Source organism: Ursus arctos, unplaced genomic scaffold (assembly GCF_023065955.2).
Source record: "Ursus arctos isolate Adak ecotype North America unplaced genomic scaffold, UrsArc2.0 scaffold_6, whole genome shotgun sequence".
Classification (NCBI taxonomy): domain Eukaryota; kingdom Metazoa; phylum Chordata; class Mammalia; order Carnivora; family Ursidae; genus Ursus; species Ursus arctos.
Genome location: NW_026623078.1, coordinates 28,053,659 through 28,630,374, shown reverse-complemented (window position 1 = coordinate 28,630,374; position 576,716 = coordinate 28,053,659). Strand labels below are relative to the sequence as shown.

The 576,716-nt window shown below is 38.6% G+C and overlaps 1 protein-coding gene and 4 long non-coding RNA genes across 18 annotated transcripts; 1 reads left to right on the top strand and 4 right to left on the bottom strand.

Moving 5' to 3' along the window:
- Positions 1-113,706: 113,706 nt before the first annotated feature.
- On the bottom strand, positions 113,707-121,776 carry LOC130542941 (uncharacterized). 2 transcript variants are annotated; one of them, XR_008957868.1, is made up of 3 exons: positions 120,227-121,303; positions 116,583-116,743; positions 114,283-114,835 (listed from the first exon to the last, which is right to left on the bottom strand). It is a non-coding gene; the product is annotated as an uncharacterized LOC130542941 (long non-coding RNA). The 2 variants fall into 2 exon arrangements; XR_008957867.1 differs by having other exon boundaries at positions 113,707-116,743; positions 120,227-121,776.
- Positions 121,777-126,879: 5,103 nt separating this feature from the next.
- On the bottom strand, positions 126,880-168,194 carry LOC123000850 (uncharacterized). The gene is made up of 4 exons (XR_008957865.1): positions 168,014-168,194; positions 164,821-164,921; positions 142,949-143,013; positions 126,880-126,929 (listed from the first exon to the last, which is right to left on the bottom strand). It is a non-coding gene; the product is annotated as an uncharacterized LOC123000850 (long non-coding RNA).
- EYA1 (EYA transcriptional coactivator and phosphatase 1) lies at positions 167,800-511,375 on the top strand. 13 transcript variants are annotated; one of them, XM_057308055.1, is made up of 20 exons: positions 167,800-168,078; positions 180,093-180,200; positions 336,988-337,035; positions 348,220-348,269; positions 349,824-349,951; positions 372,677-372,754; positions 382,499-382,568; positions 382,893-383,035; positions 386,685-386,807; positions 403,498-403,580; positions 403,998-404,184; positions 430,710-430,849; positions 432,185-432,268; positions 457,762-457,851; positions 485,304-485,362; positions 485,474-485,634; positions 486,605-486,719; positions 486,867-486,988; positions 491,627-491,727; positions 509,372-511,375. In XM_057308055.1, the coding sequence occupies exons 2-20, from the start codon at positions 180,168-180,170 to the stop codon at positions 509,450-509,452; spliced, it is 1,896 nt and encodes a 631-aa protein (XP_057164038.1). In that variant the 5' UTR covers positions 167,800-168,078; positions 180,093-180,167; the 3' UTR covers positions 509,453-511,375. The 13 variants fall into 13 exon arrangements, with proteins under 13 accessions (XP_057164038.1, XP_057164037.1, XP_044238714.1 ...); XM_057308054.1 differs by having other exon boundaries at positions 167,801-168,078; positions 386,670-386,807; XM_044382779.3 differs by having other exon boundaries at positions 167,801-168,078; positions 382,890-383,035.
- LOC130542940 (uncharacterized) lies at positions 506,649-508,408 on the bottom strand. Its single transcript, XR_008957866.1, has 2 exons — positions 507,984-508,408; positions 506,649-506,741 (listed from the first exon to the last, which is right to left on the bottom strand). It is a non-coding gene; the product is annotated as an uncharacterized LOC130542940 (long non-coding RNA).
- A 1,708-nt stretch (positions 511,376-513,083) lies between the features above and the next one.
- On the bottom strand, positions 513,084-573,582 carry LOC130542939 (uncharacterized). Its single transcript, XR_008957864.1, has 3 exons — positions 573,476-573,582; positions 572,983-573,033; positions 513,084-513,136 (listed from the first exon to the last, which is right to left on the bottom strand). It is a non-coding gene; the product is annotated as an uncharacterized LOC130542939 (long non-coding RNA).
- Between the last annotated feature and the right edge of the window lie 3,134 nt (positions 573,583-576,716).

Here is a 576,716-nt window from a genome sequence, read left to right as displayed (position 1 = left end):
CAGACTATAATTCATGAAACTGAAAGTGACCGGAAAGCAATGGAATGTGCCCAAGACATCATTAAGGACAAAGAAGAAAGACTTTATAGAGCATGTTTGGAAGTGGTGATGGAAGAAATATAAAACTGAATTGTGGCTGATGAAGTTTGTGACTTTGTGCATATGTGAGATTGTTCTTTTTCAGAACTACCTGATGGAGACACCTCCTTTCTTCCCTTCTCCTCCCTTCCCAAGCTGAAAGCTGAAAGAATTGTTGGGTTACAGAAAACTGCCCTTTCCTCCCCTCTGTTCATCCTTCCCCAGCCCAAAGCAGGTTCCACACCTAGCTACGGTGTGAACTAGAAAAAGGCACCATCTCCGAGCAGATACATCCCCGTGGGCACGTAACTGATTGAACAGCACAATTTTGCTATCTCCATAGTTTCACCTTTTTGTATGCCTTCTTTTCAAGAAATGAAAATCTGGCACTACTTTAGGCAAAACAGCACAGGTAAGGGAAATGTAAACTATTTTTAGTTTGAATATATTTTAGGGCCCAAATAAATGTGATAAGCCAATTGCTTTATTTTAGTTTTATGTCTCTTATGATAATATAATCTATTGTTGAAGTTAAAAGTTAGAAATCAAGAAACAAATACAGAGAATTAAGTAATGAAGCAATGATAAGCCAGTTTCCCCATAATGTAATACCATTTGCATTCTGAAGGATATTTCAGGAGACTTTATGCTCAGTAGAATTATAGGGAAATGCTCATTAACATGGACAATCACAATCTAGTCAGCTAAGCCCTCCTATACTTTGTCTCATAATCTTTGTTTTGAAGGCCAAGGTCAGAGGATATTAAATGTATGCTTATCGACTATGTGTAGATGGAATATTCCAAAAATTAACTAACCCTGGGAACTATAGTTTCCTCTCCTGTTTTGTTCCTTGCTGTTTACTAGCTGATGAAAATGGCCATTTGTCTTAGAGATTTCCCACAGTTAACTTTAGTGATTGCATCACTATAGTGTCATTGTAGGAATAGTTCAAGTGATTCTATGCAATTCTAGCAGAGGGGCATAATTTCCAGTTGATTCTTGTTTTGTGATGTTACAGGCTTTGATGATTATTGTTAAGATCTATTAGTTAATTAGCATTTTGGAAAGTGGTGATACTCTATCATTCCATGTTCATTTGTTTGGTGGAAAATTTCTATTAAAAAAAAGAAATCCCCCCCCCCCCCCGCCTCCCCGTAAACTGGTTACCCTGAGGTACAGGTCATGCAGGAAAGGCAGACTAAATGCTCATTTCCTCCCTTTGTGTATCAGTTTAGAGAATAATGAGTTTGTTCATTAGCATCCTCTAAAGATAACCAATGAAGTTATTCACCACCACCCCTTGACCCTCCTGTATCATTGCAAACTCATGGATTCAAACATACTAGGTATCTTTCAATCCATTGAAGTTGCTACTAATGGTCAAATTATCCCACCTTTGACCAATGGGACTCTATTCAAATAATCTTCTGAGTCCTTTTGATACCACCCCAATAGTTGCTATTATTACCTTTCTGTCTGGTACAAAAAGACCTCCCAGGCTGATCTTATACATTTCCTATTCCAGTTATTATCTCTGAATACTTCTCTGAGCTTGATTCATTTTAGTGCAAAATAGTATTTAAAGACTACAAACTGGGTACTCTTATTCCTTTTAAAAAATATTTTGGTTATTTTACTGCTAGATAGTTACAACATTGCACAATCTGTAAGAGATTAACCAACAAAGATATTTAAATTATGGTCAAGAAAAGACGCTAGGACAAATAAAGCACGGTATTTTAGTGTTGTCTAATTACGTATCAGTTCACTAGTGAATGTTGGCCTATTTGTATGGTTTCTTTCCTACACAGTCTTAGAATTGCTGGAACTGAGATAAAGAATACTGTGAAAATAAGAACTGCCCTTCTCATCCCAATCATGTAAAGACTTTAGGATAGTATAGTGTATAACAAATGTTCAGTAAGGGTGATCGTTTTTATTATTATTGCCTGTATTCACAATCCCTTTTTCCCATTCAAAAATGAATCAAAAATAAAATGAATTTAAAGTAGAGGGAAAAAGGGGCACCTGGCTGGCTCAGTCAGTAAAGCATGTGACTCTTGACCTCAGGGTTATAAGTTTGAGCCCCACATTGGGTGTAAAGATCACTTTAAAAATTAAAAAAAAAAAAACTCAAATAAATAAATAAAGTAGAGGGGAAAATTGTTCTCTGAAGACCAAGTAAAGGCTAGTTAATGTCTGCCTCTATTCTACTTCATAATAAGGTGTCTTCTTGTATCACAGAGAAGAGCTGATGATTATATTTCCTGGAATCCCCTTTTCTATATGGGGAACCAAGGTTTTTGCTGTGTAAGAAAGTAAATACAGCTGTAACACTGATGAGGTGAAGTAAAAACCCCATATCCTTGAATTTGAATTGGAAGTATCCATATGACCTAAGGATGTATTATGACACACGTGTACACACATTCTCTAATGTGTCCACTGAAGAAACCTATGAATTATGACCAAGGCAGGGACAAAGAGTGGCTCTATTGCACAAATTACGGCCTCCAAATATCATTTCCTACTGAAAAGAGCTAATACTCCGTAGAGAAATAGCTGATTCCAGGTTGAGGGCAGAAAGTGAGCAAGACGAAGCTACTACATCTTGTCACCACTACAAAGTACGGGAGGTACTTAGCGTTTTGTCGAAAGAACCAAGAAGCCAGCTTAAAAGGCTCCCCTTGGCGAAGACTTAGACAATTGGGCATCAATAAGAATAGTAACAGCAATAATAATTCACAGTGCTACCAAAACCAGAATTCTCATTGATCAACTTTTGAGGAAGACCAGGAAATAAAAAGATATGCCTAGCAAATCAAGGATTCGTCATTCCTTTCTTACATTAAACCACTTGACTCTTCTGTAACATTGCCTCAGCGTCAGTGTTTTTTCTGAGGTTGGTTTTAGAAACCTGGGTTCTATCAGCCTGATCTCATTACACATGTAGCCATGACTGTCCTTATCTCTTAAAATGCATACCATCTTTTATGACACTGAGTTCACAAGTAGTCACCAGCAAGAGAGCTTCCAAAATACTCAGAATTTGACAAACATTTATTGAAGACCTGTTAGGGACAAGACACCTCTCTTTTCCTTAAAGATTATAGCAAAGACCAAACCAGTCCCTGCCATCAAGTAGCTTATATTCTGAGAGGACACATTTTACACAAAGGAAGGAAGAAGGGATGGAAGGGAGGTGGTCAAAGGTAATCAACAGGCCAACTGGCAAGTGATTCTGAGTAGAAAGTATACAATAAAGAGGTCGTAAAACTGAAGCAAGAGAGAAGTTTCGTCATATTTTTCCAAAGCGATTTCTTTTTCCTTGTTAAAGAAAACCTTTAACAGAGTATTAACATTATGCGTTCTAAATGTTTTGTCTCCCCTTCTTTCATTCAGTTCAATGTTGTAGTGAACAAAATCTGGATTATTCATCTCATCACCCCCTGGCTTAAGCAAACCTGAATGCGGATACCCTGTACAATAGGAAGCTCCATTTCATAACACACTACTTTAGTGTAATGACTCTTTTCCTCTGAGAATTGGTTTTGAAACTCACCCAGACTTACTCAGAGGAAACTCATTTTGACTGTAATGGCTACATGTGTAATGAGATTAGACTGACAGAATCCTGCTCTCTCCCTCTCTCTCTTTTTTTTCTTTTTACAGACAAAAATATATCAGCTTTAAAAGCCTTCTTTTTTTTTTCAACCTGAGAGTAAAACAGGGCTAATAACTATTGAGCCAGTGGTGGTATACAAGTGTACAGAACTTGCAGTTTTATTTTCTCCACACAAAGACTGCTTTTATTACAAACAGTGTGCTCTCGCTGGGGAGTATCAATTCTAGTGTCTAAATCTCCAGGTAGAGGCATTTCCTTGCCCAGGAGTCTAATAAGCATGCCAGAAAACCACACCGAGCAGAATGCTATATGCCTCATGCTAACCTGGGACCATCATCTTGTTAATTTCCTGGTACTCATGTGTATTTTGTTAACTCATCAATTCAGTGGTTTCTACATATTTTATGTTTTACCATATATGTCAGGATAATGGTACATGGGTGGCATTTGTAGGCAGGAGGGGAAAGACTTGTCACAAACAGGTCTCAGGTTTTCCAAAAATAGGCTCAGAAAGAATTCTTCTTAAATAACAAACTCTGGTGGTACTTTGTCATTCTGGGCTAAAATGTGAAAGTTTCTGCTTTTTTAAAGTCCTGCATGGGCCTTTTCAATGTATGTCTCACACACACACACACACACACACACACACACACACACACTCTAATTATTTGAACACATGGTTCTCTGAACTCCTTTGGAACACATATCTGCATAATTCATTTTGACCCTAATCATATATTGCTTTGTATTGCTACTTAATAGTTTTATGTCTGTAAATTCTGTCACCCCAGAATGAAATACTTAGATTATAGTGGACTGGGATTAGGTCTTATTATTTTTTTAAATCACCGTCTTCCCCGCACCACCCCCCACCCCCGGTTTTCAATATATTCCTCTGTATATAACCACTGCTACAGAAATACAGTAGCCATCATTGGCAGGTAGCATCATCGTTATGAGCAATAATAATTATCAATTAGTAAGCCATGTGCTGAGCTCAGTAGTTTGCATTTATAATCTCCTTATGTTCTTACAAATACTGCATGTGTTTTAACAACATATTAAAATTTTAATAAAGTATATAAGGAGTCACTTTTAACTGAAATGTGGGACTCCAGAACTAAAACGTAGACTACACAGAATGGCCAAATTTAGGTATGTGGATAATGGTGGTATGGTTCTTGAAAGGGTTAAAGCAATTTCCAGAATCACTAATGTTTGCTTATGAGTTGTGAAAATCTGGCCCAATATTTAAAAGAACTTAATCCACAATCATCCCAGAGGGCCTCATTGATCACCCACTCCTTCCTCTTTCTTCTTATCTCACGGTTTGGTGATTTTTATAGCATGTTTTTCTTATTTTCCATGAAACATTTATGAGATCCTGCCACTTTAAAATGTTGTTTTAACTCTAGAAGGCAAATGTACAGTTGCTACAAGTGAAAAGCTAGTTCGATTTTACCAATGCTTCAGATAAATAAATGTCAAAAGAGTTGGACTTCTTGCTTAGAAAAGTGTTGGACTTTTGGGGAAAATTATCTTAAGAATTGCAATATCTCCGGGCTATAAAATTCAATTGGAAAATATTATGAAAAGTGTCTTTCTAGTAAGAGTTTTCATAGTCTTACTTCTGACTGTGACTGGAAATACCATAGAATAATTAGAATGAAAATTATTTCAGTATTTTTAGGCTTCACTGGAAAATGTAATGCAAAAAAAGAAAAGAAAAGAAAAGAAAAAAACAAAACCCACAGTAGTTCAAAAATGTAGGACCACACAAGAATTTTAGATAATAAGTGAAGTGCGTCTTGTTGGGGAAAATATTTGCATTTTCATGATAATTCTTTTAAACCTGTATCACTCTTACTAAACTTATAAGAGCAAGACACCAGTTACTATTACTCCAAACATATCTTTCTAAATATTTTACCAATATTTTCATTGAGTGGAAATCTTCTCCACAAGTAATAGTCTATCAGTCCTTCAGTTAAATGACATGCTTTTCTAATAGACTCTCTGCTCTCTATTTGCCATTTTCTGGATTTCTTTTAACCCATTCCTCAAACACTTATTTATTAAACTGGTATCTGTTGAACACACACTATGCCTCACGCAATTTTACTAGAACCTAAATGAATACACAGAAGAATTAGGCTTGGTCCCTAAATTAAGAAGTTTACTGTGGAAAATAAGGCATGTACCTATAAGCTATAATACGAGAAATAAAGAATTAAGTACCATAAGAGAAGGACAGATAAAGTTTATAGAAGATCAAAGAAAGAGAGAAATAATTTTTTCCTAAAAGAACATAGAAAGCTTTTTGGAAAAGCTGGAGTTTAAAAACAGGCATTGAAATGTTGATAGCATTTGAATTTGTGGGTCTAGCAGTGCACTGCAACCAACAGGAAAATATGAATGAAAGTGCAGAGGAAGAAAATGTGGAGCATATACCATGACTCAATGTAGAACATGTTGGGGCCAGTGGCATGGATGAGAAGATAGTTGTAGCCAATCCCACCAATCCTAGACAAGGACACATATCCTTATAAGTCTTGAATGGCGTGCTGATTCCACACTTCATTCCTTTATACATAGGGCTGTCCTTGCTTTAGAGGGACTGCTGGGGGATGTATAAGATGAGTAAGAACAGAGCAAGACTGGACACAAGGAGGTAAGTAAGGAGGCTATTATCTTTTTTTCAAATGGTAACTAATTAACTCTTCAAATATGTTAGGGAGAGTAGAAAAGAGTGAGGCTAAGCTAGAAATACAACAGAGGAAGATGATATAACACTTTGGAAAATTGTGACTTACAGGGAGAGAGTTAGGAAAGGTTGATTAAATATTAAAGGTATCATGGGTATTTTAAAACAGTGTGGCTGGAAGGATGATAGTGCTTTCTGCATAAGTATGAAATACTAAACAAGAACCAGATTTAGAAGGACCTATAATAAGAATTATTCCAAACAATGAATCTAAATGTTTTGCACAATGTGAAGTGCTAATAAGAATGTCAGACCCTGGGTGCCTGGGTAGCTCAGTCGGTTAAGTGTCTGCCTTTGACTCAGGTCATGATCCCAGGGTCCTGGGACCGAGCCCCACATTGGGCTCCCTCCTCAGCGGGGAGCCTGCTTCTCTGTCTCCCTCGGCTGCTCCTCCTGCTGTGCTCTCTCTCTCTGTGTGTGTCAAAAAATAAATAAAATCTTTAAAAAAAAAAAAAGAATGACAGATCCTAGTTGCTCTCTGCTCCTCCCTGCCCCCACCAAATATGTTCTTCCCTTCTTCCAATGCAACAGAGTTTAACAGAGTGCAGGGACGTCCAGCTAAAACCTCAGCCTCCCTTAAAAGTTAGCTATGGTGATGGGACTAAGTCAGGGTAATGACACATGAGCTGAAGTCATGTAGACCACTCTTCCATTTTTTTCTTCCTTTTTTACACATACTGACAACAAAGTGATCCAGATCCATCCATACATTTATAGACAATACTGTGGGAGGACAGAGCTACAAGCTGGAAGGACTCTGGGTCCCTGAATGATTTTGTTGAATATAGGTGCTCTGCCCTCTTGTTAAATAAGAGAAGAATAAACTTCTACCTTTTTAAAACCATTGTATTTGGCTAAGAGCTTAACCCTCATCTTAGCTAACACTTAAATATATATTAAATGAATGACTCTAAATTAATGAATGAGCTAAGACCCAGTTAGAACATTAAAATAAAGATATACAGGAGACTGATGGACTGATGGAAATGCATGTCCAGAGTGTAGAAGCATTTAAAGTTAAGCAAAAGATTTGGCATTTACCTATATAAATTAATAGTTGACACTGGATGAGATTAACAAAAAAAAAAAAAAAAAGAGGAAGGAGAAGAAGAAACAGAAGAAGCAGAAGAAGAAGAAGAGGAAAAAGAAAGAAAAAATATGACCCCCAGACACAGAAGTGGAGGAGCCAAGATGGATCCTTGCAGACTGAATACATGTATGAAATGGCAAGTGGAAGAGGACACAGAGAAGTCACGGTCAGAGAAATAAGAGAACCAGGAGTGATAAGTGACAGTCCTATGTGCCAAAGTAAGTGAGTTCTGGAGAGAGAGGTTTTAAGAAATTGGAAGGATCAGATCAGTGGTCTGAGCAGATGCTTAGCAACTGTGGTCAGTGAATGTGGACAATCATCTTTCCAGAAGTTTGGCAATGTTCTGAAGGAGAAAAATGGAAACATGGGATAGTTCAGGATCAAGAGAAACTTGGGTTTGGACAGAACAACAATAGCACGTTGGCAGGCTGAATGGAAGGGACTTTTGCAGAGGGGAATAGTAACACATGTTAGTGGGGAGTGGGTGGGGGCCAGTTAATTGATTCAGCAGTGTTTTAGGATGGGAACAAGGAATTAAGAAGAAGGGTTAGAGTGGAATAGAAGGAAAGAGGTGAAGTGGGGGAGAAGTTGGACGAAGATTTTGAACAGGAAAGCCAGGAAGTAAGGAGGGAAGCTGAGGGAGTTTGGTCTCTAACATTCTTCTTTTTATCCACAAGACACAAGAACAGGGCTTACAACAGTATTCCCTACAGTGCTCTAAAATGCTCTTGGCAAGCTGACGTTAAGCTTATGTCTACAGCCACAAAGCAGTTTGATTGCTGTATCAAGACAGCGGAATACTAATGCTGATTTGTGTGTGCTGCTACCCTATCAAAATAAAAATATGTGTTCCCAACTGTTTCTTTCACTTTTCTCCAACATTAGAATAAAATGCTTTCGTGGGACGCCTGGGTGGCACAGCAGTTAAGCGTCTGCCTTCCGCTCAGGGCGTGATCCCGGCGTTATGGGATCGAGCCCCACATCGGGCTCCTCCGCTGGGGGCCTGCTTCTTCCTCTCCCACTCCCTCTGCTGTGTTCCCTCTCTCGCTGGCTGTCTCTATCTCTGTCAAATAAATAAATAAATAAAATCTTAAAAAAAAAAAAAAGAATAAAATGCTTTCGTATTTTCCCCTTCACTGTGTTGTCTTAGCATTAAGTAGTGATGAGACATGTCATTTTGGATTCAGTTTCTTTTGATTGCTTGTACAATATAATTTAGTTGACAGTCTACAGCTCTTTTCCTTTAATTTGACAAGTTATCAGACATTTATCTTTACATCATCATTGCCCTCAGACAAGTCCTATCTTTCTTAGCAGCATTGTTAGTAGAGAGTATTACTCATACCCAGAGGAATGTATGCAAATATTTTTACCTAAGAACGTTAATAACATAAATAATAAAGAGCTAAAGCAGAAAATGAAAGAGAAAATCCACTTTTGTGTACCATATTTTCAAATCTCTGAACATATTACGTAAGCATGTAACTTAGCCATGATGTTTATACAACATAAAGGCCAGATAGAGATGGTCATTTAATTTTTAACAGTTTTACAAAATAAAATAAAAGAAAAATAAATAAAAGAAAAAAAAAACAAAGACAATTACTTTCAGTGATCAGTGGTTAAAAGTGCAGAATCTATCTTACGAGTTCATTAAATGTTACATCAACCTCATATAAACTTACTAACAGGCCAATGGCTTTTGAAACTGTAAAGTGGACTATAGCAGAATAGTTAGAACACTTAAAATGATAAAGTAAAAGTAAATGTATTATTCTTTTCTTTTTCTCTTTTTAAGATTTTTGAAATTTATTTGACAGAGCGAGAGAGCACAGCAGGGGGAGCAGCAGAGGGAGAGGAAGAAGCAGACTCCCTGCTAAGCAGGGAGCCTGATGTGGGACTCCATCCCAGGACCCTGGGATCATGAACTGAGTCGAAGGCAGACTCTTAACTGACTGAGCCACCCAGGCACCCCAATGTATTATTCTTTTATGGAGTAGGATTTGAAGTCAGAAAACCTGTGGTTCACATGTGTGACTTTGGCAAGTTGTTTACGTTCTTCGTGTTTTGTTTTCTTCATTTGTTTAAAGGGGACTTATTTGTGTGGTAAAATAAGCCATGGGTTATTTTTAAGCATTTAGGTTGCAAAAATTCCATTTAGTCATTCATTTATTGGTTCATTCATGAGACAAATATTTTGTGAGGAACTGCTCAGTGCTGGACTCTGAGCTAGGCTCCTGGGTGGTTGACAGTTTGGTAAGAACAAGCCATGAAAGGTATTATCATATTTTTTTAAAGAGGCCTTACCCAGCAAACAGAAAGGAGCAAGTGATGAGATTTGCTTTTGAGGGAAATTATCCTGGCATACACAGAACTGACCTGGTGATAAGATAAGACAAGACAAGACCAGGAGATAGACTTCTGTCTATCACATTCCTTTATGATAGCATCTGCTTATTGCAAAAAATTGGGAAAATACAGATTAAAGAGTAAAACCAAACCTGTTAGTATATTGTTATATTTTCTTAGGGCAGCCATGTGTCATAGTTTTTATAGAATAGACCTGATTTCAAACATCCTGCATCATTATTCCTCAAAGTACACTTGTACTGTCAGATTTGTCCAACTACACCAAGTAAATTTCAAGGATAAGGTGAGACCATGTTATCTGTAATTGTTATCTTTAAGCTACCGAAGGCAGAATCTATGTAGTATTCCAGAAGCAGAGACAAGAATTGGATGAGTAATAATGAGAAGCAGCACAATTGCTCAGTTGCTAGAGGACAAAGAACAAAAATAGAGGCTGGTAAGGTCCCATTATGGAGGAATTTATATCCAGAACACCAGCGATTTTCAGCCAAAGAATTGAAAAGCACTGTTTGGCACAATCAGTGATAAGTTAAAAGCAGTATGTTACCAACAGTAATAATGTAAATCACTTACTTAAAAAAAAATAAAGTATATTTGATTAATTGGGTAGAGAAAAGGGAGTGGAGGAGTAGTCAGTCCACACATCATCTGGGCCCTCAATACATTGTTCTCTCACAGTGAACTCATCTATTGCGTGTATTGGCAAAAAGTTGGAGAACCACTGCCAAGATAATAAGAGGATTTTAGAGAAGACAGAGATATGATGAAAGTTGCCTTTTAGAAGATTCACTGTGGATAGTGGAGGAACAGACCTGATGGGGTGCTGTTGGAATAGTCAGATGGAAGTGGTGATAAAGAACTGAATTAGGGCTGTGATAGCTAAGATGGAAAGTAGAAGACATTAAAACATAGGAAGAGTGCCCCCCAAATTCATGTCTCCCCAAAACCTGTGAAGATGAAACTATTAGAAATAAGTTCTTTGTAGATTTAGGAAAGTTAAAATGAGGCCATACTGGAATTGGCTCTAAATACAATACGACTGGTGTCTTTATGAGAGAAAAATTTAAATTCAGAGATGCAGGGGAGAAAGACTTGTAACAATGGAGGCAGAGATTGGAGTGATGCAGCCACAAGCCAAGGAACATCAAGGATTACTGGCAACTCACAGAAGCAAGAAAGGCTCTTCTCCTTGAGTCTTCAGAGAACATGACCTTGCCACCATCCTGGTTTTGGATTTCTGGCCCACAGAACTGTGAGAGAAAATATTTTTATTGTTTTAAGTCATCAAGTTTGTTATAATTTGTTACAACAGCCCTAGGAAGTTTGTTTGGGTATGACTGGGGACAGAGAACTTTGAATATGGGGGAATGAATGGATGATGATGGAACCCACTACGCCAGAACAGAGCAGGACTCAACAAATTACAGCCCTTAGTCAATATCTGTTCTCTCCTGGACCTGCCCCCATATTTTTGCTAATCAAGTTTTATTGAAACACATCCATGTCCATTTGTTTACGTATTGTCTCTAGCTGTTTTCCAGTTACAACAGCAATGTTGAGTTGTTGTGGCAGAGATCTCATGGCTTGCGAAGCCTAAAATACTGTCTGTGCCTTTGCCAAAAAAGTTGCCAATGTCTTAGCATGGAGAAAGAAGAGAAGGTTTCAGTCTCCGATCAGTTCAAGGGATCTCGGGACAGCTGGGTGAATATGTTTGGGCATCAATTGGAAAAAAACTCACAGAAATATTTTGGAAGTCCTATATTGCTTTGACCTATCAGGAGAAAAAGAAAACTGTAAAGTCAGAACTGTGATAGAAACATTAAGCCGCTGCCCCAGCATGATTGACACTTGCTTCATTCAAGACAGGGAGAGGGGGGTAAACCACAATTCACCTCCTTCAAAAGCAAGCTAAGCATTTCAGGTCATTTTGGTACTGTCTAATTTCTACCACATTTTTCTTCCATAAAAGGCAACCATTGTAGAGCCTCGTTACAGGAAAAAGGCATTCCATGATATTGGATTGCAGTCAGGATAATTTTCTAAACTGTGAAGTGGTCATTCACTTCTAAGTTTATGAACACATTACAATTTCTTATCACTAGTACACTAGCATAAAGCAGTGCTTCTCAGCCTTTCCCACCAAGTATCTCCAACAGCAGAGAGGAGATTACATATATCCTAGGTCAGGGGCCTGGCCAGAAGGGATGCATAGCAAGGTCAGGACTTCTTTGAAATCTCATGTTTCATCTTTTAAATATATTTAAAATTTGGGTTCTATTCTGTAATAATTTTGTTTCAACACAAAACAATATTTTTTTATGAAAACTGATATCCAAAGATGATCTCACATGTAAAACTTATGGCTGTAGGCACATTTCAGCATTACCAAGTAATCTTAAGAGGCCCTACTAGTAGTGCATTGGAGATATGTTTTGCTACACAATGCTAGCAAAATGTGTATTAGTCATTATTCAAGAAAAGAAGCAGACAGACTAGAATCACAGACTGTACCACAAGTTGACAAAACTATTTTTGTCAGCATCAGGAAGTTCTGCAGTTGCTTCTATGGTCTTGTCTTAAAATTTATAGTGATCAAAAATTGTATCTGGACTTTTCCAGCCTCTCTCTTATATCTTCAGCTAGGGTATTTTGACTACAAAAACACCCATAACCCTAAAAACAATAGCAAATGCACTCAGTCTGCCACTGAATATCCAAATCATGTTGTGCCACTATCATTGGACATTTTAATATTAAAATAAACTCTGGCCCATCTTTTATAACAAATCAAATCACATCATTGTTCAAGATTCAGAGATTTGGTGTCTTATGTTTACTCTGGAGACACAGTAAAGAAACTGCCAGGGAAGTTAAACCTATCCTAAAGTGATAAACATGAATTACTTGGGCCATAAAACATTCCATTTGCAGGTGGACTGCATTGCGTAAAAGCGACCATTACATTGTCTTGGTATCTTAGCTTAAAAGCAAAGATCGGAAGGGAGCATCATTACTTTGTCAAAGGCATGTTCTTTTCCCCGAGAGTGAATTAAGAAACCTTGGCCAACTCCATAGGAGTTTTGCAGAATGAATTTGTGTTCTGATAAATCAGCTCAAGTGGTTTGCAGTACTTCTCCTTCCTGAAGGCTGGAGATACGAAGATGAAATCCGGGCCAGTTATTCATGACATTCAGACTTCCGGGTGCCATTGTTTCTGACAATTATCGGTTGGATCTTAGGAATTCATGGACAAAGCCTTGCTCAAGTGTTCACTATCATACTTCATCTTTCCGAAGCAAATAATTAGGTGGTGGAGGGAGTGCTGCTGACTTAAGGATACTGTGAGAGCAATTGTTACAAGATTGATGCTGCATCTGTCTCCATGTGAATGAAAAAAAGAATCTGTTTTGCTGAGATACAGGTCAATAAGAACCTTGGCTAACTCAATCCAGATTTATAGCTGCATAAGTATTTAAGAACATATTTTAGCGGCTGCTTTCTTCACTAATTTTACCTGTTCTTATTGCAAACGAGAAATTTTGCTAAGAACTATGGGGCTAGACCAAGGGTTTCTGCTATTACAATTAAAATCATTTTTCGACTACAGAAACTTTCTTCTTTAATATCCAAGATTATCAGTACATTTGCTGTTTGAAATTTTATCAGTAACAATGAGACATTGCAGTCTTGCCTGGATGACCCCAGTTGCTGTTGACACAGACAAGCAGTCTCAGTTCCCAACCCAGGTGCTGAGCTCCACATAAAGGGCTTCTGGATAAAACAGTCCTCATTTTAAAAAATAAAAAAATAAAAAAAAAATAAAGTGGGGTTCTTTCAACAACAAAAAAATAAAAATAAAAACATAAAATAAAATCATTTTTCCCCCTATAATTTTCCCTTAGGAAAAATAATTTTCTGGATGAAAGAGCTTAAGAGAAATGCGGTTCACTTTGAGTAAGGGGAAGACAAAATAGTGATTCCTGTGCCAACAAGAAGCTGTGGAAATTAAGAAGGGCCCTCACTGGAGAAATGCACTGCCATCTTTCAAGTCGGATTCAAGTCGCAACAGTCTGGCCTCAGGAGAATTCTATGCCCAGGAAAAATGAAAGTTTCAGGACTGTGAGATTCTAGAAATCTTCGTAAAACATCAGAATATCCCCCAAAATGCTGAATAAATGTTTGTTGGGTGAATTAATGACTTAAATGAACAAACCATCTTATCCATCCATGAATCATGAAAGAATATATGGTTTTGATGTTTGTGGTGATGTATATTAGGGGATATAAGATTGAGAGCTTCCCAGAAGCAAAGCTGTTCTCCCTACAATCAGTGTGAGAAAGGTACAGAAAGGTACTTACTATGTGTAAGGAACGTGGCTTATCTAATCTCGACAAATAAGATTTTACAGAGAGTTAAAGTTCCCCCTGAAGTTCATTCATTCACCATTCACTGAATGCTTACATGACCATTGCAAAGGCCCTGCCCTCATGGAACTTACATTTTAGCTGGTGGAAACTGTCAGTAAACAATTATATAAATAACATGCCCAGTAGTGAGAAGTGCTCTGAAGAATGAAGCAGGCGAAGGGAGAGTGGAGGGGAGCGGACGAGGGGTGAAGGCAAGCTTCAATATGGTAACATTTAAGCAGACATAAGGAAGTTAACTATCTTCTCCAAAACAGTGAAAAATGACTGACCTAGAGTATTTTATGTTTGTCTGATTTCTCGATTTGTCCAATTCCAAAGTTGTAAGCCCTGCTGATGGTTGAATTTCTATTTCCTGAATAGCCTTGACTGTCTTACAACAGTCCAAATGGGCCCTTGAGATCTGATCGTCTCCAAAGGGGGCCAATTCCTGGGCTTCCTGGGTCCCAGGGACCAGTCTGTTTCTAGAGCATGCATGAGCATTCAGGTGTCACCATTGTGGTCTATGATTTTAAGCCTGGCTACAGAATTCAACATCTGTCTAGTATATGTCATTCTTCTTTAGAATTTCTGTTGCAATGCAACACAGAAGGTTAGAATAGCAGTGATGGCCTTTTGTCATAGTAAATTTTTATTTTAATGGTTTAAAATAAGGGTTTGCCCAGCCCCTCCTTTGTAAGTTTGTACGGCCACCTGCTAAAACTTTTAGATGGACTGGAATCGTTCTTTCCTCCTATAACAAACAGGAAAAACACTCTTCCATGAATATGATGGTGACTGACTCTTCTGCCTAATTCCAGGAGAGCCGTTGTTGTCAATGATCAACCAGGAAATGGATGTTTGGATCAGTTATTTTTAGAGACAAAGAATACTTATGCTCAGTCAAACTCATTATTTTATATCCAGTTGGATAGTATAAAACAGTTCCACTCAAGATGTTAACATAGTAGTTATTTAAAGATGAATTTGGAGGTCATTTTCTTCCAGTGGATGCGTCAGGGTGAAGCCCATACAAAATGAAATGCTCACTGGATGTCTTATTTGAGAAGCAGAGACTTGCTAATGCACACACTAAACATCTCCTTAAGGATGGTTATTCCTTTCATGCTTTAACTACAGAAACCTGGAGCTTCCCTCATTCAGGCATTAGATGAAAACAAAGCTTCTCTTTAAGTAAGTCTTGACTGCCAGCAGTTAGGAGATGAAAGAATTAACCTTCATTAAAGTTCAGGTAAATTAACAGGGCTGGAATGGAATTCAGAAATTACAGATTTAAAATATCAGATTTTGTGGCAAGTAGTAATTTTGGTTGGTTTTCCTGGTAAATTGTGTACATAGTTAATACCCAACTTACCAGCTGGTTGTGTGTCAAAATTATATCTGTAATTTGATACAAAGTCAGAATGCATTTCCAAAAATAGTGATGTAATAATGGTGTTAAATAATGGAAATTAGGTTATTTAATATTTATTTAATCCATATTGAAACAAGGCTAGTTTGTTTAATCCATATCAAGACCTAAATAATTTTTATTTGCAAGTTTTTTTAAGTTTATAACATATGATATTTTAGGTTATCATATCAAATGATGAACTACTAAAAAAGTCTGTGGGGGTCAAATTGCCAGAAGACAAATTCTGCCTACTAGTTACCAACAGCATGAGCTTGGGCAAATACTTACCTGCTGTCTCCGTTTATACAACTAAAGGATGATGATGATGATATGTATTTAGAGAGTCTAAGTTTTAGATGACATAGGTACAGTGCCTCTCATATGTAAACACTCCATAAATGACTAAAATTGGCCAAAGAATATTATCTCATTACAAACCAAAGCAGTTTCATCTTCCTCCTATTGTGATACCACTCTGAGAAATTAAACTCAGGATGGGTCTCATGAATCTCTTTGTGGGCCAGTGTAAGGGCCTAATCATCAATGTGTTTGTTTTTGGCAAAACAGCTTCCTTGTGAGAAGGGAACGTGTAACTGAGAGGGTCTGGGAAATGGCTCCCTCCCCTTTCCTCTTTCCTCCTCAACGCATCAGGACAGCTACCAGGAGAAAAAGGGAGGGAGGGATGAGCCATGCCTGAGAGGAACCCCTCCCACCCTTCCCTTCAAATCTCATGAGATTGAATGAAAGACCACTCCAGATCCTGTGGGTTTCATCTAAAGATTCCTTCTGAGGCTAATTTCTTTGTGTCTGTCCCCAGTTTGCCCAGCATCTTCCACTTCTTCAGCTCCTGGGCATCTTGGTCCCTAGATCCTAGTTCCTATAGATGAGGTCCTGTTGTCCCCTCCTGCCTCAGGTCAACATCTGGACCTACCACCGCCATCCCTTTGCTTTATTCAGCCAAATTGTACCTCCAGGACAGAGCTCAGGATGGAAGGGCTGAGAAGGGAGAGGAGGAGAAAATTCTGAAGAAAGTGGGTGTTAAAGCCAGTATGCCTATGGAGACTGGGAAGCTGATGCGTGTGCCATTTCCCATTCCAGATTCTGGTCGGCTCTTTCTGCACCCTTCTTAGGGACCTTCCTAGTCTTCTGGAGCATAGAGTTCCTTTTTCTTTCTCAGCTGTCTTTCTTCTGATCCTACTACCCCCAGAAACCACAATGATGGCAGCAGAGTGGGAAGAAAACAATGGCTTGAGGACTCCATCTCACATTCTTCCTTCTGTGTGGGATCAACCCCTGTGCCAGAATGGCCTGTGTGGGCCTTTAAGAAGTTAGTATAGGAGAGACTAGACAAATGACAAACTAAAGTAGATAATATCACATATTATATATGGATATAAAACATATACAATAAATAAATATAAAATTATATATAATATATGTAATCCAAAATAATATACAAATATGTAATGTATAATAAAATTTTTAGAAATATATAGAGAGAGCTACTATTTATAAGCTCATTATATTTTTTTAGAGAAAAATAGAAGACCCATTAAACTGAAGACATATTGCTTCACCTTCAAAAATGACACAAGTCCTTGAGATAAAATGTATTCTATGTGTCACAAATATTATTAAGAGAAAAAGAGAGAACCTAGTTTAAACACACAACAACAACACTAGCTATTGATTTTTGTAAAGTGTGAGGTTAAGAGAGGTGTTTGTCATATACCCACCTTCATGAATCTTATGGATAAGAAACAGTCTAGTGAGTTTGAGAGATGAAAATAATTGCCTGGTTGATCAGCTCCTGTCTTTGTGATTATAGAGTTTCTCAAGCTCTGTCTTAGAATGGAGTTGGGGAAAGGGACTAGACAGCGTGGGATGGAACAGGGAAAAAGGATTAGGAAAGAGGAAGCTTAACGGTCCTTGTTACTTCCTTGCTGTTCTCCACCATGTGCCTGTGGACTCCAGCTGTGTTTTGAAGATCTGAATTCCTTATTCACAGATGGGATTATTTGCAATGTCTGGATGTCTGGAAGGAACACATCATCAATGGCGAGGGTTTTGTGGATGGGACAAAGATCTCTAAACAGGTATATTGTTTTATTCTTACATTTAATTTAAGACTTCAGCCCTCACTACCCTTAGCATCCTTAGCCCTGCTTTCCTGAGATCAGTGGCTGACTGTGTACCAGAGACCCCTTCGGAAACCTGCCACTAAGTTAATCACTGGGTGGCACCCAAGAGCCAGAAAAAAGATGGATTGAATTGCAGACACTCTCTAATACACATATTTTAACAATTTCCTCTGTCCTCAGTGAAATTATGCTAATATTTTAGTTGAGTTTCCTCAAGTCTGGAACTCAAATTAAGTCTGTCTGTTTCATTTTTATGATAGTGCTTGAAATCACTTGCAGACAAGGGGTTGTTGGGCCATGAGATTTATAGTGGCAATGCCACAAAGGTCAAACACATCCTGAGGAAGAGGAAAGCAATCTGTAGAACTAGTGTTTTCACTGCAATAAAGTTTATAGCAGCATTAAGGGAATAGTTACAAATCAGTTGGATGGTGTTGATTTCATTGAGAATAAGTATATTTACACTTGTAAGCTTTCTCTCAATAATATTCTGAACGTTTTACACAATGGGGTTAGTGAAGGTTGGATCTGAGCATATTTCACAAGTGACAAAATTTGTTTTTCTTTTTTCCACCCATCCTTCTACTTGTTACTTTCACAAAATGGGTTTAAAATGGCTCTGTAGGGGCTGAGTAAAGGTTCAGCAATTTTCTGAGATTTCCAACAAAGTCAAAGATGCTGTAGAAACTTGGAAAGTAAAGTGATTGTTTGTGTGTATGCATATAATTAAAGAGGAGATAAATCTAGAGAAATAAAATGTCCCTGGTACTAAAAAGTACTTCTTTCTAGGTAATTAGTAATTAGTACTCTTAACTGCAGCTGATTTTGTGTCATTAGAACATCTCATTGACTATTCAATCCCCACCTTTAAAGGGCAAAACACAACTACCCCAACCTATGTAAGACCTACAAATAACTATTTTTGCGTAATCTTTATCTTAAATACGTTGTTTATATCTGTTGTGATAGAAACTGTTGTTTATATCACAGTCCACAATTTCCTTCATAGAACTAAGTACTGTAACTCTTTGTAGTTAATTGTAAAACAATTATATGATTGTGCTGTTGTTTGAATTAATACAATTATGATATAATTATCTTACCTGTTGTTTATTTTTTTATTTGTTGTCTACCTGCTAGATTGTAAATCCTGCAAGGGTAAGAACCTTTGTCTTATTCCTCATCTTAGTCTCAGGGCTTATGACTGTGTCTGGCAGTTAGTCCTCAAAAGTATTGATTGAATAAATGAATGAACATTACTATGTTTTCAGTATTCTTCCATACAGTGAAAACATTTTCTTACCCTCACATCAGCTTTACATAAAGTAAATATTTTCTAACTCTATTAGATAGTGTTCTAGGAACTTCTGTTTTGTCTCGTGTTTTTATTCTCTAAGAGCTGGTGTGGCTCTAACAGACATGGGGGAAAGGGAAGAGATAGATCTTATTATCCATGTTTTAAAATGAAAAACTGGGGCTTCAGCCTATAAATCTCGTAAGTATAATTTGTTGACAAGGAATCATAAAACATGCCCTGAAGCAATTCTCTTTGAACCAGAGTACAGTGGCCTGTGTGCAGAGTATGAAAGTCTGTAGGGGTCTTGTGGGTTCATTTTATTTTTTCACAATTGCCTCATATATGTATGTTTGTGTTTAAATGTCATTTAATCTTGATTATAAGAAATTTAGTTTAACCATTTTAAGGTCATATAAAGTCTTGCCACTTTAAAAAACAAGTAGACCATAGAAGAATATGCTAAATAGTTAACTTGATATGACCATTAAAAGTTAGACTGACAATGTATATATTTTTATTCTGTTTTAAAAACAAATTTTCTAGTTTTTTCTAAATATAAAATTAAAACAAACCATTGTATTGAAAATATAGAAAAGAATACTAGAAGAAAATTAAAATTAATTTTAGTTCTTGCCATCCAAACTTAAGCAGCCTTAAGGTTTTGATGTGTTTTGATTCGTCTTCCAGGCATGTGAGTCTGTATGGTTTACCTGGAGGAGATCATGCTACATTTGCATTTATCTTAACAAAGGGATTTCGTTGGCCGCTCATTAATGTAACACCTCATTGGTTATTAAATCATAAACAGTTTCGACTTAGAGATCAAGGGGAATGAACTGTATCAATTTTTTACCAAACCATTGCAGAAAGGGTAAATGATCATACTAATCAAATTTTTTTCTTTAGTCATAAAGGTTATTGAGTATAGAAATTAACATTCCCAAAAATCATCATAAGCGTTCTTAAGGGGGAAGTTCAAGTGGGCTACTTAAGGTTTTATTATTAATAATACAAATATAATTAGGTAAACATTTTTAAAATTTAAAAACATAAAGGAATATAGTTTTAGACAATAGCGATACCAAATTCTTTTTAGAAAAAAAATTTTTAAAGCAGAGTTCCGTGGAGGGATTATTCTGTAGAGCTAAAACTAGTGCAGATCCTAGAGCACAGATGCCCACAGCGCCATAGCAAAAAGAATTGTAACAGCACAAACTTGTATTGGTAAGTTTTTTTTTTTTTACTATTTTATTCTAGAACAAGTGTTTTAATGAAGTTCCATAGTGTAAAGCAAATATAAGCCATGTTTCATTGCCATGAGCTCTATAAGCTAGCCCTGTGGGACACCAGACATGGCTTGGAAGGAGGAGAACAGTTTCTCAGGCATTTGTATGTCTGTGTCTAGGGCTACAAAGTTAAATGAAATAGATCTCACCAAGCGACCTAACTCCCTTCTTAGTCACCAACCAATTTACTCTGATATGAAGTGGGATACAAGAGAAGTAAATGAATTTGAGAATTTGACCATCATATTTCTTATAGGCTGAATTACAGCCCCGCCGCAAATTCACATGCTGACACCCTAACCTTCAGCACCTCAGAATGTGACTGTATTTGGAGATAGGTCTTTAAAGGAGTAGTTAAGTTACAATGAGATCGTTAGAATGGGTTCTAATCCGTCATGACTAGTGTTCTTATAAGAAGAGTTGATTAGGACAACTATGAAGGTACACAGGGGAGACTGTGTGAAGACACAAGGAGATGGATCTTCATGCCAAAGAGAGAGGCCTCAGAAGAAACCAGCCCTGCTGACACCTTGATCTTGGACTTCTAGCTTCCAAGATTGTGAGGAAATGAATTTCTGTTAAGACACCCTGTCTGTGGTCTCTTGTTATGGCCGCCCTGGCTAACATATCATCTGACTTTATTTCAGAATATGACATAGTATGGGAAGTGGCTGGAACAGAGTGTGGTTGGTATCAGAGGCCTCAGATGGCCGTTGGCCTGTGTGACAAAAATTCTCTATGTGTATGGGCTGCTCCTTCTAATCCTGGACTTGGCCTGCAGAAGGCCCTGCTGTAGTACATATATTTGTGAGGGGCAGGAACACCCTCTCATTCCCATAGGCGATCACAACCATGGTCCTCTGGAGGAGACTGAAGGACTGGGTCACAAGGTTAAGGGAATGGTGATCTGGGCAGGGACGTAGGGTGGGGGGCAGCACAGGTCAGGAAAGTTCTGGAATGTGGAAGGTTGAGAGGTAAAGTAAGCCTGTATAGGGTTGTCATGAGGGACCTGAGAGCCAGAGAAGGATCTCAAGGAGGGACGGGCCAGTGGAGAGCTCCATGCAAAGGCTTTTGGGCTCTCTGCCCCCAGACTACAGCCTAAGAGCCACCTCCACCTCAAAATTTAGAGTACAAAATAAAACAATTGAAAGTTCAATTAAAATCTGGAAAGAGTGGCTGATCCCTAATTTTTAAAAAATATCCGTATGTGTGTGTGTGTGTGTGTGTGTGTGTTGTATGTGCGTGTATATTGTGTGTAGAGTGTGTGCTGATAAGAAGTTGGCAGCCTCATTTAAGAGCAAAGTAACGAAGCTGCCTGGAGTACATTTTACTACACCCAATGCTAGGAAGTTACCTCTATAGCCACTTCTATCACTAACTTGCTGTGTGTCTTTGGATGAAAGGGGTAATATCTCATCACATCTATGCTTCAGATTCTGCACCAAAAAAATAGAGTGCTGGAAAAGGGAAGTGTTCGTTGATGTGCTTTCAGCAGAGCAGGCACCTGCTAGTGGAGGAGGTGAATGTTGGTCACAGCTAAGTATATGTAGTACCTCTCCTATCGTATGAGTGATGTTAAGTGACATGTTGCAAAAGGAATAGTTCTGCTGGGCTGTTGGAAATCAGAAGGGGAGGGAGAGTGGGGAAGGCTTGTCCACAGTTGACTGTGAGCCGGTGTTGAAGTGGGATGCACAGGGCACTGTCAAGTGGCGAAGTAGAAGAAGGCATTGCAGGGAGAGACAATACCATGAGCCAGAGCTCTGAGGCATGACAGTATTTTGCAGTCTGAGCAAACTCCAAGTACTCAGGGCTGCTAGAGCACAGCTCTGCAGGTCTCAAGCTGCCAGCCTGTGTCTTGGAAATGGTTCACCAACACGGCCAACAGAGTGAATAAAAATACCCTGCCAAATGTTAGAAAGAGATCAGGATATTTCAAAATTAAATAACCATCCTTCTGCCTTTTCTTACAGAAAAGTAGAGGCTCTAGCAACATTGGATCCTCCTTCCAGTAAGGCAATAATAGCCAGGGGCCACCCTTAGAGGCAGGCACCTTTTCCAGCCGTCACTCAACACACATGTATCCATCTTCTGGACTGCTTCATCCAGGTGTGCTGCCTACCAAGCCCTCTGGCATGTGACTCTGTCACCTGTGGTGGAAGGTGAAGGCAGACAGAAGCAGATGCAGAGGTAGGAGCCAAATTTGAATTTTATTCTGGGGTCAGTGTAGCCCATCAAAACTGTCCAAGTGTGAAAATGACATGGATAAAAATCAGTCCTAATAACTTAAAGGCAACCTCTCTGTAGGCTAGCCAGTTGGGTATTTCCTTTACGAGACCGAGCAAACAATGGCTCAATATACCGTATGTGTGAACAACGGACTGGATGATACACATGCTTTTGGGGTGTGTCGTAGCACCCATGAAAAGAAAACACACACTGCAATTTCCCCAAATCATCCAATTCTTGTTATGATTTTAGGATTGGAAGAAAAGTTGTGTCCTGTGAAATATCTCTGAGGGATATTTTGATATTTTCAAAAATGAAGTAAGACATCAAAATAAAAGAGTTTAAAATCGAATAGTACATCCCAGATCATTTTTTAAGCTAGAAAGAACACAATAATTTGTTTTGCACTCAGAACATTAGGGTTATCCCTAACTTACTGGGTACTCTTGACCAAATTTGACCTCAAATCGACATCAGTTACGATGATGATATGTAGAAAAAAAATAAAGCCTGTAGGTGGACAAAATACAGAATGTAGAAAAATAAGAATCCAGAGGCTAGCGCTCATTGTTGGTGTGCTGTAGTCTATCATTTCTGAGTTCTCAGCCCAGCTCTGCTCTGGAAGATTCACTTAAACTTGGCTTTTTCACCTTCAGTGTGAAGATAATGTACTTAAGAATATATCCTCAAAATCTGTACTTCAGACTGTAGTTCTCGCCCTGGCCCCTCAGAAGTGCTTAATGAAAGGATTGATACACGTGTTTCAAGCAAAGGAAAAATAAGGTTTCCTTTGTTGTTAAGGCTAAGGGAAATGACTCCAGCTTTTTCTGAGAACCCTGCCCTATAGGGGAAAAAAAGATGCAAAAATCAAATGGAAGGTGGGGAAACTGAAAAGTGAAGCAGATGATGGATGTCTCAAGGTCATTTAGGTAAAGTTTCCTTGTTTGCCCAGCAAACACATGGTACCCAAGTAGGGTATAACAACCAGGTAACCTCCGCCGGCAGCTTGAAACATAAGGCATTTAAGCAACTATGGAATGTTTATTGTCAGGCTCATACTCTGTAGAATAATCCTATTAGAATTATTCAATGGCTAGACATCCCAATTAGAAGTCTCAATACTCAAATACTTTAGTTTTAAAAGTTAATGGAATTGGATAATGCCGAGTATATTTTGGAAAAGTACCTACTGCCTGTTATGTTGACTTCTAAAAAAAAAAGGTATAAGAAATATAGCTTCAGTTTTGTCCAAGAATGAAATACAGTGTGTTGAAAATTGCTTCAGCCAATTTCAAGAACTCCCATAAATTCTTCCATTGTGTCTCTTTTATTGGGCTGTCAACAGTAATAACACTTCATATTCAAGATATATTCCCCCCTTGTAAAATTTATCAATTCCCCCCTTGTATAATTTATCAATTATAGATGAAGTGTAGATGAAATAAGGAAGGCAGTTTTCAGAAAAATCAATAAGGAAGAAGTCTTCATTATTTTAGTAATGCCGCTTTGTGAATAGTAATGTGATTCTAAATCCACACAAAAAGTTGTGAAGAGACAGCAACTTGTATTTTTGTGGGAAATATTTTCTTAAGGCATTAGAGAGAAAGGAAGCCATTTTATCAGTAACTTTAAATACTTTCCTAGAAATTATTAATTATTTTCATATATAAAAATTATATATGTAAATTATATATATTTCCATGTGTGTATAAATATATACACACACATAGCCATATATATATATATATATATATATATATATATACATGCTTGTCTTCCCAAAATAAAAACTTTGATAAGCCAAATTCCATGCCCATCTTGTCCACCATTGTGTCTTGCATGTATTTTATTCTAACATATAGTTTTGGATAAATTAATGTATGTATATAGATCATTTCAATAATGGTTTTATTGATTTTTCTAAAATAAGCCATGCTTTTATATTTTGCCTTGTTTTTAAATTACTAAAATTGTATGGAATTTTTTTTTTTCCTTCTGCCCCATCCATTAGTCAGTCCTGCCTGACCTGGTCTTTGCTTATACCCAATCCAAAAGAGCAATCTTACATTCCAGTGATTTAATGTATGAAATATGAAGCCTGAATTGTCAGAATTCACAAAGTCTTAATTTGTAAATGATTTATACTGGAGAAGTGAATTAGTTTCCTAGATAGCTACGTGCATCTTATAAACTGCTTGATGACCTATTCTTTAGCCTGCTGATCTTCAAACTCTCACACTTTTTCTAAGCCCAAAACAATCTTGAATTCACTACCGATTGCTGATTTTTTTGTACTTTCTGTATAGTTTGTCACCAGGACTATTCTTCCACTTGGATTTCCCCCTTATTCTCCATTTTCACTGCTATTACCATGGTCCGTGGTCCCCCATAACTATCATCAACAAACACTGCTCAGTACTTCTCGAGGGCTCTGTGTTGGATGTTCTGTTCATCACAGTGCCATCCAGGCTTTTAACTCCATTCTCGTTCTTACTATCTCTCCTTTTCAGTTCCTTCCAGTCCATTGTTCATACCACAGGCTTTTATTTTTCCAAAACCTTGCTTTTAAAGACATTTCCTCCACTTTATGGAATCATCCCCAAATGCCAACTCATTCTTGTAGTAATTTATTCAACACATTTTTAACGGAGTGTCAACTATGTTAATTACCAGTGTCTTGGCAGATATTTCCATAACTGAATTCAACATGATGTCATTTGTTGGCTCTTCATTTATTTATATCTTCCTCTGACTCCAAAAAGGATTTAAGATAGCTTGTATAAAAATTAAATAAGAACCAGTAACTAAGGAAAATGGAATTTATCCAGCAAATATATGTTGTCTCTATTCATTTGATAAAGTTAGAGCACAGATTTCAGTCTGAAATTTTCAGGATCCAAATAGAAAGTTAAGAAGAGAGATATGTTTATTTACCAGATTCATAATATGTGTAAGATCAAATTTAGTACAATATAATGATTCAACAGTTCTATTAAAAAAAAAAGATCAAATTTAGACACAATCAGAATCTGTTGCTCAGGAGAAGTACAACTATTTTCCTATTGAGATCGGAAAGAAATTTCTTCTTTAGGTCCTTACCAAGAGCACACACGTACTATAATAAGCAGAGAAAGACAATTGTCATATGGTTTCACTCATTTATGGAACATAAGAAATAGCAGGAAGATCAGTAGGAGAAGGAAGGGAAGAATGAAGGGGGGGTGGTAAACAGAATGGGGAATGAACCATGAGAGACTATGGACTCTGGGAAACAAACTGAGGGCTTCAGAGGGGAGGGGGGTGGGGGATTGGGATAGGCCGGTGATGGGTATTAAGGAGGGCACGTATTGCATGGAGCACTGGGTGTTATACACAAACAATGAATCATGGAACATTACATCAAAAACTAAGGATATACTGTATGGTGACTAGCATAATAAAAAATTATTATAAAAAATAAAAATAAAGCGAAAGATTTATACGATCTGAAGAGAAACCAGATTGAGATGGGTAGTAAGGAGGGCACGTATTGCATGGTGCACTGGGTGTTATACACAAGTAATGAATCATGGAACTTTACATCAAAAACTAGGGATATACTGTATGGTGACTAACATAATATACTAAAATTATTATAAAAAAATAAAATAAAAATAATAAATAAAAATAAATAAACAGTGCCCTCAACAACAGCCTTACAATCATGAAGCAGCTCGTTTCATAGGTATTTCCAGGAAATACCTCAGTGTTTGAGAATTGTGTAATACCAAATGGAGATTCAATTAAAGCACTTCAAAGATCGTGGTTAACTATATAAATTTTCAAACATATTGTATGCACAGCGTAACACTGATAATAATAGCAATGACAATTACAATGGTCTGAGCAGATAACAGATGTGCATCACTTTACATAGTTATTTAATCCTTACAGTGACCTCTTGAGGTAGACATAATTCCATTTCACAAGTGAAATTTAAAATGTCTAAGGAGCACAACCACGAATACTCACTAAGTCTTGGTCAAGAAATACAACCCTGCCACCCTATTAGAACACTTCCTGCCAGCTCAGTCAGTCTTCTGTCCCTGAACGTAACCCATTAGCCTTACTTCCAGCATTGTGGATTAGTCTGCCTATTTTAAATTTAATATAAATGAAATCATACAAAATATTATTTGGTATTTGGTGTCTTTCTCTCAGGATTGTTTGTGGAATTCATTTTGCATGTAATTGTCATTTGTTCATTCCCAATGTTGTGTAATTCTCCATTATATGAAAATGCACATCTATTTAACCATTGTAGTGTCAGCGGACATTTTTGTCATTTCCAGTTTTTTTACTATTATGCATATTACTGCTGTAAGTATCCTTGTACCTAGCCCTTCGAGCGCATGTGTTCACATTGTCATGGTGTATTCACCACTTCAGAGTAGAAGCGTTAGATCACAGAAATGAATGCCCTCCACTCAGGCCATAGAGCTGCACCATTTCCCTGTGTGGTTGCCTTCTCTTCCTTTCTGCTTGTAATTTCATATGTCATCTATATCAGAAGTACAGCTTACATCAATCAAAGGCATTTCCTAACGAAAATACAACAAAACTAGCACTGCAAAACTTTTCATTTTTAAATAAAATTGTAGCAGATGATGACTACATTTTTGAACAAATTTTAGTACCCAAAGAAGAGTGACTGTTACTCTATTTTAATTATAGGATATGGTGAATGAGCTACTGCATGCCTATTGCTGTAGGCAGGAAGCCCTCTCAAGGGCTCTTTGACACCACCTCTCAGACCAAAGCACTAAAATTTCTTTGAACTTGAATTTTAAGTGCCTTGAAATACTGTAATCTTAATTAGCTATGACACATAAATTACTTTGTTTTACACCCACAGCGATTAGCATTCAGAATCCTCAAAGTTTCTGAGTTCTCAGATTAATGCGTATACCATGAGAGCTATTATTGCCCCAGGAAGGAAATATCTTTTGCCTTCAGTAAAAAAGTATAGAACAGAAAGTGAAGCTTTCCACTTGGTAGATCTCTTGGAATTTACCAGGAAAATTGTTTAACCATTGTCTAGCACTGTTCCTCCAGCATTTTACAAAATGATTATTCAATTTCAACAAAGATCTATCAGTTTAAAAATTTTCAGCTGAGGTCCATGTAACTCATTTGGGAGGTTTGCAAGTTTTCCATGATCATATCTTAATTCTATGTATTTATTTTTTGGATGATTATCTTAAAAAGTTAATGAAACACTTTATGGCTCACCTAAATGACTTTCTGTCACTAAGCATTTGCACTTCTCAGTTTCAATATTTGAATTTGTTTTCACTTGCTCCATAGCCCGCCAGCCACCATTGTATTAATTCTGAACTTCAGGTTAATGAGAAAAGAGGAGAACATTGTATGTTAATGAGTTCTTCAGACATGTGGTTTTCAAGTAATTCAGATGGATTTTGAACAATAAAAGAATTGAAGTATCATCATATTTTTTCCACTAATTTTGAATGTTTTCCTCATAAAATGAAATGCCCATGTTCTAGTAATCCTGCCATGATTATTTTTCTCTGACTCTTCTCTAATTTGTAGCTTTTTCTCTTTTAAAATTTGTTATGGGATTTTTTGAAACACATGAAGATAAGTGTGATCTGTATGTGTATATTTGTATATAATGAGACTGAAAGAGGGAGGGAGAGAAATATCTCTGCATCCGTTAGCCAGCCACCTCAAGAAAAAGAACATTGCCCGTATCATCTGAAGCTCTTTGTGCACGGTTACATAATAGGACACAACATCGTCATTCCCAAAGACACATTATTGTGAAATTTTTCTCTGTTCCCTTGTTTTCTTTCATAGTTTTATAACAAGCACTTATATCTCAAAATAATATCTTGTAATTACTGATATATTTGGGTTTGTTTCTACTGACGTCTTTTTGTATCCATTAATTCTACTTTTCTTTCTTTTAAAAAAATCTCCCTGATGCAGATTGAGTTTTTAATTTTTTTATTCCATATTTTCTTTATAATAGTAAGGAAGTGTCACAGTCTATTACATTTTCCCCACAGTGGCTACTCTTCAAATTCTAACATGAATACTTACTGAAGTATAGAATTAATCAAAACTTTTATCTTCCTACCAAATAGTACAAGGATTTTAAAATGAATTAGCTTGATCACCCACCTACATCCAGCATACATGTCATTGTGTAAGTCTTTTGGTTCTCTTGCATTTTTAACCCCATTTCCACAATTTGTTCTTAAACATACAGTCAGTGTTTGTTTAGGGGCACCTGGGTGGCTCAATCCTTTGAGCTTCTGACTTGAGATTTCAGCTCAGGTCCTGATCTCAGGGTCGTGGGATCCAGCCTCACCACAGCCTCTGCGCTAAGCAAAGTCATTGTCTCTCTGTTCCCCCGCTTGCTTTCTCTCTCTTTTAAATAAATAAATAAAATCTTTGTTTAGATTTGCACATATCTTTGCCATTTTCTTTGCCCACCATTTTTTCTTGATTTTTAGACTTTGCCTCTGGGATCATTTCCTTTGGGTTAAAATAAATATTTTAGAAGGTTTTTTAAAGATGATCTCAAAGTGTAAGTACTCTTAGTTTTTGTTTCTGTGATAGTGATTTAATTTTATACTTGTTATTCAAAGGTGATCTTACTGACTATAAAATTCTATGTTGAAGTCTTTTTCTTTCAGTGCTTGTAAAATATTATTATGTTGTTCTTTTGCTTTTTTTGTTGCTGGTGAGAACTCAGCTGTTCATCTGACTATCCTTTTCTCTGTTGCTTTTTAAAAATACTTTAAGTTGTGTCTTAGTATTCTTTTTCACTACAAAGTGTGCAGTACAGAATTATTTTTATTTATTTTGTTTGGATTATTGTATCTTCTCAATCTGAAAATTTATATCTTTTATAAATTTTGAAAATTATCAATGACTTCTTCAAATACTACCTTTTCTTCATTTTCTCTATTATCTCTCTCTGGAATTCTAATTAGATACATATTCTCCTTTCCTTTCTCATTCTAGTCTTTATGTCTCTTATACTTTTTCTTGTATTTTTCATCTCTTGGTGCTCTGTGCCTCACCATGTGCATTGCTTTAGACATAGCTTCCTGGACACTAATTCTCTTTTTAGCCATGTCTAATCTGTCATTTAAGCCATCTGCTGAGATTTTAATTTAAAATGTTATCTTTTTCATTTTTAGAAATTCTGCTTCTATTAAGTTTAATATTAAATAGGGTCTTTGTTCATTTGAGTCCTCCAAAAAGCAGACATCAAGACAGAATTAGATTTACAGGGGGTTTATTAGGGAAAATGCTTGTAAGGAAAGATGAGCAAGGAATGCAGGGAGAGCCATCAGACTGCAATGCTGATAAGGCCCCCATGGAGAAGAGAAGGGAGGAAGGAAGGTGATGTGGAAGCCACTTAGATTGAAGTGAAGTTTGAAGAAAGTTTGACAAGGCACAATGGGGCGTCCTGAGTCAAAGTCATCAATCAGAGGTATCTCACATCTTCCAGAAACAGGAAGTAACCTTAATAACCTACTGCACTCTGCCATGGGAAATATGGCCTTGGTGAGACAATGATGGTAGATTTCAAAGTGCAGCTGCTGGGCCATCGGTCAATTACTTTGCCTACAGCTGGAGATCCGAGATGTGCATTTTCATTGTTGCCAGAGTCACTTTCTTGTACCACACAGATCTACTCCATGCAGGGTTGGAGAGCAGTTCCTTCATGATTCCTGTGGGCCTCTCTCCTTGAGGGAACACTCAGAAGAGGAAAGTTAGTGTAACCAATTTTTTCTCTTTTTTTGCTGTGATTGATGTTGGGTCTGGAATTAGCTGTCTTCTTCTCCTTCATCCATTATCCATTATAAATCCCCTATTATAGGTGGTGTGACCAAAATCTCCATACATGGGGAAGGGGGAAGTGAGTCTGAATACTTGATAATCATATTCTTCTTAGGCAATGGCCGCTGCCTGTGTCCCTATATAATTACAATGGGGCAAAGAAGTACCAGGATATGTGGACCTTCTTCAAGTGGACCACCTACATTCCACACGTATTCTTCCTGTCCACATTGTATAAAAGCAGAGCAAACATTTTCCTGCTGAGTAGGGTAACAGTATGGTGATGCATCTACTCCTTTACTCATCCCTGGGCACAAAAATTCCAGAGTACTTTGTCCTTAGCCACAACTTTATTCAATGAGATCCTTGTATACTGGAAAGAACATACCCCTTTTGGAGGCCAGGATCTCAAACACTCCAGAACTCAGACTTGTAGAAATTAGAAGCACAGAATTCCCCAGTGAGTCATTGAGAACAATGGTGTTTCCCTTCCTTAGTTCCCTGGCTCATATAATCTTCCTAATGAGATACAGTACCACATAAGTGTCTCTGGCTTAATGCATATACTGCATCTTAAAGGTATATCATTCTTTTAGAGTGTTGCCTCCAACCTGGTGCTTAGTTCTACCTCTAGATCATTCCTTCATTCTGTGAGTTGTCTGCTTATGGACAGTGCAGTATGTGATACAGCCAGTAGATACCATAGTTATGGCCCACTACCATAGTTATGGCAGTACTTCCCTTCCTGCAAAATGTGTGTTGTAGTCAACTCCTATGTTGTGTGGGATTTCATGCTTGTAGATCAGGCTCTCTGTAGCCCTCAGATAGTGGTGCTGGCTGAGGCTTTGCAGATAGGAAAGCAAGCGCATGCCCAGAATAGCTGTCTATCTCTTCAAAACAAACTGCTGCCCTTCCAGGCTGAAAAGGCCTGATATGGTCAACTTGTCACCCAAAGGCCAACTGATTCCTAGATCAATAGTGCCATACCAGAGACTAAGTGTTGTTCTCTATTTCTGGCAGGCTGGACAGTCAGAGGCAGCAGGAACTGGATTGGCCTTGGTAAGTAAGAGTCTTTACTCTTTAACTCATATAGAACCTTCATCTCTGACACTATGACCACTAAGTTCACGTGTCCCATATTCTAAATTTGGGATGGCTAATAAGGAAAGTTGGCTAACCTCAACTGGCTCAGTCACATTTTCAGTGCCTCTTCCATGTAAGACATTAATGGGCAGTACAAAAATGTTCACACATATTACCCACTCCCATACATTCATTCATATCCCTCCATCGCAGACTTCCTTGTCTTCAATATTCTGGTCCTTTTCCTTCTAGATCCCCAAAGATCTAGGCCTTGGCCACCTCCTAGAAATATGAATGTATTTTCACTTCAACAATTCTTCCTTCTACAAACAGTGTATGACAAGGTGCACTGCTCATAGCTCTGCCCATTAAAAATGTTTTTCCTTTCCACTGTCTTTAAGGACCAGCCCTGAATGTGGATGTAATATAGCTGCCATCTATTTTTAGCTTGCCCCACATACCTAGTAACTCCCTCTATAAACCCAGTTTAGGTTTTAGAAGGTTCCTCTTCTTTCAGCTTATATGGAACCTATCCAATTGGCCATAGGTTCACATGGAGGGAGAGGACTGGTGCATTTGTCATTGGTTACAAGGAGGTCTGGGCCACCTGCTCATGTAGTTTACTCATGCCTTCTAGTCCTGCTTTAGATTAATTACAAATACATCATTGGACCCATCTTACTTTGTGACTTGGTTGGCCTGACTGAACCCAACTCATAATGGCAAATTCTAGATACATGACCACTTTGTGTCTTATGGTCAAGCATCCCATCTCTACAGGGCCCAATAATATGCCAAGAACTATATCCTTCTTTGCTTCAGATGTTAGAGCCTTGCTCTGAAACCCATGGCTTAGGTTGTGATTCTCCCATTGGAGCTTGCCCAAAGCTTCACACTACATCTTTTCCAACTGATGACACCTCCAACACCACAGGGTCACCAAAATTGTATGGCCCACATGGCAAAGCATATTATATCACAGCCTGGACCTGCTATAGTGACCTTTTATGTTCGGGGCCCCACTCGAAGATGGGAGTCTTCCATGTCACCTGGTATCTGGGCCAGAGCACATAGTAACCCTCTGTGTCTGCTATGGACTGGATGTTTGTGTCTCCCTAAAATTCATTTGTTGAATTATAATTTCCAATGAGATCATGTTTAGCATCTGGGCCCTTGGGGGGTGATTAGGTCATGAGGGTGGAGCCCTTATGAATGGAATTAGTGCTATATAAAAAAGAGCCCACAGGGCTCCCTAGCACCTCCTGCTAAAAGGCAAGCATCTGTGAACCAGGAAATGGGTTTGCACGAGACACTGAATCTGCCAGTGACTTGATCTTGAACTTTCCAGCCTCTAGAACTGTGAGAAGTAAATTTCTGTTATTTGTAAGCCACTCAGTCTACGGTATTCTATTATAGCAGGCTGAACAGACTATAGGTGTCATTACGTTATAGAATATATTATTAAATAATATAATACGTAATATATTATTGTTAGTACTTCCCTTTTCCATTCCTTTGTATATATTTGTCATCTATAACATAACTCAAAAGAATAATGGTGAAGATAGTGATATATTGAAGTGGTTCTCTCTATCACCATCCTCTGCTTGCAGTTTTTTCATTGAATTATTTCACTCTATCTTTTGCATTTATACCTAATTTTTATAGAAATTTATTAGACCCTAATATAAATTCTTTTTTGCATAGTTGCTATTTATTAATTGCATATTAAAATTATGCAGTCTCAGAGATTTATGATGACATTTTCAATGTAACTAACATTTCTACATGGGTCTCTAGACAGACTTGCAGTATCAACAATACTATACTAACCGTTCCTTTGTATAATTGGTATACAATATTTAAACATTAGTAAACCAGCAGATTTCTCCCACTTCCTAGGTGTCACATGTGTATTAAATTGATGACTTTTAAATTCAACTCAACTATGCCTATATCAGAGTGGGAGACAGATGAAATGTTTACTGCATGCTTAGGAATAACTTTATTTTAGGGATATAACAACTTAGTTATCTATATAATTAACCATCTATATAATAAAGAAACCATAAAAAGAAAGTAGTTGTATAGTATACATTAACTCATCCTTGGCATGCAAGTACTTACCAACAGTGCTCAAAAAATTGTTTCCTCAATTTTCCCCCATATGCTAAATTTAATGAGGCAGCATAGCGTATGTGATATTTTGGTGATAAATAGAAGTTAAATCTATATTGTATATTACTTTCTGCCTGAAACTAAAACACAGGCTGTAAGTTACTACTTAAATAGCCGGAAGATTAAAAATACCATCTACTTTGGATCTCCTTAAGCTTATCATATTTAGTACACACCAACAGAACAGAACAGCTTAGAAATGTAAACTCTTCTGTACTTAATTTATCTCATCCAAACAGATACTTTGGATGAGGTCTGTGCTATGCAATTTCCATTTAAAAGAGACACCCAGACTTAACAGCAGATATTATAAGCATCTTGGATCTTTCAAAAGAGGATAAAACACAGTCAACGGACATTTTAAATAAATACTGGTCTGTCAGCTGATATTCATAACAGCATGCAGGATATTTATTATAAACTGGGGGTCTTTCACATTTATATTGTTTAAGTCTTATTTGATCCTACTTTTTAAAAACAGCAAAGTAACATTAAAACATGTACCTTATGTTGAAAGAACATCATTTTTTTCTTATTTTTTAAAAGATTTTATTTATTTATTTGACAGAGAAGCAGAGCTGCAGGCAGAGGGGGAGAAGCAGGCTTCCTGCTGAGCAAGGAGCCCAATGCAGGGCTTGATCTCAGGACCCTGGGATCATGACCTGAGTTGAAGGCAGATGCTTAACCGACTGAGCCACTCAGGTGCCCCAGAACATCATTTTTTTGTTTGTAGAAATGCATTGTTCATTTATAATTCTTTTACAACAAGCAGGTGCTCATGATATTAAAATATACATGAAAATCAGAATTATAAACACACTGTGCTTTACAGAAGATCTTAACTGGTAAGATTTCACTACACACTGTAACTTCTTTCTTCTTCCTAATCCTGGTCACTAAGTATGCCCAGAATGGTAATTGCTTAGCTATTAAAAACAATTTTGCTGAAATCAGGCCTAAGAGTATGCTATTGGCTCATGTGTATCTTGAGCAAGTTGAAAGGGTTGTCTATAGATTTATCTTTAGTTTCTTGTGATTCTTTCTACTCTTGTTACATAGGACCTTCATCTGTCCTTAACGGCCTGATCTAGAGTGAAAACCATCCCTCCTGTTGGAGGACAGTGATCTGGGAAACTATCCAATCATTTATTGAAGGTCTTTTTACTGCTCATTACATAACAATACCATGCAAGACATCAGGGAATCAAAATGTAAACAATACAACTCCTCTTAGGAAGTTCTGGTAGAGCAGAGAAAATCCCCAATCCTCTGTATTAGTGCAGAAGTAGACATGTGTACAAGATTCAAGGGGGGGGCATGTGGGAGGGAACTATGCTTGCGGGGAAGTGAAATTTTCTCAAACGAATGAATAGGTAAGCTCTGATTTAAGAGATGAGTAAGTTGGGCTTACAAGCAAGGGAAGGAGAATGAGGGACTTCCAGAAAGTGTGTACTGTATGTAGAGAGGCACAAAGGGTAATATAGCTTGTATATACAGAGTACCATCGGTGGTTTGATGTGGCTGGAATAGTGGGTGCAAGGAAGGGGAAAATGTGCTATAGAGGTAGACACAAAATATATAGATATAGAGATAGATAGGTAGATAGATAGATTATATTCCATCAATTCTAAGATGCATATGCTTTTACATTTTAACATCCCTGAGTTTGGCATTCATCTTTCACATAATAGCATTTTGCAGTCACTGTCATTTAGGATGTTGTTATTGCCAACATATGTGCAAACTTGATCATAGTTGCTCCAGGCTCCAGTTGAATTGTGTACAACATGTATAGTTAATGCCATTAAAATATCTTTAAAAAGATTACACATAATTCAGTGTTGAAATTATAAAGTATTGTTTATGCAGAAAGGCACAAGAACAGAGCAGCAAAGCTTACCTTTGATGTTAGAGAAGCAAGTAAATCTAAAAGCATTCTTGCAATAAATAAGATTAAGAATTCTAAGTGATAGGGCTGCCTGGGTGTCTCAGTGGACTGATTTCAGCTCAGGTCGTGGTCTCATGGGTTGTGAGATGAAGGCCCACATTAGGCTTCACATTCCATGGGGAGTCTGCTTAAAAGATTCTTTCTGCCCCTCCCCCTACTCTCTCTCTCTGTCAAATGAATAAATAAATCTTCTTAAAAAAATTCTAAGTGATAAAAAGCATTATGCCACAGTTTAATTGACTTTTTTCTTTCACAGTTTAATTGGCATTCTTTCTTCACATTTACTTTAGCACCTAAAGTAATGATGCATCCTACAACTGTGTTTAATAACACATTGGCTATTAATAATCGAATGCCAAAATACTCTGTACTTGTTTTATTCATTTTTATTTTGTTAGACTAAACTATCTTAAAATATGAAAAAGTAGTTTACTCCTCTATCTTTAAAGAATAGGCAGTCAAGTCTCGTATTTTTGATTCTGGGACTGTGTCCTGTGGGAAGATATGAGTAGACTTGGCATTCAGATGAAGTAGGCAGCCCTGAGGACACACACACGTATACACACACGCACATACAATACACATACACACACATACACAGGTCTTGACTCCATGACATTAGGGTAGATGGGATAGATAGGCTTTCCAGAGAAAAGGCAGACAGAAGGATGGAAGTTTGTATGGAAGGTAGGGTCTTACTTCTAGATCATTTGTAGTTTTGCCGACAGGCTGGATTTCCTATAGGGGTAAATGAACATGTTTATGTGGAGGCTAGATCCAAGCTCTAAGGTCTCATCAATTGCCTTGGAGGCTAAGCTTAATGTGGAGCAAATGGAGTTACTAGTCCTTACGCAGACCATGGAGACCTAGACAATGAGTGTCTTTAGCATGACCAGGAAGATAGATATTCAGAGACTTCTTTTCCCATGTGTCCTAAACTCTTCAGTTCCTAGACTCTTATTACAGTGCAAGGTGGGAAGCATGAACCAAAAGTATGGAAACTTACGGACACAGAATTTTTCAACAATCTTGGTTAGTAGAGGCTCAGAGATTGGTGTGAGTTGATTTAAAAAAGAAATAAATGTGACATCTCATTTGCTGCAAACATTGAGAAGAAATATATTTCTTTGATCAGGCCAAAGAATTCTGAAAGCAGAAGGGAACCATTGACTGGGATTTAAATTAGGAGAGTGGGTTAATTATATCTTCAATATTGTTCTGACAGCAATCAAGACCATAGAAGTAGGGAGGGAGAGGAATGGGGATGTCACCATTCAAGTAGGATGAATATTTGGCAAACAGACATGGAAGAGTCACACATTAAGAAGAGATCTGTGTGGGGCACCTAGGTGGCTCTTGATTTCAGCTCAGGTCGTGATCTCAGGATCATGATCTGAGGGTTGTGAGATCGAGCCCCTCGGCACTGAATGCAGAGTCTGCTTAAGTTTTGTTCCCTCTCCTTCTGCCTGTCCCCCCGCACCCGCACGCAGACACATGCTCTCTCTCACTCCCTAAAAAAATAAAAAATAAATTAAAAAAAGAAGAAATCTGTATAAAGAAAGAATGTTTTAAGTTAGGAGATTCTGAAGGAATCCTGAAATCACAAAACAGAGGTAGCTGATTACTCAAATGATCTGTAAACCTATACTTTATGCAAGACATTTCTATATTTAAAGAAGCTGGATATTAGTTCCTGGCTGAAACACACTATTTGTCCTGTCTTGTTATATGGAATCAGGAATTCCATATAACATGGAGGGTGAATGGTGAAGCTTTTACCAAGCTTAGTCATCAGGTAAGACACATTAAGGAAAATGATTGTCTTCTCTATCATGAACCACTAAGCCACAGGAGGTAGCCACACATCATGTAATTGGGTATTAGAAATAATCACATCTTCTTATAAATTTGAACTCTTGATTTTGCAGACCTTTACCTTGGTTTTGGTTTTCTTCTATAGTATTTAGTTTATTTTAACCCTTTGTTTTCAAGTGTTTTCAAGCGGTAAGGGGCATCCTTTACCCATAGTATAATCTCCCTCCTCTTAGGCTCAGCCCATTGGAACACAATCCCTGTTCTAACCACATGCCCAGTAACTGGCTGATCCAACCCAGCACATCTCAACCTGACCCTCAGTATGGAAAGGTATGAGAAAGACTGAATCAATTACATGTTCACCAAAGAGGAGGTTGGCAGGCAAAACCTGGCTTCCAAGGCAATGGCAACTGATAGCCAGGAGATCAAGAGTCCTCACAATTTTTAAACATAGCATTTGGATTTCCCAACAAGTAGACAAAAGATGATGAGTGGGAATCAATATCAGAAATCCAGACGAGTAGTAAGCATCAGGAGAATCAACCATTTCATGAAGTTGATGCATTCAGGGATGAGGGCTGGAAGCAATTAGACAGGGAGGACTCTTGCCCTAGAAGAGAATTTAGGTACTCAGACAAGGGCTAGACCAGGGACTTGGGAAGAGTACCCCAGTTAACAAATTAAGCAAAAAGACTAGGTACTGCATCTTAAGAATAAGGCAAAACACAGCATCCCACCAGCGTAAAAATTTAGAATTATACTAATTATCAAGAGCAACTTGACCTTGGATGAGAAAAAGGAATTCGAATCACTGAATTATCTTTTATGTCATTGTCATCATCATCATCACAGACAACATTTATTAAGTCTTACCATGTGCTAAGCATCATGCTAAGTTTTACAAATACCTTATCTCATTTAAACTACACAACAAATCTATGAGGTAATGCTATTAGTATACTGAGTTTACAGTTGAGAAAACTGAGGCACAGAGAAATTAAAGAACTTCCAAATGGAATAACCAGATAATATATGAATACACTTCTCACACTTTATACTAGGATAAGTAACAAATGTTTCAGATATTTAAATAAAATTTTTCTTAAAAAATTAGAAGAAAAATAAGGTGAATTCCTGTATGGCCTTGGGATGACACAAAATCCAGAAGCAATAAAGAAAAATATAGATATGTTTAATTACATAAAATAAAAATTCTTGGCTAGCGAAAGATACAGTAAGCAAAGTGAAAAGATAAGAGCAAACTTAGGAAAATGTTTGCAACTTAGAACATAGAACAGGGGATATCCTAATTGATAATGAGCTTTCAAAATGAAGAAAAAGAAGAGAAACTCCTTTAGAAAAATTGGTTGGAAATACAAACATAGAACACACAGAAAGTGAAGCTAAAATTTTTCCTTAATCATATGGAAAGTAGCATAAATCATTCATAAGAGAAATGGAAATTAAAAGTGTACTGAGATTAACAAAAATCCAAAAGTTTAACAATATACCCAAATGTCAGAGCACTCTCATACATTGATGGTGTGGATGCAAAATGATATAACTATTTGGAAGGAAACTTATAGTTTCAGAAGAAGTACATACTTTTTTTACTCTGATTAAGAAACTCACTTTTAGGCTTCAGTCCCCCTTCTGATTACCCGCCCTTTCTTTATCCCTTTCTTCCCCTACTGATCTTCCTAGTTCTTATGTTCCACAGATGAGAGAAACCATATGGAATGAAGCACGAGAGACTATGAACTCTGGGAAACAAACTGAGGGCTTCAGAGGGGAGGGGGGTGGGGGAATGGGATAGGCTGGTGATGGGTAGTAAGGAGGGCACATATTGCATGGTGCACTGGGTGTTATATGCAACTAATGAATCATCGAACTTTACATCAAAAACCAGGGATGTACTGTATGGTGACTAACATAATATAATAAAAAAACATTAAAAAAAAGATACATGAAACTGTCTACAGTCATCCTGATAAATAAATAAATGTACTCAAAAAAAAAAAAAAAGAAACTCAGTTTTAGGAATGTATTCCACAGGTACAGTGGAAAATACAAAAAGATAAATGCATAGGGCCATTAATGTAGGCTATTCATAATAGCAAAAACTGGAAACGAAATCAAATGTCCTGTAGTAAGGGGCTGATTGGATATTTTAGTGTATATCCTAATACTATGCAGCTGTACAGTGGATGTACTGTTAAATGCAGAGTGGGGTGGAGAAAATGTGTATTGTATCCACCTACTCATCTAAAAAAAATAAGGAATTGTGGCAGGCCAAATAATGGTCTCCCCACCAAATATATCCTAGTCCTAATCCCTGGAACCTAAAATATATTTCTAGGGAAAATTTGGGACTTTGGCAAAAGGGACTTTTCAGATGTGATTAAATTAAGGACGTTGAGATGAGAGATTGTCTTGGATTATTCAGGTAAACCCAGTGTAATCTCCAGGGTCAAAATGGATGCAGAAGATGGGGATGTGACTAGTGAAGAATGGTCAGAGAGATACAATATTGCAACTTTGAAGGTAGAGGATAATGGCTGATAGGCAAGGAACATGGATGGCCTCTGAAAGCCATCCTTGTGGCAAAAAGGAAGGAAATGGATTTTCCCATGGAGCCTCCAGAAATGCACACAGCCTTGCTGACAGATTTGAGTTTTGCTGAGTGAGAGCCTTGTGAGACTCCTAACCTACATGATTGTAGATAACAAATCTGTGCTGTCTTAGAGACAATAAGTTTATGGTAATTTGTTATGAAAATTTCATTTTCATCAAATGAAAAGAATAGTTGCACATGGTCCATGGGGAGAAATAGGGTAAAGTAGTCAGGGATAGAAACTAGACTTGTTCTATAGATTTGACATGGACCATGTAAGTATTTTACATAATCATAAAAAACTAAAGTGAAAAATCAATCTATAAAAACAAAAATAAAATGAAGCAAATCAGTTGGTATCATAACCAAACAGATTCAAAGTGACTTAAAACACAGTTATTTGGCTGAAATCTCTTATATGTGATATCCAAAGAACAAAATATTTTTTAAACCACAGGGACAAAAATCTTACACTATTTTCACTAATCATATGGTAGGTGGAAAATTTTTTATTATTCTGAGAATATTATGGATATATTGAGGATAAATCGAATGAGAAATATTTGAAATTCTAATTCTGTCGTTCTGCATCATTAGAATTCAGATTCTGGGCGTGAGGAAAGGAGATTCAGATTTAAGATCAAAGAGGTTAAATAAAAATTCTGCACTCCTCAATATGAATTAAAATGTCAATCTAAACTTGTAATGAATTCTATCTAAAATATTTTCCTTGTATTGCTTAGTGAAAAGACCTAGAAATAATGACCAACCCCAGTGGCAATAAGCACTGTTGGTGCCCAGATTATAATCTCCAAATACAATTTCCCGCTATAGGAACCAGAACTCCTGGGACATTTTAATTTTTCGGTCTTAGAAAGAAATGTACATACTAGATGTGGTCAATTTTTATGCTACATTGCAACAAAGCTATAAAAGAAGATGAAAATCATGTCAAAGTACACAGGAATCAATTCGAAGAGTCACCTGTTGGTCAAAAATGGGTGAGAATAAATGAAGGTAATAATTGCAATCAGATTGAAGCATTTCAGGTACATTTAAGTATATGAGTTCATAAAGATAAATTATCATTGTTAAATGCTTCTCAAGTATCAACTCTTTATTTTGAATACTGGCCTTTCCAATGCAAACTATACCTTTGGATAACCCAATAGCAGGTGAGGGAAAGTTTCTCTTTATACAGATATTTCAGATGATAAATGAAGAAGGAGAGATAGATTTTAAGTATCACCATTTTGCAACCCCTCATGAGTTAGTGGATATAACTATTGAGTCATCAATGGCTGTTGATATTACAAAAATGAGAGAAGCAGAAATTATGTGCTTGTTGATGGTAAAGTACTCAAAATGATCAAGCTTCTGGGTCCAAATACCAACTTACCAGTAATTGGATAAAGAAACCTGATAAATGGTAGCACAGTTCTGCATTAAGTAAAATTCAAATGATGGCAAAGTCCACAGATAACCCAGTTCCTTTAATAAATAAATCCAAGGGAAGAAATGTAATGGAGAAAAAAGATAAACTATGAAAGACCTAAGACATTTTTAACCAGTCTCAATGTTTGGATCTTTTTTGGATGTTCAAACAATGTAAAAAATTATGAGATAATTAGAAATTTGAACATTTACTAGATATTAATCATATTAAGGAATTTTAAACTTTGTTTAGACATTATGGTAGTTTTTTAAAGAGACTTTTTCTTTCAGAGATGTATATACTGAAATATTTATTCATGAGCTCATGTGAGGCTTAAGGTTTGCTTCTAAATAATAGAGAGGGGACTGGATGGGGGTAGAGATGCAACAAGACTGGCCATGAGCTCATAATTGTTGAAGCACAGTTATGAGCACACAAGTATTTTAAGGCTTGTTATTTAGCATACATTTAAAATTTTTGTTATTTAGCATACACTTAAAATTTTTTTCCACTATAAGAATATCTTATTTTTAAAAGGGATATATATATTGTTCAGCTTGGTTGCTTTCCATTACTCTGTCTTCCAGCTCACTGATCTGTTCTTCTGCTTCCTCTAACCTACTATTGATTTTTTTCTAGTGTATTTTTAATTTTGTTATGGTGTTCTTCATCTCTGATTCGTTCTTTTTTTTATATTTTCTATCTCTTTGTTGAAGGTTTCACTGAGATCCTCCACTCTTTTCTCAAGTCCAGTAAGTATCTTTATGACCATTACTTTGGCTTCTTTATCAGGCATATTGCTTATCTCTGTTTTATTTAGCTCTTTCCTGTGGTTTTGTCCTGTTCTTTCTTTTGGGATATAGTCCTCTGTTTCTTCATTTTGTCTAACTTTCTGTGTTTGTTTCTATGTGTTAGGAAAGTCAGCTACGTCTCCTCATCTTAAAAGTAGTAGCCTTATGAAGAAGTCGTCTTGTGGTGCCCTGCAGTGCAATACTCCCATTCACCAGAACCAGGCACTGCAGAGTTGTCTCCTATATGGGTTGCATGCACCCTATTATTGTGGCTGAGCCTCATTTGCCTGAGGTCCAGTGTGCTGCAATGGCCCACATTGCATGTTGTGGGCAGGGATTGGTTGTGCCATTAAGGGATCAGTCTGGGGCTTCCATGGGCTTGTAGTTGGGTGGAATCAGCAAGTCAGACCAGATGCCTACCCTCAGCCTGTTTGCCGGGGCTGCAGTCACACTGAACTACACAGGGTGCTCTCCCTGTGCTGCCTCCTGGGGGCATTTTGTTGGTGAAGAGGGGTGGCAGTCAGACCAGATGCTTGCCCCCAGACTGTCTGCTAGGACTGTAAACCCAGTGATGGGCAGGGTACTCTCTCTGCACTGCCAGTTATAAGGTCGGACTAGTGGGGCTGCAGTCAAACTAGTGTGTATAGTTACCTCCCCTTCTTCTCAGGGCAGGGGTCACTTTGGAGTGGCACTAGTCCCTGCAAGGGCCACTTGCAGGATGAGCAGAAGAGCAAAAAGAAAAAAGAATAATGAAAAACAAGAATAGATTAAGGGAACTCAGCAACATCATCAAGCATAATAACATTCACATTATAAGGATCCCAGGACAAGAGAGAGAAAAGGGGGCAGAAATCAAAGAGGAAATTAAATACACACACACACACACACACACACAGAGAGAGAGAGAGAGAGAAATGAAAATGAAAACACAATGGTTCAAAAATCTTTGGAATGCAGGAAAATCTGTTCTAAGAGGGAATTGTTTAGCCATACAGGCCTACCTTAAGAAGCAAGAAAAATCTCAAATAAACAACCTAACCTTACACCTAAAGGAGCTAGAAAAAGAAAGAAAGGAATATATATGTGTATATAAATGTACATATATATGTATGTATATGTAGTAACTTGTACAAGTTCACATAGCTGGTAAAAAACGAAGCTGAAATTCAAATCAAGGTCTAATTTGATGTCAGGCTCCCTGCTCTTTACATTGACTGCAGTGTTTTTAAACATTAACAAGAAAATGTTCCCTCAATGTCTGTCAATTCATTCTATCTCACCAACGTATCAGCTACAGACTCCAAAAGGGGAAGTTTGCCTTCCTGGTGAAATTTGCAATACTACATTGCTGAGGACACAGGGTAAAGGTCTGTGGCTCTGTGCCTGACCACCCACAACTACTGAAAATCAGGTGATGTCTCCATAGAGAAAATACATTGTAGACTTCTGTGGATCCCCACCAGTTGATCTACTGTGGCCTAGACCCTTAAACAACACTAGCTCGACAAGTGTTAAGGATCAGGATATAACAGGATAAATGTCTGCAGCTAGTATTGAGGCTCAAAGCATCACTGAACTAATTCCACTGAATATGTGAGAAATGGGAGGTCAAGAAGTCTGGAGAAGGCTTAGAGCTGACACTGATAAATAGCAAACTGTAGGTTTTAGAATCAGAGACGTGGTCAAGGTAGGCAGAGCACCAGTGGGGAAGCTGGAGACAGGACATCATCAGATAGAAGTGAGGAGGAGACAGGAGGCTGATTAACAGGGTGGTATTTACCTGCTGATTTTCTTTTTCCACTTGTTAGGGATACTTGGGTCTAGCAGGTGGCAGGGCACAAAGACCTCATACACCCAGTGGGACAGTCAGAGGACAATAGGACTGAAATATTTCTGATTGAAACAGAGGCAGAGGAGCCAGACTTGGTTCAGAAGCCTTTTTGAAATCCTGATTCATTGGTGGAGGTACAGAGGGGACAAACTGCTAAGTATAAGCCTAGACCTGTATGTGAGTAAGTTGAGTGTCAACAGGCCATATCAATTGGGGAAAAAATGTCTTAAGTACTCAGTCTGTCCTTATGTAAGAGCAAAAATAGCTGATTCAAGGATTTAGAAATTAATAACCAGTAATTTGGATACTTGCTTTCCATGACATCCAAATGTTTGGCATGGTATAGACCAAACATCTGGGTAATTTAAAAACTTGACTTCAATCCTGGTTGTTTTGGTCTTTTGGAAGATACAAACTCACTAAATCACAGAGTCAGGAACTGAGAGGCAAAAACATATGACTGACAATGAATCAGAAAACAGACCAGATTGCCTACCCTTAGAAGAAAGAGGTCCTTGCTATTCAAAGTATGGTCCATAGACCAGAAGCATGGGCATCACCTGAGAATGTGTTAAGTTAGACAGAATCAAACTCATCAAACCCTACTGACCCAGAATTCATTCTAATACCTACCCTGCAGGGGATTCATAGGCAAGGAAAGTGTAAAAGCACCTCCAGAGCATTCAGCATGATTACCACCACCATCATAGCTACCATTTACTTGGCACTTACCACATGCTAATACTATCTCTTCACATGGATTATCTCATTGCAACTATGTGAACAAATCAGCATTATTATTCCCACTATACAGATGAAAAATACTGGCATAAAAAACCATTTTAAAACTTGAAAATTTACATGGCTTGGAAATGGTAGAGCTGGGATTCAAGCTCAGGTCCTTAGAACCCTTATGTATGAGTCATACCCATTGGTAGTAATGCCTTTGGTACCATTATGTTTGATTAAGAATGAATATATTTCAGAGACAAATAAAAAAGGGAAGGAGAGAGAGAGATTCATCATTACCACCAAAGGATTTTCAAGATGAGTTAAGTCCAAATTTAAAACAGTGAAGTAGAGCAGAAAGGGCAAAGCACAATAACTGTTAAAAACCTTTCTTCGCTGATTATTCCAACATTAAAAGATTCCATGTCCCACAGAAATATTTATCTGAGAGAAAAATAAAATTAACATTTTATGTTTCATCTGTTTCAACAAATACATAATTACCCTAAGCCTGGCAAAGATTTTCCTTGTTGTCCCAAATGAAAATGGACTAAATGTGACATGATTTTAGAATTAATCCCTACTGTAGTTAGGATTTGCTACAAAGCAGCTGTTTCTTATTCTCGTTCCTTGAGGCTCATGTGCTGATTATGACAGACTTATTACATGTCTTTAGGAGGCTATCTGTGAAGCTGTTTTTGGCTGTTTGTGAATAGTTCCTGAGTTTTATCACAAAATTTCTGCCTGACTCTCTTGATCTAGGAGTGGTTTATATTAAGTAACTGAGAGATAATAATCAGAAAGAAACAGCATGCCTCAAAATCTGAAACAGGGCTGTTTTAATCAGTGTATTTTAATTTAAATTACTTTTAGCTTATTTTTCAAAGAGAGATTCCAGATTTCTAGCATTTATAATTCTTTCCCTTTAAAATATTGCTTTGAAGTGTGCACAAAACACAGGCAGCAGCTATGTCTGCATGATACAAATCACAGCTTAAAAAAGACGACATTTTGTCAAAATGGCTCTCTGCCACTGTCCAAGTCAATCCAAAGATATGAACAGCTTTGTCCTCAATCACAAGCTCCTGTACAGGGGGACTTTTAAAGCACACTCCACTGTGAGCCAGGCAATTTCTTCCACTGGTTCCCAAGACTCTTATCTTGATTTTTTTCCAATTCCCTGTTGCTAACATTTCACTTTAAATCCTTTCTTATTCTGTACACTCTACTGAGAACTTAATTCAGACTGTTTCTGCTCAGGGAGTTCCCCATCTATTCTGGTGTTTATTCTTCATGTTTCTCCCATGATAGCCTGGTAGAATTTTCCCTAACACAGGTAAAGCCCTTGTGTGGTTCCTAGGTATCACTATGGCATTCCTAGTTGAGCTGACCACAACCCAAGTTAGCTTGACTGAGACATCTCAGTCATCTGCACATAGTTACCTACTTTTTCTCATAGGGTGGTCCCAAAAGAGGTCAACTAGTTTAATGGGAAATAGGAATTATTTGCACCAAGGAGTACCTTATAGGTTTGAAGATTCCCACAATCCAGGGGTAATATGATTTGTTCGACCACTGTAGTCTGTTGAGCTGGAACAGACCTGAAAACTCAGTTGGTTATAGGCAAGTGGATCTTTCTTGTTTACCTATTTGCAAGTTATTTTTAGAAGTTTATACACAGGAAAATGCACAGATCTTACATTTACATTTTCTATATACACCCATGTAACCATCATCCAAATGAAGATACAGAACATTTCCATCATCTCATAATGTTCCCCTTTGCCACTTTTCAGTCAATATCCCAGGCCAGAGACAACTGATATTCCCATTTCTATGTAAGTGGAGACGTACAGAATGTACTCATTTAGGTTTCTTTTGTTCAATATAATGTTTTTGAGATTCATTCATGTTTGTGTATAGTTATTTTTCATTGTTGATTAGTATTCAATTGTGTAATATACACCATAATTTATTTATTCAACAACTAATGGATACCTGGACTCTTTCCATTTTAAATGAAGCTGCAGTAGACATTATGTATAAATCTTTTTGTGGACATCTGTTTTCATTTCTCTTTGGTCTGTAAGTGGAATTGTTGAGTCATACTATAGTTATATGGTTATCTTTATTTGAAACTGCCAAACTATTTTCCAAAGTGGTTTTATCTTTTTTTTTTACTTCCACTAGCAAGGCTTAAGAGTTCTGATTGCTCCTTTTTCTTGCCAATACTTGGTACTGTCAGTCTTTTTAAATTTCAGCCATTCATTCTAGTAGGTATGCAGTGTTATCTCATATGGTTTTAATTTTAATTCCCCATAAATAATGATTTCATGTGCTTATTGGCACTCATATTCTTATTTTATGGAGTGTCTGTTTAGATCATTATTTTAAAGTTTTCAAGTTTACTATCTTGTATCAGCAAACTGGGAGATATACTTTTCCTCCCAGTAGCCGGAAAACTAGAGGGTGACCTATATTGCACAGAGAGATCCTCTGCTTGAACGTTCCTGAAGCTATTCAGCACTACCAGCTGAGTTATTTCTTTAAGGGAAACAAATAAAAGTCTCTTTCCGAGTTCCAGGGGTGCACAGGGGCTATGCTACGATGGCCATTTGTCCATTTCCTTCTTTACTCAACTATAATCATTATTGTAACCCTTGTTCCTTGTAGTTGATAAGCCACATCCTTGCCTTCCTGGAGTCTACAGTCTAGTAGAAAAGTCAGAAATGGAACATATGATTATAAGGAAAATCAATGTTTCAAAGGCAACAGAAGTGGAGGACACTTGAAGTTCATGTAGCAAGGGAGACTTGCCCTCTGGGTTGATAGAGGAGATGGGGGAAAGGGTTAGAGACTGCTTCTTTGATGAAATTACCTTTCAAATGTGCACTATGCAATGGCACCACCCCAGATTGCTACTCAGGCCCATTGTACTTGATAAATCGAGTGGAGGCTTCAGTGCTACTGTACTGTACCACTGGTCGTACTGTAGCAGAAACAACACCCTATTTGTTATGTAACCATGTAAGCCCATTTTCAGCTTCCTCAAAAATGATCACATTTCCTTTCTACTTCACATACCCTTGTGACATAATAGCCTTGATTTTCTCTTACTTACCTCTTTGCATTGACAAAACACCAGACTGGTGATGGTATATAAATTCACCAGGAGGGCAGGCTTTATCCCTACACTGGGTCTCTATTTTTACCAGTAACTGCCAGCCTATTTATTAATATGATCTCCACACTGAGTAATTAGCCACAGCTCTCAATTACCCTCCAGGATCTAGAAGTCTCAGGAAAAATCTTTCAACTCTGAACTAACCTACATACCTCTATCATTACCACAGGGTGTCAATGAAAAGAGCAGGCTCTTAAATTCAATTTATATTGCTAACTATTCTACCAATAGGCTAGTAAGTCTAACCATAGTTTTGGTATATTGGTGGGCTTCATTTGTCTGCACGGAACACCCTATACCATCACCATTATTGTTTTTACTCTCAGTACGTACTTGATTCCTTTATACCACTGATATCCTGGATAGACGTCAGTACACAAGCAGACTACAGAACCCTAATCAGATATCAAGGATGGCTTCCAGTACGTTAGTGACCAGAACAATGAGTGACTAGTAATGTGGGTGGGGAAATTGGGCAGGAGATGCATAGTGCTGTCCTTTTAGAACATACCTAATACTTGATGGTATTGGAGGCTCAAAGAGTAACACTCAGAGACTACCAAGCTGGCAGAGATGAACGAGCTGATAACCTTCCTAGCCTATATGCCCTCTTTTCTATTTGCACCTGCTCTAGATGCTTATGGGAACTCAACGCGCCCTCCTGACTATACCACAGTTGTCTGACCAGGGAGTCCACCACACAGAGCAGGAGTATATTTTATGGGAGACACTGGAGTCTTAAACGTAACCCATGGTGAAAACCTCAGTTCAAAGAATAGTAATGGGAATCTGTCACTCTTCTATAGAATACCTGTGAACAGAATGAGGCTTTCCAGCAGGAAAACACAGGAAACATCTAATGAAGACTTTAATCCCTTATTTCTCCTGCTTGCATTTGAGGTCCAATTTCATTGTCGCTCCTACCCATCCCTGGCTCCCAGTGCACGCCTGGGTCACTTGGCCTGACAGGGTTGAAGAAAAAGTCAGAAAACAGATAGAATGAGACTAAGGTAATATTTAATGAGCTAAATGGCTAAGAATTTTCTAGAATTAAAGAAAGAGAGAAGATGGAACATAAGGAATAAAAACTTACAACCAGAAATGTTGTATTCAAATGCAGATCATTAAGGATAAAAATTTAAAGGCCACGAGAAAGAAAAGATAAATAATATACAAAAGCATATTAATCATACTGGTAGAATTCAGTCAACCTAGAATAGACTTATATATAACTAAAATATATTTCAGGTATGGGAGTCTGTTATCTACAGACGCTCAGTAAAATGACTTCTAAATGGTGCACTTGAGCCAGAAGAAAATTGAACCCACAGGCAAGAACTAAGAGTGAGAGAAAGGGTGTATATCTAAGTAAGGATTATAGAAAAATAACAAGTCATATCCACTAAGATAATAAAAAGAGGATGTATAACTTTGAAACCAGTAGAGAATTAAAGGGAACCATGAATATTCCCATAATCCATAAAAAGAATAAAATAAATAAAAACAAAAAAAATCTAACAAAGGCATGGTAAATAAAAAATACAAATAAGATAATAGAAATAAATCCAAATATATTAGCAATCCCAGTGATTGTATATGGATTTTGTTTGACAAAACACAATGGAGTCACAGATGGAAATTTAAAAAAAATACTGCCATATTCTGTTTTTTTTTTTAATAAAGAGACAAACTAAAAGATAAAGACCAAAAGGAAAAGGATGGAATAATTTAGGATTATTACATCTGGGACTTCATGTATGTATGTATGTATGTATGTATGTATGTATGTATGTATTTTTTCTGCATGATATACACAGATCTCCTGGGCATCTTTTTATTGATTGATTAATTGATTTTCTTTCTTTCCAAGTTTTATTTTAATTCCAGTTAGTTAACATACAGTGTAATATTAGTTTCCTAAACCAAACAAAAATAGCAAAACCATAATGGGCTAGATTTGGCAACATTAGCAAAATGCATAGGATGAAATATTTCCAGTATATGTGTATGTGATCAGGCAAATATAAATTAAGACAATGAGACCCAAGTTCAGGCCAAAATTTTTAAATTTTATAGTACCAAGTGTCAATAAGTATGTTGTGAAATGAGCACTCTTACACACTGCTGGTGAGGAAGTAATATAGTGAAATCACAACCTGACAAAATCAAATAGAGCTGAAAATGTGTACACCCTATGATTCAGAAATGCCACTTCTTGTGGTGCAGCACCAAGATTGAACATGTTCACAAGATGTGCAGGGATGTTCTTTGCAGCAAGGTTACACTGACAATTAATAAAATAATGATCTATCGTGGTGAAAATACATACATATTCAGTACAGTTATGAAACGTGGGTGGGTAGTAACGATGATAGTTATTACTCTGAGAGGAAAGGAGGAGATGGATTTAGGGAAGGATAAAGAGAGGGCTTCAATTATTTCCGCAAAGTATAATTACCCTCCTTTAAAAAATAAGTATGCAAAACAAATACAGCAATTCTTAATATAAACTTTTAAAACTTAGTAAGCATATGTTAAACTTTCCTATTTCCTTTGCATTCTAAATGATTTGAATTTCATGATAAAAAGAATAAAATTCCATTTAGAATAGCAGCAAAATGTTACTAAATAATAAATGAAATAAAAGATCTGTGTAGTGGACACAGAGGAGATTCCCCTTGAAACAAAACCTTGATTTTGCTCAGAAATCATAGAAAGTTGAAAATATGCATATTCTATATTCCAGCCATTAATTCTACTTCTTATATCTCTCTATATTTTTAGGGTACATGTAAAATTGTTCATGTGTGTGGATGTTCATTGCAACACTGTAATCACAAAATAAAAGGGGAATTAGCCCAAATATAGCTAACAAAGGGATAACGTTTTTCAAAGAAATTCATGCGAATGACAGAATTCTACAGCGCAGTCTCAAGAAATAAACTAGATTTATGTATCAGCATGGATCCATCTCAAAGATATACAATATTGAGTGAAAATACTATGTGCTGTAGTCACATAATATGATATAATTTGTATGATTGTAAAATACAAAATAATAGCACAGGTTGTTTCTGAATGTGTTTTATATATATATATATATATATATATATATATACACATATACACACACACACACACACACACACACACAAGGGTGAAAAGTATAATGGGAAAGATACATTCCAAACTCAGATAAGTTTTTATCTTTGAGTGAAATGATTATTGGTTTGGAAATGGGAGACAGAAAGGAATTCAACTTTGTTATTTTTTAAGGTAAAGGAAGAATTAAAAATAATGATTATTCATTTTGAGTTGTGGATATAAGTATTTTGTATTGTTTCTTATTTTTCTGTTTTTAAAATTCCTCCTTATTGGAAAAAAGTTTTAGAAAGGAAAGAAAGAAAAAAAGAGAAGCTCATAGAAGATAAAGACAAACCACCCAAACTCTCACCAGAGGAAATCATATGTGTATCTTTGTATGATTGTATCATCTTTGTATAAAAAGAGGTATACAAATAATTTACATATGTTTTATAATATAAATTATGGATTTTATTATATGCTTTTTCACTAATAAGAGTATCAAAATGTTTCCATATGTTATTAATCTTCTACATTATCATTTAAAAATATTTTAAATTGAAATACAGTTAACACACAATGTTACATTAGTTTCTGGTGTACAACATAGTAATTGGACAAGTTTATATGTTATGCTATATTCACCTCAGTGTAGCTCCCATCTGTCACCGTGCAATGCTATTGCAATACTATTAATTATATTCCCTGTGCTGTACCTTTTATTCCCTGACTTACTCATTCCATAACAGGAAGCCTGTATTTCCCACTCCCCTTCACCCATTTTGCCCAGCCCCCACCCCCTTCCCCTCTCCCCTCTCTCCTCTAGCAACCATCAGTTTGTTTTCTGTATTTATTGGTCTATTTCTGCTTTTTATTGGTTTATTCATTGGTTTTGTTTTTTAGATTCCATATCTAGGTGAAATCATATGGTATTTGTCTTTCTATGTCTCACTTATTTCACTTAGCATAATATACTCTAGGTCTATGCATGTCATCGTAAATGACAAGAACTCATCCCTTTTTTCTGACTGAGTAATATTTCATTGTGTGTGTGTATATACATATGTACATATATATGTGTGTGTGTATATACATATATCACTGGTGAATCCAGCGTCGTGGCTGATAGTCCACCATGTATTCTGTCCTGTGCTGATTCTTCCCCCAAATGACATTTCCCGGTGAGTAAATAGAGCCAGATCAAATAATCCCAGCATTCCAAGCATGAGTTTTGAGAATGCTCTCATGCAACTGTGCTGTGTATGTCCTTTACTCGGTCGATGTAGTTCACATTTTGTATAGTTCTGAGAATCGATTTAGAATGATTTTTGTTTACCTATGTATTTGTTTTTCTTTTTAGTCAAACTTTTTTCCCCACTCTTTGTTCCCCCCTAATCTTTCTTGAAAAAGTATTAATGTAATTACTTTCTTGATAGGTGGATTACTTTGTTTTTTGAAGAAACTCAAAACAGGATACATCAAACATCGGTGAGAATGAAAACAAAGAATGGAGACTTTTGCTGGTGAATCCATGCCAAACAAGAGCAAGTGACTTGCGGAACACACGAGTTTTTCCTGGAGAGTTAGCAATCAAAGCAGTCAAATAGAATTTTGACCCAAAGACCAACCTCCCCAACAGACCTGTATCGTAATCCCTCTACTTCAGAAAGTGCAGCTTCCTCGTAAGCAGAAATGGCACGCTCTGCTGCGTCTGCTTGGCAAACGGTGAGAGCCTCCCTGAAGACAGTTTCAACCCGGGGACTGAAATCAATGGTTACAGCCAGATAAAGATAGACAAAAATATCTGTTAAAAATTAGATATTTTGATTCTACACTGAGAAAACATCAATATGCTTAAATATAAAATTTTGAACAAAATTCAGTTAAATATCAAAGAATTTGAAAGTGTCCATTTTTCTCATTGTGTAAACAAAACAATGAAATAGTGCCTTAGCCTTTCTGCATTGCTTTAATGTCAGGTAAATGGAAGAAAAATGAAGATTTTCATCTATGAAATGTCACTGATAAAGATGGAAGTAGAATCTAGTTTTCTGGATCAAGAACAGCGGGTATTATACATAAGAAAACGAAGTTACCTTTAAAGATTACTTGAGAAAAACTGAACAAGTACTATAATTTATAATTTTAGGTATGGAAATGAATGCAAAAGATTTGTAATTATGCTGAGTGATTCTGCTCGGCGGGTACCTTGCACCCGGCTCAAGCTAGCACATTTAGGGGATGTATATTACGGGCTCTTGGAAAAATCATTTGATGGGTCAAACAACTTGGATGTTTACTGTTTTAACACAACTGAGTAGCTGATCAGTTAAAAAGACTCGTTAATTTTGTCTTAGTAAAATAAAGCAATTTTGTCATTTAATAAAAAAAAAAAAAGGCCACCATATAACACATATTTACTATGTGTCAAGCACTGTCAATACCAGGGCAGAAATATCCACTACCCATGTAACCAACACAAGTACTGTGAATATTACAGGGTCAACTAGGTCAGTGGTAGCAGGAGCAGGGTCCCTCAGTCTGTTGGACCCCAAAGCCTGTGCTCTCTCTAACACACGTACATTCGTGAGCATGAAGCACTGTCTACACGGATTTTCATCAGCGCATTTCCTTACAGTGCATTAGCGTTAACATTCCCGATTAGTCGCAGATCAATGACTTGGGATTAGAAATAATAAATTCATCAATTTCCAGACACCGAGTTGCTCAATAAATGCCTAGCCCAGGTATTCATCTGGTCTTCATTCCCAGGTCTTTATCTGAAGCTTTCAACCAAGGGTCTCTTCGTGCCTCTTCTGAGGACTCCTACTGGGGGAAAGTCAATATGCTTTCCCCACTCTCACCCAGTACCCAGTGCTTTTCCACTCCTAGCTTTCCCATTCAGACTCCACAGTCCATAAAGCTGCCAGAGCCTTTTGTTCAGGGCTCCTTCAACAGTGGGAGATGTGATCCCCACATCTGCACTAACCCACCTGACTCTCAACCAGGATGCTCTTCCATGGGAAAATAGACCAGGGCGAGTCAGAGCTTTCTCTCGTCTTAGCCTCTTGCTGATACTACTGCAGCAAGTGACGAAGCGCTGAGCTTTTTCGTTTTTGGCTTGTTGCTTTAAATGGCTACCGCAACACCCGACAGCTTCTCTCACTCTCTCAGCTCAGCTGCGCGTAACAGGACGGCTCTTCAGAGTCGTTTCACATGGAGGCAAGGGGGCCAGGCTCTATCTTCACATCAGCCAGTTGCTATGATCCACGCTCCGGGAAGGCGCAGAATCTTGGGAGGGGCAGTTCCCTGTGGCTGGAGGCAACGCCCAGTGAGGGGCACAGGTGTGAAGCATCAGCTCCCAATAGTCACAGCAGCTGGGGTGGTTCTTTGGCTCTGAGGAAGGATCTTTGTGGAGCACCATGGTTCCAGCTATTGTCCACCTCTTGTACTGCTGGGATCCTCTTCTTTCAGTAAGTTTTATCCCAGCTGGGAACAGGGTCTTCAGAATTCCAGTTGGGCTTTTTTCGTGGCAAAGTTGGGGTTAAAAGGAAGAACGATAGCCACCTCAACAGTTCTCATCACAGGTGTAACTGATGCTCACCATCCGCCTCCTCACCACCTACTCTAGATTCCCCTCCCCCTTGGCAGTTAGCTGGGAGCCGTGATGGACTCTCACCCACCAGGGGTCTGAGCCCCTGGTTCGCTGGCACTTAACAGACTGTGGTCGCTGTATTCGTTCCTTTAACCTTAAAACTAGGCACAGGAACGCTGAGAGATACAGTTGGTGTTTTGCTGAGTGCCAACCACCTTCTCTGTTCCTGTGTCAAGGCAATTCTCAGCGAGGCACATCAGTGAGCTTTCAGGAGCAGTTATTCCCAAGAGCGAGGAGATACGTTAATTGGCCCTGAGGCAGGGATCTAAATGAAGCACTACAGTATCCACTGGAAAAAGAATTCAGAATTTCCGGGAATTTTGATGAATTCCAAAAATCGTAAGTTACTCCATATTTTCATAACACTTTTTTTTTATATGTTTAAAAAATGAATAAGAGTTCCACTTCTGACCAGAATGGAATAACAGGAACCAAAATTACCCTACCGCCTGAAATAACACCCTCCAACCAATAATTGTATCTACCTCATGGGGTTATGTGAAGATTAAATGAGTTGATACAGGTAAAGAACTGAAAACCCTGACTGGCTCAGTGCAAGTGTTCTATAAATATTTGCTATTACTGCTCTCATTACCTTATTTAGTATTTCCGTTGACCCTAAAAAGTAGGTATTGTTTCCATGGTGCAAATCAGAAAACTGATTGATACTAAAGGGTCAAGTAACTTGCCTAAGATCACCTAGATTGGACATGGAAGGTAGGGTCAGAATCCAAACCTGGGTTTGTTTGTACTCAAAGGTCATTTGTATGATTAAGTAAGTTATTGCTGTTTGTTTGCTGCCCCTAAATTACTGATGTAGATTCTAAATCTTTTGAGTTCTTATGTCTAAGACCCAGGACAGTATCCTCACAGAGTTAGGCACTCAGGAAATGTTTCCTAACTGGAAGGATGAAGAGCTGATGCCTTCCTTTGCTTCTAGAGACCCAGCCCATTGCTGCCTTGTCTAACCGTTCTATTGTTGTAATTTTTCCTTGTTTATTGTAATTGCTCCAGGACTGTACTTTCTACACTGATATCATATCCACACAAATAAAACCATTAATTAAGTTAGATGAGGTGCAAACATTTCTGGAACTTGGTTCTCTGTCTCCCTGAAGAACTTCAAGCATATAACATAACTAAATTGATCTGCTTTTGTCCCCCCATAAATGTGTATCTCTACTCCTTTTTAATTTTTAATTCAATGAGTATCATTATTAGATCTGTGTATTTTTTGAGTATGTTATTTGGAGATTTGTAAGAATTTTTTAGATAGAAAAAATTCAGTCAAGTAGGTACTAATTTCCATCTGATCTCCCAAACCACTGAAAGAATAGGTGAAAACATTGGGTGTGCAAAATACCACTCGGAGTTTTTATAAACAACACATGAAATATGAAATATTTTAACAAGATTGTGGCACAATGTGCAGTTAAATGTGTGAATAAGCAGACATATTGCCATGACTTTGGTGGTAGAAAGAAAATTTGGTCTGTGTCACTCATTAATGTCACTACACAGTTTTCACTAATAAATTCATCAGGGGTTAATGGGAGTCTCATGTGAATAATCAAGACCAGGATTTTCTTTCCTGCTAGGTTCACTGATCCATCTTAACATTTAAGCAGCAGATTTCCTGGAAAAACAAGGTCCAAAAAAATGGTCTGGTTGAGTGAAATGTTGTAGTGGACACCTGTGAGTTTTGCCTATCCCCTTAAGATCCGCTATGATTTCCCCTTGAAAATAGCCATCCCCTATTCTTTGTTATGCAGTTGGAGTAGAGGTGTGCCCATGAGTGGGCATGTGACTTAGGCAAGGTTCAAATAAAGCACAGTGAAACAGTTGAAACCAACTGGGCTTTTGTTGGCCTATAAATAATAAACGATCTCTTCTTCTGCTGGGGTCAATGAATGGATGGGCTATAAGGTAGTTTTTTCTAGCATCCATTGTACCATCATAGGGCAGCTGACTTCCAGGGAATATGGAGTCCACATTGGAGGGAAGCATGAATCAAGAGGGAGAAGGAAGGAAGGCAGGGAGGTACATCCAATGACATTGTGTAGCCCTAGAATCCAGCTGTACTTCAAGTTCACTCTAGTATTTTCCAGTTGTATGAACCAATATATTTGCTTTTTACTTAAGCCAGTTTGAGTTGAATTCTTCATCACATACAATTGAAGGAGTCTTAATATAATAGCTATTACCTTATAAAAGTATCAGTTTCCATTACATTCTGAAGTATTTGACTCTTAGATAGTAGCAAATACATTTTCCAAGTACTTAAGGTTATTTTCCACACAGCTCAAAAGACCAATTGGAAAGTGATATATTCAGTGGTTTTACTAGGCTGACTTATATTTCAGTATCATCAATAAACTATTTAGTGTGTTGGAGTTACTGGTCACAGTTTGTGCACTCTTGTTTATTTTTGTTTTTGTTATTATAATTAAGATATGCCTGGTTAGACTATTAAACTTAATATGATAAGAATGACATTAAATAATAATCCAAAAATTTTAATAGGAAATCACAAAGAGAAAGGAAAATGGAATTCTGGAACTGTTGTTATACACTGCATTGTAAGCTTTTTAGCAGCCAAAGCCAAAAAGAAATTAGATAAGGTTTAATAATTTCCATTGTCTGTTAAAAGGAAGCTTGTCAGTTATTCAGAAGATACAAGCTTAACAAATCTTTAAAAAAAATTTTTTCCATACCTGAAACTTACATAATACTATATGTTAACTATACTGGAATTAAAATAAAAAAGAATAAAAGCTGCAACATTTTTATTGGCAAGATATTTATATAGAAATCAGATGATCAATATAAAATAAATCTTGCCATCCATTTTTAAAAAGCTTTTTTTTCCCTCAGAACCAAGAGCCATGTTTTTGGGGTTTTTGTTTGTTTGTTGTTGTTTGTTTTTTTTATTTAGGAGCCTCGGTTTTTGTTAAAGAAGTTTCATTTTGTTTGCTCTGTTTTTGTTTTCTTCTCATGCATCATGTGGCTTGGTAGCGACTTTCATAAAATGCCGTGATAACATTTTCATGGCTTACCTAATGTCTCATGATTAGAAAAGAAGAGATAGAAAACAGCTGGTTTAACCTTCCACCAGGCCAAGAAGGCAGTGCAGTATCTTATCAGGCAATTGAAACCACGTGCTCCAGCTCTGACCTCCCGCTCAAAAGGTCAAGGAGGTAATGTGCAAATTCGGGATGCTTCTGAAGGTCTTTTAAAAGGACTTCTGGGTGGTAAGAGCTTGGCTGAAATGACTTCTTCATGTTCTCTGGAAACTCAAACCCAGTATTTTTGCACGAGTCTGGGCAAAAGTGGTTGAATTTGACCTTGCGACTTCAAAGCCTCTACTGCACTCTTAAAGATAAAGGAAAACATCGCTGCCTCGAAACAAATGGACCGCTGGCTCCAAGCAATCATTTGAAGGTACTTAAACAGTCAAAAGCCATTAATATTATCACCAAGTTGTACTGTTTTGGGGAATCCTAAAACTACAATACAGTTTCCTTTGTCACGTCTGTTTGGCTCCATCCCCTCTCCTTTTCTTGGTCACAAAGCTCCTTAAGTGTTTCATCAAACAATTTATGGGGACTCAATTAGTCCCTTTCTCATTCTTCCAGAAAACCGTATTCCCTTTTCAAAAATTCAGAAAAAGCAAAATTAAAACCATGAGCTCAATCGGTGTTTAGTAGAAGCTTAGTGTGTATGTAAGTACAGTTCTCGAACAGGGAGCTTTCAAATTTAAAACTGGTAAGAAGCTCAGGGGAAAGATGTCACTGGGGGGGCTTATAAGTGAAAATGAGGAAGTTGTTTCATCTTTACAATGATTGGTTCTTAAAATGGGAGCTTGCGGGGCACCAGATTCTTGATTTCAGCTCGAGTCACGATCTCAGGGTCCTGAGATCGAGCCCATTGGGCTCCTCGCGCTGCTTGCGATTTTCTCTCTGCCCCTTGGCTCCTCTCCCCGTGCACTCTCTGTTTCTGTCTCTCTCGCTCGCTCTCTCTAAAATATATAAAATCTTAAAATGGGAGCTTGAAGACAGCAGGGGATTAGTTAAAAGGATTATCTCCTTATCAATTTTAGGGGGATGACTTAGGTTTCTTTTATGATTTATCAGTTACTTACAAGAAATAACCTAAGTTAAGTTTTGCTTATGTTCATGAAATAAGCTAGCTTTAGTTTTGCTTACCTGGCTCAAATGGTTTTGTCTGCTCAGTGAATTTTCAAGTCTGGTCTCCATTTTGTATTTAATTTTAACATCTGTGAGATCCCAACTTACTCAGTTTTCCCTCCACTTTTCCGTACGTACTTCATTCCTCATTGATAATTTATATATTACACCCTCAAGGCCTGAATCATTTGGGCTACTTACGAATCATTTTATCTGAAAAAGCCTCCTTAGATTAAGCATTTAAATCTCAATAAGGACCTTGAGGGGATAATGCAGGAAGCAAAGACAAAATAAAACTCCCCTATTTTTCAAATCTTTATTCAATAAGGAATAATATTTCATATGTCATCTTAAATTATATATAATTACATTTTTCTTAAAACAAATGTTAAGTTTTTGCTTAGAAATGCCAGTGTTTTTGGTTCCATGTAATATTACCTTCCATGGTGCACCTGTTTATGGTCAATGATTTCTAGAAACAAAAATGGGAAATTATGGGGGAAGAATAACAAGATACCTTCTACAGATGACAGAAAGTTATATGAAAAATAGCAGAGATACCCTTTTATCTTTTTTGCACTTGGATATGCATTTGTTTATGAAAATTTTGCTTATTTCTATTGGTGAATGTTTGCTTAGCCCAAGTTTCAGAACTTACTGTTTACAATCTCCCTATGTTTGTAGAGATGATGACAATTGCAAGATGTATATCACAGAACAGCATCCTGATAGCATCCCTTATGTCAAAGACCATAGATCCGGAGTACCCTTAACACTGTGTGTGACCAGAATAGACCAACTAAACACCAACACATCTCAGAATATCTCCGTATAAGGAGTCTAGGAGCCACGGTTCTGGGTTGGAAGGGAGCACTAGAGGAATTGTCTTGGAAGCACATTACTTTACCTTAGACAGTATGTTTATTTTGTTTGGCTTAGTCAGGGGCTGGAAAGATTAGTGGGGTTCTGAAGTCCCTGGCTCAGGCCGAGCAGCTCCTGAACTCTGTATGACTCAGCTAAAAATATAGGTGCCCAAAAAGAAACTGGCCCATAAATATTTACAGAGATAAGTGCTAAAATCATGGAGCCTTAAAGTTTTAATTTGTTTCCTGACTGTTCCCACTGGCATCTGTGTATGGTGAAATAAGGACTTCATCCCCATTTGAGCACACATCCTTTGATCTGTCACTTTTTCAAACCCTGGCTGTAACTCGACTACATGATATGATTTAACAATGATCATACATTGTCTGATAAATACTCCCCTACTTTTCAAATCTTTATTCAATAAAGAATAAGATTTCGTATATCAGTGATTCTCCAAGTGTGCTCAACTGCCAGGTGCTAGGAGAGTCCTTATCCACTAATAATAATCACAAGAATCCCAGTCTTTTCTTCAGCTGTGCCAGCGGAAGGACCCATAGCTGCACAGAATGTTGTTTGTAACTTGTGCCCAAGGACTACACCCTGAGAGAGTCGTTACGGGCTCCTAAACTTTGAAAGCCATGAACTAAAATTAGCACCAAACTTAGATGTGTTGCCACACAAGCCTGCCTACGTCGCGAAGCTGTCATAGCACCTGTGCCTGTCAGGCCCCTGGATGACGCAGGAGTCCCAGAAAGGAGGTTTTGCTAGCAGTGAGTCATCGGTATTCTTTGGGCTTGCTCATGCTTTTCCATTACTTCCATTCTTGCGGTTCATTTAGTTAGGACATTTGATTGGTCTCCATCATTATCCATTTCATTTACTGAGTTGTTACAACATCAATATAAAATACACATTTGATAAATTGGCAGTGTCTGGGCAACTGATGGGTGGCTTTGCAACCTAGGTGTTGGGGGTACAGAGAAGAGTACGATAGCAATGCAAGATGTTCACAGCAGATGAGGGAGAAGGGCAAATAAGTTCATAATTGACATCAAAAAGGAAAAATGCTGCCCTAGAGTTTTGTAAAAGGCACTGCAAACAAAAAGGGAATACCTTTAGGGACATGTGTCGTTTCTCCTACTAAATTCTTGAGGCCCACATCTGTATGTCTGATTTATGGTTTTTCTGCTACAGCGTCTATTAATGGCTAGTGAGAACTGAATAAATATTTTAGTAATTTACTAAATAATATTTCCTGTCTAACTTTTTAGTAATACGAAATCCAAGGAATATCTAAGATTTTCTACGTTGAATATTACAAACCATGTATAGCCCTGAAATCTTACAGATTTCTATCATGTGGAATGTGTTGGTTCAGTTTCTTTATAGGTCTCTTTATGACTCTGGTATAAATGAAGCTGTTTTTCACACCCCATATCCTTCAAAGTTCTTCATAGGCGGATCTGAATCTGGTCATCCAAGATCTGCTAGTTCTTGTCAGAGGGACAGGATGGCCACCTTCTGCCACCTCCATTATTATGCTTTCCTGCCTGGAACATACTGTGAGTCCAACTTGGGCTGCTCCATGTCCTTCGTATGAAAATCCTTTCTCTGAAATGTCAGAAATCCATTTGCAACTGGAAAAGTATCAGAGTTAGCAAACTCTTGACACAAACATGAATTCGTCCCCTATAATTGTTAAATTGAGTCTTAAATTACTTTACAATTTAATACACACTTAAATGCATGATGTGTATTTGTTTACAAATATCCCTAAGGGAATTGTATACCCCCATACTAGTCTGTTGCATTTCATTGTCCATCCTTCCTAGAAAGGGGTGGATTTTTTTTTTCATGCCTCCTCCACTCCCATGCAGAGCTGTTCCTCAGGAAGATGGAATAGCATCCTTTCGAGGTAGTCTGGGGAAACTAAGGCTCCCTGGGTCCTCCGTGGTGCATGACTCCAATGCAGACGATGAGTTATAAAGGAAGGTCCGTGTGGGGGCAGTTTCTAAGGGAAATTTCTACACTAGGAAAGAAGGCCATAAGCAAGGATATTTCCTTTTGTTTCTCTGGGTGTCCTTTTTCTGAATGTGATTCCTAGGATGCTATGATGGGCTCCCTCTCAGCCTCAGAATAGCAGAGCCATGAAGGAAAAGGATGGGTTCTTTTGGCTGAGGTCCTAAAATTATTAACCCACAAGGCTGCACACCTCAGGACTTCCTTTATGTGATCTATCTATCTATCTATCTATCTATCTATCTATCTATCTATCTCACACACACACACACACCTTTATTGAACTTCAAGCCTTTTTGAGTTGCAGTTATGAAACCCACAGTTTCTGAAAGCCTCCTGATAGGACCTCCTTGTGTAAGTACAACCTCCAAGCTCTTCCCCTCGATTTTTTGCTTTGGTTTCCTAGTCCTGGATGCTAGATTCAGCTGTAGTCTTTTTTTTTTTTTTTCCTCTTGATGTCCTGGGTTTTTGTCCTAGATGTTTCTCTCCCTTCCACACGCCTTTAATGAGCAGTTATTCAGTGCCCACTCCTCCTGTAGGCATGGTGGGAGCTGTCCCGGTCCCATGTGGGGATGTGGGCCTGCCCGCCATGGTGGAAAATGGCTCCTTGAGTTTGTACACATTGTGCAGGCTTGTGGTGCCTCCTATTGCTGTTCTTTCCAGGACTGAAGATGTAATTACGTCGAAGTCCACTTTGCTCTTCCATTTTCTGCTGCTCTGTTTTCCTTCCTTTTCCAGTTCATTGCTGATTCTTTCCTCCATCCATTCTTGGGCTTGTTTTTTCTCTTGCATGGACATTTTGATTTGTTCTCTTGGGTCTTCCTCCTCTGAGCACAATGGAAGGAGCTATGAATCATCCCCTCGGGCCGTTGTGTTTTGGGGAGGAAAAAAGACCGGGTACTAGACACGACCAGAGATGCCAGACACACAGAGCCTTTTAAGAGCCAACAGCGAATCTGAGCAGAGAGCTGCAAAAGAGGGTCCTTAGAAGAGGTCCTGGGAGCCATAGTGCAGGGTTAAGCACACAGACTCTGGGTCCTCACAGCTTAGATTCAAACCCTAGCTCTACCCTTTATAGATGTGGGATCCTGACTTAACCTCCTCATACCACAGTACCCCTCAAATGGAGACGATGATAACTAGTGCTACTCCCACGGTAGTGATGAGGGCCAGTATGTTCGAATACAACAAGCACTTGGCACAAACCATTCCTGACCCATGGAAAGTGCTGCTGCTTATACGATGGTCATTATTATTGAGCCTGCTCCCTCCTCACCTGTGCTGTGAGGTCTTTTACAGCGCTCTCTGGGGAGCACCAGCATGCCGAGCCCTAGTGAGAGCAGGGGAAGAAGTATGAATAGGCCATGGCTCCTGGGTGAGTGGCTCAGTTGCATGATTTGGACCGAAGCTAACCTGTCTTACAACAAAGTGGGCCTTGTTCAGTGTGACACTGGCTCTCCCAGAGCCCACTGCATGCAGGAAATCCTTCCTGGTGACCTCCAGGACTCCTGGAGAAATCGTGCTTTTTGCTTCCAAATCACAGATCTGAGCAAATACCACACCACACGAGATTCAATCACCAAAAAATACATGTCAATCACCCCACAGACTAAGCTCTGGTAGGTACCTCACATAAACCAGAATCCATTCCGTGCCTTTTAAGCCACCTGATTAAGCTCTATAAGCTCATCCTTACAAGTTCTCCATCAGAAAGCTGAATTGAATTAACTAAGGGCCCGCCTATTGCAACTCACCCCTTGATTGCATGCCCTATCCAAGCAACATGGATAGTTAAAAAGCTAAACCTTACCCTTACATCTCAACCTAATCCTTTCTTCATCCCCCCATCCCCTCATTCTTTCCTTCCTTCCTGAGCAGTTCCAGAAAGGGTGTAAATTTAGCCTTCTTTGCCTACACCGTGTTAGGAAGGATGTGAGGGCAAGCACAGTCTCCTACATCGCTACTAAAAGATGAATTGGAATGATATCTAGAGGGCAGCTATCAAAATTACAAATGCACATCCTCTTTCACCTAACACTTGGACTTTGGGGAATTTCTCCTGCGGATAAACACTGAGGACCTAAATGGAACAAGGTTATTCATTGCAGCATTATTTGTAATAGCTAAAAAGCGGAAACAATCTAAATGTCCATCAATCCTTTATGGTTCATCAACCCAAGTGACATCTTTACAACCCAAAAAAGAATGAGGAGGCTCTTCATGTCTTCATATCAATTATTTCCTGAGATACAAACACACACATACGCACACACACATCCACTCACTTGTATATATTACCAGTTAAAATATCTTTGACAAAGAAGGAACTAGGCGAAAGGGAGGCTTTTCACTATTCAAGTTAAGTTGGGCTGCATTGAACAGTAAAATAAAAATAAGAAGGGCTTATCCATGAAAGAAGTTCGGGGTAGGCACTGCAGAGCTGAGGCCGCAACTCCACGAAGTTAGAGCCATCCAGACCCTTTCAGGCTCTCTGCTCCACCCCTTAGGTTGTGACCGATTTTCATGATCCTGCCAGCAGGCCCCCTTGCAGGAAGCAGGAGAAGGGAAGGGTTGAGAAGTCCTTCTCTTTCCAGAAGGCCTCACAGATTCCGACCCACCACTGAGTCTGATTCTGCCACAGATCACTGACTGAATCTTAAGGTTGTGCCACACCCTTTTTCCAAGGAGTTTCGGGGAAATGTTGTTTTGGGCTGAAATAAGGAAGAAAGCAAGAAATGGGAGGCTACTACTATCAGTCTTTCCATGCTTTTTAATTATGGAATAAAATACCCATTTAAAAACTAAGTAGAAATCACATTTAAAATATAAAAACAAAACCACCTACAAATTTGTGCATAGGGCAGGCCAGCCTTCTTTGGGGGCTCGTCGCTGACCCCCCCCCCTCCAGCTGATCCACTGAGGAGTTGCCCTTTCCCTACACCCTTTTTTGTCACAGGTGGACCCAGGCTTCCTTAGAGTCTCTCATTCTCTCCGAAGCCAGCTCCCCCTAGTGGCCACCTTGGGGGCCTAGGATTCTGGAAGTACCTATCCTATGTTTGCAAGATTTCTATGAAGTCATATTTTTACATCTCCCAAAAGTGATTTGCAGAATTCAGCCCATGAGGTAAATTCAGAACCATTGGTCTTTGAGTATTATTTTAAAATATTGTCTTGATTTTATTGACAAGAGCAAAAATTTTTGCCACGTAACTATGCCTACATCATCACCTGACTTAAAGTAGTTTGTGTATTCCAAAACAGGAAAACACAAAGTTTTAATTTCAAGCTCTACTTAACATGCTTAGAGCTTAGGAGTACTAAGAGAGACTACAGTTAGCTTGAGCTTGGCATCCCAAATGCTAGAGAAGAGTAATCCATATAATTAACATGTAGTTATTAATGTATGCAATGTATATTCAATGTAGAGGTTCATTGAATCTTCCTTATTATAATCAACTTAATAAACACTTATTTTATACTTTACAAATAATTTTATAACTAAAGCCAAGCACTTGTGCCATCCTTCAGGAGTTGCAGCCATTGAAACAGAGTAAATTAATTTAAAAAAATGTCCTAGTCAGCGTATTTTTATGTACTAACAACATCAATTGTGAATAATAAATGCTAATAGCCATGCCAACCAGTAATAATGATGATGACCAGGGGACTATTTGCTTCATTAAGTGTAATCATCCACCCGCAGATACTCAGGCCTGGTATTCACTGTCTATAGTTCCTAACCATTCACAAAGTAGGGCTGTTTGGCCGAGTTTGTACTTAACATTGTGGCCTCTCCTATTCTACTGGCAATGCGAGAAGTTTGTTGATTTTTTAGATTTGGACAGATGAGTTCTGTTGGAGGAATCCCTTAATATCTCCTTCTCAGTTCTCCACGTGAGAGGGCTTCCCCATCGCTCCGGGAGAGGCCAGTATTCACAGCGAAACTTGATTGTGAGATCCTTATAAATCTAAGTGGGTTATTTTGCATCAGAGCCAGAGAACAGACCCTTGGCCCCACACCTCACGCTTTTGCCCACTTGAGGCAGGGCCCACTTCCTACCTGCCCTCTCTTGCTGCCCATTCTGCCCAGTGGCCTGGGCCTGTGAGACAGGTGTCTGGACAGGTGTATGGGAGTGGGTTTGAGGACCCAGCTCCCACAAGCCAGCTGACAGAGGTATACAAATTATTCCCCCTTTCTACAGCAGAAGCATAATCCAAAGACCTGAATAAAGCTTACATTCTGTGGTTGGTATCTACTGGGCAAAGCCATAGGGATAGTATCCACAAATCCTGTTTATTTTATTCCCGGTGCTATTAAGAATCCATAATTACTGGATTTTTTAAAAAGATTATTTATTTGAGAGAGAGAGAGCGAGCATGTGTGATTGGGGGGAGGAGCGGAGGGAGAGGGAGAAGCAGACTCCCCCTGGAGCAGGGAGACCACACTGGGCTCGGGACTCGATCCCAAGACCCTGAGATCATGACCTGAGCCAAAATCAAGGGTCAGCTGCTTAACTGACTGAGCCGCCCAGGGGTCCCCACGATTATTATTATCCTCATCATGACTATTTTATTGTCTGACCCCCAAGCAAAGCAGGGGTTTTGTTTCATTCACTGCTCTATCCCTGACACATAGTGCTTTTCCAGGCACGCAGCAGCAAACCTGATAAATATTTGCCGTGGGAATCACCGAGTAAGTACTTTAGACTGCTGCTAACCTGCTTGTGCAGCAAAGCATTCTGAGGCACTGGATTCAATATTATTCCATTATCCCCCTGACAACCTGGCCAGAAACTTTTATTTGCCACTGAAGCATTTAGCAAAGTACCAGGGATGGCCCAAAGAAAGCAACAGCGAAAGCCAGAATATATGAAAGTCGCTAGCAAGAATCTTACCACCTTGTGGACCAATATTTTAAAAACAAGCAAGTCACATGTCTTTTGAGGTTGCTTTTGTAGTCACACTTAGGGACCACCATGCCACCCAACACGGGGTCAGGCTCGCCTGGGGCCTTTGAACTTGTTCGCTCTGCTCAGGGTGCTCTTCTCCCAGATACCCGTGTCCCTTCTTTCTCCACTGTCAGGTAGTGCTCGGGTATCACTTTCTCAGTTTTCTCATTTAAATTGCAGTCCCGCTCCGCCAGTACAGAAACATACACACTCCCACCCCACTTCCACAACCTCCTGTTTTCCATGGCACTTGTTAAACTCTGATGTGCTATATACACAGTCATTCATTCATTCTGTGTCATCTCAGGAATGTTTGTTTGGTGCACTGTTGTATCCCCAACCTCATAACGTGATGCCTTGCACCCTGCTGGTGATCAATAAATATACATAAATAGATGGTGGCGTGTTGTAGGAATGAGAAATTTGTTCGTTTTCCTAAAGTCTTCAGTTCTATGTTGACATCATCTATGATGTGTCAATGTAAACAGTCCAACCAGTTAAAATTTATTTTATTCGCAGACTAGCATAAGGCCGTTCAGGTTGTATACTGCTCAACTCCAATGAGTCATATTCACAGAGACTTACCTCCTGCAACCGGACCCTTGCACAACCTGTGGAGCTCCTGAGAGGACTGAATGCCTGTCGTTGTTTGAGGGAAGGAAAAAGAGTGAAAGGAAAGAAGGAAAAAAGAATTTTAAAAAGTAGGGGGGGCACCTGGGTGGCTCGGTCAGTTAAGCATCCTGCTCTTGATTTCAGCTAAGGTTATAGTCTCAGGGTCATGAGATCAAGTACCTTGTCAGGCTCAACTTTTTTTTTTTTTTTAAAGATTTAATTTATTTATTTGACAGAGAGACAGCCAGTGAGAGGGGAACACAAGCAGGGGGAGTGGGAGAGGAAGAAGCAGGCTCCCAGAGGATGAGCCTGACGTGGGGCTCGATCCCAGAACACTGGGATCACGCCCTGAGCTGAAGGCAGACGCTTAACGACTGAGCCACCCAGGCGCCCCTGTCAGGCTCAACTTTTGGCAGGGAGTCTGCATCTCTTCCTCTCTCCCTCTGCCCCCCTCCCCCTTCCCCTGCTCTTGCACATGCGTGTTCTCTCTCTAAAATAAATAAATCTTTGAAAAAATTAATAAAAGAAGTGGAAAGGAGGCTGAAGAGAGAGCAAGAGAGGAGAGTTCATTGTAGAAGAGAAAGAGAAGAAAGGAGAAGAAAAAGAGCTAGAAATGCTAAAGGAGGAATGAGAACCTGGCCCCATACTTCATTCCTCTCTAGCTCTCTCAGCCTGTTCCTCGAAAACCTCCTATCCCCTCACTTCAGGTTTTGTATAAAACTTGCAAGTCAGCCAGCCACTTAGGCCACTCACAGCTTCACCTGTACTGATATCTAATAAATACTATTCCATTATCCCCCTGACAACCTGGCCAGAAACTTTTATTTGCCACTGAAGCATTTAGCAAAGTACTGTCCACTTTAATTTTAAAAAGAATGCCTCTCTCCTACAGCCAAATTTCAATTCATTTATGGTAAGCCTGCTCTTGACGTGTTAGGGTGACCGAGCCTGGGGCCGTATGAACAAGAGATGGAGACCGACAGTAGAAGGGGGAGGACTGGCCAAGAGATTGCAAGTGTGGTCGCAGTGGGGGTCTGCAGTGGTTGGAGTGTGGGCAGTAGTATGGTCTGTGGCAGTGGGCATGAAATGTAAAGCCAAGAGTTGGGAATGAAGAGAGCAGGATTTTATAATGATTGCATATGACAGAAGGAATAACACAGGACCCCAAGGTTAGAGACTGAACAGTGCTGGCTCTATCGTTATAAAACTGATATTTGAATACAAGATTCTGTATGGATCAATTGGGTAGAAGATGGAAAATTAGTTTTTAAATATGTTTAGAGGAAATTAATCCTTTGGAATTTTAGGCAAGTCCTATTGAATGGAAAGTTTTATTAACAAAAACAACATACTATAAAGGAATCTGCATAATAAACTTCATTTTTATCTTAATTACGTAAGAAAAAACTGATTTTGACTATCAATTTCCAATTCCCCTTTCCTAATGAGGTTATACAGGCAAAATAGCAAAATACAGAAATTTGAACATAATTAGGAAAGGAAATTTTTAAACTAAACCTCACCAGTTTCCAGAGATGTTTAAAGAAGGAAAAGAAAGAAATTGCACATATTTTTTTTGGCTCACAGCCCAAAAAACCGTACTCCAAGCTTCATAAGAAATTGAAGTAGGAAAAAAGCTGGCAAATGCAAAAATAAGACAAGGATTGGGAAATTCTTTGGTAGAGGTACAGCTTGGTTGGAAATAAAAAGCTAAGAAAAAAATGTTGCATTTTATAAGAACTAGAGTAGTAATGAAATCTTTAAGCCTCATTTATAAGAAACAGGTTAAAAAATGTAAAGGCTTGACTGATGTGGAAATAGAAAACTGTACAGCCTTCTCATTTTCTGCTAGTAAATCTTAAACCAGCTTCTCCACTTACATATTACCATGCGACATTGGACAATAAGAACATCAACCTCAAAGGTTGTCCTGAAAATTCAATGTAATAATCCACACAAAGGGGCAATACCTGTCATTTAGTAAGTACTTCAAAAACTCATTGCTGTTCCAACTTTTCAGTGATTTTGAAAATGAGATGTCATCTTTGCTAAAAAACAAGATACTGATTTTTCCCGGTTTTGTTCCTTGTGGATTTCGGTCCTGGGAAAATGCCCGTCCAGCTTTATAGCAGAGGCCAGGATAAAATGTCTGGCTTCCACAAACGCGTACTTGCTCTTGGGCATCTATCAAGGATGGTTATACTTTTCTGGGCAGAATCAATTACTCTTCGACTCTCAGTTTCTGAAGCAATGGACCAAATACTGGAAATGTTTCAATCCATAGCACCTATGGTACCATCTTTCTCTTTCTGCCTTTGCCTCCTGCACTGTGCTGTGGGGGCTACACCTGCAGGGAGGCAGTGACCACCCACCCACCACCTCCATCTCCCTTTCTCCTACCCCATCCACCCATACCCCTAACTTCTTTTCTTATATTTTCTGGGAGCTTCAGTCTTCCAATATATATGGAAGTGTTTGGAATTGAGGTAGTCAGGGATAATAATAGTAAGAGTCAAGAATACTGTTGCCAGGCTGTGTTCTAAGTATTTTATATACTTCCTGAAAGCCTCATTTTATCCTCATACCATCCCTATATGGTAGATTATATTATCTTCATTTTATAGAGGAAGAAACTGAGGCACAGATAGTTAAGCTCCTTGTGGTGAGTAGTGAATAGTGGACCTATAACTTGAACCAGGAATCTGATTCTAAAGGTCACCCCATTACACTAGCCTATCCCTCAAAGAGAGTATTCCAGCACCAACTGGCAGAAAAATGGCAGCCAGTTGTATTGTACATTCCTGGGGTATGGGCTGCAGACTCTGTTCAGGTCAGGAGGCAGGTGGCATCTCCCCTATTCTTTCAGAAGCAAAGCACAGGCAAGTCACCAATTGCTTTTCTCAGTTGAAACTTCTCTATTTTACTATCAGAGAAAATGTCCACTATATCTCCTCCACACTTTTTTTTTTTGGACTGTATCTGAAGGCTTTTTTCTAGAAAATTAGAGGGGGTGCCTCTTCTTTGGTCCTTGGTTGCTGCCATTTTCAACATTGTTTCTTCTGCTACACGAAGTACACTCAAATACTAGTTATTCTCCCAATTTTGCCATAAAGGTGCTGCCCACTTCTAAAAGTACAGCACAGAGGCTCTCCTCACACCTCCAAGGGTAGAACGGGGGTGGTCATTCATAGTTGTGCAAGTTGGGTAGCATGACCAAGGAGGCAACATACTCATTGTTGACGTCGTAAATACACATATTTATTACAACAATTTTTCAGCAGATGGCAGTGAAGGCTCTTGTTTTAACAAAATTTGTATACAAATTTTTTTTTCTGACAGATGGAGATAGTGTCTTGAGGAAAGAGTCCCATCCCCATTCCTCAATTTTTTAAAGAAAGTGTTACGTGGATGACTGATGGTACCAGCAACGTGGGCAGTGTTCAACTTCTCAGCCAGGCTTCCTCTGAGCCTTAGCTACCTCTAAAATACCCCCACAGCTCTGGCCCCTTCCCACTTACCCTATTTAGACTAAACACACTAATTTTCTCTCCATAGCCTCAAACTAGCCTAGTCCTTAAAGACCAGATGTTACATTTCAAGAAACTCTGCTTCCACCTAGCCCTAGAAATACAACTATCCCTTTGACACAAAAATCTGGTTACTTATTCCTAAAAGGAAAGGGGTAGGGGTAATTGGTAAAAGAAATACTTCCATTTTTCATTTTTCCTAGGTGAGTACATAAAGAAGAAAAAATAAAAGAACCCGGTTAATCCCCCCTCCTCCAGGAAATCTCCCTGTTGGACTAATATCTACAGTTCTTCTTTCCTTGGTCTTTAAAAGAAGATAAGTCCAAGAAAAATTCCCTTAGATTAGTGGGAGGGTTAAAGAGATGAGAATGCACATGGGGTAGATCACTTGATGTTTCTGAATCTGTAAATACTTTGAAGGGAAAAATATCTGAGAGGGATAATGGAATGTGGGTTGGGTACAGGAGACAGGTTAGAGATTTGCAGTGATGCAATGAGGTATAGAAATTTGATTTTTGGAAAGGTTTGCTGTGTTCCATGCTCTTTAACCCTCTCCTCAATTTTCTGAAAGAACCTCAGGAAGGAAAAAAAATAATTACTTTGAAAGGAATTTGAGAATTGGATTTCTTTCTTTCTTTTTAACATCATTTGGTTTTACTGGTGATTCACATCAATGTTTGCCCAAGTGGATGTCAGTTTGGTAAATCACAAACTTCCCACTCTGTGAGGTTGCCTTGAACCACAAGTTTATGGGACCTCTGCCTATGTTCTACTGTATGATTATCCTTTTATGACAAACAACAAATCCAGAGGAAGTAACACAAAACAGTCACAGGACACCAAAACAAGATGAAAAGGCATGATCTGATTTCACCAATAAGGCCAAACAACTGAAAATAAAAAACAAAACCTGGACATTTAACTGAGAATAGCCTAGAAAATGAATAAATGGTGAGCAGAATTGGGGTTTTCATTTTAGTTCTTTATATACCTGGAAGTAGAATTGCTGCATTATATGATAGTTCTATTTTTAATTTTTTTAGAAATGTCCATACTTTTTTCCAGAGAGGTTGCACCGATTTACATTCCCATCAACTGTGTGCAAGTTTTCTTTTCTCCATCTTTTCACCAACACTAACTAGTTCTTGTCTTCTTGATAATAGTCATTCTACCAGGTGTGAGATGATAGCTCATTGTGGCTTTGATTCGCATTTCCCTGATGATGAGTGATGTTGAGCATCTTGTCACATATCTGTTGGCCATCAGTTTGTCTTGTTTAGAAATATGCCTATTCACATCTCATTTTTTAAATTTTTTTATAATAATATTTTTTATTATGTTAGTCACCATACAGTACATCCCTGGTTTTTTGATGTAAAGTTCGATGATTCATTAGTTGCGTATAACACCCAGTGCACCATGCAATACGTGCCGTCCTTACTACCCATCACCAGCCTATCCCATTCCCCCACCCCCCTCCCCTCTGAAGCCCTCAGTTTGTTTCTCAGAGTCCATAGTCTCTCATGCTTCATTCCCCCTTCTGATTACCCCCCCTTTCTTTATCCCTTTCTTCTCCTACCGATCTTCCTAGTTCTTATGTTCCATAGATGACAGAAACCGTATAATTGTCGTTCTCTGCTTGACTTATTTCACTTAGCGTTATCACCTCCAGTGCCGTCAACGATGCAGCAAATGTTGAGAACTCGTTCTTTTTGATAGCTGAGTAATATTCCATTATATATATGGACCACATCTTCTTAATCCAGTCATCTGTTGAAGGGCATCTCAGCTCCTTCCATGATTTAGCTATTGTGGACATTGCTGCTATGAACATTGGGGTGCATATGGCTCTTCTCTTCACTACGCCTGTATCTTTGGGGTAAATACCCAGTAGTGCAATGGCTGGGTCATAGGGTAGCTCAATTTTTAACTTTTTAAGGGACCTCCACACGGTTTTCCAGAGTGGCTGTACCAACTTGCATTCCCACCAACAATGTAGGAGGGATCCCCTTTCTCCACATCCTCTCCAACAATTGTTGTTTCTTGCCTTGTCAATTTTTGCCATTCTAACTGGCATAAGGTGGTATCTCAGTGTGGTTTTGATTTGAATTTCCCTGATGGCTAATGATTTTGAACATTTTTTTCGTGTGTCTGTTAGCCATTTGTATGTCTTCATTGGAAAAGTGTCTATTCATATCTTCTGCCCATTTTATGATTTATTTGTTTCTTGTGTATTGAGTTTGAGAAGTTCTTTGTAGATCTTGGATACCAGTCCTTTATCTGTAGTGTCATTTGCAAATATATTCTCCCATTCCGTGGGCTGCCTCTTAGTTTTGTTGACTGTTTCCTTGGCTGTGCAGAAGTTTTTATCTTGATGAAGTCCCGCAAGTTCATTTTATCTTTTGTTTCTCTTGCCTTTGGAGATGTGTCATGAAAAAGGTTGCTGTGGCCGATGTCATAGAGGTTGCTGCCTATGCTCTCCTCTAGGATTTTGATGGATTCCTGTCTCACATCGAGGTCTTTCATCCATTTGGAGTTTATCTTTGTGTGTGGTGTGAGAGAGTGGTCAAGTTTCATTCTTTTGCATGTAGCTGTCCAATTTTCCCAGCACCATTTATTGAAGAGACTGTCTTTTTTCCACCGGATGTTTTTTCCTGCTTTATCAAATATTAGTTGCCCAAAGAGCCGAGAGTCCATTTCTGGGCTCTCTATTCTGTTCCATTGGTCTATGTGTCTGTTTTTGTGCGGTACCATGCTGTCTTTGTGATCACAGCTTTGTAGTACAGCTCGAAATCCAGCATTGTGATGCCCCCAGTTTTGTTTTTCCTTTTCAACAGTTCCTTGACGATTCGGGGCCTTTTCTGGTTCCACACAAATTTAAGGGCTGTTTGTTCCAGTTCTTTGAAAAATGTCCTCGGTACTTTGATCGGGATAGCATTGAAAGTGTAGATTGCTCTGGGTAGCATGGACATTTTAACTATGTTAATTCTTCCGATCCATGAGCATGGAATGTTTTTCCATCTTTTTGTGTCTTCTTCAATGCCCTTCAAGAGTGATTTGTAGTTTTTAGAGTATAGATCCTTTACGTCTCTGGTTAAGTTAATTCCAAGATAACGTATGATTTTTGGTGCTATTGTAAATGGGATGGATTCCCTAATTTCTCTTTCTTCAGTCTCGTTGTTTGTGTATAGAAATGCAACTGATTTCTGAGCATTGATTTTGTATCCCGCCACATTACTGAATTGCTCTATAATTTCTAGTAGTTTGGGAGTGGATTCTTTTGGGTTTTCCATATAGAGTATCATGTCATCTGCGAAGAGAGACAGTTTGACTTCTTCTTTACCGATCTGGATACCTTTTATCCCTTTTTGTTGTCTGATTGCTGTTGCAAGGACCTCTAGTACTATGTTGAATGATAATGGTGAGAGTGGGCATCCTTGTCGTGTTCCTGATCTTAAGGGAAAGGCTTCCAGCTTTTCCCCATTGAGAATGATATTTGCTGTAGGCTTTTCATAGATGGTTTTTATGAGATTGAGGAATGTACCCTCTATCCCTTCACTCTGAAGGGTTTTAATCAGGAAAGGATGCTGTACATCTCATTTTTTAAACATTTTTTTTGTTACTATTGAGTTGTATGAGTTCCTTATATATTTTGGATATTAGTCCCTTATCAGATTTATGATTTGCAAGTATTTCATCCCATTCAGTAGATTGCCTTTTTTTTTTTAATTCTAGTGTAGTTATCGTATCATGTTACATTAGTTTCAGGTGTGCAATATAGTGATTCAACACTTCCATACATCACCCAGTGTTCATCACCATAAGTGTACTCCTTAAGCCCCTTCACCTATTCCAGCCATCCCCCCACCTCCTCCCCTCTGGTAACCATCAGTTTGTTCTCTGTAGTTAAGAGTCTGTTTTTTTGGTTTGTCTTTTTTTTTTCACTTTGTTCATTTGTGTTGTTTCATAAATTCCATATATGCGTGAAATCCTATGGTATTGGATTGACTGGCTTATTTCACTAAGCATTATACTATGGATCCATCCATGTTGTTGCACATGGCAACATTTTATTCTTTTTTATGGCTGAATAATATTCCATTGTATGTATATGCTACATTTTCTTTATCCATTCATCTATGGGTGGACACTTGCATTGCTGCCATAATTTGGCTATTGTAAATAGTGCTGCAAAAAACATAGGGGTGTATGTATCCCTTCAAATTAGTGTTTTCATATTCTTTGGGTAAATACATAGAAGTTCATATTGTAGATTTATTTTTAATTTTTTGAAGGAACCTCCACACTCTTTCACAATAGCTACAACAGTTTGCATTTTCATCAACAGTTCATGAGCCTTCCTTTTTCTCCACATACTCGCAACACTTATTTCCTGAGTTTTTTATTTTATCCATTCTGATACATGTGAAGTGATATATCATTGTGGTTTGGATTTGTATCTCCCCGATGAGAGATGTTGAGCATCTTTTCATGTGTTGTTGGCCATCAGTATGTCTTCTTTGGAAAAATGTCTGTTCATGTCTTCTGCCCATTTTTAATTGGATTATTTTGTGTGTGTGTGTGTGTGTGTGTGTGTGTGTGTGTGTGTGTTGAGTTGTGTAAGTTCTTTATGTATTTTGGATAATACCCCTTTATTGGATATGTCATTTGGTAAATATCTTTTCCCATTTAGTAAGTTGTCTTTTAGTTTTGTTGATTGTTTTCTTTACTGTGCAGAAGCTTTTTATTTTGATGTAGTCCCAATAGTTTATTTTTGCTTTTGTTTCCCTTACCTCAAGAAACATTTCTAAAAAGATGTATTAAGGCCAATGTGAGAGATATTACTGCTTATATTCTCTTCTAGGATTTTTATGGTTTCAAGTCTAACATTTAGGTCCTTAATCCATTTTGATTTTATTTTTGTGTAAGAAAGAGGTCCAGTTTCATTTTTTTGCATGTTGCTGTCCAGTTTACCCATTGCATATGCTTGCTTCCTTTATAAAGATTAATTGACCATACAATTGTGGGCTCATTTCTTATTTCCTTTTCTTTTCTGTTCCATTGATCTAAGTGTCTATTTTTGTGCCAGTACCATACTGTTTTGATTACTACAGTTTTGTAATATAACTTGAACTCTTGAATTGCAAAACCTCCAGTTTTGTTTCTCTTTTTCAAGATTGCATTGGCTATTAGGGGTCTTTTTGCAGTTCCATACACATTTTAGGATTGCTTTTTCTAGATCTATGAAAAATGCTTTTGTTATTTTGCTAGGGATTGCATTAACTCTGTAGATTGCGTTGGGTAGTATGGACATTTTAACCATATTTGTTCTTCCAGTCCATGAACATGGAATGCCTTTCCATTTACTTGTGTCTTCTTCAATTTCTTTCATCTGTGTTTTATAGTTTTCAGAGTACAGGATTTTCACTTCCTTGGTTAACTTTATTCCTTGGCAATTTATTATTTTTGGTGTAGTCATAAATGGGATTGTTTTCTTAATTTTGCCTTCTGCTGCTTCATTATTATTGAATAGTGATGGAACAGATTTCTGTAGATTGATCTTGTATCCTGCAACTTTACTGAATTCATTTATTAGTCCTAGCATTTTTTTGGTGGAGTCTTTCAGGTTTTCTATGTGTAGTATTATGTCATCTGCAAATAGTGAAAATTTTACTCAATGTGATGAGAGTGGACATTCTTGACTTATTCCTGACATTAGAGAAAAACTCACAATTTTTCTGCATTGCATATGATTTCAGTTGTGAGTTGTTCATATAAGGCCTTTATTAGGTTGACATCTGTTCCCTCTAAACCTTCTTGATTGCGGGTTTTTACCATGAATGAATTTTATACTTTGTCAAAAGCTTTTTCTGCATCTATTGAAATGGTCATATGGTTTTTACCTCGTCTTTTATTGTTGTGATATACCACATTGATTGATTTGCAAATATTGAATCACCCTTGATCCCAGGAATAAATCCCACTTAATTGTCATGAATGATTTATTTAATATTTTGTTGTATTTGGTTTGCTAATATTTTGTTGAGGATTTTTGCATCTATGTTTATCGGAGATATTGGTCTGTAGTTCCCTTTTTTGGTGATGTCTTTATCTGGTTTTGGTATCAGCGTAATGCTGGTCTCGTAGAATGAATGTGGAAGTTTATCTTTCCCCTACTTTTTGGAAAAGTTTGAGTAAAATAAATATTAACTTCTTTAAATGTTTGGTAGAATTTGCCTGTGAAACCATCTGTTCCTGGACTTTTGTTTGTTGGGAGTTTTTGATTATTGGTTGAATTCTGTTCAAAAATTCTATTTCTTTCTACTTTAGTTTTGGTTGTTATGTGTTTCTAGGAATTTATCCATTTCTTCTAGGTTGTCCAATCTGTTGGCATATAATTTTTTTATAATAATCTCTTATAATCCTTTGTACTTTTGTGGTCTTGGTTATTTCTCCTTTTTCATTTTATGATTTTGTTTGCATCCTCTTTCTCTCCCCCTCTCTCTCCAGTTTTTTTTTTGGGGGGGAGGTGAGTCTAGCTAGAGGTTTATCAATTTTGTTGATATTTTCAAAGAAGCAGCTCCTGGTTTCATTGATCTTTTATATTGTCTTTTAATTTCTATTTCATTTATTTCTGCTGCAATCTTTATTATTTCCTTCCTTCTACTGGTTTTGGGTTTTGTTTATTTTTTTTTCCTGCTCCTTTGGGATTTTTCCTGCTTCTTAAGGTAGACCTATATTGCTATAAACTTCCCTCTTAGAACAGCTTTTGCTACATTCCAAAGATTTTGGACCATTGTGTTTTCATTTTCATTTGTCTCCATTTTGATTTCTTCTTTGATTTCTTGGTTGACCCATCCATTGTTTAGTAGTATGTTACTTAATCTCCATGGATTTGTGGACTTTCCAGATTTTTTTCTTATACTTGATTTCTAGTTTCATAGCCTTGTGGTCAGAAAAGTTGCATGGAATGTCTTTGATCTTTTTGAATTTGCTGAGACTTGTTTTGCATCCCAATATGTGTTCTATTCTGGAGAATGTTCTAGGATGAAATGTTCTGAATATATCTGTTAAATTCATCTGGTCCAGTATCTTGTCCTTCAAAACCACTGTCTGTCCATTGATGTAAGTGTGATGTTAAAGTCCCTTACTATTATTGTGTTTTTATCAATTAGTTCCTTTATGTTTGCTTTTAGCTGTTATATGTATTTGGTTGTTCCCATGTTGGATGCATAATTATTTACAATTGTTACAACTTCTTGTTAAATTGTTCTCTTTATGATTATATATATTCCTTTGTCTCTTGTTGTAGCCTTTGTTTTAAAGTCTATTTTGTCCAATATAAGATTTTCTACCCTGGATTTCTTTTCACATTTATTTGCATGATAAATGTTTCTCCATCTCCTTAGTTAGACTGCATGTGTCTTTAGGTCTGAAATGAGTCTTGTAAGCAGCATGTAGATAGGTCTTTTTTTTTTTTTTTTTAATGTAATCTGTCACCCTATATCTTTTGATTGGAGCATTTGGTCCATTTACATTCAAAGGAATTATTGATAAGTATGTACTTATTACCATTTTGTTACTTGTTTTATGGTTGTTTTTGTAGTTCTTCTATGTTCCTTTCTTCCCTTGCTTTCTTCTCTCACAATAAGTTGGCTTCCTTTAATGATATACTTGGATTCCTTTCTCTTTATTTTTTGTATATCTATTTCTGGTTTTTAATTTGTGGTTACCATTCAATTTGTATATACTATGTTCTGCATATAGCCATCTATATTAAGTTGGTAGTCACTTAACTTTAAACCCATTATTTACTCCTCTCCTCCCCATGTTTTAGGCATATGGTGTCATACTTTAGATCCTTTAACATTTCTTGTAGAGTTAGTTTAGTGGTCATGGAATCCTTTAACTTTTGTCTGGGAAACTCTTTAACTCTCTTTCTATTCTGAATGACAGCCTTGCTAGATAGAGTATTCTTGGCTGCAGATTTTTTCCTTTCAGCACCTTGAATATATCATGCCACTGCAGTCTGTCCTGCAAAATTTCTGCTGAAAAATTAACTGATGGCCTTATGGGATTTCCCTTGTATGTAACTGTCTTCTTTTCTCTTACTGCTTTTAAAACCCTCTTATTACTACCTTTTACCATTTTAATTACTATGTGTCTTGGTGAGGACCTCCCTGAGTTGATTTTATTGGGGGATCTCTCTGCCTCCTGGATCTGGATTTCTGTTTGTTTCCTCAGATTTTGGGAAGTTTTCAGCTATTATTTCTTCAAATGAATTTATCTGCCCCCTCTTCTATCTTTATTTCTTCTTGGGATCTCTGTAATGCAAATATTAATACATTTGATGGTATCACTGAATTCCCTAAGTCTATGCTTATTTTGCATTTTTCCCCTCTTACCTGCTCAGTTTGATTATTTTCCATTATTTTTCCCTTCAGGACACTGATTCATTCTTCTGCTTTCTCTAGTCTGGTATTTATTACATCTAGTGTAATTTTTAATTTCATTTGTGTTCTTCATCTCTGATTGATTCTTTTTTATTTCTTGTTAAGGGTCTCACTGAAGTCCTCCACTCTTTTCTCAGGTCCAGTGAGTATCTTTATGATCATTACTTTAATTTCCCTATCAAGTAAATTACCTATTTCTGTTTCACTTAGATGTCTTGCTGTGTTTTTGTCCTGTTCTTTCATTTGGGACATATTCCTCCATCTCCTCATTATGTCTAACTCTCTGTTTCTGTTTCTACATGTTAGGAAGTCAGCTACTTCCCCTGCTTTTGAAAGTAGTGGTCTTATGAAAAAGAGGTCTGTAGTGCAGTGTCCCCTGTTTACTGGAAACCAGCATTTCAGGAGTGTTTCCTATGTATGTTGTGTGTGCTCTTCTGTTGTGACTGAGCTGCTTTATCTCTCAGTCTAGTTGTCTTCAGTGGCTCTCTTTGCCTGTTGTGGACAGGGTATGGTCCCTGTGGTATTAGTGGACCAATTTGGGGTTTCTTGGGCTTGAGTTTACTCAGACCAAGCATTTGCCAGAGATGGAGAAGCACAAAACTGTATGGTGCTTTTCCTGTGTTGTCCCCTGAGAGACTTTTATTGGTGGGTGGGGCCTGCAATCAGACCAACTGTCCGCCCCCATCCCACTGCTTGGGCTGTGTGGTTATCTTTCCCTGTCCCCAGGGCAGGAGCCACTTTGGAGTGGTACTGGTCTTGGTTGGGACTGCATGCACCCTGCCAGGCCTGTAGCCCAGTGTGAATGCTAGTCCAGAGGATATTGAAATGGGCAGATTCAAATTGTGCTCAGGGGTGGGGGCACAGCTTCCACAAGTTTTATGCTCAGTCAGAGGGGACATGCTGCTGCCACCAAGATAGTCAGCCCTGACCCATCCATTCAGGGCTGTGTGGTCAGGGCACTCAGTTTTAACAAGGTGTGTGCTGGTCCTCCAAGAGAGGGACACACCACCACCAGGACCAAGGCCCCACAAAATGTGTGAGTCAGGAGACAGGTGTTTGCAAGGTTTGTGCCAATCTTCTGTAGGAGAGGATCCACAGTGCTGGGACTGAGGCAAGCCTGGCAGGAGGAACTGGATCCCCAAAGCCAGAGGCAAGGGGGAGGAGAGCAGGCATGGTGTAAGCAAGTCTGGCAGTGGATGTTGATGCTGTGCTGTTTCCAGCAGGTGGCCATGTGTTTATGTTGGGGGATGGGGGAGAGAAATGGTGCCTGCCAACTCCTTTGTTCCTGAAGGAGTCTCCCAGTGATCTCTGCCCCTCCAGGACATATTCTGAGATTAGTAAATAACTCTCCCTCCTGTATGCTCCAGGCATTTTGCAAACTGCTACTTCTACACTGTATCTCCATGGGCTTTTTAAGGACAAGGAATCAGTTTCCTATTGCCCTCCAGTTTTTCCCAGAATCAAGCCTGCTGATTTTTAAAATTCCAGGCTTTAAGTCCCACTGCTTATAAGAACTTCTGAAATTATAGCCCATCTAGTTTCCAAAGCCAAATGTTATGGGGATTTGTCTTCCTTGTGCACAGTCCCCATTGTGATAGTCTGTTTCTCTCCCTCCCTACACTCACAGATCCCTCGCTCCCGTGGACAGTCCAGCAGTCCATTTAGTTCCCCATTGCATCTCTGCCATTCCTACCATTTTTGATATGACTGACCTCTTCTCTACCTTTAGCTGTAGACTTTGTTCTGCCAATCTTCAGGTCATTTTCTATGTTATTTACACTGATGTTGCATCTGTAGGATGAGGTGAGCTTAGGGTCCTCCTACTCCCCCATCTTTCCAACCTTTCTCTCCTATATTTATTTAAAAATGCGACACAATGTTGAAATGAGTCTTAAGGAGGAGTAAGATGGTCCATAAATATTTGTGTTATGTTAGTTTTTGGTGTTACAGTAGCTTTTCCTGTATCTTTATTGTTTAATCATTCCTAAATATTCCTTAAAAACTTGTTTTTAGAGGTGTTAATAAATGACAACAAAGAAAAGCCATAGTTAAATAAGGTAGGATATCTCACACTACATACTCCTTTATTCCTCTTACCATATTATAGGTGCACGGACATCCTAGAGAAAACTCTGTAACATTTGTTCTCATCCTGAATTGTTCCATGGGATGCTGACTTGAGAAATATAATAAATATATTAATAGAGGGGCGCCTGGGTAGCGCAGTCGTTAAAGCGTCTGCCTTCGGCTCAGGGCGTGATCCCGGCGTTCCGGGATCGAGTCCCACATCAGGCTCCTCTGCTGGGAGCCTGCTTCTTCCTCTCCCACTCCCTGCTGTGTTCCCTCTCTCGCTGGCTGTCTCTCTGTCACATAAATAAATAAAATCTTTAAAAAAAAAAAAAAGAAATTAAGGGGCACCTGAGTGGCTCATTTGCTTAAGTGCCTGCCTTCCACTCAGGTCATGATCCCAGGTCCCGGGATCAAGTCCTGCATCAGGCTCCCTGCTTAGAGGGGAGCCTCCTTCTCCCATTCCCCATACTTGTGCACTCTCTTTCTCTCTCAAATAAATAAATAAAATCTTAAAAAAAAAAAAGAAACTAAAAGTGTCTATATCAGGAACTACTAACTGATGTCATCTAAAATTGGAAGACAATTTTTTTAAAAATGTGGAGTAATGAATTTTTCAAAAACACTTTGACCAAAGATTTTTGACTCAAAGATGTCATGTCAAACCAAGTAAAAATGACTTTGGAAAATTTCAAAATAACTATTATGGTGAAGAGTAGGAAACAGAGAATAATTATAAATAATTGTTATAAATTGAAGTAAGTTTGGTTTCAAACATAAGAAGTTTATATTAAATGATCTGTGATTCTCTTAGAGTAATCATATATGCAATGATCAGGCTTGTTTCATTTCATTTAGTAGCAATGCTTTCTTAAAGGTACCTATTAAAAATCACTAGTAATGCAAAACAGCTTCATAGGTCACCATTCTATCATAGATGGCAAGCTTTAACAAATGTTGCTTATTGATATTGTTTAATGAGGCGTTGTCCTTGGCATTGTTAATTTTGGATCTTCTGTGATGAGTAAGATCTATTAAGTTTCTGAGTAATTACCCGAAATTCACCCATAAGTCAGAATGTTTATGTGTCACCCAAATGCATATATGTAGGAGATAAAGGAAAGGGGAAAGGAAGGATAATGACCTTAGGGTTATGGACAACATTTAAGTTCATTTAAATCAATGGCTCCTGTTTATTTTCCTTCAGGACTGTGGGCTTTATCAGATTTCATCACATCACACACCTGCATCTTCTTGGTTTGTTTACTTTCCACCCCATGACTGCATTCAATAAACAGTACTCAAAGTGAGTAACAACAGAAATTGGACGGTGGAGAGAACCAGTGATATTCTTAAAACCTAATTTGAGTAAATACAAAATTTCATTATCTTAATTTTGGCAAGTTGAAATTTTAGTTAACTTTACAATGGAAAATAAATGCATTTGAAGGGGGTCTTCTTGATGATTCTTCTTGCATGTAATCACTATTGGTTTAATTTAAAAAAAAAATAAGGAATCCTGAACTTTATTCATTTCAGTAGGAAGCTGGAACCATGTCATTTCTCAACGGTTTTTTAAAGAGGCACCTTTCCACTTATTCCTTGAAGTTTCATTTTTTAGGACACCTTTGAATAATTATTTAGACAAATGTAGCACCTTTTCATGCCCATGCAGTCATGCAGCTGAAGAGGCTTCTGTGGATTTTAAGTCTTTACACTCGTGTCAGAATGCTCTTTTCAGGAAGAAATGAGCAAAAGGCAATTAACTATTTGGTGACATCGATCAACACAGAACATCTGAGCCCTTCCAGTTATAGAAAGTGTGCATTTTGGAATGTACTAGTTTCTGTTTTTCAAAGACAGTGTTAAAACCAGATTGAGGATACATCCCCATTAACAAGTTATGTGCTCTTCTAAGACTGAAAGCCTGAAGAGATGAATGAATCCACAGTCTCGTTACCTTGCATTATGCTTGTTACATAGTTATAAGCAGTGGGTATTTGCTAAATTGATCTGAAATTTGATTATACAAAATCATCCTATATAGCAGATTATAGGATGAGGAGACCTTGGGATTAGAAAACCAATAGGCATTACATTAACTAGTCCTCTCATTTTATCAGTGGGAAGCCAAGGCAGTGAGAAGAATCAAAACTACTAACTCAGCATTTAAAAGCTCGCTCACCACCTCAAGTTTACAGAATCATGGAATCTCAGGGTGGGGATAAGTCTGAAGTTAGAGACAGCCTATGATACACGAAATCTCCTTTACGATATGCTCTTCAGATAATCCTCCAGACTCTTTTGGGCACATTTCACTTTTGAAGCAGCACATTTGATTTCCTAATGACTAAACTTTTTCTTTATATGGAGTCAGATCTATGTTCCAACCAATTTTCACCCATGGTCCTTGTTCTGCTATCTGATATGAAATTTAAAAAGTAAAATCTCTCTTTTATATGTCTGTCTTTTAAATGTTAATAACCTTCATTATTTCAGTTCAACAGAAGAGGCACTGATGGAATTCCTAATATGTGTGGGACACTGCTAAGTGCTGGAATCTTAGAAATGGAAAGCAAAGCATCCACATTTCCTTCAAACATTCCTTCAAAAAAGTACAAACCAAAAGTCATATCTGTTTTAAATGTCTGTTGAATACAATGAAGCTATTACCAATGAAAAGACCTACCAAATGCAGTTGTGATTTGTGTTGGTATAGAGCTTACTCACTATCAAGCCAAGTCAACCTTTGCTAAATAGCTCACTGCTAACAAAGACTGCTGATCTCCCTGAATGGAAATTAGGAAAATTCTTTTGTGATATGTTATCTCACTCACCCTGCATCTTTTAAAATTCCCAGAGTGAGGATTGACTTGATTGGGGATAAAAAGGATATATATTCATTATGAAAAACTAATTCAAGCAGTGTAATAAAGTATATCCAAAATTACATGATCAGAAATAGCCATCGTTAACATTAAGTGGCCATAATTCCAGATGTAGCTTGTATTATATTACATCGCTGCGAGAATATCATATACGTCTAGAAGACTGAAAGAGTGGTATGTGGGAATAGATTGACCAAAATAATTGCATAACATGAGACTATATAATATACACATTTTTGACAGTTTTTACTTAGCAGAAGACATGTAAAGGAAAATAAACTTGAAAAAATTACTAATAAATTAAATGTTTCTTTACTAGGAGAAATAGTCTTAAACATTGCTACTAAGATTAAAAAATAGTCTGGTAATACATGAAGAAATTGGAGCTATTATGTGTACACTTCAATTTTAGACAACATTGATTCATGACCGAAACATCATGAGGTGATTTTTGTGGTGTTCTCATTCTTATTTTTATTTGTAAGGTATATAACATTTCCATTCTGTCCTATCAACATAATCCCAACAGCTACTTAGTCTTATTTTTAATGGACTCAATATTGACTATTAATAATTCTTTGAGCTTCTTTATGTCTGAGTTTTTCATTTTAATTCACTTTTTGATTTTTTGATTAGCTGGATGTTATTGTCAAGTAGGTTTTCCATGAATAACTCTAGAGTGTTATATCCTCAGAGCTCTTGAATACTTCAAACTGCCTGCTTCCTTTATGTTTAAATGACATCTTGCCTGAGTATAACATCTAGGATCACACTGGAGATATTGTGACACAGCTTTTGGAATGTGAATATCATACATGTTCCTTTATTGTGGCTTCTGTTCTTAACTGTGGTTTTTTTGTTGTTGAAAAGGATTTTCTAAGTTCCTTTGCTTGCCTTTTAAGCATGTTGAGAATGAGATGAAAAAAAAAAATAAGGGAAAGACTACAAGCTAAGATTTTAGGCCTAAGACATTTTGGGAGGAAGTAAGGAGACAGAGACCAAATGAGTTAGTAGAACGCCAGATCTCTCTCTCCATACCCATTCTTTCCTCAGAACCACAATTTATGCACAGGTTGGAGCTTGGACTTTAATAACAACCAGATGGGTATAGGAGTGCTCAAGAAGGCTAAAGCAGGTGATTTGGTTCCCTGGACATATAGTGAAGGTAAACCCCACATGGCTACTTCCGACATGACACAGGAGCCAAGGTGAGGAAGTGTTGAAGGCAGACAGGTAGATGGAGGTGAAAGGTACATTTGTGGCTCTCATGGCCCTAGGGAAAGTAACGGGAAAGGCTTATGATCGCAATATATAGAATGAAATAAGTAGGAACTTTGACATCAGTGGGAAATAACTGGAACCATGGACTCTAGGAAGTGAACCAAAACATTGCCCCTAAAATGCCAGATGAGAACAATAGCACCCAATAGGCATTGGTTTGCAGAACCATATCAGCCTACCTTGCAGGTGTCCAGAGGACACGGAAAAGAATCTGAGGACCTGGACTCTGCTACAACCTTAAATTATGCAGAACACACACAGACACACAGACACACACGCATACACACAAATACACAATTACCCAGATTATCTTGAAGAGAACTGGGGACAGGAGATAGAGATGAGAAATCCAAGAGGCTGGGCATTTTTCATGAAGAGGATGAGGAATCTCTTGTGCCAGCCAAGATAAAGTAAGCCCACTATAGCCTATCTTTCCTACCGATTCCAGTTAACAACTCTGGACAGAATAACTCTATGAGTGCAACTATATGAGCACTCTGAAAAGTAAACAATAGTAAATGGACTGGGGAGGGAAGTCAAAACTTGGGCCAGTGTGATAATGAGTTCATTAGGGTTTATTTTTTTCTTTTCCTCCTTTATCTTTTGACTTTGACCTAAGGGCAACTGATATCCTAGATCAGAGCAGTAGGTGTGGACAGTAAGACCTCCAAGAGAGACCTCCCTATTTGCAACCAGATGCAGAGAAATGGCGACTCTGTGAGATAGACAAACAGTGTGTGTACGAGGAGGATCTCCTCTGTTTCTCTGCCTCTTTCTCTCTTTTTAACCTGGTTCTTTCCTGAGGTCAGCACAGTCATGAAATTGTACCACCAGGTGATTGAGGCAGTAAAGGCATTTATAATCTCTAAAAGAAAGTGCATTTCTCTGGCCAGACCTGGGATGGAGGGCTTGTGTAGTCTGAAGAGTGTGGGGGATCTCATCGCTATTATTTTTCTCTCTCTTTTATCTCACTGCTTAGCACCGAGGGTATTTCCAGTGCTGAGGGCTAAATATCTGAAAGAAACCTCAGATTTCTAGCCAGAAAACTAAAAGTTGGACTTCTGAAAGCCAGGGAGAGTGGGGGAAGTTTCAGAAAGGGGAGACCTGGAGAAAGGCATCCCCTCCCTGTTGTCAACCAACCCAAGTTCCAGATTCACTCCTGAGCTGCACAAAGAAGAATAACAAAGGCTTTAGGGTCTGAACTATGATTAAAAACTGCCACCCAAGCTCAGACTAATCGCTAAGTCACACATATGCAGGATAGACCAAAAAGCATAGCAAAGGCTTTGAAAACCCAACTGGAGCCACTGCCTAGAGAAGGCAGGATAGAATGTGTGAGCTGAACACAAGAGGGCTTATTGCCTCCTAAAACAAGAAACAAATCAGCATTCCCCAGAGGCTTTTAACAGATCTCAAAGTCTCACAATATTATGCCCAAATTCCCAGTATAGAATCCAAAATTACATGCCAAAACCAATGAAACAAACAAAAAACCCAGGAATATCTCACAAATTCCCAAGAGTAAAGACAGTTTTCAGTGTCAAGAAGACCCAAAACATTGGAATTATCAAAGACTTTAAGAGTGAGATTAAGGTGAATACTCTTGAAATGAGTGGGGAAAAAAAAAAAGAAGTCCTCAACAAAGGAATAGAAACTGTTTGAAAAAGAATCAGAGAAAAATTTTAGAATTAAAAAATTGCTGAAATGGGAAAATTCTTTAGATGGGCTCAGTAACAAAATGGAAATAACAGAAGAAGGAGGCAGCAAACTTAAAAATAGGTCAATAGAAATAATCTAATCTGGAAAAAAAAGGGAAACTACCAAAAATATGAACAGATCCTGAGGACCCATGGGACAATAACAAGAAGTCTAACATTTGTGTCATTAGAGTCTCAGAAGGAGAGAAAGAAGGTAGAGCTGAAAAAATATTTGAAGAAATATTAGCAGAAAGTTTACAAATTTTGTAAAAGGGATCAATTTACAGATTGCAGTTGCTCAGAAAACCCCAAATAGAACAAATTCAAAGAAAAGCATATCCAGTCACATTATAACCAAACTACTAAAAACCAATGATGAGGACAAATCTTGAAGCAGTCAGAAAATGATACATTACAGAGAAAGGAATAATTATTTGAATGACTGTGGATTTCTCATCAGAGGCTCTGGAAGCCAGAAGACAGTGAAACAATATCTCTAAATGGCTGAAAGAACTCTCAACTCAGAATTATTCTATGTTCACGATAGATAGATGATAGATAGATAGATCGATCGATCGATCGATCGATCTCCTTCAGGAATGAAGATAAGATAGACATTCTCAGATCAAAAAAAAAACTGAGAGAGAATGTATCACCAGTTGAGATGCCCTAAAATAAAGGCTAAAAAAAAAATTCCTCAGGATAAAGAAGGAAATACGGCACATCAGAATAAAGACAGAACAGCAGAAATGGAAATATCTGTGTAAATATGACAGACAGTTTTTCTCCCTGAAAGGTCTTTAAAATATGCATGACTGTTGAAAGCAAAAATTACAGCAGTGCCTGGTGGGTTTGTCACTGCATGTAGATTTAAGCCATGTGGCAACTACGATACAAGAGACTGACTATTTACCTGGGGATCTATTTGAAGTTCTGTATCAGGAAAACTTTACTGACTTTTCTGCTGCTACCCATTGGAGTGCTTGCAGAAAAGGACAGATCAGTTACAGAGAAAATAAACAAACTGAGGTTTCCTTGCACAACTCAGTCACACATGCATTTTTCTTTCTTTGTAGAGAGAGAGTCAGACAAAATATTTGCATGATTACTTATTGTTTCCAGTTATCTTCATATCTCAAGTGGGCAGCTCAGTTCAGAACTTCTAAAAAATCTAATATAGGTTAAAAATTCTTCTGGACATACTTTCCTTTAGCTGATCCCTGTTTGTTTCTCACTCTAAGCAATTCCATTTGTGAACTGGGAAATTATGGTATTACCTATTTTTTTTGTAAATTGGATAACCTTCGTGAGACAACTTAAGGTCTCCACTCTCCCCTGACTTTGTTAAACGCCCTTACCAGATTCAATAGCACCCTGCACCCTAGCCCCAGTTGAGGTGTACCTTATTCCTTGGGTATGACACTCCTGCTTTGGATCTTTAGGTTTAGAGCATGGACTCCTAAAAATTACGGAACATGGAATTTTCTTCAAAGGGTAGATAATAGTAGCTAGGGGCTCCTACTCTTGAGAATTTTCCCTGATTTTCTAAAATTTCATCCTTTTAATACACAGATCTTTCTCGATTTATGATGGGCTTATGTCCCAAGAAACCCACCATAAGTTGAAAAAATGGTAAGTCAAAATGCATTTAATACATCTAACCTACCAAACATCATAGCTTAGCCTCGTCTGCCTTAAACGCTCTCTGAACACTTACATTAGCCTGCAGTTGGGCAAAATATCTAATGCTAAGCCTATTTTATAATAAAATGTTGACTCTTTCATGTAATTTATCGAACACTGTGCTGAAAATGAAAAACAGAACGGTTGTATGAGTACCCAATAGCTGCAAGTGTATGTGTCATTTCCCTTCACGAATGCGTGGCTGATTAGCTGTGGCTGCTGCTCCCTAGCGTCACAAGAGAGTATCTTAGCTCAGGAAAAGATCACAATTCAAAATTCAAAGTACAGTTTCTATTGAGTATGTATCACTTTTGTACCATTGTAAGGTAAAAAGAAAATCGTAAGTTGAACCATTGTCAGCTTCCTGTACTTCCTTTTACATAGGGGCATGTAAGAGAGAATTCTTTGGGTTTTCTTGTCTCATCTTCTTTCCCTCCTGTGTTTTGGGAAGCACAGGGATGATATTGGAAACCACACCAAACTATTCTGTTCTTTTCTGAATTTTATGTCATGGAATTTTATTAGTTTCCCTATCAGTTTCCTGTTGGTAATTGTTTTTTGCTGAGTTTTTCTCCTTTTGTTTGGGGGTAAAGGAAGAGCATTTTGTAAGGTATCAGGGGAGGAATTATTAGTGATCTGGTTTTATTCTGCTATCTTTACTCAGAATCCTGAGCATGAGATAAAGGTTTTGGCTATAACACAATGTCTGCATTTCTGAATAACTCCACATCCTGCAAAATTGTACTAAAAATAAGAGGGCTAATAGAAAAACTAAAATTAGGTATCCATCACTCAAAACCTATGCAACTTTGTCATTAAAGTATCAACAAAAAATAATAATTTAATAAAAATACTGGCAGAGTTAAAAGCTTGTTAATTTTTTTTAAAAAATGGTGAATGTAACTTGATGGAAGGAGAAATAAAGAAGGGTTGAGGCTGCAGAGTTATGGAGGCCAGGACAAGATGCTCACATGTCAGGAGGACATCACAAGAAGGACTTTGAAGACAGAGTATGTAGCCAAAGCGAAGTTGAGAGGGAGGCCATGGGATGCATCCCACATACTACTGAATGCCTCTGCAGCTTGCATTCAGTGGTTTTCGATTGTTTGCATTTAACTGCTATTTGATAGTGTAAACTATTGTCATGCTGGAGAAAAGTCCATATAAAAATTTCATATGAAAACTTCAGTATATCCACATAATTCCCCTATTTCCCCATCAGCATGAGCTAGCTTGGATTACTGAAAGACACATACATGACAGCAAAACAGACTGTATCTGTTGATATGTGATGTTTCCTGAGACCATTTCAGCAGAATCTCTATCGACAGACTAACTCATAAAAATGGTGCTATATCACATATTTAAACAATACTCTCATCAGTGTTTTAAAATACTAAAACAATTAAGAACAATTAAGAACAGAAAAAGATTGGAAATAAATCTATATATGCAACAGGGAAGAATTTGATAAACTACAGTGTACCAACTCATTGGAATATGCTGTGGACATTAATAAAGATTAAGAATACATGTATTATCTTGGAAAGATATTTAAGTAATATTATATAAAAATGTATGTAATATACATAACTGTGTGTGCACATACACACCAAAATGTTAGCTTTGGTTATTTCAATATGGTAGGATTCCAGTAGATTTTTATTTTGCTTTTCCCCTTTTATCTGTATTTTCTTTTTTTTCTATAATAAACTTATATTACTCTTGCAATAAGATGAGGGTAAGTTGTTATGAAAACTCACATCTGAAAATATTTTAGCTTTCACAGTATTTTATAGCAGGAAACAGCAACCAATATAATTTCAAAACCATAGGGAGCTATTTTAAAGAGTCTCTTCTGCTTCAACATACTAGGCTGGCGCAGATTGGTGACGCATGGATGTAGCATGAAATGGGGTGTTGGGGTCTGGAGAGGTTATACCAACACTCACTTATAGGTCTGCTGGATTTGGTCTGTTGCAACATCCTATGCTTATCAACAAACTTCATTTTCAGGGACCATCCATCTCTTATGGAAATACCATTTCCTTGGGGGCACATATGGATGCAACACCATCTAGAGTCGTTACTGGGGGAAAGAGTGGCTATAACAGGAAAGTAGGTTAATGCTACATCATGAATCAAGCCACCCTCCCCCCCAAAAAAAGGTGATTTTTTGCACTTGCAAATATGACCACATCGTGGTCTGGGCCATCAAGAACAGGGAAGGTTCTGTTGGGTGTCTCTTGTTTCTGAGACTGAGGAAACAAGGCTAGATCTTAGTGGCTCTGCCATGATTATGATTCTTTGTGTTAATACTATCTGTCTAACCCTGAGCCAATAACTTAACTCCTTTGGGCCTCAGGTTTCCTAGCTGTAAAATGGTTGTGATGATCTCAGAGGTTCTCCTCTGGCACTGAAATTGTATGGTGTTATAATTTAAGGGAATTCAATTAATAATAACTGAACACTCACTATGAGTAGGTGTTATGCTAGATGCTTCAGAAGGCATAAAGTTGAGTAAGATGTGGTCTTTCCCCTCAGGACACTGATAATCTGAGGAGATACAGACATGCTGATTATTAAGGCAAAATGAAAGAGCCACCAGAGTAGAATGTATACAATGCCCTGAAAGTCAGAAGCAGCATAGATTCCATAAGAGTTCTGAAACTGTTCCCTAGAGTTCTTCAGCCACTTTCAATGGTTCAGTCAACCAGCTCTCTCAAATGTGAACAAATTCTTTTCAACCCCCCCCCCCAATTAAACTGTAACGAGCAAATAAATATAGGAATCTATTTTGTTGCAAACACTAACGGAGTTTACTCTAATTCAATAGAATAAAACCTTAATAATTCAGACCAAAGAAGGTAAGAATTGAAATATAATGCAGTCCATTATAAAACGTGGACATTACATGATTTTAATGAACTTGAGTTTTACTTTCAAGGGTATAAAGAAACATTGCCTGGAAATCTTTACAAAGTAGCTTTTGTGGAATGTACAGTTTTGTGGAATGTAAAATATAAAACTATTCTAACCTTCTAGTACAGATAGGAGAACTCCTACAAATTGGTTACTTGAGGCCCCAAAGAGAGGATTCATTTTAAATGTCACAGAGAATGTTTACAAATGGTTATTTGATGAACTTGAAATTTCTTGAAAGTGCCTTGTTCTCCAATGTTCTTCACGTTGCCTAGAATCTTGTCAGTCTATTAGTTTGAACTTTATCTTGATGAGAGATGTTTGGTAGCAGAAGTAAGCTTTCGTTCATTCATTGCCTTTTCCATTCGGTGTGGCTTCAGCCAGGAAATTTCTAGCCTACATCATTAATATGAAGTGTAAAGTAGAAGAAAGGCAACAAATATTAACTATCCTGGTAGTATGTTTCCAGGAGAAGGGCCTGCCCTTCTGTATTAGCGGATTCAGTAACTGTCTATCAGGTATTATTGACAAGTACTGTAAGGGTATTTTAATGTCCCTGCTATACTGCTAAGGCTACATTACACTGTTGTAAATTCATTCTTCTGGAATATAATTTTGTGTCACCAGATGTCACGTGTGAGAGATAAGGTACGAGGACTTCACCTATTAGGTTCTACTATGTGAATTGTTCCTTTAGTAGGTCATAAAAATTGGCAGTTTAATATGAGTGAATTTATGTTCTGTAGGATTAGTTAGATATTAACCATTCTCTCAGAGAGCAGGTAATAGGACTCTTCAAGGAAAAAAGACACAGGGAAGTTACACTGACAGAGAAAGGATTTAGAAACAAAAAGTTTTAGGATGGGGTGTTGCTAGGATAGCAGATGTTGTATGAGGTATCAACAAGGACGCAAAGTAAACAAACTTGGTCCACTCTACAATTTCTTCAATTTTGACTGTGTTCAGAGGTGCAAAGGAAGGACGAGACATGATCTCTACTCTAATTGGAAAGAAAAGAGCATCCAAAATATCTATTCTATATACAAGCCCATATAAAATCAAGAGCTAGATTGTTTTCAGACCACTTATTACAATAATTCCAAAACAAGAAAAATCACTCTGGGCGGTCAGACTAGAGTCTAAAGAGGTAATATCTTCAACTGAGCTTTGAATGGTGTTAGTAAATAGGAGGAAGTATACTATAGACAGGGCAGATTGTATCAAAAAAGAAAATCGGCAGCTTGCAATGTGGATATGAAAAGGGGTCCCTTGTCCTCCAAAGGCCTCTACTCTTCTCCCTCCCCTTGTTTGGGGGAGTGTAACATTGCATCATTTGTTATTTAACCCCATGTGAATTACTTTATTAAGTCTTTCCTTTGGGAGGCAGAGTTTAAAGGGGCAGCTAGAAAAAGAGAGAACTGCACAAAACGATGCTTATCTAATCCCCCACTTCAAGTTCTCCATCATTGAGCAAGAGAACTCATGGGAACCAGAAGGTAGCAGAAAGTCCCATCTCTCAAGCTTGTGAAGCTGATTTCAGTTCAAATTGATTGCTAGAAAATAAATAAGTAGAATGAGGGCAGGATCAAGCCCTCAGCATCAGCATGTTGAGATTAGTGTGCAAAGGTGTTAAAGCATAAAGAGAACACCTAAATAGCTCAAGAGGGAAGAGAAGAACGCATTGGGCTTCGGTACAGGCAGTGTAACTGGGCATCCAGGAAAAAAGAAATGTTATAAGCAGGATTCAGAGATGCTTCTACATAAAGACAACTCTGTCTATATTTCTGAGAATATATCAGACAACTTGTTACGAGCATTTGAACTATCTTTGAGACATGTTTTCACTAATAATTGGGTGTGGAAGTTATAATATTTTGGCAATAAAAATGTATTTTAAGATGACATCAGAAGTCCAATAAACTCCACAAACATTATTTATTGCAGTTCCTAAGCTTTGCACCACCAAACACACCTTTTATTGTTCTTTTCCCCATTCCAGGATTCATGCTTTATTAGAGAGTTATTGTTATCCAATAAAAATCTCATTCCATCTGTGTTCCCATAACTTTTCCATTTTAGTTGTATTCTAGATTTTAACAATCTGTATTTAGGGAAGAGTCACAATATTATAAAATCGTATATACATAACAAGAAAGTTGTGAAGTTAAGAAACGATAATGCATACTAATCTGTTGTAGATCTGACTGTCCCTCTGTACTCACATCCAAGACTCATGGCATCCTCTCATGTCCTCAAGAACTAATCAGAGCCTTGATCAGGGTGGATTATTCTTTTTTCCGCTTCCTCTTTATTTCCAGCCATATTTTGAGTATTTTCTGTTTTCAGTCTTTCTGTCCAGTGCCTCTTTAACTCTAAACAAGTTGTGTGTACTTCTTTGTTCTAATTAATCAAGTTTCAGTAGAAATGAGTAAATCTTCCCTATGCCAGAGGAGGAATTTGGTTTACAGTAATCCTTCTCCCTTCCCCATGCTTCCACCAATCTTGTTATTTGTATTTTGATATTAGTTCTGTTTATAATTTTAAGCAGTGGGCCTAAACTTGCAATTATTGTCACATCCATCTTCAACAGAATGACCTGAAATGAAACCCCATTATATATGCTCCCACACTTCTTTCAATCACCTCTCTCAAGTCCATCTTCCATCCTGTCAACCCTACCATTACTTTTTCCAAATTTCCTTAACTTTTTATCATAAAAATTTTCAAATATGTACAAAGTAAAAACCATGGTATAAGGAACTCCCACATACATGTCACCCAGCTTCAACAATGATCGATGATCTGCTATTCTTGTATCATGTGTATGTTCAACTATTCTTCACTCTTTTACTCACTAGTAGTTTCCCCATGACTTGAAACTGTCAAATTTTGTAACATTTGTCTTCTCCAACCAGCTTTTTTCCCCCCCCGACAAGTAATGTAATTCTAGAAAAAGTGAAAAAGTTGCTGTTAACTTGGATGGACTATTTGCAATTGAATGTACAATTTCGGTTAGCTTCTTTGAAATTATGGATATTTCCTGACTGCCCCATGATGACCATCCTCATCTCCTGAGTCTATACTTGTGGTCCATAATTCCCCTGAGGGAGCCCCTCACCCAAAACTGGGTGATCCTTATAGCTCAAAAGTGATGGGACATAGATTACAGCAAGATGAGGTTAGGAGAGGAAAGGTAATGTTAATAAATTTGGCTGCCAGGCTAAGAGTTTCAAATGCAATAGAAAAGATGCTCTGAGGAAAAAAATATTTGGGAGGCAATGAGATCTAGTATTTTTTTGTCTGGATTTCTGCACTAGTATTTTTGCATATTTGCTTGTTTTATCCACAGTCATAAGTTCTTTTTATTTTGTTTATTTATTTTTATTATTATGACATGTTAGTCACCATACAGTACATCATTAGCTTTTGATGTAGCATTCCATGCTTCGTTGTTTGCATATAACACCCAGTGCTCCATGCAATATGTGCTATCCTTAATATCCTTTACCGGGCTAGCCCATCTCCCCACCCCTCTCCCCTCTAAAACCCTCAGCGTGTTTTGCAGAGTCCATAGTTTCTCATGGTTCGTTTCCCTCTCTGTTTCCCCCCCCCTTCATTTTTCCCTTCCTTCTCCTAATGATCTCCCTTCTGTTTCTTATGTTCCACAAATAAGTGAAACCATATGATATTGTCTTTCTCTGCTTGACTTATTTCACTTAGGATAATCTCCTCCAGTTCCATCCATGTTGATGCAAATGTTGGGTAATCATCCTTTCTGATGGCTGAGTAATATTCCATTGTATATATGGGCCACATCTTTAACCATTCATCTGTTAAAGGGCATCTCGGCTACTTCCACAGTTTGACAATTGTGATATTGCTGCTATGAACATTGGGGTGCATATGGCCCTTCTTTATACTACATCTGTACTTTTGGGGTAAATACCTATTAGTGCAATTACTGGGTCATAGGGTAGCTCTATTTTAAAGTTTTTGAGGAAACTCCATACTGTTTTCCAAAGTGGCTGTACCAACTTGCATTCCTACCAATGGTGGAAGAGGGTTCCCCTTTCTCCACATCCTCTCCCACATTTGTTGTTTCTTGCCTTGTCGATTTTTGCCATTCTAAACGGTGTAAGGTGGTATCTCAATGTGGTTTTGATTTGAATTTCCCTGATGGCTAATGATGTTGAACATTTTTTCATGTGTCTGTTAGCCATTTGTATGTCTTCATTGGAAAAGTGTTTCTTCATATCTTCTGCCCATTTTTTGATTTGATTATGTGTTTTTTGGGTGTCGAGTTTGAGAAGTTCTTTATAGATCTTGTGTACCAGCCCTTTATCTGAAGTGTCATTTGCAAATATCTTCTCCCATGCTGTGGGTTGCCTCTTTGCTTTGTTGACTGTTTCTTTGCTGTGCAGAAACTTTTTATCTTGATGAAGTCCCAAAAGTTCATTTTTGCTTTTGTTTCCCTTGCCTTTGGAGACGTGTCATGAAAGAGGTTGTTGTGGCCAATATCGAAGAGGTTACTGCCTATGTTCTCCTCTATGATTCTGATGGATTCCTGTCTCACATCGAAGTCTTCTTGATCCCAAAACCAGGCAAAGACTCCATCAAAAAGGAGAATTACAGGCCAGTATCCCTGATGAATAAATTCTTTTTAAATTGAGCATCTATTTTGCAGAACAAATGTATCTTCTGCTCCTGTTTGCCTCATATTTAACTTGAAGCAAGCTCTCCTAATTTCTTGTCATGTCACCACAGAGCCAGAATTAGTTTATAATTACAAACCTTACAAATATCAAGTGTCGCTGTGATATGTAAATAAGGTGCAGGGCGGGGGGCAGAAATCTGTCGTGAGCTAAATGAGAGCTAGACCACCCAAGGAAGGGGCTCTACCCACTTGGCTGTGGGAGGAGGCAAGAGGACACCTACTGTGGACAGCTCTGACCTGGGTTGTCTCTCTTCTCCACCTGTGCCCCTCTCCTATCCCTTGAGAGTCCTCTTACCTGCCTAGACTTTCATGCTGACCTTTGGCTTTTGAAAACTTCATAAGCCAAATATACTTGTGACGGTCTTTGATGGGTTAGCTTGGCCAAGCTCCATCCTCCAGGTATTCAAACATTCCTATGGGTGTGGCTCTGAGGTGTTTTGTAGATGTGACTCAAGCCCATAATCAGTTATGTTAAGTAGGGAAGATTTATCTACAATAATCTTGGTGGACAGGATCCAGCAGGTGAAAGACCTTCAGAGCAGAGCTGAAGAAGAACAAATACCACCTTTGGACAGTGCAGAGAGTTCCAGCCTGCCCTTCCTGACAGCCTGTCCTATGGATTTCAAACTTACTGAGACAGCCTTCTCAGTCATCTAAGCCAAGGCCCTATGAGGAATGTCTTATGTATTATCTCCTACTGCTTCTCTGGATGCTGACTGACACAGTGTTCCAAATTTTCCCCCAAATTGTATTTGTTCCAGGAGCAGAGCTAGGACTTGTGTGTGAAAAATATGGGGCAGTCTCATAATCAAGAGGCAGGATGGCCACTTGTCAGAGAAGCTGTAGGAGCAAGGGATTTCATAATGCTTTATTAGAGAGTTCTACTGAGTGGGATTTTGGTATGGGTCATAACAAACTCTGCTACCAACTACATTGGAAAGCAGGAGCAGAGGCAGAGGAGGGATGGCCTCTCATTCACAGACCATGTGCCTGGGAGATGCATTCTTGCAGAGTCAGCTGAAAGGGTGAGGGAACCCAGGTCCCTTGAGCTGTCCCCGGCTTGAATTGTCTCTGCTAATGAAAACAGATCCAGGGGACCTCCTTTTACTTAGGAGGCTTTCCTATTTATTAGACTATCTGAACATGTAAGCCATGCACATGTGAACTCAGAGAGCTTTAAGAATCCCAATATTCCCAGATCTAATCCTTGAATTTAAGAGATAAAGTAGAATTAAGGAGGGGATAACAGGAAGCCAATGTCAACTGGTTGGTGTTAACACTGGCCAATTAGGTCCATGAAGTAAAAGGCGTAAGTATAGACTTTAGAGCCACCCAGACCAGCAGATTTAGCAAGATTTCTAAACTCTTCCATGCTCAACTTTCTCATTTGTAAAACGAAGATACTACCTGCCTTGGACTTTAAAGCAAACAAACAAAGCGTGTTGAGTTCTAGGCATATGGAAATGATGTTCCATAAACTGTGTCCCCCTCTACATGCAAAAGCTCACAGGGAAGATAGAACCCTTGCAGTAGCCCCGAAATGCATATTTCTAACATCCTATTCCTTCACTCCTGTCTATCTTTGCTAAAGTTTTTCATGACTGTTTTTTTATTGTGTTCTTCCCGTTTGTTTGAAAATGAAAATGATTTTACTTTCTTCTCTGGTGGAAAGTCCCTAGAATGTGGGTGCTCAGTAAGCATCAATTATACAAAAAAAAAAAAAAAAAAAAAAAAAAAAAAGATGATTGATTTGATGGTGCAATAAATTTTTGAAAAACAGAAACATCAGACTTTCCTAGTATCCTGAGTCAATGACAGTCAGAAATAGATTCTAAAACTGCTGATCCATTGTCCTATGGTCTGCTAGCTCAAGGGATCTTTCTTTTAAGGCCTCTATATGTAATTAAGTGTTCAGTTCTTCAATCATGTATTTTTCCTCTGCTTGTAACTTTTTTGCTGATGGTCAAGGGCATTAACTCCTTCCTTCCTTAGGCAGTGGAGACTTGGGGGGAAAAAAACTCAAAGAGAAACTCTATAACCCTGGGAATGTACTACAAAAATGTAACTGAGGAGACTTTTATTGGCTAATGATAGAAAGAGTTACCCAGCAGGTTTGAAACTGAAGATGGGCCTCTAATCTCTGTGATACATCAAATACAAAAGTTACGTTTCCAAATTCCTGGAAATATCACATTTCCTCGTGATCTTTTGCTGCTTTCTCTTCCCCAGAGACAGTTTTTCCCTACTTCTTAAAATGAGTTTACTTGTCCCCAAACACCCTCATAAAGTTATTGTTTCACAATAGAAAAATTTCTGTGAGCAGGAAGGTGAGAACAACGATATGTCACATCCCTACCCAAGTCACATGGAATTCCTCAATATGTGATATGAAATTCAAGAAATCGATATGCCCTGGATTCTCATTTTATATGTTCTCCTCCAGTGGAAAGGGGCTCAATCTCCAGTTAAGAGCACTTTCAATAGTGTGTTGTCATCGTGCCAGAAAGGACCATGAAAATTCAGCCAAAGTGAATCAATCCATTGTTGAGAGGTAGTTGAACAAGGGAGTGGGTCAGCAGACAAAGTTTTGAGAAATTATGTTGATTCTAGCAGTCAGTTAGAATGTTGGCTACTGTGTCTAAAACAGAAAGAAAAACAGAAAATGTGTTCAAAGTGGATTGCTATAGGAAACTTTTTTCTTTGTTGGTGTTTCCGGCATTAAGTCTTCACGTCTGTTTAGCAGTGTTGGAACTGGAAGCAGCACACACCCCATTCTCCCCAGTAAAACCAAAATACTAGCTATAGACATGATTGTGGTCCCAGTTGCTAAGACTCTTTCTGACCTGCCAGAAGAGAATTTCTGTTTCAGGCTGCACCTTGGTGACTTTTCCTTACCTTCTTTTTCTTCTCTACCTAATCCATCCTCCTTGAAAAAAAGGACCAGTGATCAACTCTCTTATATGATACACTGCCACCCTGGCATAGACTTACCATGCACATAAAACAGATGGAATCAAACTGTCACTACTAAGCTGGGCTTTCCTCTTCTGTTCCCTCACTCTCCCTTCTCCTGGAGCCTTCAAAGAGATTGCGGCTAGGAGACATACCCATTTACCAAGACAACTGGAAACGGGTGGTTAACTAGAGCAGCCACAGGTAGCAAACCATCTGCCCTTGGAAGAGCAGCACCAACAAGTACAGCATTAAATGCAATCCCAAAGACACTTCTAGACCTGGCCAAACATAAATGTCCCCACAGTCCCCCATAGCCCAGCTTTCTAACAATGGGCTTCTGCCTTTGGCTTTACAGGTGCTGTCTCTATAAATCCATGTAAGCATTAAAATAAATATATGTAGAGATAGATAGATAGATACACATATAGATAAATATATAGCTATAGAGATAAAATAGGTAATTTCCACTTTCATCATTGTATCTTTTTATAATGACCAGATTTTCTATAATGTATATTCTGCTACAATCAGAAAAGAAAAACCTACTATAAATGTTATTTGTACTTAGCATTGCAGTGTGCTCATACCTTCACTTTAGCACTCAAGAACACACCTCGTTCATTTTCTTATTGACAGCCTGGTGTGTGCTCGGTACCAAGCACCACCCTTAAGAATTTGTGTGCTTGTTTGTTTTTAAGAGATCAAGGCTTCGGTAAAAGGGACAATGGTTAGGAACATATCAATGGTGAGAAGAAGGGCAAAAATAAATCCAGAAATAACTCAAATGTTGCTAAACTGGAAAATGGATAATTATAAATTATATTAAGTGAAAAAATCATAAAAAGATAGTCACGAAATTACTTAAACTGTAAAAATCTACTTTTGCACATTAGACAAGAAGGGAAATATGTTTGAGAGGAAGGAAATAGGGTTTATTCTCGTTGGATGTTTATGTTTATCAGACTGTAGTAATCACTTTTCGAAAATATCATAGGCAGAGTCCAGGCTGTGGGCTCTGTTTAGAGGGGGCAGCCTAAGTGGGGACCCTAAATTCTGGAGGTGCTGAGGCCTACATTGCTAAGAGAGCCACAAGGAGAGGAAGAGAGGGCATACAGATCTTTTGGTGTGAAGTTCACTTTGAGTCTGACCTTCAATAGCATGCAAACAGTAACATTTGGTTCCATTGCCACAGTGTTTCTATTTCTATTCACAGTACAAAATGGTTTTCTCAGTAAGATACAAACAAGGATACCAAAGGTCCAACATACTTGCTCTATTGAAAAGCCTTGAAAATCAAAAGTGGATATGTGTTAGGAAATAAAAACTAAAACTTACTATGAATGCCTTCAACAAAAGTAACAAAAAAACCCAACTAAGAGCAACTTAAGCAATAAAGACATTGAAGTAGCCCCTGTAGAAAGTCTGGAGGGGAGTAGGCACTTCCCAGTTTGATGGACAGCTCAGTAACCTCATTAGCATTCTACTTTCTTTCTGTCCATTCTGTCCTACTGTCTTTAACATGTTGGCTTTTAATTTTTGGTCATAAGATGGCTGCTGCTGCTCCAGTCAACATGACCTTGTTCCAGCCTCCCAAGCAGGAAGAAAGGGTAGAGAGCAAAAAGCTGTCCTCACCAAGGTCTGACTTTTTAGTCTTAACAATTTCCCTTACATCTCATTAATGAAACTGGGTATCATGCCCACACCTAAACTGGCTAAGGGACATAAATGGCCATAACTCATTTTACCAGTATGAACTAACCAGTCATGACTTCTATTCCCCGGGACTGAGGAGGAGTGTACTTTCGCCAAGATCAAGGGACTCCTCTTGCTACCTGAATAAAATCTGAGTTTGTTTTTAGCTAGGGAGAATGATTGTGAAAGCAATCAAAATCACCAAGGTCTACCCCAATATTCCCTCTCCTATCAGACTGAAAAAAGTAGACTAGTATATAGTTGATGTCTCTAAATTTATTTAATCCATGTTTTCAAAATCAAGGGTACTAGACTCTTTTTTTTAAAAAGAATTCCTGAAGGAGAGCTTATGTAATTTCTTTCAGGAACACCTTACTGGGACTAATTTTGTTTCTTGGGATAGTCATTTATTTTCCCTTTGAATTTTTCCAAAATTCATTTAAAAATATGAATTGACATATGTGGTTTGGCTTGTTTAGCAAAGCTCAACATTTTTTGAAACCCGTAACTGTAAATTTTTTACAAAAGAGATCTATTTGAAATGTGGTTGAATAAATGTGCCATTTGTTGTACTATGAAATGTCGACAAATGACCTAGCTGAAATATTGCTCTGTTTTTCTTAAAGGATTCTTTGTTCTCTATCTGGATATAAGTGTTTTTATTTTCAGAAATTTTCACTCAGAAATAAATCTGAGATAATGCTTCTACCCAGCCCTCTTCAGAGACCATTGTAAGTGATCCATATAAGCTGCTTTTAAAATTTCCCTCATCTCCATACAGAGTATTTAATTAAGTGGCATAGGAATTGGAGATATTTCTTCCTAGCTATGATTCATAGTTAGTTTTTCCATAAAGCATAGTATAAAAATGTACTTTGAAAAATCTCCCTAGTATATATCCAGAAATGCCATAGGTTTTTTTCTGACAGCCATTTAACTTGGAGTAAGGGGAGTACTATCTATAAAATTACACATATGACAATGAGTTTCATGGCTTTTTTTGCCTTAAAATTGCAATGCATAACACTTAGACTGTCTCAGAAGCACAAAACTGGCATTGACAAATATAGTAAAAAAAAAAAAATAATGTGAAACTTTTAGAATTTTTATGTTTAGAATGCCTATCTGGACACCTTTAAGATATTTTTCAGATTTCTTTATGTTCCAATCATGGAGCAGTACAGAATTTAGGAGCTTGGGCTTGGGGTCAAATACGTAAATTCAAATTTTGCTTCTGTTATTGTCCAACATTGGACAATTTGATGGGTTTCTTTGAAATTTAATTCCCTCATTAGTTAAATGAGAATAACAAATTGTTGAAGAATAATTGTTTCAAAAGGTGTAAGATCATGATTCTCGTACAAATATAAAATGAATGCTTGTCAAAGATCTTTCTTAACTAATTAATGAGAAAAACAGTTAGCTGTTTTAACCAACATAAAGCAGAATTCAAATCCACATCCTTGTATATGCCATTACAAATGCTCAAATGAATTTGCTAATAGATGCAGAACTGGTCAATGAGCATTAATCGAGTAACGATTAATGATTAATTTCATCTATTTCACTTCCACCAGACAAAATTTTTTTGCATTTCTATTAACAAGAATCATTTGTGTTGTATCTAATTTCTACAACTTCCAGAGTTGTAAAGTAATTGAGACAATGGGAGATGACCTGGACAGATGTGCTAGATGGAATGTACTAGAACTCTGTAGGTCTCTATCTACAGCATCCATTGCTTCAAGGGAAAATAGATGCAATTGAAAACCTGAAGGCAATTTCAGACAATCAGGTGCCTGAATCCAAAACTAAATACCTTCTGGTTTGCAAGAGTTTGGCTCATGAGAATAAAACTTTTTCCTGCATTCCACACACTTCCTTAAATTCAAGAGTCTTTACTCCAAACCAGATAGAAGAGCATACTGAATATGATGCCTTTTTCTCACTCTTTCCACACCTGAGAGGAGGATGCTGAAGCTCAAGGGAGAAGAAACCCAGATTGCAACTGAGTGTGTTTCTTGGCACCCACCTCTGGGAGTCACCTTAGGAAGGATGAGAAAATCTCTAAAATGGAATTCCAGATTAGGATGCTGAGAGCAGAAGACAGTTTGGCCCTGCTTCCCTTCTGAAATTCTGGGAGGAAACAGCCTCACAGTATTTGCTATTCCTATCTGGGTTTGTTGTGATAAAGAAAACATGGCAGCATGGAATATTTAGGGTGAGAGAAATCCTAATATACCAACTTGCATCCTCTACACCCCAGACCTGGCTTAGGGGCGATCTCACGCATGTATGTCCCTATGCACACAGCTGGGGTGCAGTCAGTGGAGTGTGAGAAGAGGTGGATGCCACGTACTAGACCTCCTTTTTAAGACAGGGCTCAGACAGCAGGAGATGCTGGCACTGTCCATGGGTAGATGGGGATAGACGCTATAGGACAGAAGCTGGAAATACAGACCTCTCCACAGAGAACAGAGAGGAACAGAGGCAACACTCAGACATCCAGACAACTTCCTGAGGTTGGGTGAAGGGCAAATCCTTGAGAGAGGAGAGAGGAGAAAGGTCAATACCAAGTTTGTTCTTTCCGATGCCTGAGTCTAAACCTTGAATTGATTATTTGCCCTAAAGTCTGTACTCCAAACCACAATGACTGAATTGACCTGAACTGAACAGCTTCAGTTATTTCTACTGTAGATTAGACATGAAGCACAATGGTGACACATGTGAGAAGATACAGTGTTGGTGTTTTACAAAAATACCGGAAGATAAACCCATCTTCTACAACACCTTATAAGCATTTTGCAAGGACCTCTACTGAAAGCTCTCTCACCTTGTTTCATATTTTACGACTAGCTATTTATACAGGTGTTTCCCCCTTACTAAATCCTGGCAAGGTCTATGTTTTGTACATCTTTTTATAACACCAACCCTGTACATAGTAGGTACTCAATAAATGTGGGTACTTATTGAACTGAGTTGGGTTATTTTTCTAAATTAAAGCTTCAGTGCTTTTTTTTCCCCCTGAGCATAAATGTGTTCCCCATTCTGCAACAATTTCAGAGCTAAATAGATATCAATGATCTTTAATTTTGTCATGTATTTCCTAATTGCAAAATCATTAAAGGATGTGTGCGTGCACATACATATATAGAGATGATATATATATGCACGGATGTATGTATGGCTTGGTTGTCTCTAAACTGACCAGGTCCCTTTGCCTCACAGGCCCTGGCCTTGGTCTTGTCTTCTGCTAGGGTATTTGGGCAGTAGTGACCTGTCACTTGGGCAGCCCTGCTTCTCCTGAAGTAGAGGTGCGCCTGGCTTTCTTTTCATGCAGCTGACCACGTTCAGGTTGCTGCCAGCCACCACCTACTAAACTTCCATTGAGCTGTCAGAGTAGTTTTATCATGCATGGCTAGATCATTTTTCCCCCTGCCATGTTAAAATTAACCCAGAACTCATCATCGCATAAAGTTGCTGAATTGTTCTTTCCAGTAGACATTACCTCTTACTTAACAGTCTTGTTTTACCTGTCTGAAATTGCAGTGTCTGGCGTAAAGAGGTACAAGCTGCCTGGATACAGGACAACACAGGCACACAAATCTCGGCATTGCAGAGTGGCTGCTTGGCCCATGATTCCATTTGACCCAAGGACCCATAAGTACCTCTCAGAAAGAGGACCTGCTGACCAAGCACACCAAAGAGATCGGTGCCCTGGGGGTGGACCCCTGAGGTTGCTGTGACATTGCAGAGAATGGCATTGAGCACTGCGTCCTCTCCTCTGGTACCTTCCCATTCTTGGTGACTTTTGCCTTACTCCCGATTCTCATGCTGATTCAGTGCCCTGGCTCCTTTCGCTGACACTGGTCATTCTCCTTTTAAACCGTTCTCCATGATACTTGACTGCATTCTCATAAGCAATATCCTGCTCCAAAGGACTTGTCTCCTCCTTACTGACGGTGGTCTCAGGCTACAGTGGTGAGTACCATTCTGGTTTCCCTTTAACTAACTCTCTCCCTGGGTACTAATGAAATGTCTGAACGTGCTAACTCTGTTGTCTTAGCTTGCTAATTGCCTGCTTTAAAACACAAGTCAAGAGAAGATTTCATGACCCATTGTGTCACCTCAGCCCTATGACCAGTTCTAATGGCACCTTTAAGCATTCATGCAAGAATGTGCTTAAGGGTGCCTTACCAAATAGCCAGAGATATTATAAAGTTTTGGTGGACTGTTCTCAACACCTGTTAATGGATTTTTTTTTTTTACCCTGGTTAGCTAAAATGTGAACTTTTAAGACTATTGAAAAATTTTGAGGCTTTGTAATTAAAATATGGGGTCTTCATAAAAGCTTCCTGACTTAAACTATAATAACTTGAGTTTCCAATACATAATAAAGATGATATTTAAACAGAATTCTAAACATATTTACTGAAGTTTGGGACCACATTACCCAACTTTACACAACACGTTCTTATTTCAGATTCTATTACAAAAGATGACTACCATACACGTGTGGGTTAGTTTGCCTCCTTGGCTTCTAGAATTTAAGTACAGACCAGCTGTGAGAACAAAATTCACTGCTTACAAACAGGAAGATACACATGGTTTATATCATACCTACCACCTAAATTATTAAAGTTAAAATATTTAAAACAGCACCTGGACTTTATAAAATCTCTATGTTATAGATGGATTCCAAACTGTTTAGCAATACAATCATAATGGCTTATATCATTTTCTAAGAAATTTTCTTTTAAAATTAAATTACTGTTTGATGCTTCCCAAAGTTGATTTGTGGGTAGGGTTCTAGTCTGAGAAAAATCTGCTTTTATTTTTGAGTGATAGCAACATGAATGAAACATATTTTTACCCCCTTTGCTGTTTTTCTTTAAAATTGCTCAAAACCATCTAAACCCTGAACATCAGGCAGTTCTTGTAGGTAGAGCTTGATGAGAAAAGCAAATTGGAAAAAGGTCTCCAAGATTCAGTGAAGTGGTTTGAAAAGGCCAGACTACATACATGAAATAGAAGATTGCATTAGCTGAAACAATAAAGATTTTGGCCCAGTTTATTACAGCAAATCAAAAAGTTTGCCGACAGTTACTCCCTAGATACAAATGTAAAAACAGTCAATCTAGATAACCAGTTAATTTGGACTTTAAAACATTACACAGAACATTTGATTGAAATGGTTGTTGGGTAAATTCTTTACCATGTCTTTTGGGCTTTGTCTGTGCCCAATAGGTCAGGAATCTTGTGTAGCGAAAAACTGCAGGGTGAGCAGTGACTTGTGGAGGTAATGCATGTTACCCTGAGTTCTAATTCTTCAGTTCTGGGAGTATGGGCCCTGCAGAGAGGTTTTTGGAAAGTAGTGAAGAGAAAACAAGGAAATGTGCCATGAGATTCACTTGATGCCAGTTATTTTCTTTTGCATAATTTGCTTCAATTTTGTCAAATTCACATAACATAGACTTTTAAATAAGTGAGATGATAGGAAATAGTTCTGGCCAATTAATTTTTTAAAAAGGTATTTTTGTTTTTGTTATTGCCTTTGTTCATAACCTTTTATATAACAGAGTTTTATTTCTTATTTAGAATCATTTAGGGTCTCATGGTCATAATTCTGGACTCAAGTTCTCTTTCAAAACACCATATGTATGTTTGAGATGTAGGTGATGGGGTTGAACGTGGACTTCAGGGTAAAGGCTGGGAGACGTTTTGGTTTAGCTTTGGTTTTCCATCTTGTTCCCTTCTTTCCTTTCAAAATGAATTCGAGCGTATGATTATATGAGCTTCTCCAAAATATTGTGTATTTGTAGATAGTATATCTATCTTTATGCATCAATTGTATAGGTAGCATGATCAGTTTTACTAACATTTTGTTTAACTCGACAAATCACATTCAACCTGTTGAAGGAAGTGGTTAAGACTCCAAGCTGAAAGTACACAAAATCTGGAAAATACCAAAGTTAGAATTTCATTGCCAATGTTTACAGATACAGTAGGCACACAGAGAATATGTACCTATCACAGATGATTTTGGGGTTTTTTTCACCTAAAATATTGATTTGATCAGAGATCAAACTGTTCTTTGCCTAAAATATTGATTTGATCAGAGATCAAACTGTTATTCCATTTGCAAAGCTACTGATTGAAGACAACCAGCCTATCTTGATAGAGTAGTCAACTTGAGGTTGATTTTCCCCCTGTGTTCCTCTGCTCCTTTCAGTATCATTTATCTTATAAACATTGAGAGCTTGCTGAATGCCAGAGAAGTGCTGGGCACTGGAAATACAAGGTTAAGTAAGACATCATTCCTGCCTTCCGGAACTTATAGTGGTGCTGCAGGAAGAAAGTGTAAACTGGTAAATAAATGCAGGCAATGGACAATTCACACTGAATATGGTAGCTCAGATTCACTTGGTGAGCGCGCGCACACACACACACACACACACACACACACACACATCAACCCGATCTACCGCTAACTCTAAGCTTTTTGCACACATTAATTGCGCTCTTCGGAATGCAAATGTGGTCACATCATTACTACCACTCACCCCTGATTAAAATCCTTGTATAGTTTCCTACTTCTTTGAGGATAAAAGCGAAGCTCCTTAGTACAACTGCCTATAAGAGTGGGCATCCCCCGGCTCTGGTATCCTCCTTCGCTCTCTGGGTTCTGGCCACGCAAGCTTATGATTTTCCTGAACAGCTTTATTGAGATGTAATTTATATACCATAAAAATCACACTTCACCTGTTTTAAGTGTAGAATTAAAAAAAAATTTCTAGTATGTCACCACAATCTGAGTTTAAAACATTTCCGTCACCTAAAAGGAAACCTCATATCCATTCATAATCATTCCTCAGTCTAACCCCCATCCCCGGCCCTGGGCAATGCTTAAGCTACTGTCTCTCTTTATACATTTGCCTTTTCTGGACATTTCATGTAATCATACAATACGCATTCTTTTGTGACTGGCTTCTTTCACTGAGCATTATGTTTTTGAGGTTTATCCGTGTTATAAGCATATATCAGGACTTGGTCTCTTTTTATTTTAGAAGAGTATTCTGTTGTATGGATTGATCACACTTTGTTTAGCCATTCCTCAGTTGATGGACATTTGGTTGTTTCTCTTTTGGGGGGTATGATGAATAATGCTACTATGAACATTCACGTACAAGTCTTTGTGTGGACATATATGTCACCGTTTCTAGGTAGATACCTAGGCATGTCATATGCTGGATCATAATGGTAAGTCTATGTTTAACTTTTTATGAAAAACTATTTTACAAAGTAGTTGTACAATTTCCACAATTTCCTATACTCCTACCAGCAATATATAAATGTTCCAAGTTTTCCACATCCTTGTCGATGCTTGTTCTTGCCTGCCTATTATAACCATCCTTATGGGTAAAAGTGGTATCTCATTGTGGTTTTGACTTGCATTTCATAACTAATGAAGTTGGACATATTTCCATATGTTTATTGGACATTTGTATCTCTTCTTTGGAGAAATATTTATTCAAATCACTTACCCGTTTTAATTGGATTGTCTTTTCATTCTTGAGTTTTAAGACGTCTTTATATATTCTGGATTCAAGTCATATAATAGATATATGATTTGTAAATATTTCCTCCTATACGGTGGGTTGTCTTTTCACTTTCTTAATGATGTCTTTTGAAGTACGAAAGGATTTAATTTTTATTAAGTCCAGCTTATCTATTTTTTATTTTACTTGTGCGCTTTTGATGTTGTGTCTGAGAAATTAGTGCCCAGCTCAACTCTGTTTTATTTTTACTCTCTGCTCCTGGCTTGTAAACCTCCCCCACCCCACGCCAGCCTTTGCACATGCTATTCCCTCAGCATAGAACACTCTTTTGTTCAGAGAAGCCTTCCCTGACCTCTCCCTTGTATAGCCCTGACAGGTACAGCTTTTCCTTTGTTTGCATAATTATTTTATGAATACTTGTCCCTCCCACTACACTTTGAGCTTCTCAAAAATTCGACTGACCTATTTTTGCTTATTATTGTATCCCCACACCTAAGAACTCCTCTTGGCACATAGAAAGTACTCAATATTTGTTGAATAAATGAATAATAAAGGAATGAAGTCTTAGACTTCACTAAGAAGGTATCATTTAAACTGGATACTGAAGGATGAGGTAGAGGCTTAACAGGAAAAAAGGCAGGACAGAGAATCACAGGCTGAAAGGATAAGCGCATACAGACGAGCTAGGAAATGGTAAAGAACAGTGAAGGAGCCTGGCATGAGAAGAGAAGTTCAGGAAGACCAAGCATGGGGTGCGTGCGCATGCGCGTGCGTGTGTGGCAGTCTGTGCTACTGAGCAGCGCACGGTGGAAGATCACAGATGGGGTGAGGTGTTCGGCTGTTTGTAGGACAGTGACTGGCAGCAGTCGGAGAACCAGGGCGGCTGGGGCAGGAGGAGCCTATAGACCGAGAGATCTATGCAGAGATCATGTGCTATTCTAATACTGTCTTCTGTCTCTCATCCTGGCTTTTTGGGGTACACTAATGGAATGTGTCGTACCTCCTAAGAGTGATGCTTTGTAAAGGTAGGGTCAAAGAGAAGAATCCGAAAAGAGTCATCCCTAGTGATGGAATGTCAAACACCATAGCCCCTGTTTAGGGGAGACAGTTTGCATAGCAAGCCCTCCATATCATTTGGATTACAACCTGTAGGGAAAAGGGTGCCACCCCAGATAGGAACAAGAATACCTGTGTTATTCTAGATTCACTATTCAGAGTTCAACTCAGCAAACCATGCAATTCACAAATGGCAAACTCAGGCACATTTTAACATGGGAACAAGATTCCTCCAGCCGATCTAATAAGGAACCACAATAATACTAAGAAAGTTGCGCTGCGGTGGCTAAACTGCACAAACTAAATTAATCTTCCAAAAGAAACTGTCTAGGGGCGCCTGGTTGCCTCAGTTGGTGAAGCAGCTGACTTTTGATTGAGGCGAGGTCATGATCTCAAGGTCATGGGATTGAGCCTTTGGCCAGGCTCCAAGCTCCGAGTGGAGTCTGCTTGGGATTCTCTCTCTCTCCTTCTGCCCCTCCCCACTGCTCATGCTCTCTCTCTAAAATAAATAAATAAAATATTTTGAAAAAAGAGATTGTCAAATGGCAGCATGTAGAATAATTTGGGATATCCACATATTTCCATTCTCCTTTTTTTTCTTTTTGATCACATTTAAGAAAAAGTTGTGAAGTTTATAGTTTCATTAAAAAGAGAAAGATTGTGCTTGCAAAATTTTTAATCCTTTCTGTTTATACTCTGGCAAAAATCTTTTTAGTTTTACCTTCTTAAATTGGATCTTCTTGGCTTGTTGCAATGATTTATTTATGTTTTTGTTGTTTCTATTGGCATTGCAAGGATTGGATTTTTAAGGTGCTTAACATAAACTCACACACTGATAAGTTTGGAACCCAGCAAAATTTGAAAACCACATGTTCACAACGAAACAGGGAGAACTCTGAAATTCAAAAATCCAAGCTAAACTTAGGATGAAACCAGAAATGCTGCAGAAATCTCTCTGTATTCAACAGCTTGCGTCTGTGTGCATTGGTTTGCCTTCTTTCACTTATGTGATGGAAAATACCAGAAGCTACAAAATGAGGGCATTTGGAGCAATGAAACCTCCTGGAATTAAAGGATGCCATCTAGCCTCTAAATACCCTTTCTGGTTATTGCTCCTGTCGCCTATCTTATTCCATACTCTATGAAGAAATTTTCCCCTAAAAAAATAAATGCCAAACTCTACTCTCTCTGTTTGTCAGCTAATTTGGGTGGTGTGGAATAGAAACTTTGCTAATAATATCTCTGTAACGACGTTTATTTCTGTGTTTTCTTTTGATTTGTATTGATAATGAGCAGAGTTATTTGTTCAATTTTTGTTTAAGATAAATATTTCTGCAGATCTTTGCAGGTTTGCATTAAAAAAAAAATAATTCTCATTTTTCCGGGCCCAACAGTTCATAAATTGTAAGCTGTTATTTTTAGCCTTAATATATGGTAAAAATGTGTCTGTGTTGATATCTTGGTCATGATTTAAAACTACTGTCTTTTATTTTTAACATTGTTGAAAAATGAGGCCCTTTATTTTCTATCCTTCCAGTTTATTTCATATGCGTGCAACGTTGAGAGGCAAGACATGCATTTTCCATTCTGGCCACTTGAGGGAATCAGACTTTAGAAATGGCAGATAATTGAGCCCGTTATTTCCAAAGGAAGGAGAATAAATATTTATTTGTTGACAAAATGGTTCTGATGTTACTTAGACATCAAGAAGATCACAGAACCCAAGTTCTGAGATAAATTACTCTTTATATACTTTACATCCAGGTGGAAAAGAGGAATTGCTGATGAATGGGAGTCCAGGGAGGTACTAAGTGAGGGCCCCACATACAATTTATGATCAGCACTCTTGGACTTCAGAATGATTAATACCATCAATTCTCACTGGAATAAGAGCTGTTTTAGCCCAGGAGAGGACTGTATATTACTGTTTATAGAAGCAGATAACATCAAAGTAACCCATGGCTTGTGTTAAGCAAATACAAAATTCTGGGTCAACGCAAATTAATCCTAAAGGAGTAAAGGAAAGTTCTTAATGACTGTGAGATCTATACATTATCACTTTTCATTCAAGTGGTGGAAAATGGTTAGAACTATTGATGAGATTTGCAACTGGCCTCCTTTACCACGTTGTGCTAACAGCTGCATAATAACATATTCTCTGATAAAGACCCTTATTATCTATACATCTGTAGTTTGTTAATGAAGTGTAGAAGTCTATGCAATTTTAAAATTACATTCAGGAGCTTCTGAACCATTTTAATATTATGTTTCACAACAAAAATGCAGCAAATCACATTATACTTTATATATTCTTACACTTTAAGTGGCTGTGTGGATGGATGAATTAAAGACTGTTCTCTTATCTACATTATACAAAACAGATGTTATTTCAAGGGCATATCACAAAGAGATTTTTTTTCCCCCCAAATGATGTTACTCAGTGAGTAATAATATATTCCTTTGGTGTTAGGAAGATGGGAAATTTGTAAACAAAAGAAAAATATATGTGGACATTAATATTGAAATGCTGTATGTACACATTAAAAAAAACATTTTGGGGATTTTGAGTACAATTCAAAGGAACTGTGGATAAATTAAGTTCCTCAGCCAACATTTTAATATTTCTCTTCCTATATAGTTGGCTTTTGCTTTAACACCTCTTTATCCCAAAATCTTTAATTATTTCATTGCCCCATTTGGGTTATGTCACATATCCATCTTATTATTTCCAAATGAATTATGGAATGCCAATCCTTTTCAGATAAGCATAGTAATAAATTAAAATTTTTTAAAATCAGCCTCATGTCCTCTGCCTGCCAGAAAGTATATAAAGTAGCATTTCCCTTTTTTTTCCTATTGTTTCAAGTCATACCAATTTCAAAAAGGTAGGAATCTCGTTGACTTGAATTTCACATCCTTTTTCTTCTTGTTTGGATGTTGCTTAAAGTTGCAATAGAAATTGGCCGACTAACTAATTTGTTAATTATTTAATCCAGTCTCTGGTAGAGTAAATTGATTTTCCTCGGAAAGCACTCATAGGAAAAATAAACTAGTCAATGAAATTACTCTCTAGTAAAGTTTTTAAATTATTTTAATATTTAAAGATTATTTCACTTAAATCAGTGGCTTGAACTCAGATTCCTAAGATTAGTATTTGACCATAGGTTTTATTATAAAATTGAGGGCAAGAAGGTTATCTTAGTCTAAATGATACCTAGAGAAATTATATTATCCCAATAAAAATATGGCATTTTTATTATTCGGTGTTTACTGATTTGGGTGTATTTCCGACAAGTCATGTAAAATTAGGACTGACTTTGTTCTGCCTACTCATGAAATAGTCCCGGCTTAAGCACCCTGAATTTGAGCCTTCGAGCAGTAGTCTTTAAAGCGCTGACTGCGCACACTTAAAATGGCTGTATGCCATTACAGAATCATGAATATATGCCATTTCTGATGTAATTTTCTTGGAAACTTAAGGCATAATGTTTGAGACGTTATCGCATTAACTTGTTTACATTCTTTCTCTTGTAGACCACATTTTTAGCCTCACGATCCAAACACTTCTAGAAGCTTCCAATGATTAGCAAGCAACTAATCAGCTTGGACAACCAAATCAAACCCGTCCAGTGATGTCTTTTTGACAAAGTGTTATTATTACGTTAGTAGGCTCTTTGGATACCATTTTTATTTGTCAAAGCAAGTCACTTTTTTGGACTTCTGAAATGGCATGAGCTAATCAAGGAAGATAGAACCCCATTTAACAGACGAGAACCCTGAGTCCCAAAGGTCCAAAGTTAAGCCTAAATTGCAGACTCCAAGGTCAAACAGCAAGTCATCGTGTTTCAGAAACAGTGTGCAGGCATTTTGACACCTCGTCAGGCATTCTTTTTCTAAGCCAGTTGCCCAAATGATTTGCACAGTTTTAGCGAAGCTGTTTTCAAAAGCCCTGCTTGAGTAACAGATTATTTCAACATATCTATAAATATCATTCATATTAGGTAATAGACAACCATTGGGATTCTGATCTGAGTATGACCGTTGTTGATAAAAACCCATGATAAAGTTGCTGCCCCAGAAATAGTAACCAGGGTATTCAACTATGAGGATGACATTTTTTGTTTTGTTTTACTGCTATTTTATATTCAGGGAAGAAAGGGATTCCTCCAATATCTACCAATTTTTTAAAATAAAACTTTGTAAACTGTGTATTTATATACATATTTACCTACTGTGTAAGTTTTCTAAACCAGTATCTTTAAGTAAGTAATAGCAGTTTACCTTTCAGTGGTGACATGGCAAAGAATTAGTTCAACTTTTCTCAAGCTCTTCTTCCATTATTCTGCCCCCCCCGCACACACAATACCTTATATTTTTCTACTACTTATAAGGGGTAATACAAACAGTGCTCCTTGACTGAAATATCACAGGACGCCGACATGCTGTTTATGAAGATGGAGGGTATTCCACCCCTGTTGGAATTTGCAACTATCCCTTTTCTTGGGTTCTTATCAGTCATTTTAACAGTACTAGTCACTTGGGCTACCCTATCCATTGAGAGTTTATAGTGACTGTAAATCTATTAAGCCACAATTTGCACATAATAAAATGAAACAGCAAGTAGTTAAATGAAAGGCTCAATTCTGAGCTGCCGAACATTTTCCAGGAAAAGTCATTGAAACTGCTTCTGCTACTGCTGCTCTCTGCCTTTGAGAAATTCAATCATGCTGATTGAGGAAACCTGGAGAGAGTTGGCTGTTCCTTCCTCCTGTTCATAATTGCCCTGTAGACCATTTAATCATCTGTAGATGAAACAAAGCTGGTGCTGTAGAGGGCCGGAAACAAAGGCATGCGCTTATCAATTGCTTCCTACCCACCCTGCAGAGCCAGCACCCATCTCTGCGCCGAGCTGCCGTCGGGCGGGGGAGCTGCAGGCAGACTGGATCTTCCGGTTGTCGGTACGGTGGCCTTCCTGCACGCCTTTATTTTATTACAGGGAAGGGCACACCGGCCAAGTTTTTAAGAGCTGAGCTCAGAGCCGAGAATGAAGTCTTTCTGCTTGCTGGAGAATGCAGATGGGCCTAGATAGACTAGCAAGACCAGCACTTGACAAGAAGAAATCCTGGCGTTGACTAAGCAAAACAAAATAATTGACCACAAACGGCCATCTGCAAATCAACATCAGTATATGCATGGCGCGTATCTATACTACAGATGTTATCTGTACCATAAACAACCAGGTGCTCCGCGAGCGTATTTTGGCACGTCACCCTGAAAGCTTAATTTCTGTGTTAGCAGCTGGTTTCATTGTCCCGTGTTGGTGGGTGACCCTGGCCCCTAGTGCACAAAAGGTGTGGTCAGAAACCACATGCCCAGTTTTATTAAGTAAGAAAAGAAGACAGGCTGGCAAGTGGAGACACTGAGAACCGGAAAACCTGATACATCGTACTAATTGACTTGGAATATTAGCTCTGTGTAGAGCCACGAAATGCCTTTCCTCCTGAATATAGACAATGCGGCCAACAGCTGAAGGCCCGTCGGTAACTCTGTGAGGCTGTCATAAACGGCGATGCCTAATTTTAAGAATGAAGTGGGGTGAACGTTGTGTTTACCAAAGAAATCCATAAAGAATAGTTACATGGTTTGGAGCTGTCCGTCTGATTATTGCAAGACAATCGTTTGCGTTTTTCGTTTTTAAGCTTTTCTTATCAGTAGGAAATTTGTAGGGAATTTTAATTCTAACAAACCCTCACGTCTGGCTAATGTGTGCCAATTAAGTTCTATTCATTGCATCAACAGTTTTCTGTTACCTGTTCCTTCAGGTAGAACAGAGTCTGATAGCCCTGCTCTTTCCCAGGCTTCTGTGCAAGGACCTTTGCTGCCTGCAAACAGTAGGGACACCTGTTTTCTGAGCAGCGCAGGCCAGCATCTGAAATCTTAGGAATGGGGCTGCTATTGAAAAAGGGGTGCTTGATAAGGCAGCCACTGTGATAGGCAGCGGAAATTTGATAATGAAAGGAGATGCTTAATAGATTAATCTGGTGCGATTTGCCAAAACACAGGGTTTTCTGGAAGATTATCCACACTCGCAATAGGAAGCCCTTTGTTTTGTGAAAGTCCCCACTTATCATTGTATTCTTTATCTCAATAAGAAACATAATGGTTTACTTGTTTACATGCATGGTGGATATATTTGGAGCTGGGCTGCGGGGCTGGGAACTGCCTTTCAGTTGAAATGTCTCCAACATGCAGGTTATTAGCTGAGGGAGAACAAGCAGTTGGACACATATAAAATTTAAATCTGCCTTGCTTAGATTGGCAGAAAGGACTGTTATTTCATCCACTGGGAAAAGGTTTTATTTCCTGCTCAAATACTTTCGGAGGAAAATCACAAGCTCATTTGTAGCCATCATATAAGAATGTGTATATATTTTTAGAGCTTAAGTGGTCTGTCTACAGAAATGGACTTCTTGCTGTCAACCGGTTATTTACCACTAATTTTAATTATTTCATTAGCTTGTCTTGCTCCTTCTGTTTTGTTCAACCTACCATAAACTGTGACGTCTGCCTTTACGTTATTTCCATTGACTGTGTGGCTCAAACCGAGCCCTTGATGCATCTTGAACGATACCGCTTTGGTTTCTGGAATTGATTTTTAAATATCTCACATATCCGGCAGGACAGGACTTCCAAAGCACAGTGCTCTTACTCTGAAAATAAACAAAAAAATATCCCCACGGTTGAACACAACTTGAGTAAAGCTCTTGCAGCTTTTTTTTTTTTAAGTAATCCTATATATTGACACAGCTCTTTTTTTTTTCTCATACAAAATACAGCTTGCCAGAGGAAATAAATATCTGTACATTTTAGCACGGATACAGAGTTTTATATGACGTGCTCCCAGTGTCTCCCTGCTGGGGTTCAGATGCTTGTGTCCCTGGCCTTTAGTAAGAACAGCTAACATGTATTGGCTCGTTATTATATGCCGGGCCATTGTACAGGGAACCTTTTAGGTGTGTTTTTTTTTTTTTTAAACTTAATCCTCACAACAATGTGACCCTCACAACAACTACTCTCCCCTTTACAGGTGAAAAATGCACGTGAGAAGGTCAGTCGTTGCTTAGGGTTGCCATTTAGAAGTGACAAAATGAGGGCTTGATCCTAGGTGCTTGCCATCTGGAGAGTGTTTCTGGCTACTCCATTTCATTGCCTCTTGGGTCACTTGACTTTCCTTGTTACTCAATATTAAAGGAAACTGAGAGTGAGGTAGGACATGGTTATTTTTATAGAAGCCTGTGAAGAAGAAATGATACCCAACAGGAAAGTTTGGGAGGCATGTAGAACACGCTATCCGCTGCTTTCTCCGCCGCCGTGGGAGACTTTAGGCCATTGAATGACCGTTGCCAGGAAGAGTCATCGCATCACATGTGCAAGAAGGAGGGACAGGAGGACATAGAAATGTACAAGGGAAAAGTGGGGGTGAGAATCAGAGCAACCTATCAAAAGACAATGGATCTCCAAAGAATTGTCTGTCGAGACCAAAGGATGGCTACCAACAGTTTGCTGGCTCACACAGCTGAAAATGAATCCAGTGCTGGGAAAAACTACCCCAGGTAACACATGGCACCCTGTGAAAAATGGCATTGTGCCTCCCTCAAACACGTTTAGAAGCTGAAAGCACTGGAAAGCTAGTCTTTGCATTTATAGTTTTTGTTTCATATTTTACAGTTGGTGGAGGCACATATGGCTTTGCTGTCTTTCCTCTAGTTAACCTAAATTGGGGCTATTCTTGTTGAAAAATAGCTTTTCGCTGGGGGATAAAACTATATCACATATTTTGAAATTGCAGTCAAGTGGTCAAACTTGAGCCTGTGATTTCATTTTCCAAATGCTTTCTAAGATGTTCCCTGATTATTTGCGTCAGAATAGTGTCATTATATATTCTCATTTATTCAGCATTTGATTTCATTTTATATATATGAAAAAGTTCTTCTGTCTGGGGTCATGTCGATGAATCCAAGAACAGTTAACTGTCTGTCATTCCGGTATCTCATGCGGTACATATTTTCAGTTTATTTATGTAAGGAATACGCCTCCTCTCAGTTGTGTTTCTGAATCAAAATGTATGGCTGCATGACCAGACCTGAAAACCGTGGTATTTCCTTTTCATAGATGTTAAAACACCATGAATAAGCAGGATTCCTCACCATCAAGCACCTTCATGGTTAATTAAATCTCTGCACAGAGACACAGAAGACTCGTGTCTCTGTGGTGCAGTAATGGAGTCCCAGGGATAAACACAGGAACAAAATTGCTTGTTGGGCTTGGAATGTTTTCACTAGAAGCTGACTCCCTCAAATAACTTATTTTTTGTTGACTCTAATTATTTACGTTGACTGGAATGATTTTATTTTCAGGAATAGCAATAGTCATTTATCCTCCAAAATATCTTAGCAATGAGGAGTCCCACATGAAAAAAAATTAACGTGGAGAGCCACATTAAATTCGGGCTGCACATTTATAGAAAGCTTTGAATCACATTAAAGTCTCCATTTTATAAACTTTTCTACTCAATTTTAGTATTAAGGGTAAGCCACATGAGGTAGGATTGTTCCTGTACCTTGAGGATTCAAATCATTCTGCCTAGTGTAAGGTCTTATCTCTTTTCTTTATTATTATTGTTATGTTATTATTTGTTTTATTCTTTATTATTTTAATTCTTAAATTTTGTCCTTTTTTGGGCAAATATGCTTTTTCCCCCTTCTGTATAATATACTGTCAGTTTTCCACACAAGGATCACATCCTACCACACAAACATTCTCCACAGCTTTCCCTGGGGAAATACACATCTATGTACTAAATATTTCTCACATCTCTCCCCTTGAATATATCTCTTCCACCATCAGTCTTGTTCATTCCACCTCATTTTTCACTGGGGCCACTGTAACCCCCTACCTAGTTTACTGCATCTACTCTGGCCTCCTCCAATCCATTTTCCACCTTGGAATCAGAGGAGGTGTTCCAAAAGTGCAAATCTGATCACCATTTTGATTAAAACCCTTGAAGGCTTCCCATTGCTCCCAGGATCAAGCCAAATCCCTATGACGTGGTAGAACTCCTCCCAGCCCCTTCTCCTGCTACCCTCTTGCTCCTTCCCTGCACTCTAGGGACACGGACCTTCTTCCAGCACCTTGAGATCACTGTCTTTGTCCTCCTGCGTAGATTCTATACATGCTCTTCTCTCAACCTGGGACATTCTTCCTTCTTCTTGTCACCTTCCTCAGGGAAGCTTCCCTTCGCCTCCCTGATTCAGTCGCACTTTTGTAGGATCTCTCCGAACCCTGGGAACCTGTCTTCTGTAATATCTATTGCAATAGTACCTTCATACTAACTTATGTGTCTCTCTCTTCCCTACCGGAGGTAAAACCCAAGACACTTTCACAAGGATATGTCCTTCCTGTTGTCCTCATATAGCAGGCACCCAGTGAAGATATATTGAATGATGAATTAACAGATTGAAAAATGAAATAAAGATTTTGCTAGAATAATTAAGTCTCAAATTAAGCTAAACAACCTAAGCTGACAACTCTTTTCAGTACCAAGAATGAGACCAGTCTCGTCTCACGAGTAGTGCTTTCTGAGGCATAGGCGTAGATGGTGAAGCAAAATACGGTAAATCTCCCCCTTGCACATCAGCCTACAGCTCGGATTCCCCGCCAATAATAAGTGGCTGAGGCAAGTTTGTCTGCCCTTCTCAGGTGTGTATCTCCCTTCTCCCAGCGCACAGGTGCCTGGAGCATATACACTACACCAGCATTGTGTTAATGGGTGAGCAGGCATAGGAAATGCTTTATGAAATCGTGTTCTGCCATCTTATTTATTCAACAAATTGGTTCTGTGCACACTGTGTGCCTTGTGATGAAGTTGACGGCCAGGAATTATGAGCTTTGGGAGAAAAAAATAATTTTATTGACTGTTTCAGTGACGGCAAGGAAAAAAGTCCTTGTCCCACCCACATATCCAAACTGCGGCACCACTGAGAAGGCTATCAGCTGGGATGCTAAGATCTTGATTTCACCAGGGACATAAGCTTCTTTACCCAGTGCTGCCAAGAGATACGACAAAGCCAAGCCCAATCTAGAAGTCTTATCCCAGCCATTCCAACTGATGGCCTGCTGTAGTGACAACTCACCAAGACTTGGGGTAGACGTCTATTCAACAATCCCAAGACGTTCCAGGCCCTGTGCTCTGGTCCGAGTTCCTGCCCTCAAGATCCTTGTTATCAACCAAGGAGATCTGAAACACAGAAAGATGAAAGATATTTTTTATACCAAGGGCCAGAGAACTGAATTAGTTCTTCACAGAGGAAATTACACTTGAGCCAAACCTTGGAGGGAAAGTAGAGTTTACCAGGTAAAGTCAGGCAGAGGAAAGAGCTTGACCCAGAGCAGGAAGGTGTGAGACTGTAAGGCAAATCCAGAGAGCTGAAGCTAATGCACTGTGGCTAGAGTTTAGTGAGGCGGAAGGGCCAATGAAGGAGTTAGAAGGATGCCACTAACTATCCATAGTGGATCATGGATGGGAAGAGTAGTTGTTGTCCTCCCTACATGGTGTCCATGAGTTGTTGTCTTTTCTCTTCAAGTAATCTGCCCTCCTGTGACCTTTCTTGCAACTTGCAGGGTTGCAACATCTGCCCTTCTGTCACACCATGGTTGAGCATTATGTGACAATGGAAATGGACAATCTTGAGCTCATACTATTAGTATATTAGTTTTGTATTGTTGCATGATGAATTACCAAAACTTAGTTGTTGAAACAACAAAAATGTATTATCTCACAATTTCTCTGGGTCAGAGTTCCAGACATGGAATAGCTTGATTCTCTGCTCAGGGTCTCACTGGGATGCAATCAGTGTCAGCCAGTGCTGCTGTTCTCATTTGAGCTTCTGGGTTCTCTTCCAAGTTCATGATTATTGGCAGAACTCATCACCTTGAATTGGCCAGACTGACATCCCCATTTCTTTACTCACTCTCAGGCAGGGGACACTCTCTAGAAGCAACTCATAGCCCTTATCTCCTGGCTCCTCTATCTTCAAGCCAGCAAGCATGCTTCAGATCCTTTTCATGCTTTGGGTCTCTGACTTCTTTTTCACCAACTGGAAAACACCCCCTCCTTTTAAAGGGCTCATGTGATTTGGGTAGGCCCATCCAGAAAAAATCTTCCTATTTTATGAACATACAACCTAAATATGGGAGCATAATCCATCCTATTCATAGGGATTGTACAGGGTGTGTATAGCAGGGCAGGCAATCTTGGGAATGTTAGAATCTTCTAATTCTGCCTACCACAATGAGCCACTACAGTGGCCGTGATTCAGTTTTGTGTAAACAGAGAATGCAATGACAATAAAAGGCCCCTTGAAACTATTGCCCACCCCCTAAACTTTACCCCACTGGCCTACCATCCCTAACACTGGAGTTCTTCCACAGATGTTATTACTCTTCTAGGTTAACCAACAAACCAAGGGACACTGTGTGTAGAGGCTGCATATTGACCAAGAGAGAAAGGAAGACAACAGCTGGAGCATCCTTCTCCAGTTCTTTCATACGGGCATATTCCCATGCATTGACCTAATGGAGTCACGGGTTACCAGCTGGGATACTCTAGTTGAAGGTTGTTGCTTTTTGCTGTCAGGAAGCCATTACCCTTCTTCTGACAAGAACATTCTTAGTTTCCTTTGGGGAACCACCCTCTCCCCTACTCTAAATCTGTGAGAATAGGGTGGAAATAATCCCCCGCCTAGTAATGAGGGGCATGTTAGACTGAGACCTGCCTACGAGGATACAACTCTCTGGCCACAGTGATTTCCTCAGGGATGTGCATCTAACCCAGGCTGAGCCAACTAGTACCAACAAGTCCCGAATTTTCACTAGAACTCTCTGGAAAATAAGCTCTCTTTTATTGGTGATAGACTGCCTCAAGTGGGATTTCTTAACTTCCAACACTATTGGCATTTTGGGCCCAATAATATTTTGTTGAGGGAGGGGGCTGTGCACTGAGGGCATCTTGCAGCATCCCTAGCTTCTACCTACTACATGCCAGTAGTGCTCCCCACCCCCATCCCCAGTTACAACAATCAAAAATGTCTCCACAAATTGTCAGATGTACCCTGGAGGGCAAAGTCACCAACTACAAAGAACTTCTGGCTTAGAGCCACTTGGATCCATCTTGCCACCAGGAGAGACACTGCTTGAGAGTCAAACCAATATAGAGAACAGAGTTGGGATGTGTTGAGGAACAAATTCTGATGACATCAGTTGAACGCTTTTGCATCTTTTCTTATGAGATATACCCTAGACTTTTTAGTTGTATGCAACAATAAACTCCTTTCTCTGCTTAAGCCTATTTGATTTAGGTTTCTTTTACTAAATCAGGCACTTTGGATGAATATAGCCTGGGCAAAAAGATGCCAAAACAACAATTTCAATCAATTCTAATGTGAGCCTAGGTCAAATGCATAGGAAAATAATCTTCTTAAAGAAAAAGTTTTTGGAACTAAATGATAAACTTCATCAAATTCATAATGTCTTTTCCTTACCTACAGTGTTCCATTTCAAATTTGTCTTCATAGTCAAATAAGTAGTAATTGCCTGACAGATAGCTGTCATAAGCCTCTGAAAGGAGAAGTTCCCCCAAAGAGGTACTACAAAGTGTTTCAGTAGGACTTGTTTTCAGGTGCACCTTGGAGAAGCAAAACCCCAATTAGCTGAAAGAAATGTATCTAATCATTCTCTCTCTCTCTCTCTCTCTCTCTCTCACACACACACACACACACACACACACACACACACACGCACGCCAGGGAGGCTGAGAGATGGAGTTGGCCCAAGAATAACTGAGACCATTCTCCTTACTTTCCCCCAATCTCTACTACTCTCTGAACATCAATTTATATCTCCCTTGATATGAAATAGCTTCTTAAAATGACACAAAACATAGGCCCCTCTGACTCCCCAGTATTCTCTCCCCAGCCATAGAAGAGGTACCTCTCTACATTTCTGTATACCTCAAGTTCAATCATTTTAGCCCAGTGAACACACTCGGATCTTGTGTCTTTTCTTGGATCAATCATCTGTGGCTAGTGGATAGACTACCTTAATGGGTCCTGTGACTACTCTCCCTAACCAATGCTTTGGGGTCATATAAGGACAAGGATGTGGCCAAACCCTGCAGTAACTGTGTGGACCAGGGCAGGGGGCATTCCTGGAAAAAGTGGGAAGGAGCATTGAGCTGTCATTTTGGAAGGGGAGCACTCAAAGGAAACTTCTTTGAAACTTTTTCCTTGAAGTCCAAGCAATTAATATTAGGTTTTGCTATACTTATATTGTTTCTTCAAGGTTACTTTAGTTCAGTCCATTAGCAACTTGGATAGGGCATAATGATCCTAAGATGCATAGCCCTGTGAAACAAAATGAAAAAGAAAAGAAAAAGGCTTCCCCAAGCACAGAGCAGAGCCGCATTAATGGTGGCCTTGTTCAATAAAGCTTATAGATATAACTGATAGGACCCAGCCCAGACATTGAAAGTAGTATCTGTAGCAGGTCCAGATATCAGAGCCTCACAGCCTTTTCGGACAGATCCATTGTTTGTAGACTTTCAGTGGGATCTGGATCTTGGTGCCCTGTTGATGCCAGAGTGTGTCTACTTGGTTCCCAAAGGACATGCCGGATTGTTGGATGCAGTACAAATTTTCCATGTATTAATGCAGTTGAGAAACGTTTACATGTTCTTTTTTTTTATTTTAATTTTTGTAAACCCAATTACACAATGGCTGGGGCAAGAGTGCAGGAGGAGAGGGAAGGCTGGAGGAGAGGCAGGGGAGCTGCTGGCCTAACAGAACACTCTGGTTTTCCACAGAAAAGGACAAATCGTCCTGGTAAACCCACACACTGATTCACATCTTCTTGACCCAACAAAGATAACCAGAGGGAAAATTTTTAGTTGAAGAGTTCTGAGCCCTGATCCTGAAAACTCATTAGGAACTTGAAGAAACAAAGGGGGGAAAAAAAACCCTCAGCTATTCCACTTATTCTTACTACTTGCACATAGGTCAACAAGGGTGGTTAGAAAACTTGTAAACTACAAAGCAACAATTACTAAATATTTTCTCTGCAAGAACAAATGAGCTTGACGAGGATTCTAGTCCAAACCAGAGCCAAAAGAAATTTTAACAATCCAGGCCAACACTCGGAGCCAAATGGAGGAAGATGTGTTATTCTTCCCTTCCTACTTGTGGAGAGAAATGGTATGTAGATAAGGACAGCATACAACATTTCTCCACCTCAGCTTCCAGGTCTGGTTTTACTTCTCTGCAAAATGTTTCTGAGGTGAGTTAAAGTTGGGGAAAAGGCACAAATAGAATTGTTTTTTAGCCTGGTTTTTAAAGTCTTAGACCTATCCATCCAAACACTGCTTTGCAAACATTTTTCCCCCAGCAGTTCCACATGTAACCTCATTCCGAACCCCAAAATATAAACCAGAAAATGTGGAGCTGCTATAGCTGAAATGGAAGGGGGAGGCCCAGAGTTCTGCATGCTTGGCTTCACCTCTTCCTTCTGGATTCCACAGAAAACCACTGACCTAAATCACTCTTGAGAACCTGGACAAAAGTCACACCACAGTCACTCCTGGACACTTGAAAGATCTGGGGAAGATTCTCCAGATGGTGCCGCAGGTTAAGCCTGTCCTTGTGCCTCTGGGGGTCATGCACACCTTCATGAAGATGTGAGTCAAGGCCGGAAGCCAAAAATGGAGGACTTGAAAATAGGGACTGGACCACCTGCCAAAATGAGCTGGCCAATTTCCCATGTCATGAAATGAGGCTACATTTGCAAAGAAGTAATTAGCAGTCCTTCCCACTCCTACAAAAGCACCAAAAGACCATGCTCCCACACTGATCACCAGCCTTGCCCTTAGTCACTATCTGGGAAAATCCAGTCTTTGTCCCAAAGACTGAAGATAAAGTGTAGAGGGATTGAGAGCCCCCTTGTCAAGGTGGCCCTGGTTACTCAGCTTTCAGATGAGGACTTCCCCGGGATCCAGGCAGCAGTGAAGTCAGACTGAAATGTTGGGACCAAAAACAAATGGGATTTGTAGGATTTGTGCATCATCTTGCTACCTGATGGCTTGTTACCAATGGGCTGTAGGAACAGAAATTTGATGGATATAAAATCTTGCAAGAATTATTTACTGCTTTTTTCAGAATACAGATTCACTAGTCTAAAAATGCAAAATTTTAAATCCCAATCCAATTGCATTTAAGTTTTATTCAATTTAAATTTAAATTAGTATATAATCTGCAAACCACTTTCATTTCCCCCCTACAGTATCCTTGGAAGGTGGACAGCTGTTAGCTGCTATGAGTTGCTCATATTTATCATACCAAAGACAGAATTCCTTGTTTCTTCCACCCAGGTACTTCCCTCCTTTACTCACCCAACAGTCTCCAGTTACTTATGTTAAATCTTAAGAATCATCCTGTCCTTTCTTTCATACCTGCATTCAGTGAATTGGCAAATCTTGTCAGTACTACCTCCAGTATATATTCTTTTTTTTTTATATAATGATTTTTTATTATGTTAGTCACCATACAGTACATCCCCGGTTTCCGATGTAAGGCTCGATGATTCATTAGTTGTCCAGTATATATTCTTAATCTGACCATTTCTTGTCATCCCAAAACCCTAGTCTGAGGCACTATTGTCTTCTGTTTTGTTTCCCTTTGTTTTGTTTTGCTGCCTACCCTGCATTCTTCAGTTAGCCATCAGAGTGATTGTCTCAAAGCCTGAATCAGATAGTATCATCACCCTGCATAAAACCCCACAGTGGCCCATCGTACAAAAAACAAAAACAAAAACAAAAAACAAACAACAACAACAAAAACAAACTGTTCACTATTCTCTAAAATTCCTAATAATGTAGCCGATCATCACCTACAAGTCTTACCTTCTATCCCCAAACTTTACCTGCCTCTAGCCAGTTTAGCCTTCTTTGTGTTTCTCAAACTCACATTTATTTCCATTCTGGGTTTTGGCAGTGCTATTTCTTCTACCTAGGAAATTCTTCCTCTGGTTTTTGCATGTCCATCTCCCTCTTATCATTTATATCTCAGGAGAAGTATCACTCCCTTAAAAAGTCATTTTTGACCATGTGACCATGGCCTTTGCTATACTATCCACACATACTCTGTGTCATTAGTGTATTTTACTTCCTTTATGATATTCATCACTACTTAAAATTATCCATGTTTTTTTACATATTTATTTATTTATTTTAAATAATATTTTTCTATTATATTATTTAGTCACCATACAGTACATCCCTAGTTTTTGATGTAAAGTTCCATGATTCATTACTTGCGTATAACACCCAGTGCACCATGCAATACGTGCCCTCCTTACTACCCATCACCGGCCTATCCCAATCCCCCACCCCCCTCCCCTCTGAAGCCCTCAGTTAGTTTCCCAGAGTCCATAGTCTCTCATGGTCCATGTTTTTACTGACATACTTATTTCATTTTCCCCACACATTGTAGTAAAATTTATGAAGTCCAGTATTTGGTCTTTCTGTTCTACTTCCAGTGTCTAGAACTGTGTCTACCACATAGTAGACACTCAGTAAATATTAGTCAAATGAATGAATTTGTTCTCTCTTAACAGTGGGATGAGGTACTATGCTAAGCCCTTTGTATATATTCTTTCAGCAATAGTTAATCAGGGAGGCAGTAGAACACAGTGGTAGACTGTGGACTCTAGCACCAGAGTCTTGGAATCAAACCTCAAATCACACTTTCACTAGCTGTAGAAGCTTGAATAGTTGAATCTCACTTTTCCTATCTGAAAAAATGAAAATAAAAGTAATACATACCTCATAGATACCCACAACCCATTTAGAACATTATCTTGCCCATAATAAATATTTAACAAATGCTGGGTATTATTATCACATTATCTTACTTTATCCTTACAACAACCCAACAATAGTTATCTGCATATTACATTTGAGGAAAAACCTGCCTCCAGATAGAATAATTTCAACCCTAGTCCATGGAGCTAGTACCAGGTAGCCCTGGAGATGAGATCTCTGCCAAGACTGTACTTTTGATACTTTACCGTGCTGCTTCACACAATGGGCTGTTTCGAAGAGTCTCAAGGTTTCCAGGTAATCAGGATCCTGTTAGAGTTCTCTTGTTCTCTAACCCGTAAATAGGTTTAGAATCTTCTTTGGTAGACCATGCATTCGAGAGGAATTTACCCTTATTTTCATGGTTTGGGTGAGGGCAGATTTCGTAAAAATTCAGTTGACCCGCTGGGCACAGTCAAAGATAGTCACCTCACCTCAGCCAGGCCAATAAAACATGCCCCAGGATTTTTGGACTTGCAACAAGTGAAAGTCTCAGATCAATTTCTGCAGTCTTTGAAGGCACAAAATGCAAAATATAAGAGTTATCAGCAGTTACATTTCCCAGTATATTTAAAAAAAAAAAAAGCCACTTGGAGGGAGAATGCAGCAAAAAATGAAAAATAAAAAAGAGTCTTGACAGCCTTTGGTTTCCTGATTCCTGTTGTTCCTGAAGCCTAGTTCCTTCTCTATCATTCATAGAGTGTGAATGTTCAACTCTTTCTTGGATACCATGAGCCAGTTCCTATCAAGTTCAAGTTGAGTTTATAACTTATGACCATTATAGTCTCAAGTAAGAGACAGCAGAGCATAAGTGCATGTGTGGATATGTGTGTGTTTGTGAATGCCTAACACACTGAATACTAACGATATACTAAGTGTGTCTTCTGTCCTATGAGATAGAATGATGCCTAAGATCTAGACCCAGTTCAGTAGGATCCTTCACTCTGGTGGGAAAGGATGGATATAAAAGGAAGAACATGAATATCATCAAAGCTATGCAGTAGATATTATAACAAAAATATGCTTCCGTTACAGGAGCACAGAACAAAAGCATCTAAAGGGGAGGTGTCAAGAGGACTTCCCTATCGCCACACTTTCACTATATTCCTTATGCTTCTCAAACTATGCTTTCTGTTCTTGGAGAGCTCCCTTTCCTTCTCCCCATGTTCCTTAAGGTTCTAAGTATACCCATTGTCCCTGGATTGCATAATCCACTCACAGTTTCAGTGACCACCTATGTAGGGGAACATTCAAACTATTTACAAACTATACTCGTCTTCCATGGTAGGGGTACAACTCATGCACACTATCTTTGTTTCTCTCCATCCCCTAAAACTTAATATATTCCAATCTGAATTTGTCACCTTCTTCCAGAACCAATTTCTTCTACACTCTTTTGCCCAGATTGAGGCACCACCAGCCACTCAGTTATTCTAGACAGAAAGCAGAGACATTCTTGACTGGTCCACCTTCCCTGACCTTACCTGATCCTTACTGGTACAGCCTATGGCGAGCCTTCATTATCTCTCCCAGGACTACTGTAAAGATCTCACTAACCATCCTCCACACACAGCATAGAGACCCCTGAATAGAAATTTGATCACATCACATTTCTTAAACCTCTCCATGATTTCCCACTGCCCAAGAAATTAGATGCTAAGTTTCTTTGAATGGGGGTCCTCTGGCCACAGCCCATTTTTTCAAGCTCATCTCCTGTCATTTCCTACCTCAACCACAGTCTCCCGCCGAGGCTGAAATTCAAGTAGTTTTCTAAATATGTCTGCTATATCTTGACTGTACTTTGGCATATGTCTAATCCCTATGTGGAATTTTCTTCTACCCTCCAACTTTTTCTCTCCTCTTATACACATAGTTGACTAAGGTAGACTCAACCTTCAGCACTTAACTCAGACATCTCTTCCTGCAGGAAATCTCTGATATTTAAGGCTATGGTTAGTGGCTCTACTTTGTGGTCCCAGAATGCCCTTGTTAGTTCCAAATCTTTGTCCTGGCACTTACCATAGTGTATTATAATTATTTCTCTCACTCAACTGCAAATTTCTAAGGACAATCACAGCATCTTATTGATCTTTGTACCCCTAGTCCTCAGAGAAGTTACTGGAACACATTGCAAGTTTTTGATAAATGTTTCATGGATTAATGAATGGGTCGATGAGAGGAATAGGGAATGGGTGGATACGTTAATATCCCTCTAAGTCTCTACTTCCTTTCTGTGATTAGCTCTGCCCAGATGCAAGGGATCCCCAGATTGTCACTTGCAGTCCCCTAAAATTGAGTCGGGTGCGAGAGTAGGGCTTAGGGTGAATATAGACAAGTTCTCCAGACTGTTCACACATCACATCAACACTCACCTGAGTCTCAGGCTTTTTCTCCAGGTGTACACACACACACCAGCCCCCCCAGAAATACATTTACTGCAATCTCCTAATGTATTTTATTTGTAATCCAACATCCCCTGCAACATTCAAATTCTTCTGCTCATACCACCATTCGTTATACAATCACATATCGAGCAACACCAATGTGCTGGACAGTATGGTGTAGCCTTGCAGATACAAGCATGTATATTTCAGCGTTCATGCTTTGGAGATTACACTGTAGAGAGGATAACCAGGTCTAATCCTGAAGACGGAAAATGCCTCTTGTAGTTCCCCACAGTCAGAGGGTAGGAGTGGCTGCTTATTGCCTTTGGGCAAAAGAGAAATTTCCTCCTGTCTTCCTGAGGCTTACATGCATTACCTTACATGCCACCACCGTTTGCTAGATTTCCCTCCATCCCTTCATTCCCCCAAACAAGTCTTTGTGTGAAGCCACACCCACAGCCTTCTCCGCACCATCCTCCTCTATAGCTAAGGCATCACACTTGCTTCATCTGGTCAGCCAGGCTTCTCCAGCCAGGCTGGAGCGTGATGGTGGTTCTAGAATTGACCAGAGGCTACACTGGGGTAAATAGTGAGGGGTCAGTGCCAATGATCAGAGAGACTTGGGGAAACTGAAGATAGGAAAATTGAGCTATATTGTTCCAACAGAGAGCAACTTCCTTCTCTGTCATCTTTTCCTTGGAGTGACCGCCAAGCAGAGGAAGAAAAGCTTAATGACGCCATATAGCTATTAGAGATTGGAGTCTATCTGTAAAAAGAGATTTGGAGCTATTACACACATATGGCACAAGGTAGTAAAAGCCATAATTCTTTACAAAGATTCTTATATCTTGTATCCATAAAGTGGATAAGTAGAAGGATGAATAGATATATGAATATACTGATGGATGGAAGGATGGATGGATAATGAATTTATATCTTCCTCCTTTCAAAAATATTGTGTCATCTTTTTAACGTATTGTATATGACGAACGTGTTATATGCTTATATATCACAAATGTCTCCATACTGTGACAAATGTTGAAAAGGAGCAATTAACTTTTTGATCAAATCATTCGTTTCTAATATTACTGATCTTTTTACAATAATCTCTTCCTTCGGATATATTTTAATAATATAGTAATTTCAGGTGTAGTTTCAGAAACTTGAATATTAAAAGAGAAGTACCCTTATTTTGGCATAATAGGGAATCAGCATTTTAAAACTTCCTTCTATTCATACAAAATGAAGGCCGAAGTGCCTGCCTGGCACAGTGCTGAGCACATGGCAGGTGTCCAATAGGTTTAACATCGTTTCCTTTCGGTCCCTTTAAATTACTGAGTCATTATGCTCATGGGTATGTCAATGAGACTTAAATAGTAATTAGAAACTAAATACAGAAGTGTCCTTACTATTCCCCACAATGGTTTAAGCATCCAGATGTACATTTCTCCTCATTGTGATGGATTTTTTCAAGTCAGATTTTCTTGGCGCCAGATTATGTTTCTACTGTTTTCTAGCTGTGAGACCCTGGTCAAGTTACTTAACATCTCTGGGGCTCAGTTTCTTTGTCTGTAAAGTGGGGATAATAAGAGAATTGTTCTGTGGCACTTGGGTGGATCAGTCAGTTAAGTGTTTGCCTTCCACTCAGGTCATGATCTCAGGGTCCTGAGGTCAAGCCCCGCGTGGGGCTCCCTGCTCAGTGGGAACCCTGCTTCTCCCTCTGCCTCTGCCTCTCTCCCTGCTTGTGTGCTTTCTCTCTGTGTGTCAAATAAATTTAAAAAATCTTTTTTTTTTAAAGAGAATGGTTCTGATAATTAAATACGACAATAAGACATTTAAGGGCTTAGAGCAGTGCATTGCACATAGTACATATTCTCTGAATGCAATGGTATGGTTTTTCAGGTTACAAGCTATAGCAGAATGGGCTTCTTCATCAGAAAAGCACCTGGGATTTTGAAATGTACCAACCACAGCTCATAGACTAGAAACCATATACAGATACCACGGCAACAGAAATAAAGCAATGTTTGAGCTATATAAACTTCTTTTACAGACTTCATGGGATTAACTGACTTTATGACTCTAAAATAAGCAATTAGCATTTTAGGAATATCTGAAAATATGCCTAATGCAGGTATAAAATAACATTTCCCACATTCTGCATGATGGTTTATGGTTGTAGAATTGAATTTCAGCCAAATAATATCAACCAAAAAGTAATTTAGGAGCAACCCAGAATATGTAATATAGACATACTACATACAACTAGAAAGTAAATTATGTTTTTCCGAGAATGAGAGAGAACTCCACAGTCTGGATTTTTTAAATTACAAAGAGCTGTTATAGACTATTTGAAATAATAAGTACAATAGACCACAGTTAATCCCTTCTTGGAATTACCACAAAAATATACTAGAATATTTTATGATACAAAGAAAACAAAGACGAAGCAAAGACAGTAAAAACATGAAAGTGATTGTAGGATAAAACAATGAAATGTATCACTTCTACACTTGTAACAGGCATATCTTGGATTTTCCATTCGCAATTCTAATAAGCATGAGACCTCCCTGGTTTTCTGAACGTGAGGGTATCATAGCACAGGCCGATGTCTCTTGAAAAGAGTAGATCAGGCAGTCTGTTACTTGCGGCCCCGTGGTTAGCCTGTCCCAAGGAATAATTTCACCCCAGAGTCTGGTCTTTTAGGGCATAGTTGGAGACCCAGAGTGTGCTACTCAGAGCTCATCATTATGGAAGATAAATAGGACAAGGAATCATTTTATTTTTACTTGAATTCCTAGTTTTTCATACTAGCAGGCCCTAATAGCACAAGCATAAAGGAGACCAGGGGAAAATTCGTCAAAATAGCACTGAGAAGGGAGACAAAAAACAACCCGGAGACAACAACAAGAAGGGCTCCTTTCTTTTGGCATTTCTGTATATTTTACCTTTTATTCTGTTTATCAGTTTCCATCTAAAAAATAATGTCTGAGCCAAATTTCATCCTATGTAACTCTATGAGGATTCTCTTTGCTTTCTTGGAGCCTAATTCTCCCATGGCGTTGCAATGAGATGTAAATCTGACCCTAAGGGAATATTATTTCAGTGAGAGGAGAAACTGCCTTTTATGGCAGCGTGGTATCATTTAAGTGGGTTTTTAAAATGTAATCTTTGAGAGAGATATAAAATTTATAAGTGGTAATGATATCATTTTAATCATTTGAAGATAACAGAGCAACACAAAATGAGGCTGTTTTCTTCTTAAGTGGGCTTAATCAAATGCAGAGCTTGAGAGGCTCCAATTCAGAGATACTTCTTCCAATAAGCATTTTTCCTGCTGAGTCACTGTGGTTTTCATAGACTTGGTTTCTGAAGGTTGGAATTTACATGGTTTAACATTTTTCCTGTCCTTCTGACCCTAACTCCGACCCATTTTCTGGTTCAGTTGCTCTCCTGAGTCACGAGCCCGAGGACATCCCAGCATGACCAACCTGCAGGATTATTTGGCTCCCTCTCTTCCCACTTGACCATGTGAAACTCTTCCTCAGAACAGCAATGGGTTCTAAGGCAGTCCATACTACAGAAATCCAAGTCCATTCTCAATGACCAAACTATCCATCTCAGTGCCCATATACATTTTGTACTAATGATTTATTTCCTTACGATTATAATGATCTAGCGTCAATCGATTCTGCTACTAAAATGCTGGTATGCAAAATAGTAGTGGCTTGCAAAATAGTACAGTTTTAGTTTGTTTTTTAAAAGAACTGGTCAGTTTTTGTCAGTAATGCTTGTCATTAGCAGAAATATACTTTTTGGGTTTTTTTTTAAGGGGGAGAGAGTGATGCACAAAGGGGAAGGGCAGAGGGAGAGAGAGAATCTTAAGGAGGCTCGACGCAGAACATGGAGCCTGATGCAGAACTGGATCTCAGGACCCTGAGACCATGACCTGAGCTGAAATCAAGAGTTCAGCCCTTAACCCACTGAGCCACCCAGGCGCCCCCATCCCTCCTTCCCCCTTCCTTTTTTTCCCCCAAAGAACCAAAGATGGACTTTTTGGAATGTATGGTTTTTCTGATTAAATAAAAATTGAAAGAGGAAAAAAAAGAAGCCAAGGACCGGTTGGGGTATACATGTTGTGGCTGCATAGGGTAAGAAGTATCTCTTCCAATAGAACTTGGTGATGAAATGACTTCTATCTGTGCTGTCCAACTCAATAGTCACTGGTCATATTTGGCTACTGAGCACTTGAAATATGACGAATGCAATGAAGGAAATAAATTTTTAACTTTATCTGATCAATTAAAATTAAAATTTAAGGAGCCACACCTGACACTGTTTTGGATAGCACAGTTCCAGAATCTTGAGTTGGGTAGTTTTGAGTTCATTTTCACTATACCCATTAATTAGATGTTTACATTTCTTCATGTCATTTTCAAATTTGATTGCAAATCATAAAGCACAAAAATTCTGAATTATCTTCTTTTTACACATCCTGTCGAAGAATATTCCTTATCAGTCTATTTCAAACCCGACTCTATTGATGAAAGTTCATTCACCTTTGATTTATTTAGGAAACAAACTTATTAAATGAAGATAGGGAAAAGACTAGCTTGATCTTTGTTCTGGGAAAACCAGCTCCTAAGGATGGTTTTGGTCTCTTTAGCATAAAATTACTACAACATCAACTCTGATTTGTATTGGCTTGCTAACTAATTCTTGATTTTTTATTGTTCTTTTTTGCTCTAACAGTGCCCTTGGGGTCTATGCTGTAGGACCAGGTCGGAATAAATTATTCCAGCATTTCTAGAAACTAATTTCTCTTGGCAGAACCCCAAAACATATTAATGTTATACCATATTCTACACAACATTAGGTTACAGTAAAACACCCATGCATTTTGTGAGTCTTTCTAAATGGTTTGTAATTTATTATATACAATGCAGCTTCATTTTGCAAAATTATAATACAGGTGCTTATGACCTACTTTGTGAAATTCTATATAGATGAATTTGGAGGTAATTAGATATGTGTATTACTGTAGTACCTGCTTTTAGTCATTCAAATGTTTCAATCTGCAAGAATTTTATAGAGCTCAATCATGTAAATATCTATAATATGAGATTTTAAGTGTTAATATTTCCTACAAATGTCATTTTATGGGTTACTAGTGTGTTATTTAAAATATTGTGCACCATTTAAGATTTATATTAGCCATAATAATAGCATACTTTCAAATCATTAGCTGAAATTCTTAGGTAATTTTAAAAATAAATTAAGAAGGATTCCTTAAGACTACACACATACCTGTGGTAATATTAAAATTTATGTGTGGGCAAAAACAAATACTGATCCAAAAAGAAGTAATCCTTGAAAATATCTTTAATTGCACTTGAAAAATAGGTCAGTATTAACAATATATAATTATTCTTACCCTACTAAAAATTTGAGTTTGATAAAATAATATGTAAAATAATAAGGAATAAAGTAATAAATATCTATTTGTTAAAAGAAAATTATGTATTTAAAAGAAGAGGACAAATAGTCTCTATTCTTAAGCCTTTTCAATCATAGCTGAAATACAGTAAGAATTGTAACTAGGGAAACAGGTGATATTAAATAATGGCAATCTGAATAATCCATAAATCAAAGGATAGCAAAAAAAGATAGCCATGGGTATAAATCCTTTTGATACATTACTCGGATTCAGATGTAAGAATGCTAGCCTTGACATTAACTGTTGTCTCGATGCTTAGATGTTTCTGAAGAGATAAAACATTAGACTAGGAACGGTTTTCAGACACCAGACACGGAATCGAGAAGGTCTTCTGACTAGCACTCGCTTTCAGGACTTGACTTTGTGATTCCCTCTCTCCCCCTATTGAGCTAACAAAACTTTTGCTTGAAAAGAACCATTGATGGCTAGGGAAAAATAGAGGAATTCACAAATTCTCTAACAAGATATTAGAACCACCGAGATATTTTTATGGAACTGATATATAGCCATATTTAATAGCAATATGAGGAATTCATGAGCCACTAGAAATGGCATACAATTTTAAAGGAACACAACTCAAATAAGAGATAGTTACTCTTTAGGAAAATAAGTTAGACGTGTAGGTTAAGACGGTAAGAAGGTGATGATTCTCAAAAAACTTAGCTGAGAAATTTTGTTTAAATGCTGTTTTTGCTGTTATTTAATTTAAAATGTGTTAAATTAGGGTGAACTATGAAAGGCAGTGTAGAAATAAAGCCAGTTTCAAAAGAAGAAACATGATATGCAAATGGAGTATAACGGATGAGAGAAGTTTAAGAAATCATGAGCAAATCCAGGGATATTGAGAAACAGTTTAACTTCCTCGAGTTTTCCATTCATTAAGTATCCTCACACCAAAAGTAGAGGCTAAGTGATGGACTTTCAATTACATGTTTTCCCCACTCTCTAAAAGTACAGCATTCCTGTGAAACCTTTCATGAGCTGAAATGGCATATAGGGAAGAAGTAATTACCATTAATTTATATGGAAACATTTTTGAGAATTCCCAGACTTAAAAAAAAAAAAACAAAAACCAAACACCTCTCTTAGGCTTTTCGGATACTTTCAGACACACCTCGCTAATGGATGCACAAAATAAACTGAGATAGAGCACAGACGCTCAGACACAGTTCAAAGCTATGGCGGCTCGCTGCCCAGGGGCTGAGTGTAGTTCCAGGGGAAGGAGCTTGGCGGCGCCACTCTCCCTGGGCTCGGTGTGGGCTGCCTTATAACCACTTGCTGCAAAACAAACGTTGAAGAAACACTATTTTTGCTTTTTGCCTTTTTTTAGTAAAAGGCAAAATCCTCTTCAGATTTCTTTTGCTTAGCAAAAGCGGGTACTAGTGTAGGTCTTTATAAAAGGAAAGTGGCATAACGTGAACTTTGAAAAAGCGGGGGATACCTGTACCCTATGCAGCATTCTGGTGACTGACCTAGAGTCTAACTGAAATGTCTTCAGAGTTTACCAATGACAAGATGAGCAAAATATCCCTTTAGAGACTTATCAGTGATTTCTAACAAAATTCAGAAAAGAAATACAAAGCAGTTAACACTTGGAACTATTCTGGTGTGGATGTTGTGTTTGCTGCTGTAAGCATCACGTTGTAAGCTTGCAACGGCCTTTTTGTAAAAAGCATTAAAATTCTGATCTATGATTATTGAATTATAGAATCTTGGGGTTAGAAGTCATTTTAGATGTTGCTAATTCAACCCAATCCTTTCTGTAATGTCCTTGCTGAAGGCTCATCCAGCTTCTTAATAAACACTAACAACATCAGAGAACTTAGCAGATGGTTCTCATTTTCAGAGTTTTACTTGTTAAAAAGCTCTTCCTTGTGCAGTTCCTAAGTGCATCTATCTTTAACTGCTGTCCTCTAGTACCAATTACACTTTCCCCTAGACGCTCAAAGTAAGTTTAGAGCTCCTCCCTAGGAAACACTGGCTACTTGTTAAGTCTTCTTTTTAGTTGTTTCCACCATTGCACACTTAGCATGATTTATGGCATTCATTATCTTTTCTGGGTTTCTTCAGTTTACCAATGCTCCTGGTAGACCCAGGCCCCAAGAAACCAGCACAATATCCCAGGTGTTTCTGACCTAAGCAGGGTATAGCAGGACTTAACCTTCCTTGAGCAAAGCACTGTGCTTCCTTTTAAGACTGGGTCAAGCTATATCACACTGCCAACTCCTATTGATCATGTGGTCCACAGTGTGATATTAGCTGCAGGTGTTTTATAGATAAGGAGGTTCCCTTCTATTCCTAGTTTGCTAAGAATATTTATCATACATGAATAAGAATTTTATTAAATATTTTTTCTGCATCTTTTGAAATAGCCATATCATTTTTCTCCCTCATTTCTTTAAAGGAATATGACAAACCTGCCCCAATATAGTTTACAAATGTTGAATCAACATTGTATTCCTGGAACCAATCCAGTTGAGTCATAATCTTTTTTTTTTATAATTTTTATTTTGTTATATTAGTCACCATACAGTACATCCCCAGTTTTTGATGCAATGTTCCATGATTCATTATTTGCATATAACACCCAGTGCACCATGCAATATTTGCCCTCCTTAATACCCATCACAGTTGGGTCATAATCTATTGTCTAATTTATGTATTGTCAGATTCTGCTTACACATATTTTGTGTAGAATATTTTTTTAATCTATTATCTTAAATAAAATCAGCCTTAATTATTCCTCTAATACTTTCATCAGGCTTAAATGTTAAGGTTATGCTGGCCTCTTAAAAAGGAGATCGGAAGTGCTTCCTCTTTTTCAATTCTCTAAAAGAGTTTGTGCCTTAGTGCTTCCTTAAATTGTAGAGTTTGCCCTGATCCATCCAGTCCCAGAGGGTTGTTTGGTTTGGTTTGATTTGGTTATTGTTGCAGGTTCAAAATTACAGATTTAACGTCTTTAATAGCTATAGATCTTTTAGCCTTTTTTTCATTATAGTTATTTCATTAATATCTGGTCTTATTTTATCACTTCCTTCTTCTTTTTGGGTTGAGTTGAAGTTCTTTTTCTAACTACATGAGATAAATGTTAGGCTATTTATTCTCGACCTTTGTTTTTTGTCATATATATATGGCAACCATATACACATGTATATACTTATATATATGGCATATGGTTGAGTTTCATTTAATGCAGTATAATCTTCATCTTTTCATTGCATCATTTGGTATACTTCATTTTTAATTACTAATGCAATTTTTAATGTAGCATCATTTTAATGTGATATAAGTCCACCCTGATTACTATGGCTATTTGTTTTTGCTTAGTCTTTATTACTTTTTCACTCCATTCTTGCCTTAGTTTAGATTATTTTTTCCAATGTAATTTCTTTATTGATTTGGAGATTGCATGGGTTTTTTGGATATTTTATTAGTTCTTATCCTAGAAATTATAGTATGTACCCCTGACTCATCAAAATCTGATGTTAGATTTCTGCTTCCATCCAAAATTGGGTAAGAAAGACTTGATTTATCCTCTGACCTGAAACAACTGAAAAACCAGATGAAATATATATATTACAAAAATTTCTGAAGATATTGGACGTAAGTAACCTAAGGCATGTGATCCCTGACAGGCAAGAAGTCAATGAGGTGAACCTTGCAATTACCTCTGCTTAGTGCCTGGAGAAAGCAATACAGGCTGTGGTGCAAAGAGAGGGATCTGAAGGAAAGCTAGGTGTATTTCTAAGGGTAGAGGTGGATCAAAGAGTGGAGGGGAGCAAAAGTTGCTAGGGCCCATAAGACAGAGTACCAAAGAGGAGAGAATTGCACGGAGGAGGAGCTCTGGAGATAGGCAAAAAGTTTGTCTCCAGTATGCTCTTGAGTGCCTATGAGGAAACTACCCAAGGCTGAGGAAAGAACTGCCCAAAATGTGAGAGGGGAGTGCCCCCAGATCACTGACGACAGGAATAGTCTCTGCTCCTGTATTAATTCTATTTTCTTATTTTCTGTATTCTTGATGTACTGGAATCTGGGGTTTCCCTGACTGCAAGAGACTATCCCTCCCAGGGCCAGCTAATCAATTCCTATAAATAGCAAATGAATCCCCTGCAAGCATACCTTTTATATGCAAACCAACCAATAGAGCCCAAACCCTCAACTATCTCTTCTACTGAACACTTGAGAAGACAATATTTCTCTGTCCTAATTACCCCAGGTCCAGGTATCAGACAACTAAGGAATGCTCCTCTAGCCCAGAGCCCACCGTAATTATTCAAACTATTCAATCCTAAACCTGTTCAGCAGTTTACTTTGCTTCACTTATTCCCTCCCATGAAAGCCACAGTAAAGACTTTTGCCCATGATTCCTCACACTCCTTTGGCTTCCTGACTCACCCTGGTGCTTTCCCACGTGGCCCTGCATGATGTACCATGCCAGAGTGGAAAATCTCAAATTTGTGAATCATTTAATTACTAAAAAGAGTCGCGCCTCAATACTGGGGACAAATTACCATAGGCTAGATGCTGCTCTTGTCCCACATAACAAAGGCTAAAACAAGACCACAAAAATCTGATTTCAAATAACTTAACCACATCCCAGAATAATACTCAAGAAAATTTATAAAAATGCAAAAATATCTAGTACCCCAAAAGGTAAAATACCCAGTGATTGGCATACAATAAAAAGTCACTGGGCATGAAAAGAAATGGAAAAATATAACCCATAATGAGGAGAAAAAACAATCAATTGAACCTCACTCTGATATGACACAAATGATAGAATTAATAGAAAAGTACATTAAAATAGTTATTACTTAGAGGAAAAACTGAACATGTTAAAACAGGAAAAATCTAAAAAACACAAATGAAGCTTCTTTAAATAAAAATCACAATGATTGAGAAAAAAAATACACTATATTAGATTAATGCCAGTTTAGACATTGCAGAAGAAAACATAAGTAAAACTGGAGACATAACAATAAAAACCATCCAACATGTAATTGAAAAAAAAAAAAAAACTGAAAAAAAGTACAGAGGATCAGTGGTCATTAAACTTTAGGACAACTTTCTGCAGCCTAATGTACATGATATTGGCACCTCTTCAGGGAAGAAAGAGGAAAGGGGAAAGAAGAAATACTGGGAAAATCATGGCCAAAAAAATTTAAAATTTGATAAAAACTGTTAATCCACAAATTCTTGAAGTTCAACACCACCAAACACAAGAAACATCATAATCAAATTGTGATCTGAGTGATAAAGAGAAAATCTTACAAGCAAGCAGAAAAAAAAGAAGAGAGAGGAGCAAAGTTAAATATGACAACAGACCTGCACTAAAAAAATATATTAAGGAAAGCGCTTAAGGCAGAAAGAAAATGATACCAGATGAAAACCTGTATCTACACAAAAGAATGAAAAGAATCAGAAATGGTAACTACATGGGTAAACATAAATACTTTTTGCTTGTTAAACATCCTTAAAAGATAATAAACTGTTTAAAGCAAAATAATAACAATGTATTATGGGTTTGAAGCATATACAAAAGTAAAATAAATGCAGCAAATAGTAGAATAGGAGAAATGGAAGTATACTGTTGTAAGGTTATACATATATAGTATATATACACATGTATATATATATAGTATCTATACAGTTGTAAGATTATACATATATAGTATATATATATACACACACACACTACAAACCTTACAACAGTATATGTTATACATATATATAACATATAAAGCAACCACTGGAATAACAGAGCAAAGAATTATAGTTACAGGTCAACAATAGAGTTGAATTCATTAAAAAAAAAATCATTCAATCCAAAAAGAATAGGGGGAAAAAAAAACAAAGAAGAAAGAACAGATGGGAGCAGAACCAGGTTGATAGGCATCTGACCTGTTCAGTTATTTGAGGCCTTGCACTTAGAAGGGAACTGAATTTGGATTAATGCTCTATTGTTACCATTTTGAAAAAATAATTTATAAACAAAGACCCCACAATTTCATGTTCCACTGGACCACACAAATTATATAGTCAGTTCTGCATGGGACAAATAGAAAACAAATAATAAAATGTAGATTAAACCAACCACATAAATAATCACATTAAATGTAAATGGTCTAAACACTTCAATTTAAAGTTGCAGATTGTCAAATTAGATAAAAAAACAATATTCAAGTGTGTACTTCCTACAAGAAACAAATTCTCTCTATGTAAGATTTCTTAGATATGATAACAAAGCATTATCCATAAAAGAATAAATTGATAAGTCGAACTTCATTAAAATAAAGAACTGTGCCCACACCTGGGTGGCTGAGTCAGTTAAGCATCTGCCTTTGCTCAGGTTATATCTCCAGATCCTGAAATCAAGCCCCGCATTGGGCTCCCTTCTCAGCAAAGAGTCTGCTTCTCCCTCTGATGCTCCCCCTCCTTACTCCCCCCCCTTATTCCCCCACTCCCGCTTATGCCTGCTCTCTCTCTCTCACTCTCTCTATCTCTCTCAAATAAATAAATAAAATCTCTTAAAATCAAAATAAGTAAATAAAATGAAGAACTATGCTATTGGTTTTCTTAAATGAGTTTTTTATTTTATTTTGTTTTTTTAAAGTTTTTATTTATTATTTAAGATACAGAGAGCCTAACTGGGGGTGGAGAGGGGGAAAGGGAGAAGGAAAAGCAGACTCCCTGCTAAGCAGGGAGCCCAATGCAGGGCTCAATCCCAGGACCTGGAAGTCATGACCTGAGCCAAAGGCAGAGGCTTAACTGACTGAGCCACCCTGGCATCCCAAGAACTCTGCTATTTGAAAGACACTGTTAAGATATTGAAAATAAGCTACAGACTGAAAGAAAATATTTACAAATCACATATCTAAAAAACAAACAAACAAAATCAAAGTTGTTTCCTGAAAATATAGAGAACTCTCAAACTCAATAAGAAAATGGTTAAATTTTAAAAATAGAAGATTTGAACAGACCCCTCAACAAAGAAGATATACAGATAGTAAATAAATACATGAAAAGATGGTCAACTTAGTCACTACAGAAATGCAAATTAAGGTCACAATGAGGTATCATTACACACCTATTAGAAGGTTTAAAATTAAAGACTGATCTTACTATGTGTTAGTGAATATATGGAGGAGTTAAAACTCCAATGTGAAACTGCAGAATATAAAATGGTACAACTTTAGAAATTAGTTTGTCAGGTTTTTTTTGTTTTGTTTTGTTTTTTTGTTTTGTTTTGTTTTGTTTTTAGTTAAACATATATGTACCATATTACCCACCCATTCTACTTCTAGGTGGAATTTCATTTACTCAAGATAAATGAAAACATATATGTACTTTAAGCTAAGTATATACTTTATAGTATGTACTGTGCTAAATACTAAGAGTAGTAAACAAATGTTCATAGCAACTTTATATGAAATAGCCAAGAATTATCAATAGGTGAATTCATAAACAAATTGTCCTATATCCATGCAATAGACTACAAGTCATCAATCAAAAAACTACTGTTTCATGCAACATGGATAAATCTTAAAATAATTATGCTAAGTGAAAAGAGTCAGAGGAAAGGGGGATATACTGCATGATTTCATTTATATAAATATCCAGTGAATGCTAACCTATAGTGATAGCAAGCAGATCAGTAGTGGCCTGGGAATGCGAGGGTGGAAGAGATTACAAAAAGCACAAAGAAACTGTCGGGGTGCATGTGTGTGTTCATTATCTTGATTGTGACGACTGTTTCATGGGTGTATATACATGTCAAATCTTACACAATTTGTCAGTTCACTGTATGTCAGTTATACTTCAATAAAACCATTTTTCAGAAAGAGTCCTAAAGATATTGCATGTATAAGAAGGAAACAATAAAGAAAACTTATACAGTAAAAAATGTATCATGTTAATTGATACTCTTACCCTTACTCTGGACAAAGCAAGAATTTAATTTATTGTCCTCCCTGTTTAGGTAACTATTATGTATCTTAATTCTCTGTATAATTTTATTCTCACAGTACATTGTTATTTTTGTTTTATACAGTCAGTATTCATTTACATTTACCTGCATTTTATCATTTTTGTTCCTCTCCATCTCTTATCTTCTGACTGGAATCCTTTTTCTTCTGTCTGGAAAAAAAAAAAGTATTTATTTTAATGCAGATCTTCTGGTGGCAATTGTTCTCATTTTCTGTTTGAAAATATTTTGTATCACCTTCATTCCTGAAATAATTTTTTACTGGATAAAGAATGTACTGGATAAAGAATAGGTTGGCAGGGGGACTTTTCATATATTACTGGTATTACTCCCCAATCTTCTAGCTTTGTTGCTATTGAGAAGTAGCTATCAGTCTAATGCTACTCCTGGGGAGTAATCTGCCCTGTACCAGAGCCACACCTGCTACTTTTAAGATTTTCTCTTTGTCTTTGGTTTTTGGCAGTTTCTCTATGATGTATCAAGGCATGGATTTCTTCTTATTTTTTATGACTTCAGATTTGCTAAACTTTTAAATTCTGTGGACTGGTAATTTTCATCACCTTTAAAAAATTTTAAATCCATAATCACTTTAAATATTGTACCTTCTACACTCTTCTTCTCCACTTCTAGGTCCCCAACTGAATATGTGTGAGAGCAACTCACTGAATTCTCCCTCACTATCTTTCATGTATTTCTTATCTTTTTGTTAATCCATGCTTTATTACGTACAGTTTATTCTTAGTTATCAAGTTTACTGTTTCTCTCTTTTGCTAAGTTTATTTTGCTCTTAAATTCAGCTATTGTGTTATCAATTTTAGTGATTATAATTTTCAGTTTCAAAAATTCAATGTGTTCATTTCACATATGCAATATCATGCCTTAATTTAAAACTTCTTGCTGAGTTTAAGGTGAGCTCTGATCTCTAAACATAGCAACCATGGTTGCTTACAGTCTGTGTCTGGTATCTCCACCAGGTGGAGTATCTGTAGGTCTCTATCTGTTGTCTCTGCTGGTTCTTGTTCCTGTTGTCTTAACTCTTTGTATGTCTCATTGTATTTGATTTTTTGGTGGACATTATATTTAAAAAATAATTTTGGAACATGATCTGAGACCTAAGCTAACATTTCTTTCCTCTATAGACAGCAGTCATCTTTTGCCAATATTTAATTTTTTTAATGTTCAAAATTACTGAAAATTTTGAAAAGTTTTATAGCGAACATTTCTATATTCACTACTAAATCTCTACCTTTCACATTTAATACACTTCCCTTATCACATATCTATCCATCTATCCATGTAAGAGGTTTTTGGTTTGGGTTTTTTCTTCCATCAAATACATGAGAAAAATAACAATCTGGGATCATTTCAATTTAATTCAGGGCTCAAGATTTTTCTGGACTAAGGAGATTAATTAAGTACAGCAGTCAGTGTGGAAACTGTTTTACTTTTCCTTCTTTTCTCTTTTTTAGTGTGCTTCCCTTCAGGGCACTAACTCAAAGCACATGGTGGTTTACCAACACTCTCCCTTAGAAGGCTCTAGACTAAAATTTTGGCTCCCCAATTTGTTGAAACTACTAGATATACTGATTACTCTCTCAGCCACATTTTCATAGTTTACAAATACCCTCAGAACAAAAACAACCCCATATTACAGACTCCCTTCTCTGGATTCACACCTCCTTCTCCTTCTTATTCTTGCAGTTACTCAATACTTTTTTTAGCTCTTTAATGATTTGAGAAGATTTTACAAATATTTCATCCAGATTTTTAAGTTTTCCTGGGGTAAGGAAATAAAGGACCTAGGAAGGAAATAAAGGACCTGATACCATTATCAGAAGCACAAATCTCTCATTTTCTCATGAACCCATTCAAATCACAATTTCATCCCTATCACTTCACTAAACCAGCCCTTCTCAAGGTCACCAGTAACTCCCAAATCTGTAATTCCGATCATTGATTCCCAGTTTTCACCCCAGAATTTCAGTAGCATCTAGTATTAATGGTCAAAACTTATTTTATTTACGTGATTTCTGAGACTTCCCACTCTCTTGAAATTTCTCCCATCTCAACTAGCTACTCCTTCTCTAGGCTCATTTGCTGGAATCTCTTCCTTGAACTGGATCCTATTATCAGTGTGCAGAGCTGAACCTCTGGAAAATTTATCTTCTTTATGTCTACTTTCTGGGTGCTCTCCTCCTGTTTTAAATAACATATACATCCATCCTGACTGTCAAATATTATTCATCAGATCTTAAATCTAAATATTTACTTTTCATATTTTTGTGAATTCTCTAAGTATTATATTTTGACTGGTTTAATTTCAAAGAGTATTGTATACATATTCAACAGAACATTAAGTACTCAAGTGGTCTTGTAGCCTAATGAAGTTTTTATCCCTAATAAAAAATGAGAAGCCGTTCTTAGAGAAAGGAAATGACAGTAATTTAACTACAGTCAAAAAGCCTCCTGGTAGGTAGAAATAGAATAAAAACCTATGGGTTCTGATTTTTTCATACATTTGTTCTATATCAAATTGCTTATGCAACATTTTTACAAGAGTATCTAAGAGCCATCTTGACATTAACATGTCCAAAACTGAATTCTTGATTCCTCTAATCCCAGCCCATTCAAGTTTCTCCTCCTCAGTGTTACATGTATTTAATAAATGGCATTATCATTTGCCCCAGCTTTCAGACCAAAAATTCATGTATCATTATAGCATTTATAACTTTGTGGTTTTTGCCAGCTTTGGAAAATTTTTTACTTCCATATTTTCAAATATGGCATTGGCTCCATTTTCTTTTCCTTCCCTCTGGGACTCTAAAACCAATATGCTAAACCTTTCAACCAGGTTTCACATATCTCTTACACATTTTCCATACTTTTGCTTTTTTATGCTTCATTTCTTTTAACTTATCTTTCAGTTCATTAATCCTCTTCTGGCTGTGTCTAATGTACAGTTAAACTCAACTATTAAGTCTTTAATTTTGATTATTTTATTTTTTACCCTTAGAATTTCTATTTAATACTTCATTATATTTGGCTATCTACTGAACTTCACAATCTAGTCCTCTATTTTTTGAGCATATTAATGACAATGGGTTTTTTTAAGATTTATTTATTTATTTATTTTAGAGAGAGAGTGGGAGGGGCAAAGGGAGAGGGAGAGGAAGAGAATCTCAAGCAGACTCCCAGCTGAGTGCAGAGCTTGACACAGGGCCCAGTCCCACAACCCTGAGATCATAACCTGAGCCAAAATCAAGAGTTGGCTATTTAACTGACTGAGCTACCCAGGCACCCCAGGCCAATGTTTTTGGTTTCGTTTCGTTTCGTTTTGTTTTAAATTCATGTCAGATACCCAGATAACTGTCATTGCCAATGATTATCTGTTTTTATTCTGTGATTTTCTTGGTTTTAACTTATTTAGTCATGTTCTTTGATATGCTTGCTTATTTTTTATTGAATATCAGAAGTTTGAGACTCTGGATGATGTTATTTTCCTCCAGAGAGCAGGAAATACGAGAAAATCTTAAAGAAATTAGGCTTTGAGCTGATTGTGATTTGATTTTCAGTCTTTGGAAGTCTGGTCCACTTATAGTTCACATTTACTTATGGGGTCTATCCCGTCAGTGGTCTCAACAGAACATCTGAGGTGTTTTCCAGGGTCCCTCCATCTTGACGAGCCTTGAACTCCCATTTTTGTCTTACTAACCCCATGACAGTCCTGAGAGTTCTGCTCAGCTTGTCCGCTTCTGTGTTACCACATGTGGATCTGTAAATATCACAAGGTGGAAAGCAGCACTGAATGTTGGGCTCACTCTCTGTACTCTTTTTTTTGGGAGAAGAGTGGTTCCTGGAACCTCATATTTTGGCTGACTTGGTAGTTCTATGATGCCTGTATTCCGGTGTGTCTAATAGTTTATTCAGCTTCTCTAGTTCTTGGTGCATGGTCTGATAAATTCTAATCCACCACAGCCCAAGCATAACCCACAGGGGTGAATCTTGATTTTTTTCTTTCTTTTATATCACATCCATGTTTTATCCATAATGAGGTGCTATGGGTTCTTCTGTCCAAATATATCCCAAATATAACCAATTATCACTACCTACTCTGAGGCAATGTCACGTTCCACTTATATAACTGCAGTAGCTTCCTAAATTGTAAGGGATTTAGCTCTAGGTTAAAAGTCAGAAAAAAAAAGTCAGATTTTATTTTGAAATAGAGAAGAAATATAGAATGGATCTGGATAAAGATACTTTTGTATGGGGTGCCTGGGTGGCTCAGGCGTTAAGCGTCTGCCTTCAGCTCAGGTCATGATCCCAGGGTCCTGGGATCAGGCCCCACATAGAGCGCCACATCAGGCCTGCATAGGGCTCCCTGCTCAGTGGGAAGCCTGCTTCTCCTTCTCCCACTCCCCCTGCTTGTGTTTCCTCTCTCACTGTCTCTCTCTCTGTTCAAAATATAAATGAAATCTTTAAAAAAAAGATAATTTTGTATATTTGGTGTTGATTCAAAACAAGAGAAGTTTCCTATTTGGTCCTTTGTATTTTCTCTGTAACTTAGGAGGTGAGGTAATGTACTAGGGAAGGGGCAGAGGTACAAGACCAGAGGTTTAAGAAGAATAAGAAAGTGATTTGATTTGATTTGATTTGATTTGATTTGATTTGATTTAATGATTGAACTAATTTAGTGCAGCATTGTGAGACCCCATTGGGTCATGAATGCAATATAACCAAGCTGCCATGTTATATGACTCAGAGGAGGTAAATGCTTGGGCTCACCAAATTTAATGATTTGTGAGTAAAGAGAGTCAAAGTCAAAGGTTAGAGGAACTTCAGGTCATTGGAAAGATTGTTTTTACTGCTGGAATGATGACCTGTAAGCTCTAATTCAGATAGGACTGAAATAAAAACAGCAAAGGCTAATATATTTGTATAAAGTAAAATGGTCAGTGACCAAAGGTTCCAAGTGAGATGAAAGAAGCATGATGGCGTGGAGTACATGAGCAAACAAACTGAAAACAGGAGGGCTGTGGTCATATATGGGCTCAAAAACTAGTGATATTAGAGGTGGAGAAAATGCAGATGACAGTGTCTGAGGTGAGGCTGTCCCCTGAGTGACTGAAGTGGAGTGGAGAGTGAGGCGAGGCAGAGGGAAGAACTGAAAGTCCTTAGTGATGGCAGTTGACCTCTGGGTACTGAAGTAACTCAAGTTGACGGCAGGCTTTGGGTAGAGAGAAGGAGCATAAGCCAAGGTCTTTCATTGGCTGAGAGGTTAGGAGAATGGCTTAGTGAAATGGCGTGGGCTTCAAACAGTAAGTCACTAATAATCTGAAAGGAGCAGTGGGGAGAAAGACCACTCCTGAGTAGTGTGAGGTTTTAGAAAAGAGACAACTCCTTGTCCATGCTTCATGAAAGCAGCTTCTCTGTTCCCCAAGCCTCAGATCTGGGTCAAGGACAAAAACATATAGGACATTTGGGGAATGACTGTAGAGTGGAAGAGGGAGGGCCAAGTGTGTATACCATATAGCTTCCGGGTTGCCTTCCAGCCTTGAGACCCTAGGGTGATAAGGCATCATCAAATATTTGTATTGTCTGAACATGATGCTTCTTAAATAAAGCATAGCAAAAATTCCTGGTTATTTTCTGGAAAATGAAATTCGTTGTGGTATCCAAAGTGTCTAAATATGGGGAAAAAATACTGTCACTAAATAACTGTCTCAACAGTAAAGAAGAAAAGGACATTATTAGGTATTTCTTTTCCTCAAGAATTTGAAGGAACATGTTACACATAAAAATGGCTCCCTTAAGATAAAACAGCAAAGGCGCTCATTTTGCTGAAGTGACATTTCTGTGTCTTTGGAATCATTTGTGTGATTTCTCTTAGTAACATGCTCATGATGGTTTGGTTTTTTAGTAAACAATATGGCCATACTTATAAATGTGTACCTTCCAAAAAGAGGTAGAATGTGGTCTTTTTAAATAGAAATTTGGAATAAGAAAATGCTTTCATTTGTTGATTAGGTCTAAGCTATCCAGAGAGCCCCAGATTAATGAGAAATATCTTAATTCACTTTTTCATTTATTCAACTGATATTTAATAAATATCTCATAAGCACAACATACTGTTTTAAAAGCCAGAGATATAATGCATAAAGAAAAAAACAAGATTTATTCTCTAGGACATTTATTTTCTTTTTGATTGTGCATACCTGTTCTCAAAACTAAGACCTGTTAGGGGCACCTGGGTGGCTTAGTTGATTAGGCATCTGCTCCCTGCTCAGCAGGGAGTCTGCTTCTCCCTCTTCCTCTGCTCCTCCCCCCTGCTTGTTTGCTCTCTCAGATAAATAAATAAAATCTTAACAAAACAAAACAAAAAAACCCTAAGACCTGTTAATGAAAACAAAAATGGCGCATGTAATTTGATCCAAAGATCAGTAATAGTCTAAAATAGTGTGGATTTCTGGCAATTCACTAGATAATTTTAAAAAATTATTAGGTTTTAAAGATCCTTGCACATTTGTTTTCAATATGCTCTGGTATCAATATGGGTATTATTTGATAAAAATCGTGGATTTTTTTTTCATGAAACTACCAATTTATTCTATAATCTACAGAATTAAATCCTTGGTTGATTAAATTTATGCTTATCAATAGGGTGACTTTCCCTCCCTCTATTCCCAGGACAATTCCTGTTGTTCTAGACAACACTTTCAAAAGTATCCTGGTTTGGAAAATAAAAAATATAATCAGGTTACTTATAGATAACTGAGCTATAGGACAGTACTTAGCACTATATTTCGAAAGAAACAAAATATGTAGGAGCCAAATACAAATTCATAAAATTAGTTTATAATATTCAAGTTAAAACTTTCTATCCATAACTAATTGTGGATTCTTTATAAGTATTTTTGAGTGTTATTTTTTGCATTAATGATTTGAAAATAGAGACAGTGTCGATTAATGGGAACTTGAGTTTTAGAACAGGTTTTTAATGAGTGGTGACATATGATATTTATCTGCAGAATCAGTAAAAGCTATTAGCTTTTGGTTCCACCACAGAGAGACAGCAGCATGTTATGCATGATATCCAGGAAAAACACTAAAATGGTTTAACGAGCAAATTTCATTGTACCCTCAGGGGTGATTTTTAGTCAAGATCACTCTAAGTCTGCTATAACAAAGGTCAGGACATAAAGAACACAGAGGTACTGTCCAAAGTGCCTTGATCTTTTCTTGGTGACTTACAGTGTAACTGTCACCCACAACATTCTCAACTGACAGTCTTGCCTTTAAGTCTGGAAATATTTTTATATTTTCTTTCACTTATATTTCCCACTGGCACTTGTAAGTTATTGCATGAAAATTATTCATACACACAATTGGTTTTAAAATAAGGAAAGATTACTTTTTAGAATTAAATCTGTTTGGATAAATTATCATCCTATTCAAGCCAATGAAGCAAAATTACCCCCTGAGTTTCTGGGGTTAAGAATGTGGCCTAACAAAATGATAGCTCATGTCTCACTACATGTCAGTTCATTAATAATTTTTATGTGCAGTACCATAGAGGTGCAATCTCAAGAAATTCAATTCCATCTAAAGATGTTCTAGTGATATTGTAAGAGTTTGCCACTACTGAGTTAAGGGTGGAAATATACCCATTTTATAGATGAAAAAACTGATGTTCAAATATAAAAAGGACAGGGGGAAAAAAAAAACAAGATATGTAGAATCCAGGCTTTTGCTACATGGAAAAGAGAAATTTGTTATTCGGGCTTTTTTTTTTTTAAGGGATGAGAAAGGGCATGGGGATTCAAATTCTATTGATCTTGTTTTACTCTTTCTCAAATAATTGGTACTCACTGAGCATCTACTCTATGCCGAGAATTCTGAGTGCCTAATCTACATTCTAATTCTAAGTGCCTAATCTACATTACCTAACTTAATTCTCAATACACTGTTGTAAGGTTTTTGTCTTCACAACCACTTTACAAGATGAAATGAAAGCTGAAAAGAGGACTCTCCTCAGTCTTACAGAGTTAGGAATCCGACCCAGTTGTCTGATTGAAGAGCATCTGCCATAAACCTGTCTGCTCCCACATTTCCCAAGATGAGATTGCCACCCATGATACTCAAAATCCTGTGGCTTGGTACTGCCTCCATTTTGCAGATGGAGAAATTGAGGCCCTAGCCCTGTACAAGACCACGGCTTTGCTTGACTTCAAGGCAAAGCTCTTTCTCCAGTACCCTTCTTCCTCCTTAATTCCACCCCCATTAAAGTTATTTTACTTTTAGAAAATGTAAATAATCAATGTTCTTCCTTTCTCTTTTTTTATGATCTAGCACTTTTCCTTCCCACTGAGAAGAACTTCTCTCTCTCAGTGAGACCCTTTTATGGTTGTAAACTGGCATGATGTGTGCTCACGTAATGTGCATGTATGAAAGACAATGTAGTTGGTGGGGAGAGATGACCCTATATCAAACTGATATACTGACATATTACCACGGTGGCTATTTTTTATTTGCCCACTTTTTACTTGATATTATTTTATTATTTTCTGCACACTTTTTAGATTAGTATAGACAGTTGTCCCAGAGATTTATCATTTCTTGATAAAATACTTAGGCTCTGATTTCTAGCTGTGTGACTTCAGACAAGTTACTTCACTACGACTCATAAAATTGGAGTAATAAGTGCACATACTCCAGAGAAGTGTTGTGAGGATTAAGTAAGTTAATTCATATAAAGATCTGGAATTAGATCTCAGAATTCATATAAAGAACCTGGCAATCAAATGATAAGATTTTAGTTTTCATAGCAGTAGGATTATGATTTAAACACACCAACCCCCCCCCACACACACACACATGCATCAGAGCCTTCCAATTATTTGTTGCTTGTTCAGCTTCCCCTTTCCTTTGGCAATATCTTCATGGTAAATCTAAGTTTCACGAACACAAATTATATACCCTCCATAGTTGCAATCATTTTGTTTTTGAAATTGGAGAAATGTTGAACTACACTGGAAGTGACCCATGACAAAGAAGACATTTTGAAACTAACAAAATAAAGGAGCTTACTACTAAAAAATGGCAGTAAACATTGGACTGAAAAATGTGGTAAGAAATTATCTACGTTTATCATCAGTTGTCTTCTGAAGTAGATCATGGCTATGGTTATTGTCAGCCTCCCTAATAAAAGAAATTTTGAATCAAATGGCTATACAATGTAATGCCTTCCAAAAAAATTAGGTAGATGAAATATAGCATGTTCCTCATAACACTGGGAAATCATATTTTTTAAAGAAAGCAAACCAAATGGTGATTTTAGACCCAAGAATATTAGCAACAAGTTAACCTTGTCTATAAAACAAATAAGATTGGTGACTATAACATTGAGACAGTTGCTAGAACTAAGCACAAACATTCCACTATAGGGCCTCAAGTAATAATATGATGGACTGTGACAAGAACAAAGGGAGGATAAGGTTCCCATATACACCATATTTGCATAATTTTTAAGTATATCTGAAGTAAAAATGCTGTAGCATACTCTTTTCCCAAGATTTGCTGGCAAAATTAAATCTGTGTGTGAGCTTGAATACTTAGAGTGTATGTGTTTTGTCCAATATCATGAGTGAAAAAGTTCCTTGAAGTTCCATTATTTCCAACTATGTTTTTTTTTTTTCCTGTAAACTTTGCTATTACGGCAAGTACCATGAACTATGTTGATTATCATTTTAAATTGGCAATGCTTGGATTTTCTCTGCTCATGAGGTGGTGCCAGAATATACTCGGTAAAATCTGCCCATTCTGGAAAGATTGTAGATTAAAAGCAAACATATAAAGTGAAGGAAGACAAACATGCTCCTGAATGGTAATTAATACAGTACATCACTGAATAACCCATACAAATCTTTCACGTCCGTGTGTGTATTATGCCTATATTTGTAGTCCTGAGTCAACAATGTGACTGTTATCTTTTTCTATGTACATTGCATGTTCTGATTTAAAATTTCAAAATGCTTTCCCATGTCAATGACAATCTTAATAGAGTCCAATTAGTTCCACAAGGCACTTTCTGATGCACAAGCCTCTGGCTTGATTGCGGTGAATGGTGGGTATTTCCTGTGTTTAAGCCCACATATGGATTGAGTAAGGTAGTGGCAGAGAGACTACTGTTTTCCTTCACTACATCTTCATTTCTTTTTCACAGGCTAAGCCTTTTTTGTTTTTCCTGGCTCTGTTGTCAAAATACTGACCAAAGTTTTGGCTCATGGTTTGGAACACTAGGCCAAAACAATCCTCTGGAAACTAGTGTGGCAAAACGTATTTTAATCTATACATTCACCATTCAACCATGTGCATAACCACACCCAGTGACCCACTCTGTGGTTTAAAAACAACACGGCTTTGCCCCCAGAACAGTTTGATTTATATGACAAGTTTTTTCAAACCTGCTCTATCGACATTAAAAAATGTTCTGAGGCTTGGTTTCATCACATCTCTTGTGGAAAAAAAGAAAAAAAAGTATTAACTACACGAGGATCATTTTTGTCTCTGTTTTTAAAAACAAGGTGAATTCCATGTGCATTCTGCAGAATTTCTTTAAAATGTGCTCAAATAATAGGTTATTTTTGAAAAATATGTCATATTTTACGAAAAAATATGCCTGAATCAGAAAGCAGTTAGCACAATTATTGAAAGTATTTCCTAGCAGGTTACAAATAAGAAAAGATTAAGAATTTTCCTTGAATGAGTCATCATAGTTTTCCTTTTAGACTAATTCACAATGATTAATGCCTATGAGTGTCAGAATTCATATTTTTTCTTGCCTTTCCAGAAGTGCTGGATTAGTTCTTTGTTAACTCTGTTTCACAATACAAAAGCATCAAGAGTTGATCTCCCATCCAAGGTTGAATACTGCTTGAAAGATAAGATTGTTCAAAGGTATGCTGAAGAACTTTACTAACAGTGGATCCTACTTTTGATGACTCATCCATTTCATTTCCTCTTCTGTAGATCTACTGAATCTCCTTTTTAAAATTCCGAACTAATGAATATTTTAATGAATGTTAATTGCTTCATATTTCAACAAAAACCGATTTTGATCTGTGTCTCAAAGTACCTGCTCCCCTCAAAATGTTTGCCTTAAACAAGGCGACACTGGAAAATTGTACTGAATTACTTAAATTTGCCACCTGGATTTTCTCCCAAATGAACAGCAAGAGCTAAAGTAGTCAAAAGAATGTCCTATGACTTTAAATTAAGTATTGAAACTTTCAGCAAAACGCAATTTATAGTGTGTGCTGCAGAAAATTTTACGGTTTCCCCCTCCCTCCGCTCAAAGAGAGCAAGCGTGAGAAAGGAGGGGCAAACTCCTTTAAAACATTAAGTCTCTCCTCTCTCCCCCTCTCATATCTGACTACCTAAGTTTTAGTACCATATTATCTCTAGGGGGTCTGGCAGGAGAAAGATTTCAACGTTCCAAAATCTAGATTCTCCTTTTTGAAAGTGAAGAAAATGTTGATTTGGGAACACGGCAAAGGATAGAAGGTGGAAAAAAGAATGGGGGTCGGGGAAGGCATAGCTTTCTGATTGCTGGTGACCTACTTTGGGCTCTCTGCAAATTTTAAATGCATTGTTTACAAGATATTTTAGTCAGTTCAAATTTTTAGGCTTAATTGTTCTGTTCCCTATTCTCAACCCAATTACCATTTCCTAAACTGTAAATTTCCACAAACCAGAGATATTCCCAGTTCCAAACACATTTGTACTTTTAGATTACCAGACTACTGATACCACCTAAAGGCTTTCATGTGCATTTAGGGCAAGGATTTGAGATTTTGAATCAGAGGCAGCTTTTGGCGATGTCGCTGTCTGCGCGTGCCTTAGCCTAGAGTCACCAGCGTACTCGCGCTCCCTTTGCACCCAAGCAGCCCTGACTGCCAGCTGTCTTCATCTGGAATCCCCTGAGGCTATACAGCGCACAGTCAACGCGCGCCAAAGTATCCCTCCGCCCAAACACCTGCACCCCGGGGTGGAGGAGGGAGTAGTGACGTCGTCACAGCGTTTCGCTTATCTCTGAATTGAAGACAGGCTGGTAAGCCAGCCTGAACCGCCCATCCACACGTCAATGCAAATCCACAAATGCATTAGAAGTCCAACGGTGTACCTGGACCTCCTACACCTAAATGAGCTGTAATTTTAATAAGCTGAATCATATTTTGCAGTGCCTCTCATTCCATAGGAAACGGAAAAACTGAAAATACAAAACTGTTATTTGTGGACAAAAGAGCTTTTACCTATGATCTGTGATCTTTTTAAATATCGGTCCTAGAAATAGTGGATATTGAATTACCAAAGTTTTTATTAACTATATGACTAATGAAATAATCCTTGAGAGAATGAAAAGAATCAGAAAATTAGTATATTACACTTATTTTATTAGGATTGTGCAGTTTATCACCTATTAATACATTCTTACTCTGTAATGCAACAGGATTACATCTGTTTTTAATACTTGCTGTATAGATCATTAGCCTACCGGTCTTTTCTGATCTGTTTCTGCAGTGGCAGAATAAATATCATAATTAGTGCTATTTTTGTGCCTATATGTCCACTTTTGTACAAGTTCAGAGATGTTATTGGGTCTGCTAATGTGACCCTGGGTTTCAACTCAGGTGATTAGTGTAGGGAATTAAGTGTGTCTACTCATTATCCATTGGAGATTGCAGAGATACAGCAGACAATCAGAATCATAATTCCAAGTGAAAATAAAGCATGATTCTTTAAAAGTGTTTAGAAGGGTGCACGGCAGGGCATATTTTCTTTCTTACTGGCAAGAGTTTGTAACTGGATATGTTAACATTACTGAGAACATGAAAACATGAAACAAAAGTATTGATTCAAGAATTCACTGAAGAATCCAAGTGCACACTGGCTGCTTTTATTTTATTCTTTCAAAGTACAAGTTATAGTGGTTGTTTATGGCAGACAGGTACAACTAGCTGGTCCTTCCCTTCGTGCATTTTTCAACATACATGAAAGAAAGTGTTATTTGTATTGTTAAATTTGCATTATCTCCTCTTCAATTGCATCAGCTGCTAAGTAGATCTAGAAATAATGACATTTAAAGGGAAAATGGCAACCATCTCCAGAAGACTGGCGTATAATGGAAGAACCTAATTAATTTAACCTCATAATCTTCCATAATGGCTGAGTTTCATCATTCCCACAGATGGAGCTTGGAGGAATTAAGAGTGGTGTGCTTCCCCACAGATTCCACAGATTGGCTGGCCAAGGGGAGATATTTCTTTATATTGCTTCAGTTCACATATTGGCAATGTCTGCTTGAAGTATACGAGGAAGACAAAGTGTGTGGCATTAAAAGGTGAAAGTGAAAACCCCATTATTGCAAAATGTCTTGCCTCTAGTTTTATACAGTAGAGGCAAAACAAAATCTCTTTGTTGAGAGACGTGGGACCAAGAATTTAAGATTACCTATAAATATTCTTTTAGGTTTAAATTGCAACAGAAAGGGAAACAAGGCTTAACCTCAGGAAAATGAGAGATTTGCACACATCTACAGCTAGTCTTAGAAATGCCCTTGTTCATTTTTTTCTTTCCTGAATGATTTGCAATATTTTCTGGAACTTTTCCTAACATAAGAAAATGGAAAGATGTGGGGACCCTGTGTTAGCACAGGTACAACAATACAGTAGGAGATCTAAAAAAATAATAGTAATAACTTGCATCATAAGAATAGTTTCACTGTTTGATTTCTCTGCTACAGTGACTACTATCCTAGACATTACAGACTGCCCAAATTCATTGTTGGTGAAGAAATTTGACAGCATCTCTCTCAGTCATCTTGTTCCTAAGAAGCCAGCTCCTTTCCATTGTCAAAAAACTGTATGTTACTTTACATACCGTAATTATGAGTATATGCACGGGTTCGTGTTTCCCTGATCACATGGAGCATTTAATCTCAGGATATATTGACAACTACGTCTGAGGGAACACTAATGTCAGATCCTATCCATAGTGTACATGTATCAGACGGGCTGAGAATCATGAAATTGAAATTATGTGCTTGGGTCTCACAAAAATCTTAGAAAGAGGGAAGATGGTAGCTGCTGAGGGCTCCTCAGAGGAGAAAACCTTACCCATATTATTGCGAACATTGACACTTAATTCAGTCAACGACCCTTGCACTTCCCTATGCCAAGCCCTAGGTTAGAGGCGAGAATCCACCTTTCCTGCAGGTGCTCCCACAACGGGTGTCGAGTTTTACAAACATTTTTCTGTCAGACTGTGATTTTTTAAGTTGCTAATCGAAATTTCGAAAATACCCCGAATCACTCTCTACCTCCCGAAAACTTCCGAATCTACCTCCTAGAGGAGGTGTCTTTACCTGGGGCCGGGGGGGGGGGGGCCCTATGGGTCTTCGGGTAGCACTTGGCTGACGAATAACGACCTCCCCAAACGCATTAGCAAAGGTGTTTCTGCAGTAAATGGCAGCTGGGCACCGTTTGCATCCAGCACGGCCAGTTTACTGCCTTGGCAGAAGGAACCCGAGACCGGCGGGGCGGGGCTGAGCAGCCGAGGTTTCTCCGCGCTTTGCCGCGCGCCTCACCCCGTTCCTTCCCGTGGCCGGGAACCACGGTTCCCCCACTGCAGTGGGGGCCCCAGAAATTCTACAAGGCTTTAGCTAAGGCAACAATGAGCTTGGAGTGAGTCTGGGGTGGAGGTGTGGTCTTGATTCAAGCTGTGATGCAGTGCACGCACGCTTTCTTCCACTTAGATGATTCGTTCACGGTGGGGGTTTGGCGGGAGTGATGCTAAAGCTTCTCCAGGCGACCTTTCAAAGCTCCACCCCTGCCTTGAAATGGATGGTTTGTACTTGACTGCTGTGAAGGCCGCCAAAAAATGGGGGACGGCCATAAAGGAGGATACTGAGGGGAAAGGCTTCACTCGTTGTAACTTTTTGCCTGCGGCAGTTTTTGATACTAAGGAAAGGGTGCTGACCACATGAAGTGCCCAGACCTGCAGATGGAAAACCGAGGTGGGAGTGGGGGCTGGAGACCGCCGATTCTCAGAAATCCGTACGGAAGGGTGAAGGGTGAAGAGCGTTTGGTTCTCCGGAATCTGTCCTCCAAAGGGCAGCTGGGTTTGGAAACGCTGTGTCCGGGCCTTGGAGCGCGCGGGGTGGGAGCAGAACGTCCTGGCATGTGCTTAGACTTCGGTGAAAGGGGGTGCACCGGGATTCCGACCTGGCTTCAGCTCCCGAGTCTGCGACCACCTGGCTGTGTATTCATTCACTGAACACATACTGACTGATGACTAGCCTCGCGCCAGGCACTATTCTAGACGCTGGGTATAACAGCCGTGTCGTCTTAGGCAGGTCACTTAACCCCTGGGAATGTCAGTTTCTTCATCCGCAGCACTGCAGGGTTGGACGGCTACAAGGCCGCTCAGATCCCTTCCAGCTGTCAAATATGACACAGGCGCGAATGGGTGTGCCCTCCGCTGACGGATGAGCCCCCTACTCTCGGCGGTGGGCGGGGAGAAGGACCCGATAGGCCATTTTGCCTTGGTCACTTCTAGGCTGGCGAGATACATATTGTTCCTCATGCTTAGCCAGCAAAACAAAGCTGTGCGAGGGTGCGGGAACCTAACTGATCTCAGCCACAAGAGGCTAAAGTTTCCCAAAATATTACGGCAAACCTACGCGAAATCTCTCTTCAGAAGCATATCCTTACGTATCTGACCACCGTCAGTGGCAGAACAGGCCTCTGTGGGGCAAGCGGGCCAGTAGTAGGGCCCTTACAGCCCGGGGGCCAAGGGCCAGGTCGGCCCTCAGCAGACGACTCTTGCCGCGGCCCTGGATCCCACTCCCACTCGGCACTCGGAAAAGAAACCGAATCCAGCCCGCTGGAGCAGGGCCCCCTCGGTGGCGCGGCCCGCGGCCTGCACCGCCCGACCCTGCAGAAACGAGCCCAGTGCCCCGCGCCCACCGCGGCATCCCGAGCATCGTCGGCTTCCCTGGCCCAGTTTCCACAAAGCCTTTTGTGAGCTTCTGTTATCGCTTCCCGGCGTCGATTTCTAGCCCCAGCTGAAAACGCAGTGCGCGGACGCGGGAGTGCGCGGGCAGCCCCGGTGAGCTGTGCCTCCGGTAACCCGGCGCACTCTTCAGCTCCAGCGAGGGCCCGCTTTACCCGAGCCCCCGGGGGCCCCGCGCCAGAGCCGCAGCGCTCGGCATCCTGTTCGCGCGTTCGATCTCCCCGACGCTACAGGTGGCCGGCAGGGCACCCGGCCCTTCTATCCCGCCCAGGCCTCCGACCCCTTCCTCCGCGCGGGCGGAGGGGCAGCTGCCTAAAGCGAACCGAACCCGGCGCCCTTCCCGCCTACGGCCTCCTAATCTCACCGCCCCAGAGCCTTCCTCCAACCTCCCTGGGTGGGTTCAAAGCTTCCCGGTCCTTCTGGTTCATCCTCGTGCTCCCTCCCCCAGTGCCCCCATTCTGGAGCTCAGAACCTGCGCGCGTGACTGCGCCACCGCGAAGAATAGCCCGGGTCGTGGCGGAACTTGGAGAGGGGGGAGGCGGGAAAAGGGAGGGAGGGGCGGGAGGATATCGAGCCCAGGGAGAGGCCGTGGGTTGGGGCAAACTGATCCTCGCGGGGCTAAGCAGAAGCAGCTGCTGGTAATAGGCGCCGCCTGGGAGGGAGCGGGTTTTCCCAGCTCCAGTGGCTCGCCGCTGCAGCGGGTGCACAGGCGGCCAGGGCAACGCCGGCGGGAGTGACCCGCAGCGGAGACACCAGCTCTACAGGCAGGCCCCAGTGCGGATCCACCTAACCCTCCGTGGGACCGAACAGTCCCAGAGGGCTTTCCTGGTCAGCCTTCCTCACCGAGGCGGGGTAAATCCCCCCCCCCCCCAGTGCTCCGGCCCGAATGAGCTCCCTCCTTTCCTTCCTCGCGCCCCAAGTATGGTGCTAGATGGCCGTCGTTCAAAGCTTCAAAAGGAGGTGGGACGGGGGACGGCAGTTGAAGTCCCCTCGCCTCCACCCCTCACACCCCAGCGTCCTGGCGGAGATAGCCAAACACTTCTCATTGTTTCCTGAGGTCAAGCAGCAAGGACGCGCTTCACTTAGAAGCATCTCTGACTGTCTTTTCCCATGTACTTCTGAGAAGTGAAGTAAGGAAATGATGCCTGCTGCAGTTTCAGAAGCTTATATTGGACAAGTGTTCGTAAATGAAAAAATTTGGAAACTTAAGAAAATTAATAAGCACATGGAAATCCACGACAAGCCATAACAACTGATTTTTATCTATCATTTTATATCCGTCTATTATCCATCTAAATATAAAAACCCCGTGATTTTATGTAGTTTACATAAACCACAGGTATTTGGCACTTGCTCTTGTGTTTTATTCTGATACATCCATGAATTGGCAATGGGCCTTCCAAACTGACTAAATACATATTTTAATCTTGGAAAAATAAAATTCTGCTCGACTTATTGCATTTACATTTTATGAAGTTTTTTTTTTTTTTTTAATTGCGAGATAGTCCTCTAAAACCCCCTCACCACCCAGTTAGAGTTCTAAGGCTTTCCGCCTCTGGTTCCACTACTTCAGTGATATCTAGTAATAAAATCTTTGCGGTCCCAGAAGATAATCAATCTAGAATTTCTTTCTTTGGATGTTTACATCATGAAGAGTTTTCGTTACAATCTTGTTAACATGTTTTGTTTAACTCAAGACATGTTAGAAAAGAAAAAAACAAAACCGAACGTTCTTATGGAGGGAATATTTTTTCTTAAACCATGACTTGACTGAGATATCAGTGGTAGCACTCTGATTTATCTTCCCTTTCCGAAGAAAATTTGTGTTCAATTTTACTTGTCAAATGATGCATCCACATTGACAGTTTTGTCTTTTGATTTCATTTACGATAATATAAACTTTTAGCAAATAGAAGGTACATTCTGAAGCAAAACAACTTCCAGCAGTAAACTCCTATTTCGCGTATCTGCCTACCTGTTCGGCTACCCAAAACAGATCATAAAAAGATGTCTTTTCATCTTTACTTCTCTAATTCTTGAAGGCTTCAGACATCTCTAAATAAATGAAATTTGAATGCTCCGTTTTAGGGAGCCTATGCACTATTGCATCTTGGATTTGGACAAAAGAACTGTTCATCATCTTTGGGGAAATAATCTACGTCTATTTAGAAACAGCCCGGGGAACGGCATCTCTGTTTGAGGTTCTGCCGAAAAACTCCCTCCGGTGAGCTGCTTGTACATTTATGTCCGTAGACACGTCACTATTCAGGCCATTAGCTTCCCTCTTCCACTTTTATTGGATAAGTGCAGCTGCGAGAACCAAAAACAATATATATTGGAAAAGAATAAGGGAGATTCTCGAATTCTAAAGCCTTACCATAATTTCTAGTTTCACTTCTGTCTTCCCCACCTCCCCCACCCTCCTATCCCATTTGCAGGACCACGTGTGCGATTCTGCATCCCACAGTCTGTTCTCGAATTTCTTATATAGTTCCCCCCCCAAGCAGTCAAAAAAAAAATTAATAATGCCGAGGGGGGAAAAAAGGCCTGAAATCAAATTGCAAAGCCACCAGGCAGGCGACCGGACGCGCCGGCACACAGCACCAGCAACCCGGAGTCTCCGGGGCTTTTCCGGTAGCATCAAAACGTGCCAGCGTCCTAGGCTTGAGGAAAAAGACGAGGCTTACGCAAGAAGCTCGACTTCCGCAGACCGAGGACGAAATCGACAAAGAAAAACCTCCTGCCCGAGGTGAATTTTGCTTAACTATCTGAATCCGGCTCACGTCGTTTCATGGTCTTTGGTCAGGCGATTCCTCCCACGTTGCCACAGACCCCCGTGCGCGGGATCCCAGACTGTCTCTCTCAGTCTGTCGTCTGCCTCTCTTCTCAAGCTTCCTAGCTCAATTTTCACATCAAATGAGTCATCCACGTTTGATCCTTGCAGCCACATTGGCAATATTTCTTGAACGGCAAACACCTCTTTCCGAGGCAAACGGTTTGATCGGCATTTCTAGCTCACGTTCAATTTTCTCCATACTTTCCCACCCCCCTGCGCCTAGTCTCACTGGCAATCCAATTCCATCGGCACAGAGTGCAGGTAAATGCGTGGCGTGTTTAACCTCCATTGATATCATTGTAACTGATTGTGCCTAAGAATTCCCCGGGTTGCTGGAACGACACCCAAACCTATTGAATTAATGACTTGAACTGCTCACAAAATTTTACGTAACTTCAAAGATTAGAAATTGCTACAAGTGGTCGCACTGCAGTCACCACAGGGATCATGTTAGACGCATACACGGAAGAAAAACTCCTTTTTCACTCCAACAAACATTTTGCCCCAGCTAATCCAGTAGTTTCGTTAGCTGATTGTGACATGATTTGAGTTTTTCTTTTGCATATATAAATAAATTCTATGATCTGAAAGGAAATATCTATATCATGTTAGATTTAGGCAAATTATTGAGCTAGGCATTTATTTCACAATCGACAAGCAAATTAAAAAATGAAATCCAGGGACAAGGGTTTCACAATAAAATGGCCATTAGCTGTCAGCATGCTGTGCATTCTGGAAAGTGAATGATAAAATTTATCTGTTTGGATTCCCCCCCTTTCATGCTCACCATGAACATACTGGTTTGGGGCTATGATTCTGTTAATATATAGATTTAATGTCATGTATTTTGTACTGGTTTAAATGATGCATAAAGCAATTTTAAGTTTTGTTCCTTCGAGGATAGCTTAAGCTATCAAATATTTGTTTGATAGAATGGAATACTCTAGCAAAACAAAGCAAGCAAACAAAATGTCTGGTGTTAGGAAAGAAACCATATGGAGGCAAAAAGTAAAACAAAATAAAGAAAAAAACAGACAAAAACAAAAACAGAAACAGAAGAAGTCAACCCCAATCAGCAATTCAGCTCTCTGAATATCTGACTAATATTCAAGGACACATTAGGTTTTCATTACCAAGAACAGCTCTTCAGTGCCTCTCGTTACATGTTAAGAAATAAAGACAATTACAATGTTAGAAACATAATTTTCCTCACCATAAATATTTTATGCTTATCAAACAAACAGTGGATTGTTTGCTTTCTCCTTTCCACTACTCCTTTGGCACTAATTTTGGCACTTAGATGGTACTTGGTTTGGCATGCAAGGCAAGGCAGTTTGAAAATTATCTTTACAGCTACCTCTGGTACTGTTCTTCAGGCTTACTTTTGGCCAATAGAGAGCTGATTGTTTCATCTAAATGGCCTCCGTCCACAATCTATGCTTTTATAGGAATAAACCTTTCATGTTCCATCTTTTCACTGAATCCACGCTTTCTTATCCTGGGCTTTCTACCTGTTTAGTTTTATTTCTGCATGATGACAGAACTCACAAAATGGAACCAATTTTAAGAAAATGTTAATAGTAATTTACAATTATAAACCAAAAGTCAACAAAAGTACTATCAGCTATCTGCCAAAAACATGGTCAGGAAATAGCAAATGAGATTTAACCTAGATAAGTACAAGTAGTATGTCTGGGGAAATAGAATCTAAAAGTCATAAACTTGAGGTCCAACTTCATACTCTTCATGAGTCAAACTCCCAAATATTTCCGTTCTGCTGGCCATTAGAGTTTACTTATGGAGCATGCAGTTCTGTTCTAAACTATGCTGGAAGAGCAATTATGTTGGATATTTTTTTTAATGCACCTGCAATTTTATTCTCGGGGACAAAAGTGCTGTTTTAAAAATTGCCTAGTTGTGAGAAAGAAGAATAAATCTGATGCTTGTTTGTCATATGATATTACAGAAATGCAAAAAGAACAATCAAGCCATTGCCTTTGGAGTGGGGGCAAGAACAAGTGACTGCCACATCAAGGAATCCTATTCCCCCACAGCACTTGTTAGATAACATCTCTTTATAAAAGTAAAGGCAGCTCACAAATGGATATGCTAATAAGTAGAATGATCTGGACAAAAGCAAAATGGAAGCTCGGGAAGGCTCCGACTATAACAGTAGTTGAGAATGAAAAGTCTTTATGGGCCAAGAGAGAAAAAAGATGAAAAGAAAATCAGACAAATTAGATTAAATAGGCAGAAAGACGTGAATCTCAATTACTTTGGAAGATTCACCTAAAAGGAAAAGATCAACACAACAGATATTATTTTTTAAAATAATCATAGGTACAATGAAGTTTACCATAGTAGTTATTTACGAGACACAGGACATGGGTAAAACACCACTTGAAAATTAACTTTAAGTCTTTGCTTTAGCAGAAAGCGGGCCAAGAACCCTTGTGTTGTATCCCACACTTGGTTTCCTAAGCTATAAGTGCATAAAGCATCCTCTCACTAGATACCTCCAAAATGCCTGGTAGGATTAAAGAATTTGATGATGTTCTTTGGAAGTCTTGGTAGGGGGAAATGTATTTGCTAATGTTAGTCAAAAATAAATGGATTAGAAAATCAGTCCTAATGTAACAAGAAATTGAATGTAAAAGTCAAAATTTATGGCTCACGTAATAAGTTCTTGTCTAGTGAGTAAATTTCTCCCTGGTTTACCTCATACTGTTTTTTAGAGGAGCAATAGGCATAGAAATTAACTTTCAGATCACAGGATATTTCACTAGACTAAAACTCACATGTACTTTTTATAATATAAAGGCCCTAGAGCGTAGGAATCAGTCTTGTGCATAATTTTTCTTGGTATTATTATTCTAGTGCCTTCCATTCATGCTCCCTGGCCAGACACATTCTACACTGAAGGACTTAACATGATGCTAACAGTATTAAGTGATTTAGCTAAGTGAAAAAAGACCAGTACTGAGGGAAAAAATGATTGATCTAGTAAAAGTTTCTTTAAATGATTCCTGCACATAAGAAAATTTCTAACTCACACCTGAAGAGTTGGCTTGACTCTTGGCTGTTCCCATGTGGTCTGGTCTTCTGCCACTGATGCTCCGAAGTGGATCTTAGCTAGTGGGTGGGATCTTCATCCTCCTTTAAGGAAAACTCCCATTAGGTGCATTTGACAAGTTTTTCTATATGAAATTACATTGCCAAACCAAATATTAAAGGGTTTTTCAAGTGTGTGTTTGTGTGTGTGTGCATATGAGAGAGAGAGAGAGACAGAGAAAGAAGAGCAAGATTTCTTTTGAATCAGGATTGTTCATAACACACCTAACCTGTCAGTGTAGACAGAATATAAATGCTCAATGAACTACAAAACTTCTGTTGATTTTTGCCCTTTGCCTTCTGTGGATCTGTATTTGAGAGTTTGAATAGGACCTGGGTTTCAATATACATTTCTGTCACATGTGTTCTGTGTTAATGCCATAAAGCTAGAGTAGAACTCTACACTTAAGCAATTTTTGTGCCCTCATGTGCAAAAAACCCTGTCATTTCTTTATTGTACATAAGGTAGGTTAGGATAGCAGTTAAGATTAGTATTTTATGACATGTAAACAGCTGAATGTTCTCAGTTCAATATAAACTAACAGATACATAATTGATTCCTTATGGTATTTACTAGTTACATGGAAATTCTACAGATACATATATCTATAAATACACTAATAGATGAATATAAACATATATATTCTCAAGTGGGTAATTATGAATATATATATTTTATTGGGTTTTGGCTTGGTGTCACAAAGGACATTTAAATTTTTATTGAAAATTTTATTCAGACTTGTGGTTGTGTCAAATGAAAAAATAAGTATATTTCGTGTTAAAAATAAACCTATCTTAGGTGGTGTAATACATTTGCTGATTGTGACCCTACGCCCAAACAGGGCTATAAATCCACACTGTGCCTGTGATTGATTTGGGATTTGGATTTCTGATCTGGCGGAGAGATGTGTAAAAACCTCAAGTAGTCAACAGCTCCCTATTGGCTGTGCATCTGAGGGGCTCGAGAGCATTGTTTATTCCAGCAAGTGTCTGGAATACATTATACTCAATAAATTGGCTCCTGTTACTCCCGTTTTGGAGACTATGAAGAATTTGTATACTGTGCAAAAATAAATGTACTTTGCCCAAATAACAATTTTCCTTAATAGAAAATTCTGAATATGACTTTGTCTTCTGAATCCAGTACTGCCAATATTTTAAACACATGGCATTTCCTAAAGAGCAATAATGAAATAATTCTCCACACCTTCAAATTCAGAAACTGGTTCAAAGTGTAGATCTGTTTTTATCCAAAGCCCATATGAATCTAGGTTTTGAGAAGTTAAACAAAATAAAATGGTAGGATATTTGGGCTGGGAGCTGTTCTATATATATATTTAAGGAAATTTTAGGATCAGGGATCAAAAGACTATTAATACATAAAAATTTTAGATTATATGTTACTTCTAAATTATAAAGATTGACTTCTTAAATATGATTTTCAAATAACTACCATGCCTATAGCCTTTGACAAAAGAAATTTTCATTGCTTTTGGTGATTTCATAGCAGACACTTATATTTGGTAGTTTGGAGTTATTGTTGCTTCTTCCTTAAATAAAACTTTTGATCACCTAAGCTCTAAAAGACTCTGGATTTCCTTTTTTATATTATAAAAAGCTTTTGTATTCATAATGGGTAGAAAGGATAAGCAGTGGATTCAAAAAGGCAAAGCCATCCTCATCAATGGGCTGATTTGGTTAATATTTCTATTAGGATAAGATATTGGGGTGTTACTAGGTTAACATAATTTATCAGTGCACTGACTTCTACAAGAAGTCTTCTCACCTGATATATATAGTCTATTTTGGAAAGTTTCAGGATCTGCATACATACAAACATTTAACAGTTTAGGACCAAAAATCAGTCTTTGTGTATATTTCTATTTATTTCCTGTGTATTGGTCTTATCTCAGAATCTATAACTGAGGGTCTTTGAAGGTGAAGGATTCTAACTCTAACTTCATGGTATTTAGTACAAGTCAACAAATACTTGACTGATGTAAACAACAGTAAAGCATGTGAATCTAGATGAGTTTGAGAGTATGCACAATCATATTTGTATTCATGCCATGCTTTATACTTTCCCAGGGCCTTTTGCCTACATGATCTCATTTGATGTGAATAATTGAGTGAGGAAGGGGAAGGCATTTTATTTGAGAAGGAGAGAGAACTGCAAACATTTTAATGCTCACTGAGAAGCATGAGCCTTATAAGAGCAAATCATCAAAGTATTTGCATATCTTTCACTGCCTGTGATTGGATTCCCTAATCAAGTAAGCGGAAGTTCCCAAAGAAGGAGTATCTCAGGTTACAGGCCTGTGATGGATGCTTAGTCCAATGCCCAAACACTTCACAGGTTGAATCCAGGTTTGCTCGAGCCCCCATTAACTCGCAGATACAGACGGATTTTGAGGTTACAGAAACTTCCCCCTACCCTCCGAAAGGGTTCCTTGATGCAAAGAAAGGCAAAAAATGTAGTAGAAAGGATACTGGGCCAGATGGGACATTTAGTGCAGGCTGAACGATTTTGGGTAATCCACTTACTACTCTTTGTCTCAGTTTCCTTAAGTTAGAGTACATAAGACCACTTATAAAATTATTTGAATCCCAGATGTCTTAATAAGTTTCAGTCTGACTGCTTATTCCTTTAAATCCTCCCCACCCCAGCAGGAAAAAAAAATCACCATGTCACTCTGCCTGTCCTCCCCTTCAAGTCCACCTCAAGCACACCTAACTCCCCCATGTTGACAGACCAACCCCCTCCACCCTCTCCCTCAGTTTAAACACTGCAAGGGCTGAGGAGTCCTAGACACCCCGCGGGGCGTGGGCAGCAGGCCCAGGCTCCAGCTCCGGTGCGGAGGGGAGTCGGGGCCAGGGAGGGGGCGGGGGGCCTAGAAGAGGGTACTGGGAAGACCGGGGGTGCTAGGAAGAGGGTTCCCCTCGCCAGCGCCGGCCCTGCTGTCGTTGCGCACGCGGAGCCGCGCAAAGGGCGCCCCTCAACCCGGAGGCACAGGCGGATTTAAGAAGGAAAGAAAGAAAAAAGCCACCCCTGGCTCGAATTTCTGGAAGCCAGCGCAGTTTTTGCCCTAAACACAAAGACAGAACCCCTCTTAGCGCTGCCCTGGCCTCTCCGTTACCCATTTTCGGTTTGTTTTTGGAAGAACCGGTTCCTCAGCCCCTCGTCGCCGCAGTTGTGTCACGAGTAAGTCCAGCCGCCGGGACCCTGTCTCCGGCCACCGTCCCCTCGCGCGCTCTCTTCCCACCTTCGGCCCCGGTGGCGGCGCGCCGGCCCCTGCCCGGGCTGTCCGGCCGCTTCGGCCTCCAGTCGGGTTGCAGTGACGAGGAGACTTTGTTGTGAAACTAAATCTGACCCTTTGGCTCCCAGGCAGCGGCCGAGAGCCCGGGACGCTGCCGCCCGCGGCCCCACCCGGGGCGGGAAGGCGGCGATCGGCGCCCGGGGAAAGGCAGAGGGGGCGCAGCCGCGGAGGGGCCCCGACCCCCGGGCGAGCGCGCGCGCCTCCCGCACCCCAGCCCGCAGGCCGCCTCCGAGGCGCGGGCACCGCCGCCAGGTACGCGAGGACACCTGGAAGGGCGCGGCGGCGCGCACAATAATGGGGACACGCGTAGCCGCTTTGCCTGGCAGCCTTAGGGCGCCCGCTGCACGTGGAGGGATGTGTCTGGGGCCGGTTTGTTTTCCTTCCGGGAGGTGGTGACTGATTGGGACGTCGGGGGACGGAGAGGGGTCCTCTTGGCTCTATTTGATGTTGTGATTGCTGTCTTGGACGTGTGCTTGTGCTCGAAGCCCCAGTAATGGGAAACTTTTGGGGAGCAGCGGGGGCAAGCAGATATTTATATTTAGCACTTTCTAGCCCCCGGAGTTCCTTACTTTGGCGGAAAGTGAGTTGGTGGGTCCAAATCAAGGAGGCCAGTTAAAAGTAGGCAGATGGATTGGAGAGGCCAACGACGGTGACACATTAATATTTCTAGGAATAATTAAGAAAGCAAGGAAAAATAAACAGGATCTCCGCTTTACCTTCGGTGAGGTTGGGGGGAGGTGGGAAAAATGCATACAGTATAAACAATTTTTATCGTTGTCTTTGTTAAGACCCACCCAACATTTTTGTTCTGGTGACAACACTGATGAATGCTAGCTCGGTAAGTCATCTCATAAAACTCAAAACCTCTTGAAAAAAAATTGGGTGGGAGGAGGATTCAAGCATGTAAAGAAGTGTGAATTAATTATATATTCAAAAAATCTGTAGCAAGTATCTGCTCAGCAAACAGGACGCCAGCTATGAGTGAGAAGTGGTGGAATAATGTAGAAGCGGGATGTCCGTGTACAACAAGGACGGCCTTCTTCCATCCTGTGCAGAGACCCCAAGTGTCCTGTGTCTCAAGCTCTGAGCTGTTCATTCAGCCAACACTGGGAAAGGTGCCATCTTGTTACATGGATAACAATGGTTTCTGCCCTGAAGGAGGAGTGTGATGGACAATTGTGACTTAATGTGACTAGTACTCTGAGGGGGGAAATCATAGGTGCACAAGGCTTCCTGGAGGAAAGGACTGGATGAGCCTTGAAAGCTATGTAGGAGACTGGGTGAAAGGTGAGTCCTCCAGACAGAGATTTGTTGGCATCAGGGGCATTCAGAAGTAGGCAAGAGCAGCTGCAGGTGAGCTGGAGGGACGTGGGATGCAGGAGCGATGCGCAGGGATGGTAGCTGGCACCAGATTGGAAAAGACTTGGATGTCAGATCAAATCAGACTAAAGCAGACTCGTTCCCTGCTTTGGGAGAGAGCACAATCTACCAAGTTTCACAATTTGGAACATGTAAAGGCCTTGGAGAGCAGGCAGAGGACTGTGCTAATTAAGATAAGTTACAAAATAGGAACTAAGAAAAAATCTATTAGTGGCATTATTTCCCCTATAAAAAAGTCAAAGTGTTCACAAAAGGTAATCAAAGAGAAGGTAAAGAGAGAGAACACTACAATAACAATAATGTTAAAGGCAGCTTCTGAAAGTGTCTGATTGTCCTTAAGCAGTTGACTTGCATAATAATTTTTGCATGTAAAAGCTAGAGACAGTTAAGCATATTGGAGTATAGTTTTATGACCTTTCATCATTTATAAAATGCTTATCATATGCTCAGCTCAAATTTACTGAACATGTACTATGTATAGGATGCAATAATCTCTCTATCCTATTGGAGGATATTAATGTCATTGTACAGATGAAGAAACAGGCTCAGAAAGGTTAATTTTTCCAAGATCACAGAGTTGATAAGTGTCAGAGTTACCAACTGCAATCCTTACCCTCCTACCCTAAGTCTTCACTAGCCCTTTTCACCCTTTGATTCATCAGAATTAGCTCTGTTTTTGGCTTGCTTCCCTTTATCATTTGTATCAGTGACTGTATATTTTTTTTAAAGATTTTATTTGTTTATTTATTAGAAAGAGAGAGCATGTGAGAAGGAGAGAGAGAGCAGGGGCAGAGGGAGAGGGAGAAGCAGACTCCGGCTGAGCAGGGAACTTGGTGCTGGGCTCAATCCTGGGACCCTGGGATCATGACCTGAGCTGAAGGCAGACACTTAACTGACTGAGCCACCCAGGCGCCCCTCTATCAGTGAATTTGAAGTAGAAAGCTAAACTAGTGGTTTTGGGTTGGTGTATTACACAAAGCTGGAATGGATACATCAGTCATTCCTTGCAGAATCGTGAGTCAAAGAGAATCTGAGTGAGCTTGATTGACAGGCAGAAACTAACAATGAGAATTTCACAAGGATGAGTCAGTTCCTCAAATATAGAATAGAAGGATTGTGACTTGAAAAGAGGTCATTTGCGGAAGAGTTTGAGTGTCCTTTAAACTCAGTCAATGTCAGTGGCCTTGGGATCCAGAGTCCACTGGCCGACAGACATGTCCTGTGGCGGGAAATCAGAAAGTTAAGGAACTCATTTTTATAATTTTTATTTTGTTATATTAGTCACCATACAGTACATCCCCAGTTTTTGATGCAATGAAGGAACTCATTTTTATTTATTTTTTATTTTTTTATTTTTATTTTTTTAAAAGATTTTATTTATTTATTTGGCAGAAATAGAGACAGCCAGCGAGAGAGGGAACACAGCAGGGGAGTGGGAGAGGAAGAATCAGGCTCACAGCAGAGGAGCCTGATGTGGGGCTCGATCCCATAATGCCGGGATCATGCCCTGAGCCGAAGGCAGACGCTTAACCACTGTGCCACCCAGGCGCCCCTGAAGGAACTCATTTTTAAAAAGACATTTTGGGCCTAGAAAGGAGCACCCTCAGGGGATATTATTAATCTTAAATGTTTCAAGAACAGCTTTGTATAGGAGGGTATTGAAGTATATTTGTGTTGTTGCAGAAGAAAAGGGGCTTTGGTGAGCCTATTTCAACTCAATCTAAGGGAAAACCTCCTAAAAGTTAAACCCTCCAACTGTGGACCAAGTGACTTGCCAAGCTGGTGAATCTGGCCCCAGAAGTGTTCCTGCAGAAGCAGAATGGCTATCTGTAAAGGATGTTTTCGGGGATTCCCACTCTAGATGGGAACTTGGGTTCCACAACTTCCTTCTGTGGCCCCATCACAACATCTCATACCATCTATATCCCTGTACGTTATGTCACCCATTAATCGTTTGCTCATGGAATTGAGGGGAGGCAGATTTCTGAAACTTTTCTAGTGTTGCTCTAATGTAAGTTATCCTTTGATTTTAAGGAAAGAGTGAAATTCATGAGTCAGTGTCTCTTTTCTGACAGCTTAATGCTTTCTCCATTACTGTCTTTGTTTTCGGTGTTTTGGCCTCTGAGACTGCAGTCCTGCAATCTTATTCCATCAAGCAGTCCTTACTCTGGTCAAGAAGCAAATAAAAGTAAGAGTCAGCATCCAGGAAATGAGCAAATTGCTTTGCTAAACTTTAGCTGTGATTGTCAAGGGTAAGGGAGTGGTGTTGGAGCAGAGCTGGGAGGTGTTTATTCTCTAGTTTCTCCTAAACTGGTGCATGTAATATGCATTAATTCTAAGGTCTAATGATGAACTTGGGTCCCCTGTACCAAATATGTTACCTAATGAGCTGGATATTGAAGTCTATGCCTATATCCATGGCTAAAATTGCCTTCAAATTTTAGCAGAAATGGCATAAGAGTCTGAGAAGTAAATCTTTCCATTTAGTTTTTAGAAATAAACCTGCTTTTTAAATTTGACAGCTGAACTTTTTTGTGTAAGCTAAGCACAGACCAAGTACTTTATGAATCTGACCCAGGGTATTACTGAAAACCTGACCACCATTCCACATTCTAATTTGTCCTCAAAAATTAAAACCTTCAGGATCATATCAATTATTGACATGCTAATTGAACCTTAATATTAAAGAACATTGTATACTTTTTAATCCTCACCTCTTAAACTAAGGAGATGTTTTAAAGCCCCTTTTCACTTTGACACCTAAAAATGAACGTTATTGATTGTTGGACCCATATGATTTACTGAAGCAGGAGTCAATGTCAGCTACGTTAGAGAGGAGCGTTGGTGGATAAATGGCAAGACAAAGATCAGCACTAACGTCATGTTTGATTTGGAGGGGCAAGGACTATTATATTATCAAAATGTTACTTCCTTGATAGTACTGGAAAAAAGAGGTTAACAACAAATAAGAAATGTGAATTGTGGCACATTAAAAAAAATCAACTTTATTAAGTGTATAGTTCAATGAGTTTTGGTAATTACGTTCACCCAAGTCACCACTACAATCAAGATCGAGCACTAGAAGTGCTCCAGAAATTTCCTTCATGCCCCTATACGGTCCATCAACCATTCTCCCCCATCCTGGGCTCTGGTTCCAGGCAACCACTGTCCTGCTTTCCATCCCTATGGGTGAGTTTTTGTGTGTATTTTAACATCTTAGGAGGTATTCGATGGTAAATCTTTCTACGTAAAAGTAAAGGAGTTGATGTTTCGTATCTCTTCTTTGTCTTTTGAATAAGGTGAGAAAATTTATCATTTAGTTATAGTTACTTAATTTAGACAGCAGAAAACATAATCACTGAATGGTACCAGTGTAGTTTGCTACCAGTTATTGTTATTTTAAAACTGAAACTACATTCTCTATAGGCTGAGAAACTATTTCTATGATACATTGTATTATAAACTACACCTGCGGAGGACTGACAGTACCCTACATCCCCTAGAGGAAACAGAATTAATATACCGGCCTGGTGAAATTTTAGATAAATTTCTCATTTGTGATTATGTTTTAGATTATTTTCTCTTGGATGCTTGCATTTGTTCATTACATGTGCGATTTATAGGCCCGTGGTTCTCAAGCATTATGCTACCACACACCACTGTTCCTCAAATCCCTCATGGGTGTTCCACCAATCATAATTAATGGGCAACATTTACTATTTCTATGCTTGAGTATAAAGTATTTTATGACAATGGCTGTCAGAACCAACTGAGTCATGTGGCATGGTGATTCATCTTGCTGAAAGACAGGAGAATGCGATCAGGACGGTAATAAAAGATCCCATGTTTACTGGAATGAGGTTTGACTTTTCGTCTTGAGTCCATGAGAGCAGATTCTATTCAAAGAGCAATGTCGAGTGGAAGAAAGAACCAGTGACCCATGTGGTAGCAGTTTCATTTGAATATTCTTAAGATATGACTCTCATGTTTCATCCTTCTACTAGGGTCAATGTTGTATGTAAGAGAGATCTGAATAAGTGAATTTGACCTCACTTTCTAAGAATTACTACTTTCTACTATCATACCTTTTGATCCTTTAATTGCAATTGGAATTTATCCTTAAAGCATTTAAAAGAGAGAAAGTAACTGGATGACTACAGATCTTGAAGTGTTATATGCTATAGTGCAAGACTGAAAAAGACCCAACTGTCCCACTTTATGAGAATATTGCCCTGATGGAATATGAATTACATGGAAATTAAAAATGATAAGTGTAGACCATAAAATGCTTATGGAACAATGTTAAGAGAAACCAGAAAAATACAAGCATGATGACTGACTATGATTATAGTTTTGTAAAAGTAAGTTGGGTTGATGGGACTATGGGTGTGTTTCTTTAGAGGTTTCCTAATATGGTTCATGTACTAAGTGCTGCATTAAAAGACCTACCTACCGGGTAGGTCTACTGCTCTTGAAAACATAGTTTGAATTGAAATTTAGTTACTGAATAAACACATACCGTTAATTTTCCTAATTTGCATCAGCTTGTCCCCCTCCCATTCTTCATCTGAAGTCAGAGGGAAGTTGCCTATGGTAGAAGCAGAAAGCTGGTCATATTCATATAGAAATTCTATAATGAATAGATAGGCTTCATACCTTAAACTTTAAAACAGTAGTACGAGTAAATCAGTGGAACGGCTATAAAAGCAAATTGTTGTAGACATTTGTTTCTATAGAAACTTTATCTTCAGCTGTAGAAGACTTTCGCCAATGTAGAGCTGAACTTGGCTTTTCGTTAATGGCTTCAGCTGTTGGGATGTGCTCCTTAACACTCTGCGAGATCATTGAGTATCTGGTTTCTGAATCTCATTCACCTGAGTATGCGCAATTTCTGTTTTCCTTGCTCTAACCAAATTTCTTAGGAAGGTGAGCAAAGCCAAGCCGAGGTGGCAGTGCTACACAGCATCTCGTGGCTTTGGGAGCCATGGAATGGTGAGTCGCCTAGGTCCCTGGAGGACATTCATCCAGTGGTTCATTTCACTGCAGGCTTCTGTTTGTAAACTTTCTTAAAGACCCCTTGAATTGATATGTTTATTCAATCTGTAGTTGTAGTCTTCTGGGGACATACTTCAGAATAGCCCTTTTCTTTTCTATAAAGCCATGTTCAACCACCAGTTTCCTTCTGCTTCTCAGGAATGTTAGAAAACTCAACACTTGGTGCGAAAGCAGAGATTAAAGTGATGGTGGGTTGTAATGAAAATACTCTTTCATCCAAGGAGCCACAAGTTATTAACAGTGTCTGATGGGTCTCTGGTTCATTAGAGGTGATTTATGTGTCATCTAAAATATAACCCATTTTTCAAAACCATCAGGAAAAATTAAAATATAGATGATGTATACAATTTTTAAAAAATACTATTTTCTTCCCAATCTTATTAGTCTCTACATTATTTTTCTTCGATCTAGAAGGTTTGTCCCATGAGTCTGCCTGACTAGACCCTTTCTCTATCTGTTTCATGCCTCCATAATTTATACGGTTATGCCATGTTAACTTCTCCCAATATTTTGTTTTGAAAATGGCCAGGAAGTTTGTGATGATCCAGAACTAAGGTGAAAGCAAGATGATGTTTCCGTGCAAGATGAAGTGCTTTTGCTTATTTTATCAACCACCTGGCTTTTGCTGATGGATAGAAATGAATGGGAAGGACCTATGCAGAATGAATGAATATGGATTTTACTGAACCCAGGACATTTTAGGTTCAGAGCTATTGAGTATTTTTCTTTTCAGCAACAAGGGCTGTTCGTAGATGTGGGGAGAAAAATTGGCATCCCAGGGAAAGTTTAAATAATAGCAGGAATGCACAGAGTAGATTTTTCACCCCATGTCCATTAAAGTTGCCGTATTTAGAACTATTCAGTATTTTAAAAAGTAATAGGCTTGTCAGTTGCCATAGGGCCTAAAATGTCACCTCCAAGTATCACAGGTGTAATTATAATGTCATCACTGGGGGCCCGATTTCGTAATGCATCTGGGCCCCCAAAGGAAATTTTGTATGATTGCAGTATTTGTCAGATTGAGTCTCCATTTGATGCTTTCTACAGAGTCTATCAGTATATGTGTCTAACATTTATTTGCTATTGTCATTTGCTAGTACATACATATACACTAATTTTAGTCCCTTCCTATCCCACTCCCCCAAGAGTGGCAAATGTAAAGGAAGTTCCTAAGTCTTCCATTACTCCTGTGTCTAGTGCGTCCACCTACCAAAGTCAGCTTTCCAGTGGTGTTTCATCGGCAGTGCAGGGGGTTGGACCGAAGGAGGCAGAGTCCCCTCAGATGTTGAAAAGACCAAACAGGGCCAGTACTCCCTGTTTCCTTCTTGCCCAGCATGCCTCCCACTCTCCCTCTTGCTGAGCAGAACCACCTGCATGATTCTGCTCAACACCACATGCCTAGGCTAGCGTCTGGCCTGGGCCTGTGAGTGCAACAGCGCCCTGAACTGTGAGGGCCCCTAGCCTGTCTCCCGTCTTCTGTGAGCCGCAGTGGCCTTGCAAGGGGCTGATTACCACTGTCTGCCCTGGGAGAACGTCTTTCTCAGGTGGCCTCGTGCGGCTAGCGAATAGGAAGGGTCAGATCATATTTAAATGTGTGCCCTGCTGTGCAGCTGTTTCTCGCTATTTTGTTCAGTTGATCTTTTCTTCCTGTTTAAGGAGTTGTTGAAATACATTTCAGGAAGAGGCTTCCAGGCTTTTCCTCTGTGCTCAAAGTGGATAACTGACTCCAGAATGATGACATTGGCCAGCAGAAATCCAGGCTGTCTCTCAGTCGCTTGTCTTTTGACCAGGGAGCCTTACACTTCAGTGGCTGACAGAACGATGGCTTTCCCTGCTGTATAACCCCAGGGGCACCCCTCCATAAGAGCTGTAATAGTTGACTCAGGAGTGGGTAAGGAAAGGCTTTGGCCTTTTGTGGTAAATGCACCCTGCTTTGTTTGGGTGAGTGCTGGGGGTGGCTGTGTGAAGGGGTGTCCAGCCGCCACCGGACTCATGGTGCCCTGTCCTTGTAGGGAGACCTCTAATACCAGGGCACCTGCCTCTGGTGTGCCACAAATCTCCTAAAACAAACCTCAACCCACTGATCTTCCATCAGTATGCATGTGCTCTCACCGTTCTGTATCTAGATGGGCCTCCTTGAACGTTCCTCTATTCCTTCTTTTCTACGAACCCCTCCTTGGTTTAAACAAAGTCCCTGAGAATTTCACCTCTGGGTATTCTCTATGTGTTTATGTGTAGGTCTAAACAGTTTTATGAATAGCTACTCTCTATGTGTGCCGTAAGTAGATAAAAGGTAGGAAGGTAGATAGATATGAATCAAGTAACCTGTTTTTGCTTGAGCCTGTTTCTTACGTACTTGAAACAAATGTTCAGGACCAGAAATCTGATGGATACTTTTAAAGTTGATTGAACGATAGTACCACCATTTAACTGCCCACCTAATACTGACTCAGAGTTCACATGTATTTAAAAATTGCCATGCATCGATAATACTCATTCATTCATTCATTCAGAATATGTAATGAGTGCCATATGTGCCCTGAAGAAGAGAGGAAGGCATGGGCCTAGCCCTCATGGAGCTACAGTCTAGTGGGGGAGACAAGTAGAGAAATAATTACAGTCCCATTAGGTAAGTGCTATAATGGGGGCAGGCTTATTTATAAACCATGAAAGATCAAGTCCAGCAAGGGAATTAAGGGTTTACTAAAGCCAGGCTCCTAAATATCAGTAGACCCAGTCATGGCATCTATTGCATGGTTTGGACTGACATGTAGAAATCTGGAAACAACTATGTTGATTTAGCGAGCAGTGGAGGATTTGTAAATAAAGTCCATGGCTCTCTGTGAGTTTTTGATTTTTCAGTGGTAGTCTTTCTCAGTGGAGGCATCTATCTGAAGTAGATGAATGCTGACTCTTTTGACTTCTCAATAAGCTCAGTCTTTTCTTTTTTAGCCCAGGAAACAATAACAAATACAGCATTTGGTACAGAACAGTTTCATCTTCAGAAGAAATAAAATTACAAATGAAATACCTTTCATGCTCATGTAACTTGACCATTCTTAATACCTTAAACTGTTCAGTAAGTTCAATATGGAACTATGGAAAAGAAACACATGGGAAATAATCCTGGAATATCAAATATACAGATTTTGATTGAAACATGTTCTCAGGACAGGTATGGAGAGGATGGGAGTTTAGGGGAAATCAGAGGGGGCTTTGTCTTGGGTCTGCTCCCTTCTGGGAGGAATGAGACCGGACTTTGTCTCACCACGTATAGGTGCACTGTGGGCAATTCACGTGAAAGCACTTTGTAAACTGTAAAGTGTTTGACCAAGGTAAGGCAGGATTATTATTATAATTTTTAAAAGTTGCCTTATTGCCTAGAAAAGTTAATGTGCCTCAAGAGAGTAACTCAAGCAATCAAAAAAGTCTAGTTTCTATAATATCTCTTCTTGATTATGCAGGGAATCCTCTAGAAGCAATGATGGGGTGATTTTAAAATTCAGTCCTGAAATTTTGAGCAGTTTGAAATATAGTGCTATATATATATATTTTTTAAAGATTTTATTTATTTATTCGACAGAGATAGAGACAGCCAGCAAGAGAGGGCACACAAGCAGGGGGAATGGGAGAGGAAGAAGCAGGCTCATAGTGGAGAAGCCCGATATGGGGCTTGATCCCAGAACGCCGGGATCACACCCTGAGCTGAAGGCAGACACTTAACTGCTGTGCCACCCAGGCGCCCCTGACATATAGTGCTATATTGTGTTTTCTTGATTTAGGAGACCATAAATACATCCACAGGATTTTTATTTACATATAACCTGAAATTATAAAATTGTTTCTGGTTAAAATTACAAAAACACTGTGCTCTCATAAGGATTCTCAAAATCTGGGGAGTCTAGTTACTGATGAGTTTTATGTTGTCCAAGAAGGATCACCTTTGTGTTGACAGTGGATAAGGCATACATTTTCCAGCATTGATAATTGTGAGCGAAACAAATGTAAATGAGTATGACTCCAGCATTTCAAAATTACATCCCAAATCGTCCAAGCTTGGGATCTTTTCCCTGAAGATTATGTGTGTAAATGCATTCATTCATTAACTTATAAGAACTTACATAAAATATAATTCTGTAAGATATCATCCAATTGAAATCTCCCATTTCACAGATAATAAAACTGAGGCTCAGAGGGATAAATTATTTACCTCAGATCATTCAACTAGTTAGTGGCTGAGTCAGAACCTGAATTCCGATCTCTCGTCTTCTAGTGCAGTGGTTTTCCTACCATGCTAACATGCAGAGGTTCAAGTACTTTACAAAAAGTGATACTGAAGTTAGACTACTACATACTCAGGGAGCCTGGGTAGCTCAGTCGGTTAAGCATCCAACTCCTGGTTTTGGCTCTGGTCATGGTCTCAGTGTTGTGAGATGGATCCCCGAGTTAACTCTGTGCTGGGCGTGGACCCTGCTTAAAATTCTATCCCTTTCCCCCACCCCTCGTGTGCTCTCTCTCTCGAAAAGAAAAGAAAAGAAAAGAAAAGAAAAGAAAAAAAGACTATTACATATTCTCTGTTCTGTAATTTTTGTCGTGGGCAATATTAAGATCATGTCTGTTTTTTTTTTTTCCTTAAAATTCCATTATCTTTAAATATCTGTGTTGGAGTTGATGTGAGGCACGTAGAAAAATGTCTTCGTTGCCAAGCCCAAGTAAGAGAACCTGAGAGTCTCTTTTGGGTTCCTCATTTGAACATGAGTATGAAAATCCATTCAGAAAGTTAAGAAATGAGAATGGGCAGCCAGCTGGCTATGTTGTTATTTTTTTTGAAGATAGCTAACTGCAGAATATATTTCAACATACTATGTTTATTGTCCACATCTTGAAGCATCCCCAAAGCCCATTCTTCTCCAAGGTGTTGAGTCTCTGAAGGTTCAGAATTGATCAGCCGTGAAACTGTGACCTAATGTAAACTTGCTAAGAAACAGTATAATAATATCCTTGCCCTGAGGGTAAAACACTCAACTCTAGATTTTCTCTTTTATCCTTGCTCAGACTACAATCATATCTCTTTGTTACTATTTCCTCTTTGCATTATAGTACAATTGACGTTGATAAATAGCTTGGAGAAACTGAATTCAAAAAGAAAAAAAAAAAAGCTCTTGTACTGTTGGCTCAAAAATAATGTGTAGAGAAAGCCCTCTAGCTGGCCTCTCCGTTCTTTTTTTCCTTGGGCTGCAGCTGCTGACAGCAGACACAGTGAGCTGTCATTTGGCCACATTTGGCTCATGTAAATTGTGATAAACAGTGAGCCCATAATATTTATTTTAAAGATTCGTTCAGTGAAGGTAAGCATTTCTGACTTGTGTATACATGCAAGCAAATGGAACCTGCAGAAACAGAGATCAGCTCTTGATTTCATGCCACACAATTACTACGGCTGCTGACGCTCTATTCTTCACAGGTGGAGGGGTGTTGGAACCCTTTGAAGAAGTGTGTAGCTAAGAGCCCATCTATAATTCAGAAGAAAAAGTCTTCAATGGAAGACCCCCGGGGGATAAATGGACAGTCTGTAAGTAAACAGAATGTCAATCCTAAGGAAAGAGTTATTACTTTTAAAATCATAATTACTATTTTTGTTGTAACCTGAGTGTCTGGAAATTCCTCAAAAGCTCTGTACCAATTTTTAATGATTTTAGAAGTTATGAATTAAGTAGTACACTAATCAGCTTAACCTAATTTATATCTGTCTTAGAGATATCAGTTATCAAAAGTAGAGTTCTAGAAGAAAGATGCCAATCTTTAATATGACTTAATTACACCAATATGAATAATGTAGTTTTAAGGCTTACGTTTTCCTTGGCCTCTGGGAAAACATATATTTGTCTCATAAAACTTGAAATTAATGTCTAAGTTTTGGATTGCCTTGTGTGTATTTGTTTTATGAATACGTGTGTGTGTGTGCATCTTTCAAATGTGGGTTCAGTGTTACTTTCCCAGCTTGAGAAACTCTTGAATGCGCTTGAAGTTAAGGAGAACCTTAGGTCTCTTAGTTTTATTTCTTCCATTTATCTTGTGAGCAGAAGAGAAAGGATTGAGAAACTTTCCTCAGGTTCCAATCAGGAAGAAAGCAAGCTTCCTTTGGCTCACCAACAAATACTCCCAGTTAGAGGTACCTTATAAATAACTTTTGAGGTTTTTATAACTTGAATAAGGCAATGGATATTTAGTTTTAAAGAGCACGTGTCAGTGAGTTAAAGTTGTTATGGAAAATGTCCAAACAATATTTGGGGTGGCACACGTGACTTTGTCTTTTAGGTTCTCTGATCAGATATGATGCTTTTAGACCTGTGGTTTCGTAGCTCAGCTCTGTCCACAGTAGAATTATCACAAACCTGAAGTGTGATCTTTAGTAATGCGGTTGTGGTTCCTGTAAATGCGTGTTTTACAAGACCTGTTGGTGTTAAGCAATAAGCAGTAACTGCTAATGGATAAGATTTTAATAACAAAGGGTCAAGTGCTATCAGAGTACTTTTATAGTCCTATTGTATGCAATTACAGGGTGTATTTTTATGGATCTCCTCAGTCATCTTGTGAGGTAATTCACAGGAGCACTTTGAGGTCATTCCATGACTTAGCCTAAAGAGGCAAAGGACCCTAAACCCATTTAATTTGCTTGTTTGTTCTTTTAAACTCCTGTGATGGGCCTGGTGTATTCAATTTTATTATTATGTTAAAAATATTTTTGTATTGCATATGAAATAAATGAAAAATGAAACTCACTAATAACTTTACTACTTAATGCCCTCTTTCATGTACTTTTCTCTTTCGGTTGATGTACATTCATATGTTGGAGACTCTAGGAAATTTAACAGTATCTGCAAATAAGCGTTGATAATATTTCTTTTAATATTTTAAATTATACAAATTCTAATTAAAAAATTAAGAAATCAAGATCTGAGACTAACATTTAAAAAAATAGGTAGGGGCGCCTGGGTAGCGCAGTCATTAAGCGTCTGCCTTCAGCTCAGGGCGTGATCCCGACGTTATGGGATCGAGTCCCACATAGGCTCCTCCGCTATGAGCCTGCTTCTTCCTCTCCCACTCCCCTGCTTGTGTTCCCTCTCTCCCTGGCTGTCTCTCTGTCACATAAATAAATAAAATAAAATCTTTAAAAATAATAATAATAATAAAAAATAAAAAAATAGGTAAAGAATATAATGATTAAAGATGTTTTTTGCAGGGGGCGCCTGGATGGCTCAGTCAGTTAAACGTCTGACTCCTGATTTCTGCTCAGGTCATGATCTTGGGGTCCGGAGATAAGCCCCGCCATGGGCTCCAAGCTCAGGGTGGAGATTCTCTCTCCTTCTGTCCCTCCCCCCTCCGCCCACGTGCACTCACTCTCTAATTAAAAAAATAGTAATAAATTAAAGAAATAAATTTTTGTTTGTTTGTTTTTTGCATATCGTAACAGTTGTGTTTACGGGGCAATCTCATGACATATTTTTTTGAGGTTTTTTTTGCTGTGTTTTGAGTGAAGCAGTTTTGTTCTTGAAAGCTGTTTGGCGGGGCGCCTGGGTGGCTCAGCCGTTAGGTGTCTGCCTTCGGCTCAGGTCATGATCCCAGGGTCCTGGGATAGAGGCCCGCAACTGGCTCCCTGCTCAGCGGGAAGCCTGCTTCTCCCTCTCCCACCCCCCTGCCTGTGTTCCCTTTCTCGCTGTCTCTCTCTGTCAAATAAATAAAATCTTTAAAAAGAAAAAAAGAAAGAAAGCTATTTGGCTAGCTCGGGGGTAGCAAACCAGGTGGGATGTTTCTCAAGGGCAAACCGCGAGGCACTGAAGGAGCCTTTCCTAGCAATTTGGCTCCTGCCGGCTCTGCCATTGCCAATGGCTTCAGTCTTTTCAGAGACCCTGTGCAGAGGCTTGGGGTGGGCACCCCTCAGGCTCACTTCCTCTCACTCTCAGGTTCTCCCATTTCCTCAGGAAGGTGGGTGTCATGAGCCCGCTATGAAGGCGCACACGTGAGTTGTGTCTTTCCACAATGTCAGTTCTATTCAACCATAAAGCAAAGTCAATCACAATTATAAGGCACGTTCAGGATTCCAAACTCCATGACGTTTCGCCATGTGATTACACTTGGCTTCTAACACACCACACCGAGCAGGACAGACTAGCCACACCACAAACAAGATAGCAGAGGGTGCAGGAAGCGGACAACCCAAACGCGAAGTCAGTCTGTGGGCTCACAGTGGAGCTAAGGCCTCGGTGCTGTCTGGGTCAGCTCACGGCACTCACTGCTTCTGATGTTCAAGCAGCGAAGGATCTCAGTTCTGTTCGGAGATCCATCGGGCAGAGCCTTCCGCAGCAGCTGCCTGTTTTAAGCGGTCAGACATAGAGGGGTCACGTCTGAAGGGTCTGACAGTTTGCTGCCCAAAATCCTTCCCTTTTGAATCAGTCTTGGGCCCCTGCAGACCTCCCCTGGTTCTGCTTGTAATCAGTTCTGGGGTGTCGGCTGGTCCCCATGAGATCTCCTAGCTGCAGTATCTTAACTGCTTGAGTCATTGCTTGACACAGGCCTCTGCTTGACATGAGAGGCTCCATTTTGCTCTCCACAATGGGGAGCAGACTCAGGATGGGAAGAGGACCTAGAACATAGCTGAAAGCATTCATGTAACTCAGGAAGGGAGAAGGATGGAAAGTAGACCAGGAGCAGTACCAAGAACTCACACTCCAAACATGACCTGAATTCCCCTTGCTTGTCGTGTTCACGTTTCAAAGTTTTTTGTAGAATAAGTTTCAACAATCTTCAGAGCAAACACGAGAGCACGTTGTACCCTCACCATATGCGGGTCAACATTATCAACATGCTGCCATTCTCATTTCATCCTCTTTCATTCACTGCCCATGCCACCACTGAGAGATTGCTGTTCTTTTATAGCTTTTTTTAAAGATAAAATTTACATACGCTAGAAGGCACAAATCTTAACCATACAGTTTTGACAAATGAAAATACCCAATAATCCATATCCTACCACAAATTAGATCATTTCCGTCTCCCCAGAAAATTCTCACCCAAAACTTTCTCACTCAATACTTCCTTAGTACCCATCCCCCACCCAAGTCAACCACCCTTCCAATGGTTTTCACCATTGATCAGTTTCGCCTGTTCCAAAAGATCGTATACATTGAATCCTCCAGGATGTTTACTTTTGTTTCTTTCTTCTTTCATTTAGCATTAGGCTTGTGAGAGTGGTCGGTGTTGTTGCATGTACTAGTAATTTGTTTGTTGTTAAGTAGTATTTCACGGTACACATTCCTTTTATACGGTATTAAATATATCCTATGCATTTCTCTGGGAACCTCAATTTCTGCATCTATAACATGAGGAGACTGAACTCCATTTAACCTAATGTCCTTTTCAGCTTTATTTTTGTGATTCTTACCTTCTCCTCTGTAGACCTTTGCTCACAGAATGACCTCTGCTAATGGCCCCTTCTGGATTGTACATCATCTGATAAGACTTCGTACTTGTTTCCCTAAGCATATTTTTGATAGGAGGAGGAGTTTTTGTTCCCTCATCAGAGAAATGGTGGTTGGTTGGTTGGTTTGTTTTAAAGAAAAAGCTTCTTTTTTTTTTTTTTAAAGATTTTATTTATTTATTTGACAGAGATAGAGACAGCCAGTGAGAGAGGGAACACAAGCAGGGGGAGTGGGAGAGGAAGAAGCAGGCTCATAGCGGAGGAGCCTGATGTGGGGCTCGATCCCACAACGCCGGGATCACGCCCTGAGCCGGAGGCAGACGCTTAACCGCTGTGCCACCCAGGCGCCCCTAAAGAAAAAGCTTCTTGAGAGGTTTTGCACACAACCCCAGTTTTTAAAACTTGTCTGCAATGCTCACCGTGTCTAGTCACCAGCAGAATATTATGAATCTCTATTGCCTTTGTAAACAATGATTCTTTCTCAGGTCTCAAAGATTCTTTCTCTACTCCCTGGATAACGAGATATATGACTAGGTGGGACATTAGGCGGTGAGCCTCCTCACCCCTTCCTTGAAGCCCGGACATCTGGGCTCGGCAGGAGGCTAATAAGGACCATCAGTGTTCTTTTAGCTCCTTGACCGCTGTGAGCTCAGAGGGTCTCTGTGTGTGAGAGGCTGAAAAGAAGTGCCAAGGCCTTCAGTGAGCAGTAAAGTGGGAATGCTCTTAATCTTGGTGCTGCCGTGCAATGTGGGATTTGAAGCTAAGTTCTGAGGTGGCCTGTGACTCTTTGAGGGAGGGAAAATGATGATTTGAACATCAGAAAGTATAATATTCCTCTAATTTAGCCTCTGGACCCTCAAGGTGCTTTGGAAATGAATCTATCATGTGACAAGGGACTATGGGCAGAGGCCCAGGAGCTTCTCATTTTGATCCTACGTAGACATAGCACTGGGCAAAAATGTTCCATTGTAAGTTCTACCTTTCTTTTTCTGGAATGTTCTGTGTGTGTGCTTTCTACATCTAGAAAGAAGTAGCTTATGTGATTTTGTAAGTTCTGTCCACTCTTTAGTTTGCCTCATGAAGACAGAAAGGAGAGGTGGAGGTTTCTGGGGCTTTCCATCATAATTCTGGCCACTCCTCTGTCACCTCTTGAGAAGGACCCATTCCAGAGCACAACTCCACTGTCTCTAAGTAGAGCCAAGATTGACCCTCAGTGAGGTAAACACCTCTGACACATAAACATCAAAGAGCCAAACAATGGCTGTCTTTCAGTTTATTTAGTGTATGAGGATTTCTGGAAGGAAATCATGTCAAGATAAGAAAAGCATCTGTTAGCTCTTTGGGGGAAAAAGTGAATTAAAAAAATATATCACTGTATTTTTCTTATGAAGCTTTGAGGCCATCAGTTGAAAACCCACCATGCAATCACCTGACACTTGTATCTAAATTAGACAGACAGCCTGGTATCTTGAAAACCACATTTTAAAATAGGAGTCAGAAGACCTGGTTTTAACTATTACTAGTTGTATGATCTGGGGCAGATTTCCTAGCATCTGTCCCTTCAACAATAATACAGAGATGATAATATTTACCTTCTTCTATTTAAAATTGCAATTTTGTAGGTAAGTGGAATCATGTATTTTAAAGTTCTTTGAAAACTGAGAAGTACCATATAACTCTAAGGCACTTTTATTGGAAATATCTCTACAAAAATGTGGTCATGGATAACAAATTATCTGGCCACCTGCAAGTCTGCAATAAAATTTTAAAAATGCAACCATTCTACCAGTGCCAGTTATAAGCACTAACATTACATATGTTTGGTCATGGTGTTGTCAGCTGTGGGGGGAATCAGGTCTCCTGAGACTCTTCTAGAGAAAAAGTTTATTATAAATACTAGATTGTTAACTTGCTTATATTCCAAAAATTCCAAATGATGGTATTCTAAAGCTTTTTTGAAATAAAAATATTTTAAGGCTCCATTGTATTCTAGCAAATATACCTCTTACGTCGTAAACGATGGTAAATTTGAAATGCTAACTCCAGCTTTTGCTGAGATGCTGGATTTTGCAAGAAACCATTAAATAAAATATGTATGGACCTTATTCCTGTACTTGAAAATTCTAAAAATGAAAAGTGACTTTTAACCAAGATGGACAAATGAAATATTTATTTTATTAACAGAGAGTCACAATGTTTAGCGGAAGTTACTGAAAGTAGTTATCCAAATACATATGTGTAAGCCACATTAACTGGGAAATTATCAATTCAATCAGGATTTCATTTATGCCACTTCACTATGAATGAGAGGTTTTATATACATTAAATTTTTAAGTAACTTAAATTTAAAAATATAGAATTCACTGGTTTTCGATCTTCTCTTTCTTTCTTTCTTTCTTTCTTTCTTTCTTTCTTTCTTTCTTTCTTTTGTTCTTTCTTTCTTTCTTTCTTTCTTTCTTTTTTTTTTTTTTTTTTTTAAGCAGGGGCACCTTATTGGAAGCCTATATTTGTTTCTTCAGGCTGCTGTTACAAACTCCCGCAAAGTGGGTGGCATAAGACAACAGAAATGTACTGTCTCACACTTCTGGAGGCTAGACACGCAAAATCAAGGTGTGGCAGGGCTCCCTCGGAAACCCGTAAGGGACTCCTTCCTTGCTTCTCCGGAGCTCCTGGCCGTCTGCTAACAATCCTTGTCATTTCTTGGCCTGTAGCTGCAGCATTTTGGCCTCTGCCACATGGTCACATGGATTCACCCCATTAATGTCTGTGTCTCTTCTTCTCTTTTTATAAGGATAATAGTTATATTGGGTTAGAGCCCAACCTAATGACTTCATCTTAACTTGATGTTTGTGAAGACCCTTTTTCCAAATAAGGTCACATTCACAGACACTGGGAATTAGGACTTTAACAGAGTTTTTGTGTGTGTTGGGGCGGGGGGGAAGGGGAGATACAAACCAACACATAACAAAGTCCAATGAAAATGTGAGACCTAAAATAAAACCTTATCTTTGCCTACCCATCCTGCCTCCCATCTCTGAATAACTCTGGCTTATTTGGTCTAAAGTGGTGGCGTCACCATGAGCTGGCTTAAGCAAACAAAAGGGAAGTCTGAAAGAAAGGAAGGAACCAGGGAACCCAGGCAGTTTTCTTTCTGTTTTTCTCTGCACATTTTCTTCAGCCTTCTCTCTATTTATGGTCTGGCTTTGTCTGCTCCCCTTGTACCTTCTCTGGCTTACTGGGCCATCCGCCATGCAGAAAGGGAGGCTCTGATTGGTCCTGCCTGGGTCATGATTCTGTGGCGGTTGAAGCAGGAGCGGCAGCAGAAACATGGCGACTCCCAGATTAGGGGGCTGGGCAGACCACCAAACAGGTGCCTCCTCTGGCCCGTCAAGAAACTTCCTCATGGAGGCACCGGTTTGAAACCATAGGTCTAGTCCTACCTCAACATCTTATAGATGGAGAGATGGATCCCTGATGTACCGTCCCCTGCATTCTAATCATTTTGATGGAAATATCTAATAATGAATAACTCTTTCCTGATGATTTAAGGTTCTTTTTACAACTATCAGCTGTAAGCTGCATCCTTAATATCCTAGTTTTTCTTCTCTGCCTTGACCCGTCTGAGAGTAGTGATGCTTTTCAGTCGTAGAGCCTAGAGCTAGGGCAGAACTGGTTGGGATGGCTGCGTAGCAAATAGATACTGACTTCCAAGTTCACCAAGAAAACCCTGACATGGAATCAAAATACCTGGTTTTGCGTCACAGCCCAAATCGGGGCCTTGGGAAAGTTATTTCGGCTCTTCGTAGCCTCAACTTTGTTTTCATAATAGAGATAATAAGATCTATATTGCTGGGTATCTGTGATGAGGAAATAAGGTTGCATGTGCCAAGGCACTGCGTGAACTGTAAAACAATATATACAGCCCCCAGTGCCAAGCCCTGTGGGGCATCTTGCCCAAAGCACAGGGCATTTTGAGTCAGATATACCTGCTTCAGTCTTTGCTCCATCCTTGGGGCAAGTTTTCAACCCTCTGTCAGCCTCAGTGCTTCCTTGTTTGTCCAGTGGGAGAGTAATACCTTCCTTGCATGGTTGTATGGTTCGAAATAACATATGAAAGACATCTGGCGACTAAGATCAGTTTCTGGGGTCCGACTCCTGGGGTTCAGATGTGAGCTGCAATACTCGCGTGCTGCCTGGCACCAGGCATGTCTGCGTGCCTCCCATGGGCCATTTTCCTGGTCTGTAAATGGGGATGAAGGTCATAACTTATACCATGGGGTTGGTGTGAAGAGTGAATGAGCTTATTTCTGTGAGATTGCTATGTCAGGGTTTTCTGTTGTTACTCACATTATCTCCAACATGCCAGGCATACATAGGGTAAGCGCTTAAAAAACTTGAGTTGTTATTTAATTAAACGGATTTGACCGGGGAGGATGAGGTACTAGAATGGTATTGGACACACATTCACAGGGTTAGGATGAGGTGATGACTCGGGATGTCAGACCATGCTGGAAGGAATTAGGCGCGTTGTTTCCTTTGCACAGGCAAGGCCGCTGTGGGCACATTAAAGGGCCCAGGTTGGAATGTGATCCGAGCGTTTGGAAGAGACTGGCTGTTTGAGTTCAAATTGGGCACCAGGTTTTATTACCAGCTGGGTATTTTAGGTGAAGAATAAAACCTAGACGGGAAAATTGCTCCAGAGCCAGGACAGTGACTTGTTTATATTTCTAGGGCCAAACACAAGGTCAAGCCCTTTACGTGCACTTAGTAAACGTTTGTTTATCTGAGCTGGCTGGCAGCTCGTGTCCTGGGATAGCTCACTTGGTCCATATGTACCAAACAGAGGGGGGGTGACAGGGATGAAAATTGCTTGTGGCTGATGCTGGAAAAAAAGGAGAGAGGGGCTCTAACCATTCAGGCTCACTGTCTCTGGTCTGTCTCTGTGCTCTTAATAACTTGGGATCAGACCCGGACGTATATGAGCATTAGCAGTGATGCTATGTTCATCTCTCTCTCTCAGTAAAAAGCACGGACTTCAGGATTTTTTTTTTTTTTTTTTTTTTTTGGAGGTAGGAAGGGCAGCTTAAATACTTAAAAGAGAAAGAGGAAACCTCCTGGTTTTCATCTCTGTAAACACCACCCAAATTGTGGGCTAGAATAAGAAAGCCGTTTCGATATAGCAATAATACAACAAACTTTCTCTTTCACAGAGAAAGTAAAAGACCAGACAGTAAGTATTTGGGGCTTTGTGGGTGAGAAGGTCTCCAGTCTGCAGCTGTGGCATGAAAGTCTGGTTGACAGGGAACCAAGCCACAGGCTGAGGTTAATGCCGAAAGAGAGACTGAGGCTCCCCGCCTTTGTTCTCCTGTTAGCACGTGCAGGTGAGGCTACAATTGTACCTCCCCCCCCCCCCCAAGGTTTCTCATTTTGCCCCTCTCAGACTAGCTCTGTCATCTAGGATGTGACTTCTTTCCTCCCGCTGGCCTCCTTGTTCTCATTTATAAAATGAGGGATTGAGGAGATCTCTTTTGGTTCTAACAAAGAATGATTCGATGAGTGTTCATAATGTGCTGGATATTCAAAGTTAGTGAAGTTCAGGCATCACACAATAAATGTGTGTGCTGGTCACCAAGGCATGGGCAGAAGGGCCATCACTCTTTGCGACCCCGCCAGGTGCTCTGTTTGAAGATCCCATTCCATAGTTCCCAGGTTTGAACCCTAATGTGTCTTCTCAATTCTAAGACCTCCTGTTTTTTCTTCTTTTGGAACTTTTCTTCATCCCTCAGTCAATGAATACTATTATTTGTAGAGCCCATGATATATCTTTATACTGGCACTAATATAATACCGTGATAAGGGTTTTTCACTGCCCACATGGCTGTCTATGTATAATTTTATTTCTACGTGATATCATATACAAATGTTCCTATGATTATTTTTAAAAGGTGCTTGGGATAACAAAAAAGAAGCACTTCTGCATCTTGTATCCCATTCCTGAATGTGTTTGTAGTGATTTTAAAATAAGTGTACAGATTCTTTGATACTCCTCCCTTTAAGATATGAAGCCTTCTGATGATGAGCCCCTTGAGACAACCCCTGCTCTTGGGTATGGTCTGGACTTAGTGACTCACTTCTAGTAAGCGGAAACTTGAGCAGAAGTGGTATGCCACTGTGGATACGAGGTCGTAAAAATCCCTCTGGCTTCCTCCTTGCTTTCTCTTGAATCACTCAGTCACTGTAGGGAAGGCTAGTTGCCATGTTGTGAGGACACTGAGGCGGCCTTGTGGAGAGGACCGTGTGGTCAAGAACAAATCTCCTTCTTTTCCCTCCATGTGAGGGAGCTTTCTTGGAAGTCGATTCACCAGCTCAAGTCCAGCTATAGGTGAGGCAGCCCCAGCACACAGCCTCGGTGTATCCTGATGAGAACCCTCAGATCCAGTTACACTTAGCTAACCTGCTCCCAGATTTCTGACTCTCAAAAATTGTGTGAGATGATAAACATGTGTTATTTTAAAAGATGCTAAGTTTTGGGATAATTTGTTACCCAGCAATAGATTACTAATACAGTGATCCCATCCACTTATTTTTGCATTAAAATGATCTTTGCTCCATATTTTTGAACAGAAGTGAAGCTTCATAATTAATATAACCATATAAATAAATATTATATTGGTTATAGATAATATAGTTATATAAATATATATAATTGTATAAATATAACTAATAGAACTTATTTATCCTATTGTGTTTCATGTAGAATCAAACGCAGGGTGTTTTGTTTTTCCCCTTTTGCCTGCTGGGTACATTCAGATGTCAATTTACTTATCTTTATCTGCTTACCCCCCAAACAGAACTTTTTCTTCTTTACACAATGCTTTGAATGGCTAATTAGGGTATATTTTATACTCTGTTATATTGTCCACACATATTTACAAATCTGCTTGCCTTCTAGATGGTGAGCTGTTAGAGGGCAGAGGACCGGGGAGAAGAATAATCACCTGTCCCTTTACAATCAGCCCTCTGTTTTGTACATTATAGACGCGAAAGATGTTGTGGTTGATTCAGTGAGTGAATGAATAAGTACAATTGCCTGGAGCGAAGCTTCTGTAAACAGAGAGAAATCTTCACAGGTGCTGGTTTGGCAGCTTTGGCTCCACAGGGCTCCGGGGAACCAAGAGCCTTTGGAAACAGACCAGAATCAAGCTCAGAGCCTTTCTTGCTCTGTCAGATTTCACCATGGTAGAGGGACACCAAAAACAAACGACTGCTGGGAACCGTCATCAACTGGACTGCCATTAATGGAAATTTCTGACAATTTAAGCAGAAGATGGAGTTAATTCTTACGTGTGTCCTTTTATGAAAACGGGATTATAAAAGAAAATGACACTACAGTTTAGTTTTACCTATGTATATGAGTATAGGAAAATAGGTGGGGAAAAAGAGGCTGACAATCATTTATCCAAAATTTCATGTTCTTTTGCATATAAATCTTACTCATTGAAGAAACTTTCCAGAGTGTTCTACCAGGCAAAACTGGATCAATTAATGTTTATATTTCAAAGGAATTCTGGAAATCTCTGTAAGAGGGCTCCCAAATTCAAACTTTACATAAATCAGACTAACATTCTCTTATTTTTAGAATTTTGACTCACGTGACACTATGAACATATATACAACTATCTTGCATCAATACAGCAATAACTGAGCTTGTGCTCTTCCCCGTGTAAGTCAGGAGATTCCCGTGAGGATACAAGAGTGAGGATGGGCTTAGCAAGCAGCAGAAGGCTTGGGTCCTGATTCAGTTGCCCGCCTGGGTGTGCGCACATCTCTGATCATCTCTGAGCCAGAGTCTTTGTCTCTTAGAACAGGAATAATATGGTTCAGCCGGTGTATCTTAGAATTGGTGTAAGGAAAGGAGAACATGAATGCCTTTATTAAGCATGAAAGCAATATACATACACGTGTGTTTACCAAGAGCACATCTTAAAAAACAGCCAATGCATGCTGCTTCTTCTAGGTGGTATTCAAAAACAAATTTCTATGTCCTTTTAAACAATTTCCTTTCACTTTGAAAGGGAAATGAAAAAGGAAAAGTTTAAATTTCTGATTTTATTTCATTAGATTTTTTTTTTTTTAGATTTTGAAACGATGTGCATAATGCAAGGAGATACAAGGGATAATTGCTATTGGGCTGTGCAGATGTTGAAATGGATGACTGTGCATTCACGAGTTCTTGTTTTTACTTAAATCATGTCTAAACTAATATTCCTTTTAGGGATCCCAGAATTTAAGGTAACTTAATATCTAGAAATTCTATAATTATTTTATTATATCAAAAATCGTTTGGCAAGGTATATAATACATGCTGATTTTGTTCTTTATTGAGGCTTTCGTATTTCTTTCAAAGTATTTACAGCCATCTTGGGTGTTTTTCAAGAATGAAATTTTATGCTTTGAGTAACCAGCTATTAACCTTAACAGCAGTCATGTTTTACAAGGATAAAAATAAATGCTAGATTTTTTATAATCTGAAAATAGTATCCAAAAGGAAATGCTAGAGTATTTATTATTCAAACGATCTATTATTTAAAGGTCCATTTGTAATTTCCATTTACAAAAAGAACTAGATTTTCTTGGCATAAGGAACAACGGCCAAATGCACATCTTACTTCTTTTACTGTCCGGGCGCACATTGGTGATTTTTAGCTATTTGTCCCTCAAGTTTCTGTGAAACATTTAAAAAACATACATTTGTTGCCTGGCCTCATCTGGTAAGCTTGGTGCGTTAGCTTTAAAAATGGGTTCAAAAATATTTTGTATTTGGGTGTGTGAAATTATGTACCCTGAAAAATGTTTATAATTGGTTAAGTATGCCTGCATTTAACCACTTGTATTCTCAAAATTGGAAACTACTGGTGGTGAAATGGAGCCCAAACAACGTAAAATAATTTCATCCATAAAGCTGACTGTTATTAGGGTTCATTTGTTAAAACGTTCACTTTAGACGTTAGAATGACTTCTTTGCTCAGATTCCAAATTATTTGGGAAACAAATATACTTAACCATTTACTCTGGATTAATGAAATCAGATCTATGTTTTAACTTAATCAATTAGCATGTTATCTCGTCTTTTAAAAAATGCTTATCTTTCTGTTTGGATAATTTTTTAAATACAGAGACTGATTTCCGTCAAAATTGATAAAACTCTTACATTTTAAATTTAAACTGTGAGTCAGGCTGCCATCTTAAAACACTATAGCCAACAAATATATTCAAATGAACCGCATGATCCATTTATAATATTGAATGAGCACAATAATTCACAGACCTTCAACAATGGCCACAAGAGAAATTCACACTAATCACACAAGTGTGCTGTGAGATTGTATGGTGAACTTCTCATTACATGGAGCATTAAGAAAGTTGCATTACCTTCTTGGACAAAGGTGATCTACTGGAATTGTGACTGAAGTCAGTGGCTTTTACCTACACTGCCAATAAGAGTTGAATAGATTTTGATATTACTTTGGAAGACCAGGCCTCACAGTCTTATGATGTTCTTACAATCTTAAAAAATGAGAAAAGATAGGATAATATAAAAGGCATTTGTAAGAGTACAGTTTGTAATCCTATAATTTAATGAAAACTTTTAAGATGATAATTGTTTTGCTAAAAAATAGATTGCATATTAAATTGATCAAATTATTGCTCCAAGAGTCCCTTTTATGTTGTTGCCAAAAAAGTTGTTTGCATTGATAGCTGAATTCTCCATACATTGTATATTTTTAAGTCATTAGACCAGTAATCGTTCTTAAATAGTTCAAGTTACAGGAAAAGATGAAATGAGTTGGTCTTCTTGGGAGGTATCAGCTTTATGTCCCTGGAAATGTTCAGTGCCTGAATATCACACTAGCATAAGTAGCATTTATTAGGCACCTACTATAGAGCAGGGGCTGCTCGAAGCACTGTACTCATCTAGCTTTCGCTCATTACTACTTGGTGATAGTCTGTTGTAGACTCCTGCATGGGAATAAGGTGGAACTGGATTACCTCTAAAATCCCTTCCACTGCTGAGATTTAGTGAATCCATGATTTATTACTTAGTGCTTAATGAAAGAGAGGAAGCAAGGCTGAAGGATCAAGGTGGTTTTTCCATATTCAAGGAAGCAAAATGCATAATGCTCTCTGTGTTCCTTTGGGGTTAGCATAAAATTTTGAAGAAAACTTGCTATATTTTTCCAGAAAGTTTCACACAAAGCACATACAGATTAGACACACTTCTATTTCTTCCATTTTTTCAAGCCCTCTGTGAGCCTCCAAATATAGTAATCAAGCCTCTTATTTCTTTATAATATCTAACAAAATTACTTATTGACCCATGGTTAAGTAATATAAGCTTTAACTTGTTATACATTCACTCAAGGTAATAATCTGTTCCTTTTCTTTTTCCTTTTTTTTTTCTTTTCTTTTCTCTTAGTCTCTCTTTTTAACAGAAGTTCAGATCAATAGTTATAAATTTGATCTTAAAATGGGAAATGTAAATAATTATTTGTTGAATAAGTAATAACCTTTGAAAATATGTGCAGCCTTGAGAGAAAAGCATAACAAGAGTTTGCTTGTGAAATGTTAGAAAACACAAAGTAATTTATCTAACTTTTTTTTTTTTTTTTGCACTTAGGGAGAAAAATAAGTATGTTAAGATTTTGATCATTTAAAAAGTATGTTGAGACCATATTTCCCCCATCTGAAGTTTTACAGAAATAAAGGAATTCTACAATGATTCCTCCAGGTAATAGATGCCTGCTTTTCCACGCATCCCACTTTTGGAAGTCTCTATAGGGCAAGTATAGATAAATCTTCATTTTACCTTGAAGTCTTTAAATTTCTCTTGTTTCTCTACATATACATGAATCACTTCCTCTGGGTAGTTCTGAATTTTGAAAAATATTAGTCTGTGAGTATTTTCAGTTGAATTAGAAAAAACTCATAAGCATGATCATCTTATTAGCCTTAATTCCGTGTTACTGAAATGTGAGCGTGATGTTGAGCGGTACTTTGGATATGACTGAAAGCATCAGCTTTAGCCATTTTCATATATTTTTTCCCATTATTTGTTAATGCTGTTTCCATCTATTATTAATTATACTATATATATTCTCTTTGACTCAACTCCAAGTAATGCTGGTATAATTTGAGTTAGAAAAGAAAGATTTTTTTTTTTTTTTTTTTTTTTTTTAAAGAGGGGATCCAACTATAGGATTAGGGGAATAGTTAATCTATGTTCCGTCTTGTGGTAAATATTTTTTAAAAAACTTTTGCAAACCTAGTTACATGTTGAGATTCATGAAATCTTGGAAACCAGGATATATTTGCAACTACAGAGACCATTTACTGCATTGCTTATGTAAGTTTTAGAAGGATATGCATTTTAAACAAATTTTTAAACAATTCCTTGATGATACTATACTTCAGGTTCATTTATTTTATGTGTACATACTTTTGGATCTAAAAAAAGTTCCCAGCTTCACCCTTGATTTCTAATCTTCATTTACCTCTTTGATAGAATTAGCACAAATTGACTAGGAGCTAGATTCAGCTCACTCAAGCTGAACTCTGGCCCCGGGGGGTGTGGAGGTGGGGAGAGGAAGTGTTCTGCATCTCTTTCTCAGAGGTGTGGTTCTGTTTACTTTGGAAAGAAAAGATACAAGTATCTCCTAAAGTGGATTAGACATGGCAAGACAAGATGATACATTTGCACTATAAACTCTCAAGCAGCTGTGAGAATGCCTTATGTGTGAAATTTCTTACCTTCTTAAAAATCTTGATAGAGTTGTAGCTAAGCTCTTAACAGTCAAAAACAAACTGCCAATGAAGTTTATTTTCTTTTTTGCTGAGTTTTCTGGACCATTGTTCCGCTCGAGGGGCCCTGTTTGTTAGTTTTGGCTCCGAGACTTCTCTTCCTCCAGGATAAGCTCTCCTTAGGCACTTGTACAAGTCGTACTCAGGGGCTGCCTGACAGTTTATTCACAGCCCCGGCTAAAGCATAATTCAACTGCGTGACTTCCTGTCTCAGAGGAGGGGGTGGCCGACTTTGGGGTTTGTATTTGTAATGTAAATATATAGTTGATTTTGTGGAAAACTGGGACATTTTTGTTTGTTCTCAGAAAAGATTCCTGCCAGAAGTTTTATTTTAAAGTTGGCTTTTAGCCTTTTTCACTGTGACTTGGATACTGATCTGATTTTCTGCTTTCATGGCCCTTTTTAAAAAAAAATCTGAAATATTTAATTCAACATTAACTGTGCTTACAAGCTACATAGCAGAATAAAATCACATTACAAACATTGTAGTATTAGATTTTATCACCATTTATTTCTTCTAGCCTGTCCAGGGATTTCTTCATGTTCAGTAGAACTAATTTGCAGTCAGACATTGAGGTCTTCTAGAAGGCCAGCAGGCTCCAGAAATTAATTTATCCAAATAACCGATCCCTCCTAGGCCAACCATAGAGGGACACCAAAATGGCCTAAGAAGGCAGAGCCTCCTTTTGAAGTCTGGAATGTTTTGACTGACTTGAAACAGGCGGCTGGAATGAAAGGATAATTTTCAGTGACCCAGGGGATTTTTTTTGCCATTTTCAAATATTAGGTAAAACAAAGAGAAATTGCTTGCTCTAATTTAGAAAGACTTAGTAATCAGGAAGGCAACCAGACTGAGAATAAAGTTTCGAGGTATATAGCAGAAGCTTATTTACTAAACCGAGATTGCTGGCAAAAATCAAATTTATTATACCCTGAAAAAAAAATCTTACAGGGGATACATTTTAGTCAACGTATCTGTATTTTCATCACTCCTACCTGAATTATTTTCTTCGTATTTAAAAAAAGAGAAAGTTAATTGCTTTGATTTATTGCCATCTAAAAAATTACTAAGTTTTTAATCTTAATTTTATTAAACAAACGAGGTAATAATTTAAAATCGCCTACTATACTAAATTAGTTTACTAGAAACACTGAGTAGATATTTCGTATTTGTCTAATTTTCAAAAAAATTAATGCACTTTAAGGCCATTAGTTCTTTAAAGTAAACTGTCATATGAGCCGAAGCATAGGACTATCCAGGTGTAACAAATGTTTTTTGACTACCAAGTCGGAGAAATAGATCAAAGTCATTTTGAAGACATTTCTTCCTTATACTGTCGATAAATATTCATTGTCCCAGGAAAAAAATACCCTTTCTGTTTTTAGTGAAGAAAGGGGATTAAAAATAGGAATTGGCAACCAAACCACTTTATATTAAGGTAAAGATGGGAAATGCTTCTTTTTACACAAGACGTTCCATGTCATCTATAGGGCAGTTATGCCCATATAGTATTATTTAGGAAAAAAGGACCAAATAATACTTGTAATTTAAAAGTTCTGGATATTAGATGCTAATGGACTTTATGAACGTAGGCTTTATTTTACAAATCACAAAGTAATTTATGTACTGATGAATCCACAAGAGTGCCAATCCTGTTGCTGCCAGTTGGTCATTCTTTAATTGGTAAAATGTGTCCTGAATTAATTTAAATAGAACAGAAATTGTAATTTTATTTATTTTGATTTGTTTTCAAGTTTGTTTGCTTGTTTCACATTGGGTTGATTGGTGTTTGATATTTTTATTATTGAAGTTGTTAGTCCTTTTTTCTCTAAGTTTCATCTTTTCAGATCAGCTTTCCATTTAATCAGCTGCTCTTGCAAAGCCAAAGTACACAGTAAATAGAAGAAAAACCTTCGAAGGCAGAGTGTTCTAATGGGAGGCAACATTCACGTGATTCTAAGGTGTTTCAGAGAGAAAATAGCATTGCCCTTCACCTTTATATCATCTTTAAGTTTTTCTTTTAGCTACTGAAATTCTGAGTTTAAGAAAAAAAAAAAGTCAGCTCTTAAATAAGTTGTGGGAAATAGCCTTTGGGAAAGAAGGAATGTGAGAGGTTTAAGTAATGGTTCACTGGGGCCAGCAGTGTTGATGGATTTCGGAGGGAAGGTGAGTTAAGCTATCTTTGGTAGTAAGAACTAAGACTCTATGTTAAGTACGTAGCAGATTTAAGAAATGTGTGCAGGTGAAGATGTCGGGGGCCACGTGGGACGTAAGAGTTGCTTATACCAGTGTACTACAAAGAAGAGTGTCTGCTGGGGTTGTGCAATCCACTGAATCATGGGAAGAAACCAGAATTTCTAATTTTTAATTTAATCCTTTTAAAGAACATGTATTTTATGTAGGTTTTATATGTAATTTTGTAGCAAGGCACTATATGTGTTAGCGTATAGATATATGTATGCGCACATTTTTTTTACTGATGGGGAATTAATGTTTAAAAAACATTTAGAAGTGATTAGTTTTGGCAGTAGTTAGCTTTATATGCTTTCTCCTGAATATTGTCCATTACGAATTAGCCCTTGTATATGTTGATCAGGAATCCAAAGTGTCATTGACCCTTGAACAACGTGGGTTTACACTGCATGAGTCCACTTACACGTGGATTTGTGCGTAAATGTAGTTCATCTTCTTAGTTTCTTTTCTTTTCTTTTTTTAAAGATTTTATTTATTTATTTGACACAGAGAGATAGCCAGCGAGAGAGGGAACAGAAGCAGGGGGAGCGGGAGAGGAAGAAGCAGGCTCCCGGTGGAGGAGCCTGATGTGGGGCTCGATCCCAGGACCCCGGGATCACGCCCTGAGCGGAAGGCAGATGCTTAACAACTGAGCCACTCAGGCACCCCCATCTTCTTATTTTCTTAATAACATTTTCTTTTCGCTAACTTACTTTATTGTGAGACTACAGTATATAATACACATACAAGATGTGTGTAATCAACCTATGTTATCAGTAAGGCTTCCAGTCAACAGTGGGCTATTAGTAATTAAGTATTGGGGGAGTCAAAAGTTCTATGTGGATTTTCAACTATGCAAGGGGGTCAGTGCCCCTAAGCCCTGCATTGTTCAAGGGTCAACTGTAATTGAAATATGAAATTCCATACTCATGATTAATAAATGCACATAGATATTTTCGTTTTGGAGATACAGAGTTTGTATTTTTCTGTATGTGTGAACAACGTATCTCAGTGGGATTTGACCATATTTTATCTTTAAAAGCTAATATTAGTTTTTTGCTTGAATCACTGTAAGGTAAATGTATATCATTACATAATACTACCTTACGTGTACATATAATAATGAGGTACCTTGGGGAAGAGGTAGCTGATTTTTCTTTGAAATTATGGTAATGGACTTTACAATAACTTTTCTTTTCAGTATCCATTGTTTGATCATTTCTTTCTGTTTGGAGTCACTGTAAATTTGACCTCTGGCTAAGCAGCACTACAGTTACTTGGAAATAAAGACTTAGTGATGACAGAGTGCTTTTTTTCTAAATCTTTGAAAGGTTTGCATATAGGAGACTTCATCTTACTATATTTGACTGCAAATGATGGAGGATAATGAGTTCAGTTTGGGGCGTTTTGAACCTGAGAGGTTTTGGAGACATACAGGTGATTTCCATAGACTATTAAATATTTGGACATGGGCTTCTGGAGTGGACTGGGTACCAACAAGTATATAGTATTAAAGCCAATATATGAGATAACTCTGGAAAAGTGTGATGAAGGAGAAAAGGACCAAATGAGAAGATTTAGGGGAATATCAGAGCCAGGGAGAAGATGAGGAGCCAACTATGAGGTCTGAGGTGCAGTTGGAGAGGTAGGGGAATCAGAGACACTGAGACATCTCCCAGAAGAGGAATGGCCAGTGGTGCCAGGTTCCTTTGAGAGATAAAGTCAGATAAGTACTACATAGAATAGGCAGGACACCATTAATCCTAGCAGTTAGAGTGGGGTAATGAAGGGTGAAATTCAGATTACTGTGTTGCTAAGTAAATGGGAACTGAGGTATCAGGGATATGGTATTGAGATTCAGTTACCCTTTCTAGAAGTTTGGCTAAGAAAGAAGAGTTAGGGCCATAGCTAGAAGGAGATTAAGGATTGATAGAAGATTTTAAGAGGAGAAGGTGTTTATGCAGAGAGAGTCCAAGGAAAGCCTACCCTTCCTCCTCTGATCCTAAACTACTTCTAATGTCACTTTGTCTCATATGCACCTCCTTTTCAGAGAGCACAGCTTTGTAGGACATGGGAGGAGCACTAATGGAGTTATAGCTATAATAAATACCTATAATAAAGCTGGATTTTGGCCATAGGACATTCATATTTGCATAGTAACAAATAACCATTCATGTGTTACTGGCTGAGGATCAACAGGTTCTAAAAGCCACATCTTCCTTCTTGGCTTCACGTTTTCTCTGCCTGTTTCTCTGCTTGGCAAGAGCCTTCTCCTCCTCCTGCTTTGAAGTCAGAGGCCAACCCTATCTGAAGTCTACTTTGGCAACTTCAACTAGTTGTCCCCTCTCTTCTGTGATCCTGTAAGAGCTCTACTGTGACCCTTTGTAAGTTGATTTACAACTAGCTATTTGCACATCTCTCTTTCAATGAACTGTGAATTCTCAGAGGAACACCCTGTCCTCTCTCTTAATCACTAGCCCATCGTGTTGCCTGGCACTTCGTGGCTCCTCAATCAGTATTGCTTGGATGAATGAACTCACAAAGGAGGACGTGAGAAAAGGCAGACTGTCAGCATTAGGAGAGGCACCAAAACACTGTCTATTTATATTCATTATACCCATCTCTGTGTAACTGGCTAAAGGCCAACTTGGTCTACCAAGAGGGGATAATTATTACAGTTAATTGAGATTATATTTATACATCATGATCCCTGTTTACTCAAAGTAGGAACATACTTCGTTTATTAATCTCATCCTTTCCAAAAGTATATATATTTGTGTAGGGCTCATATTGTATGTAATAAGTCAAAGGAGAGATACGCTCAGTTTAGTATATTCACTATTTGTCAAGTAGAGAAAATAAATGAGAATTTCACAAGGAAGTTTGAATTGCCAAATGTCTTGTTGGGAGTATTTAGAGGATACAATCAGTTTTAATAGAGGCTATAATGTTCAATGGACTGTTGTTGAAACATTTTGTTTGTTCTTAATGCTTTTCTTCACAACTGTTGCTCCCATTGCTTAAGAATCTTCAAAGTAAGTGGAATTGAAAATTAATGTAAAAAAAGACTTGGGTTAAGAAATCTACATAATTTTCTATGTTTCTCATCATTTATTCCAACAATACTAGATTTGGCACTTTTCTGTCATGATAATGCCCTGGTATGAACTGTATCAGTAGTAAATATGTGCTGCTACATAATTAATTAGCTTTTTCCTTTTGATGTTGTTCAGATTCAACTTGATTCTGAGCTTGTGGTTAACTGCATACTTTTACAGAGCCAGCAACTGAGCACTTTATTTATTGTAAAAGGATAATGAGATTAGTCTCTCTTTGAGTCAAGAAATTGGGAAGCAGAGGACTAGAAGGGGAGAGCGTGGCTTTGGGGTCATGTAACGTGGGTCCTCATTCAGACATTGTTACTGGCTGGCTGTGTGACCCACATCAAATTACTTATTTGGCCTTCCTCATCTAAAAAATGAGCTACTAAAATGCTGTGGCATTGCAAGACCCACATTAGACAGTGCTTGGCATATGGTAGCTACTCAGCTAACATTTGTCTCTTTCTTCCAAGACGGTTTTGTTCTGCTTTCTTGTGTAACTAAGTGTATGTAACTCATTGTCCTTTCTTTTTCACCTTGCCAAAAGGAAGGAAGATCAGAGGCAAGTTTAATGCCAATTATTAGGAATTGTCTAATTCTAGATCTTACTATAGTTCTCCACTTTTTGTCTTCTTTACTAATTTTTATGTCTTTAGGTTTTCTTAAAAGGCTTGCTATTTCTACACAAGTCGTACATTGACAATACAACGTCAAGTGATACAATAAATTATTAAAAAATAAACTAAAGAAAACCACCTTAAATCCTACTGTTGAGAAATAACCATTGATAGTATTAGATACATATCGTTCCAGACTGGTCTTGATGCATATGTGTAGGTGAAAAAGAATTTTTTAAAAGTTGGATCATTCTATTTAATTCTATTTGATTTCAATGGAAGAAAAAAACTAAAGTGAGCTAAAGAATTGCTGAACTCCAGGAAGATGTTACTTTTCCGAACAATATTAATTTATAAAAGACAATCTCAAGTTGAGAAAAGAATATAAAACTCGAGTTATTTTTTAGCTACATGTAGATCTCTTTCTGGAGTTCATTTCTACTCATCAAAATGGAACAAAAAAAAATCCCCTTCCATTTAAGCATCATCTCTTTTGAGAAGATGTTTCGTCCTAGGCTGAAGGTCTGCCAGCTCTCCACACATTTAGATCACGGTCATCTCCTTACTGTGAAACAGTTGGTTTCCTTGCTCATCTCTTCCAGAAGATGTTAGCTTTCTTTGGATCAGGGAGCATGTTTGATTGTGGTTTTTTATTGCTTACATCTGGTAATGAGGTTGGAATGCAAAAGGTATTTACCGAAATGAAGGAATGAACTAAAAAATTTGTTTCATCTGCATGGGGATGTGTTGAAGGTTTCCCAATAGAAATTTCCTACTATCAGTTTCTTCAGCACCATTAATCTGACTTTTATGTACAGCATAGTTTAAAGAGACAGAATGAGGAAGACTTGTTCGAAAACAGTTAGAGTGTTAGGTGTGATATGAAGATGAATTCAATATCCTCTTCAAAGCAGTCAAAGCAGTTAGAACGAAAAGAAAGCAGTAGCTGTAAGAAATATTACAAAGAATGAATGGCAGATCTTGATGAGGGATTAATGGAATGTCTTTACTTGTATAGTTCTTCAGCCTAGGAAGCCTTTTCCCTCCTTTTCTCATATGTAATTTTTAAAATTTAATTAATTATTAATTAATTTAACAATTTTATTTTTAAGCAGTCTCTCTACCCATTGTAGGGCTGGAACTTACAACTCTGAGATCAAGAGTCACATGCTCTATTGACTGAGCCAGCCAGGTGGCCCTAATTTTTTTTTTTTTTAATTTTAACTTTTAAAATTGAGGTATAATTGGCATATAACAGTGTATTAGTTTTAGGTGTACAACATGATTTGATATATGTCTGTATTATGAAATGATTACCACAATTAGTTAACAGACTCACATAGTTACAAAATTTTTTTCTTGTGATGAGAAATTTTAAGATCTACCGCTTTAGGGGCTCCTCGGTGGCTCAGTTGGTTAAGTGTCTGCCTTCGGCTCAGGTCATGATTCCAGGGTCCTAGGATCAAGTCCTGCATTGGCCTCTCTGCTCAGTGGGGAGACTGCTCTCACTCTCCCTCTGCCTGCTGCTCCCCCTGCTTGTGCTCTCTCTCTCTCCATCAAATAAATAAATAAAATCTTAAAAAAAAAGATCTACTGCCTTAGCAACTTCAAAAATACAATGCAGTATTACTAATTATAGTCATATTATAGCTACACATTACATGCTAAGGACCAATTGATATAATAACTGGAAGGTTGTACCTTTTGACCACCTTAACCTATTTTGCCCATTCCCCACCTTCCGCCTCTGGCAACCACTGATCTGTTCTCCGTAACTATGAGTTCTGGGTTCTGTTTGTTTGTTTTGCTTTTGCTGTTGTGGTTGTTGTTGTTTGTTTTTTTAGATTCCCCATATAAGTGAGATCAGAACAATTTTGCCTTTCTCTGCCTTTCTTACTTCACTTAGCCTAATGCCCTCAAAGTTCAACAATGTTTTCACAAATAGCAGGATTTCCTGCTTTTTATGGCTGAATAATATTCCATTGTCTCTAAATATCACATTTTTTTATCTACTCATTGGTGGACACTTAGATTGTTTCTGCGCTTTGGCTATTGTAAATAATAAAACTGGTGGGTGGATATTTCTTTTCGAGATACTGATTTTGTTTCCTTTGAATAATTACCTATGGCAAAAGTCTAGATCCTATGGTAACTCTATTGTTTACTTTTTGAGGAATCTCCCTACTGTTTTCCCTAGTGGCTGCACTGATTTGTAGCCAGTACCGGTCCACAAGGGCTCTCTTATTTTCTACATCCTCACCAGCACTTACTTCTTGTCTTTTTGATAATAGTCATTCTGACAAATCTGAGGTGACATCTCATTGTGGCTTCGATTTGCATTTCCCTGCAATTAGTGATGTTGGGCACCTTTCTACCTACCTGTTAACCATTTGTGTATATTCTTTGGAAAAATATTCAGATCTTCTGCCTATCTTTTAACTGAATAGTTCAGTTTCTTTCCTCGCATATATAAATTTTATCCATCTTTTATGTCCAATTCAAAATGCTTCATTAGTCAGCTTTTGCCGCAGTAATGCTGCATGACAAACAAACCGCCCATCTCCACGGTTTATAGTAGCAGACATGTGTTCTCTTCCCTGTGTGTACAGGTGGACTGTGGTTGGCTGATCTAGGCTGCGCTCAGCTGGGCAGTTCTGTTTCAGGCCAAGGGTCAGCTGGGTTTTCTTCTGGGTTTGCTCTGGTTTAGATCTGCTCCATGTCTCTTATCATGCCCGGTCTAATAGCTGCTGGAAAACAGCGCAAGGGTAAAAGCAGGCATTCTTAAAGCCTCTACTAATGTGACATCTTACCAATATCTCGGCCAAAGAAAGTCACATGGTCAGGCCTAACTTTACTAAAACAATATATTTTATTATACATTGAAGTAATGAATAATTTTTTGTGGGAGGTTAGAGTAGAATATAATTATGGAACAACAATCCAAAATACCATCGCATCTTATCTGTGGTTCTCACAGCAAGAAACACTGTCTTTTGGTTCTGAGTTTTCATGGAACTCTATTTGTGCATAGCACTTTTTCTTGGTACTATTAAGTCAGTAACTCCTTAAAGCAGAAAATGACTCTTTATCTTTAAGAGACAAGACTATGTGTTCCCCAGTGGAGCAGATCCAAGAGTAGTGAAAATGCTATTCATTTAAACCTTCTCTAAGTATATTCTTGAAAGAAAAAGACGTTCTGTCTGTGTACAATTATAACATATTTGTAGATACATCCTTATAGATATTCACAGAGATGTTTTCTTTTTTATATTCTATTACTTACATTGGCTGAGACACTCTTTGAGCTTTGTATTTAAGGCGCTGGAAGTCAGAATGCATTGAAGTTCACTCAGAAAGGAGGATGGATAGTCCTTAGCCAAAGAATTAGTTTTCTCAGTTTAGGAAATTCCCTTCTATGTTGGAGAGGATGTGGAGAAAGGGGATTCCTCCTACATTGTTGGTGGGAATGCAAGTTGGTACAGCCACTCTGGAAAACAGTGTGAAGGTCCCTTAAAAAGTTAAAAATTGAGCTACCCTATGATCCAGCCATTGCACTACTGGGTATTTACCCCAAAGATACAGTCATAGTGAAGAGAAGGGCCATATGCACCCCAATGTTCATAGCAGCATTGTCCACAATAGCTAAATCGTGGAAGGAGCCGAGATGCCCTTCAACAGATGACTGGATTAAGAAGTTGTGGTCCATATATACAATGGAATATTACTCAGCTATCAGAAAGAATGATTTCTCAACATTTGCTACAACATGGACGGCACTGGAGGAGATAGTGATAAGTGAAATAAGTCAAGCAGAGAAAGACAATTATCATATGGTTTCTTTCATCTATGGAACATAGAACTAGGAAGATTGGTAGGAGAAGAAAGGGAAAAAGAAAGGGAGGTAATCAGAAGGGGGAATGAAGCATGAGAAGCTATGGATTCTGGGAAGCAAACTGAGGGCTTCAGGGGGGTGGGGTGGGGGAATGGGATAGGCTGGTGATGGGTAGTAAGGAGGGCACGTATTGCATGGTGCACTGGGTGTTATATGCAACTAATGAATCATCGAACTTTACATCAAAAACCAGGGATGTACTGTATGGTGACTAACATAATAAAAGAAATATTATTATAATAAAAAAATTCCTTTCTAAACAGGTAATGAAGATATTTCAGGGAAGATTTTAAGTTAAGTATACTTTCTGAAATAGCTTTATGAGGCAGAGAACTTTCTATTTTTGTATGAAGGTAGTTTTTTTTTTTTTAAGATTTTATTTATTTATTTGACAGAGATAGAGACAGCCAGCGAGAGAGGGAACACAAGCAGGGGGAGTGGGAGAGGAAGAAGCAGGCTCATAGCAGAGGAGCCTGATGTGGGGCTCGATCCCAGAACGCTGGGATCACGCCCTGAGCCAAAGGCAGATGCTTAACCGCTGTGCCACCCAGGTGCCCCTATTTTTGTATGAAGGTAGTTTCTAAAGTAAATAATTTATTGCATAAATTATAAGAAGTTGACTTTATGCAAAGGAATAATGGCATCGAAGAAAGATTTGTTTTCTTTTTTCTTTTTTTTAAATAAAATATGCACGAAGCTGTGTGACTTAAGCTACTTCCAGAAGAAAATTATGCATTTGCTTGCTTTAATAAGAAGCCAAATGAAATAAACTATTATGAGAAATATAGTATAGTAATACATTTTGCCCACCTTGGTTAGTGCAGTAGAATAAGGGTGACAAAATGTATTTTCTTTGGATAACCTGACACACTGCCCTTTTGGAAACCCTGTTTGCTCTGGTGAGAGCTATATACTTGTAAGTTGTCACTGAAGACCTGAGGAAGAGTGTGGATAGAAAGTTTCTCTGTATAATGGGGGAAATGGGAACTCCAACAAAGAGGAAAATGCAAAAGCTGAAGTATGGAGCGGATGGTCGGCAAAGAACAGGTCACTCCGTTGGGGTGGGGAAGTAGCACCGCTATGTGGATGGTCCTGGGGCGGAGCATCACATTTACACCCCATCAAGCCATGATGGGGTACCTGACAAAGTTGGCTAGAAGAGAGATTCGTAAGAATAGACGGATTCATATTTCATCACCTTACTTTAACTTAAAAGACATAAGTTGTATTTATTTGTCAATGTTTTGATGTTACGCAAGGCTTTTCCTTTGAGAGTGGACCCAGGTTTAGAATTCAGAATCCTCTTTTCTTGCTCTCTAAGCTACAGTGAATATATATTTTTTATCTCTTCTTTCCGTACAAAATATATCTCACTATACACACTGGTCTGAACCTTGCTTTTTGCACTTACTATATCTTAGAGATCATTCGTATCAGTCCGCAGAGGGATGCTCTGTCCATTTTATGGTTCCAAGTATTCCATTGAATGGCTGTGTCATTATATTGAGTATGTGGCGTTTTTCTAATTTTTTGCTATTGTAAACAGTACTATGTGAATAATGATCTTAGGAAAATGTCAGTTTGCATATGTACGGTTATCTATGTAGAGGAGTGGGTTTGGTGGCTCAAAGGGCAAAAGCATTTGTAATTTTTATAACCACTGCTGGTTTGCCCTCAATGAGCATTACAACTGTTTGCACTTCACCAGCAGGGTTATTAGAGCGTGCCTATGTTCTGAGGGACATTTGCTGAGAGAATATATTATCAAACTTAAATTTTGTCAGTCTGAGAGGTGAAAAATTTCAATGTGGTTTTAATGTGCATTCCTCTTATTAGGAAAGGAAGTATGGGGGCGCCTGGGTGGCACAGTGGTTAAGCGTCTGCCTTCGGCTCAGGGCGTGATCCTGGCATTATGGGATCGAGCCCCACATCAGGCTCCTCCGCTATGAGCCTGCTTCTTCCTCTCCCACTCCCCCTGCTTGTGTTCCCTCTCTCGCTGGCTGTCTCTATCTCTGTCAAATAAATAAATAAAATCTTTATAAAAAAAAAAAAAGGAAAGGAGAGGAAGTATGCGTAATGGTTAAGAGCACTGACCTGGGAGCCCAGATACTCAGGGTTAAATCCAGGCTCCACCATTTATCAGTTCTGTGACCTTGGGCAGATGTCTTCACTTCTTGGTGCCTCCATTTCCTGTGCCTGTACTACAGAAAATACTACCTCTTAGGATTGCTTTAATAATGAAACATATCGGGGTGCCTGGGTGGCTCAGTTGGTTAAACGTTGGACTCTTGATTTCGCCTCCCAGTCATGAGCTCAGGGTTGTGGGATCACGTCTGACTGTGCGCTCAGCGGGAAGTTTGCTTGAGATTCTTTCCCTCTTACCCCTCCCCTCGCTTGCACATGTGCTCTCTCTCTCCCTCTCTTTCTCCCCCCCAAAAGGAATAAAGAAATCTTTAAAATAATGAGATATGTTAACATATGCAAAGAGCTAGACTAGTTTCTGACACAGTGTTTTGGCTATTATTATAGTTCTTGTTAGTGGTGTTGACATTTATGGAAGTCAAATTTATCAATCTTTTCTTCTATGGTTTTAGGATTTTGATTCATAGCTAGAGAAGCCTTTTCCACTTTAAGTTTTTAGGCAATTCTCCATAATATTTTTCTGTAGTACTTTGATGATTTCATTTTTTACATTTGAATCCTTAATCCACTTGGAATTTGTGCTGGTATATGGCTACCAGCATATGGGATATTTTCCAAAATATGGAAAATATTTTAATTTGCTTTTATCAATGATCTTTTCCCAAGTGCTGAGTCATTTTCAAGGAGTAACAACAACGATCTCTTTTCACATACAGAGTGTGTTTTATGTAATAGAATGAAAATTGCAAAATTACAATAACCAGGGTTGATAGGCACTCATAGGTTTGAGAAGAAATTTTGTAGTGGTGGATAAGAATATACATCATGTCTCAGAGTCGGGGAGAAGAATGCTTTGCACGTCAGGTGAACAAACACATAAAACCAGGGCCACCTTCTCTGGTTCACCCCATGAACTAAGTGGAGCCTCGAACTGGTACTTCCAAATGCCAGCCTTTCTTGCAAACCTTCTTTGTAAGTCAACTTCTTTCCTTTCCTAAATGCTTATGACTTTGGATCTTCCTTTGACATACCTCGTCATGATGATGGGGTTTGGATGCTTTGAGTGGAAGGGAATGAAGAGTCCACTTCTTTGCTCTCTCTATTTTAATACAAAATAATCAACATGGGAATGGGGAAGGGATAATAAAGCTGGCCGTGCAAATGAGCTCCCCTTTTCGGTTTCTAAAGCATTTGAGGGACCAGGACTTCAGGAAGGAGCTGGCTAGGTTCTCCAAGGTGGCTGTGGCTGCTGCAGCACCCACAAAAATCTGTTAGATCAAAGACTTATGGAATGCAGAGGGTGGCAATCTGTGCTGCTGCAAAAACATTCCTCAATTTCAGTCTTTTTGGATGCCAAGAAGAGAGCACGGCTTCTCCTATGGGGGTGGTCACCCAAGAGTCACCTATTCCTGTCCCTAGTCGCCACGGAATGAAAGATGAAGAAATTTAAAAGAAGTGTTTTTGTTGGCGTTGTTACTCCTAACTACAGGGCCTGCTTATTAATGAGGACTTACCCCGCAAGTTACATATAGAAACACATCCTGGTATGCTCTAGTCATTCTGTGTATTTATTGAGCCAGCGGTTCTCACCCTTGACTCTAGATCACATCACCTAGGGCATTTGGCCTAGCTCCAGACCTCGTGATTCTGATGTGCTGCCAAGGTTGAGAACCAGTGCATTAATCTTCACTTATTGACTTTTGTGGGAAGGATCATGGTGGAAGACAAAAATCTAGGTTTCTTAAAGTGGGGTCTTTGGTCCCCCTGTGTCAGAACCACCTCCACTATTACAATGAAGACCTGGGGACTCCAACTCAGATTTACTAAAGCAGGATCTCTGGAGATGGAGACCAGAAGTCTGCATTAATAAGCTTCTCGGGTTGATTCTGATGGCCAGTAATGTTTGGAAACTGACATTCAAGTCCTGGAGTATTTGAAGCTAGCACAATCCAATGAACCTTACGATTGTGAAGATAAAGAAAAAATTTTGTATCTCTGTGAATACATTTCTCTCTCTTCCTTTATTACAGATTTAAAAAAATACGTAAACTTAGCTATGAGTTTCAGTAGTGAAAATACCCATCAAGAAGAGAATAATGGAATGCTCATTGTGTGGTTTGTAAAGAAATTGATAGCCATTCTAAAATGGAACTTGAAAATCTAAATAATATACCCAAATTATGTATCTTTTAAATTTACTTGATTTGCTAATGTGAAAGTTTTTCTTGATAACTTTAAGCTCATTTACAATTAAATGTAAGCTATACAGCCCTGGAAATCCTCCTATAATTAATAATTCAGTTAGTGATTCTATTTCTGTAGTGTTACATTTAAAAAGTTTTTTAAGTAGGCTCCATGCCCAGTGTGGAGCCCAGCGTGGGGCTTAAACTCACAAACCCGAGATCAAGACCTGAGCTGAGATCAAGTATTGGGCACTTAACTGACTGAGCCACCCAGGTGCCCCACATTTTTAAGTTTTAAATTAAAATTCTTAAAAGTTACAGCAAATGGAAATGTGATCTGCACTATTTATCTCTCAACCAGAAGGAGATGCACAGCAAAGCAAGTGCATGAACGCATTTACCACCTGAAAGATAATTCCATAAAAAGTAATATAAATAAAAACACATATTTAAACCAAGAAGTACTCATGTTACCCATAAAAACTATTGATAAAATTTATTTATTTATTTATTTATTTATTTATTTATTTATTTATTTATTTAAAAGATTTTATGTATTTATTCGACAGAGAGAGAGACAGCCAGTGAGAGAGGGAACACAAGCAGGGGGAGTGGGAGAGGAAGAAGCAGGCTCCCAGCGGAGGAGCCAGATGTGGGGCTCGATCCCATAACGCCGGGATCATGCCCTGACCCGAAGGCAGACGCTTAACTGCTGTGCCACCCAGGCGCCCCCTATTGATACAATTTAGGTGTCTCTCATTCTAAGGAGTAGCTGATACTGGAATATCTAACAATGGAGGGATCGCTGAGATGTGAGACCACCAATGGGACCTCTACTGACTGGTAGTTAAACACATGGGCTTGGAATTGGAGACAGTGGGAGTCCAGATTTTGCTGTGTTTTGTGGGGACATTGGGTGCATTATTAACCTTTAATGTTAGTAATCATTTGTTATAGAAGTAGTATTTCTGGTATCAGCTTAGCACCAAAATCTGTATAATGTATATGAATATATTTATCCCAACACTGGTCATTGTATTAGGGTTTTCCAGAGAAACAAAACCAAAACCAGTAGGATGGACATTTGTGTTTATTTTGAGGAATTGGCTCACATGACTGTAGAGTCTGAGAAGTCTCACAATATGATCTGTTGTCCGTAAGCTGGAGAAAGCCTGTGGTATAATTCAGTCTGAAGTCCTGAGTCTGGAGGCCCAGAAACCAGGGGAGCTGAGGGTGTAAATCCCAGTCTGAGGGCAGGAGAAGATGAGATGAGACGTCCCAGCTCAGCAGTGAGGCAGGAATAAAGAGCCAAGTTCTTTCCTCCTCTACCTTTCTCTTCAGGTCCTTAATGAAGGAAATGATGCCCACCACTTGGGGAGCACAATCTGTTTTACTGAGTCCACTCTTTCGAATGCAAATCTCCTCCAGAAACACTCATAGACACACCCCGCAATAATGTATAATGTGGCACTCTGTGGCCAGTCAGGTTCACATATGAAATCAATTATCACAGCTGCAAGGATCACTTTGTGAAGGAGTGCGTTTCTGTATTCAAAGTATGTAGACCTCAAGGATGGATCTATATTCTGGCCTTCCCATCTTTATTTTGGGAGTGCTGGAGTCAGTCTCTTCTACTTTGAATGCTATTTATTTACATGTTTAACTGTTTTTAGATTTATTAAGTATTTAATGAAAAGCTACTGTGAGCCAGGGCTTTGTGCTAGTCACTGAGTAAATGAGTAGAGCTCCTGAGCTCTTGTTGGAAAGAAATGTATGCATAGAAGCAATTATAATTCAATATCAGAAGTGATACAATAACTAACAAGTTTATTACAAAAAATGCTTGTTTTAATTGGGGGTGTGGGTAGAATCTACCATTCAGTTATAATAAAAATACCGCATACCCTTGGGGAGCTAGTGATAAGATATACTCCGCTAAATAAAGGCAAGTGGATGAGGTTAACCAGCTGCTCTTATTAAGAGGCAAGATTGTAGATGAGCTCTTGACTAGGGGTTAAGAAGCCAGTTTGAGTTACACAGATCTCTTTATCTCCATGCTCAGTCTTCTTAGATGTCAAGCATTAAATTCTAAGTCATAATCTATGATTTTATCAAATATTGCCAGATAAAATATAGGATGTCCTTCAAGTTTTAATTTCAGACAAACAATGAATAAATTTTTTGGTATAAGTATGTCCCAAATGTTTCATGGAATGTACTTATATGAAAAATTATTCTGAAATTAAAATTTAACTGGGCATCCTATATTTTTATTTGCTAAATCTGGCAACCCCATACATGACACCACGTGAATCAGAATGACTAAATTCTAACCCTGACAGTATGGGTGATGAGAACTGGAAAGATAGGTAATTTCTTTCCCTGTAAAAGTAATATGTGGAACACAGGAAAAAGAATAAGAAAGAAAAGTATCTGAAAACCAGGGGTCAGATAAGATTTACACAGAGTAGGAAGTAATCACACAGCTCCCAGATCTGTCATTCCAGTGTTCATCCAGTTCTTTTGTATCATCTGGTCTAATGGATTATCAGAGAGAGAGAGAAATAATCTGGTATCACATTATGTGAAGGTCCCAATGATTAAAGTTGTTTGAAAGATATACTCTTAGGGGCGCCTGGGTGGCTCAGTAGGTTAAGTGCTGACTTGATTTCAGGCCAGGTCATGATCTTGGGGTCATGAGATCTAGCCCTGCATCAGGCTCCATGCTCAGCTCAGAGTCTGCTTGAGATTCTCTCTCCCTCTCCCTTTGTCCCTCCCCCTGCACTCTCTACATAAATAAATAGAATTAAAAAAAAAAAGAGAGAGAGAGACATACTTTAAAAATTTTATTTTCTTGGGTTCAGCTTCAACAAATATTTATCAAGCACTTACTATCTATCAGGTAGCATAGTAGGTCCTTTGAAATGCATATCTCATGAAATGAAGAATGGGGTTAGTAGGTCCTAGAATTGAAAGTGTTATTGAGACAAGATGCAGAGCACACACCTCCAGAATATTTGCACGGTTCACCATCACTTGAGCCTGGGAATTACAAGAAGGGCTTCCATAACTAAAAGGGTTAGGTGTACAATATTTGCCATTTCCAGAAAAACTGAATTACAGTCTGCATTTTTTAAAACCATACGGAGCTAGCTCTACGGTGCTCTGCTCGTGGACTGTTATCTGGACTTTGTGTGGCTGCGGCAGCCAGGATCCCTACCAGTAGCGCTTCAGTGTCCATTTTCCCCACAGAGCAGGCTTCCTACGCTGCAAAGTCCCAAAGCTGTTTTAGCATCCAGCATGCATGAGCTAAGAGTTTTCCTGCCTTTCTTTCCATAGATGGCATATAAAATATGGCCTGGTTTATGCTTTCAATCATCTAAATTTGTCCAGGCATGATGGAGGATGCCATACAATTTTCTTTTGGTAGTTAGAGCTTTACTGACATAATTGCAGCCCAATCACATTTCTAAGATAACTAGTACAATATGTACATATTTAATTCAAAGTTTCCTGGAGGATTTCAGGCAAATAATGACCATGTTTTAAGTCCTTTCAAAAACCAGAGACTCAAAAGTGAAAGCGCTTTTTCATCATCTGGGCAAGGTTGCTCTCGGCAAGTGTGTTTATTCCTTCTGCTTTGACATTTTCCTCCCACAAGGACCCTGGTTTCCCTTTTATCCCAGACCTTGCTTTTTATTCTGCATCATTCTCTCCTTCTGTCCCACCACCCAAGTTTAATACACCGTATTATTGTTTTAAAGCCATATCAAGTAACTTGTAGGTTAATATGAAGAGTTTATTCCAGTATGCTAATAAAACTTAATGGTTGGATGAGTTATTACACCAGATGATGTATTTACATTTTAATGGTGAGCTTTAATATCTTGACACCACGTTGAGGCCGGAAGGGAATGTAAACATAAACTGGAATGGGCGGAGATTAAGGGGGAGATAACTTTTTGCACAGGATCTCTTAGCCTCATCAAATCACATCACTAGAACTCTTTTTATCTGGCCCAAGTTTGGGAGTGACAAAAATGGAAAGATGAATGTTCAGCTGAAACGAGAAACTCATGCTGTTTTTAAAGGTCTTTACTTTTTATAGCATAGAAAAGAAAGTCGGGATGAAACTGCCCTTGTATATATGTGTGTGAATAAAAATGTGTATGCTGTCATGGGGTGGTAATAAAATGCAAAGTGTAGGTTATTTCTTCTCATTTGGATCTATATGGACAAAGCAGTGCCTGCAGCAAAGTGGAGAAGGGGAGAGAGCGTTTTGAGGAGGGGATGCAAAATCCACAGGCATCATTCTGGAGATTCCACAAAAACTCAGCTGCTAGCTGTGAGATGTGGTAGCTTCTGACAGCAGTAGAACTTGTAAGCCAAGTCTGGTTTCTTTTTGCCTCATACATGGAGGTCCTTCTTTATGCATGACTGTTCTCTGGCAACGTGTCTGATATTTTTAAGGTGGTTGCAATGAATGACACAAATTTATTAATATGATGTTCTCACATATTTATCTTCCCACCTCTCCCAGAAGGTCACACTCATACTTTCAGATGGCTTTCTGGACATCCCTTGTACATAGAACATGGAGACTCGCTCATTCAACATGCCTGAAACTGACCTTATTGTGTATTTTCTGTTACATTCCCATTTCATTGTGAAAGTCATCTTTTTTTACTGCCACCTGCGAGTCCTCATTCTTAAATTCAATCAATCAAATTCTCAATTTTACTCTCACAATGACTCTTAATCTGCCGTCAAGTCCATCCCAGTTACCACCACTCTAGTTCAATGAATTTGCTCCTTAAATTTCCTTGACTGGGTTATTTCAGTAATTGACAATTGATCCATCTATCTCCATTCTTTCCCCTTTCATATCTATCTGCAATATGCAGCCAGAATAATCTATCTAAAGGCAATTTTACTAAACTACAGGAAAAAAAAATGCCAAGATCCTTGGCAAAGGAAACTCTCCATGGCCTGACCATCTCAACCTGTCTGCAACATCTCAACCCTTTCTTATTCCATGTTTTATTTTCCAGATTGAGTGACTGCCCCATTTATAAATCTGTTATAGTCACATTACACTGTATTTCAACAATTTCTTGAGCTTTCTATAGCTTTCAACTAGCTCCCATTCCTGCAAACAAGCAAATAAACAAGCAAACAAAAATTCTCTGGTCTCCCAGTGAGTGGTGACAGAATTTATTCATTTTCCTATGCTCAGTGTGGCATAGCCAGTGTGGCTTTGTGCAGGCTCTGGAATCAGATCGCCTTCAATTCTAGCTCTATCATTTTGTGACGAATGATCTCTAGTGAGGTACAAGAGCTTCTGAACCTCAGTTTCTGCATTTGTAAATTAGGAAAATAGCACCTATTTCACAGGATTGTTATGAGGCATAAATGTCAGTGTCTGGCATAGAGCAGACAACCCACTGTTCTATATTATCATAGAGAATGTGTTCAATATCTTATAAAACTGAGGGTGTATAAAGAGAAGTCATTGCAGGGGAAGGACCAGCCAGATTTTCTGAGAGTCTTACTCTAGTGGTAAGTCCATTTTTCATTTGGAAGTTGAATTAGACCATATGTGCTCATGGTGTTATTTAGAGTGTGAGGAAAATCTCTGGGCAGAGGGTCTCCAGCCCCACACCCCACAGCTACATCCTGGTTGAAATTGTATCCCAGTATCCTTGAGGGCCAACCCATTCTGTGTAGATTCTGCTTTTCCTTCCAGAGCTGACAGAAGACATACTGCCTTTGTCTACATTAAACTTGCCCAAACAACAACCTGGTTCCTGTTTGGGAAGATAATGGATGCTTTCATCAGAAGGATGCTTCCGGTTCACAGCTCCACAGTGGCATAAAGATGACGGACATTTTGGGTCTAATGAATGATCATTCTTTTTGGACGTATTTTTCCAGCTCTTCTTATGACCCCAGTGTAGTCTCTGAGGACTGACTCAAGTAACCTTCTGAGTCCTATCACTACCTTTCTACCATAAACATGTATTATATATGCTTTAACAGACCCAGAGATTGATTGCCCAGTGGTAGAAGAGGTCTTCCCTGACTTCTCATATGGTCTCTGGAACTCTTCTCTGCTCACATGTGGAGAGAGATCTTGAGAGTGCTCCTGAATTGAGCCTCTCCAGCCATGTGGTCTGGTAGACAGGTGTGGTTTGGTAGCTAATACTCATAAACATTATGTTCATTGAATTGTCAAGGTTCTTGGAATGAATATAGAGGTGTTTTCCTATGCAAAAGGCCCCCAACTTATGATGGTTTGACTTAGACTTTTTTTGACTTCACAATGAGATGAAAGCAATATGTATTCAGTAGAAACCATAATTTGAATTCTGAATTTTGATCTTTTCCTGGGCTAGCAATATGTGGTACTCTTGTGATGCTGGGCGGTGGTAGTGGGCTGGAAGCTCCCAATGAGCCATGCAATCACTAGCATATACAACTGATAAGCTTCCAACCATTCCGTACCCATACAACCATTCTGTCTTTCACTTTCAGTACAGTAGTCAATAAATGATATGAAACATTCAAAACTTCATTACAAAATAAGCTTGTGTTAGATGATTTGGCTCAACGGCAGGCTAATGTAAGAGTTTTGAGCATGTTTGAGGTAGGCTAGGCCAAGCTATGTTGCTTGTTAGGTTAGGTGTATTGAACGCATTTTCAACTTATGATATTTTCAATTTACAATGGATTTATAGGGAAGTAACCCCATCCTGAGTTGAGGAAGATCTGTCCTCTTCTTCCTTTTTTACCCTCTACTTCTCAGTTGGTATGAAAATATCAGCCTCAGAATGATTCTGAGACCAGGATGATTGCAATGGTAAAAGGAAAAGTTTGAAAGTAATTCTATTCTAAATACAAGAATATTTTGGTGCCAGTATCCAATGGCTCCTTCATGGGCAAGAGACTGTAATATGATTAGATTTTAATTGGTGGCCCTTCTACCTCTTTTTTTTTTCTTTGTGGACAGTTTACCATGCTGGAAAAAGTGAAAGAGGTAAACAATATGGGATAGATATTAGATTTTCTGGCTCTTGCGAATTTAATCGACCAACAATAATTGGTGGTAATTGACTGATACAATTGGTTTCCCTGTGGTTCCCTGAAAAGACTGTGTGGTAAAAGATTTAAAGACAGAGGGTGAATTTGGGGGCCATTTTGAAGTTGCTGCAATTCTTTTAGGCCACTAAGGTACCATTTAGTAAATTAGTGTTTTGTTGATGAATTTTAGTTCCAGAGGTTAGTTCACAGAATAAGAGAAATTGGCTTAAAACATTGAAAAAATGCTGATATATTCTTTCTGTGGGTAACTGTAACTTCTAAATTACAGCAAGCTTAAGTATTTTAAATTAGAAACAGAATAATCTGTTTTCCTATGAATATTTAACACAGTTTGAGCTATAAAATTTCAGTTAGATATAAATAGAAATTACAACTCATAGTTAATTAAACAATTCAAAGATCCCTTCCTGTTTTACAATCTGTTTTTGGTATCAGGGTATAATCTGAGCGAATTAAGTGCAAAGACCCATAATACAATGATTTGCATAAGGCTGCCAACAAAAATAAACCTGGCTGTGATTAAGGCTATGACAATGGTGTTAGCTTAGCTATACAGGCTCATGGAAGCATGCAGAACAAGAGCAATTAGATTCACAAACTGATTTATTACATAGGCTGCAGGTGTTGAGTTTTATGGGAATTGGGGATTATCAGACTTGCCTCTACATATTTCAGTTTAGTTATATGGCCTCTTCTTGAAAATCATTCACTGAAACACACACACACACACACACACACACACACACACACACACAAAACAGACATAGTGTCTCAATTCATGAGTTTTTTTTTTTTAAGTTATTTTAACTTAAACATATAAAAATCTTGATTTGAGTTTTAGCAATGTTTAGGAGTAATAGTAATTCACTTCTCACCCATTACAAATCTTTACTTTTTAGAGTCCATAATCCAGTGAACAAAGTGCCCATAATGCTTGTGGGGCCATTGCTGGAATGATCTCCTGGCAGGGCACTCCCTCTCACAGCAGGAGTTGGAAGGGAGCTGTAAGATACTGGCTGCTCTCTGCGGAGGGCCACTCATATTCACTCATTATTGAATTATGTTTGTCATTGTGATTGATTGTTTAAATAGAGGACTTCTGAGAAGTTAATTATGCTATGGAAGAAAAAAGAATCACCATAAAATGTTGACTTAAAACTAAAATTAAGATGCTAATAGTTCCAGTATTCCTAGAACTAAACTTTATTGAACTCCCAAAATAAATTTTGCATCAAATCAGAGCTACTGCCATAGTTTGTTAGCTGGTATTTTTATTGTGAAAGAAAAAAAAACAAAACCTTGTCATAGCCATATTATGGTAGTAATTTTGAAGATTTCAAGCATTTTATTGCAGAAAAGAATTATCTTTTATAGCAGTAAATTTCAGAGAACCACTAATGTTTATCTCTCTAATGTGTGTATTTTGCTTTTCTCAATTTCCTTTAAAAAAAAGTATAAATTTGCAAGGTCATCAGCCTTGAGTTAGTGGTTTGCCTAAGTATGTTCTGTATTGTGGTATCTTCCAGAAGCACAGAAAATATTCATAAACTACTTAGGAGTTTGCTATTGCTGTGTTCGTAAATACTCTATTGCTTTGGTCTTAAGAGATGGAATGAACCTTGCGCAAATTTCAAAACTTATGGTTCGATTTTTGTCTGTTAACTGGTTTAATGAATATTTTATTGAATTTGGCTTAAAAATATTCGCATATGTGTTTCTCATGCTTAATTCTGTTATTTACAGTGTGTTTTCCTTCTACATATTTGAGATTATAAATGCTTGACTTAAAGCAGCTGCGTATCCACTTCGTTTCTAGCCGTTGGCATGTGAGACTTGCTCCAGGCCTTGTCTTCATTTACCTTTCACCAGATTGCAAATGTGCAGCATTTTTCTTGCACTTTTTGAAACCGAGCAAATTATTCACAAATGTTATATGGTGACTGAAGCTAATGGTCTACTTTTCTTAAAATTCTTTTGCCTCTGTGCTTTACTTGAAAGAATACTGGTTTTGGCTAGGGTATATATTGCTGAGGCCATAAAAATAATTGGAATGAACAAGTAAAAAGAATTTTCTTAGTAACCAATTATTGAATCTCCATTTAAATAATGTGGCCTTGTTGTTACATTGCTGAAATTGCTTAAAATAACACCTTGATTACATGAGGGAAAAGTCGTAAATCTAAAGAAATAAGCAAGTTAGAACTCTGAAGTGAATTAACATTACAGTGTAAGGCTTTTCTATATGCAAGGAGCCAGCAGCTTCTATATTTTTGTTGTTGTCTTACAGTTTTGTTGTTTCTGAGATTTGTTTGGAAATTATGAAAGGAAGCACTATCTAATTTCAGATCTACAAAGCCAAGCTTTGAAATTATGTGCAAAACTATTCTGCCTCAATACTATCATTATAATTTATAATGAAACTTAAAAAAAGGGAAACTGAATTTTATTTTGAAATTTTCTGTAATTGGTCCAGTTCAACCCTATGGAGACAAATAAGCCTCTTGAAATCCACTACGGAAAGTTTCAATTGGAAAAATATAATGTATAATGTAGAATGAAACACACAATATTTAAAATGTTCCCAAAACTGAAAATACTTTTCTCCCCGCAGTGGGAGCAACGGGATTTTTACGCGCAGTACTGACTAAGAAGTAGTGCAGAAAGCTCACATGAGGCACTTGTCTATTAGTAGTTCATTCCCCGTGGTCTTTGTATGTAGTAAGAAAGGTACGAGTTCCTCTGAACAGTTTTACTGTTTGTTTACCGCTGGCCGTGATATTACTATTTACTTGGTAACCTGTACAGATATGATTCCAGGCCTCTGAGCCATTACAAGTGTACCTCAGTCATGGAGGCAGAGTGGTGAGGAAAGGGTAAGAGTGTGGGTAGAACAGAGGTGTGTGTGTGTGTGTGTGTGGTGTGTGCATGTGTGTTTGTGTATTATATCTTTCTGTGGGCAGGGCGTGTTATCTGCTAAGGACTGATGATTCCTGCCTCTTCCTACTGCTGTCTCCTCTCCATATTCTTATTCCATTGAAAATATTCTGAATGCATTACTAGTCCATTAAGACGACTTCCCAAAATAACTGAATATAAAAGATGGCCGGCGTGTTTCTTAGCAGTCGTTTAACAGACCTGCATTTGGATGCTCTACTCTCCGGGGCATATGTGCTCCCGTCACCCCCATGCCCATGGCGGCTACTGCCACAGACATAATGGCCGATGCTCTTCCTAAACCCAGACTCCCTCTTGGAATCCGTTTTAAACATGACATTTCAGTCAGAGACTGCCATGGATTGTAGTTGGCACTTCAACTGAAACCCGTCTACCGTCCTGCTTAGGAATCATAGTTCCTGCAAGGCTGGTGCATCCAGAGGAAGTTGGGTCCAGTAGTTCCTTCCCCTGCTGGATGCTGGTTGGGATTAATGAGATGCTGGGGACATTCAGGTCATCTTGCTTCTTAAGTAGAAAGGCAAATTTTAATTAAAATAATTGTATAAATTGGGTCACTGTATTTAATAAGCTAAATAGTCATAGAAAACCACATACATCTCATACCTTTGTCTACTGTTAGTAACCACCATGTAACTGAATTTAGGAGTGCACCTGTTATTCTGACTCATAGGGGCAGGAGGTGGCAATACTTGAACGTTAGTTCACCAGGGCTTCCAGAACCGAGTGCCACAGACTGTGTGACTGAAACAACAGAAACTTATTTTCCCACAATTTGGAGGCCAAATGTCTAAGATCAAAGTGTCTGCAGGGTTGGTTTCTTTTGAGGCCTCTCTCCTTGGCTTGTAGGTGGCTGTCTTCTCCCTGTGTCTTCACATGGAACTCCCCTCTGTGCCTGTGTTCTAATCTGTTGGTCTTACAAGATATGATTATATTGGATTGGCGTCCTTCCATATGACCTCGTTTAGCCTTAATTACCTGTTTAAAAAATCCTGTCCCAAATACAGTCACACTCTGAAGTACTGGGCATTAGGATTCCAGTATATTAAATTTGGGGATGGGGAAGGGACACAGTTCAGCCTGTAACAACCTGTTTTTGTCTCTGATTAAGGACTCTGTTCTCTTCGAGCCTTATCCATCAGAATGAAGAGTTCATTTCTTCCTGGTCCTGCAAATAACTAGAGTTCAGCTTCCTCAAACAACTCTTCCTTTTTTCTCTTCTGCTTTTTTAAAAATAAAGAAGAGAATGTAGTGACCTGCAGAAAGTAGTGACCCAGGAAACAGAAGTCCCGGGTTCTAGCCCCACCACTGCCACTAATCAGTGGTAGAGTCTTGCAGAGGCCACTTGGCCATAGGTGCTTTATATTCTCTAGAAAATAAACAGGTGAGACCAGATGACCCCTTAGGTTTTTCCTAGAGTGAATATTTCGAGACTCTACCTAGTATTATTTCATTCTTAATCATTGATTCACCAATTATTTGAGCATCAGTAGCACGACCTACTTTATGTGCCCTTCCCCTCAAGAAGGCTCAGTGGGATCCAACTGAAGTAGTTCCTCACACATTTTAACTCCTCGTTTGCTTTCTTTTTTAAATTTTGGTTTTTATTTTAATTCCAGTATAGTTAAAATACAGTTACATTAGTTTCAGGTGTACAATGTAGTGATTTCGCAATTCCATACATCACCCAGCGTTCATCACAGCAAGTACACTCTTGACCTCCCATCACCTATGTCACCCATTCCCCCACCAGCTCCCCTCTGGTAACCATCAGTTTGTTCTCTATAGCGAAGAGTCTGGTTCATGGTGTCTCTCCCTCTCTCTCTTTTGTCCTTTGCTCCTTTGTTTTTTTTCTTCAATGTCACATATGATTCTCATTCCTTTTCTCTGTACCCTCTTTCCTGGTCAGTGCTACTTTACAGCGTGCAAATCACTTCTTCAATGAAAACCCTTTATGTTTTCATGGTTTACAACCTTCTCTTCTAAACAGCTTTTCAAGCCGTGGGTTCTTTTCCGCTTAATCTTTGCTTCCAAAGCTATCTCCTAAAAATGTTAAAACTTTGCATTGTGATATTTAAAACATCTTTTAAAACATAATTACACAATAATTTCTCAAATAGTTGACCTTGTAAACTCCCTAAGTCATATCCTTCTCTCATGTATTTAGTTGACTCTTGAATAACAGGGGTTTGGACTGTGCAGGTCACTTATACGCAGATTTTTTGGATCAATGCCATGCTGTACTATAAATGTATTTTCTCTTCCTTATATTTTCTAAATAACATTTTCTCTTACTTTACTGTAAGAATATGGTATAAAATACATATAACATACAAAATACATGTTAATCAATGGCTTATATTATCAGTTAGGCTTCCAGTCAACTGGGCTATTAGAAGTTAAGTATTGGGGAGACGAAAATCATAGGTGGATTTTCAACCGCATGGTGGGGAGGGTGGGTAGCTCTAAACTCCTGAGTTGTTCAAGGATCAACTCCGTATGATAACACAATATACACGTGCATATGTGTGTGTATATCTATAAGGTCTCTTATGTATATATATCAGCCCTTTAAATACTTTTTTCAAAGTAGTTTTGGTTTCTGTAAACATTCTTATTGGCAACTTCAATATTGCCAACATTTATCATCAATCTTTTAAAATATCTGTTTCTAAACAACTAATTTTCTAATAACCTCATTGAAAACATAAATGATGAAAGCTTTTATGGTTCTGTTTACTGTGTAGAATAACATTAACACAACGCACCAGTAAGGTTTAATTCTGAAATGGCTATTTCAACATTAGCTACCCCGTGGTTACTTAATTAAGCAAATCAAGAAACCTTGTCAGTCCGTTTTAATGGTGGAGAATCATCTCCCTTCAGGAAGTCTTGTGGTCAGTGGGCAAAAATGGCAACCAGCTTCTCAAAAGTTGAAGGCATTATTATGTACTAAAGGTCACCCACAACTTTTATAATAGAGAGCCAGCTGTGTAAACTGCAAGATGTTGTCAAAAGGAAGTGCCAAGCAAAACTTTGGTGCTGTTTGCTGACTATGCTGAAGGGCAGAGAAGCTAAATTCTTGCCAGTCGTTTAGAAATTTGCTTAGAAAAGCGTAGCCTTTGGGAGTGCTTACTCCCCAGGGCCTGGGACCCAGTCCTAGAGATCACACTTGGCCTAGCACCTTGGTCCTCAAAATCTTTCTAATGATAAGGCCTGGATTCTGCAGGGTCAGGCTCGGGAAGCAGCTGGGCAGGCCATGCTTCTAACTGGCCTAGTTAAGCTGCCAGTTCTTAAAACCTGGAAGTAATTCTTTAGATGGTTTGGAATCAGCATCAACTATGATGTGGTTGCAGCATTGTCAACTGAAGTTGATTAAAATACATGTCGCTCACTATGACATTATAATTAAAATAACCCAATTTCCAAATGGTGTGCAAGTTTTTGCAGGCCTAGAGCAAGAGTTCTTTCATGGTTTAAAAATGTGTTCATGCTCTGCGTCACATGATCTGAAACATTGCCATTAGCTGTAATTGCACAGAAGCAGTCAAATGGTGCTCGTTTTGCCCCTATTGTCTATCTGAGACTCTTTAAAAAGTCACACACGGGCCAGACCTGAGGAGCTTATAGTGCAGTTAAAGAGATGAAATGGGCTTATGTGAAAAGGTTAGTGAGCAGAACAGTATTTAACCATGTACTGTTGGTCCTCTATTTTGGTTTAAGCGAAGCGTTTGCAGTGGTTATCACATAGTACAGTAATGAATAGCACAAATTGAGAAAATATAAAGAAACTAAAGTGTAGAGAAACTAAATAGAGTGGTAAAATGAAGCCCGGAATAAAAGCAGTTAAGAAAAATAAACATTCCAGAAAGTTCTAAAAGAGAGTGGCTCAACAGGTAGGTGGACAGTCAGAAAAGAGTGACAAGCAAATGGATGGGGGTTTCCCCTTTTTGTTCTGACCACCAGGAAGTTCAACTCCAGGATTAACAGCACCAGTATGATAAAAACATACCAGTTGCTCAAAGGAAGCAGCTTTCCTGGCCTGAGCACCCCAAGAATTCTCTCTAGTGCTTCTCCATAAAGGAGAAATGACAGAAAATGTCCTCAGACAATATCCTTCAGTAAAATGATTTCAGACTTTACCTTGTTTCACATTAAGCCCTCCACATAAGATAGGAGATAATCCTAAAACATAGTTCCATAAATTTCTAATTAGAGGCAAAGGGACACAGGACAGTTGAGAATTGTACGTAGATCTGCTCTCATTCGAGGATAAAATTGACACCATCCCCAAAAAGCAGAAAGTGGCATATTCTTCTGTTACGTCACATGAATATTATTTCGTGAGTCTGGGTTTTTTTATTTGTCTTGTTAAAACTGAAGTACAACATTCAGGTAGTGAAGTATGTTAAAATTGAATCTCAAGTGTGTGGTTCGGTGAATATTTACATCTGCATACGTTTGTTTACAACAATCACCCAGATCAAGATTTAGAACAGCTCCAGCAACGCAGAAGGTCCCTCATTCTCCTTCCCAGTCACTAGCTTTCACTGTCGACTTACAACACCATTGATTAGTTGTGCCTCTACGGGAGCCGCTGCATGTCAATTAAATCATACAGTACGTACTCTTTTGAATCTTGCTCAATATAAATGTCCATGAGCTTCATCCCCCCTTTTTTTGTATATCAAAAAAATCGCTATATATTTATGTACAGCCATATATTGCTATCTATCTAAAAATATTGCTCTGCAGTATTCTATTAGACAAATGCACCACACTTTGTCTTTTATCCCATTGATGTATATTGGAGTATTGGTTTGTTTCCCTTTTTTTTTTTTTCAGTTATTATGAATACAACAGCTATGAAAAATCCTTGTGTGTGTCTTTTCCTGGACATGTGCGCTCATTTCTTCCAGGAATGGAATGACTGATCAAAGAGCAAATGCGTGTTTAGATTTAGATGATACTGTTAGACTGCTTTCCCAAACCAGTATACATTTTCATCAGCAATGTCTAAGTTTTCCAGTTGTTCTGTAGCTTCACTAGTCCTTGCTATTGTTAATCTTTAAACATTTTAGCAATTCTGGTGCTGTATGGTGGTGTCTCATTATGATTTTAATTTGTATTTCCTTGATGAGTTGAGTATCTTCCTTTATGCCTGTTTGTAATTTGGTTAGCATTTTTTGTCTATTTTTTTTAAATTGGATTGTCTTTTTCTTAATCCTTTGTAGGAATTCTTTATATATTCTGAATATGAATCGTTTGTTGGGTTTATGTATTAGAAGTAACTTTGCGCAGGCTATGGCTAGCCTTTTTACTATGTTAATGATGTTTTTAGATGAACAGAAATCCTGAGCCTTTGATAGGAGTTGGACAGGAAAGAGATGGTCACCAATGATATTCTCTGGGAAGAACCTGTAGTACAGCATAATGTTATGGTAAAATGCTTAAATTATAGGTATAGGTAGAAAATAAGGCCATGGAGAATGAGGTAGTAATTGTATGGTAGATAATACAAGAAAAACCCAGATCTTTATAGACGGTTTGGGCTCACAGACAGGAAATTTTCACTGGGAAGATTTTTGGAGATCATCTGTTTGAACTCCTCATTTACAGATGAAAATGAAGCTTAAGAATGTTAAATAATGTGCAGTAATTAAATTAGACGATGTAGAAAGTGAAATTAGAGCTGCTTCTCAAAGAATATGTGAACTACACCTAGGAAGATTTTCTGTATTCGTCCTCCCTTCAAATAATCATCACATTGTCCTAATAATACATTTGAATTTCTAAGATTGTTTCCTGGAACTAATTTTTTTTTGGAAAGGAGGAAATTGGGAAAATGTGATTACCACTGGCAAACCACCTACTCTGTGTGTGATCGTTTTGAAATAATTTAGCTTCTAGGAAACTCTTGCTGGGAATTTAAGGGACAATAATGAGTCATACCCCATTCCCCACTCCTGAATTTGGAACTACCTGAGAGGTGACATGGAGTCACACAGACAGGGGAGCTATAAAATAGCACTTTTATTACCAATAAGGCTGAATTGGAAAGCGTGAATGACTTGCCACACTTGGAGTCTCTGATATTTATAGTCTTTCTCCCCTTCCCCCAGCATGACCTTGAGACAGCTCCTCCAGGGGAGAGTTTGGGTCTGCAGGACGGATGTGCATACCCGGAACCCCACCCTTGCATCCTTTAGGGACAGGGGGAAAAGGAGAGCCAGACCTCCAGACCTCCTCTGAGAGCCAGGCCTGTGTTTGCATGGTACTTTTTCCACTTCTAGAGTTCCGATTCTGCCTCCACCATTGCAGTGGGAATATTTCCAAGTCAGGCACGGTGCCTCGATACCAGGTCCGACAGCCCACCGCTTGGTAGGGAGTCTTAGCCATGGCGGGCGTTAGGTACTTGCTGGGATGATTTGGTCCCACCCCTCAAACCAGGAAATGCGATACTCTCAGGATTCTCCCAAAACCATTCGCACTAATTAAACTCTATGTCTGAGATCCTAATCTTGGGAGGAAGGGCAGGGACTTCACAGGTCTCTTAAAAGTTGGCAAAAGCTGTGGACTCTTCTTTCAATAAAAGGCACATCAAACACAATTTTCTATATTGTTCCTGGAGACTCACAAAAGCCCTAAACTCAGCCACGGAGCCCTTAGGATGACTTTGGACATCAGTGAAAAACCCCTGTAATTGGATTAGGAGAAGAACTCTGCAGGTTTTAATTTAAAACCCAGTACACTTTTAAATACAATATAAAGAAAAACAAAAACCCTAATCCATTTATCCAGGGCTAATTAAGAACTTGGGATGGCTGCTTCTAAAACCAGTAAATTCTTCCCCCACCTCCATCGGCTTACTTTTCTATCCACTTGTACTTTTATTCTGTAAAATTTGTTCTCTTCTTAATTAAAAGTTCTTCTTACATGACTCAGAGAAATGAGAAAATTAGGTGGATATGGGATTTGAAATTCTTAACCTATGACTTTTCTCCATTGCCGAGCTCTTTTAGAATGAACACATTATTCATATTTATAGAGATTTATTTTTGACACTCTAAAGGGAAATGTTTCAAATATGAAAACAACATTTTTATTAGTTGCACACATATGAAAAATCACAGTTTCGCTCAATGTGAAATATTTGATCATTTAAAAATTTACATGATTCTTTGCTTGGATGAAAACATTTTGATGCCTTATGTAATACTGCTAAGTGTAAATTTGAAAAGTGTTTTTTCCATCTACTTTTATTCACAAAAGTAAATCCACAAAATGTAGCATATACCAACAGCAGTTTGGAATAGAAACGTGTGTCAATCAGTTAGACCCTCCCCCAGTTTTTATCTTTGGAATGCAGTCCCACTTGTAAATGACCATGAGGTTGTTTAAGGGGTTTGGCAGAGTCCATTGAAGGCTGCTGAAAGGGGCACAGAGCTTTGCATATTGCTTAAATGTGGCCTCTGAAGAATTTCACAGGCATGGCTCCCAACCCAGAACCAGTTTCCTACCCTCTAGTGCCCCTGGGACAGGTCAGTCTAAAGCCAAGACCTATGCTGTCAGCCAGCAAATGGAAAGGGGGTTATGGTCAGATAGGCTTCTCGGGGTTGGCATGGCGGTGGGCAGTGGGATGATGCCTGGTGCTTGAAAATGTAATACATCCCTGGGAGGTGTAATGATTTTGCGGGAGTCTTTGATCACATAGCAACGAAGAGTCAGTATTTGCTACTGGGCAGCAAAGCATGTAGGTCTCGTAAGGGCTTCTCGTCAAGGGGCAGATGGGACTGTCACGTGGTTACCTGGGAGAAGTTCTGGAGTGCCAACAGGAAGGCACCATCATCAGGTGCTTTGTCTGTGTCTGGCCCAGGAGGACACAGGGGTTGCTTTTTGAATGATATGTAATAATTCCCTGCTGTGGGTGGCCTGACATTGCTCCAGAATCCTAGGCGTCTATGCTGTGATTCTCCTGCAAAAGCCCGCCATACACCCCACATAGCGTCTTTCTCTATTACAGTTATCTCTAGTGCCAGACCCTTTCTGGCTGGGCTGCCTGCATCACCCTCTGGTTGCAAGGCACCGTGCTAATGTTTCATGTCACCTGAGATGAATGAAAGCAGTATCCTTTTGTGTAAAATACATTGTCTTCAAAACCTGCAGAGGCCTAAGGAGGGTTCTGCTTCCTTCCGGGTGATGGGCTGGCTGTAACCCATCCACTTGTTGGAGAGGATTTCCCCCACATTACAGTTCACTGTACAGGCCAGCTACCTGATTTGCAGGGCCCAGTGCAAAATGAAAGTATGAGATCGTGGCCAGGGATAGGGAAGTCATTGTACCCTTCCATGTGCCCACCTCCCCAACCCACAGCAGGCAGATGACCCATGGGAATTGTCACCCCCATGCCTGGACCCACTTGGTGCCTAGATTGGGAGTTCCCTCAGTACAAGTATCAAGTTGAGAGCAAACTCATGACCAATGGTAAAACCCAAGCATTACAGCCAGTGCGTTGGTTCAATTTGGTCCTCACAGTCACTCTTTGAGGTAGGTAAAAAAAGAAGTAAATAACTTTGCCTGGCACTTTACAGTCAGTATGTACTTTTTTTTTTTTCATTGACTAATCTGATGCTTTTTTTCCTGTTCCTCATTTTTGTACAGTGCACACTTCAGCAAAATTGATTCTTGGAATTTTCTGAACACCATGTTCTGTTCTTAGGTCATCTTTTTCCACAGGACATGACTATTTGGAAATAAGAAGGTCCTTCTGGAAATAAGAAGGTCCTTCCACACCTTCATCTCCTAAAACTCTCCTGAGACAAGTATCCGTCTTTTCCTTTTCCCCATCGGGGATAGGTGGCTGTGGGTCACCGGATCGGCATAACAGGGGTTACCTGCCCCATTGTCTTCCTGGACCCATGTGTCGACCAGCTGACTGATGCATGTGGCCCGCATATGATTCAGTAGCTGCCCTGCATGTCTTTGAAGGACTGTATGGAAGTTGCAGAAATCTGGCGATTCTGTGGCTGAGACACTCTTCTCTTTTTTGTTAAACTTGTATGCCATGACACCAAGGAAACAATTCATCCTCTCATTTTGTTCCTTACCCATCCTTTTTTCCTCAAGCCCTGTCTAGTACCTCATCTTTGCTTAGCCAAACTCATTTTCTCAGCTTGAAGGAGAAAAAGGAAGCAATCTTCCTGTTGTATTTGGGGGTCAACGTAAGGACACGATGAAGGAAAAACTCTTGTTAACTTTGCATTTGGGCCCATTTTTATGCATTACATCACCACTTTCAGTTCTTGCCTTCTATCCTGTATGTTTGCATACCCAGGAAAATGCACACACACATACACCATGGACACTACTGGGGATATGGTCATATTCTTCCCACATCCTGCTGGTTTTTCCCAGCTTCCCCAGAGGCCACATAAAAAGTCTTTTTGTCTATTCTAAATATTTGCTGAAGACTAAAGGGGAAAGAATGTGAGTGAATTTTGCATATTAAAAAAAAACTGCTAAACATTAGAAAAAGTCTAAGTATTTTTCTGTTTCTTGACAATTCACAGAAGCTCAGTTTCTTTTTATTTCTTCTCCAGTGTTGTCAATCTGTTTGTGATTGATTCCAATCAAATTCTTTCCACCAACCCCCTCAAAAACCCACACAGACTCAGACGGATAGACACACATAGACAGACAGACAGACACACACATACAGACAGGCAGACACATGAACAGAGGACTTTGAAGTTTTAAACAGAATGAGGTCAGGGTAGGGCTTGACTGAGAAGATGATATTTGAACAAAGTCTTGAAGAAGGTGGGAGAGTGAGCTTTGTAGCTATCTGGGAGAAGAGCATTCCAGGAAAAGGGGACAGCCAGGACAAAAAACCCTGAGACAGGAATAGTCACGGCATGCTTTAGCAGCAGCAAGGAGAAGAATAAATGTGAAGAATAGCAGGGACCAAATGGTGTGAGTTATTGTGGACCATTATAAAGAGTTTGACTTTTACCCTGAGTAAAATGGGAGCCGCCGACGGGTTTTGAAAAGAGAAACATCATGACATGCCTATGTCTTCAAAGAACCAACTGGCCAGTTAGGAAATATAATCACAGTGGGAGCATGAATTTTTATTTACATATGTACCCCTATAACCACCACTAAGAAGGGATGAAATATTCTCAGCACCTCTACTGTATCCCCTCTTTCATGCATAAATGTAACCATTACTTTGATAGATTTGTTTTGCCTCTTTTTGATTCCTTATAACTGTAAATCAAATAGTACATACTCTTTTGTATCTGGTGTCTATTGCTCAATATTTTGTCTGTGAGTTTTGTCCATGGTATTGCATATGTCAGTAGTTTATTCTTTTCACTGCTGTCCAGTATCCCACTATATTAATATGCCACAATTTATTCACTATCTTGTTGATGGGCATTTATTTGTTTACAATTTTTGTTTTTTATGAATGAAGTTACTCTGAACATATTTCTACATTTCATTTGTTGAACATATGCATTATTTTTCTTGAGTTAGTATCTTGAGTTTGTATTGAGTGGAATTAGTGGGTGATGGGCTAGGCAATTATCTGATTTTGGAAGATACTGCCAAACAGTTTCCAATGTAGTTGAACCAATTTAAATTCCCACCAGCAATGTGTGAGTACTCCAGTTACTCTACAACCTTAATAACTCTTAATATTATTAGTCCTTTAACTTTAAAGTAGATCAGCAATGGCATATTACTGTGTTTTAATTTGCATTTTCCTGATTAATAGTGATATTGGGCACCTTGTCATATACTTATTGGCCATTTAGATAGCCTTTTATGAAGTACCTGTTCAGGTCTTTTGCCCATTTTTAAATTTTGAATTATCAATCCTTTTTTGCTATTGATTTGTAGGAGTTCTTTGTATATCCTGGGTAGAAGTCCTTTGTTAGATATATGTTTTGTGAATACCTTTTCCTAGCCTAGCATTTTCCTTTTCACTTTCTTAATGGTATTTTTTGAGAAATAGAAATTCTAAATTTACTAATATTTTCTTTTATGGATGCTTTCTTTGCCATGATAAAGAAAGTATTGCTTTTCTCTTAACTTTCTTCTTAAACAGAAAAGTTAGTGAAATCGAAGCCACTTTGGTTTAACTAGTTTTCAGGTAGACCACCGACTAAACCACCACTAAAATATCTTGTCTCTCCTCCTCCTCTTCTCCTTTCTTTTTTTCTTTCTCCTGCTGCTCCTTCCTTCCTCCTCCCCCTCCTCCTTTTTTGTTCTCCATCAGAAGATAAATCCCATCCTACTGTAGTTAACCTGGCTCCATTTTCCCCTGTAGTAACTACTGAGGCTGGTGATCATTTTCAGGCTATTTTCAGGCCTGCGCAGCTGGATTTAAGAGAAGTAGGGGACAGAATATATCAGAGGACTCCAGTTGATCCACTTGCTTTGCAGTTGTATATTAGGCTCATCCTGTCAAGGGAATTAGCCCAGTTTTGTGGAAACCAAGTATAGACACCGCAAGGCAAAAGCAGTATCATTTTTATTCCATACCATATATGACATCTTGCAGAGTCCTGGCACATAGAAAGCACTCAGAAAATATTTTTTTGAAGGATTAGTGGATTGATTCTGAAAAAAAAATCAAGAAATATGTTCTTGCAGTCAATGTAACACCCTACAAGTTATCATTATTCCCAGTATAATGTAGGAGATGGTGTCATACGTGTTCTTCTGTCAATCAGTGACTTTTATCTTAAAAATTGATGGCAACTTTGGCTAGCACATGTTTCCTATTTTTTTAAATAAAAAAACTGGTTATGCAAATGCAAATATATATTTTGTACATTGCTACCTTATACACTTACAGTGTTTTAAATTAAAAAAATTTAATGCCCAGATATATTATTATGTTCTTTACTTTGTATATTCTAATAAGTTCTATGATTTTTTTTTTTTGCTTTTCTAGAGTGACAGAGTAAAATCCATGCACTTTCTTTGTTCATTTGTGTATAACTTCTTTTTTTATGTTCTTGTAGTTAAAATATCCATTTAATGTCTTACAACATTCCAATAGATATCTAATCTGTTGCCTAATATTTACTTAAAACTAGTTTTAATACTAGAACCCCAGGAACTTTTCTGAATCAAGTTTTGACATTAGCTTTTGAAAGTTCATTCATCAGAGAAAAAAAAAAATCTGATTGTCTTGCCCATTGAAAAAAGCCATTTTTACCTCAAAGAAATTTTCTCAGACCTTCTAAAGCTAATATACACATGAAGGCAAAATCTTTTCATTTGATTTGGGTAGATATACATAACTGATGTTGGTTTTAGAATATTCTCAACAGGTGGATATTTTGCTTAAAGATCTATTTAAAATTGAAACTTAAACTGTTCCTTCTACTGATGTTTTTTGGTGAATCAGGTATAATGTTTCAATTCCTTAGTGCTAAATCCATTGGCATGCATTATTTTGAACGCCACAAGACTGAGAAATTAAGCTCAGGTTTGAAAACAAGAAAGGCATTCATGGGATTTTTACTTTTTGGCTGAAGATACCTGCATTTTTTTCACTTTAGAAGGTAAATAAATTGCTTAGAGGCTAATCTTAAATCTCTCAATTTTACAGACAAATCAATGGGATTTAGTCGAAATGGTTCAAGACGATGCGTGTGTACAAGTGACTTAATAGGTGAAGAGAATAGAAAACAGCATCTGCTCTCAGCCAAGTTATTGCTTTTGTACTGCTGTATAAGGGCAAACAAAGCTTCCTGGTTTAGCCCCATTTCGTATCCTGATAATCTCATGTCACATACGGATAATCCCCGTTTACAGTTTTCACACATCTGTAAATGAACATTTTAATAATGATGTCTTTTCTGTTGATTAGAACTGTCATGATTAAATCGCTTTGGGCTTTCGTGGCCTGGGAATGTACAAGATTAGACAGGAATTACAAACAAGATTAAGGAAATTTTAACAATGCTTTATGGATAAACTTTACTTAGGAGTAAAGCACCAGGGATTTTTGCTTGCTTGCTTGCTTGCTTTTTTTCTTTTTCTTTTCTTTTTTTTTTTTTTGAGAGTGAAAGAAATGAGCACAAGATGAGGAAATGATAAATGTAAGTGACTGCATGTATTTCTTGAAATACCAGGGATTATAAAGAATTAGAGAAGATTTAGAAAATAGGGTAAAAATCATTCTCTTCCAGTTCATTGCTTCCCATCTCTTCAGACTGTTTGTGGAAAATTCAGGCCATTACACAATAAACATTTTACATAGAAATAATTTTTGTCCACCCACATAGCTCCCTGACAGGTATTAATGGAAGAGCAGAGACGGAAGCACAGCTGAGTGGCGTTCAGGTATCTCAGGAAATGCTATCCACTGTTGAGTGATAGGGTATCTTCCCCCTCACTTCTTAGAGGCTGGGCACTGTGGCTGGTGCCATAGGATTCCAGCTGTGATTTCAGATGCTCTAAAGTAGTGTCCCCAAACCAGTCCAAGGGAACTTTTTTTTAAATTTAATATATTTTTATTATATTATGTTAGTCACCATACAGTACATCCCTAGTTTTTGATGTAAAATTCCATGATTCATTACTTGCATATAACACCCAGTGCACCATGCAATATGTGCCCTCCTTAATGCCCATCACAAGGAAACTTCTTATAAGGAAAGTATTCTAAAGGTATTGGTATTGCTTGCTTCTCTTTATTCAGCAAATATTTACGGAACATGCTAGAGAGACAGCAGTGAACAATACAGACAATAACAAATACAGACAAAAATAAATCCCTACCCTCATGGAGCTTACAGTAGGGGGTAGAGCAATGACAATAAATATAATAAATAAGGAAATTATACAGTGTGTTAAAATGGAAATACAAAGAGAAATAAAATTAGAGCAGGGTAAGGGGGATAGGACAAGATAGGGACAAGTGGGTTGTAATATTTGGTAAGATACGCAGAGTTGGTAGGCCTCACTGATAAACTGTAATTTGAGCAAGATCCCCAAGGAAGTAAGGAAGGTGAGTTATGAAGACTGCAGGGTGATCTTTCCAGGTAGATGGAACGCCTAGTGCCAAGGCATGAAGGAGCACGCTTGTGTGTTGGAGAACTAGCGAAGAGGCCAATGACTGTTGTAGAGGGGGCAAAGTGAGAAAAGTTGGAGGTGAGGTCAGAGAGGTAAAGGTGTGCCCTGGGTGGGGGTGGGGCCCATGTCATATAGAGTCTCATAGGCCATTGTAAAGTGTTTGGCTTTTGTTCTCAGAAAAATGGAGAGTCATTGCAAGTCTGTAAGCAGATCCTGTCATTTTACATTCTTCTTGATATCCACAAAAGAACGTAATGCAAAGATAACTATTCTGTTGTAACCACCCAGTACCTGTGCATGGTAGTTGCTCAGTAAATATTTGTTGAATGGATGAATGAAAAATAGCGACACACCCATGCCCAGGTTTTTGATCAATCTGATGATAAAGCGCCTCATTGTGGGACTGTTGTGTTTTCTCTGCCCAGAACTCTGTGACTAATTAAGCTGTAGGTTTTCCGTGGAAGTCCTCGTGTGCCTCTTCTCCCTCCACCGTGAACGTGCTAAGGGTTTGGCTGCTGCGTCCTCTGGATTGGTGCACAATAACTTGAGAAGGATCTTCAGAGGCACTCCTGTCTTTATGGCTGATGTCCACAGCATGTAGGCAGGATTTCTCTCACTAGCTCCTTCTCTGGCTGAGTGGCTCTTCACGGTAGAGGTCTTCGAAGGAAGACTTTAATTTTTATGGAGCCCTTTCATTCACTTCCAACATTTTCAGCCCAGCCATGGGTTCTACAAGGACAGCATTTCTTAAAGTGACTGTTGTACAAAGTATGAATGTACTAGTCCCTTTCTGTTTCCCACCTCTCTGTTTATGGACATGGCTCTATTGGATTATCGCTAATTGTGTTGTCTCTATTCAGTATCAGTGATAGATTTGCACTAGTATATTTATATCAAATAATGTCTGTGACTACCTCTATTTATAAAGTTGAGTGCTGATATTTTTCTATACTTTCTTCACCTTACCAGTCTTTCAAAAGTTCTTAAAAATAATTGTTGCTGACCTCTATTTCCCTCATGTTTGGTTTATCAGGATATAATTTACATAGAGTGGAATCCACTAATTGTTTTCTCCTCCATTTTAACTGTGTTAAAGTGTAAAATTCAGTGTTTTTTAGTATGTTCACGTTGTGTGCAACTCTCACCGCCATCTAATACTAAAACATTTGATCACCCAAAAAAGAACCACAGAATCATTAGCTGTCACACCCAGTTCCTCCCTCCTCCAGGCCCTGGCAACCCCTAATTATCTACCTTCTGTTTCTCTGGACTTACCTATTCTGGACATTTCATATAAATAGAATCACACAATATGCGACCTTTTGTGTTTATTCATTTAGCATGATGTCTTCAAGGTGCATGTTGTGGCATGTGTTAGTTCTCACTTCTTTCTATGGCCTAATTATACTCCATGTATGGGTAGATCACTTCTTACTTATTCATTTATCAGTTGAGGGGTATTTGGGTGGTTTTTACTTTTTTGACTAATCTAATGCTGCTATGAGCAGTCTCTTACAAGTTTTTATGTAAGTATGTTTTCATTTGTCTTGGTATATACCTAGGATGAAAATGTCCCTAGGTGTATGTTTATATTTTTGTCTTTAATTTTTTGAAGGAAGACCAAACTATTTTCCACAGCAGCTGCACTATTTTACATTCCCACCAGCAAAATAGGGGAGTTCCAATTTCTCCACATCCTCATCAAGCCTTGTTCTTTTCCTCTCCCCCTCTCTCTCCCTTTTTAAATTATATTTTTAAATTATATATATAATAATTATATAAAATTATATTTTAAATTGTATTTAAAATATAAATATATATTATGTTCACTAGTGCTAGTGAAGTGGTATTTCATCATCATTTTGATTTACATTTCCATAATGGCTAATGATGTTCAGCATCTTTTCATGAGCTTATTGGATATTTGTGTATTTTCTTGGAGAAATACCTACTCAAATTCATGGCCCTTTTTGAACTGGATTATTTGTCTTTTTATTTTTGCATTATAGCAGTTTTTTATGTAGTCTAGGTATAAGTCCCTTGTCAGATATCGGACTTATAAATATTTTCTCCTACTCTACAGATTGTCTTTTCACTTTCTTTGTGATGCACTTTAAAATATAAAAGTTTTTAATTTTGATAAGTCCAATTTATTTTTTCTGTTATATTTGTGTTTTTGATATTGTATCTAAGAAATCTTTGGCTAACCCAAGATCGTGAAGGTTTACTCCTATTTTTTTTTTTGAGTTTTATAATTTTAGTTCTTACATTTAGCTCTTTGATTCGCTTTAAGCGAATTTCAGTTATGATGTGTGATACACACTCTAACTTCATTCTTTTGCATGTGGATATTCAGTCGTCTCAGCACCATTTGTTGGAAGACTGATCTTTTCTCACTGAATTTTCTTGGCATCTTTGGAAATCATTTAATCATAGATGTATGGATTTATTTCTGGACTCTAAGTTCTGTTGTATTCATCTCTATGCCTACTCTTCACCAGTGCCACATTGTTTCAGTCACTGTAGCTTTGTAAAGAGTTCTGAAATAGGAACTATGAGTCCTCCAATTTTGTTCTCCTCTCCCAAGATTGTTTTGGCTATTCTGGACCACTTACATTTTCATATGACTTTAGGATCAGCTTGTCCATTTCTGTAAGAAAGAGAGTTAGAATTTGGCAGGGAATTCGTTGAATCTGAAGATCAATTTGGGGAGTACTACCATTTTAACAATAATAAATCTTCCAATCTATGAACATGAAATGTCTTTATGTATATTTAGGTCTTTAATTTCTTCCAACAATCTTTTGTACTTTTCAGCAAACAAGATTTGCCTTCCTTGATTAAATTTATTTCTAGATATTTTATTCTTTCTTAATGCTGTTGAAAATGGAATTAGTTTCTTAATTTCATTTTCAGAATATTGTTCAACCAATTTTGAGAAATGAATACACTTATGTTTCTGTTCTTTGATAATGTAGCTAGAGAATCAGGTATAGTTCACTCTTCATTAGAATTTATCTAGATTGGGGTGCCGAGGTGACTCAGTTGTTTAAGTGTCTGCCTTTGGCTCAGGTCACGATCTTAGAGTCCTAGGAGAGAGCCCCCCCCCCCCCCATGTCAGGCGATCTGCTCAGTGGGGAGTCTGCTTCTCCATATCTGTGTTTGTGCTCTCTTTCTCCTCACTCTCGCTGATTCTCAAGTAAATAAATAAAATTAATATAGATTATAGGAAGATCATAGTGATTTAAAGGAGAAAGCACTTTTGGATTTTTGTCATGTCTGTCCCAGAAGAATTGAATTCTGTAAAATTTTTCTATAGGCTCTGTACTCTTTAAGACCAACAGATAGGGGTGCCTGGGTGGCTCAGTCGTTAAGCTTCTGCCTTCGGCTCAGGGTGTGATCCTGGTATTCTGGGATTGAACCCCACGTCAGGCCCCTCCACTGGGAGCCTGCTTCTTCCTCTCCCACTGCCCCTGCTTGTGTTCCTTCTCTTGCTGGCTGTCTCTCTCTGTCAAATAAATAAATAAAATATTTAAAAAAGAAAAAAAAAGACCAACAGATAATGCAAAGAATGTTGTGATTTGTAAGAACATCACATGGTTAAAATGGGCATGAGTTATGGGGTTGGGAGTAGGAAATAAGGAACAGAAATTCAGATTTTTTTTTTTTAAAATTCAAAGTTGTTTATAAAATCAACTGAGCCAATGCCAGTTTACAACCCATGAAATTTCGGATGAGAGTTTCAGGTGAATCATGACTTGGAAGGGCTGAGATAATTTGATGTAGTCAGTTTATTGAATGGCTATTTAATATTGGGAAATCAAATTTTAAAATATTCCATGACTCTTAGAAGCATATCTAGCAAAGACTAAAAAAGTCTTCAAGAATATTTTTATCAGTTTGAAATTTGCTTTTAGTTATATCAACAACAAAATGGGTAATAATTTGAGGTTCTATTTCAGGATAGACTGAGTAATAAAATAAGCAAATGAAAATTGTAGCCAGCAAAGATTTTTGTTTATAAAAAAATCTCCAATCTCTAACCATTTGCTCAGCTATGTAAACTGGAGAGGGGGAATTTAATGGCCATGGAAAGAAATTGGAGGAGGAACCGGAGCTTTTATCTTGCCTGCCAACAGTTATACTGTTGTGCTTATTCTGAGTCCTATAACATTAGACTTCAGGACCGATGAGGAAAAGAAGCAAAATGTAATAAAAGAAAGTTCACTGTGGTTTACTGCCTAGATCTTTCTGGTTTTACATTATTTTTTTTTGCCTAGGTCTTTATAATAAATAGTTAACATTTGGAACTAAGTTTTGTTTATTTTTATTATTATAAAAAAGCATATATACATGGTTTTAAAATATTCAAACAAAATAGATCAATCAAAAGCAAATCTTCCTTTTGCTCTAGACCTCCAGTCCCACTCCCCAGACATAACCCCTTAAGTGTTCTTATTTACCTTTTCAGAACTTTTTCATGCATATATGTATACCTAACTTTGTTTGGCCCAAACTACACATATTATTATGGACCTTGATTTTTTTTTAAAAGATTTTAGTTATTTATTTGGCAGAGAGAGAGAGAGAGAGAGACAGCGAGGGAACACAAGCAGGAGAAGTGGGAGAGGGAGAAGCAGGCTTCCAGCTGAGCACGGGGCTTGGTGCGGGGCTTGATCCCAGGACCATGGGATCATGACCTGAGCTGAAGGCAGATGCTTAATGTCTGAGCCACCCAGGCACCCCTGGACCTTTTTTTTTTTTTTTTTAAAGATGTTATTTGTTTGACAGATAGAGAGAGAGGACAAGCAGGGGGAGTGACAGGCAGAGGGAGAGGGAGAAACAGGCTCCCTGCCAAGCAGGGAGCCCAATGCAGGGCTCAATCCCAGGACCCTGAGACCATGACCTGAGCCAAAGGCAGACGCTTAACCAATTGAGCCACACAGGTGCCCCATGACCTGTAATTTTTTAAACCAGTCCCCTATTGCTAAACGTAGATTTTCTTTTATTTTTCTTTTTAGTTACAACTGATTGTTACATATCTTTTATGTAGGAGAGTGAAATTAAAAAGATTGTTTTTGTTTTCATTGGCTATAAAAATTATTCTGTGCATTCTAAAGTGTTTTTGTACTTTATCATTTTCACAATTTTACATAAAATGTCATTAATTAATAAATAGCGTCTTAAGGCTGATTATGCATGGAATTGAAAACAATTTGTAGAGTTGAGAGTATGTACGACAGTTGTGAACCTGATAGCATAGCTCCATAGCTAGAAGCTTTATTCCATCATACTACAGAACAGCATGCTGTTTTGGAAATGGCTGGATGTCTGTATGGCATGGACACTCAGCAGAGTGGTTTAAAATATGTAGTCCTCTACTGTCACTCGTTTGTATTCTCCCTTCATCCTCACCCCTGGAGCCCATCAGTTTTGTGCCCCCATCTGGAAAGCAGCACCCTACTGATGGGTACAAGGAAAAGATCCTTTTGAGTTTGAGCTTTTCTTTTCCTAAGCCCCTCTGCCCCCATACACATGGACCATTGGACCTGTTTGGTAGATGAAGCTAGCATCCAGAACTTTGTCTAGAACTAGATGCTGATGCAAGTTGTCCAAAAGATGAAACATGAACAAAGGGAGCTGTAGACTAGGGTTTCAGCACCATTCAAATAGGCATTTGCCAGAATGGGAAAGCACAGGTCCATTCTGAGTAAAGGCACTGAGCTGTTAGGATTCCATTAGATCAATGACTACTCCTATGTCTTGCTGCATTTTGACTCCCTACTTTTCTCCTCTTCTTCATCTGTCTAATGGATACCCATCATTTTAAGGCTAATGAAGTCCCATCCTCTTCAATGTCCCCTTCTACTGAGATCCTTGGTGTACTCCCTTTCTCTGCATTCTGATGAAACTATTATTTATAGTAATAGTACCCAACTTGCATGTTGTAATAAAATCAGTTATATGATGTTTGTATGAAATAGCTACTTCTGATATTTTTATTGATATTTTTATGAATTAGAACAAATTGGTAGCTATCCCACCTATCTCTTGCCTTATCTTATACTGTGCTCTTTACCACTCTACCCCTAAATGTCCCACTTAAACCTGACCCCCTCTCAGCCACAATGATCTATACTTCTCTATGTTTGTTTCTTTCCACCAGTCTTTGAACAACCAGAGTTCAGAGTCTCTCTCTGGAGCACTACTCCATCACCTTTTCTTTCTCATTTTTCTGATCTATAATCAAGTATTGCTACTTCAAGGGAAACTCAATTGATATTCATGACAAATGCCTCTAGTTTATGTCCTCATAGCACTTCTTTTATAGCAGTGACTTTGGCTACAATTTTACATATAGGGTAATTTGATTAATGTCTGTCTCTTCCACTAGACAGTAAACTCCATGAAGACAGGGGCCTTGACTTTTTTCTTTCTTCATCATTTCTCTTGGAAAAATATTTATTGAGTAGATAAATGAATTAATCAATTCACATTATAATACCAATGTTTTGTACTTGCCTTCCTTTGTTTTCTTAGGTAGGAAAGAAGGAGATGAGCTTAAAGCCACCAAATGAGAATTAGATATTATTTGGGCTCGTTTTTCTCTAAGCTAAAGTCTGTTGGTTAAGAGTATGTTTTGCAGATATGTCTTGCTGGAAAAATATTTTTAAAACACTGCTTTATACTGTTAATTTGACAATTATGTACTCCCCCAATTCTATAGTGTTCTATTCTTTTTCCATCTAGATTATAAGCTGACAATACAAATAAATATAAAAATACATGCATAGATACAGGCATACATGTATAACTAGGTACATACATATTACATGTATACATACGTATATATTTCCAAAGCTACATCTAAAATACATGTACTCCATACATGCATGGTGTATTGGTTAAGTGCATGACTTAGGCAGCCTGAGTTGTACCTTGGCAATGTACCACTCAATGGCTCGTAATTACCTTACACAAGATACTTAGTTTCCCAGAGCCCCAATTTCTTCTTTGTTGTAAAAGAAAAAATAATAGTATTACCCTGAATGGGTTGCTGTGAGAATCAAATGGCATGATGCATTGTAAAGGACTTAGTGCCTATCATAATAATAATGACTGTTTTTTGAGTGTTTAGTAATTCGTATCTAAAACCATTAATGAAGAAATGGCCATGGCCGTGACCTATTTTCAGTTCAAAACTGCATACAGGGTCAAGTCAGCAACCAAAAATATAGCCCAAAAAAGTAGGAATGGGGGGAGCACCATTCCAGGAAATGATGTTTGGTGATTACCGACTAGACATTGCCACCATCTCAATAGAATTTCTCTGCCGCTTGACTTGACTGAGCCTCGCAAGTTCTTTTTAAAGGTGTTGGAAACATTGCATTTACTCATGTTCTTTTCCTTTAACAAAAATGTTGACAAAGAGAAAAGGACAATTGGCTTGAAGCAGGCAGTGTTTAAAGTTGGCTGACTGCCTTGTTTTAAAGTGAAAAAAGAAACCAAACTGTAAACACCAGACTAGCACAGCCTTACAGAATGATTTCACAAAAAAGAGAAATGCAGTTGCAAAAGAGGGTCAATGTTTTTATAGTTGAATATAAGACATATATTAGGCTCCAGATGATCTTTGAATTCTCCTGGGACAAACAGGATTTTTGGTTCCTAGGAACGAGCAGTGGCTCCTTCTTCAGAACTGCATGTATGTTCGGAGGCGGCTTGCGAGCCTATCATAAGCATACAAAGGATGATTTTGCACTTGCCAGTTGAAGTGATCAATTTATAATGGAGAAATAGTGGGCTATAAAAGAGACTGTCATGATTTGAAACAGCAAAGTTTGGCTGTTTGATAACCGCAAGTATGCCACAACTCCAGAAACTTAGTTTCCATTATGTGATAACATCCCATTCTCCCATCTTGCATCCTGCATCCCACCAACCACAGCACAGCAAGAAACGAAACAAAACAAAACAGAACAAAATCCCATTTATACTTTGGGGAGTTCAAATAATTTGAAATAATTTGAAATAATTTAAAAATGTATCATACATTACTCTGGGGTGAGAATACAACTAGGAAAATGTTATCTAGAAGTTGAGTCCTAGATAATAAATTTTGTATCTTATTTATGAGGAAACAGTTACTTTTCCAGTTTTAATTTATATATAGATATAGATATATACACACATATACATATATAAAGATAAACTGTTATACATATACAATCCTTATATGCACACAATCATTATGTTAAAATTTTGTATGTGTACATGTCAATATTTATTAGCTTATTAGGTTATAGTTTGCTTTATATGGAATTTGTAGTAACAAACTCTTCATATTTTCAGAAAATAAGGATTTATGTCCATCTGTCCTTCCTGAAATTAATTTAAAAACCTAATTGTATAACAATTTTTTTAAATTTGTGTTCACATCATCTAAATGATTGGAATTCTGACCCTTTCCCCAGAGTAAGAGACAATTCAGATTCTATGCTAATTGAATCCTGTGAGTCTTATGAAATACCAGTTTTATTATAGGGATTGCTTTTCTCTGGGGCTTAACCAGGACCACCAAATGCAAAATTCTCAACCACACATGTTTGAGAACCTCTAACGTCTCAAGAAGTGTTAAGTAAGACTAGTAAACTTTTAAAAGATGTGGGAAAATGAACATAAATGTCTTAAGAGTAAGGTCTGTCTCCTTTTTTCCTTTTAAAAAAAAGTTTGTTGGCACTGCTGTTTAATATGTTACGACATTTGGAGCAACCACAGCAACAGCTCTAGTCAGAAGTTAAAGGTGAATCAAACATTGTTTCATCATATAGTATTAAGTAGAAAGGACTTAAAAAAATGTTGCATACGTCTTCTAGTCATGCAGTATTAAGTCTGTATTATTACATGGATATTTTTCTCCTTCATCCTTGAATATTTAGGATATTTGAAAAAAATGAAATGTCTTTGCATATCTTACATGAGCAATCTTTTCTATATCTTATTAATATTTCTTCTATCTGTGTTCTGTTGATCAATGTGACAGAATGAGTTAGCCAACGCAGGCCTCCTAGAAGCTATCTAGTCCAAACACCTCCCCTCGTACGAAAGGGGATAGAGACCTTAGGTTCTTCAGTAAATTCAAAAGGTTCCCTTTTTCTTATGAAATTCATATGTGGATTATGAGTTAAGTCAGAGGAATATCATTGTTTCTACTGACTAGTGGAGAAGAGAAAGGGATGGAGAAGTGACTCACCTTGTCTCAGATGTTGAAGTAAAAGCCATGGTCAAAGGCAAATAATTTGAAATCAAATACACGTTTTTCCATTTATTCTTTAAAATTTTGTTTGAGAGCAATTGCATAGAATAATTGATTAGACCCTATTCAAGGAGATTCTCACAGGTTTTGGTGGTAAAACTATCTGGCCAATACTAGCAAAAGGAGAATGCTTTTCCAGTATTAAGTTTTTTGTTGTTTGCTTGTTTTCAAGTAACAGTTACTGACTCTGGTAACTGAAGTGAAGAGGGGGTCTGTTGGAAGAACGCTGTCGTAGCTAATAGAATCAAAAGACTTGATGAACACCCAAACCTCCAGAAGGGTAACACTTGGGGCAATTCAGGGACAGTCACTCTCAAGTTTTGCCATTAGAGATTCTCAGTTTCAAAGGCCTTCCATTTTTCTGTGTCTTCATTTTAATGGTCAAATGCTCCAGAGAAAGCATCTGATTGATACAACCCAGATCATGCCTTTACCTTCACATCAATTAGTTATAACCAAGAGGAAGGTCAAGGCACCGATATGACTGATATACACTCAAAGTCCATATTTGCATATGTGGCTATCCCCAGAGGAAGAGAAATCCCAGTGAGCTGGAGAAGCACCAAATTGTCATGTACTAAATCCCAAATATGCTTAGAGATAATGTAAAAACAATCGACTGTATAGTACACACACACACACACACACACTCTCTCTCTCTCTCTTTCTCTCCCTTTCTCTCATGCATGCCCGTACACACCTGATTCTAGATTGCAAAAAAACAGAGCATAGTTTTGGTTCAGGATAATAGCTAAGGCAAAAAAATGGAGCTAATACTTGTCGGGTGTTTACAACGTGCAAAGCATAGTGCTAAGCATGACACATACATCATTTCATTTGATCCTTGCAGTACCACTGAGATGGGTACTATTTTCATGCCCATTTTACAGGGGAGGAAGTGGAAATGTTACAGAAGTTGTGTATCTTCAAATCACAATTAACTAAGTGATAGTAGTATCTGTGTCCATCTCTGACTGCAAAGCCCACAATTTTAAGAAGTCATTCAACCCCCCACCTAATGCTTATCATATTGAACTATAGTTATTTGTTTACAGCTTTTCTCTCCTCTTAAGATTTGAGCAACTTGAGGACAAATGGTCTTAGTTATGTCTATGTTTAATAACACCTTGCAGAGTGCCTGATACATACTCGGTGTTGTAATTAGTGTGAATGAATAAAAGAGTAAATGAGTGAACATTTGACCTAACCAGATACCGAGTTCCATGCTAATAATTCTCACAGTAGAATTAGCTAAACCTTATTGCTAGTTGACGTGTTGATTTCAAGAGTCATTTGTTTAGAGACACCTGGGTGGCTTAGTTGAGTGGCCAACTCTTGATTTCAGCTCAGGCCCTGGGGTCCTCGGATGGAGTCCCTTTATGGGCTCCATGCTCAGCGGAGAGACTGCTTGAGGATTCTCTCTCTCCCTCTGCCCTCCCCCTGCTTGCTCGTGCTCTCTCTCTCCCCAAAATAAATAAATAAATCTTAAAAAAAAAAAAAAGGAATCATTTGTTTTAGTCCTTACTAGCTTCAGGATGGACAGTCCTAGTGAGAGTATGTGGATATTCCAAGAAATATAACACATATTGTCTCCTGTCAGAGAGCTTATAATTATTTGGTGATAAAATTCATAAAAACAAATGGAAATATTTAATAAGTATTAAATTTGTGATACTATTAAGTGGACATAAACAATGTAGGGGCTCAGAGGAGCGTGTTCTATCAGAAACTAGGGCTATTGGGAAAAATGTCATGGCGGACATAGAAATCACCTGGGCATTGAAAATATTGGACAACTGGAGCGAAGACATTTTAGGTGGGGAATAGCACTGACAACAGCACACTCTTTTTTTTTTTTTAATATTTTATTTATTTATTTGACACAGAGAGAGAGAGCACAAGCAGGGGAAGTGGCAGAGGGAGAAGCAGGCTTCCAGCTGAGCAGGGAGACTGATGCGGGGCTCGATCCTAGGACCCAGGGATCATGACCTGAGCAGAAGGCAGATGTTTAACTGACTGAGCCACCCAGGCATCCTGGCATTAATTTTTTTTATTGTGGTAAAATACCCATGTTTTAAAATTTTGCCATTTGAACCATTTTTGAAGCATATAATTCAGTGGCATTATGAACATTCATGATGCATGTTTGTGACATTTTTGGAACACAATAATCTGACAAGTTCTAATCAATTACCTGCTGAAAATTCTCTTTAGACTCATATAAATTCTGATTATATGCCATCATTTTCCCCAATCCCCCAATTCCAGCTTATTTATGAAAAATTACATCATGATTTTCACATACCTGGAATTGCAGAGCTGGTGTGCCTAGAAACAATGAAGTGAAAATATATAAGATAAACCATACCAGATGAGAGAGAAGTGAAAACCCTACTGGATAGGAAGACCAGAAACAGAGTTTTAACAATAGCTCTGTTATTAATGGGTGTGTTCTGTTGCTTACAGGGATAAACTTAAGCCAGTTATTTATATCCCTGAGATCCCTTACCAATAGTAAACCTCATGAATCCAAATGTATTATAATGGCTTATGAAAGAATGCTCCGTGTTTTCTCTGAAAATGGGGAGTCATTTGGTCTTAGTACTAGACGCAGAGGCCAAAATAGTTATCTAGCTCATCTGTGTACTGCCCATGGATCGTTTATGCCACGGAGACTTTGCCTTTGGGCAACTGTAACTTCGAAGTCAGGGCTACAGACTACTTTCCTACTAAGGTTCAGTTCAGTGTGGCATCTGTCTATTGAGACTTAGTAAATAATCTAACCAAAGAGGAGAAAAGTTCCAATTGTTCAAGACTTAATATAGTGAAGTATTACTCCAAAAATAGTGAAATTCATGCTACAGATATTCTAATGTACAAATCATCATTATTACCAGGCTATTAATATTTCAGATAACTGTGCATGTATATTCATGTATAATAATATATCACTTATGCTGGTTTCCATACAAACTAATGACCACTTCAGATATTCTGTATTTTGTTGTGTTTTCTTCCCTAGTCAATGACTCTAAGGGATGAGGCCCTTAAGCACTTAGCACCACTTATTAAGAAACTCTCAAAATTAATTACAAAATAGTGAGTTTTAAATGGTACCCAAGAGACACAAAAGGTCTTTGATGATTCCAAAGGTAGCAAACTTCCTTGGAAGCAGGAAATAGCTTATAACTTGTTTAACATGGTAAATAAAACATACAAACAGTTAAAACATGCAGTAAGAAAAATAAATTTACTTCCTTTTCCTAGGTACTAGTAATTCTTTTATTGTTGTTCCTTCTCAGAAAGAAATATGCCACAAAGGAAGGATAATGACTTATAAAACATTTATTAATACTCTGCCTAGTTGGCAAATGGCTAAGATGACTCTAAGGCCTAATTTATTAGACACTGTTAAAGAACAAGAGATATTAAAAACTACTGGACTCTGAAAAGCACATTAATTTTGTGTATGTTTGAAAATGGATATTTAAAGTTACATGTTTTAAAAATCATGATATATTTCTTAATGCAGATATAATTCTATCTCCCACACTTAGCTACTTACTACTTTTGAGACAAGAACTGGGTTCAAATTATTAGAACGAAATGTGTTTACAACCTCATGAGCCTAAAAAGCTTGAAATGGTTTAGAATATTCCCAACTGGTGCTTCTTCTGAGCATGCGAATAACTCCTCTAGAGTACATATAGGAATCCCCTCATTAGTAGACATCACAGATGGAAACAGTTATTTTTAAACCCACGGGTCTGGATGGCTCTTATCCTACTGCTAAGAAGGATAGATGCAAGACTTCCGAAGACCAGCAATGTGAGACTATTTCCTGCCTCTTAACTTCCAAGGGTTCTCTTTTCCTCCAGAGATTCTGCTTCTAAATATACATAAATGTCTTTTCCTTGCTGTATTACTTTTATTCCTTTTATTAGGAAAACAGTAACATGTTCAATTCAGAAAATGACTTTTAAGGTGCTCCACTGGGAAACATTTTGTCAAGAAATATGTCTGTGGTCATAAATTTATAGTGTGTGCAGCTGCCTTGGATTGACTAAGGGGCGCCTGGGTGGCTCAGTCAGTTAAGCGTCTGCCTTCGGTTCAGGTCATGATCCCGGGGTCCTGGGACTGAGTCCCACATCGGGCTCCCTGCTCAGTGGGGAGTCTGCTTCTCCTTCTCCCTCTCCCTCTCTACCCAGCTGTGCTTTCTCTCTCTCTCCCTCTCAAATAAATAAAATCTTTAAAAAAAATTAAGAATTATATCTCTATACATAACATTATATGTATTCTTGTTGATATTTTGCTATCATTGCAAGTTATAATTCTTGTTTTGAACGCTTTGGGTTTGCATATAATGAAGCAAGTTACTACAAAATGGTGCATATTCCATCACTCAGTACAAAATATAATTTTTATTACATATTATCCTCTTCTAAGGCCAGAGTTCAACAGAGCTCCACTGAACAAGAGCTGCTTTTGGCATGTTTAGTGCTTGGCTGTATATATGCACAAAAATTTTATTCTTCTGTAAATGCTCTGACATAAATACCATGTTGCCAAGAAATTGTTGCTTGGATATTTCCATTTTCATTCCGAGGCCACCGGAGCTTTGCAGTGCTGAACCCTACATCACCGTAGACGTATTGCTAGCTTCTTCCTAAAATATTTTTATTAGCATTTTAGTAAAATGGAAAAAATTCACTGAAAAAAAGGCATATCTTTTCAGAGCAAAGGACTTCATCTACTCATCTACAGCAGGGTATTTTGGTTGACCATATTCTCATCTGTAATTCTTTTTTTTTCCTTCTCTGATGTATGAAGGTGATCTTCTCTTTTGTTGTGTAGAATTTTTGTCCTTTCCTCACTTTGGAAATAATAGGCAACCAATAAATACTTTAAATAAATACATGAACAAATAGGGTAATACAATTATATTTAACTTTGTCAGTAATTTTGCCTTATCTTTTCTGACTTCAAAATACTTTCATAAATCTTTTTCTAACTTTATAAATAAAATCTGTAATCTTCAGCAGATTTGGGGAAATGAATTAGGTAGATGAATACTACTTTCCCTCCCAGTTTTATTAAGATATACATCATTGCTTAAGTTTAAGGCATATAGCATGATGGTTTGGTTTACATATATTGTGGAATGATTACCACAATAGGTTCAGCTAACATCCATCTTCTCATAGGCATACAATAAAAGGAAAAGAAAGAAAAAAATGGCAAAATTTCTCCTCATGATGATAACTTTTAGGATTTACTCTCTTAGGAACTTCCCTATCTCATAAAGCAGTTACCTATAGTCGTCACATTGTACAGTACATTCGTAGTCCTTATTTATCTTACACCTGGAAATTTGTACCTTTTCACTGTCTTTCTTATATTCTCTCCCCATTTGGAGTTAATTTCTGTGAGTAGTGTAAGATAGAGGTCCAGTTTCATTCTTTACATGTGAATATCCAATCACAACAGCACCATTTATTGAAGAGATTGTCTTTTCGCCATTGAGTATTTTTGGCTCCCTCGTCAAATATTAGTTGACGATATATACCCTTGGGGTTATTTCTGGGCTTTTGATTTTATTCCATTGATGGTTTGTCTATTTTTATTCTAGAACCACAATGTTTTTGATGACTGTAGCTTTTTAAAAATTTTTTGTATTTTAATTCCAGTAGAGTTAACATAGTGTTACATTAGTTTCAGGTGCACAATACAGTGATTCAACAATTCTATATATTACTCAGTGCTCCTCATGATAAATGTACCCTAATACCTATCAGCTATTTCACCCATCCTCCCACCCACCTCCCCTCTAGGAACCATCAGTTTCTACTCTATAGTTAAGAGTCCATTTCTTGGTTTTTCTCTCTCACTTTTTTTTTTCACTTTGTTCATTTGTTTTGTTTCTTAAATTCCACATATGAGTGCAATCATATGGTATTTGTCTTTCTCTGACTGACTTATTTCACTTAACATTATACTCTCTATCTCCATCCATGCTATTGTAAATGGCAAGATTTCATTCTTTTTTATGGCTGAATAATAGTGTTTTATATATATATGTATATATATAGATAACAACTATATATATATTATACACACACATATGTATATATGTATATCTGTTATATATATGTGTTGTACACATCTTCTTTATCCATTCTGTGTATGGACACTTGGCTACTTCCAAATGGTTATTGTAAATAATGCTGCAATAAACATAGGGGTACATAAATCCTTTCAAATTAAGGTTTTTATATTATTTGGGTAAATACTAGTGTGATTACCGGGTTGTAGGGTAGTTCTATATTGAATTTTTTGAGGAAACTTCATACTGTTTTCCACAAATGATACACCAGTTTTCATCTCCACCAAAAGTGCAAAAGGATTCTTTTTTCTCCACATCCTCACGTACACTTATTTCTTAAGTTTTTGATTTTAGCCATTCTGACAGCCGTGAGGTGGTGTCTCATTGTAGTTTGGTTTGTATTTCCTTGATAATGAATAATGTTGAGCATTTTTTCATATGTCTGTTGGCTGCCCGGATGTCTTCTGTGGAGAAATGTCTGTTCAAGTCTTTTGCCCATTTTTAAATTAGATTATTCATTTTTAGGTGTTGTGTTGTTTCAGATCTTTATATATTTTGGATACTAACCTTTCATTTGCAAATATCTTTTCCCATTTAGTAAGTTGTCTTTTTGTTAATTTTTTTCCTTCACTGTGCAGAAGCTTTTTATTTTGATGTAGTCCCAGTAGTTTATTTTTGCTTTTATTTCCCTTGCCTCAGGAAACATATCTAGAAAAATGTTGCTACAGCTGATACCAGAGAAATTACTACCTGTGTTCTCTTCTAGGATTTTTTTTGTTTCAGGTCTCACATTTTAGGTTTCTAATCCATTCTGAGTTTATTTTTGTGTGTGGTGTAAGAAAGTGGTCCAGTTTCATTCTTTTGCATGCAGCTGTCCCATTTTTTCGATACCATTTGATGAAGATTGTTTTTTTCCCATTGGATAGTCTTGCCTCCTTTGTCAAAGATAATTGACCGTATCCAGTCATCTGTTGGAGGGCATCTCGGCTCCTTCCACAATTTAGCTGTTGTGGACAATGCTGCTATGAACATTGGGGTACATATGGCCCTTCTCTTCACTACGTCTGTATCTTTGGGGTAAACACCCAGTAGTGCAATGGCTGGATCATAGGGTAGCTCAATTTTTAACTTTTTAAGGGACCTCCACACTGTTTTCCAGAGTGACTGTACCAACTTGCATTCCTACCAACAATGTAGGAGGGATCCCTTTCTCCACATCCTCTCCAGCAATTGTTTTTTCTTGCCTTGTCTATTTTTGCCATTCTAACTGGCATAAGGTGGTATCTCAATGTGGTTTTGATTTGAATTTCCCTGATGGCTAATGATTTTGAACATTTTTTCATGTGGCTGTTAGCCATTTATATGTCTTCATTGGAAAAGTGTCTATTCATATCTTCTGCCCATTTTATGATTTGTTTATTTGTTTCTTGTGTATTGAGTTTGAGAAGTTCTTTGTAGATCTTGGATACCAGTCTTTTATCTGTAATGTCATTTGCAAATATATTCTCCCATTCCGCGGGCTGCCTCTTAGTTTTTTTGACTGTTTCCTTGGCTGTGCAGAAGCTTTTTATCTTGATGAAGTCCCACAAGTTCATTTTTTCTTTTGTTTTTCTTGCCTTTGGAGATGTGTCATGAAAAAGGTTGCTTTGGCCGATGTCGTAGAGGTTGCTGCCTATGTTCTCCTCTAGGATTTTGATGGATTCCTGTCTCACATCGAGGTCTTTCATCCATTTGGAGTTTATCTTTGTGTATGGTGTGAGATAGTGGTCAAGTTTCATTCTTTTGCATGTAGCTGTCCAATTTTCCCAGCATCATTTATTGAAGAGACTGTCTTTTTTCCACTGAATGTTTTTTCCTGCTTTATCAAAGATTAGTTGCCCAAGGAGCCGAGGGTCCATTTCTGGTTTCTCTATTCTGTTCCATTGGTCTATGTGTCTGTTTTTGTGCCAGTACCATGCTGTCTTTGTGATCACAGCTTTGTAGTACAGCTCGAAATCCGGCATTGTGATGCCCCAAGCTTTGTTTTTCCTTTTCAACAATTCCTTGGTGATTTGTGGCCTTTTCTGGTTCCACACAAATTTAAGGGCTGTTTGTTCCAGTTCTTTGAAAAATGTCATTGGTATTTTGATCGGGATGGCATTGAAAGTGTAGATTGCTCTGGGTAGCATGGACATTTTAACTATGTTAATTCTTCTGATCCATGAGCATGGAATATTTTCCCATCTTTTTGTGCCTTCTTCAATGTTTTTCAAGAGTGATTTATGGTTTCTAGAATATAGATCCTTTACGTCTCTGGTTAAGTTAATTCCAAGATAATGTATGATTTTTGGTGATAGGGTAAATGGAATGGATTCCCTAATTTCTCTTTCTTCAGTCTCATTGTTCGTGTATAGAAATGCAACTGATTTCTGAGCATTGATTTTGTATCCCGTCACATTACGGAATTGCTCTATAACTTCTAGTAGTTTGGGGGTGGATTCTTTTGGGTTTTCCATTTAGAGTATCATGTCATCTGCAAAGAGAGACAGTTTGACTTCTTCTTTGCCGATTTGGATACCTTTTATCCCTTTTTGTTGTCTGATTGCTGTTGCAAGGACTTCTAGTATTACTCAGCTATCAAAAAGAACGATTTCTCAACATTTGCTGCAACATGGACGGCACTGGAGGAGATAATGCTAAGTGAAATAAGTCAAGCAGAGAAAGACAATTATCATATGGTTTCTCTCATCTGTGGAACATAAGAACTAGGAAGATCTGTAAGAGAAGGAAGGGAAGAATGAAGGGGCGTAAACAGAAGGGAGAATGAAGCATGAGAGACTATGGACTCTGAGAAACAAACTGAGGGCTTCAGACAGGAGGGGGGTGGGAGAATGGGATAGGCTGGTAGTGGGTAGTAAGAAGGGCACGTATTGCATGGTGCACTGGGTGTTATACGCAACTAATGAATCATGAAACTTTACATCAAAAACCAGGGATGTACTGTATGGTGACTAACAGAATATAATTAAAAAATATTATTATAAAAAAATAAAAAATGTACTTGTGATGAGCACTGGGTGATGTATGAAATTGTTGAATCACTATATTGCACACCTGAAACTAATATAACACTGTATATTAACTATGCTGGAATTAAAAGAAAAAAAAAGAAAAAAGAAAAAAGATAATTGACCATATACTTGTGGCCATATACTTATTTGCAGCCTCTCTTTGTTCTATTAATCTATATGTCATTTTTGTGCCAGTACCATACTGTTTTGATTACTGCAGCTTTTTAGTATAACTTGAAATCAGGGATTGTGATTCCTGATTCAGGATCTTTTGTGGTTCCATACAAATTTTAGAATTATTTGTTCTAGTTCTATGGAAAATGCTGTTGGTATTTTGATAGGGATTGGATTAACTCTGTAGATTGCTTTGGGTAGTATGGACACTGTAACAATATTTGTTCTTCCTGAATTCATGAGCATGGACTATCTTTCCATTTCTTTGTGTTATCTTCAGTTTCTTTCATCAGTTTTTATACAGTGAAAGAGTAGAGCTCTTTCACTTCATTGGTTAAGTTTATTCCTAGGTATTTTATTATTTTTGGTACAACTGTAAATGGGATTACTTTCTTAATTTCTCTTCCTGTTGCTTCATTATTAGTGTATAGAAATGCCAAAAATTTCTGTACATTCATTTTGTATCCTGTGACCTTACTGAATTTATTTATCAGTTCTAGCAGTAGTAATTTTTTGGTAGAGTCTTTAGGGTTTTCTATAGAGAGTATTATGTCCTCTGTAAATAGTGAAAATTTTACTTCTTCCTTACTAATTTGGATACTGTTAATTTTTTTGTTGTCTGATTGCTATAGCTAGAACTTCCAGTACTTTGTTGAATAAAAGTGGTGAGAATGGACAAACTTGTCTTGTTCCTGATCTTAGGGGAAAAGCTCTCAGTTTTTCCCATTGAGTATGATATTCACTGTGGGTTTTCATATAAGGCCTTTATAATGTTGGGGTATGTTCCTTCTAAACTTAGTTTGTTGAGAGCTTTTATCATGAATGTATGTTGTACTTTCTCAAATGCTTTTTCTGCATCTGTTGAAATGATCATATGGTTTTTATCCTTTCTCTTATTGATGTGATGTATAACATTGATTGTTTTACAAATACTGAACCACTCTTGCATCCTGGGAATAAATCTCACTTGATCATGGTGAATGGTTTATATTGTTGGATTTAGGTTACTAATACGTTGTTGAGGATTTTTATATATATGTTCATCGGAGATATTGGCCTATAGCTTTCTTTCTTTGTGGTGTCTTTATCTGGTTTTGGTATCATAGTAATGCAGGCCTTGTAGAATGAATTTGGAAGTTTTCCTTTCTCTTCTACTTTTTTGGAATAGTTTGAGAAAAATTAGTATTAACTCTTCTTTAAATGTTTGGTAGAACTCACCTATGAAGCCATGTACTCCTGGACTTTTTTTGGGGGGGAGTTTTTTGATTATTGATTCAATTTCATTGCTGGTAATTGGTCTGTTCAAATTTTCTATTTCTTTTCAATTCTATTTTGGTAGGTTCTATGTTTCCATTTACCCATTTCTTCTAGGTTGTCCCATTTGTTGGTAAATAATTTTTCATGATATTCTCTTATATCCTTTGAATTTCTGTGGTATTGGTTATTATTTCTCCTCTTTCATTTCTGACTTTGTTTATTTGAGTCCTTACTTTTTTTTTTAAATGAGTCTGGGCTAAAGGTTTATCAATTTTGTTGATCTTTTCAAAGAACCAGCTCGTTTCATTGATCTGTTCTATTGCTTTTATATTTCTACTTCATTTGTTTCTGCTCCAATTTTTGTTATTTCCTTCCTTCTACTGGCTTTGGGATTTGTTTGTTCTTTTTTTCTAACTCATTTAAGTGTTAGGTTAGGTTACTTATTGAGATTTTTCTTGCTCCTTGAGGTAGGCTTGTATTGCTATAAATTTCCCTCTTAGAATAGCTTTTTGCTGCATCCCAAAGGTTTTGGACTATTATGTTTTCATTTTCATTTGTCTCTATGTATTTTTTTATTTCCTCTTTGACTTCTTAGTTGACGTATTCATTGTTGAGTAACATGTTCTTTAACCTCCATGTATTTATGCTCTTTCCATTTATTATTATTATTATTATTATTATTATTATTATTATTAGATGGTTGATTTCTAGTTCCATAGCATTGTGTTCTTTGGACTTTGAATCTTCGACTTCTGAATTTGCTGAGACTTGTTTTGTGTCCCAAAATGTGTTCTATTCTGGAAAATATTTCATGTGCACTTGAAAAAAATGTGTATTCTGCTCTTTTAGGATGGAATGTTCTGAATATATCTGTTAAATCCAGCCGGTCCAATATGTCATTTGAAACAATTATTTCCTTGATTTTCTGTTTGGATGATCTGTCCATTGATGTAAGTGTGGTGTGAAAGTTTCCTATCACTGTTTTATTATTATAGATTAGTTCTTTTATGTTTATTATTAACTGGTTTAAGTATTTGGGTGCTCCCATGTTGGGTGCATAAATATTTATAATTATTATATCTTCTTGTTGGATTGTCTCCTGAATGATTATATGGTATTGTTTGTCTCTTGGTACAAACTTTATTTGAAAATCTCTTTTGTCCAGTATAAGTATTGGTACCTTGGTTTTCTTTTCACATCCATTTGAAAGATAAATACTTCCCATCCCATCACTTAAAATCTGCAGCATCTTTGGATCTTGTAGGCAGCGTGTTGATGGGTCTTGTTTTTTATCTGTTCTGTCACCCTATGTCTTTTGATTGGAGCATTTGCTCCATTTTCATTCAATGGAATTATTGATAGGTATGTATTGTCATTTTGTTACTTGTTTTATGGGGTTTTTGTTGTTGTTCTCCTCTGTTTCTTTCTTCCATTGCTCTTTTCTTTCACAATAATTTGGCTTTCTTTAGTGATATACTTGGATTCCATTCTCTATTTTTTTGCATATCTATTGTGTTTTTGATTTGTGGTTACCATTTGGTTTATATGTAATATCTCCTGCAGGTAGCAGTCCATAAAAGTTGCTGGTCACTTAACTTTGAACCCATTATTTACTCCTCTCCTCCCCATGTTTTAGGCATATGGTGTCATACTTCACATCATTTTATTTTGTGAGTCCCTTGACTGATATTCATAGATATACTTATTTTTACTGGTTTTGTGCTTCCTACTTTTCTTTCCTTTCCACTCAAAGAGTTCCCTTTAACACTTCTTGAAAAACTAGTTTTGTGACCATGAATTCCTGTAATTTTTGTTTGTCTGAGAAACTCTTTATCTCTCTCTCTATTCTGAATGATAGTCTTGCTAGATAGAGTATTTTTGACTACAGGTTTTTTTGTTTTTTTTCAGATTTTTTTCTTTCAGCACTTTGAATATATCATGCCTATCCCTTCAGGCCTGCAAAGTTTCTGCTAAAAAATTAGCCGATAGCCTTATGGGGTTTCCCCTTGTAGGTAACATTTTTTTTTCTCTTGCTGCTTTTAAAATTCTCTGTCACTGCTTTTTTGCCATTTTAATTACTACATGTCTTGGTGTGGACCTCCTTGGGTTGATTTAATAGGGGGATCTCTGTGCCTTCTGGATCTAGGTTTCTGCTGTCCCTAGATTTGAGAACTTTTCAGCTATGATTTGTTTAAATAAATTTTCTGCCCTCTTTTCTTTTCTTCTTTTGTTAGAATCCCTATAATGTGAATGTTATTATGGTTGAAGGTATTGTTGAGTTCCCTGTGTCTGTTCTCATTTTGCATAATTGTTTTTTCTCTCACTTGTTCAGCTTCCTTACTTTTCATCACTCTGTCCTCCAGGTCACTGATTCATTCCTTTGCTTCGTCTAGTCTACTATTTATTCTACCTAGGTATTTTTTATTCCTTTTATTGTGTTCTTCATCTCTGATTGGTTCTTTTTAAAAAAAATCTCATTTGTAAGTGTCTCACTGATGTTCTCCACTCTTTTCTCAAGTCCAGTGAGTGTCTTTATGATAATCACTTTAATTTCTCTGGGAGGCATATTACTTATCTCCATTTCACTTATCTCTCTTGATGTAATTTTGTCTTGTTCTTTATTTGGTATATATTCTTCTACCTCCTCTTTTCGTCTAACTCTCTGTGTCTATATTTGTGTGTTAGGAAAGACAGCTACTCCTGCACTTGAAAGTAATGGCCTTATGAAGAAGAAGTCTTGGGGCGCCTGGGTGGCACAGCGGTTAAGCATCTGCCTTCGGCTCAGGGCGTGATCCCGGCGTTCTGGGATCGAGCCCCACATCAGGCTCCTCCGCTATGAGCCTGCTTCTTCCTCCCCCACTCCCCCTGCTTGTGTTCCCTCTCTCCCTGGCTGTCTCTATCTCTGTCGAATAAATAAATAAAATCTTAAAAAAAAAAAAAAAAAAGAAGAAGAAGAAGTCTTGTCATGCCCTGCTGTGCAGTGTCCCCTGTTCGCCAGAACCTGGTGCTTCAGAGGTGTCTCCTATGTGTGATGCATGTGCCTTACTCTTGTGGCTGAGCTGCATTTTCCCTTAGTCCCATCATCTTCAGTGGCTCTCTTTGCCTGCTGTGGGCAGTGTTTGGTCCCCGTGTTGTTAGTGGACCAGTCTGGGGCTGCCTTGGGCATGAGTTGAGTTAGACCAGACATTTGTTAGAGATGCAGCAGCACAGAACTTCAGGGCAATTTCCTTGTGTTGTCCCTGGAGAAGCTTTCATTGGTGGGCAGGGCCTGCAGTCAAACAGATGTCTGCTCCCATCCTGCAGCTGGGGTTACAGTCTGACTGCTGTGTATGGTTATCTTCCCCTCTCTCCAGGCAGAGGTTACTTTGGAGTAGTGCTAGCCATTCTAGGGTCTCCTCCCACACTGCCTGGCCTGTGGCACCACCTGTGTGGGCTCTAACCAAGAGCATATTAGGGAGGCCGGGTCCACTGAAGCACAGTGTGGGGTGGGGGTGGCAGTTGCTAGCAAGCTTTGCATACTCCTGTGGGTCCTCTGTGGAAGGGGGCCCTGCAGCACCTAGACTTAGGCAGGCTTTCCAGAGTTGGATGGCAGAAGCACAGTGCGGGGCAGGGGGGCTGGAGCGTAGTGCTAGCAAGTTAGGTAGGTGGCAGTGTGTTTAAGCTGGGAAACAGAGGAGGCAAATGGTGCCTGACAATTTCTTTGTTCCTGGAGCAGTTCCTCAGCCCTTTCTGTCCCTCTGGGACACACTGAGATTAGTAAATAACTATCCTTCTTGTATGCCCCAGGCAACTTTTAAACTGCTGCTTATATGCTATATTTCCATGGGCTGTTTGTTGTGCTGTCTCTTTAAGGGTGGGGCTCAGTTTCCTCTCACCCTCCTGGCTTTTCCATAGCTTAGCGTACTGATGTTTTTAAATTCTAGTTTTTATGACCCATTGTTTTTAAGAATTCATGAAATTCAACCTCTCTGGCTGTCAAAGCCAAATGTTATGGGGATTCTTTATCCCTGTGCAGGCCCCCCAGTGTAGGAGTATGTTACTCTCCCTTCTCCGTGCCTGCAGCATCCCTCCCTCCTGTGGACACTCCTGAGCATCCATTTAGTTCCCAAATGCGTCTCCGCCCTTTCTACCCATCTTAGATGTGGCCTCTTCTCTACGTTTAGTTGTGGAGTTTATTCTGTCAGGCTTCGGATAGTTTTCTAGGTTATTTACACTGATCGTGAGTGTTATCAAGTTGTATCAATGAGATGAGGTAAGGCTAGTGTCCTCCTACTCCACCATCTTCCCCCGAACAAAAGAGATGTCCCTTGATGATTATAGCTTTATAGCATAGCTTGAAATCATAGCTCTTGTTTTGTCCTTTATTCTCAGAAATTCTTTGACTCTTTAGGGTCTTTTGTATATAAATTTTAGGAGTGTTTTTTTCTACTTCTGTAAAACATACCACAGGAACATGGGTAGGGATTGCACTGAATCTAGAGATAACTTCTGTAGTATTGACATTTTAACAATATTAGTTCTTCCAATCCATAAACATGGGATACATTTCCATATATTTATGCCTTCTTTGATTAATTTCATGAATGTTTTATAGTTTTCAGAGTAAAGATTTTTTACCTCCTTAGTTAAGTTTAATCCTAAGTACTTTATTGTTTTTGATGCTTTTGTAAATGGTATCAATTTCTTTATTTCTTTTCAGAAAATTCATTTTTAGTGTTTAGAAATAGTACCTATTTTGTTAATTTTTTATCCTGCAACTTTACTGAATTTATTGATTAAATCTAGCAATTTTTTTGTTTGAGTCTTCAGGATTTTCTATGTATAAGATCATGTCATCTGTAAATAAAGACAATTGTATTTTTTCCTTTTCAATTCTGAAAGCTTTTATTTCTCTTACTTGTTGATCGTTCTAGGGAATACTTCTAGTACTATGTTGAATAGGAATAGTAAGAGTGGACACCCTTGACTTGTTTCTTTTTTTTTTAAATTTTTTATTATGTTATGTTAGTCACCATACAGTACATCATTAGTTTTTGATGTAGTGTTCCATGATTCATTGTTTGCATATAACACCCAGTGCTCCATGCAATATGTGCCCTCCTTAATACCGGCCCAGCCAAATCTCCTACCCCCCTCTCCTCTGAAACCCTCAGTTTGTTTCCCAGAGTCCATAGTCTCTCGTGGTTTATTCCCCCTTCTGTTTACCCCCTCTTCATTCTTCTCTTCCTTCTCCTACCAATCTCCCTGCTATTCCTTATGTTCCACAAATGAGTGAAACCATATGCTAATTGTCTTTCTCTGCTTGACTTATTTCACTTAGCATAATCTCTTCCAATCCCGTCCATGTTGCTCCTTGCCTTGTTTCTGATCTTAGAGGAAAAGCTTTCAACCTTCCACCATTGAGTAGGACATTAGCTGTGGGCTTGTCATATATGGCCTTTACTATGCTGAGATTTGTTAAGAGCTTTCTTATGTCTTCTATGCCTAATTTATTGTTTTTTTTTTTTAATTCTGAATGGATGTTGAATTATTTCAAATAACCGAGATAAGCATATGGTTCTTTTCTTTCATTCTATTAATGTGATGTATCACATTGATTGATTTGCATATATTGAACCATCCTTGTATCTCAGGGCTAAATCTGATCTGACTTATCATGGTCATAATGGTGAATAATATTTTTAGGTGCTGCTGAATTGGTTTGCTAGTATTTTATTGAGAACTTTTGCATCTATATACATCAGATACTAGCCTGGAGGTTTCTCTTCTAGTGTATTTTTCTGGTTTTGGTATCAGGAATGCTGACCTTATAAAATGAGTTTGGGAATGTTTCCTCTTCTAGATTTTGGAAGAATTTGAGAAGGATTGATATTAATTCTTCTTGAAATGTTTGGTAAAATTCACCAGTGAAGTTTTCTAGTGCTGGGCTTCTCTTTGTTGGATTTTTTTTAATTACTGGTTCAATACCTGTACTCCTTACTAGTACAGGTATCCCTTACTTTCTGAAAGCTTGCATTATGCCACTTTGCTTTTATGAAAGGCACACATTAGTACTTGTCTCCAAAGAGGATTTTTGGTTTTATTAAAAAAAAAATCTGTTAACATGGTATTGTAGGCCTTTTCTGCTCTAATCTTTATCATTTTGTTTCTTCTGCTAACTTTGGCTCATTTTGCTCTTCTTTTTCTAGTTCCTTAAGGCAGAGAGTTAGGTTGTTTATTTGGAATTTTTCTTGCTTCTTAATGTAGGTTTTCATTGCTATAAACTTCCTTTTTAGAGCTGCTTTTGCTGTATCCCACAAGTTCTAGTATGTTATGTTTTTATTTTCATTTGTCTCAAGAAACTTTTCATTTCCCCTTTAGTATATTCTTTGATCCATTATTTTTTAGTAGAAAATGGTTTAATTTCTAAGTATTTGTGAGTTTTCCAGTTTTCCTCTTGTTATTGATTTCTAGTTTCATGCCATTGTGATCAGAGAAGTTACTAGGTATAATTTCAATCTTCTTGAATTTTTTAAGACTTGTTCTGTGACCAAAATATAATCTATCCTAGAAAATGTTTCATGTGTGCTTTAGAAGAATGTGTATTCCGCTATTGTTGGATAGAATGTTCTATATATGTATGTTAAGTCCATTTATTCTGTAATGTTTACATCACTGTTTCCTTATTGATTCTCTGAATGATTTATCCACTATTAAGAGTGGGTTATTAAAATCCCCAACTATTATTGTATTACTGTTTATTTCTCTCTTTAGCTTTGTTAGTTTTGTTTTATGTATTTAGATACCCCGATGTTAAGTACATAAATATCTACAATTGTTTTATCTTCTTGATGTATTGACTCTTTTATCATTATATAATGGCCTCTTTGTCTCTTCACCATTTTTAGGTAAAAATCTATATTGTCTGATATAAGTATAGCTACTTCTGCTGTTTTTCTTATCATTTGCTTGAAATGTTTTTTCCCATCTTCACTCTCAGGCTATGCGTGTCTTTAAGGCTAAAGTAAGTCTTTTATAGGCAGAAGTATATGGTTGGATTTTTTTTTTTTGGGGGGGGGTCCATTCAACTGTTCTGTGCCTTTTATTTTTATTTATTTATTTATTTATTTATTTATTTATTTTAAAAAAGATTTTATTTATTTATTTGACAGAGAGAGACAGCCAATGAGAGAGGGAACACAAGCAGGGGGAGTGGGAGTGGAAGAAGCAGGCTCCTAGTGGAGAAGACTGATGTGGGGCTTGATCCCAGGACCCCAGGACCACACCCCGAGCCAAAGGCAGACACTTAACAACTGCGCCACCGAGGCGGCCCTATTCTGTGCCTTTTAATTGGAGAATTTAAGGCTGTGATTTAGCTCTTTGCCTGGGCATGGGCAAACTGGGCTCTAGAGCTGCCAGCAAGACTCCTTGTTTGAGGTTCTTTGGTCAGAGTGTACTCCTGACTTGGTTCTGCTGATGAGCAGAACTATTGGTTGGGATTACTACTTGGGCCTGTAGGTATGAACTTGGTCTGCCAAGATCCAAGTACTTGTTGTTGCAAGCCCCTCCTCTCTTCTCCATCACAGTCAGATTCCCAGTGGTTGAGCCCCACAGACTCCCCTGCATTTCTTGTGGTGTGAGATCGGAGTAGGAGCTCCCACAGAGTGATCCACAATGGTGGGGTGGAAGCTGGCTATCCCCCCCGGGCTTTCTTTTCCTGCTAGAGGAACTGGAGGTTCAGGAGAGGCCACTCCACATAGTGCTATGCTGGTTTGGGGGAGGGGCAATGTAGTCACCATGTAGCCATTTCTCTTACCCTTCTAATGCAGTCTGCCTTGATCTCTGTGGTATAGGGCATGCTTCAGCTTCATTTCCATGTTCTAACTTTCTCTCAGCGGTGTGTTGTTCTTGAATAGATGTTCACTGTTCTTGTGATGAGGAATGAAGTCAGGAACAACCTATGTTGCTGTCTTGGTGACATCCCTACCCCTACTTTTCTAATACTGAGTTGCTAAGCCTAAAGTAGAGAATTCCTGCTTTCTTTAAGGAAACCGAATATTAGTGAGTAGATTTTTTTTCCTCACTGCCTAGGCATCTCAGTGCAACTCAGTAAAGGACATCAATGGGACTAAACATAATACAGGAGTACCAATGCTGCAGTCACAGTGGAACGACGTGCACAATAAAAATTTTAACCAAAAAGTGGAAATGTAGTTGCACGTTCATCAGAGTAAGTGTTCTGATTTACAAGCGTGAGCGAGTGAGAAACATTCACGAAAGAGTCTGGCCTCTTACATGTCAGCAGCAGGACTTCAACGTTGATGGTGTGGTTCTTGTAACTTGATGACTGGCCGGGAATGCTCTGCAGTGGAGATCTGCAGAGTTGCACACATTCTCTCTGCTACAGCTTCTGTGTTTTCTTGTTCTTTTTCTTTTTTTCTAATTTATATCTCTTCCTGATGTAAAATTGTTTTTCTTTTTCTTTCACTTTTAATGAGTGAGGGAGTAATATGACTTTTTCCTGATAAAGAATGAATTGCTTACATTTAGAAATGAAAAGAATGTTCCTGAGATTATGCTGTTGAGGGTGGGAAAACTAATGTCTCTGGCCTGAGGAGATCTTGTGAAGGAAGGTGTGGATCCATGTGCTGATGAGACCTCCTGTCTGCAGGAAGGATTCATTCATTATGGATTCTCATATTTAACCACTACCACTTTAATGCATATTGGCAAAGCAAACCCAAGGTAAGAATGGGGGGCTATTATCTCTGCACCTCATTTTTAAAGTTATTTTTATTGTCGAAAAGATCATATATGCAAAAGCATGCATAAGATATATTTACAGTGTTTAAGAAATAACAAAAACAATTTTGATGCCGAGTATACAAGGTGAAGAAATGGAACTCCACCAGGACTTAGATTACCCCTCCTGGATGACATCACATCCCTACAGTCTCCCTCCCAGGAGGAAATGCTATCCTGATTTTATGTTAAATATCCTGTTGCTTTTCCTGTGTTTTACCCTTAATGAATATACCTATAAACATAAATTAAATTATATTGCCTATGTGGTTACATGTATTTTTAACTTTTTAAACTAACGAAATATAAAATTAGTATCCAATGCTGGTAAAGATTGGAATAAATTGAAATTTATTGTGCTGGCAGCTGTGTTAAACAGTACTACAACTAAACTCTATATGTCCTTATATATTTCCAGCTCTCTTATGTTATCAAAAATACATAATTATATTTTATGTATTTATTCCTTCCCCTGCACATTACTGTACAGTATAAAATTTATCTACTTTCTTATAGAGTTTTATACATAGAGCCGTACCTGTGGTACTATATTTTACATTATAAATCTACTCTGACAAAGAGCAATTTGGTAATAAATATTAAAAACCATAAAAGCTTCACATCCTTTGCACTATTAATTCCACTTTTGGGAATTTATCCTAGAGATATGTGGTTTTTTTTTTTTTTTTCCTAAAAAGAAGTAAAGTTATATGGTAAATATTTTCATTGCAGCATTATTTGTTTTCTAAAAGTTGAAAATGAGCTAAATTTGGAATAAGGAAGCAGTTGGATAAGCTGTGCTAGTTCTTTTCATTGGACTCTTTTGTAGCAATGACACATAACAGTATAACAACCTCATAAAAATATGCGAACATTTGTGATTTAATGTTAGGTAAAAACATAAAGCAAGATGTACAACTCATGCATTATTTTATAAAAGAGCACATGAAAATGCTAGTAGGTAAAATAAACAAATTATTCTTTCATTTGGTTTTGGAAGATCAGCTACATTTGCCATATTCATAAATTTTCTATAATGTAGAAATTTTACAGTTTATAATTTAAGAAAATAAAATAGAACGTTTCTAATAGACACTTTGAAAAACATTATTTTATGTCTAAAGGAATAAAATGTTTTTCATTTTCTGAATGAAATAGGAACAGTGCTTTACATATAGTTGAGAATCAAATATTTATTTGACTGTATAATCACTAAATTATGACTTTACCTTCAAGTTGAGAGTTTTTGAATATAATTATTGGCTGAGTTAAGATTTAACAAACAGTTTCTCTATATCTTAAGAATCTTTTTAGGGAAACTAAAATTCTGTAGAAACAAAACAAATGAGCAAAAGGAATAAGAATTGATTTTGAATTATAGTCTGCAAAGAAACTTAGTTTCACATCACCAATGTAAGCTTTTCTATCAAATAAAAACGAAATATTTTGAGTATACTTGTATATTTACAATTTTTTTTTTTCCTTTTAACTGACTCTTGATTATATGGCCAGTTTTACGAGTCTAGTTTGCATTTTAGAAAGGGATTTCTACTCTATTCATTTACTTTAATGTTACCAACAGCTTCTATATCCCAAATATAATTGTATGGAGGCAGTAAATAGAGTTTTAACACTAACATAGTTTATCGATTGGCTTCAATCCTTTCTGAACAAAGTATGCAGTAATAAGGTATCCTAATTTATCAGAAATATGTTAAATTTAGGCATAGGTTATTTTTATTTATTTTTTATTTATCGAGCATTTTATTTTATTTTATTTTTTTTAATGATTTTTTATTATATTATGTTAGTCATCATACAGTACATCCCCGGTTTCCGATGTAAGTCTCGATGATTCATTAGTTGTGTATAACACCCAGTGCACCATGCAATACGTGAGGCATAGGTTATTTTTAAAATATGCATGAAGTTCTAAATTATTATTACAAGTTTCTTTAAAGCTATATATGGGTCCTGCATATAAATTGTACAATGAGAAATATCAGTAAATATTTTAAAAAGCTCAGGAAGAAGTGATCCTTTGTCGCTCAGGCGAGGTGTGATCCTATTTTTGAAAACAGACATCGAAGTTCAGAAATGTGATAGCAATGATCTTAGCAAGTACACTTGTAGAAAATTGAGTCTGAAAATAAGTTTAAATATAACCTTATAATATTAGATCCATAGTAGAAACGGGATGCATATTAGTGTTGTATTTAAAAGAACAATGACTGCATGTTATAATTTGTTATATTTTTATGCTATCTTTATTTCATAAGAAACAAATAAGTAGAGGCGTAGAAACCTAAATTATGTTAATCAGTTATATTGCAACCATCTCTAAACAAATAAAAATGCTATGATAAAAAATTGTTATTTTGGAGCTTCTAAGGATTTCACCAAAATGGTGAGATAAGAGGTTCCTGACTTTCTCTTCTCCTGCAGATGTACCAACTATATAGCTATACACAGATCAGTTCACTTTAAGAGATATCCAGAAACTAGTTGAGTGATTCCTACACATCAAGTGACAGAAAATATCCACGTCAAAATGGGTGGGGAAGGCTGAGATACATTCTCACCATAAACCCCACCCCTGGCATAGAGCCTTACAATTGGGAGAGAGCTTCCAACTTCCAAATTCTCCCTGAGAAGCAAACAGTTTGGACTACACACCTAGTGTACCAACTTGAAAGGCTACCACCTGAAGGATAGGTCCCCAAATCACCTCGCTCTGATAGCCAATGGGGCTAAGCATTCATGAATTAAACAACCAAACAAAAAAAAAAATCAATTTTCAAATGGGCACAGAAGGACTTCCCACATCTATCCCTCCTGGGCTTAGCAAAGAGGGAGCAGGCAAATGAATGAATGAACGAATGAATGAATGAATGAATAAATAAATAAATAAATAAATACAAACAAACAAACAAAACCCATCTCCTAGTTTCTCCATGGAGAGGGCTTGACTGCATAATTTCCCAGCTGCTGCCTGAGGTCCCGGCCTCTAATCAGTTTGCATGTGAGAACTGACAGATCCTCCTGAAAGACTGAAAGGGCTGGTGGGCATGAAACTTGCCATCTCTCCTGGGCTCACTCCAGCAGTTAAACCAAGTCTCCATATTCTCCCTGGAAGAGGCTTGTCCACACATCCACCACCGCAACTGTTACATTATAGCTGTAACCCGACGGCCTGGCCCCAAAATCACCTAGTTTTGGGAGCTGGCAGGTCACAGCATTCACAAGGCCTCTGGACCACATAAAACATAGAAGCAGTCCTAATTGGGCACAAAAGTACTCTCAGGGCTGTTCCCTCTGACTCAGCATAGAGTGTGTAGGAAAAATACCCAACTCCCAATTTCCCTCTGATAGGGACTAGGCTGCATACGTAACATCCTCACTTTCCCAAGCTGCTGTCTGATGGTTGGGCTTCTAACTGGCTTGCACTGGCGAGCTGAAGGGAGGAAATAGGTAGACAACTGCGAGCCTTACCTGACATGGGGGCATTTTCCACACCTCTGGGACACTGACGGATCTTGACATATCCTGATCTGAAGCAGCAGCTTGGACAATCACAAAAGTTTGACAGGCAACCAGGAACTTTGGCCCCGCTAACTGATGAGGTTCATCTCCTAAATGAGGTCAGCCTTTCGAGACTAAGAAAGCTGGCTGTTTTATCTAAGGCCAGAAATCATTACAAAAAATACAGAAAAATGGGAAAAACAGAGGAATATGTCCCAAAGGAAAAAGATAAATCTCCAGAAACTGACCTTAATGAAACAGAACCACGTGTTTCATTCAGCAGAGGTTAAAACAATGTTTGTAAAGATACTCACTAAAGTCTGAAAGAAAGAAAGAACCAAACAGAAATCATAGAGGTGAAGAATGCAATAATTAAACTAAAAAATTCAATAGAGGGTTTTAACTGCAGACTTGATCAAGCAAAAGAAAAGATCAGCTGGACTGAGAGAGGAGATTCAGAAAAATAAAATCAAAAGATGAAAGAGGAGCCATTACAATTTTTATTACAAATAAACAAAATCAGAAATAAAGAAGGATCATAAGGGACTGTAATGAACAATTATACAGCAAAAAATTGGATAATCTAGAAGAGATGGATAAATTCTTGGAAGCACTCAACCCACCAAGGCAGAATCATGAATAAATAAAAAAAAGTCTGAATGGGCCAATTATGAGTAAGGAGATTGAATTGGTAATCAGAAACCTCCTAGCAAAGAAAAGTGCAGGACCTGATGCCTTCACAGGTGAATTCTGCCAAACATTTAAATTAACACGAATCCTTCTTAAACTCTTTTTAAGAACTGAAGAGAAGGGAACACTTTCAAACTTATTTTATGAAGTACTGAAATTTAACAAGGCCAGATGAAGAAAGTACAAGAAAAGAAAATTACAGTCCAGTATCCCTATTGAACATAGATTTAAAAATCTTAAACAAAATATTAGGAAACCATTCAACAGTACAATTCAACAGGATCATACACTATGATCAATTGGAATTTATTTTTGAAATACGTGGATGCAATAGCTAAATCGTGGAAGGAGTCGAGATGCCCTTCAACAGTTGACTGGATTAAGAAGATGTGGTCCATATATACAATGGAATATTACTTGGCCATCAAAAAGAACGATTTCTCAACATTTGCTGCAACATGGACGGGACTGGAGGAGATAATGCTAAGCGAAATAAGTCAAGCAGAGAAAGATAATTATCATATGGTTTCACTCATTTATGGAACGTAAGAAGTAGGAAGATCAGTAGGAGAAGGAAGGGAAGAATGAAGGGGCTGGTGAACAGAAGGGGGAATGAACCATGAGAGACTATGGACTCTGGGAAACAAACTGAGGGCTTCAGAGGGGAGGGGGGTGGGAGAATGGGATAGGCTGGTGATGGGTAGTAAGGAGGGCACATATTGCATGGTGCACTGGGTGTTATACGTAAGTAATGAATCATGGAATTTTACATCAAAAACTAGGGATGTACTGTATGGTGACTAACATAATATAAGAAAAAATATTATTAAAAAATAAATAAATATAAAAAAATGAAATATTGGATGGTTCAACATCTGCAAATCAATAAATATGATCTACCACAATAATAAAATTAAGGATTAAAATAATAGTATCTCAACAGATGCATAAAAACATTTGACAAAATACAACATCTTTTCATGATAAAAACTCTCAACAAATTAGATATAGATGGAATGTACCTCAACATAAAAGCCATATATAACAAACCAACAGCTGACATCATACTCAACAATGAAAAGCTAAAAGCTCTTCTCCTAAGATCAAGAACAAAATAAAGATGCCCACTCTAGCCACTTGTATTCAACAGAGTACTGGAAATCCTAGCTAAAACAATTAGGTAAGAAAAAGAAATAAAAGGCAGCCAAATTGCAAAGGAAAAAGTAAAACTGCCTCTGAATATTTATGTAGAAAACCTCCAAAATGGTTAGAACTAATAAACTAGTTTAGTAAATTTGCAGGATGCAAAATCAATATACAAAAATCAGTTGTGTTTCTGTACACTATCAGAAAAAGAAATTGAGAAAACAATCCATTTATAATAGCATCAAAAATAGTGAAACACTTAGGAATAAATTTAACCAAGGAGGTGAAAGATCTGCATGTGAAAACTATAAAATATTGATGAGAGAAATTTAAAAAGACACAAATAAAGTAAGGTAGTTTGTGTTCATGGATTGGAAGAATTAATATTTTTTAAATGTCCATATCATCCAAAGTAATCCATAGATTCAATATAATCCCTATCAAAATTCTAATGGCATTTTTCATCAAAACAGAAAAGACAGTCCTCAAATTTGTATGGAACCACAAAAAACCCCAAATAGTCAAAGAAATATTGAGCCAGAAGAACAAAGCTGGAGGCACCACACATTCTGATTTCAAACTATTTTACAAAGCTATAATAATCAAAACAGTGTAGTACTGGCAGAAAAAGAGACACATTGATCAGTGAAACAGAATAGAGGATCCACATAAATCTACACCTATATGTGGTCAATTAATTTTTGACAAAGTTACCAAAAATAAACAATGGGGAAAGGATTGTTTCTTCAATAAATGATGTTGGGAAAACTGGATATTCATATACAAAGGAATTAAATTGGACCCCTATCTTAGCTATGTACATAAATCTACTCACAGTGGATTAAAAAATTGAAGGTAAGACCTGAGATCATAAAACACCTAGGAAAAAACATAAGACCAATGCTCCTTGGCATTGGTCTTGGCAGTGATCTTTTTGGATTTGACACCAAAACGAAAATAAATAAAAATAAAAATAATAAACAAGTGGGACTACATCAAACTAAAAAGCTCTTCACAGCAAAAGAAACCATCAACAAAATGAAATGGTAACCTATGGAATGAGTGAAAATATTTGCAAACCACATATCCAATAATGGGTTAATATCCAAAATATACAATAAACTCATACAACTTGGTAACAAAAATAATAATAATAATAATTAATTTTTAAAGTAACCTAATTTAAAAATGGGCAGAGTATCTAAATAGATATTTTTCCAATAAAGACATATAAGTGGCCAACAGATACATGAAAATTGTTCAACATCAATAATCATCAGGGAAATGGAAATCAAAATCACAATGAGATATCACCTCATACATTTTGGAATGGCTATTATCAAAAGGAGAAGGAATAAATACATGCTGGTGGAGATGGCAAAAGCGAACCCTTGTACACTGTTGGCGGGAATGTAAATTTGTATGGCCACTGTAGAAAACAATATGGAAGTTCCTCAAAAATTAAAAGTGGAACTACCATATGATCCAGAAATCATACTTCTAGATATATATCCAATGGAACAGAAAAGATATCTGTATTCCCATGTTCATTGCAGCATTATTCGTGATAGCCAAGACTTGGAAACAACCTAAGTGCCTATCAATAGAAGAATGGATAAAGAAAATGTCACACACACACACACACACACACACACACACACACCCTGGAATATTAATAAGCCTAAATAAAGAAGGAAATCTTTCCATTTTTAACGACATGGATGAAACTGGAGGGCATTATGCTAAATGAAATAAGTCAGGCAGAAAGACATGGTATCACTTATATGTGGCATTAAATTGAAAAAAATTAAACTCATAGGAACAGAGAATAATTTGGTGGCTGCCAGGGGCTGAAGGGTGAGGGAAATAGGAACAGGATGATAGAAGGGTACAAACTTTCAGTAATAAGATGAATAAGTCCTAAGGATCTAATGTACAATATGGTGATTATAGTTGATAATACCATATTGTGTAATTGAAATTTGCCAAGAGAGTAGTTCTTAAACATTGTCACAAAAAAAGAAAGTGACTATGTGAGGTGATGAATGTATTAATTACCTTAATTATGGGAGTCCTTTCATAATGTATATGTATATTAAATCATCACCTTGTACACTTGAAATATATTATAATTATATTTGTCAATTTACCTCAATGAAGCTGGGGGAAAAATAAAAGTGTCAGCAGTGAAAAGAAAATCAAATCACGGAAAAATGTTTTAAAAATTATTAATGTAAAAAACATTAAATAAAATAAATAAAAATCGTTAATGTAATTATACTTACTACCCAGGTACCATGACAACATCACAAACATCACAATATCACAATATATTATAAATACTATTTCCTCTCTGTAGCTATTGAACCGACTAGGTACTTTGCATTGAATGTTGAGTTTGGCTTTGGAGTGCCCCTTACCTTTGTGAGAGGGACAATCTGAGAAAAAAAGAAAGATGGCTGTTCCTTATGAAGAGGATTTGAATACATTTTTGCCACTCAGAAAGGTGCCTCTTGGAAAGGAGATGGGAGATGTAAGCAGTGATATGTTATTATTTAATTTAATAACATTTTTAATAAAGGGTGGGGGAAGAACATGGAGGAAAAAGCCATAAACATGGCATCAGTACCTGAAAACCCTGTAAGTTTTTTGAGATATAAAGATTGGTATCAAATTTGTGACTTACAGGGAAATGACTACAGGAAGAGTTTGGAATGGGACCGCAGGGAAAGGAGGGAGAAGACAGTAATGATAGAGAGCAATGTGTGGGCAGAGTAATGGTGGAGAATTGCCTGGAGAAAGATTATTTAGATGCAATAGGTGAGAAGTTATATGAATAACTACCTAAAGAAGATCTGTGTAGTGGACTCTCATAGTTACATAGCAGTGGCGATCATAAAAGGCATAATTGATGAGTTTAAATCCCAATTAGGTAGTACTCTCCATTAGCTTAAGTTACAGAGAAATGTTCTTTACACTAGAGAAAATATAAAGGTGAGAGGATTCTGAGACAGAGCAGGTGGCGAGCGGGGGCGGGGGGAGCATTTAGGGATGATGATAAGAAGACCAGAATGAAAGACTGTGTGGTCTTTACGTATTCAGCAAAGGTCCAAAGAAATTTTTTAACTATTTTGTGATAATTGTGGCAGACCAGTAGGAATAAGAGACTAGAGATTGTATGATGGTTGAATAAATGATATACATACACATATGCAAATATATGTGTGGATGTGTTATGTGCGTGTGCATGTACATGTGTGAGTGACAGAGATAGAGAACATATGTATGTCAAGAATAACTTTAAGTCTACTGTGGTTGCAAATACAGTGAGTCAGATCGCAAATTCTAAACTGGAATTAACGCTAGAGATCATCTCATCTAACTTTTTGTGTCATGATCCACGAGCCCGTCCTCAACATTTCGCAAGGTGGTGGTTGTCTAACAGCTGTCTAGCATTGTCCAGTGAAAATGAACTCATTGGGTCTGTGAGGTGGTCTATGCCATTGTCTGTAGACAAAGGAGTAAACCTGGAGGGAAACACACTTTCTCTGTCCTTGTGAGAATCACCACCATAGCTCATCATTTTGTTTTCTTAAGTCACAGGACAGAAAATGCTGTAACTTTTGTCTAGATCAGTGCTGTCTAATGCAGTAACCACTAGTCACATGTGGTTACCAGATACTTGAAATACTGTAAGTCCTCAAGTTGAGATGTGCTGTACACACAGATTTTGAAGACTTAGTGCAAATAGAGAATATAAAATATTTTATTAATAATCTTGCTGTTGATTATATGTTGACATAATAGTATTTGGGGTATATTGGGTTCATTAAAATATATTACTAAAATAATTGTCTTAAAAATGTGCCAATTAGAAAAATTTCAAATCATACAAAATTACATAAAAACCTTAAAATTATACCCTCACATTATATTTCTATTGGACATTGATGGTCAGTATCATATTTACACTTAGTTCTTTTGTTGGCATATCCTCCTTTTCCCCCCTAACTCTAGGTTTCACCAGATGATATGATTAACACAAAATCTAAACTTCCAAGTTCTTTAATTTCTAGTCAGCCTTTTATGGCCCTACAACTACCTTCCTATTCCCTAGAGACTGTGTTATTTAAGTCAGTGTTTCCCAAAAATCACAGGACCAGCAGGTGGCTTGGGTTGCTTGCTGAACTAGTGTTACCTATGCCTCTTCTAACTCCACTGAATCAACTTCTGGGGCAGCCCTGTGGCAGCCAAGTTTGGTAAACTCTGCATTAGGACAGATTCTACAATGGTTTTCATTTCTGTAGGACAAAACATGAACTTTCTTTAAATCTTTCACAAGCTGGTTAGGTCCTATCTTTGCTTGATTGAAACTAGCTTTACTTCACGTTCTCCCCGTTCCAGCAAAAGGTAAGTGCTCTCTACTCGGTTTTCCTACTGCAATAATAAGCTGCACATTTAAATCATCTGGGAACTTTACTGAAGCTCAGGTCAAATCCTTAAAATTTTTACTTACTCCATCTTAGGAGGATTGTGGAAATTGAAATTTTCTTCTAAAGCTCCTCGGGATACCCAGATGAGAATCTCATTTGGTGGTTCGAGCACACCCTGTTTCAGAGCTTTGCCACACATTGTTGTAATTACTTGTTCACATATGTCCTGTCACCCCAGACTGAACACCTGGAGAATACGGACAGCATCTTGTTTTCTTTGTATCGTAAATGCAGGGTATGAAAAATGCTCAAATACTTTTTGAGTGAATGGTTAAACGAACTTTACTCAGTGTGGGTTGGTGAGTAGACGAGGGAGGTAATAGGAAATAGCATGTGAGGGGAATCACTTAAATCTATTTCGAAATATCTTCTAAATCCATGTGCTGATAATCTGGAATATACTTGCAAAAATACAACTGTAATATATTTCCTGTTAGAAAATGGGCTTACCTGTAGGACTAGTTTATTTACTAAAAAGAACAAATATTGAATACGCAAATTGAAAATTACCTTTGTATAATCAGAAAAAAAATAAATGAAGTTAATTGCACAAACAAGAAGGATTTTGACCCAGGAATATAAAAAAATATTAAGAGCAGTGTTGGAAAGACAAATGAAAACCATATAACTAATCTCTACTCTCAAGGTACTATGAATAATACAGTATTTAACATAAATATGGCAAAAATAATTTTTAAAAAAGCCCACTACTACAAAGCTTTAAGCTAAAATAGTTGAAAATGTTTTGAAAGCCAGGATACATATGAAATGAAGAGGAAATAATTGAGTTAGGTATAGGTTTTGCAGAAATTAAAAGCAAAAATTACAGATAAGGAAGTGAAAAACGTATAAAAGGATTTGGTCACATCATCTAATTCTACAAGATTTTTGATAGTTCTCCAGCGAATTTCAGCTAATGGGAATTGAGGTATGAAGCCAAAGGGCATGTCATAATGAGCATGGAAAAACATTGGGAGAAGTCCCAGACTGTCAGAGAAATGTGGAAAGTGTCTCACTAAGCCTAGAGTATGAAAAGGGTTTTGAGCCATGTTTTCCCCCACCCCGCCAAAAATCTCTGTGAATATGAGTATTAGACAAGCTCATCAGATAAAGTCATTGTTTTGTAATCTTAAAGCTGGAGGATACCACTGAGATACCAATTTAGCAATTTTACAGATGATAGAATCACCACCAACAGTTGGTGACAGAACTAGGATTAGAAACCAGTCTCACTAATCCCAGCCTAGTTCTCAAATAAGCAGTGGTCAGTGAACATGTGAGTGACATAACAATATTTAGATGCTAAGTGAACACATCTGGAAAGTGTGTATAGAAATAAAGGAGAGTGCTGACCCTCTCCATGACTGTGGATATGATCCCCACAACCATGACAATCCATAGGAGAAACCAGTGTAAAGGTGGCAAGGAGGAAAGGATATCACAGCTGAGGGTAAACGAAAACAAAAGATGATGGTGCAGGGCTAATAACGGGTCTCTCTGTCTCTCTGCTTTGTTTTAGTTTTACCCAGATTGCATTTAGTAATTTGCTTCAAATACTTTTTTGGAAATCCATGAGCCAATCTGCTGACTCCAGTATCTTTCTACACACCAGCTCCTTCTCATCTTTCCAACCCTCCTGATCTCATTTAGCAGCCATAAGTCGTCATTTTAATAACATCCTTTCCAATATTGTAAAATCCTTTTGCCCTTCGTGTGTGTGTGTGTGTGTGTGTGTGTGTGTGTGTGTGTGTGTGTGTGTTTTGTTTTGTTTTGTTTTGTTTTCTTTACCTATCTGGCAAAATCCCACCCTTGTAAGTCCATGTATTCATTATCTTCTTGCCTTTCTGCTCCACAAGCATTATTTAGTTGCTTCACTACCATCTTCATTTTGTATGTCATAATAGCACTTCAGACTCAACATGCGCAATATTTGACTCAGGAGCTTTTTCTCCAAGAATTTATTTCCTCCAGACTTCTTTATCTTCAGTGTGACTCCACTTATGACCTAGTTGCTCAAGCTCTCAACCTTAGAGTCCTTCTCGATACTACTTCATTCTTCATCATCCATATCCAGTCCATCACCAAGAGCTTAATGCATTTTGAATTGACTAAAGGAGCTTATAAGTAGCTACATGTGAAGCAATGTAATCCCTGATAATCTTCTTTAGTAGCATATTCAATAGTTCTTGGTGGTTGATGGAATATGGCTGATGATTAAGAAAGCATATTCTGAATATGTGAGGTAATGGACTCCTCAGAAGTCCTTAGAATTACAGTAAGGGTTTAGGTGAAAAGACAACAACAACAACAACAACGAAATTGTTGAATTCTTGTCCAAATAATTAATGTTGAAAGTGTCATGAAGTACCACTCTGATTCCTAACATTGGCATCCTTATAAACTTCAAGAGAAAAATTTCAAAGTCCAGGTCCCAGCTCAGACCACAGAAGTTGAAATTTAAGGTTTTTGACCTGAATGTCAGTAGTTGTGGTTTTTTTTTTTTTAAGTTCTCAGGTGACTTAAATGTGTAACCAGGGTTGAACACAAATGATGAGAGTTTTTTAAACTTCTATTTTCTATGTTTAAAATACCTTTTTGTTTATATCTTCTAGTCTCTCTTATATTTCTTAAAGTAAAATACCAATATATTCAGCCAGCACAGGGAGTCACTCTCTATCCTGAATACTGCAATACATGCACACTTGGACAATCACTCAGAGTTTACAGTTTCCAAATACTGGATTTGGCTTTAACAGAATAGGAGCCTGTAATTAAAGAGGTAAAGTGAGTCAAACTCAAGTCCACGACTAAATATAAAGTGTCCTTAGTACATATGCTGATTATTGGCAAAACAGTCTCTTGTGACTTGATATTGGAAGATTAAAACCTTCATAGATCAGAAAGGTAATTAGTAAAGATGTGTCCACTTCACCAACTGATAGTTTTCCAGATGAGGAACCACATAATGACTATCTTCTCCGGTAAGAGGTAAAGATATATACAGATAGTTTTAAAGAGGAGCCCTGATTATGATAGTGAAAAATAAAAAGTTAATTTGGTAAAATAAATAAAATATATGCCTCATAAACCTATAACTAGGCTGATATTTCATATATTTCTCTTTTAGTGTTGGGTGTATGTATATGCATATGTAATTTACAGATTTGTCTCATATGATATATAGTTTTATGTTCTCTTATTCTTTACATCACAACACATAATTAAATACTTTCTAAAGATATAATTTTAAATAACAGCATAATATCTGATCCATTGGCACCAAATTTGTAAAATATTCCTCTATTTTTTGCTGTTTGGGGGTGTTATACATGTGCTATTATACTTATTCCTATAATGAGCATGTGTACATTAGGAATTGTTCCAGGTGTGTGCTTACTAGATTCGAAATTATATATTTTTTGAAAGCTAGTAAAACATAGTGCCAAAACATGTTCTAGAACAGTTTATCAATTTATGTTCCCATCATCAGTGAACAAAAATACCCGTAAGTTCACTGTACCATTATTACATTAAGAATATGATTTAAATTCTTGCAATTTAATGGGTGATTATAGTATTACAGTGTGCATTTCTCTGAGGATTAATGCAAATGAACATTTTTTTTCCTGTTTACTGACCGTTTGCATTTCTTTTACATATTTTTAGTTCACGACCTTTGCTTACTTGTGAAATCATTTTAAGGAAGTTGAAAAAAGCATTAAAGAAATGTAATTCCATTTTCATGTATACATTTTCACTTATAATTTTATAGTGAATCCAAGAGCCGCAGATTGCAATCTCTACCCTGGTGAGGTCGTCTGTGGGCATCATCATGGTTCATCATTAGCATTCAATGGCTATGAATTACCACAGTTTAATTCAAGGCAATTAGATAGAACTTTTCCTATAAATGTGAACTGCACAGAGCAGATTAATCTGAATCGTCTGGAAGTACAGACAACTAGGGATCGTTGAGAACAAGTGCTGTTTTACTACGTGATGATGTCGGTGGTTGTGAAATAGTTCTAGTAAAAAGATGAAATGTCACGAAATTCACAGAGCACAAGTGGAGAGTGCTTCTGAAGAGGTACTTCTGGCCTTTTGCAGACTTTACAGTTGCTTGTATTTCAGGCTTGTTAAAGAATGGATAGGAGATGATGACAGGTTGCCATTTAGCAATAGTTTAAAGCAAGATATATTTAGATTGATTGAAAGCTGGGAAAGCGGGAGCCCCCCCGAGGAGGTGGAGGGCCTAGTGATGAGTGACTGACAAAAGATAAAGAGGGCTACTGCCTTTTGTGGTGGAGAAAGCAAAAAATGGGGGCCCTTCCCTATGCCATTCTGTGTAATATACATAATAAGACAGAACTGCCAATCATGAGGTTTCAGAGCATGCAAGTTCTACCAAGTGCAGAGCAACCTAGATGCTAATTGACTTTTTTTCTGACTTTTGATGGACTTATTATAGATACTCTGTGCCTGCTAAATGAGAAGAAATTCAGCTTATTTTAAGCTGCTTCTATAAGATAAGCTGCAAGTGGCCTGGACAGGAACATTTTATAAAGACCCACCAAACAAAGTCTAATGTGAAATATTTTAGCATTGCTTTCAATTTCTGAAAGTCTGGGGCGAGTGGTCATGCTAACAGCAGTCAGAACGGCAATGGTTCCCCCTGAGCAAGCATTAGTAGGTGGAAGATGAAGTGGTATAGTCTAGAATAACTGCCAGTCCTAAAAATAGCAGCTGTCATCATCATTCAAAATTTTTAACATTTATGCTGAGTGTGAAGAATTGCTGGCCACCTGTCTTCTTATCCACATTTGCAACATAATACGAAAGACAGAGCTAATTTTTTGCATGTGCTTCAATATGGAATTTTCTTGAGGTAGGGGGTATATTTTAATTGTTTGAACTTGAGGGGCTATGGATGTTTAATAAATAAGATTGCAAACTAGTGACTTCATGCAATTCTGGAGGCTTTTCAGAATTAAAGCCAAATACTTTCTAAATATATGGATAGTTTATTTATTTATTTATTTATTTATTTATTTATTTATTTATTTATTTATGTAGTTCTTATGTCTGAGACTGATGTGTGTGGTTCTAGGAAGGAAGTGAGTGAAATGAGAGTGAAAACGAGGTTCTGAGGCAAAATGAAAGCCTATACTACTCACATGTTTCTTAATTTCTGAAAAGTTGAGACTGACTTGCGATGACAAAAATCTTAAAGCAAAATACACAGTTAGAAAAAGAGTCTAGGGGCGTCTGGGTGGCACAGCGGTTAAGCGTCTGCCTTCGGCTCAGGGCGTGATCCCGGCGTTATGGGATCGAGCCCCACATCAGGCTCTTCCGCTATGAGCCTGCTTCTTCCTCTCCCACTCCCCCTGCTTGTGTTCCCTCTCTCGCTGGCTGTCTCTATCTCTGTCGAATAAATAAATAAAATCTTTAAAAAAAAAAAAGAAAAAAAAAAGAAAAAGAGTCTAAATTAATACTAATTAATTTTGTTACTTAAAAAAAAAATCAATTCCTAGTGTTTACATTCGTATGGGCATTAGATACGAAGCCAGACAAAAATGTCATGTTGTCTTCCACATATACTAGGGGTAAGTCTAAAGCATTTACTTAGCCGATGACTTTTCTTGAAAAACGTTTCACTGAATACCCGGTCTTGGATTTTCTGTTAATACAAAATCTCCATTTCAGCTACAGATTTCAGCTTCCCTTCTATTAAATCACCGAAGTTTAAAATCCAGTCTCTTTGCCCAGCACAAATCATTCAGTATAGTCAGGAACAGTAAAAGAGTTATTATGGAATGGGAGTTTTAAAAAGAAAAGGAATGGATGATGACGGTGGATTTTCAACTGCTGAACTCAGCCAGATTCTGGAAGCACATTCAAAATCTCTCAGAACACACACACACACACACACACACACACACACACACACATAAAATAAAATAAATAAATGCAAACAAAAAGTATTCTACTAGCAGCACTGTTAAAACATTGGGTTATCTTGTGAAAATTCAGAGACTTTCTGATAGTCTGATTTGAGTTCCATTTCGCTCCAATTTCACACATGGTTTGAATTAACATCTCTAGCTCTTGGAAAAAAATATTACATTTAAAAATTGTACTTAAAACGACATATTTTCCACAAATAGATTTGTAATGGCCGTCTTGAGGAATATTTTTCTAAAGATAGTTTTACTATCACTACCTCCCACGATGTGAAATCTGGTTGATGGGGCAGACGGTTCAAATACAACTTCAATAGTTAAGGGTGTAATCCTGCCTAAGGGTATAAGTTCAGATGTGTAATTCTCCCTGACACTTCTAACCCCTCTGTGCGGATTTGGGCTATGAGCAAGAAGCACATAAAGATGCTCATTTCCTCAGCACCAGTTATCTCTCCTCTCACCTTGGTACCAGCTGGTTCCCGCCTAATGTCAGTCCTGTGTAGCAACATCTCCGGTCCTTACAACTTAATCTTAGTTGATTAAATTCTCAGTATTGCGTTCTCTGTCTTTAGTACCAAAATCTTCCTTGGTCACTCTCTCTTCTCCCGTTTGGTCTGTGATCATGTGCTCTGTTCTGGCAAATTGTCCTTGATTTCTGATTGTGCTTTCCGCCCTTGACCTAATCTCTCCTGTTGGCATTCTGTTCTGATTCTGTATCCCCATGTGTCCTTCCTTAGAACAGTGAGTGAATGCCTCGCTGGGCTCGTGTTTAGACCCAACCCCGGAAGTCTATCTCTGCTCCCATTCTGACTTATCCTGCTCATGAACCTCTTCTCCTTTGTGAGAAAGGAATGTTGGGCTTTCATTCTGTGCTTTGAAGATAACTCATTTTGTGTACCCGGGTCACCTCAGTTGTAGTAAATTAATGTGATAGAAGTCACCTGAGCGTAAAGTAGGCAGAACTAAAATTAATATTTATAGCAAACCAATCATTCACTTAGCCAGTAGATATTTATGGAAAACATAATTTTGTCACATATGGAGGAATCCAGGCTCTAGAAGCTTTTGGAATTAAAAAAAAAGATTGTGTATCACATTTTCCTAGAGAAAACAATCTCATTTGTGTGTGTAGAAATACACTAGAAAGCTGTCTACTTTCTCTCCAAAATGTTAATATTCCTATTGTTTTTAAAAATTCTGTTTTACCTAAGGGCAAAACTTAAATTAGATGTTAAGAAATCTTTTACTAGGGGGTCTCAGAATTTGCTTGAGCATTTGAGGATGTACCCAATGGGAGTTAGAGTAAAATTCAGTGGCATGTCAGTGCAAACACTAAATATGCACAGCCAGTTCAGTTTGGTGGGTGGGTATGGGGGTGACCACCCTAAGAAGGGGGTGCCAACCGATGGGCACTGTGTAGGGCTGTGTATGATCATTATAATATAGTTCTCTTGTATATGCATAGTATACAGTAAAAATAGTTCATTTCCCTCAAATCTCTGACTCATCTTTGGTCATAGATTTTGCCAGCTAAGAATTATAGAACTGTTGATCAATTGTCCCAGCCTACAAGATGTCAGAAGGCTTGTTCACCACTATCTCTCTACCCTGAACCATTTTCTTGAACTTGTGTCTTAATACCTAGCATGATATTCTTCTGTTCTTTGTGACTGATCCTACTATAAATAACCCATCTAGAATAGTCTACTATTGTTGACAGTGATTGCTCCATGGTGCATAAATTCTCACTAGTCGAGAGTATATAATCTAAGGCCCTGTAGTGGCTCTCATTTGACTGTTAGTGTAAAACGTGGGAGAATAAAAAGTAAGTTGTATTGCACATTGTAAAAAGTATTTCAGAGATAAAGTATTATGACATCAGTATTGGCCAGGACATGTTAAATAGGGTACAAAATGTTCCCACTTTGTGTATTAGCCCTGTAATTTTGGTCAAGCAATCTCAAACATCTCAATTTATTTATTTGTAAAGTCATGATGGTTATAGCTTCAACTACGTAGTGATATTGTAAAGGTAAACTAAGTTAATGAATATGGAACCCATAGCAGAGTACCTGCCATAGTACCTATGTTAATGCTCAATAAAGCATAAATTGAGAATCTATTAATTCAGAAGTTTTGATGAATGCCAGAAAAATTTTCCTTTTAAAATCAATACAACCTTTTTGGTAAAGTGGTCTACATTATATTACAGCCTTCCAGGTAAAGAAGCAGACCCAGAAGTTGCGTACATCTTATGGTTTCTGAGGTACGGACGTATATCTCAATCACTTTCTAGTTAAACTTGGAGAAGGGCAGATGCATATATGTTATGGTGGCTTATACCAACATGAGAATACGATTCCGTTATCTAGGAAGCAGTTCAGTTGCCTCAGGATTCAAATGTCTTCAAAAGAAAATGTCTGTTTCCCATGAGACCCATTGATTAATGGTTCAGTACATTTCCGCAGAGAGCTGTTGTGAGAATTAAAAAGATGGTACATGTAAAAAGCTTAACGCATTGCCTTTGCTCATACTAAGAGCTAAATAAATATTAGCTATTATAATTTATCTCACTTTCTCCCCATTCACAACAAACTGCAAGTGGGCTATATGATTACATTTAATTAAATATAGAAAGAAGATACATGGACAAATTCATTAACTTGTCCATAATTACATAGTTAGTAAGTAGAGGAGCTGGGTTTTGAATCCAGAAATGCCTAACTTAGAAGCCAATATTCTTTCTTCATATATATATATATATATATATATATCTCCTGTACTATGTTGTTCCAAGTCCGTAGATTGAAAGCTGCGGTGGGGGCTGTTTGAGCACTAGAATTGCTCCATTACTGTTCCAGTATTGTTTCTATGGAAGACACATAGAAATTAGCCTTCCAGTCCGATTTGGGTGGTTTTAATATTCTTTTCTATGAACATGACTCCAAAGCAAATTGTTTTCTTTCTCCTCACTACTCTCTCTCTTGCATATACACAATATTAACCTCTTATGAAAACTCCTGTTTATGACTGTGATATTACAATTCATTTAATACAATTCATACAATTTAGGCCACAAATATTGGAAGTTCCTTTAGATCTTTCCTCTCTTTTCTGCATATATACTTGGGTCTATTTTTGGTGTCATTAGTGGTTTTGAGGAATGCCAGAAAAGTTTGACTTTCATAATCAACATAACCAGCTCTGTAAAATGGTCCACATATAGATTTAAGTAGGCTTCCTAAGCATTGGTGTATCCGTAGGAGGGTGCTTTTAATTTGTTCTCTCTGCCTCAAGGGACCTTAACAGGGACTTGTACTACATGGACTTGGTTCTTTGCTTCTCATTTATACATTCCTTTTTTCTTTATATCTTTTTCTTGGGTAACTTTAACCATATTCAAAATGTTAACTATAATTTAAAAACCCATAACTCAAGGGGTGCCTGGGTGGCTCAGTTGGTTAAATGTCTGCCTTCAGCTCAGTCATGATCCTGGGGTCCTGGGATTGAGCCCTATGTCAGGCCCCCTGCCCAACAGAGAGTCTGCTTTTCCCTCTCCTTCTTCCCCTACCTGCACCTGTGCTCTCTCTCACTCTCTGAAATAAATGAGTAAAATCTTTTTAAAAAAAACCCATAACTCAAAATTTGTGTCTCTGCTAATGTCCAGAGATGACCAATAGAAACTTGATGTATGAGCTCCAAGTTCACATCCAGATGCCTACTGCACATCCTCACCTGCATATCCCACATTTTAAACTCACCAGGTCTGAACCTGAACTCATCATCCCCACCCCTAAACCTGTTGCATGCTTAGTTTCCCTCATCTCAGAAAATGTCCTTGACATAGTTGCTCAAGACTTGGAACTATTGTCATCCTGTACTTCCCTCTCACCATTTCCCATGTCTACGTAGTAATCAAGTCATATAAAGACTTGTTCCAAAGCTCCTCTTCATTATGTCCCCTTGTCTTCATATGCACCAGCCCTGCCTTACTTCAGGCCCTCGTCACTTCCTGCCCTTGTTGTCAAAGAGCTTCCAAAACGATATTTCTATCAGCACGGCCAGAACAATTTTTCTAAAGCGCAAAACTGATCATGTTAATATGCCTGTCATCAGATCTTCCAATGGCTCCCCATAGTTTTAAATATAAAACTCAAACCTCTTAGCTTAGCATGTCGGTCCTTTTGTGATTTAGCTTCTACTTTCAAATCTTCAGGCTCCAGCCAAGAGAGTAGCCCCTATCTTGTTGCTTCACACCTTCATTATTTTCACGGACTATTTTAATCTGCTTCAAATGACCTTCTCCTATTTCTTCTACACAGAAAATGCCTATTAACGCTTCAAAGTTCTACAGCAGTATCTCCACCACTGGAAGACATCTTTGATTTGGCTTACACAGTCTCTAAAAATAATGATCATAATAACTAACATTTATTAAGGACTTAGTATGTGCCAAGCCATGTTCTAAGTATTTTTCATGTCTGAATCCATTTTGTTTTCATAATTACCCTATGAGATGAGTGTGTTCATAATCAGAGCTAAGACACGCAACTGGTTTAGTGGACAAGCTGGGAAGCTGCCTGCTCATTAAGAGCAACACTACAGTTTGTACTTCCCTTAGTACCTATAGGTGCTTAGTGAATATTTTGGAATATTCATATTCATATTCAATGTTCTAGCAACTGAGTTAATATTGTTATGGAAAGGATTGATACAGTCCATTAAACTTTCAACTCTACTTCCATGCCACTGACACCAGAATGAGTGGTAAGCCAAGTAATTCCATGAAGGCAAGAAATGATGGAAGAGCCCAGTGAGTATTGACTGAATGAATTAATTGGAAAATATGAATCTACAGTGCAATACAGGTTCCAGAATCATGGTCAAATGGAAAGACATTTAATAGCACTCAAGGTGTGATACGGGATACTAGCTAGATGACCAGCATCCCAACTAATACATAACTATCTGTTAACTTTTGCATAGGGCTAAGTTTATTACATACCCCATTTTCCAACTTATGGTAGCTGGGGTAACTACTTGGTCACATTTTTTTCCCATTCAGTAGAGGCTGAACAAGCTCAAAGCTCAAGCCGTTTTTACTCAAGGTTTTATTCCCAGACTCCAGGGTTATTGACTGCTCTGCTCTATAAGATCCATGAAGACATTCTCCAAACCTCAGTATACAGATTTGGCTCTTCCTTACAAGTTTTGTCACGATGCCATATATGCTGAACCAGAGATTTATCTTCTAACATCCTTCTACCTCTCCCTATGGCTAAGCTAGTCTCAGCCACATCCCTAGCTCTCTCCAGCTTCTCTTGGACCCTCTACTTGGATACCCGCTTCTTTCTCTCTATCTGTGTACACTTGCCACATCTCAGACTTCCCTGTAACAACCCTCACATCCTTCATGAAGTCAACACCCATCATTCCCTCTGCATCGATCAACGCTGACAGCACTTCCTGCCTATATCACTCATTTTAATCTTATTAAATATTTTAAGTGTCTGTAATTCTTCCATGAGATCTTAGGATCCTTGGGGAGAAGAGTTGTGACTTATGTCTGTGGCATTCTTCAGTGCCAACCACAATGTTTGAATTTACTTAATTTATGTATTTAGGTTATTTATTATACATAAATGTATAATTAATTTAGTTGACCATAGAACATTTGATTGTGATCAAGTTGGTTGGTTATGAGCTATAGATAATCTTACACATTTTAAAGAGTTGTGCATCAACACATATATTTTAGAGATGGAGAAACTGAGGCCTCAAGGATAAGCCTCGGGTTCCTGGTAATGACACTGTTCCATCATAAATTTGTTCCTGATTTTAAAGCTGGCAACAGGGAGATCTAGAATTTGAACCCTGCTTTTTCTGACACATTACACAGTTATTTCAGTAGAGGGGTAAGTGACAAAAAATATTTACTTGAGCCACCAGAACTAAATTTTTTAAAAAAATTATGCCAAAAATGAAACTATCCAGAAACAAGAAATCCTGACTGAAACAACAGCTTTTCCTCAAACTAATGGACTTTAACCACATTATTTCCCTTTTGTAAGCTATTTCAATAAACAATATGATGTTATATTTTATCTTCGGTATTATCATTATGATATGCAAGATTTTACATTATGCTTAGTTCCAGGTGTGCCGATATGTGTAAGTATTCATATATATATACACACATATATATACAAAGTATGTAATATGCCTTTAAGCTGCCAATGTTTTCCATTTTTTTAAATCCATTAGTTTGAGTCCACCTGGAACTAAGCATAATATAAAATCGTGCATATCATAATTACAATACTCGGAAATGCACCAAAGATAAAATATAACATCATCATACTGTTTATCAAAATAGCTTACAAAAGGGAAAATAATGTGGTTAATTTTAAACTCCCCCTGATGAGAGGTACTGTGTGTGAGGCAGGATGACCCCTCCTTTATTAGCGTGAATTTACCTTCAAGGCAAACATTTTTCAATCAGCACTCATTTGCATATAATTTATCAAGAGAGAAGTGCAAAATAATTTTGTTTAAAGATTTCCCTTTGTTTTAAGTGTCATTAGCAGTCCTGACTAATCCGATTTTTACAATCTCATCAGGCGCTTTTAGAAAATTTCTCTGAACTCATCTGGAGGATGCATTTATTCCTAAGTGTCCCATATTGCGTTACATTACCGCGGAGAGGCACAACCCACTACAGATGTTTATGTGAAATGCAGTTAACACTCTGCCAATTTAGTTTTTATAGGGACACAATCAATTTTTATTCATTTAAAAACCAGAATGCTTTCTTTTATTGTGTGCAGCCTCTCCTGATTATATAGCTAAACAAATTATTTCTCTGTTTGTACTAAATGGTACTATTGGGGAAGGGCAATGGCAGTGGTATAATTGTACCATACATACATCAGGCAAATAAATAATGGTTCTCTCATAGGGTAGGTTTCTTGCAATGGATTATGTAAAACATTTTTTTTTTTTTTAGTTTTACTTACTGTAAATACACATAGAAGAAATATAAATCTTGCGTTGGGTAGACTATGGGATATGTCATTTGATCTTGATCTTGCTTTTCCACAAAGTTTTACTGTTTCTAAGCTATGCTTATGTACATTATCCTGTGTCACTTAACATTCTTGGGTTCTATTGTCATGACTTTGGAATATTCAGGTGTTTTCATTGTTTTGCCAAAATATTCCTATAGCTCTATAGATTTATTGCACTACAATTTTAAAATGCTTTATTTTAGACTGTCTTATTCCACTTGTCTTTCACCAAGAGAACCAATGTGAATAACTTTTCAGGTTGAATTAATGCCATAACTTATCTAATTGCATAAACTTTTCCTTCTGCAAAAATCTTCTTATCATTGAGGTAATGTGCAAAAAATGTCCTCTGAGAGACAGGTTTACAGAAAATTGAAATGCTTTATTCTATTACTTATGAATAATGCATTATTGTATTTATTAAGGAAATGTTGGAATACCTATATGCGTGAAATTGTGTGCCAGGTGTTCAATATGTCATTTCTCAAGGTTTAAACTTGCAACTTCAAATAATATCCATAAAATTATTAATATCACAGGGAATGAGTAATAGGCATGTAAATATTTAAATAGAAGTTTAATGGCTACTCCATCCTTCAGCTGATTAGGCTTCCAAATCTCAGAGTTATCCTTGATTCTGCTTTTCCCTTCATATCCTGTGTCCAATCCATTAGCAAAATCAAGAATTCAGTTTTCTACAACTCTACGGCGAAAACTGTGCTGCAAGCCACCACCATGCCCCAGTTGGGTGATTGAAATAGTCTCTTAACTCCCCACTCCACCTGCTTTTGTTGTTTTCCAAAGCCAGAAGTGTTCCCCTTAAAATGCAAATCAAATCCTGTGATTCCTCTACTCAGAACCCTCCAGGGCTTCTCACTTCATTCAGAGTTACAGCCAATGGCTTTCAAGGCACTGAATGTTCTGGCCCCACGTACCTGGCCAACAGTACCTCCTACTCTTCTCTTCTCACTGACTCTGCTTCAGGCTTGCTGGCCTCTCTGTTGTTGCCCAGACTCACCAACACACTCCCACTCAGGACCTTTCATTTGCTGTTCCCGTTTCCCGGAATATTCTTGCTCCCCAACATCCGCTTGGTTTGTTCCCTCTCCAGTTTCTGGTCTTTGTTAACATGGCATTTTCTTGGTGAAACTGGTCTTGCCCCGGCTCCATTGAAATTGCAGCTTTCTGAGTTCCCAATGGGAACTGTTTTTTGTATTGTACTGATCACCATCTAAATACTAAGTATTTCTCTTGTTTCTTTTGTGCGTCCCTCCCTATTTAAAGGTAAGCTCCATGAGACAAGAACTTTGTCTGTTTTATTTAAATCTACTCAAGTGACATTGGAGTATATTCCTCTACTTACTTAATTCCTAATATTGAAATATTCTAGAAAGTTCTGAAATTTTCACGCTCTTTTTTTCCTCTTCAGATCTTTCCCCCACTTTTTCCTATGTACAATGGACTATTATTTTCTAGATACCAGAAATCTGCAAAAATGTAAAACTCTAAGGAAAATTTTCCAAATATGTCCCTTTCATGCTTCCAGAAGCCACAGGAGCTGCAGCTAAAGGAGTGCTTCCTGTGCAGGGTGGGCAGGTTTGGTATTTGACCGTGTGGCTGGTTAATCCTAGCAGGAGTAGGAGTGTCCTTAAGCTTGCCTTTGACTTATGTGTTTCCTGAAACAGAGAAGGTAATTGCTTTTAGTTTCAAAAGCCTTATTATCAGGCACCAGGCATTATTCTGGAGTAAAGAATAGTGTAAGTAAAAACAAAAAAATCTAAAGCAACTCAAGAATGAAAACTTGGAATAGTGCTGTGGCAAATTGTCTTCCTTCAGTCTTTGTTCCATCTCAATCTGATTGGTTGCACTCATTTGAATAAGTGATTCCAAAACATCTACTATGGGCTGGATTAAGCACACCCCAAATTAATATGCTGAAGTCCTAACCTCCAGCATCTCAAGATGTGACTGTATTTGGAGATAGGACCTTTAAAGAAGTAATTAAGGTAAAATGAGGTCATATGGTTGGCCCTAAGCCAATTTAACTATTGTTCCTATAGGAAGAAGGGATTAGGACACAGACAAGCACACAGAGCACACTGAGGAAGGACCGTGCAGGGGCAGAGCAAGAAGGCGACCATCTGCAAGCCAAGGAGAGAAAGAAGCTCAGAAGATACCAAAGATGGGGCCCCTGGGTGGCTCAGTAGGTTGTGCCTCTGCCTTTGGCTTAGGTCATGATCCAAGGGTCCTGGGCTGGAGCCCCACATCAGGCTTCCTACTCAGAGGGGAGTCTGCTTCTCCCTCTCCCTTCCCCTGCTGGTGCTTGCTTGCTCTCTCTCTCCCTCCCTCTCTCTCTCTTTCTCAAATAAATAATAAAATTAAAAAAAAAAAAAAAGGAGAAGATACCAAAGACACCTTGATCTTAAACTCCCAGCCTCCAGAAATGTAAGAAAATAGATTTCTATTGGTTAAGCCACTTGTTCATGGCATTTTGTTGTGGTGGCTCCAGAAAACTAACACAGCATCCTGTTGATGAATGCCACATGAGGATGTCTGGTGGCCGCAAGCCCTTCTTTTCCAGATAAGCCACTCTAAATGCATGTGCATCCAGCCTATTTGCTAAGCAGATGTTGGGCAAACAAAGCTTTGCTGGATTCTAAAATGTCATTGCTTATATTTATTCTTTTCCTTTTATTGCCATCTTTTACCTCTCTGAATAGAGCATTGTTTCAAGTCCTAGGGATACAAATAAGTAAAACTAAACAAAACAAAAACCAAACATATTTCTTAACCATGAGAGGCTTATGATCTATTTAGGGAAACAGAATGTGTGTCATCCATAAAAACAAATATGGCAGCCATTCAAAGAAGAAAGCGACTATGAGAAACTCCACTGATATTTAAGCAAAATCTTTAAAAATTTGTGAGACCGAAGCTAATGGAGTAATTAGAATTGTATTCCATGCAATACAGATAGCACACAAATGTGTGGAGGCTGACAATATCTAGGAAATATGAGTAAATGAGACCAGTTGAATGGCGGGAACATATCTGGACAGCTTGTCAAACTTAGACTTCATGAAGTCATCAGAGAGGAGCCTCTGGGAGTTGTGATTAAATGGATGATATATCCCAAATAATATTTTTGGAAAAACAATATGGTAGAAATGTGTGCAACAATTTTGGAGAGGGGAATGGGGAGGATAGCCTTTGGAATCCATTTCAGTAATACAGGTTAATGCTGCCCAAAGTGTTGTCCTGAGTTTCCTCAAAAGAAAGATTTCCACAATAGAAGGGATTTCCAGTTAAATGAGTTATACGGTGTGTTCTTAGGGAAGCACAATGCCCATCAGCCTATTTTAAAGGCCCTAAGGAGTTCCTCAATAAAGATGCTTGTTTAATTATGTTTAACCTGTGTTTCCTATACTTAAGTAACACTGGCACTTTTTTTTTTTAAATTAGGGTTGGCAGAGTAATTCTTCTAAATATCCCATGGAATTCGTCATCCACTGATTAGGAATTGCTAGTCTAGGCTTAATGGGCCTAGACTGGAGTGGCGGGCGGGGGGGGGGAAGGAAAACAAAAGGAAATATTGGGTTCAAGAGACATTGGAAAGGAAGAGTGAATTGATGTGATCTCTTCTTAGATCAAGTGAGAGAGAGGCTCTGTGAATGATGATACAGTTTGGAGGAGAGGAGGCAGGGAGATTATTCTCCCCTTCCCAACCAGAATGCAAACCCAAGGAACATGGGCTGTATCTTGTTTCCTTCTTTGTCTTTGCATGTAACAGAGAACTGCAAACACAGTCCATATACAAGAAGCAGGTATTAATAGCTTTCTTGTCTAGTACCTGAGTTAATACTAGGGAGAGGACTATAAGGACATTACATTTTAAGCTATCCATAACTATGAAAGCCAGACTAAAATTCCTTCTTATATCTTAGAGATTTTGGGGTGTCTATGTTGACTTTGTAACGGTTTTATCCACTTAAAGAAAACCAAGTTCTCTTGCCCCATGTTCTTAGACTCTGTGGGTTTTGTTTCTGGGTTCATATTCTCTTCCAGTTTATTTCCAATTATCGATATTTTGGCGGTTCCTTATATACTCCCATCTCACCTTTTGGGCTTCTTAAAGTGACTTCGGTAGCTTTTGACTTTGCACTCTACAAGGACTCTGTTCTTACCCTTTGGCTTCTCCATTTCTGGCTGCTTCAGGAAACTTTGCAGCCCCAGCCCCAGTTGGTTTCAGGGATAACAACCCCTTGGCCAGCATCCCAGATGGGCTGGCTCCAGCCTCTCTCTAAGGGAATCAATTATTTACCACAGGTTATTTCTAGGCATGACTCAACTGGATGTTCTTAGCCCAAATCAGAGATGATGATACAGGGCACTATTCCAAACAGTATTGATTCATGCTTTCCGTCTTATTCTTATCTCTCCTCTTTTTCCAGATTTTAATATAGTTTCTCAGTATTTATTTACCTAATTTATTCTGTTGTCCTGCTGGACTCTCAGGATAATCTTTGTACTCAAGTTTGGTTAACAGGTTGCACATTAAGCCTTCCAGCCCTTCTACTGACTACTTTTGTGTGGCTCTGAACAGTGTATTAACCTCTTTGGACATCATTCTCCTGCAGCTGTAACATGTGGATAAAAATTATCCTAAATGATATCTCCCTTATGGGTATAAGAAAGATCAAATGAGAAAATAATAAACTTAAAGGATTTAGCAGAGTTGCTGGCACATAAATTGTTTGATAAATGTTAGTTATTATTCAGACAAAACCTCTGAATTAAAGTTTTAATTATAGGATTAATAAATTTTAAGTAAAATATATATTTCTTTCAAATTTACATGGTGGCTCAAGCCATACCAATAAAACACTGCTTCATAGGTGTTTTCAAGTTATTTTTAGTAACACTAATTTACTTGCATTTTAAAGCCTCTCTGTCTCTATATATAATAATGCAATAATTGTAAAAATTAATGATCCTTTATATATTTCAATTATTAAATTCAATGTAACATTTTAATTTTAATATATACAATCCAATTTTCATAAGTAATTTCCATGGAACATTTGATCATATCAATAATGCCAAAATGAAAGTATAGTATGGTTTTTGCCCAAATGATTAAAAAAACCTTAACTCGGAAAGTATTGATAATTACCTTATTTATACTTCACTTCTTTTTATTGGTAAGAATAATATAGTAGCAGTGGTTCACATATGAGAAGCATCTTCTCTATGCAAAATATCCCATTCACAATATGTACATGTATCAAATCATTACGTGGTACACCTTAACCTTACACAATGCTATATGTCAATTATATCTTAATAACGCTAGAAAAAGATTATCCCAAAAGGACAAACTGGGTGGGGAATCAGAAATCCTATCCAGAAATTCATAAGTCACTTTTCCATAAAATAGAATGATGTATTCTTGGCTCATTCCTTCCATTTCTCTATTCAGAACATATTTTTGAGAGCCCAGTGTTATCGAGAGCCTACTACGAGTCAGACTTTATTTTTCCATTTATAACATTTTGAACAGTTGATCATCTCAGGTAAGTGATCTTGACAAAGTTCTATTTCATACTGGGATTGATGATTTCTGTGCTTCTTTTTCAGCCACAAGATAATCCTGCATTTCTCTTATTACCAGGTGCTTACCAATGTAGTATATTCTTATCACTTGACCTAAATTATCTAAAATACAAAAATTTTATCGGAGAGATAGATTTGACAGCATTCTTAAAATGTGCTTAAAAAATCTTTTTTTCTTCTTAAATCAGCTTAAACGTGTGCTTAGATGATTAGACATCTTTAATCATGTACTAAAACGAAAATTGTTTTGGTTATATTTAGATGCAATTTATTGGTTAAAATCTGGCGGGTCTTCCCCATATTAGTCTCTAAAATATTTTCTACTTTTTCAAGGAACTAAGAATCCACATTCCTTTGTTAATTGCAATGGGCTAATGCTTTCAAGAAAACAAAGGAAAGGTTTAAAAAATGATGACTTTGACGTTCAGGATACATTATATATTCGAATGACTGCAGCAGAACGAGGCCATCTGAGGCATTGCGTTTCAGCCATTCAGAACTGATTTCTCCTCCTATCGAAGGTGACCAAATACTTCCATCAAAGGGACTAATACCAATAACTCACTTTCAAGCTCAGTTTTCCTGGGCCTCCCTGCAGACAGGAGGGAAGGCCTCTGGAGTATTCGGGTTCAGTGAAACCTAGTTGAATAATTGTAGAAAATAAACACCCCTAGGAAGTATGGAGAAGGTGAATGGTAGTAAATGTTATTAAACTTAGAGATTTCAGCCCCCCCCTTGTTTCTCCTGGCCTTTTTCAAAGGAAATGCCACAATGACTCTGAGGTTTTTTAAGTCACATGCTGAACTTGCAATACTATTAGAAAGGAAAGCCATTGTGAAATAGAAAAAGAAAAGAGCAGTTAGGACACTTTAATGCAGACTTGAATGCACCTCAAATGAAAAACAGATGTTCTTTGTTAAATTTAACAGCGTTTCTTATTCAGATTGAAGTAACTAGACGAGCCAGTGGGGTAGAATTGGCTACAGCGGGACCTTGTTCTAGGAAAGTTTGTGTATTTCTTGTTGCTCTGTACCAAGTATTTCCCCAGGTTTTTTCTACATTTAGATAAAAGTAGCATTTGAAAGTAAGTCGGGAAGAGTGATTTTATTCGTGTATTTTGCATTAGTAATTATTCCTATACAGAGGAAGTTTGGTGCACTTTAAATTCATGAGCTGGTTTTAGTTGTGTTAACTATGGCATAAATCTTACTCTGGTATTGCATTAGGTTTTGTTTGTTTGTTTTAATGCATCATTGCCACACAACAACATAAGTTAGTATTAATATTTCGGAGCAGCAACTAAATACATTTTATTAACGCCTCCCCAAGTAGAAATATATTTATCCACACCTCCCCAGTAGCCTCCGCCTCCAAATAAAACCCCACTGAACAGAGCTTTTCCTGGGCAATCTATCTCAGTCCATCAATCAGTGGTGCATTCTTCTGTGTGCCAAAAATTTGTTATGCTATCTTAACTGATTCATTCAATGGAAACATGGTCACAAGCCAGTGCAGACTCACCCACATGACCCTTTCCTGAAAGTAATGTAAATTATATTACCACTCCAGTTTTAACAATCTTTGAGATGCACTAGGTTTCCCTGGCTTTTGTTTTTGTTGTGTTCCCTCCCTTCCTCCCTTCCTCCCTCCCTCCCTCCCTCCCTTCCTCCCTCTCTTCTTTCCTTCCTTCTTCCTTCCTTTTTTTTTTTTTGGTGTATATATTTTGAAATACACCTGGCATTCTATGTAACCATATATGTGCCAGAGACTACAATGAAAGCAAGGAAAAAAAAAATAGAGACAAGGAGAAAAAAATTGGGGGGGGGGGTATGGATAAAACATTCAGTGTATTAACATAGTATTAATTTTTAAGTCATGAATGACTTACTAGGAATTATATAAAGTGTGAGAGAAGACACAGTCTTAGCCCACAATGAGATGAGAGAACTATGTGATTTATTCAGTACCCTTCAAACAGACAATTCAAACTGAAATCCATTGCTCTGAGTGGAGGTATCTTCTTAAGTGTTCCACGTCTCTTTATTTCTCTATTTTGGTCTGATGCCTGGGAAATTTATTCTCTCTTGTTTTTAATCTTTATTATTTGAAAAGAAAACCCATGAAACAAAACTATAGCCAGGTCATTAAACAGCAGGGGTGACAATAGCAAAAGCTAAGCAAACAATGTAGGAAGTGACGCATCCACAAGCTGCCTCGGTTGGGGGGGGTGTTGCCTAGAGCAGTTTCCCATCTGAGCAGCATGAAGGCCGACCCCAATATCCAACAAGAAATGGGGAAAAAAACTAAAAGAAATCGTAGTGTTTCAAAAGGGTAAAAATCATCCACTTCTACCTTTCTATCAGTCCCCCTGAAGAAGGGAAAGGAAAAATAGTGCTTCAAAGCAGACCAGCTTAATACTGTTAGAGATCACATAGATCATTGTTCAGGTTGTGATCGTAACTTATACTTCTATACTATCCATTTCCTGCAAATACTAGGTCAGGGCTTCAGATTTCTCATTCTGAGTGTTCTTCCTGTTTTTTTCTTTTCTCCCTGAGAGTTAATAGATAAATTCAGGATTGTAAATAGTATAGGATTTTCAGGCATACACAAAAAATAACTTTTCTCTTTTTTAAAAGTTTTATTTATTTATTTTTAAGAGAGAGAGAGAGAGAGGAGTGGGAGGGGCAGAGGGAGAAAGAAACTGAGCTGACTCTGTGCTGAGCAAGGAGCCCAGCCTGGGGCTCGATCCCATGAACCTGAGATCACACCCTGAGCCAAAACCAAGAGTCTGATGCTCAACTGACTACACCTAGTGCCCCTAAAAAAAAAAAAAAAATGATTTTTCTTAAAAACAACTCCATATTTGAGGAAAAAAATAACTAATAAATAATTCAGAGTCCAACTGCTGCAATATTAAAGGATATTTGATTTGGGAATCAATATTTTCTAATTTATAAAGGAAAGGGTATAAGTTACTGATTTTTAGATTATGAATGTTTTGGTTTTGAGTAAACCAGACCTGTACTTTGCAGACATGGTTGTGTCACCTGGTTACAGGGATGCTGGAGAAGCTAGGAGGCAAGGGGAAGAAATCTCTAGTGTCCCATGTTGGTGATTATTTGCATACCTCATCCTTTCCAGTCCCCAAACTCTTCCTTTCATTCAAACTCCAGTGAGATTTCCTCGGCAAGATCATTGGCAAATGGTGAATCTTATACATCAGTACATTGTGTTCCTCTGCTATCCTGCCATCCAGTTGTGATCTTTTCCTGGCTTAGCTCTTACAATCTGAGGATGTTTTGTATGTAAATGTTAACTCTACTTTTCTTGTTACTCTCTCCATGCGAGAACAAATAGACTGCAATGAAAAGTTCTCTTAAAAGTTACACTATCACATTATTAACAGCTATGTTTTGCACCCCATGATTCAATTAGGAAGCTATCTAATTTAAGTTTAGGCAATACTCAAGTATTTGATAAACTTTAAATGCACAGTTTTGTTATTATTCAACATTATGAAGTATTAACCAGAATGGATGATAGTCTCACTCCCCTAATCCAAACATCCCAGCAAAGCAAACATGAAGTTGTAGCATCAGATTCAGCCTTATGAGGTCTATTTGGTTTTAATCAGGACCTTTTCATCTTTTCTGCCCTCCCAGGCCTTTGGACATCTAGCCTGGAGCTGTACACAGACACACACACATACACACACGTGCACGTGCACACACACAACTACATTAAAGACTTAATGGAGAACTCATTTTTAAAAGACAATACCGTTGTACAATCTAAGAATATGCAAATCTGGAAAGGAATTAGGTATTTGTGTACGTTAAGCTCCTTGGATGATGGGCATTTCCCACGAATCATACTTTTCCCCTTGTGTGTGTGTGTTGTGGGAGGGATGTGTAATCCCATTTCCGGACACGGAATAACTAACAGTTATTATTATTATTATAATGTGAACATTTCATATGCTTATTGAAAAATAAGGGCGACATCTTTTTTAGATGTGTAAAATTCGTTAGCATGTCTTATTTTTACAATTTGTATTTTACTGTTTCAAGAGTTACTTGCTTTCTCAACCTCTCCCTTGTCAAGAATTTTTTTTAAGGTTGCATTCTTCTAGAAACAATATAGAAAATGACTCAAGAAACTCTTTTTAAAAAATTTTTTTCCTTTCTGGAGTTCTACAAGGTTTTCTTTAAGAGTTTGGTGACAGCTCCTACTGGAAGCCTGCGTCACTGCTCCAGTCAGCAGGCTCGGCAGGCATGGCTGGCCTGGCAGGCTGGAGGAAACCATCCCTCAGGCCAGGGTGAGGACAGACACCTGGAATGTCTCAAAAAACTACTTACCTTTTACTAATTAAAATGAAAACCCTTAGCAGGCAGAAAGTTCAAAGGGAACTAGCATCGATCACATAGGGCTGAGAAAAAAAATGTACAGACTGCAAAACATATACATTTCCTGTGCAGATAAGATGACATTTGCCAGTTCTGCCATCTTCCTGAAATACATGTTCCCAATCAGAATGTTTCTACCTCTAATAAATTTTTATTCGGATGGGCTTCCCGTTTTATTAAGGTAACTCTTGGATTTGGAGAAACATATCTTCATATAAATATATTGTATACAATGTATGGTCATGGATATAAATACTCAAGATTCTTCTTAGGCAAAGCATTTTAAAACATTTTAAGTACAGTATTAGAATCTTAATTTTAGAACCAATGATCATGTCTATTTTATGATGTTCCTTATAAATCATAGTAATAGCTGAATCACTGAATCTTGATGGTGAGGACCTAAGTATATTGTAGGACTGAATATATTAAGCAGAGATCGTGCACCTCGAACAGTTGTAGGAAATCTGATTGCTTAGGTGATTCCCAAGAGGCATATTTCCTTGGTAACATTCTGTTATTGAAAAATCATTGGGCCTGGAATAGGTGGGGCTTAGAAAGCATTTGTAACAAGCAGGTGGTAGGTGTCTTTTAGGTACTTTCATCAAACTTTTTGTTTTGTATTTAAAAACAGCAAGAAACTTGCAACTTCTATAAGAAGAAGGCCTTTTTCTAAATATAGGGGGCTGTTGCTTAACGTTAATCGAAGGTTACAAAAGAAATAGAAGCATTGGCAAAAGATAGGGGAGCCAAGTCAAAACAGTTCACTTAGCTAGAAAATGATCCTAACCTGTTACCCAAGACCTGTATCTACTCAATTATTTTCAGGTTTTGCTTCTGGAAAAACTTGTACCACAGACATGTTTAGGAGTGTGTGCCTTTGCACCAAAAGCCCTTCCATGGTTTACTGTTAACTATTTTATATATAAAAAAACAATGTAGATATACAGGGGAAAAATCAAAATGGTTTTATTAGATATTTGAGAATAGCGATATTCTATATTTGAAACACATTAAGTGAAACCACCAAAGGAGACATTTATTCCTTTCTTTACTTTGCCTATCACGGACCACTTGCTAATCCTTTACGCACAGCTACAATCTATAACAAGAAAAATGAGCTTAACTAAAACAAGAAAGACGATGAAATATTATATATTTGTTAAAAATTATTACTATTATTTGGATATCCTAAAGAAATAAAATTAGTTATAGATTTCTCTTGCAAATTTGAAGAATAAAATCAAGTAATATTCCATTAGAATGGGATGGATCAGATAATATAAAAACAAAAACATTTCAAGAACGGTCATGAAAGCAGCATTCTAACTAGGAACATTGAAATGAGGGACAATCCTCTTTGTACTGTTGACGTTGGGGGAAATTATTTCAGATGTTTACAACAGTATGTTCTTGTCACTATTTAAATCCAGTCTTTAAGAATACTTTTGTCACTCTAGTTTTGTCCTGTAAGAGATCTAAACTTTGGATTGGTAGCGAAGACACGCTCCGCTCCCCAACCACAGTATGAAAACATGAGGCCTTTCTGAACAATAGTATTGTATAGCATCTTATAGTAAAGGGAAAAAACCACATACTTTAAAGTTTATGTAGGTCTCTACGTTTAGAGTCTTCATGTGTAAAATGAGACTAATCATACTTATAGTATTATTTCTCATTCAGGTAGGGGTCTGTATCAGTTCCTGCCCTGAGAATGCACCAACACCCCCAGTCAAAGACAAAACCCTAATTATGAATGGACTAGGAGTGAGTCTGCCTAGGGCATTGTCCTTTCTGTGCCTGAGAAACAGAAGCAAATATTCTGTCACCTGGATACCCCATTCCCAAAGACCAGTAATCAGTTTAGTAGTTTTGGAGAGATAGTAACCCTAGAGAAAAATAAATCCCTCAGTGTCTCCAGGGGGAGAATGGATTAGAAAAGTTGTTCTAAATATATTCTGCCTTTCACCCCAAAAAACCTCACCAGATTATCACTGACTTCTTTGTAAACAGAACAAAATCAAATTGGGAAGCTTCCTTATCAAAGCAAAGTAACCATTCTTTTTCAGTCATTCCAAAAAACAGGACATTTATTACATAAGAAATTTCCAGATCAAAAATCCTCACCTTTACATGAAGTGAAGCCAGACATTCAGATAAAAAATATCGGAAAGGAGTATCTAATCACCACAGAAAATCTATCTCCTTTAAAAATTGATGATCATAGGTAATTCCTTGTCTTAATACTCCCCAACCCCCCTACAATATTGAGGCCGGTGCTTTTCAAATCTTAGGCTAGCCTCTGCTCCATGTGACACCTGCCCTCCGCCACACTCTGCACACACGTGCACACACAGACCCCACAACCCACGGTTCATTTTGCAGGTGCAGCAGCAGCTTTCGAGAGCACATTAGGTCACTTCCAGGTACCTTTTTGACACCCCATATGTCTTAATTGAAGTTAGAGGGATGGGAGGAAGTGTGGAGGAGCCAAGTGAGGAGCTGGATAAAGCCAATTCATTGTATTTGTGTAACCTACGGTTGACCGCCACCACCATCGTACAGCTGTTCAAAGAGCTGAGTCATTAATTTCCTCAACTTTTTAGGACTTTACCATCCACAAATTACCCCTTCCCATCACACGCGCACACACACACACACACACACACACACGCACACACACACACGAGCTTGTAGTGATGGGTATAAATTTTGAGAAACACTGACTGTTACGTCACCATCATTAAGGAAATTTCTTCGGCAAGTGGTATAGTGAAAAACAAAACAACACCTACACTGGCACTCAGAAAACCTGGATTTTTGACTGAGTTCTGCCATTTACCAATTGGATGGCCTTGAGCAAGTCACCTTTGTTGGCCTTCAGTTTCCTCATCAGAAAATGAAGCAGTGTGAGTAGGAGATGTCTAATGTCCTTTCATCTATAACTCCATGATAAATTCCCATCCAGGAGAAAGATTTGTCAACGTTTCAGTGGGATTCATTGCAACCACACCAACATTAAAGGAATTGATTGATCACCCTTGAGGACTGAAGCAGCGGCCACTACTCATCCATCTCCTTATCCCCGATGAAAACAAGGAGTTTCCCTGTAAACAAGGTGGCTCTTTTCCAAGGCTCAGAGGGTGCCATGACTCAGATTTCAGGGGATGGACCATTTGTCCAAATATAAACCTAGTACTCTGAAGCCAGTGGGGTTGGTTCTGTGCTGTTTTAAATGCCAGTGTGGACAAGTCATCACAAGAAGTCATCACGTTTAATTTTTTAGAAAATTAGAGTATGCATGGTCTATACATGGTTATTTGCCATTATTGGTAGAAAAAAAAAAAACCCGTCTGGAACAACTGGTTCCAATTTTGTGGTGATTGCACCTTTACATTTCACAAAATGATGACTTTAAAAATAATATTTGATAGAAGACTGATGCCTTTTATCATTCAGGTTAATTCATAACAGATCACCTGTAACGGAGAGAACTACTTAGACTACAATTTTACTATTCTAGTCCGGCTAAGTGCTGCTGGAGACTTGAAGCACCAAACTCTGCTCACTCAAAAAGCTTGTTAATGGGTCCCTCATGACTCAGCTATCAATTTTTTAGTATCAGATATACATGCTGTATCCATTATTACTTTCACTTAGAGCCAGATCTGACCTGACTGGACAGCAGCTTATGAGATTTTATTTATTTTCATTTTAGCAATAGATAAAAAGTAGACATAATGGTACCTAGAAAAATGTGTATTTTAATAAGCACTTCCAGTGTAATATTTTAAAGGTAGTCACTTGGCCTTTTAAAAGTCTTCTTAATTTTTTGCATGTTTTCTACCGTTAACATATCCTAGGTTGTTTAAATGTGCTTTGTAAGCAATGATAAAATGACAAGTTATCATTGATCTGTCCTTTCTTCCATCTCAGAGGGATTCATTAAATAATGCATGCACCCCTGTGAATTACTTTCTTCACTATAGTATCCCCAGACCATTAGCCAAATATAGCAACATTAGCATCTTTCAACCCTTAGAAACCCTTTTGGCTTTCATTTAATTAAATTATCCCATTATGAAAACTCTTATAATGAGATTAAATTTAATTATTTATTAGACACTTATTTGCACTGGGGAACCTATCAATTATGCATGCTTGAGCTAAACATTTTTCAATCCATCACCTTTTCTTTTCAAGGAAGGTGCAATTTATTAAGTACATTTGGGATACTGTATCTAGCAGGCCTTAATGGGGATAAGTATTTAGCCCTCTTAAAAGCTACTATAATAAGGATTAAAATTACTATGTCTGAAAAATAGGCAAGAGAATTGCTGTCAGGTATTTTACTGTTTCAGAGTTCCAGTTTTTGTAAATCCTATGTAGTATAGTTTGTAGTCCATCTTAGAGGATTTTTCTCTTATTATGCACTTAACAAATATAACAAATACAGCTGAAGTTTTACATATAGGAATAATGCGACTAATAAGGCATGCATTTAAATCACATAGTTTTTAAATAATCCTATATTGAAATGTTAATATTAATAATATTTTAAATGGTGATTTTAGACATTTTTATGAAAAATTTCAAAATATGCAAAAATAGTGACATGAACCACCAGGGTAGCCATCTCCCAGCTGTAACAATTTGGAACATATAGCCAATCTCATTTCAACTGTCGGCTTCTACCCCCACCCCTAACTGAAGCAAATCTGAGGCCTGATATCATTTTGACAATAAAATAAAATTAAGTGTCTCAAAGGCAGAACATTTTTTTTTATAATGGAGGAATAGAATTTTTAGTGAATGCTAAGATGATAGATGTCAATTCATGGCATAGGTTCTATCAGGCCCCATCAATCTGTAATCAGTTATTCTTCTGGTACAACTTCTGCTGTATCTTAAGTCAAGATGGTAGAAAGCATATGATTTTAAAACTATAATATGTATAATATATTATATATATTAATACATATAAAACTATAATATATATAATATAATACATATATATGAAATTGATATCCCTATATATAGGAAACTATTCTCAATATCTCAGTGTGGGGATAATGATGACAAATACCCATTGCTTGCATATGTACATTTTATATCTATTTGGAGCGTATGTCAGTTATTGATATTACATATACATGCTTTTAAAAATAATATGAGGGACTATTTTAATGCCTCCCTGCTTCTACCCTTGCTTCTACAATTTGTTTTCCACACAGCAGTTACAGTGATCCTTTTAAAAGGATGACCTGCTCAAAATTTTCCAAGATACTTTATTTCACTCTGGGTAAAGTAAAAAGTCCCTATCATGCCTACGAAGCTCCACATAATCTGAATCCCTAACTGGTTCTCTGGTCTCATTTCCCACCTCTCTCCCGTTTGCTTGCTTTGCTTTGGCGACAATAACCGTGCAGGTTCTCAGACACCTGAAGCGTATCAGGACCTCAAGACCTCCTCACCTGCTCTTCCCCAAACATCTCTGTAGCCTACTTGCCCACTCACTTCCGCCCTCTGCCCAAACATGATCTTTCAGAGAGGTCTTCCCTGAGTACGCGGTATAAAACACCACCTCCCTCCCCGCCACCTTTGCTCTTTATCCTCATCCCTGCTTCCTTTGTCTTCGTGCCACTCCTCACCATATGACATACATACTTGTAGTTCTGCCTCTGCTATCAGGAGATGAATTTCATGAGAGAAGGCACTTTGTCTTTCTGTTGCTTTCTTCTCTGTCCCCTACACCTAGAACAACACCTGGCGTATAGTAAGATAGGTAGTCAATGACTATTTGGCAAACAAATGAAAATAATTTATTCAGTTTTCTGAGGTAATGTACATGTTTGAATAGTCATAGTAGTACAGTTTTTTCAGAGAGCGCTTTTATATGGGGATGGGAGAGGACGAAGTACGGAGGTCAGTTAAGACCAGTTTGGGTCACCAGCATTATAAATCAAATATAAGCCTGTTAGATGTTGTTCTGTACATCAAAGTGCTTACGGGATCAAGGCAGAAATTAGATTCAGGTACGAGGGGAACTAGGGACAAACTGAAGAGCTCGTGACCCTTCAAAAAAGAGAAGCAGAAGCAGTTTATATGAGACTCTGACTTTGAGGTTGATACACTTTCTAATTTTTTAAAAGAAACCAAAAAAAAGTAAAATTTTATGTGAAGTTTCCCAACTAAACAAAAAAACAGTGTGAATCAAATTAATCATATCCAAGAGATGCTATTTTGCAACTTTGACTCTAAATGCTGGGAATCAGAATAACTTTTTAGGTGGCAAAATGGGGTATCATTGGGTATCATTGTAAAGAGTGGACTTGCCTGACGAGAGCCAAGAGGGAGAGAACCTAAGTAAAGGCTACAGTAGTAGAAGAGGTGAGAATGATGGCGGTGTGCATGGTGGTGGTAACGGAGGAGGTGACAAGATTTTGTGAACAGCTGGTGAGGTAAAGCGAGGCACTCAGAATGACTTTCTGTTTTTTCTTTCTAATTTTTAAAAAGATTTTATTTATTTATTTGTCAGAGAGAGAGAGAGAGCACAAGCAGGGGAGCAGCAGGCAGAGGGAGAAGCAGGCTCCCCGCTGAGCAGCGAGCCCGATGCAGGACTCGATTCCAGGACCCTGGGATCAGGACCTGAGCTGAAGGCAGACGCTTCACCAACTCAGCCACCCAGGAGTCCTGACTTCCTGTTTTCTAGTTTAGGAGAGCAGTGGTATAGACTTAGAGGCTGATTTAGGTCTGGGAGGGATGATGGTGATTAATAAAAGAATGTGATTTATCTAGCTATCAAGGGAGAGATCTCTTTTAGGCAGTCAAAAACATGGGTCAAGGAGGTGGAGCTAAAGCAGGGTTTCAGAATCGCAGCATTATTGGCACTTTGGGCTGGATAATTCTTTGTCACAGAGTGCTGTCTGGCACGTTGTAGTGTGTGTACCAGCGTCCCTGATGTCTACCCTCTAGATGCCAGTAGCACTTCCCAACTGTGACGGCTAGAAATGTCTCTCACCTGAGGGGCAAAAATTCACCCCCAGTTAAGAAGCACTGGACTAAAGATATAAAATTTGGACTCACAATGTTTGTCTAGTGTTTTTCACATTTTCACACAACTACAAATAACCGGGAACATGTTAAACTACAGATACGGATTTAGTAGGCCTAGCGTGTACCGAGATACTGCATTTTTTTTTAAGATTTTATTTATTTATTTGACACAGAGAGGGAACACAAGCAGGGGGAGTGGGAGAGGAAGAAGCAGGCTCCTAGTGGAGGAGCCTGATGTGGGACTCGATCCCAGAACGCTAGGATCACGCCCTGAGCCGAAGGCAGACACTTAACGACTGCGCCACCCAGGCGCCCCTGAGATACTGCATTTCTAACAAGAGCTCAGGCGATGCTAAGGCTGCCAGTCCGAGGACCACATTTTGAGTATAAGATCCTAGATGACACTTGAAATCATGAGAAGGGATGGGGGTCACCCAGGAAGATTGGATAGAGCGGAAGATTTAACTTCGCCAAAGCGGGCTTTAAAGGGGTTATGAATTAGGCGTCCCAAATGACTATTTTCTTCGTCTTATTTAAGAAAATTATTTTTCTTTTATACCTCCAATATTTTTATTATATGATATACTATCATTGTGTTCTTGTGCTCTGAATCAGTTAGAGTCCCAGCAGAAGATAGAATTCCACTCAGACGACCCAAGTAAAGGACATTTAATAAAGAAACTGTTTCCACAGATGAGCCAGCAGGAAGCTGGGGACACGGGGAGGCCCAGAGAGCTCTGGGGCTTTGAAGAAGGCCTACTGAGGAGGCACTGTAGTCCTGGGGGGCCGCTGCCCCTGGCAGAACCAGGCACCAAGCAGGAGGAAACAGGGAAGAAGTAACCCTCCTTCTCTCTCCCTCTGCTCTCTGACCATCTTCTCGCTGCTTCCTATTGGTCAAGTCCAGTTTGAAGCCTGTTGGCAGGGGAGCTTGGGTGATGTAATCTGTACGGATCAGCCTCCTGAGGCGAGAGAGAGTGGAGATGAGCAGAGAATAACTAACGCATACTCCGAACAACGTACGTCCGAACTCAAGCAATATGTATTTGTCATTATCCCCACATTATGGTATCAAGCATAGCTTCTTAGAGACAGGGATTAAATGAAAGATCCTGCTAGCAGGAGCATAGAAATTTGGCTTTGTTTATGTTGGCTCTGACTTTAACTGCAAACTGTCAGTGAAATAAGACAGAGCTCGGCTCTTTCATTCCGCTTTCATTGCTGCACCTGCAGCAGGCAGCCCCAGCGCTTTGCGGCCACGTCCTGTCTACGGCCGCATGAAGCCAGCAAAGCTGAGGCAGCAGCTTGTGTGTGCCCCCTGAGAGCATACCAAGCAAGGCGCTATTCTCCGAGGACAGGAAGGCCCAATTTAAAAATGTGGGCATGACTCCCAAACTGATCTTTGTCCCCAAAACATGCTTGAAACACCACTGTGGTCCAGTAAAGAGGGCACACCTCGAAGTCTAGCAGCAGCGTGTCTTGGAATCCAAGCTTCCTACTTGCTAGGTCTGTGAATTTAGGCTAGCCATTTACCACGATTTGGTATCAGTTTTCTCCTCCATAAAATGGAAGATCCCTAAAATAGGAATAATAGTAGTACTTACTCCATTGGGTTATCAGGAGAATTAACTGAGATGGTACCGTTGGATTGGATGTGGCGTGTGGAAGGCCCTCAGTCATTATTAGCTTTGTTGTCGCTAAATAAGGTTGGTTGCCTCGAGTCCAAACAAAAGTAGTAAACATTGTGGGAAGCTTAAGCGCTCTGGAAATGGTCAGAGAGGCAGAGGAAGAAAACAGAAGTGGTCTCTTTGTCAAAAGATGTCACCTACGAAAGAATCACTGATAGTTACTGAATTCCCTTCAGAGCGCCACTGGATACACCTGCAAAGCCTATCAGAGCGCCCAGTGTCTCTGGTTTTGTTCGGTCATGTGCGTACCGATGCTACCAAAAAAGAATACCTGTTTTGTAAGTTTTTGGTAACAAAAAAAAATTTGATCTACAAATAAATGGATGACTGCAATGCTCCAGAACATGCCAGATTTTGCTGTTTTAATGAAGAATTTTCTTTTTTTTTTTTAAAGATTTTATTTATTTATTTGACAGAGATAGAGACAGCCAGCGAGAGAGGGAACACAAGCAGGGGGAGTGGGAGAGGAAGAAGCAGGCTCATAGCGGAGGAGCCTGATGTGGGGCTCGATCCCAAAACGCCGGGATCACGCATTGAGCCGAAGGCAGACGCTTAACCACTGTACCACCAGGCGCCCCTAATGAAGAATTTCCTAACTAATCATCTGATATGAAAGTCACACGCTCCGTTAAATCTACAGATCTAAATCACTATCTTTTCCAGAGTTTCATTCGTAAAGGGAAAAACGATGTAAGGCTTTTCTCTCCTTTTGAATACCCAAATTCCTGAAGTTCACAGGTATTCCAGAGATCAAGGCTTTAAAGCCCTTAACCCTAAAATGGACATTTTATTTTCTCTGAGTAGAAAGGGAAGCTCCTCTCAGAATCATTTGACCAGAGTTTCAACACAGCCTGGCTTACTTTGTGGAATATGGTGACATATACATTTGAGGTAAATCTTTTTATTCAAGAACCTGCAGGAACTCTTAACAACACAGGCTGAGAACACTGTTTTGGCTCACTAGCCTCTCTGGGAGAGAGGGGATTGCAGGTGGGTTTTAGTGTGAAATTTGTAGTGTGGGAAAATGTGTCTACCAGCTGGAGACAAAAGGGATAACGGTCCAGCCATTTCTCTGAAGTCAAAATTAAAAAGATTGCGCACCTTGCAAAGATGGCCGTGTGCACTTGGCGCAGAGGAAATCTAGAACAAGAGTTCAGTTCAAGGGGTCTTAGAGAATTCTGGTCTTTCCTGTGGAGGACACTGTCATGTGCTGCCCAGATCCCGCTTCAGGAATAAAGGACAGTATCCCCAGTCTCCGGGACTGCTGCTGGCAGTGCCATGCGAAGACGCTCCTCGGCTGTCCGCTCTCCTCAGGGATCGCCTTGGCTGAAAAGCACAGCGTCGCCTGCGGGAGGTCACACCCTTCCTGGGCCAGCCTGCCTCCCAGGACTAATTGACTTGCGAGTAGAGTGGTGCAGCTTCTGACCCCAAGTCCGCATAACGCTGCAACGCCTTCCCACCCGGACGGCCAGCCAGGTGGGCGCCCTGAGTCAGTCTCTTTCTCCACCCGTCCTCCCTTCCTCCGTGCCCTCCCACAGCGTTCATCCCAGCAGTGCTCCCTCATGGACAGACCGTGTGCTGTTCGTTACTGATTCTGCTTTCTAGGAAACCCAGCTGGCGACACCCTCAACTAACAGAGTAAACAAAGCAAAATGATTCTTTCCTGGCTGCACACCTTTAGGAGCAAGATTTTAGCACTAGTTATTACAAAGTCGATTGAGTAGCCGGAGACGACACAAACGTACTAACTCGTGAACCACGCAATGGCCTCGGCATTGCTGTCAAGCTAAACAACAGCGCTGGGATTTACTTTTGAACATAATCAGGTTACTTTTTATTTTGTATGTACAATACGCATTTTTCGTTCTTATAATAAAAATGGTATTTTTTATTTGTGACATGACAGTTGTTTTATGTCTGCGTATTTGAAGTAAATTTCCAATGTAATAAAATAAATGGCATACCAAATTTTGCGCATAGGTGTTTATGGGCATTTTATCCTGGGGAAATGGCCCGTGCCTTTCATTGGATTCCCATAGGAGTTCATGACCCAAAAATGGTTAAGAACAATTGGTATAACGTAAAATGAGAAGCAGAGCTAGGATAATATACTGAGCATATGGAAGGCTCTCAAATACTTGCTGTGTATCCAGAGGCAGTTGGAGTTGCTAACGCAGGAGGCTGAGCAGTTCCTGTCGGAGCGGCGGGCTGCTGGCCCAAGGTGACACCTTCGGCTGTCATCACCATCACCATACAGGTGCTGGAGACTCCTAAGAACAGAGCTCCAGAACACACTTTCATTGACATTTTAAAGATCATCTCTTTGACTTTTTGCTTATCTTTGATTCTATTCTACGTCTAAACTTCCAAACTCCTGCCTTTGCAACAACGTCTTTCCATTTTGGTCCTGTCTCATCCTGTAGAGTTAAACTATAGTTATTTTACCTATGACGTTGGCTTTGGACTATGATTCGTTTTTCTTAACCTGACTCCACTGCTTTGCAAAAGTTCTGGAATCCCTTACCCTAGCATTGGTCCCCAAGAAGTATTCCCACCAGGCTTTGTGATTAGGAGAGCAGAGGTAGAAGAGAATGAGGAGAGAGATGACCTTGAAATCAAGTGTGAGACTGCCAAGACATAGGGATTAGGTAACAAGATCAGGTACAACAGGGATCATGATAACGACTTAAAAAGATGCCCATGAATTTGGCCATTTTGGTTGTTGATGACTATGTCCAAAGCAGTTAAAGTAGGAGGTTGGGGACTTTATTATGGAATGTTTTTAATATAACATGATAAACTCCATGTTCATTACTTAGATTGAACAGTGATCAACTCATGGCCTTGTTTTTTTTTTTTTTTTAAATATTTTATTTATTTGAGAGAGAACTAGAGAGAGAGCATGAGCAGGGGGGAGAGGAAGAAGCAGGCTCTCCGTGGAGCAGGGAGCCCAATGCAAGGCTGGATCCCAGGACCCTGGGGTCATGACCTGAGCCGAAGGCAGATGCTTAACCGACTGAGCCACCCAGGCGCCCCAACTCATGGCCTTGTTTTATGTAAGACTCTATCCCTTGTATTGTTTTGGAACACATTTCAGACATCATATTATTTTATCCATAAATATTTCAGCATGTATCACTAATAGACAAGAACATTTAAAAAATATACAATTATCATACTGTTATTGCACCTAAAATCAGTAATATTTCTTTGTATCATCAAATATCCAGTTAATGCTAATTTCTATAATTGCCATCTTCCACAATTCAGAATAAATGTCATAAATCGCTTTTTAAAAGTTTGAGTCCATAAAGTCCATGAAGTGAGATTGTTTAATATTTTAAAAATCTATGTTCATATTCATCTCTCTTTCTTCATTTATGGCTATAGTTGCTAAATTGAGCCATTTGTTCTGTAGATCTTGCCACAGTCTGGATTTTGCTGATTGCATTCCTATGCTGTGTTTTAATATGTCCCTCTGTTGACTGTATTTCCTGGAAATTGTAGTTAGCTCTAAAGCCATAATTTAAGAGTTGAGGAGTGAATGGAGGTTGAGAAAGGGAAGATCACAAAATTTGAGAAGTTTTCCAGAAAGTTTGGCTGTGATAAGAAGGAAAGAAATTGCTTAAAATTTTGAGAAAAGTTTTGTTCTTTTTTTTCCCCTTTGTAATGGGTATTTGGAAAATTGTACATGCGTGTTGAATAATAAGGGGAAAGATCCAGAGGGTAGAAGTGGAAGGTCCAAGAAAGATGGACACTTATGAAGCAAAGAACTGTAAGATTATGCAGTTAGAACTCAGCAAATGGCTCAGCACGTATTCATTTATTCACCCATACCAATTGTTTTGCCTGCCATGTAGCAGACATAGTACTGGGTGTGGGGGAAATGCAGACAAGTTAAAAACAAAACTTACCCTACATGTGAGGCCCTTATGTGCTTATGTGCTAGAAGAGAAAGACCACCGTGTGAACTAGTAAAGGAATGAAGTATAAATAGCAATCTTGGAAGAGGATGTACTGAGAAGAGTGGGTGGCTCAAAGTGGGGTGGGACCCAGTCTTTAACTCTGGTTCCCATTCTGTGTGTTAAAGAGATAGCTACCCTGCAAAGAGTTGGAGAGGAGAGGGGAGGGGAGTGGAAGGGGGAGAAGAGAGGAGAGAGTGGGGATGAGAATGGGGATGGCTTAAGGAACCATTGTTCTTTTTTTCTTTTTAAAGATTTATTTATTTATTTGAGAGAGAGAGAGCAAGAGCAGGGGGTGAGGGGCAGAGGGAGAGGGAGAGAGAGAATCCCAAGCACTCCCTGCTGATCATGGAGCCTGATGTGGGGCTTGATCTCATGATCCTGAGATCAGGACCTAAGCCAAAACTAAGACTCTGTGCTTAACAGATAGAGCCACCCAGGCACCCCAAGGAGCCATTGTTCTAAATGGAATTTCTTGTTGGAAGGAAGGAAGGAAGGAAGGAAGGAAGGAAGGAAGGAAGGAAGGAAGGAAAGAAGGAAGAAAGAAAGAAAGAAAGAAAGAAAGAAAGAAAGAAAGAAAGAAAGAAAGAAAGAAAGAAAGAAACAACCACCACAACAAAGAGCTGGCTTGGAATAAACAACGATTTTGAAAGTGAAGGTAATAATGACAATCAGGTCCTGTAGGTGGCTGTGGCTGTGTAAAGTAAGAAGTGTATTATCCTTTCATTTTTAAATTTCATTTACATTTCATTTTAAACTTCTGGACCTTAACATTGTTCAATTCTTTCTTCCTTTACTTTGCAACCTATCAGTTGGTGTGTTCTGTCAGTTTTACCTCTAAAAGCAATAAACTGGCCTTAAATGTGTTTAATTGCAACCCCTAGCTGTAAATATTTTTTCATCATGGTTTGTATGTATGAATGAATATCCAAATGCCTGAAAAACATCTCTAGAGTGATACCTTCATTTATTAGGATTGATTCCCTCTGATGTTTTATATTCTATTTCATTTTTCAAAAATGTTCATAGCAAGTCATTCAAGTCATTTCAAGGCCTGATATATATTGTGACCAGTGGTTTGAAAAACACTATTCCTGTATTTCTCTTTCCTCTCCTTGCTGGGATTTTTAAAAATAACTCTGGGATATGGACACCTCCAAAATTTCTTACTCCTATTCCAAAATGCTATTGCTTTTTAAATGTACATTTCTTATTAGGTCACTTTCCTAGGGGGGGCCTGTGTGGGGCAGTGAGTTCAGCTCCGGCTCTTACTTTAGGCTTGGGTGGTGATCTCCGGTTGTGGGATTAAGCCCTGCATGGGGCTCTGTGCTCAGCGCGAGTCTGCTTGGGACTCTCCCTCTGCCCCTCCCCCATCCCCTCTTTCTAAAATGAATAAATAAATCTTTAAAAATTAGGTCACTTTCTTATAAACACAAGAGATTCTGGAATAGAGCTGAAGTATGTAGTCCTTTATAATGTGGACCCCACCACCATTTTCAATCTGATTTCTCCCTTCCCGGTCGCTGTGCTGTAGTCAAACTGACTTACAAAAACTGGTTCCCTAAACAAGCAAAATTATTTTTTAAATGTCTTTAGTTTTTTTAAATTCACATTAAAATTTTAAATTAAAAATTAATAAATTTTAAATTTTTTAAATAAATTTAAAATTTAAAGTCACAAACTTAAAATTCACAAAAATTAGGTAATGCAATTTAAGAAGTGAAACAGTCCCAACATGCTTAAAGAAAGAGTGAGTTACTTCTTTCAGCCTCTCCTTCCATTCCGGTCCTCTTGAAGTGACCAGTGCTAACAGCCAGGGGTGTATACTTTCATAGCTTTTTCCATACTTTTTTAAACATACATGTTATTTATGAGGTTTTGTTTTTGTTTTCAAAAATGGTATCATAGTATGCACGTTACTCTGCACCTTGCTTTTTTACTTGAAAATAGATATCCCTTTAGGTTTATAGATACGGCTCTATTTTATTCTTTTTAGAAGCAGGATGCGATTCTTTCCCACTTACGATTTACCCCTTTATTGCTCTACTGGTAGATGATAAGTAGATTCCATTTTCATCATTACCAAAATGTTGCCGTGGAAGTCCTTACGTAGTAGTCCTTTTTATTTCCATCAGGTACGTTCTCAAAAGTGGGATTACTGGTCACAGCATGAGCAAATGCAAATTCTAGTTTAATAAATACTACCGATTCACATTTGTGTAAATTTGTATGTATACACTGTGACATGTTTTTAGTACCACAAGCAACCTATGTGAATCTCCATTTCTTCATAACTCCACCAGCACTACCTGTTACCCCTTGCACACATTTTGTTTTGTTTGTTTGTTTGTTTGGTTTTGGTCAGTTTTTTTGGTTTGCCTGTAATGATGGATTTCTTTTCGTATGTTTATTGGCTATTTGGATTCCCTCCTCTACCAACTGCCTGCTCACATTCTTCGAACAATTTTCTATGGTATTGCTTGTCTTTTTCTAATCAGTAGGTGGAGTTTGCTTGTGTAGGATTATTCACTCAATTTCTGTCAAATATTTTCCCAGTCTACCATCATCTCTGACTTTGGTTATGCTATTTTATGCTATACAATAATTAGACCTTTATGTAGTCAATTATGTTAATCTTTTCCTTTATAGCTTTTGGGTTTCCTGTTTTGCCTAGGAAAATCTCACCCACTAGACCTTGTACAAATGATATTCTAGTTTCCTTTTTAAATATTTTTAAAATCATTTATGCTTGAATTGTTAATCCATCTGGAATTAATTTTCGTATAGAACATACAAGCAAAATTTATCTTTGTTTTTTCCCCAGCCAATTATGTTTGCACTGTTTATTAAATAAACTTCACTTTCTTCACTGAATTGAAATGCCACCTTTGTCAAAAATTAATATGTATTTATACTTGGATTTATCTTTGGTTTTCTTTCCTGTTCTGCTAATTTCCATGTATATTCCTATGCCAAAAGCTTACCATTTTAATTAGAATAACTTACAGTAACTACTATTAAGTAAAAAACCAAGTCCTGCCTTAGCCTTCAATTCAAAATTTTGAGGGATATCCTCGAACATTTTAAATTTTTATATGAACTCTGAAAAAATTTTTACCCAATTCATCACCCCCATTTGAGACACTCTGCTTTGAATTACATTATTGTATATGTTAATATTTTAATATTTTTATAATTTTAGAACATTAAGCCTTCTTATCTTTGAACATGTTATATTTATGTGTCTGGGTCTATAACATTTAATAATAGTTTACTGTTGTTCTTATAAAGCCTCACGCCTTTCGTGTTAAATTTATTCTTTTGTATCTTGCCATTTTTGTTGCTATTTTGAATGAAAAAGAAATTTTTTTTCAATCAGGGATTACTCCCATCCCCCCTTTTCAGCTTGTTATTTCTAATAAACTCTGGACTTAATCTTTTTACTCTGACAGAGAACAAGAGCACCAATAACAGAGGAAAAAATTTTACCTCTTACTGAGGTCTAGGGACGTAGACCTGAGGCAACCTAAGAGGTAGGAACCTGCCTATTTGCTGCATATGGTTTTCAGATGGCTTAATTCTACCAACTCTGCCCAATTTGGAGGGAACCTACCCTAGTGGACAGAATAACCCACAGCACCAGACTAAATGGCTCTGCCTTTAAAGAAAGAATAATTCCTATAATTCAAAAGTATTTCACATCATATCAAACAATGGTTAATTTTTCCTATTCATTTTGTGAAATGGTTTATCATTAATATCAAAACCTAAATTCTAAAAAGGACAAGTTGACCAATTTCACTAGAAAATGCAAGATTTCCAAAAGTTTAAAGGAATTTGATTAGGAAATCAAAGCTAGTAATGTATTAAAAGCAGTATTCTCCCTTACCAAGTCAGGCTTATCCCAGGAATTGAAGAATGTTTTAACATAAGGAAATCTATCAATATTTACACCATTACATCAAAATATTTGAAGGAGAAAAACCGTTGACTATATCACTAAATGCAAAACATAAATGGCATCTGATAAATTCAACAGCATCTAAAGGATATATTAAATAATGCTACAAAAATTAAGCATCAACTAGGGAAAAGATGTACGGGAAAGATAGTTTTGAAGTATAGAAGTAAATAGAGGGATAGACCGAAAAATGCAGATAACTGACTATTGGCCTAGAGATCTTCAAGGTTTCAAATTGAACTATTGGCATAACAGTATAGAGAAGTCTGGCGGAGTACAAAGGCTCTACAAGGACTGGAGAACAGTTGATTAGAATCTTGTACTAAAGTTGGCTTCAAAAAGATTTTAATGGGAATCTGTCACTCATACATGGACTATCAGATATTTTTGGAATCAGTTTTTTTCCAGGTGTTAGTATCTTTTGTTTGAGGACTTTTTCATAATGTTGATTTTTCTACCTTCAGAAGCCAAGCCCAACAGCTGATTTGAACAACCCTATAGAACAAATGGACCTAACAAACATAAACAGAACTTTCCAGCTAATGGCAGAAGATTGTCATTCTTCTCAAGCACACGCAGAACATTTTCCAGGTTAGATCATATGTTAAGTCATAAAACAAGTCTTAACAAATTTATTAAGGTCAAAATCATTCCAAGTATCTTTTCTGACCACAATGGAATGAAAGTAGAAATCACTTACACAAAATGGGAAAATTAACAAATACATGGAACCTAAACGATACACTCTTAAACAACCATTGGGTCACAGAGGATATAAAAGGGAATTTAAAAAGTATCTCAAGACAAAGACAACAAAAACATATCATACCAAAAATTGTGGGATGTAACAACAACAACAAAAATAAGTGCTAAGAAGGAAAAGCCTACATTAAAAAAGAAGAAAGATTCAAAAAAACAACCTAACTGTACATTGCGTGTGTTTGTAGATGACATGGTATTAAAAACCCTCAAGATTCCACCAAAAAAACTGTCACAACTAATAAATTCAGTGAAGTTGAATGATACAAAATCAATGTGCAAAAATCAGTCACATTTCTATACACGAACAACAAGCTATCCAAAAAAGAAATTAAGAAAAGCATCCATTCACAATAGCAACAGAAAGAATAAACACTTAGGAATAAAGTTAGTGGAGTGAACAACTTGTATACTGAAAATTATAAAACATTGATGAAAGAAATTAAAGAAGACACATATAGATGGAAAGGCATCCATTTCATGGATTGAAATAATTAAAATTATTTAAATGTCCATACTTATCTATCTGTAGATCCAATGCAACCCCTTTCAGAATTCCAATGGCATTCTTTACAGAAATAGAAAAAACAATCCTAAAATTCAGTTCTGTTATAAATGTAAAATTTGTTATTCAAGATAAATAATTTCTGGAGATGTAAGGTACAGCAGTGTGACTGTAGTTAGAAATACTGTGTGATATACTTGAAATTCACTAAGAGGGTAGATCTTAAGTGTTCTCACACACAAAAAAGTGACGAGATGATTGATATCTTCATTAGCTTGATTGTTCACAATGCCGAAGTATATCAAAATATCAAATCATACACCTTAAATGTAAAAAAATTGTCAATTATACTTGGGGGAATGCTGAGCCTAGTAAGAGAATGTGAAAATTCTAGATTGACCCTCTTTGATAAAAGCTGCTTAAGGAATATACAATCTGCTTGGCCAATTCACTTTCTGAAAATCTTGCCAAGTGCTCGTAGTTCTATCCAGAGTGTTTAATACATTTCATTAAAGGCGATTTTTCTTTCTTTCTTTCTTTCTTTCTTTCTTTCTTTCTTTCTTTCTTTCTTTCTTTCTTTCTTTCTTCCTTCCTTCCTTCCTTCCTTCCTTCCTTCCTTCCTTCCTTCCTTCCTTCCTTTCTTTCTTTCTTTCTTTCTTTCTTTCTTTCTTTCTTTCTTTCTTTCTTTCTTAGATTGATTGATTTGACAGAGAGAGGGAGCGAGCATAAGCACGAGGAACAGCAGGCAGAGGGAGGGGGAGAGGCAGGCTCCCTCTGCAGGGAGCCTGATGTGGGGCTCAATCCCAGGGTCCTGGGACCATGACCTGAGCTGAAGGCAGACAGCCAACAGACTGACCCATCCAGGCATCCCATTAAAGGGAATTTTTGATGCATTTCACGTCTCATCTAACCTGTATAATGTGGAACTCTCTTTTTTTTTAATTACTGTTAGTAATTAATAGAAGAGAGAACACATACCCTGACATTTTTTACTCTAAAGCAGAGATTAAGCAATAGAATTAAATATAATTTGCTATATTTTAAAATATTTATAATATATTAAAATACTAATGAAAGAGAAACAAGTAAGCCCTGTATACCAATGGTAAATCCCATTAGAATAAAAAGAATGAAAACATCATGAGAGTTTCCTGGCAGAATTTTTTTTCCCCCCATAAAAAAGGGCAGGGGAGGCAGGGGACGCAGGAGAGATTTTGTGTTTTTCTCTCTCTCCCTCTTTCTTTTTTTGTGTTTTGTTTTGTGTTGTTTTTTATTTGTTGGGTGTTGTTTTTGTTGCTTGATTGTCTTGGTGAAGTCCTGAGATGAAGGAGATTGGCAGGCATCCTGTTGTGGAGGGGTGACAGGAGCCCAGAAGAATGCTCTACATGTGTTAGTCTACAGAGACACTTGTGTGTAGGAACTGGCTGGCTTCCCAAATCCCCTGGAACTAGCTGGATGCTGTGAAGTTGCCAGCATGATGTTTGATAACCAGGACCAGTCTGCATAAGACTTGGCATATAATTCAATTCATTTCCAAGCTGATTTTGACTATCATTCTCATGCTTATTAAAATATACTTTTCTCTGATCTGAGTTACTGTGCCAAGAAAGACTTGCTTACTTCCTCTTCCCAAATGTGTGATCGAGCTTCAGAATCATAGGGTGTTGAAGGAGCTCTGTGTTTGTTTGATGTGGTATTAATTAGAAAACTGGATAATATTATCATTCTCTCCAGTTCCTATTCCTAAGTAGCTGAGATTGTAGGTAGCTGGAGATGATCAGTACAGTCATAACTTCCAGAAAGGTTCTTCTGCTATCTTTCTCTGTCTGTGTTAAACTATAGATGAGCCATCATAATAATGAATACCTTGTAAAATCCTTCACAGACAACTGGAAAACTGTGGTCACCCTCACTATCTAACCAAGCCCACCTCTGCTTTCTTTTTCTTATCATCATAGCCAAGCTTCTTTACATTTACTAACATTTAGTATTTGCTAACTCCATTTCCTCACTTTCCAATCATTCCACAAACTTCGAGTTTCTAGCTGTAATTGTCAGTGGACTTTCTATTGTAAATTCTAGGGACACTTTTCTGTCCTTGACTTACTTTACCACTTTGCTATATGACCTTGAGGATCACCGGCATCATGATGAAGTAGAAATTGTTCAGACTTTGAAATGTGGCAGGACTAGTTTTGATTGCAGGTGTTTTAATTCCAGAGTGACGTGGAGCAAGACTTCAATTTTGGGGGGTAGCTTGGTTTTCTTGACTCGAAGTTGAGTACAATACAACAATAACTAACTCTGGGGATTATAACAAGGTGCACATATTTAGCACAGTTCCTGGCAGGTACCAGCTGTACAATCTGCTTATTCCTTTCTTGAAGCCTCATCACATATTTTATCAGGTCTTCTACTTTTCTGTTGATTTTGTCTGTATTAAGTTATGGTGTTGCCCTAGGTTTCTATGTTCAGCCCTGTTCTTCTCATTATATACTCACCCTAAATGTTCTTTACTACTCTCACGCTTTAACCACCACCTAATTTCTAAGAATTTTGTAAAGTATATTTTCAGCTAGCATCTTATCCCCAAGATTCAGACAACTGAAAATCTCCACCTGAATATCCCATAGACACTTCCCTGAAACCTGTTCCTCTCCTTTATTTTTGGTCTCTTTGGACCACGACTATCGACACTGTGACCTAAAGGTAGAGATTTGTGAATTATTGACATTGCTTCTCCTCAGCTCTACCATTATATAAATCCTTCAGTTGCAACAATTTACCTTCCCAACATTTTTCACATCTTCCCCTTTTCAAAGTTTCAAAGTTTCTTATCTCTTTTTTCTAGGTCCTTATGACTCAAGTGGACCACGGTTATAGTCTCATAAGAGGTGTTTCTATCCCTTATTTATCTTCTTAATTCTATCTGTCACAGCCTGCCAGGTTGATCTATCTAAAATAGATGGCAATGTTACTTCTTTTCTTAAATGTTGTCAGTGGCTCACTGTACATTGCTGAAGTTGCCATGTTATTTCTGGCTTGCATCTCTTTGCAAATGCTGTTTCATTTGTCTTTCCTAATTTACCTGGACTTCCATTCATTCTTCAATATGCAGTTTTAACATCACCTACATTAAGTAGTTGCTGACCATCATACTCCCTATCCTCTATGTCCCCCAAATATCTTCCTATACCTCCCTAAGAGCCTTCAAACAAATCTATCACATTATATGTTCCGCTTGCCTTATAGATCGTGAGCTCTGTGAGGGCAGGTGACATCCCTCATTTATCTGTGTTCTCAGCATAATCTAGCCCACACATGGGACTATAAGATATTTGTTGACATGAATTGAATTAACCCCATCTATCCAATAAATTCCATGTTAAGAATCATTTCACAAAGCCATTAGTAAGATGAATCTAAATAGTCTGATTTAGAATGAAAATTTCTGTTTATAGTTATTTTTTGAATCCTTATATCAGATTATCATGAAATAGAAGAAGGTTACGTGTCTTTCTTTTAAATTTTTATTCTTGGCTTCTCATCAACGTTCACTTATGTTGGCACGAGCAAGCAATTTCTTCCTCCATATTTATTCTGTAGCTCCCTAACATTTGAACTATGTTTATACCATTCTCTTTTTTTTTTTCCTAAATTTACATAGGGATTGGATTGTAACCAATGGGGGTAAACAGTCTTCCCTACTGAAATCTGAACCAACGGAATGAAGCTTAGTGACTTTGTGTCAACCATTCTGCTTGTTAGAATAGAAAACTCAATTCGGCAATTGTAAACTCATGGCCCACAAATACTGTTTGTTCTAAACAATGCTGGTCCATACACTGTTTAAAAAATTATTTTTAATTATAACATTAATTTATTTTAAAGATTTTATTTATTTGACAGAGAGACAGAGCGCGAGAGCACAAGCAGGCGGAGGGGCAGGCAGAGGGAAAAGGAGAAGCAGGCTCCCCACTGAGCAGGGAGCCCAATGTGGGGCTCAATCCCAGGACCCCGAGATCATGACCTGAGCCGAAGGCAGACACTTAACCGACTGAACTACCCAGGTGCCCCTCTTTAATTATAACACTTAAAGATCAGAAACTTTATAATGAAAAAAATATAGGGGTGCCTGGGTGGCACAGCGGTTAAGCGTCTGCCTTCGGCTCAGGGCGTGATCCCAGCGTTGTGGGATGGAGCCCCACATCAGGCTCCTCCACTATGAGCCTGCTTCTTCCTCTCCCACTCCCCCTGCTTGTGTTCCCTCTCTCGCTGGCTGTCTCTATCTCTGTCGAATAAATAAATTAAAAAAAAAATCTTAAAAAAAAAAGAAAAAAATATAGATTTCTGGCTTTCCCAAAAACTTAGAAGATCTAGTAATAGTGGATGCATATTCCTGCTTGACAACCCATTTGAGTTGAACAGCAAATGACCCATTCAGGAGAGTTTGTACCACACCGTGGGGCCCCCTACCCATTTTTCTTTCACACATACTGGTTTCTGAAGGCATTGCAGTTTTCCAACCACATCATAGGTGTTGACCTTGGTCTTGGAGACAGTGCTGATCTTAGATGCATAGGAGTTTCTAGATTTGTGAGGCTCAGAAAATCAGCAGGTGGTAAAAAATATGACTGGATAGTTTGACCTAATTGAGAGAATTAGCATCACTGAAAAACAGAAACATCTTTCTAAGTGGTGTGAAAGTGGTACAGTTAAGCATATTTTTTACTGCAAAACTAAAACAAGTAGGAGTGTACTTTATAGCCACCTAAATGGTGAAAAGCTGAGGACAGATTTTCAAAGCATTGAATGGGAATTTATCCACCTGACCTCTATTAGTGTTAATGAGAACCACACTGCTCAGTGCTTTGAATATTCCTCATAGGTGTTTCTCTATGAATATTTATGCAATCAGAAGTAAAATGTACAGCTAAGTATAACCCAGATAGATATTATTCAATTATAGCAGAGTTTCAAAATTTTCTAAATTCCAGTTCAACTATAGTCACTTAGAAGCATTTCTTTTTAAGTGGAGGAAAATTGAGGAAAAATTATAGTGCTGCATTTTGAAGAGACTGGATTAAAAGTAAAGCCGTTGGATTACGTTTCACTTCTGACACTATCGCTTTGTCCTTAGCCTCTCTGAGCCTCAGTTTCCTGATCTGTAGAACAGCTATATTCCCTGACCTTTCTAATCTCAGGATTGTTGTGGGATGTCAGTGAGATTACATGGGAGAAAGTGCATTATAAATTTTTCTAAATTTTTTAAACTCCAGATTTTGCTATTTAATCAGTAACTATTTTAACAGGTAAAATGCTTTTCCTGCTTATTTTCTCAGCTCTTGTCTTCCTTTGTACCTAAATTTTTCCTGTTTTCTCTGATGGCTAGCACGAGATCCATCCTTATTCTCTTAGGGTTCAAGGGTGTTCTGGCATCCCAAAGCCTGGCCTCATCCATTTGACCACTTGCCTGTTGCCTGGATGCTGCTGAATATGTTTCTCATCACTCACTTTAGTTAAATAATTCTTAATTTACTTCTATATTAGAAATCAAGTGTTGGGGCACCTGGGTGGCTCAGTCGGTTAAGCGTCTGCTCTTGGCTCAGGTCATGATCCCATTGTTGGGCTCTGCTTCTCCCTTTCCCTCTGCCCCCCCCCATGCTCGCACGTGCTCTCTCTCTCTCTCAAATAAATAAATAAATAAATAAAATCTTTTAAAAAATCAAGTGCTAACATTACATCTAGAAAAGCATTAGCTTCATTCTTCATTTACTAAGTTAGAAAGACCTTTTGCATTATATTTTAATATTTTAAATCTATGAGGCTCTGTTTGCCATGGTTTGGTATAGAGGTATATAGTGCCTACTTAAAAATTTCGACTAGATCAGTGAGCATGTCATTCTGAGGACTATTAATTGTCAGATCAAGATGCTATTGTCAATGTGCCTCGATACTCAAAACTTGGATTCGAGATTGAGTTGCATTTCTCCCTCCAGGAAGACTGCCATAGCCTGAGAGAAGGATTCGATGCTGATTTTGCCCTTCACCTTTTAAGACACAAAAGCACTGTGTAAAGAATGATACTAGTGGGGAAAGATTGATGCTGGTGTTTTTATAGCTCCTTTCATGTCTTTATTCATCAGTAGACACTTACCAAGCAAAGGTGACCATGCGAGGACCTTGAGGAGGTAAAAGCTGAACAGAGTCGCCGCTTTCAGGAAGTTTGTATTCTAGGAGAGAAGATGGATTATCTGCCAGAACAGTGGGGGGAAATATTCCTGATCTGGATATTTGTGGGAACAAATGAAATCCCAGGGAGGGGCCCCAACCTGGCTTTGGTCAGAGACGAGAGCCCACGGGAGGTCCCACCTGAAGTCAGTCCTAAAAGATGAGAAATCCCACTGTGAATGGGTAGTGGGATCTGGGGGAAGATAAGTCAGCCACTCTCTGGATCTTACAATGCTTAGAAAAGAAGAAATCTACATAGAAAGGTTAAGCTCTTTAAATAAACCTTCCTAAAAATGTTTTGATGGGGAGCAGACACACCAATTTAAAATATATGCAGGCCGATAATGTAAACAACATGAAAAGAACCAATTACCACGTCAGATAGTGTTTCCTCAGAGTTCTAAGCTCGTGTCTTAGCGAGGTTGGGAAATTGGCTGCAACTCTTAAAGATCTAGAGATTGTGAATGTGGAAAACACTTAAAATTGTAGTTGCTATCTCTGAGACGCAGTGAATTTTTTAAAAATCGAAGTATAATTAACATACAATGTTATATTAGTTTCAGGTGTACAATATAATGATTCAACACTATAAATTGCAACTTTAAAGAATTAAAAAGAATCTTTGTAGCATAAAATAATACCGTGTGCTAAAATACATGTAAAGTGAATATAAAATTGAATTTAAAATATTTAAAATTTAAGGTGGATACTTTACCTCTGATATAACTTTAACCATTGGGATAGTTGGGATACTTGATCTTTTTAATTTAATTTATGTCTGTTGAAGTAGGGAAACTTGAAATATTTTTATGTAACAAATTTGCGTATATTTCAGCAACTTGAAATACAAAGTAATTCAATATTCTACGTAGTAATTTGTTACCACTGTATAAGTATTACTTCAATTCAGTATAATATAATTTTAATTATGAAAATTAAGCTTTTTATCTACTTTCATCTGGTTTTGATTTCTTCATTTTTACTATAAGATCCTTTCATAAATATTATGTAATTCATATGCGGTTCTACTGAGATGTCTAGTTTTACTCTAACAAATGGAAGATCAGATGGTAGTCTTAATATATGCATTCTGTTTCTGCTCATCTTGAATGTCATTAGTAAAAATAAGGATGGTTGTGATGTATAATGAAAATGCAGATTCATGACATGATTAGCTTGATGTAAAACAAATTTTAAAGTGCCCCAGGCTTTAAAGGCATTACGCTGGATCTGTGCCCATGTTGTGTATACAAAGTGCTTTTTATATTATAAGAGCCTAGAATCAACCTGTTAACTAAAATACCGCTAAATCCCCAAGTGACACATGGAGGGAGACAATTATAAACGGTGTCTGCATACCCGAGCACGTGTGTGTGTACAAGTGTGAGTCTGTGTGTGTGTGTGGGGGGGGGTGTGTTGGAGTATCTTTGCATTCTTCTAAGAGAACCAGAAGGGATGAAATATTCAAAGCAATTTTACAACCGAAATGTTAATATGTGTCTGCACGATTGGTACTCACAAGTGTAGAACCTTGGCTCTAGAGATGATACCATAAGGATACATTTAGTAAAAGACCTTTACCTTAGCCCTGATAAATAGGAATTTCAGTTATTTTTCTATCTTTCAAATAATCGGAACCTCGTCAATCCAGTTGCTCCTAAATCATCGTTCGGATGTGCCTCATCCCAGGCCTCAACCTGACCCTTTCTTTTCCCTCTTTACATTTTTCCAACACCCTCATGTACCCAACTTCCAGGTAAGTGTAAAGTAGCACAAGAAGTTAAGGGAAGTTTCATCTCATATCGCCATGGAGAAGACTGAGCAGTCTTGCAGACTGGAGTAAAGTGGGGTTGATGGTTAGCGCACGGATGGCTCTTTCCTTCTGTTTTTGTTCCTGCTGAAATTTATCTGAAGGTCTACTATGGCCCTCATTTGCTTTCTTTTAATTTGGTATCTAACTTGAACTAAAGTTTCAAGGACATTTCCAATGGCAGGGACAACGTGAGTAAAGGTGTCTTGAGGAAAAGCACGTGTGTCCAAGGAAACTACAGCAGTTTAGGGCCAGAGCATGAAGGGCAAGCAGGTGGTCCTGGGGGACAAACTGGAAGGGCGGATGACATCTAGACCATGGAGAGCTTCTCAAGCTGTTCTGTGAGTGTGGTCTTTAATTTTTGATAATGGAGTGTTAGCTGTTAAAGGACTTGAAGCCTCACGGTGAAATGATCAGACCCCCTGTGTATGAAGTTCACGCCGGCTGCAGTGTGAACTGAAGAGAACCATCAACTGCGAGGCTGTCTGAGCCGCGTGATAGGAATAGGGCAAAGAGACGGAGATGGCTATGTAGAGGTGGCATGAGCTGGACTTGGTATTGGATTTGGATGTGCAGAAGGGGGAGTCAAAAAACCCTTTACATTTCCAGGTTGGGTTACTTGTTGCACCCCAAATAGAGAAATAGAGAAGCAGGTTTTGGGTTAAGAATATGAGTTTACTTTGGTACAGATTGCATTTGAAGTGTTTATAGGAAAGTTAGCTGGTCACACAAAAGAGGGATAGGAATATGAGAAAAGGGTGACCAGGGTGATGCTGAGCTGAGTTCTGATAGATGGTGGGGGCTAGAAATTCCAGGCACAGGGATTTGTGAACCCGAGGGTCAGGTTTGGGACCTACTCATGTCTCAGAATGGCTGGAAGGAAGCAGATGTATGCATCAAGTGAGGACTCCAGGCTGGAGTGTGAACCCGAGGGTCAGGTTTGGGACCTACTCATGTCTCAGAATGGCTGGAAGGAAGCAGATGTATGCATCAAGTGAGGACTCCAGGCTGGAGAAGGAGGCTTGTGCCAGACCATCCAGGGCCACTGTGATAAGCTGGTGAGTTTGAACTTCACCTTAAAATCTATGAAGAATTTTGCAATGAGAGATATAATGAGGTTTATATTTTATGAAGACAGTCTGGCAGTGTGGTCAGTACAGTGAGTAGATTGAATTTGGAGCTTAGAAGATGTCATCTGCTAGGGACAGTGCTATTACAGTTGACGCATGACTCAGATGTAAATTCCAAGTTGATTTTATCTTCTATAACTGATTGTATCCTGCTTCCAAGCACATAGAGCAAAACAAAAACTAACAACAACAGCAGCAAAGATCCTTAAATGTGCCTATTTCAAGGTCACAAATCTCTTAGGTAAACAGGTCATCCTTCCAGGTCCTTTCAGTCCCGGTAGATAGTTTGGATTCTCTGGCATCTCTTTTTTTCTCCCTGGGGTGATCTAAGTGCCTGGGGGTGCATTTGTGCCATCCTGGCCTCGTGGTAGGTATAGCTATTGTATCTGTCATACACGTGCTGTGGTGAGTGTTGTCTACAGCCCATGCAGAGATGTCCTTGTCCACTTGATCACTGTGAACCCTGCCTGGTAGAGGGCCCAGGCGTGGCTGGCCCTGTGTGGTCTTGTCCAGCATCACGCTGGTTCCTTCTCGTCAAGTCCTTGGTCCCCATAGTGGCCTCCAGGTTCAATGACCCATCTGTGGCCTCCTCATTGTCACAAAAGCCTCTACTTAGCTCATCAGGTTTCTTAACACTCTCATGTCCCCACTGGAGACACAGGAATTCTTGGCCGCCTTCTGTCTTCCATTCTGGGTGGGTTCTCATGCCTGAGGAAGACTTTTGTATGTAAAAAGGAATTGACATATTCCCGTGTGTTTTAATGTAGTGGTTTATCCCAAAGCTTAAAGACCGTGTTGTACTTTTAAATCTGGTTATTTGTCACAAAGTAAGAAAAATTACTTTCACTTATTTATTTGGTTTAATTAACTCACAGATTTAACCAATTGAATCTTCTTTAAACATTAACTGCACTTAATTAATCAAATTCCTTAGCCATTTCAAATTATGGTCTCTGGTCTATGATTTTAGGATGTGGTAAAGGTTTCCAAAATCCAAAAAGTCTACGAAGAATACACAGAGCAGGGGCGCCTGGGTAGCTCAGTTGGTTAGGTGTCTACCTTTGGCTCAGGTCATGATCCCAGGGTCCTGGGATCGAGCCCCACATCAGTCTCTCTGCTGGGAAAAGCAGGGAGCCTGCTTCTCCTTCTCCCTGTGCCTGCTGCTTCCCATTTGTGCTTTCTCTCTGTCATAAATAAATAAAATCTTAAAAAAAAAAAAAAGAATACCCAGAGCAGCCTAGTGATTATAAAATACATTATCTCATGGTCTTTAAAGTATTGATAGTAAAATTTTCTGATTTCTTCATTCATTTCTTAACACTTTATATTTTCATTTTAAAATATAACCCCTACACACATCTTTATTTTTTAAAATGGATTTTTTAAATCCCTAGAATTATGATCATCTTACCAGATCCTAAGGGAATGCCAGGCAAGGTTACTGGTTCTTGGTTATTGAGCATTTGATGATTTTGTTTGAGGCATGGGACCTAGTTCCACATTCTAAAGATTCTAACCTGAGCCCATGATTTAGGCTTGATCCCCCTTCTTGGAGCTATACCTCTTCTTAAGTCTGACAAGCCTTAACTAATTGCATAAATTTCCATTTCTAACAACCAATGCCCAGAACTGGAAGGCTTTTCTCTTTCCCTTCTTGTCCTAAGGGGGCTTCCTTTACATCATATCTTCCATCATCCCTAGCCTCAAGGTAATCTTAATGGGGGAAAGACTTTGGGGTGATGGAGGAAGACATAATTGCTGAAAAGGGAAAATTTATCAGGGGCTATTTCAGGTTTCTAAAAATAGCTCTGTGTCATCAGAGACAATGCTTTGGCTATCACTGCACTTACATATATTAATTGAAGCATAGAAGGGAATGAGGTCACACAGGAGAAAACACCTGAGAGAACATGAAGTTTAAGGGGAACTGGAGTCAGTAGAGAAAGACCAGCCTTCAAAAGAGACCCAACAAATGAGGGGAAAGGCACCAAAAGAGAGTCATGGGGCAAGACCTTAGGGAGAACATTTCAGGGAGGATATGCGCAGCAATGTGAGGTGCTATAATCAAGACTAAATTAAGATGCAGCACTCATCGCATAAAAGGAAGAATATTTAAAGATTCTACTTATATGAGATGCCTAGAAAAGTCTAACTCAGAGAAACGGAAAGTGGAATGGTGGTTGTCAGGGCCTGGAGGGGAGGGAGAAATGGAGAATCAGTGTTTCATGGGTACCATTTCAGTTTGGGAAAATGCAAATATTCTGGAGATAGTTAGTGGTAATGGTTGTACAAAACTGTTAATGTACTTAATGCCACTGCATAGTACAACTGAAAATAGTGAAAGTCACAAATTTTATGTTACGTGTATTTTACCATAAAAAAAGATGATACAATTAAGACAGTTAAGATAAAGACAAAAATGTGTGCATTACTTTTGGCAACATGTATATGATTGGTAACCTTTGCAAGAGGAGCTTCAATGATGGGTATTTATTGCTATGTTACAAACCATCCCATAATTTCCTTTGCTAATGATACTGTGCACTGGCTAGGTTCAAATTGGTGGCCCTTCTGCTGGTACCGCTTGAAATCTCTCTCAATTGCTGTTAAAATACCAACAGCATTTTTCACAGAACTAGATAACAAATAGTCCTAAAATTGGTATGGAACCACAAAAGACCCTGAATAGCCGAAGAAATCTTGAAAAACAAGAACAAAACTGGAAGTATCGCAATCTGAGATTTCAAGATGTACTACAAAGCTGTAGTAATCAAAACAGTATGGCAATGGCACAGAAATAGACACATAAATCAATGGAGCAGAATGGAGAGCCCAAAAAACCCCCACAATTATATGGTCACTTAATCTATGACAAAGGAGGTAAGAATATGCAGTGGAGGAAAGACAGTCTATTCTACAAATGGTGCTGGGAAAACTGGACAGCCACATGCAAAAGAATGAAACTGGACTACTTTCTTACAGTATACACAAAAATAAACTCAAGATGGATGAAGGACCTAAACTTGAGACCTGAAACCATAAAAATTCTAGAAGAGAGCACAGGCAGTAATTTCCCTGACATTGGCCATAGCAACATTTTTCTAGATATGTCTCTTCAGACAAAGGAAACAAAAGCCAAAATAAACTATTGTGTCTACATCAAAATAAAAAGCTTCTGCATAGCAAAAGAAACTATCAACAAAACTATAAGACAGCCTACCAAATGGGAGAAGATATTTGCAAATGACATTTTGATAAGGGGATAATACCCAAAATATATAAAGAACTTATACAACTCAACACCAAAAAAACAAATAATCTCATTTAAAAATGGGCAGAAGACTTCAACAGACACTTCTCCAAAGAAGACATACAGATGGGGGCGCCTGGGTGGCTCAGTCGTTGAGCATCTGCCTTCGGCTCAGGGCGTGATCCTGGCGATATGGGGTCGAGCCCCACATTGGGCTCTTCCGCTGGGAGCCTCTTCTTCCTCTCCCACTGCCCCTGCTTGTGTTCCCTCTCTCGCTGGCTGTCTCTCTCTCTGTCAAATAAATAAATAAAATCTTAAAAAAAAAAAAGACAGATGACCAACAGACATATAAAAAGATACTCAACATCACTCATCATCAGGGAAATTAAAATCAAAACTACAATGAGATATAACCTCACACCTGTCAGAATAGCTAAAATAAAAAGCACAAGAAACTAATGTTGACAAGGATGAGGAGAAAAAGGAACTGTTGCTCTGTTGGTGGGAATGCAAACTAGTGCGGCCATTGTGGAAAACAGTATGGAGTTTCCTCAAAAAATTAGAAATAGAGTTACCTTATGATCCAATAATTCCACTACAGGCTATTTACATGAAGACAAAAACACTAATTCAAGATGATATAGGTACCACCACTTTTACTGCAGCATTATTTACAAGAGCCAAATTATGGAAGCAGCCCACATGTTCATTGGTAGATGAACAGATATATAAGATGTAGTATGTATACACACAAGGGAATCTTACTCAGCCATAGAAATAAATGTAGCCATTTGCAACAATATTAATGGATCTAGAGTGTATAATGTTAAGGGAAATAAGTCAGTCAGAGAAAGACAAATACCATATGATTTCACTCATGTGGAATTTAAGAAACAGAACGAATGAACAAAGGGAAAAGGAGACAAACCAAAAAACAGACTCTTATCTATAGAGAACAAACTGATGGTTACCAGGGGGGTGGGGGATGGGTGAAATAGGCAAAGAGGATTAAGAGTACACTTATTAAAAAAAAAAAAGTGGCTGGAGCTGGAATATGCAAGATGGTTTTGGTGGGATGATTGGTAGACTGGGACTTCTCTTCTACCACATGGCTAGCTTGGACTTCCTTAATGGTGGCTAGGTCCAAAGAGTAAGCATTCCTAGAGGATAAGCCCCAAGGTGCAAGCACAATTCTCTGCTTAGATCATCCTTACTAATGTTCCATTTGCCAAGCCCAGAATTAGTCTTTTTGAGAGGCATGATTCAATGGGAGCTACCAGAGTAACAGCCTACCATGTTGAGATAGAAGCCAGCAGCAGATGAGAGGTAGGCTGAAAAGAAAAAAGGAGTAAAGACATTTATATCAGGCTGGAGAGTATGCAGAAACATGAACAAACATACAGTGACAGGAGAGAGCATAGCATACTGGGGTGACAAAGGAGGCTGGTGAGGCGTAAGTGGGTGGGGGAGGGGATGTGTTAGATGGTTTCACTAGATAGTAATGAAAAGACTTTTAGTTAACTTTCAATTATTTAGATTGTGATTATTCAGGCTCTTTGTGTTTATGTCATGTTATTGTATGAGCAAGAAAGCAGAAAGAAGAAATGAATGAAGATGAAAGTCAAATCAGTGGTGTTTATTGTTTATGCGGAGAGACTGGAGTCATCTTTAATTTCTTTCTTTGCCTCAAACCCACATCCAATCTGCCAGTCCTGTTGGGTCTAATTCAAAAATATGCCCTAAATCTGACTCCGTATCATCATCTCCCCAGATAAAACCGTAGTCTAGATTACCACCACTTCTTACCTAGACTACTGCTCAGCCCTATTTGCCTCCCTGCCTCTAATCTTGCTTTTCTGTTGTCTGTCCTCCCCATGGCAGCCAGAGGGATCTTTCCTAAATGTAAATCAGACAGCGTCTCTGTTCAGGTCAAAAATAAATTCTAAAATAAAACAAACAAACAAAAAGGATCGCTGGTAACTTTATATTATACTAAGAATAAAATCTCAGCTCTTTAACTGGCCTACAGCACCCCGTGCTCCACACCCAGCCTGGGTCCTGTTCTTCCCTTCTTGTCCACTACCCTCCACAGTTCTTTCTTCTGCCCTCCTACTTGCCAAGCTTGTTCCCTTCGAACTTGCATGCCCCCCACATCAAAGTTTTACAAGTCTATCACCTCTTTTTCTTTTTGAGTTTTAAAATTCATTTTATTTTATTTCATTTTATTTTTTATTCAAGTATAATTAACACACAATGTTATGTTAGTTTCAGGTGTACAATATAATGATTCGAAATTCTATACATTGCTCAGTGCTCGTCACATTAAGTGTACTCTTAATCCCCTTTATCTGTTTCACCCATCCCCCCTTACTGGCAACCACTAGTTTGTTCTTTATATTTAAGAATCGGGTTTGTCTCTTTTTTTAAATTTGTTTGTTCCTGTTCTTAAATTCCACATATGAGTGAAATCATATGGTATTTGTTGTTCTCCGATGACTTATTTCACTTAGCATTATACCCTCTAGATTCATCCATGTTGTTGCAAATGGCAAGATTTCATTCTTTTATGGCTGAGTAATATAGGTATATATAGATACAGATATGAATATCTCTATATATAGATAAATGGATAAAGGAGTTGTGAAATTATATATATATATAATGCATCTATCAGTGGACACTTAGGCTGTTTCCATAATTTGGCTACTGTAAATAAGGCTGCAGTAAACATAGGGGTAGATGTATATTTTTGGATTAGTGTTTTTGTTTTGTTTGGGTAAATACTAGTGCAATTGCTTATCATAAGGTAGCTCTATTTTCAACTTTCTGAGGAGCCTCCACACTGTTTTCCACAGTGGCCACACCAGTTTGCATTCCCACCAACAGTGCATGAGGGTTCCCCTTTCTCCACATCCTTGCCAACGCTTGTATCCTATGTGTTTTAGTTTAGCTATTCTGACAGGAGCGAGGTGATATCTCATTGTAGTTTTGATTTGCATTTCCCTGATGATGAGTGATGTTGAACATCTTTTCATGTTTGTTAGACACCTGTATGTCTCCTTTGGAAAAATCTATTTAGGTCCTCTGCCTTTTTTAAATGTGTGTGTGTGTGTGTGTGTGTGTGTGTGTGTGTGTGTGTGTCTTGAGTTGTATAGCTTCTTTATATATTTTGGATATTAAGCCCTTATCAGATATATCATTTGAAAATACCTTCTGCTATTTAGTAGGTTACCTTTTTGTTTTGTTGATGGTTTCCTTCACTGTGCAGAAGCTCTTATTTTAATGTAGTCCCAATAGTTTATTTTTGTGTTTATTTCCCTTGCCTGAGGAGACGTATCTAGAAAAATGTTGCTACAGCCAATGTCAGAGAATTTACTGCCTGTGCTCTCTTCTAGAATTTTTAGATCTCACATTTAGGTCCTTAATCCATTCTGAGTTTATTTTTGTGTATGGTGTAAGAAAATGGTCCAGTTTCATTCTTTTGCATGCAGCTATCCAGTTTTCCCAACACCATTTACTGAAGGGACTGCTTTTCTCCATTGTACATTCTTGCCTCCTTTGCTATAGATTAATTGGTTATATAATCATGGGTTTCCGTCTGTGTTCTCTGTTCTGTTCCATTGATCTATGTGTCTATTCTGGTGCCAGGGCCATACTGTTTTAATTACTACAGCTTTATAGTGTAACTTGAAATCAGGAATTGTGATTCCTGATTCAGGGTCTTTTGTGATGTCCTACAAATTTTAGGATTATTTGTTCTAGTTCTGTGAAAAGTGCTGTTGGTATTTTGATAGGGATTGCATCAATTCTTTAGGTTGCTTATGGTAGAATGGATATTTTAACAATATTTGTTCCCTTAATTCATGAGCATGGAATATTTTTCTATTTGTTTCTCTCATCTTCTACTTTTTTCATCAATGTTTTACAGTGTTTGGAGGACAGGTGTTTTACCTCCCTGTTAAGTTTATTCCTAGGTATTTTACTACTTTTGGTGCAATTGTAAATGGGATTGTTTTTTTAAAATTTCTCTTTCTGCTACTTTGTTATTAGTATTTAGAAATACAATAGGCTTGGGGCGCCTGGGTGGCACAGCAGTTAAGCGTCTGCCTTCGGCTCGGGGCATGATCCCGGCGTTATGGGATCGAGCCCCACATCAGGCTCTTCCACTAGGAGCCTGCTTCTTCCTCTCCCACTCCCCCTGCTTGTGTTCCCTCTCTCGCTGGCAGTCTCTATCTCTGTCAAATAAATAAATAAAATCTTAAAAAAAAAAAAGAAATACAATAGGCTTGTGTATATTAACTTTATATCCTGTGACTACTGAATTCATTTATCAGTTCTAGTAGTTTTTTGGTGGAGTCTTTAGGATTTTCTATATATGCTATCACATCATCTGCAAAAGTGAACGTTTTACTCTTCTTTACCAATTTGGATGCCTTTTGTTTCTTTTTCTTTTCTGATGACTGTGGTTAGGACTTCCACTACTATGTTGAATAAAAGTGGTGAGAGTGAACATCTTGTTCCTGCTCTCAGTTTTTCACCATTGAGTATGATGTTAGCTGTGGGTTTTTCATACATGGCCTTTATTATGTTGAGGTACGTTCCCTCTAAACCTAGTTTGTTGAGAGTTTTTTTTTTTCTTTATCATGAATGGATGTTGTACTTTGTCAAATGCTTTTTCTGCATGTATTAAGGTGATCATATGTTTTTTATCCATCCTGTTGTTAATGTGATGTATCACACTGATTGATTGGTGAATATTGAACCAACCTTGCATCCCAGGAATGAACCCCACTTGATGATAGCGAGTAATATTTTTTAAAGTATTGTTACTTTTGGTTTGCTAATATTTTGTTGAGGATTTTTGTGTCTATGTTCATCAGAGATACTGGCCCGGAATTCTCTTTTTTTGTAGTGTCTTTATTTGGTTTTGTTACCAGAATAGTGTTGGCTTCATGGAATGAATTTGAGAGTTCTCCTTCCATTTCTATTTTTTGGGATAGCTTGAGAAGAATAGGTATAAACTCTTCTTTAAGCATTTGGTAGAATTCATCTATGAAGCCATCTGGCCCTAGACTTTTTGTTCGTTGGGGTTTTTTTTTTATTACCGATTCAATTTCATCACTGGTAATTGGTCTGTTCAAATTTCCTAGTTCTTCCTGATTCCTGATCCATAACCTTTTGGAAGGTTATCTTTCTAGGAATTTATCCATATTTTTTAGGCTGTCCAATTTGTTGGCATACAATTTTTCACAATATTCTCTTATAAACATTTGTATTTCTGTGGTGTTGGTTGTTGTTTCTCCTTCATTTCTGATTTTATTTTTTTGACTCCTCTCTCTCTTTTTTTGGTAAATCTAGTTAAAGTTTTATCAATTTTGTTTATCTTTTTAAGGAACTAGCTCCTGGTTTCATTTATGTGTTCTATTGGGTTTTTTTAGTCTCTATTTTTGTTCTAATCTTTATTATTTCCTTTCTTCTACTGGCTTTGTTTTTCTTTTACTAGCTCTTTTATTATCTATGAAATGAAAATTACCTTTTCATTATCTATGCCTCAACTCAAATGATACCTCCTTAAAGAGGCTTTCCTTGACTAGTTAACACAGCACCCACCCCTTTCCCCATATCCCTCTCTAATTTTACCTGAAAATTTTACCTGAAATATTTTTTAGTACTTGTCAACAAGTAATACACACACACACACACACACACACAGGATTAGGAAAATGTCTGTTTTTTTTTTACATTTTTATTTTAATCAAAATTATATGCACATAATTTTGAAAGTGAAACAATTCTATAAAAGTTATTATGGAGAGGAGAGTCTTCTACCTAACTTTCATTTTCTTTGCCTTTCCCAGATAAAACCACTTCTAACTTTTCAGCTGAACCTTCCTATATTGTTCCTTGTTGACTTTTTTTTCATTTTTACGTATTACTTATTGATTTGCCACTATGGAAGATGACTATTTGTTCCTCTTTCATCTCACTCCTACCCCAACACATACACACAAAAACTTTGTCAGTCCTGCCATCCTTCCAGGATGGATATTTCCTGGCTTTTGGCATTTGTATCACTCCATCTACATGTATGGTCTTTACAGCAGCTGCATGTAGTATTCTTTTTTTTTTTTTTAAAGATTTTATTTATTTATTTGACAGAGAGAGAGACAGCCAGCGAGAGAGGGAACACAAGCAGGGGGAGTGGGAGAGGAAGAAGCAGGCTCCCAGCGGAGGAGCCTGATGTGGGGCTCGATCCCAGAAGTATGTAGTATTCTATCTATAATTTCTTTTAATAATTCAATTTCATACCCTCTCCTGATCATTTAACTCTTCTTTCCATGTGTTCAGACGTGTCAACTATTCTATCAATCTTTTCATCTTGAAACCTTTTCTTGTGCTTTCTGACCTCCTCTGGTCTGGATGGCCGTGCCTGGTATAGTGCTATCATCCTAGAAATTCTCTTTACTACCAACACCAGAGATTAGAGTCTTCTCTTTCCTATTTGGTTGAGTTATTTCATAAAGGAGGTTTGCTCCCAAATTTCTATAGAACATATCTTCTGTTAGCACCCTGAAAAAAAGATACTTTGGAAATAACCTTTTAAAACCTGACATGTCTGCAAATATCAACTTGATTTAAATATCTTCAATTTTCCTACTTGTTATAAAGTTTTTTAAGATATAAAATTCTAAGTTGAGAATTATTTTTCCTTAAGAAATTTGAAACCATTGTTCCATTACCTTCTAGAAATGCATGTTCCAATTAAGAAGTCTGAGTAACTTTTTGTCTGTGATATGTTTATTCTCTTTGGATACCTGTGGGGCTACCATTTTCCCAAGGGTTTTGGAATGTCCCAACAATGTCCATTGCCCTTTAAAAAAAAAATTTTTTTTTTTTGTTCAGTATTCATTGAGCTCTTTCAATCTGAAAACTAATGTCCTATGAAATATTTTAGAATTATTTATTTAAATTTTACCTTCATTTTCTCTGCTCTCCTTCTGGAACTCCAGTTATTTGGATGTTGGACCACCATATTTTCTTATATTTCTTCATTTTCTTATTGTATTTTCTGTTTTTTTCTCATTTTCCATGTCTTTTGTTCTATTCTCTGTAAAACTTCCTCAATTTTATTTTTTCAAACCTTATTCAATTACACATTTTTGCTAGTCTGTTTTTTATTTCTAAGGGCTCTTTTTTGTTGTTAGATGTTTCTCTTTAAAAAAAAATCATTATTGTTACTTTCCTATCTTGTTTACTATCTTATTTCTCTGTGGATTAATGAGGGTTTTTTGTTTTTGTTTTTCTTCCTTTTGCCTGACCTCTGTTTCCTCAAATTGCTTTTCTCTGTTCATTTGGATTCTACATTTCTTCCAAGAAGTTGTCCTCAGACACAGGTAACCCATGACTATTATTAGCTCATAGGTATAAGTGGAGCACTTTAGAATTGATTGTCTGGGGACTCATAGACCATGGTTTTTATGGTAGGGCAATTAGGCTGGGTCTTCTCTGGGGGAGACCTCCAGGTTTAAGTTTTTCAAGTCTTTCCTCTAGGTCTAGTTAGAATTCTTAGTGAAGACTCTTTCTATCTACTGCCTGGATAACCTAGATTTAGCTACCATTATTCTAGGACTCAGAATGGGGAAAGATTTGGTGAAAGGAAACAGGGGCAGTTGTCCTAGAATTCAGTGTGTCCCAGCATTCAGGAGTCTGCAAACAGAATCCACCTGTTATTAGTATGGTGCCCCTTCCTGAACACATTTTGGGGCTTCTCCTTCAGTCCAAGTGTACTTGCTTGACTACTATGTGGAGTGGCATCTAAGAGTGATTCTAACTGCTTCTTACTGTACTGATTTGTACCTCTTTTTTTTGGTATTTCTTCTTATTTCTACTTTCAAAAGTCCTTGGTACCACCAATTCCTGAGATGTCAGAGGCTTTGTTGTTGTAAATTAGATTGCTTTTCAGCTTTCGTGACTGCCAACTTTGGATTCAGCTTTCTCAGGTCTGCTAAACCAGTTACTAATGGTCTGTTTTTTCACTTTTTTTTTTTTTTTTTTTTTTTTTTTACTGTTTTCTGATTAGCTGCCTTTCTCATTCTTTGGGATTTATGCTTTAAAAAAATCCATCTACTGTTGCTTAATGGGTTTGTAGAAAAAGGCAAAAATAAATGTATATGCCCAGCTGGCCATCTTTTAATTTATTTACACACTTCTACGCACATAGGATAAGTGTGAATTCTGTCTGCTCATTTACTGCTTCGTTTCCTAGTGCCCACAGTATCCAGCACAAACTAGATGCATGATAAATATTTGCTGAGTGACTGACTGGCGGACAGACCCACTAACTAGCTTGGTTAATTAAATTCCCGAATAGCTTCAAACTTGTGGAATATTAAAATGACAATGTTGTGGCTGTATCTTACAATGAAGTATTTCTGAAAAGTGAGGAGGTAGGGTTTCTTTAACGATATTTTCATTCTATTGTGTATCCCTTTAACTTTTTTATTAATTTTACTGCATTTTTCCTTTAAGAATGCAAAAGGGAAATATGAACTGCTTTGGAGTAAAGAGTACTTTAGGAGGAATATGGTAGGTAAAACTAAATATGTTGATGATAGCTTTTTTTTAAGTGAAACTTAACTTTTTATTTCATTTTCTTGTCCCACTGAAAAACATAGACCATGGGGATACAGTGATTTCAGGTCTCTTCTAATTTTTTAATTTCCTTAGAATTTGGTTATTTCCTATTGTCAGGATGGCAAATTCCTGGTACTGTTTCAATGACTCAATTTGGTTCTAGAAAGTGTTTTAAATATGTTTTGAACATGAGAATGAGATTAACTCCCCTATGATGATAATATCCTAGCCAGTCCACTTTAGAGTTTCAAATGGAAGACAAATATAACAATGTGTAAGGAAAATAAAAACATAGAAGCAAAAGAAATTCAGGGAAATCATTTTTCTTTCACAGTCTAGGGCCTTGTTCTGTCAAGTAGCCAAGTGTGCATACATTAATTAATTTAAATAACATTTACTGAGCACCTACCATGTGTACCAAGCTGTGCTAATATTAGAAACTTGCCATGTCCAGACTGGGCACTCATTCTACACTTGCTTAATTAATTGATTTGAAATTCAGTTTTCTATTGCTATTTTACTGCCTATGAGAGTTTTACCCTTGCAGTAAACATTTTTTTAAAGATTTTATTTATTTATTTGAGAGAGAGAGGGAGCCCATGAGCTGGGGGGTGGGGCAAAGGGAGAGGGAGTAGCAGGCTCCCTGCTAAGCAGGGGGCCCAATGCAGTTCTTGATCCCAGGACCCCAGGATCATGACCTGAGCCAAAGGTAGACACTTAACCGACTGAGCCACCCAGGGGCCCCTACAGTAAACATTTTTATCCCCATGCCATTTTGGTAAGGTGTGTGACCTTCTTGCATCCATTTATAGGTAGCCTGTTTACAGATGATAAATTGAGGGTCTAACTATTGTGGTAACAAAGGGCACAGAGAAAGCCTATGTTAAAGCCAGAGTTAGACCTTGAAACTCTAGTGCATTTTTTTTAGTCTAGTGATTATAGGTAAATTTTGGTAGCTCTACAAATTTAAGGAAGAGGACAGCATTTTAACTTTGAACAGTGATATAGATGCAAAATCAAAAGTACAGAAAGATTTGGCATATGCTGGTTCAAGAATATCTTAATGTGAAATATCTCCTTTAAAATATCTTTTTTCAAAATAGCTCATTCATTGGTTGGAAATAGACATGATTTTAGACAATTGTAAATAGAGAGCTTAGTGATGTGGGTCTTCCTTTTAAATAGTCTGGTTTTTAGTCATGAATGAATTTTATTTGTGGTGAGTTAGGTCTTTTACGTTTTTTTTCATTTTTATATTTATCAAATGAAACGCCTCCTGAAAGAGACATATGTACTAGTAAAGGTACTGTAAATTTAAAACACATAAAATCTGCGTATCGAAAAACATGATCTTTTTCCTTTAGAATTTCTAAGTCATAGACACTCATTCTTTTAAAAAAAGTTCAGATCCTTGAACTAGTTTTTTGCTTATTGTCTTGAATAACTTCTTGTTTTTCGCTTTGTTTTTGTTCCGTCCCTCCCTTACCTCCTCCTTACCCCTCTCATCCAGTGTCTGCTGGTGAGGAAGATCTGTCCTCTCAGGCAAGGGCAGGAAGGAAAGTGAACAGCTCTCCCAGGAGGCCAGAGCTAATGGGAGTTTTGCGGATCTTTCAGCAGGGCTTGTCAATGATAACCGTGCAGTAGAGGTCTCCCCTGCTGGCTCTCTGACCTCTTGGTAAACTATTTGTTTTTCCTTGTATTGATTAAAAAAAATGAGCCACCAGTCTATAACTCCCTATCAACCGGGGAGTTGTTTTTAAGTACCATACACATTTAAAATACACTAATTCAGAAAACCCCAGATCCTTGACTTTGTTTGACTCTGCGATTCAGGTAAACCAGATCGCTGGTGATGTTAAAACAGAATCCTTGAAAGAAACAGTGGATGCTTCCAGACTTCTATTTTTTTTTTTGAAAGAATATGAGCTACAAAATTTTAAAAACCAGTACAATACTCCAAATATTAAACCGTCGAAAAGAAGAATTCTTATTACTAAATGAACATCTAAAGACTAGAAAACTTTCATCTTTATTTCCATTTTGGTCCTAAAAAGGTAGTCTCCTTCAGTATGTGAACAAAGTGGAGCTATTGTGTTTCTTAGTATGTGATGCAGAGTCTATTTTTTCCCTTACTCTACAGCGTTCTAAAGGAAAATTCACGGACCCAAAGCAACTTGATCGCCTGCAGGTATGAATCTTTACAGTAGAGGGAAACCTCCAGGCTGTCTACCTATTGACATTGCTTAATAAAAACATCTAGAAAAATGGTGCTTCTGGTTGTGTTTCCAATAGCAATGTGATTGCAGCACACTGTGGATTGGGTTACCGATCCTTTGAATTCTGACCTTCTGTCTAAAACAGCTTTAGAGGTTACTCTTTTTTTCCGATTTGGGAGACTGGAGGGGGAAAAAGTTAATGCTGCTTGAAGGAAGAAAAAAATTCTCCAGGTTACTAAGTTTTGGTTTTTTATTTTGTCCCTTCCTGGCAATTCCTTTGTAATAATAATAGAGCTTCTTGATTCTGGATACTTAAACTATACCTCCAAATGCATAAGGACAATTTGGAGTACATTCTGAATGTAATTATTTCCTCATGAACAAATCAAGTGTTTATGATGTAATAGCTATTGAGATCAAAGCGTATCACATTGGATAACTGAAATTAGGAATACAAAAGGGAAGAAATGGATAGAACTGTAAAACAAGTTGTCCATATAATTTGCTTGTGGTACACTCAGACCCTTAGTGTCTCCTTTTTATTATAAAGAAAAAGTTGGGAATATTTATAATCCTTATTTTAGAAAGATAATTCACCTTTTTTGATAAGTAGTGAGGAAAAGATATATCCCCAATATGATAATTTCAGGTTTAAGGATTCATTACATTTCTTTCCCTATTGATCATTTAATGTATTTTTATTTTTGAACCTGCGCACTAACTTACAATAAATGTTTGTGAATAATCATGTGTTGTACAGTGACCGTGCCTATTCTATCTTGGATATACCATTTCAGTATATATCATTTCAACATGTCACACACCTTTCTGGATTTATTAACTTTTTTAGGTGTCCTCTTGCTCCAAAAGGATGATACCGCCCAGGACACATTGATGTCCCAGTGCTCCATCTACTGTTTAGTGGTAACTTTGATGGTGTCAGAAAATGAGGCAGATTCTAGAATAAATAGGGGGGAGGAGGCATATTTTTGAAAACACAGGATTCATACAGATAAATTGTCACGTTTTTGTTAAATGCAGAATGTATATAAAACTCCTAACACAGCCTGGCATGTAGTAAGCACTCAATAAATATTAATTTCCTTCCCTGTTCCATGAGATAGTCATCATTTCTGAAGAATTTAAAAACTGTGAACTCAGCTGTCATGAAACCTGGAAAACACAAAACAAATTTCCAGATCCTCTTACAAGTATTGGGAGGTGCTGACAAGATTGGTTTTGCCCATGGCTTTGAGAAAAAAAAAGTTTGAAGAGGAGACAAATCTGGGTTTTCTAGGTTACTTCATGTCAACAGAAATCCACTTTAAAGTTTGAGAAAGCAAAAGAGCTATTGCTGAGATTAAGCATATGCTTCCAAGACAGTTATTTACATATTTTTGGCAGAAGGGAGAAAAAGTAACTCTGTTTGCCATTTTGGAAAATCAGTTGCTTTTAAAATAGAAAATCTGGTATGTCATATTTCTCTTAGATAAAGTACCTCTGTCATCCCATTCCCTCTTCCTAAAAATCTACCACTGCCCTTGTTATGATTATTTGTTTCAATAAGTGCTCCTCAAAGTTTCTATTAGAATAATAATTTTGTAAAAAAACATCCTAGAGGCACTCATTACTACATATGATAAGTTTCCCACCCTACATAAATAAATGTTATTATCCATATGTAATAACCAGTGTGCTTATTAGAGAGCCAGGAAATAGATTATATTTCCAAATTGTGTTGGTATAAAGACTATAATATTTATTAAAATAATTTTCCATGGTGGAGTGAATAGCTAATAATTGCCTCCTTAAATTTACTGTTAAAAGCTATTCATGTTGGAGTTTGAATGGAAAACATTTAGCAAAATACTGGTAGACATTCAGTTTGGCAGATTTAATATCATTCTTAAAATAAATAGAGGATGTTTTACTTGGTTGTGTTTCAGCAGAAGGCTACTGGGAGCAGGGCCCTCATTGTAGGTCTCGTGCCAGTGGGGAAAGAGGAGGTCATGAAAGTGACCACTCCAAATGCCAGCAAGGATCTTAACGTCAGCCTTCCACTGTTCCAACGGTTCCATAAAAAAGCCAGGAATGTAATGCCATGGCATGAACCACGAGAAAAGAGACTCGTTTGGAAGCAGAGGGACCAGAAGTACAGTATTTTGGAATACGCTATTTGCCATTCCACTTTGAACAGCCCGAATCGCAAAATGTTGATTTTATTGATCAGATATTACTGATTTTACTGATGTGGAAGAAAGAATAATTAGGATTTTGCTTTTGAAGAGAAAACACTGGCCTTTAAATGCTAATTATGTTTTTGCAACTTACTATACTATTGTTCTTGGGCAATAATCTGCTAAGAATGGTAGAAACAGAGGTAAGAGGTGGTTGATATTGGACCAGGTGATAGTGTGCATCCTTAATTGTAAAATTATTAAAAGGTACACACAAATAGAAGAAAAATAACTCCTGAGTACATTTGTTATTGAGAACTTCACAATTACTCACAATCTTTATTATTGTTACTGGAAGGGATAAAGGAAAGGAACACTTGCCTCTAATCATTTGTTTTCTGTGCTCATTTCTTGTATTTTATTTGATTAATCAACTGTTTACTCATGTAGTTTTAGAAAAGTTCGAAGTTACCTTTTGATTGTTCTAATGAATTCTTTATATCTGCCCTGGTCTTTTTTTTTTTTTTTTTTAAATTAGAGACACTTGTTTATTTTTGCAATCATGCCTTTATTTAAAATTCTGTTAATTGGAGAGCACTAACAACTTTTCTCAAAATTGCAGTCTTCTCTATAACCAGGCACATGTCTAGGCAACAGCTTGTTCTAGAAGATAAAAACTGTTTGGAAATATAGTATATGAAAGATACTGTCTCTTTGAGGGTATTCAGACACTTTGTTACCATTGCCTATTTCAAGTGTTTTCCTTTCCCAGATGAAATTATATGTTTATTTTTTTGCTTTAGTGGGAAAAATGCATATTAGAAATTTCTTTACTCCTATTCATATGTTGAAATTCTTTTAGGAAATATCAGAAGGTAATGCTTTCTACTATTACCTGTCTTTACTCATGGTAAATTTTGAGCAAATGTTTCTAATTGCTGTTGTAATGCGTATGACTTTATTTAGGGGACACCTTTGTCCTTAAAATATATGGATAAGTTACGTAATTGTAGTTAGTGAAAATTTAGAATAGGAAGTTAACAGTATACTACAAACTGGATCTTATTAGTAATGGCTTACCTATTGGCTATTTATTAGAGAGTAACTTACTTTTGGTGTAAGTCGTATGGTAATTATTGCATATTTGATAATCAGGAGTAATAACCAGACAAAATTTATAGATAAGCATGTGATTGTTTTTAATCCATCTAATTTTGCTTTAGGAAAAGGAAACCATTTAAAATTGGTATGTATGCACATGGATATTTCTTTTAGCCAATGACTAAGCTCTTTGTTACATAATTATGAAGCATGACCTGTGTCATATTAGTGGTCATATTACCTTCATCATGCTTTTCATAATTTTCCTCATAATTACATGCATCATTTCTTTAATGGTATCTTGTTTGGTTATATAAATAAAAATAATTGAATTTCAATATAAAAACTAATGTAATATGATAAATTTGATTATAATATAGGCAAGTCATTTATATATGAAAGTCAGATACTTTACATGATATTCCTGCTGTTCCGACTTCATGTGGTTTGTGTCTCCTGGATTTGCAAATATAATCTCTCATGGATCAGAAAACTAATATTTTATCCTTTCATATCTAAAATAAGTTTTAAACCATGGGAAGCCTGGATACAATAGCTTAACATAGGATAAGGTTTCAAACTGGGTTGAACCAACCAGCACCTCAGATTTTTACTTTATGGACCTTAGAAACAAATACGATAGCAAAAGCAGTTACTATGTGGGTGTCTGACATCATAGATTAAATTAATATAACATCACATATACTTCACCACACTAGGAACCTCCATTCTGTGCTGTATTTTATTTTCTGCATATATACTTTAGTATATTGAATAACTGATACTTCTGGTTTGAGAAAGTGCTGTAGGTGGAAATGTAATTCTATTTCGGCTGCATAGATGAACAGATCCAATAGCAATCAACTGATTTTTGACCTAGCTTCCCAAATATGGCAGATGACTAGCCCATGATTCCTTGCTGGTACCATACAAAATGAAATCCTAGGTGAGTTTGCAGTTTAAGCTGACTCTTAGATTTGACAAAGGGTTCTTTTCTGAGGAATTTAGATTGGCATCCTTTCAGCGGGGAGAGGGGGAGAAGTCCACACTGAATTTTGTTCATTAGAAGCTTTTTGTTTTGGTTGCATGGGAATGGTGCTTTCATTTACAAATTAGCAAAGAAAAGGTAAGACTGTGTGTATCTGTTTCATTAGTTGGTGATCTGGAAATGTATCATAAAATCATTTAAGAATTTACTGTGTTTTTAAAAATGTTCTTTCATACCAGGGTAAGAGCCTTTAAAAAAAGATGTTTTTTATTATTAATAAAACGCCAAATACATAGAATAGTATTTTTGGTAATGGCGAAATAGTTGGGAAGAAAATCCAATGGGTATAAAGATTTTCCTTCAGAGTACAAGATTGGTTCTGATAAGTGAGTAGTATCAAAATAAACATTCGTATTTGAACTTTGGTATGGAGCTGGCAAATTAAAATATAATAGGCACATCAGTGATGCCTTCTAAATATTTGAAGTCAATATAACGGTTGTCATCGATCTAATAACTGAAGTCATTTATCTGCCTAAAACATGATAGTAAGTATTTTAAACTGAAGCTGTAATTTAGTCATAATGTGAATAGCTCGACTCTCTAGATAAGTGTTATGGATTATCTTGCATGGATTGTGAAATTAGTTAGAATTTTTTAAAAAGAACAAAGTGTAAAGAAAGAGTTCTAGATAAAACAAATCTTTTCCCAAAAATGATTTTAAGATATTAACCCTGAAATATTATCTGGTTTATATTAAAAAAAATGTTGTGTGAAACTAGCCATCCTAGAAATCATTGCTGAATCATCATTCGGGCTTTCATTGTTAAACTGGTAATAGTTTACACGTTTGCTTGTTTTCTCCCTTTACCTACTTAATATATAAATGGCTATTCTCACTTTTTAAAAAATTTGTCCCAGACCTGTTAGTGGGTACCTTCCGGGGGGGGGGGGGATTTGAAATGTGTTGATTCCCCAAGTTTCAGGGCCTGAAAAAAGTTTTGGAAAAGTATAAAAGATAACGTGTAACTACTCCCCAAACTCGTAATTGGTAGCTGCTGTAGCCAGAGATGTGTGTTGACAGTGTCTCAGAGAACTTATTCTCACACAGCTGTTTATTCAGATAGCATGGGGCGCGTTCATTTACATAATAAATTTTTTTTAAGCAGCAAGGTTGAGTCAGACGGAGCAGCGCTCCTCTCAATTGTTGCATTTAAACCAATAAGGTTAGAACAAGAGAATAGCTGTGGTTTGCGTTGCAAAAACAAAAAAAGCCCCGAGGCTCCACGGGCAGACCTACAAGGCTGCGCAAACAAATCGAGGGATGAGATTCTGCTGTTTCTTTGTCTAGGGTTCTCAGATGCTATCTGCGGCTGCTGTTTGGTGGGGAAAGAGCGCAGGGCTCAGAGCGGTTCCTAAACAGAACGGTGGGAGCTGATGGCTCCGAGTTTGGGGCGAGGTAGAAACTCTCCAGTGCCACTTCCGACTTTAAGCCTTCCTGTTGCCGTCCACTGTGGCGGTTTGCTTTCTGGGGAGAGCGTTTTCGCTCAGTCGCTCGGCAGCCAGAGCCTGCAGCAGCGGCCAGGCGACTGTCCCCGCGGCCGGGCTTCTCCCTCCAGAGGCGCCCCGCTTCCAGCAGCGCCGGGCTCCGCTGGGAGCTCCTAAAAGCCCTCACGCGTCCTTATCCAGGAGCAAAACTGCATAAGGAATGGAGGTCTGCTAAACCAGAAAATTCGAAGGAGCACATTAAACTGGTGGCTGCAGCAGATGTAAGCGCTGTAAGTACAAGCTGACTGTTTGAAAAATTGTAGTGACTGACAACAGCTGTCCTGTGGGCAAAACCCGAGATAACAGGCGCGCTTTGGTATTGTTTTGATTTGTTTTAAAATAAAAACATTAGGGCACGGGCACAGTTATGACACTTTGTGCGTCGTGCGTGTTTAGCCACAGGGTTCCATCATAAAAGTATAATTCTTAACCCCCAAATTATCTGAGCGATTAGCAACATTAAGAGCTAATTACAAATGAATTGTTAACAATCACTGTTGCTGTGATCGATACAAATATAACACACGGCTATATTCTTGTAGGGAGATTGCTTCCTATCTCTCCTGAATGGCTGCACAAACCTCAAAGATTATTGTGATATTGAATAAAGCGATAAATGTGTGTATATAATCTCATTGCAACACAGATAACTTTTCCTGGGCACCTTTGGTTGATATGAGAAAATGAGGAAGGAATTCACATTTTGAAAGGACAACAGATAACAAAAAATCAACTGATACCACTTTTGAAGGAAGGAAATCCTTTTGCTTCAATAAACAAATTTCCCAACGTTATATTAAACAGGCTCATCTTCAAAAGGTGAACTAATAAACATTGGCTAAATTAATATACTTTTCACTTATTGACACTTTATATGACTTGAATGGACCTGAAATTTAAAACAAGATTTCTTAAACTTTTGAATGACCATTTAAAGTATTTGTCATTCAAAATCAGTATATTGCTAATGACCCATGGGCTTATATTTCTTGGGAGGAGTTTTTGAACACATTTAAGTAGCTTTTGCGAGAATTCAATAAAGTCAGACCTGTCATTGAATTTAGACAAGTGTTTTTATGTTGCATTTCTTAAAATGACAAGGGGTACAAGAAGTCGGCAGTTAAGCCCAAAGTGTAGTTTTATAGGGTTGGGGTTGTTTTTTTTCATGTGTCTTTCAGAGTAGGTTTTATTTTAGGCTTCTGTGAGTTTTTTCTCCCACTGTTTGGAGGTTTGCGGACATGCATACATGAATAGTCATGCTTTTTTGCATTATCAAATATTTGATATTTGACTTTCTTGCTGCTTGAGTTCTCCTAAGGCCCAGAGTGTTCAGTAAATGAGCAAACAGCCATGGGTTTTCAATCCTGAAAATTCTTCGCGGTGACAGACAGAGAAGCCTAATTGAGCCACTGTTCAGTTTTAGAGTGCCAAAAGGAAGTCAACGGCTATGTGAGTTTTGTAGACATGATAAATGATTTTTCTCAAAAGAAAATTTCCATTTGAATGTGAAAATTCATATTAGAACACATTGGAAAGAGGAGAAACACTTGCAGCGAGAAGAAACTCCTTCTGTTTAATCAGATAGCAAAGGTATTTCATTCAACATTTTGAATGAAGGCTAATTTTGAAAACAATCTCTTAAAACTATAGTGGCATCAGTGTCGTTTAAATGCTTTTTTTTTGTTTTCACGGGGACTCGATTTTGTCATTTTCTTCAACCGAGGAAGTTTGAAACACAGCATATTACATTAAAATCAGTAGTAGTATAGGAACATACATTTGATAGAGTCTTTGATAAAGAAGGAAGTAAGTGTTAACATTTAAAAGACCTCTACCTCTTCCTAGAAGTTTATTTCGATTTTAGGTTCAGGTTTTTATCACAGCATTGACACCATAGTTAGAAATACTGATTGAGGAAAATTTTAGTAAGAATATATTCTGATTAAAAAGCAGATTTATGCCTAAGGCTCATTCTTATAAAATACATTCTGATTAGAAAATTGCCATTGTCTTTCAAATTTGGGAGTACTCAGGTTGATCTGTGGTTGGGCAAAACCAGCTTGCCTGCCAACTCTATTTATTTAGATAAGTTCAGTACTTTCACTTTGAAAATTTCTTTTTAGTTTGGAAAAAAAAAAGTTTTAAATTATAGTCATTTTATAAAAATTGCTTCTAGCAAGCAAAAAAGCCTATGGAAAACCCATAATTTGGACAAGTACCTACATTTTATTTGCTCTGTGCTGCTGAGATTTAGAATCCCTTTCCATTTACAGTTTACTTTTCACAGAACATTATTAACTTTTTGGCTTCATCCATGATCTTCTGTCAGATGCTTTTGATTTGTAATTTAGCAAAGTATAATAAACAGTGCAAAAGTCATGAATTTTGCTCTGCGTCCTGAGCTCTGTGGTAGGGAAAATGTGATAAAATGTGTACCTTAAGTCTTGTTTGATGATCTCTCAAAGCAAGTTTGCCTTCTGGAAATAATTTCTGGGGTTGAAGAGCATGGTATTAACAGATTTAATGTGGCTATTCAATGGATTGCCGAAGTACTCTGCGAGGTTTAGCAAAATGAGAGAGACAAATTGAACATCAACAAAAGTTACATCTGTGAAGAATTATAAATTTAATTAGAAAAAAGGCAAACTTAAAAGACTTCATTAACTAATCAGAAGTCAAAGTTACTAGTTTAGAATTCTTGAATTTAAATTCTCCGAAGGTCTAGCTTCTTTTCTCTGTGTATTTTTGCAGCTTTCATTGTGCTGCTGTGTGTATTCTATACAAAGAGGCTTAAAAAGCATTAAAGTGAAGTGACTTCATTGTAATAGAAGAGGACTATTTGTAATGTTATGGGAAATATTTTTGTACTCATAGGAACATTTGAATTAAAAATACCAGATTAGAAGAAGACAAGAAACATACTAAGTTTATGGATGTGAAGCAGAAAATGTGAGCTTACTGAATGCCTCACAACATTTTTCTGAAAAGCATGAAATATTTTTTTTCTCCTTTTGAGTGGAAATATGCCTAATTAATGATTTTTGAAACACCTTATGCTCTTAGAGCTTTAAAATGCGGAAACTTCCAAAGATATTGTCAAACATAAGAGAAAGTCAACACCAATCAGAAAGAGGTGTTCTTTTCAGATAAGTCATTATTGAGAGTATGTTTCCTTACTGGCCTGTAATCTTGTACTACACATAAAAAACTAACAGCATGTGAAGTGTAGCATTTTGTAAACTGTAACTAATTTTGCTCACATCTGTGTCTAATTGTTGTCTGCATTCGCATTCTTGAGAGTAGATTTATTTTTCCTGGACCACGATGTGGATTCAGCTGACCAGCCTAAGTGAGGATTAGTTGTTTTAAAGTTATTTTGATTAAAGAGTCATTTTTAAATACAGTAACACACAACACATGGTTTAAATAATCCTTGAGACACAAAAGAATATATCTGAAGTATACTTAATGAAATGAAGATCGTGGATATGGGCTTTCAAAAATTGTAGTGTATGAAAGTACAGTAGAGACGGAGTCAGGCCAGCATTAAAAAAAATACTGTTGTGCAAATGCATTTTTTTTCAGTGAGAAAACGTGTTAGAATAATTCTTATTTTTACGTTTGACTTATTTTGAAGTTCCTTTTAAGTTTGAGTTTGAAATTTAATTGATAGGTTAAGCCACAAATACAAGTATAATCGAACTTTCAATGTATACAATGAAACTAAAATTGTATTTCCAAGATTATACTATCTAGCCAACATTAAAATAGAAATGTATTTTAACGTTTAACAGAAAGTGTGTTTTACATACTCTTTCCCATAATTGGGCCAAGAGAGTTCTTAAAACTAAGTTAGTTCTCACCTATAATTTATTCCAGGTGTATAAAAGCAGGAAAAAAAAGGGGGGGGGAGGAAATTTATCCTTGAGGTAGATTACTACAGTTTCTAAAGGAAAACATTTAATCTTGCGTGAGAACATTACTTTAAGCAAAAACTGCGGACGCCTGCTATCACAGAATGACATATCTGCAGGCATTAAAATTGCATTTTCATTTAATACTCAGGCGTCTCTTAATTATTTTTTCGTCCTGCACGTATTCTAGAAATACATACCTCGAAATTTCACATAACCTTACACCAAGATACTTAGACTTTAACAACGCGCTGTTCTTGCCAGAAAGGTCGAGTTTCTTAATTTCATAAATCATAATTAAAAAATAACAGGCCTCAATAGCAGATATCTGGTTGGATCACTTTAATGCCATTTGAGATGCTTCAGTTCTCATCTTTGTTCTGTAACCCTAATTGATGTCAGTTCAGGTTGAATGAAAATGCACATCAAAGATTGGGAATTGTGAGTCATTTTAAGCATTTTTCAGAATGCTCTTTCCTGGGAGGCGTCAGCCCGAGCGTGTAAACCAGCAGCCCACCCTCACCTGAGCTTATCACCTGCTGGCAGTTCTCGCTGCCTCTGGAGGAAGGGCAGGGGACTTGCAAAGCCTGCATGTTCACTTAGTTGATTCTTGGAGACAAAAGGCACCAAAATGCTGGCTATCTGGGACATTGAATTGATTATTAAGCTCTCCATTCTCTTTGTTGGTTTAAACGACAGAAAATTAAACGGAAAGCTAACTGCCTTTTTCTGTTATAGTAGGCAATGGCAAATAAGTATTCACCGAATTTTAAATTTGCATGAGTAAGTAAGCACATCGGGTAATGATGTGATTTTGGGGTCTGAAAACTTGCTTTGCCCTTTTTTTGGTCAGCCCAGCACGGCCCAAAAGCTGCCCAGAAGCTGTTTCAGTAAATGTTAAGTGGCAAATAGTAAATATAGGCGAAAACCATCATGATAAGGATAAGAAACTGTCAGGAGTCAAAGGAGTGGGCGGGAACTCTATTTCAGCCGGTGATAGCAGAGGAGGAAAGATCTTCTGAGGATGCTGGAGGATTAATTCTTGCACTGCTGTGAAACACACTCATTTTGCTAATAGCCGTTTTCTTCCAAGCACCTTTTCCAAGCTGCCTGGGCAAGGCTGCTTTGCATGTTGATTGGGGGAGGGGTAATCCCGTTTGCAGCTGTCATAGGCCAGTGATGAATCACTATCCCGTCATTTGGCTGCCTTCCCCCCTGACAAGGGGAGGAGGAGGGTAGACCTGCAGGAGGAAACAACAGTGGAGACCTCAACTTAAAGACAATATGCCTTTCACTGCTGCAGTATCCTCCTTTTTCTCTTTTGGTTAAAAGAGAGCATTGTCGTTCTCAGCCATGTGCTCTGTATAATTAAGAGCTGACATTGAAGCAGAGTAACAACAGCTTCTAATTTCTTACCCCTGATCACAGGTGCAAACATCTCAGACCAGTTCAGATGTTGCTGTTTCCTCAAGTTGCAGGTAAGGATATTTGACATTTTTGGAGATTACCTTTCTGTGACCCATATCTATTTTTGTCTAGTATTTCTTAATTATTTCTATTAATAGCCACAGCCTCTGTTGGAAATTACTTAACAATTTGTGTGTGTGTGCGCGCTTGTAAAAAATTTTAAGTATGTAGAAAGGGAATAGGAGCCTGGGTTTGAAAATGATTATGGGCTATAGTTTCTGGTGTTGGGTAAACTGTGAATGTGTAATGTGAATTAGGAGAGAAAAGTTGGACTGTAAGCCATTTCTAGTCTGGCTTTAGAAGATTTGGGGAAGTAAAAACTCACTTTTAAAAGTTACATGGTTCATAGTAAGCTGTTTTAAAAACTATTTACAGTAAGTTTAAGCGCAACCTCTACATCAACATAACTAGCTTTTATTGACCTGTGGGGGGGGGGACAGGAACAGTCTTCACTTCAGTGGAACATTATACCCCCTCCTTTTTTTTTTTTTTTTTTAAAGAAAAACACAGAAGTTTAAAAGAAAGTGAATGGGCCTTAGATTTCTTTTTTTAATTGGCTGCCAGAAAACAGAAGGCTATCTAGGTGCGTTTTGAGTAGCTTTAAATAACCCCCCTCCTCTCTATTAGTAGAATATTAAATATAAATGGCTAGTTCTGCAATTGTGAACATGAGGAGTGGCTCCTATACCATAATCCTACAGAATAAGTAGCTACTGAGTCTGAGAAGTTTGGTGGGGGGGAGAATTTAACTGTTTTTATATGGCACAAATGCAAAATTGCAGCATTGAAGTAGAATTGTTCTTTGCCTGAGTAAATGACAGCTGAGGTATTCCAAGTGCTAATGCTCGCGGGGACTCACTGTATGTCGGCCTTATCCCTTTTCAATTGGGCACGCTGTATGTAATCCACAAAGCAAACAAGTGAGCCGGCATCATAATGTTTTAATGCTGCATTTGTTTCAAGGGAAACAGAGGAACAATTAAGCAGTTTGCCAGTGTAAACACATGCATCAGGACTATCTCTTTCCCTGTCACTACACTATAGGCTTCAAGTATTTTATTTGGTTTGGAGACCCATTAAATTACAATTGGGTGGTAAATTATAAGGGAGTACCTAGTGCTAATTTATTAGATGAAACAGAGTCCATAGAAAAGTGATTGTTTTTTCCTATTATCCCTATTGACATATTTGTCTTTTACAAAAATAATGCCTCTTTTTTTTTCCAATATAAAAAGGAAAGCATGACTACATTTTTTTCTTTGAAAATTAAAATAGATGCAATTGTCTCATGGTGGTTTGATGAGCTGTACAAGAAAAAAAAAAGATTTTCAAAGTGCCATGTGAATGTTTGGTTGGATAGGGAAGGCAAACGACACCTTTGAGCACCAGATGTTATGAAAGCATGACTGAAGTTAAAATGTAAGATGAACTATTTGGAGTCTAAGAAAATAGATACAATGGGACTTTTGTGTGAATGTGTTTCAAAGGTGTCAAGTCGTTAGCACATTAAATAGTAGTGTTATGAATTTGGTACATCTGTCACACGGAAGGCTTCTTGTCTTTAGGTCTATGGAAATGCAGGATCTAACCAGCCCGCATAGCCGTCTGAGTGGTAGTAGTGAGTCCCCCAGTGGCCCCAAACTCGATAACTCTCATAGAAATAGTAATTCCATGACTCCCAATGGCACTGAAGGTGAGTGTCTGCCTTCTCCCTGTTTACTTTGCACCTTGTTTCTTCGTCGGTATATGCTGTGTTATTAGGTGGTTATGATTTCAGTTGTCAAACCCATGAAGCTACCGTTCTAGTTCCCCTTCAGGTAATTTGACTTGTGAATCAATATTCATCCTCAGGAGCTGCACAGGACTGAATTATTATAACACAGACTGGTTTTCTTTGGCACAAATGCGTATGTATGCATCTGTACATACTGTACGCATGTGTGCATAGCGTTTCTAACCTTTGAGTGTTTCTTAGCTCCTTGCTGATCATTCTCCAAAGCACAGTAGCAATTTGCGTTGTTTTACTCTATAAGCAATGAAAATTTGGAAATATTTCCTTTATTTTACTTTCCCTTTTGTTACTAAATATAACAAAATTTACTTAAATGTAACATTGGACTGGATTGTTTCTAAGTACCTTGTGTGCCTGATGTTCTTGTGGCTATGACCATTAAAATGTAAATAAGTAAAAAAAAAAAACCCACAAAACTTGTTTACAAATATATAGCCTTATTTGGGAGATATATGAAATTTTTTTACTTTCTTAAAGATTAAATGGTACACATTAAACATAGTACTGTTACAGTTATTTTGTATAATGGTACATATGAATATGTAAATTTTATGCAGATATCTATTTTAGTCCATATATTCCTAAATCTAAACACGTAAGCAAGGCTATCCCTATGTATCGTTAGCTGTTATGGACATTTATATAGGTACTATGTATAATTTTAGAACTTCAACATATGGAAAGATATGTTACATATTATATTGTTTTTATTTCTAATTTAGCTTATTGAAAAATTTCTTCATATTTTTGCTTATTCCTTACTAAGCCTCAGACCTTAATGAACTTAGAGCATAAGTTTCACTAGAAGTTCAGTGAATTATCCATGTTAGAATTCTATCCATAAACAAAACCCTTAACCATCATTTCCCAATCACCATGGTGATCTTTTATCACAGTTCTTAAAAATAAACAAAACTAAATGCCATATAATTGTTTGGTACAGTATTCCAATGTGTATTGGTGAGGCCTTTTGAAACTAGTAATGTTATGAAATTTCCGATAATAGAAAAAATACAAAGTAAGTTGTTTCTGATATTAGGTGTCTTAATTTTTATATTGACAGTGATTACTTTTAATGTGTAAATAGTCTATATTTTACTCTTTGGGTAAATACATTCATTACCAGTGTTTGTGAAAAATGGTCACCGTCGAAAGTAGAAACTTTGCTGATCTAGCAAAAAAAAACAAAAAACAACTCCGGTTAAGGTGGCTTCTCATCTGAAACTCTCTCCATTTTGATAGGTGATCAAAAAGAAGTTGGAATGATTTTTAGGAAAGCCAATCTGGTATTTAGATTTTATAGAGCCAATGAAAAAAAATCAAGCAGTCCTTTATCCTCTCCTTTGGAATTTGGCTTCGGATGGAAGCATGGCTGCAGCCCTGTGTAGGTGGGCCCCACGCCAGTGTCCTCATGCAGGTAGCTGCTGACAGGAGGGTCACAGGGGGCCATGGGTGCAAACCTTAAGTAGTCCTTCTCCTCACTGAGAAATCCGAAGAAGACAATCATAAAGGAACTTAAAAATAAAGAAGACCATGTTAAATCATGTTTGCACTAAGCATACATTTTGCATGGAACCATAATACATAGGGTAGGAGTAATTTTGAAATAATGATAGTCAATTTATGTACAAAGAAATGAAATGGCGGTAAGGCGCTTTCATTTTGTCATCATTTCCTGGCAAATTGTCTCCTAGAAAATAAGAACCATATACTATTGAAACAGACTATGTGTTGGGGACTCTCCCTCTAGGAAGGCTTCGTGTGAATGATGTGTGGCTTGATTTTTAAGGACATGGGGAGTGGTTAGATTATTTCTAACAGTTTACATTTAATGGCTTGATATCAGGTCCATATTCAAGAACATATATGTTATACAATTTTTGCATAACATAGTTCAAAATAATACAGTATTTTAGATGATTGTGGAATCTGCTGAGCCAGTCAATCTAGCAAATAGTTAGAAATTCCTACTTATCAAAAAAAATTATCTTAGGTCTTGGAAATGAATTTTTCAGACCTATTTCAGACAAATGCAGTTCCTCTTCTCACTTTGTTTGGAGGCATCATTCCTGGGTATACTTTGCAAGGGTTAGGGTAGTTAGGGAAGTCAGAAGAAGATATCAATATATAATTATCCAAAGAATAAAGGGAATTTTGGTCAATCCGCTGGGGATGTCCAGTTTTATTTTAGTATATAGTTTGGAAATATGGATCCAAACTTCCTTCATGAGCGCTGTTACATGCCTGTTTAGATGCAAACTATATCAGAAAGTTCTGGGTTATTATTAAGTTATGAATCAATTCATCATGCTGCTTACGTGTTCCGTAATGCGTCTGTTTCATTGCCCTCCGTCACCACTAGAGGAGTGAAGCTTAAAATTAGTGAACTCATAGCGTCTGGCAAGCTGCCCTGGGATAGAATCCTTATAGATTTTCCTCGCACTTCTTTGAACATCTTATTGATTTCGAGACTAGCACTGTTTACCAATGAATTAGAAGAATGCAAAACAAGAAATTCATTTAAATTTAAGAGCGCGTTCGAAATAGCCATCATCTCCCCTAACTTCCTGACAAGTATCTCTAGCTATAGAGGCCATGATTTGTATTTCTGTGACTCCACTTCAGCGTCGTTGAAACCAGCCTCCTTAACGAGGTCAACAAAACTCCCATTTATTTACACAGTTGTTGGCTTTGCCCGAGTTTATATAGGTTGTCCTCTCTCTCTCTCTCTCTGAGCCATTTTTTTTACTTCCTGCCACCACTTGTCCCTATAATGAGGCTAAGAAAACATGAAAATCTCCTGTATCAAAAACCATAACTTCATCTGAAGAACAAACAAGAAGGGAATGGAATGGAGAGGCAGAGAATATTAAGTTTCTTCTTAAGTCTGCTGCCAAATTATCATAAGACGCAATGCTTGTAGGTTCTGTCCTCACAGGCTAGTGCCTATTTTCATGGTTCATCTAAGGGATAAAGACAGAAAGACACTGAGCCACAGCCTCCAATACTGTGCTTTTTATTTCCTAGATGAAATGTTCTTCAGTTAGAATAGTCGTTTGAATGTTTCCTATTTCAAAAGTTTCAACTATTCGTAATTTATATTCTATTCCAACCTCTGTGTGAATCGTTACTGTAGTTAACTGTTGGTTTCGCACGCTTTGTAAATCTTTGTGATAGAAAGCATAGATAGGTAAAAATACAAAATTGTAGCATGAATGAATGTTTGAGTTGCGCTGAAAAAAGCGCTGTTAGAAGTGATATGTTTCCAAATGAATTAATAAATATTTTAGTTACTATTAAACACTTAAGGCTTGATTTGGAAGAGACTAATGGATAGTTATGAAAACACCAGTTGTGACTTTCTTTTAACTGTTTTGCCTATTTTGAGGGAAGGCAGTTAGTCTTCCAAGACAGAATGGAGTAGAAATTTCTTATTAGATTGTTAAAGCGTAATTTTTAAGACCTACCCTTCTTGCTGGTGATGCCCCCCTACACGCATATTAAAGCACTGGATCTGAGAGGATTTCTAATGTGTGGATTTATGTTCAAGCCTCTATTTGGTCTCTGTGTTGATGTCTGTGTTGTGTAAGCGTGAGAAGTAGTTGGGAAGCTTTCCTTCGGAAGGACTCAGGGCCCTAGCAGTAAAAGGACTTTTATTTACGTACCTAATTAAGGCCTTGTTTGAAAAGCACTGATTCTTTCCATCTTTGTTTTTTTCTGGTTGTCTTATGTCTATGGGAGCCTAAGATTGGTCAGTTCATATATTGCTAGTTTGAGTGTTTATTTTTGGTGGTCTGGGGAGGAGAGTGGAGAAGGGCGAAAAAGAGGTGTGAGCAAGTGGAACTAAGAGGTCTAATGCTGAGTTTTTTCTCTATTGTAAATTTAGATCCAAACTCAAAAAAAGAAGCTTAAACTTGTCTTAAAGGAGATGAATTTGCCTTTAAGTGACATAAAACCAGATGCATTTGGAATCCTCACTACAAATACGGTTTCAGGAATTCTGATGGTAATTCAAATAGTAATTTTGAATTAGTATATCAGATTTCCAAGATGATAAGAGATACAATCTTGAATTAGGTGGCTAAATTTTCTGCGTTTTAAAATTTATTTAATTTTGTATTGCATATTTTAGGATGATAGGTTAATTCAATTTTACAAATTTATATTATCAGAAGCTATTTTAAAGTTATTTTATCATTTCTACAAAGCTTAGAACACTAACAAATTATCTGAATTTGTTTTTCTCACTGTAATGTGAATTTAGTAAAGTACAGTTATACCCAACTGGAGTATTTTTTAAGAAATCTTATTTACAAGAAATATGTAAACTGGAGTGAATGTGTATAAAATTATGGTTTGAGGCTGCATTTTCAAGGCTATATTTGTATATTTGTGGTCAAATATTCTGTTGTCAATAGAAACATGGTAATCTAATTTTATTATTGTTTACATTCTGCACATGATTTACTTTCTGGAAGATTAGGGGACATTGTGAGTAAAAGGATTTCTAACTGACATTTTTAAAGTTTGCCTATAGCCACATAATTGGTCTCTTATAAATTGTTCTTAAGCAAAAGCCATGAAAGGATGAACAAAACATTTTTCGGATTTTATATTTGCCTATATTGTGTATGAGAATAGTTTTCATATGCCTGTTACTAATTAATAATAATAATGACTAATGTTTATAAATAACTTATTGTTGGTCATTATGCTCACCATTCTCCATGATTTGTTTCATTAATCTTCAGAAAATTCCTGACCTACCAGCATAATGGTTAGAGGCTGGGTCTGACTCTGAGAAACAAACTGAGGGCTTCAGAGGGGAGGGGGGTGGGGGAGTGGGATAGGCTGATGATGGGTAGTAAGGAGGGCACAGATTGCATGGTGCACTGGGTGTTATATGCAACTTATGAATCATCGAACTTTGCATCAAAAACCAGGGATGTACTGTATGGTAACTAACATAATATAATAAAAAAAATTATAAAAAAATAAAAAATATGTACTTAATCATAAAAAAAAAAAAAAAAAAGAGGCTGGGTCTGAATCCGAGCTCCACTATTTACTAACAGTGTTAGCTTCCGTTAGTCTCAGTCTCCTCATCTGTAAAATGAGGATAATAGCAGAACTTCCCTTAGGCTTGCTGTGAGGATAAGTAAAGCCTGGGGCTCACTTGGAACTTCCCAAGTGCTCTGTATCTATTCACTCCTATACCATGCCTAGAAAATAGGCACCTCTATTGTTCTATTGTTGTTTTTACACACAAGAAAACTGAGTCTTTGAAACTTCAATGCCAAGTTTGTAAATGGTACCACTAATATCTGACCTCGTATTTGACTCAAGTTCTGTCTGCGTCCAAAGCCTGGGTTTTAAAATCACCGTATTAGTCTTTGGAGAGAATATGTGATTCTCATCACCTGCCAGTGTCGTCTCTGATACCTTCTTACTAAACACTGGTGCCTTCACTGCCACACGGATGCCTTCGTAACTGGAGAACCCCATTCCCTAGCAAACAGCAGAGCTGTGCAAGGACCGATGGTGGAGGCTTTGATGACAAAATGACTTCATTACGAGGACACGTCCCCGGGGCAGTTTGACTCTGGTCTTTGAGTTCTCGAGTGCGTGAGCGTCTGAGATTTCTTCCTGGTGTCATGCGTGCATGGCATATTGCATCCATAGGTTAAGTTATAGGGGGTTGTCTCTTACTAGCTTTCAAAGCTTTAGACCTAATTATAATTCCATCAGCCGTCTCTCTCTATGTTAGGCTTCCCTGGGATCAAACGGAGATGGGAAGTCCTCTCTGCTTTTCATTATAATAGTCATTATTATATGCACATTTGGATTGGAGTAGTGTTGCTGTGAAATTTAAAAAGTGGTTATAGTTTGGCTACTGCTCAGGGTAACAATTTTCTATCTCAGAAAATATGTTTAAGTGGGTGATAAATTGGGTCACATTTCTCTTGACTTAGAGAACCAGGTTATGTTAGCCAAGCAAAACTCAAAGAAGCCGCTTAAGTGGCATTTGTTGGGGGCTCCACAGAAACAGCAGCTACCAAAGCCAGGATTTGGGAGCACGCGTGCCTTGTCCTAGGAGCAGCGAGGAACTATTCGGGCAGTGCATCTGGAGGGAAATGAACGGGGGTGTAAGAGGTGAAGTCAGAGGATAAAGGGGTGGCTTGTACTGTAGGGCCTTGCATGTTGGCAGATATACTATGTGGCTTATTTATAAATAGCCTTCGTAGTAAGAATAGGAACTGCAGCGCTTATTGTCTGAAATTAGGCTCGGTTTCTAGAGAGCCAGGCTTCTTGATAAACTAATGACTCTCTGCAAACAGTATTCACCTAACTCCCAATACCTAATAGTTCAGAGGATCACATTTCTATGACCTCTCTCCACTAACTGGGCCAGAAGTTTGGTAGGATCAGAAATCTCTCTCTCTTAGAACATCCTGTCTTCTGGGGAAAATTTCTGGTTCCCTCCAGGGAGATGTGTGAAACTTTAGTGAGTGCTAGTATTTGGCTAATTCTTAATCCTTCACTCATGGATTCCTTGCCTTAAGTAATTCCTAATTTGTTATGATGGCCAAGGGTGCCCGGGAGTGAGCTGTATATATAGATGAGGTGGTATGTGTCTCTGTGTGCCCACTTTGCTTACTTGGAGTAAAGTCCAACAGTGACTCATTTTCCGTTTCTGGCTCCAAATATACAATATAATAGGAAAAAAATACATAATTACAAATTTTCCATTTTTACTTTGGGTAGTCAAAAAATTTATCAGATACATTGCTCTCTTTAGTGACTGCTAAAAATGAAGGATTTATGCTAAGGATTTATGTTAAGTTTTAGGATTCTTTTTATAAGTAAAAGCTTGTTGTTGTTATTATGTTTATGGTAATTTGTTGGTTTGGCAGATTTTTTAGTTTCACTTCATGCCTACAATATCTCATTATACCGAAAAAGGTAGATGAACTCTACCAAACACATCCCAAGGTGATCTGTTTCATGTACTCTCTTTAAGGCAAATTGGCAACATTTCTTTTACATGAAATGAATCAAAATCTAAAATGCTTACCTATTTTATCATTGCATCTATTACTGTTCAGGGCAACTGTGAGGGGAAAGAATACTTTTTAACAAAACAAGGAATATGAAATGAATTGACAAAGTTCTTACTGTTTATCGAGCACATCATTTATGCCCTCTGCATATCTTATTTTATCCACAAAAAAAGTTAACTTTTATGTACCTCATTTTGAAGAGTTTCAACAGCATAGTAACTGTTTTGGAGAAGAGATTCAAAGACATGTGAGGCTGATTTCAAAGCCCACATTCTTTACACTCTAAAACATGGACTCCCCGGTAGCCAAATAACTCGGTTCTTGTTGACATAATTCATCTGCCTTAAGAGATTTTATGTTACCCTGTCTAAGCATATGATTCAGTGAAGGAAGTACAACATCTATTTATATTTGTGTTTTGTTTTGCTTAGTAGAGTCTCTAGGCTCCTTAAAGGCAAGGATAGACCTGCTCACTACTGTGTCTTCAGCATCTAGTGGAAGTCTTGGCAGTGGTAAAGCAGTCAACAAATATTTGTTGAATGAATGCCCCGTATGACTAAGCAAATAATGCAGGCGAGTGATTACAAGAGAAGAGAACCATTCATTTTATTTAAAGGCACTAACAGATTCAATGAGTATCTAAAGCCTGTTTTTCAAACTTTGAAAATGATGATTTCACAGATCAATTTATATAATAGTTGTATAGGTCGTCTGTCCAGAGAACATCCACGGTCAACGTTGCTGCTGATTTTGAATTTGATCTATAGTAACTGACTTGCATTTGACCTGAACTAATTAATTTATTAATGGACACTGCTCCTTGGACTTAATAGTATTTAACAATAATGAAGCAACTTCTACACAGTCCAGGAAACGACTGAATTATATAAAGATCAGGCAGTTAGTTCATCTAGGTTTCGTATCCTTACAGGATGGTAAAGAGTTGTGATGGGAGATGAACGTTCTAAAAGATGAAAAAGTTCAAGAACAAGGATATATACATACTGTAGTGAAAAGTATGTATATATTTATTTATAAAATTAGAATATATATCACACCATATATTCACCATTGCATTGTTCATTCATTCAAGAAATATTTGTTAATTTGTGTCTAGAAATTTACCAGATATCCTACTTGCCAAGGAGAAGTTTATAGTCTACTGTGATTTGCAGACCTACAATCAGATGACCACTGTACTTTATAACAAGGGCTATATTATGCAGAGAGGTGGGGACCTAATTATGACGGGGGTGATCAAGGATGGTTTCTGCATGCGGGTAATACTTAAACTGAGTCTTGAAAAAGAAGTGGAAAAACACTGGGTGCCAAGCCAGGAAGGAAGAAAGAGCATGGACTGTAGAGCTGTAACAAAGACATCCTTAATCTTGGGGGTACTCTGTGTGTGTGTGTGTGTGTGTGTGTGTGTGTGTGTGATGTTTGGAGAGGGACATGCGCAGAGTGCATATGCAGTGGGGCTAAGACCCAAAGCAGATGATGAAGGGCCTTATGTATGAGGCTCAGGAGTTTGGATTCAATCCTGTGGGAGCTGAACAACCCAGAGGCTCACGAACAGGAGAGTGATATGATTGGTCTGTGTTTCAGAAATCTACTTCTGTGGTTCTCTGCAACTGTATTCAAGGGACGGTGGGTGGTGGGAAAAGGCTCCAGCTGAAAAGCTATGAGGACCCTTTTGTCTGAAATCATGTATTTACTTATATGTTATTATTTCAGTACAAATTTACATCTTATTCTTGCCTTAAAGCAAGTGGAGAAGGCATAATATTAAAAATATAGAAAAGCAGAATTGCATGTTGGGGAGAACATGGATTTTGCAGTCAGACTAACCCTGGCTAAAAAAATTGCAGGTTAGCTATTTACTAACAGTGTAACTAACGTGTGGGTTTTGAGAGACAGGAACGCAGGGGCTTGAGAGGGGCTCTGCCACACACCAGTTAGCTAGTGTGATGCTGAACAATCCCGTAAGTGCTCTGTGGCTCTGCTTCCTGGCCTGTAAAATGAAGATAATAATAGTACCTACCTGTAGGGTTGCAAAGATGGTTACATGAATTGGTAAAGCACTTAGAACACAATGTGACTCCTAGGAAGTGCTTAATAGTCATTGATTATTATTATTACTGTGATCATCATCATCAATGATCTCCAAACCTTGCTTTCTCCATTATAAAATGGAGATTACAGTTTTATCATGGTATTATGGCAATGTCTACTTAAAATCCTGAGCATCGCGGTGCCTGGGTGATGGAGTCAGTTGAGTGTCTGACGCTTGGTTCTGGCTCAGGTCATGATCTCAGGGTCCTGGGATGGAGCCCTGGCTGGGCTCAGCGGTCAGCAGGGAGTCTGTTTGAAGAGTCTCTCTTCCTCTCTCTCTGTCCCTCCCACTCGTGCTCTTTCTGTCTCTCAAATAAATAAGTCTTTAAAAAAAATTAAAAACGCTAAGCGTAGTCACTAGCTTCTACCACATGCTCAAAAAGCAGCAGCTATTATTAAATAATTATAAATGTTATATTTTTAAAAATCCGCTGGGACTGGCTACTGTGTCTCCATGGGAAGAAGAGGATATTTGCTCCTCCTCTGAGGTCCTTCACATTGTCTAATGGCTGTTACAGGTACTCTGAGTACCTGGGCTACTAAGTACTTGCTCAGTTAATACGCAATAAGGGTAGGGCTTATGTCTGGGTATTTGGACGGATTGGTGAAGAATGGGAAAATATGGGGGAAAAGCATGATCTGAGATGTAAATTTGGTAGGTTGATTACATTTTAGGCAAGTAAACCATTTTTCCAGATTGATATGATTGAGGTTCTGAGTCCGAGCCAGCTCATCTGCTTCCAATCTTCATACACTAGTTTATTTTACCATCCGCTAATTTGCAACATACACTGATACACTTTTATTCAGTGCCCTGGTATTCTGGGACTTTTCCTATGGCTGTTCTGTTTGCTGATTGTTCAGATTTCCATCAGAGCAATGATGAAGGATGATAAAGCCCGAGTTAGAAAATGTTTGACTTTTCACTTTTTAAAGGTTTCATCAAAGATGGTAATCAAAAAGAAATTGAAACTAGCTATGTGACCTTAGGCTAGTTTTTAAACACCTTTAAGCTGCAGTTTCCTCATCTTTGAAATATGACAATTATAATAAATATTTCATAAATTTGCCATGAGGAACACAGGAACTATTGCTTGTAAAGTACTTAACACAATGCTCAACATACAGGAGGTGCTCAGTAAACATAACTTTTATTTAAGTTATTCCTTTTCCATTCTACTTAAGTATTGCCTGTGTTATAAATTGAGAATATTACTACCTTAATTCTTAATATTAGAGCAATCTTTCCATACCATTATGCCATGCTTCCATTATTAGAACAAGCTAAAAAATAGTTAGATCCCACTTTGGAATCTACATGTAGGTATCTGTTAAAAGTCATTAAATGGCACATTTATGGTTTGTATACTTAGTTGTATATGCATCTTAATTAATAGAAAGAAACAGAAACAAACATGAACTCTAGTTAATGATGTGAATGCTGAATATATATTGTTTATGCAACTTATTTTGAAATGCATGAAAAATAAGATGGTTTTATAAGAAATAGATAGGGAAAAGTAAACATGGTAATGTTAATTGTGAGATTTAGGTGGTTGGTTTATGGCTATTCAGTGTATACTTTTTTTTTTCTTTAAGATTTTATTTATTTGAGAGAGTGAGCGAGCAAGAGAGCATGAGCAGGGGGAGGAGCAGAGGGAGAGGGAGAAGCAGACTTCCTGATGAGCAGGGAGCCCAACATGGAGCTTGATCCCAGGGCTCAATCCCAGGACCCTGAGACCATGACCCGAGCCAAAGGCAGATGCTTAACCGACTGAGCCACCCAGGTGCCCCTTAACTTGTCTATATGTATGAAAAATGTTATAATAAAATATTGGTAAAAAAAGTGAACCTACAATACTTAATGTGTCCAGGAAGGAAACATTTGTTTTTTGTTATGTTGGGTTTTTTAATTTGTATTTTGTACAAAGACCTATTCCGGAATCTAGCAGAAATGCAAAGTACTGCTGCATTAAGGAACTCACAATTTGGTTGGAAGAGACAAGACTCTTTGAAAATTGAGCCCAAACTCCAAAGTCCTATGTCAGTTGGATTATGAAGGTGGAATTTTCCGTGTGTGGCTTAGAGATCCCCAGGAGTCGTAGAGCTAGCATTGAGGTCAGCAAATGCTTTTGTGCAAAAAGCTGTGTCTGTAGGATGAGGAAATTAACAGGCCACATATATGTTTAACTCTTTTTCACATGGGGGCATTCTGTTATCTTTATTAAAATATACATTTTCATGTCTGGAAATTCACAGGTTTTTGTCATTATGCACTTTCTCCATCAGCAGATCAAAAGTAGTCTGTCATTCGTGTTCTGAAATATTTTGGTGTTAGAAAGAGGGCTTCATTCTCAAGAAGGTTAGAAGCCACTGATCCAAACAAAAGTGCCCTTAGAGTTTGGAAAAAGAGCTCTTCAGCTTGCTGAGGTCTGGCCAGGCTTCAAGAAAGAGATGGAATCTGAGCTGAGTGTTGGGAAATGGGTAGAATTTGAATAGGTTGAGAAGAGATGGAATGCATTCTAAATGAGGGACCAATCTGAACAAAGGTAGGATAGTTTGGGAGACTGTGAGGAGACTAGTTCAGCTGAAGAAGGAATTGATAGTAGATAAGGTTGGAAGGATCAGCTGGAGCCAAACTGTGGAAGACTCTGAATATCAGACTGAGGAATTTGAACTTCATCCTGGAGCCAGTAGAGAAGCCACGGAATATTTTGAGCAAGGGCTTGATATGGTGAAAGTGTTTCAGGTATTAATCTGGCAGTAATTTCAAGGATAGATTGGAATGGGGGAGAGATGAACAGTGGTACCGAGGCTCATGTAGTCTGCCCAGATTTTATGTGTCAGGAATCTGAGCTAGAGAGGCAAGAATGAGAGTCACGGAAGAGGAAAGTGAAGACTCGAGAGACGTTTCAAAGGAGCCGTCATCATTTATCATGTGGCAATTCTTTTACCAAAAGAGTCAACTCGTCTAGACCTCTGCAGAAGCCATTGCACGGTGCTGCTCCCATATGCTGCACATGCGCATGTTATTCTGGGAATAACAAGTTCTGAAATTGACCAACAATTCTTGTGGGCCCTGTATATGGTCAGGTTCTAAGTTTAGTCTATACATGTTGCTTTGTTTTTCATAAGGTTGTGTAAGGTGTGGTATTTTGGAAAAACTAGTATTTTTCTACCCAAAGAGGGTAGAAAAAAGAAGATGGATGGCTCTAACTTTAAAATTTTGGAGGGATAATAATCATACGCCAGGGCAAATGTGCACATATAAAGGAATGCCTCATTTTCCAAATGGGAACGACCCAAAGAAACACATTTGCTTTATGGATATATATTTTTTTAGATAAAGAAGAAATGGTTAAGTTGCTACTTACAATACTTACAATATTTAAATTAATTCTACGTCTTTAAAAAGTGTCACATAAAATATATAAATTTAGGAATATTGCTGTTTTCCACTTTAATATTTCACGTAATTATTTTATTCATTCTCTTCTTGTAGGCCTTTGGTATCCCTTGATGCTACTTTTTCAGTCATTTGACACAGTTTTCAAAAACCTATATTTCCACTTCTGCCTTATGATTTGAGAAAGAGTACTCATAATGCCATTGAATCCAAACTGTAACATAATATTATGGTGGTTGTGTTTTACTTTGTACCACAAGTTTGTATTTGTTATCTAAACAGCATAGTCTTGTGCAGTGTAGCTTTTAAAGGGGTTCTTTAAAGGCCTATTTATAGCAGTAGCTAATATTTGCCTTTGGATGGTTATGTCCCATGCATTATTATTAAATCCATGTAATTGACCCCTCTTTTGAAGGATCCAAGTCTGGTACTATTTTAACAAACAAAAATTCCAGTGGTAGACACTATTTTATGTTAATGTGTCTTCTCCAGAGAGTACTTTGTTCAAAATAATGTAACAACATGTCCTGTAAGTGAGAGACTTTACAAGAACGTGCACATAAATTGACTGAGTGATAATTTGGGAGGAACGAAGTGTCCTCTTACTTTCGAGCACATATATTATTTTTGTTCATTTCCCTATGCAATGTGCCTAGCAGTATAAAGTCAACTGTAAGTCAGTTGTACATTTTTACCTTATTTATTCTCTCAGTGAATATTGAGTTTCAACTATGTGTCAGGCATTGTGCTAAGTTCTGTAGGGATATAAAAAGATGTAGTTCCTACCATGAAGAAATTTGTAATGTATTAAAAGGGATAAGATTGAAATGTAAAATGAGGTAGAACAGGATGTATTTTCTAAAGGAGGTACAAACTCAGATTTAGTAGCTCAGGGAAAAGAAAAATCAGTCCTGAGTAGTAGATCAAGCAAGACTTAGCAAAGCAGATGCAACTTTGAACCTTGAAGGAACTGTGGGATATAGTCAGATGGAAATTTTGTCAGAGGGAAAGGCATTAGCAAAACCATGGGTTTGGGGATGCATTAAGCATCTCAGTAGGCAGTTTGGTTTAAATGTTGAATATATACAGTCATGATTCATGATCTGTAAAATGGGATTAGAGTCACACAGAAAAGTCACACAGACAATTGGATGTGACCATGTATTTTGTAATACTTTTGTGTTTTTTTAAGTTACTAGTTATTTTACAAATATTTTTACAAATAGGGAAGTAAAGCAAAAAAAAAAAAAAAAGAAAAGCAAACATCTTGGTTTTAGAGTGGGGTGTGTGTGCTTAACAACATCATAAAGGCATGTAACTTAATAGCTTAATTCAGGAGAATATGGAGAGCTGAAGACCTCAGAGCAAAGAGTGACTCATTCAAATCTAAGCTATGGAGAGATCAGCACATGCTTAAAGTAGAAAGGCCAATTGCCAACTTTTACAAGAGAAGAGATATAAAGTAATTTGGAGAGTGACTGTGAAATTAGAAAAAAGATGGTTGGGAAAGATTAGAGTGTTAAAAATTGTAGACCTGGCAATACGGCGTGAGGAGAGGGGATCTGAGAGAACTTGGGGTGAAAAGGAAACTTTCAGTCGAAGTGACATGACCATTACAGAGGAATAAAATGAAGATTTTAGGTTTGAGTAGGTTGAATTTGACCCTGATCCAGGCAGGGGCGTTGTGTAATTGGGATGTGGGGATTGATTCCCGTGAAAAAGTTGTGCTAGTAGATCGGGATTTGGGAGTCTTCTACATGAAGATGATTTTTTAAACCTCTGGCAAGGAAAGACTAGAGAAACACTCAGGTAAGAATGGCATAGAATTAAAAAAACACAGAATAAGCAATGGGAAGAAAATCCAGAGAATGAGATAGATCTAAGGGGAAAGGCGGAATGTCGCTGTGTTGTATTGGTCAATGATAAGAGAATCAGAGGAAGGCCCATTCTGTAAAAGAATTAAGGAAAACGAGGATTGGGAAAAGTGTCACGTGGGCAATTAGGAAAGTCCTTTTAGTAAAATAGCAGCTATAAAGGGATGATGGAAGAGACTAAAGAGAGAATAGATGATCCAGATTTCAAGGCAAATTTTTAGAAAACTTGGTGATGGAGGAAGGGAGAAAAATATCATGGTTTAGAGAAGACTATTAAAAATTCAGGGAAACCTGCTTTTTTAAATTAAAGTATACTTGACATACAATGTTACGATGAGTTTCAGGTGTACAACAGAGTGATTTGACAAGTCTCCATGTTACGCTACGCTCGCCACAGGTGTAACTCCCATCTGTCACCACACAATACTATTACAATACCATTGACTGTATTCCCCATGCTGGGCTTTTTATTCCTGACTCATTTATTCCACAATGGGAAGCCTTTATTTCCTAATCATTCATTTTGTGTGCATGCCCCTACTCCCCACCCTCTGGCAATCATCAGTTTGTTCTCTGCATTTACAGGTCTGTTTCTGCTTTTTGTTTGTTTGTTCATTTGTTTTGTTTTTTAGATTCCACACATAAGTGAAATCATATGGTATTTGTCTTTCTCTGTCTGACTTATTTCACTAAGCATAATACTCTGAGTCCATCCGTGTTGTTGCAAATGGCAAGATCTCCTCTTTTTTTATGGCTGAGTAATGTATATACACACACACACATATATATACATATGCATATATATACATATATATATAATTTTTCCCCACAAGTTTATATTATCTCTACAGCATAGTCTTATGCAGTATAGCTTTTAAAAGGGTTTTTAAGGCCTATTTATAGCAGTACCTAATATTTGCCTTTAAGTGGTTATGCCCCATGCATTATTATTCAATCCATGTAATTTACCTCTCTTTTGAAGGCTCCAAGCAGGGTCCTCTTTTAATAAACAAAATTCCCATGGTAGACACTATTTTATGTTAATATGTCTTCTCCAGAGTACTTTGTCCAAAATAACATAACCACGTGTGTCCTGTAAGTGAGAAGCTTTACAAGAACCTGCACATAAGTATATAATGTATATATGTTAGGTATGTATTATGTACACACATGTATATATATGTATGTATACACACATATCACATCTTCTTTATTCATTTATCCGTGGACACTTGGGGTGCTGCCATATCTTGATTATTATATATAATGCTGCAATAATCCTAGGGGTACTATATATCTTTCCAAATTAGTGTTTTTGTTTCCTTTGTGTAAATACCCACATGTGGAATTACTGAACCATATGGTATTTCTATTTTTAACTTTTTGAGGAACTCCTGTACGGTTTTCCACAGTGGCTACACCGATTTACATTCCTACCGACTGTGCATGAGGGTTCCCTTTTCTCCACATCCTTGCCAACACTTGTTATTTATCTTTTTGATTCTAGCCATTCTGACAGGCATAAGGTGATATCTGAGACCTGTCTTTGTCAGTGGAAGGGAAGTAGCCTCTTGAGATGGAATTATTGGGAATTCTGGGAGATCAAATAGTGGAGTTTTGTTGCAAAGGAGGTATGGAAGTGGCACCAAGAATAAAGGTTTAAAAGGTTAAGTCCTACTGCAGGAAAGGAAACCTCCATCGAGATTAACCAGTAGGAAACTGGGAGATGTTGCAGGAAGATCGTTGAGAGATTTAATGTAGCTCCAACATTCTTTATAAGATAGTTGGTTAGGGCATGTGCTGAAGAGAATGGGGAATGAGGTGAGGACTGGGGGCTTGAGGAAGGTGGAAAGGCTCCATAAGAACTGTCTCAGGCACAAGAATGGTGAAGGGAGACGGTCGAGCAACAAGATGACTCCCAAGAACATGGGAAGCATACATTTTAGCAAATTCGGTCAGCATGTGTATTGTGGCCTCCTCTCCCATGCTCAACTGTCCAGAACAGCAGTTGAAGAGTGAACAGCAAGGGCTTGCCAATGCTAGGATTAGAGCCTGGCAAAAAAGATGCTTGGAAAAACGAGATGACCCAGGACTCTAAGGTGGAAGCTCTGGGTTCCAGACTGGGCCAGTGAAGTTGGAAAGACATGATGTTCTGATGAGCAAGTCTAGTATAAGTGAGCAAATGAAAAAAATAAAAGGTGGCATTTTTTGGAGGTCATACAATTCTAGGCCATGGTGCAGCTGAATTATTTAATAACCAAAATGGAATGAAGGCAAATCTTATTGAGATATAAGAGCTGAAGGAATCAGAGGGTAGTAGAGGGATCCTGGATGGGGTTTTTAATGCTCTTGATCATTATAGTAGGAAACAAAATAGAAAGGAAGGCCAAGTGTATGCCAAGTAAAGACAAGCTGTGCTATTGTAGTTTGGAAAAAAAAAAAGTGACAAAATAAGCTTAGATACTGCTGGGGGAGGATCTGCTGCTCACCTGGGCTGATGCCTTCACTGTGCAATCCTGGGCAGATTCTTCATAACACAAAGCCTGGCTCCTACTCCAGCAGACAGAGCTGTCCTTTGGTAGTGAACTCTTAACTGCTCTCTTAATTTATGGTAAAAAATTAACCAAATGTATTTAACACGTGTCTCCTCTGATCAACCCGCCATCTTTCTGGGACTGTTTATATGACCGCAACATTCAAAGTGTAACCAGAAGTTGCTTGATGAGCACGGAGTCCTGCTGTAATGGGTTAGCTGGATGATCTTGATAGCTAATGTCCCCAAGCTCCAGTGGTCTGATAGATAGGTCTCCACTTTAATTTATGGTGAAGGAATACCGACTTATCTTTTCCATGGGCCAGTTACAGTATATTCCCCCTAAACAGTACTAGAGAGAGAGGCCCACATTTTCTCCTGGAATACTCGATCTCACTTGCCACGTACAGCATCCTCCTCCTGCTAGCCTGTTTCTTCAGATAGAGTATACACAGATTGTAGTGACAGAAGCACAGTAGTCCTCCCTTATCTGAAGTTTTGCTTTCCGTTGTTCTAGTCAGCTGCGGTCTAGAAGTAGACAGTCCTTCTGACATATCATCAGAAGGTCAATAATAGCCTAACACTATGTCACAATGCCTGCATCCTTCACCTCGTTTCATCTCATCCTGTAGACATTTGATCATCTCACACCATTGGAAGGAGGGTGAGTTCAGTACAATAAAATATTTTGAGAGAGACCATATTCAAATAACTTTTACTGCAGTATAATTTTTCTATTTTATTGTTAATCTTACTGTACCTAATTTATAAATTAAACTTTATCATGGATAATATACGTATAGGAAAAAGCATAGTATGTGTAAGATTGGGTACTATCCATGGTTTCAGGCATCCACTGGGGGACTTGGAACATATCCTCCACAGATAAAGGGGGATCACTAAGTTTTCTTATATATTATCATGATTAATCCTACTTTCTTAAGTTACATTCAAGTTACCTTGATTTGATTTTGGCCGTCCTGAGGAAAATGGCCTCATGTTAGATCTTAGAAGTCACTTGACTTTATATTTTTAATTTACTTATCAAAGGGTAAGCTGAACTTTAATGTAAAGTTTATAATAGATTTTCTCTGGTAAGACTTTGATTTCTCTTAATTAAAGAGACCTATAATGATAAAGTGACTATAATAGTATGGCCTTTGGACTGGGTTAATGATTTGTAAACCACTGGACCGTGCTCAATGATTTCTAAGCATTTCTCTCTTTTTTTTTTTATCCTTACATAAGTATGTTATTCCCATTTAACAGATGAGGAAGCTGAGACACACAGAAATTGAGTAACTTTTCCAGGTTCGTACTGTGAATAGCAAAGCTAGACGAAATTCAATTGATAATTCCAAAGCTGGTGCTTTTAACAGTTTTTATTTGATATTGCTCTCTGGTACTACTGGCCAGGAGAGAGGCATTCAGTGTAGCGGGATCCTGTCACTACTACTGATGATGATAAATATGTTTCCACTCCTACTTTATACCAGGTACTTTGCATAAATTTTTACAAATCCTTCCTACATTCCTGTAATCAAACTATCATTTTAAAATTTTTGTATATGAGATAATTGAGGTCAGAGATCAAATAACTGTTATAAAGTCATAGAGTGAATAACTGGATTCTTTGACTCCAGACCAAGGCTCAAAGGCATTGATAGATGGGAGTTTGTGGCACCCCTGGAGAGTAGCAAGTTGCCCTGTATGGTGCGGGCCTAGAGTACATGGCTGAGCAAAGGAATTGCGGGGGGGGGGGTATTGTGGAGATTAAAGAGGCAAAAGAGAGTTTATGAACATTTTTAGAGATAAGTAGGTCCTTAAAGTATCAGATGGAGAATTGACAACTTGGAGTGGTAAAGGGAGACTCTTGGCTGGGGGAAAAAGAGAATAAAAGTTGCTCTTTTCTAATAGACTGAAATCCTGTAATAAAAAAAAAAAGTACAGTGAAGATAAAAGAATCATACAGTTATTTATTTAGTTAGTTTTAAAGATTTATTTATTTTAGAACGAGCAAAAGAGAGAGAAAGAGCATGGGCACAAATGTGTGGAGGGGCAGAAGGAGAGGGAGAAAATCCTCAAGCAGACTCCCTGCTGAGTGCTGAGCCTGATTTGGGGCTCGATCCCAGGACTCTGAGATCATGACCTGAGCTGAAACCAAGATTCAGCCACTTAACTGAACCACCCAGAGGCCCCCAGAATTGTATAGTTATTTAGAAGAGAACAGATGCTTCATAGAGTTTCCTTTTTAGATAGGTGGCTTAGATGGGATCATTGTTCTCAGATGTGACAGTACCTTAAATCTCTAAGACTAAAAAAAAATCTAGGATGTGGTTTTTTATTTTATTTTATTTTATTTTATTTTATTTTTTGTTAAAGATTTTATTTACTTATTCGACAGAGATAGAGACAGCCAGCGAGAGGGAACACAAGCAGGGGGAGTGGGAGAGGAAGAAGCAGGCTCATAGCGGAGGAGCCTGATGTGGGGCTCGATCCCACAATGCCAAGATCACTCCCTGAGCCGAAGGCAGACGCTTAACTGCTGTGACACCCAGGTGCCCCGATGTGGTTTTTTAAACTCATAAGCCTTGGAGAGGTGCTCTGTGATGTCATCTATGGCATATTTATAAATGTGATAGTGCTAATGAGAATGGGTAGTTTGGTGGCTAGAGATTAGTTTTGTCTTTTTAACTTTCTGGTGGGTGTATGCTTGGCAACAACACTGGAAGTGGTCTCTCCTCATTTGGCTTTCATTCAAACTATTTTACATCACAATAAATCGTAGTCTTTTTAGCATCAGGTCCCTGGTGATCAAAGTATTCAATTCCAGTACCTGATAAAATCATAAATATCCTGGTAGTTACTTTATGTGTATCCTCTTCAACAGAGCCTTTTAAAAAATTGGATTCATTAGGGAATAGGAGTCTTTATTCCTTAGAGTATAGATGAGTATATTTGTACAATGACAAAAGGCAATGTGCTTGGGGCCTAAAAGAAAAAGTATCCTCTTCTTTTCCTTCCTATTTTTAATGGAATTTCAATTGAATGTGTCTCCTGGGAGTGAAAGCTATATTCAATCAAGCTAAAAATATGGAGACTAGCTAGGGTAAGTTTTGGGGGGTACAAGAGTAGGAGTGGTTTTGGCATAGTCAGGCTTTCACCAAGTAATTTTAGACTCCAGTCTACAGATTCACAGATCTTAGATTTGGCAAAGACTTAGAAGTAACGTGGGCTAACGTCTTGTACACTGGAAAACTTCTTCTGCACCATTGTCTCAGGCAAGTAGATGTGGAGCTTCTACTTGAGATCTTCCTGTGAGTGCACTAGGCTGGAAGTGTTAACATTCTAGAGGAGGGTCTGGACTGCTGGGGTTTTACTTCCCTCTGTATCCACAGTGTGGGGCACTCTGCCACAGTTTCCTTGCTCTGTTGTAGAGTAGTGCTAATTATTGGGAAGTACCACGTGTTGTCATTTCTTCAAGACTTGGAATTGAAAACATCCAAAATGAATTCCTATTTCTGCCACTTGTGACTTTGGGCAATTTTCCTAATCCTCTTTGGTTTCCATTTTCACATGTGAAACAAGAAGACAGTACCCAGCTAGGGCGTTTGTGAGTTGTGTTCTGAGACCTACTTGGAGAATTATTTAAAAATGATTAATCATGATATCTATAGTCTGACAATAGTAGGCACTTTATGTGACCTTTTCTCCTTGAGCCTGATTCTCATCTTTGATCAATGTATGGGATTTGGTTCTGAGTTCAGATCCCTGCGGTAATCTGTCCAGTACAGAGTAAAATAGAGCTATTGCTTTATAGGTACAGGGCATTGTATGAGTTCTTTTTTTTTTTTTAAGATTTTATTTATTTATTTTGACAGAGACACCAAGAGAGGGAACACAAATAGGGGGAGTGGGAGAGGACGAAGCAGGCTTCCCGCTGAGCAGGGAGCCTGATGCAGGGCTCAATCCCGGGACCCTGGCATCATGACCTGAGTCAAAGGCAGATGCTTAACAAGTGAGCCACCCAGGCGCCCCATATGAGTTCTTTCAGGAAGGGTAGATAGGATGTGGACAACCGGGTAGGATACTTTGGAGCTGTGTACCAGCAGTGGAGGACCTGCTTTCCTCAATCTATGACAGTATAATGGTTATGAAGAGGAAGATCATTAGATTGCCTGGAGGTGTGAAGAGAAAAGGGAAATACAGGCTCATGTCAGAATTTATTAGCATCAACTAAGACTTCTAACCCCAAACAACTGGTGGAAAAGTGAAAACTTCAGTTACACTCTTGTTTGGTCTACATTAAAACAATCAGTTGGAGTGATTACCATTAGACTTGCTGGCTTTATTTTTCAACTTTGTTTAGAAGCAGTCTAAATCATTAATTTTTTGGAAGTGACTATCTGCTGAAACTATTTATAATGTCTATTTGAAAATCCATTATGCATTAGTAAAAGATTCAGAGGTCAAGGAGGGTGAATTTGTTCTTTGCCTCCTGTTTATAAGAGACTGGCAATGTTGGGAGAAGGAAAAGCTGCATTTTCTCCATCTTTCTTTCCCATTTCAGAATGTATTTACTTGTGAGAGAAGCCACCCCAAATATTCTCTTGGTAGGACCTTTGTTTTGGAAAACATGTTATCAATGTTTAAGTAGCCTCTGAGATATTATTGCATTCTTTCTGAAAACCCATTAGTGGGGATGTATAACTTCTACAAAGTGGGCCACAAATTCCAATGAACCAGTTGTTTCTAAGAAAAGCAGTCATGCTATATCTTCATTAAAAAAAACCCACAAAAAACAAAACAAAACCTAAATCTAGGGGAAAAGGCAAATATTCTGAGGTAGTCTGGCTTATCTGCTTAATAGGGGTCAATAATACCATCACTATATCTATGGAGTGGGTTGCTTTCATGCACCTAGAGCATAAATCTAAATGTTTTTATTGTATAGCCACAAAGGACTTTACTAAAGATCAAAATGTTTTCCACAAACTATCTGTTATTGGTTTTATTTTGGAATGAAGAACTTAATTTCTGCTTCATTTACACTTAGTGTGGTTTAGGTACTAAGTGTACACCAGAAATGGCTGAGTGGTAACGATCCATTAAATTGAGCACTCTGTTTTTCAGCCATATTGGATAACCAAATGTGTGTGTGTGTGTGTGTGCGCACGTGTGCACACGTGCTTGCATGTGTCTGTGCCTGTCCTTGAGCATGATGAAAACCTACCAGCGTTATTTCCTACTCCAAGTCTTCTTATTCTACCCTTTTGGCTCTGTTTAGCTAAATGGCTACATAACCAAGGAAATACTCCCACATCCTCATCACATAAATTTTAAGAGATAAATTATTTGTTAATAAGCAATTCAATTAGTATGTAATGAATGTAACTACTTTTAAAGTGTTTCTTTTAAAGGATAGCTTGTTAAAATGGGTTGTTTCCTTAGGGATTAAATAGATAACCTGTATATTTTTTAAAAAATTCTGTTACAAATACCAATCTGAATTATATTCAAATACTGAAAGACTGGTTTTTAAAATGATTTTCTTGTAACTATTTTGAATATAACTTCTCTATCATGCCTTTACAAATTACTATTAATTGGATATATCGTATATGTTGTTTATTTTTGTAGTTAAAACAGAGCCAATGAGCAGCAGTGAAATAGTTTCAACAACAGCAGACGGGTCTTTAGACAATTTCTCAGGTTCAGGTAAGGAATAAATGTTAGATTTTCACATTAATATAAAACATAGTTTTTCTTAGTTTATTTGTATATGTAAGTATGTATCTATGTGTCTATGTATGTGGGTATATGCATGTGTGTATGTAGTATAAAATTTAATATAGCTTTACTCTGAGTCCCATACTTGCAATTCTGTTGTTTTTATCCAGTGTTATGAAGTGTTTGCTGAAAATGTTGCTATCCTATAAAGGAGATAAAATCAAAGGGGGTTTTGTTTTTCTTTCTTCTTCTACTAAATTATCTTTATTATGTTGATGACTCCTGCCCTTTTCTCTCATTTGTATACTTTTTCCAATTATGCAAATTTACGTTGGCAAAATTTGGCTTCCGATACTCTTTAAGCAGACTTAACCAAACCATCCTCCTGTAGGTAGCTGTCATGTCAAATGGAGATCTAAATTAGACTTTGTAATGCAGCTTTCCGTCCTTAGTGAATTTTGATCTCTCACAGTGACATAGTTTGCCTCCAATAAACAAAATACCCAAGTTTCACATCTTTGCTAATGAAATTACTGATAGGAAAGTCATTGTGGTAATAAAGTAACAGTGAGGTTGTGATTATATGTTTGCCAAATTACACAGCTTAGACTATTTCAATAAAAAAAATTATTGGATATAATTTTTAAATTTTTGAACCTTTTTCATATTATCTGCTGTGTTTATCAAACCTCTGAAGTGGAAATGCTATAGTTACATAAATTTGTAATTGACTTACTCCAGCTCTCGGGATCACTTATTTAATATGCATCACAACTAAAAGGAATTATACATATTACATAACATGAAATACAAATGCATAACTTTTATCCTAATAATACCATAAGGGAACAATAAGGAAATAACAAAAGGATGTTATATCCGTGAGTTCTTTTATAAAACACTTACTAGAATACGACTTATGCCAGAGAATGTACTTGGTGCTATTACAGATTAATAGGTATATGAGAATGGCCCTGGTTTGGGGCTTAGCAGGGTGACTAAATGACCAGACCATCATATTGCAGATGGAAGGCCAAGGATCCCCCAAAATACCCAGAAAAGGACCCAACAAAGACTGGTTGGGATGGGAGGGGTCAGGAAAGGTTTCCTGGAGGAGATGCCTGCACTCAGCCTTAAAAAATGAGTAGGAATAAGGCACACATAGATCTGGGGAGGGGGAAGTTGGACAGATAGAACATTCCACGGGAGGAGACTGAAACACAGAGGCATGGAATTTGGAACTGTCAATGGTTCATCATTCCTGGTATCTACAGTGTGAGCTGTGATGGCATGCTGGACAGAGTCAGGATAGAGTCTAAAGAGACGTTTGTGTTCCACATGATGTTTGCATTGTATCCTGAGTACAGTGGGAGGCATCAGAAGAAGGGTGTTGCATGATTGTATTCACGTACAGAATCCTGACTGTAGCGGGAGGGGGGGGGCTGGAGAACTGAAGTAGAGAGACCAGATGCAGTCTTTTTGCATTAATTTGGGCAAGAAATACTGAAGACCTGAGATAAGGTGCTGGCAGCATTATGGAAAGATGGTGGATTAAGATGTATTTGCAAAGTCTAATTTACATCATAGTAACCAATGAGTACAGGGGATAAGTGAGGCAGAGAGACAGGTTAAGGTGATGGAATGCAAGAGGAGCATGACTGCGAGAGAAAGGCATGTTGAATGAGAGGTGACATCCACGCGAAGATGTTGAAGCTTGGGAATGATCTGGAATGGAAATTTTGGAAGTGTGCAGGGAGTTAAAGCTAGTGGGCTGTAACAGAGTTGAAGATGGAATCCAGGGAAGACCAATATAGAGAGATAGGCAGGGAATAAAATGAAAACACAGGTTTTCAACTGGGAAAGAAGGAAAAGAGTTGAGTTGGAAGTAAAGGCAGAAAGAGTTTCAAGGAAGTGCTGTCTATGTGTTAGATTGGTATACAGCTATTAAAAATAGTTTGGAAAAAAAACTTAATGGCATGAGCAAATGTTAACTATGTTAAGTGAAAAGCAGGTTCAAAAGAGTGACATGCTCAGTATAATCCATGTGTTTTTAGATATTTATGTGTATGCATATGTGTCTTTGTGTATGTGTATAAAAATTAATGGTGGCTTTCTCTGGATGATGGAATATAATTCGAATTTTTTTCCTTCTGCTTTTTTTTCAGAAATGTTTTACAGTGTATTTGTATAAGAGTCATACTTTTAAAAAGTAGTAATTTTAAAGTGCAAGTTTAAAGTCACATACTGAAAAGAAATAAGTTTTTTAAAGTATCTATGGATAATAGTATTGCTTTGCTATCCTTCCTGATATTGAAAACCTGTGGTTTAAGGAATTCCTTGTTCTTAAGAAATATACACTGAAGTAATAGTAAAGAGACATCTTATCTGCAGTTCCAAAAAGAGTGAACTATACATGTGTATACACACACACATAGAGAGGAAAAGAGAATAAGAATAAAGCTAATATAATAAGATGTTCGCATTTAGAGAATTGTGGTAAAGGATATCTGGGAAGTTTTTCTACTATTTTTGCAACTTTTCTGCAGTGTCAAGTTATGTCAAAATAAGATCTAAATGAGAAACATCAGTGGCTTTAGCCTACAGCAGTTTCAGTGGGTGGTGCTTTACTTCCCCTTGTGCCCTCTTGCCCATATGCCCCATTTCTGTTGTCTCCAATACAGTTCCTAGCAGATATATGTGCTCACGAAGTGCAGTGAGTAAATGGATGATTTAACCAATAAGGTGAAGAAGTGGAGACAGGGAGGAGAAAAATGTCTTTCAAGTACATAAACGGTTAAGGGAGAGAGAAGGTAGTCCATTAGAAAGTGAGAGATAGGGTTGAGGATGGCATTTAGAAGGTCAGCGTGGTTTTGGCTGCCAACACAGATTTGATAGAGGTAGGGGTTAAAGGTATAGACAAAGTGGAGATAATTGATGCAGAGAGGTGCCCACTGGGACAGCAATGGCTTAAATCCAAAACAGAAGTGGATCGCCATAGAAAAGGAATAACTTTCCCACAGAAACATCAGGAATGATGGAACGGGAATTAATGCAGATGAGTTTGAAGGGGAGGAGGAGTTAATATGTTAAGGGAATTTCTGTCTGATTCCTCTGCTTAAACCCTCCAGTAGCTCCCATGCATCTCTGAGTAAATGCTGAGTCCTTTCAATATCCATGAGCCCCATCAGACCTATTGCCTCCTTCCCACTCTTCCTTCAATGTCCTGGACATGCTCCCAGCCAGAACCTTTGCAGTGGCAGTCCCTCTGCCCGGGGCACCCTTCGGTATACCTGCCTGACTCCCTCACCACCTTCCAGTCTGTGCTCTCCTCTCCCCTTCTCTTCGAGGCGCCCCTCCACCCCCATCCAGACTACCCTACTCAGTGTTGCAAAACTCTCACTGTAGGCTTCCAGCCTCTCTGACATGCTAAATACAACCTTCCTGGCCAATAACACAGCCTTTTGCAAACTGTACTATTTACTTGTGTATTAGGTTTATTGTTGGTGTTTCACCCCCACCGAAATGTACGCTTGTAATGGCAGAGATTTGTTTTGTTTTGTTCATTTGTATCCTCAACACCTGAAAGAGTATCTGGTGCATATTAGGCACTTAGATATTTGCTAGATGGAGGGAGGGAGGGAGGGATGGATGGATGGATGGATGGTTGAATGAGTGAATGAAGGCTTCTACCATTTCCTCTGAAGCGATTCAAAGTGAAGATAGTGATAGGCTTATGAGCGGGAAGAGATGGAGAGGATTGAAATAGATGTCATGAGGATTTGGGAAGCCTGAGGCCGCTTGGAACATTAAGGAAAGTTGGCAGTAGAGCCAGAGTCCAAGCAAAGGGAGACCCCTGAATGTGGAGTCTTTATCATAGAGCAATTTTTCTCTACAAGGATTTTGCTGCCCAGGTCGGAAGATATTTACTTTGATCTAGAGTTAAAGATTTTCCAAGTCAGGCATGGAAGAATATGGAAGTAAGAGAATTGAGGGTATCAGAAAGAGAAGAGTTTAGAATAATGATTCTAAATAATGACCCTTTCCTGGGATAAGTGTGTGTGTGTGTGTGTGTGTGTGTGTGTGTGTGTGTGTGTGTATTTATTTATTTATTTATTTATTTATTTATTTATTTATTTAAAGGTAAGGGATAACAAATTGAGAGAAGATAAGTATGTCAGGGGTCCTGCATCTATAATAAGGTTGGAGAACAGATTAGATGGGAATAAGGGAAAGAAAATTGTGGCAGGAGAAGATGGTCTTTCCTTAATCTCAAAACTCAGGCCTCCTCCACATACTTCCCTTCCTCAGCCTTCACCACTGCTTTTAAAATTACTTTTCCTTGTCTTTCTTCCTGCTAAGCCATAGCGCTATGAGAGCAGAGATTTGTCTCCTTGCTCACACTCACAGTCCCAGTGGCTGTCATGGAATTGAGCACATGGATGCTGGTCGGTCAAGGTTTGTTAAGTAAACAGTGAATTGGTTGATGCTGTTGTGGTGTGAGAACGGGGGGAAAGAAGGGTCCACAATGCAATCTTGAGCTCGAGGGTTGGAGTAGAAGGCCAGAGTGGAGGCCTAGACAGAAGAAGAGAAGTGTTGGACGCATAGTCCAAGGTTAACACTGGGACTTGTTAGGGGACACAGTTAAATACTAAAGGTTTCGATAAAGGCCAGGCAGTGTTTAGGAAGTGGGGCATTCATGAAAGTGTTAAAGAATTGTCATAAACCTTAGAAAAAGAAGGGTTTCATGGGGAAGAGAAAAAACAAAAACAAAACAAAGATTTGGAAGAAGCAGCAATAGGGTTATGTTTTTCAGGTCTCTGTCCTATCTGGAGTCAGAGAGCATGAGTCGGCTCTACTTGAAAAAGAGAGACCCAGGAGAAGCTGGGCCTTGGGAAAAGGCTTAGCTGAAGGTGGAAGGATAGTCTGGTGAAGACTGAAGCTATAGGGGATCTTGTGTTCTGCATATTGATTCTCCGTGTTGCACGGTGGCGAGGGCTAGAGTAAGCTGGGCAATCAGGTCCAGGTATAGGAAACACAAAGCTTTTCTCTTAATTCTTTTGTTCCTTCTTTCTGTCTTTCCTCGAGTAAAGATGCAAAAACCATGGCCTGCTGGAGTAGCTGTGAAAAGGATTTAGAGTTTATAAGGGAAAGAGAAAGCAATCTCCAAGCATTTGACTCCAAAATGGTCTTCACCTCTGTGGTCTCTACTCCTGCTTCTCCATGATGGCTTAAAAATTCACATCCCAACCATTCTGGGTGTCTTGGGGAAGTAGGCAGCAAGAATAAAGAGTAAACAGAGCCATTCTGACATTGGTAGTAGCTGTCTCCTCCTCTGTCCTTCAGGGAATCTGAGCATCTTAAAGCATTAAGGAGGCAGTGAGGCTTCCTGTTTTCCAGGGAAATCACCAGGTATCCTGGTATAGGGAGACTAGAGGAAAGAAGTTGACTTTCAAAGGCATGTTGCTGAATTGAAAATTGCAAGGTGGTTTATTATGTTTTTAAAATGTAATAGTGTTCTGCCCATTTACTGTTTACCAATGAAAAGTAATATTTTAATGATCTAAATGTTAAGAGGATTTCTGTTGACCTCCTCAGTAGATTCTCAAGCTTGGTTCCCCCTCCCCCCCCAACAAGATTTGGGAAATTTCTTTAACTTCTATGTTAGAAGTAAGAGAAAGAATGGAATAATAGGAAACAAATGTGCTAAAACAGAGAGAGAGAGAGGTATTAGTTGCCCATATGTTCCCAAGGCTCTGGCATGTGTAATTTGGAGTTTACTAATGGTAAAATAACCATTTTATTTACCTTGATGAATGATGAGTGATCTGGGAGCATTCTTTTTGCTTTAGGTTATTCTGGTCTCATGAAATGAAAATTAATCTGAATTCCTAAATTATTGCTTAAAAAGTTAAAGGTGTTTAGGCAATTAGGAGGAGAAGTACTTGAAGTACAAGATGGAAGATTCTTGACTTTAGGCCACACAAAATTGTAATGGTTTGGATTTAGGGAAATCCCAAAAGATATGGCTTATTATATGGCATTAAATATTTAATCATTTTAGGGGTACATAGTTAGGTAATTAGTAGCAAGATCCTTGGGCAGCATCATGGGTTCTTACTCACATGTATTTTATAAAGAATACCATTCACTCCCAATCATATTGCCAAAGAGCTGAGTCAGGTTTATTATATATGTTTACATATGACTTAAAATAATTTAACCACCCTTCCTATCATCAGGGTTTAAAAAAAATCTACTTTGCTTATGACCTAAATCTCACATTATAATTAAACAAATATTGTTTATTGATTACTTACCACACACCAGGCCCTGTCAGGTGCCTGGAAATAAAGGAGAGCAAGAGGTCCTGGGCCCCAGAAGCTCATGGTTAGCAGAGGAAACTAGTATCCATACGCTACACACGCTAACTATAATGTGGTGTGGTTAAGTGCTACATTGCCAATGTTTACAACCTTCCAAGAAAGTACAGAGAAGGACGACATTATCCTAAAGAGAAAATGATGTTTTAGTCCCAGCAGAGAAGTAAGTATTCATCAAGCAGGGGAAAGGCGGCCTCACAAGGCAGAGGGTCTGGTATGAAGAGCCACCGAGCCAAACATGAAAATGCACGGCACGTATGGGCAATCCTCAAGTCCAAGGAGGCTACAGATTACTAAACCCAGGGGAGAGTGGGTGCTTACATCTCTTTGTGTACTCTGCCAAGAAATTTGGAGTTTTTCCTGGGGATAATGTGAGCACGGTTGAGAGAGGGTAAGTTGGAGAATGGACGTGAAGTTTCTGTTTAAGAAAGATCACTCTGGTGGCCGTGGATCTAGTGTGTGGAGGGTGACGGGTGGTGTACAGGGAATGCGGCTGAGGCTAATGAGAATCTGAGCGGGGAGCGGGGATGGAGTATGCAGGACAGGTCGACAGGCAATATCTGGGTTTGGGATGGGGACTCAAGACTCATGAAGTAGAGGGCGGGGAAGGAGATGATTTTGAGGTTTTTAGTTTCTATGTAGGAAGTTAGGAGATAGTTATGTTTTGAGGGCGAGAGGCAGACGTGGGTTCAAATACCAGCTTTCCCATTTGTGCGGATGTGTTACTTAATTTCTATGCCCCATATGTGCAATGGGACGAAAGAATCCTGCTTTTTAAGTATTTTGCTGGACAAATGGTGATGCTGTCCATTGAGTAGAATTAAAAATACAGAAGGAAGGGCACATTTGGGGCAAAGATAGTGGGAATCTGGAGATCCGAACTAATTAACACTACACATTGCACTGTTCACTTTTTCAATGATTCCATTTAGTCCTCAAACAATCCTGGGGGGCGTAGGTAGCATTAGTGCCATCATCCAGGGAACGTAGCAAGGCTTAGAGGGATCAGGTAGCTTGACCCAGACGACAGAGCAGCTGGAACTTCAGTGTGAGCCGAAATTAAATTCTCATTCCAGAACCTGTGCTTAATTACCACTCTGCAGCCTCTCAGATCTCTTTCTGTGTACACACCCGTACTACGTGTATAATCTTAGAGCTTCACGGAACTCACCTTACCCTGTGTAATAACCCTGATAGATACTATTCTGTTATTCTGTTTGTAAAAAAAAAAAAAAAAATGCTGGGTGTAACCTGTGAGGTTGAGTTTATGATTTTTTCTCACGGGTCCCAACACACAATTCGAAAAACCCAGGGATAGAGTTGAAAAAGAATAAAAGGGATTTCTATGTCTTCCATCATCGGGTTGCACCGGGTTTTTGTTCCGGTTTTATTTTTTTTAAACTTACTTTTGACTGTGATTGTCCAGGGAAGGCATTACTCTTCCAGCTACCCTGCTGGATAAATCTCCTTTGCCCTCGGCCTCTTTCCAGGCTTAGCAAAGGGGAGTAGGAAAGGTTGTCATCGCGGATGACCTGGGCAAGTGGTAGTCCTTGTTGTCCAAGTATTCTCTCACTAATCCCTCCCTTCTATAAATTGCAATATTTAACTAATCCCCTCATGGCTATTTGTGTGTCGGCCTCCCCACATGTGACAGACAGAACTTGTCTTTGCATGCTCAGTGCCTGGTACAGAGCAGTGACTCAACGTGTGCCCGCAGATGCAGGGACACCAGCCGAGTTGGCCTGCCATCGCCTTACTGTGGACCCCGGCTCTGCCAAACTGAGAGCCACACGGTGGAAGTCTGGCAGCTTGCGTGCGAGAGTAGTACTCCTCTAGATCCGCTCTCCTCTTGCTGGGTTAGGCCTGCTTGCTTTACAAGGAAAGGAGTATTCATAGATTAAGATTCTGGTCCAACTCTACCACTCTTCTTCCAAACACAAATAGAACATTAAATTGGAGTTGTATAAATGTACTGATGTGACATCATGAAACATGTATACAACTTGGAGCGCATGGAACCTTATAGAAGGATTTTTTTTTTTTAAAGACTTTATTTATTCTACAGAGATAGAGACAGCCAGCGAGAGAGGGAACACAAGCAGGGGGAGTGGGAGAGGAAGAAGCAGGCTCATAGCAGAAGAGCCTGATGTGGGGCTCGATCCCAGATCGCTGGGATCACGCCCTGAGCTGAAGGCAGACGCCTAACCGCTGTGCCACCCAGGCGCCCCTATAGAAGGATTTTAATACACAGTATAGTTAATGAATAATAGAGCCTCTGAACAGCAGGATTATTAGTGGAAGAAGAAAATAAACATATTACATCTCATAATTGTACCCGAAGAATATGCATCTTAGCTAGGTAGAAAATAGGAAGAGTCTGGGGGGGAGGTAGAAATATACAGATGGTATCTTTTTATATATATTTTACAGTATTTACATGTAACGCATAGAAACACATATAGCTGTGTGTATTTATAAATATATAAGTGTAAATGTGTGTAATATATATGCACATAAAAGAGATAGGGCCTATTTATAATAAATAAAGATGAGAACTATTTTATTGCCTTATGTTCACAAAAATGGATTTTTGCTCTAGCTCAGAATGAGTGTAAAAGAATGATAGAGTTTAGTGCCTTTTCTGAGACCTACTGAATAAAGTCCATGTGATTAAAAAGATGAAATTCTGCTTGAATGCTTGAACAACATCTTTAAACAAAAACACTTTTTTGAGGGATTAACTGAAGTTGTGCACGTTGAACTGAAAGGCCAGGAACACTGACTCAACACAAGAAAAAACAGGCTTAGCTTGCAACTTGAGAAATTTAAGAGAGCTATAGGAATGCATTTTTACTGAAAAATGTTGCTAAATCAATGCAGGCAAATGAGGCTCGGCCCTGTTTGTACTCACCCTAGAGCAGATTAGACGGGGTTTCTCTGTAATCCAGTCTCAGGTGTGTGTGTTCCCGAGCACACACAATAGGCTCGGTGACCTTTCGGGTCCCGCCCAGCCTTGCAAACTCACCCTCCTCCCGCCCCTTTGAGCAGGTCCTTCCAAGCAGTAGCCAGGACGCCTTGTGCCTTGTAAACTGCCGCGGACGGGTGTTTCAGATGACGGTGACTAGTTTCTAAGAGTTCATTTAAAATTCGAACCCCTTCATGAGTTCCCATAGGTCATTCAATATATTTTAACTTTTGGGTTGAGCATATGAAAGTGCCATTTTTTTCAGGCCGAAAAGGGCAAACATTTGCAATTTCATATGGTCCCCCTGTAGTTCAAAAATAGATCGGTGCTTTGGACGTATTTTGTATTTTGCGATGATTATCGTGCATTATTTATTTTTTCTTCCAGCAATTGGGAGCAGTAGCTTCAGCCCAAGACCAACTCACCAGTTCTCCCCACCACAGATTTATCCTTCCAAGTAAGATATATTTTCTCTTAATAAATGACTTCTCTGAGTAGCCTTTTACCTTATTTCAAGTCATGTTTTGTGCCCACGTGTTACGTCTTAATTTAAACTAAAGTGCATTTCCTAGAGACTTCACTGTGTTTACACAGATTTCTTTTGCGCGTCACCTAGAAGAGATACTGAAGTGTTTCGGTACTTTGTATATTACATTTGAAAGTTATAATTTAAGAGACGGTCTTTAACTGCGATTTGTGATATGGTTGTTAATCCGTTACCTTGCATGTTTCCATCTAATGCATGGGCTTTCTATTTTCTGTCATTTCTGACAAATAGCAGACCATACCCACATATTCTCCCTACCCCTTCCTCACAAACTATGGCTGCATATGGGCAAACACAGTTTACCACAGGAATGCAACAAGCTACAGCGTATGCCGCATACCCACAGCCGGGACAGCCGTACGGAATCTCCTCCTATGGTGAGTAATCCTGTTCCCTCAGTAGTGGGATCAGAAAGGGCAGCCCTGTGTGTGCACGTTTCACAGGAGTGGTGCCTAAAGACTGTCACCTCGGGCCACTTTAGAAACTGGAACCACCTTTTGTGTCTAAATTCTTCATTAGGCTTGTTTTGAATGAGCCTTGTAAGAAGTGGCGGCTACCTGTCTTGAGGTCAGCGGTGGCAAATAGATCGCACGGTTCCTATGCCCTCTTGCTCTCATTTTTCCCCCATTTATAGCTCAACTTTTAATTTGCCACTTGAGCCCTTGGTTCTGGAATCCAAAGTATTTTGGTGCCTAATTGCGATAAAACTTCGGTGAATGGAGTCTTTGGGGGTAAAGATTCATTTCTTATGTATCAGATGCCTACCTATGACTAGGGAAGTACAAACAGAATCCCATAAGCCCTTGCTCTGAGCTTAAGGGTGGTAGTACTTTCCAATTTCAGCAGTATCAGCCATTAGGAAAAGTGATCTATGTATCACAGCTTGGGCTGCACTTTAAAGAGGCAAAGCAGGAAACAGAAAGCTCACATCCTTATTTGTTCCTTCCCACCCGGAGATTATCTTTATCTTGGTGTAGTTTAACTCAGTTGTTAAAGGGCCAATACCTGTAAGTTAAAAATAAATCCAGCAAAACCCCCAAAGTTTAATTTTAAGAAGCCTTAGAATTTCAAGATACCTTTTCTTCAATTTTATTGCGATTATAATTTTAAGCAAATTGCACTTTGACTAGAAAAATATGAATTATTAACATTCCCTTAAGAAAAAGTAAAATCAAGTGATCAAGAAAAAGTACATGGGAGTCTGGGGGAAAGGACTGGTAGAATAAGTAATTCTGTGTTTATAGCAGTATATAGAAAGAATAAGCATTTAAACATTTCATTAACAGTTGGAAGGTAAATTACTCCTTTTTATTCTCTAGCTCTACCCCAAACCAAATCAACTATATATAAATTTCTTAAAAAGCATATGTAAATTAAAATGTAAATTATATATGATTTCACCCTTTATAGTTTCACTTCAAAACTATCCAGAACTGAATGTTATCTATATCTAGCTAGGTATTTTTTAAGCCAGATTTTAGAAATAGCCATAAAACGGACTTCCTAGAATTCTTTCATTTCCATAACTTTTACTCAAGATTTTTGAAAATAAAATTAGGTATAGATCAAATTTATCTGCAATTTACTTTTAAACAATTCTGGTGCTAAAAGAGAGAAAAGGATCTCTGATTTGAATTGCGTACCTTCAGCTCAATAATGTGAGTTGAGGCAGTCCCCAATTTATATTCTCAAAATGGATTGGTAAGCTGATTATTTGAAGTGTAAATGTATCTTCCGGCCCAAACAATACCGAAGTACTGTAGCCCTAGTGCTACCATGGGAAGCTGTTCTTCACGTCACTGCCTCGGCTGCCACACACGCAACTCCTCTCTTGTTCTTTCTTCTCCCCATGGAGTCATGGTAGGGCCCTTTGCTTGCCTGAAGTCTAGGACTGTTCCAGTTCTAAACCATTAGGGGATGTCCCTGTTGTCTGCAATAATTGTTCCAGGAGAGTAAGATGAGCAGAGGTTCTGAGATTCCAGTCACAACTAGTAGGGTGAGGATGAGCATTTTAATGTGACAGGTAAGGAGATGGTAAGGGGACGGCACTTTGGTTAAGGGCTTTGACCTCAGGGCCCTCTGTGCTTATAAATCTCCTGGGAAAGATTCTGAGTCCTTAGTATTTTCTGCAATCACTTTCCTTCTTTTCTTTCTGGCCCTTGAGTACAGAGAGAGGCTCCCAGTGCTTCTGACCAGACATTCTAGTTTTCTTGGGCCAGTGTATCCAAAAAATGTGACCACCTTCTCCCCTCCACTTGCTTGTGAAGGAAGAACACATAGTTTAAGGTTCTTAATGGCTGATAGTTAAGGTCTAGATGGTCTAAGAAGACTCCCTCCAAGGATTTGTGCCCCCTGACCTTTTACTTAAACCCTGTAAGAAAAGATAGGGAAATCTTTTCGTAGTGTGAACAGTAGATCAGTGAGGAAGAAGAACTCATGCTATTCTCTGGATCTCCGAGGAGCTGAGCGATGAGTTTGCAGGCTTGTGGGGGGAAGCCCTCGAACTAGGTGCGGGGGGGGGGGGGGGGGGGGTTCTGCCTCTTCTTGCTTTTCCTTATCTGTTCTTATGAAGATTGCACCTCCAGGCTAAACCCAGAGGTGGTACAAATGAGGACTGGAAGCAGATTAAGAGTCTCCAATGGAGAGAGAGAGGGGGAAATCCCTCTTAGTGACAAGAAAAGAAAGGGAGTTTCTAGAGCCATCAAACCACCTGCCTTAGGCAGGTGTTTTTCCAGGGACCAATTATAAGTATGGGTTATTCATTGTTTTGGGATTGCCTGTAGAGGAAAAAAAAAATCACATTTTTTAAAAAAAATATTACGGTTAAGACTTAAATGTTCAGGTCATTATGAGGTTATTTAGAGATACTCCAGGAATTATCGTAGGCTCTCTCGGCCAAGAGTTAGATTCTTCCACTGCCTTAGGAAAGTTACCTAACTTCATTCTACTGATGAAATTCCCCTAAAATGGAAATAAACAGTGAGACTACTGTGTATTCTAGATCCCAAAGATATCATTTATCTTAAGTGCAAAGTAAAATTATTCAAACATGTGAATTCGCTTGGCAGAAATTTTTCTCTCTTCCTTCTGTGGAAATTAAGGACAGTTGTGAACTTTGATGACTGTCTTTAATTATAACCCAGCGCCGAGCCCTACACAACACTACTGCCAAACCCAAGTCCTGAAATTCAGATGTCGGCCTGGCGCTTCGGGAAGTAGTTGGGGGCCATAAACACATTATTTTTATATTATCCTGAAGAAAAAGAAAGTGTACTTTAGGCTACACTTAAAACAATAAAATTGGAATAACTACTTGAAACTACAAGGGCTGAAAAAGGAACTACCGGTCTGCTTCCCTTGTTTATGAAACATATGCTGCTGCATGATTCAGTTCTTTAATATTCTCCTTTCTTCGTGCTTGCTTTCTGGTAGGATCTGGGGTATTTGGGAGAAGGTTTTCCCCGGGTTGCTTACTTCTGTGCCCAATATTGCTTCCTCTGACTTTAAAATGAGTCGTGTGCTAACATCAGCTTTGGGCAGGAAGAGTAAGGAAAAAACAAAGGAAAAAATGCTGTGAGGCTAGAGACTAATTAATCTCTTTTTAGAAAAGAGAATTTTGATTTTGACACTAATCAACATAGCAACTTTTAGAATAATCTAAAGTTTTGTTACGGCCATTTCTTAACTATAAAGGAGCTGATCTTTTAACCTCTTATAAAACAAAACTACATAGAGACATGATATCATAGAAGTTAAAATTTATAGAAAACGTAAATCAGAAAAACAGGAAAGGACAATGTGAATAATCACTCAAATCTAGAATAGGCCTGCTTTTTGTTTTTTGTTTTAAATTGAAGTTCTAGTTTAGGGTATTCCACGCTAGGCTTGCGTACCCTTGATTACTGAGGTGACGTGGGAAAGCACTGGTGACGGAACAGTTGTGGGAGTGTTTTTGTGTATTGACCAGCGTTGGCGACGAACAGATAGATAAGCTATCACTAACGGATTTAGGTGCATTGTGGGCAGGCATCAAGACTGAAGGTGGATTGTCACAGTCTCAGTCACCTGGACAGACGGGATTTCTCAGCTACGGCACAAGCTTCAGTACCCCTCAACCCGGACAGGCACCATACAGCTACCAGATGCAAGGTCTGTATACACACTGACTCTTCTTAATTATCTTGGAGTCCGATAGTTACTTCCTAGAGCAGAACCCAGCGTTGGGTGTAGGTAGCAGATGGGGGTGGAAAGTGGACTGGGCTTAGAGGCAAGATAACCTGGTTCTGGTTTGGCTTTTCACTTACTTATTCTCTGGGCCTCAATTTCCATATTTATGAGATCAAGGGGTTAGACCGAATCCTCTCTGAAGTTCTTTTCAAAAAGCTCTAAAATTTTCCGTGAAGTTGAAGTTCTCCGCTTTTGCCTCTGTCCATTAAAAAAGGAATGACAAACCCAAAGTGAATGACGTGAGAGTCTGGAGAGTGAGACGCTCAAACCACTGGCACTGGGGGTTGCCAGCCACCTTTTTGAAAAAAGCTGTTGTCTTCATTGTCATTATCCTAGCTCTGCAAGTAGGGTGTGTGATAAGCATTAACTAAATGACCTATCAATGATCAAGAGATCAAACAACCATTCTATGCATCTTTGAGATACTGCTTCTAAGAACCGGTTCCTGGGCTCTAATTTTGAAACTGTGGACAAAACATAATGCGCATGCAAGTCAGATGGAAGAGCAGCCGAAAGTTGAACATTGTCAAGACTGCTTTCAGGAATACATAGACAGAAGTGTGATTGGCAGATCATTATCATATCAGTGTGCCTGTAAAATACCTGAAGGTAGGTCTCCTAATTTAAAAATCCCCCCAGTGTCTTGTTTTTGCGGCAAATTCGTTCAATCACATTCGACCTCTTATTAGCTCCGATAGTTGAATTAAATCCCTATTACTACTTTTTGACTGAAGGCGGTCTTTTTGTATTTTTATCTTTTTTATATCTTTAATCCTATTCTTCATTACATTAAAACAGTTGTTTATTGCAGATAAATTAGAAAATAGAATCAAAAATAATTAAAGATCTCATATTTATTATTAGTTTGATATATGTTCTTTTAGAAAGGCAGTATGGGACCATATTGTATAATATAGTATTGCAACCTGTTATTTTCAGTAACAATAGATTGTAAATATATTGTAAACATCTTTTCACATTAATAAATTCTATAGCATTTTAATGACTGCATAGTTTCATAGGTATATCTTATTTTTACTAATCTCCCTTTTATTAGACATCTAGAACAATACAATGAATATTTTATGTACATTGTTATTTCCTTTGAATGAATTTAAGTGTGAATTGCTAAGTAAACTGTTCTAGACTCTTTTAAAGATTTGTTATATATTTATACAAGGAAGGGCTATATATTAGCATGTACACATTGAATAATATCTTTTTAAAAATTGTCATTTGAGTAGATACAAGATTTTATTATTTTCATATACATTTCTTAATTGAGAAGATAAATTATTTTTTCTTTTCTTTCATGGCAGTATTCATCTTTGTCTTATTTCTTTTATTAAGATTCTTACACTTTAGTAATATAGATACATTTCCAGCTTATTTTTAAGTTTTGTTTTTTTTTTTCTGTTTAGTAAACTAAAATTTTATAGGACCTGATCCATTAACCTTTTCATCTTTGGTTTTGCCTTTGGTATAAAAATCCTGAATTATAGGGGCACCTGGGTGGCTCAGTCAGATAAGAATACAACTCTTGATTTCAGCTCGGGTCACGATCTCGGGGTGGTGAGATCGAGCCCTGAGTTGGGCTCTGTGCTGGATATGGAGCCTGCTCAAGATTCTCTCTCTCCCTCTCCCTCTGTCCCTCCCCCCAAACCCCCCTCACACTCTCTCTCTTAAAAAAACAAAAAATGGAATTATAAAGTTTTGATATATTTGGTGGCTATAAAGTAAAAACTGTCTTCTAACAGATAGTATGTATTGTAAGAGGGATGTTACTGTATGTCTGATTCCAGAACTTTAAAGCTGCCCTAGGAAAGAACTGTGTTTCTGCATGTGCTGAACATCAGTGGAGTAAAGGAATAAGCAGGAAAAGAGATGAAGAGACTTATTAATGAACGTAACATCCTAGGCCCTAGTAATGAAACAAATCTTAAGACAAACAAGGTCTGTCTGCTTGTAGAGCTTTCGCTTGTGAAGGAGAGAGTCTCCTGAGAGCTATGAGAGAAATAAATAGGGCACCATGCTAGGTCCTGTTCTCTACTGAGCATCCAGGTGTCCTTGAGGAGAGGGTCCTTGGATTCTGAAGGTCAGAAGGAAACAGGTGAGTGTGAGAGTGAGTCACCTGAGAGTGAGAGCTACCTCCGTGTGTGTGGTTCCTGGGCCCAAGCCCGTCTGCAGCCTCTTGGCCACCCATCCTCAATGAGCGAAGTAGAGAAATTTCAAGTGAAGTGTTTAGAAACTTACATAGTAGGTCAACAGTAAATCTCATGTTGGTTAAATCAAACAATAATTTTAAGAAATGGGACTTATACTCTCTCTCTCTTTTCGCATCTCCTTCTTTTGTAATACATTACTATTGTATTTTGCTAATTGTCAGTCCTGGAAGGATTAGGGAGAAAAACTGGTCTTGTATCTTGGAGAATTTGAGAAATAATGCATTTGAAAGTGATTTTTATTCTTTCTCTCGTCTCAGATTGAAAGCTTACATGGCAGAAACAGTTCCTAAGGGGACTAACCAGCTATCAGAGGATAAGCATAGTGTTAGGATAGAGAGAAGTATGGAAATGGAGGAAGAAAAAAGACAGTTAGTGTGGAGAAGGAAAAACTGTCTATTTTGAAAAAGAAATAAGAACGCGTGTAGCATGAAATATAGTGTTGCTTCTCTACCCATTGCTTTCATTGCATCCGGGCATATTGGATATTGCATTAAAACTTTATTTTGTTTTTGTTCAGCCTTTGGTCGAATGGCCTTTCCAGTGGGATTTCAGAGCCCATTTTCCGTGACTGAGATCTTATTTTATATGGGTATTTCTATAATGGCACTTGACTCAATTTTAGATTATTAGATATAATATGACTTCTACAGATCAAGCCAGATAATTATATGCTATTAACTTGAAACATGCTAGTGTGATGATGGATAATGATATATAATATGCTATAAACTCCTTATGGCCAGATTTGGATAAATAAATTCTGATTAATATGTATTTCATAAATACTAAATGCATTATGAAAAATGCTTCACTATTATTAAATGATTTTGTATAGTCAGTTGTGGGAGTCTAGTGGCCTTTGAGTGTCCTCTCAAGATATCTTGTTTTAACGTAAAAATTTCTATAATGTCTCCAATTATTTTCAAAATTCTTCCAATTCTTTTATCCTTAATGAATAACAGTGATTTTTGCTTACGTCAATCTCATCTTAGAGCTATTAAAAATTCTTAGAATCCTGGATGAAGCTATATGTATTTTAGTGATTTGGGAGTGTTTTACCTAGTTTTTTTTCCCCCAAGAACTTTTCACCCTTAAAATATAAGGTACAATAATTAGTTATTCAGAGATTTTAGCTACTAGAATTTCATAACACTAGAAGAAATATTCTAGTAACCCAGATGACTCAAACTGCAGTGTGGTATGCGCGCTTACTGTGTTATGCTGATTTAAAGAAAATTTCCGGCAATCACCTCTATGATTCTGTCAGACCTACTAGAGCTGGACTAACGGCCCAGGGAAATCTTGCTGTCTGGTTAACAGTGTGGGTTCTAGAGGCAGGCTCCCTGTTGAACAGCCCCACCAAGGCTGGCTGTGGGCCTTCAGCGCAGCGTTTGAATTTCGCCGTGTCTACCCCCATAGTAGTGGAGTGAGAAGTAAGTGAGATCATCCATGTAAATCACTCTGACCAACAGCGTAAGGACTGCGGTGACTGTTTTCAGTGGTACTGCTCTCATGTGGTGGTGATGTGGTTACTGTTCTTTATTATTGTTATTTATTGTCCGGCTTTCTCAAATAGTTCCAAATTAGGAAGCATTACCTTAATGCTCCCGTTCCCCAGGAGGAAACAAACAGAATATATAGATTTAATGTATATATAGTATACTAAAATATGTATATATGCATATATATACATACATATTATATATCCAACAAAGAGAACTCCAAGAACCCAGTAATCAAATAAGCACAGCAAAAAAAAAAAAAAAAAAAAAAAAAAAAAAATCCAGATCCAGTTAATGTCCTGGCAAAAAGAAAAATCACTATCAACGAAAGTCAGGCTGTTTGTTCATGAGACAAAAACTCGGGGGAGAGAACAGAAGCAACAGCCAGGAACATGAAGAAGAAACCCAGAAGAGAGAAGACGTGTTGGCAAGAGTGGGGGCAGACAGAGCAAAGTGAGAGCCACGGGATGCACAGGACGGCCACTGGCAACGACAGGAGCTCAGTTCTGCAGAGGTGGGAGAAGAAGAGGCAACAACCAAGTGCTTATGCCTCGAAAATGCCTTCGTCCTTTTTCTACTTTGAGCAAAAAGAACGAGTAGAAAAAGAAGAGTCAGTAGCTATAAACAGCGAATTGTTTATTAATTCAGAAATCAACTTAAGGGGACCCTTGGGCGGCTCAGTTGGTTAAGCGTCTGCCTTCGGCTCAGGTCATGATCCCAGGGTCCTGGCCTGCTATGGACCCCCGTGTCGAGCTGCCTGCTCAGCGGGGAGCCTGCTTCTCTCTCTCTCCCTCAGCAGCTCCCCCCGATTGTGCTCTCTCTCTCTGTCAAACAAATAAATAAATAAAGTCTTTAAAAAAAATCAAGATTAGGGAAGAAGATAGAACTATGACAAGCTATGATACCCAGAGATGGAAAGCTCTAGTGCCCATACACCAAAATAACAGTTAATATTTATTCAGCAATGACTGATGCCAGCAGCTATTCTAATTAATTTACATTTGCTGTCTCGATCCTTCTGACGACCCTGAACAATGACTATAAAGGATAAAAACCTGAAAATGCCAAAGAATGCATCAAAATGGAGAATGGTTTAGAACTGTCAGGCCCTCCTATGTTGTAGTCCATCTAGATTATAGTGCCAGTAGGGGGGCCTCTTAGAGAAAATTGCAAAAAACCAAAATGTAGTTGCCTATAGTATATATACTCTGAAGGACAGATTTGCTCTTTAAGTAACTGAGACATTGCATGATACAACTAGGTATATAGTCAGAAATACCGGCTCTAGAAAAAAATTGCTTAGATAATTCATTTCTGGGCACTGTTTGTACTTTAACACTTTCATGGTCTTAAGGAACAGATTTATTTGGTAATATGTGGGTACATGGCACTGCCAAGCCTTGTGGACTAGGCCATACTTGCTGCCCATGTTTGGTCCAGGTGATCTTTCTGGATCCTTCCAGCTCCAACATTCCGCACTTCTGTCGTGGTAGGCTTCCATGGATCCTGCACATATCAGATTTTAAGCCAAACGAGGACTGAGCTTATGCTTTATATGCACCAATACTAATAGCCCATGCAGTAAAACCTCATGGATTGGGAAATCTGATTGCCTTCACTTTTGCTGCAAGATCACTAGAAAATTCTATTTCTCTTTTCTGTCTCTCTTTTGTACATCCAGTGAAAGATTAGAAACTTAAGTTTACCTGAGGAAAACAAAACGTTTCTGTTTGTAGACAACTGTAGGGTTCACCCTGAGGAAGCGAAATCCTTACTTTTAATTTGATACCTTTCTGCTCCCAGGATTAGCCTCAGTGTTTCTTGAAGACGCTTTGGAATGGTGTGAGGAGGTTTTCCATCACACACCATTGACAAACTGTGCAAATGAGGTAGCTGAATGGGTGCGTATGGATGGACATAGGGTGCCTAGAGACTTTGGGTCAATGACGCGGGTGGTGTAGGGAGTGTTTTCAGGGCTGCTGGACAGTCAGAGGGCACTGACAGAGTGAAGCGGGGATGGTGTGTGGGTGGGTGGGTGGGTGGGGTGAGTATGTGTAAGTAAGTATGTGTCCATGTAAAAATCCTCTGAGGGGAAACAGCTTCAGCCTTTGGCTTATTGACCAATTTCACAGAATATCTGCCCAGTTTGTCATAAACTAGTTGTTTTTTTTGATTTTTTAGTATATTATGTTAGTCACCATAAACTAGTTTTATTCACCTTTTAGGTATAACAAGGAACTCTGACCTGAAATCAAACCATTATATATTTTTTTAAATGCACATTCCAGAGCTATTGCTGGCATCAGCCTTCCTTTACCCTTGGATTCCATACAGTATAGGGTCATAGTTCTATCTACCACTGAAAAGAAGAAACTGCGTTCATAATTTTGAGGTTGAGTCACGTATAGAAAATGACAGTTTGTTGGGCAGTTTATTTAAGGTCAGGAAGTGTACACACTCACACAAACTAAAATCAGATTGGGTCAATTAACTGAACCTCAGCTTTGAGGAAAACCCAGCGTTCCATAATAACTTAGTCCAGTTGATTCTAGATGGTTACAGGTAGTGATCATCTTTACTCATATTTGCATCCCTGGTATCGAGTAGTGTTCTAGAGTATGCAAGTGCTTGTTAAAGGTGGAGAGGTCAGTGCCACAAAGAAGGTTAGAGGTAAAAATTAAAAATTCATAAGGACCCCGACTCCTTTCATTTGGAGAAGTGAACTTGGAATTTAGCATAATAAAAATCTCGGTTAGTTTATGATCATGGTTTGTCCAAAGCAGTCTTCCCTTGTGTTCGTACTCGTCAGAGGAGCTAGTTGGAGGCATCACGGAATGGGGGTGGGGTTGTACAGTACTTTTCTGAGTGTTTTATTGCCCCAGAATAGTAGTCGTGGTGCAGGGCATTCCTATCATTCTGCACCAGGAAGGTGTCAGGAGTGGCCATGATAGATAGGAGGGGCTCCACAGATACACACACCCGAAAACCAGAGGGCTCTGGAAGCTTCGCTTTGTTTATTTTCCTTAGGCTTTATTGCTCTCACTTAGAGAAGAAAATAACACAAATTCTGACTCCCTCTTTGTGTATTATGTTGTTTGTTCTGTGAAAGAGATTGGGGTTCAAACCAGTGAGGGAGACAAAGGAGGGCAGGGGTTTGTTAAAAGGTATGTGGCAGGACACACAACTCTGTAGCTTTTCACGTCACCCTTATCTGGGGCTCATTATCCAGTGGAAATGATCTACTAATAACCTAATGAGGGAAACTGTCCATATTTCCTTAGTGCTGCCCGTGCAGAGCTTTTCAAACATATAGCTGAAGTGTGTCCGTGTACGAGTCATTTAGAAGCTCAGAACTGCTTAGCAAAATGTACTTTGAAAGTTTTTCGTTATCCATAGAAATGGTATTTTTCCAAAGGGAAAATAGCAAACTCCAAAATGCATGGTTTTAAGAAACCTTCGTTAGACTCTGCTATGATAAAACATTGAGATTTGTACTTTCTGACATGAAATGACACGATACAGTTGGAATTGCAGAATGGCTCCTGCAGCTTGCCCTGGTGTTCAGAATGTCTCCTTAATTTCTTTGCCAGTCTACTCCCATTGATATTTTAGTTCATGGCCTTTTTGCATTCTAGGACTTTTTTATGCTTGAGTTTTTGAAGTAATATTCCATTTCAGCTCTTTTGGCATCTTGTGCTATTTCAACTAAGGGGTATTGAAAATTGTACCAAATTTGTTTTTTATAGGAATTGTTAAAGTATATAGAACGAGATCAAGAAAGATAAATGTAAAGGCTTTACAGTTCTTATTACCTAAGTTAAAAATGCTCTTCGGAATATAAAAGCTATTACCGGGATAAAAAGGAAAGCTTGGTCACTGAAAATCCTTCTTCTAAGAAAGGGGGAACACTTTGGTTTTAAATAACCCATCTGGCCTTCAGAGGCTTGTCCCCGGGGAGTTGCGCTAACTTCTGCCACATAGATCGCGCCCGATGATGGACATAGCCCATGGCAAAGAGGCCAGGGAAGGAAAGCAAATGGACTTCTGTGAAAATACACGAGGGACAAATAGCATCCTGCTTGCCGAGTAAGTGCTAGGAAACCCTCTCAAACATGGGAAGTACAGACAGGCCCCAGCAGGTTCCAGCATTCTTATGTTGGCTGGGATTCTGGTTTTTAATGTGAGTCCTTGTTCTCTGTGAAGTAGACCTTTGACCTACACGTTACCCTTTTCTTTTCCTAAGCGTTTTGAAGTTCTAGCTGGGCAGTATTCTCCAGGTTAAATCACATACAAAACTTTGATTTGATATTTTAAATTATGGAGTTTATCGGTATAAACTATGTCCTTAATACGCTAACGTCGTAGGGATTTTTTAGTCAAGGTTCTGAGAGGTTGGCTTATTTTTAAAACTTTAGTTGCTTAGCACCTACAGAACAGGGCGGCCCACACAGGGCCTTCTAGCAAGACTGTTTCTTGTTTGTTACGGTTGACAAGACCACCACCCCTTCTCTGTAGGAACCCCTGACAGTGACAAGAGGAAAGCAAAATCTTTGTGATCCACGGTCTGTGGGCAAATTTCTATAATTTGCTTTTAAAATTACTTGCTAGCCTACAAGAGAGTTATAAGGAAGAAATCTTTTAGCAATGAGATGGTTTGATTGCAAATGTATTCATTAAATTTTTCAGGTACCTTCTCTCTACTGTCTGCGATGTTTGTGCAGCCAAAAATTAAGGCCACTTTTCAGAATATACAATTCACTTTCAATGTCACTGAATCAGAAAATCTAAATGATGGATTTAGTTTTAAAATCTAAATGGTGTGGTAGAGTGGAAAACAGTGACCTGGAAGTGGAGACAGTGATCATTCCCTGAGAGTCCTTGTGCAAGAGAGAAAGCAGCATTCACCCTGCTTCTTGGAAAAGGAGAAGGATCCCTGCCTCAGCTACCTTACGAAGGGATGGTGGAAATAACCAGAGGTGGAAATACCAAAATATAAATGAACTGTAAAAACATAGAATATTATTGCATTCTGAATATTAAATTTCTCATATGCAAGCAAAACTCTTAAGTTCATTAGTATACCCACAGTATGCCAATTTATGAGCTCACAGTAGCCTTGTAGGCGGCCCGTATCTGTGTGGTAAGGTCAGTGTTCTGTTAGGATACCCATGTGGTATGTATATGGATGTGATATCCTCGTACCATCTCTGAGATCCAATGGTACTAATATCTAAAACAAGTGAGATTTTACTAACTGTTCAAAATCCGTGATGCTTAATCAATTTGAAATCTTATTTGATCATTAAAAAAAAAAAAGGGCACCTGGGTGGCTCAGTTGGTTAAGCAGCTACTTTTGGCTCGGGTCATGATCCCAGGTTCCTGGAACCAAGCCCCACATCGGGCTCCCTGCTCAGGGGAGAGTCTGCTTTTCCCTCTACCCCTCACCTGCCAACTCATGCTCTCTCTCATGCACTCTCTGAAATAAATAAATAAAATTTAAAAATAAATTTAAAAAATCTTATTTGATTTAAAACTCTGATAGATTTTCTTTTTGGAGATTTAGAAAGATTTTAAGTCCTTCCAGAAGGGTGCTTATTCAAGCCTGCATTTAATTTTCTTTAATTGAAATCTAAAGTAGTGACTGTAATCTAGCATTTAAAGCTAAGCCTTTATACACCATCTAGTTAAAAAAACAGTAAAGTGTGTGTTCTCTAGATAAAATCTGAGAAATGAGCTGTTATTAATTTGTTTTTCCTTTCCCTCTTTTTTTCACTGCTGAACAAGTAAGGAAGTTGAGATATGTTTTTCTCTTATGATGTCTATTGGCTTTCAAGTTGCCCTTCCAAACTGCCCATAATTACCACCACCATCACCAAAAACAAACAAAGTTATTAAAAGTCTTCCTCCTGTCCATACACCTGATTCTTTAGGACAGGTGTGGTATTACCGGACCCTTTTGTTACTTACCACACTGGACTAAAAGTCTCAAGCACCAGTTCTCTCACATGAGCCTAGATGAAACCCCTTCGAAGGCATGAACCAACCATGGCTTATCCATCTCCATGTGAGGCAGGCAGGATAAATACAACACAGGACTCTAAAGAACACAGGATGGAAGCAAGACTAGTGAAGAGGCAGATTCCGTGGCTTCAGTTAGTAAGCTGGGATTCCCAGAAAGTGAAAGCCATGCAGAGAGGAATAGTCAGGGAAAGCTTATTGGAAAGCTAGGACTTGGACCAGGCCTTGAAGGATGAGAAATGGGGACTGTTAGAAGGAAGCATGAGAGGAGAGGAGCAGGAATGAGTCTGATGTGCTTCACGGAGCCCAGTGATCCCATCCTGAATGACTATAGCGGGCTGGGGATGAGGGAGCTTAGGCAACATCCGTCCCAAACTCTCCTCCCCCCAAACCCCATGTCCCTTCCCCGGGCCCAGTTATATGCACATACATGTCCTTGCATGTAGGACAGGTTCCCCCCCCCCCCCCACTCTTTAACATTTCCTGTGCCGCAGTATGCTCATATTGGTATGTTCAACATTTGGGATTCTTGGGTTTTTCAGTTAAAGAATGCCATGCTTTTCCCTGAACTGTTAATCTTTCCTTAAATGATCGAGAAACTTCTCTTACCTACCTTTCGTCCGCACCGCCCCCTATTTCTCTAAGAACCTTTCGCTCTCTGATCTTTGGGCGGTTTTCCCTCACTGCATGCAGAAACACACTATGTGTTTTGGGTTTTTTGTTGTTGTTTATTTGTTTGCAGAGTTGTATTTTCCTACCCAAGCTAACCAGGTGTTTTCATTCACTTGAGCAGCTTTGACTCTTAGAGGAGTTCTGAAAGGCAAAATGTTTTCAGTGTTCTTTTCCCCTCCCTGCCAAAAAAAAGAAGTATTGCTACGATTTTTCACAATAGTAAACTATTTAAATGGATAAGATGTTCCTCTTAACGACTGGGTAGGAAGGTTCCTCCCCTGCCACGCCGCTTGGAGCATAACTTAATTCCAGACTGTACTAAGAGTAATACTGGGCATTACTGAAGCTTCACTTGAACCCATCCCTGCCAAACTCCAGAATTCAGAAATGAGTTCTAAGTGGGAGTACTTTCTACTTTGGTGGATTTTTGTAACATTCCGCTACATAAAATATACAGCTTTTTATTATAGAAAAGTTTTCCTCTTTTATTTACCTAGAGGTGGCTTTTCACGTAAAGTGATTTGTCTCTAGGAAGGAGAATACTTTTATATTCTTTTGACAAAGGAATTCTGACTATTAAGCCTAATTCTATGACCTAAGATAAAAGTGAAGGCTCATAAATCCGACAGAAACTCTCAGCAGACTGATCCTAACGGACAAAGGAGGTCTGCCCTTCTTGGTCGCGTCTTGCCCTCTGCCCCCTCCAGTATCCATGCTCAAGCCCGGTGTATGGCAGCCTTCTCCACCAATGTGCCCCTCCTGCTGGGCCTGCACAGGGTAGGAAGTGGGTTTCGCAGCTACACACGGAAACTTTCTTGGGAGCGTTGTGGTTGCTGCGTTGCCTTTGCTTTGTGACCTGGTGAAATTCATCTGGTGGGGTTGGCACCAAATCTGCATCGGATCAGCTATCAAAGTGGAACCCTCGGCTCCCTTTAGGAGCTTTCGCACGGCTCAAGGACCAAAACTGCTCCAAATGGTCTCCGTGAAGCTTCCAGTCTATAAATGCTTGGTGAGTGTGGTTCCTTTCTTAGAGGAAAACAAGCCTGTACTGGTGACGTGTTTCTGAGTGGTTGCTAAAACACCTACTGAATTGTTACGAAACATAGTAGTGCTGAAAATCAGGTACTTGGGGTGTTCAATAAACCTGTGGGTTTTCAGGTCAAACCCTCCCTCTTCTGCCTCAGTGAGACAGTGATTCCTGTGTCTGATGAGAGGCCTAGATATGTGCCTTTTAACACACACCTCCTGATGAGTGCCTGGCAATTCGCCATATGTTGGATATGGTAAAAAAAAATTTTTTTAAAGATCTCCTCCAAATCCCCCTCCCCCCCCCCCCACCACCACCCCGGCCCCAATGACTTTGAGAGGTAATCGAATGTGGAGATGAGGAACTTGGCCTCTGGAGCCAGATGGCCTGGGATGGAATCCTAGGTCTGCCGTGCCTGTTCGTAATCTTCGGCAGTTTGCTTGCTTGTGAAGTGGGATGTAAGTACTCCTCTCGCAGGGGGCTTGGGAGGGCCCAGGGAGCTGTAACATGTAAAGTACCGGGTGGGGGCCTGGCCAGAGCTACCCCTCAGTACGTGTTAAGTGCTATTATTTGTTCTTATGTGCATCTTTTTTTTTGGCTTCCGATGTTTTTCTTAGTCCTGTAGAAAACTAGAGTGAACTTCAGAACTTCTATAAAACAGTATAGAAGAGGTAAGGGGGTATGAGAGAGCGTTGTGTAGACTCTAAAACCAGACAGCTGGGTTTGAATTTCACTTTCACCCCACGAAAGCTGTATTATCTTGGCCTAACCCTCTGTTTCCTTATTTGCAAAGTGGGAATATTAATACTGCCTATAGTATCAAGGTGTTGTGGGGTTTGGCTAAAGCCCGTAAAAGATGAACACATTCCTAACACATAGCAAGTGCTCGGTGGACGTTGTCGATCTTTAGCGTTACTCTATTTTGTAGTCTGGGGGTGGTCGTATGCGCTGACTACTAATATCCAATTCTATAAGCTCTAAGGTTTCTTTTTAGCCTATTTAATAGGGAAAGGACTAATGAGTTTAAAGGTAACTAGTATTTGGGGTTCCTGGGTGGCTTAGTCGGTTGTGTCCAACTCTTGATTTTGGTTCAGGTCATGATCTCGGGGCTCTGAGATCAAGCCCTGTGTGGGGCTCTGGGCTCAGCAGGGAGTCTGCTTCTCCCTCCCCTTCCCCCTCTTCATGCAAGCATGCTCTCTCACACATTAAATAAAATCTTTAAAAAAAATGTAATTAGTATTTAATTTGTATTTTGTTAATTATTTATTAGTACTAATGAGCTTAAGATACTGATGAGTAGTCGTGGATATGTATAAATATATATAAATTTGTGTACATATTATATAAAATTTATATATATATGAAAGTATGTATAAATTTATATAATACTATATACACATTACAGAGGTAGGTAGGTAGCTAGGCAGACAGTTAGATAGGAGATTCAGTAATCCAGGCTTAGGAGGAAAGAGAAGAGGGGAATTCAGGGAAGGTTTATTCAGAAGAAAGGTTCCTAGTCCGTGATGAGTTATGAAGTTGATTAGATATTAGGATACAATGGGGAGGAAGTAAGAGGTACAAACAGTAGCCTTACGAGAACCACACGTTGCTTCATTTGTGTGAAGTTAGGCTGGAATGTGTATCTGGGAGGGTTGGGTTGAGGTTGCTGGGAAGAAACCAAAGAAGTCCCAAAGATAAACTGGAGCCAGACCAGAGTCTAATGAATAAGCTCTGGTAAGGAGTTTGAATTTTATCCTGAGGGCAAGAGGAAGGCACTAACAGTTACTTTTTTAAACAGGGGAGTGAGAAGATCAGATATGCACATTAGAGAAAGTATTCTAGCTTTGTGGAAAATGAACTGGAGGGGGCCCAAAGATGGGCAGGAAACCAGTAAAGGAGACTATTGTAGAAAGCCAGTGCTGGGGGCCTGGACTGAGAGTTAGCAGCCCTCTTTGCCGGAGTCCTATGTGAGGGCGGATGGGGTGGCCCTCCAGATCCCACTCTTGTGGTGAAAAGTGAATATTGCCTGAGCCTGATTCTCTAGTATGTACACCTCTCCCTGATGTAAGTTAGACCCTTTTGGAAGTTGCATTAAGTCTCCCAGGCCTCAGGAGTGCCATTAAAGGCTGCGTCAGTGTACTAAATGGAATGGAATCTCAGCCTGCAGTCAGCCAGTAAATGAATATAACTTATGTTGAATTCCAGCTAATGTATAGTCTTAGAAGTAGCATTAAGTCTGGAAAGTCACTTGGGTACCATTTCAAGTACTGAACTGTGATTTACTTGGTCATACCTCAGTGGCCTGTATGTGCCAATATAGCTTCCATGGCCTTTTCTACTTTGTTCCAGGGATTAATTTATGGAATGAAAACACCCATTTTGAAAATATATTTTCTATATCTTACTCATTTTCTTGGTGGATAGGGATTATTGAGGTCAGTATTTATTGTTCAAAAATGTGCAGTATAAATGAAAGTAGCAAGTCATAACCTAGAAATGGCAGTTTAAATGAAAGTAACAAGTCATAACCCAAAGTAGTGTTTCCTATTAAATGTATACAATAAAGTTTGAAAAAGTATTGCTATCACACTCTTATCCAAAAGAAATTTAAATTTTATTTTACAAGGCATGTTTAAAACACTCATGGTAAGTTTGCTTTGTATATAAAATATCAATATTAATTGTTCACTGATAAGAACAGAGTGAGTCACATGCCCGTGAGATCCAGTGCTCAAAAAAAACAAAACTGATGTCATCCTGATAAGTCCTGTGAGGTCCCAAACTATGTCTTAGTCATCCTCTTATCCCCATGTAATTATTACCACGAGTCCAGCACTTAATATATGTTTAAAAGTTTGTGATTGCCACATGCTAATGACAATAATATAGGAAGCTTGTCTGAGGCCCCAGTTTTCGTGGCGGAGTCAGTATTAGGAGTGTAAGAGCTCTGTGCTTATCTGTGATGGGTGTTATGGGAACTTTGAACAATTGGTATTCCTGAAAGGCACAAATAAAGAAACCTCAAATAGGAGTCTGTGATAACTGAATTTGAAACTATCTTAGGAAATATTTTCCCTTAATAAAAATAACAAAGCCTTGGATCAGGTTTTCAAAGTTCAGAGATGTTTGATAAGTTAGTACGAAAAGAATTTTAGATATGAAAAGAGATTAAGTTATATTAGTCTAGTTTGGGAAAGTGAAAAGAGAGAAAAGATACACAAATGCAGTGGAGAATTTTAGCAATGTTGACTGAGATAAACAGTAACAGCTCCTAACGTGTGTGGTACCGTAGGCTGGGCATCGTGCTTTCCAGAGCATTACCTCATTTGATCTGTTGAAGAACCTTACAAAGTAGAGTTTTCACGGATAGGGAAATTCTATCTTAGAGTGGTTAGGTGATTTGTCCAAAGTCCAAACAGTTCATAAGTGATGACTGGAAACCCTGTTTTCTGACTCTTAAGGTAGTACTTAAATGTTGAGTAGCAAATAAGTAATTGGCAGATATTAACTCCTGCATCATACCTGAAGGCTTCTGTGAATAGCTAGTTCACACTGAAGACTTTCTCCTTGAACGGCCAATACATTTATTGCTCATACCCTTCATTTGCCATAAAACTTTAATTAAAAAAAAGGCTTTCTGTTTATAGAAGCGACACAGCTTCTGAGCAGGAAAGTTTAAAATGTGCCTTGGCTTCATGAATAGTTTGTGACCAATGGTTGTGCCCTTCCATAGAGAACGTTTCTGAGATTTCTGTGCTTTTTAAAAACGTTTTATGCTTTTAAAAATATTTCAAATGAAATCACCAAAACATTTTCCTTGTTTTCATTTTTACTTTAGCAAAATAATATGAAAAATTTTGCCATGCAATTAAACATCATTATAATACCATTTCAATGTCTTCATACATTCCATTTTCTGAATAACATCTATTAAGGACTTGGGAATGCTTTCTATGTTTTGTTATTAGAAACAACACTGAAGAATATCTCTGCTAACTGTCTCTTTGTATAAATCCACGTGTATCTTTCTCAGGGCAAATGTCTGGCAATAAAATTGCTGGCTGAAAGTTATTGAATCATTGACCAAACAGCCCAACCAGAAAGATTGTGTGTATTTTAATTCCCACTTTGTAGCATATGGATGCCATGGTTTACACATTTGCCACCCTGATATTTCCAAAAATCTTTGCTAATATGATCATCAAAAACAGTATATTGTTGGGGTGCCAGGGTGACTCAGTTGTTTAAGCATCGGACTCTTGATTTCAGCTTGGGTTATAATCTCAGGATCCTGGAATCGAGCCCTGTGTCAGGCTCAGCACTGAGCATGGAGCCTGCTTAAGATTCTCCCTCTCCCTGACACTCACATGCTCGCTCACTCGCTCACAATAAATAAATAAATAAATAAATAAATAAATAAATAAATAAAGAATGAATGAATGAATGAATAAATAAATAAGTTGCTTTGAATAGTTTATCAATACGTAAGTAAAACAATGGAGGGAATGGAGATTTGCTTTTATGTTTGTATCCAGTTTATTGCTGAACACGTGGAGACATTCAGCAAGTAGAATGTTACCTAGAGAGTACATGTAATACATAAAATATTGATCATGTTCCTCTTTGGTCCTTGTCTTATGAAATCCTTCAAAGGCTGTCATTTATTCTTCTGAGAAATGAAATAATCAGCTTTTTCACTGGGCCATTATAATGACATGCACAAGTCTGAAAGTATTTGAAAGTATGGTAGTTTTTGAGCTTGCAAGAATTTTAAAGATCCTTTAATCAGATCCCATCATTTTTCATTAAGCCTATTTAATGTGAAGATATGAAAAAAATCCTGGCGTGCTTTACAAATAGAAACGGAAAGCCCAGTGTCTAATATTTTTTGCACAAATGTATAATTTTGCCCATAATTTTATATGAGTTACTCATGCCCTCAGAAATTTAAATCTCTCTACCCTTTAATGCTTTGCAGTACGGTGAAACTAAAATTGTCAATGATTTTAAGAAAATACAATTTTTGTCATGGCAGTGGATTCTGGTTTTGAAGGATAAACCAAATGCATTTGCAATGAATTTCAGCTGTTTTATCTAAGTAATGATTTCTTATGGGTACCTAATTCTGCATGGTTTCATCAACCATATTTCTTTTCATTTTGTTTTAGGTAGCAGTTTTACAACATCATCAGGCTTATATACAGGAAATAACTCACTCACAAATTCCTCTGGATTTAACAGTTCACAGCAGGTAATTTTAAAAGCCAGTTTAACTTCAGAATTTTTTTTTTAAATGCAGCAGATGATTTTCCTACATAAAGAAAAATCTGTTTATATTATACTGTAAGTGACAGCTTAACTAAGCCTTTTAAAATATATATTTGCTTCTTTAAAAAATCTCTTTAGCAGTCTTCCATGGTGAGCATTTGGTTTTCGGATTCATTTAATTTGGCCTTATCCTGTATCATGGAATAGAAGACATAGGGAGAGTGTATCCAATGTTATATAAAATTCGTTTGCAAGTCTGGGCACTTCTGTCGGTGGGTACTTGTGTGCTCCTTTGTGAGTTCAGACAAGACCCAGAAACACAGATATAGTTCAACTTTGAAAAGTGAGAAATAAGCAGCAACATTGTGATGGATGATTCTTGTGTGGTTTGATTCGGTAGGACTATCCGTCTTACCCAAGTTTTGGCCAGGGGCAGTACGCACAGTATTACAACAGCTCCCCGTATCCAGCCCATTACATGGCGAGCAGCAACACCAGCCCGACCACGCCGTCCACCAATGCCACTTACCAGCTTCAAGAGCCACCATCTGGCATCACCAGCCAAGCAGTTACAGATCCTGCAGCAGGTAATGACATGCACTATACTAGTCCCGCAGGCTAGATTTCTGGTGGTTTAAATGCATTTTTCTACAGTCCTATATTCGTGCAGTGGTTTCACAGTTTTGGCAAGTTTTGGCGCAGCCTAGATGTAAGTCAAACAGCGGGATTGTGGTATGAACTTTATTTATTTTTATTTGCTGAAAAATTTTAGTATGAATTATGTAACTTCAAAAGCCTTTGAAATTGAGATGTAATTTAGTTGTAAATATACTCAATTTTCAAGAGCGATAGTGTTTTAGATACATAATTATAAATATTGATCTATAATTCTTTAATTTATAAATATTTGCCCACATATTGAATATGAAAATAAATATTACCTCGAATTCAATGTTTATTATCATTAAATATTTAATGTTTCTCCAAAATAAAAAAAAATATCAGAGTTAATAATGGAAAACAGTGATTCCTCTGACTCACCCCTTCCACTCAAGGCCTACTCTGAATTTCATAACTGGGCATGAGAATTTTCATACTTCCGCTCAACCCTTGACAGGCCCTTTCAAATGAAAATCTCTCCATCTCTGGAAATTTTCCTACCAAGTCTTTGACATTTCTTTCCCTCCATTAGTTTTTTTCTGAAGCTCTTAATATTGTGTGCTTAATTCCCCGAACTGGTCTTTACCTATGTTTCTTATATTTTTCTCTTGCACGTCTCACCTTTGTCTTATTAAAAATGTAGTCTCTCCTTTCATGGATTATAAGATGACCTCTTATGCTCAAACAGTCATAGAGTTTTCTTCCTTTTTGCCTTTTATTTTTAGAGCCAAAGTCTGTTCTTTGCTACAAGCCACTCTTCTATGACATTGTGATCATAGTGTGTTAATTCTCGTTGCTTATCCTAAATCATGAAAGCAAATTTTATGGAACAGGTGCTAATTTCAATCTTGACTATAGGTTTATCTTGCAAAGATTAGCAGATGTCCCCCATAAAAGAATCTCCTTTGGGTTTTTAGTGTTTCACATTTTTTCTTAAATGTAGGTAAACACTATTTTGTTCCAGGGCAGGACGTTACATCATTCCTCAACTTGTATTCCAAGGAACTATAAATACACTTTCTGCACAGCTCAACTCCAAACATTTTAATCTTTGATTATCATAATCCATTTACCTTTATTTTTTAAAAAATAGCTTGATATATTTTTCACTCAGTTCCATGTGTAAATACAGTATTCACAGAATCTAGGATACATGTCTTTTAGATTTAACATCTATATAATCTCTGTCAAAAATTGGATTTATTGTAGAAGCTATTATAGAATTTTCCTCTCCACTTCCGTTAATTTCATATAGGCATCATGAGGAAACCATGGCCTGTCCCAATTTTAGGGAGATCTCATGTTTTCATATGAGCCATCTGGGTCATGCCAACTTCTTGAGGACTAAAAGGAGCTTTGAAATAGAACAGCTATGTGAACAAGTAGAGAACCTCTTCAGGACCTGTGGAATAAAAATAGTGAAAAAAGAAGACCTCAGAGTAATTTTACTTAATTTATCATGACACTTTGATTGTGAAGAGTACAGTACAAAACAAGGTAGTGAAGGCTTAATCATGTTTTTTAAATTATGGTTGATTAGCACTTTCTAAAAAATACCAGTTTAGGTATATCAGAAAAGTTAGTCTCTGAAACATGCCATTATTTTAAGTGAATTTTATTAACCCAAGGGGTGCCATGTGCAAGAGTGGGCAGGACTAAGCACAGAGCTATTTCATGTAGGAAACCACGCAAAATTATGATTTTCAAAATGTCTGTATGATTTTAAGATTGAATGATCTATTTTAGATTTTATTCGAATAAGTGTTTCGTGTTTCAGGCCATCATTTCAATTTCAGTATCTTTATGGCTATAGAATAGGAATGAATTGAACAAGGGAGAAAATAATATTTTTCAGGTTTCTTATATTTACCACTTCCCACTAAAATAAATGTATGGATCAGCCTTCCTTATGTAGTTAGAAGTGGAAAGTTCAGTGAGTTTCCACATTAAAAGGAAATGTGGATTACTTGAGAAATTTAAGGAGAATTAGTCTGGTTTGGGGGTTTTGGTTTGTTTGTTTACATTTGCAGTATGACTGTGGATTCCGGCTAAGTCTTTCGGTGTTAATTTTCCTTTCTTACTAGTCACATATAAGATGGCAGTCTTGTCTTTGATGAAAAGGAAGTTTTGAATGATAGAGCCCATAAAATAATTGAAGAATTAGAAGGAATGATTCATAACGTATAACCTAATGTTTTTGTTTTATGATAAAAATAGAAAATGGTTAAAATAGTCTATTTTGTTGAAATAAATTCAGATATTTTTCTTTTAATAGTCTATTAGGTTTAAAGTCATTATTTTCTACATTGGAAAATTAGACTCTAGTTATGATCTGATTTTATGTATGGCCCGGTTTCTGCCTTTCAGTTTCAAGGAATTATACGGTACAGGATGAATACACAGCGTATGTGGCTCTCCTCCCGTGCTTTATTAGATCTGTTCTTATAGTGTTTGTGGAATTGTTATGTCACAATGAATCTATAAAGATAATCTTGCAAGGATTTTTCAGGCCAAACATCTAGGGACTCATGATTTGGTATTGTGCATTTTTAAAGTTATGAAGAATAGCTATCTTTTAAGTCTATGGTTTTACGCAGTATTACTGACAAACATATACCTCCTCATGAATCTTAAGTTAAAAAATTATTTTAATGTGTTTACAATAAAATATTGAAAGCTATAGTCTCATTTGGTTAGATATGTATAATACATTTAAAATAACAAAACTTGAACAGAAAGTTTAATCCTAAAATTTTAATTCATTTTAAAAACTAAAAACAGCACCTTTTTTGTTTTTTATTGAGATACAATTGATATTTAACATTAGTTTCAGGTGTACATAATTGATATTTGTATGTATTGTGAAATGATCACCACAGTAAGTCTAGTTAATATCCACTAACATATGTAGTTGCAGATTTTTTCTCTTGTAACGAGAGCTTTTAAGATCTACTCTTAGCAATTTAAGTCCTTTGCATCCATTATACAGTGGCTAACTGAGCATAATAAAAAAAATAAAATAAAATAAAACAATAAAGATAAAAAAATTAAAAAAAAATTTTTTTAAATGTTTTTTGGAGCACCTAGGTGACTCAGTCACTTAAGTGTCCGACTCTTGATTTTAGCTCAGGTCTTGATCTCAGTCAGGGTCGTGGGATTGAGCCCTGCATCAGGCTCCATGCTCAGCGGGGGAGTCTGCTGGAGATTCTGCCTCTCCCTTTGCCCCCCCCCCCCGGCTCTCTCTCAAATAATTAAATAAATAAATCTTTATAAAATAAAAGGAGTTTATCTATCTTAATAAAAGTTACATTATCTAGGAATAAGTAACTATTCATCTACCTTGGAAATATGGTGAGGTTTATCTGGTTATTTAGTAACATTGTAATTTGCTTATTGGCCTCACGACAATCATACCTACTTTTCAGCTAACAATGCTAGCCTCCCACCTCCCCATTTTGGCCATCTTGGTTGCTTCTAATTTTGGCAATTATAAATCTATAAGTGCTTAGCTTTTTTGTTTAGACATAAGTTTTCAAATCATTTGGGTGGTAAATACCTAGCAGTGTGATCACCGAATTGTATTGTAAGAGTATGTTTAGTTTTATAAAGAATTGCCAAATTGTCTTCCAAAGTGCTATCCCATTTTGTGATCCAGTAAGCAATGAATGAGAGTATTCTTGCTCCACAACCTTGTCAGCATTTAGTGTTGTCAGTATCTCAGCTTTTGGCCAATCTAATAGGTGTGTAGCACTGCCTAGTTGTTTTAATTTGCATTTCCTTAATGAAATATTATGTTGAGTAGGTTTTCATATCCTTATTTGCTCTGTATATCTTCTTTGGTAAGGTGCCTGTGCAAATCTTGTGCCCACTTTTTAATGAGCTTGTTTTCTTATAGTTGAGTTTTAAGAGTTTTTGTGTATTTTGGATACAAGTCCTTTATCAGATAAGTTTTGCAAATACTTTTCCCCAGTCTATGGCTTGTCTTTTTAATCTCTTAACAGTATCTTTCAAAGAGCAGAAGTTTTTAATTTGAATGAAGTCATCTTAGCAGTTTTTCTCTTTCATGGGATATGCTTTTGGTTTCTTATCTAGAAACTCGTTGCCAAGCCCACGGTCACCTAGGTTTTTTCCTATGTAATGATCTAAAAGTTTCGTAGTTTTGCCATTTCAGTTTAGGTCTCTGATCCTTTTTGAGTTAATTTTTGTGAAAAGTGTAAGTCAGTTTCTAGATTCCTCTTTATTTATTTGTTTGCACGTGGATGCCTCGTTTTTGTAGCACCATTTGTCAAAAAGCCTATCTTTTGCTCCATTGAATTACCTTTATTTCTTTGTCAAATATCAGTTGGCTAACTTTGCGTGGGTCTATTTCTGGGCTCTCTGTTCTCTTTCATTGATCTATTTGTCTATTCTTTTCCTAATATCACATTGTCTTGATTTTTGTAACTTTGTGTAATAAGGATTTAAGTTGGGTAGTATCACTCCTCTGACTGTTCTTCAGTATTGTGTTGGCTATTCTGGGTCTTTTGTCTTTCCGCATAAACTTTAGAGTCCGCTTGTCAGTAATGCACCAAGTAACTTTCTTGGATTTGGTTTAGAATTACATCGAATCTATAGATCAAGTTGGGAAGAACAGAAAATATTGAATCTTGACAATATTGAATCTTCCTGTCCATGTACATGGAATATCTCTCCATTAATTTATTTTTTTCATCAGAGTCCTATAGTTTTCCTCACATCGATTTTATACATATTTTTTTAGATGTCTCTTTCTTTTTTGATGCTAATTAAATCATGTAGTGTTTTTAATTCAAATTCCAATTGCTCATTGCTGGTATCTAGAAAAGCAATTGACTTTTGTATATTATCCTTGTATCCCGAAACTTTGCTATAATCACTTATTAGTTCCAGAACTTTTTCATGTTGATTCTTTGGTATTGTTTTATTTATTTATTTTTTCACTTAGACAGTTATGTCATGTGTGAACAAAGACAGATTTATGTCTTTCTTCCTACTCTGAATATCTTTGCCTTTTCTTATCTTACTGCATTAGCCAGGACTTTCAGTACAGTGTTGAACAGGAGTGGTGAGGAGACATCCATGTCTTGTTCCCGTGATCTTAGGGAGAAAACGTCTGGCTTCTCACCATTAAGTGTGATGTTAGCTACATGGTCTTTGTAGATACTGTTTTTATCAACTGGAGGAAGTTTTTCCCCTGTCCCTAGTTTGCTGAGATTTGTATCATGAATGGGTGTTGGATTGTGTCCAGTGCTTTTTCTATATCTGTTGATATGATCATATGATTTGCCTTCCTTAGCCTGCTGATGTGATGAATCACATTAATTGATTTTCAAATGTGGAACCAGCTTTTCCTACCTGGAATAAACCCTATTTGGTCATGGTGTATAAATCTTTTTGTACATTGTTGGATTCAGTTTTGCTAATATTTTAAGAATCTTTGCATCTATGTTCATGAAATATATTGGTCTGTGGTTTTCATTTCTTATGTCTTTGTCTGGTTTTGGTATCAGGGTAATAGTGACCTCATAGACTAATTTAGGAAATGTTTTTTTCTGCTTCTATTTTCTGGAACAGATTGTAAAGAATTTGCATCATTTATTTCCTAAATATTTGGTAGAATTCACCAGAGAACCCATTTAGGCCTAGTGCTTTCTGTTTTGGAAGGTTAATTATTGATTAAATTTCTTTAATAGATATAAGCCTATTCAGATTATCTGTTTCTCCTGTGTGCGTAGATTGTCTTTCAACAATGGTTCATACCATCTACGTTATATAATTGGTGGACATAGAGTTATTCATAATATTCCTTTATTATCCATTTAATGTCCATGGGATTGCTAGTGATGGCCTTTTTCACTTCTGATATTAATGATTGTGTCTTCATTTTTCTTTTTTTTTCCCTTGGTTAGCCTAGCTGGAGCTTTATCAATTTTATTGATCTTTTTAGGAGCCAACTTTCCATTTCATTGATTTTTCTTTATCGTTTTCCTGTTTTCAATTTCATTGACTTCAATGATTTTTATTATTTCTTCTGCTTTCTTTTGATTTAACTTGGTCTTCTTTTTCTAGTTTCCTAAGGCTTGTAGCTTAGATTGTTGATTTTAAGCCTTTCTTCCCTTCTAATACATGCAGTATTGCTTTTGTTGCATCCCACAAAATTTAATGTTTCTATTTATTTTTACTTAGTTCAAAATATTTTTATTTCCATTATCATCAAAATCCTCCCTTTTGAAGAGCTATAAATTTATAAACATTGTATTGGAGAAAAATATAGAGACTTGACATACAGTATGTATTATTTGTGACAGCTGCCCAGTTATTCACATCTTCCCAATTAAATGTCTTTCTGTTGTTAGAGAATGTGTTTAGTAAATACAAATTCCATTATCTATAAGAGAAAATTTTGATCAGAGTCAACTCTTTTTTTATTCAATTCGAAGACTTGTAAGACAATATCACAGTTAAATCCATGGTTACTTTAAATTTTAAATGATGGGTTTTATTTTAAATTTCTTTTAAATTTCTTTTTTAAGAATAATTCTTTACAAAGTAAGTGGTTTTCTCTTATGTTCAAAAACACAGAGGTAAGAAAAAAAAGAAAAAGGCATTTTAGAATGTTTTCCTTTTGTGATAGTATCTGAATCACATATTATCTCTTAGCCACTGACGTGATGAATATGTTATTTTCTTATATTAAACACTAAAATTTTAAGGCATATTATTAGCAAAATAATCAAATACATTTTTTCAAAAAAGTGATAAAAATGATTTAACCACCACTTGAGAGTAATTGTCATGAAGAAATTTTCTAAACTAACTTTCTTAGGAGAGTACTTAAGCCATTCTTTTAAAAATATTTTTCTTTATCGCATGATTTCTCTGTGCATGATCAAAATATGAACTTATCTGTAACTCATTTACTGTGCTTAAGAATTTGGCTTGAACACGTATTTTTTGGTCAAAATCTCTTAGAACATTTCATAATAATTATGACAGCTATCATAATAATAATATATAGTAAAAATGTAATTGATGTTTTTAGAGCTTTACATTACATGTAATCTTATACCCATGAGGCATAGGTACTATCTGTCCCCATTTTACAGATGAGAAAAATGAGGTACATAGCTCTTAAATGCTCAACGAATAATAAGTATTACTGAGTTAATCGAGAATTTTGAGACCAAATTTTTGTGAAAGGGCTAGTCACCTATAACATTGTATTTTTAAAATACGACAAAGCCATCAGAGAGAAAAGAGTAAATAAATGGTAAATAAAACATTTTAGGTGAAATGCAAAATAAGGCTAGTTATTTGTTCATTAGGAATGAGTTTTAGCACGGATGGTATAGAAAAGTCAGGTTTTCAAAGGATTCGTTCATTGGAATTCTTACCAAAAAGGTAGACGTTGAAATCTACCTTTTCATGCTCTGACTGCATGCAGACGATTTACTGGGTAAGGTGATGTACGGGAATCTTGCCAATATTGAATTTCAAGTGACAGAGGAAAAATCAGTATAAGAGGGAATTCAATATGCATGGGAAACCATTTGTTCCCTCTGCTTCTTTGATCCTTGCCAAGGCACACGAAAGTAGAGCAAAGCGCCTGCAAACCGGGAACATTCTTGTGCAAAGTTGCAGGGGAACTCTGAGCTCTCACAGGAATTCAGTGTGACAGGATGAAAAACTAAACTGCCGGCCCTCTGCCTTATAAATGCAGGAGATTTGGGCCACATCTATACTACCGAACACGCCTACATCTGTCCACTGTAGAAATGACCCGGAGGTTTGTGACAGCCTGCATCATGACTCCTGCTTTTGCCGAGTGAGCGATTCTGAAAATCTTTAGGCCATCCTTGCTCATTTTCACTGATGCCTTGTGGACTTTGGAGAAGTTTGCAATTTGTTCAGCTCAAAAATAAACTCTTTTACTGAAACAGTTTTAACTGACATTCTGGAAACATTTGTCAGCAAAACAAATATTTGTGTCTAAAATAGTCAGGCTATTAAGATGTGAGAAAACAAAACAGATGCTTGTTTGGGGTTGTTGGGTTTGTTTGTCTTGATGGCATTTGCTTGCTTGCTTTTTTCCCCCCCCACCCCAGAGGAAACAGTGTTAACCTTGATGAGATTATAAAATTCTTGAAAATAAAGTTCACTTTTTGTTTTATATCGTTGGGAATGTCATAAAAATGAGTTGCCTTATCTTTGAGTTTGGACTGTGTTTCCAAGAAGTGATAAATTCAGTGTTTAGAATTTTGCCGCTTTGTGCCTCATTACTGGTTAAAGTCAATTTTAGTATATGTGGATTCAAATATGTAATTCTTTCTTCTATTTATACTTAACATATGATTCGTATATAAATACCCAAAATAAGAAAGCATATATAATTGAGCTAGTTAAATTCGTTTACTATCCCTCCCAAACATTTATTACTTTATCTTCTTTTGTAGCTAATTGATTCCTTGTTTCTGTAAAGCATTAAGCGTCCTGTGGGACCAACACAAATCAATGTAATAAGTTTCCCTGTTTAAGTTGGAGGACATCAGCATTTACTGATACAATTTTTTAACTAGAGATGGTTGCGAAAAGAACACACAAAGTTATCTGTGCATACCATCCCTCCACCTCATTTAATTTGGATTGAACGATTTAGTGGATAAGTTTTGGGTTAACTTTTATTTATTTTCTGGGGGGGGAGTAATTTTATTTTATTTATTTTTATTGAAATATTATTAATACACAATGTTACATGAGTTTCAGGTGTACAACATAGTAAACTGACAGGTCTCTATGTTATGCTGTGCTCCCCACAAGTGTAGCCACCATTTGCCACCGTCTACCACTATCACAGTACCACTGACTATATTCCCTATGCTGTACCTTTCAGCCCCATGATTTATTTGGATTAACTTTTATTTTTTATTTTTTTGGGATTAACTTTTAAATCATGGTAGGATTGATGGATTGATGGCTATTGATTTTAGTCCTAGTTTGATAGCCAAAAATTTAAGTTTAATGAATTTTTAAAATTTACTAAAGAAGAACATAAGAGCATGGGACAAAATTATAAAAGTATAGAGGCGTTTACAGAGAAGAATAAAATTCCCTTAATCTTTTGTAGCCAGTTTTTTTCAGCTGAGTCCCTTGTGTATCTTTCCAGGGACACCCGTTGCTTAATATAAACTTATACAAAGCACCTGCCCCTGGACATTTTTTTTTCCACATTCAAGTATGTATACTTTATTTTTCTTTTTCCTTAAAGATAATAGAAAACTATACATACTGTTCTATTTCCTACTTTTCTACTTAACAATATACAGAGAAAAATGAGTAGGTATTTTTGATGTGGATTTTATATGCAAGTATAATAATAGCTGATTTTTTTGAGTACACATCACATGCCAGGTGTTTTTCTAAGCGCTGTTCATGCATGAACTTAGTTCATTCCCACTCAGCTGCAGGAGATAGGTAGTGTTATCATTATCCCCATTTCACAGATGGAGAAGCTAAGGACAGAAATCCACGACAGCATGAGGATTTAACCTCTAGAACCTTGACTACAAACATGAATTCTTAATTAGGCAAGCATGCTGGTTCTAGAAACCGCTGTGCCTGAAGTTTCAAATAAGCAAAATAATGGAAATGTAAACAAAGAGGCAGTAACGATCTGGTGTTCATTTTCTTAAATTATTCAAAGAACTCAACAAAGGCATGTTTTAGCAGGTAGTCAGTTAAATACGTGTTAAATAATTTGAATAGGCTCTCTTTGCTCGTAAGTTTATCTTGTAGTATTTCCTGAATTAGGATAAGTTTATAGACGTCTTGGATAATCCAACAACCAACTGCACACTTTTCCTGAATGTGCACTCTCCCCACTCCCTCTTTATCCTATTCAATAACTACCTGTCAGGGACCTGCTTAGAGAACAATTTTTCATGACATCTCTACCATCGCCTGTCCTTCCCTGAGGACCTGGTTCTCTACATTTCCAAGTTCTTTTTTCTTTTCTTTTTTCTTTATTTCTCCACTTGCATCTCATGGTTGATGAGCACTGAGGGTAGGGGCGACGCTATTCTGTATCAAGGAAAAGGGAAGCCATCCATCTTAAAGGGTAAGTAGACGTCTGAATCTAGTACAGTCACCTTCTAATACTTTTGAAAGTATTTATATGACCCCTCCAGAAATTTTATCAAGTACTTCTTCATAAAATTAAAACTGCATTTTCTTTAGTACCGTTAGTTAAGACAGATTTTACTGTTGTTCACTTTTATGTAAGTGCTGATAGGTGAGTACAGTTTTGTAATGTTTTACGTTGTGTATGTGCAGTATTCCCCTGGATTATTGATTGACTTGATAATCATGGATTGATTTAGCAATCACATCTGCCATTGTTTCTGTGGAAAATAGCTTCTGGGTTCCAAGCAACTGATTTAAAACTACGTAAAACAGGGGCACCTGGGTGGCTCATTGGTTAAGCGTCCCACTCTTGTTTACGGCTCAGGTCTTCGTCTCAGGGCTGTGCGATCAATCCCCAGCGCAGGCTCCCCACTGGGGGTAAAGCCTGCTTGGGATTCTCTCTCTCCCTCTGCCCCTCCCCATGCACCCCCTGCTCTCAAGCACTCTCTCTCTCTCTCTCTCTCTCTCTCTCTCTCAAAAAAAATATGGAAAACATAGCTGATTTATAAAGTGACAACTCTCTTGTCTCTACAAATCCACTTGAGCAACCGTAGCGTGGAGCAGCTGGGCAACAGGGAATTTTAAAGTTAGAAGGGACCTTACAGGTTCTTTTGCTGAAGGACCTTCACCTTCCTGATTTATGGATGAGGAATCCAGAAGTATGACATTTTTCCAAAGCAGCACAGCCTGTCATCGGCAGCATCCCTTAATGGCACTCTGGATCGGCAGCGTCGGGAGGCAGGCAGCACTCCTGTCTGAGAAACATGGGGACAGAGAGCCTTTAATGAGTTCCAAAGAAGGATCAGTTAGGGAGGCAAATGTTAGGTTTAAAGTTAGCAGGATTCCTGTACTAGAGGACTTTCCTGATGCTTTGATACAGTAATATCCTCCGAGAGCTGAATATAATATCCAGTGCTTCCCAATCATACTTGGCTGGGAACCACTCTCCACCACCCCCCCCCCACCCCCACAGGGGATGTCTATGAACTTGGGCACCACACTGCCTCACAATATAATTAAGAAAAAAGGAGTGGAGGCTAAGGATTTGGGGTTGGGCTAACCTGGATCTGAATCCTGGTTCTATTATTTACTCTGGGCGGGTCACTTAGCGCTTCAGCGTATCAGTTTTCCATTAAATGAGGATAATACTGCTCACGTGCATGGGATGAATGTGAGGATGACATTATGTAAGTGGCCAGCAAAGTGACGGACGCCCACGGGGCCCTCAAGTGTTCCTTTCTTCCATACGCGTGTTTAGCAGATATATATAAAAGCTTACGGTGGGCCAGGCCCTGTGCTTGGCCCAGGGGATACAGAGGGGACAAGAAGGGCGAGATCCCTGGCAATAGGAAGCCAGTGTGTTTTCTTCCCTCTTGAAGATTGTTACTGTGGCACATTGTGCATTGTGGTTGTTTCAGATGCGGAAGCCCCCGAGTGTGGTTCACCTTCACGTAGTGTGACTGGCAGAGCTTTAAACCGGAGGTTGAAATGTGTGAGGATGGATGACAGAAGTTTCTGTGAGGTTGTCCACAGAGTACTGGACACCGTGGCTGTACTCCAGGGTGATAACGCTCTCTCTATACTAGACATTGACTTAGGAATTAATTTACCGGGGAGACCCCAATCAGTGATAGTGTGAAAAGGAAGTAATGGTTATAGAATATAGATAGAGAAGTCAAAGCAATTCTCTAAAATTAGTTCAAATAATATTTATCAATCTCTGAATTCTGGTTAATCCTATAACACTAGCCAAGAAGTCTACTTGTGTTTATTTTACAAGTTTCTATGGGAGAGTTCTACAGCTGATAAAGTTGTTAAGATTCCTTTATTTTAAGTCTTCTCCTCTTTGATAAGGTAATATTCGCTGAGAATATAAGATAATATAATATATGTAATATATAATAATTTATTCAAGACCTTGCTGAGCTTTTGGGGGTTTGTTTGTTTGGCCCAGACAGTGACAATTCCCACTTAAAAAATCTCCCAGTATAAGATTATCATGGTTACCCTCTGTGGCATGTAATTTTGAAGTCTTGATGGCCTGTTACTTCGTAGGTCTATAAGAATCCCAAGCAGCTTTTTGAGAAGTATCATGAGCCTTCCCTTGTGGCTGTGAACGTCCACATGGGAATCTTCCCTGATGAGGTCCCTTCATTTTTGTTAGAGAATATCCTTTCTCTTCTCAGCACAGGTAACTTAGTAAGGTGTATTGGTCTCCACTCAACTGAGCAACCAAGAATAGCTCAACTTCAAGTAACTCATGAGTATAACCTTCTACCTCATTGCTTCTTAACAATCAAGGAGACACTCACTTCTGTCACCTACCAGAAGGGCACATAATGCCTCATTTTTCTAGATGTTTTCAAGTTTACCCTTAGAGTAAACAAGGTACCCCACCACAGTGCTCTGCAATCTAAGTACTGAGTTGGCCCTATGGAGTCTAGTATGGTCCGCCTGAGAAGTCAGAATTGTATGAAACCTGCTGTTTTATTCACAATGAGGGCATGTTCCTGGCATCCCACAACATCCTCTCAGTGAGCAGTCTTGTGAAGCATTTCTGTCTCATCTCTGTGGTAGAAATCCCTATGTTTCTGTAGAAAAATTGATATGTCTCATTATATGCACCCCTGAGTCATAGAACTCTATGATTTTGACTGCAGACCTGAGGACAAGCAGACCTGTGCTGATCACTCTGTCTCCTGGCTTTAGTTTACCTTTCCCACTTCAATGTTTTGTTTTGTTTTTTTTCTAATGTATTTGTTCATTTTTTAAAAAATTGCTGAATAGGTATTGTATACATATTTGGTGTGTTATCTTAAACCCATTTTAGAGAGAGGTAGGATATAAATTATCCAGAAAATACAATTAAGAATAAAATGTCTTATTCAACAAGAACAAGAGTGAGAAAATAGATTTACCTTATCCACTCCATATTCAGGAAGCACTTATTTTCTAAATTTTACATTATAACTCTGTTTTTAGACGTCACCATTTTGGTTAATATGTACACAAAAACCTCTCCAAGATTCTCATAATTAAAGCCTCTCAAGAGCACACACCTGCCCATCTTCTCTTTGCTCAAAGCCAAACTTCTGTGTCTAATAGGCTTCTTATTTTTTTTAATCCAGCTAATTTATATAGAAAAGCATGTTGCCAATTACAAAATGGCTCCTGAACGTAAGAATTCACTTTCTCTACCACTGACATTGTTTTCCACTTGTGCAGTTTATTTTCTTTTCCATGCCTGATGACATTTTAAATGTTCTCCCTTTAAGTATTCTAAGAATATTCTTTCTGTGGAGTCTCTTTGCTTTCCAGTTTCCCATTTAATGTTTTCCCTAAAGCATCTGTTTTAGTACATTTGTTCATCTAATTACCTCCCTTGACTCACTTTTAATATTGATAAAGGTTATCGAGGAAGCACATTTCTCTTAAGACTTATTCCTTAATCTTGCTATTAAATTTCATTACCCTGTTCCCTAATTGAAGGAAAGGCAGAAAGCACAGTTTCTTCTACTTTCAAATATGAATGAGGGTTTGAAGATGTTCTTCAACATTCTATCAGCTATTCATTGAGCAACTCTTCATTACAAAGTTGTCTTAGGTTCTGCAGGGATACAGGGAGCAAGAGGGTTATTCCCTATCCTCAAGGAGCATTTATGAGAGTAGCCAAACCTAATAAGTGTTGTATTTAAAAAATGCCCATGCTAGAAGAAACAGCAAAGTGTTCTGGAAGAATAGAAGAACAGAGATTTCTTATATAAAGTATTTGGAGAAAAAACCTAACAAAAGGGGTGAAATTTATCCTCAGCACTGAAAGATGTAAATGGGTGAGGGACAGAGGATAGAGATGGGATATTTATTCAGGGCTGGAGAAATGGACCCTTTTAAATGGGCTCATCAGTGCTATCACTTCTGTCAGAACAAACTTAAACTATATATAAATTTCACCAAAGAGTGAAAGCCTTTTTAAGCTGAAAGATCACTTTGCGATCATCTTTATGAGTAAGATAACTGAGCCCAGAGAGATGAGTTTGAACAACTCACTCCCCATCACAACACTAACATGTAGGATAATTCTATAAATTCTATAAATTACAAGTTACCAAGCCTGTTCAGATCCTACACTTTGAATTTGTGGGTTATGCTGTCTGCTACAATGAAATGTTAACTATTCAATTTTCCATGTTCGGTAAGTTAAGGAGGATGTGGAAATGGACCAAAGTTTGCAAGATCCATCCCCCCCATAGGTGGGTTATTTTCCCGAACATTGAAAGGGAAGAGGTCATATATTTAGAGTCCGTACAGGTTCCATCATCCATGCCACTAAGCCTTTGTTCCAGGCAGCTCCCCTCTGCCCCCAAACCTCCCCAGGCAGGGGCCCATCAGTGACTGTGTCATCTGTCTTTGTCCTCATTACTGCGAAGCAAGGGGTCTGGCTTGGGGAAGTGACAAGCTCTCTGAGAAAAGTCAAGACTGGTTCAGTCAGGACTGTGAAGCAGGAGAAGGCAGATGGAGAGAGAGAAATAATCTCGGAGCCTAGAGGAAGCCCTGTTCAATCCACCCCTCTACTTGTCAACCGTAATGTGGTCTCTTCCTGTGAAGGGTAAGGTCTACTCCTAGTTCTGCACTGCATGAAATAAGTTGAACCCAAAAGATAGGACCAGGAACCAGTGTGCCCAAGTTCCCCTCCTGTCAGCTCCTTCCGGAATGAGCATGAAGGCACACTGATAAGTACTTAACTGTGACACGTTCTTTAAGGGAATGGTGGAATAGAATTTTGCATGAAGGATTGTCCGTGATCACGTGCAACTTGTGAACCAGGGGTGTTCCACGTGTGGGTGGTTAGCTCATTCAACAATGAATGTTTATGGAGCCTCTGGTATATTCCAGGCACTGTTCTAGACACAAGGTACTCGGCGCCCTCAAGGAGTTTATATTCTATCAGAGCACACAGACCACGAGTCAACGTAAAATGCCGCTGGTAGTCAGAAGTGCCTGGAAGGATGAAGCGGTTTGTAAAATAGATAGAATTAGGGCAGATAAACTATTTCAGAGGAGTAGTCTGGCAGGGTGACGTTTTAGCAGAGACCCAAAATTACTGAGTATAGAGCCACCTCTGAGTCTGGGGGAAGAGTGTTCTGGGAAAGGAAACAGGAGTTCCCAGGCCTGGAGGCGGGACTGCGCTTGGTGGGCGGAGCAGCGACAGGAAGGTCAGTGTCGCTGGAGCCCGCTGGGGTGGGGAGTGGGGGTGGGTGGGGAGGTAAGATGCCAGATCAGAGCAGGCACGTGGGCATGGGGGAAGACTTTGGATTTTTTGTTTGTTTGCGAAGTGTTTAAGCATGAAAGTGACATGATGTCATTACATTTAAAAAAGAATCTGTCTGATTGTTGGACCCAGAATAAGCAAGGCGAGAAGGTGCACGGTGGTCATTCAGGAGATGGTTCTGGTGGCCCTGGAAGAGGGAACTTGGCTGGGCTCGGGTGCTAGGGGTGGAGGTGGTGAACATGGTCAGACTTTAGAAAGACTGGAAAGTAGAGCTGTCAGGATTTGTTCATAGATTGAAGAGTAACAAGAGAGGAATCATGAATGACACCACAGTTCTGGGCCCAAACAGCTAAAAAAGTGCATTTGCCACTTATTAATATGGGGAAATGGCAGGAAGTGAAGGCATCGTTGGAGATATCAGGATTTCTGTTGAGCACGTGTTAAGTTTGCGATGTCTGTTAGAAATCCAGGGGGAAATGGCAGTTAAATTGTTAGATGCATAAGTCTGTTGTCCATAGGATAACTTAGGACGTAAATTTGTGAGTCATCACAAATGCCATTTAAAACTTCAGTGCCTGGATGAGTTGACCAGGGCAGCAAGAGTAAACGCAAAAAATGAGAGAGCCATGCACAGAGCCTGGCCTTACAACCAAGCATGATTTGTTTCAAAGATTTATTTTTAAAGCTGTCTATAAAGACCTTTTCAAAGGTTTCCAACTTCATTGCCCTTTTATTGGGAAATAAAATCAAGTGGCTGAGCGAATGTGCGCACGTACACGTGCTCCGTTGTGAGCAGTTGTCTGCGGTATTGCCTTCTGACACGGGAGAATTCGAGCAGGAAGTTTAGGCCACCACTGGAATTTCTCTAGAGGTTTGAGAATAATAGGAATTTCAGTTTTCAACTCTGAGGAGGTCTGAGTATACAGGTTGATTCCAGGCGGCCTTCCCCCTGACGGCCTTACAGGAGAAGAGAATCTGTTTTACAAAATGTCGTCAGAGGGCTGGAGGTGAGCCTGAGAAGGAATGTTCATCAGATTCAGTTAGTAGAGGTCACTGTAAGTCCAGGAAATCTAAGCGCTCAGTGTGAAGGGCCTACCTGCCGCTTTTCCATTGGACCTTTTACCTAAATTCCTAATTTTCCTGTGTAGCAAACAGCATGGCTTGACAATGGCGGGGCATTTGAATTTTTCTTAGGAAGACAGCTTAGCTCATCACCCAGTGTCACTGGTGTGCTTGCCTGCTGGTGTAATTTGTGATTGTGTCCTCCAGATTCAGTGAACTTCAAAGAGCCTGGTAAGAAAGTGTCCCCAAGGCCACACAGCTGGAGTAGTGCCCGACCTACAGCAGTTTCGTTAGGCTGAGTGCCTGCCGAGAGCCGTTCCGCCAGAGATGAGAGCACAAAATCACTCCCAAGGTGTTTCTACCAACCCAAGGAGACTGTAATCTATTTTGCATGTCAAGTTACTGTGTTCATGAGAAAAACAGAACTTTATTTGCATATGCAAGGTAGATATATTTTGATATCATGGTTGCTGGGCTCCCTTACCAGCTGGGATAGGGTCTTTTAAAAAGTACATATGAAATTCCTTTCCTATTTATTATCAATTCCAAAAGAATAAGCACCTTGTTTGGACCTTGTTCTCCAATTAGTTTGGCAGCATGTTTCACTTATTATCTTTATCACGATGTTAACATTTAAGGTTTGCAGCAATGTTGAAGAAGGAATATCACCCAGAGAAGTAAGGTGACAGTCACTTAAATCTCATAGTCATAATGGAGTCACTTACTTGAATCTCATATTAGCACGCCATTTCCCTAATGAATACAATTGTATACTCCCACAAGTCAAATCTGTGTTATAGTTTTATGGAAACACCTCCATTATTGTTTCTTTTTTAAATTTAATTTATATTCAATTAATTAACATAAAAATATTATTGGTTTCAGAGGTAGAGTTCAGTGATTCATCATTTGCATATAACACCCCGTGCTCATTTCATCATGTGCCCTCCTTAATGCCCATTACCCAGTTACCCCATCCTGCCACCCCACTCCCCTCCAGCAACCCTCAGTTTGTTTGCTATGGTTGAGTCTCTTATGGTTAGTCTCCCTCTCTGTTTTCATCTTGCTTTATTTTTCCCTTCCTTCCTCTATTCTCCTCTGTTTTGTTTCTTAAATTCCACATATGAGTGAAATCATGTAATTGTCATTAGAGAAAGACACTTAGCATAATACCCTCTAGTTCCATCCATGTCATTACAAATGGCAAGATTTCATTTCTTTTGATGGCTGAGTAATATTCCAGTGTGTGTGAGTGTGAGTGTGTGTGTGTGTGTGTGTGTGTGTGTGTGTGTGTGTATCTCACATCTTCTTTATCCATTTACCTGTTGATGGACATCTGAGCTCTTTCCATAGTTTGGCTGTTGTGGACATTGCTGCTATAAACATTGGGGTGCAAGTGCCCCTTTGGGTCACTACATTTGTATCTTTGGGGTAAATACCTACTAGTGCAATTGCAGGTCATAGGGTAGCTCTATTCTTAACTTTTTGAGGAACCTCCATACTGTTTTCCACAGTGGCTGTACCAGCTTGCATGCCCACCAACAGTGTAGGAGGGTTCCCCTTTCTCTGCATCCTCGCCAACATCTGTCATTTCCTGACTTGTTAATTTTAGCCGTTCTGACTGGTGTGAGGTGGTGTCTCATTGTGGTTTTGATTTGTATTTTCCCTGATGCCGAGTGGTGTTGAGCATTTTTTCGTGTGTCTTTTGGCCATTTGGATGTCTTCTTTGGAGAAATACTTATTCATGTCTTCTGCCAATTTTGTGAGTGGATTATTTGTTCTTTGGGTGTTGAGTTTGATAAGTTCTTTATAAATTTTGGATGCTAACCCTTTATCTGATAAAACATTTGCAAATAACTTGTCCCATTCTGTAGATTGTGTTTTGGTTTTGTCCACTGTTTGTTTCCTTTGCTGCGCAAAAGCCTTTTATCTTGATGAAGTCCCGATAGCTCATTTTTGCCTTTGTTTCCCTTGCCTTTGGAGATAACACCATCGTGCCCTTTTATTAACATTTTGTCCGTGGTGGTTTTTGCGCAACAATGGCAGAGTTAAGTCATTGCAACTGACCATATGTCTCACAAAGCCTAAGGTATTTTACTCTCTGACTTAAAAAAAAAACAACTGCTGACCTTTGTATTAGAGTATATAGACAGAAAAAAATTGTGGGCAAGTTGGCTCCATGCCTCTCTGGGTACCTACGTGATCTGTACCCCACTATCCCACCAGTGGGTTTCACTACCTTTGCACCTCACAGTGTAGCCATTTGAGAGAGGATTTCTGGGCAATTTTTGAGTATATGTGGTTTTTTACTTTGTGCACTGATTGCAGAATCCATCATTGGCATAAGATGCAATTCCATATTTACCTTAAAGTAATCAAACTTCCTTCATAGAATAGTTTTTTCCCTCCTAGGAAAACCAATTTTAAAAATTATGGAGAGAAATAAACCCAATGGTGGTTTATGATTCTTTTGGCCGGTAGCATCAAACTCGAGGCACCTACCTCCCATGGGGAGTGCCAGGGTAATCAGAATAACCTTTTCTCGTGGCATCAGAATTACTCTCTCTGCATTCTGTCTCTCAAAATTAATCTGATTTTTGGGGCACCTGGGTGGCACAGCGGTTAAGCGTCTGCCTTCGGCTCAGGGCGTGATCCCGGCGTTCTGGGATCGAGCCCCACATCAGGCTCCTCCCCTATGAGCCTGCTTCTTCCTCTCCCACTCCCCCTGCTTGTGTTCCCTCTCTCACTGGCTGTCTCTATCTCTGTCAAATAAATAAATAAATTCTTTAAAAAAAAAATCTGATTTTGGCTTGATGCATCCCTTTTGAGAGGATTTTTGCATATACGGATGTTGATGTTGAGAGTCTCAAAGTTTGGGGGTACCACACTGTCAGCGGCTGTCTGGCATCTTCACACTCACCCTGTGCAACTGTCCGTATACGTGAAATCTGGAGTCTCAAACATGACAATATCTGCTTTTAGGAAAGTACAACACCCGATTCTTTTTATCTGAGCCCCTGTAGCAGCAAGTAGAGTATAACTATGGATTGCCATGCCTCCTGTCCATTAACTTCAGGTAATCTTTATAAGGATTTCTCACAAAGCTCTGCACTTCCTTTTGTAATTGCTATGTCTTAGCGTAGATTCAGGGTCTAGCCAGAGATAGTAGCTTCCCTGGCCTCAACCCAATTATCATTATATATGTGGCAAGAGCTTCCTGTCCACACGGAGTCTGGTTACTTGATTCTGTTTCAGGGGAGTAGTCTTTCACCTCAGTTAAACTTAGAAATGAGTAAGGAGAGCTTCCGTCCTCCCAAAGCACGGAGAAGGGAGCTTGCAGGAACCCTGGATTCTACTTCCTTTACAACTACCACTGGCATATTATAGTCCCAGGAGTGTAAAGTTAGATCAAATGTTCTCTGCTCCACTTAGAATAAATGTGAACGCTTATCCCTAAATCTTCAAGGAGTCAACCAGGCCAACAGGCCGTGATTTATGTAGTGCAGGACTACATAAAAATAAAAAACTTCTGGGAAGGAAAACATAATTTAGGGAAATAACAGCATAATTTGAGGATTTGAGGAACTATCAGGAATGGAAAAGTGTCTGCAAATATGAAAAAGAGGTTAAAACTTTAATATTAATCAGTAAAGAAATATTTAAAAATTGCAAAGGATTTGGATAGTTCATAAACAGAAATATAATTTTCAAGCTGATATCTGTATCTCCAACATGTCCTAATTAAAATCACTATTCTACACATAATAAAATAGTAAGGACTTCTTTAAAACAATGATAACCATTGTGTGGTCTAACTGACACAATTTAAACTGATACAATCCTTTTGAAAAGTATTTGGCGATGTGTATAAGAAAGCAGCTAACAGATCCTGGGAAGACATGAGAAATAAGACCAGATAAGGGATTTGGACTGGGTACGGTAGGCAGTAAACCCTGATGGATTCTGAGGGTTGGAGTTGCCATGCTATTTTGTGTAGATTAGTCTGAAGGTGACTATTTAAGAGGGAAAGACTAAAAGCTAACAGCTAGAAAGATGTGATAAATATTGTACATTACAGATAATAGAACTTTAACACTTAATCATCTAGGCTGTGTTTTCACTTTGACAGACCAGGAGTCTAAAAACCATGGAGGAAACGTCCCTAAGACTCAAATAGGAGTTATGAGCTCAGCTCAGAGGGGCTAGAGGTGCCAAGAGGAACTAAATGGAATCTTCTGAGTTCCAGTTCTGTTTTTCTTTTCAATATTGAAGGATTTATGGAACTCTTCAGTAATACTTACAAATGTAGAATGTTAATGATCTTATGTAGATTTTAATATTTTATGATTGAATATGTAAACATTAATGTTTAAATAAGCTTTAAAAATAATTACAGCTATTTCTCATTTTTAAATATTTTGACTAGCTAGTAGGAATAATTAGGTAATCTTCATAGCCTTAATAGAGCAAAAGCCAAACTTGAGAAACACTCATTCTTTCAATCATCAGTTTTTTCTAATGTGTACTTGGCACTCTGGACTCTTACTGCACTCTCAGAATATAAAATGAACACCACCAGCTTCTGTCCTCCAAGAGCTAGAGTGATGGACATTTGCTCAAAATAACCCAAGTTATTATCCACCGTGAACATAAATGATTGCAAAAATTGTATGACCCTACGATAAAGATAACTGTAAATGCAAACCAGGGACTCAGATTTAGATAGAAAATTCACGAAGAAGATACTTGATTTGTAGGGGTTCATAGGAATTTCACAGACAGATCGGGGGAGGGGTGGTACGTATGAAGAAAAAGCATTCTAAGAAAGGGGAACAGCATGTTCAAAGTCGTGAAACAATCTGGCATGTTCAGAGAAGTCAGATAATTAGGTGTGACTGTCTGAAGGGTAAACTATGGAGGGGAGAGAGATGTTGGACTTGGTGGGACTTATTGTTTCAAGGCAGCTACACAGAGTGCTACTGCCATGCACTGGTTCTAACTACCTTTACATGTATATTGGTTTTATTTTCTCATTTATTCCAATTTTACAGATGATGAAACTGACTCATAGAAAAGGTAAATAACTTACCCAAAGTCATACTTCAAATAAGCAGTGGGATTGTGATTTGAAACATACCAGTTGAGTCCACAGCTCATTGTCCTAAAATCTAGACTGTCCTTCCTGTTCTACATTAGAAGTTGGGAGCACTGAAGAGTTTTAAAGTTTTCTGTGACGGTGGTGTAGACAGTCATTGAAAGATTGTGGGTAGTAATCTTGAAAATAGCCTGTTGCAACAATCCAAGCAGAGATGATGAGAGCCTAAACTTAGAACAAAAGTATTAAGAAGGTAAAAGACCTAAAACTAAGTCTTAATTTGATGGAGCTAATGAGGAATTTCTGGCTTGCAAAACTGGGTAGATGTTGGTACCACAAGTAGACTCAGTAAGAGAGAAGGAGGATGATCCATTTGTGGACAACTTTAGTTGTGGTGCCCGTGGAATATTCAGAGAGTGAGGTCTAACAAACAGTGGGATATTCAGGTCAACAGATCCGGAGGCTTTAGAATCATCAACCTGGAAGTTATTGTTGAAATCCCTCTTACAAATACTACAAACTGCCGAGAGCTTGTAGTGAGAGAAGAGGACCAAAGAGAAAATTTTCCCATACTGCTGCTCAAGATATAGTCCACCAACTGGCTGCCTATCCACTAATTGTTGATTAATAGTCCAAATAACATGAGCATTTGCTTCACAATATAATCAATGCATCACTAAGCACACTGTGTACTTTAACTTTTCTTTTTAATATTAGCAAGACTTTTGATGAAGGAAGCATTGCATTAATTAACATCCTGATATAAGCTCCTTAGTTTGTCCCAGGTCAATTTGATTATCACTAAAACAAAAACACTAACATTTAAACTTTGGGTAGAGGGAGAGGCCTCTAAAGAGACAGAAGTAATAGTGTGAGTGGTAGGATGAGAAGCAGAAGGGAAGTCAAGTTACTCTAATGGGACGCAGTTTAGAGGAGCCAGTGGTCAGCACAGTCACAGAGAAGTGAAATAAGATTAAAATATAATTATTGAATTTGGCCATTATAGGGTCTTCGGTAACACGTTGGGAGTTTTAACCCCTGTTTACTCTCCTACCTTCTGCTGTCTCATTTTTATCCCACCAGTCCACCTCGTAAGTACTCCTCAAATGCCATGTGCACCAAAGACCTTAAATTGACTCTAAATCTCCAAGTACTCTTGGATTCAGTTTTCACTTTACCTTATCTCTTGGCTGATCCGAAGTTATTGATCACTCTCTCCTTCCTGGCGTGTCTTTCCTCTACAGCACACTAACCTTGGTTTTCCTCCTCATGCCCCACCCATTTACTCTGCCTGTCCCTTCTACTCACCCTCCATGTCCTTCATTATACCCATTTCTTTAATTACATTACGTATGGCATCAATTTCCAAACCTAAACCCAGCCCACATTGCTTTCCTGAGCTTCAGAGCAGTCTAACAGCCTACTGGACATCATGAATACACCACACTCTTCAAGTTCAGTATATCCAAAGCTGAAGGTGAATTCTCATCTGTATACTTCCCCATAATCCTTTCTTCCTAAATCCCATGCCTTATGCCTTATACCTTCATCTTCCCTGTTGTTAAACCACTGACATAAACGTCATCCTTGACTTCCTGCTTCCTCCTTCTTTCCCTCTCAGTGACACTTCAAATCTGTAGCTCTCTCTATCTCTACTACCTGCTTGGGCTACCAGCAGCCCTCACTGAATTATCCCCCTGGCTGGTCGCTGCTTCTCAGTCTTGACTTGCCGCCGGCACCCGCACCACACTGGAGCTAGAATTATCTATCTAAGGAGTAAATTTGACTTCATCCCTCCGTTCTTGAATCCTTTGCCTGCCACTCCAGCCTCATCTCTGTCCTCTTCCTCTGTAGAGTCAGGGCAGATTGATTTTTTTTTTTTTAAATCTTTGACATTCTCTCTCTCTCTCTCTCTCTCTCTCTTTCTCCACCTTCACACATGCTCATGTGCCTGCCTGGAGAACATTTATATTCCATTTTTTACTGGTAACTTTGTCCTCCATCTTCAGGAAGCTTCTCTAATCCTGTAAATCAAAGTTATGTGGACTTGCTCTGTGGTTTCCCAGCACTCTACCTTTCTCATGCCATTACCCTTTCTATACTGTTTTCTAATCTCTTATTTTTGTTCATAAATCAGTGACTTCCTCTCTGAATTTTAAGCTCCAAGAAGACTATATTTGTATGGTACATTATTATACTTAAAGCTCCTGGTACGGTGCCTGAAATAGTATGGGCATGCAGTCATTGTTAATTAATGAAATAAATGCTCTTCTGAGTATTTTCACATTATCTCAGTGGGGGTAAAGTTGAATAATTTGGAAAGGATTTTAATGAAACATGAGATGTCAGTGGATTAGAAGATTAAATTATTTGTTGAGTTGTTTTACACTAATAGAAGGAAGGAGAATAGAGTCAGGAAAACTGGTTAGTAGAGAAGTGTTTAATCCCACCTCATAGAACAAAGAGGAAGAGATTTTTTTTTAAATCTAGCTTGCATCATTTAACTTTTATCTTCCTTTTAATAAGTTGAGGCCTATAAAGGGGTGTGTGTGTGTGTGTGTGTGTTTTAATATTTAGAGGTATCAGATTGTCCATATTTTAGGGCTTTTTTTCCACCTGGAAAAATTTTAGATAAGATAATTTAAAAATCTACCTGTATACTTTGCTCATTGAACTTAGTTTCTTTGGGGACAGGCTTACAGAAGTGAGTAATCAGTTTAATTATCACTTTTATTTAAAAAAAAAAAGATGGAATATATATTTAAAGATTTAATTGGGTTTCAACACAAGGATAAAGAAATATACACCAAGAACTAAAAGGAATGGGTAATCCATAGGAGGAAATCTAGGGTAAGAAAACCTCAGTGAGATGAACCACTTGGAGGACAAAATTCACCCTAAACTAGCTGGAAGTCAAAGCAAAAGACGTAATGCGATAAGATACATTACTTAACATCATTTAGCTTCTTGTCAAATATGAACTTCAAAAGGTGGAGAGCTCACAATTCAAGATGGACTTTGCAGTCAAGTACTTGAAGTATGAGTCAAAAGATGCCAGTTTGCCAGTTGCAAAGTAAATGCTGTTTCGAAACTGGTAAAGATACAGGCATGTGTTCTGTCTCCGATGGTGGCTATCCAGGTTTGCACAGAGATCTAGTTGCGGAATTTTTAAAGAGAACGGAGATCAAGACTTTTTCTTCAAAACACAGCTCTGAATTCACTGAACTCCTTTGAAAATATGTATTTCTTTGGAGTTCCTAATTCTCTATGAAACATGGAAGGCAGATGCTTGGTTTGGAACATTTTGAGGAGAGGATGCCAGAGTCATCTGCCTCTGCAAGAAAAGGATCAAATGTGGATTTGGAGAATATGAAACTGACCAGCCAGCACTGTATTCTACAGTGCATAGTTCTACAAGTTGGGGTAGCTCAAAAATGCATCCTACGGAACTACATAAGCTGACGTAGTGAGTGGAGCTGTTTTGTACTTTCTGGCCATAATTAACTAATAGGCTTGTAAGTTATCATGGTGGTTTCTGGGTACAAGGACCACATGACAGGTGTATATGAGGAAGTTTGCTATCTTGTTTCCTATGGCAGAGGAAGGACATGCAAAATCTCATCTAACAGTGATAGGAATATGTTTAGATTTTAAAGTTAAACAGGAGGTATAAGATTGTTCCATGTGATTTAGAAATGGAATTTACTCTATCGGAGTCCATTCCTATCCACCCAAACTCCTAAGGCTTAAGCCTTAAACTTGGAGGTAATACTGTGGCTGGCCTTCTGGGTACAGTTGAGGATGATAGTATATTAACGAAAGCTACCAGATAGTCACCTGTCCTCAATACATTTCTGTTTGGTGAAATGTAGTATCAACAATATCTCAATGAGAATTATCATTCCTTATACCAGCTTGAGAGATTCCAACCCATATGTAGTAGAGAAATCTGGCAAAGAGTTTGGGGAGGTAGAAATTGTCTGACGCATGAACTGGAGAAAAGAAGAAACTATAAGGGGTTTTGTTCATCTTGGAAGCAGGGTAAGAGTCCCCCCACCCCAACTCCACAATCCCTACTCAGCCATTCCTCTAGCTGGTTGGAGGTGGTTCTTTATTTTGTAGGTTCTATATAATTATTTCTGTGATTTCTCTGAGTTACCCAGGTGAGCAATTTTAATGTGTTGTCTGTTTGGGATTTTTGGCTCAGAGACTAAGATACAGTAAGAATCTGTGATGACTGCTGTACAGAATATGGGTATTACCCATATATCTGTTCTTCCTTATCTTGCCACTCCCTCGTTCTCACATAAAATGAGGGAGAAAAAGGAGATTTTGAAATATTCAAAGAAGAATCTGCCTGGTGATTCATTTTTTCCTGCCCCAGAGTTGATTTTTCTTTTCTTTCCGTGAACCAGAAGCCTTTTCATAAGCACAAGAGTGGCTGGTAATGCACATGAGTGAACCCTTGTCTCAGTATGACCAGGCACTGTTTGCGGAATGAAAGAAAGACACATACTCTGGAAGTGGGGATGGAGGAGCTTTGTCTCCTCATGGAGAACCACAGAGAAAAACTAGGCAGCTTCCTACAGCCTGCTATCTTCCACTATCAATTAAATTTTATCCATTTCTAATCACACTTTCTTTCAAAAGAATGGATTCTTGGAATCAAATATCTCATAAATTATTTATCAATGGAGGTGAACAGTAATGAAAATGAACAGAATGAAATGTGTTTTACTCTTCAAATTTCCCCATGAATTGAAACAAGGTTGATCTTGACACCATGGTAATAGAACCAAAAGATGAAAGACTTTCCTATATTTCTACAGAGTACGGTACAATCCACAGCCCATCAACACCCATTAAAGACTCAGATTCGGATCGATTGCGTCGAGGTTCAGATGGGAAGTCACGTGGACGGGGCCGAAGAAACAATAATCCTTCACCTCCCCCGGATTCTGATCTTGAGGTATGTCATTGCCAATGCCCTAGTAAATAACAAGGTATCTTCGTAATTAAGGGTGGTTCTATACACCTGCAATGTAAATGGCCGTCATAAGATCCCCAAATACTTTCGTTACTGCTTTCTTCTCTATATCGTAAGTAAATTATTTTTTTTCTTTTTCATATTACTTGTAGGTAAAAATAATTACATCTGTTTTCTCTGCCATTTTAATTACATGTAAAACATCTGGTTAGTTCTCTCTAATGTAGTAAATTATATAATTTGCTTGAACAAAATTCGCTTATACTGGTCTTTATCATTGCCGTTTTAATTAAGTAAGTGTACTAAAAACGCTTACTAAAATCCACTTTGAAAATTAAAACACACACATATATATCAAGAAACGAAAACTGAGATGTTCTAAACTGAAATAGTAGTCATCTTATGAGACCTGTTTTGGTGGAGTTTAAAAGCAGGAGGGATAAATAAAACCTTGAAGGGTAGATTTCACAGCCTTGAATCCACTGCAATTAAGTTTCTGGGTTTTGCCCAGTGAAATCTGAGGGTGAAAAACATGATTATTTTGGCTGGAAAGATGGAAATTTCCCAGCAGAACCTATGTGTATGAATATATACTGGTATGAGTGGAAGGGAAAGAGGGGACAAGTAGGCTTGGGAGGCCTCTGTGGTATCTCAAAGGTATTTTTGAAGTGAATTCCTTTAAATCCGATTCCAAATACCCCGAGTGTGTCAAGAGCATATGTGATGTGTCTGTTTAAGTTGTTAACTATCTACAATCTGAAGAAAACCAGGCAGGAGTCATACGTAACGCATCCATGTGATAACAGTTCAAAGGTAATATAAGGTGAAGAGATGATGTGAAGTTTTAGGTTTTATGTACAGTTTTTTAGTACTTCGATTAAAAAATAAAACATAAGGTTCACTATTTAAACACTTCTTAATAGCAGAGAGGAGAGGTAAGACAAACAAAGAGTTTTAATTGATTGGCCCCTCTCTGTCTCAAGAAGTTATATACAGACTAGTTTTAGCTCATTGTTCATTTTTTCAGAATAGTGAACTGAGAGTCTACTTCAGAAGTTGAAAGGATGTATATTATTATTTCTTGCCCATGTTTGTACTGATGTCACTAAGGTAATTATCTTCCTGTACCTCACCTGAGGCTCTACTCTGGAGAAAAGCTGGGGGATACTCTTTGGAACAGTTGTATTTTAAAAACATAGTAAATTCAGATTTTTCTTTTGTCTTCTATTTCAAGGCTGCTTATTTATGTTGAAGTTAACTGAGTACCAGGTTTCTCAACCAAGGGAAAGACATATTAATTCCATTCTTCCTTCGTAGAGGGTGTTCATCTGGGACTTGGATGAGACAATCATCGTTTTCCATTCCTTGCTTACTGGGTCCTACGCCAACAGATATGGGAGGGTGAGTACCGGAGACATCAGTTCTTAATTTCTTTAGAGTAAATATGCCTCGAACTGAGTTTTTTGTCCAGATGGGAATGTGGTTTAACTTTAAATAATAAATCTAAAGTAGGAAAGGGAATAAAACTTAATTTATTGATACAGTCAAATATATATATATGTAAGGCAAAAACATATAAATGAACAAAAGGAGGTTTTTTTTAGGCCTTAAAAATGAGATAAACTTTATGCAATTAAATTCATTCTTATTTCAGACCCTGATGAATGCAAGTGTTTGGATACTATTCTAGGATAAAATATTAACATATAGGAGACATAGAATGATACTTGGTATTTTTTATTTGCGCCATTCTTTTACTTTTTCTATTCACAACATATTCAGTGGAGCAAGTATTGTACATGTTATTGTCATCAGGGATTAGCAGTATCAGTATTTTATTTTCAGAACACCGATTATGAATGTCTTTATAAATCCCTTTGCCATGCGGCTAAATTTATGTGAATGGTATCTAAAATTAGGCCTCTGGATGGCAATTGGACAAATACCTCCATGTTTGAGTTGTTACAATACTTACCTTGTGTGGTAGATAAAAAAGAATATTAGGGACTACCTCCTATGAGTAGAAATTCAGCCTTAATGTTCTGCTTTTGGGCTTCTCAAAAACCTTGGAAATTCTTTTTGATCTATTCCTTGGGGGTTTCGTAAAATTTTCCCACACAAAAAACGTGTTATTTAAAGTGGCTATAGGTAATTTCTGAAGTTATCCTATGAATATGGTATTTTTCATTTTTTTAATCTTTAAAGAAATTATAAGTCTTACGTCATTGAAGCTATTGGTTCAGAGCCGTGGAACTCAATTCTGTGTCTTGGTGACTCCAGATGTTTATTACAATTAAATGTTAATATTGATACCCCCAAAATGCATGCTCTCGTTACACATTTTATCCAGGCACCTATTCTTTCAATAAATATAAATTGAGTGCCTGCCGTGTAGGTATAGTTGGCAGTGAAAGTTGAGGAATTATCAGTTGAGCTTCACAATGCAGCTTTCCTTCTCATAACCCTGAAGTTACACCTAACCCCCCAAAATAGGCCAGAAAAAATGCACATTTGTAAGAGCAGGAATATTCTAGACTATTCCACCCTTTGGATTTCTGTTCAGAAATAAGATATCTGTAAAACACAAAACACCCTTTCTTATTGTTAGATTTTCTGTGAGAAGAAGACAGTGAACAAAAGTACAATGCATTATTAAGAAAGAAAAAATAAAGCCATAGACTCATTCAAAGAAAGTCTCTACTCTGTGGCTAGCACATAATAAGGATGCAGTAAATATTAGCTGTGGTGTTTTTTGTATTCCTCCTTCTGTAAATACTAGTATTTCCACAAAACTACTCCTTAAGAAACTAATGATTAATAGCTGAAATATCAATGTGTAATTAGTAGGAAGAATCCCAAAGATCTTCTTAACCATTTTAACATCCCTACAACTAACTTATAAGGTACAAAACATTGAAAAGATCATGCACTTAGAACACCAGCATTTGAAAACCATCCAGAAAGTGTCGAGTCTTTGAAAGCTTTCTCACTAAGGGCCAGATTGATGCAAAGAGAATTGTCTTGATCAGGGCTCTGTTTACCACTGAAAGGGGCCAGCTTCAGGCCAGGTGGTGAGCATCCCATGACCTAATGACCTCATGTCAGTCCCTGGCCATAAATCATTGGTTTGCACATGGAATTCACACCTAACCTAGAAACCACTGGCAGCTTAGGGTTTTTCATTCAGATCCTCAATAATATCTAAATAAAACACTACAAGTACCACAAATTTTATTTTTAAAATGTCAACCATTAGTATTTTGAGGCTTTATCAAATAGTATTTTGTTAGTTTGTTTAGTTTTCTCATACTAGAGCATGTGATAAAAAGTTTTATCTCCTGTAATTTCCAAAACCAAATGTATATATTCTTTAGTATGGGTGATCTGAAATATTTAAATATACGTTAACCATTCATTTATAAATTGACAGGGGTTGGGGAGAAAGTAACCTCAGAAGGCATGATTGGGGAAGGTCTTGCTGAGCATGACTTTGAACCTGAGGTCAGAATAAAAGAGGCTGGTTGATAATGTGACCATCAGGGGAAAGAGAGTTCTAAGCAGAGGAAGCAGTGAGCACGGAAGCAGGAAAGGGTTTGATATTTGAGGGATACAGAGGTGAGTGTGGCCGAGCTCAGTACTGCAGATGCAGAGTCGAGATGTAGGCTGGGATGAGGGCAAGTACATGCCATGTCAAGAGGGTCAGTCTCATTGCACATGCCATAGAAGATCATTGGAGGACTTCAAGGGAGGACATGACAAGATCTGATTTAGATTTTTAGATTATTTTTGGCTGTGTGTGGAGAACCAATGGTGGGGAAAGAGGGTGGGGAACAGAAGGGGGGTCTTAGGGGTGACCTGTGTACCAGCAGTAGAGATGGTGAGAACTCACTGGATTCTGAATTCTATGGCAAGTAGAGAAATAGGATTTGCAAAGGATTTGATTTGGACTGGTGGGCAGTAATAGAGGGGAGTGAAAAAAACATTCCTAGGTTTTCATCCTAAGCAGCTGGGAGGCTAGTCGTGTATTTGTTGAGATGAGGAAGACATCCATTTGGACCAGGCAGGAATGTGGATGGAAGGGGAGCCTGGGACACACGGAATGGACAGGCCTTCAGATGACAGGTTTAGCATTGACAGTACACAGCTCAGAATCAGAAGGTCCTCAGACACTCTTAGTCTGATTTCATCTTAAATGTTTGTGAACACCTCCTTTGGGCTGAACACCTGTTGTCTCGATGCCATGAGGCATCCCTTCCGAAGACACATGGCTGAGGATGTTGGATGTAGCCTGAAGCATGCAAGGAAGCTTGCTTAATGTTCTTTTTATTAGAGAACTTTAGAGTCAGGAAGAATTTGCTCTCAAATCTGATAATCATGCCTTGTAAAAATGTGTGGTTCAACAAGGATTCTTCCAAACAATAATAATAGCCAAGCTGATCTGAGCACCTTGCCTCCCTTTCATTCCTTTCACGAAGGAGAGAAATCTTAAAGCAGTTGAAGGGCAAGCCTTCTTTCTTGGAGCATAGTTTTGGTGGTGCCCCTGACATTGTTAAGGAAGCATGTGGTTGGGCCTTACTCTACGGGCATATAAAGAAATGAATGCCTGACAATGTGATAGCTGTTCTGTCTCTATGGGAACCAGATACTTGAGAAGTAGCTTAGTCACAGTAGCTTAGTCAACTCAATGAGTAGGCCATTCAGTAAGGGGATACAGGATCTGGTTGATATAATGCAAAATTAGGGCATGTTACAGCAATATGTACAAAAAAGTTCGAGAATGTCCCACCTTCCACGTAATCCTAGCTGTGGGAAGCAGGCATGTTGGGCATTATAAGGAAGTGTTTTATAACAAAGGTGATGGGAACAAAAAGGGTGCTAGGTACATGACAGGTCTGGCTGGGGAAGAGAAAAGAAAGAACATATTAGCAGGAAAATGAAGTCCATGGGTATGTTATCATAAATTAGGTTCTTGTTAATAATGTCTGTCCTAGCTTTTTTTGCTTAATGCATTTTTAAAAGTTGCTTTCAAACTAATCCATATCCCCCAATTTTGCTGAAGAAAACTGATCTTGATCTTTTCTCCATTGAATGCCTTTTTAAATTAGACAATATAATCCTATTGTTAATATCAAACCATATACCCCAAACTTATATTTCCAGTTAAGTATTGTGCTGATGTTCCAAGCGTGGTTCCCCTCTTGTGGGAGGACTCCCCAAGATACCTATAGCCAGTGGCTTCATTGTTTCAATACTTCATTTTATTGTTGCTTCACACCTGTGTCTCATATGGATTTGGGCTAGAACAGGTCCTAAAGATATTGATCCTCACTCTTCATTTTACACAAAAACTTAAACATGAACACTTGAGACAACATAAAGCTTAGCATTTTTAACTATAGGCCGTACTTATTAACAATTTCCTATGTGCCCAATACTTATTTAATTCAACATTAGTGTTCTGAAACTGCTATTACCAAGTCCATTTTACAGATAAGGAAACTCAGGCTTGGAAGGGGTTAGAGACCAAATAAATGGCATAAAATAAATACTAATTTTATTTTAATGTAGTTGAACCTTGACTTCCAAAAAACCATGAAACACAAAACCACCAACAAAACAAAACCTTGAATCTGGCATAGTGGCCAGGGAGTAATATGTGGGAGTGTCTTTAAATTTATGAAGTACCAGTATGAGACCCACCTTTGGTGAGATAGAAGGCATCAGATTTGAATTCATATAGCTCTAGACTCAAACCCAAGCTCTGACTTTTCAGTTCTTTGACCCTGGGTAAACTGTTTATTCACACTGAGTTCCAGTTTCTTCATCCATAAAACTGGCAACTTGACTTGCCAAATTGTTTTAAGAATTCAGTTGTGTCAGATATATCTTGGTAAAGCCAGGAGAAGAAAGATCTAAGCTGTGTCCTGAATTTAAAGGGCCCAGTACTATGTCTTATTAATAAAAATAACCCCATAATGAAAACAGCATATGTCACTGATTGGTGTTGTATCTGCTGTGTAAACATTTGTCTTATAAAACACGAGACTTCTAGAAGGATGCTAGTCACCAGTGTGAATTTAAATCAACTAAGTGGTTTTATTTTTTATTTTATTTATTTATTTACTTATCTATCTATTTATTTATATTATTATGTTCAATTAGCCAGCATATAATACATCATTAGTTTTTGACGTAGTGTTCAACAATTTATTAGTTGCATATAACACCGAGTGCTCATCACCACACATGCCTCCTTAATACCCATCACCCAATTACCCCATTCCCCAACTCCTCTCCCTTCTGTAACCCTCAGTTTGGTTCCCGGAGTCCAGAGTCTCTCCTGGTTTGTCTCCCTCCGTGATTTCTTCCCATTCAGTTTTCCCTCCCTTCTCCCGTGGTCCTCTGCACTATTCCTTATGTTCCACATAGGAGTGAAACCATATGATAATTGTCTCTCTCTGCTTGACTTATTTCACTTAGCATAATCCCCTCCAGTTCCATCTGTGTCGATGCAAAAGTAAAAAATAAAAATATTTTAAAAAACGAATCACTACATTCTACACCTGAAACCAGTACTACGCTGTATGTTGACTAACTAGAATTTAAATTAAAACTTGAAACAGGAAAAAAAAAAGAGAAGTCATTCAAAACATTTACAAAGGGAGGCCATGGGCCACACACACTCCTGTGACCTCGTAAGGCTGAGGTGCTGATTATGGGAAGCCCCTCAGAATTACTTGCGGAGCTTTTAAAATATAGCCCCGTCTAAGCGCCAGCATCAGGAGATTATGCCTCAGGATCTACAGGTTTCAGTCATGGGGGTTTTGGTCCAGTTTCCCACACTGAGAAGGTGTAAAGAAAACACCCTGGCATACAGATGTGTTAGACATTGCTGATCAGGTCGTTACCTTTGTCAGATGCTCCATAAAACATCGCAAATGCATGATCATGAAAAATTGTGATAAAATATGGCTTCCGTTCGTAGGGTGCTGGTGACTGGAAATGAGTGTTCTGTTTGCATGAGTGTTAAACCTTTAAGTGACAGAGAAAGTGTGATCATAAACATAAGTAGTAAGTTTTGTACTGGCCACCATAGAAATAAATGACTTAAGTCTAACTGGAAAAAAAAAAAATGTGGTCATGGATTTCAACTTCATATAAGGAATTTTAATATTGTTCAAAAAATAAATAAGTCAACTAAGCCTCCCTAGTGAGTATATACTGTAATCATTTGGGACACTGAGCAGAGAAGAAACTGACAGCAGTTGAGGAGCCAATTTTATTCGAACACTCCCGTTAACCAGTAAAGGTTGCTGTTCTTACCCTGTTTCAGAGCAAAACGCTAAACTCCAAAATCTTTTGAGGGATGGTCCTCTTCTGTGGCGGCTGGTATAGACGCTGCATTCTTGGCAAGGCACCAAAGTAGCCAGGCACACAGTGTCCTCCTTGGATTGTAGAGGATCTGGTTACTTAAACAGAACAATCCCTCTTTAGGAAGCTCCGGACCAGAGGCTGGGAAGTATTTATTAGCTGACCCTTTACCAAAAATAAAGGCTTTATGGGCCATATGCCTTCATAACTGCTGACCTCTGCCCCAGGAGTGCAAAAGCAGCCACAGACAATAGGCCAATGAATAAATGCATCTGTATTCCAATAAAACTTTACTTATAGTTCCTAAATTTGAATTTCATGTAATTTTCATACATCGTGAAATATTTTTCTTCTGTTGGATTTTAAAAATCAAGACTAAGAGTCTAGGCCAGGAATTGACAGACCATATTCCGTAGGCCAAATCTGGTTTATGGCTTGTTTTTGTAGGGCTTTCAAGCTAAGAATGTTATTTAAATTTTTAAAGGGTTATGAAAAAGAAGAAGATGTATCAGAGACTTTATGTGGACCGCAAAGCCTAAACTCTTTGTCTTTCCCTTTGGAGGAACAGGCAGGCCTGCCTCTACTCTAGGTCATGCTCTGAACTTTGGGGTGATTCATTTTGCTGCTGCTTTTGGGACATCAGGACAATTCAGTGACACGCACACTGTGGTCAACTAGACCGTAAACCCAGTGCAGGAATTGTGTGTCTGTGTCTGGGTGTCCGAGACAAGCCAACACTTGAGTTTGTTAGGGTAGGTGCCGTGGCTGTAACAAATAGGCCCGATACGTGATGACAATAGAAATTGATCTCTTTCTTAGTGGCCTCGAGTAGATCTTCCAGGTCGCTTGGTTTGGGCAAGGTTTGGTAGTGCAGACCATGGTTGTGCCATCTCACCATCTAGCTTCTGAGGCCTCTGTGATCACTGTCATCGGCTTTCTAACCCACAGGGTGAAAAAACGGGGGGACCATGAATGGGAGGCTGCACGGACCAGGCTTAGAAGGGGCACACCTCTGCTTCCATGGCCCAGTGTGGAGGAGGCTGGGAAGCGTATGTAGCCTAGCTGTGTGCCCAGGAAGAAACCGAGAGGGAGTTTTGGTGGACAGGGGGCAGTAGCAACTATGGTTCTCAGTGAAGAACTATTTGATAACTGAGTGAAACCCAAAGCATACTTTCCACCGCAGCTGAGCAGTGCCCGAAAGCTGTGTGACGGGTGTGCCGCAGAGTCATGAGTGGCCAGTTCAATCCCAGACCACGGTTTCCGGATTTTACTTTCTTCTTGGGGTATCAATGCCGAGTTAGACCAAAATGATGAAATAATTCATGGTTCCAAGCAGAACTTTAAGATACCGTGGAATGACACAGAATCCAAACTCTCAAAATAAACAAAAAGCTTTTTTCTTTTTCTGCCTTTAGTTTTTTGTTTCAAAAAGATAGTGCTTTTGACTGTCAGAGGGTGGTCCGGCTGAAAGATCCTCCTTCATTCATTCCTTTGTCCTTATCTCGATAGTTGTCTTTCCCTTTCACTGGCCCTTCCTCCTAACTGGCAGGCACTGAAATGTGTGTTCCTGCTACCTTATTGAACGTGGCCTTCCTTTTCTGCAGACCTGTGAAGGGGAATGCAGTGAATGAGCACACATCACTGCTCTCCGAGCACAAGGCTGACCTGCCACCGCCAGCTGTGGACCGACCTCCCTTGTTCTGTGGCCTCAGGAAAGACCCTTACACCTCAGAGTCTCACTTGCTCGGTCTTAATCTTCCCATCTAGAAAATGAAAGCAATCACAGCACTGCTGTGTAAACCATCTAGAAAAATACTTACAGGCACTCCATCAATAAGAGCTTTGGCTTGTTTGGGGATTCCGAGAAGGGAGCGGGCAATAGGACAGCAGTGTTTTGTTGTTGCAGGTAGCAGAGAGGGAGATGTGGAAACAGCATCATCGTTTAGGGAAACGATAGGCAAAAAGGCTGGCGATCCACGAAATGTATTTAGAGGAACAGACTGGCAGAAGATGAGTAGCGCAGAATGTATTGAAATGGTAATAAACATACTGTACCCTTGTTGAGCTTGTAGACTTTACACGCCTATCTCACATTTATTATCCAGCTGGTTTCTTCTTTTTTTTCCCAATGGGGAAACTGGGTCTCAGAAAAATTAAATGATCAGCTCCAGGAAGCACAGCTATTAACTGACAACACCAGGAACATCATCTAGTCTCGTGATGGGTCTATTGCCCTCAGAGGAGGGCTGCAGGGAGCATTGGTGTCGAGATTTTATGCCGTAGGTGTGGGGGTGCCACGGACAATGTTAAAACAGTGGAGGGACATGATGGAATTATAAAATTTGGAAGATTAGCCTGATACCAGAAGAGATCATCACAGTTCTCCTAGTAGGAAATAATAAAGGCCTAAGAAAATGGCTGTAACACTAGGAAAGAGAGAGATAGGAGAGTGGTTACAGGTGAAATCTAGATAGGTCTTTTGATTGGATTAGCTGTTTAGGCTTTCGTTCGCACTGCGTGGGTCCCTATGTGTCGAGGCCAATTTGGCCGGGTCTGCTCTGGTTTTATTCTTCTTCCTCTCACTTTGTACCACTTCTTGGCAGTTGTCCCATGTTTGGAATTCATTGGGCTTTCTCCACAATCAGAATTAATCTTTGGAATGGTGAAGCTCTTTTTCTTACTTTCCACGTGGGTATTATTTTCATGATGTTGAAAGGGAGTCTCTTAAGGAGAAAACTGAAGCAGTTGGGTGTCACATATCTAATCAGTAAAAATGACCTGATTACCCCCACCACAAGTTTGGGTTTGGTTGGGTTTTGTTCTTTTTGATCGTTCAGTCAGTAGTTCAACCGTGGTTTATTTTTGACGTGTATACACTCTCTCATGGTAATCCAGATTATTCCTTAATTGGCATTAGAGCTACACCCAACTCCTAAAACATGGCATTTTATGCCGGCTGTTTAGTGATAGGAGCTTCTGAAACCACAAGAGTTAATATTCCATTGATGGTATTGATGACTTTAGACGGGTAGAAAGAGAACAGTGGAGACTTTGGGTCTCACAGTTTATATAGATCATTTACATAACACTTTCAGTGATATTTTTTAAAAGAAACAACATTTTTGCATATTTTTTTTCTTCTCTCAGATAAGGAAGCTAATTTTCCTAATCTTCTCTTTAATCCTTCCCATGTGAGCAGCCAGCAGGGGGCCAGGAAAATAGGCCCCTCCTGTCCTCAAAGTGCCCATTCCTGTTTGTCAGCTTCTTCTCCCCCAGAACAAAAGATCCTGAAGGAGAATTTGTTCTAAAGGACATCCAGGCCTTGTTTGTGGCTCTAAGGTTAGCATTCTAAGTAAGGACTTGTTGAAGGGGTCCAAAACAGGTATTTTTGCTTTCGTTTGGGTGACGCCGCCCACAGACCTGTTGTCAATTCGAGCATGCTTCCCAAGATTTTCACGTTGACGGACACATCCTCCTAAAGCCGTGCCCATTGTCAGCATCACACCTCACTGGGCCACGACAACAGAGTTACTGCTCGCCAAGGGGGGCTTAGCTGCCCAATAGGATCAGGGCAGATGTAATTGAGGAACCGAGTCCTGCGTCCTACGAATTCAAAATCTAAGCACCATATCTGAAGAACTAGTCGTGCTTTTGATGTAGTTGACCCATCTTCTAGTAACTCTTTTTAGCCTAAGATTAACTCTTTAAACAGCATTTTTTAAAAACATGATATATTCTATTTTTTGATCCAAAGCAGAATAGCAATTGCTAGGAGTTTGTGTAGCTTTGATCTCATAGATGTAATGGGGTACACATTCCAAAAAGAGAGACACAGAAGACATGTAGCATAGATTTAAAAAGGGCTTATGAATTGAAAATAGAATAGATAAAAAATTAAAAGTAATGTATTTTTCTTTACTTTCAGAAAAACAAATCCCCAACACCGTCGGTAGTTTGTAGAACCCAATTACGAATTCAGAATGCTGTGGCTATCTAAAATTGGAACAATAGGGGTGCCTGGGTGGCTCAGTGGATTAAGTGCCAGACTCTTGGTTTCGGCTCAGTTCGTGATCTCAGAGTCCTTAGATCAAGACCCGAGTTGGGCTTGGAGCTCAGTGTGAAATCAGCTGGAGATTCTCTGCATCCCCCTCTGTGCCTCCCCCTCCACGTAAATAAATAAATACAATCTTAAAAAATAAAATAAAATAAAATTGGAACAATGACTTAGATATTAACATATTTCTTAAAGGTCCAACTTAAAGAATTTAAATTGGATAAACGCCTATTGCCTTTTGTGCTTGCTTAGTTTATTTTACCATTAATTGTTTTGCTTTTCAGTTAAAAAAAATAAGATAGTAAAAGAAAAGAATAAAAAGGCAGATTTTCCAGGGTGTGTCAGTAGGAACCAGAGTTACATTTAAAATAGGAACAGTTTGGGTGCCTGGCTGGCCCAGTCAGTAGAGCACGGGACTCTTGATCTCAGGGTCTTGTGCTCAAGCCCCACACTGGGTGTAGAGCATACTTTAAAGAAATTTTTTTTAAATAGGAACAATTTTTTCTCTTAATGTTTTACTGGTATATCTAAGCAATAAAGAAAAATTGCTTCCTTATTAATATTTGGTACTATGTTTAATTGCTCTTATAGTAAAACTGAAATGACATGGTTATTCTCTTTGGGCTATACATGATCTGATGTAATATTAAGCACTTGTGACATTTTTAAATCAAAACTAAAAATCTAGGGAGATATCTTTTAATACAATTACATAAAAGAAAGACATTTTGTGGTCAGATGAATGGCTAGCTTTGAGATTTCTAGAGAGAGAAGAAAGTATTTTATTTTTCTATTCAGAGAAACATTCTAGGTCCTATTCTAAAACCCAAGAAGAGATAAACAAGTTTTCTTTAAACTTTCTGTTTTGAGGCTTAAAGGACCATGGACACTCTGAGACACTCCAAGAAGTAGAATTTTTGAGAAAGTAAATGAAAATGGGTTAAGAAAATCATTTTGAATAAGACTCAATTCTTTGGGGGGGGGTGCGGGGGTGGTTCATGTTTGACATTAAAAATAGATTAAATTGCCATTTGAAGCTAGAAAGTGAGAATTGAAGATGAGTGCATATGACCCTTCAAATATTTTTTGTAGCACTTACTTAAAAGATATTAAGATCAAGTATCACATACAGAGGCGCCTGGGTGGCTCAGTCGGTTGAGCACCCAAGTCTTGGTTTTGGCTCAGGTCATGATCTCAGGGTCATAGGATTAAGCCCCACGTCAGGGTCCGCACGTAGCAGGGAGTCTGCTTGAGATTCTCTCTGTCTCCCCCTCTGCCCCTCTCCCTGTGCCTGCACACATGCACTCTCTCTCAAATAAACCTTTAAAAAAAACCTCAAATATGTACAAATAATAGAATTAGCAATGCGATTGTAACTATCATATTTCTCAACATAAATGGGCAACAAAATAATCTGAGAAGCATGAATTTCGACCTGGTCACTGGAATAAAACAAAAGTCATGTAAGAAGTTACCCAGTGGCCCCCATCAGCAGGGACCTGGAGGAATTCACCATGATGTCCCTATAGGCTAAGGTACCCTGCTAATACCGTGGGGTCTCCATGCTAGGACTACCCCAAATTTAAGACTCTATCAAAAGAATTTGTCATAATAGAAGGCACTTAGTACCTTGTCCTCCTGGCAGTAGTTTAGTTGTCAGTAATGGTCACTGAAAACATCCATGAAATAATTCATGGCACCTTTCTCACTTTGCACACACAAAACCTCCTATGTTAACGGGCTACGGTAGCCAAGATACACACCTGGCTACCCACCCTTCTCCTGCCTGAGACACTGTTTGTTTCCTGGCCTGACACTAACAAGTCATTCAGAAAGTCTGTCTTTCATAATTTATTAAACAAACATAGTATATATTTGTATGTATATCATGTACATTCTATAGTATATGTATAGTATATATATTGAACAAATATATGTATATATAGTACATATTTATAATATAGTATATATTTAGTGCTAGCCACAATTCCTGCCATCACAGAGCTTATAAATTAATAAAGGAGACTGTTGGGAGAGGAGGAGTGACTCTGCAGCAGTCGTCTTTCACTGGGACACAACTGTTCTGAGCGAATGCCACTAGAAATCCACCAAGAGTGAAACCACCAAATCTCCAAAGGAATAACAATATTACAAAAGAAACAAGTCTCCTTGTGTTATTCAGAACAAGCCTTCTCCTCCAGTAGCTATATTCACTTAACTCGTAAGAAATAGCCAATAATAGGATGTCAGATAATTACACTAGTATTGTGGATGAGTAAAAAAAAAATCAGGATCCACAGGAGCTGTACAACCAAAACATAAATGCCAGAGGCCCTAAATGAGATGCTTCTAGGGTTACTGCTCTTCTTAAATTACACTGGGAATTCTCCTTTGCAGCCGAACAGCGTTGCAATGTGACACCACCATTCCTCAGTGCATGAGACGGAGGTCCTGTGGCTTCAATTATAAATGTAGAAGTTCCCCTGGTTTTCTGGAAAAGAACATCCCATGTGATAAAAATTAGTAGAGCTAATACAGGCAAAGCAGTGTCTGACATAGATTCTTGTGTATATTCTAAGCTCACTTAAGCCTGGATAAGGATTACCAAGCAAGGCCTAGCACCTTCTTTTCAATAAACAGTGATAGGCTGAGGAACTCTGCAAGGTTTTTGCAATTTTGACTTAAAAATTTTTTTTTTGACATTTTAAAAGTATGGTTTGAGTGTGCTGTAAGTTTTCAAAAAAAAAATATCCGTAGTTTCATCACCAAAAGACAACCAGTCTTATCTTGGTGAGTATTTGTTTCTGTATTTTAAAAAATATTTCTTATACTAACCTCCTAAACATATACAAAAGTAGGTGGGATAGTATAATGGAACTTGTAACCTCTCTAAATTAACAATTGTCAAATCCTAGTTGATCTTACTGTATCTGCCACCTCACCACCTCCCTCCCCTGCCCTGCTCTGTCCTATGATTATTTTTGAAAGCAGATCCCAAATTTCAATATGTATTTAAGACTCCATTAAAAGAATTTTTTAGAATAGAAATAGTAGATGGTACCCAGTACTTTAGCTATCTAGCAAATTAATAGTAACTTATGTTATTTAATGTATAATCAACAGTTATATTTCTTAATTTTTATTAATTTTTATGTTGTGATAAAATACATATAATATAAACTCTACCTTCTTAGTAATTTTTAAAACATTTTTTATTTTTTATTTTATTTTTTTTTTTTTAAGATTTTATTTATTTATTTGACAGAGATACAGACAGCCAGTGAGAGAGGGAACACAAGCAGGGGGAGTGGGAGAGGAAGAAGCAGGCTCATAGCGGAGGAGCCCAATGTGGGGCTCGATCCCGGAACGCTGGGATCACGCCCTGAGCCGAAGGCAGACGCTTTAACCGCTGTGCCACCCAGGCGCCCCTAAAGCATTTTTTAAAGACTTATTTATTTGAGAGAGACAGAGAGGGGTAGAAGGAGAGGGAGAGAATCTCAAGCAGACTCCCTGTTGAGCATGGAGCCCAACTCGGGGCTTAATCTCACAACTCTGAGATCGTGTTTAGAGCAAAAAGCCAAGAATCGGACACTTCACCCACTGGTCCACCCAGGCACCCCCTTCGTCATTTTTAAGTGTATAGTTCAATAGTAGTAAATACATTCACACGGTTGTACAACCAGTCTCCATCACTCTTTTCACCTTGCAAAACTAAAAGTCTATGCATTAAACAACTTCCCCTACTCTCTTGCCCCCTAGCACCTGTCAACCCCCATTCTGCTTTCTGTCTCTATGATTTTGACTACTCTAAATACCTCATACAAGGTAAAACCATACAGTATTCATCTTTTCGTGAATGACTTATTTCACTTAGCATAATGTCTTCAAAGTTCATTCATGTTGTATGCGTGTGTCGAAATTTCGTTCCTTTTTAAGGCTGAATAATAATATTCCATTATAGGGGTATATCACATTTTGGTTATCCATCCATCATTGGACACTTCTTTGGTTGCTTCGACATTTTAGCTATTGTGAATAAGGCTGCTGTGTGTATGGGTGTACAAATACCTTTTTCATTTTTGCTCTATTTTTTGTACACCTGAAACTAATATGTCAACTATACTTCGATTAAAGGTTTTAAAATGCAAATATCTTTGAGACCCTGCTTTCAGTTATTTTGGGTACACACTCAGAATTGATGGATCATATAGTAATTCTATGCCAAATTTTTTGAGAAAGTACCATACTATTTTCTGTAACAGCTGCACCATTTTATGTTCTCACTAACAATGTACAAATATTCCATTTTCTCCATATGCTCATCAACACTAGTTATTTTCTGTACCCCCCCCCCTTTTTTTTGACAGTAGTCATCCTAATGAGTGTGGAGTGGTATCTTATTGTGATTTTGATTCATGTTTCCCTAATGATTAGTGATATTGAGCATTTTTTCATTTGCTTGTTGACTATTTATATATCTTCTTTGGAGGAATATCTTTTGCCCATTTTTTAAATCAAATTGGTTTTTTGTTGTTGAGTTGTCAGAGTTCTTTATATATCCTGAATATTAACCCCTAATCAGATACATGAGTTGTAAGTATTTTCTCTCATCCCGGAAGTTGCCCTTTACTCTGCTGATTGGGTTCTTTGATGCACAGAGTTTTCAGATATAGTCTATCTGTTTTTTTCTGTTATTATGCTTTTGGTGCAATATCCAAGAAGTTACTGTCAAATCTAGTGTCATGAAACTTTTCCTGCAAAAGTATTACACTTTCACTCTTAAATTTAGGTCTTTGATCCATTTCGAGTTAATTTTAATATATGGCATAGGATAAGAATCCAACTTTGTTCTTTTGCATTTGGATATCCAGTTTTCCCAGCACCATTTGTTGAAAAGACTATCATTTTTGCATTGAAAGGCCTTGGTACCCCTGGTGAAAATCATTTGACCACATGAGTAAAAGTTTATTTCTGGACCTTGTTATATTCCATTGGTCTATATCTCTGTCTTCGTGTCAGTACCACACTGTTTTGATTACTGTGGCTTTGTAGTAAGTTTTGAAGCTAGGAAGTATGAGACCCAACCTCGTTCTTTTTCAAGATTGTTTTGGCTATTCAGAGTCCCTTGAGATTCCATCTGAATTTTACGATGGATTTTTCTATTTCTGCAAAAAATGCCATTGAGAATTTGATGGGAATTGTATGAAGTCTATAAACTACATTGGGTACTATTAACGTCTTTATATTAAGTCTTCCCATTGAATGGCTTTCCATTTATTTGTGTCTTCTTTGATTTCAGCCACATTTTGGTAGTTTTCAGTGTACAAGCTTTTTGCCTACTTGGTTATGTTTATTTCTAAGTTTTATTCCTTTGGTGCTATTGTAAATTGAATTATTTTCTTAATTTCTTTTCCGGATTGTTCATTGTTAGTATATAGAAATGAAACTAATTTTGTGTCTTGAGTTTATATTCTGTAACTGCACTGAATTTATTTATTCTAGCAGGTGTTCGTGTATGTGTGTGGCATCTTTAGAGTTTTCTACATATAAGATTGTGTCCTTTGCAAACAGATCATTTTATTTCTTCCTTTCCTATTTGGATGGTTTTTATTTCTTTTTCTTTTTTGCCTAACTGCACTTGCTAGGATTTCTAGTACTACATGAAATAGAAATGTCAAGAGTGGGGCATTCTTGTCTTGTTCCTGATCATAGAGGAAAAGCATTCACCACTCCACCATTGACTATGCTGTTACCTGTGGGTTCCATATACAACCTTTACTGTGTTGAGATAGTTTTCTTCTATCTTCTGTTACTAGTTTGTCAAGTCTTTTCTCTGATGGTTTTATAATTTTTAACAGTTTACTGCATGTCTCTCAAGTGTCGTTTATTCTGTAGATTCTCACTCAATCTTTTTTTGCCTTACCTTGTGTATTTTTGTTGAAGTAATCAGACCCTTGGTCCTGTACACTTCCTGGGAGTCTGGATTTTCTTCATTACATCCCCATTGTGTTCCTTTGTCACATTTTTTGTCCCCCCTGTATTTCCTACAGATTAGGAGCTAGATCCAGAAGCTTAATGAGATTGAGGTTTGATTTTTTTTTTTTTTTCTTGTAGAAAGATCAAGACTTCATAGATGGTATATCCTTCTGGTAAGAGGTACATAATGTCTGGTTGCTGTCATGTTTAAAACTTCAGTATTCTGGTTAGACAGTCTCCTTTAGCAATCCCTTATAGGATGTTCTTATTTATCCCAAATATCCTTTCTTCTTGACTCAAAGATAGTTGATTAGGAAGAAACTCAAAAGTTGTGGGGGGTGGGGTGGGTAGTTAAACTGTAAGTTCATTAATTCAGCAAGTATATGCAGATCCATGGTCAGAAATAAAATTATTGACAGTTCTTGTTGCAAATACCTAGGCCACAACTATTTTTGGTGAGACAGAGTTCTGAGGTGAATCTAAAACACTTCCTTAATTTTGAGATTTTCTCAAATATCTCTTCTTCAGGGGCGCCCGGGTGGCTCAGTCGTGAAGCGGCTGCCTTTGGCTCAGGGCGTGATCCTGGCTTTCCAGGATCGAGCCCCGCATCAGGCTCCTCTGCTGAGAGCCTGCTTCTTCCTCTCCCACTCCCCCTGCTTGTGTTCCCTCTCTCGCTGCCTGTCTCTCTCTCCATCAAATAAATAAAAATTAAAAAAAATTAAAAAATCTCTTCTTCAGTAGCTCTCCAGTATTACTGAAGATGCTTGATTAACACCTCCTGGTCACTTCTAGAGGTAGAGAGAGGTAACTGAGTAACCTGGCAGGTGATGCATTTCTTTATTATCTTTTCAGTTGCATGGTGAATTTTAGTTTATTAGACATAGTTTCAAGCCAGTGAACTAATGTGGTTAATCCATCGATGTGCTTGAGGCTTGGCAGCTAATTTTAAAGGTAAATCCAACCGTCCTCCTTAAGGCTTGAGTTTAGCCTTAGGCATTTTCTCTGCAGGTGGTTTCCTTGCAAATCTCAGTGTAAGAATAATATTTAACAGAGATTTATGTATAATGTGTGTACAATGTTATCTTGACTTAGAAGTAATTAACTATTTACATTAGGGAAAGAATGCCCATCATGGAACTGAGGAATGGAATACATTTCCCAGGAGTCAGTCCGATAATTGATTCAATCAGAGTTGCTATTTGTGGAAGAACTGATACCAGAAGGCCCTACTTTTCTTTCTTACTATGGTAGCTAATAATGATATATTATGTTGATATTCTTAAAGCGCTTCCACAATTTACCCTTTAACCCTGCCACAAACAAGAACTCTCTAAGATATTATGTTATTCCTGAAATGCTGGAGCACAGCATCATTTTGTGAGCATTGAACATTTTAGGGACTATATACATTGAAAGTACTAAATTTGTAATGTACCCTAGTAATTATTGATTATTGCCATATATCACTACAGCCACTTGTTGATGAACTTGGGCAGGGTCAAGATTTTGCCAAGATATATTCTCCCAAGTCAGTCACTAATTAGCTGTAAACAATGGACTTGGACTATGCGTACTCATGAAGTCTGACCTTTCGATGGTTAATGGTATAGGCTAACAGGTATTTGTGACTAAGATCACAAGAGATCACAGTGTGATCAAGATCACACTGCTTGGCTATGCAAGTGATCTCTGTGGTTTTATTTATTTATTTATTTTTTAAGAACACCTAAGTTTCAACTGAATTGGTGCAGTGCCTTGATCCTATCTGAATGACACTACCTCCTACGAAGCTCCTAGATCTTCAGTGTATGAAACATCTTTTGCTGGTTTCCTAGTGGTGGGTCATCTCTCCTAGTGATAAGAGCCAGCTTTGTACCAAAAAGCTTGGTTGCTTTTATTGTGAGAATAAAAGGCGGGCCCTCCTGGGAGTCATAACACTGAGTGTTAAAAGTTTAGCTTCTGTGCAAATCAGCTTCACTGATGACTGTGCTCTTAAAGACATGGTCATCTCAAAAATATTGGCATGGGGAATTTATGGTTACCCTTATCATTAAATACCCTGAAGTTCACATTCAATTTGAATGTAGAACGTTAATGCATCTTTTTGTAGTGGAACATGGAGTCCCACGGCTGGACTGACCGGCAGCTATCAGTGTAGCAGTGACGGGAATGGTAGAGATAACACCACCACCACCAGTAGTAGTGGCCCCAACAGCAGCTTCCTGTTTGCCAGGCACTGTGTTCAGAATTTTAAATTACCATATTTAACCTTTAACACATACCAGTTTTATTCCCATTTTATTGTTGAAGGACGTGAGGCTCAGAGGTGAAGTAACTGAACTTGACCACCACAGAGCTAGTCAGTGGCGAAGCTTAGAATCCCAGTCTAAACTCTGTGACTGCAAAACTTGTGTTTTGACCATTACGAGAGTGTGCATGTCTGATGCTCTTCTGCCCTCTCGTGCAAGAGTTTTTGCCCACAGGTTATGAACAAGATTATTATAGAAGAAACTCCTTTGATTTCTGTGCCATGTAGTGAAAGAGTCGCCCTGAGAATGCCTTGTGTTAGACCTAGTTGGTATTAGACCTCATTCAGTCAAGAGGTGAGGTGGATGGCGACACTGTAAGCACCGTGAACAAGGCAGCTTCATTATTCGTCATACTCAGAACTCCTTGACTGATGCGTAGAAGCAAATGGAAGAGCCTTGCGAGAGCAGCAGTGTCTTCATCTGGTGGTTGAGTCTCAGTAACATCAGATTTCTGAATTGCTCTGGATTGCATATTTAATGACCCTGATACTGATCAAATGCCATAACTCATCTTTGAAAGCAGGTTGACAAGAGGCCATATCCTGGTCTTCTGATATCCCAGTACCCACATGTATTTATAGACACTCGTTTCCTTTGTTCAAAACAGATTATAGATTTTCAACATGTGAATTCAAGACTAACAGACACAAATCTCTCTAGAGGCTGAATTTAATGGCATTTCAGCCTTTCTGTGCACTAATTTTGTCTAGAATTTCTTTTTTTTCTTTTAAGCATTTTCATGACATGAACACCCAGTATAACAGCAGTGATCAAGCTGAAAAAAAAAATCAAGAAACAGAAAAAAAAAAAAAGACAACGGGCTAGGGATGTGGTTGGTGATTTCAGCATAAGATGGTAACAACTCAAGTTTCTGTGGGCATTCTGTGTCCTAAAACAGGAGAAAAAAATCTTGAGGCAGTGAGATAATTAAAGATCACTTGATAAAGGACGAAAGCCTAACAGTTGTTTTAGGCCTGGGTCTGTCCTCAGCAGATTTCATTGTTATTTAATTTTTCAGCTAAATGCTGCTTTCTGTTCTGTAGACCTAATCCTCTTTGACTGAACAGGCAACAGCCAGGGGTAGCCTCACTGGCAGCAAGTTCCTTCACTTTATTTTCATGACTTTAAGCAGACATTTGCAATTTAATATCCTATCAAAATAATTTAGGAGCAGAGTTAAATTTCAGTTCTCTGTGTGTATGTGGGATGTTGGATGCTGTTTGTTTTGCTTTGGTAAGGGACAGCTTGAGAAGAAGGTCTCCACTCAGTAGAATGTCCTGGGCGTAATAGCTATAGTAGTAAATTGACACTGTTTCTTCGTAAAACAAGAAAAAAGATAAAGCATCTGATTGTCTTTTCTCTTTTTGGGCCTTTTCACTGTACTATTCAATTTTTACTAGGGAACTGAATTGCAGAGCACGTAAGAATATATTTTGCAGGATGTTGTAATGCATACCACTACTGAATTTAAAAAGTAAATAATTGCATGCTGATCTTATGCTAATCTTATCTACCACAAGAAGTAGATAAGTAAGGCTTTATAAGCAGCTGTTCTAAGAATGGGCTACTCTTTCATCGGGTACAAATTAATCAGGCATTCCTAATATGTTTAATACTATATTATTTAGATAGAATCGTTTTAGGACTCAAATGTCTAGGTTTTTGTTTTTCTTTTCCTAAGCTAGGTATTTAGGCATTTTTTTTTTCACCAGTACTGAATGCTAACAACTAACTAAAGATCAAATTTAATTTTTTTCCATCGGAATTATTTGAAATACTCTATTTATTGCTTTTCATTCATTTATTATTCTGCCAAACTTGGGAAAAGTTCTGTGCCAGACATATTGTGCTAGGTCCCAAGGATATAGAGATCAGGGTGCAGGGATATGGCTCTGCCCTCCTTAGACAAGAGCACATGCAGCTATGGTACCCAGTGGCCAGTGAGCCAGGCTGGGAGAAGTCAGGGATGAGACTCTTAACTGATGAAGGGTGATGACCTCACCATACTAATGTGGGTAACCAACACAGACTTATTGTTTGCCCTAATTTTTTTAAGGGCCTTGGTGGGAATGTCCATCAGAGCACCTTCTCTCTTTTTTTTTAAATTTAAATTCAATTTAATTAACATATAGTGTACTATTAGTTTCTAAGGTAAAACCTAGTGATTCATCGGTTGCAAATAATACCCAGTGCTCATTACTTCAACTGCCCTCCTTAATGCTCAACACCCAATTACCCCATCCCCCTCCTACCTCCCCTCCAGCAACCCTCAGTTTGGTCCTATAGTTAAGAGTCTCAGGTTCATCTCCCTCTCTGTTTTCCTCTTATTTTATTTTTCCTTCCCTTCCCCTGTGTTCATCTGCTTTGTTTCTTAAATTCCACATATGAGTGAAATCATATGATAATTGTCTTTCTCTGACTTACTTCACTTAGCATAATACACTCTAGTTCCATCCATGCCATTGCAAATGGCAAGATTTCATTCTTTTTGATGGCTGAGTAATATTCCACTGTGTGTATATACGCGTGCGCGCGCACACACACACATATATATATCACATTTTCTTTATCCATTCATCTGTCAATGGACATCTGAAACACCCTCCTCTTTTATATAAGGCCTCTGCCTAGTCATCTTTTGAAGAAAAGATTTCATGATAAAAACAGTTTGAAAAACTATAAATTGGTCACATGTTATGGAGGTAAGCAAGAGTCAGACAATTATGAGTCTTTATTACCCGTTGAAGTGTTTGGATGTTTTCTAAAAGGGATAGGAGAGTGATGTTGTCATGGTGAGAGCCTGGGCATAGATAGAGCCCAGGAAAGGAGACTCTTGCAGATGTCCACAGAGGAGGCACATGGCCGGGCAGAGAAGGGGGGAAGGAGTGAATATAAGGAAGGCATGAATTCCAGATCCAAGTGGCAACATGTCATGATTGATTTGATGTGGGGTAAAGAGAGGCTCTTTAAAAGCATGCCAAGGTAGGTTGCCATTCTCCTACAGAAGGAAAACAGTAGGTTTCCAGAGGAACTATGATGAATCCAACTTGTAGCACATTGACTTTCAGATGCCGTATGGGACATCCAGCTAGAAATGACCCACAGGTAATTGATATGTGGATCTTGAGATCTAAGATTTAGTAGAAGGGAGTGGGGTGATGGTTGAAGCCATGAGTGAGGAATGGATAAAATAGTCCCAGAGGCCCATCTCATTTAAGGGTCAACGATGGATACTCAGATTCTAGAAAGATACCTCAAAAATACTGATGATGTTATAGGCATCAAGAAGGAGAAATGTCAAGAAGATACTGAACAACAGTGACAAGTGCCACAGAGGGTCAAGTTCAGAAAGAAATGGAAACATTTGGCAACAGGGTTTACTTAAATGACATGTTTCTTGGAAGTGGAGGCTAAGTTCTAAATAATTTTTCAAAAGTGATATAACAAAAAATGGTTTTATAAAAGCAGCCATTTTATAACTGCTGCTCTGGAATTTGTTATTGCAAAGCACAAGAAAAGTAAGATTAAGCCAAAGACGTGGTGATTTTAATGTCTCAGTTTTGGTCTAAAAAATGTGGGTTTTTTCTTCCTTTAAATATGCCAAAATAAGCCATCAAGCTATGACTAATTTATTAACTGTTCAATGTTAGCTTTTGTCACATTTGACTTGTATCAGACATATTTGAAAAATCTGAAAGTATTAAAAGATTTTTATAAAATAAATTTAACCTCAATATGAGAACTCCAGTCTAAGCAAACTTATGAGCGCAGTTATCTATTTGCTCTTCTGCTAATTTCCTCTTGGGTAAAGCACTTTGGGTGAGGCGCTGTGCCCCCTGCCAGCCCCGTACCACGGGCAAATCACAACACTGCTGTGACTCTGTTTCCCTGTCTCTCAAATCACAAGTGGGTGGGTGTACTTTCAAACTACAGATCGTGGTACGTTAGTGGGCCATGAAATGGAAAATTATCAGAGTGCACTCCACACAGTGGCTAACGTCTTGTTTTGATAAATTTACATTTCAGCTCTTTTTGTGGGAGAGACAGAGAGAGAGAGAGAAAGAGGGAAGGTGGGAGAGGAAGAAAAAAGGAGAGAGAGAATACTAGATTATCACGTAGAATGTATTTTCGACCACGGATTGTGGTTTTAAAACGTTTGGGAAACAGTGTTCTCAACTAGAGCCCCTTCCTATTCTAAAATTCTCACATTCCAGTTCACTGTCAAACTGTTCATTCGGTGTAGTAGATGGTTCATAACAACACTGCGGAGTGGCAGGTATAAAACCTGTGAAGGGATGACAGCTAATAACAAAGGAGAAAAACATGAAAAGGTAAATAAGGCCAACATCTGCGTTGTATTTGACCGCAAGACTGAACAAGCCTTTAAAATTTATTAGTATTCTGACTAGCCAGTCATTACTGTAATTTATGAAGTAAAGTTAAAGTATGCTATAATATTAACAAACAATGGAGTAATTCTTTTGATGGTGGTATAAATAAGCAACCCTATCAAGGAGAAATCATATTTTTCAAAAGCAACAATACCATGGCACATAAATTCCAGAACTGGCAATTACATAAATGTGGTGAGGCTCTTCCACCTTGCCACATAAAAAGATTCATTGACATGGTTATGAGACAAGTCGGTGTATTTTTATTGGCCTGAGCTAGAGGGAGTAAACACCTTAGTCAGGTGTTTTGTTTTAGAAACAGCGGTTTGGGGGCGCCTGGGTGGCACAGCGGTTAAGCGTCTGCCTTCGGCTCAGGGCGTGATCCCGGCGTTCTGGGATCGAGCCCCACATCAGGCTCCTCCGCTATGAGCCTGTTTCTTCCTCTCCCACTCCCCCTGCTTGTGTTCCCTCTCTCGCTGGCTGTCTCTATCTCTGTCGAATAAATAAATAAAATCTTAAAAAAAAAAAAGAAAAAAGAAACAGCGGTTTGAACTTCTGGTTATTTCTGCTCTAGGGCATATTTGAGCATTTGCTTTTTCCAGCACACTTTACGGATTTGGAATCCAAGTGAGTGAGCAATTTCCTATAAAACTAAGATTCGGTGAAAGTTTTTCTTTGTGAACTATTTTTAACTCTTCTACGACCTACAAAGTTGCATGGATTTTAGGTGGTATTAAACAGGGACAATTTAAAGAATACTAAGGAATGTGACTCATCAAACAGGAAATCTGAGGGGAAGTGTTTTTATTTGTCCTTCCCTACGCAGCTCTTGAACACGCAGTTCGTCTCTCTTTCTTTCTTCCCTGCCCTGTTATAACCCCTGGGGTGTTGGCTTTGCCCCTTTGCCAATCTAACCCCTGACTTTTGACAACCCTGTGTTCTCTGCCTCCTTCCCACTACCGGTCAGCCTTAAGAGAAGGCCAAGGCAAGACAGGAATTGAGACCAACAATGTCATCCTGCCCTGTTTTCCCAAACTCTTAGCCGTCCCTCCTCTGGGACTCCTGAAACGTAGACCACGGGGGTGCTCGCAGGACCTGGGCAGTGCTAGCGGAGTGGGCGGTGCGGGGGCGGTGTCGACTCCTCCTCCCTGGCCAGCTGATTGGCCCGTGACAGGCAGCCAAGGAGTCTCCGCCCCCAACCCTCCATCCCAGGCTCCCGCCCTCTGCAGGGTGTACGAACAGGTATGATTGTGTCCAATTAAGAGACGAGATTTTTTTTTTTAATTGTATGTGCAAACAACGTGCTTATCAGTTAACCGTCTGATTTATTAGATGAGCAAACTGAGGATCAAGGAGGTAGGGACACCAAAGTGGGAGAGCAAAGGTCAAGCCTGGCGCCTGGGTCCAGAGCTCTTCTTCCACGGCTTCCCGCTCTTTCCCAAAGTCCATGAGGAGATGGTACTTGAGGTCAATACCCAAGGGCTTGATAGATGATAGATACGTGGAGAGTAGGGGGCAGGAACAGACAACTCTTGACCTTTGGAATGAAGACAGTGTGCTCAGAAGACAATACGCAGAATATACAAGGTTCATGTTGGACCCTGTGGATACGCAGAGTGTAGACCAACAATTAGGTGGCACGTGAAGGCATAATTTCTCTAGTTACAACTTCCCTAGTTAAACGATGATACAGGTGGATTCTGTACTCAGTCCATAAGCTTGCTGTAATAATAAAATAATAAAACAAATAATAACAATAACAAAATAGTAATAATAAAATAGTATTTCAGAAATTATTGTTGGAAAATATTTAAAATGCCATACTTGCAAAAGCCAGTATTGTTGTTAGAATGCCAGTAAAACCTTCAAAAACTCACATTACAGTTTTGTATACTTTACGGACATTTTTTCTTTTCTCACTAATTATGCAGGGTCTTCCCCATGAACTATGTTGTTTCCTGGATTTGATACGTTACCAATACAGTAACACCATAAAACCTGCAAATATTTCCATAGTCCCTAAGTTCATCTCAGTGCCAGTAGATGTCATCAGGATATGGGTTGGATGAGACAGACAGACTGCTCAACACTAGTGTCCAAGGCTTGAGTTTTGGATGGAAGCCATTGCACATTTCAGAATGCTGGTATTGCCCTTTGCGTGTGGGACTGGCTGTTTGATGATGGGATAGTGTCACATGAATGTCAGGATCAGCTCCCTGAGCTGGGCATCATGCCAGGTGATCAGTGTGGCCATCACTTCCTACTATGAGTATACTCAAAATTGGCAGGCAGTCTGAATAAATAAGAAATAATGATAGTTATCATCTGGAGTAGAAATAGTATGTATTACCCCTCTGAAATTAGTCTGTATTGTATCTGTTTTCTGATATTTGTGGCAATGCTTTTAGATACTCTTAATGGATTGTGGCATAACATAAACAATGTCTTCTCCAGTCACTGAATTTCTTGCTCCTAAAGCAGACCCGTGAAACTAAATTTCCTCTGCTTTATATGCCTAAGTAACCCTAGATTTTATATTTTTGCAATATTTTAAGCAGTGGATTATTTCTTCATTATGCAAAGTACCAACAACATTTAGGTCACCTGTTAAATAAGGCACTGAAGTTCGCACACTGAAGTTTAGATCACGTAGACCAAAAGCGGCTGGAGCCCCAATCTCCCGATGAGTCTCTTACTCTCAGCCCTTCTTGGCATGGATTCCCTCTTATTGTGACAACGTATTCCATGAACCTGAAGTGTATATGCTCTTGACCTGAAAAATTCTTCTTTTAGGATCCACCTACATCAGTTTCCCTTGGACTGCGAATGGAAGAAATGATTTTCAACTTGGCAGACACACATCTGTTTTTCAATGACTTAGAAGTAAGTTCGGATTATTTTACGTACACACTTCATGGCACGTGTCTGAAAATTGATGAATGGTCTTAAAATACCAATGAGATATTCTTTTGTGGATATATGACTAGAATAATGAGATAAATTAATTATTGATTATATGGTAATATGTTTGCCTTCACGGTATTTCTGATTTTGCTTTATTTTGCCTGTTGCCTTTCAAGGTTAGATTCCATGTGACCCTTGGTAAGGATTCAAATTTGATGTCGATAATCTTAAATCTTAAACTGTGTTGATATCAGAAGCTTCAGATTCCTCAGCTCCATAATTACTGTTGAGCTGGGTTACCTTCTGATTCCAACAAAGTTGTGATACGGGCATACGCTGTCCATGTCAGACTTCTATCCTGTTGGGTCAGATGCTTGTCTTTCTGGCTGGCCCAATAGTGTAGCATTTTAGTCAGGCCTCTGCTCTTTGGGTTGCTGGGATTTCTTATGTCCAACTGCTGATGATTTTATTTGCCCATTATAATTCCGGGGGAAACTTTTGTACGATGGTGAATCAGTTATGTTACGGGCACTGTCAAACCCGGTGATCTCCATTAGCGGCACTCTCGAGGACATTGTTTCTCATCTCTCCGTTATGAGAACGCACGACTATCACTACATTTCACTAATAGAGACAGTTGTTTATTTAAATCCTGCTGTTCAGCAAGCTTGTGGTAGGGCTGCCAACAGGCATTAATCACCAAGTTGTTGTTTGGGTAGATTTTATAAATGTATGTTATTTCAGACAGGAGAAGAATCTGAAAGATCCAAATAGAACTTTTACTGATCAAAGTTAATTGGCAGCAATTGGCCTTTAAATATTTCCTGATGTTTCCCTTTTCAAAATCAAGCAAAACACACCTTATTTAATAGATGAGCCAAAATCATTTGAAAAATGCCAGTGTGTGACAGAACTTAAATGCGGTTTGTTCAACATCTGTCCTGTATTTTGATTTCTTTTCATCTGCAATGAAACTACTCATAGACGAATTGGCAACTTCCAGTGCAATAAAATTATTTAAATGTGCTTCATTTTTTTTTTTTCCATTCCTTAGTGAAATATTTATTTTTACACTTAGGGTAAAATGCAATTTTTTTTTTTTTTGCATCTTAAAGTGTTTGCTTTTCTTAAGGAAATTACATGTAGGGCATTACTCTTTTTTAAGGTAGAAATATTCCAAGTGAGTGACAAGTTCAGAGTTGCCTTTAGAAGAGCTTAATAATCATTTTTATTTTCAAAAGCTGTTTCTGATTTATGGTTGTGATTCACTTCATAAGAGAACAGCACAAAAAAAATTCCATATTTTACTAGTATGTTAAAATTCCTTCCCCAAGTTTCCATTTGTTTCTAATGATACACACTAGGCTGATATTTTGTCTTGGGTATAACCTTGTTACTCTTACTGATGTTAATAGGTGTTAATAGCACCCATCAAGAAGAAATTAGCAGTAACTTGCCATTGCTTTTAAATTCTACCTTCTTACAAATGCCAAAGCTCGTCCATGCAGTGCCAGAACTATGTGGTGAAAAGTGAGAAGTTAGGCAAAGTAATAATTCGGTATAATCTAGACCCAAAAACTGCCAAACTTGGTTTTGATATCATGTAACTGGACTCTTATTTGTTTACTGACATTATTTGCAGTGAACTATCTACAGAAAGTGAAGTAGGGCCCAGGCAAATACATGAAAAATACATATTGAAAGTTCTAGCTTAGGGATGTGGGGGATATGGTTTTTGCATAAACCCAGATTAAAACAAAAAGAAAATGAAGAAGTAGGGGGGGGTCTGTGCAGTCATAAAATATCTGATCCTGTTCTTGGCATAAGGACTCTTCCTTATGTAAAATAGAGAAGAGAATAAACCAAATATAAAAATCAATAGTAGAAACATTATTTAGGCTTATAACCTTACAAAAGTTGATTTTATTTTACTCATGAATAATATAAAGGTGTCAGCGAAAGTATCAGTGAAAGATCCATGTAGCCTCTGTCTTTGAAAATTGTTTACTTGCTCTAGATTTGCACAATATTTTAAAAATAAATTGGTTCTTCTACTTATTTCAGTATTTCATTTTATTTTTCTAATTCAACAAACGTGGGGCTGGTCATTGCAAATTTTAGCTTCTTTCAAAATAAAATGCAAAATTATTTCCTGGGAAAAATAAATGTATTGGCATTATATTCCCAAGAAAACCAAAATTATCTCATCAGGCAGAAATGGTGTGGTAATGCTTGATTTCACACTCTAATAAGCAATGCGCTGTGCTAGGGGACATGGATATTTTAATATATTTAAATTGAATGTTTTTAGCTTTTTAAGATCTCTGATACAAGTAATTTCAAGGAGATTAATGATCTATTGGTTAGCTTAAAGTGTGATTTCTGAACTCCAATTTTTGACATTTGGCCTCATTTTCTTTTAAAATGTTAACTCTTTGCCAGCCACCCCTCTGTATAATTTGGTTAATTCACAGTTCTGGCTTGTAAGAGATTCTGAATAATGAAACACACTATGTGAGAGGCTTTCAGTAAGTTCTTGTATTATCTTGTATTGTATGCTTAAAATCATTATTAGGATATTATTTAGGAAATTGAGGCTATCATTTTAAAAGTAATTTAGAAATATCTTAATTTTAAAAATAAAGTTAATCATTTTGGGTTCTAAAAGTTTTATTTGTCACCTATCATTTAGTAACGTTTTTTAATAAAAGCAATCACAATTTAAGTTAGTTGTGTTGACACTCCGGGGGGGGGGATAAAAAGGAGAAATTGGGGGTTTTTTGTACCATTAAAAATATTTGACATGTTAAGAAACATGAGTGACAGGGAGACGTAATTATCAAAGGAAATAATATCTTCCGCCACCAGAGAAGGGTTTAGACTTTAGTTTCATAGCGTACTTCTGGCTTTCCTATTTCTAAGTCTGACTAACGTCCTGAGGATCGTTTTACCAAAAGGTCTCTGTATGCAATACGATGGTGCTTATATGGAAGTCATTTTTTATGAATGACAGTATGGAACTAGAGGTGGTTTTTTCCCCCCCTCAACTTCTTTAGTAAAGTATGAATCTTTCCGAGTGAATGGAGAAAGAGTTCTTTCTGTTGGGTTTTTATTGAAAGGCAACCTGCAAACAGAGGGAGGAAAGGCCTTTCATGTCCGATAATGTTTCTGTTTAACTTGCCGTTGGTCAGTTCTCCTGCTAGAGTTGTTCACAGTTAAGGAAAATATCTCATCAAGATGGATATACGTAAATAAAAATAAGGTGCAAGCGTATGTTGAATTTTCTCTGTCTGTAAGGTGTTAAGTCGTATCGTTTCACTGGCGGTGCGGTTGTCATCTTCTAGCCTCTGCTCTCAGTCCGCACTCCCCAGCTGCAGGGATCCGGGCTGGGAGGTAGCAGGAACACTCCCCACCCTCCGTCTTCCTGTGCAGGTGTTGTACACACCACATTCACCTGGCTAAGTGTGAAGCTACGTTGGCGCATTCTCCATCTCCTAGTGTGTTGCGTAGTTGGGACAGACCAGAGGAGTCCTTGGTGTCAGGATTCACATGACTATTTCAGTCCTTTCTTGGCCCTTTTCTAGATAGACTCCTGTCCCAGATCTGATTTTTAAGCACCTGCTCTTGGTAGCCTCTTGTTTTCACCTTTCCTACTAAGAAAAGGCTTGGGATAGAAGGTTCTGGTGTCAGTTGAGGCTAGCCTGCATTTGGTGAGTCAAAGGCCACAGAAAGGAGCTGGAAATAGTCTCTAAATGCTATGGTTTAAAGGAAGGCAGCTGTAGTGATTTTTCTTTTTCTTTTTTTTTTAAGATTTTATTTATTTATTTGAGAGAGAGAGAGAGAGCACAAGCAGGAGCAGAGAGAGAGGGAGACGCAGACTCCCTTGCTGAGTAGGGAGTCTGACATGGGGCTCAACTCCAGGACCCCAGGATCATGACCTGAGCCAAAGGCAGACACGTAACTGACTGAGCCACCCAGGGGCCCCCATAATGATTTTCTTATAAGGCAAAAAAATTAGTTTACTCCTTGGTTTAATTCAGTCTTTAAAATTGTAGTGATATTTTGTTACTCCAAACCTTTGGTTATCATCTGTTAGTTATTTTAATATATGTTATTTATAAATTTTTATCTAGGAAAAAAAAATCTGTCTTCAAAGTTTCAGCCTTGCCAATGCTCAGTAGCTTCGATTTCAAGTGACGCGTTCTTGCGATGATTAAATGTTTATGTTTCCAAAAGTGTAAAGATTTACACTAATTCAGAAGTTGATTTGAGTTGAAAAAAACAATTCACCTAGAAAGTAAATAGGAAGAAACCCTCGGGCCCATAGTCTAGCTTTTGTGGTGGGTGCCGGAAGCTCTGGTTGTCTGCTGCCAGAGAAAGGGTTTCGTGGGTGCTTACAGAGAGAGGACACTTCAAGAGCTTGAGCTGTTTTCAGTCTCCTCCACAGGCCAGGCGCAGCTATATGAAAACGTGTGCACACATCAACATTATATTCCAAACATAAATGTACCCATACACATATACACATACACAAATATGCCGCTTGTGTTCAGCTCTGTACATAGGCTTTTGTATGCTTATTTTCTCCTTATAAATTTAGTAAACATAAAGGATCACATTTTTTAAACTCCCAGTAGCATCCTTCATAACACCCAAAATATTGCCTTCTCCATTTTGACCATTAAATGAATTAGACTGAATTCTTATCTGTTATCTTAGAATAGAATAGCAGTTTCTACTGCCTTCCCCATGAAAGACAATAGAGTTGACTTTGCCTTCCTCTGTTTTAAGACAAGTTGTTTGGCCTTCTCCATTGCCTTGTTGACAAGAGTAACAGCAAAACTCTCCGTTTAGAGGGCAAACTACAGTTTTAAAGTAACGAATGGGGGCGCCTGGGTGGCTCAGTCGTTAAGCGTCTGCCTTCAGCTCAGGGCGTGATCCCAGAGTCCTGGGATCGAGCCCCGCATCGGGCTCCTCCGCTATGAGCCTGCTTCTTCCTCTCCCACTCCACCTGCTTGTGTCCCCTCTCTCGCCGATTGTCTCTCTCTCTGTCAAATAAATAAATAAAATCTTTAAAAAAAAAAAAAAATAACGAATGGTTAGGAGACGTAATAAATGAATATTGAATTTATGTTGTAATTGGTGGCCGAAAAGCAATATCCGTATTTTATTATTACTACTGATGAATAATTTTAAGTGTTCTTTCTATTTCATCATTTCTTACAAGATTCTGTCATCTTTTATCTGAAGTAAGAAATAGAAATACAAAAATATATTCAAGGGCTTATTTAGTTCTGGGTTTCATCAGAAATGTTAGGAGTCAAAGTATATATAGCTGTTTAACAGAATGAAAGATACTTACCTTACACTGACAGCCAACATCGTACTTAGTAGTGAAATAAAAGAGGCACATTGTCATTACAAAAGGAAAAAAAAAATAAAAATGCCCTCTGTCAGTGCTATTATTCAGCATTACTCTAGGAGTTTGAGGCACAATAAGACATGAGCTATAACTAATGAAATGAAAGGGATGGAAATGATTGGTTTTTTGCAGAAAATTTGATATATGTAGAAAACTGAAGGGGATCTACTAGAATAGTCTTAGAATGTATGCTACACTGCAAAAAAGTGAAGGATTATAGAATTAAATTAAAAAATCAGTAACTTTCTATTCTAGCCAGACATGCAAAAATTTTAATTATAATAAATATAATTTAATTATAATTTAATTATAATTTTAAAGTAACAGCAGTAACTGTAACACCAAAACAAAAAAAAGTCGAGAAAAGGTAAAATAAGGAGTAACCTATGCAAGAAGTATTTACAAGAAATACAAGAATAAAACGTTGACATCTTACTGAGCGATCTAAAGAAAGATTTGAAAAAAAGATGTTTTCCTTTCCTTTTCTTTCTTGTAACATGTTCTAACAATTTTGTAAAATTGTCCCTACAGTCCATTTGAAAGGATAAATAGGCAAAAATACCTAGAAGTTTTTGACAAAAAGTAAAAGCATCCAGCTCAACCAAATAGTAAATATTTTATAACAATACAGTGATATGAAGATTTGTGTTGGCCTGCATTGGCATTGGACTAACCGTGGGGAGAAAAGATCGCTTAGGCACAGCCCTAACTTCTAGAAAACTTCTGTATGTGTTAAATTAATCCAAGCAAATTAATAGTGAAGGAATGGATTATTCAACTTGTATGCAGAAATTAGTCAATTAAAGAGTTAAAATGTAAAAGAATAAAAGAGAAAGAATAGGTAGATCAAAAAAGAGATCTCACATTACTAAGTAAATTTTGGGGTAGCTGTTTGGCGATAAGCCTCAAGAGCCTAAAAAAACTGCATGCATCTTACATCTAGACTTTTTACTTTTATCAGAGATGAAGGCAAGCGTTTATAATAATAAACATCTCTGAATTACGGAATTCTGATAATGTTTTGTTTCTTCACCCGGGTGCTGGTTACATGGGTATTTCATTTGGGAAAATTTGTTGAGCTGTAATATACATTTTTTTTTCAGTAAAATGTTCATTTTTAAAAAGCAGTATTTCGAGGAATAGACACACATGTAGTTTGCTGTCAATTCTGTTAAAAAAAATTATATGTCCTACATATAATATATCGAACTGCTATTTTTGTAGCAGAGTAGCTGGCGCAATAGAAGACATTCAGTAAATATATACTGAATACAAAATAAATGGAAGGACAAAAAATAAATGGAAGGATACCCTAGAATTTTAACATTGATTGTATCTGAAATTTAGGGGTTTATTATTTTCTTTCTTGTGCTTCTCTGTATATTCCAAATTTTCTATAGAATACACATTTCTTTTATAATCAGGGTAGAAAACAAATACTGTTTTTGAAAGCCACAGATAAAAGATAAACTATTTTTAATTAATAAAATAAGGAATTAATGTGTCAACTCATTAAGAAAAACATGAAAGAAAGAATTCAGTAGAAGAAATGAGCAAAGAACATTGACCAGCTTATTTGCAAGAGAAAAGCATTCAAATTGTCCATATACAGAAAGGAAAAATGTTAAGGTTCACTTTGGTAATCTGAAATGTTCGACCTGTTGCCCATTATCTCATCAAAGGTTTTAAGTCAGTAGTAAGATAAATACTTGTGTATATTACTGATAAAGACATAAAGTGGTACAAGTTTTCAGAAAAGCAGTTTGATAATATGTATTCAGGAACTTAATGGGCTGGGGTTTTTTTACTTAGTAATTCTACTTTTAGATTCTATTCTAAGAAAGGAGGTTGTAGGCAGATAACTGATACAGTAGTGACCGCTTGTCCTAAATGCTTTACATCCATTATTCTGCTTAATACCCTGAGGTTTCTCTGATAGGAGCACCGTCATGATCTCCATTTTATGGAGAAGCCTCGTGAATCTTGGGGGCGGTAAGCCAAAACTTGTCTAAGCTCATACAGCTACTGAGTGACAGATTGTAACTCAGGACTGGTGCTTTCTAGAAGTCCACTCAGCCCACACTCTCTCTCCCCATGGTGGTTTTTTCTACCTCTGAAATATAGAAATGTTTTAAATATCCAAAAATAGATTAATAATGAAATAAATTATAGTACACCTTCATTGAAAATTGTTTTAAGACTACATCCAATATAAAGAAAATATTCATGGGCCATTTCAAGTTTTAAAAATAAGTTCTATAAGACAGGGTAACCTTAATGTTAAAATGTACAGCATTATTATCTGAAAAGGCTACACACTGTATGATTCCAACTATTTGACATTCTAGAAGAGGCAAAACTATGGAGACAGTGAAAGGATCAGTTGGTTGCCAGGGGTTGGAGGGAGGAAGGGATGAGTAGGTGGAACTGAGAGGATTTTTTGGGTAGTGAAACTGTTATTCTGTGTGATACTACAATGGTGGATACACAACATTGTACATTTGTCAAAACCCACAGAAGGTACAACACCAAGAGTAAGCTCTAACGTAAACTGTGGACTGTGGGTGACGACGATGTGTCAGTGTAGGTTCATGGATTATTACAGATGTAACACTCTGAGGTAAGATGTCCATAGTAGGGAAGGTTATGCATGCAAGCAGACAGGGTGCATATGGAAAATCTCTGTACTTTCTGCTCAATTTTTTGTGAATCTATTACTTCTCTAAAAAATACAAGTTTATTAATTTTTTAGAAAATATGACATATTAAAAATACTGGAGGGAAACATATTTTTAAAAGCTACCATGATATAACTTCGAATTTAAAAATGAGTCTGCAAAATAAATCATACTATATGATCCTGTTTTAATGTATAGGACATTAAAAAATAAGTAGAGGTAGATATATTAAAAGTTGCCAGTCTGGATGATGGGGTTACAAATGCCCTTTCTCTGTGATGCTCCGAAATTGCAATGCTCATAGCATTTTGTAATCTCTTTCTATGTTGTTGCTTCTGTCCTTTATTCAATAGTTACTACATATTTATCGAGCAACCGTTAAGTATAAGGCACAGTTCTGTATGCTGAAAATACAGTGATGATTGAGTCAAGGTTATTCTCGTGGAATTAGCACTCTGGAGGGGAAGAAGGAGAATAAAAACTATGTAAATAAAATAATTTCATGTAGGAATAAGTGCCATAAAGAAAAACAGTAATTGGCTAAGGGTGGATCTGCTAAAGTGGGACATCTTTAGCTGAGATGTTCAGGAAGTGGTATCCCTGAGGAGAGGACATTTGTGAAGAAACCGGGAAGTTGGGAGGGAAGCAGCTACAACTACAGAAAAGCATTCTGGAAAGGGAATGGCAAGTGCAAAGGCCCTGAGGTGGAAATGTGTTTCACTCCTTCAAGAAATAAACAAGATCAGTGTGGCTGTAACAGAGTGAATGGGGGGATAGTGACAAAATCCAGATCATGAAGGACCTCGTAGACTGTGGTGAAGAAGTTGGATTATTTTTCTAATTGCAGTAGGAAGCCATTAGAGAGTTTTAAGCATGACCATGATAGATTAGTGTTCATACTCTTAAGAGATCAGTCTGATTATCATATGAGGAATAAGGCAAGACTGGAACCAATGAGACCAATTAGGAGATTGTTGAGCCAGCCACGGAGCTTTGGGCTGAGACTGTAGCAGTTCTGGACATGGTGAGAGATTTACAGTATAATTTGGTGGAAACACTGGCAGGATTTTCTTGAGGGATCAGAGGTGGGAGGAGAAGGAAAGCTGAATCAAGGATAGCCACAAGGCTCTGACCTGAGCAACTAGATGGGGGAGGTGGATTATCTGAGATGAGAAAGAATGGGTTTGGGATGAGGAGTGTGTAGAAGGAGTTGTACTCAAGTATTCTGCATTGAGCATATTAAGTTTGAAATACGTATTCAACATCCAAGTCAAAAAATTATTTTATATATATACACACACACACACACACACACACACACACACACACACACACACGTATATATAGGCTTGGATCTCAGAGGAGAGAAGCAAATTTGGTGGTATGGTTTTGGAAGTCATAAAGGCATCTTATATGGGAAAGAGTGACAACTGAGAAGAGGGCCTAAGATTGAGTACTAGGCACTCTAACAATCAGAAATAGGACCAAGAAAAAAGAACTTTCAAGAGAGAGTGTTAAGGAATGGAATAGACAGTGAAGTAGGTGGAAACACGTGGGGTACCACAGAAATCTGGAGAATAGCATTTCAAGAACAAGGAAATGGTGTGCTGGGTCAAATGCCACCAGTGTTGAGTAAGATGAGGACAGGGGAAGTGACTGTTGGATTTGGCAAGAATCTTGGTGGTGATGAGTCTGATAAGCACCATTTCAACGAAGCAGGAAGAAATGAGCCCAACTAGAGTGGTTTAAGGAGAACATGAGGGTTGACAAAGTGAAGACAGGAAGGATTGAGAGTTTCCACAGGGATAGAATGCAAAGAAATGGGGCGGTGTGTGGAGGGGATCAAGGGAGGTTATGTAGTTTTTCAGGGGAAGACATTTAGGCATGTTGGATGTCAGTGGGAATGATTCAGTAGAAAGGAAAAGATATATGGAGTAGCAAGGAGAGAGAACAACTGTAAGAGTGAAGTCCTTGGGCAGAAGAGAAGTTTGATGGCATCTGGAGCACAAGATAAGAAGAAAGGGAGAGTTGGCAGGTCCAGATGCTGGCAGGCAGCTGGAGTTCAGCAGTGGTAAGAGGAGGGTGTTCTCACTGTAACAATACTTACCACTCTGTTATTAGGATTTTCTGTCTACTATTCTCTCTCCCCCCACTAGACAGTCCCTTAAGGGCAGACAATGGCTTGGCCACTTGAATCCTGAGCTCCTAACACAGGATTTGGTACATAGAAGGCTCTCAGACGTTTCTTACATTTTTTCCAAAATTTTCAAATTAATAATGAGCACTCCTGCTTTTATATTTCTTTCTTTATTTGCGAGAGAGAGCGCGTGCACTTAAGCTTGCGGGGGGGGGGGGGGCGCAGAGGGAGAGAGACTCGACCTCACAACCCTGAGGTCATGACCTGAGCCAAAATCAAGAGTCAGACACCTAATCAACTAAGCCACGCAGGCACCCCAGCACCCCTGCTTTTATAATTTGCTAAAGTTAACTTTTTACAAGTAAATGATTAATCATAACCTTAAAAACAATTGAGATTGTCCGAGATGTTACATTTTGATATCTTTTTCTTATTTTCATACCTTCAAAATTCTAATGCCAAAATACAGTATACATGGAAGAGGTATGATTAAAATCACATGTAATGTGGTTCCAGTTTAAGGTTTAACAAAAGGGTATTGACGTCACAAGAAAGATAAAAGATTTTCTACATTAAAAATGTTACAAAATATAATTTCTGTAATAAAAAAGACTTATATCTGAGCAGTGGTAGAATACTACCACTAATTGCACGATAAGATTTTTTAATTTTCTACAGTTAATATTTCTTGTAATTAGCAAATGATTGAATTGTAATCAGTGACTCAACTACACTCCAACTTCAACTCAAAGCCCTGTATTTATGTGGTTTGTTATCTTACAGTGCTAGAGGTGCCAGCAGTTGAACTCATGAATTCACTCATTCATGGAGGAACCCCTCTGTGCCTCAATTTCCTGTCTGTAAAATTGGATAATGATAGTACGTGCCTCATAGGTCGACGTGAGGATTCAGTGCTTCCATACTGCTATGCATAGAACCAGCACTGGCCCACAGGAAGCACTGAAGAAGTCCAAGCTACTATTCTGGTTTATGGGTATCTTCTACATGGAGAACCCTGGACAGTAGGGCTACGGAGGAAGAAGAGGGGTGACTTAAGGAGGGGTTAGGGAATGAGATAGTAGCTGGGTTGCTGGCGGAATTCCAATGTAGAATTCCAACAGTAATCACACCAGAAACAACAACAAAATCTGCCAGTGTTTAATTTGCAAATGCATCTGGTTCCAGGCACATCACACAGTCCTTCTCCTGCTCTTTCCTCATGCACAACCCCCTCCCGCCCCCAGTTCCATGACAGGCATTTCACTGTTAGCAGTTAAATAGCTACTGTATCTGGCTTCCATCATGCTGTGCTGCTCCTTCGTAGAAAATGAGGATGCTGGCTTCATGTCAAGAAGACACGTGTTTCTTTGCTTGTGCTGATAAGTTTTCCTTTCCTTGCCCAGTTCCGGCCCCGTGTTTTGAAGGATGGCTCATGGAACTTGCTGGTAGTCCTCAGTGTGGAGCAGAGACTGCTGGGTGCGGAGTCTCATCGCCAAGCAGAGCAGCCCCTCCCTGGGGGCACCCCCACACAGCAGTGGGGCTGCACTTTTGGGCTCAGGGCGCTGGTCCTCCCCTGGTCCAGTAGGGGAGATTGGAAGGCAGGAGGCTTTAGGGAAACTCCTCCCGTCCATCAAAAGGCATTGACTTGGATTCTCCCTCAGCACCGTGAACTCCGTCACACCGTCTCCAGCTTATGCATGTGGGGAATTGTATTGAAGCGAATTTTGCCCAGAGCCACTTTGGGAAAACTGGGGTTGAAGCAAGGGTTTCCTGCTACAGCTGTCGTTGCAGGAAACCTCTCGAGCTGTGTCTCCTCAGCTGACTCTTGCTCTTTAGCGACATAGAGGAGGTGGTAGCATCTTGGTGCTGTCACACATTGATGGCATACGGCAGAGCTCCGTAGTGGCATTTTTCTGTAATGTATTCTTTGAAAGCTTTGTTTCTCGCTTGTCTTCCAAACGGTAGCTACTCAAGCAACCTAAAATCTGTTCTGAGAATGTTGGAAGGTCAGTGGGTAGGTAGATAAACAGATAGGCAGGCAGTCAGCAGGTGGACAGACGTGTGCTTGTAAATCCCTGCTGTTGAATCGACAGAAATACTGTTTTTTCAGCCCCTGCATTACAGAGAAGAAGAGCTGATATGCTGTCAGCGTACGCATGCTTCCTCCATCCTGGACACTACACGAGGTATAGAGGAGAAGAAGTGAAATATATTCACTGCCCTCGAGGAGCCTAGATCCTCGAGGAAAAGCAAAAGCACAATCATATTACAGAATGATCTCCCCAGTGATAGGGACATGTAAGGACATTAGTAGAGTCCGGAGGCGGGGTGGCTCACTCAGGTTGAGGGAGAGGTGGTGGCAAGGCTGTGAGTGTCAGAGAAATGGCTTCCCAAGGAAGGGATCTTGACCTGAGAGCACATGGCCTTTAGGGACGGAGCTGAATAGGTTTGAAGCACAGAGCACGTGCCGCGGTTGTGGGTCAGAGGACAGCAAGGGAGACTGGAGCGAGGTCATGGAAGGAAGGCTCTGAACACTCTGCTAAGGAAGCTGGAGTTCAGTGGAATGCCAGCCGTAATGAGTAAAGACTTTTTAGCATGACTATAGATGTGCGTTGCATCATGAAGTCAGAGGTGTCAGATAATCTAGCTGAGAAATCACCAGGGTTTCCTGCAAGAACAGAGAGAACGGGGCCAGGGATGGGTTTGGAAAGTTTGGGGAATCTATTCAACCACATAGGGGGTGGGGAAGCAAGAATCTCACTTTCTGGCTTGAGTAAGCAGGTAGAGATTTAAAACCCCAGGACAGTTAGCTGGCTTGGGAAGGAAGGTGGTAAATTCGGTTTTGAGGTGTTGGACCGGGAGTGTGTGCTGGACAGACAGGTGGAGTCCTGCACGTGGGCTACACGTGGTCGGAGGCTCAGCAGAGAGAGCTGTGCTGGAAGTCATCACCCTTGAAAGCGGTTAAGATTTCCCAGGAAGGAATGGAATGGATAAAAAAGAAAAGTTATCCCAGGTCCCTCTGTTTGTTCGGAAATACAGAATCCAAGCAAGTGGTGAAGATTCCTGAGTCAGAAAATGGAATGACTCCCATAAAGCAAGAGGGTCACTCTAGCTCCCTGATTGTTCACCTGCCCTTGGAACAAACGGTCTTCCTGGCTTTGCCGCAGTGGCTTTATTCTGAAGGTGAAGCTGTGGGGAGGCGGCGAGATCTGAGGAAACAGGGAACGCCGCAGGGATGGAGAGACCTGAGTTCAGTCCTTGCTTGCGACTAATGTGTGACCTTCACACAGTCAACCTGACAAGCCTCGGAGGGGATGCAGGGGCGCTGGGCAGTGGGGAGATAACCAGACCTGGAGCCCCGGCCCCGCACCTGCCGCTTGGGGGAGTTCCCGTCAATAAACAGGAGTACCATCCTTTCTTGAGTAGAAATACCACTTAAGCTTCTGGGAGCTGGCTGGATGACTGTCGTTTATTTAAAAAACCTGGGAAACTGACCTGTTGGTGTCACATAGGACAGGCTTTTCATTTAGATTCTTGATTTTGACAGGTGCTCGCTAATCTTCAGTCTGGGAGAGAGTCACTATTTTGTAAAGTCAGATTTTACTCAGTTACCTTCATAGGAAGTTTGCTTAGTACAGAAAGGAATTTTTTTTTTCTTTTAGATTGACTAGTGCGGGAGAAAACCTGTAACTTCAACTTCCCCAAAATGTGTCTAAGTTGCAGTCCCTGGAGACTTCTCCCGTTTCAGTGCAGTCACAATGGAGCCTCTATGCGAACGGCGTATTTCTAAGGAAGCGCTTTCTAAATCCTGGAGTCTTCTCCCTGCTAATTGTGTGCTGCTCCTTTGTGGGGCAGGTGGAGGGTGGGGGCAAGGGAGAGGATGCTGTTTTCATCCACATTATTTTGCAAATTTGTTCACCTCCTCAAAAATAATTGACTAAGAATTATCTCTCGTGGTATTGGCATTCTGTCAGAAAGTTAAAGGGAGCTCTTATGTCCAGAATATCACTTCAACTGGTGGAATTGTTTGTCTTAAACACATATTGCCACCCTACTGGACTTGGAGATAAGATAGATCTGTCAAGAAAAAATCAGTAGCTTGGAAAATGAACAGTTGAGAGAGAGCGTTTTGCAGGTGCATAATAAAAACATGGAGAGCTACAGTGACATACAAATATTTTCTCTTTTTAATGTAGGATTATAACATTTACTTGTTTTAAAATGTATCAAAAATCACGTAAATTCAAAAGGGCAAAAATGAATATTTCATTCTACTTATGATCGTATACCTGTTAACACGGTCCTAAGCAGAAGTCACTCCTCCTCGTGGGCCCAAGACCTTACAGAGACTGACGAGAGGGGCTCTCCCCAAACCCAAGAGAGTTTGTAAGACTTTATATTGAAGTTGAGGCAAGAAGTGAATGGATTTCGTGGAGCTATTTTTAGTGACAATGGCAAACAAGATGAAGGTGGTCTCATTCTCCAGGAGCTTAGCATCGCGGAGACGCAGAGTAAGAGTGGCGTGGACCAAGGGTCCGCAGAAAGATGAGGCTGACAACGCAAACTGCCATGCAAGGGTTCACAGGGATCCCCAGGGCTGCACGGGGTGCGCTCTGGAGGACAGCGTTCTAAGCAGAAGGTATATCATGAACAAGGCTCGGAGTGATAAAAATATCAGGGGAGGAAAATATAAAATTGCCTGAGGAGATAAATGAATGTCATAAACCCGTCAAAGCAGATTCTCCACAGTGGCCACTCACTCAAACCGTTATTGAGCAACGACTGTGCTGTGCGCCAACATGATTCTAGATGGGCCCAAAAACATTGGAAATGATCAGCCATTGCTTGGTTAAAAGAAATATGAAACATACACAACACGGAGTATTAGAATAATTTAAAAGATAGCACAGATGATTAATATAAAAGGATCTTTATTAGATATTGCTGAGTGGAGGGGAAAGTAGCTACAAACCATATATCTGGTTCAACCTGCTTTTTGGGTGTGTCTTGCCAGGAGAGCGTAAGCCCTGCAAAGAACTTGAGGAGCTTTGGACAATTGAGTCAGTAGAAGAAGGGCAGGAAGGACGAATTTAACGGTGGTTACTTCTGAAGGATGGGGTTAAAATTCCTTTCTTTTTATATGCTTTTTTGGTTTGCATGAATTTTCTACATGAGTATGTATTACGATCAGACAAATCCGTCTTCATAAAACTGCTTTCCAACACTTCTGCAACGTAAGGCAGCAACATTATCACGTACCTTCTGGGTGGGTCCTCAATTCTGTCATAACTAAATTCTGTCAGATGATCGGAAAGGTTTCATTCTGTACCATCTGTGTGCTTGGTCCGTACCAAGAGGAAATAGACAGAGGTAGGGTCCTGTTTAGAAGATAGACAGGGATAAAAAGACCCATGAGTAGTTTCTCTTCCTTCCAAGACTTTATTATCTGGTAGGCTACTTAACCTGTTTAAGTCTTCATTCCCTTATCCAGCAAATGTACAGTTTTGGGGAGGACTGGAAATCACATGTAATACAGTGCTTAACATAGAGTAGGCTCTCAATAATTGTCACTACCGCTATTCGGACAGCAGGTTACAGAGCATACATCAGGGGTTGGGGAAAAAAACAAAAGGCAACTAAAAGTTTAACAGAGGAATTGCCTTGACCAGGAGAGAAAGGAGAGGGAAGGGGCGCTGGCAAACAATAGATACAACTATTGTCTGGTGTCTGGGGCGTGGAGGAGGCCAGGCTCATTGGGACTGGCCTGGCAGAAGCATACAAGGATGCAGTGGGATGCGAGCGTGCACAGACAGACAGGGATGGCATCGGGTAGGCAACGGGAGGGCTCATCATAGAGGCCCTTGGATGCCCGCCCAGCTGCCTCAGAATATATTGGTTCCAGTTTAATTTTTCCAAAGTACCCATTGATCACTGTCTGGCAAAAAGGCAGAGACAGAAAAGGAAGTGAAATGTATTTGCCTGCTTCCAAGAAGCATATCCTCCATGTTGGAAATGATATTTTCGGGTAGAGCAAAACCTACTTTGAGAAAAATATATCTAAAGGTGAAGGTTGAAAGGAGAAGCACTAGCAGCAAGACGAATCCCATTGTGCACTCTCATAGCTTTGTAAGAATTCGAGTTCCTTCCCTGAGAGAAAATTATAATGACGCTCACCTGTACCCTCTCTCTTTAACCCTGTCAGATTTATCAAGTCTTCCTGGTGATACCTGTATCTGATTTATTTTTGTGTGCTTGGTGCCTGGTATAGAAACAGGCAGTCAGTCATTATTAGCTGAATGCATGACAAACTGAATAAAAGAATACAGAATGTGTGTCCTATATATTTTCTGGAGATGGTTCCATGGTTAATATATAATATACGTACCCTAAGTGCTCTATTCGTGGTGTATAATGAAGTATTTTCCTATATAATATAAACAATCAGATTTATAATTAACAACCAAAACATGATTATCTGTCACTTTAAATATTCATGGGAAAAGGGGTGGTTTGCTAGGGAGTGAGCATATGAGGAAGGAGGAAATTTTTCCCTAGTTTTCCTTTCAGGCACCCACTCCCTCTCCCCCACCCCCACCCCCATTGACACCCAGTGGTTTGGGGGCACACCAGAGCTCCCCATGCTGGAGGAAATCTACGATAGAACAGTTCACACCAAAGTAATAGAGCTTAAATAATTTATTCTTATCTGAAATCTTTGTCTTATAAAAGAAGATGCAAAGGGAATGATTTCAGGGGGCTGATTTCAGATGACAATACTTAGAGAATTTTTTGAGTAAGAAAGTGCCCTTTCGAAGGTCCTCCTTTCCCCGTGAGGGGCTGACATGAAAGGTGACATGGAAACTTCCAGTAGCTCACAGAACCTTTTTTTTTTTTTTTTAAGTGCCTGTATCTGGTTTTGCACACTTTTCTCTCCAGAGTCAGGAATAACAGAAGAAATTGGCTTGGAGAATTTTCATCAACTTATTAACTAAGGATGTTATTCTGAGCGACACATTCTTTCATAGAAAACTGAGGATTTTTTTACCATTACAAAATTATCTGGCTATATGATAGAAGTTAAATTAATATATTGAGCTCTTTTAAACTTTCAGGTTTCACTCCCCACCCTTGCAAAAAGGAGTCACCTACAAAGAAAATTACTTTCAAATATCTCTTTAAATTGAGGTGTGGTTTGCAGTTAAACGAAGATGAATTGATAGGCATGGAATAGTGATAAACGAACTATATTTGTTGCAAATATTTAATTTCAGAGTAAAAATTGCTCCAGAAAAAAAAAACCCCACTTTCTTCAAACATGACCTATTTAATTGCAGCTTTCGCCCCTTGTTTTATTTGTGATCATACCAGCAATACCCCGTGTAAATTAAAACTTCCAGCTAAATGCTTTGTGAATAAATTGATATGGGATTCATTTTCCTCAAATGGCAGTGAGAGCTACAGGAAAGTGATTGCAGAAAAGGATAAAAGGGCTCCTGGTTGGAATATTTTTCCATGCTTCTGGCAGCAAGTTTGCAATAAAAAGAATGCTTTTTATGAGAATGTGATTATTCACAGCAAGATGAGAGTTGGTGTCACTATGAAAAATTCTTCTTCAGTAGATGTTCTCAGCAGGAACAATAAATCTAAAGGAAAGGCAACGGGAGTCACAGAGAACGCTGTTTCCAGTGACAAATTGTGTTTGTCAAATGATGAGCAAACCCATTGAACATGGAGAAGTCAGTTCAGCAGTAAGTCAAAGGCTTATTCTTAAGAGTAGTTCTGACTCACCATTCAAAAGGATGACATTTATATTACATATATGCTGTTTTCTTTTTTTTTAAGTTCTGAAATATTTTGTACATTAAGTCTGCCTCGAATCTTTAAAATCATGAAAAATCACGTGATACAATAATAAATATGTACTGTCTTTTTAGGATAAAATTGTATAATGCAGTTTGACATATTATCAACCACTAATGCAACTGCCCTGTTTTGTGTTTGGAGGTCCCACAACATTTTCACTGCCTCCTACACTAATGTGTAAAATGCCATATCTTCTGATATTAGTTGGATCATAAATGAAGCTGTATATTTGGGCCTGTGCCTCTTGTGTATAATACCATGTAGGGTTATAGAATGCACTGAACATAACTTAAACAGGAAAAGATAGATCTTGTAGCATCAGATAGAAGGCATTCACCGTATCCTTAACTTTTTAAAAAGGAAAGAAATTATGTGTTGATATCATTAGATCACATGTAATATATGCCAAAATTATTAAAGTAACCTATAAATTCGGTGTTGAGCAATTTTAAATAAGCCCATTTTATTTTTAAAAAGCTTATTTTCAATTTTTTTTCTTATCCTAACATTGACAGTATGAATAAAGACAAATATATTTAATATAATCGTGTGGTAAAGAAGGTATTCATGGTGAGAAAGAAGGAACTCCAAGCAGAGTGAAGTTGACATATCATATTTATTAACTCTACTTACTCGCTAAAAAGGCGCTCTCTTCATGTAATTCCTTAGGGATTCTTTGAGCCATGTGTTAAAGTGGCATTATGATGACATCTTACTGCACATTTAAAAAGAAATTAATATAAAAAATATTTAAAAATTTGAAACTTTCTTTTTTCTTTAACAACAGTAAGCTTGAGCTTCTTGTAAATTTTTATGTAGTGATCTGAAATATTTATCATAACTTTATATGTATACAAATACACAGTTTCAGTACTTTAGTTTATCTGTTGCTTTAATATGCCATCTTCAGGTACGTTCGGTAAAGACTTTATTCTCTAAATATTTTATGAGTATTCCTCTAAACAGAATCAGACTGAAATCGTTAATATCTTCTTACCTTTGTTGCAACGGCTGTAATTCAAATCTTGAGTTTCAAATACGAGTACCCACGTCTCCTAGCAAATGTAAACATAATTCTAGTAAAATCTTTCTCTCATTCTGATAACCTTGACAGGATATTGTAACATTAAATATATTGGAAATACTGTTTTTGTAAGCAAGACACAGTAATTAAAAGCAGAGTATGTCTCTGCATGTTGCACCTTATGACCAAATCTCAAGAATAGATGTTAAAATGTCTCTTAACTAGTTTCTCAGATTTGAAATTCTTTTTCCCCCCATTGGCTGCTATTGTTGCGTCCTCCTATTCCTGCCAAAACAGAGAGAGATATTTAGATATTGACTTAGAATACACATTGGTGCCCATGCTAGGCTGAGTGGATAATCTAGAGTGAGAAGTTAAAGATGAATTTGTCCAGGTATGTTCTAATTCCTTAACTTGCATTTCCCAAAATTGTCAAACAGAATGAGGCCAATTTCCAACCACTCCTGTGCCTTAGTCATGCACCCTTTTCTTGTGCAAGAAAGCATTGCGGTGGGAAAGCAAGGGGAACAGCAGGGTCACAAGGTGTGCCCCAGACAGGCATGACAGGTCCTGGCCAGCCACGCGTGGGGCTGCGGGGCTGTGAACGGCACACCCCGTTTCCACTTGGCCGTGCTGCCGGCTTCCATCCGGTCCTCGATGACGAGCACAGGGGCGAGCAGCGCTTACACTCTTTAGTGCGTCTGTTTGAAAGTGCAGTGAGGGCTTTGATACACCTTTAGAAAACACACTGCACTTGTGCGACTCCATATCGGTAAGTACAGAAAAGGAGTACTTTGATTGGACAGTCTCCTTTTTACAGAAAGAAATGTACAAGTAAAAACCTGGCTTCTGCAAACTGACTAACTCATGGACAGCATTTCTGAACTACAGCGACTGACATACTCAGTCTAATTGTCAGTGACTTCGAAGCAGCATTCTCCACATCTCTCCCATCAGTTGGCTTGTTTCTGGACCACCCCTCCCCCCTGAACTCCTGAATCACAGGAGATCTCTAGGGATGATCCATTTTACCTTATTTTCCCAAAGAAATTATAAAAATATCTAGGGAGTCAGGAGTGATTTCCAAAAGCCGCTCTGGAAATCAGTCCCTTCAAACCTCTGTCACTCAAATACTGGTCACCGTGTAATGCCATCTGTACACGTTAGACTTTCTGTGAGGAGGGTCCGGGATAGTGTGAGCAGATCCACATGGGGATGTCTCCCCCGCCCCCTTTTTCTTTTTAAAGCACTGCTGCTCATTTGTCAAAGCGTTCAGACGATCTGTGTATTTGTCTCTAAAGTACTGAAAATACTTCCGTACTCCATATAATTAAACATTTTTGTGTCGGGAAATAAGAGGAAACTTTCTAGTCACTTGTGGATGTCTAAGGTATATCAAGCAAGCATCTATATTCTTCAGTGGGGAGGTGGGAGCAGTGGATGTAATTGCTTGATGACAGATAGGAGGGGACGGAGGACCCCCGATCATTTCCTCTGCCTTGGCCAAGCGCAGCTGGTCTGAATAGGCACTCTGAGGCACAGACACAATGAAAATAGCTCGTTCTCTAGTGACTCTCTTTTTCCTTTCATTTTTACTTTGTAAAGGAAGGTATTGAAACAATTAGTTGGCAGTATGGTGTTAGTTTTCTCATGGTAAATTTGGAAAATGGAGCAAATTTGGAGCAAAAGTCAGCAGAATTTGGGCTTGTGTAACTCAACTTCTCCAAAGCCGTGTTTGTAACATTTTTATATTGTTCCCTTTCATAACACGCAGTCTGCCTCAAAGTCTTCTTAGAGTCTCTGTTTATTCAAAGACTTTAGGCTTACTTGGAGTTTATGTTTTTAGTGTCATGTTCAGAGGTATAGTGCCTCGACATGCTGGCTATTACATCACAGGGCTTGGCATAGATAATAAGACCCATTGTAACTGTCTTAATTCTTTTTATTAATTTTCCTAAACTAACTTGAATGGTATGGTGTTTTTTTTTACATAATTATGGCACAAGTGAAAGGCTTGGAGGAAAAGTACAACCACTATGGTATCAAAGCAGAATAAATATTTGCAGAAAAATTCTGCCATAACTTAATATTTTGCATATGAGCCCCTGTACAAAATCTGAGTTATTCCTGGGGCTTGGTCCAAAAGAATATGTCTGTGGCCCAGGCCTGGAAGGCCAGAGATGATGACGGATCAGAAAAAGGTCAGCGTGAGTTGCAGTGCCAAAAATAATGACAGAAGGGACCAAAAAGGCAGACTGTGCAACCGGAGTTCTGAGAGGGCATGTGCTTTGCCGCCTGGCAGTGAGATCGTGCCCCATGTGGCTTGCTTCATACTCCCGACACCGGGGCTGGCATTCAGCCGCTTCATGTGTTGGCAATTTTCCCCAGCCGTCCATGTGAGCATTTTAGAATCCAGCCCCGTGAGTGCTTAGATGTCTGCGAGCTGAGGGCCAGTAGTAACGAAAGCTTGCTAATTTTATTTATTTGACTCCTCTGTGAAGCACAGGCCTTGGAAACATAAAGGGAAGCCAGGCGAGGGTAAACTGGTCATTTGGTTTGTGGTGTTTATCTGCAAGATGACTGTAGAATCCTGTCGTGTAGAACAGAGATTGCAAGCTCGCACCTGTGGGCTCAGCGGTGTGCCTCTGATTGTTGCCATCTGCCTTCATTCACCGCCTTTGCCCTGACTGGCCAGATCCTTCTTTCTGGGCCTCCGGCCTCCTCCTTAGGACACGCCATGTCAATGTCACGCGAACCCCTATCCTCTCACCGCCTACAATCGTGCTCTGTACCCTCCACCCCTGGCAGAAGCCCAGTAACCACAGTGGCTCTCCTAGAACGAGTTCCCTCCGAAGCGCCCGTCATTGGAAGGCCCACTGGGGAGATGCAGTGCTGGGGCTTGTCCCGGAGGATGGAGGACTCCCATCCGAGCTCCAGGCTGGCAGAGGGGCCGTGGTGACAGACGCTGGTCGTAGGAGTGGGACAGACAAAAGCGGAGGGTATGTTTTGTAGCTGAAGTCTCCTGGGCTCCAAACAACTGACCAGCCACAAAGGATCTAGATGGTGGCAGTCGTCGGCATCGCGTGAAACGGGTGTGGGAAGAGACTGTGATTTGGGGCTCAAAGACATAGTGTCTCAGCACTTACATTAGTTCACTTTTCTCAGTCTTCATGTTTTGTATCTGTGAAATGGGTCATACCATTACACACTAGTCCACGTTCACCATAAATCGGTAACACTAGTTCAGCTCAACAAGAAAGAGGAATGTCTGTGAGGAGAGAAACCATGTGTCTGCTTCCACAAGATCTCCACAGAAGTGTTAAGAAATGACTTAGTGAAGTAGTTTGCCACCGCTTTGGGGAGGGAGGAAAATACTCTTCAAGGGATACAAAGTGTCAAAATAGGACATTTAATCATGTGTCAATAGCTCTTGTGTCCCTGGTGCTTTAGGATTTCTGGAAAAGGGAGAGGCCCACTTCAGGTCGCTTTAGCAGTAGTCTAAATTTGGTAATTAATTGCAAAATTTTCCTAGTGAAGGATAAGCGCAACTTGGCCTAGCACTGGCCCTGACTCTTCCTGAGAACTTGTGCTATGTGGGTGTATTTGAAAATTGGTTAAACAAAAATGTTAATTATATTTTCCTCTACTGTTGATACAGAGCCTTTATGCAAAAATGTTGCTGATGTTGACCTCCCTTTGAAAAGCCATTATCAAAAAATAACTCTTTTCCCACCCCTTGGTCCCTTGCCAGCTCCCGTAGCCATTCTCAAACGTGTAACTGAGAGGGGAACAAAAACCATCCCACAAGGGAAGGGGACCTGCTTGCTCACTGCACAGAGGTCTTGCACGTCTGGGAACTAAGTCTGGGCTATTTCCTAGAGAGAGGGACGGCTTGCCCAGTGAGTGCCACCCTCTGCCACCCCACCTCACCACCATGCATAAGTAGCGGTCTGGCATCCGCAGGCCGGGATCAAAAAGCTATGTTGTTTCTGTTAGCGCGGCTTCAGGGACTGGGAAGCATCTCTAGCGAGTCTGCCGTTTATCTCTTGATTGCTTTCATCGCAGAAGCAACCAAGGATAAATGGTGGGCCGTGCTGTCCCTCCCCGATCTAGCAAAATACAATTTAAGTTCTTCCAACCTCGGCAGCTCTTTGAGACTAAACAGAGTTCAGCCATTCGGCAGGAGGATGTTCCTTCGAATGTTCCTCAAAGCAGTTCTGCAGCATTTACTACCGTTGTAATTTATCACACGTGTAGTTCGGTAACGTCTGTCTTTCCTGCTAAACTGTACGCGCCTGGAGGGCAGGGGCTGATAACTTGGATGCTACTCCCAAAGCCAGCTCCTTGCTGTCCCCTGCGAGCCCTTGTAACTCTTGCCACCTGATCTCCTCCTTGTGCCTCCCTTCTGCCGCATCCCCCAGCACACTAGGGTTCTCCTGCCTCAGGGCCCTTGAACCTGCTCTTTCGTTGCCCTGCAGAGCCATTCCACAGACCCCAGACAGCATTGCATCATTCCCTTGCCTGCTATATTTATTCTCCTTGGCAGATAGCAGCATCAGCACCAACATAGTATACATTTTGCGTATTTTCTTGTTTGGGTGTCTCCCCACTAGAATGTTAGTTCCAAGATGGTAAGGATTTTTGTCTGTTAAATGTTGCGTCCTTAACATCTGGAGCATAGGAGCCCCTTAATAATGAATACATGACCATCTTTCTGAGCTAAGGTACCCGTTAGTCAGCTCAGATGGGTGTCAAGTGTGGAATCCACCAGAAGTCATGAGAAGCACTACCTTCTCCCCAAATGAGGCCCCCAGCCAGATCCCCAAACACAACAGGGCTACCTGGGGCATCTCCAACCTCAAGAGGACGGATTACTGCATAAAATCTGCTAATCCAGCGGACCTGCAGTCTTGGGCCTGAGACCTGGGAATGCTACGCAAAGACTTGGCCTCGGCAGTGACTTCAGTGCTTAAAACCCTATCGTGGACTTTTTGGGCAGTTTGTTTCAAAAATACATGTTCTGCACATTCAGTCTTTCTGGAATAAAAACTTCCTTTTCCCATGGCATTCTGTATGTTCAGCACTCTGTGTATTAAGCAGCAAAGTAGGGCTTTTAGGAATATGTCTTGGTGCCTGGAAATACAGGAAGCTTCCATTCTTGTTTTCTGTGTCTATAGATTCTTCCAGTGGGCTTCAGATTTTGTCATGTTGTTTCAGTGGGTTCAGAACTCCTGCTTCCCTCCTTCAAATATCTAATTTTCTGAGTTTAAAACAGATTTAGAAACCGAAAACAACAAAGTCCAGAAAGCAAACATGAAAACCTGAAATTAGGCTGTTAAGAAGACAAGCAAAAAGTTAGATGGCTTCCGAAGAAAAGTGGGGGAGGGAGAGTCTCATCCCAGTGGAGGAGGGAGAATTTCGAATGTCAGGATGCAGGGGACTGCGGTTTCTAATTTGAGAGTAGATGCACTTAGAAAGATTGACACGTTCCACATGTATCGAGACACTTCTGTGTTTTAATATTCTCCATTCTTTGAGGAATTAAAATTTTTAATAGGTAAACGTCAAGACAGCAATATTTAGTTTTTCCTCAAAGTAAAAACATGTTTCCTGAGACATTTCTACCGTGATGTAGGAGCTCATACCAGGACTCAGTTACTAAATCTTTAGTATGTATCTTATCGGTACGAAGTTTGTGCAGCGCCGTATTTTTCTATCGTTAAGTGACACGGACGGTTCTGAAAACCTATTTTACCTGGACATTTTCATGATTTCTTTTTATTCCTGGGGTGCTAATTAGGCTCTTTAAAAAATGCTCCTGATGTTTGCATCTATTTTCATGAAAATCATTCTACAAAACAACTCTCCTGATAAAGAATGAAGATTTCTTTGTTGCCACCACACCAGAGTTGATCCAATCTCTGAGAAGGGAGTTTGGCGTCTGCGGGGAGAAGCTGGAAGCTGTTGATACTAAACCAGAGGTAACCAAGATCCTGAACCGTCCTTCAAAGGAGGGCCTCAGCCCTGGGAACAAAAGACTTGGATAAAGCTCGTGGGAGCAAACAAATACTGGATGTGGGGGGACAGTAGCAACAATGGACCCCTTAACAGTCACTGGAAGATAACTGGCTTCTCCGTGAGTCATGGAGATTTACAACTGCATTTGTTTAAGAAAAGCCTCTTAACACCTTGCCTTTCCGAGGAATTCTCCCACCCCGAGAGTTAACTAAGTAACTTGTAAGTCAGCTTTGGTGTGATTCCTTGATTAAAACCCTTTTTAACGTAGCTTTTCTTCTTGGACTTCCTCACCTTCCACCTCCTGTTTCTCCCAGAAGGCAAAAATCTTCCATTGTGGCTCTCTGGCTTTTTGAGTTTTTCGGTTTTTGTCTCTGGGGGTTTTTTTGGGCGGGGGGGAGTGGAGGGTACACTAGTTTGGTTTGTCTTGGTTTTCTCGTCTGTTTTGTACACTCAACCGTGCACCCGAAAAGAGTTGTTTACCAACAATATAAAAAATGTATTTCTGGCTAGATAAGTGGCAGAAATGTCTACACTCATGATTTAGTCACTCTTTAAACCCAGAATATGTACCTTGTTGAGAAAGCACAACTATCATTTGTCTTCTGAAATATTAAATTAATAACTGTGCGAAGTCCCCAAGCATGTTTTCCAGGAATGACCTGTTTTTAAAATGTTAAATTCACAGTCCACATGTGCGGCCTCCTAGACTCGCTTTTCCTCTTTCTTATCTGAGGTTATGGACCTCAGGAGAGCAGGGGAGGGTTACAAGGTCAAAGTCTTTTCCTCCTTGGAACTTGCTGCTTGCTGGGAGGCGGTTGCCTGGAAAGTAGATGCTTTAGAGAAGAGGTTGGGGGGTCACGATTTTAATTCTGTTAAGCCACAGCTGGTTTGAGTTTCTTTCCCCTTCTATCTCCTGCTCCCTTCCTCACAAATCCATGGAGAGAAAAAAATTTGTTCTGAAGGAACCCGCAACATAAAAATACACCTTGTGTTACTGTGGCACTTTATGTCTGTCATCTTTGTTACAAATTGTATGTTGAGCACTACACAAATAGGCTAGATTTTACAAAATTAGGCAGGAAATATGACCAGCGCCTTAGTCAAAAGAACCTTTTAAAATACAGGATGCATACCTGGAAATCTTTTAATAATATTTTTAAACTAAAACTTTTAACGAAAATAAGTATGATAAAGGCCTCCAGGGTATTCTGAGCCTGATGGCAAAGAATCATGGCTGAAACACGAAAGCGAGCCAAGTGTGGGTGCCTTGTCTCCGGGTGGGGGGAGACCTTGTGTGTCTCCAAACTGGTATGCGTCGTTTGTCCAACAAAGGTTGACTGGGTGTCTGCTCCTCACGCAGTGACGCTAGCGGCTGGGAATACAGCGGTGAGATGTCAGGGTGCTCATATGCAAACACGTGCAGAATCAGCCAGTCGAGCTGTAGTCCGAAATCACAGCCTCCTATTCTAAACAGTTCACACGTGGTTTGGGATTGAAAAATCAGGCCTGTTCCCATCACGTTAGTCTACAACGAATCAATAAATCCATAAATCCAACACTTAAAAGGAATATAAAATAGTGAAACAGTTAAAAAAAAAAAAAAGGTAAAAAACACCACATGGTTTGATTGTTTTTATTTGGGTTTTGAAGTGTCCCATGCTTTCTTCGTCCTCGTCCACACGCGCGCGCGCACACACACACAGACACGCACGCACACACAAAGAATAAAACTCACATCTCTCAAATCAATGGCAAACCAGTAACAGATTTTTTCGTCTGGGCTCCTCAGCACGCTGGCCTCAGGCTCTGTTGGTGTGTGGCTCAACAGCAATCAGAGGTCATAATTTCATTGGCAGTTAGCATCAGGTTTAATTTTTCTAGCATGTTACATTTACCGAAATGTCTGGTTTCAGTTATGCTTGGGCATTGACTGAATCAGCTTTGAGCAGCATGAGGTCTTCAGGTACCTGAGGTTTATGGAACACATATGCTAATTGTTTTCAATCACTTTCCTTTCTAAACACAGAAATGTGTTTTCCGAAGCTGCATAACAGTAGTCCTTAATGACATTGCTCATTTTTTTGCGTTAAAAGAGGACCTGAAGTAGGTAAAAGTACCACCTTAACAAGACTGACACCTACTGATTGACATTGCGGAAAAACCGTCCAATTAAAGTTGGGGGGTGGGGTGGGGTTAAACAGCTGTATGTGATTTTTTCCCAAAAAAAAAAACAAAAAAACCGAAGATGCTCCTCAAAAATGAACCTGTATCATTTTAATTGCATTTTAGGAATGTGACCAAGTTCATATAGATGACGTGTCTTCAGATGATAATGGCCAAGACCTCAGGTGAGCGCAGTGAAATGTGAAGTGATTGTCTCCATTTTCGAGTTTAATGGCTCAGCTATGAAGATGAACTTTCTGTTTGGTTAACGTTGGGCTTTTCTTGCGTCTAAATAGCACATATAACTTTGGAACAGATGGCTTTCCTGCTGCAGCCACCAGTGCTAACTTATGCTTGGCAACCGGTGTGCGGGGTGGTGTAGACTGGATGAGAAAATTGGCTTTCCGCTACAGACGAGTAAAAGAGATCTACAATACCTACAAAAATAACGTTGGAGGCAAGTAACCACCACCAGTACCTTACCGGATTATTCAGATAGTCTAGCTAAAATTCTCCAAGTACCACACATTTTCACATCACACTTTTTGTTTGGGATATCGTAGCTTTTTCAGAGCGGTTTCATCTGACCCATGATTATTCTGCTGTGATTTAGTGACAGGAATATTAGACTTGAGCCAGCTACCCTGGCTAGTCTAATCTAGTCCTGGCTCCATTACTTCATAGTGTGTGGGACCTGGAGTCCGTTTCTTGACCTTTCTGATACTCGTTTGTCCTTCCAAGGAGATGTGGGATTAACCACCTTGGGCCAAATCACTTGAGATGGGTTGTAAAACTCATTCAGCTGTGTCTCAAAATGGCTTTAGCTGACAAGGAAATATGTTGACTTAATAATGAAAAGTTTAGAGGTGCGTTGGTTTCCAGCATGGCTAAATCCACAGGCTCCAAAGGTGACATCCTGAATCTCTTGCCTAGGCTTTCCTTTGGGTAGGAGTCATTCTGGGTCAGTCCCTCCCATAAGGTGACATAGGTGACCATTGACAGATCCAAGCTTATATTCTGTGAGTTTAGCACCTCGATTGGGTAGAAAAATATCTTTCCCAATAGATTCAGCAAAAGTTCCAAGACTGATTTGTGCTGGCCAAGCCGCAGTCATACACCTACCCTGGGAGCCAGACGGTAGAGTTGGCTCTGTCCAAACTCCATGATTAGAGAAATGGTGTGAGCCGACTCCTCAGAATGAAGAGATGACTTCTATAACCAGGGGAAGGGATGCTAGGAAAGCAAAATCAACAGATGTTTCCTACAGTACTAAATAAATCTGTCAAACGGATGCTAATCTGTGAAAAATTACCCGAAATACTATAAAGCTTGAGGGTGATATTAGGAGTGGTATTAAATGTTTATTATTTATGAAGTTGACTAGACACATTGGTAAGGAAGGAATTCATGTGCTTTTAAATCCACAGGCCTGCTTGGTCCAGCCAAGAGGGAAGCCTGGCTGCAGCTGAGGGCTGAGATTGAAGCCCTGACAGACTCCTGGTTGACACTGGCTCTGAAAGCACTCACGCTCATTCACTCCCGGTAGGCTGTCCCCAAGTCACTCCATGCTGCTTTTGCTGGAAAATAGCCTTTGCTCGTGTTCGTTCATTTTGGAGATTCATTTTTCAACGTTCTTTTTTTTTTTTTTCCCTCTCTCTCTCTCTCTCTTTTTCTTTTCTGTTCTCATAGGACGAATTGTGTGAATATTTTAGTTACAACTACTCAGCTTATCCCAGCGTTGGCGAAAGTCCTGCTATATGGATTAGGAATCGTATTTCCAATAGAAAATATTTACAGTGCAACAAAGATAGGTGAGCTGCTTTTGTTTTATTTTATACTTGACTCTTTCCCTTCAGGCTAGTAGAAGTGAATGAGTAGAAGTAAATGAGACTTTGTTCATAATGCTAGGGGTCAGAAAACTAGAAGAAGAATTTAATTTTATAGTCAGAATTGGCTTTAGACATCAAGAGAAATATAAATCAGAAGACATGCAGCTTAATTCAAAAAATGTTACTTTACTGGCTAACATGAAGACCTACGGATTTTAACTATTGTCCGTTGAGCATCAGTTCTGGATTGTTGTCTTTTCGATAACATCAACAAAAATATCTAATAAACTAAAACAAACAGTAGTATAGAGATATACAAGGCATAAATGAAACAATTCTAATAGCTTTCTTTAACTTATTATCACTGGAACTTTTTTTTGTTTGTTTTATTTTAATTCAATGTGTATAAACGGTTAAGTTCCCATTTTTGTTATGGGGATACCCCCCCCAAAATTTAAGTTCTTGAAAGAAGGAATCATAGTTGGAGAAAGACGACTAATGTGAAATTTGGTTAGAATATAAACCAAGACAGACTAAAAGTGAGATTAAAAAAAACAACAACCATGACTCCCGTTCTTAGAGAAATCACCATCTAGTGGGGGAAGCAGACATCTAAATAACTGTAATATGACAAAGAAGTATGTGAATGAGCATTTATCACATATTTAGTAGATGCCCAGAACTATACTAAGCATTTTACATATTAAAATCAATCTTCACAACCTTTCCATTTTTATAAATGAGGACGCTTAATCTCAGAGACTTAATTGTCCAAGTTAATAGCTGGTAAAGGTAAGGGTCAAACTAGGTCTGATTCTAGGGTCCAGACTCCTTTCTATACCCTAGGGAGTTCTCTACCACTAAGTGCCTGAATGTGCACTTGAATGAGGAAACATTCACTCCCCCCCAGGAGGAAGCAGAGGGCAAGTGTCAGTGAACACTAAAAGGAAGAAATGGCATTTGAGCTGGGTATAGAAGGATACATAAGAGTTTAGTAGGCAGATGGGCTAGTGAGAGCAAATGGACAGAGACATTAAAATGTGTTCCCTCCTGAGGGACTCGTAAGTGGTCTTGGGTCATGGGAAGCTGAAGCTGGAAAGGTAGACTTAGGTCTAGACATATGTGGCCTTGTGTATCACCCTAATGAGATGTTATTTTAGTGAGTCTTGGGGAAGGGGGATGAAGATCCTCGTAGGTGGGAAGAAGGTTGTTTCTGGCTGCTCAATGCTATCTAAAGAAAAAAGGGCAAAAATGTAATCTATCTCCATCTAACTACACTCGTATACTTCCAATACTTTTCTTTAAAAGCATTTACTAAATTATTGCTAAAGAATTACTTTTATAATTATTTATTCATAGTCTGACTTCCCTATCAGACAGTAATATCCTTGAGAACTGAGTCTGTGTTGCTGATCATTGTAGCTATGGTACCCAGCACATACTAGGTGCTCAATAAATGTTTGTTCAATAAAATGGATGAATAAACAGTTGTTTATTCTGAAGAAGGCTGACACAGAGGTTCTTTTTAAACACCTGGGTCAGTACTGACACTATTAACTGATGGGGAAAATCAGGTGTGATGGGAAAGGTAAGAGTTTGGTTTTATCAGTGTTGAGTGTGAAGAGCCTGTGAGATAGTCACATAGCCCTGTCAAGTTGGAAATAGCTGGAGCTGGAGAATGACTGATGCCTCCTGAGAAGCACCAAGAACAGAATGCTAGAAAATACTTAGAGGAATGGGGGCGCCTGGGTGGCTCAGTCGCTTAAATATTTGCCTTTGGCTCAGGTCGTGATCCCAGAGTCCTGAGATAGGAGTCCCATTGAGCAGGGAGTCAGCTTCTCCCTCTGACCCCCCCCCCCCCTTGAGCTTTCTCTCTCTCTCTAAAGGAATGTACCAAAAAGAATTCCTGGTAGCCCAACATAACCAGAACTTTTTATATGTTCTCATATCCATAAAAATTACTGTTTACATGAAGTCAAATATTTATGTTATCCATAACAATAAAGAGGAATCATGCTGTGTTTTGTAAACAGGAGTCCATGGTAAACATTTATCAGCACATAAAAGAACAATTTCCAGAGAAGTTTATAGAATGGAAGGGATAGTGCCTAACTCCCCAGAGGGAAAGAACAAGTAGTTTATTGCATGTCATGTGCATTGAACTTCAATCCTGAATAATTTAAATAATTTGAAAATATTAGGATCATAGAAAATTATAACAAGGATATATTAGGTATTTTTAATGGGCATTTTGTGAAACTGAATTTTAACCTTTATCAATACAGAATTAAAAATGAGGATTAAAATGGTGGTAGAAATTACCTTAAAACCAGAGGTAGAATCACATTTTTATGGTATTTTTAATAAGAAAAGTAAATGGGGCGCCTGGGTGGCTCAGTCGGTTAAGTGTCTGACTCAATTTTGGCTCAGATCATGATCTCAGGGTCTTGGGATCAAGCCCTATATTGGGCTCGGGGCTGGGCATGGAGCCTGCTTAAGTTTCTTCCTCTCCTTCTCCTCTCTCATGCATGTACTCTCTCTCTCTCTCTCTCTCTCTAAAAAAAATGAAAAATAAAAAGAAGAAAACTAGAGATTGAAACTCCTGCCGTTTTGCTGATTTTGCCATCAAATGAGATATAATTTGGGAGTCAATGCAGAAAACTCAGGAATTTTCCTTATAGGCAAGCGGCAGTCATTGAAGGACATGACTGGATCTCGTTTAGCAGAGCTATGATGTTCGCCCAGATAAAATGGATTCATCAAAATGAAAATTTTGGACCTCTAATTAACTTCTAAAAGTCAGCTTCAATTTCTCAGTCTTTATTATGAAAGACGTCTACGTGAGCCAGACTTCACAGTGAAGCCTATTGGAGATAGTATATAGGCGAGAAATGTTTCTGTCCACCGGAGCCTCACCTTAAAATAACACTGAGTTTACCTTCCTTTTCCCATGAAAGGGAAACTTGGCAAAAACACATAAACATTTCCCTCTAAGGAGGAAAAAAGTTTCATGACATCTAAGTTTTTGATTGTATATTTTTGCGTGAAAACTACACTTTGTATTTGTTTCTTAACGTGATTTAATATTTCACAGTTTAGTGGGCAACTAAAGCAGCATTGAAATTACATCCTTTGACTAAGGCTGGCCCGATTTCATTCTGTCAGATGCAAACCAGAGATTTTAGTGCAAAATGCAAATATAAAGCAGACATTTGTTTAAGCAAACAAGCAATTTGTTCGTGAGTATATCTGATCCTTATTTGAAAGAGATGCTGGACGGCTCAGCCATTTACATTTGAAAACTATAAACTGTCCCATTGTCCATTAAAATGACCCTGTTGGCAGCCAGGGCCGTGGAACACCAGTTTCTTCTCTAAAGAGCAACAATGGCTGCATTAACGGCGGGGATGAGCCGCCAGAGAGCCCGAACGAAGTCTTGACATGGGAAAGATAATAGATAGATAAAGGTATTCTGTTACCTTTCTGCTGCTTTTCCTCTAGGAAGGTGCTTTATTGGACATTAGATGCCCGCGTAGGGCAGGCGTGATCTCTCTGTAGTGCCCCAAATTACCTGACATTTATTTCAGGAACAGTTTTACCAGAAGATTTCAAGTAAACACGTTAGGTTTGGCGGGGGCGGGGGGGGGGGGTGTCGTTCATTCAAATAGAATCCCAACTGGAAAACGAAGGAATAAATGGATTCCACTGTTTGATTTCTCCTGCTATAACAAAACCAGTCAGTTTTTTTCAGCCTTCTCAATAGACTTGGGATCAGATATTACTTTCAGAGTTTGGTATATCGTGAAACATTTTTTAAGTCAAGTTCAAATATATTGCCAGAATCGCATGCCTTCCTTAAGTCTGAGCTGGTAGGAAAAAAGGACTGCTACAAAACATTATTTTTTTCCCAAATGCTATACTATGATTGACTAGATCCTACTTTTTAAATAAATGAGCTTTGGAAAAAGAATACTAAAATTGACAATTTCTTGGTGGCTCAGTCGGTTAAGCATCTGCCTTCGGCTCAGGTCATGATCCCAGGGTCCTGGGATCTGGCTCCGTGCTCAGCAGGGAGTCTGCTTCTCCCTTTCCCTCTGCCCCTAAACCACTGGTGCGCACTCTCACTCTCTCTCTCAAATAAATGAAAAAATAAAATCTTTAAAACTGACAATTTCCAGGGCACCTGGTGGCTCAGTCGATTAAAATCTGCCCTTGGCTCAGGTCATGATCTTGAGGTCCTGGGATCGAGTCCCGCATCGGGCTCCCTGCTCAGCATGGAGTCTGCTTCTCCCTCCCCCTCTGCCCCTCATGCTCATGTGTGTGCTCTCTCTCCCTCGCTCCCTCACAAAAATAAATATATAAAAAAATCTTTTAAAAAATGGAATAAAATTGACCGTTCCCAAGGGACAAGACACCACATGGATAATTTACAATTTGTCATTTACTGTGCTGTTCCATATTCTACCCAAATGGCATCTAAAAGCCCTCTTCTCCAGTTTGTACAAGAAGGATAGAGTTGAATCAGAAGCATAAAGGAAGGATTTTATATAAAAAGTTCAAGTGCTGTGGTGCTGAGTTACCCAAACTTTACTCTTTTTACAATTTATTTTTATTCATTAGGAAAGGAAAGCTGTTTTGAGAGGATAATTCAAAGGTTCGGAAGAAAAGTGGTGTACGTCGTTATAGGAGACGGTGTGGAAGAGGAGCAAGGAGCAAAAAAGGTCAGTGTTCCTCGATGGCACATCTCATGCCATTTACTTTTTCAGTCTTCAAAATGCTCATAGCTGGGTCATTTAAACAAGTTCCATTTCTCTGAAACAGATTACAAATGTGTTCAGAACTGTACGCAATGAAAAAGGACAGAGTAGAATGAAATAAATATGGTCTTTTTGAAGAGTGCCATACACGAACTCAAGGGTCATGGATGGTTGGTCTTCGCAGAATGTAGACTTTTAAGGAAGGTTTCGTGCTGTAACTGTCATCCAGAACAGAGATAACACATTTGCTGTGCTCACGTGAGCATGTTCCCTTCTGCCCCGTGGCAGACACGGCCAAGTGATCAAAACCTACCTGAGCCTGAATTCAGCCTAAGAACCTTCTAAACATCACTTCAGAAAGACTCTGTTGGTGGGTCAGAGCTGGTTTGCCAAACTCTTTGCTGCCCTGGAGTATAGTGCCTTCTTTGTATCACAAGGTCAACACCTCACCTCCGTTGGGACACTCGGAAAAGAGGAAGGGGGTGTATCCAATGGTGAGTCCCTTGACTCCCAGTTTGCCCATCATACACCTGTTTTCCTTCTGCATCCCTGCGGGTGTCATTCTGCCATTTCCCTCAGCAAAACTTGCTCATTAGTGTATTTCATTGCATTTCAAAAGAGGGGAGGAAAAGGGGACCACATTGCGTCACTCGGGGACCACTCAGCATCTTCACAATCTAGACACAGCCTACCTGGACAATCTTTCTCACCCCAGCACTTGGCATTGCAGTCCCTTCAGCCATACCCAGCACTTCCTCCTGGCTGTCACTTCTGCTCGGAATGTTCTTTTCCCCAATGCCCTCCTGTCACTGTCTTACTCATTTTTCAAAATCCAGTGCCCATACCACCTTTTCTATTTCCTTTGTTTGTAAGAGCTTAGTTATAATAGTACTCCCCACACTTTAATTGGAGAAGTTGTAAATAGCTTGGCTGTTTGAGCAGACAGCCTGGGTTTGAATGAAAGCTTACCAGTTCTGTGACTTTGAATAAGTTATGTATCCCTCCTCTTGCTCTTTCCTTATCTACAAATGGCAATATTAACAGCATCTAGCTCCTCGGGCTATTTTAAGGATTAGAGTAAAATGTAAAACCCATGAAACAGAGCATGGTACGTATATGGACTGTGCAACAAATGATAGCATTGTTATTAATTATTCGTGGCGATGCCTGTTTCAGAGTAAAAGGTGAGCTCAAGAGGTAGGGATCTTATTTTGCTTTGCTTGTTGTTTGAGACTTTGTTTTCAGGTTTTGTTTTGTTTTGTTTTTTTACAGCTCCCTAAATCTTGGTGCAGTTGTACTCTCTAAATATTTTTTAAATTGAAGAGCATTAAGTATTTTATGAAGTTACCCAATAGAATTATTTTCCCTCCCTTTTCCCACACACTGACTCATAGAAATCACTGTATATTTCCATGAAGGTTGCAACAATTCAGCTCTTCTGGAGTATTCCAGTATATAACAGCAGTGACCCATAAAGTCACCAGAACATAGATGCAGCATTCAGCACGACACGTGGCCAGCCTTCTTAACCTAAAGATGATTTAATTCACCAATAAAAGCAGAGAAACAGACCCTGATTTTGTAAATAATAGATTACTTCACTTACACCCATTGACAGACAGTGTGCCCAGGAGTCCGTGCTTCCCCAAGTGGGATCGGTGCGGATGGAAACCCACACACGCTTCAGATCCAACAGAGGTTGATGCGAAGCTGCATTTGCCATATAACCAGTAGTTCTGACGTTCCAGCTTTACCAGTGGGCAACCACCATGATCATTAGGTTCATCTGTCAGCCCTTCGGGCTCCTTTCATAAAATGAAATTTTTCCCAGACTAAATTAGAATACCCAAAACTCAAGCCTAGAGAGTTAAAGAGGATGTTTGATGGGAATCCAGACTCATGTCTTCTTCCTGGGAAGAGCCTCTGGAATCCTCCATGCCATTCCTAGACAGGACCTCCCGGTGGCTAGTGGGGTAGACGTGCACATTTCAGCAGCATAGACATGAAGAGCAGCGTCTCATGCCCCTGCACCCCGGGCCGAAGATATGAATCTGCCCCCTCGGCTGGTCATCCTCCCTCTGCTAGTCACCGAAATGTTTAGCTTCAGGAGAAGTTGCCAAAATGTGGCTCTCTAGCTTGTGGTAGGCAGAAGGAGGCTTATAGAAGTGATGGCTTAAAATGCAAGGGATCCTTTGGGCCCTAGCAAGGCTTCGGTGTGGGTAAGTCCCTTCCTAAACCTTTCAGAGAAGCAGGTTTCTTAGATGTCTATCATGGGTGAACATAACATAGAAAAAGTAAAGGAATTCTTGGTTTGATATCAGAACCGGAAGTGGTAACGGGGCTGAGTATTTGCGCTCTCTGCAGAACAGCGAAAACCGTTGCCACTGTTTAGCTTTGGATGTGTTATTCTTTTTATTTGGGACAAACACACCTGTGCCAGAAAGAATTCGACAGCTGCCTGTGAAGAACATCTTCTTTGGATTTTTGGCCTGTGAATGAGTATTCTTAGCTTCAGCTCTCTGGTTTGATGTTGTGGGATGAGTATATGTGGTCAGGATCCAGTAGTATCTGTTACAAACAAACTCTTTGCACCTTGAGACTTAGCCGGTGTGGGCACTCGGACAAAATTGTGACCAGGAGTTAGAGGACTGTTTATGTGTGTATGTACAGCATACAGATTTTCCAGAAGGTTCAGTTTCCTGATAATCTCACAGAAAATTCAGATCACTGTCATCCACAGTGACAAATTGACCATTCCTTTCTTATATTCTGTCTAACCTTATTAGGTATGTTGTATTAGGGAAACATAGAATCCTATGAAAAGAAGAAAGCCTGGCAGATCCTGACAGCAACAGACCCAGGTCAGAGAAAGCTATCCATAGGTAGATGGCTCTTCTCATGCTCTCCACAGTCTTTCTAGGAACAAAGAGGTGCTTGCAGAAAACTCTTTCAAGAGATCTTTTTGGAAGAAAGTTGTTCTTTTAAATAAACAAAGGTATCTTCAACTTTTTCTCTTTGATGGGGTGTGTTTTAATGATATGAATTATAGAATTAGATAAAATTACTGAAAGGCCCAGGACTATATTGGCAAAGAGAACAAGGATGACAGAACAGACTTCAATTGACCATAATGAAACTGGTGACTGGCAGAATACTTACTGAGCTCATTACTTGAGAATACTTTCAAGCTCATTTCTGAGCTTGAAAAAAGTAACTACCTCAAGCAAAAGAATATTATTTATAGAGATGAAAGACATCTCTACAGGGAAAAAGAAAGAATGTTCTATTAGATTTTTAAAAGGACTTAGGAAACTAGGGGAGACAAGCTAAATGGTTAAAATTGATTTAGAAAAACTGCAAAATGTTTTGATTTTGCAAAACATTTCAGTGCTCGAATTTGCAGAACTTGACTGGTTCACTATTTTATTTAATAGTCTAAAATGCTCACAAGCTATAATAAAATCGCTTGTGAACACCAGGGAGAAAATGGCAGGCATCCATTATTCTGCATAATGGCAAAGGCTTCATCAGTAAACGTCCATTCATTCATTCATTCATGCATTCATTCATTCATTCATTTTTTAAAGTCTAGCTGACACACGCTGTTGCATTAGGGTTCAGATGTATAGCACAGTGATTCCACAGCCCTATACATTATGCTGCGCTCCTTACAATGGTAGCTACCGTCTGTCACCATATAACACTATTACAATACAACTGACTATATTCCCTGTGTGTGAGATCACGTGGCATTTGTCTTTCTCTGACTTATTGCACTTAGCCTAATACCCTCTAGGTCTATCCATGTTGCCACAAATAGTGAGATCTCATTTTTTTTATGGCCGAGTAATATTCCTTAAGATATATACCACATCTTCTTTATCCATTCATCTGTCAATGGACACTTAGGTTCCCTCCATATCCTGGCTATTTGAAATAATGCTGCAATAAACATAGGGATGCATATATCTTTTTGAATTAGTGTTTTTGTTTTCTTTGGGTAAATAGTAGTGGAATTACTGGATCATATGGTATTTTGTATTTTTAATTTTTTGAGGAACCTCCATACTGTTTTCCACAGTGTTAGCACTAAGTTTACATTCCCACCAAGAGTGCATGAGGGTTCCTTTTTCTCTACCTTCTCGCCAACACTTATTTCTTGTCTTTTTGATACTAGCCATTCTAATTGTTATAAGGTAATAGGTCATTGTGGTTTTCATTTGCATTTCCCTGATGATTAGGGGTGATGTACTGAGCATCTTTTGATGTGTCTAATTGTCATCTGTAGGTCTTCTTTGGAAAAATGTATGTTCAGGTCCTCTGCCCATTTTTTAATCAGGTTGTTTGTCTTTCTGGTGTTGGCTTATATAAGTTCTTTATATATTTTGGATATCAACCCCTTATCAGATATATTACTTGCAAATATCTTCCCCCATTTAGTTGGTTCCCTTTTCATTTTGTTGATGGTTCCCTTTGCTATGCAAAAAGCTTTTTATTTTGGTGTGGTCCCAAGAGTTTCTGCTTTTGTTTCCCTTACATGTCTAGCAAAATGTTGCTAAGGCCACGTCAGAGAGATTACTATCTATGTTTCCTTCTAGGACCATGATGGTTTCAGGTCTCACATTCAACTCATTCATCCATTTTGAGTTTATTTTTGTGTACCGTATAAGAAAGTGGTCTAGTTTTATTCTTTTACATGTAATGGTCTAATTTCCCCAGCACCGGTTATTGAAGGGACTGCCTTTTCCCTACTGTAAATTCTTGACTCCTTTGTTGTAGATTAATTGACCATATACATACGGGTTTATTTCTGGGCTATTTTGTTCCATTTATCTATGTGTTTGTTTTTGTGCCAGCACCATACTATTTTGATTACTACAGCTTTACAGTATACCTTGAAATCTAAGATTGCGATACCTCCAGCTTTGTTCTTCTTTCTCAAGATTGCTTTGGCTAGTCAGGATCTTTTGTGGTTTCATACAAAGTTTAGTACGATTTGTTCTAGTTCTGTGAAAAAATGCTATTGGTATTTCAATATTGATTGCACTGAATCTGTAGATTGCTTGGGGTGGTATGGGAATTTTAACAATATTAACTCTTTGAATCCATGAGCATGGAATATCTTTTCATTTGTGTCATCTTCAATTTCTTTCATCAGTGTTTTATAGTTTTCAGGTATAGTTCACTCATCTTCTTAAGTTTATTCCTAAGTATTTTATCCTTTTTTGGTACAATTATAAATGGAATTGTTTTCTTAATTTCTTTTTGCTACTTCATTATGAGTTCTAGTACTTTTTTGCATGGGTCTTTAAGATTTTCTGTGTATAGTATCATGTCATCTGCAAATAGTGACAGTTTACTTTTTCTTTACCAATTTTGATGGCTTTTATTTCGATCTCATTGCTTCAGCTAGGACTTCTATTTTATTCTATTTATCTTTTGTTTCTAATTAGTCTACATTGAATAAGAGTGATAAGAGTGGATATCTTGTCTTGTTCCTGATCTTAGAGGAAAAGCTCCCAGTCTTTCACCATGTAGTGTGATGTTTGCTGTGGGTTTATCATATATGGCCTCTGTTATATGGAGGTATATTCCTCTGAATCCACTTTGTTGAGTTTTTATCATGAATGGATGTTGAATTTCATCAAATGCTTTTTCTGCATCTGTTGAGATTGCAAATTGAGATAATTTATATCCTCGATTTTGTTAATGTGGTATATCACTTTGATTTCCAGAAACTGAAGCATCCTTGCATCCACAAACTAAATCATAATTGATCACGGTGAAAGATCCTTTTGATATATTGTTGAATGTGATCTGCTAATTTTTACTGAGGATTTTTGCATTTATGTTCATCAGGCATCTATATCCCTGTAGTTTTTTTTGTTTTTTGTTTGTTTGTTTTGTTTTGTTTTTAATTAGTGTCTTTGCCTGGTTTTGGTATCAGGGTAATGCTGGTCCTGTAGAATGTATTTGGAAGCTTTTCTTCCTCTCTATTGCTGGGAATACTTTCAGAAGAATAAGTATCAACTTTTCTATAAATGTTTGCTAGACTACTCACGTCAGCAGCGCATAAACTAAAATTGGAACAATATATGTTTAATAGAATTCATCTATAAATCCATCTGGTCCTGAACATTTATTTGTTGGAAATTTTTGATTGATTCAATTTCATTACTAGTAATTGGTCTGTTCAGTTTTTCTATTTCTTCCTGATTATTTTTAGATTATATGGCTCTTGGAATTTATCCATTTATTCTTCATTGTCCAATTTGTTGGCATATGATTTTTCATAGTAGTCTCTAATAATGCATTGTATTTATGGTGTAGGTTGTTAATTCTCTTCTTTCATTTCTGATTTTGTTTATGGGAGTCCTCTTTTGTTTCTTGATGAGTCTAACTAAAGGTTTGTCCATTCTGTTTAACTTTTCCAAGAACCAGCTCTTGATTTCACTGATCTTTTCTATTGTTGTTTTTTTAAAGTCTATTTTATTTATTTCCACTCTGAACTTTATTATTTCCTTCCATCCACACAATGAGCTTTGTACTTCTTCAAGTGTAAGGTTGGGTTATTTATTTGAGATTTTCTTTGTTTCTTGAGGTAGGCCTGAATCACTATAAATTTCCCTCTTAAAACTGCTTTCACAGTGTCCTAAAGATTTTGGACCTTTGTGTTTTTATTTTCACTTGTCTGTATGTATTTTTTTTCCTCTTTAATTTCTTTGTTGACCCATTAGCCTCCACATCATGTTTTTTCCATTTTTTTTAAAATTGATTTTCGTTTCATACCACTGTGGTCTGAAATGATACACTTTGTTTTTTTATTTTTTTTATTTTTTATTTTTATTTTTTTTAAAGATTTTATTTATTTTTTTGACAGAGATAGAGACAGCCAGCGAGAGAGGGAACACAAGCAGGAGGAGTGGGAGAGGAAGAAGCAGGCTCATAATGGAGGAGCCTGATGTGGGGCTCGATCCCATAACGCTGGGATCACGCCCTGAGCCGAAGGCAGACACTTAACCGCTGTGCCACCCAGGCGCCCCTGAAATGATACACTTTGATCTCCTTAATTTTTGAGACTTGTTTTGTGGCCCAGCTTGTGATCTATCCTGGAGAACATATCAAGTGTACTTGAAAAGAATATATATTCTTTGGTTTTTGGATGGAATATTCTGTATATATCTGTTAAGTCCATTGAGTCTAATGTATCATTAAGAACCACTGTTTCCTGGGGCGCCTGGGTGGCACAGCGGTTAAGCGTCTGCCTTCGGCTCAGGGCGTGATCCCGGCGTTATGGGATCGAGCCTCACATCAGGCTCCTCTGCTGGGAGCCTGCTTCTTCCTCTCCCACTCTCCCCGCTTGTGTTTCCTCTCTCTCTGGCTGTCTCTCTGTCTGTCAAATAAATAAATAAAATCTTTTAAAAAAAAAAAAAAAGAACCACTCTTTCCTTGTTGATTTTCTGTCTGGATGATCTATTCACTCATGTAAGGGGGGTGTTAAAGCCCTCTACTATTATTGTATTACTGTCATTTTTTCCCCTATGTATCTGTTAATAGTTGTGTTATGTGTTTAGGTGCTCCAATGTTGGATGCATAGATATTTACAATTATTGTATCCTTTTGTTGGATTGACCTCTTTATCACTATGTAATGCTCTTCTTTGTCTCTTGTTACAATCTTTGTTTTAAAGTCTTTTAAAGTCTATTTTTTCTGATATAAGCATTGCTACCCCAGCTTTTTAATTTATTTCCATTTGCATGGAATAGCTTTTCCCATCCCTTTACTTTCATCCCGTATGTGTCTTTAGGTCTGAAGCGAGTCTCTCGTAGACAGCATATAGATGGGTCTTGTTTTTTATCCATTTCTTCACCCTGTGTCTTTTGATTGGAGCATTTAGACCATTTAAAGTAGTTATTGATAGGTATGTACTTACTGACATTTTGTTCATTGATTTCTAGTTGTGCTTGTAATTTTTCTCTGTTTCTATGTTCTTCTTTTGCTCTCTCTCCTTGCGATTGATGGATTTTTTTAGTATTACATTTGGCTCTCTTTCTCTTTTTTCTTATGGATCTATTATTGGTTTTTGGTTACTGTGAGGTTTATATATAATATCCTAAGTATATAGAAGCTTATATTAAATTTATGTTCACTTAAAATTAAACTTAAAATTAAAGTTCTAAAAGAACTTCATTTTTACTTCCATGTTTTACTACATGTTGTCGTGGTTTACATGTTTTTATTTTGTGAGTCCCCTTAACTAATTATATAGGTATACTTGGTTTTATTACTTTTGTCTTTAACCTTCATATTAGCTTTATAAAGGATTCTTCTACCTTTACTGTATGTTTACTTGTGAAATTTTATTGTTTCATAATTTTCTTCTAATTATGGCCTTTTTGCTTCCACTTAAAGGTTCATTTTTTATAAGGCCAGTTTTGTGGTGATGAACTCCTTTAACTCTTGTTTGTCTGGAAAACTCTGTCTCTCCTTAAACTCTGAATGATAATCTAGCCTGGTATTCTTGGTTGTAGGGTTTTTTTCCTTTTAGCACTTTGACTATAACATGCCACTTTCTTCTAGCCTGCAAAGTTTCTGCTGAAAAATTAGCTGATAGCTTTATGGGGTTCCTCTTGTATGTAACTAATTGCTTCTCGCTGCTTTTAAAAATCTCTTTTTATCTTTAAACGTTGCCATTTTAAGTAGTATGTGTCATGATGTAGACCTCATTGGGTTCATTTGTGTGGAGTTCTCTGTGCCTCCTGAACCTGGATGTCTCTTTCCCCAGATTAGGAAAGTTTTCTGCCCCTTTCTCTCACTCTCTCTTCTCTTTCTGAGACCCCTATAATGCAAATGTTTGTTAACTTGATGTTGTCTAAGAGATCCTTTAGCCTATCCTCATTTTTTTACTCCTTTTTCCTATTCATCTTGAGTGCTTTCCATTCACCTGTCTTCCAGATCACTGACCTGTTCTTCTGCATCCTCTAATCTTCTGCCAATTCCTTCTAGTATATTTTTCATATCAGTTGTTATATTCTCCAACTTTGATTCTTTCTTATATTTTTGTTGTTGAAATTCTCACTGAGTTCATCCACTCTTGAGTCCAGTGAGCATCTTTATGACCATTACTTTGAACTCTTTATCAGGTAGATTGTTTATCTCCATTTCATTTAGTTTGTGTTCTGAGGTTTTAGCTTGTTCTTTATTTTGGAGAATAATCCTCTGTCTCCTCACTTTGCTTGACTTTCTGAATTAAACACAACAGTGATTTCTCCTAAACTTGAAGGAGTGGTTCTGTGTATGGTCCTCCTCTGTGTAGACTGTGTTTGTCTGGTGACTTTAGCTGGCCTGGTGGAGTAATGGCTGGCATCGGCTTGGGGTCCCAGGTTACTCAGTGCTGGGGCTGCCCTGGTGCTCTTTGTGCAGAAAGCACCATGGCAAGATGGTTGAAGTGGGTGTAAGCCAGTGTATCTCAGAGTGTTTTGTGTAGAAGTGCCCTGGCAGGGTGGCTGGGGCCAAGACAGGCATGTGCCATGGCTTCTCAGGGTAATGTGTATTAGGGTGCCCTGGAAAGACATCTGCAACCAAAGTGGTATGGGCCTGGAGTGTTTTCGTGTGCTTTATGTTTGTGTCACCTTGGCAAGATGACTGGAGCTATAGTGAGCATGGGTATACTGCCATGGGGTCACCTTGGTGGGACAGCTGGAGCTCCAGTGGGCGATGGGCTCACTGAGGGGGTGCTTCAGCTCTAGTGCCCAGACCCTGCTTCTGTCCATGCTATCAAGGTAGAAGGGGAACATAAACCATGGCACTTGCCAGCCCGTCCACTGCAGAGAGATTTTTAGCAACTCTGTCATTGTTTGGTGGAGTTCTAGGGCTGGGTCCTTTATATCCTAGCTGCCCTTTAACCTGCAAGCTTTTGTGCTCTGGCACAGACAAATGTGTTCAGGGTTTCTTGGTACTGTCCCTCCCTGCTGCAATTTACGGCATTGGAGATGGGGGTTCATGTCTCTGTTTCTCTTGCTGTTTTCTGTGTGGTCTGTCTTTGGTTGTGCAGAAGCTGTGCAGTCAGCTCTCAGTTCTTCAGAAGATATTACTAAATAAATGCCTATTGGTGTGTTCATGGAGGAGGTGGGCTCAGCGTCTTCCTACATTGCCTATGTACTAAACAAACTCAAAAAAATGTCCATTTTAAATGTGAACTCCAAAATTTGCTGAAATCCAAGATGAAGTAGAGAACCTAATGAATAATACTCAGTTCTAAGCTTATTGAGAACAATGAGAGCTGCTTTTGTTAAAAAATTTTTAATTTTTTTGCTTCTAGATTTTGAGACGTGGGGATTACTAACACCAAGTACAGTGAATTTCATTATTCTAAAGCCATTTCATTAGTGCTTAATGAGAACATTATATATGCTGGGTCTTGAATTGGATTTCATCTTTCTTCTTAAAGAATTCACTTCTGTCTAGAGTAGGAGCAGATATGCAAATAAGGAAAGAGTGATGCTGTGCAATAAATTTCATGATAATTTTTAGAAAAATCTATCTTCCAAAATCTTTTTACTTATAATTTGGAAAGTATTTGTACCTCCATATGCAAAACTATGTTCTTTATTTTTTCCATACAAATGGTAACTATATACTTTTTTTTGTACCTGCCTTTTTTTTTTTTAAATAATATATTCTGGCAGCCATTCCATATCAGTACATGGAGTTCTCTATGTCTGATCCTTTTAAATGGCGGCACTGGCATTCCATTACTTGGCTGTGCTGTACTTCAATGAGTCCCTTGGGGCTGAAAATTTAGGTGGTTTCCCATATTTACTCTTACAAACAGTTCTGTAGTGAATGGTCTCTATGTGATTCATGCATGAGCAAGTGTATCTGTGGGATAAATTCCTAGAAGTACAATACCTGAGCCAAAGGTTGTGTCCTTTTGTGGTTTTAAACATTTTATTAATACATTCTTTAGTAAAATTCAGTTTACATGTGAGTGTCCATGCACCCAGCTTTTTATGTTAGTGATTTTAGGTATAACTAGAAGGGATAAATGCAAAATGCTAGATGAGGAGGAAGGGTAGCATAAAGGGATTTGGAAAGTTGCACATGTGGACTAGAGGGGCAGGAAGGATGTGTCATTTTCCCACTAGGGAATATTTTGGTTCTAATTACCCAAAAATGTGTGCTACTTTCTAAGACTTTGGCTTTAGTATCCATTTCTCTCAATATATGCCTAATCTCAATAAACTAATAAGTTTCAGCTATCATTTCTGTTAATATTTGTGGTTGGTTCTGTTGAGAGTCCCACCCGATGGAGTATCTCTGTTTAGGCATCTTACATCATCCCATCTGAATATCAGCTAATAAATGAACTCAGTTCACCCCCTTAAATTTGCTTTGCTGTTCTCCTCCCCCAAAGCATTACCAAGACAGATGAATTGTTTCTTCATGTGGCTCCCATCCATTGTTCACACTCCATTTCCACTGTCCTTTGGCATAATTTCTCTGCTACTGGCCAGCCAGTAGCCACACCTCCAACCCATCCTTCCTAGTTAGATATTCCAAGTGCTGGAGAAATCTCCTTCCTTATTAGTTTTTATTATGGCCATACCATTCCATCCCTGTCACCTCCATACTGAATGCTCTGTTCATTCCACCTATCAGCCTTGTTATATGCCATCTTCTGACTGGGAGTCCCAGCTCTTTCCCATCTACCTAACCAGCTTTGCCCATTCTTCAAATTCAATGCAGGCCCAACTTACCCTCTCCAGCTTACAACCGAGCTCTCCTCTCTCTGAATGTATTCATTTATTTTTTAAAGTTATAATTGGTAGACATCACTATAAAGTTTGAGAAGGTATACAGCATAATGATTTGAGTTACATACATTATGAAGTGATTGCCACAATAAGTTTAGTTAACATCTATCATCATAGCTACAAAAAAAGTGGTTTTTTTAAAATGTTTTTTCTTATGCTGAGAACTCTTAGGATCTACTCCTAAATCTCAAATATACTATAAAAAAGTGTTATTTCTCTTACCACCAGAACTTTATATCTTTCAATCACCTTCATCCAAGTCCCCTACCTTCTGTGTCTTGTAACCACAAATCTGATCATTTTTCGTAGGAGTTTGGGGTTTGGGTTTTGTTTTGGATTTTTTTTTTAGATTCTATATATAAGTGAGATCATACACTATTTTTCTCTGTCTTATTTTACTTGGTATAAGGTCCACCCATGTTGTTACAAATGCTAAGGTTTTCTTTTTTGTGGTTGAATAATATTCCATTGTATATGTATGCCACAACTCTTTTACCCATTCATTCATCACTGGACACTTAGGTTGTCTCCATGTCTTGGCTATTATGAATAATGCTATAATGAACATAAGGGTACAGATATCTCTTCAACAATGTTTTTGTTTCCTTTGGATATATACCCAGAAGTGGAATTGCTGGAACATGTGGTAGTTCTGTGCTTTTTATTTTTTACATTCTCACTAGCACTATGCAAGGGTTCCCTTTACTCCACAGCCTCACCAGGTTGTTACCTCTTGTCCTCTTGATAATGGCTATTCTCACAATGTGAGGTGAGTTCTCATGTGGTTTTGGCTTACAATTCCCAGATGAGTGAGGTTGAGCATCTTTTCATGTACCTTTTGGCTGTCAGTATGTCTTCTTCGGAGAAATGTCTACTTAGGTTCCCTGGCCATTTTTAATTAGATTATTTGTTTTACTACTGATTTGTATGAGTTTATTTTTACAAATATTTTTTCCCATTCTTTAGATTGTCTTTCCATTTTGTTGACCATTTCTTTTGCTATGCAGAAGTATAGTTCAATGCAATCCATTTGGGTTTTTTTGCTTGTGCTTTAGGTGTCATATCCAAAAAAATCATTGCCAAGATCCATGTCAAGAAGCTTTTTTCCTAATGTTTTCTTCTAGGAGTTTTCTACTTCTGGTCTTACATTTAATTTTGTGAGTGGTATAAGATAGAGGTCTAGTTTCATTCATTTATATGTTTGCAGCTAATTTTCTCAGGACCATTTATTGAAGAGAATCCCTTTTCTCCACTGAGCATTCTTGGCTCCATTGTCAAATATTATGTGACCATATATATGTGGTTCATTACTGGGTGGTTGATTCTGTTTCATTGATCTCTGTGTCTGTTTTTATGCCAGTACTATGCTGCTTTTCTTACCATAGCTTTATAATATACCTTGAAATCAGGAAATGTGATATTTCCTACTCACTTTCTCAGGATTGCATTGGCCATTTGGGGTTATTTACAGTTCCATATAAATTTTATGTTTGTTTTTTCTACTTCTCTAAAAAATGCCATTGAAATCTTGATAGGGATTGCACTGAATGGATGGGTGACTTTGGGCAGCATGGACATTTAAGCAATATTAATTTTTTTGATCCATGAACATGAGATACCTTTCCATTTGGGTATGTACTGAGTTTCTTTCATTAATGTCTTATGCTTTTTAGTGTAGCTACTTTCCTTGGTTAAATTAATTCCTAACTATTTTATTTTTGCAGGTCATTTGGCATTAGTGCATAGAAATATTACTGATTTTTGTATGTTAATTTTGTATCCTTCAACTTTACTGAATTTGTTGGTTAGATCTAACACTTCTTTGGTGTGGAATCGTTAGGATTTTCTATATGTCAGCCGCAAATAGCTTTTCCTCCTTTTCAATTCTAATGCCTCTTTTTTCTTGCCTGCTGATTCTTGTCAATGGGGCATAGGTCATGCAGATTATTTTATACATCTGCAGTAGCTACAATATTCAAGTCATAAATTGTATTAAACCTAGAAGCAACCTTGAGTCATTTCCCCTAAACCTTCATTTTACAGATAGTTTTCCTGGGCCCCAGTTTTGTCATAATTCAAAATCATATCACTAATGTCGGAGTTGAGAATTATACCCCAGTTCTCATCGTGGCACCTGCTTTTCTTTTGCCAACCTACCTCTCTGACGTCATATAAGAAATATTAGTACTGATGTGGAAATGTTTGTCTTTGCACCACTTGTGCTGGGAAGCTCTTGTGCAGTCATAAAATCTTTATGTGCGAATTAGGGAAAATATTTTGCAATATTAGTTCCAGGTATTTGTGAACATGAGTTTGAGTTTCCTATCTGCTCCCCTAGATTCAGTTTCTTATAAAGTAGAAGCTCAGTTTCTTATAAAGTAGAAGCCCACTTATTTTTGTGAGAATGGAACTGCCGATTATAACAGATCATTACCCTTCATGTTATGAAATACTGCTGAGGCTAGAGTTGCTATCCTTGTGTGGGAGTGCTCACAGAGACTAGCTCTTCCCTTTCATATATGCCAGTTATCGTTGTAGAACCTTTTGCACTTTTGCTCAAATGAATGACCCCATCATCACTGGATTGTAATGAGTTGTGTCTATAATCTACCACGGGCATATTTCATCATTTGTTTCAGGGTACTACTTGATCATGAGCTTCTTAATATTCTGTAGGAAGATAGAATGTATTTCATTAGCAGTAAACAAACCAGTCCAGGGCTCTTTGTGAATAACCTTGCGTTCCCATAACTTGTTTAAAACAGTTTATATTAGACGTGCTCTAAGTTGGAATCAGCTCCTACACCTGTAGAGATAAGATACATAACCATTGTATGACTTTGTTGACTATGGAATTAAATGCCTAATTTTTATCTTAAGCGTGTACCAAGGAATTAGCTGGATTTTTTCAGTTCCCTTTCCCATTTCCCTGCCACTCCTTGCATTCCACAATACATACTGCTGAGTGCACCAGTATGTGTTTTGTTGTCTGTGGGAAACAGATCTAACTTCAGATAATCAACATGCAAAAAAATTTGGCCGAACTTACTTCGGGAAAAGAAAGCATCCACTTCAAGTACTTTTATTTGTATTTATGAAGGTAGTTGTCCTGAAAGCTTCTGGATAGCTATCTGAAGAGCCTTCAGCATTCTCTGCTCCATCCTGAAATAACAGAGCAATAGAACTACTCTACAGCTCCCTTTATTCAGTTGTTCCTGAGAAGCAACTTTGGGGAGGGGCCACAAATCTGACAAATTAGAAAAATACACAAGTTAGTTAATTAGAAATAAAAGGATATTAAAATAGATGTTAGTGGATGGTTAAATATTCAAGAATGCTGTATAGAGTTGAATACTTGAAAACTTAAAATAGTGAACGATTTTTCTTAAAAATGATGTGTCAAAATGGTCTTGAAATTTAGTAAAATGAGCACGATGCTAAATGGTACATACTATCTACACACAATTTCAAATATGAGTGTGCACATATAAAAGATACAGAAAAACAAACATTTAAGGAGGTTATCTGGATACTAGGATTAGAAATGATTTGCATTTCTCTATAAAACTGAAGTTCTACATTATACAAATATTTTACAGTACACATGGATTTTTTATTCTAATAACAGAAAAAGAAGGAAAGCTGTGTTATAACTGCAAGCATTTTTCAGTGTCCCTCACTCAACAGAACACGGAAGGGAGTGTGTGTGTGTTTTAAGCTGTATACTCTGGTTCTGATAATTTATGCTGCTGGATTAAAAGGCCGTTGAGAGGGGCGCCTGGGTGGCACAGCGGTTGAGCGTCTGCCTTGTGCTCAGGGCGTGATCCCGGCGTTGTGGGATCGATCCCCACATCAGGCTCCTCCGCTATGAGCCTGCTTCTTCCTCTCCCACTCCCCCTGCTTGTGTTCCCTCTCTTGCTGTCTGTCTCTATCTCTGTCGAATAAATCTTTAAAAAAAAAAAAAAAGGCCATTGAGAACAGTTAGGAGGCATTAAAGCATCTGGGCTTAAGATTCAGACCCGACCTGGTGTGAATCGTGTGATCACTCCTTACCAGCTATTATTAAACCTTCCTGCTCCTCCTCTAAGACTCAGTTTTTTCATCAGTGAAACCATGATGGTAGTACCTGTCTCTGGGGTTATAGAGAGGCTTGAATCTGAGAATCTATGTAAAGTATTTAGGACAGTGACAAAATACTCCATAAATTACAGCTATCATTATTATTGACCTCCTTGCAAGCCCTGCTCCATGTGGTTCCTGCGGGCAATGTCTTTCTCTCATTTACAGCCAGGATCCCAACAGTGGAATTCTCCGTCATTCTCTGCCCCCTAACACACACAGCCATGAAATGCTCTTTTGACTGGTCATCCTTTCTCATGTAGCTTAACTATGACCTCCTCTTACCAGGAATTTCCCCAGTTTTCCAGGTAAAGGGAACTGGCCTCCTCATGGTCCTTTCCTAACACACAGGCGAAAGCTCATGATTGCTGTACATGGCTACTTCTCTCCGACAGACTGTGAGACGGTGGATCAAGGCCATCTTCAACACAAGGTTTTTGCATCTGCAGATGCAAAAAAAAAAAAGGAGTGAATGAATGCAAAGCAGTACAGTCTGTTTTTCTCGTCAAAAGCTGACAAGTAGATCATCCTAAAACTTTGAAAGGAGCTCTTCTACTCCTCCATGCTGGACTATTGTTATTGAAAGATAGGGAGTCCAGAAAGGTCTACATTTGGTATTGGACTGTGGCATATGCTTTTAGCAGATTACTTGAGACAAAGGCATTGTTAATAACTAACTTCATAGTTTGCGCTCTCAGAACAGGACAGCTGTGCGATCTACATCAAAACAGTTACTTGCTTCCACTTTTATGTACAGATAAGCCCCCCCCCCAACCCTTACATCATGCTGTTTGCTTCCATGACGAATTCTCCTGTTAGTCTGATCGTAATTCCTTAGCACTAGAATTGCAAATTATACTCAGGCCTTCACACTACTTTTGTTGTTGTTTTAAAAAGCTGTTTTTCTACGGGCTACGTAGAATGTTTTCTCCTGAAAAATGAGGAAAAAGATTTAGCTGATGTGTCAGTACTTACTAGAGAGCTTTTGAGCAGTAACAGTTTATAATCATGTTTTTATCCTTTGTGGATGAGGTAATCTCTCTTCCTGTTGTTCTTATCTCTGGCTAATTCAGGTGTTTTACAAAGATTCTCATTTAAACTAGATTTTTAGATTGATTTTTTTTTAAACTACAAAAAAAAAATGTTAGATCGTCATTTAAATTTTTCCCATATGGTAAAGCCATTTTAAGGTCAATGTGAAGAATGCCTAATGGAAGTAAATGAAAAAAAGCTGCTTCTTACATGAGTAAAATTAAGTTTTGAAAAATGTAAAATAAAGAAACTGCTTACACTTTTAGCATTAAAAATCCACTGGATACATATTTTGAAAGGCAACTTTTTTTTTTTTTTACAAAGTTTCATTCATAGCTCTTTTGTTTTATGTAAAGTTTGGAATTGGCATTCAAGTCACAGTACAGATCGACTTCAGAAATATCCATCACTTTCTTAAAAGGAACAGACTCCAGATTATATTTTAAAATGTAGTCCACTAGTCTTAAGGGAGGATTAAGTTTGAATTTTTGTTTTAAACAGATGTCATGTTAAGATCTTCACTGGCAGTTCTCACAATACTGAAACAAGGGGATGAGCGTTGTAGCGAATTTCAAAAGCAGGTTTAAGGCTTCGTGCTGGGAGCATAGGCTGTCCTCACTGTGTGTCTGCCCCTTTCACAGCACGCCATGCCCTTCTGGAGGGTCTCCAGTCACTCGGACCTCATGGCCCTACATCATGCCTTGGAGCTGGAGTACCTGTAACAGTCACCTAGCACTTTGAAAGCGCACAACTGCCCTGCGACCAGGAACCAACCCAGCAGGCCTGAGGCTCGTGTCAGCGCTGGAGCACCCAACGTCACGATTTCAACGTGTTGACGCACAGCTGCTGTCGGTCTTCACCTCTGCCCTTGTGGTAAATGAAGGACCACACCTATCTCTTCAGAACAGCTGTTGACTCTAGTACTGTGAATCCAATGAAAATAAGCCATGAGAATATTCTAGTACAGTGTGATGTGTCTTTGCCACATTAACTACATGGTTCAAACCTGTGAAGAAAGGACCTGCAGACGCTTACATTGTCAGCATCTTCAATGTGACATAAACAGCTTCTCCAGTACAGCAAACTTGATTGCACAACAAAGACTGAAATGTGTTTCCCAAATACCAGTGAGGGGATTTTCTTGTAAAGAAAGTTTACTTTTTTGGTGTCTCATACCCAGGGTAATCTGTACATCTCTACTTATTTATGAACAGACTTTTTAAAAACAGCTTTAATTGAGGTATGATTCCAGCACCATACAATTCACTCAACCAGACTTTTTTGACATCAAATAATTGAAGAGACAATAGCATCATAATAAGCGATTAAAGGCCTTTGCCTCACGACACAGCAAGTACTTTGAATCTTAGCACATTGCAAAGTAGTTTAAAGTATGTCTAATTTAAACGTGTAATATGTACATCACTGAGACAATCGTGTACAGAGAGAATTTTTGGTGTAAATTTGTAATAATGGATGATTCTTTTACATATTGTTTAGAAAATGATATTGAAAGGTGGCAATGCCTTGATAGGGAAGTGTGAGGCCATGTGTGCACAAAGTCAGGTGCAGTGCCTTATCGAAGTACTGGGTATAAATATGTAGATAATGGAGCTGTTTTTGTTTTGTTTCTTTTAGCTAATGTTGTAAAGACCAAAAGCATGGATGTTAATAGGATTTTGTTTTCCAAATTACTTTTCCCATCAGTTTTTTTTTTTTTTAATGCTGTTAGGAGGACCTTGGTAAAACAAACAGTAGAGTCTTAAATAATCTGAAAAAAACACAAAAAGTCCTCTTACAACCTTTTTCATTTTCATTTTCGACACTAATGTATTATATGTAACTACTTGAAAAAAAATGATTATGCATCTTCCCACAGAATGTAGATGATTGATATATTTTATTAATAAAATGGTTCATGAATTGGAGACTAGCAAAGTTTTTTCATGTGCTCAGATTATAGGGTCTGCATTTTCTTGCTTAGATAAAGGAGGACATTACCACATCTCTGGAAATCAGCAAAACTTCTTTTTGAGTGATTCATTGTTCCTTCTGTTTTCCTCCACACTTCCCTAAACCCCAACCTCCCTGGAAAGTTCATTGCGGGCAGTGGACATGGCCCAATCATCACCACCAAGGTTATTCTTCACCTGCATGATGTATAAAGCATAAATCCGGGGAAAAAAAATTGTCACCTTTGTTATGCCATAAGACAGTTTCTCCAGAAGTGATGAGTTTGGGCACTAGTTTTCATCTAAAATCTTCCATCGTTATGGAATTACTTTTGGATGACTTTTCCTTAATATTGGGAAAAAAGCAAAACAAAACACCAGCCTTCACCCAAAGTAGCTAAAGAGCTACTCTTACCTTTTCCTGAAGTTTCATGTTGCTGCTAGAATTAGTTGTGAATTTTCCAAATTGTTTAATAACGGAATTTGGGTTTTTTTTTTCCTTGCTTTCTGAAGCAAACAGAAGTTGACAATTTTTTAGCCTTTTCATTATGTTTTTGTACTCTGCAGATTGGAAAGACAAAGTTTATCTTGGCTTTACTGTATAAAGGTGTGTTGTGTCCACAATTGTGTACAGAATTTTTCTTCATTAATTTTGTGTTTAAATTAATAAAATTGATTTGTGAAGTACTGTAAGCTCCTTGAATACATTTTCTTATCTCTCATTTACGAGAAATAGGATCTTGGTTGCATTAGCATGCTTCTGGTCCAACAAAAGGAAGTGGTATGAAGTAACTGTAGTAATAATGGCTTTATCAGTCTTCTAGAAGGGTAACAGCTGTTTCTTTGATCACTGTAAGAACAGATGAATAGAAGAGCTCTACACTTCCTCTAAAACTATATAAACTGGACCCTCACTCAAATTTAGTATAGAACAGAATTCCGCATCAAGAATCTTGGATGGCAGAGCATCGATTTAACCACTTAAATACCTTAGGGACAGCAATATAAAGCAGTTTTACCTATAAAGAAAGAATACCCAAAACCTTTACCTCTAAAATTTGGCCAGATTCATCATTGACAGGGAGCTATAAAACAGTACAACTTGCTTTCTCCTGGGATTTAATCTTAGAAACAAAACATTCATACATACAAACACATGAAAAATCAAGCATGCAGTTGTATGACTCATTTATCAGGCCCATGATGTTCATTTTTCACAAGTACACACCCAGGCAAGTGGCTGGAGTAATGAAGTGTGTGAGCATGCTCGGACACACTGAGAATAAAAAAAGTTTGGAGAAAGTCTTCAAAGAGAGGCAAGAATGCGGAGGGGAAGGATTTTTAGGTCTCAGGTAAAGAAAATAAGAAAAATGGGCAAAACGGAGGATATATCCTCAAAAGATAATTTTTTAAAGCAACACTTCTAACATGATGCTACTGACCAATATACGTAAAGGGTTTCCCTTTAACCATTGATTAGAGCCCCAATTTTTCTACTTGGAATTCTAAAGTTTCCAAATATAGCACCTACTTTCTTCCCAACATAATCTCTCATTACTGCTATGAACAAACCTTCAGTACACATTAATGGACCAAAAAGCCTGTAAGCATCCCTGCCTCATCTTTGTTCAGAGCATTCCCATTTCCATCAATGACTTCCTCCACCCTCAATGCACCCAAAGGCTTTAGTGCCTTCTTTGGAGCCTTCTTTCCCTTTCTTGGCGCACAGTGTTAGCGCCCTCTCCTGAACTTCTCCCACTCAATGTCTATAGTCTCATTGGAGTTCATATTCTTCCCTTCCATAAAGATTCTCTGGGCCCCCACTATGGAGGGCATTGCCCTAGGTGCTAATGAAGCAGGTCTCTGCTCCTGAGGATGGAGTTTAAGACTGGAGTAGGTAGGAATAGACAAGACAAGGAAGGAAGGAAGGAAGGAAGGAAGGAAGGAAGGAAGGAAGGAAGGAAGGAAGATACATTCAGTCAAAAATACTCTTGATTAAGATGGAATATAAGTGGCAGGGCATAAGCTTCCTTGGAAAGGATGGACACAACCATCATATATGAACTGAGACCAACTGCTAAGAAATAGGCAGCATGTGAAGATCGGGGACAGAGCATACAGGCAAAGGTCCTCAGAGAAGAATGCTTCTATTTGTGTTCTAGGAGTAAAAATCATGCCCATGGGTCCAAGAAGAGATGACTTTGGAAAGGAAAGGAGACCTTGAAGCCTTGAAGTCATGGTAAGGGATTTGGATGTTATTCTAAATGGAATGGGAGACCATTGAGGGTTTTTCGCAGGAGTGTGGCCAAATCTGACACACTCTGACATGATCACTCTGGCTTCTGGGTGGAGAATAGGATGTCAAAGAACAAGAAAAGAAGAGAGAAAACAAGTTACTTACCTGATAGGTCCTTGACTGCCCAGACCATTTATCAGGACACCACATTATTCTGGCTTAGTCAAAAAAAAAAGAAAAAAAGAAAAAAGGTGAAAATGACAGTCCTGTCCCTGACCTCAAGCATTCAGATGGTAATTTTAAAAAGAATCAATTACAATTATAAAACAGGCTCCAATGAGCAGCAGGGATGGATGTGACGTGGGACTGGCATAGGCAGCCTAGGCTGGCAGCGGATGCTTCCCTGCAGAACTGACCTCTAAACCAAGACCTGAAGGCCAGAGTTGATCTGAGCAGAGGGGACAGAAGGAGGGAATATGAGAGAGGCCTTGAGAGGACGGAATGTGGCAAGGGAAGGAGAAAAGAAAAGGAAAGCCGTGGGAAAACTATGGGACTGATCGCTGCTGAGTGAGGGTGGAAGCGGCCAGAAGAGGGAGAGGCACAGGCTTTACCTGTCCTTCATCTCAGAGTAGACTTCACGGTTAGTGCCTTTACTGTACATGAGTTTGACTCTTCCCCTACCTTCATGGAAGAAAGAAAAGGAAGGGGACAGGAACAGAAATTTTATATGGTTTCACTCATTTATGTAACATAAGGAATCGCAGGGAGATGGGTAGGAGAAGGCAGGGAAGAATGAAGGGGGGTAATCAGAAGGGGGAATAAACCACGAGAGACTATGGACTCTGGGAAACAAACTGAGGGCTTCAGAGGGGAGGGGGGTGGGGGAATGGGATAGGCCGGTGATGGGTAGTAAGGAGGGCACGTATTGCATGGTGCACTGGGTGTTATACACAAATAATGAATCATGGAAATTTATATCAAAAACTAAGGATGTACTGTATGGTGACTAACATAGCATAATAATAAAAAAAATTTCGCTCAGGTTCCTGCGATAACACACACAGCCTGCAACCCTTCACTGTGGCAGTGAGTCTACAGGAGACTTAAAATGTTAGGTCTAAGTATTGTTTAGCTGAGCCCCTTTTAATTTACAGATTACAAAACTTGGGTTAAATGCTTTGCTAGGGGTCACAGTCAAATAAGGCAGAGTCACGACCCCAACCAACTCTTGGATATATCACAGAATCATGGAAAGAGCATGAGCTCCAGGGGCAACAAACATTGGCTTTGCCTCCCTGCCCTATCACTGCATACCAGGGGGAGCTTAGGCAGCCCCTCTCTGTTTTCAAGGCATATTCAGCGTCCGGTCCATACAGTTAGTACGATTTCCCAATGATGTCATTTTTAAACACCTTAACACCTCAATTCCATGTCATCTTTTTAGTAGTTAAAATTTATCTTCTAATCAGTATTTACAAATGTCAGCTTTTAGCAATAACTTGTAAAATTTGCTTTTAAAAATATTTGAATGGGACATGGGTATTTCCCAATTCAAACGAATATAAAGGAGGCCATTTGCTTAACAGAATGTGGAGATGATGCCACAGACGTTATGTGTTCATTGAAGACCTGCGAGAAATTTCCTTCCAGACATTGGAACTTACCCACGCTACATGCAGCTATGGAGGATTCAACCGGAATAATCCTGTCCATCTCATTCAGGAGAGTTTTTTGACAGTCCAAAAGGGTAGAGTTAGTAAAAGCACTTATTTCAGTGTCTCTCAGAATGTTTCCATTTCTCTCTATTCTGTGCAATTACACAAACTGACAGGATAACTTGTGGCAGAAGAAATGAAAGGGTTTGTAATTTAGGAAACCTTTGGCCCCACTGACTGAAAGCAGGTTGTTTGTAAAAAGGAAATCCTGACCTCAGCTAACTGGCAAACTCTGTCAGAAGCAATAGAAGGAAGCGAAGGAGAAAGAACAGCGCCGGGGATTTTTATTGGCAACAGAAGAAAAACGGATGCTCTGCCAGAGGAAAGCCCTTCGAAAAGAACTCTCCAGTGGGGGAACAAGACACGCCCAGTGTTACTGAGTATGTGACTGCACAATTGCATGGTGGTTCTGCTCTGGTTTGTGGGCTGATTTGACCGGGGGAGTTTGCTGCATGGAGACAATGGTTAGGCTGACAACCCTGGAAATGGATTTCCTCCAGTCATTTGAAGTTGGAGTCCCGCTTCTGCTACAAGCACTCCATCGCCTGCCCCGTCTTCTATCTTGGCTTGACATAAAGCTCTAAGGACCGCAGACAATGGAGTGTGTATGAGGTGTACCTAACATTTTCCGGGTTAGTGCTGTCCATCAACTCACCCCCACTGACTTCCTCCCTCTATGTGCCGTTTGTGTGGCAGGACTCAGCAGTGACCTCCAGGTAATTCCATCAAAGAAAGGAGGTCTCTGCAAGCTCTAATTTCCTTATGCCAGTAATTTTCAATTAGCTGCCCACTTGAAATCACCTAGGTGCTTTGAAAAATACTCATGCTTGAGCCCCACTACAGAGACTCTAATTTGTCTTGACTGGGGCTTGAGCGGTAGCCAAGGTAAGAAACCATTGTTTCATGACAACCAGGTGAATGTGAGAGTGACCTCCACTATAGTCACCTCCTGGCAGGTCCAGGCAATTTGGGAAGTGCATTTTCCAGCTCTTGGTTTTTCCATTTCAATCCATTCCGATTCCCAGTTGGCCATGCCTATATTTCTGAAATCCTTATGACTCCAATTCAACCCCTGGGGAGTTCCTACTATACCTAAAAATTCTGCCTGATTCCAGGGGTATCCCCAGAGGGCTGGCCACCTACTGGGGACACAGAGATACATGATAAAAAGGCAGACTGTGAGGAGGACCTCACTAGGCTGTAGAATACCTGCAATCTGTGGGTGCAAAGACTGCAAAGAATTTTAATTTATGATGGAAGCCCAGAGGGTACAGCAATGAGGAGACAGGAGAAGTCTCACTGAAGAGCTGATAATTTCGTTGGCCTAAATGGAAAAAAGAAAAATAAGGTGCTGATAGGTTCCTAAATCCAGCCTTCCCCCGGATTAATAAGAGAAACACACAGTAACCACAGGCTGAAAGACAGCGGTGGGGGGGGGGGGGGGCGACAATAATCCAAACAAGATGTAATGAAGGTCTGTCCTAAGGCAGCCCTGAAGACAGAACTATGGAACCAACATAGCAGATGCCCCAGAGGCAGAGCTAGACATGAGCCGATGAGGTGGGCTTCCAAGATCTTCTGACTACCCCCACTTTGATACCCAACACCAGAAAGCCTCTGGTTGGGAAGGTATTGGCTCATTTTAAATCTAATTCCGAACTAGGAGGCTTTGCTCTTTGGAACCAACTTTACACAGATCTTCCTTGACTTATGACGTGATCAGAGATAAACCCATCCTAAGTTGAAATTATTGTAAATCGAAATTGCATTTAATACACGTAACCTTCTGAACATCATAGCTTGGCCTAGCCTACCTTCAACATTCTTGGAGCACTTACATTGGCCGACAGTTGGGCAAAATCATCTAACACAAAGCCTATTTTATAATGAAGTATTGAATATCTCATGTAATTTACTGAGCGGTGTACTGAAAGTGAAACACAGAATGATTGTACGGGTACAAAATGGTCGTAAATATACCAATTGCAAACCCTCATGATTGCACGGCTGCCCGAGAGCTGCCGTTCGCCGCCATTGCCCAGCAGCAAGAGGGAGTGTTACACTGTCTATCTCTTCCCCCAGGAAAAGGTCCAAATTCAAAATTCAAAGTACAGTTTCTACTGAATGCATATTGCTTTTGCACCATCGTAAAGCTGAAAAATTATAATTTGAAACATTGTAAATCAGGGACGGTCTGTATATAGTTGAGTGTGTGTGTGTGTGTGTGTGTGTGTGTGTGTTACAGAACTGTTGAGGGTAAGCAGAGCAACCTGGTTTCCTTGACGGATCCAGAAAGTGCAGTAATCAGGCGGAAGCCCTTTACATGTAATTGAGAAAATGTCACTTCTCCATTTCAAATAGGAGAAAGGTATCTGTCTGGCTAAAGGAGATTACAAAGAAGTTAAACCCTCCCTACGAAGTCCCTTATTGTCCACTTCCTAAAAACACAATCTGGAGGTGGTGGTGGTGGTGGGGAAGCACCCAGGCCCAACTTCCCCAATACCTGCAAGGCTTCTGTTGCATCTCCAGGAAGACAGGGGTCCCCACATATGCTCACTCCTCACACCTCCTATTGAGGATGCTGCATCCTTTGAGATGAACCAAGCACCCAGGGGCTGCCCCAAGGTTCCTTTTTTTTTTTTTTTAAAGACTTTATTTATTTATTTGACAGAGATAGAGACAGCCAGCGAGAGGGAACACAAGCAGGGGGAGTGGGAGAGGAAGAAGCAGGCTCATAGCGGAGGAGCCTGATGTGGGGCTCGATCCCATAACGCCAGGATCACGCCCTGAGCCGAAGGCAGGCGCTTAACCGCTGTGCCACCCAGGCGCCCCTGCCCCAAGGTTCCTAATACAAAATTCCTTTGACTGTGTCCCTTGCACTTCCTTGTTTACAAGCACAGAGCCCGCCCACCTCAGACAAACAGCAAAGTGTTGAAGAGGAGGAAAAGAAAAGAAAGAAAGAGAAGAAACACTGAGACAAAGAACGTGACAAAATAAGGGAGAGGATTGCTTGCGTCAGTGCGGACAATGAAAAAGACTAAACCACTGAACAGATTTCCCCTGAACCTGCCCTAGGCCTGCAGTACAGGAGGCCTGGCCAGAAGCCCCCCGCTGTCACAGGGATCAAAGTCCCCATGAACTTAAGTCCAGACAACCCCCGGGAAGGAAGAGGAAGAAGGAGGGGGTCTGAGCAGGAGGAGGCAATGCTCCCTCCGCTGGCTCTTCAGAAAAGGCCTCTTTCACCGCCTCCCCATGTTCCTGTCTGTACAAACCTCTCACTGAGAAATCACCACAGGCCCCATCACCTAGCCTACTTAGTGGTTCAAAAATACCAAAGGTTTTGCAGAATTTCCATTCTTCCCAAAGTAGTTAAAATGCAAGCAGGCGGGAGAAAGAGTGGATGGAGGAAGCACACGCCCTTATTGGAACAGTCTTGTTTTGAAAAACTTCTGCCCTCTGGGGTTGAAAGCATTTCTTGGCCCAGTGGAATCAAGAGGTGCCATGATAGCTCCAGAAACGCTTCCAGCCCTTGACCTTGATATTTATTTGCAAAGCCTTACAGGAAATCAGTTCTATGTGTTCCATGAAAAACAAAGGAAAATGCAGGAATCAGGAAAAACAACAGACCGCTCCAAACAGCCTTACATGAACAGACTTTAAAGAAAACTAGATGCTCAAAAAATAGTTCCCTTTGACATGTAATCTCTCAACATGTACTAAAGACCCACTATGTGCTCAGGCCTACGCTACGTGCTGCCAGGGTCTGGGCCCTGAGAAGTTCATGCTTCCTGGGGTGAGGTAAGAAGTACTGATGAGATAAAGGCGGGGAGTGGGTGATTTCAACTTCGCCACCAAGGAGGCAGGGGGAGCTGAAGGCTTCAGACACGGAGGGAAGAGAGACATACTCTGGAAAGACTTCTAGCAGAATGTAACATGTAATTTGTACTGTGAAGAACAGGTAAGAGTTTCACAGATTAGACAAAGAAGATAGCTAGGAAGAAAGCAAATGATGTCTAAAACGGTTTCAGAAATTGAGCCTTAAAATTACAATAAAAATTAGGGGCGCCTGGGTGGCACAGCGGTTAAGCATCTGCCTTCGGCTCAGGGCGTGATCCCGGCGTTCTGGGATCGAGCCCCACATCAGGCTCCTCCGCTGGGAGCCTGCTTCTTCCTCTCCCACTCCCCCGCTTGTGTTCCCTCTCTCGCTGGCTGTCTCTATCTCTGTCAAATAAATAAAATCTTAAAAAAAAAATTCAATAAAAATTAAGCATGACTTTGGAAGACCTGACAGTCACTTATAACCATTTATGGCATGCTTTCTACGTGTCGTGAGAAATTCACAAAACAGCGAAGGAGATGTGCCGTGCACAGAGATGCCTAGGATTAAGTTCACTAAGAATTGCAAACTCCAATGACAACAGGGGACAGAAAGTAATATAAATGAGTGATTGATGCAGACCTAGTATAGGGATCCCTTTGGACAGTGGCAGGGTCTCAGAAAAATACTTCTACACTGTAAGAAAAACATCAGAACAAACAATAGGCAGTCATCCTCAGAGGGGAAGAGACAGTAGAAAGTGGTGGGGATTGTGTCAGACAGAAAAGTGCATGGCCCTACAAAGAGGACAGCTGCTTCTCAGCTCGTAACAGTTGTTGCCACCTAGGAATGCTGGCTCAGGGTGTCAGGTTTTTCAGTTTTCAAGAGAAGCCAGATACCCTGATATTGGGAAAAGTTGGTTGTTGGAATCCTAAACTTTACAAATTATGGATCAAAATTAAAAATTCTGTAGGCGGATTAACACAAGACTGTGGGCACAGTTTAAAACATTCCAATAATGGGAAATATTTGTCTGGAATGTCTAGGAAGACTTCATGGAGGAATTGCTCTTGAAGCTGAGCCTTAGGGGAAGTTACTGGCAGAACTGACAACCTCACATAGGAAGCTGAAAGGCAGAAGGGCTCAAGTGACAGCATCATTCACACTTTTGAAAGTCACATAATTCACAGGTCCCAAACTTGGCTATATACCAAAATGAACTTGGGAATTTTTGTTATTGTTTAATGGGTACAGAATTTCTGCTTGGGACAATGAAAACTGTCTAGAGATGGATAGTGGTGATGGCTGCACAATATTTTAAATGCGCTTAATGCCACTAAATTACATCCTTCAGAAACTTTAACATAGTAAAAAGAGAAGTTTACATAACCTAAGTCATGTCTTCTTATTATAAACATTAGAAACAGAGTATTAAAAAGGTAAGTTTAATAAAGGGTTTTTGTTCTCAACCTGTTGCCAAATGAATCTGCAATGAACCAACAAATTCTTCCCATCATTCCCCTCGAACTATTAGGAATTCATCCCACTGGGCTCCTACATCTCAACATTGGATATTTCACAGACAACAACCCCAACTATTTCCATGAGAATGATCCTGGGCTTCATGTGCTTAGATTCTGATTCACTGATCATTTATAGGATTTGGGAGAAGAGAGATGACAGCAAACAGCTAAGTTTCAGGTTCCCAGGAAATAAAGTCATGTGAACGCCTTTATTCGTGTGAACATTTGTGTGTAACGTATGTGTGGATGGGTATATTTAACAACATTGGCTTATTTTACTTAATTTTCTGTTTCTTGATTTTATAAATGTTAACTTAGATATCTGCCCCCTTCAGTACATATAGATTTAATTCTTCACTTTCAATAGCTGTCTAGTGCTCCACTATATGTAAGAAGCATGCCTCTTCCATTGATAGAAACTGAGGGAGTTGGCTACATTTTTTCCTTTACAAACTATGCTGTAATAAGTATTCTTTTATATATATTTATAAATGTGCACAGATATTTCATATAAATTTCTAGATATATAGTTGCAAGGTCAACAGGCGTGACTATTTAAATGCAATAAAATTTTCCAGTCATTCTGCAAAAAGAAAGATTGCACCAATTTTTATACTTCTGCCCAAAGTGTCATGGAATCCAGACTCCAATTTTGGACTCCCAAGAATCCTCCTCCGAGAAATCTTGATGCAGTAGTTTGGTGGTAGGGTCTGGAGATCAATATTACTTAAAAACTCTATAGGTAACTCTAATATTTATCAGCTTTTGAAACCGTTGATCTAAGTACAATATGGACATCAAATTGTATATTAACTAATTGCAACTAAAATGTAAGAACCAAGAAACATTGTTGACAGAAATTGAAGAAGTCCTAAATAAATGGGAGGGTATACTAGTATTGTTCATGAATTAGAATACTGGATATTGCAAGGATATCAATTCTCAAATTTATCTGTGGATTAAAAGTAATTACAATCAAAGAGCAAGAAGAGAAAGAGAACACAGGCTGATTCCTTAAAACAGAGCAGGAAGACATACTAGCTGGTGTCAAAACCAATCACAAAGATAGAGCAATTAAACAGTATTATATTGGCACTACAATAAACAAAAAAGAAAAACAGAGAAGTATAAAGAGTAGAATATACACCGTCACCGGTGTCAAGGATAAGAGTACAGAACAGCAGAGAAAGGATGGCCTTTTCACTAAATGGTGCTTATCAATTGTATTACCTTCTGGGAAAAGAATGAATCTCGATTCATACCTCTCACCATACACAAAAATAAAATCCTGACAGATTGTAGGTCAGAAGTAAAATAATAGAGATATTGGAAAAATATGTATGAAAATATCTTTATGACCCTCAGGTAAACAGAGATTCTGTAAGAGGACAAAAAAGCATTAACCATTTTTAAAATGACAAACTGGACTATATTAAAATTAAGATGTTCTGCTCATCAAAATTTACAATTAAGAGAGTAAAAGGGCAAGCCGGAGTGAGAAAGATATTTATAATACCTACATCTGACAAAATACTCATGAAGAGAATGTATTTTTTAAAATTCCTATAAATCAATATGGAAAAGATAAGAAATCCCAAGATAAGAAAATGTACAAAAGATTTGAACAGACACTTCACATGAAGAGGATATCCAACCGACTGATAAACATAGGAGAACTTGCTCGACTTCATTAGCTGTCAGTGAAATGCAAATTAATAATGACTGAAATTTTTAAAAAAGATAATAAAGTATATAATAAAAATAAATAATTTTAAAAAGATAATAAAGTATATATTGCTAGTAGAAGTATAAATTAGTACAATCTTTTTCTAAAACTGTTTGACACCATCTACTAAACTGAACCATGCTGCACTCCTCTGAATTACTGACGAAGATAACCTTTATGTCATTTATTATTAACTTTTGCCTTGAAAAATAATGGTTGGTTTTCACATATATATTTCTTCACCCTCTGCCCAGCATTTTAAAGCTTCCTGGAGCAGGAATAACGCCTCATCTCTTATACCACCAGAGTACCTCGTGCATCGTACGGTAAATATGCAGAATGATATGTTGACGGTGCCAGTGATTTACACTGCTGGTCAATAAGTCCATTTATAGGTTACCCAAAAACTGATTCATTTTTCTTTAATATCTTCTACCTATTAAACATGCTACTGTCTTAGATCTGTTTTTAAAATCTGCTATAATTCCATTTCTGGGAATTTATTCAGAAGACTATTATTCATTGTTTCTTTATCCAACAAAAGCTCTGCTAGTCACTGAGGAGAAAACAGCAGCAAAAACAAATGCCTGGCTGGGATGGTCATGACCAGACCGTAAAAATGAATGCTTGCGTTCCAGCGTAAGCTGATAATACAGGAGGATGCAGACCTCACTCCGTGGATACACCGATTCTATAGCTACATACGGAGCAACTCCCCTAAAGAAACCTAAAAACTGAGTGACTCCTACATAGCGGGTGACCGACAGAGGACCTGCACTGAAGCAGGTAGGAGAGACTGGGACACAATCGTACCATAAACTTCATCCCTGATATGGCAACCCACACCTGGGGGAACTCAAAACCCAGAGCTTTTCTCTCAGAAGCAAAGGCTTTAAATCTCACAGCAGGCACCCCAACTTTCAAGAACTGCACCTGACAGACAAGCTTCCAAAACATCTAGTTTTGGAAACCAACAAGGCCCATGTCCACAGGAACCACAGGCCACAACAATCTGAGAAATGGCTCTTCAAGGCCTCACACATGGACTCACCAGCCCCAGCACTTAATGCAAAGGCAGGGGATCAAGAGGTAGCCAGGCTTTATGTGAAAAACCTCATTGGCTAATCGTAAAGCACTGGCCTAAGGGGCAGGCATCTAATGTAACGCGAATCTAGAGGTCTGATGGCTGGCAGGCACCATCTTCATGTTCTAGTGACATATTTGCACTCCCCACTTGCCGTGCTCCATCAGGGGGCACGTCTAAATCACATGGCTCTGGTGGCCAGTGAGGCTTACACTCATGGGTCCCATGGAACAGTAACCAATGAAAAAAGAGCTCTTAAATAGCTACCATTCTTAGGGCACACCAAGAAGCAACAGTCTTGGGACCTTGGTCTGTCTGTCAAAGAGGACTACTAGGTTATCACCATAGCTGCAGCTTGAGGGGCAGACTTCCAATAAAACACAGCTAAGAGCTGACTGGAATCCCTTCCAGAGACCTCAAAGGGGCTATCTTTGCTATCTTCATATTCCCTCCCTACCATGCGCCAGAGTGCCAGTATCTCCCAGAGGGGAGCTTTTACATACATCTGGTTTTTATATCTGGTGCCCCAGTTTTTGCACTGCCCTTTAATTGTCTGGCTCTGGTGGCAAGGGGACTGAGCGGGGGGAGGGGGGGGGGCTTGCGTTCCTGCATCCCTTGGGACTCTAGTAGACAGACAGTTCTTGGCTGCCACCCCCAGGGCACTGCACAGATAGCACTGAAACACACCCCCGGTCTTTCTGTGAGAAAAGCCTATCTGCTTGTCCTAGAGCTTTGGCCTGAAGGATGGGCTTCAGAATTGGCACATATTTAGGGGCCAATAGAAGTGCTCTCAGGGAACAACAGGTTGATTGATGCCACCTTTATGCTTTCCCATTGCCTCACTACAGTTCACTGGTGTCCCCAGAGAGGAGTTTATACTCATTGGGAGCTCCACTTTTTGCATCTGCTGCTCAGGGGACACCTCCAGGTCACTTGGTTCTGGTGGCCAGCAGAGCATACACTTGTGGTTCCAAAGGACTATATTATTTGCAAATTTTAAAAGCTGCTGCCTGAGGGTCTGGCTCCAATTGGTCTGGATCTAGGTACTGACTGAGATCCTCTCCTTTGGGAGAGGTCTTAGAACACCTTCAACTACTAGGCTATTTTTTCTTTAATTACTTTAATATAAAAGGCAGCAATGTTCCTTATTTCACATAATATAAAAAACAGTTTAAAAATATTTAATAAGTATGGGGCACCTTGGGGGTTCAGTTGGTTAAGCATCTGCCTTTGGCTAATGATCCCAGGGTCCTGAGATCGAGCCCCATGTCGGGCTCCCTGCTCAGCTGGTGGCCTGCTTCTTCCTCTCCCTCTGCCTGCCACTCTCCTGCTTGTTCTCTCTCTCTGTCAAATAAATAAAATCTTTTTTAAAAATAGTTAATAAATACTTAATGAAAATAAATGTATTGAAGTGTAGCAATGAGTATAAAGTTAATACTACCGAACACTACCAAGTCAGACAAAGAAAGGCAAATACCATATGATTTTATGTATATGTAGAATCTAAAAAACAGAACAAATAAATAAATGAAAAAGCAAAACAGACCAATATACGAGAACAAATTGATGGTTGCCAGGGGAGGGGATGATGGGCAAAACAGGATGAAGGGACATGGCAGGTACAGGCTTCCAGTTACAGAATGAATAACTATTGGAAATAAAAAGTATAGCATAAGGAATACGGTCAATGGTATTGTAATAGTGTTGTATGACGAATGATGGTAGCTACACTATGGCAAGCATAGCATAACATATAGAGTCATCAAGTCACTATTTTGTACATCTGAAACTAATGTAACATTGTGTGTGAACTATACTTCAATAAAATAAAAGAGAAAAAAAAAATCTAGGCTCCTTGGACAGTCACAGAGGTTTGAAGACAACCGAAAGCTAGTACAGGGTTAAACAATGAAGCTTATCTCCTACATGAGGCCACTACTTCATCTGGCATAAGTGGCTCTTTTATCTAAGGCACAAATCCAACACAGATTGTCAAGGAAAACGAAGAAGCGGAGGAATATGTTTCAAATGATGGAACAAGATAAGACCTCGGGGGAAAAAACTCTTTAAAGAAATGGACGTAAATAATTTACTTGATAAAGAATACAAAATAATAGTCATAAAGACGCTCATCAAACTCAGGAGAAGAATGGATGAACACAGCGAAAACTTCAACAAAGAGCTAGGAAATAAAACAAAGTACCAAATAGTAGTCATAAAACTGAAGAATACAATAACTGCACTGAAAAACACACTAGAGGCGCTCAACAGCAGACTAAATGAAGCAGAAAAAAAGGATCAGTAAACTCAGGGAGGACAGTGGAACTCACTACCAGAGAAGCAAAAAATTTTTTAAAAATGAAAAAAAAAAAAGTGAAGGTAGTGTAAGGGACTTACAGGACAGCATCAAGCAGATTAACATTCACATTACCGGCGTCCCAGAAGAGGAAAAGAGAGAGAGAGAAATAGGCAGAAAACATTTGAAGAAGTAATGGCTGAAAAATTTCCTAACCTGGGGAAGGAAACAGACATCCAGATGCAGGAAGCCCAGAAAGTCCCACAGAAGGCAAACCCAAAGAGACCTACACTAAGAAAAATTATATTTAAAATGTCAAAAATTAAAGGATAGAATTGCAACACCTGGGTGGTGCAGTTGGTTGAGTGTCCAACTCTTGGTTTTGGCTTAGGTTGTAATCTCAGGGTTGTGAGATCAAGTGGAATGGAATCTGCTTGAGACCCTCTCTACCTCTCCCTCTGCCCCTCATGCTCTCTCTCTCTCTCTAAAATAAATACATATATCTTTTAAAAAATTAAAGGACAGAATCTGAAAACAGGAAGAGAAAAAGAACTTGTTGCATGCAAGGGGAAACCCCATAGGACCATCAGCAGATTTTTCAGCAGAAAATTTGTAGACCAGAAGAGAGTAGCACCATATATTAAAAGTGCTGAAAAAAAAACTTCCCACCAATAATATTCTATCTGTCAAAGTTATTCAGAACTGAAGGAGAGAGAAATAGTTTTCTAGAGAAGCAAAAGCTAAGTCTTCATCACAAATAAACCAGCCTTACAAGAAAGGTTAAGAAATTTCTTTACACTGAAAAGAAAGGGTGCTGATAAGTAACAAGAAAACCTATGAAAGTATAACTCTAGCTGATAAAGGTAAATATATAGTAAAGATAGTGCATTAATTACTTATAAAGCTAGCATAACGGTTAAAAGACAAAAGTTGTAAAAAACAATACCCTGTAATTACAATAATTCATTCAGGATTACACAAGATAAAAATAGGTAAAATGTGACATCAAAAACATAGAATATGGTGGAGGAAAGTAAAAACACTGAGGTTTAGAATGTGTTTATACTTGTTATTATCAATTTAAAATAGAATGGTATCAATATAAGTTGTTACATGTAAGAATGATGGTAACCACAAAATAAAAACTTTTATAAGATACACAAAAGAGAAAGAGAAAGGAATCTAGACATACCACTAAAAAAAGTCATCAAACCACAAAGGAAGAGAGCAACAGAAGAAATGAACAGAAGAAGTATAAAAGAGCCAGGAAACAGTTAACAAACCAATGGCAACGTAGGAAACCCTCAACTCACCCCCTCCATGGACACACCGACTCTTTATCTATTTATCAAGTGTTTCTTCCTGAAGAAGAACTGCAGGGCTGACTAAACAGCTTCTGCACAAGAAGAAATAGACCAGATAGAAAATGACAAGAGAAATAGGGACACAGTAATGAAGGGAACCCCACCCCTGAAGCTGTGGACTACAATGGGGAGGGATAATACTGAGGAACTGCAAAGAGATTCATCTGCCCTAGGGCACAGAAAAAAGCTGTGGTTTAAATGGGTAACTAGAATATAAAGAACCCAGTCCTAGAACCCTGCAAAATGGCAGGGGAGGTGCTGAAACTCTCCATGGGTTGGAGGGGCAGGCAAACTCCACAGTTTATGTTCCCCTTCCACATTGATAGTCCAGAGGGAAGCAATGTCCACGAGCTATAGCTGGCCTTCTGCCTCAGCGAGCCCTGGACCCCTAGCCCACACTAGCCCTTGAACATCCTAGTACATGGGGGGGGGGGTGACTGTTCAATTGAGCAATTAGAATATGAAGGATCCAGTCCTAGAACTCCAGAAAATGGTAGGGGTGCTGCTTGAACTCTCTCTGGGTAAGAGAAGATGCCAAGCACCTTGGTTTACATTCCCCCTCCACCTTAATAACTCAGATAGGAATGGGTCCAGGTGCCATAGCTGACATGACACCTCGCAAGTCCTGGACCCCTAGCCTATACCAGCCCCAGACACTCCGGGGCACAGAAAAATAAAACTGTGGTTTAAAAGAGCACCTACAATATAAAGGACCCCGCCCTAGAACTACACCAAACAGCAAAGGAGTTGCTGAAGCTCACTCTGGCTCAGAGTGGCTGACAAGCACCATGCCCTATGTTCCTACTCAAACTTGATAGCAGACAGGAGTGGGTGCGAGGCACCATAGCTGGCCTGCTGTCTCAGCAAGCCCAGGGACCCTAGCACATACCAACCCAGCAATCTCACCAAGGTGGCCGCAACATGGTGGACACTGGAGCACCACTGGTGAGCACTCACTGCAGCTTCAGCTCTTTCACTAAGGGGACAAAGGCGCAAAACACCTTAGAACACCCTAGGAACCCATTATCTTAACTCCAGATGACTTGCCAGGGTACCACTGGCACAGAGTGCTTTGACTCTGGCTGCCCTGCCATGGTGCTCCCTGAACAGAATACCCCAGACCCCCTGGCCTGTGCTTAACTCAGCTCCAATAGTATGGCCAGGGTGCCCCTCTACATGAAATGCCATAGGACATACCTTTACACCCACTTCAGCTTTAGCTGTCCTGCCAGAGTACCCTCTTCAAGGAGAGCCCTGGGCCTCCCTGGTTTACACTCATTTGACCTGCAGATGTAATCCCAGGATGCCTTCATTCCAGTTAGTACTGGGACCTGGCTAATGCCCACTTCAGCTTTAGCTCTCCTGCCAGAGAAACCTCTACACAGAGAGCACTGGATACCCAGCTTTCACACACTTCCACCTCAACCATCCTACCAGGGAACCCCTTGCATGGAGAGCCCAGGGACCACCCCAACCCACACTTGCTTCAGCTGAGGCCATGCCACCAAGGCAGTCACAGCACTGAGTGTCCTAGGACTCACCGCAGCTCATTTTAGATAGCCAAAATCACCAGGAACACACAGTCAACAGAGGGAATGACCATACGCAATACCACTCCTTCAAGATGAGAAGAAATAGCTGTTCCACCTAATTCACAGAAACAAACACAGAGGCAAGCAAAATGAGGAATCAGAGGATATGCTCCAAAGGAAAGAACAAGACAAACCTCAGAAATGAGATGAAATGAAATGAAATGAAATGAAATGAAATGAAATGGAGATTACCAATCTATCTGATAAAGAGTTCAATGTAATGGTCATAAAGATGCTCACCAGACTGGAGAGAAGAGTGGATGAACTCAGTGAGAATTTCAACAAAATGTAACAGAAAACCAATCAAAGTTGAAGAATACAATAAATGAGATGAAATTTTATATATATATATATATATATATATATAAAGCATTCATATTGAAGAGCAAAAAAAAAAAAAAAAAAAGATAAGTTAAAGGGTTAAAGGATTTCCAGGACAATATCAAGCAAACAAACATTTGCATGATGGGGTCCCAGAAGGAGAAGAAAGATAGGGCCAGAAAACTTACTTGAATAAATAATAGCTAAAACTTCCCTAATCTGGGGAAGGAAAAAGACATCCAGATTCAATGGGCACAGAGAGTTCCAAACGAGATGAACCCAATGAGGTCCTTAACATGATTCATAATAATTAAGATGTCAAAGATTAAAGAAAAAGAATTCTAAAAGCAGCAGGGAAAAAAAGCCACCTGCTTACATACAAGGGAAACCCCATAAAGCTATTGCTTTAATTTAGCTTTAAATAAAGCTAAAGCAGAAACTTTACAGGCCAAAAGAAAGTGGCATGATATATTCAAAGTGCTGAAAGGAAAATAGAGAAAAAAAAAACTACGACCAAGAATACTCTCTGGGGCAAGACTATCGTTCAGAATTAAAGGAGAGATGTTTCCCAGACAAACAAAAGTTAAAGGAGTTCAGCAGCATGAAACCAACCTTACAAGAAATTTTGAAAATAATTCATTGAGTGGGGGAGGGAAAAGACCACAATTAGAAGTACAAAAATTAGGACAGGACAAAATTTCATTAGTAAAAGCAAATATAAACACAGTAGAGCAAGCACTTATAAAATTAGTATGAAGGTTAAAGACAAAAGTAGTAAAATCAACTATATCTAAAATAAGCGGACTCACACAATAAAAAGATGGAAAATATGACAACATGTATGTAAAACATAGATAAGAAAATAAATATGATTTTCTTTTAGTATGTGCTCAGTTTTAAGTGACCATCAACTTAAAAGACTGCTGTGTAATTAGGATGTTATATATGAACCTCATGGTAACTACAAACCAAAACCCATAATAGATACACAAAAAATAAAGAGAAACAATGCAACAAACACTGAAGAAAGTCCTCAATCACAAAGAAAGAGAGCAAGAGAAAAAGGAACAAAGAAGAACTACAAAAACAATCAGAAATCAATTAACGAAATGTCACTAAATACCTATCAATAACTGCTTTAAAGATGAATGGTCTACTTGCTCCAATCAAAAGACAAAGGGTGAAGGAATGACTTTAAAACAAAAACAAAAACAAAAACAAGGCCCATCTATATGCTGCCTACAAAATGCTCACTTCAGAACTAAAGACACATAAAAATGAAAAGTGAAGGGATGGAAAAAGATACTCCATGCAAATGAAAACAAAAAAGCTGGGGCTAATACTTGTATCACACAAAACAGACTTTAAAACAAAGACTAAGAAAAGGGGGGAAAAGGACATCACATACTAATAAAGGGATCAATTCAACAAGAAGATATAACAACTGTAAATCTCTATGTACCCATCATTGGAGCACCTAAATACATAAAGCAAATGTTAGCATACATACAGAGAGAAATTGACAGTAATCCAATAATAGTAGCGAATTTAACACCAAACATATCAATGGATAAGATCCACACAGAAGATCAATGAGAAAACAGGCTTTGAATGATGCATTAGACCAGATGGATGTAATGGATATATACAGAAGATTCCATCCAAAAACAATAGAATACATATTCCTTTCAAGTGCACATGAAACATTCCCCAGGATACATCATGAGTTAGGCTACAAAACAAGGCTCAATAAATTTAAGAAGATTGAAATCTTATGAAACATCTTTTTCAACAACAATGGTATGACACTAGAAATCAATTATAATGGGAAAAACACAAACACATGGAGGCTAAACAACATCCCACTAAACAACAAATGGGTCAAGAAAGAAATTAAAGAGAAAATTAAAAAATACATGGAAACAAATGAAAATGAAAATGAAAAAACAAAGGTCCAAAATCCTGGGACACAGCAAAAGTAGTTTTAAGATGAACATTAATACAACACAAGCATACCTCAAGAAACAAGAAAAATCTCAAACAATCTTACCTTTCATCTAAAGGAACTAGAAAAAAAAGAACAAAACCCAAAGTTAGGATAAGGAAGAGAAAAATAACAACCGGAGTGGAAATAAATTAAATAGGGACCAAGAAAACAATAGAAAAGATCAATGAAACCAAGAACTGGTTCTTTGAAAAGATAAACAAACTTGATAAAGCTTTAGTCAGACTCATCAAGAATAAGAGAGGACCCAAACAAATAAAATCAGAAATCAGAGAAGTAACAATAGACTTTGCAGAAATACAAAGGATTCTTAAAGACTACTATGAAAAATGATATGCCAACAAATTGGACGACCTAAAAGAAATGCATAAACTTCTCGAAACATATAATCTTCCAAAACTGAATCAGGAATAGAAAATCTGAACAGATAGATTACTAGCAACAAAATTGAATTGGTAATCAAAAACCTCCCAACAAATATCTATGACTGGATGGATTCACAGGTGAATTCTACCAAACATTTCAAGATGAGTTAACATCTATTCTCCTCAAACCGTTCCAAACAGAAGAGGATGGAAATACATTTTATGAGGCAGCATTACCCTGATAATAAAATCAAATAAAGGCATTGCAAGCATACATGCACGCACACACACACACACACACACACACACACACACTCTACAGGGCAATATTCCTGATAAACGTAGATGCAAAAATCCTCAACAAAATATTATCAAACCACATTCAGTAATACATTAAAAGGCTCATGCACCACAATCAAGTGGAATTTATACAGGGGATGCAAGGATGGCTCAATACCAGCAAATCCATCAACATAACATATCACATTAACAAAGCATAAAAATTATACAATCATTTCAATAGATATAGAAAAAGCATTCGACAAAATTCAATATCCATTTATGATAAAAATTCTCAACAAACTGGGTTTATAGGAAACATACTTCAGCTTAATAAAGGCTATATATTATAAACCAACAGCTAACATCATACTCAATGGTGAAACCCAGGCATATATGGTCAAATCTTCTAAGATCATGAACAAGACAAGGATGTCCACTTTTACCAATTTTATTCAACATAGTATTAGAAGTCCTAACCACAGCAATCAGACAAGAAAAAGTAAATAAATAAAAGGCCTCCAAATTGGTAAAGAAGTAGTAAAATAGCCACTATTTGCAAATGACATATATTATACATGGAAAACCCTAAAGACTCACACACACACAAAAAAACTATTAAAAGTAATAAATGAATTCAGTAATTTTGTGCAGGACACAAAATTAATACACAGAAATCTGTTGTATTTCTACACGTTAATAATGAAGTAGCAGAAAGAGAAATTAAGAAAAAAATTCGTTTACAATTGTACTATGAGAATAAAATACCTAGAAATAAACTTAACCAAGAAGGTGAAAGACTTGTACTATGAAAACTATAAAACATTGATGAAAGAAATTGAAGTTGTGCAAAAAAATGAAAAGATATTCTATGCACATGGATTGGAAGAATATTGTTAAAATGTCCTTACCACCCAGACATCTACAGAGTCAATGCCATCAATATTAAAATATCAATAGAATTTTTCACATCACAGATTCAATGAAATTCCTATCAAAATACCAATAGCATTTTTTCACAGAACTAGAACAAATAATATAAAATTTGTATGGAACCACAAAAGAGTATGAATAGCCAAAGTAATCTAAAGAAAGAAGAACAAAGCTGGAAACATCATGCTCCCTGATTTCAACCGTATTACAAAATTATGGTAATCAAAACAGTATGATATCAGAATAAAAACTTATAGATCAATACAACAGAATAGAAACCTCAGACATAAACCCAGGCATATATGGTCAATTAGTTTATGAAAAAGGAGTCAAGAATATACAATGGGGAAAGGACACTGTCTTCAATAAATGTTGTTGGGACAACTGGACAACTACACGCAAAGAATAAAACTGGATCACTACACTACATTATACACAAAAATTAACACAAAATTGACTAAAGACCTGCATGTAAGATCTAAACGCATGAAACTCCTAGAAGAAAACATAGATGGTAAGCTTCTTGACACCACTCTTGATGATTTTTTTTTATTTGACACCAAAAACAAAGGCAACAAAATAAGAAATAAACAAGCAGAACTTCATCAAATTAAAAAGCTTCTGCACAAAGGAAATCATCAACAGACAAACAACTTATTGAAAAAAGACAATAAATGAAATCACATATCTGATAAAGGAGTTACTATCCAAAATTTATAAAGAATTCATACAACTCAACAGCAAAAAGCAAGCCATCAGATTTATAAATGAGAAGAGGACCTGAATAGGCATTTTTCCAAAAAGACATACAGATGGCCAACAGATACATGAAAAGGTACTCAATATCACTAATCATTACAGATACACAAATCAAACCATATTACTTCATATCTATTAGAATGGCTAGTATCAAAAAGACAAGAAACAGACTTTCTGGGAAGATGGTGGAGTAGGAGGATCCTAAGCTTACCTCATCCCATGGATACATCTAGGTAACACCCACCTCAGCATAATAATCTAGAAACAGTCTGAAAATTGGCAGAACACACTATCCACAGCTAATTGTAGAGAAGAGGCCATATTGAAAACGATAGGAAGGGCAGAGACATGGTCAGGAGCAAAACAGATACTTGAAACTGACTTTGGGAGAGGGACACTGCAAACACAGAGAAGGGAGAGGAGCAGAACCCACCCCAGCACCCCAGGCACAGGGGACCCCCAATGGAAAGACAAAACCCCTATAACATTTGGTTTTGAAAACCAGAGGGGCTTAACTTCATGAGTTCTTACGATCCATGGGGCCTAACACCTGGAACTTTAAAAAATTAGCATATTCAGCTATGGGAGAGTCAGGAGGGGAATAGGAAACTGAGCCCCACCCTTAGAGAGCCAGCAAAACAAACAACTTCACAGAGATACAGCATTGAAGCAACAGTATGAAAAATGCCTGGAGTATATGGGAAGGAGATTTATTTATTAACCTCAGAACATGAACTGGAGGGAGAAGCAGGAATCTTTGGGAAACTTCTCCAAGAACAAAAGAATTGGTGGGAGCCACTTCCCTTCCCCAGCCTCTAACCTAGATACACACATACCTGCAGGAATGAGCATGAACACTCTGCACCTACCTTGCTAACAACATGCCCTGCCCCATGCTCTCCTGCAGACCTGCCTTCTCCTACCCGCCCTTGGCAGGAGTTCTCCATTATTGCTCTAGGTCCTCTTCCACAGTGGACTAGTGCAAACCTTACAAACAGTGCAGCCAACCCCCACGTTCTCTTGTGGACCCACCCTCAGCAGTTCTCCAAAACAGCTCTAGGTTCCATCCAGTAGTAAACCAGCACAAACCTTACTGGCACTGCATGCTCCACCCCTGCGTTCTCCTGTGGATGCACCTAGCCAAAGCACCCTCAACAGGAGTCCATCCAAAGCAGCACCACAAGCATGGTATTGTGCAAACTCTCCTATCAGGGTCCAGTACCACTCCAAAGTGACTTGTGCCTGGGGAAAGGGAAAGATAACCATACAGACCAGTTCATCTGCAGCACTAGCAGTGTGTTAGAAGAAGATATTGACTGTGGGCCCTGCCCATCAACACCCTAGCCTCTCGTGGGACAACATAGAGAGAGCAACCTGCAGTTAAGTGCAACTGCAACTCTGGAAGACACCAGTTCTCACCCAAATCAAGCCTTGGGTGGCCCAGTACTGGCCCATTAGCAACATAGGGACCAAACCCTGACAATGATAGGCAAAGAGTGACATGCAGATGACTGGACGGAAAGAAATTGTGGCTCAGCCACAACAGTAGGGTGCATGCAACACACAAAGGAGACACCCTGAAGTACCAGGTTCTGGAGAACAGGGGACATTGCACTACATGGCAATACAAGACTTCTTCATAAAGCCACTACTTTCAAGAGCAGGAGATATAGCTCACTTTCCTAACACATAAAAACAGATACAGAGTTAGACAAAATGAGGAGACAGAGGAATATGTCCCAAATGAAAGAACAAAACAAAAATCACAGCAAGAGAGCTAAGCAAAACGGAGATAAGTAATATCCCTGATAGAGAATTTAAAGTAATGGTCATAAAGATACTCACTGGACTTAAGAGTGGAGGATCTCAGCCAGATCCTCACCTAAGCCATAGAAAACGTAAAATAGAGCCAATCAGAGATAAACAAAACAAAACAACTCAACAACTGAAATGAAAATTACACTAGAGGGAATAAACAGTACACTAGAGGAAGCAGAAGAACAGATCAGTAACTTGCTGAACAGAGTAATGGAAAGCAATCAAGCTGAACTGGAGAAGGAAAAAAGAATTAAAAAATGAGAATAGATTAAGGAAACTCAGCAACACCATCAAGCATAACAATAGTTTTATAATAGGGATCCCAAAAGGGGAAGAGAGGGGAAAAGGGGTGGAAAATTATTTGAAGAAATAATAGCTGAAAACTTTCCTAATTTAAAGAATGACACAGAAATCCAGATCCGGGAGGCACAGAGAGTCCCCAACAAAATCAACTCAAGGGGGTCCATAGCAAGACACATAGTAATTAAAATGACAAATAATAATAATAAAGAGATCATTGTAAAAGCAGAAAGAGAAAAGAGAACAGTTATATACAAGGGAAACCCCACAAGGCTATCAGCTGATTTTTCAGCAAAAACTGTGAAGGCCAGATGGGAGTGGCATGATATATTCAAAGTGCTAAAAGGAAAAAAATCTGCAGCCAAGAATACTCTCCCTAGCCAGGCTATTACTCAAACTAGAAGGAGAGACAGAGTTTCCCAAGAAAAATTAAAAGAATTCATGATCACTAGACCAGCCTTACCAAAAATGTTAAAAGGGACTCTGAGGGGAAAGACCATAACCAGGAGTAAGAAGAGTAGGAAGCACAAAAACAGTAAAAGTAAGTATATCTATAAAAATTAGTCAAGGAATTCACAAAAAAGGATGTAAAGTATGATGCTTTATACGTAAAATGGGTAGGGGAGGGAAGAGGAATAAAAATTTAGTGCTTTTAGAATGAAATTTATTGCTTTAAGCAACCATCAACTTAATAGACTGCTATATACATAAAATGTTATAAATCAACCTAGAGGGAGTGATAAATCAAAAACCAGTAATAGATACGCAAAAAAATGAAGAGAAAGGAATCCAAGTATATCACTAAGGAAAGCCAGCAAACCATGAAAGGAGAGAGCAAGAGGAGAAAGGAAGAGAAGAACTACAAAAACCACCATAAAACAAGTAGCAAAATGGCAATAAGCACATCCCTATCAATAATGACTTTGAATGTAAATAGACTAAATACTCTAATAAATGACAGAGTAACAGAACAGATTAAAAAAGCAAGATTCATCTATATGCTGCCTACAAGAGAGTTGCTTCAGACCTAAAGACACATGCAGATTGAAAGTGAAAGGATGGAAAAACATTGGCCATGCAAATAGAAGTGAAAAGAAAGCTGAGTAGCAATATGTATACCAGACAAAATAGACTTTAAAACAAAGACTTTAACAAGAGACAAAAAAAGACACTACATAATCATAAAGGGACAATCCAACAAGATATAACAATTGTAAAAATTTCTACTTCCAACATGGGACCACCTAAATAAATAAAGCAGCTAATAACAAACATAAAGGAAGTAATTGATAATACAATAAAAATACAATATAGACATGATTATATTTAAATATACACATATATATAAAATATATATACACACACATATATTTAAATATACACCTATATTTTATACACACACACACACACACACACACACACGCACACAATAATAGTAGGGGACTTTAACATTCCACCTACATCAATAGATAGATCATCCAGACAAAATCAACAAGGAAACAGTGGCTTTGAATGACACTTGGACCAGATGGATCTAACAGATAGATTCAGAACATCCCATCCAAACACAGCAGAATACAAATTATTTTCAAGTGCACATGGAACATTCTCCAGAACAGATCACATTAGGCCACAAAACAAGTCTCAACAAATTAAAAAAAAAACAAACAAACAGTGAAAGGGTATCAAGCAGCTTTTCTGACCACAACACTATGAAACTAGAAATCAACAACAAGAAAAAAATCTGGAAATAACACAAATCATGGTGACCAAATAATATGTCCCTAAAAAAGAATGGGTCAACCAAGAAATCAAAGAGGAAATCAAAAAATACATGGACAAAGGGGCGCCTGGGTGGCTCAGTCGTTAAGCATCTGCGTTTGGCCCAGGGCATGATCCCAGGGTCCTTTGATTGAATCCCGCATCCGGCTCCCTGCTCCGCTGGGAGCCTGCCTCTTCCTCTCCCACTCCCCCTGCTGGTGTTCCCTCTCTTGCTGGCTGTCTCTCTCTCTGTCAAATAAATAAATAAAATCTTTTTAAAAAAAAAATACATGGAGAAAATGAAAACACAATTCCAAAACCTTTGGGATACAGCAAAAGTAGCTCTAAGAGGAAAGTTTATAGAACTACAAGCCTACTTCAAGAAGCAAGAAAAATTTCAAATGAACAAACTAACCTTACACCTAAAGGAGCTAGAAAAAGAAGAACAAAATCCAAAAACCAGTAGAAAGAGGGAAATAATAGCAATTACACCAGAAATAAATGAAATAGAAAAACAAAACAAAACAAAAAAACAATAGAACAGATCAATGAACCAGGAGAGTTTCTTTAAAAAAAAAAAAAGTCAACAAAATTGATAAACCTTTAGCCAGACTCATCAAAGAAACAAATAAACAAGCCAAGACTCAACACAACCAGAAATGAAAGAAGATAAATAACAAATCAACACTACAAAAATGCAAAGGATTATAAGAGATTATGATTAAAAATTATATGCCAACAAACTTGACAACTTAGAAGAAATGGATAAATTCCTAGAAACATAATTTCCCAAAACTGAATCAGAGCTAAATAGAAAATTTGAGTGGACCAATTACCAGCAATGAAATTGAACCAGTAATCAAAAAATCTCCATCAATCAAAAGTCCGGGACCAGATGGCTTCACAGGTGAATTGTAACAAACATTTAAAAAAGAGTTAATATCTATTCTTCTCAAACTATTCCAAAAAAATAGATGAGGAAGGAGAGCTTTCAAATTCATTCTATGAGGCCAGCAAAACAAGTCTCAACAAACTCAAAAAACAGTGAAGTGGTATCAAGCATCTTTTCTGACCAGATAAAAAAAAAAAAGATTCCAAAACCAGATAAAAACACTACAAAGAAAGAAAGAAAGAAAGAAAGAAAGAAAGAAAGAAAGAAAGAGGGAGAGAGGGGAGGGGATGAGGGAGGGAGGGAAAACTACAGACCAATATCTCTGATAAACATAGATGTAAAAATCCACAACAAAATATTAGGAAACTTTATCCAACAATACATTTTAAGAAATCATTCCCCGCGGTGCCTGGGTGGCGCAGTCGTTAAGCGTCTACCTTCAGCTCAGGGCGTGATCCCAGCATTCTGGGATCGAGCCCCAAATCAGGCTCCTCTGCTAAGAGCCTGCTTCTTCCTATCCCACTCCCCCTGCTTGTGTTCCCTCTCTCGCTGGCTGTCTCTGTCAAATAATAAATAAAATCTTAAAAAAAAAAAAAAAAGAAATCATTCCCCACAATCCAGTGGGGTTATTCCCATGATGCATGAATAGCTCAATATTCACAAACCAATCGACATAATATATTACATCAAGAAGAGAAAGGATACAAACCATATGAGCATTTCAACAGATGTAAAAAAGCATTTGACAAAGTACAACATCCATTCATGATAAAAGCCCTCAACAAAGTAGGTTTGAAGGAATATGCCTCAACATAATAAAGGCCTTATATGAAAAATCTACAGCTAACGTCATACTCAATAGTGAAAAACTGAGAGCTTTTCCCTTAAGATCAGGAGCAAGACCAGGATGTCAATTTTCAGCACTTTCATTCAACATAGTACTCGAAGTTCTAACTACAGTCATCAGAAAAAAAAAGAAAAAGAAAAAGAAAAGCCATCCAAATCAGTAAGGAAGAAGTAAAACTTTCACTATTTGTAGGTAACGTGATACCATGTATAGAAAACCCAAGACTCCACCAGAAGTTGCTAGAACTGATAAATGAATTCAGTAAAGACATAGGATATGAAACGAATGTACAGAAAGCTGTTGCATTTCTATACACCAACAGTGAAGTACCAGAAAGAGAAGTTAAGAAAACAATTCTATTCACAACTGCCCCAAAACTATTAAAATACCCAAGAATAAACTTAAACAAGGAGGTGAAAGACCTGTACTCTGAAAACACTGATGAAAGAAATTGAAGATGACTCAAACAAATGGGAAGATATTCCATGCTCATGGATTGGAGAAACAAATATTAATATGTCTATACATTTTAATACAATCTACACATTTAATATAATCCCTATCAAAATACCAATAGAATTTTTTACAGAACCAGAACAAACAATCCTAAAATTTGTATGGAACCACCAAAGACCCCTAAAAGTCAAAGCAGTCTTCAAAAAGGAAAGCAAAATTGGAGGCATCACAAGTCCAGACTTCAAGTTATATTATAAAGACTTTGTAATCAAAACAGTATGGTACTGGCACAAAAACAGATACATAGATTGATAGAACAGAATAGAAAATGAAGAAATAAACCCACAACTATGTAGTTAATTAATCTTTGACAAAGCAAGAAAGACTATCCAATGGGAAAAGGACAGTCCTTTCAAGAATTGTGTTGGGAAAACTGGACAGCAACATGCAAAAGAAAGAAGCTGGACCACTTTCTTACACTGTATACAAAAATAAATTCAAAATGGATTAAAGACCTAAATGTGAGACTTGAAACCATAAAAATCCTCGAAGAGAACACAGGCAGTAACCTCTTTCACATTGGTCCTAGCAACTTCTTTTCTAACTACATCTCCTGAGGCAAGAGAAACAAAAGCAAAAATAAGCTATTGGGACTCAATCAAAATAAAAAACTTCTGCACAGTGAAGGAAACAATCAACAAAACTGAAAGGCAACCGACAGAATGGGAGAAGACATTTGCAAGTGACGTATCTGATAAAAGGTTGGTGATAATTCATTACATGAATGCTGTACTGGCACCGTAGCAGCTGTCAGAACTGACACCGGGAGTGCTAACCACTTTTCTAAGAGCTGGGTAAGGGGATTGTTTCATTTCATCCTTACAACTTTAGGAAAGAACATTCAGAATAAAAAAGAGAAAGGTCCTCAGTTACAGAAATGGAAAGCACTTGATCTAAGTCACAGAGGTGGTAAAGGGCAGAACTAGGATATGAGCCCAGAAAAACTGACTGCAAAGCCTACCTACTGAACTATTATGTCCCCTGCCCCCATCCCCTGAATGAACAGTAATGGCTCATAGTAAGCCATATGCCAGGCGCTGGCCAAAGTCCTCAAGGTGCATCAATTTGTGTAATTTCCACTATCATTCTCTTACTGTCCTCTTTTTATAGATGAGAAGGCAAAGACCTAGAGAGGAAAGATAACGTGCTTACGATCACACAGGTAGGGAGTGGTGGTCTTGAGTTTGAACCCAGGTCTCTGACTCCAGCCCCCAACTTGACTGTTCTTCTCCACTGGGACATAAAACATAGTCACATTGCCAGGTCCAACGTCATGAAGCTGTTCCCTCTTGTAAGTTTTCTACTAAGAGTTTTATAGTCTTAGCTTTAACATTTAAGTCTTTGATCTAGTTTGATTTTTATACATGTCAGGTAAGGGTCCAACTTCATTCTTTTGCAATGTGGATACCCAGTTTCCCCAGCATCATTTGTTTAAAAAGATGGTCCTTTCTCCATTGAATGGTCTTGGAACCCTGTTGAAAGTCACCGGACCACTTGCGTGCATGCTTATTTCTGGGCTCTCTATTCTATCCCATTGGTCTAGATTTCTGTTTTTACATTTTGATTATTTTAGCTTTGTATTGAGTTTTGAAATCAGGAAGTGTAAGACTTCCAGTTTTATTTTTTTTTTTCAAGGTTTTGTTTGTTTGTTTATTTTGCAATTTGGGGCCCCTTGAGATTCCACATGCATTTTATGATGGATTTCTCTATTTCTGTTAAAAAAAAAAAAACCTGCTGGGATTTTGAGAGTCCAAAATAACAACATGCAAATGGATAATTACAATAAAATGCTGTATTGGGAGCCACTAATCTTCCCCACTAAACTAAGCATTCCAAGGGTAATCATTTCATATTTGTAATCCCCTCAGAATGTAGTTTTGAATCATGTGCTGGGTAGAACTCGATTAATGCCTCTGAATGAATCAGGATTATAGAGCATCAGATACTTCCTTATCTGATAAGAACCAAGACATTGTAAGAACAAAACAAACTGAAAATAAACAGATGTCTTCTTTATGATCAGACTTCTAATTTCTCAGTAAAGTAAGACAATGTTGAGGCCTGGCTGGTACAAACACATAATTTCCATGATTATATAAGAACTTGGACAGATGCAAAATAAAGTGTGGGTTTTTTCCCCCTACAGTTTAAAACAAGTAGAACCTCTTCCCAATGCTGCCCAGCCCCCATCCCAGCCAGCTGTAGCTTAATAAAATCTAAAGGTCACACACACACACACACACACATGTGCACGTGCCTAACTATCAGAGGTAAGTGGTTTATTATTTCAGGGGCTGTATTACCAACTGCGTGCTTATTGGAAGTGCTCAGAATTGGACATGGTTTATTCTATTTATAGCATTAGTACTATTTTTTAAGTTTAAATAAACTAAACAGATTGAAGAACTAAAGTTCGCATAGTAATGTTGTTATATAATATAAAAGGTATGAAACATAAACCTCTTCCTTCCTTCTGCGGAGTCTAATGAAACTGCCAGTTGTTTATTTTAGCACAAGAAACTCTTGGCCTGCAGGGCACAGGAAAGACAGAAGAAATGCTTGCTTTGATTCTTCTAGAATTAACCCAAGAGGCCTTGTAAACCAAGATAGCAAAAGTGCCCTGAGACTGCCAGCCCAGGCACTGTCTCCTTTGTAGCCCCTTCTCTTGGCAAACAAAACTCCTAGAGCTCACAAAGGAATAGTCCAGCATCCAGTGGTGGTGGTGTGCGGGAAGAGAATTCACTTTTATCTGGGCCAGGGATGCTCAACCTTTTATGGGATATAGACTTCTTTGAAATCTGAAGAAATATGTGAACTCTGACCCCCAAACCAAACTCAAATGCAAACATACCGGCAAACTTTTACATATGATTTCAGGGGGTTCACAGACTAAAACTTCTGGTCCACTGTGTGTCAACTTTGTACTACATACTGTGTTAGGCAAATTAATCCAATGTTATATACATTTATCTGGCAAGTGATGATGTTTGGGTCCAAGAGATATAGGGAGGTATTGTGGAGTGGCAAGTTTGTTAGTTTATTTTAATGGATTTGCCAGGAAAAGAGCCCCACGGGTAGAAGACTTAGGGACAGTGAAGAGACTTGCTAAGCCACCATACAGTAAAGAATTTGGCCTTGAATGGAGAATCCGGCCTTTGCCCTCAGCTTCTGGGATGTAATCTATGTCATACCTGACAGAAGGGTCTTTAGGGGAAAAGTTGGCCACACTGGATTTTAGAGTGGGGCCAGCCACACGAGATAGTCTGAGGGGGGGAAGCTGACCACAGCAAAAGATTAAGCATGTGCTTTAGAGTGATGGCTTTGGGTCATGCAGTTGACCTGGAAGTGGAGATCAATCATATGGGCAATCAATCAATGATACCGATATAATGAAGCCCCAGTAAAAACTCTGGATCCTGAAGCTCAGGGAAGCCTCCCTGATTGGCAATACTCCATGTATGTTACCACACACTGATTCTGGAGGGTAACATGTCCCCGAGGATGATGGAAGCTTTGTGTTTTTACCTTTCCAAACTCTGCCATATGCTTCTTTTCCTTTGACTAAATTGAATCTGTGTCCTCTGCCTGTAATAAACCACAGCTGTGAGTATAATGGCTTTCATCTAGTTTAATGAGTTCTTCCAGTGAATTATCAAACCTGAGGGTGATTTGGGGAACCTTCCTAAATTTCCCAGTTAGTGTCAGAAGTGAGGCGGTCCTGGGATTGTACCCTCCAACTTTGATGTCGGGTGCTAACTCTTTGCAGTTGGTGTCAGAAGTCTTGGGCAGAGTTGGCAGTCTGGAGGCACCCTTAATCTCACAGTTTAGCTCACTGTAATAGTCACTTTCAAGCAGAGCTCCGTAGCACCCGGGTCCCTTGGCAATCAGTCCCCTCCCCCACCCCAGAATTGGCTGGCAAGTTGTCAGAGGATTTCTAGAATTCCTGCCCCTGGGCAAGCCTGGCTATGGAAAGTCACCTGACTCCTGATATGAAACAGTGGGTTGGAACCTATGAACTCAAATCAAGATAAGTCCATACCTGAGTTAACCTTTTCCATGGCAAAGCCACTCATTTAACCTTTCCCACCCAGGTTCACACCAGCAGAAGTTGAAAAAAACTTAGTAAAAATGGAAGCCCAGGCAGAGCAGAGGCCTGAGTCCTGTTCTCTAGAACATGCTTAAAACAGCCTCAGTTTCTAGGGCCAAAGAAATGCCTTCCTAAGTGAACGACAACTTACACATACAGAGATCCCTTCAGTGTTTGGTTCTGAGTCCATATTGACTGATGAGATCTTTAAAGGAACACATGGCATCCACCACTAAGAGGAGTTGGCCTTTTTTTAAATAGGTAGATCCATTTTTATCACCTATTGAAGAAGAACCCCAGGTGACAAATGTTTGGTCCATAAGATAAACAAATGAACTAAGCTCATAAGCAGCCTTAGAATGGCGGAGAGGCAGGTACCTGCCCAACGCTTTGCAGACCCTTCATCCCTTCTCCCAAACCAGCGGGAACGTCGATGTTAGCGATTAAGTGCAAATCAATACCACTCTGCTCCTAACGCGCCCTTGAGGATTCACGGAGTTATTAATACATGTGCGCTGAAGCCTCTGTGTGCTTGAAATACTACGCTGAGCACTACGGGGTGGGTGAGAGCTTTCATTCAAACTCGAAGATAGGACCCTGCCCGGAAGGACTTATGGTCCAGTAAGAGAAAAAGGATAGCCACACCTGGGATATAAGAAAAGCAAGAGAGGGAGTGGAGACCATGTGGATTATACCAAAAACAAATAAATAACAAGTATGGAAATTCAAAGAAGGAAGATTTTGCTTCCTTCTGGGGTAAACATAGGAAAGACCAAGTTTTAAATGGAGGAATTTATTCATGTAAATAAAAAAATCATGGTCATCACAAGGAAACAGCATTAACGAGATAAGAAGAGACTTAGGATATTAGTACTCTGGAGTACTTTTATCTGGAGAGATAAAAAGGAAAAAAGGTAACTTGGTTTATACCAGAGTTTCCCTAAGATAGCTGAGACTAAAAATCAGGAAGGGCTAACTGTCCTGACCAAAGGGGCTAGATCTTGCCCCTTATCAGAAAGCAGACCCAGTGGGACCAGAGGGGCTAAGCGCCTTGTATGAGATCCTACAAGGAGCTGTCCGAGGACTGGCCGACTGTGGTTCTCACCCACGCCTGTTTGATGCAAAAGCACGCAGTCAGTCGGAAATGCAACTTGCCACAGTGCTGGAGCCTTGCCCCGGGAAGGCTCCGTGTCCCGGAGGCATGAGGAGTGGGATCTGAAAGGGGAAATGAGTGCATTGGTGGAGAAGTCCCAGATGCAGCGGCAGAGCTGCAAATTCAGGCCAAGCAGACACTGGCATTGTGGTTTCAAACAAACCACCTGTTCTTAGCAGAATGTGAGGGCATGGCTGAGGGCAGGATCAGGTAGGTTGCCTCTGGGAGAGACGGAATGCTGGGCCAGATGAACAGAGGTAAAGCATAGGTTTTTATGGATGTGTGAAATGTTTCCTGTGTTTTGCTTTGATCTCATCGCCCCACCAAGACAAGGCGACCAGCACGGGATTCTTCTGTACTCTCACTGCTAGCTGTAAGGAAGTTATATTTTCTGGACTTGTACTAGTGAAAACACAATTTAAAAATTCTGTCCCTGATATGTACCTGGACTAGTTACTGGCTTTGAAACTGAAGTCTTATCTCCATTTGAAAGGATAGAGAAATAAAAGTGTCCTATTTATCTCCTTCTCAGCAGCCTTCCCTTCTCACACAGCGTCAAAGGACTCTAGTTGTAGAGCATTCAGGAGAATTCTGGAAATTACCAAAGACATCAGTGGGACCTCACCTCCAGGCTCTAGAGCTCAGTGAACAATTTCTGGGTTTCTGCCACTATTTACTCTGAAATAATTCAGAAAAAGCCACAAACACAAATAACATGAATGCAATACGAGCAGAACTCTGATCTGAAATTCTACCAAGGTCCATAAAGGATAAAACAGTAAGTTGGAAAGGAAGATACCCAGAGGAAATAAATCCAACCTCAACAGAAAGAATGAGTTGGCTAGGAAAAAGATGGAAGCAGTGTAGAGACAGATTTGGACCCTGAGAGAACATGGTTTCTTCTCATTACCTGTGGGCCCTCTTCAGCCTCAGTTTTCTTGTCTATAAATGGTGATAAGAGTATTTATTTCAGGGCAGATTATTCTGGGTTAAGAGACATAACAACCAAACAAGAATGTGTGACCTTATTTGGATCCTGAGATGAACAAACCAATTGAAAAAGATACTTCTGAAACAATAAGAAAAATGAAGATGGGCTGGGTATTAAAGGATACCAAAGGATTATTATATTTATATTTTGAAAAAAACACCCCTTTTTTTTTTTAGACATGCGTAGATGTAGAGGTGACATAATCTGAGTTCTGGAATTTGCTTTACCGTCTTAACAACCAGGAAGGAAGAGAACGTCTTAACAACCAGGAAGGAAGAGAACGAGGGAAGATGTGCAAAGAGGAGTTCTAATTTTCAAAGGCTTCTTTTTGGCTCCGCCCAGCTGTAAACAGCCAACTCATCCAAGCCCTCCCTCTCTAAAACATATTGCCACCTTGAAAACCCAAACCTTCCGAAACATTCTTGAATATGAGCCACACAAGAGGCTGGCTCCTAGTGGGGGCTACCTGTAGGAATTACATATTCTCAAATCAATCGCTTGACATTTTTACGGCATCACAAAATCTACACCTTTGCTTCGGCCTAAATCAACCACAAAAGCGTCGGCCAAGACTGCGTATATTACAGGATCCTTGTAAATCAGCAGTTGCCTTTAGGCTCGAGGGGCCTCCAAATTTGACCAGCTGTTCCAAACAGTAAAATCTCATTAGTTCAATGTCCAGCCACTCAACAGTGAGGCTTACTTCAAAGTCACGCTCTGCAACCAAGAGAGAATAACCAGGAAACTTCTGTATTTATAAGGTAATTAATAAGCTGAAAACCCGATTTCTTGTCAATAGGAAAAAAAGAGATAGTATGCTATTTAAAGAGGTGTTTTTTGACCTTTTAATTATTCTTCCCCTTCCCTTTTATGAGGAAACACTTTTTTTCTAATGGAGAAGAATTGGTAAGACTTTGCTTCCCTATGATTAAGATGGGCAATTAGATGTTAAAAGCCATTAACACAAGCTTTGACGCACCGAAAAATTTCACTTAGTGATCGCGTTGACTTGGGCTGTGAAAATTTGGCATTAACTTTCTTCTCCGCTGAGCAGCGTTATGGAAAAGTGGGTGTTACTTATTGGTGTTTAAGTAAAATCCATCATTTACCAGGGATTCTTTCTTAAACACATGCTAGCACTGAAATGGTTGGTTGGCAAGTATATCGGACACCAAATCTGGCCCGATATCTATCAGCTGGTGAAAAAAGAGGGAAAAACTGTGAGCATGTGTGGGTATACTTATTAATTTGCAGGCACAGAGATGGGGATGCTGAGGCAAGCTAATTACTCTCATGCCCGGCAAACTAAACCAAAATATGGCACTCGTGCTGATATTCTGCACCCCACGTTTTCACCTTTGTTAATGGTCTGTATGCACCTAGAGAGCTTGAGGAGTCTCCCTGTCCTGATTTGTTTGATGCAGGGTCTACAGGGAACATGATGGTGATCAAGGGCATGGAGAGAAGGCAAGAGGTGGAAAGTGGTGCCCTTGACTGTGTATCCCCCACTTTTTGCCGGTGATAAGCCTTTGCACGGAGCAGGTCTGTCACTAGAGCAAAGCCCACTGATTGGAAACGAACTCTTGGGGCCCGGATTTGGTAAGAAGGGTCCAGCTGGCACGTTAAGGAATGGAAGCCCACACCTGGCTGGACCAATAAATGCTTCCTTAAGAGTGCGTTTGCTGTCATGCGAGCACATGCACAAAAGTGCTCTTATGTCTTATCTCTTTAACATGTTGTTTTTTATCATTAGGTTGCATTCCACCTCTTCCAGAAGCTACTCTGGAAAAGCTCGGCTTTAAAATTAAAGAGGATAAAAGAAACACCAGTAACCATGTCACTGTCGTAATTTCTTTTTCAAGAACCAGATCACTCTGGAGCATTTTCATGGCAGCTTTTGAAAAGGAAGCCTAGCGACAATAACAGGTTTCTCTTCAAAGGGAGCACTGCTTCCCTAGCCTGCGATTTCAGTAGAAAAAGCTTCATGACGACAGTAGCTAACTTCCACATCAGTATAAGACTAGGGCTGTTACATAGTGGGTGCTCAAGAGATATTTTTAGATGAATGAATAAATGAAATTAGTCTATTTTACCTGCTGTTTGGTGGCAAAGGAAAAAGTATCTCCCATGAGATTCGCAAAGTTGTCTGAGAATGAACTTCACTAAGACTTTGTTTCGTTCCTTTTTATGTTTCTCTTGTACCATAAAACTCCCGTGTTTTCTAAAGATACTGCTCGTTTCTTTGTCGCGTGGATGCCAAACACATTTGCCGAAGAGGAGGAAGCCAGAATCCTGCCGTTCGTGTTTTGTATTCCTTAAAAGCAACACCAAACCAAGCACAGAAGGCCACTGTCTAAGGATTAAACGGACTATTCCTGTTGAACGATCGGCTCTTGCTGGCCAGTTTTCCAAATTGCCAGAATGGTTTTAGAAACCAGACCAGAGATGTTAACATTCAAAACCCTGCCAGATTCTCACACAAGTTTTTAACATCACCCTCCATAGTTTGGTACAGATGAAAGGGTAATTGGAAGCCTGTGGAAAATATGAGTAGTGGGGTCACAGATTTTTCTTTGCTTCTCACGTATCCCTCCACATTCTAGAAGGGAAGGAAATGACTTATGCAATGTTATGATAGTATTAAGTGACCATTGTTTCGATGTTCATACTAACCACCTAAGGCAGGTCAGGGTGTGGATTCTGGCTTTCCAGTGGAGGGGGCCACAAAAGCCATGAGTGCATTTTGGTTCTTTTCTCCCGTGGTGTCCAATCTGAATGGAGCAGCAAGCACAAAATACAAAGACTTCCAAAAATCTGAGGCTCTTCTCCTCTAGCCCAATGATGTACTTAACAGGGAAAAGGAAATGAAATTAAATGAAAACATGTTTCCAAAACCATTGTAGTTACCAGCCAAATCAAAGTCCAAAAAAATGTTAACAGCCCATGATTATATCCTTGGTAAAGGATGATCCAAAACCTAATCCATCAGGAAAAAGACAGTTTGGTCCAAGCTATTCCTTGAAAGGGGATCCCAGTAGTATATGGAGCAGACCCAACCTTCCTCACAGCAGGAAAGAGCAGCCCCTCTGTCTTCCCCGATCTGGTACTCAGTCCACCAGGCCAGAAACCTATTACAAAGCCAGCTCCCTGGCCCAGTAAGATGAGAAGGGCCCAGCAGAGTAGACGGCAACAGCTCTATGTTCCAAACGTGTCCCTGCATCCATCTAAGGAAAATTAAACATTTCGGTTACTAAGCTTCATGCAAGCATGCTTCCAGACTGGTGAGGAGCTCCAGAAAATGAACGGGCACTTTTTCTAGCATGCTTACGCTACTATGGCTAATGTCGTATCATCGACCATACACTTGGGCTCGGCATTTATTTATTCACCTGGATCTTGCTGGTTATTCCCAGCAGTCAGCGTCTTTGCTTATGCCTATTTTTATACGCATGCGTCAGCTTTTCTGCTTCATGCCTGCAATTTTGTGATGTCCGCTGTTCCTCATGTCTTTTCATCTCTTATACACAAATTCTCCTCCAAATCTACATAGATCCAGGTTGACTCACGTAGCGCCGAAGATTTACTAGCAGGAAGTAGTCCCAGCCCACTTTCCAGACATTAATTTAGATCACAGGAGAATATTGGGAATAAGCTTTTTTCAGTTTGTCAAGAGAACAACAGAAATCTCACACGTGCACACACGTGTGTACACACACACACACAGTTTATGTTTGAGCTTTGAAGGATTTAGGAATCCCAGCATTGTCGTTCAATTTATCTATTGAAATAAATTAGAAGAACAAATATCCATTATAAACTGTTGTACTGTTGACCCTTAATACAGGCTTGAACCCAGATCCATTTAAACACATATTTTTTTATAAATACAGTCCAGTACTGTGAATTTTCTCTTCCTTATGATTTTCTTAACTTTTTCTTTTCTCTAGCTTACCTTATTGTAAGAATATAGTATAATACATATAACATACAAAATATGTGTTCATCGACGGTTTATGTTTCAGAAAGCAGTCAACAGTAGGCTACTAGTAGTTAAGATTTTGAGGAGTCAAAAGTTATACATGGATGTTTGTCTCTATGAGCATTGGTGCCCCTAATCCCTGCACTGTTTACGGGTCAATTATACTGACTTACTTAACATTCTTATTCATAGAGTTAAGAACTGCCTTCAGATGCTCAGATCCCACATATTTGGCCTTCCTTCCCTCTTTTCTGCCTCTTCCCTCCCTCCCTTCCCATACTTGACCAGCAACTACTGTGATTTATGGAACAAAGATTTTAATTGCTCTGCTTTAAAGCAGAATAGCTCTTAGGTTATTGGCCAAGTTTTAACTTGTTCATTCTTTATTCACTCATGCAACTAACACTTATTATAGGCCTATCTGTGCTAGGTGCTTAGCGTATGAACCTAAATCAGAAACTTTACACTCAAGAGACTTAGAGCTTATGAAGGAAAATAATGCATATTCATAACCATAAAGCAAGGTAAGAAGAGAAAAGCACATGGGAAGTACAGATGTAATGCCAGGGCAATTCAGAGGAATAATTTTAGGTACAGGAAGATCAGGCGATGCTTCCTGAAAGAAGTCATTTAAGTTGAAGAATGAGCTCACAAAAAAATATATGCAGAGTGTGTATATATGTATTACCTCAATATTTTACTAATTTGTCTGTTTCTCTCAATTATTATACAGAAAGTTCCCTGAGGGCAAGGGGCACTATTCTGTCCACATTTATGGGTTTTATCCCCCTAATACCTAGGCCAGTACCTGGAATGTGTTCAGTAAATGTTTATTGAATGAATAAGTTTATTAATAATTAATTTGGTCATGGGGAGAATTCCAGACAGAGGCCACAGAGAGCAGTTGATTATAGACAGACTCTTTTGATTCCATTGTTTGGCAAATAGAGACTCTTTCAGCTACGAAAAATAAGCAATATGTTTCTTGTTCCATTTGAAAGTTTATTTTGATTTGAAACAAACTTCCTTGTCTTCTCCCCAAGTCCTGCTCCATGAATTTGCCGGGCGTGCCCGTATGTGCTGAGAGACAACAGAACTCGGGGTAGACATTTCCTTTTCTCACCCAGGTTCCTGAGCAACTTCCTGGCTGAGTGGGGGCTTCACTCACAACCCCTCCAGAATGTGGGAATGTTTCACCCTGGCTATACTGAGGATTAACCAAACTCAGGCAAGTGTTTGGAGAGACTTAGACGAAGGTCCCCACAGACCCACGAGGTATTAATGTGATGGAATGTTTAGAAAATCTTGCAGCTTGGCTTGATTTTTCAAACTCGTAAGGCTCCGTGTTGAAGTTATTGCTCTGTTCCCATTTCCAACAGATCAGAGCCCATTACCAGCCACAGTATGGGAAAAGATTTAGGGAGGGGAGAAAGAGAAATTAAGTCTGAAGCCTATATCACTTCAATATTTGGTGTGTGTGTGTGTGTAAGGGGAGGGTCTTGTGGAGTGGACTGGGAAAGGAGTATGGTAAATAACTAGATGAAAAATGGGATCCAAAAACGTTGCAAGTAGAAAGAAGCAGGGCCATCCTTCCCCCCGTTTCATGGAGCACCTGAAGAGGACGAAATTGTTCTCAGTTCCTTTACTCTCGGTATGGTTTCTAGAAGTTAAATGATAGAGAAGACCCTTCTATTTTAAAAAGGTACTTACTAGTACATTCATTTGATTATGTTTGAGAGGTGATTAAAGACCGGGCAAACCTTGTGATCGCCAAGTCGCTCTATTTGAAGATCCTCATTTTGCTTTGCTTAGAAGAAGGTGAGGTGCCTAGGAAGGTCATTTGCTTGACAACACCATTAACAAAGGCATAAGATAACAGCACCTTTACCTTCCACGACCTTCGTAACTTAGTACGCTCATATTTATGACTTTTCGGGTCCTAACACCCTCGGAGAGCCGTAAGTCAGATGTTTTTGGCCCTGTTTCACAACGAACCAGATTCACTTAAATATGTTTATTTCCATACTCCTGCTAATGAATAATAGAGGCACTTCGTAAATATCTCTTCATTTAATTTTTACACCAGCTCTGCAACAGAAGTGCTGTCCGGCCTTAACAGAGATAAGGATTTCTTTGAATTGGAGAAATTAGGTGCTTTCCAAAATATCACAGAATTTGTAAAATGGTGATTCCACTAGGTTAATATGATCATGACAGCATCAACGCTATTCTTTAATCACACCCTTAGATTTATGTGACAGTCTGTGCTCTGAGTGCCTACTGTGTGTCAAGCCCTCACTTCTAGAGTACCTTAGAGAGATCAGTATCTTAGGACGTTGACACATTGCAAATGGAGATAAGTGAGTACCTCACTATTGTGTGTGTGTGTGTGTGTGTGTGTGTGTGCGCATGTGCATATACCTACGGAGGCTCTCTTAGGAATAGCTTGAACAATGGGAAGTGAATATACCAGAACTTAATTTCACAAGTGGAAACAGCATCTATGTCTTCAGTACATCAAGCACAGCTTGAGTAGTTGCAGGGGCCACAGCGTGGTTTCCCTGTGCTGTTCAGCCCGAATCTAACGACTAGATCTTGAACGAACCACCCCCAGGGCCTTAAAGGCTAAACGTAATTGCTCAACCCACAGTCTTAGTCTCCGACCCCACTGTCAGAGAGAGGATAAATCAGTAGCAAGGCAAAGGGTATTCATGTTAAATAATGTCTATTTATGTCTTGTCCATGGGCCAAAGAACCTGGTGACCCTGATTTAAATTTGAAAATAAAATGGTTAGGAGTTAGTTGTATTATATAGAAGTGACTAGTTATCAGGTTTTGTGCAATTCAGTCAGCAACTATCTCTTAGGGAATTTGGGGAGTGTTGTGCTACCATTCAAATATTTCTCTCAGCCCTGACTTTTTAAATGTTAATTGATTTGCTCCATGAAATGCCCTGTAAAGCAGCCAGATGTTGTAAGAGAATCTTGGTAGTATGGGAATTCAGCAGGAGACTTCAGCAGCATAAAATGATCCTCAAATTTCCCCAGCTCTCAACTTAGCAAAAACAAAGGCTCCCACTTTAAGTGGGATTATAAAGAATCTCCTGGATTTCACTGGTAATGTCTAAAGAAAAGAAAAATTGCCCACTATCCAGATCATCCAACACACCAAACAGGATTTCATAAACACAGAGGAAATTATCGTGGACTAGTAGCCAGGAGACCTTGGTTAATTCTTGACTCTGCCATTGTGTAGCTGTGCGACCCTGAACAAATCATACATTCTCTGGGTTTCACATTCTCGGTTATTGAAATCAATGTTGAACATTAGTGTGCTTCTGTGAGGAATGAACAGAGTGCCATGGGGAGGGGTGCCTCTCTGGCTCAATAGGAATGAACAAAGTGCTGGGGGGCATTAGAGGAACCAGTAAGTCTCCCAGGGGAAGTCAGGGAAGGCTTCACAGAGGAGGACCTATCTGGTCTAGTCTTTGAAAGGTAAGTAGAGATTGTCTGCTGAAAAGCCAAGGACAGGAACGTGAGGTTAGGAGAGGATGGAATGGCTGTGCAGTCATAATCAAGAGCTATTTGCAGAGACAATCACGAACGGGGATGGTGTGATGGTGTCTTCAGGGATCAGGGGAAATCAGTGGATCACTGCACCAAGGGTACATAGGTAAGGCTGTGAGATCAGTCCCATTCAGATTGTAGGACCCTGTGCCTCTCATTCAGTTTAGCTTTATCCAGAAGGCAACAAGCAGCCAACGGGAATTTTTGTTTGATTACTTTGGTTTTGCAGTAGGACAAGAATTTTAACATAGGAAGAGAACTCTGTTGGCTGTATGCAGGTGAATTAGATGGGAAAGTAAACGATGGTAGAAGATACCAATGAGGAAGTTACATCAGACAAGACGTAAGGGTACGAATTTAAAACCTGGCAGATTTTAATGCAAAAGAAATTTCTCAATTTAAAACCTGGCAGAAGAAATTTCTTCGGGAGAACTGGCAAGGCTTCGTGACTGGGAAAGAAAAACAAAGACCGATAAGCCAAGAGAACTAGGGAGTCTCTAATTTGGGAGGTTCTGTGGTGACTGCATGTAGATAGGTGTTCTGAAACATGAGCGAGCATCAGAGTTACCTGGAGGGCTTCCCGAAACACGGATTTCTGGTCCCCCTCCCCCAGAGTTTCTGTTCAGTAGATGTGAGTGGGGCTCAAGAGGCGGCATCTCTAACGAGTTCTCAGGAGACACTGCTACCACTCTGAGGAACATGCTTTGGGAACCACAGGGGAGGATTCGAGGTGGTGGAGAGTTAGTGTAAAGAGGAAGCAAACTGATGAGTTAATTTGAAGCATGTATCGATGGAGGCACCTACAGGACAGGTCCTATATTTCTCAATGATTGATCACCCCATCAGATCTAAACTCTAAGGGGGCTAAGGTATTGTTTGCTTCACATCTGTACCACTAGTGCCTAGCATAATGCCTGGACCGTATCTGCTGGTCCATAAGGACTTGCTAAATGAACAAAAGAATATTAAATTAATCCAGGTAGGGGTAACCAGGAAGCAGTGGGAAATACGGGTCCACGAAATTTGAAGTCTTGTCCTGTCATATGAATTGGGCTACATAGATGGAGGAAGGATGATTATAAATAAGGAGTTAAAATCATTACAACTGACATTTTTCAAATCCTTAAGGAGTCTAGCAAAATCATAAGAAATTAACAATATAATAATACTTATTATAATACTTCTGAGTGTAAGAAATTCTACCGAGTTCATAAACTTTGCAGGGAAGTGCCAACAGAGGGGTGAAGATGCGTCCATGCTTAGAATCTCTCCCAGTTTGAGCAGTAAGTACACAACCTGCAAAGTTGAAAACTACTTGTTCCTAAAATTATGGAAACAATATTGAAGGGCCGTCCACGTGGAATACTGAGGGGAGAATTTCGGTACTTAGAGGGAAGCAGGACTACATGAGCTCTCAGTTGCCTTCTACCTCTAAGACATATCACAATTCTATGACTGAAGTAGGGATAGGGAACAATGGTGGGTTCACGCAGAATTGAAATGAGCAGTGCGGCACTTCGATGCAGCAGTAGAGCCAACCAAAATTTATTTCAGAGTGGGACAGACAAGCATAATGAAAATACAAGAAAGAGCGAAGATACTCCGGGAAGAAGAAACACATGTGAGTCGGGGCACCAGTGAAGTGCCGGCCATGACCCCACCCTAACTTGCTAGAAAGAATGGATGCACCGTTTCCACTCCTAGCCCAGACCACGCCGCACGTGGCATAACAAGCCGACACTAGGCAACTACTCTTCTGTGTCCTTTGCCTCATCATTCAGACGTTAACAGATCATTATGAGAAAATAAACTCTTGTTTATCAGAAAGTCCTAGACAGTTCCTGTGCTGAAAAGTCATGATTCCAGTTTCAGAGGCATCGAGAAAAGACACATATATTCTAGCCCCGGCACTTATATCTCACAAAGGATTATTTTTAGAAAGAAAGCACATAAATCAGGCAACATTTTGCTGAGAAGTAAATTCTTTTTATCAGTAAAGGAAATTTGTGGCCTGATAGTGATAGAACATGGCCCTCTCAACTTAGAGTATGCTTTTACCTCTGCTACTGGTTTAGAAATACTTTAGAAATACACAAAGGATTAAAAAAAAATGGGAGCGCGGTGCCTTGGGGAGTACCGCTAGTTTAAATAACACATGAAAAGTATTTATGAGCCCTTTTTTATGAGGTGGTCAAAGAAAAGACCATCCAGCATGTAACATAAGACTGGCTGAAGAAGAAAGCATTTCCAAACCACACTGGAGAGCTAAGCATGAATGGAATTTTATTTTAGTCTCTATTGCTTATTTAAATGAATGGTGTTTTCAGATGGGGCCTAAATGATAATGCAGATCGAGGTGAGGCTTGCCAGGAAGAAAATATACTAGTCTATTATTCAAAGAATGTTGCTAGGTAATGCTGGAATAATCTGAAATATACGGGTTTAGCAAAAGGGGGCTTCTGGAAGGCGTACGTGGTTGCAACGCGCCCGAGTCCATTTTGAATTCTGTGGGTTGAGCGTTCGCTGCAGTCAGTGCTTGGAGTGACTCCATGTCCCGCAGACTGTGGCGAGGCTGGCTACGGCCAACCATGCCAGGGCACTGTACACGCAGGACCGCGACACGTTCTAGCACCCGGTCCAGTCGGCTACAAAATGTACTGTTCTTCCTTTGCTCGATTGCTGCAACTGACCTCTCTAGAGAGTGCATGAAGTTCGCTTTGTTTTGCCTAAGCGGTCATGGCTCTGAGCTAATCTCCGCACAATCTCCTTTCTGGATCTCTGTGTGACAAAGAGCATGCCCTGGTGTGTGACAGCTGGCAAAGGTTATGGGTGGTGGACGCAGCCACGGAACAGAACAAAAATAACTGGCCCCTAGAGGCATTAAACGGAGATCCTTGGCCTCGTTAATTTTCTGTCTTATAACGAGCATCTGCCTCGTGAGTTGTATCAGTAACAAACTGTAACAGTGAAGTGTTCCCTCAGGCCACCAGTTGATTGAGTTCCATAGCTGTGTCAGGATATTGATGTGTTCAGTCCTTAAATGAATGCTGAATGCTCCTGGCTATTCACTCATGTATTCTACAAACATTGATTGAGCACCAACTATATTCTAGGCACTGTGCTAGGCTATAACCTAACTTCTGTGATTTTTCACCAAACTCCTTTTGGATACCACAAATATAACACGGTATATTAACTCTGAAGTTAGCATTTCTGGATCAGAAAAGAAAACGGGGAGGGGGGGTGGCTAGCTGGCTGAGTCAGTAGAACATGTGACTCTTGATCTTAGAGTCGTGAGTTCAAGCCCCACGTTGGGCATGGGCCTACTTAAAAAAAGATCCAGTTTTTAATAATTTGAAATAGAATCCATAGGATCATTAACATAACATTCCTTCTCAAAAAGCTCATGTTTCAAGTTCAGAAGCGTCAAGCATAGTACATATTTTATAAATTTCACATTTAGTAGAGGGATTGTTGAATTGAACGTAGAAAAAGAAATGCAATCTCAGACAATATGTCATTTGTCTATCTACCCAGTAGCTTCAAAATACTAGGAAAGGAAAAGGAAAATTAGGTGATAGGAAATCAGCTTTTTAGGAAATTCAGTAAAATCATTAAAGTCCTCTTATAGAATCAGATCAGTTTTGTTTATAAATGTTCCTTGAAACATTCCCTTTTTTCATTCCTTGCTCATCGACCTTCCTGACTCCCAGACTTCTGGGTTGCGGTGGATGGAAGGTGACAGAATTGATTAATACAGAGCTGGGCTCCTGATTCTGCCGTTTAGAAGGGACGACGTCAGCTAGTGCACAGTGCAGCCTGGCACACACATGCCCCCCTCCGTGGTGCCCATCCTCCACCCCTCTTTATTTCCCTCTAACCTCTTTGCCAGATGGAAGAGTAGTTTACCGGCAGGAGGGAACTCCATCCTGTGACGGCCTCTCTGTGAGGCCACTGGCTAGAGAACGGAAGGTGTCTCCCCTTCAGCAGCTGTCAAGCCCAACCCAAGGTAAATGATCACATCTTCGTCTAGCGGTGGGGGCCCCTCCCCGGGAGGTGAAGGTAAAGTTTAGTTAGCTTCTATTAGGAGTTAATCCGAAATCCCTCACTTTTCATTCCAGCAACATGATTTGTAAAATTTATCTTGCCAGGCCAAATACAGAGTAAATAAAAACGGGATGCCACCCGCATTTGGTTTTTGCTGTTTGCCAGACGCGGCGGAGGCTGGAGACTCGGTGTTCCGAGCAGCAGCTCGCCCCCAATGTGCCAGCACAGGCCCACGCGGTGGGAAGGGCTCTCAACGGGATTATGGATCTCCAGCCGCATCTGAGAGGCACGAGCTTACGATTCTTTTTCTCAAATAATCCATCTTACAGTTCAGCAAAGAACAACTGCTGCGAGCCCCTCGTTGTCTGATTTTTTTTCTATAAAATAAACAGTGCAATTCCTCAAGTATACCTGATTAATTGGAGGTCACTCCATTAGACTCTATGCTCAAATTCTTCCTCTTTTGTTTCCCTAGAGGCAGGAATACTTCAGTTTTAAAACGAAAAGATGTGACAGCTGAATGTGAATGCAGCCCCAGTTTCCTCAAGAATATTCTGCATTATCTAATGGTAACTTACGTTATTTAGACTGTTCCAGCAGCTTAGAAGTCAGGAGCATGAAATCCCACCAGTGTTTTCCCAAGAAGCCACTTCAGTGCATCCTCACAGGGAGGTGGTAGGAAATTCTTCACAAACTAATGCTTCCAGCAGGATCAACGGGGTGATCGTTGCAACTATGAAGACCTCATATTATTGATCTTGGCTCCCTCAACAGTGAAGTCTAAAAAATACTTTTTAAACTGACTTCTAGAACTCTCTATCTTTTTTTTTTCTTTTTTAGTGAAGTATGGTTGACACACAGTGTTACGTGAGTTTTAGGTGCACGCCATAGTGATTCGGCAAGTGTTCATCACGCTGTGCTCCCCACAAGCGTAGTGCCATCTGTCACCATACAACACTATTCCAGTACCCCTGACTATATGCCCTATGCCGTACCTTTCACCCCCGTGGATTACTCATTCTGTAACTGGAAGGCTGTACCTCCCATTCCCCTTCACCCATTTTGCACATCCCCCCCACTTCGCTCCTCTCTGGCAACCATTAGTTTTAAAACAATATTTTTAATAGTTTTGCAATTTAAGGATATCCCATGACCAAGAGCAGATTCCAGTCCACACTCGTAGCTGTGGCTGAGCCATGGTTCCGGTCCTGCACTATCGCCTGCATGTTCAGCGTAAGGACCACGCTAGGTGCTGGGATATTTTGGCTTCAGAGACGGCATGCTCACTGCAGCGTCCAGGCACCTCTGAAAACAGAACCACCTCTGTCTTCTACCAACAAGTGATGAATCAAGATTCTTCTCTGCCGGTTTATGAAATGCTGCAATAGCCTGTGGACGTCCCTGTGAGCAATTTTCAATGACAGCCACTTAGTCCTCAATCCACTCATTTACTGAACAACACTGAGTATCAACTGTGGATCAAGTACTGTTCTAGCTTCTAGAGCATTCCTCCTACAGAAGCTGCATTCCACAGCCTCACATTTATAAGCATTTTATCAAGATCATTTTCCACAGACTGAACAGAGGTTAGCATATCTGAAAAGACTTTGAGTTGTCTGCAGCCAGCAACTGCCATTTTAGACTGGCTCTATTAGTGATACCTGTTGACATATGTGGGATCGGGAGAAATCATGTAGGAAGCTGTCCCTTGGTTTCAGAGATACATGGAGGTCATAGTTCCATTGGCCAGGGCTTGGTTATACTGGAAATATGAGACCTGAAGATTGAGTCGAGTCATGCAGAACACTGGAGAATTTCCTTATGAACGAGACACAGGACTGATTAACGCAATCTCTCCACATGGCCTCTAAACCCTTCCATCTACACATGCCCCCCCCCCCCCAGACATCTGTCCCAGCACGGACACACAGGCTAGGGAGTGGGGACAAAGGCAGCAGCACATATATCATGATAGTTACATTTATAAATATCCCTTAAATAATGGACAGCTTGGAGCTGATGGGAAATGATTTTAGCTAAATTTCATCAACCATTCTGGGGAAAATGAAGTATAATATGAGAAACCCTAATTTATAAAGAGACTTTATAGTCACACTGGCCTGAGTTCTAATTCTAACTATACTGCTTGCCACCTGACTGTCCTCAGCAAGCTCCTTAATCAGAGTCTCAGTTCTCCCATCGGCGGCATGACAGCTCGGCTGCCTGTGCCCTCACGCTCTTTGGAGGGTGAAGATAACGTGCCCATCAGGGCGCCCAGTACAAAACAGGGACCAAACAGTATTAGAAATCTGCTTCCTTCTCACTAATATAGCATACATTTCTGCCTTCATTAATGATTGGGAAGAAACACAGCAGATCCAGATCAGAGTTCTGTAGTTTATGGCAATGTGAAAATCTCTATATAATCATTCAACCCATTTGCTTATTTTGCTACCTGTTGGTAATGTTCCAGGTGAAAGGCACTGTCTCAAGAAGGACAACTGTCCATCAAGCTCTTTATTATTACATCACACTTTAATCTGAAATCTGTAGTTTTTAGGTAAAGCCTAGAGTCAATTGCTTACCAAGAACACTTGAAGAAAAATTTTTTTTGCACTTCCTAAGTATGTCCAATTTTTTTTAAAGGCAGGATTCCAATCTCATAGTCAGAAAATGTGGTGTTTAGGGTGGCAGTTATAATACTGTGACTATATTTCTCAAACCATAAATTGACATGTGGTCTGACAAGCATAAAGTGTACTTCTGGAGACAGTGGGATTGAATATTTGAAATCAGAACTGGAAAATCTGGGACATATGAAGGCTATAAATAGTGGGCAGAGACTGGGCTGGTTCCAACAGAGACTTGATTCCCACTAAGAACCACATAATTAGCCAGCCCCCATTTGTTATACATATAAATACCGGTATATAAGAAAGGCAATTTAAACCAGAATGGTAAGCAAGGCGAGCCCGTGCCAGAGAGCTGCCTGGCACACACATGCCCTGGTCCCAGAGCTCGGCACAGGATAAGGCTGCCTGCAGGAACTGACTATATAGCTGGAAAAGAAAACTGTAAGACCCAAACATATGCAAAGCAGTGTATTCATTGCCATGAAATGGTCATCTTCGGTTGTCCTACAGGAGGCAGGTAGAATGATCTTGCACAGGGAGATTTAACCCGTCCGTGCCTTTTCCCAGTGGGAGGATCGACTTTGGGCTCAGACCCATTAGGCAGTTACTTCTCCTACAGAGGCTGACAAAACAATGCTGGAGTCTGAGAAAGGCAGAGGAGAGCCAGGGCAGAGTAAAAGCAGAGCGCATGCGTTGCACGGAGCTATCAGAGGAAACTTACGCTTCTTCATGACTTTCCCATTGTATTTTAGGAGTAAGGGATAGCATCTCTCTGAAAAATATGAGGACCTCCATAGGAGACTAACCATTCCAACACAGAGTAGCGATGGACAAGATATGTAAAGCATATGTTCATCAGAATCATGACAGAAATGGTCTAGGATGAGCGTGACTCATGACACATAGCAGACACACTGCTAAGGGCCTTTGCAAAGATCCTCTCTTAATCTCAACAGCCCCAATTATCATCTCACCTTTTGTAGGCAAGGACATTAGGGCTGAAAACCATGCAGAGAAACCTGCCCAGGTTCACACAACTTCTAATAAATTTTACTGTCCAAATCCATGATTCCCAACATAACATCACAGCAATAGGAAACATATTTCAGGAAGGACCAGAACAGAGACTATTCTCCCAGCCTTCTGATTCCTCATAGCAAAAGCATCAGAATCACAGAGGAACACTTTTGAAATATAGGTGCTTGGGCCCCAACCGGCGATTTCTGATTCAGAGGGCCTAGATCTCTGTATTTTGAAGAAGCTCCCCCACTCTGGCCTGGTGATTCTAATACACACTTCTTTTATTTATTTTTTTTTAAGATTTATTTATTTGAAAGAGAGAGAGAGAACATAAGCAGGAGGGCCGGGGTGGGGAGTCTCAAGCAGACTCCACACTGATCACAGAGCTGACCATGGGGTGCGAGCTCGGGACCCTGAGATCGTGACCTGAGATCATGACCTGAGCCGAAACCAAGAGTTGAACGCTCAACCCACTATGCCACCTAGATGCCCTCACCCACACTTCCTATTAAGAACTTCTTGACAAACCCCGTTGTGTCTAAGTTTCTACTTACTGCTTAGTGAGGAGGGATTCAAAAATCAGCATTTACTATTACCAATAAGCATTTGTTGTCTACCCAATAGAAATCCACCACGAATGAACAAGAAGTAATGGCTAAGTAGCTCTAGGTCCAGGGTGGCAGTTCAGGCATTCTCTAATCACCACTCAAGATTTTTTATTCATTGATGTCTGCTCTGGGTGACACATTCTTGACTACTGCAAGAAGCCAAAACCGGATTAAGCCAGATCCAGGTTAAAGAGATGGCCAAGTAATGAAAACCTGGGGGGAGAGGCGGCAGCAAGAGGGGTAGGTGTAGCAATGCAAGCATGACTCAAGTGGCGTTTGGTAAGTGGAATGGGTCAATTTTAAAATATGGAAGACATATCAGACTAAAAGTAAAAAAATCCCCCAAAGATCAATCCTTACAAAATGCTCAAAACAGGAAGTCAGAAAGGCTGAAGAAAATAGGTCCATATCCAAAATCTTTGAAAATTTTTCAGTGCTGCCATCATGGAGATGTGTACAAAAAAGAAATGGGACCAAAATATCCAGGCTCATATTTCTGTATAAGCCAAGACTCAGAGGTTATCCATTGTTTACTGTCTTAAATGTGCAAAAGAACAATGGAATTAAACATGCCCCACTGGGCTCTAGGCTTGATGATAGAAAGGAACATGATGCCAAGGGCAATTTATATTCCTAACTGGTCTCTGCTACCGGGTGACTTAGGCAAAAGATTTAACTCCAATGCCTTGATTTCTCAATCTGAAAATTTGGGTAGAGAGGAAGAAGGGGAATATTGGTAGATGAGAGACACCACATTTGTACTATACTTACGCTCTAATTGCAAACTACCCACAGTTATGTACATTCTGTTTTATGTGCTTTATAAGAGTCAGATGTGGAATTCCCTGTGGTGGTGGTTGTTTTAACTCTAGAAACTTGAAGGGAAGTTAGAACTAAAAAGAAACTAAAGAAATAGGACTTAAGAATTAAATGTTTTGAATATTTTCCTTCCTAATTTGCTTTGCAGAAAAATGGAATACAGACTATCATCAATGGAGTGCTTTCAAGTGAATCACAATCACACGCATGTGCAAAACCATCGGTGAAGTCTGTATGTGCAATTAAATGCCTAATTATCTGAAAGAGCCCCTGCATTCTTTACTCCCTGACTATACCCTCAGGAAAACACACAGTGGCCTTCTGTCTTGAGTACGGGCTCTTTAAAGTGTTTAAATGCCATGAAAGTGCAACTGTGTGCCCAATTAGGGGTGCAATTGCTGGGTCAAAGCATGAAACTCAGCCTATCCTCTGCCACGCTGGGTTAACTCTCCAGATTCTAGTTACCAACCCAAAGGGCAATATTAATCAGCTTCCTCTGTCATCCTGGGGCTTGGTGAGAAGTATTGGATGCTCTATCCTTTGCCAGTTTTAGAGGTGGTACAAGGGGGGAAATAAAGTCAAACTCTGGTGCTTCTTTTGAGGGCTTTTGTTTACTTCCTCAACTAAGTGATTGAAAATCATCCTTGAACACTGCTCTGCTGCATGGAATCAGGTATTGTGGGAAACAAGGAGAAGAAGATAGGAACTCCTTAATTCTATCTCAGTACTAATGCTGATTGTGCTCTTTTTCAGCCCATTGAAGACAAATTGCGGATTACCAAGATGGGCTCTCTACTAGGGACCTATAGCACATGTTCTGAGAAGGTCATGATAAGGTTTTAAAATATTCTTTAACTTGGAAGGCACAGACAAATCTTGTTCATCAAAAGATCTTACATTGGTTGGACAACCACCTCCCTAGCTCCAACTGTCTTCCACAGATTTTTAAATCTATGCCAAATCAGGTCATAGGTCAGTGCGGGGATGGGCTCGATGGGAAAGTCCAAAGCGAAGGGTTAGATAGCCACACTCTCTACGGTGGCTAAGAAGAGCAGGGCTCACTGGCGGAGAAGACATGCTGGGTAGATGTGTGGAGGGGTATGCGGAACAGGCAGAGAGAGGAGAACCAGTGTTAAGCAACATATAACAGACACAGGAGAGAGATTGCAGAGGCAGAACTTCAAGCCCTAAGGAGGCCATTGGAATAACAGGATTTGAGTCCCAGAGGAAGAGGTAAATATAAAGAATCAAAGAATGGTCCAAAGCAAAAGAAAGAAGCTGGAGAACTCAATGCTGGATCAAAATATGAGGACAGGGTCTGGTCAGGAGAAGCAAGACCAGAGGCCAGGCATTGAAACTTTTCACTCAAAAACCTTTGACCAAACACTTAGTATGTGTCATGTGGTGATTACAGTGGTCAATGTTGACAATACAACAGTAAACCAGTTGATAAAGGTAATGATCTGGAGGAGATCTGACAAGAAGCTTGAGATACTGAACATACAGCTATAGACTCAGGGAATCCTTTAGCTCCCTTTACTGATTCCAAAGTCTGGGATAATATGGAAGTGGTTTCAGCTAGAGGCATCCAAGGGCCATCAGATCAGGGCTCCAGCAAGACCCTGACTTTCTGGTACATGTTTATTCTTTCCTTTTATTTACCCAGGCTGCTGCTTTTCTACATTCCCAGTCTTGCTTTAAATAAGAAAAAGAAAAAAACTGTCTTAACATGCCTTTCCTCCTTCCTAGTTGGCTTAGGAGCAAAAATTCCAGCTGTTGGTATTTCATGCCTCATCATGAAACAGAACCTGACCTCTCACTGGCAAAGTTGTCCCCCATCATATTGTGGGCACGCGGAGCTCTCCCAGCCTATCCCACAAACCTCCTCCTTGCTTTTCCCTAAAGAGCTCTGTGTGACTGAGTCACGAGCAAAACAGCTGAAGTGGTGAGAGGCCAGTCCCGATCTCAAAGAGAAATGCAGTGGCTATGCCTCAACATAAACAACAAAGATGAACTGATAAGGTAAAACTAAACAATTATCTAGAATTCATTCTTCTCATCAAAAATATGCAATCTTGATGGATAATACTAATAATACGGTAGGAATCAAAGATACTGTCTCCCCTCTGATACTTAGAATCGTGCATGACAAATAGGACATCTGGATTTCTATTGACACATGGAATGGGAAGGGACAGACTAGATAGTAGCTTGGTTGTCTGGAAATCAGTGAAGTGCTAGAGTAAACCTATTTTGGCAGAGAAGCACTTGGTCATATTTTGGCTTATTCACGGAGAATATCCATATCCATATGATTTTCCCCAACTATAAGCAGTGAGTCATGATCATTAGTGGCTTCCATTGCACTGGAGAAAACCCAGAGCTGGGAGAACCCCATACAGCTGAAGCTTCATTGGCCCAGTGGGCAATCTCTCCCATGATAGATACACGGCAAAATACTAAAGTGGAAGTATCCAATGCCTGGGAAGTCAGAATCATCTAGAACTAGATTCTGCCTCGAAATTACTTTTGTAAACATCCAATGGGCTAAAAAGGACTTAGGAAATATTTGGGGATACCCTGATACACTATATCACAGGGGCTTTCTGGGCTTATCTTTGGTCATTAATAGGTAGCCAACAGCACTGAGACCCTGCCCCCAACATGTCAAGGGCCCCACACCAGGCACCATTCCTTCAGGTTCTCATTCTTCCTCCCTTGGATTACTCAGAAGCTTTCTACTGATCTCCCACTTGTAGTATGTCCTCTTCCTCCTAGACACATGTGCTAGAGTAATGTTCTAAAAAACAGACGCTGTTCATGCTACCCACTTGTCTGACAACCTCAAGGACTCATCTTTACCAAATATAACAATTACAGCTGGGGCAACTGGGTGGCGCAGTTAAGCATCCAACTCTTGGTTTTAGCTCAGGTTGTGATCTCAGGGTCTTGAGATGGAGCCCTGTGTGCTCTGTGCTCAGCATGGAGTCTGCTTAAGACTCTCCCTTTCCCTCTCCCTCTGCCCCTCCCCCCTACTCTCTCTCTCAAATAAATAAATCTTTAAAAAGAAAAAACAATTATAACTGCTATTTACTGACTACTAGGTTTCAGTACTTTGTCTTGATTATTGTCATTCTCACAATAATAATATAAGGTGGGGGTAGCCTCTTCAACCATTCAATAAACAAACATGAACAAATCCTCACGGAAGTAATCAATGAGAAAGCTAAAGATCAGAGTTTGAGCAATCTTTCCATAGTGATTCATAAGTGGTCATCTTAGTATTCACATGCAGGTCTATCCAGTTTGAATCCTGGGGATCTCTCTACTTCCCCAGGCTGCCCCATTGAAAAAAAAAAAAAAAAAGCAAATTCTAATTGACCTTCAAGGCCTTTCAGAATTGGGACACGACAGATGCCTCCAATTGGATCTCCCCTGCCCATCCTTTGTTTTGGTCAAAACAAATTCCATGCATGTCCTTGGAAATACCCAGCCCCATCCTGTGTCTGAGATTTCTATTCTAGGTCTGTCTCGGGATGCTTCTCTCCCATGTAAATTTCTCTGACCAACCCCAGGATTCCTCAAAAGCTCACCTGCACCACTAACACACCAGCTAGAGGTGACTTCTCTTTCCTCTGAACCCCCAAACAGCCCTGGGACTCCCTCTTGTGGATTGTATCATGGAATGGGACAAACTCAGAAGTCAGATGAATGAAGGTTCAATTCTTCACTTTACTTAGTAATTAAACTCTAGGACCTCTGTCTCCCTGCACCATAGGCTTGTTTTCAGAATTCAGTTATGTAACAAATACAGAAGTGCTCAACATAGCCTGCCAAGGAGCAAATTTTCAAATGCCTGTTACTACCATTAAAATGATCTGTATTCATGCATTACCCTTTTGATCTTAAGCTCCTTGAGGAGGGGCGCCACCTTACTCAGTCTTCTATCCCCAGTGCATTTAATGGCACATGGAAATGTTTAAGAAGGAATGGCAGACATGATGGAGCTTCCAATCTAATTTCAAAACCCATCAGGCTACAACTGAAATCAAAGCTCCATATAATAAAATGAGATTGCAGCAAGAATTTAATGAGGCAAATACATATATGCTTCTGGGTTATGGTTTTGTCTACTTGGATGAGTAGGATCCAGAGTCTATAATGCCACAGCCACATTAAAGGAGAGAAAAAATGCTCAAAGCACATTTCCCATTTCCCATACATGAAGAAGCACTCCCGGTGCTTGGGGAGAACAGCACAGTAGCAGAAGTATCGTTATCGTAGCAGTCGGAAGAGCTGCCAACATTTATCAAGCACTTAAGTACCAGACACTAGTTTAAATGATTCACATGTGTTAACTCATTAACTTTTACAACAACCAATATAAAGTGCTTCTATTCTTTCCACATTTTTAGATGAGGAAATGAAGGTACAGAAAAATTAAGCAATTCCTGAGGTCTCACAAGAGATGTTAAAACAGGGATTCAAACCAGAGCCCATGCATCCTATATATCATGACAAGGAGCAACGGTCTGGACACTGGGGTGTTTTCCCCCATGGTAAGGATATCAATCCAGCTGGACCTCAGAAAAGGTTCCTGTACCCGATCCACCAGTTACTAGACTAATAGGTTGCGTCCTTTGGGACACCCAAATGCTGTTAGAACCTGTGCTTATAGAGAGGGGTGAAAGGGTGTTGACATTGGAGATTAACATCTACCTTTAAAAGTCCATAACTTTGCATTTGCAAAGGTAGTTCCAAGTACAGGAAGATGTCTGTTGGTAAAACGACCCAACCAGATGCAACTCCAGAATACAGGTAGCATCAGGTACTGGTGGCAACACAAGTCCAGATTTCAAGGTCTATTACAAAGCTGTAATCATATGGTACTGGCACAAAAATAGACACATAGATCAATGGAACAGAATAAAGAACTCAGAAATGGACCCTCAACTCTATGGTCAACTAATCTTTGACAAAGCAGGAAAGAATATCCAATGGAAAGAAGACAGTCTCTTCAACAAAGGGTGTTGGGGATGTTGGACAGCCATATGCAGAAGAATGAAACTGGACCATTTCCTTACACCAGACACAAAAATAGACCCAAATGGATAAAAGACCTAAATGTGAAACAGGAATCCACCAAAATCCTTGAGGAGAACACAGGCAGCCACCTTTTTTACCATAGCCACAGCAAATTCTTGCTAGACATGTCTGCAAAAGCGAGGAAACAATGGCAAAAATGAACTATTGAGACTTCATCAAGATAAAAAGCTTTTGCATAGCAAGGGAAACAGTCAAAAAAACCAAAAGACAACCGACAGAATGGGAGAAGATCTTTGCAAATGACCTATCAGATAAAGGGCTAGTATCCAAAATCTATGAAGAACTTAACAAACTCAATACCCAAAGAACAAATAATCCAATCAAGAAATGGGCAGAAGACATGAACAGACACTTGTGCAAGGAAGACATCCAAATGGTCAACAGACAGGTGGAAAAGTGCTCAACATCACTCAGCATCAGGGAAACACAAGTCAAAACCACAATGAGATGCCGCCTCACACCAGTCAGAATGCCTAAAATTAATAAATCAGAAAATGACAGATGTTGGCAAGGACCTGAAGAAAGGGGAACCCTCCTACACTGTTGGTAGAAATGCAAGCTGGTGCAGCCACTCTGGAAAATAGTATGGAGGTTCCTCAAAAAGTTAAAAATAGAGCTACCTTATGAGCCAGCAGTTGTACTAGTGGGTATTTACCCCAAAGATACAAATGTAGTGATTCGAAGGGGCACCTGCACCCCAATGTTTATAGCAGCAATGTCCACAATAGCCAAACTATGGAAAGAGCCCAGATGTCCATCAACAGATGAATGATAAAGAAGATGTGGTATACACACACACACACACACACACGCACACACACACACAATAGAATGTTACATAGCCATCAAAAAATATGAAATTTTGCCATTTGCAACAATGTGGATGGAACTAGAGGGTATTTTACTAAGCGAAATAAGTCAATCAGAGAAAGACAATTATCATATGATCTCACTGATATGTGGAATTTAAGAAACAAGGCAGAGGATCATAGGGAAAGAGAGGGAAAAAATGACATAAGACAAAACCGGAGAGGGAGACAAACCATAAGAGACTCTTAATCTTAGGAAACAACCTGAGGGCTGCTGGAGAGGAGGGAGGTGGGGGGATGGGGTGGCTGGGTGAGGGACAGTGGGAGGGTATGTGTTGTGGTGAGTGCTGTGTATTGTGTAAGACTGATAAATCACAGACCTGTACCCCTGAAACAAATAATACATTATATGTTAATTATAAAAAATAATATATAAAAAGGAGTATAGGTAGGGGCGCCTGGGTGGCACAGCGGTTAAGCGTCTGCCTTCGGCTCAGGGCGTGATCCCGGTGTTATGGGATCGAGCCCCACATCAGGCTCTTCCGCTGTGAGCCTGCTTCTTCCTCTCCCACTCCCCCTGCTTGTGTTCCCTCTCTCGCTGGCTGTCTCTATCTCTGTCGAATAAATAAATAAAATCTTAAAAAAAAAAAAAAAAGGAGTATAGGTAAAGACCCCATGAAGCCCCTGGACAGCAAGCTCTCTGATGAGGTCATGGTATATAAGGAAGCCAATACAAACTGAGGCAAAAAGAATAAGGAGAAGCAGCCTCACTCCCAGATTAGTTCTTTCAGGAAAACAAATATATGAAACTTGATGAAGATATTTTTAAAATCCCACATTGCTTTGGTCATTAAGTATCTACAGTTTGGGCAATGGGGTCATTTGATGTTGAGGAGTTAATACTGAAACTGCTGCCTAAGCTAGTTAAACGTAATGAGAGCCCTTCATGATGGAAACTAGGAGAACAAAATAGGCCCCCATAAATGAAACCCAGAATGGCTGTGAGCATTCATTAGCATTGCTCTCCTATAAGCCACCCCATTCCTAAACGGCCAGAGGCTACCATACTCTTGAGCATGAAGCTAGTCAATTGCAGAAGAAGCGATTTTACAAACCCTGAGGTTGTGACATCCTGGACCATGACAAACCCCTGCTCTGTTTCACTAAATATGTGAAGGAAAGGTGAGCATTTGACTGCAGGATGGTCTGTCCTCCAGCGTAGGGCCATGGTGTTGAGCGCCTGGCTGGCATCTAAGTGTGCAGAAGAAAGGCATGGGGCTGACAGTTCATGCACTAAGTTAGATCAACTCTTGGACGGGCTTTCTTTCATTCGGTTGACCCTAGAACATGCATCTCGATAGGGGCAGTAAAGGAAGCAACAATTGGTTCTTGCGGCATGAAAAAAAAAACCTTACTTTTTGTATTAACCACAGATATGTATGGAGTACCTAAACATATGTGTGTATATGTGTGTGTGTATATGTATATATCTAAATATATATATATATAATATACGTGGTATGAAAAGTCCATGGTGAGGGGAACCACTAGGGAAGAGGTGGGAGAGGGACAGGAATGAGCCCACTTTCAGAACACCAGAGAAAGATGCATAAGAAAATCAGAAGATAGTTGGTGGAAGAGTTGGAAGACAGGAGAGATAATATTCCCCAATCTTCAGTTTTTGCCCAAACCCACCCACAGTCTTTGAGGGCACGACTGGAGCCTATATCCAGCTTATTCTTTAGTATGGTTTGGTCAAGTCAGCCATCATCAATTAACATAATGAAGGAATTTCCCTTGTACAAACAAGGATAAGCCCAAAATTCAGCCATTCCCTGCAATTTAGGGAAAAGATGATGAGGCCTCAGGAGAAAATAAACCTGAGGACACCTTGACCTTGGACATCTAGCCTCAAGAACTGTGGAAAAAGTTAGTTTCTGTTGTTTAAGTCACACAGTCTGTGACACTTTGTTATGGCGGCCCTAGCAGAAATATACACCTGCTAGGCTGTACATGGTAGGTATCACTTCATTATTAGTGCTCAGTCGTATCTGGTCCTCCTTTTCTGGGCTCAAGAGGACCACTTCCTCAAATCTATACCATTAGTTATAAGCAGAAGGGACATTATCATATTTCTGAGCCCAAGCATTAAATTGCTGGGTCAAGGGGAACCTGGGTGGCTCAGTCGTTAGGCGTCTGCCTTCGGCTCAGGGCGTGGTCCCGGAGTTCTGGGATCGAGCCCCACATCAGGCTCCTCCGCTGGGAGCCTGCTTCTTCCTCTCCCACTCCCCCTGCTTGTGTTCCCTCTCTTGCTGGCTGTCTCTCTGTCAAACAAATAAATAAAATTTTTAAAAAAAATTTTAATTGCTGGGTCAAGACACATGTTGCATTCTTCCATGCCATGGTGATCAGAGAACATGTGGAAAGGCAGTTGCCAGAAGACTCGAGTAGCGCAGAATTCTAAACCAGTACCTCCTTGGAGAATTGGCCTGGATCTGCAAGGGATATCGTGTGAAATAAAGCTTTGTTCTGTTAAGCCAATGAGATTTCTAATGTTAGTTTTAGCCTAGGCTTACTGATGCACCCACCCCATGTAAATCTGGGAGAAGGCCTCCTGGTGGTCCTGGGGTGTCTCCCTGTGGGCCATCTATGAAATGAGAAGTCTCTCCTCTCACAAAGTCATGAGAAAATGAAAAACTGACAATGAAATGAGGAGTTCAAACAAAGGGGCTGAAACATGTGACGCCTGTACAAACCAGAGATGAAGAAAAGGGACAATGTTTCTCTGTGCTTTTCAAGTTGGTCTGGAAGACAATCTTAAGGGTATGAGCAGTCGGTGGCAAAAAAAAAAAAAAAAAAAAAAAAAAGTGCATGTTTTGGCATAAGGCAGGATAAGTCAATGGGTTCTATTGTGACATTAAGGAAATGTCCTTCAAGACCTTCTCTGGTTCCAGTCTCACCAGAAAGGCCCTTTGATTCTGAGAGTTTGACTTCCTGGAGCATCAACAAGAATATCTGTTCCCACAAAAATATATAGCACCACAGAAAACTCTAAACAGATTTCCCTGTACACGTCAGTTAAGGGTGTATTTGGCTAGTAGAATTCTGACAAATACCTCAAGACTTCATGACCCCAAGGTGCACTGATGATCGAAGTTCCAAACCTCCATGAAGAAACCCACCCGGAGGAAGCCACCAGTGTTATCCGTTTTAATCCCACAAAATAAAGGGAAGAGAGTCCCTTCACTTGTTGACAGAATTCACTAAATGTATCCCTCTTTTCACTGATACTTTCTACTCATTTCTCACTCCCTTTACCACTCACAAGCCTTCTGATCAAGACTATGATTAACTTTCCCAGAATAAGGTCAAGCCTGCCTAGGCCACCCTGAGCTAATCATTCATCCAGTCAGTGGGCAATTTATCTTTTGCTCTTAATCCTTGATTTCTGTCTCATGTGGAAACCCAGCAAAGGTGTGTGCAAGTTGATTCCCGTCAAAAGGTACTTGGGGCCAAGAGGTCAGGAAAGGCACCTGACTTCCCAGCAAGCACTCCACTTGCCAGGATATTTAACTTCCATGGGCTCTCATCAGCTACCAGACAGTTCTTAGAAAAAGAACTCTGGTATGCCCAGAGGGGGCCCTTTTCTTTAATTCACCCGAAAGTCGTTATGAGCTGGCAACAGCTCTGACCTGCATCACACACCCCTTTTCCAGCTCCGCGTTTCCCTCAGAGCTCCATCCATATTATTATGCACACACTTCACAGCAGACAGTCCCTTTAACAGGGCTGTTCCGTTCCCACTCTTAAGGCATCGTTTCTACGAGTGGGTTTTCCCTGGCATCTGATGGACAGACACCACACCCACATCGTTACTTAATTCTGTGGTTCTCAACAGTATCACCCAAAGGGGCAATCTGGAAATTTGTGGTGGCGGCTTTTTGGGCTCTCACAATAATCAGAAGCACTACTCGCTCCAGTGAGCAAGGGTGATGGATGCTAGCCATCACGCAATGTCTGGGGTAGTCCTACACAACAGATAATTGTCCCTCATCCTGCATGATTTTCAGACGTCCCACCTAATTTCATGGAGATGAAAAACTTTCATACATTCATACAGATATTAACTAAATGCTTGCCACATGCTAACCACTCTTTCAGGGGTTCTGGGTGAATGAAATTCTCTGCTCTCTGGCACTTACAAAAACCGATTTTTAATTGCCTGAGCCTGGAACCTAACTCAGTTTTACATACAAACGGAAAGTACTTTTGTCCTCTCTTAAGATACCTTATGTTTCCTAAAATGCAACCACCATGCAAATCGAGGGAAAATTATAATTCGTTTTGTTCTGAGCCGACCAGGAATTATTCACTGCATCAGAAACCCACGTCACTAATTGCATGACTCCTCATCATATCTCAGCCACCAGGACAACTCATCTACCCCGCCCACATCTGTAGCTGTGCCATTGACGGGGACTCTGTGACTAGGCCAACGTTTGACTCCTTCTTATATTTTCTCACATAGCCATGTCCAAACGTTTATAATCAGAAAGAAATGGATTTATTTATTATTATTAATTATTATTATTATAAATTGCTTTACTTTAGTTTTAGCTACATTCTGCTTAGGGTATTACGTTGTTGTTGTTGCTATTTAATGTGTGGTTGGTTATATTACCAATGAATCCCATTCCAAGAGGGCAAATGTGACGTGTTTTTTAAAAAAAAAAAAGGTGCCTTTCTTATAAAGAGGGGCACTGCATCTGATAAAGCATTGATTCTTAACCATTTAATACTCAGCCTTCCTGCCTCCAGAGAAAACTCTCTTCCTCAACAATTTTCCAAAGAAAGCCTCAAACTCCCCCTCTTGTAAAACAGTCCCCATAAGTCTAATGAATTTGAGGAATACTTCCTCAAGAAACCAGGTCCAGTGAAAAGTCTTACCACATCAGGTAAAACAACAGGTATGGTTATTTACAGTGAAATTAATGAAAACAAATTGAATTCCACACACATTAGTAACTAACTTCCAATTAAGTAAGATTCTGAAAACCCCATATTCTCTACTTTGATGCAATAAATTATTCACAAAAATTAATAAAATAATCATTGATAGTCATTGGTTAAAGTGAAAAGCACAACTCTAAAGACATTGGGAAAATAGCTGTACTTAATACAAACACGTGTTAAACAATAATGTCTCAACAAAGAGTAAATGTCAAGCAAGACATGAAGCAAGATCTAAGACAGGGCTTAGGGAGAAGACCAACTGAGTGGGAAGGCATCCAGGCATTCTGACAGAAAGAAGCAAGGCCGTGCAGTGTACTTACAAGCTGTCTGGCTGTGGAGGAGTTTCTTTTCCTCTATCAGTCATGATTCCACTGGAAATGAGGAATGGTAGGAGATGTAGATTAAGAGATTTACTGCAAGAAATTGGCTGAAACAATGCTGGGAACTGGCTAGGCAAGTCTGAAATCCATAGGGCAAGACATCAGGAAGGCAACTCGAAGTCTTGCACATGGGCTATCACTCTCTCTAGAGGCAGAATTTCTCCTTGGAAGAGGCCTCAGCTCTGCTCCTTTGACGGATAGAATCAGTCCTCCCCCGCAGACTATCTAGAATAATCTCCCTTAATAAAGTCAACTGATTATGGGCCTCAGTCACGTCCACAAAACACCTTCATAACAACAGGCAGACGGTGTTTGAGTAACGGGGCAATAACCTTGCCAAGCTGACACCAAAACTATCACAGACCACCCCTTGTCAACTTGGCATCTATCCCCACCTCCTAAAATCATACTTAGGGGCACCTAGGTGGCTCACCTGGTGGAGTGTCCAACTCTTGGTTTTGGCTCAGGTCATGATTTCAGGGTCATGAGATCAAGTCCCGCGTCCCGCTCTGCACCAAGTGTGGAGCCGAGCCTGTTTGAAATGCTCTCTCTCCCTCTGTCCCTCTCCCATGCTCAGGCACACTTTCTAAAAATAAATACATCCAATAAATAAATAAATACATACATACATACTCAATCTCTAAATAAAGAGAACAGCAAAGTCCTACCTCTGCCTACCGTGATGTAACCATACTTCATACAACTGACGACACATTAGCCCTTTCCCCAAAAGGGAATGCAAAGTTCTTGGCTGATGTTTCTGCAACGACATCTTGTTACTTCAATACTGTGCAATAAAGTTCACTATTAAATTTTACGTTCGATGGTAAGGAGGCAAGAGAAAGAAAAGCAAAAATACTTGTTTAACGTGTACAAACATATGAACAGCAAAATGAGAAATACTTAATGGCTCTTACCAGATATAGTATTCTCAACTCGGAAACGAGAATGGCAGGGACCACCTTCACAGGTTGCTAAAGGAACGATGTGATGTGATAGGTTACATGCACCATATGCTGAATATCACCACCATCATCAGTATTATCCCTAGACGGGCACTTGTAACGGTATTAAGGTGAAGACTGACTCAGAAGAGGGCAACGGTAAGTTCATAATGTAGGAGTGAAAAAGGAAGTAAGCAATAGCCATTTCTTGGGGGGAAAAACAGCAGAAATAAAAACAACAGTGAAACATACCACGTTATAGGATAGAAAGACTAAATATTGAAAATTTCTAAATTATTTTCATAGTATGTGCCATAGAAAGGCAGCCTTCCTCTTTGGGAGCAAAGCTATCTTTTGATAAGCAAAATACCTACATAACCTCTTTAGTTGTAAGTAATAAAGCCTCTTTTCCTCTTCCTCTCCACTCAGTCCCCCCTCCACAGCACCCACCTAGAAAGAAATCTGGATTAAACTAAAGGAGAGAGAGGGGGTGTCTGTGATTTCCCAGCATGAAGACTTTAACAATCTGGAGGACTGGACACAAAAAAAGAGTCACTTAAAGAGACAGACAGACAGACCTGCAGACAGAGCCTGAGACGTGGGGAGGGGGGAGACTAAGAGATGAGCAGACACGAAGGATCCTGGGGACAGCACAGCTGGGCACAGCAGGACAGGCAGCGAGTTCTTGGAGACAGGAAGAACTGAGGGGGTTTAACTGCACCTGCCAGGGCCTCTTTCAGTACTCCCTGAAACTGGGTTTACTGTATTCTATGTAAATTATAACCCAATAAAGTTGATCTTAAAAAATTATGTGTTATTATCTAAATTTTTATTTTTTTCTAAATTTTCATAAGACACAATACGTTCAAATAATCTGGAAGGAACAATCAAAATATTTAGCAGTTGGTATTTCTCAGTAGCAGGAAGACAGTGATGCTTATTTTAAGCAGTCTTGTATTTTCCACTTCCTCCAAAAAGTATGTGAATTTTTTTTTCATAATCAGAAAAAGTAAAATCTTCCTGAAAAGGAGCCATTTTTCACCGAACCCATGCTCAGTTCCAAATAGCACTGACCATTTAAAACCTAACCATTTCATATTAATTTCCATTCCTGCAGAATTTTCCATCCATTGCTGCAATGTTATGCTGGTTCTTGTTTTGTTTTTTATTTTTGTTTTGTTTGGTTTTGGTTTTGGTTTTTTGTTTTGTTTCAGAACGTCTGATGTGTAAAAGCAAATAAAGTGAATGCATAAGTATCAATAATAGTGTGTGCTTGTCTTGAGGCGGAAAGGGCAGCAAATGGAAAGACTCAAGACTCAGATTTCCAGACAGCTCTGCTAAAGAATTCGCTGTGTGGCCTTTGGTGAGACACTTCCGCTCCAGGCCGCAGCTTCTTCAGCTATAAAACAGGGGCCGTGAACACGAGCATCTCTGAGGGCCCATCTCGGATGGACATCCCACCATTTTACGGGTCCCTTCGGGGAGGGAAAGAAAGCAAAGCCGAGATGCACTGCTGAGTCATCTCATCACAGCATCGTGATAGAAATCACACCTGAGGCTCCCCCCTTCTCTCTGTGTTTCTCTCTTTCATCTTACGTACTCAGCCTTCTTGCTCTTGCAATCACGTAGCTGTAAAACTTATTTTTCACTCCAAACACTTCAGCTGTTCTGGCTGTTACTCAGCTCAATCTTTATTGGTATCTGATTTTGTTGGGCAGTCACTGGGGGTCTACATAGCTCCTCCGCTCAACTCCAGCTCATTCCAGCAACACTTCGCAACCCTCTCATTGTTGAAAGTTTAGCCTGCCCCTCCCTATGGCCGTCCTTCTGCTATTAACTCAGGCATGGGGGGCAGCAGCCACGCTGGTCCCATCTCAGCTCTCACAAAATGATACTGGCATTCAAGAAAACTGTGTGAGTAAAGGGCGGGGGAGTGGGGGTGGAGGCCCTGAAATCCTAATGTAACCAGACTCATTTTAAGATCTACAGTCATTTGTCTTTGGCTCAATTTTCCCAGAAATGACTGGCATAGGAAGCTTTCTCGAAGGGCAGTTGGCTCAAGGTTTGCTTGGCGAGTCGTAGGGGACCACTTCAGCTCCAGTTTCATCTGCCAAGTCTGTATTCCCTGCTGACCCAGTTGGGATTTTAAGTTTCCATCAAGACCACCTGCCTGGTGTTAATTAGTTATGGTTTCTTATTTTATATGCAAACTTGGTTTAATGTCCATGAACTGGCACAGTGTCGGGCTTCTCCCCTGGTTCTACTGCACAAGCAGCATTTTTAGCTGTCCCAGCTATTCAGACTTGAATAACATGATGTAGCCAGGATGGCAAAACATTCAGCAAAAATCTAAGGATGGAAATTGCAAAATCCAAGTAAATCCCAAATCATAGTTTTCTTCTGTTCATTGTTTGTCAAAAACCTTGAATTTATAGTTTGGGAAATTCTTTCTCATCCCCCATTCCACACATGTGCCTTCTACTTCCTAATAAGATACATAGTAAGAAAACCTTACAGTGAAACACAAACCTATTGTTTTTAATGCTACTCTAGACATCTCTCTCGTTTTTACCCACTTGTGACATTTTTACCCATTGCCAATTATGAAATCACATCAACTGGTTTCCTCCCACTTTACCAAGAACTGGGGGGAAGAGATGATCTTTTTACACTTCTAGCCTTTCCTTTTGCATGAAAAAAATCAAAGTTTAAGGATTGCTTTCCTCCATT

What these genes read in the sequence shown, in the direction of transcription:
- EYA1 (XM_057308053.1), top strand. Translation starts at nt 180,168, where the DNA reads ATGGAAGACCCCCGGGGGATAAATGGACAGTCT. An exon ending in TGTTTTTCAATGACTTAGAA is followed by an intron (nt 457,852 to 485,303) that starts GTAAGTTCGGAT and finishes ATTGCATTTTAG; the next exon opens with GAATGTGACCAAGTTCATAT. An exon ending in GATAATGGCCAAGACCTCAG is followed by an intron (nt 485,363 to 485,473) that starts GTGAGCGCAGTG and finishes GCGTCTAAATAG; the next exon opens with CACATATAACTTTGGAACAG.